A 547,512-nucleotide genomic window follows, 5' to 3' on the forward strand; every position below is an offset into this window, starting at 1 on the left:
CCAGACACTTCATCTGACTGAAGACTCCTAAGACACACACTAAGATCCACAACTGATAGTTAAGATCCACAGAACAGACTTGGGACCTTCCAGCTACAGATAAACTCTCTTGCCAAAGTCAAATGGCTACTGAACTTGGGGGAAATTACATGATAGTAAGGAAAACATGATGTCTATATAGATTAATCAAATGTTAGAAGAAACTTTCCAAGGTATGGCTTCCCTCGACTTATGGGATCAGATAATAGATCTGCTTTTGTGTGCCAGGTTAAGTCAGGGATTAGCAAATATTCTGGGGATTAAATGGAAACTTCATCATGCGTACTGATCCCAGAGCTCAGGACAGGTAGAAAAGATGAACAGGACCCTAAAAGAGACCTTAACTGATTTGACCATGGAGACTCTCCTTCCATTTGCCCTTTAGAGGGTATGAATCTCCCCATATCAGGTGGGACTTACCTCCTTTGAGGTCATGCTCTGTTCCCCCCGCCCCTCCCCCGCCCCATCATTCCTAACCTTCAGACAGGAGTCATCACTGAGTCAGATGACCACCAACTATTGGACGTCTTGAGGGTGTCCAGTAGGTCCATAAGCATATTTGGCCTAAACTCCATGCCCTCTATGAAACAGGTCCAGCTCTGGAGCCTCATTGATTCCAGCCTGGAGTCTGGATCTTAGTCAAGAGACACGGCCAAGGGATGCTAGAGCATCGTTGGAAAGGCCCCTATGTGATCATTCTGACTGTCCCCACCAGGCTGAAGGTGGATGGGATTGCAATGTGGATCCACCATACTCACGCCAGCATTGTAGACCTGTTTGCAGGTGAAGATCATCCAGACCTGCAGGTGAAGATCATCCAGACCAGCAGAGAGAAGGAAAATGGAAGGCTACCTAGCAAGCACCCTTCTAATCCTCTCAAGCTCAAACTATACCAATCCTGATGAGCCTCGTTACTGTATGTACTGCAAAGCCCAACCCCCATCAGCCCCCTACCTGGGCCATCATCAATACAGCCACAAAGAAGATTGCCAACTCCACTTCCTGGATTGCACCCCAGGGTACCTGGTTCCCCCATCTCAATGCCAACCTCTCTGATATTATGGGTAAAGAATGAGATAACAGTCGGGCTTGGTGGCGCACGCCTTTAATCCCAGCACTTGGGAGGCAGAGGCAGGCGGATTTCTGAGTTCGAGGCCAGCCTGGTCTACAGAGTGAGTTCCAGGACAGCCAGGGCTGCACAGAGAAACCCTGTTTCGAAAAACAAACAAACAAACAAACAAACAAACAAAAAAGAATGAGATACTGCTCCCCTTCGGGTGCAGCCCCTGCCAGATTATGGCTGCATCGCACAATTGGTGTGATGGCAGACTCGGCACTAAGCTTTTTATGTCTGCCCGGGACATTCCCAGGGCTGTGGCCAACACAATAAATATGGAGGCCATGAGACCTTCTCATGGGGTGTAGCATAGGGATGCTGAATCCTCTGGATAAATAAACTGAAAGCCCTCTAGTAAGGACCTCATCACTGTGATTAGGTTCAATACCCAGGCTGTGGGGAGAAAAGCAGTCCTCTTGTTATCAGATTCACAGATGATGGTAGGAAAGCTGACTGGACAGCCGGTAAGACATGGGGACTGAGACTTTATGTTTTTGGTAAAGATTCTGGAATCCTGTTCACTATTCGATTCTATGTTCAGACATCCCCCCATTGCTCTTGGCCCTAACATCCTGCTAGCTAAACTCCCACCTATACCACTTATGCAGGCTTGGAACAAGGCCCCAACCCAAGCCACAAGGACAATGCAAAGACTGAGTATTGATAGCCCTAAACCCCTCTGGAGTATGATGCTCCAGTTCTTTCAGGTCACCAATGCATCCACACCTGAATTGATTGACTCATGCTGACTATGCTATGAGATAAGACCACCCTACTTTGAAGGCATAGCCCTGATTGGAAACTTTACTGAAACTGAAAACCCCAGTGAATGCATATGACAACAAGGTGAGGCCAGGCTGACCTTATAGTATGTAGACGGTCAGGACACCTGTATAGAAACAGTCCCTGAGAACTACAGCTACTCCTGTAGCCAGACCTATAGGATGAATCTAGACAATGATAAATATCTATTACCACACACCTGGGCATTGTGGGTACGAACTGCAGGCTTACCCCGTGTGTTCATGGGTCTATACTATAACAGGACAAGGAATTCTGTGTACTTGTACGTAACTACTCAGGATCACCTATCACACAGATGACTAAATCCTAGATTTTCTAGGTGGAACCTCAGGTTTAGGTGGAACCACAAGAGCCAAGGGAGAACCAATCTCAGTTGTAACCCTGGCAGTTCTCACAGGACTGGGCGGCTAGCACCAGAACTGGGGTAGCTTCCTTGATGTTGCAAAACAAACATTATGATGGTCTAAGAGAGGCCATAGACACAGATATAGAGAGATTAGAGAAAGGGCTCTTTCTCCTCTAAGATTCTCTGGGCTCCCTGGAAGAGGTAGCACTCCAAAATAGAGGGGCCTGGACCTCCTGTTTATGCAACAAGGAGGGCTATGTGCATCCCTCAAAGAATGCTGTTTTTATGCTGACTACTCTAGAATAGTCAGAGTTGATGGCCAAAGTTAGAGAAGGCCTGGCCAAGAGGTAAAGAGAAAGAACAGGTACAAAGCTGGTTCAAATCATGGTTCAACAGTGTCCCATGGCTGACCACGTGATATCCACCCTACTGGGCCCCCTGCTCATTCTACTTCTGCTCCTCACCTTTGGGTCGTACATTCTAAACAGACTGGTCCAGTTCATGAAAGAAAGACTCGGGACTATTCAGCTTAGGGTCATGAGGAGTCACTATTACTCCCTCCAAAATCTAGACAATGAATCCATGATTGGGCCTTCTGGTTACCAGAAAATGAGAGACCAGATTTTGGATTCAGACTCCATCTTAGAGAACCTGACCTAAGGTTGAACTCTCTAGCACCAGTTTCCAGGTTACTCCTCAAGAAGCCAGTGTCTAGCACCAGTTTCCAGGTTACTCCCCAAGAAGCCAGTGTCTAGCACCAGTTTCCAGGTTACTCCCCAACAAACCTGCTCCTCGAGGTTACAAGCCTGCCCCTTGCACTTCACTTCCTAACAACCACCAATCAGGAAGCAGAAATTAAGTTTACAATACAGTTTGGCTCCCGGTGCCAGCCAATTACTTTAAAGGGCAACAAAATTCCGTAATAGCCCCCAAATCAGATGTGTGACAGGCTAGAAACCTCCTTGCTTGCTTGCCATTTCCTATAAAACCTTGTCCTGCTGAGAGTTCAGGGCTGCACCCTCCCTTTCTGCTGTGTCTCGAGCTTGAGTGCAATTGCATCTGAGTCAGCTCCTTGGTGGTCTTTTGGGGCTTGGGAATGAGGCACAGCAGTGCACACAGCACAGGGCGTGGTGGCGCACACCTTTAATCTCAGCACCCGGGAGGCAGAGGCAGGCGGATTTCTGAGTTCAAGGCCAGCCTGGTCTACAAAGTGAGTTCCAGGATAGCCAGGGCTATACAGAGAAACCCTGTCTCGAAAAACAACAACAACAAACAAACAAAAAACCGTGCACACAGGATTGAGTTAACTATCACCAGAAAGCTGTTTTTCCAAATTGTGCTATGCTTAAATATGCTAAGGACCAGCCTCGGAGCAGTTCTGGGAGAAGGTGTGTCTGGGAGCTATGGAACAAAGGATTTTAAGTCAAATCATGGGTCCAAGCTCTCTGTTCTGCTTTCTCTGGAGATCTCCAGGCAGCTCTCTATTTCCTGCTCAAGATACTTCTTCAAGCAGTTCTCCTTTGCTAGTCTAAAAATTCTCTGGATAGCGCATCTCTTGCAGATCATAAACCCAGTATTTTATTTTATATATCAATCCAGTCATTTAATCCAGGTGTCCCTTTGATTATCCTGTGACTCAGCATCCCATGACCCCAGCCCCTTAATTCTTATGGGACAGCAAGCACACATTTTCTTTTAACATTACAAAAGAATTCAGAGATCTGCCTGCCTCTGTTAAGCACAGACAATAAGCTAGCTGGGTGGGACCCTGTCCTGAAATTAACCATTTTTACCCCACCTGGGCCTAACCTTGTTCTGTCCCAGGCCCAACCTAAATTCAGGAATCTGTCTGCTTTTGTAAGCATAAATAAAACATTTAGCTGGGTTAGATGTCCTGTGATCACCACTCTCTAAATCTCTCTATCTCCTTTCTTAGTGTCCTTCTGACAAGCTGGCTCACAGTGCAGCTGCTTTTGTTTTTGTAAAGCCCCTTATATGATTCATATTGCATCCTTGAACTCATGTTTTTAGAATCTTTTTCCCAGCATTTACCATTTTGCTGACATTAGCCATACCTCCTCTCAGATTTGTGCTGTCTCTGATTATTATGGAGTCATTAACGTTGGCAGGGAGGACATACCTTGAATGAGGAATGTAAAATATGTACATTATTATACAAACAAGCCTTATGCCCACAGCAGCCACCAACACTCATGGAGGCTGACGCCTGCTGGTCCTACCCTAGGGGCAGGAACCATATCTTTCTGTCCCTACCAAGGCCATGCTGGACTCTGCATAAATATGCCTAAAATAAATTGCCTGGTATCAGATTCTTAAGTTTGAGCTAATACCAGCTAAATCAACACTTTATTGTCTGTGGTATTTGCAGAGACCACCCACAGTAGGGGGAGAAGAAGATACAAACATTCTACACATACTCCTGTCTCACATCCGAATATGAGCATGAAGGCTAGGTACTGAGCTGTGGTCCTTTGCAAGAGCAGCAAGCTCTCTGAACTGTTGGGCCATTTCTCCATCCCCTTAGCCAGATTAGTATTGAATGAGCATCATCTTCCCATATGAGCCCAGATAAACAGATGCCAAAAGGAAAAAAAAAAAAAAAAGCTGGGAATGGTGGTGCATGCCTTTAAAGCCAACACTCGAAACTCTGTCTCAAAAAACAAACAAACAAAAGGAGGAGAAGAAAAAGTAGTAGTAATAGTAGTAATCTTAGTATAGTAGTAGTAGTATTGCTTTTGACTGTTTACTTTCGCTCTTGCTGGCAAATTCTTCTACCTTATTGGTTCTTCTGCTTCTTTAGCATTCCTTCACTGACATCAGAACCTAGTCTATTTGGCTTCCAGCATGGGCTGAAAACCAGCAGCTTTCTAGGAATCCTCTAAGTCCTCAATACCAGGTTGAGACTGCTGAGGTACCTAGCCTAATGGTACTGAGCAGTAATTGGGTTTTCAATCTCCCCAGTGTGAGACAGCTGTGATTAGACTGCCCAGACAATATCATGAGAGCTGATCTGAACCTTTTAGCAGATCTTCGTTTTGTTTTGAGAATGAAGGATCTAAACAGACTTTTCTTTGAAGACCATGAGGAAGACACCAACAAAATATGCCAATGTCTGTAGCCAGTAAAGAAAAACACTCCAAAACACAGTGTAGTGCCACTGTCAGCTCACGAGGGTGATTGAAATAAGAAAGGAAAAATATTAGTGAAAATGTGGACAAGTCAGATACTTCCACCTTGCCCACCCGAGTAAAGCAGGAAGTTGCCATGGATAGAGGTGTGGCAGTTCAAAACATTATTGTGGGGCTGGGGAGATGGATCAGTTGGTAAGATTACTTGCTGTGAAATCAAGATCTGAGTTCAAATCCCAGCATCCACATAAAAGCCTGGCATGGCCACACTTGCCTGTAACCTAAGCATGTGGCATGGAGGTAAAGACAGGTGGATGTCAGGAGATAGCTAGCTTAGTCTAAATGGAGGCCTTCACATTCTGTGAGACTCTGTGTAATGATTCATGTTACTTTCCAGTGTCACAAAATCTAGAATAACCTGGAAGGTGGGCCTCTGAGGATGTCTGTGTAAGATTGTTCTGCTTTTGTTAATTGAGGTGGCACCATTCCCTGACTGGGATCCTGGAGAATATAAATGGAGGGGGCTTTCATTCATTGCTCTCTCTTCCATGCATGCAATGTGTCCATCTGCTTCATGCTCCTGATGCCTTGTTTTTGCTATTGTGGTGGTCTATATTGAAATTCAGGGGGCTGGTGAGATGGCTCATTGGGTAAGAGCACCCGACTGCTCTTCCGAAGGTCCAAAGTTCAAATCCCAGCAACCACATGGTGGCTCACAACCACCCGTAATGAGATCTGATGCCCTCTTCTGGTGTGTCTGAAGACAGCTACAGTGTACTTACATATAATAAATAAATAAAATCTTAAAAAAAAAAAAAAAGAAATTCAGAATAAACCCTTTCCTGCTCCTATCAGATTTTTTTGACTATTTTGGTTTATCATAATAGGACAAGTAACTAAGGCTCTTCTGTAGGCATAATGTAGGCTCTATGTATGTTGTGTAAAAATTATCCTTGTATTATTCAAATGCTGGTTTCTATGCCCCCATATCTGGTTGCAAAAACATTTCTCCCTAGTTATTCCCTGATTGGTCAATAAAGAAGCTGATCAGCCAATGTCTGAGCAGAGGAGAGAATAGGGCTGGACTTCCTCCCAGCCTGGGAAAGTGGGAAGGAAAGAGAAGAAGTGGGGATACTTCACGGGGAGAGAGTTCAAGAGACACCATGAAAAAACACCTGGAGCCCAGAGAGCCAGATCAGTACTAAGGATCAGTATGCAAGGGTCACTGGGATTTTTGACTGGGAAGTAGCCAGATTAGCTACAGAGGATTAAAATAGAGTAATAGTTGTGCCCTTAACACTATTAAATAACCATAACAGTCCAGTCTCAATTATTTGAGAGCTAGCTGTGTTAAGAGGAAAACTGCAACAAACACATATTAAAAAGCCTCTATCACTCTCCATTTCAGAAAATAAGATGAAGATTGTAGAGACATACCTAATATCCTCCCTTGGCTTCCACATGTGTGCATATGGGCACACACCTGCACACTTGCGACACCCATGATTAAGTGTAGAATTACCATATGAACCACCAATTCTATTCCCAGACACCCTAGAGAATGGAAAGCCTGTTCTCTAAGGAAAACTTGGAAATTAGTGTTTATATAGGAGGAGCAGTGCCCAACAGAGGAAGCAGTCCCAGAGTTTCTGGACTAGTAAATGGATAAATAAAATTTAGCAGGCTAGTACAGTGGAAATCATTTGGCATAAAAGGAGCAAAGTACCCACATGTACCACAATGTGGATTTACTCTGAAGATGTTCAAGTCAGTGAAAAAAGTCAGTTGTAGAAGACTGTTAGATTGGAACCCCTGCTCACACCTGCACAATTTGGGACACTCCATCTTCGCCGCCCTCAGGGCCCCCTACACACACACACACTGAGAGGCAACCCACCCAAAAGTGTCTGCCCAGGGACTCAGTTTTTGGTTTTTGTTTTTTTGTTGTTGTTGTTGTTGTTTTCGAGACAGGGTTTCTCTGTGTAGCCCTGGCTGTCCTGGAACTCACTTTGTAGACCAGGCTGGCCTTGAACTCAGAAATCCGCCTGCCTCTGCCTCCGGAGTGCTGGGATTACAGGCGTACACCACCACACCCGGCTTTTTTTTTTTTTTTTGGTTTTTTAGACAGGGTTTCTCTGTGTAGCCCTGGCTGTCCTGGAACTCACTCTGTAGACCACCTGGCTTTCAGCTTTTGACCATGTACAGACATAATCCCAGCTCCTGGCTGACATGTAATCTCTCTATGCCTAAACTCTATAAAATCCCCTTGCTTTAGCCTGGATGTGCAACTCCACTGAGATCAATGAACGCACCCAGGAACTGCCTCCTAATGAGCCTCCTTTATCTACTTCTAATCTGGTCTAATCTGGCCTGTATCTGCATCACCAAAGGAGAGAAAAAAAAGCATATTATTATTTATTGTGTGATGCTCTTTGCTTGTTCAGGCTAGCCTCAGACTGCAAGCACAAATGTGTACCTCATCCCTGGTTCTGTATGCTATTATTTGTATGAAGTGTCCAAACCAAGCAACTTTATAAGAACAGAGAGTAGCTTAGTGGCCTCAGGTTCTGGGCAAAGGCAGAGATGAGGAGGTAGTGGGTACGCAGGGTCTGATTTGGGGGAATAAAATGTGTTAGTCTGGGGGAATAAAATGTGTTCAGATTTCTATTGTTGTTTAGACTGAGTCATACTGCCTTTGAATTAGAAACCTTCCTGCCTCTGTCTCCACATGCTGAGATTATAGATAAGTGTCACCCTGCTTGTGGGTTCTGGGTTCATTTTGAAAGTAATGAAATGAACTGGAGAGATGGCTCAGAGGATAAGAGTATTAGCTACTCTTCCAGAGGTTCTGAGTTCAATTCCCAGCAACCACATGGTAGCTTACAACCATTTGTGACGAGATCTGGTGCCTACTTCTGGTCTGCAGGCATACATACAAGCAGACTGTATACATAGTGAATAACTCTTTTTAAAAAGTGATGAAATGTTTTAAAATTATTTTTGGTTATGAATGAACAACTCTTCAAATATACTGAAAAGCATCGAATCAAATAACTCAAATTTGAATATTATAAACTATATGTATTGTATCACAATATTGTTTTAAAAATGAAAATATATGCTATCTTAACATCATGAAAAAACCTTTAACTCCTGTACAGAAAGACCGATCTACAGAAAACAAGAAAGGTAGCAGGATCTTTGGGAGGTAAGACTCAGGTTTCACTTTGCACGGTAAGTTTCTGATTTAATTGCAAAGAAGGAAATTTCTTTTCTTTTCTTTTTTCTTTTTTTTTCTTTCTCTTTTTTCTTTCTTTTTTTGTTTTTTGTTTTTTGGAAACAGGGTTTCTCTGTGTAGCCCTGGCTTTCTGGAACTCAGTCTGAAAGCCAGGCTGGCCTCGAACTCAGAGATCCATCTGCCTGTACCTTGCAAGTGCTGGGATTAAAGGCCTGAGCCACAACTACTCAGCTTTTTTTTTTTAATATTTATTTACTTATTATATGTAAGTACACTGTAGCTGTCTTCAGACATTCCAAAAGAGAGCAACAGATTTCGTTACAGATGGTTGTGAGCTGCCATGTGGTTGCTGGGATTTGAACTCAGGACCTTTGGAAGAGCAGTCGGCACTCTTAACCACTGAGCCATCTCACCAGCCCAACTTTCTTTATTTTTTCTTTTCTTTTATTTATTTTTTATTTTTTTAAATTTATTTATTTATTTATTTTTGTTTTTCGAGACAGGGTTTCTCTGTTCCTGGAACCCACTTTGTAGATCAGGCTGGCCTCGAACTCAGAAATCGGCCTGCCTCTGCCTCTAGAGTGCTGGGATTAAAGGCGTGCGCCACCACGCCTGGCAGTTTTTTGTTTCTTTGTTTCTTTGTTTTTTGAGACAGGGTTTCTCTATATAGTCGTGATTGTGCTGGAACTAATCAATTTCCTTAGAGTGGAAACAGTTATCTACAGATACAGTTTTCTTGGGTTTACAGTCACTTTCTTTTGTTTGGTTCTGAAAGCTTTGTCAGTTTGGAGGGCATAACAAACAACTTGCAAATCTGATCCTTATCATAATAACAATTTGTTTAGTTCCTGATTCACAGTGAGGCCAGGCATTTTTGGACTGACTAAGCAGGCCTGCTCTGGGTTCTCCAGTACGTGTGTGGGAAGCGGGTGTTGAATGATGGATCTAGCTTCACTGGCAGGCTGGCAATTGGCAAACTCCTCGCTGGGGTTCCTGGTTGCTTAGGCTCCTGCAGGCTTGCTCAGGCCTCCTCTCACAGTCTGCAGCAAGATGGGGCTCAACACCAGAGCATTGTTTCTTTTCTCATAGTATTTAAAAAAAAAAAGGCCTTTTTTTTTTTTTTTTTTTTTGGTTTTTGGTTTTTGGTCTTTTTGAGACAGGGTTTCTCTGTTTAGCCCTGGCTTTCCGGAACTCACTCTGTAGACCAGGCTGGCCTCGAGCTCAGAAATCCCCCGCCTCTGCCTTCCAAGTGCTGGAATTAAAGGCGTGCGCCACCACTGCCCGGCGTCTTCATTTTTTTATGCCCGTTTGGATTGTTCCCTTACATAGACATAAGGGCACATGCATTTTTCACAGCGCTGAGCAAAGCAGATGTCTCTATCTACTGTACTCATGGTGGGAGTAGCCGCTGGAGGGAGGCATGGGTAGCGTACCTAACTTCACCATGAGCGGGGATCCTGGTGGGATTGTGGAGGGTAGTGTGAGAATCCTTTAGTCTAGGGGATCCCCTAGGCCTAGTAGAGGGAAGACGAGAAAAGGTTCAGGAAAACAGGTCTTGCTCTGTCAAGGCTTTTGGGGAATAAATAAAGGCAGACTCATTTTCCTCTGACTCTGAAAAACTCGGTCTGGGAGTGGTCCGAAGACCTCGTGATTGAAGACTAGCATTGCCTCACTTCCATTCCTCACCACGCCTCTTCCCCCTGCACAGCAGACCCCCTCCCACCGCTTTTGACCAGTTTTAGCCTTGCCTTTCCACCTAACAGCTCCACCTACAGTCGGCCCTTGCCTCCATCTTCCTCCTCGCCCGGTCCCACATCCGCTCCACCGCAAACTACCAGCCCCGCCCACAGATCGCCTGACCCTCAGCGCGGCCCTCGCCCCAACCACTTTGTCTCTCTTCCCCCTTACACGTCAGCCCCGCCCTAGCTACACTCTCCCTATTTCCATCTACTCTGTTGTCCCGCCCCATATCAGCCCCGCCCATTAAATACTAGCCCCGCCCACAGCCGCGTTTTCAGGGCTTCCTTCCGTTCGATGCTTCAGATCGCCCTTCAAGCCCCTTGGCCCCACCCTTCCATGCAGCTCCGGTCCTCGACCGGCCTTCCGGACAGCGCGAGGGGGCGGAGCCGGGGGCGGGGCCGGCCTCACCCGGAATGAAAACAAACGGCGGCCTTTGCCGCATCCGGGCACTCGGCAGGTCGCAGCTGGCTCGGCAGTGGCGCAGGTGAGACGGCTGCGGCAGCGACCGGGCCTTGGGCCTGGGCCTGGTAGCGCGGCCGGGGCGGCCGTGGGCTCGGTGGGCAGGAGCGGCCAGGCGGACGCGGCGAGGCGGGCTGGGGCGGAAGCGGGAGGGGGTCGCGGCGGGGCGGAGGGGAAGGGATGGACACCAGCCAGCAGCTTGAGTTTGGATGAGCTGACTGCCGGGGCTGACAGCGGAACGCGGGGTGTGAGAACGCAAGCTTTCTGGACCCACACTTGTCCTCGCCTCCTTCCCTTGCTTTTAAATAGGAGGCCCTAATGGCATGTCATTTCCCCGAGAGGGAACGTGTTGAATGTGCGTAAGGTTGTATGCAATCTCGATTGATCTACAAGTGAAAGTGGTATTTTCAACATTGATGCCTAAGGTTTCACTTTCGGTTCAGAGCGCTGATCTTGATGATTTACGTGTTTTCTGCGTTGGAACGCCCAGCAACACACATGAAACAGTTCTCCAATTAAAATTGAAAACTGGGCTGTTAGATTTTCTTCCTTTTGACCTAACACATGTCATTCTGGTACCTGTAACTGGATTTTCATAGGTTTGAATACAGTGGTTTAATTTAATTAATTAATTTTTTTGAGATGGTGACTCACTATGTAGCTCTGGTTGTCCTGGAATTCGCTAAAGGCGAGCAAAACTATAATCAAGCCGGTGGTTTAATTTTGTTCAACATTAAATCTTTATGTTAATCTGGGCATGGCATACCTTTAGCCCCAGCATTTAGGAGGCAGAGATGATCAGGTGATCTCTGTGAGTTCAAGTCCAGCCTGGTCTACATAGTAAGTTCCAGGACAGAGCTGAGTAGTGAGACTCTGTCATGGTTTTAAAAAAAACAAAACAAAAACAAAAAAACTTAGTCGGGCGTGGTGGCGCACGCCTTTAATCCCAGCACTTGGAAGGCAGAGGCGGGGGATTTCCGAGTTCGAGGCCAGCCTGGTCTACAAAGTGAGTTCCAGGACAGCCAGGGCTATACAGAGAAACCCTGTCTCAAAAAACCTAAATAAATAAATAAATAAATATTACGTGATGCAGACCTAGCAACAGTGTGGAGCACAGATGAAGGGTTGTGATAGCCTTGGCTTCTTTTATCAGACAGTGGACTGGGTACAGTCTGAAAGGCTGTTTTCAACCTTCTGAATAGCTGGGTACTAGTAAATTATCCCTGCCACCTCCTTAGGAGATGGCAGTAATCTTTTTCTCAGTTTCTAAACTGGGCGTGCTGGCACACGCCTTTAATCCCAGCACTCCGGAGGCAGAGGCAGATGGATTTCCGAGTTCAAGGCCAGCCTGGTCTACAGAATGAGTTCCAGGACAGCCAGGGCTACACAGAGAAACCCTGTCTCGAAAAATTAAAAAAAAAATTTTTTTTCTATAGATTTGAGTCCTGTGTCTGGAGGTTTAATAGACTTGTATTTGTAAGGCTCCTAAGTGCCTTGTGGTGAGCTTGTGAGTAAAAACACACAGCATGTTCATTCTCTCTCTCTCTCCCTCCCTCTGTCTCTCTCTTTCCCTCTCGCCCTGTCTGACATGCATACACACAATGTTTACTCCATGGGCTATCCTGATGACCTGTTTCTCGATCTCAGATCTGAGCACCCTTTTGAAAGCATGGTTATGGAATAATGCTTAAGTCACCACAGTTGGCTTGAAGATCAGGTGGATTCTGTTTAGAAGGCTGAAACTTAAGTTATTAATTCACATATTTTCCATTCTCTGGAATTCATGTTCACCAATGAGGAGTGAGCAGCTTCCTATTTGGTTTGATTTGGCAAGCCTTGAAACACTTGACTACCAGCTGCCCCAGGCTCTCAGTGGCCTCCCCCACCCTGTGGAAGCTATGTCACACCTCCTGTGTAAGAAAGGGGAAGTGCTGAGGACAAGAAGCACAGGATTGTGAGACAAGCTAGAGTCCATGTCGTAGGCAGTTGTCTCATGCCAGTTCTGGCCTGGGCTCATTTTGTGGTTTTATAAACCTGGGCCTGGGGTTTTCCAGCAGCAAAGTGATTTAGCCTCAACATCAATCTAGTGAGATGTGCTATTGTGCTCTCAGAAGTACCAGCGAAAACAAAACCAAGAAACAAGTTATAAAGACAAACAAATCTCAAACTAAACAAAGCAACAAAGACTGAAATGGTGCAGTGCTGTAAATTCTTTCATTTTATTTATTTATTTTTTTAATTAATTATTTTTTTCCGAGACAGTGTTTCTCTGTGTAGACCTGGCTGTCCTGGAACTCACTCTGTAGACCAGGCTGGCCTTCAACTCAGAAATCCGCCTGCCTCTGCCTCCCGAGTGCTGGGATTAAAGGCATGCATCACCACATAAATTCTTTTATTGATTGCCTGACTGATTTTTGACAGGCTGGCCTGGACCTCAGAGATCTACCTGTCTGCCCTCCAACAGCTTGGGGTAGAGGTGTGCATCACCACACCTCGCTAACTGTCCTTCAGAGTTGAACTGTATGAGCATTTAGTACTGATAGGTCAGAGTTCAGATGTGCTCCTCTTGTGCTGAATCATAGGCTTTGAGTTAAAGTGGCCAAGTGTGAGAGAATTTACAAAGTACAGATTGGGTTACTAAAGGGTTTGTCTTGTCTTTCTTATGTGTATGGGTATTCTGCCTGTATGTATGTATGTATGTGTATATGTGTGTTTGTGTGTGTGTGTGTGTGTGTGTGTGTGTGTGTGTGTGTGCGTGCGTGTATGTATGTAGACCAGAAGAGGGCCTTGGATGCCTCTGGAACTGAAGTTACAGATGATTGTGAATTGCCATGGGGGTATTTGGTACCAAACTGACTTCTTTCTGGCAGTATAGCCAGTGCTCTAACCATTGAGATGTCTGGCCAGCCTCTTTCCTTGTCTTTCTGAGAATAACAGGGTAAGAAGTGGAGAGGTGAGGCTGGGCTGCGTAGAACAGGACCCAGCACTCATAGTGCAGAATGCCCTGGTTTGCTCCCTTCTAACACAAACAGGACAGCATGCTATTCCTTGCTACATATTAGCAGTTGGAAGTGGGCATGGTACACTGGGGCTGGTTATAGGTGCTTTTAGTCCCAGTACTCAAGCGAGCAAAGGAACACAGATCTCTGTTCTAGGCCAGCCTGGTCTACAGAGCGAGTTCCAACACAGCCATGGCTGTACAGAGAAACCCTGTCCTAAAAAACAGACACAAAGGAACAATAAAAATCTACTGCCTTGCATATAATTGGATATAATAGCTCAGGTTAAGCTGACTGAGGTGCGGAGGGGAACACTAACTACTTAGTGGATTAGTAATGTGTAAAGCATTTTAAAATGTGATGTGGCTTTTATTGATTTACAGTTTTACTTTCAAGGATGGCGCAGAAGAAATATCTTCAAGCAAAACTGACTCAGTTTCTAAGGGAAGACAGAATTCAACTTTGGAAACCTCCATATACTAAAGAAAATAAGGAAGTTGGTTTGGCCGTAAAGGTATTTTGCAGTGTCAAAGCCTACTTAGTAAATACTCTTCTGAAGTCACCAGAAAGGACTAGGCACAGCTGTGAAGTTTGGAGACACACCAGAGCCATTATAATGAACAATTTTCTACTTAATTTTCAGCAGCAGAGGCAGAGCCCAGGGTTTCATATAGGTTGTGTATGCAAGCTCCCTGCTACCAAGCCACTCCCCACAAGCTGGCGTTTCATTTTTATGTTACCTGATCTCCCAGGCATTGTGTTAGTCCTCTTAACTATAACACAGTAGCTTGGTTTATGTTTCCTGAAGTTCCTCAAGCTTGAGTGGTCCTGAAGCCTTGGGACTTTGTCTGGGGTGGCACATTGTGACAAGCCTCAGGGCAAAGATGATAACTGAGGCTGGGACAGGCAGTCCTGTACGGGCTGATTCCTAGTGAGAGCAGATGTGGCTGTGAGACCACATACACACACACACACAGAGAGGTGTGGCTGTGAGACCAACCTTGGTTCAGTGGCTTGTGCTCCTCTCTTTTCTGAAAAAAAGATTTATGTGAGGTGTGGAGGCAGCAGCAGCCTCAGAGCCCTGTGACTCACCTAAGCAGGTGTGAATCAACTCCTGCCTCAGGCACACCACCCAACCACATGGCTCAGGGCGGCCCCAGTGGTGAAGGAAGACACTCTTTTCCTAAACCAGGAAGCTGAAAGGGATGATGTGTCCCTGAAGGCCTTATCCTTAGGAACCTCCCACCATGCAGAGCTGCCAGCGCCCTGCACATTACTCCTTTAACACAGCCTTTGGAAGACAGGCAAACCTGGACACTGATGTGCTGGGGTTTTTGTTTGTTTTTTTGAGACAGGGTTTCTCTGTGTAGCCCTGGCTGTCCTGGAACTCACTTTGTAGACCAGGCTGACCTCAAACTCAAATCCGCCTGCCTCTGCCTCTCCAGTGCTGGGATTAAAGGTGTGTGCCACCACTATCCGGCAATTCTTATGGTTTTATTAGTTTTTTTTTTCTAAACCTAACAGTATAATTATCCACTGCCCGGTTGGATGTGCTATTTTTAAAGTCATTTGAACTTGCTTGCTATGGTGTCTTAGCTTGAACTAATGAGACATTATAAATAAGACTCTAGTCTTAATCTCCAGTTCCTGGCAGATCGAACAGTCTTGGATCTTACATCCTAATGAGGCTTGGAGGCCCTAATAGTTTTAGGGGAAAAGTAGCTGCCAGAAGGAGGAAGCCTTGATTAGAAGCTGCATGCTTTCCATCCCACCCTCTAGGGGTCTGAGGTTGCTGCTGCCTCCACACTACTTGAGTGTAGATTGTTGCCTATGCGGAGGTGAGGGCAGGTGAAAGATAAGGCTAGAGCCTGTGATTGGGCAGTGGAAAAAGAAGGCGGGCGAAGAGATGGGACAGGGAGAGTGGATGGAACCTCTAGGAGAGTAAGATGAAGTGTATCCAAATGGCTGGAAATAGCCATAGGTAGCTATGGAGATCATAGGAGAACAATAGAATAATATAGGGTACTTTGTCCGATCTAGGTGTGCAGCTTGTATCTATATCAGTTGAGTTTTGAGTTCTTTGTGTGGGTGTTTTGTGGGTGAGAATTCTGACTGATAAATTACAAGCCTCTGGAGTTTTCTTTATATAGGGCTCAGGGTTTAGAGCAGGTCGTGATAGACTAGCTGCAGGGGATGGATGACTGGGAATGCGAACACCTTTGGGAAACTAGGTGGACTGTGGTTTGAGGATAGCCATGGGGGTATGGAGACCACCACAGCCGAAGAGTAGCCAGCAGTACTGTAGATTGATTTTTAATACTTACACACTACGCTTCAGAGTAAACTCTTTCAGAAAAGTCAGAGGAGCACAAGCTAACAGAACCAAGGCTGGTTTTGTAGCCATGTGCTCGCATGAAGCAGTATGTGTGTGCTGTGCTGATACTGTGTCCTGTGCTTGACAGAACGGGCATCATAGTAGACTTGTTCACACCAACATCTCCCAGACATGCAACATGGACATTACAATGGTCTCTTCTAGGTCTAGAGAGAAGGTTCAGCAGTTAAAGGTTTGCTGAGGATCACAGTTGAGCTCCCAGCAGCCATATGGGGTGACTCACAACTGCTTGTAACTTCAGCTCCAGGGATCTGCTGCCTTCTAGAAGGTCTCCACAGGAGCCCTCACACCTCAAGACAAGGTTTCTCTGTGTAGCCCTGGCTGTCCTGGAACTAACTCTGTAGACCATGCTGGCCTTGAACTCAGAAATCCGCCTGCCTCTGCCTCTCAAGTGCTGGGATTAAAGGCGTGTTCCACCACTGCCCGACTAAAACAAGCCCTTTTAAAAGTGGCTCTTATGCACTGTATATTATGAGAACACTGGCTTATGTTTGGTCTGTCACTGAAAGAAAAACAAACCATAGGGCTGGAGAGTTGGCTTGGTGGTTAAGAGCACTTGTTCTTACAAAGGACCCAGGTTCAATTCTCAGTACCCACAAGTAGGCTTACCACCTCCTTGGGCATTGGGCACATGTGTGGTTCACAGATGTACATGAAAACAAAACACTCACATATACAAAATAACAAAATAATCCTAAAATAAAATAAAAAACAGCCAGGTGGTGGTGGTGCACGCCTTTAATCCTACCGCTTGGGGAGGCAGAGGCAGGTGGATGTCTGAGTTCGAGGCCAGCATGGTCTACAAAGTGAGTTCCAGGACAGCCAGGGCTATACAGAGAAACCCTGTCTCAAAAAACAAAAAACAAAACAAAAAAATCAAAGATGCTCTTAGCCTCTGAGCCATCTCTTCAGCCTCCACAACTGAAAAATAAAAGTGTGTGTGTATGTCACACTTGTGCAGGTTAGAATTCAATTATAGGACTTGGTTCTCTCCCACTACCTTGTAGGGCCCAGAGATTGACCTCAAGGTGTCAGGCTTGGCCACAAGTGCCTTTACTTGCTGAGCTGTCATTGTCACAGCCCTAAGTTCATTGCTTCCTAAAGTAATTTCTTAGTCTATTAAGGTCACAGACTTCTCAGTCCTCCCTTCCACCTCTCTGGAATAGTCCCAGTTACTCTCACTCTGACCAGCAAACCTATTTTTACTGTTTATAAGTGTTTTAAATTTCTCCCTGAATCCTCCCTGAGAGCCCAGATTGAGTTTCAGTACAGTGGGGGCATCTGCTAGTAAGAATTAACGTTGCTTTGGGAACTAGCTATCTATATATATTTATATTTATACACACACGCACACATGCAGTTTTCTTGTGTGTGCACTGGATCTCCCCTGACCTGTTTCTGGTTTCTCCTCATAGGACCTTGCTAAGAAGTACTCTGAGCGGCTGGAGTGCTGTGAAAACGAAGTGGAAAACATAATCGAGGAAATCCGACGCAAAGCAATTGAGCGCGGCACTGGGAATGAACACTACCGAACAACTGGGATCGCCACCATTGAGGTGTTCCTGCCTCCAAGGCTCCGGAAGGTGAGTAACTTTGGGACTGCCTTGCTGTGCTCAGATGAGCTGTGGTTGTGCTGTTGGTTTGCTTGGTTTGGCTTTTTGAGACAGGATCTTTTTGTGTTGGGTGGTCCTGTCTGTCCTGTATGTAGACCAGATTGCTGCCTCTGCTAGGATTAAAGACACATGCCCAGGGCTGGTGAGATGGCTCAGTGGGTAAGAGCACCCGACTGCTCTTCCGAAGGTCTGAAGTTCAAATCCCAGCAACCACATGGTGGCTCACAACCATCCAGAATGAAATCTGACTCCCTCTTCTGGAGTGTCTGACGACAGCTACAGTGTACTTACATATAATAATAAAAAAAAAATAAATCTTAAAAAAAAAAAAAGACACATGCTCAGCAAACTGTTTTTTGTAAACGTGCTTAAGGAACTCCATGTGTTGAATGGTTGCTGATATAAACTTATCTTCACACATTTAAGGTAGGCTTGTTCATGTCTGGCCTTCAAAGCATGGGCCACAGAAGTGAGGCATGATAGTGTATGTTGTCATTTCAGCCCTTGGGAGCCAGGGCCTCCCTGTAGTTTAAAGTTGTCTTCAGTGAATTCAAGGTCAGCTCATGAGACCCTCTCTTTTGGAAAGCAAAACAGAAACAATGTCACATGAGCCAGGAGATGACTTAGCAGATGAAGGCTCTTTTCATCCAGACCAGTGACCAGGGTTTACTACAGAAAAGCCAAGTTCGAGGAGGGAGAGTTGGCTGGAGAAATGACCCAGTCAGTGCAGACATGAAGACTCTGGAGTCCCTGTAAAAAGCCCTGCAACCCCAGCACTGGCTGGTACAGCATCACAGAGATGTGTATGAAGCTCTGAAGTTCACTGGCCAGCAGAATCAATGCGAGACTATTATAACATGAAAATGTGGAAAATAATCAAGACAGGACACCTGTCATCAAGCATGTGTGTGCTTGCTTACACACCCACACTAGCAAGTACAACCACCACACACCAGATGTTGTAAGAATAAACTGACAGGTGAGCCTTCACCACAGGCTAAGGTAGACACAGCCCAACTTGTGTCAGTGACTGTGTGGATGAGCAGAGCATCCACGCCACAGAAGATGACTGGTGTGACAGATATTCGACATTAATTGTCTGTAATAGGAGAGGACCTCAAAAACATGCAGAAAGGACCGATGCTGTATGTTTCTGCTCATGTGCAGTGTCCAAAACAGACAACTCCAGAGACAGGAAATAATGGTTGCAAGGCTGGAGAAAAGAGGAATGGGGTGCTGGACATGGTGCCTTGTGAGGGGTGATGAGATGGGAGGGAGGGTTCAGAAATTCCATTAAACATTTTCTTCTCTTAAGATTTTATTTTTGCTGGGTGGTGGTGGTGCAGACCTTTAACCCAGGAGGCTGCAGCAGGGAGATCTCTGAGTCTGAGGAAATGGGTGCTAAGAAGAAAGCTCGGGTCCTTTATAAAAGGAGTATAGACACATCCACTGAGCCATCTCCATTCAATTATGATGGTGGCTGGCATGTGACAAATCCCACTGAGCAGCCATAGGACAATCAGGTCACCCTGTTGGTTTGTGCTGGACCATGTTCAGCATGCTTCTCCGTTCAGACAGTGTTTTGGTCCTTAAGTAGAACACTGTGCTTGCATCCTGACAGCACCTTACAACTTCATGCAGGGCAACAGTTCAAAGGAGTGTCACACACAAGCCTTTTGTTTTCTCTTTTTGCAGCACGATAAGAAAAGCTTGTTGGAGACCCGCTTGCATGTCACTGGTAGAGACCTGAGGTGTCAGTGAGTATCTGAGCTGGGTGCCTGCAGGTCTGGCCCTCTCACCTACCCTGCTTCTGGATGCACTCAAGCCATCCTGTAAGCTAGGCAGCTGGCCTGTCCTCCCCTTACAGCAGAGAAGAGGAAGCCTGGAGGGTGGGGTGGCAGGCATGCTGGGCTCACTGCTACACCAGAGACAACGGGGGCTTCTTAGATGTAGTGCAGCTTTCAGAAGGTTGCAGCTTGGTGCCCACAGACATGCCCAAGGTACTGCAGTGGCTAGCTGAGGGATGGAAGCAGGAGGAACATTGCACCAAGAGAACACGTGTTTTATACATTCCATTCCTTTGGGTGCTGGTCAGTGAAGGCCGGCCATCATCCCAAGTGTCCCTTTAGTTTATTTGTCTCACTTCTTCAGCTTCCATCAGGGTTAAGGAGAACCAGGACATGCCACTCATTCAATGCCCGCAAGTAGACAGTGGTATAGGATAGCCCTAGCTTCAGGATCCCATGGATGCTGGGAAGTACGGCAAGCATGTTTTTGATTCTGCTCAAATGGCAGCCCTGCAGTCCTCAACTCAGAACCAAGTGTAGAAGGGGCTTGGCTCACCCGCTTGGAGTATTATTGTACTGTGATGCTCACTGGTCAGTGGGTGGAGGGCCTGGGTATTTGTGAGTAGAAAGTATAAAGTAGCAGAAAGGACCTCATAACCCAAGTCTCCGTGGTAGGTGACAAGTGACAAGCTTGCTCTCCCAGAGCTCATTCTGCCTTTATTTTATAGAATAGCTGAAACTTTCGGATTTCAAGAAAATTACATCAAGATCGTAATAAATAAGAAACAGCTTCAACTAGGTATGTTGTAGCAAAGTATGCATCTGATGGCTGACGTCTCTTGGTTTGTTTTGCTTTTCCTCTTCCTCTATTGAAACCTTACTGGCTTTGTTGCATTTATTCTCCAGAGTTGATTCTGTAAGTTTACCATAAATGTTAGGCAGAAAAGAGCATTCCAGTAAATAATCACTGGCCTGCTCTGGCTAGTGGGAAAGGGAGACATTCATGGCAGTCTCATAGAATGTTCCAGAATGCAATTTGTGCTGAGGGGAGGGTCAGAGTTACTCATAGTTCTCCCTGTGAGGAGAGAGAGAACCCTCAGAGAGACAGATGAACAAGGCCAGGTTGAAGCACTTGGCTAACAGCCAAGGGAAGTGAGTGGGGTCTAGTGTGAGGTAGAGACCTTTCTGACTACGGAGGGCAGACAGGAGCCAGGCAAGTCTTCCAGCAGTGACTTTTCAGCCAGGGAAACCTTCCTGTGCTGAGGACAGTTGACTTTGTGAGGAGACAATTTTGGTAATAGCTGTGTTGCTGGGGAGGGTTGTACTCCTATCATTTCCTGAGTCAAGGTCAGAGTTACTGCTAAATACAAGATAGTCCCCCAAAATGCCCATGGCACAGTGCAGGAACGACAGACCTAAAGCAGCAGTGCCCACAACTGTTAGTAGCTGACACTGGAGGACAAAGGGAGGTGCTGGAGTCCGTCTGTACAGACCACCCTTGTTTTTCCTAGGTTTGTCTGTTTGGCTAACCTTTCCCTGGGCTAGCTACACTCCTCTTTGTTCTCTTTCATGGGTTTCTGTTCTTGTCTTTGTTCTACCTATTACCAGGGAAACAGTCTTAGAGAAGCAGATGGGTTAGGTCTGTAGGGTGGGAAAACAGGCAGGTTCCTGTGGCCTCTGCTTTTCACCATGGCAGGAGCTGGGAGCTGGCCCTGTTGTCCTTACCGTACTGTGGCTTCTTGAGTTAGTTGTTCTCCCAACTAGAGGACAGGAAAGTCTGTGCTGATTACATACACGTTCTCCGTTTCCTTTCTTATCCTACCTGGCAACGTGCACTCAAATAGTCACTGCTTCAGTCTGGTCTTAGGGTGAAGAGAAAGAAAACAGGAGAGTGAATGTGGCAGCTGATCACCGAGTGTGAATGAATGCAGGGGTTTGAATCCTGTTTTCCAGGCTGGTGGAGTGGCTCAGTGGGGAAACAGCACTGGCTGCCAAGCCTGATGACCTGAGTGGTCCTGGGATGAAGCAGGAAAGTGTTTCCTGCATGCTGTTCACAAATGCGTGTACACACACACACACACACACACACACACACACACACAAGCTCATTCCAAAATAAATAAATTATTTAATTAAAAAAAGAACTCCATTTACCACAGGAAATGGACTGTTGCCCAGGAAGTTTATGTGACAGGCAATTCTGCTGTTCCCAGGGAAAAGCCTTGAAGAACAAGGAGTCACTCACAATGTGAAGGCGATGGTACTGGAGCTGAAACAGTCTGAAGAGGATGTGAGGAAAAACTTACAGCTAGAGGAAGAGGAACAGAACGAGGCCGAGCTGAAGGAGAGACGCATTCAGAGGACCAAACGGGGACTGGAGATCCTGGCGGAGAGAGGTACACCATTTTGGTTTGTCACCTCCCTAGATGCATCAGGCAGCACACAGATAAGTAGTGTGCCTGCTGTGGAGTCCTCCGCAGTCTGGCATCTCAAGTGCCGTTTGGTCCTTAATTAACGAGGCTCCTGTGGCTTTGTTGCAGCTGAGATGGTGGTTGATCCGGAAACGATGCCTTACTTAGACATTGCGAACCAGACAGGCAGGTCACTCAGAATTCCCCCTGCAGAAAGAAAAGTAAGTCAGGTTTGGGAGGCTTGCCCTGGGGATCGCCTCTCTGGGGGTGCTGGGGTGGGTGGGTTGTGCTTGTTTCTTAGAATGAAGAGCTCTGACTCACTTGGAATCTAGTTCATTTTAGGGTTTTTGTTTCATTCTGTAATCTATTTGGCCTTTAAATGACAGTTTGGGGTAAGCCTCACTACATGAATTCTGTTTAAAATGAAGGCCTGGAGGGAGAGCAGCGGTAAAGGTTCTTGCTGTCAGCCTGCTGACCTGCTTTCATCCTCAGAACCTACACGGTGGGAGCAGAGCAGAGCGCTGGCGCACTCCTACAGCCACATGCACTCTGTGGCAAGCTGTACCCAGATCCACAGACATGCACACACACAATAATTAAACTGTATGGAGTTAGCTTGTAAGCTGGACATGGTGGTACACCCGGGGAGACTGGGGACCAAGCCCTCATTTAATACACAGTCTAAACCACTGCAGCCTTTTAAAAGTGGCTTTGGAGGGCCGGCCAGCAAGATGGTTGAGCAGGTCAAGGCGCTTGCTATCAAGCAACCCAAGTTCTATTTCAGGAACCTACATGGTAGAAAAAGAACCCTGAAAGTTGTCCGGTGACCTCTACATATGTGCTATGGCACAAATGCACACGCTTACCCACATACACACAAATAAATGTCTTAAAAAGTTGTCTAGGAAATGCTGGCATTGTCAAATAATTTGGAAGTGTGGTGATACTGCTTGTGAAATTGGAGGACGGGAGACTGAGATAAGTAAGGGACTCCAAGTTGAAAGGAAAACCACAAACAGCACTGAGGAACTTAACATTCTGACTTGGACAGTCTTGCTGCTTAGGGCAGGCTGGCCTCCATCCTGTCCTCCCTCCTCGGTGTCCCAAATGTGAGCACAGCCCACAGCATCACACCTGCAGTGCTCTCAGGAAGGCCAAAAGAACTCCTGCCTGCTCACCTGTCTCGTCTTGAAAACTGAAACAGATGTGGCTCAGCAGGTGGAAGGAGAGCCTGAAGAACGCAGGGGCTGGCGCCACTCAGACTGCGGCGTGGCTTGAAGGCTGCAGGGCTTCAGTTAGCTAAGGCTCTCATGGAGCTTAGCTAATTGGGTTTTAGATTGAGTTGTGTTTGGTTTTTTTTGCCTTGCTTTTCCATAGAGCTAATACACTTTAATTTGTTTTATTATATGCAGTACTAACTTGTTTGAAAGTACTATTTTTAAAAATTTACCCTCTTTCCTAGGCCCTTATGTTAGCTATGGGATATCACGAGAAGGGCAGAGCTTTCCTGAAAAGAAAAGAGTATGGAATAGCCCTGCCCTGCCTCCTGGACGCTGACAGATACTTCTGGTAGGTGCTTTTGCATTCATTCAGCAGATACTAGTGTAAGGGGAGGCTCCCCAGCACCTTCCTACCTGACTTCAACTGATTTCTACCCCAGAGTGGTTAACTCTGGGAGCCAGGAGTTAAGGCACCCACCAGAATGTGGTGGCTTCCTCCTTTGTATTTCTAACCAGCCCCCTTGCCTGTGCAGAAGGACACCCACTCATTTCCACCTAGTCTGTAGGCTTGGCACCCGCAGGGTGCTGCCACCGGATCTGTTGTCACACTGCTTCCTACCTTAGGAATGGTATCGGTGCGGACAATGCCCCAGGCACTACAGCTGAGCAAATTTTGATCCATTCTACCCAGCTATGCTGGCCTGGATACTTCGAAGCCCCATCACATTACCTGCCATCTGCTTCATTCATGGCAACTCCCCATGCCCACCTGAATCCCTCTCTCTCTCTGGGGACAGAAGTTCCACTTTTCCCTCTCCTGCCCAGCCACAGGCTGGTTGACCCTGTTGACCAATGAGATAACGGAGAACAATGTTTTACAAAATACTGAGTGAGGAATGCTTCATCATAAGCGCAGTACCAAAGTCTGGGCTGCAACCGTATCTATCTCCAAGTACAGAAGTAACATTCAGATAAATACATAGCGCACAGAAACACCCCCCAACAAACACTCTCTTCTGGTCTCCATAGCTACTGCATGGGCACATACACAAAACACAAACACACACATACACAAATAAATGAAAAATTCTGGTAAGCAGTGTTAAGACGAAGTAATTTTAGTGCTTTCGTTTTAAAACTGTTTCAACATGAAAATTTGTTGAATAGCAAAGCTTTTAAAATTGCAAACAAAGTCATTATTACATAGAAATACACTTTTTTTTTTCTTTTGGTTTTTTGAAATGGTTTTGCTGTGTAGCCCTGGCTGTTCTTTAAAACAGTTTTATGCTGGGTTTTTGTTTGTTTTGATATTTTGTTTTTGTTTTAACTTTTCCTTCCCAGTTGGCATGCTCAGGTTTAAATTTAAACCTATCAGCTTCAAAACTACAGTGTGCAGGTGTTGGTTTCTTTTCTCTTTCTTTTCTCCTCTCCTCCTTTCTCTTCTCTTCTTTCTTTTTTTGAGACAGAGTCCTGGCTGGTAGTTATAGTTATTCTGAAACTCTAGGCAAACCAGGTTGGTCTCAAACTCAGAGATCTGCCTACCTCTGTCTCCTTAGTCCTGAGATTAAAGGTGTGTACCACCATGCCCGGCCTGATGTTTGGTTTTTGTTTTTGTTTTTGTTTTGAAAGTAAGAGTAAAATGTACCCCTTTAATATGAGACCTGGATTTTGATATAATTTTCATTTTGTGTTCTGGCCACACACAGTTCAGTTCTGGGTCATTTCTGTCCTTGTTGCTTGTCCAGCAGGTATTGGAAGAGCTTTTCATAGGCCTTGGAAGTTAATGCAGGGCAGAGTGCCCATTGCACTTTATGAATGGTTAAGCCTTTCTCAGAAGGTGAACCCGTCAACAAGTTGCAGATGAGGGAGTCTCCCTTGATATGAGAGCACATTTCTACCTACAGCCTCTCTGCCTCTTCTCAAGTCAAGTTTTCAGGCTGTGTTGAAGATGTTCTTTCCCTGGGCCTACCCCACCCCCAACCCTCATCTTGTGTCTGTCTGTCTGTCTGTCTCTGTCTCTCTCTCTCTGTATGTGTGTGTGTAGCCACATGGCATGTATGTTGTCAGATATTCATGACTAAATAGGAATGCTAGAAGAGGTAGGGATGAAAGCATGCAAAAACATTGTTCTCTGTGTTCTTGCCCCCATTGGACTGTGTGCAGCCTCGTGGGTGATAACAAATCTATTTCATTAGACTTTGGGATGACCATGTCTAGGTAGGCAAGGTTTAAAAAAAAGCTATTTAACAGCATCCCATTGAAAGTAGATGGACAAAGCTTTGGAGGTATCTGTGGTCGCAGATACTTTTTGATCTGAGGGCTAGGTCTGCATTATGCATTGAGCAGTATCATAACAAAGTACAAATAAATAATTCATGAATAGTGTCTTCATTGTTTTCCTTGTGTCTGGCTCAGCCTGTTCATGGGCCCTCAGGAGTCAGCTAGGCATTTAGCCTGGTGTTTTCCAGACTGTTCCCCCAGTGAGAAAGTCCCTGCGCACTGAATGTCTTGTCAGAACTGCCATCAGCTGGAGCATTTTTAGGGAGTTGCAGGTTTCAGGGTGTCTTTAAAGCCACGTGTCAACCTTTACGCATGTTAGAATCTCCTGGGGAGATTTTAGCAGTGGGACAGCCAGCTTCTGTCATGGAGAGCTTTGCTACTGTCGCCCTAATTAGGTCTCAGCATCAGTATCCCCAGAGAAGGACTCCTGTGTCTGGGTGATTGTAGTTCATAGCCAGGGCTAGAAGCTACTGTGTCCTGGGCCAGATGCCACCATGTTGCTATCAAGAACCCTAATTCCTCTGTATCCATTCAGAGGATCCCTATTGTAAATACCCCATTAGTTAATCCTAGAAACACACCAAGAGCTAAAAGGCTTTCTGGGGACCCATGAAGGGCCCTGCCATGACAGCTTCCTTCTCTTGTAGTGAGTGCAAAGAGCTGCTGGACACTGTGGACAACTATGCAGTCCTCCAGCTGGACATTGTGTGGTGTTACTTCCGCCTGGAACAGCTGGAATGCCTTGATGATGCAGAGAAAAAGCTGAACTTGGCCCAGAAATGCTTTAAAAACTGTTACGGAGAGAATCACCAGAGACTGGTCCACATAAAAGTACGTCACTGTGATTGGTTGTCTCAGCCTGCTTGTGGGGCACATCTGCCTAGATGTGGGAGCTGCTGCCAGAGGTGATTGAGCTGGGCAGCAGCATACAATACAGTACCCTCTTTACTAGCCAGAGTGTTAGCAGCAGCATATATATCCTTTATATTAGCCAGAGCTTTAGCAGGTTTTGAGAGTTTAATGAATCTGGCTGGGTTTTTGTTGTGTTCTGTTTTGTTGTTGTGTTTTTGGTTTTTTTGTTTGTTTGATTTTTGGTTTTGTTTGAGACAGTCTCATATAGCCCAGACTGTTGCTGTATTATTAATCTTCTTGCTTTAGCTTCTGGAGTGCTGGGGTTACAGCATGCATCACCATGCTCAATTTAGTCTTGCTGCTTCTGTGGTGGTTTTTTTGTTGTTGTTTTTGTTTGTTTTTCGAGACAGGGTTTCTCTGTGTAGCCCTGGCTGTCCTGGAACTCATTTTGTAGACCAGGCTGGCCACAAACACAGAAATCCGCCTGCCTCTGCCTCCCGAGTGCTGGGATTACAGGCGTGCGCCATCAGGCCTGGTGTGTGGTGGTTCTTAAAGAGTTTACTAATTGTAGAGCGCTACTCTCAGTCTGACCAGGAAAGAGCCAGTGACTTAGTCATGGCCTCTGGTGCCTAGCCTCAGTGTCTTGACTGATCCCACCATGTGGAAGAGATACTGCTTAGAAGTTGTCCCAGTGACAGCTGTGGTGCCCTGGGCTATCTTGTCATCTTATTGCTGTGGAGACATGGCTCAGTTACAGCAGTGACCATGTGACTCTTTAATTAGAAATAAGACCACTTATTCTTTTTCTCCCAATAACTTCAGGGAAATTGTGGGAAAGAGAAGGTGTTGTTTTTAAGACTCTACTTGCTTCAGGGAATCCAAAACTATCACAGTGGAAATGGAGAGGAAGCTCGGGAATATCTCAACAAGGTGAGGACGACTGCTGCCTCTGCCCCACCTCTGCCTCTGCCTTGGCAGTGGAGTATTCTTTGAGTCACGCTCACGGATGTGTCAGAGCCCTGCACCTCCGTCCGGTCCCCTCTCTCACATGCAGCATGAACACTTGTGTCTGTGAGGCTCTGGCAGGGGGTTGTAATGAAGACTCTTTAAAATGGCAGTGGCTTGAAATAGTTTCTGCCCTGCCTCTAGCATGAGTACGCCAGGGTAGAGCTCTGCAGGCCTTGGCTTCCATTGTTCCTGCTGGTTTGTGTGGCACAAGCAGAGAGGACTAGAGAGTCAGAACAGACCTACCTGTGCCTCAGAAAGAGACTGCCAGGGCTGGAGAGATGGCTCAACAATTAAGAGCTCTGACTGCATTTCCAAAGGTCCTGAGTTCAATTTTCAGTAACTACATGCTGGCTAACAACCAGCTATAGTGGGATCCAATGCCCTCTTCTGGTGTGTTTGAAGACAGCGACCATGTATTCATATATAAACAATAAATCTTAAAACAAAATAAAGAGAGACCACCTGCAGTTACCTAGCAACCACCCAGCCAGCCCACCTACAAGGGAGAGAGATAGATGCTATTTGCAGCCTGTTTTGCTGTATAGCCCAGATGTCCTTTGCCTCCTGATTGCTGGAGGCACCACCACTGCCAGCTAAGCTGGGAATGAAAGAAAGAAAGAGTCACTCTGGCATGCCTGCAGCATTCAGCCTGCCTATTGTTGCTAAGTTATGGATATGTTATGCAGGCAGAGATAGTGTTCGCTTCATTCCTTATGGTGGCAGGTTAGACAAGCTCAGTATGTCTGAATCTTACACACAGTAGTTCACATTTGGTAGCCTCACTCCTGGGCTTTAGCTTTGCTAAGCCTTATTGTTACTGCTGTGAGGTGAGCGTTCTGCTTCTTCCTGTTTGTAGGCACGGCAGCTCTTTAAGGAGCTTTACATCGATCCATCAAAAGTTCACAACTTGTTACAGTTGGGATTCACTGCCCAGGAAGCACGGCTGGGCCTACGGGCCTGCGATGGAAACGTGGACCATGCAGCCACTCACATTTCCAACCGCAGAGAGGTGAGTTTTCCATTCTCTCTGCAGCACCCAGGAGGCTCCGACCCTTTGAGGTTAAGAAACAAAGACATTTGTGACTTTATTTCTGAACTGGGTAGGAAAAGACCAGGCAGGAGGCCAGAAGAGGCATGGAGGGCTGGACCAATGCATTGTCTTACCTTTTTTTGAGACAGGCTCCCGTAGTCCAGGTTAGCCTCAAACTTGCTCTAAAGCCATGTATAACCTTGCTCTGCTGATCCTCCTTGCCGATACCTACGAGTATTCATCGTGCCTGGTTTTCTGTAGTGCTGGGGAGGAGAGAAACCTGGGGCTTCACCAGTGTTAGCAGATGTCCACGACAGGGCTGCACCTACCAGAATCACGCCAGCTTGAAGTAGAGCCGGGGCAGCTTCCTGTCATGGTGGCCTTCAGTCTCCTCTCAGGATCTTGCTCAACACCATACTGTGTTTCTGGGAGTTATTTCAAAGGTAGCTGTGGGTTGGTGAGATGGCTCAGCGGGTAAGAGCTCCCGACTGCTCTTCTGAAGGTCCTGAGTTCAAGTCCCAGCAACCACATGGTAGTTCACAACCATCTGTAAGGAGATCTGACTCCTTCTTCTGTAGTGTCTGAAGACAGCTGCAGTGTACTTACATATGATAAATTAATAAATCTTTAAAAAAAAAAAAAGGCAGCCGTGAGGCTACCATGATAATTTAGGATTACCTTCTTGCCTGGAAACATGTCAGATCATAAAAACAAGGTTTTAAAAAGCTGCAGTCTTTACAAGTACACATAAAAAAAAAAGTTTTAGAATTCTAAAGTGAAAAGAAAGGGACCTTGTCATACCTGCCCAGTTGTACAATGAAGAACCTGATGTAGAGAGTTGGTGGTGTGGTTTCCCTGCAGTATAGCAGTCTGTGGACCACAGTGGAGTAGGAAGCCATTGTAGGAGTGCAGCTATGGGTTGGTTATGTCCTGACCTGCCAGCAGGGCTGTGCAAACGTCTCCCTTCACCACAGTCAGCCTCGATGTTCCAGTCATGGTCCCTGGTCCTGGAAGCAGAAGTCAGGGACAGGTCAGGAGAAGCTGGCTCTGTACCTTGTAGTTGAGTGCCCTAGGAAGTGAGCCTCCCGGACAGCATTCCCACCTGTGCTGCCCCGCCCGCAGTGATGTCTTCAACAATATGGTAGAATACTTTGTAGGTCATAAGTTCTCCCAGCTGTGACTTAGTTCAGCTCTCCCCATGACTGATTCTGTTACAGATGCGCTGAGCCGTGGCTCACAGACTGCCATCTCAGTGTGGTGGGAGAGCCAAGACGGTGACTCGGCCTAATCGGAATTCTGTCCTCTGGGCCCATATGATAGGAGAGAACTGACTCCTACAGCTTGTCTTCTGACACACACACACACACACACACACACACACACACACACACACACAAATTAAAATGTAATAAAAGCATTGCAGAATGCTAGGGTACATAAAACACTGGGCTCTCATACCACAGAAATCAAGAGCACGTGTGCACGTCATACATGTGTGAATTAGGTTGTGATCTTCAGAGAAACAGCCTGGAAGATAAGGGATTCTGGGGCTAGGTGAGTTAGTTACCATGTTGCTGAGGTCCTGGTTTCTGCCTATTCCCCACTTTGTGTCTAAGCACACCCTGAATCACCATTGCCCCTCCTGCTGATGGGCCAGCCACCCTTGGACCTCTTGCTGAGGCCATGCAGAACCCAGCTGGGAGCTGATGTTGGGAAGGCATACCTGGTGTGGCACAGAAGATGCTCTCCCAAGGGAGCTACTGTCTCAGTTCCTGTCACTATTTGTCACCAAACTAATTGGAATCAGGCTTTCTTTTCACTCATGCTGTCACTCATGCTGGCAAGCACTCTATCCTAAGTAACATTCTTAGCTCCTTGATATGAATCCCTGGGAAGGTAACCTGAGGTGAGGATGACCTTTCACCCGAGCAGGAAACTCCTGCCATATTGTAGCTGGGTTTTGGGAAATAAAAAGAAGCGGCAAGGTCCTGTACTACTACACCCGGCTACTCTCAGCCCCACTGGTCTCACCAACCAGTTCTTACCTCATGGAGACTCTGACTCAGAGCTCCAAAATCTCTCTACCCAGCTTGCTAAGTTCCCCCTGGTGGGTCGCTACCACACCAGCCCCATGCTCTAAAACCCCCATGGCCTTTGTGGTGCACATAAGGCAAACCCACGCTTTGCTGCCGTACCTGTCTCTCTGGAACCCAGACAGACTACCACATGAAGGAGAACACAACACAAACTTAGCTCAGAAACAACAGTAACTCAGTTGCTGGGCACAAAGACCAAAATCTTAATCTTGTAAGCCTTATATTAAATCTAAATCCTCCAGTGTTGAATCCTGATGGATCTGCCATTGAAACCCGGAGACACTTGTAGCTAGCTACATCTTGTCCTCACACTATCTCTGTCCAAAAAGCCCCTAACTCTCTCCTCCTTCCTCTCTTTCCCCGTCCAACCTGGAAGTCCCACCTACTCACCCAGTGATTGGTCACTCTATTCATTGGGGGAAGGTTCACAAGAAGTCACCTGAGTATGTGACTCCTCCTGCCAGACAGCTCCTCCTGGGAAAGCGAAATTAACTACAGGCATCACCAGGGTCATCCACAACATAGCTGCCTACTTGTGGAGGCCCCCAGCACCTAAGCATGTAAGAACCGACCTGTTCTTATGAAGTGCTGTGCTGACTCCTGTCCCTGGGCCTCCGGCCACTTTTCTTGGCAGGATGGGTAGAGGTTCCTTTCGGTTTGGTTGTGCCCCAGCCCAGAGATCCAGAGATACCCTGCAGATTCCTCTGCTGCCTCTACCTCTTAACTCGCACTGCCTTGTTTTCCTAAAGGAACTGGCCCAAATCCGGAAGGAAGAGAAGGAGAAAAGGAGACGCCGTCTGGAAAATGTCAACACTTTGAGAGGAATGGGCTACTCCACACAAGCTGCCAAACAAGCCCTTCACCAGGCCAGAGGCAACCTGGACGATGCCCTGAAGGTAATGCTTCCCGCCGGCAGTGTGAGCAGCTGGGTACCCCACCAGCCTGGTTCCTGTGACTGCTTCACAGCTTTCCTGTGCAAATCACTCCTAAGGCTTTGGATAGGTGCGGGTGCGGTCAGGTCAGCTGTCCCCCAGCAGAGCCAGAGTGATAGCCCTAGACACTTGGCCTGGGGCTTTAGTGACTGGCCTTTCCAACTTGAAGAGATTGGTGTTAGTGTTTGAATAAAATGCTTGTCTGGTTTTACTCTCTTGGCACCTCTTAGCAAAAGGGCTTCTAGAGGAAAGCCACAAAGTACAGCAGCAGCCTTTCCTGGCATGTCTTGGTCAGGAGGCACAGGAAGCTCTGTGCTACAGCTTGGACACTGCCCTCAGGTGCCACAAACCAGTGGTAGACAGAGATGGATGCAGAGGGCAGCAGAACAGCATGCTGGCCTGGGATGGGGAAGATCGATGGGGATGGGCTGGCCAGGCAGGGACCAAAGTCACCATGTATTTCAGGCAACAGAGCCCGCCCATTTGCATCCATCCTCTGCCTTGGGAAGCCCCACTGTTTCTTTTTTTACTCGAGTGTGTGTGTGTGTGTGTGTGTGTGTGTATGCATGTACATGTGTATTTGTTTTATTTTTTGAGACAGGGTCTCATTATGTAGCCCAGGCTATCCTGGAACTCAATATGTAGACCAGGCTGGTACCAAGTTCAGAAACCTACCTGCCTCTGCCTCCTAAGTGTGGGGTTAAGGGTGTGTACCACCATGCCCAGCTCATATACATTTTAAGTTATAATGTAGTTTGAATATGAAGCTTGAGGTTTTGTGTTGGACAAATGTAAAAAACAGAAGTCTAACCATCTGAAGAAACCAGTGAGAGACCAACTGGCATGAAGCGAGAGAGATGCCAGTTATAAAGCACTTGCCTCGCCAGCATGAGGACCTGAGTTTGATCTGCAAGTAAAACTTGCAGATGTGGTGAGCCATGTCCCACTGGGAAGGTAAAACCAGAGGATCCCTGGCTCTCCCCGGCCAGCTGAGAGCCCCTTCCTGCTTCAAGGCACTCTGTACAACCTACTGTGGCATTCTCTACTCATTGTCCCACAAGAGGACAGTCTGCGCTGTGCGCCTGCATGTGAGGTGCTGATGTGGCTGGTGGTTAAGTGAGGAAAGACCGTCCCTGTCTGCTTGCAGGTTCTCCTCAGCAACCCCCACATGTGGTGGTTACAGGATGCAGACCCTGAAAACAATAGCCGCCAAGCAAGTCCTTCCCAGGAAAGCATCAACCAGGTGAGCTTGGGTGGGGCTGGCTGGGGTGCGGGGTGGTGGCGGGATGGGGTGTGCCTGCTTCTAGGCTTTAAGCAGGACCTGCCATCTCTGGGAGGACCTTAGGCCTACGCGGCGAGGTGGGTGTGGTTAGGGGGCTTGAGTGAGAGGTGCTTCTATAGAAGAAGGGGAAGGCGATGGGCATGATAGTGCGTGCACGCCTTTACCTACCTAGCACTAGAGACAGGCAGATGGGTCTTTTAGTTCAACGCCAACCTGGTCTATAGAGCAAGTACCAGGCCAGGGCTATATAGTTACACTCTGATCCCTGCAAGCAGCAGGAAGCACTGCTTCAGTTCTTATTTGTCCTTTTCCCATGTTCCACTATTATGTCAGTCCTATTTCTCTGCCTGGGACCTAAGAGGATGTCACTGTCACTGTGTCCTGTGAAGTTCAGCTCACCATGTTATCATACATGTTATACCTGTGTCATACATGTTATCATACATGTTATACCTGTGTCATACATGTTAGCATGGCCCAGGTATTGTGGCCACTTAACTTGTGGTTAGATTTTCATACACTTGCTTTCAGCCTCAGGGTGGTCAGTCCTGAAGTGAGTGCCTAGGACCTCTTAGACCAGGTCTTCAGAGGCCCTTTCTACATGGCCTGGTGTCTGTGGGAGCTGAAGAGGGACTTGTCAGAAAGAAAGGCCAGAGAATGCATGCTGCATTCTTTAATTACATACAGATACCTAGGAAGCAAAGTTGCTGTGCCATGTGTGGTCCACATGGCTGTGTGGACGGAGCTTATGGTCAGTCCTAACCCTGTGATCTCTCCTAGCTGGTGTACATGGGCTTTGACACAGTGGTGGCTGAAGCTGCACTAAGGGTGTTTGGAGGCAATGTCCAGCTGGCAGCTCAGACCCTTGCACACCATGGAGGAAGCCTCCCACCCGACCTGCAGTTCTCAGGAGAGGACTCCTCCCCCACACCGTCCACATCCCCATCTGACTCTGCAGGTAGATCTGAGGTCTGGGTTCCTCACTGATGGCTGGGGTGGGCATCCCTAGGGTTCTGCCAGGACAAGGTGGCTACCAAAGGCACTGTCAAGGGTACCTCTCCTGTGACCTGTGGTGTTTCACTGCAGGGACCTCTAGTGCCTCGACAGATGAAGACATGGAGACGGAGGCTGTCAACGAAATCCTGGAGGACATTCCGGAGCACGAGGAGGACTACCTGGACTCCACGCTGGAGGATGAAGAAGTCATTATTGCTGAATACTTGTCCTACGTTGAAAGTATAAGTTCTGCCGCAAAGAACAACTGATCAGAAATAAGTGCTACGTTTCGGCTATAAATTCTGTGGTTGTAAATGGTTGAATGCTTCTTTGCGTTCCTCTTGCTTTTCAACGATTTTTCTCTAAGTAGGCTTCCTCCTCAGGTACAGGGACCCAGTGTATTGAAGAGACTTTGTCAGTCAGAGGACAGTCTAGGAAAGGGAATGTCCCAGCCTAGCTCTGCTGTGCCCCGTCCTCCTCTAGGCCTGCATCCCAGACTGCCACTCTGTTGGTTTTCCATTCAGTGTAACAGGGAAGCAGGTCCCCCACCCCCACCCCCCACCTCCTGAGGCAGGGTAGGTAGTCCCGGAGAAGGTCTGCAGAGGGCCTGGGACTGTCTCCTGTCGTCTTCTCAGCTAGCCATCCTGTGCACTTTGCCCACTGTCCTGCTGCTGAACTGCCCTCCTCCCCCACCACCTCTGCTGTGCAAGCTTCTCTCACCCTTGCTGCCCTGCATCACCCATTGCATCTTCATTCCAAGTGCTGTGGAGCCCAGCAATGACGGACAGGCTGCCAGCCTCCCTCCCACCGTGGCAGGCGGTGCAGATCCCTTGATCGAAAAATGACAGTGTTTTATGCTCTCAGATCAGTAAAATCTGTACTTGAAATTAAGGTTGCAAAATCAGTTTATATGGATTCTAAATTTCTCATACAAAGTGAAAATCTTATTAAATGGAAAAAATTTAAATGCTAACCACAGCAAGTTATTTTTAATTAACATCTCTAGACTGGAAGCTTACTGATAGCCAAGGGACCTGAGATTGTGATCTGCTTTCTCAGGACTCTCCCTGGGTTTCCTATAACTGGGTCACAGAAGACTTGCTGAAGAAGGGCCTGTCAGCCTTTGGTTGCTTAGTCCTGGGTGTGGCCAGGCAGATAGCCTTCTAGCACCCAGGCATGGTAACAGCCAGATGTGGTGTGGGCCAAGTGCCACTGTGTTCCCAAGAGCTTTTCATTTCAGCTGAAGCCTTGGCAGCAGACCAAGCTGGACAAGTATGATTGTCTCTAGCTATTTTTTTTTTTAATTACACATTTGTGTGGGGGATAGGGCAGACATACCACAGCACGAGTCTGGGGCTCAGAAGACAATGTGTGGACTGAACTCAAGCTGGCCCCGCCTCCTGATGGTCTTGCTGGCCCCCTTGCTGTGCTTTGGAACTGAATGATGCTGATGGAAATAAACATGGGGAACGCACTTGAATGTCTGGTCTGACGCAGTGAGTTGCTTCCCAGTTCATGTGAGCATTCCATTCTGTGTTGGGAGTGAGTGGAGTATAGCCCCCACAGCAGCACGGAGGCTGGGGTGCAGCTCTGCAGCACAGCCCACGTTGGGCCTTTGTGGGCTATATCTCCTGCAGTAGCGGGGAAAATCGGGGTTCAGCTATGACCAGGAATGGCAAGGGTGAGGAGAGTTGCCTTGAAACTACTGGCAACCAGGTACTGTCCTGGGCATGGCGACCGACGTGCTTGCTGGCTTCCCAAATGTTTAAATGGAGAACACTAAAAGCCAGCGGGCCCTGACTGCATGTGTCCACCTTCAGAGGTGCGCAGTGAGGTGCACAGTATTAGGGGTGGGCCATGGGTGCCAGCAAGACACTCTGGCCTGGAGAGCATAGTAGCCATACAGGAGAGCTAAAGCTGGAGAGGTAGCAGCCACTGGGGTGTGCTTAGAGAGATTTGGTATAAACTGTTCTGGACAGGGCAAGGGAAAGAGGCAGGAGAGTGATTGAGCTGGAGGGAAATGGTTCTGGGTGCACGAGGGGGGGGGGTAGGAGAAGAATGAAGGTAAAAGGCACCAAGACCTTTCGCAGAGCCCCACAAAACAGGCAGAGCACCCAGAGGCTGGGGACCGGGGCAGGCACGAAGGATGGTTATGGGATGAAGTCAGCCTGAAGCTGTGTAGTGAGGTCCTGGGTTTGGTGTCATTGATGCTGATCATGTCACTTGTTAAATTATTTTGCCCTGGTCACACCACCATACTAGTCTGTCCTCATGGCAAGGCATCTGGAAGAAAGTTCCTGTTCTCTGACCAACTAAACGTGTGTCACCTGCTCTCTTCCTCTCAGGCTGAGCAGGTTCTGCTGCTAAACTGCAGTCCTTTCTGCTGTGTCCACAGTGGACCTATGGCTCAGCATTTAATGGTTCCACACATAGGCAGCCCGCAGCTGCCGGGAACCTGAAAACCGTGGGCCACCCTCATGCCCTCAGCATGAAACCAAGGTCTCTGTGCTAGAGAAGTAGAAACCCAATGGTTGTGCTGGACTGATGTAAAATATTCCATTGCTTTCCCAAAATCATACAGCAATCCATCACAGGCTCCACAATGAGGGAGGCTCCCATCTGGCTCCCAGACAGCCCGAGTCCATCCTTCCTGCCAGTGCTCCTAGCAGGGTTCTAGGGAAGATAACAATAGTTAAAAAAGAAAAAAAGAAATAGTGGTGCACACCTTTTATCCTAGCACTAGGGAGGCACAGGTAGGTGGATCTCTGAGTTTGAGGCCAACCTGTTCTACATAATATGTTCTAGGACATCGAGGGCTACACAGAGAAATCCTGGCTTAAGTAATAGGAAAAATATTTTTTTATTTTTAAATTGCATATGTGACTGTGCATTGTGGGTGCGAGTGCCCATGGAGGCCAGGAGAGGGCGCTTGATCTGCTGGAACCAGAGTGATGGTTGTGACAGATTAACGTGTGTGCTAGGAATCAAACTCTGGTCCTCTGTAAGAACAGTGCACGCATGCTCTTAACTACAAAGCCATCTCTCCTGCCCTGTGGCTCCTACATGGGTCTAATGACTCCCGCATTTCTGCACAAGACCAGATGGCCTAACCAGCTTTTCAAGTCCAGACCTTGACAGAAGAGAACATAACCTCCAAAAATGGGGAGGTGCTCCGAGGCAGAAGGACCTCCTATCTAGCAGGCTGGTTGAAGAGCTGGTCCCTTGCTTCCTGTCCTCTCCTAAGACCACTGCTGTATAGATGAGCTTGCTTCACAAGCCCTCTTCTCAGCCAGAAGGGAGAGGACAGATCAGGTACTGGAGGTCACAGGTGTGGCAATAGGCCTCCAAAAGAAAACCAAAGACAACTGAGAGCACTTGGAGTGTGTATTTGAGTTCTTCAGGAGGCTCCCCGCGGCTCATAATTTGCCAGTATGACAGTCTAGCTCTGTGGCTTTTGTAAGAGGTCCCCATTTTCTTTCAGCTGAGAGCCTGGCAGCACGGGGTTCAGATATCAGAGCTGGAGGCCCTGCCTTGACTAGAAGTATCCCAAGTAGCAAAGCCTTGGTTCAGAGCATGGACGAGAGGCGCTGTTTCTTCCTCCACAGTGGGAAAGGTCATGAGGGCAGGTGCATGCCCTGACACAGGCCTCGGGTCCAGCCGTCTCCTCTCCAGCCACTCAGGCTGGCTGTAGGGGCACTGGGGCTGCACAGGCCACCTTGTTGCTAAAGAGGCGTGAGAGGCTACGCTTGGCTGCTGGCCTGCGTGGCAAAGGTGGCACCGACTGGAGACCACGTACGTCCCAGAGGCGCAGAGCACCATCATGAGAAGCTGTGTAGAGCACCTGGCCGTGCACCTGTGGGTAGGCAGGACAGCTGTCAGTCATGAGCAGACCACTAGACTTCCTCCCTCGCTTCCCTGGGGCAGTAGGGAACTAGGCAGGGAAAAACCTACCTGGAGACAGTTGATGACAAAGGTGTGGCCTCGGAACACCCTCTGCAGCACTCCTGACTGGGCATCAAAGGCCCGGGCGCAGGCATCCCCACTGCCTGTGAACACTGTGGACACACAGTGGTATACTAGACCCTTCCTGGCTGCCACTCTGCCACCTCCCCAGGACTAGGACAGGGTGAGAAAGGAGAGTGGCCTCCTAAAGGTCAGATGGCAAACATCTGTAAGCCTTCGGAAGTCCGGGAGGTCACTGAGGGCCCCAGGAGTGTGACTGTCAGCCTGTGTTGTCCTGGAGTGGCCCTGACTTTCAAGGCTCTCTCAGGACCAGGTACCCATCTTATACCCTACTGGGTTAGGCAGGTTACTCTGCCTCCTGGTTCTAGGACAGTCACTGTATCCTGCAGGCTCTCCACCCTGCCATTCCATCCCCTGTAGCGATTGGACCAGCCAGAACCCATCCACCCTCCTCAGAGAGGGATGTAGCCTTGAAGCAGAGCCCAGACTCTCTGGCACTCTCTTGTACTTGACAGCCCATCTGACTCCCTCTTTGAGGTCTTTCTCTGTTATTACTTGGCTTGGTGGTGTTTTGGCATCAAGGACACCAGAGTCCCTGGAATAGTTGCTAGGACAGATGGCAGAGTGCCACCCCATGGTTTCTGGTGCAATGAGAGGGCTCTGACTCCTTTTAAATCGGTACTAGTAAGGCCAGTGATAAGGCCCATGTAGAGTAGCCACCTAGAGAATTGAGTAGTTTATTGCCATCCTACACTAACTTTCCCGGAAGCTGCTCTGACGCTGAGCAGGCCAGCAGTTCACGTGGCAGACATGCAGGAAGCACGGACACACTAGGGAAGACAGGAAGAAAACCACGGGGGCCTGTTAGTGAGCACAGAACTACTGCTGGTGGCTGGGGTGGGGGTGGGGGAAACTGTTAGGTCCAGCTAAGAAGTAAGGATGCTGGGCTACTTATGTACCCTTCAATACACCTGGCCAGGGCGTATCAGCTCCTGGGTATCAGCTCCCGGCAGACCTAGAATCTCTTGGGAAGAGAATCTCAGTGCAGAATTACCTAGGTCAGGGCAGCCTGAGGCAGAAGACTCGGGATGCAGGAGCACCATTTCATGGGCTGGGGGCATCATTTTCTGAGCTTGGTCCTGAGCTGCGTGAGTGGAGAAAGTGAGCTGAGCAGAAGCCAGCAGCGAGCAGCTCGGGCACCCTGCCTCACTCCTCTCTTAACTCAAAAGTGCTGTAACCAGCAGATGCAAGCTCCTGCTACAACCTCCCTGCAACCTGGAATTGTAAGACAAGCCTTGTCTTTCTCCCGTGCTGCCTCTTGTCAGGGTATTTATTAACAGGAGAAACCCCAGGGCCACCTTGTACTTGACACTGTGGATCTGGCTAAAGCCAGCACCTCTAGGCTGCTCGCTGCCGTTGTCTGCCCTACTCCCCTTCCCTTAAAGATTGAAGGTGCACAGGGTCCTGGGGGAGTTTCCTTGTTCCCTTCCTTGTCTCTCCCCAAACTCAGTAGCAGGGTTCTGCCCCCGTGGGGCTGCTGGGCGCCCTGAGTAGGCAGGCAGTCAGGAGCAAAACCCATTCTGTAGCCTTGTTGGCAAAGACCAATAGCCAAGCTCTGGGAGGGGCCATGGAAAGTGACTTCTGGGGCTAACCATTCTGTGCTCAGTTAAGAGAGAGGTCCCTGGTCAGGGAGCAGAGCTGTGCTTCTCTGTGTTAGGCTGTCCGCCTAGGGCTCGATATCCATGCTTTCTCCCTTCAGCAGCTTTACATGAAGTCAAGCTCATTTTTCCGTAGAAAGACATTTGTAGACTCCCTATGGGAGTCTAACACCTGCTTCTGTTAGGCGCTCATAAACTAGATGGAAGAGGACAAGCCATCCGTGAAGCTGAGAAAGTGACGAAGGCTCAGGTGTGTGACCATTTGGGACCCAGAGCAACCATGACGCATCTCTACAGAAGTGTCCCATCTTGGACTGGGACCCCACCTTTCCTGCACAGAGCCGTCAAAACTGCACAAGGAACCCGAGGGTGGGGTTTCCCCGATCTCAGAGGGACCTACTCAGCCAAAAGAAGAAAAGAAAATGCCCTTAGCTCTTCCCTCTGCCTGCCTGCCTCAAAGACCACACAATTGCTGGTTTTCCAAGAACTACCTTGATCCATGTTGCCCCACTTAAGATAAAAGACGTGTGTTATCCAGGAGTCATGGGTTCCAGCCTAAACTGTCAGCCTCCGTAAAACAACAAAAACCTCATTTCATCTGCTGTCACCTAAGGCTAAGGTAAGGTTAACCCCATGGGCCTGGCTGCATTAAAGAGATGTTTCAGTCTCACCTGGAGATTAGAATGGGACCAGCTAGCTCAGTCAGCAGAGCATGAGGTGCTTAAAGTGTGTCCTTGAGACACGCTTTTAACTCTAGGATCCTGAGTGTCCATGCCTCCCACGATCTCATAAAGGTGAGAAGTCGTAAGCCCTTACTCGAACCTTCTGTGCATCCCTCTTGGGGAGCAGGTGCCTGGAGAGGGGACCGTCTTCACCTTAGCCGCCAATGAAGTGGGAAGGCGGTAGGGCTCAGTGATAGCAAATCATGCAGGCAGGAGAGGCAAGAGACAAACTAGGAAAGGAAGGTAGGGTGGGCAGCCTGGGGTGGCCAGGACTGATCACTTACAGGTGCCTGCGTGGTACTTGAGGGCACTCACGCTGTGTCTATGTGCTGGAAAGGTGAGCACCCTCTCCCCAGTATCAGCTAGCCAGCACTTGACAGTTCTGTCCGCACTGCCCGAGTACAGGAGCCGATCTGTGAGCTGTAGGAAAAGCAAGAGGGTCAGCCCGTTGGCCTTGATAGCTGAGCAAACCTCAAACTGTTCTCTACAAGGCAGGAAACATTAGCAGGTCTCAATGGGGAAAATCAGGGTGACCCCAGAAAGTACTCCCCACTATCTACTACAGCACTGTACAATGCTGGCTTCTCTCCCCTGGTGTGCCTAGGCCCCAAAGGCAGAGCACACTCAGACTAGAAAACCCTGGAGTCCCCAAGTGGAAACCACTAGACCTTATTAAATAGCTCTACAGACTCCAGAGCCATGCAGACCCAGACAGAGCCTGCAGACCCACACAGAACCTGCAAATGTCAGACAGAACATGCAGATCCAGATAGAGTTCTGCAGACCCACACAGAACCTGCAAATGCTAGACAGAACCTGCAGATCCAGACAGAACCTGTAAATGCCAGACAGAGCCCCGCAGATCCAGACAGAGCCCCGCAGATCCAGACAGAGCCTGCAGACCTAGACAGAGCTTGCAGACCGAGACAGAACCCTATAGACCCAGACAGAGCCTGCAGACCTAGACAGGGCCTCCCATCCCCATACAGCCCTGCAGACCTGAGAGCTGCCACAGACTCAGCTTCTTTCTGCTATCTGCTGTTCCTCCTCCATAGGCTCACTAGTGAAGCCTTGGTTCCCAGCTGATGATGGAGAGGTAGCAGAGTCTCGGGAGGATACTAGGAACCCTTATCCCAAACTGGCAAGTTCAATGCCCAAACATAAACAGAAGCCCCCTGCCTACCCTGCCTATACACTACCCTCATCCACAGCAGGGGCCCCTAGAACTCCTGGTAAGTCACACTCCAGGTGAGGGTCAGGTTACTTTCACTTAAAGTCCCCAAGAGACTAGAAGGAAGGCTGCTGTCACCACTAGCCTATGTTAAGTGAGAAAATTGGTGCCCAATTTTAAGTGAGAATATGAAGGCTGATTGTATACTACCCCAAATACAGCAGCAGAGGCGGTGTCGTTAGACTCTCCTTGCATGTCCTGACTCCAGGGGGAAGAAAAAGGTTCTTATCACCAAAGATGGAAGCTCAGGTTCAGCAAATACAGACACAGGACAGGCCGTCAGGGTTTTTGTTGTTGTTTTGTGTATGTACGTGAGTTCCTGTTTCTAGTGTGTGTGCATGTGTATGTGCATGTATGTGTCCATGTATATGGAGAGCTCATGTCCCTAGTGTGTGAATGTGCTTGTGTGTACATGTGTGTATGCATACATGCATGTGTGTGTGCATGCATGTGCATGTATGTACATGCATGGATGTATGTCCATGTGTGTGGAAAGTTCATGTTTCTAACATGTGTATGTATGTGCAAGTGTGTACATGTGTATGTGTGTGCATGTGTCCTTCCTTTGATGGTGTTCTGAGCTCACTAGATTAGGCTATCTAGATAGCAAGTCATAGGGACCCCGCCTGTCCCTCTGCCTCCAGAGCTGGGATTATACTCATGTGCCACCACACCCAGCTTTTCTGCTTCGTGCTGGATGGACTTGGGTCCTTAGCTTGCATAGCAAACCTCAGAGCCACCTCCAGCCCTGTTTTTCCAGACAGGGCTTTGAAGCTGGCTTCAGATTTCCTCCTGGCTCCGTGCACCAGGACTCCAGTTATTCTCACTCACACCAGCTCACACCGGCCTGTTCAAAGTCCCTTTCTCTGTCAGGTCACTTTGGTGGCACTATCTCCTCTTGGGATATTTTCATAGATCTTCCTCTTCAGTCAACCTAGGCTCCATTTTCCTGAACATATCTCCCCCAAAGCACAGGTCACACACTTTCCCCAGAGCAAGACTGTGTGGGTGGTGGTCTGAGGCCAGGCATAGTGAACACCTTTAATCCCAGAACGCCCAGAGGCAGAGGCAGAGGCAGAGGCAGAGGCAGAGGCAGAGGCAGAGGCAGAGGCAGAGGCAGAGGCAGAGGCAGAGGCAGAGGCAGAGGCAGAGGCAGAGGCAGAGGCAGAGGCAGATCTCTGTGAGTTCGAGGCCAGCCTGTCTACATACAGAGTGAGTTCCAGGAAACCAGGGCTGTTGCACAGAGAGACCCTGTCTTGAAAAAAACAAAACAAAACAAAACAGAACAAACAAAGTAAAAACCAAAAAACGAAGGATGTTTAGACCATGAGAACTCCACCCACTTTGCATGTGAAAGGATGGACAGCCTGATGCTCAGAACAGGTTGGTTCTATGAACTGGGCCTACCAAAGGTGTGATACTATGAATGGCCTTGAGTTCCCTCCATTCCCACCCTCCAGCAATATGACAGGGCAGCAGTTGGACAGGTCTCACCTCCAAACAGATGACAGAGCCCTGGTGCTCCCGGAAAACTCGCAGCTGCTCCCCACTCAGGATGTCCCAAGCGCGAACGGTGGCATCAGTGCTGCCTGTGAAGGCTGTGTGGCTGGACACATGCAGCACCAGGCACAGCACTGCACCTGTGTGGCCCCGAAGAGTCTGGTGGCAGCAGCCACTGGCTACCTGCCACACTTTGGCTGTGTCATCTGAGCTGCCAGTCACTAGGAGCCCACCACCCATGGCTGCCTCCATGCAGGGATCTTGGGGCAGGTCCTCGGGAGCAGAGTAGGCTAGTGTCAGTACACAGTTACGGTGGCCCCGGAACTCTTGGGACACTTGCCCTTTGTCCACAGTCCACACACGAGCTGTCCGATCATAGGAACTGCTGAAGAGCTGGTCATTGGCAACTAGGATCCTGTGGGTAAGAGGGGAGGGGGTCAGGCTCAGATCACTCAGGGTTGAAGGAATCCACCCAACCTTCATGGGCTAGCCTTGGCACTTCAGCCGACACGGCTTCTAGTCTCCACCCTGCTCCACACTCAATTTCCAAGATCCAGTTCAAACATCACACTTCTGCCTGTCTCTCCCTCAGACACCCACTCGCCCTCCATTCTTTCCCTCGGTGACAAACCTGTTGGCCTGACCTTTGTTCCAGCAGGGAACGTATCTCCCATATAACACTATCCAAGCCAGATGCATATGAGGAAGAGGGGGGAGGGGAGAAAAGAGGAAGGGGACACAGATTTTCTGTTTAAAATAGGACAAAACAAACAAACAAACAACACTCAGGAAGCTGAGGCAGGAAGATTGCTTTGAGTTCAAAGCTAACCTGAGTTACATAGTAAATTTAAGGCAAGTGCAGGCTGAAGAACAAGAGCCCGCCTCAAAGAGCAAAGCAAAGCAAAACAAAAGCAAGGAAGACAGTCTAGGGCTATGGGAGACCACCTGACCTCCTTGGAAACAGTCTGGTAAAGCGATGATATATCTGGAGGGCTATAAGGAGTCTGGGAGGCTCAGAGTGTACTCAGGGGTGACCGAGTGAGACACAGACAAGCTGCTGTGTGGAGTGAGCCTCTGCTGTCAACAGGAGAGACCTTGGCTCACCAGGGCACAGGCTAGACTCCAGACACATGACTGGCAGGGGCAGGCAAGTAGCCACAGGGAACTCTGGGTATGAGGTATCAGAAGGGCAGTCATGCAGCAGGCTGGCTCACCCCAGCACAGAGCTTGAGTCAGGGGTAACTACTGACAGCATGCTCCCACACTGATAAATGCTACCACCTCCCCAAAGAACACATTTGTCTTTGGAGAACTTTGCACAAAACTTCCAAGGGTACCTTTATACATCTTTGTTAGGAACTCTTGACTAACCTAACAGGTATAGCCTATGCCTGGGATCCCGGCACTCAGGAGTCAGAGGCAGGTGGATCTTTGAGTTTGAGGCCAGCCTGGTCTAATTCCTGATTTGCTGAGAGTCAGAACCCCCTTGACAAGAACCTATGATGTTCTGGTGGAGCGGGCTGTTCTAAGCTTACACCATGGGGTGCTCTGGAGGCACTGGGGTTTGCAACGGTTAATCTTGATTGTCAAATTGATGAGATCTGGAGTCACCATAGAAACAAGCCTCTGACACTTCTGTGGGAGTTTCGAGGTGAGGTTGACTGAAGTTGGAAGCCTCATCCTAGGTGGGTGACACCGTTCTATGGATTGTGATCCTGAGCTGAATATAAAGGCGTAAGTGAGCTGAGACCAGACATGAGAGCTCTGCTCCCTGGGCTGGACATCAGGTGATCAGCCACTTCACGGTCCTACCACCATGCCTTCCCCACCATGACAGACTGTCGTAGTGGGTTGGTGCGGTACAAAAGCTAAACACTGTACCCCAAGACCTGGTTGCTCCAAGAGGAGCAGATCTTCATGTATACCAGTACCAGCTTTTGTCGTGTAAACCTTACCTGCCAAGTTATCCTTGATTGGTTAATAAAGATGCCTATAGCCTGTGGCTTGGAAGAAGAGAGGTGGGCGGGGCTTGAGAGCCTGAGTCTGGGTTTTAGGCAGGGACCAGGAGGAAGAAGAGAAGAAAAGAGGAAGAAGCTACTATAAGGTAGGTGGATTGTGAGTGCATGGCCACAAGGGTCAGCCTGTTGGAGTTGGAACAGCCCAGGGAGAACATGGCAAGTGACATCTCGGGGTCATTGACAGGGAAGTAGACAAAATAGCATAGAGGGTTGATACCTGCCCAGCTCTAGTGCTTTTTTTTTTTTTTTTTTTTTCCATTTTTTATTAGGTATTTAACTCATTTACATTTCCAATGCTATACCAAAAGTCCCCCATATCCACCCACCCCCACTCCCCTGCCCACCCACCTCCCCTTTTTGGCCCTGGTGTTCCCCTGTACTGGGGCATATAAAGTTTGCAAGTCCAATGAGCCTCTCTTTCCAGTGATGGCCGACTAGGCCATCTTTTGATATATATGCAGCTAGAGTCAAGAGCTCCGGGGTACTGGTTAGTTCATAATGTTGTTCCACCTATAGGGTTGCAGATCCCTTTAGCTCCTTGGCTACTTTCTCTAGCTCCTCCATTGGGAGCCCTATGATCCATCCATTAGCTGACTGTGAGCATCCACTTCTGTGTTTGCTAGGCCCCGGCATAGTCTCACAGCTCTAGTGCTTTAAGGTTTATTATAAATATAAAGGCTTCTGTGTCTTTCATTTGGAAACTAATGATATAAAGTGGGATAGAAACCCCCAAATAATATTTACTACAACAGACTGTACCCACGTAACTGTCTCTCTTACGTTGCTTTAGGGGGAGGAGTCAAAGCAATAAGCAAAGAAGTCTCCAGAGGTTAAGTGGGCCCCATGCAGATGCAGCACAATGTACAATAGGGACAATCACATGCAGCCTAGATCTGCAGACAGAAGTGAGCACCAGGCTCTCGGGCATTTGAGAACATCCTTCCTGTTGTGGGTTTGGAACAGTGACTGGTGGGAAATAGTGTATGTACTTACGTACTTGTGTGTTTGTATATGTTCTATCTGCGCATGTGGATCAGATACATATTGCACATACATGTGGACATTTCTATGTATGTGTGCTTGAATGCATGTCGGTTATGTATGTACTGTGTATATGTATGTTTATAGGAATGTTCTTATTCATACATGTTATAGGTAGTTGTATGCCCATGTGCTGTGCCTTTGTGTGTACTATGTATATTACATGTGGATACTAAACCTCGCAGAGCATAGTTTTTGCCTTGCTTAAAGAACCTGGCTAGCTGCCTGAGGTCAATCTGGACGTCTGAGGGTGTGGCCTCTCACCCACCTAGGCTGGCTCCTGATTGATGCCACAGTTTCCTTCAACAAGTTCCTGTGGAGAGGGGAGGGGATATTCTGAGACAGGGTCTAACTCGAAGCCAAGCTGACCTGGAGCTCACTCTGGAGATCAGGTTGGCTTGGAAGTCACAGAGATCAGCCTGCCTCAGCTTCCCAAGTGCTGGGACAACTGACAAAAGCTACCATGTCTGTCAGTGACAGACATCTTCCTGGGAGGAAGCCAATTTGACCTGTGCAAGCTGATTCCTTGTGATCTCCCACTCCTGCAGACACCTCCATGCTGTCAGGCTACCGTCCGCCATGGATCTAGAGCTGCAGCTAGGTTGAGTAGCTAATCTGCCTGTCTGGAGGCCCACGAAGTACCCCTGGCTACGACACATCCCCTCCTCCGTGTCCATACAGAAAGACCCTTGGGCCCAAGTAGGGTCCCTCCAGTCAACATGACCTCAAGGGTCCCTATGCATCTACTTAGGACCTGGAAGCCAAGGTAACCATTGTGTGCCATAAAAATATCATCAAGCCGATCTGGTCAGCAAACATATCTCCTCTGCTCAGGTCCAACCTAAATTCAACAAGGACCTTGAAGAAGCCACAGGAAAGGAAGTTTTAAAAATAACACCAACTGTGTCTTCCTCCTTCTCTGAGTCCCTGTTTTACCATCAGGGTCATGGAAGCAGTCTCCTCTGGAACTTGCTCCCACCAGTGGGTGCTACAGCTCCAACACTACTCCTCACACACAGAACGGCAGTTATGGTGTGTGGGTCCCTGGAGAGTACAGACTAATTAATATATGTTAGTGATGTCTCTTTCCTGTGGCTCCAGTGTCCAAACAGCCTGCTCCTGCAAGCAGTTAGCTACACTGCTCAATCCAGTCCTTCCTTCCTTCCTTCCTTCCTTCCTTCCTTCCTTCCTTCCTTCTCTCTCTCTCTCTCTCCCTTCCTTCCTTCTTTCCTTTCTTCCTTCCTTCCTTCTCTCTCTCTCTCCCTCCCTTCTCTCTCTCTCTCTCTCTTCCTTCCTTCCTTCCTTCCTTCCTTCCTTCCTTCCTTCCTTCCTCCCTCCCTCCCTCCCTCCCTCCCTCCCTCCCTCCCTCCCTCCCTCCCTTCCTTCTTCATTCGATATTTTCTTTATTTATTTTGGTTTTTTGAGACAGGGTTTCTCTGTATAGCCCTGGCTGTCCTAGAACTCACTCTGTAGACCCGGCTGGCCTTGAACTCAGAAATTTGCCTGCCTCTTCTGCCTCCCAAGTGCTGGGATTAAAGGCATGTGCCACCACTGTCTGGCAGCACAGTTGTCTTCTTGACCCATGCCACCAGGCTTTGCTGACCTGTTCACAATGGATGTGTGTCCTCTGTACACCTGCAGACACTGCCCCGTCCTCACATCCCACCTCCGGATGGTGCAGTCAGCACTACAGGTGAAGGCAGCTTCATCCTCCAGGTGACAGAAGGTCACATAGCTCTCATGTCCTACAACGAGAGAAATATGAGTTGACCAGGTATGATTCTTGTCTTCCTGTGTGTGCACGCAGATAAAGGAGAGGGAGCAGCAGAGAGTGAGCATGTGAGGCAAGTCTGGAAGAGACTCACCCTCCCTCTATTACAGGGACAGAGGTCTGAATCTGTAGCCCAGACTGGGCTCACAATCCTGCCTCAGCCTCCAGGGTGCTAAGGTCCTAGGACAAAACCACCATATGCAGTGAGACTGTCCCTTCTGTGAGTGTGAGTGTGTGTGTGTGTGTGAGAGAGAGAGACTGTCCCTTCTGTGAGTGTGAGTGTGTGAGAGAGAGAGAGAGTGAGAGTGTCCCTTCTGTGAGTGTGTGTGTGTATGAGAGAGAGAGACTGTCCCTTCTGTGAGTGTGTGTGAGAGAGACTGTCCCTTCTCTCTCTCTCTCTCTGTGTGTGTGTGTGTGTGTGTGTGTGAGAGAGAGAGAGAAAGAGAGAGAGAGAGAGAGAGAGAGAGAGAGAGACTGTCCCCTCTGTGAGTGTGTGTGTGTGTGAGAAAGAGAGAGAGAGAGACTGTCCCTTCTGTGTGTGTGTGTGAGAGAGAGAGACTGTCCTTTCTGTGAGTGTGTGTGTGTGTGAGAGAGAGATACATACATACATACATACATACATACATACATACATGTGTGCACATAGGCATAGAGAAGATGTCATGTTCTACCATTCTCTGTGTCCCCTTGAGAGTCTCTTACTGAACTTGGAGCTAGGCTAAGGATGAGCAAGCCCCAGCGGTCCCTGTCTCTCTCCTCCACAGCACTGGAGTTATAGTACTTTGCAGAACAATCGAACGCTCTCCATTTCTCACTAGGGTTCTGGGGATTAGAACTCAGGTCCTCCATGTCTAAGTACCAAGCACTCTCACCACCGAGCCATGTCTCCAGGGACCTGCTTCTCCTCTAGTCTGAGATGTTTTCACGTAGCCCAGGCTGGCCTTGGACTCCTGATTCTCGAGCATCTACCTCCCACTGTTGGGATTAAAAGCATGTGCCACCCCACCCAGGTCTTTAATCTCATTTGAGAATTTCCATTTCGTGGCTGAAGTGAGGCAAACAGAAATGCTAGCGATCCCCTGGGCAGGATTGAGCTGATTAGCTTTTATTTTAGGTCTCGGGTTAAGCTTAGCTTGGAAGAACATGACTTCCTGGGTTCTAAGAAACAGAATTTTAATAAAGAAAATGGTTCTCTCTTCCCAGAGAGCACATGCCAGGCAGCTCTGGAAACAATGCAAGATTAAGTAAACGGAAACAGCAGACTGTGTTTCCCCGAATACACAAGTTGAGGAAAAAGTTGAGGGCAAATCTGTTTGGCAAAACACAATCAGGGTTTTGCCAGAGTTTATAAATATTTCTTAAAGTTGTCAACAAACTTTCTCTGAGAACAATCTGTCTACCCCTTCCCCCCTCCTGTCCCAGTGTCTCTTAGGATCTGAGATACCCCAAGAGAGGTAGCCAAGGTGAGCCACACCTACCAGGTTCTGGCATGGGCATGACTCCAGGGATCCCTAATGGCTTTTTATGGAAGTTACTTCCCATGGCCCCCTATTAACCCTGGATGGGCATCACCACCCATGGCCCCTAAGGATCTGGGCCAAGGCTGGCTGAGGCCCAGAGCAGACGGCCCAGCAGTGCCCAGCTGCTGACACCCCGTCTACACAATGGGTCAAGTGCAGGAGTGAGCCATAAGTTGAACCAAGAAGAGGTACTTGGGAGCCATGGACAGCTATTGAGAAACGGTACCCTGATTCTGGGACACCACAGACATAGCCTGGCTGCTGAAGATCTGAGGTACAAGCGGATTTGTGACATGTTAGGGCGAGAGAGACTGAACGCACAGACCACAAAGGAAAGAGGCAAAAGATGAAAGCACCAGTTTTCAATGTAAAACACCTTCATATATGACTGCAAGCCAGGCTGACATGGCAGCCTCTGCCCCCTGCAGCCAGGCAGGAAGCCAAGTGAGATCCACAGCACTCAGGACTGAGAAAGGCAGCCTCTTCCCACAGCACTCAGGACTGAGGAAGGCAGCCTCTTCCACATTTCTATAGCTCACTCTTCAATCAGCGAACATGCCAGCCAGCAGAAGGCCTGGACTCGGCTGTGCCTGTTCCTTTGTCCCCTCCCTCCACCCCCACCCCAGCACAGTAGACTAGCAAAATACAGATGGGCCAGACCCAGGGCTGGTGGGGTCACCACAGAGGGTGGGAGGAGCTGTGTCTGCCAGCTCTGGGCCTATCACCTCTAGGGACTTCGTCTGGCTTTCAGCTGTTGGAATTGTGCAGAATAAGCAAAAACTCCAAGCTGAAAGTAAATATTTTCAAAGGGATAAAGAATGCAGATAAGATGCAGTTATTGCACTCAGAAAAGCAACTCCGGGGGCTCCCGCTGAGGCAGCAGCCCTCCTCGCCTTCCTGGGTACCCACCAGAGGGTGCCTAGATCTGTTGTTCCCGTTCCCTCTGCACAAAGGAGAAGTCCTCCAGGACCCAGGGCTGCAGGGGACCCCAACTGTAAAAGTCTCTGATGCAGCAGGAGCAAGGCCTCTCTTCCCTGCCACAGCCTTAACCCATTCCTGGAGTACACGCAGGAACTGCAATTTGTCACTTGCCATGTGACCCTCACTCCTCACCTCCGGTTGGGTTCACGAAGTGGGGACTCTAGGCCAGAACATTACTCTGGGCTCTGACACAGGGCTGCCTCAGGCTGGCTGTGGCCCTGCAGTAAAGGTCCCCTCAACCCAGAGGAAGCGTCTCCACAGCTGTCTCCCCTGGTAGGAGTGATGACCGGTTGTTCCACTCTGGATACTCTGTCCACTCTAGTGTTGCTGTCTTAGAGGCTCACGAGCCAGGTCTCTGAAATACAGTCCTTCAGCAGGTGACACCTAGCACCCAGATGTGCCAGAGTGGTCACTGTCAAAGGCACCAGGACCCATAGTCTATCTGCAGGCCTTCACTCAGAACTGAGAGTCACATGGGTCTTCTGGGAGGAAATCAGGCCCGACTGTTCCCAGCTCCCTGCCATCAGACACAGGAGACAGGACCCACTCCTTCAGCACCAGCCCAGCCTCACTCACTGCTGACCACCTTCCCCTCAGTCTTCTGCACAGAGACAGGGAGCCTACCACTCAACAACAGCAGCCTCCAAAATGCTAACCCGGGAGTACCTCCTGCTGGGACTGAAACACATTTTCCTGGAATTCTTTCTCGAGCAGACCTTGATTTGCCTACGTGTAGCAGCTCTTAAGCTTGTAAGGGCACAGACAGCTCAGCAGTTAAGAGCGCTGGCTGCTGCCCAACAAATGGGCTCCAACCCTAAGACCTAAGGCTACATAGAGGTCAGCCCTCCACAGAAGGAACGCCTGCATTCACAGGCAGAACACAGGGATGTAGGCTGGCTCTGGTTGGCCATGTGGCCAGGGCACAACTTCCCTATAGCAAGATCCTGAGAAAAACTAGTAGCCACAAGCAGCCGATGGCTGTGGACCAGCTTGGCACCCTTGGGCAAGTCCTCTAGTTCAGTCCAGCTTGGGGAATGCTAAGGCTTCACTCACCACCAGACAGCATCCAGAAATCACAAGACATTTTGCATCAAGAATTAAGTCTGCCTTTGTTCATTTCTGGTTCATAAGCTGGTGTCAACACGGCTTGTAGAGATGGCTCAGCAGCTAAGAGCACTAGATGTTTTTACAGAGGACCCAGGTTTCATTCCCAGCACCCATGTGGCTCACAACTATCTGTATGTCCATTTCCATAGTAATTAGTGTCCTCTTCTGGCTCCTTGGGTACCAGGGACAAACTTGGTGCACAGACAGACGCAAAGGCAAAACACCTATAGACATAAAGTAAAAGTTTTAATTAAAAAAAAAACAAAAAAACTGGTGTTGATCCCAGTCTACGAAATTTAACTACATACTAAAGTAGTATACAGACATACATCTTAAAATATAAGTTGTGAAATAAGCATTAAGTTATCTTTACTGGGGCTAGAGAGATGGCTCATTGGTAAAGAGCACTTAGTGCTCTTCAGAGATCCAGATGCCATGCGGTCTTCTGGTGTCTCTGAAGATAGCTACAATGTACTTATATACACAAGGTAAATAAATAAACCTTTTTCAAAAAAGATCTCTTTACTAATTAAGTGTGATGGTACATACCTCTAGCCCTAGTAGCCAGAGAAGGAAGCATGAAGACAAGTTCAAGGCCAGCCTGGTCTACACAGTCCCAAGCCAGCCTCTGCTAAACAAGGAGACACTGTCTCAGCCAGGCAGCACCTGGAAGCAGAGGCAAGTGGATCTCCAAGTTCGACCACAGCCTGGATTACAGCCATGGCAGCCAGGGCTACACCTGTCTCAGCAGATGGGGGCGGGGCTTGGGGCGGAAGAGGGGAGGTTAAGAAGATAGTCTAGAGCAGCTGCACCACACCAGGACTTGATTGTGATCCCCAGACATGGGGATATATGCTTGTAATCCTGAGTGGGAGGTAGAGACAGGCAGATTGCCTAGTTAGCCCCGCCTACTTGGCAAGTTCCCAGCCAATGATAAGATTACCACCCCATAACGAGGGGGGGGGGGGACAGGTCCTGAGGAACAACAGCTGGGCTGAATCTCTGGCCTCAGTACACTCGCACTCGTGTGCCAAAACAAAAGGTGTTGGGGGGCAGTTGGGGGGAGTCAATCCTACAAATATCTTGGGGGTAGGGAGGCTGGGCAGACTTTGGTTTTTTGCTTGTTTTTTTTTTCAGGAGCGGGGAGGGGGTGATCACAGAAGCCAAAAACGTGTTAACTCATGCAAATTCAGTCATAATCAGGATCTTATGAGAGAGAGAGACAGAGACTATCTCTGTCCATTTTATCTTTGAAGGTTTTTGAAGTTTTGTTTGGTTAGTTGCTTTTGGTTTTTTTTTTTTTTTTTTTTTTTTTTTTTTTTTTGGTTTTTCGAGAAAGGGTTTCTCTGTGTAGCCCTGGCTATCCTGGAACTCACTCTGTAGACCAGGTTGGCCTCGAACTCAGAAATCCGCCTGCCTCTGCCTCCCACATGCTGGGATTAAAGGCGTGCGCCACCATGCCCGGCGCTTTTGATTTTTTGAGACAGGGTTTCTCTGTGCAACCCTGGCTGTCCTGGAACTTGCTCTGTAGATCAGGCTGGCCTCGAACTCACAGGCCTGCCTCTGCCTGGGATTAGAGGGCTGAGATTATAGCTGTGTGCCACCGTGCCTGGGCTCCTCGCAGTTTAGAAACCAGACTTCAAGACAAGAACAAGCCCAACAGGGAATCTCCAACAGTTTCCCCTTCAGTGGGACCCCCTTCGGTGGGTGGGACAGCTCTCCACTAGGCCAGGTCAGGCATTCCTCACTGTAATGTTGTGTTAGACTTAGGGGACACACAGCTGTGAGGGATGCTAGGTGCCAGCCAGAGCTGGGTGCAAGGGTGACCCTGGAAACTTGACAGGACAACAGAGCTGCACTGGGATGAGCCCCTGGGCCAGAACCAGTCTGGAAAGTCTAGACTTTTTCTGGAGAGAAGCCTCCTTGACAAACAGGGTTACAGGGGAGTCTCGGGCATAAGGCTCCACAGGCTGGTTGTGGTGAACATCAACTGGAAACACCAACCAAGCCTACATGGTGTAGCACATCTAATCTCAGGCTTTTGGGAGGTGGAGTCAGGAGGATCAGTTCACGGGCGCAATGTTGAGTGTGCTGGGTGGCTTTATGTCAACTCAACACAAGCCAGAGTCACCTCAGGAACCTCAGTTAAGAAAATCCATCCATAAGATTGAGCTGTCGGAACACTTGGAGGACATTTTCTTAATTAGTGATTGATGGGGGAGGGCCCAGACTATTTTGGGAGGTGCCATCCTGGGCTGGAGGTCCTGGGTGCTATAAGAAAGCAGGTTGAGCAAGCCATAATAAGCAAGCCAGTAAGCAGCACCCTTCGTGGCCTCTGCATCAGCTCCTGCCTCCAGGTTCCTGCTCTGTTTGAGTTCCAGTCCTGACTACCTTTAGTGATAAAAGTTTCCTCCCAAGCTTGCATTTGGCTGTGGATGCTTAATTGTAGCATCGGTAACCCTGGCTAAGACAGTGAGTTTGAGACCTGAGGGTGATAGGAACTCTGTCTTAAGAAACCAAAATCAAGCCGGGCGGTGGCGGCGCACACCTGTAATCCCAGCACTTGGGAGGCAGAGGCAGGTGGATTTCTGAGTTCGAGGCCAGCCTGGTCTACAAAGTGAGTTCGAGGCCAGCCTGGTCTACAAAGTGAGTTCCAGGTCAGCCAGGACTACACAGAGAAACCCTGTCTCGAAAAACCAAAAAAAAAAAAAAAAAAAGAAAAAGAAAAAGAAACCAAAATCAAACAAACGGCCAATTCTAAGGTTCTCCTTGGGAGAATCCTTAGAGCTAGCCCTAAGAACCCGAACTCCTGAAAACCCCAGACAGTCTTTCCTTGGGAAGCAACATATTTTACTTAAGCTAACAGCTCTCCTCCTGTGTGAGGCCTGTCAGTGAACACTGGTTGTGTGTGGAGGTTAGAATATGGACCACTTTGTAGCCAATTCCCCATCTTCACACCAGCTCCCAAATACCTGTCAATTCAATGTTCCTCCCTTTGGAGCCATGAACTACCTTATACTGTTTTCACTTCAAACTGATAGCGTAGGAATGAAGCAGTTTTGAAGGTAACTGTTTCACTGGAAGGGCTTGGGCCAGGCCACCCAGCATTTGCTGATCAGGGAGGAAAAGCTGAAGATAAGGAGCGGTACCTGTGCAAAAACCTTGGCATGCCTCCTCTAGTCCGCATGTGCGACTGCAAAGGCCAGCAGCCGGCCAGGGGCACCCCATAATGCAGGGTGGGAGCACCCAAGACAAGGCTGGCCAGAGTGAACAGAATATGAATCAACAGGTGGATACGAAAGACACATTATGCATTTCCGTGCATGATAGTTCTCGTTTCATTTCAAATATGCAAGATAGACTTCCCTATTCCCCAGAAGTTTGAACCAATCCTCTTTCTTCTGGCCATACTTGAAATGAGGCCAACAAGGAGCTTGGGGGTGGGGAGGAGTGGGGGTTCAAGTCTCAAGGGTGCCCTTCAGCCCTGGGCAAGTCCCTAACATGGTAACACCGGTTCCGTGTAAGGATTTCATGGGACTGGTTGACAAAAGGATCTTTCATTGGGGTGCGCGCTTTGGTGCGACCCACACACTCGGGCTCCTCACGGCTTCCCGCCAAGAGCTCAAGGGCTGGGGGAGCTCCTGGATGAGCAGGAGCTAGAGCCCTACTCTTCCAGAAGGGGGCTGCGGGGCCCGGAAGAGTGAGGTCTGGGTGCGGTGCAGGTGAGCGTGAAGAGGCGGGAAAGGTCGCGAGCACGCGCGCCCATCTACCTTGAAGGAGCGCGCAGCACTGGCCGTCCACGGTGCTCCAGAGGCGGGCTGTGCCGTCCTCGCTGCCCGTCAGCAGGCGCTGCCCGTCGGGGCTCAGGCTCAGCCAGTTGATGCCCCCGCGGTGGTCCGCACAGACCCTCAGAGCCGACCCGCTGCTCCCCATCGCTGGCCTGGGGTAAAGAGGCGCTGAGCCCGGCTAGAGAGCGGCGCTCCAGCGTCCGCTCGTGGTCCTGGCCGGGCTCGGCCAGGCAATGGCCATCGTGGGGGGTGGGAGAGCGCCTCGTTCCTGCAAAGGCTCGAGGTGCGGCGGGGAACAAGGATTATGACTCTCCACCGGTGTCCTCCGCTCTCTCAGCTCCGATGCAAGGACCCAGGTGAGACCTCCCCTACTCAGAACCTTCTCGGGGCTCAGGAGGGGTGGGCGCTTCTGCGCAGAGGAGCCCACCAGGTCTGAAGCCGGTAGAAGAACCCGAGAAGCGGAGCGCGGAACAATACAATCCAGCCTGGCTCCTCCTCAGAGACCACCCCCCAACCTGTCCCCTCCCACTTTTCGGGCCGCGCGCCAACCCCCACCCCAAGACTCCCTGGTCGTCCTCCGGGAACAGAACTTAGAAGCTATCCGGGTCCCTCGTTGGGGACCGTTTCCACGTGCTTCATGTACGACCCTTCCAACTGCCTAGGCTGGATTCTGTTCCCTGTCACTCTCGCTGACCTTGTCCCCAGAGCCCAAGGCAAGAAGGAGGTGGACCGAAGAGTCTGGAGTCTTAGGAGACCCCCGATGAAGGGCAGAAGCTGCGGAACCCCGAGTACGCCCTTTCTGGGAAATAACAAGCACACCCCAAATTCTACTTGGGCCAGGCTGGATCCTGGCCGTTGGGGGTTGGAGGTAAGACCAGAGGTCAGGTTCGCCCTTCCACCCATCACCACCCCACCCCCAGCTGGGCGCGCGCCTTTGAGGTCCCACTGAGCTCTGCAGGAATCCTATACCCAGCCCGCAGCCCTCCCGGAGCTCAGTCGGCTGGTTCCTATTAGAGCAGTTCCGGGTGCTGACTTTGCTGGGGGCGGGGAGGGTGACCCCCAACTCTGATCCTCCAGGTCCTAAAGATCGCAGAGTTTCTCGAACCCTCCAGGGCTCTTTTTGGAGTCCAGAAAGAAAGGCTGGAAAGAGATGGTTTAGAGGAGGCGGCCCTCGGGGTGATGTGATGACCTGCCTTAATCACTCTGGATGACCCCATTCAATTCCAAGAAAACCCCAGAATGGGTCCCGCGGCACAGCCGGCTTCATTCCCCGAGTGGCAGTGGCGCAACCAAATACATGGGCTTTTTTCTTTCTCCAAACTCTCAATCAGCTTAGGAGACACTGAGGAGCCAGCTGAGGGTGTTAAGGAGTGTTTTGATGGGATCTGGAATGTGGAGCTGGTGAGTACAGGAAGGGTAGAGGACTCAGGAGCCAGAGTGCCCACTAAGGGCCCATCCTGAGTTCATCTGGTACGCTGACCTTTAGAAGGCATTTGCATCATCCCGGTGCGAAGACTGGTGGGTAGCTGGCTGCACAGGAGAGCTCAGCGGGAGTAGGAGTGTGTGAGCAGTGGGCACCCTAGAGCAAGCGTCCTGCATGCTGAGGTGTGGGATAAGGAAACTGAGACTGCTCACCTAGAGAGGAGCCAGAGGATGCAGGGACCTGCATTCTCAGGAGGAAGACTTGTAAAAGATTTTAGGGAACAGCCAGGACTAGGTGGCATGAACACATTCACAGCCTCGAAGAGCTTGGCCAGCAGTGGGTCAGGTAGGGCAGCTACATTTCCAAGGGGTCACGTGGTATGTGTTATGAATATAATGCAGCGGCAGGAGTAGGGGGTCCCTGGCAGTCTCATACCAAAGTGTACCCCTGAGAAAACACACTACGAGACAGACATGGTATAAGAGAGGTTTATTTAGGAGGAGGCGAGGGGAGCTAGGACCTGGAGGAGGGGTAGAGGCAGACAGAGCCACAAGGCAGAGAAGTGGAGACAAAGGACAGAAAGAGAGGCCAGCAGGGAACACATGGGAAGAGAGAAAGAGCGGGGTGAGGGAGTAGAGGTAAGAGTCTCTTACAAGCTGCCAGGCCACCCGCTGATGATGACTTGACTGTTGCTAGGTCCCTGGCAGAAGTCTAGTGTAATTGTTTGTAAACCAATAGTATGAGCACAATGGGACATCTACACTTGTGGTTTGCCCTCTACTCCCCAGAAAACCACCTGTGCGTCCTCAGCCCCTTAGCCACCAATCCCAGAGCCCACAGATTATAGTCAACTGCCTCCATCCAAGATGAAGAGTTCTTATCATTATCGAATCCTCATAGTCGGGCACATCTTTGGATGTTAGAAACAAGTTCAAGGTGACAAAGAAAAAGACCACCATTCCAACCAGAGAGTCCAGACAAGTCAGACTTTTCTCAGAGAGTGTGCTTAGGAAGAGCTTGCACATCAAGACAGGAAGTACAGCCGGGTGGTGGTGGTGGTGCACGCCTTTAATTCCAGCACTTGGGAGGCAGAGGCAGGAGGATTTCTGAGTTGGAGGCCAGCCTGGTCTACAGAGTGAGTTCCAGGACAGCCAGGGCTACACAGAGAAACCCTGTCTCCAAAAAAACCAAAAAACCAAAACAAAAAAAGACAGGAAGTACAGTTGGTTTCTAGTCTAACACTGCTAGAGTCTCCTTTCCCCCACTGGCTGCCGCTGACCTTACCTGGCTAGTCTGAAAGAACTGGCTCATGGGAAATGACAGAGGAAGGGGAAGAGGTCACTGCTCCTGGCAAAAAGGGGTCAGTGCTCTAGACCATCCTAGAATGGACTGGTGGGCCTCTAAGGGAGAGGATAAAAGTCTTACAAGGAGAAAAAAAATGTTCCTAAACACAGTGTTATAGTATTAGATAGAAAAAACTCATATTTGATATTCCTTCCAGTGGAGTTGAGCACTGTGGGCTTCATCTCCAGGAGGCCCAGTGTCTTTGCCCTTTTCCTTTACTGAGTAGCTGGGAAATTCAGCAGGCTATCCCTGGAGACAAGAAAGTTGGGAAGCAGCAGCGCGCGCACACACACACACACACACACACACACACACACACACACACACGTCCCAGCAGGAGCCTGAAAGACCGTGTGCTGGGAGAGCCAATCAGCTAATCATTTGTGGAATGCCAAGCACCATCCGCAGAGGCTCTGTGGGGTGGGGGAGGGAACGGCCACATTCCAAGAGGCAGAAGGAAAGAGCAGACTGCTAAGGAAGAACTCTAGGGTCAGTGAAAGCGACCATTTGATGTCAGGTAGTGACCATCCCCAAAGCTACACAGATAACTGAAGTGTCACCTCTTGGGAAGTGACCCTCCGGGGATACTGAGAAGCATCTAGAACAGTGATAATTGCAAGATGAGAGAGGGAAGCACTTTTGGAGTCCCTGTCAGGAGCTCACACTGTCAGAAACATAAATGATACATTGTGTCGTCTCACAATATCAGAATTTATTGTGGAACAATACATTCACAAGGTGTGCAAGTGGAGCACTTTGTCAGATTACCCCTCCCCCGCAATGCTTTCCTTAATAGTCTAGAATGAGGCAAACACAGGCTTTTATTCAGTCTAATTATTAATATTAATTTTCAGACTATATAGTACACATAGTAAATTAATTACACAAGGGTTAAAAAGGCAAGGAGTTTCAAAGAGGCTTGAGGCTCCAAAGCTGGGTAACTGATAACCATATTGACTATGTGGGGGAGAGATATTAGACCAGCCGGCGCTCTCTGGAGAAGGCCTGCAGCTGCTGTTGCAGGGTCCAGCTGTAAGACCGGAGTTCAGCTATAGAGCCAAGTCCAGCTGTAGATGTGGCAGGGCAGGAGTGGGCACGGAGTCACTGATGGGTTTAGATGGAAGAATAGCAAATCTAGGCAAGATCTAGCACGAGAGAAAGCCCAGAGTAGGCTGTATCAGCAGTGAGGCTGAGCAAAGCTGCAGGAAGCCCCATCCGCCTGTGTGCAGGAAGCAGCAGGGAGTTCTGGGCTTGTCTGCAGGTTGATGTGCACAGCAGGTGGTCAGTAGGGGCTGTCACCAGGCCTCTGTGAGACAGTTACACCATTTTTGTTTGTTTGTTTGTTTGTTTTTTGTTTTTGTTTGTTTTTTGAGACAGGGTTTCTCTGTATAGCCCTGGCTGTCCTGGAACTTACTCTGTAGACCAGGCTGGACTCGAACTCAGAAATCTGTCTGCCTCTGCCTCCCGGGTGCTGGGATTAAAGGCGTGCGCCACCACGCCCCGCCAGTTACACCATTTTAAATGTGTCCAATAAGTTCCCGGGCCAGCTTTCCTGATGTGGTTTCAATGCTCCTGTGCCCAACAGTGCTACTTCACCCTATTAGAATCATACAGTGGCCCTCTCTACTCCCAGAGTGTCATTTTTCAGAGTGTATTTCATGACTTGTGCCAGACAGGTCCACAATCATCCTCTGTTCTCAGTGGATCCCAAACTGCTTGTTAAATGGAATCTTTCCTGGCAAGGCAAGTCTGAAAGCCATTGTTATACAAACCCATCCTGGGTACCACTCAGTAACGATACCTTGTCCTACATCCAGTAGCATTGGTGGCATCCGCCTTTAATCCCAGCACTTGGGAGGCAGAGGCAGGCGGGTTTCTGAGTTCGAGGCCAGCCTGATCTACAGAGTGAGTTCCAGAACAGCCAGGAATACACAGAGAAACCCTGTCTTGAAAAAAAAAAAGGGGGTGGGGTGGGCGGGGAAAATACTCAAAATCCAAACTTTTGTCTAGCAAAAGGCCCACAGCTGTAATCTTAGCACTTAGGAGCCTGAGGCAGAAGAATTGTGATTTCTAGGCTGTCTTGGGGCGCTCAGAGAGACAGAGTAAAGGTATGTAGAGCAACTGTTGAGAAATTGAAAAGAATCCCTTGGAACAAAAGAATCTCACATTGCTGATAGAAGTGTGAATGCAGAGTACACCAAGAACCTTAGTCAGTGCCCAGCTTTCAAATGAAAAGCGGCCTGGGACCCGGAGAGATGGCCCACTGCTCACATAGAAAGACCAGAGCTCACTTCCCAGAACCTATGTATTCAGACAGGAAGATCAGTGGCTCTTGCTGGCTTCCAGCCTGGAAGAAATCTTCATCAAAGCAAAAAGGTAGAATGCTGGGAGAGGGGTGGGCCCACAACACTCTGCATGCACACCCATACACACATTTGTGCACCTCATGTGCACACTTGCACACACACACACACACACACACACACCTTTAATTTTCCTAAATAAATTATACAAATGAGTAATGAGCATATTTGGTTTATACCCAAGGGAAACAAACAGGCAGCAGGTAGAGGAGCTCAGAGGGTTAGAGCTTGCCACCAAATGCATCTGCAGGACCCAGGTTCTAAAAAGATAGAACTGGCTCCCACAAGCTTTCCTCTGACCTCTAGAGTGTGGCCTGTTATACCCAGGATCACAGCCTAGGGGTAGCACCATTCCCAGGGGACTGGTCCTGCCAACATTGATCACTAATCAAAAAAATACCCCACAGACTTTCTCACAGGCCAGTCTTAGGGGGGCTTTTCTCAATTGAAGTTTCTCTTCCCAGATGACTCTGGCTTCTGTTGGACAAAAGCAAAACAAAACACAACGAACCAGGATAAGAGAGATGGATAAACACACAGGATTTTCCTTGCAGGTGATAGAATATTCTAAAATGGCTCTTATGATGTTACACACGACTGTGAATATACTATACACCACAACTGTGATTATACTACATACCACAACTGTGAATATACTACACACCACAACTGTGAATATACTACACACACAACTGTGAATATACTACACACCACAACTGTGAATATACTACACACACAACTGTGAATATGCTACACACCACTAGAGTTGTACATGAGATCACATCTCAATAAAGTAGTTTCTCTGACATGAGCTGCCACAATGCCTCCACAAGGATGGCCATGGTTTTAAAATGGAGAATCACAGATGTTGACAAGAACAGGAGACAATTGTAGCCACTTTGGAAAGCTGTCTGTCCCTCCCTGAGGCCAAGCATCTTGACTCTGCTCCTAGGAGTCAGCTCAGAGAACTGAACACATGTCCAGATTCAAGTGTGGACGTGAATGTCCCCAGGTGCCATCAGTAGATGGAACAGGTAGACAGATGCTGTGTTCACACAGGGAGGTTTTATTTAGTTAGGGAAGAAAGGAAAGATTGGTCCAGGCATGGTATGGATGAGCTTAGCAAGCATTCTGTTGTGGGATGGAAGCCAGAGTCAAAAGAACTAACATATCATGATCCTGTCCAGAGGCAGACAGACAGACAGACAGACAGACAGACAGACAGCAGGTTAGTAGTTGCTAGAAGCTTGAAGGAGGGTCTGAGGTGCAGCTGTGTAATGCACACTGGGTTTCCCATGAAGGTGAGCTCTGTACAGACAGTGGGCAAGGCTGGGTGACATGGTGAGTGGGCTTCCTATCCCCGAGTAGCACAGAGTAAAATAGTTACCATGGTAAATTTACTTAGATCTCTTTCTTTGAGACAGGTTGTCATGTAGCCCAGGCTAGCCTCAAACTCACCACCTAGCCTCAGATGACCTTGAATTTCTGATCCTCATACCATTACCTCCCAAATACAGGGATTACAGGTGCCGAATCACACTCTATTTATATGGCTCTGGGGACAGAACCTAGGCTTTCTGCATACTAAGCAAGCACTCTACCAACTGAGGTTCATCTCTCGCCCGCTTGTGTTTTTTAATGTGCGCACACACACACCCCAACTTTTTAAAAGAGATGTTTAATGAACCTGTTAGATTATTACTATTATGGAATAATCACGAGAAAATTAAAATCAATGTTTAGAGTATGTGGTGGTTTGAATATGCTTGGCTCATGGGAAGTGACACTATTAGGAGGTGTGGCCTTGTTGGAGATGGCGTGGCCTTGTTAGGGGAAGTATGTCACTGTGGAAGCAGGGCTCAAGGTCTCATATCTATGCTTAAGTCTGACCAGTGTGATCCAGACTCTCCTGGCTGCCTGCAGATCAAGAAATAGAACTCTGGGGGAGAGGGGCCATGTGAGGGGGGTACTTGGAGGAGAGGGCTGCAATCTGGATGTAATAAATAAATGTGATTAAATTAATTAATTAATTAAAAAACCAAGCTAACCACAAAGAAGTAGCACTCTTGGCTTCTCCATCCCATGTCTGCCTGCATGCTGCCATGTTTCTTGCCATGATGATAATAGACTGAACCTCTAAAACTGTAAGCCAGCCCCAATTAAATGTTGCTGTTTGCTAGGCAGTGGTGGTGCATGCCTTTAATCCCAGCACTTGGGAGGCAGAAGCAGGCAGATTTCTGAGTTCGAGGCCAGCCTGGTCTACAGAGAGAGTTCCAGGACAGACAAGGCTATACAGAGAAACTGTGTCCCGAAGGAAAAAATGTCATTTATAGAGCTGTGTTGTTCGTGGCGTCTGTTCACAACAGTAAAACCCTAAGTGAGGCTGGAAGACGACTTAGCTGATGACATACTTGTCGAGGACCGGAATCCTGGCACCTGGAAGCAGAGGCAGCAGGATCCCTGGAGATGGCTGGCTGCCAGGCAAGGCCCAATCAGTGAGCTCTGGGTTCTCAAAAACTAAGACAAAGAGGGACTGAGGAAAACATGTCAGTCTCTGGCTCCCACATGCATGCGCACAGTCACTGGCACAACCCGCGCATGCACAGGTGTCACAGTGCCACAGTTGGCAGGGGAATGATTCGTCACCACCACATGAAGCCTTTAAGCATGATTACATTTAAGCACAGTAAAACTTTAGGGAAAGGTTTCCATGTGACAATGATAATAAAGATTCAGAGGTGACTATATCGAAACTTCACCCTAAGAGTGAGTTCTGGTGACTCAGAGGAGGGCCCAGGGAGAAAGGATTTGTAATAGAGCGGGATTCTATTGATGGAGGGTGGGGCCTCTTTCACAAAGATGGGTGCTATTCACTGGGAGAAAAGCCATGATTAGGGCTTGAAACAAATGTTCAGGATTTGGGGATCTAGGAGAAGGCTGCCTCCATAGAGTAGCAAGAGCGTTCCCGTTGCTGGACAACACCGACGCCAGTCGTTTGGGTGTAAAACCATTAATTCCTTCCTTTGTGGGGGCCAAGAGCCTGCATGCTTCAAAACTCTGGTTCCCCCAATGGCTTCTCTAAGCAGTGCCTTCTACACACATAAACATATACACATAAAAATATTAATACTTAGGGGCTAGAGAGATGGCTCAGTGGTTAAGAGCACTGACTGCTCTTCCAGAGGTCCTGAGTTCAATTCCCAGCAACCACATGGTGGCTCACAACCATCTGTAATGAGATCTGATGCACTAGAAAGTGTGTTTCTGAAGATGGCTGCAGTGTACTCATATAAACCAAAAATAGATAAATCTTTGAAAACATTAATACTTAGAGTCTGACACATGGTTATCATCAACCTTTGGTATACACATGTGGGTGTGGCTAGGGTACAGAGGAGCCTCGGACAGTGCCCATCAGCCTTCAGTTAGTCCCAGGGCCAGGCCTGAGCTGACTCCCTCAGCTCATTGCCTGCTCCTCACCCCCTCACCTATTCTTTCAGCTTGGCTTGAAAGGAGGATCACATCCATTCCTCTCAGATTCAAAATATAAAAGGAGGTAGCATTAGAAAGCCCACTCTTAGGCTGATGGTGAAATTAGCCATAATTACTGACAAGTTGAGTTTGATACCCAATCACATAGTAGGAGAGAACTGACTCCCACAGGTGATCCTCTGACCTATGGGTGGGTGTGTGTGTGTCACACACGAGGCAGTGGTGGTGCACACCTTTAATCCCAGTACTTAGGAGGCAGAGACAAGCCGATCTCTGTGAGTTGAAGCCAGCCTCATCTATGAGTGAGTTCCAGGATAGCCAGGGCGACATAGAGAAACCCTCTCTCAACAAACAAAAAAAACAAACAACAAAAAAGTCCAGGCTCCTTCATATGGCCACTGAAGGCACCTCTGGGCATGAGACCCTGTGGACACAGAGATCTGCACATGCGCAGGACTCTTTGTGGTCGCCCACATCCGGCCCTGGAGTGTCAGCCCTTTCTGGTCTTTGACCAGGGTTGTGTTCTGTAGAAGCAAGCCAGCTGGCGAACTTCCCACCACCTACCCCAGATTCCCCCTTTATCTCTCGCAGCCTCTTCCCGGGAACTTCTGCGAATGCAGAGCGAACTCTGCAGAGGGCTGCAAAGCTTCCAACACAGAGCTCCCGTTTCCGGCCAAGAGGGACTGACAAGGACCTGCTTGCCCTCCTGTTTCTCAAAGCCACCAAATCCAGACACACAAAACACTCAGAGCAGTTGTTTTCACGACATCAGGCAATGGAGGACACTAATCCCGAGGGATGGAGAAAATGAGGTCCAGGCTTCCGCTGGCCTGAGAGACTTCCAGACCTCAGAGCAGGAAGGGGACCCTGCAGAGTCCCACTGGACTTCCTGAGTAGTCAGCAGAGTATTTTGGGCAGCGAGTTGGTTGCTGTCGGTGGGACAGAGTAGCAAAGAGAAACCCCCCCACCCAAGTGTTTCATGCCGGGAGGATCCCTGTCCAGCAGTCATGAATTACATTCCACACGTTGAAAAAGTCTGTAGAGGCAGCTCGGTGGCAGAGGATATGTCCAGAACACAGACCCCATCCACCCTTCCTTCCACACAAAAACATTGAAGATATCAGAGTCCCAGATTGAGCTAGAGATAAAAATGATGTCTAAAGTTAAGCAACAACTTGGGATGAGATTGACAGCTCATTAGGTGTTACAGAAGACCATGGACTCAAAAACAGTGCAGTGCAAACTTCAGGGAATGAAACAGAAGGAAAAATTACTTGGGCAAAGAAGGAAGGCCACTAAAAATACAGTAAATGAAAAGAAAACCGTGACCCAGAATGAATTCAACCAGTGTGAAGTGTCTTAGGAAAGAGAACAGAGAGGGGAAAAGCTGTTAGAGGAATCTGTGGTAGAGAGTCACCACATTGGATATGAAGTTAAAATCCAGAGTTCCAAAGAATTTGTTGAACCTCCAGCACAAAAAACGGGCCAGCAGAGACTGACCCCCATGCCCGATGACAAGAATCTAGTCTGTGGGACTCACACAATAGAAGGGAACTGACTCACACAGACACACACACATAATAAAAATAAGACTGTGTCGGGGCTGGAGAAATGTATTAGCAGTTAAGAGCACCGATTGCTCCTACAGAGGACCTGGGTTTGGGTCCAGCATCCATATGATGGCTTACAACCATCTATAAATCTAGTTATATACAGAAGGTCTGATGCCTCTCCTGACTTCCATGGGCACCAGGCATACACACATGTAAGTAAGACACTCATAAACTAAAATAAGTGGATGTATAAATACATACATTCATGAATAATACTAGGGCAAAATGATTCATCAGGTAAAGGCACTTGCTACCAAGCTTGAAGACCTTAGTCCAGTCTCTAGACTCTGGTGGAAGGAGAGAACGGCCTCTCACAGGTGCTCCTCTCATCTTTACACACACATTTTGGCATGCGTAACCCAATTCCAAATAAATAAGTGTTTTTTTTGTTTGTTTGTTTGTTTGGTTGGTTGATTGGTTAGTTTTTGGTTTTGCTTTTGTTTTGTTTTTTTTCCATGACAGGGTTCTTCTAACAGGCAGCTCTGGAACTCTCTGTAGACCAGGCTGGCCTCAAACTAACAAAGATCCACCTGCCTCTGTCTCCAGAGAGCTGGGATGGTGTGTCACTGCTGCCTAGCCAAACTAAATAAGTGTAATTTTTTTTTTAAGAAATGCCCCAGACCAGGCTTGTGATGCACACCCGTTACCCTAGCACCGGAGAGGCAGGGTTTAAGCATTTTGATCTACATCATGAGTTCCAGGCCTGCTGAGGCTACATACTGAGATCCTGTCTCAAAAGAAAAGGAAAAACACAAACAAAAACTCAGAAGAAACAACTCAGAAGTCACTAGTTCCCTCTCTGGACAGTGGTGATTGTTTCCCAAGTGTGTGCATCTGTGAAAATACATCTAAATTCCATCCCAGGCACAGCTGTCTCCCACCCTTCATACGACCCTCAGCAGGCACGTACGGCTTCAGATGAAGGAATGTGTGTAAGAGACTGTATGCCAGCATGCACGAGAGCAGCCATTAGTGTGGAGTGCCCATGTGTGCTCATGTAAAGTGAGAATGTGCTTGCATATCTGGATGCATGCATGCTGCGAGGCCTCCTGTGGGATGTGAGTGATGCGTGTGTGCACATATGCATGTTTGCAGATGTGTGCATGAGAGTGTGAAAGTGTGTTTGTGTGCACATGCGTATCTGAATATCAGTGTACGTTTCTGTGAGTACGTGTGAGCACGTGTGTGTAAAGCCATATGTGTCTGAGTGGGAGGGTCTAGCGAGGAGGCCTGAGAACAGCATCTGCTTTCACTCACTCCAACAGCCGCACGGCCCTCAGAACCATGCTGAGGCCTGCTCTCTGTGGAGGCTCTGAGCACAGCTTCATGCCTCCAGGCTGCTCAGGGTTTTCTCTCTGCGCTCAGTGTCCTCTGCTGAGAGCCAGGGCAGCAGAGCCACCACTGTCACCACGACTGCCTTTTGCTATGTAAGATATGTGCAAGTTCATAAGTGTGCAGGTTTGTGTGTGTGCATGCCAGTGTGCACATGTCACAGCGCATGTGTGCAGGTCAGAGGACAATTTCAAATACTGGTCCTCACCTTATACCTTGTTTAAAGCAGTCTCATTCAATGCCGCTTAAGCCAGATCAGTTGGCTTTGGGAGATTATCTGGTCTCTGCCTCCCATCTTGCTAGTGGAGCTCTAGGACTGCAATGAGTCTAGCTTTTGCACAGGTTCCGAGGACTCAAACTCAAGCCCTCATGAAGTGCACAGCAAGCACTGTGCACGTAGTTTTACTGAGACTCAGTTTTGTTGCAATAGTGCACACATTAAGGGGTGGCAGCTGGCCAAGCAGAGGTTCAAAGAAGCAGTACACACCACTGTTGCTACACATCACAGGGTCCCAGAGCACGAGGGCAGCTTGAGCTCCTGGGGCAATGAGTGTGGCTCAAGCCATCTTGTCAATGACCAGAGATTTGGGTTCAATGATGTTCTAATGTGCTAATCATTTCATGGAGTTCCTATTAGTAACAGAACCAAGAAATTCATAGATGAAGATAACCTTCAAATACATCAGGCATGTAAGTGTGTGGCTATTAGTCTTGGAACTTAGGCTTAGAATCAGCACAGAAACAAGCCTCTGAGCATGGTATGAGGGAGTTTCTAGACTAGGTTAACTGAGGTGGGAGGCAGAGCCACTGTGGATGGCACTGTGCCCTGGCTGGGTCCTGGACTAAGTAAAGAAGAAAAAGCAGGGGCTGGTGAGATGGCTCAGTGGGTAAGAGCACCCGACTGCTCTTCCAAAGGTCCAGAGTTCAAATCCCAGCAACCACATGGTGGCTCACAACCATCCGTAATGAGATCTGACTCCCTCTTCTGGAGTGTCTGAAGACAGCTACAGTGTACTTACATATAATGAATAAATAAATCTTAAAAGAAGAAGAAGAAGAAGAAGAAGAAGAAGAAGAAGAAGAAAAAGCAACTTGTACCAGCATTCATGCTGCTGTATTCACATCATTTCTTCCAAGAAGATGGGTTCTAGAACTAGGCTAGCTGTGCTAGCTTAAGGGAGTAAGGAAGAATCTTGCCTCTGACAATGCAGGCAACGTAAGGGTCATTCAGGGGCGCTCCTGACTGTGAGGGGCATTTAAATTACTAGCCACCCCTGGTCCTGGTTCTAGAAGCTTGATATGGCCCGGGCCAATAGGTAATGCAGATCGGCAGGCCATTAATCACCTCCAATTTCCAGCTCTCTAGATGGAAAGAACAGATTTTACATCCATTCCTTTGAGAAGACAATCCTGTGTGTTTAACTTTTGGTTTTCCTGGAGATCTCTGGGCACAAGAACCTTCATACGGTGCTCCTAACAACCCTCTGCTTCTTCTTTTTCTTTTTTGTTTTGGTTTTTTGAGACAGGGTTTCTCTGTATAATCCTGGCTGTCCTGGAACTCACTTTGTAGACCAGGCTGGCCTAGAATTCAGAAACCCACCTGCCTCTACCTCCCAAGTGCTAGGATTAAAGGCGTGCGCCACCACACCCGGCAACCCTCTGCTTCTTTTGGGGGGACAAGATCTCTCAGTGAACCTCGAACTTAGCAATTTGGTAAGACTGGCTGGTCAGCAAGCTTTGGGGAATCCTCCTGTCCCCACCTCCCCAGTGCTGAGGTTACAGTATGCACCATCACACTTGACTGGTGAGATAAAAGGCTCTGCTCTTGCAGAGGGTTTGAATTCAGTTCCCAACACCCACATCGGGTGGCTCACAGCTATATAGTTGCAGTGGGCTGAGGGTTGTGGAATCCACGGGCATTTCCACTCAATGAGCACAAACTCTCTCTCTCTCTCTCTCTCTCTCTCTCTCTCTCTCTCTCTCTCACACACACACACACACACACACACACACACACACACAATTAAAAATAAGTCTTTATAACACCAGGCAGTGGTGACAGAGGAAGGTGGATTTCTGAGTTCGAGGCCAGCCTGATCTAGGGAGTGAGTTCCAGGGTAGCCTCAGTTGAGTTTTGATGTAATTATACTTCCATGTGCACCTGGGATTGCACTACACCAGGAAACTGTTTTCTAAACTACACTGTGTTTAAATCTGTTGGAAACAAATTGTCTGACATCAGACTCCTTAGAAGGTTTGAAAGGTATAGAAGGCATAGAGCCAATGTGTGGTCATCCTCAGAACATTATTTTCTTCACTGGAGCACACAGCTCCAGCGGGGCTCGTCACCCTCAGCCTGGATTCAGATGCCCCCAGGAGAAGCTTTCCTCTGGCCCACATCCCAGGAATCACTGTGTGTGAAGAAACCTCATGCTTCTATTACTCAGATTCAGAGAGCCACGGAACCCGGGCCGCGTTCTGCGTTGGCCGATTCAGGCGGGGTCTTCTCCACAAAGACCCTGGCTCTGTGATGAGTTGCTTACTTAGCCTTGCCGTTTCCTGCTCCTGGTTTGAACTTCTGTGCTCCAGAGATCTCTTTAAAGACTATTTTATTTTACACTGTTTTTAGATAGGGATTCATTATTGTATTCCAAGCTGACCTCCAACTCATGAACTTCCTGTCTCAGTCTCCCATCAAGCCAGAATCTCCTACTGGTTTTTTGTTTTGTTTTGTTGAGACAGATTTTATCTATGTAGTCCTGACTTTCCTGGAACTTACTCTATAGACCAGGCTGGCCTCAAACTCACAGAGATCTGCCTGCCTCTGCCTCTCAAGTGCTGGTATTAAAGGCGTGCACCACCATACAATATTTTTATCATATTATTTCCTTTCCCTCAACTCAATTTTATAGAGGAACAATGAATTACAAATAATATATAACATCGTATTTCACCACCACCACTAAGCATCTACTACTCTGTGGGAAAGGGATCAGAGGCAAGACAAAGGAGCTTTCTTCAACAGTAAGATTTTCCATTCTGGGTCCTGGGACTCTGGTAGGATGAATAGAAAGGGCCTTCCTGGCCACTCATTAAAACTACTTTAGGCCTAAACCTGAGTCCTACCTCATCTTAAACTTGTTCTATTGGCAATGACTGGTCTCATTCCACCCAGGATCTCTGTCCCCACCCAAGGAGTGTAGACATGTGGTCTCACAGATTAGAACACTTAGCCACAGCTGACATAGTACCACTGACCCACAATTCAATTGTTGACCTACATTTTCAACAAAGGGCTGCACACCTGCAGGATGGACCCAGGCAGGACTCCCTGGATATACTGGACCCTGGATATACCCTGGATATACCCCATACCCAGCAAAACACTGCACAGCTGTCGGCTGGCTTCAAGGGTGACTCCACACCACATTACTAAGAAAGGAACTGCACACTTGCAGGTTGTGACCCTGTCCACCACTCCCCCCCACACACACATCCAGAGAGGTCACAAGGGAAAGTTGCAGCTGGTCTCCACAGGATTGTTTTATTCCACAGACTGCATAGCAGGTTCACAGGCAGCAAGGAAGCCAACAGCCTTTTTATAAAAAACATTCATGGTGCAGGGCAGGCTTAACCAGAATGGCAAGTCACTTCTTTCTGTGTCCTTGCTGACACCAGACCATGAAGGTGTTGCCTGAGCAGGGCTTGAGAAGGTTGGGTTAGGCTCAGGTAGCCCCACCTTGCTCTGCAGTGGTCTTACTCCATGGTCTCCCCTTGAGGTTCCTCAGCAGTCAGGGCACCGCTCCCTGCATTGCAATCAACGGGAACCACAAGACCAACAAAAGGTGAGCATCAGGACAAGGACTATGTGAGGCACATTTGGGGCAAGTAAGACCCAGTATGTTGCCAGGGTCAGGAAGGGTCTTCAGTACCACAAGCACACGCAAATGGCTCTGAGACTCTGTGTACCTCAACAAGAAGAGTGAAGCTTTTGTTCTGTGCAAAATCCACATAGCATCCAACCCACCACAGCCACTATGGCTGAATGCATGTCTCCATGGCAGAGGAAGCATTCACACTGCCATGTACACATTCAAACTCCTATGCACACATTCACACTGCTGTGTGCACACTCACACTGTGTACACACTCACACTGCTGTGTGCACATTCACACTGTGTACACACACTGCTGGGCACACATTCACACTGATGTGTATACATTCACACTACTATGTATACATTTACATTGCTGTGTGCACACTCACTGCTGTATAGACACTCACATTGCTATGTGCACATTTACACTGCTGTGGTACACATTCACACTGTGTGTACATTCACACTGCTATGTGCACATTCACACTGCTGTGCACACATTCACACTGTGTACACACATGCACACTGCTGTGTGAACATTCACACTGTGTACACACACTCACACTGCTGTGTGCACATTTACAGTGCCATATTACACATTCACACTGTGTGCACATTCACACTGCTGTGTACACATTGTCACCACCTCAGCCCAGCACTGTACCTTCTCCAGCTGGTAGGATTTGAATGTAGAATGCCCCCCAATAGGGTCCTGTGCTTGCACTCTTGGTCTCCAGCTGGTGACACTGTTTTGGGAAGATTGTAGAATCTTTGGGACATATAGGATATATAGTCCAGCTCTCAGATACGGGTCTCTGGAGCAAACCTTGAAGAATATGCATCTCTGATCCTGGCTGGGGCCCCCAGCTACCTTCCCCACCAACAGACACATAGTGGTAAAAAACCCCACCACAGTCTGGCTATCATGATGGCCCATACCTTCTGAAACTATAAGCCCAGATAAACCTTCTAAAAGTTGCTCTGTAGGTATTCTGACAGTGAGAAAAGTAGCTAACACACCAAAGGGAACTCTGTGGCGGTTTATTTATTATTATTTATCACTATTATTATTGGTTTTGTTTTTTGGATATAATGTTTCTCTGTGTAGCCCTGGCGGTCCTGGAACTCACTCTGTAGACTAGGCTGGCTTTAAACTCACAGAGCTCTGCTTCTCTGCCCTTCTCTCTGCCTCTCTGCCTCTCTGCCTCTCTGCCTCTCTCTGCCTCTCTGCCTCTCTGCCTCTCCTCCCTGCCTCTCTGCCTCTCTGCCTCTCTGCCTCTTTGCCTCTCCTCTCTGCCTCTCTGCCTCTCTGCCTCTCTGCCTCTCTGCCTCTCTGCCTCTCTGCCTCTTTGCCTCTCCTCTCTGCCTCTCTCTCTGCCTCTCTGTCTCTCTGTTTCTCTGCCTCTGCCTTGAGTGCTAGGATTCAAGACCTTCACTACCACACCCTGCAGTGGTTTATTTTTGGTTTCACAGTGGTGGGGCTAGAATTCAGAGCCTCACACATGGTAGGGTAAGTGCTCAGCCACTAGCTACACCCTCAGCCATGAAGCTGGATTTTAAAACATGTCTCGTCTCACAGGTTATGTTAAAACCTCTACCGAGGTTTCTAGAGGGAAAAGGACACTTAGGGGTTAGCTCTGCTCTGAAGGCTTTCCAGCCAAGGAGTGGCCAAGCAGGACACAGCTGGAGATGGGGCAGAGGGAAGCCAGGGAAAGGAGTGGACAGAGACTAGTGCATCACCCTGGTATGGGCTGAGGAGTAGGGAGAGGCACACCACAGCCATGGCTAGGCATCAGTATGGGCTTCAAAGGGAAAGTTTTCCCCTGTGGTCTGACCAGGCCTGATAAACAATGCCTTCAGATCCCTGACCAGCAAGGGGTCTGAGGAACACGGAGATGGCTCTAAGAAGGCCCAGTTTTCCAAACCGCAGCATGGAGACAGAAATGGGAGAAGCATGTACCACACTAAAGGCTCTCTCATCTTCGTTCCATCGACCCCCTGGATGGACTTCAGATAAACTGCACAGCTGCCCACAGGCTCTGCAGTGAGAAGCTTGTTTTTCTTCTTCCTGACCAAAAGCAGATTTTACTGACAGATTAGCAAGCAGGGGGCTGGGGTGACAGGGAGGTCACCCAGGAATGCAAAGCTGTGTGAAACACTGACTCGCCCTAATGAGGCGCCTCTGTTCCTGGGAGCTGGGAGAGAGGCAAATTCAAGAGGAGTCCCTGCAACTGGCTTTGGCAAGGTAGGGCAGTGGGTGCCATCTGGCTCCCAGGAGGAAGCCCCTCCCCCATTAGAGCAGACTATTATCCCCCACCCCAGTGCCTCTGTGGACACTGAGGCACAGGGCAGTGAAGTGGTAACTTCTAGCTCTGGAAAGTTAGCTATGCCAAATGATGTTGTGCTGGGGCACACAGGTGAAAGGATGTCTTGTTACAGCAAACACGTGAAAGACTGATTTCCTGAAGCAGACACGGGTGAAAGGATGTGTGATGGAGAAGTATAAATAAGACCCCACAGACAGTGGGAGAGGAGCACTGAGCCTTCATTTGGTTTGCTCTGCCTCACTATTCTTCACTAAAGACATGCATTTATTGGTTCTCCTTTCATACTGTTGTTGAGCTCAACTTGTGGTAATGCTGTCATTGAGAGAAACTCACCCAAGAACTGCTCATAAGGTTCCTGCAGCAGCTTGCTTGCCTCCACAGCCTCACTGTAGGCTGGTTGGTGAGCCTGGCGGTTTTTTCAGGATTGAACTACAGCTGCCTGGTGTCTGCGTGCTGAAAGGACTGGACTGCAGCTGCTGGTTTGTGCCTGGTATCTGCCTGCCTAGAGGGCTGCTCTGCAGCTGCTGAGTTGTATTTGGTGTTTGTTATGGGACTGAACTGCTGTCCAAAAAGATCAAACTCGTTCCCAAAGAACCATTGCTGAACGGGTCCACCTCCTCCATATCCTAATACCTTTTCTCCTCCATACCTCTGCTGGGTGATGGGCTAGAAGAGAGAGGTGGAACCCTCATTAAAAGTGGGTTGCAAGCCGGGCGTGGTGGAGCACGCCTTTAATCCCAGCATGCGGGAGGCAGAGGCAGGCAGATTTCTGAGTTTGAGGCCAGCCTGGTCTACTGAGTGAGTTCCAGGACAGCCAGGGCTACACAGAGAAACCCTGTCTCAAAAAAAAAAAAAAAAAAAAAGTGGGTTGCAAAAAAGTGTATGGCTATAGGGTCACCCCTGAGTGAGAGTCCTGCTGTCACCCAGTTCTTCTCCCTGCTTCCCTCGAGTACATGGTCACTGACTGACACACACATCATAAAGCGCTTCACTTCACGTTGGGAGCACAGCTCCATGGCTGCATGCAAACTGCCATGCTGCAACAACTGTCCTCTCACAGGTCGCTGGGCTTCTTTAGTTGTGTTTGGTGTTGGCTTTTTTTAGACAGGGCCTCACTCCTGGCTGGCCTGGAACTTGCTATGTAGATCAAGTTGGCCTTGAACTTGCAGTGATCTACCTGCCTCTGCTTAGGGGGGGGGGGGGGCTTGAGTCACCACAGCTGGCTTGCGCTTTCACATATGTAGGGTGCGTGTAACAGATAGGTTTGCATTATTTCACAAAGAACAGGACTTTTGGTTTTCTCCCAAGCTCAAGTCAAATATCCTAATATATGCAAATGTGTTTCAGTGTAGGGGCAATGGGTCTGAATCCTGCTTGCTATGTCATACCAAGCAAGTTACTTAGCTGTCTTAGTCTAACCATCTCATTTGTCCAGGGGTGATAAGAAGCACGGGTGTCTCTGTATAGATCAAGTAAAACTGCATGAATTATATCTACTGAAGAGCCTGGTATAAAGTCAGCGCTCAATAAACACCCATAGTAATGCTATTCACAGTAAGCAAAAGAGTGTGAGACCCTTAGCCAGGGCCAGCTGGATTCTGCCCTCCTCTGATGTGTTAGGGGCTGGAGTGGATGGTTATGGAGGAGAAGGAAGGACAGACAGGGCCCTGTCTTCCTCCAGGAAGGCCTTACTCACTCATGGAAGCAAGCTGGCTGCAACTCTCCCACAAAGGGGTCTGCTCCTGTTCCTGAGCAACACGCAGGGTTGACTCGAAACAGACTCCCTTCCCAAGGGGTCCTTGGCCTAAGCCTCAAGGGGATGGAGGGTCCCTTGGGAGCTGTCAGTTTTCTGAGCTTTAGTGGCTTCTGGTGGAATGCAGTAGAGTCAGCAAGCCCTGGGGACTCATATGGCAGAGGATACGCCTGTGCTCTCTACCCAGAGGCTGCTTAACGTAGCTCTACCTAGAACAATCCTCTACTGTCCTGGGGTGACCCAGGGCCCTGAGTCATTCATCTTTGCCCTCTGCCTAGCCCCTGGTGACAGCATCACCTGTGTGAACGCAGTGATTTTTAATGATATTCTTTTTCTCATTTCCTTCGGTGTAGGGAGGTAGAGGAGGAAATGAGGCAGGAGAGGTGGGAGACACTGGTCAGGGAGGACCAGGGTCTACAGGCAGGGGCAGGGAAATAACCTGAGCCGCCATCTTATCTGGACAACCCCCCTCAAGGAGCCTTTCCTCTCTCAATGGGGAACAACGTTGGCATTCGAGGATGTGGACCCCTTTATCAGAAACCCCACTGCAGGGGTCTCCTCCGGTCTTCCATTCCCGGAAACGTGTTCTCCAGATTTACGCCCAGCCCCAAGGCGGACCGAATGTCTTGGAAAAGATCTGATGACAGGGAAGCTCTATAGAGTTGCTCCGGGAGCCGCGCAAAGGCGGAGGCTGAGTGATATCCTGCAGGGACAGTCGTTGTCTAGTGCCTCAGGACCCTGATAGCTTCTTCCAGGTCTCCATTCCCCGGATTCCAGGGGCATGACTCCGCCCTTCTCTATCACCTGGCCTCTCCCTCCCAAATCAGCCAGGACTCTTCCTCTTAGCCAGCCCCTCCCTTCCCCTGGCCTTCCTCTCCCCCACCCCCAGCTCCCCCACGCCTCTTTCCTCCTGCCCCGCCCCTCTTCTTCTCGCCCCCACCGCTTCCCAGCAAGCAAGCTTCCTCTTCTCCCCCACCCCGCCCTTCACCTTCACCCCCTTTCCCATCCCCATTTTTCATCCTCCTCCCACCCCCACCCCCGCCACCTCGCCCCTCCTCTCGGGCGTGGCCCCCTAGCAGGAGAAAACAGCCTGCCTGCGTCCTGCTCGCGGGCGCCCTCGTGTGGCCTTGGGCCCCGAGGCGGCTGCTGCTCTGGCTAGGCTTTGGCGGGGGAGGGAGTTAGTTGGCTTCCTTGCTCCAGCAGGCTTCCTTCCCCCTGCCGGGTTGGGGCCCGCCAGCCGGTGAGAGGCCTAGAAAGCACTCCGAGGCCCGCCAGCACTCCGCTTTCTGGATATTTATTGCCTCCGTGGGTCGCACGTACGCAGTTGGGACTAGAAGAAGTTGAGCACCCGGCGGAGCGACTGCACGCGTGCGCTGTGGGCCCCCCAGTCGGAGAAGCAGCGGTAGTCTCCTCTCTCCAACACGTACATGCGGCCGCGGTAGTTTGGCTCCTCATAGAGGACCCACCTGAAGGGCAGAGGAAGGGCGAGTCACCCGGAGGGAACCACACGAGGACGCTTCCCCGGCCCCGGCCCCGCCCCCGCCCCTCGGTCCTAGCTCCTCACTACCTTGATTGACGATATCTGATTCGGGCTTGGTGCTGGGGTTCGACAAGATGGGGACTGCCCAGTAATTGACCATCCCATGACAAAAGCGAGAGCGACTGGGGATGCACTATGCCCAGTCACCCACCAAAGGGCCATTTTTGCACAGAGTACCCAGCTCTTGACAGGACGCCTGACACAAACTGGGGACCGTTCCCACTGTGTATCCACTCAGCCAACAGCCGTGGCGGTGCCTGTGCTCTAGTACAAGTGGGCTGTGCTGCCTGCGTTGTACAGAGGATCTGGAGCTGGCAGGACAGGAGGTCTGACAAGAGCGCCCTTGTGTTGGGGGATTTGGGGGGAAGGTGTGTACCAGGCCCCTGTCCTTTACAACCCAGTGGACCAGGGAATCAGGAAGATTAACTGGGAAGATCGGATGGGTGGTCTCTTCCTGGGAACAGGCATAAGGAAAAGGTTCTTAATAAGTATAGAGGTGTAAATGTGGGACCCAGGGAGAGTCGTCGTGTGGACGCTCTCACTTGGGGCTCAGGTTTGGAGGCTGGCCTAAGGGAGCTAGGAAGTCGGGGAGGAGGAGCCGCCAGGCCTGCCTGCACCAGAGGGCTGTCTCTGTCTTTACCTCGGGCTCTCCCCTCCCCCTCTTTCACTAGAGTAGAAAACAGCTTTTCTCTGGGGCAGGACTCCCTCGGGCGTGCTCGGGTGCTCACGGCCTCTTGAGGAGATGGCTGAGATCCAGGTTGTAGTATTACTCTGACCTCTCTTCTCGGGGAACCTCCCTCCCGCGATGTGCCTAGGCAGTTCCTACTCAGTCCCAAACTTCTCAAATTCCCTCCCAGGGAGTGTCCTTGCCTTTCTGCTTGCAGACAGCTCAGCCGAGAGAGAGGGGGAGGGGGAGGGGGAGAGGGAGAAACTAAAGGTCACATAGCTCACTTCCTTTTCCTTAGCCCTTAGCTCTTCCACTCCAAGTCATCGTAGGCCCCTCCCTTCATCATCTTGACCCCTCAACTGGTAAATGGTACAATCTGACAGTAGGGTCAGGGATTGGAAACTAAGGGGTGTGTGTGTGGGGGGGTGTCATGCTAGGGACGAGCAGATCACTTCCTTACAACCACAGCCTTCCACCACATAGCTAGAGTCTCCAAGAGAGTGAGCCAGTCTCTATTCTGTACTGCCCTGAGCCATCTTGGAGCTCTTGTGGACATTCTGAAAGGAAAAGGGACCTGGCTGGTGTGACAGCTAATCCTGCGCATCCTTGCTCACCTAGCTGCAACTCTTAGAGGAAAGCAACAGAGAAGGGGTCTCTGGGGAGGCGGCTCAGCAGATAAGAGCACTGGCTGCTTGTCCAGAGCCAGGTTTGCTTCTCAGCACCCACACTGCAGCTCTCAACTGTCTGTAACTCCAGGTCCAGGAAATTTAATGCCTGCTTCTGACCCCACCGGGCATGCATGTGATGCACAGACATGCATGCAAGTAAGACAAATGTATGGAAATAAAAATCATTTTTAAAATTTAGAGGGGGGGGCGCTCAGTCTGTTGGAGTGTTGGGGGATGTCCCTGCTTTTCCTGACATGCCTCCTAGGACACAGGTATGAGGGACCGTTCACTCCTGAGCTGACATGGAACCCACAAGGAACAACACTCTTGGCACAGGGAGGTGGTTGAGGAGCCCTGCTTTACTGCTGGCCGGATCCCAGAAAGGGCACCAGGGACCCAGGGCATCACCGTTTTCGAAGCTACTTCTGCACAAGACTTATATCACATAAGAGTTAAGGTTATCAAAGATAAGAACACTCTGGATCCATCATCTTGGCCTCAACCTCCTGGCCACTGAGACTGGCTCCTCCCTGGAAAGTGGAGATTATATTCTCTTCCATCCAGTGTCCACTCCTGCCTTCCCTCCCTCAGGCTCCCAGGGTTGCTAGGAGGATTCTGTCTTGGGTCTCCTGACATCTCCCATACAAAAGTATGCCTCTGATCTCATGAGACACAACTTAGCCTGGGAATTTCTCAAGGCAAATTGTTTTGGACTCCTACCCCTGGACTCTCGGGTATCATCTGCTTGGGGGAGGGGGTCAGGTAAGATGGTAGCTAGGGCTCTGCTTTGAGCACATTTTGTCTCCCTTCATCCTTTCCTTGACCCCCTCCCCGAAGGGTTTGATCCTGAACCTCAGAAATTCCATGGGAGCTGATTCCCCACACCAACCCTGTGCAGGGAAGCTGGGATCCTGTGGGGCTCTTCTGCTGGGGGCGGGGGGAGGTTGAAGGGTACCCAGCTCTAGGGTAGAAGGGGCTCCCCTAGGCTGCAGTCCCAGCAGGGCTTCTGCTGTGGAAAGAAAGGCTCTGGAGTTGACTGCAGTCAGTTTGTGCTTCTATAAAATGGTGATGGCTTCTCCAGAATGGGCAGGGAAGATGGGAAGAGAGTGTTGAGTGTTGAGCCCCATCTGTGTGTGCACAGGCAGATAGTTCAGGCGAGGGCAGGAGAAACCCCAGGTGAGGGGCGCCTGCATGTGTACAATGGGCAGGTGCGCCAGGAAGCTGCCCCACAAGGCAAGCACCGGGTCTGACAGATGCCTTGGACTAGCGAAGACAGGCACAATTCCCAGACACTCTCATCCATCCTAGGAGAGCCCCTTGAAGCCCATCTCCAACAAGTTGGTGTGGGCTGTAAGCCACCAGGCAGAGAGGCCCAGGCCCAGGGTTATCCGAGCTGAGAAGATGGACCTTCTCTGAGCAGGTGACGCTGCTGTGTAAGTTGGCACCCCAGGAAGCTGGGGTTCTCGTGAGTCACCCACAGGGTCTGATGGCTATCCACCCTACCAAGCCTGTCTGGAAGCCCCAGCTGTACTCACGCTCCGTCCCCATACACCTTGATGGCGTTGACACAGCTCTTGGCCCAGCCCCGGCTCTGCAGGAAGGGGCAGTCCTCCACGAACTCTAGGCACTGGCCCGTGAAGTTGCAGCCCTCGAAGATGTCTATGCGGAAATGCTCTCCATGCTCCAGGACAGGTGGGGAAGAAAAGCAGTATTTCAAGTCTCCCCCATGCATGGGTGGAAAGGAAAGTGGGAGACTCCTGGCCCTGGGCTAGACTGGAGAAACAGTGAGTTCTCCCCATCCCAACACACACACACACACACACACACACACACATATACTGGTTTTTTCCCATGAGTCCATGAGATGTGGTGGAGAAAGGGTTCTATTACAACTAAGGACCCAAGATTCAGTGAGGGCAAGGCTGCCTAGAAACCAGCACACTAGTCAGAGCTGGGGGTCACTGGCTCCCCTCAGGCACTCAGCTTAGGGGGCTCATGCCCCAGTTTTGGCTTCTCACCCTCAGTTTCAGGCCATGAGCAGGCAGGCCTTCAATTTATAATATTTTTAAAGTGTAATAGAATCCTTTAGGAATGCTGCGCCAAGACAGCTAAAACAATGCCTCTCATTTGTTGAAGTCTCTACTGGCCCTAAGATTCACCATAATTCAATAGCACCAGTACATACTGTGTGACCCAGAGGACAGAGGGGGCTCTCTCACAACTGGCCAGGTGCCTGTGAAGCCTGGGATGTCTCTGACAAGAACAGTCTTCAGAAGACGGCTTGTATATTTTTCATATAAACAGCATTATGCAGAACCCAGAGCCAACCATTCCACCAACTCTCTCCGAATGCCTACATCCTCGCAGAGACGCTAGGAAAGCATTCTTTCAATCAAACGTGCCAGAGCCCAGCTGATTCTGTAACTGATATAGAAAAGAAAGCCCCCTCCCCCGTACAGAGTGGCGCCTACCCAGACGTCTCACGTATTAGCCAAAGTGAGGCATGTAGGATGCCCTGGCAGAGTGACTTGCCGATGAGAGCTGCCCACACTGGTCTGACCCACTTCCCACTCAGAAGGCAACACTTGGAGCAGGTCTCATACCTGTGACCGAGGAGCCCTCTTTTCTCAAATCCCACTCTCAGGAGACCCAGCAGAAGCTGACAGGGTCTCTATCTGGGGTTGCAGTACCCCTCATTTGCTCTCCCTACGCACATCAGGCCACAGCTGTGAGATACAGCCATCTGTGTAACTCAAGAGCACTGACCTCCAGATTTCTTACTGTCCCCTGGGCACTTTGGCCTCCTCCATGTTCCATTCCAAGTTCAGAGTGTTGAAGGCCAGCATAGTGCTGCCTGGGTACGTGTTCATGCTCAAAGCAGCCATGGTGTGTGTGCGTGCGTGTGTGTGTGTGTGTGTGTGTGTGTGTGTGCGCGTGCGCGTGTGTGCGCGTGCGTTCATGGACATGGGAGTACACCCAGGCACATGTATGAGCTGTGTGTGGGGCTGGGGTTGCAGGTGAGCTGTCACATCTGCTGCATGCAGTGCTTAGTTATGAACTCAGGCTCTCACGCTTGTACGGCAGGCATTTACAAACATCTCCCCGGTTATAGTTTTACTTTTGATGAGGGCACCCCTATTCAGTGACAATCCAAACATATCTCTAGTCTTTGAAATTTAGCTACATGCTTGGCTCAGAAATGTAGAAGGATTCCTCGGCAAGTCCCAAGGGCTCATGTGTTCTATCTCTGATCCATCTTGGTCTTCCCAGCATCTTATCTCATGTCAGGGTGAGTCTGGACAGGGTCCTCTCAATTTTAAAGATTTTATTGTTGGGAGATGCTCGTACTTCTAACTAAGCGCCCATGTGACCTTCCACTACTTAAGCTGCTGGCTCCCCCCCACCCCCAGCCCCACCCCCGTGGAGTATCTCACTCACCATGCCCACAGGCCGACAGGAGCCCATGTGGTCGTTGTGGCCATTCCAGCGGAAGAATTCAGGGTAGTCACCATGCTCCAAAATGAACTGCTGGCCGCGGAAGTCAGGGTGATCAAAGCAGACCCAGGCTCCGCTCTCCACACGGATGGAATTCACCCGGTTCATAAAGCCTTGGTCCTGGAAGTTGTCACAGTCCCCAAACACCTCCAGCTTCCGCCCTGTGAAGTGCTTGCCCTCGTACAGAGTGATCTGGAAAGGCCAGCTGAGAGGTCAGGAGCAGGGGAGTCTCCACTTCTGGGCCCCAGCTGAACTACACACACACACACACACACACACACACACACACACACACACTCACATGTGTGCATGGGTGTACTTAGCATTTGTTGTTAAACATAACACAATATCATTAAAGGACATGTTTTTTAAGGCATAAATATCATAGAGAACAAGTCAAAAAGTGAGGTTCCTAATACTGAAATTCCAACCCCTCAATAACTTTTTGGATCTAAAGAGCTGTGGTCCCAGAAGGACCCTGTGTCGGGGGCTTCTCTACATCCGGACCTCAACCTCCTCCATGGTACCCAGACTTTCATTCCTTCCCATTACAGTGGATGCCCGACAGTGCCGATGGAGCAGAGAATGAATGGGCAGCTGGCTGTTATCAGACATCACTGGGCTCACAGTGGGACAGACACATTGCCCAGATATCTGGGGACAAGGGTATTGGGGGTGGGGTGTTCAGGAGAGGGCTAAGTGTCACTCACCCCTTTGTCTTCTCTACTTCACCCACTCCTTTTTTTTTTTTTTTTTTGAGATAGGGTTTTTTGTTGGTCTTCATTTTTGTTTTGTTTTGTTTGTTTTTGGTTGTTACTTGAGACAAGGTTTCTCTGTGTAGCCCTGGCAGCCTTAGAATTTGCTCTGGAAACTGGAATGGAACTCAGAGATCCTCCCCCCGACCCCCACCTCTGCCGCTGTGCTGGGATTAAAGGCGTGCACCACCACTGCCAGGTTTTGAGAAAAGGTCTTAGCTATCCCAGATTGGCCTGGAATTTATCAATAGCTAGGAAGGACTTTGAACTTTGATCCTTCTGCCTCCATTTCCTCAAAGCTGAGACTACAGCCAAGTACCACTGTGCCTGGTTTATTCAGTGCTGGGGACAGACCCCATAGCTTTGTGCATTTAGTTAAGCATCCAGCAACTGAGCCCACTTGTTAAGAATCTCTGAAGGCCAAAGAGTTTTGGATACTACAGAAGGTAAGGGGTAAAGGGGTAGCCATAGTGGTGGGTGCCCTCCCTGCATAAAGCAAGGCTGCTAAGGGCCTCTAGAACATTCGGGAAGATCTCAGCATTCAAAGGATTTGGAGGTTCCCTACAATTTCCACATACTGCATAGAATCAGCCTCAAGTCAAATGGGGAAAGAGCTTGGAGGGTGGGGGGTCAGAGGCCACATTTAGACCACCCACCCTGTAGTGAGGAAGGGTGAAGAGGCTGAAAGAAATGCTGAACCATGTCGGTTACCAGAGATTTACCACTCTAAGCCAGAAACACCGGGCCTGACCAAGCTCCTCCTGACTTTGGGAATCCCTTAGGAGAGGTTTGGGGGAGAGGGCGACCTTCCTACCCACGTACTCCATACACGCCCTCAGCCAACCAACAGAGGGAGTTTGCCCCATCTCATTAAGAAGCAAGTTTTGCTTAACTTTGTCAACCCCGAAGAACACCTGGGGTCGGTCTGTGCCCTCCCCACTAGCGGGGCTCCCCGAGGCTGCTGGGGCACTCACCTTTCCCGAGCGTTGCGCCATGGTGTATCGCTGGCCACTGCGAGACCCGGTATATACTCTGTGGCGCCTGCTGGCTCAGCGCCCCCAGGGACAAAAGATTTGCTTGGCCTGGCACCCGCGTGTTAGTGCTGTCGGGCGTGCTAAGCCGGTGCCCTGACCCACCCGCCGCCCCTGTGTTACACACAAGTGACCAAGTCCTCAATGCCTCTTGACCTGATCCTTCCTGTCCAGCTCGTTGCTTGCTGCCCTGCTGAGTCAGGGCTCGGGAGAGTCCCTTCAACCTCTTGTTTTGCCTCCTCTCTGCCATAGCTGTGGCCTCCCAGACTGTGCTCTGACACTCGGCACAACCTATAATCAGTCCTATGAAGATCCCAGCTGACATCTGCCTTGATGCCCCGCTGCTTGCATTAGGGGACTTTCAGTACTTTGTGCTGTAAGTACAAAGTGTTTCAGTACCTGAGCCCTAACGCTAGACCACCTGGGATGCCAAGAATCTGTTTATAGGGTGATGTGCCCACTAAACTGAGGTGCCAGAATTTGCCAGGCCCACAGGCATTTGGAGTCTATTGAAGCCTGAAGAGCAAGCACTACAAACTGCTGGGAAGCTGGGGAGCTGGGGTCAGACTCTGAGATCAAAGGAGAGAGCCACTCCAGGGGCCTACACTCTGCACTCTGGGGAAGAGCTCATGGGCCCTCTTACCAGCAGAGTATAGATAAGACTTCCTAGGACAGAGACAGGGCCCGGAAATCCTTGGGCAGAGGGATGAGTCTTGGGTCTTTGCTATGGGAAGTACTCAAGGCGGACAGTGAACTCCTTGACAGTTTCTTCTGAAGACCCCCACTAGGAACAGCTTACTGCCTTCACCAGCACACACACTCCAACACAAAGCAAATTGTGTTTGTCTTTATGAAGGCATAAAACTGAAACAGCGGGGACTGGCGAGATGGCTCAGTGGTTAAGAGCGCCGACTGCTCTTCTGAAGGTCCCGAGTTCAAATCCCAGCAGCCACATGGTGGCCCACAACCATCCATAATGAAATCTGATGACCTCTATGATCTCTTCTGGAGTATCTGAGGATAGTTACAGTGTACTTACATATAAAAAATAATAATAAAATAATAAAATTTAAAAGAAAGAAGTTATAGATCATTAAAAAAAAAACTGAAATAGCATTCTGCCAGTTTAGAAAAGTGTGTGTGTGTGTGTGTGTGTGTGTGTGTGTATGTGTCTAAGACAGCCTCTCCAGTCAGCCCTTGTCCAACACCTTGTTAGGGAAAATAGGCCTAGCAACATCTGAGGATTCTCCTGTCTCTGCCTCCTCTCTGGCAGTGGGATTGCTGGGGTTCCAGATATTCAATCCCCTGGCTCCATGTGGGTTTGGGGAGCTGAACTCAGGTCCTCCTGCCTTCCTGATGTGAGGGTTCTCTAGAAGGCAGAACACGTACTGTTGGGGTCCAGGAGTCACCCCACAGATCACACAAGCACCTCTCTCAATCAGACAGGGGTGGTTTATTAAATGCACTAAAAAGCTGGGATTCAGCTTCTCTGTTGGTCCCTTGGCTGCTGGCATCAGAGTCCGGTTCCTCGGCCTTCCAGTGTGTACTGATGGCTAAGTCTTTCTGGGAATCCTCTAGGCCTTTAGCAGGAGATTGGGACCATAGCTCAGAATTTGGGGGTTGAGGCTACAAGCCTAAACATCTTTCTCTGTCAGCCTATAAGGACTAAAACAGTAAAACCCACGGTGAGCTCACATGCAGGTTCTGAAAGTACTCTGACTCAAGCCATTTTAGACATGACAGTTCCTATTGACCTTTAATTTGATGGGTCCTATGTGAAGCCTTGTGGAATTTCTTAAGATTATCAAACCTCATTCTGTATGTATCATAACATACAGAATACAACAGGGCATGTGAGCATGACATTGCTCTGAGTCAAGTTATTTTTCTGTGTCAATGACTGGCAGGCATATTACAGCAACAATATGAATTGCTGGCAGGCCTGGAACAAAGTGGTTACATCTATGTTGGCCAGGACAGGCCTCAACATATACCACATACATACACACACACACACACACACACACACACACAAAGATGAGAGGCTCTATCAGTCTGGCTGGATAGTCTAACAATGGCTATCTTCACACTGGAGAGTCTGAGGGACAATGGCTCTCAGGCCACGAGCTTGACCAATCAGTAGCCCCAATCTATTCATTAAAGCTGGGTCACCACTAGAATGAAACCACCTACATGTGGGTGAACCTTCCTGTTTCAGTTCACGTAATTCAAAGAACCTAGTGGGGAAACCCCCACTCAACTTCCGATTCGGTGTGCACCCAAGAATCACGAATAGAACACAACACCTTGATGTAACAACACGAGGTATTTTAATGGCGGAGCTCCGGGTCGAAACGTATCTCACACAGGAGACAGTGGATTCGACCACGAGGCTTGGAAGCTAGGGGTTTTTATAGAAAAGGAGTGGGGCTGGGGGAGGAATTGGCGCGGTTTCACATGATTGGTCCATTTAAACATCAGCAGCCTGTAACATTTAACTTAGGTCAGAGGGGTGGGAGCTAGGGAGGCGATGGGCCTGCCCGGGCATGTCCTGGTCTGTTCTGCTATGTTCTCAGCCCCAGGTTTCAAAGCTCACAAACAACTCTTTGGGCTATTTGACATACATTACATGAATCACAGGTCTCAAGTTTTATTTCCTTTCATTCCCCTCTTCTTCTGTTTAGACTAATTCTAATCATAGAATTTTAGAGATTGGTGTCCCCTAACTCTTCATCTACCTGAACTATAGGTTGATATTGCCTTTGAAGAACCATGAGTTTTACTGTATCAATTCTACTCTGGATGAAAGCCATTCCTCTATTTATTATACAAGGGCCGAAAACTAAAGCTAAGCATATCATAAGGATTGGTCCGGCTACAGTGGAAATCAAAGAAGTTATCCAAGATGGTCGTGATTCAAACCATGACTCAAACCACCCCCGTTGAGCATCCCGTTCCCGTTTCCTTCGCTCTAATCTTTCTCTCAGTTTCTGCATAGAGTCTCTAACTATTCCTGTATGATCTGCATAGAAGCAGCACTCTTCTTTAAGGGCAGCACACAGTCCTCCTTCCTTTAGGAACAACAAATCAAGATCTCTCCTGTTCTGCAAAACTACCTCAGACAGGGAGGTCAAAGATTTTTCTTTTTTTTTTTTTTTTTTTTTTTTTACTTTCATCCCAATATTTCTTTTTTTTTTTTTCCATTTTTTATTAGGTATTTAACTCATTTACATTTCCAATGCTATACCAAAAGTCCCCCATATCCACCCACCCCCACTCCCCTGCCCACCCACTCCCCCTTTTTGGCCCTGGTATTCCCCTGTACTGGGGCATATAAAGTTTGCAAGTCCAATGGGCCTCTCTTTCCAGTGATGGCCGACTAGGCCATCTTTTGATATATATGCAGCTAGAGTCAAGAGCTCCGGGGTACTGGTTAGCTCATAATGTTGTTCCACCTATAGGGTTGCAGATCCCTTTAGCTCCTTGGCTACTTTCTCTAGCTCCTCCATTGGGAGCCCTATGATCCATCCATTAGCTGACTGTGAGCATCCACTTCTGTGTTTGCTGGGCCCCGGCATAGTCTCACAAGAGACAGCTACATCTGCGTCCTTTCAATAAAATCTTGCTAGTGTATGCAATGGTGTCAGCGTTTGGATGCTGATTATGGGGTGGATCCCTGGCTATGGCAGTCTCTACATGGTCCATCCTTTCATCTCAGCTCCAAACTCCGTCTCTGTAACTCCTTCCATGGGTGTTTTGTTCCCAAATCTAAGGAGGGGCATAGTGTCCACACTTCAGTCTTCATTCTCCTTGAGTTTCATGTGTTTAGCAAATTATATCTTATATCTTGGGTATCCTAGGTTTGGGGCTAATATCCACTTATCAGTGAATACATATTGTGTGAGTTTCTTTGTGAATGTGTTACCTCACTCAGGATGATGCCCTCCAGGTCCATCCATTTGGCTAGGAATTTCATAAATTCATTCTTTTTAATAGCTGAGTAGTACTCCATTGTGTAGATGTACCACATTTTCTGTATCCATTCCTCTGTTGAGGGGCATCTAGGTTCTTTCCAGCTTCTGGCTATTATAAATAAGGCTGCTATGAACATAGTGGAGCATGTGTCCTTCTTACCTGTTGGGGCATCTTCTGGATATATGCCCAGGAGAGGTATTGCTGGATCCTCCGGTAGTACTATGTCCAGTTTTCTGAGGAACCGCCAGACTGATTTCCAGAGTGGTTGTACAAGCCTGCACTCCCACCAACAATGGAGGAGTGTTCCTCTTTCTCCACATCCTCGCCAGCATCTGCTGTCACCTGAATTTTTGATCTTAGCCATTCTGACTGGTGTGAGGTGGAATCTCAGGGTTGTTTTGATTTGCATTTCCCTGATGATTAAGGATGTTGAACATTTTTTCAAGTGCTTCTCTGCCATTCGGTATTCCTCAGGTGAGAATTCTTTGTTCAGTTCTGAGCCCCATTTTTTAATGGGGTTATTTGATTTTCTGAAGTCCACCTTCTTGAGTTCTTTATATATGTTGGATATTAGTCCCCTATCTGATTTAGGATAGGTAAAGATCCTTTCCCAATCTGTTGGTGGTCTTTTTGTCTTATTGACGGTGTCTTTTGCCTTGCAGAAACTTTGGAGTTTCATTAGGTCCCATTTGTCGATTCTCGATCTTACAGCACAAGCCATTGCTGTTCTGTTCAGGAATTTTTCCCCTGTGCCCATATCTTCAAGGCTTTTCCCCACTTTCTCCTCTATAAGTTTCAGTGTCTCTGGTTTTATGTGAAGTTCCTTGATCCACTTAGATTTGACCTTAGTACAAGGAGATAAGTATGGATCGATTCGCATTCTTCTACACGATAACAACCAGTTGTGCCAGCACCAATTGTTGAAAATGCTGTCTTTCTTCCACTGGATGGTTTTAGCTCCCTTGTCGAAGATCAAGTGACCATAGGTGTGTGGGTTCATTTCTGGATCTTCAATTCTATTCCATTGGTCTACTTGTCTGTCTCTATACCAGTACCATGCAGTTTTTATCACAATTGCTCTGTAGTAAAGCTTTAGGTCTGGCATGGTGATTCCGCCAGAAGTTCTTTTATCCTTGAGAAGACTTTTTGCTATCCTAGGTTTTTTGTTATTCCAGACAAATTTGCAAATTGCTCCTTCCAATTCGTTGAAGAATTGAGTTGGAATTTTGATGGGGATTGCATTGAATCTGTAGATTGCTTTTGGCAAGATAGCCATTTTTACAATGTTGATCCTGCCAATCCATGAGCATGGGAGATCTTTCCATCTTCTGAGATCTTCTTTAATTTCTTTCTTCAGAGATTTGAAGTTTTTATCATACAGATCTTTCACCTCCTTAGTTAGAGTCACGCCAAGATATTTTATATTATTTGTGACTATTGAGAAGGGTGTTGTTTCCCTAATTTCTTTCTCAGCCTGTTTATTCTTTGTATAGAGAAAGGCCATTGACTTGTTTGAGTTTATTTTATATCCAGCTACTTCACCGAAGCTGTTTATCAGGTTTAGGAGTTCTCTGGTAGAATTTTTAGGGTCACTTATATATACTATCATATCATCTGCAAAAAGTGATATTTTGACTTCCTCTTTTCCAATTTGTATCCCCTTGATCTCCTTTTGTTGTCGAATTGCTCTGGCTAATACTTCAAGTACTATGTTGAAAAGGTAGGGAGAAAGTGGGCAGCCTTGTCTAGTCCCTGATTTTAGTGGGATTGCTTCCAGCTTCTCTCCATTTACTTTGATGTTGGCTACTGGTTTGCTGTAGATTGCTTTTATCATGTTTAGGTATGGGCCTTGAATTCCTGATCTTTCCAAAACTTTTATCATGAATGGGTGTTGGATCTTGTCAAATGCTTTTTCTGCATCTAACGAGATGATCATGTGGTTTTTGTCTTTGAGTTTGTTTATATAATGGATTACATTGATGGATTTTCGTATATTAAACCATCCCTGCATCCCTGGAATAAAACCTACTTGGTCAGGATGGATGATTGCTTTAATGTGTTCTTGGATTCGGTTAGCGAGAATTTTATTGAGGATTTTTGCATCGATATTCATAAGAGAAATTGGTCTGAAGTTCTCTATCTTTGTTGGATCTTTCTGTGGTTTAGGTATCAGAGTAATAGTGGCTTCATAAAATGAGTTGGGTAGAGTACCTTCTACTTCTATTTTGTGAAATAGTTTGTGCAGAATTGGAATTAGATCTTCTTTGAAGGTCTGATAGAACTCTGCACTAAACCCATCTGGTCCTGGGCTTTTTTTGGTTGGGAGACTATTAATAACTGCTTCTATTTCTTTAGGTGATATGGGACTGTTTAGATGGTCAACTTGATCCTGATTCAACTTTGGTACCTGGTATCTGTCCAGAAATTTGTCCATTTCGTCCAGGTTTTCCAGTTTTGTTGAGTATAGCCTTTTGTAGAAGGATCTGATGGTGTTTTGGATTTCTTCAGGATCTGTTGTTATGTCTCCCTTTTCATTTCTGATTTTGTTAATTAGGATTTTGTCCCTGTGCCCTTTAGTGAGTCTAGCTAAGGGTTTATCTATCTTGTTGATTTTCTCAAAGAACCAACTCCTCGTTTGGTTAATTCTTTGAATAGTTCTTCTTGTTTCCACTTGGTTGATTTCACCCCTGAGTTTGATTATTTCCTGCCGTCTACTCCTCTTGGGTGAATTTGCTTCCTTTTTTTCTAGGGCTTTTAGATGTGTTGTCAAGCTGCTAGTATGTGCTGTCTCCCGTTTCTTCTTGTAGGCACTCAGAGCTATGAGTTTCCCTCTTAGAAATGCTTTCATTGTGTCCCATAGGTTTGGGTACGTTGTGGCTTCATTTTCATTAAACTCTAAAAAGTCTTTAATTTCTTTCTTTATTCCTTCCTTGACCAAGGTATCATTGAGAAGAGTGTTATTCAGTTTCCACGTGAATGTTGGCTTTCCATTATTTATGTTGTTATTGAAGATCAGTCTTAGGCCATGGTGGTCTGATAGGATACATGGGACAATTTCAATATTTTTGTATCTATTGAGACCTGTTTTGTGACCAATTATATGGTCAATTTTGGAGAAGGTCCCGTGAGGTGCTGAGAAGAAGGTATATCCTTTTGTTTTAGGATAAAATGTTCTGTAGATATCTGTCAGGTCCATTTGTTTCATAACTTCTGTTAGTTTCACTGTGTCCCTGTTTAGTTTCTGTTTCCACGATCTGTCCTTTGAAGAAAGTGGTGTGTTGAAGTCTCCCACTATTATTGTGTGAGGTGCAATGTATGCTTTGAGCTTTACTAAAGTGTCTCTAATGAATGTGGCTGCCCTTGCATTTGGTGCGTAGATATTCAGAATTGAGAGTTCCTCTTGGAGGATTTTACCTTTGATGAGTATGAAGTGTCCCTCCTTGTCTTTTTTGATAACTTTGGGTTGGAAGTCGATTTTATCCGATATTAAAATGGCTACTCCAGCTTGTTTCTTCAGTCCATTTGCTTGGAAAATTGTTTTCCAGCCTTTCACTCTGAGGTAGTGTCTGTCTTTTTCCCTGAGATGGGTTTCCTGTAAGCAGCAGAATGTTGGGTCCTGTTTGTGTAGCCAGTCTGTTAGTCTATGTCTTTTTATTGGGGAATTGAGTCCATTGATATTAAGAGATATTAAGGAAAAGTAATTGTTGCTCCCTTTTATTTTTGTTGTTAGAGTTGGCATTCTGTTCTTGTGGCTGTCTTCTTTTTGGTTTGTTGAATGATTACTTTCTTGGTTGTTCTAGGGCGTGATTTCCGTCCTTGTATTGCTTCTTTTCTGTTATTATCCTTTGAAGGGCTGGATTCGTGGAAAGATATTGTGTGAACTTGGTTTTGTCGTGGAATACTTTGGTTTCTCCATCTATGGTAATTGAGAGTTTGGCCGGGTATAGTAGCCTGGGCTGGCATTTGTGTTCTCTTAGTGTCTGTATAACATCTGTCCAGGCTCTTCTGGCTTTCATAGTCTCTGGTGAAAAGTCTGGTGTAATTCTGATAGGCCTTCCTTTATATGTTACTTGACCTTTCTCCCTTACTGCTTTTAATATTCTATCTTTATTTAGTGCATTTGTTGTTCTGATTATTATGTGTCGGGAGGAATTTCTTTTCTGGTCCAGTCTATTTGGAGTTCTGTATGCTTCTTGTATGATCATGGGCATCTCTTTTTTTATGTTTGGGAAGTTTTCTTCTATTATTTTGTTGAAGATATTAGCTGGCCCTTTAAGTTGAAAATCTTCATTCTCATCAATTCCTATTATCCGTAGGTTTGGTCTTCTCATTGTGTCCTGGATTACCTGGATGTTTTGAGTTAGGATCCTTTTGCATTTTGTATTTTCTTTGACTGTTGTGTCGATGTTCTCTATGGAATCTTCTGCACCTGAGATTCTCTCTTCCATTTCTTGTATTCTGTTGCTGATGCTCGCATCTATGGTTCCAGATCTCTTTCCTAGGGTTTCTATCTCCAGCGTTGCCTCGCTTTGGGTTTTCTTTATTGTGTCTACTTCCCCTTTTAGTTCTAGTATGGTTTTGTTCATTTCCATCACCTGTTTGGCTGTGTTTTCCTGCTTTTCTTTAAGAGCCTGTAACTCTTTAGCAGTGCTCTCCTGTAAATCTTTAAGTGACTTATGAAAGTCCTTCTTGATGTCCTCTATCATCATCATGAGAAATGTTTTTAAATCTGGGTCTAGATTTTCGGTTGTGTTGGGGTGCCCAGGACTAGGTGGGGTGGGAGTGCTGCGTTCTGATGATGGTGAGTGGTCTTGATTTCTGTTAGTAGGATTCTTACGTTTGCCTTTCGCCATCTGGTAATCTCTGAAGCTAGCTGTTTTAGTTGTCACTGTTAAGAGCTTGTTCTTCAGGTGACTCTGTTAGCCTCTATGAGCAGACCTGGAGGGTAGCACTCTCCTTAGTTTCAGTGGGCAGAGTATTCTCTGCAGGCAAGCTCTCTTCTTGCAAGGCAGGTACCCAGATATCTGGTGTTCGAACCAGACTCCTGGCAGAAGTTGTGTTCCACTCACTAGAGGTCTTAGGATCACGTGTGGAATCCTGTGTGGGCCCTTGCGGGTGTCAGGCGACTCAGCTGGCAAGGTAGCCGGGGCTCGAGTGGAGTGGAAGGGGTTTGTGCCCCAGATCAAGCCCGGGTAGCCTGCTTCCCTATGTACCGCAGTCTCAAGTTCCACGCGATTGGATTGGGGTAGGCGCTGTGTTCCACTCACCAGAGGTCTTAGGGTCCCGTGGGGAGTCCCGTGTGGGCCCTTGCGGGTGTTGGGCAAGACTCTGCTGGCAAGGTAGCCCGGGGCTCGAGTCTCGAGTCGAGCGGAAGGGACTTGTGCCCCAGATCAGGCCCGGGTAGCCTGCTTCCCTATGTACCGCAGTCTCAAGTTCCACGCGATTGGATTGGGGCAGGCACTGTGATCCACTCACCAGAGGTCTTAGGGTCCCGTGGGGAGTCCCGTGTGGACCCTTGCGGGTGTTGGGCAAGACTCTGCTGGCAAGGTAGCCCGGGGCTCGAGTCACGAGTCGAGCGGAAGGGACTTGTGCCCCAGATCAGGCCCGGGTAGCCTGCTTCCCTATGTACCGCAGTCTCGAGTTCCGCGCGATTGGATTGGGGCAGGCACTGTGATCCACTCACCAGAGGTCTTAGGGTCCCGTGGGGAGTCCCGTGTGGACCTTTGCGGGTGTTGGGCAAGACTCTGCTGGCAAGGTAGCCCGGGGCTCGAGTCACGAGTCGAGCGGAAGGGACTTGTGCCCCAGATCAGGCCCGGGTAGCCTGCTTCCCTATGTACCGCAGTCTCAAGTTCCGCACGATTGGATTGGGGCAGGCACTGTGATCCACTCACCAGAGGTCTTAGGGTCCCGTGGGGAGTCCCGTGTGGACCCTTGCGGGTGTTGGGCAAGACTCTGCTGGCAAGGTAGCCCGGGGCTCCTCAAAGATTTTTCTAAAGCGTCAATGGACTTCTCTATTGCCGCTAGGTCTTCATTGACAGCATCCCTCAAAGACTGAATTCCCTGTCTTCCTTCTATCAAAGCTGACACTCCCGTCCCCACTCCTACTGCCATACCTATTCCCATGAATGCAGCCAGGGTTAAAGTAATTGGTTCTCTTTTTGACCGCCGGCCAGCATAGCTTTCTTCTAAACTGGATGCAGGGTGATAATATACGCGGGGTAACAGCTGGATCATGACACAAAAATCATGAGATGAATTAAAAACCTTAGTTGATACACAGGGAGTAAGTCCTGTATTGCAAGCCCACCATCCAACCGGGGAAGGTACAAGATAGTAATTAGCTTCCATTCTGGACACGGACTGAATTTGTCCGCATAGGTGTTTGTGGGTGGAAGGAGGGGTGCCTATACAGAGACCTGGACTCCTCGCAGATACTTCAGTCAGGGTCAGTTTTTGTCCTGTTCCCCAAGAGCAGGAAGTATGGCTGCTGGTTCTGTTGAAATCCCCATAGAAGGCAATTCCTTCATAATAAGGCAGACCCAAGGACAGGCATAGCCAGCAGTCCTCAGTAGCGCTTGGATCAGTTCTATTAAGGGCATAAAAGGCTCCTCTTACTAGGTTAAACATCCTCTGTCTTGTTGAAGGAATTGCAGGGGTAATAGTTAGAGGTACCTGAGGAGTGGGAGGTTGGGTGATAGCGGCCATATTAAGGGGGTCTGCAATCACTGGAGTAGGCTGAGTAATAGTATGGGTGAGGGGTGTGGACTTGGTTGGGGGGCCTAAAGGATTGTAGGGGGTCTCTATTTTTAATCGGAGAGTGAACAATAATCCCCCATCATATCTTTCCTTGTAAATCCTAAGACCCCAGGTATACCCTTTTGTCCATCCCAGAGCTCTTTTCCCTGGTTCAGTGAAGGTGACACGGAGCGGATGGCACCAGTCAGTACACTCGTCTAGGTCAAATCCTCCAGGTACATAAGACGCTAGGGAATAGTTGGCTGTTACTCTAATATAGTCCCAACTCGAGGAGGGCTTCCAGCGGGCTGTACCTGAAGTCTCGCAACCCCAGCTCTTACAAAAGAAGTCAGCCTTACCTACACATGTTGGATTGAGGGACTGACTTCGATGGGGCCCGGGGAAGACGTAGAAGGGATGGGTTCGAAGCATACTTCTATCCCTTTAGTTAGAGCAACCACCCCATGGTTCTCTCGAATGTTTTTCTATGTACGGAGGGGGTGTTAAAGGTGCCCTCTGAATGTCAGAGTACCCCTCTAAGTCCCATCTAGGAGGGGCTCCTATTGCCAACTTACAGATGTCAGGGAAAAGATCAGGCCACCAAGTCCACAGAGGGTGTACCTTGGCGATTGTCCATACAGCCCTACCCCCCTCATTGAGTACCTCCCACGTTTGTTGAACAGGACTGTGGGGGTTGAAGTCCTTTGGGATGGCTTCTACAAAGCAGGCGCAACTTAAGAGGGTTAGTAGTCTTCTCCAAAGTCCACTCATCATCGCTGACTCCAGGGGGTGCTCTCTTGACGTGGGATGCGTGGATCCAAGTGGGGATTGCTTTCACTTTGACCTCGGTGGGCGTTGTCAGTAGCACCAAGTAGGATCCCTTCCACCTCGGCTCTAGGTTTCCTGCTCGGTGTCTCCTCACCAGGACTGCGTCTCCTACTTCAAACTGGTGCTGCACCTGTGTGTCACCAGCAACATAGGTTTCTTTTAGCTGTTCCCAGACCTCTTTTCTTACTATTTCGAGAGCTTTTAATCGAGCCAAAAGACTAGAAGAAGGAGAGAAAGACACATCCGGGCGATTCATATCCCCTATGGTCATAAAAATGGGCGGGGGCGCCCCATACATTAATTCAAATGGAGTTAGGCCAAGGGGTCCAGGTGTATTCCGAACCCTGAACAAGGCATAAGGGAGAACGGCTGTCCAATCGCTTCCACCGGATTCTAAGGCTATTTTAGTCAGAGTCTCTTTTAGCGTTCTATTCATCTTTTCTACTTGTCCTGAACTCTGGGGTCTGTATGCACAATGTAATTTCCAATTTGTCCCCAGTTGTCTGGCCAATCCCTGACTTACCTGGGAGACGAAGGCAGGTCCGTTGTCTGACCCTATTACCTTAGATATCCCAAAGCAGGGAGGGATTTCTTCAAGTATCTTCTTGACCACTACATTAGCTGTTTCTTTCTTGGTGGGGAACGCTTCGACCCATCCTGAGAAGGTGTCTATAAAAACTAGGAGATATTTATTTCCATACCTAGCCGGTTTCACGTCAGTGAAGTCGGTTTCCCAGTAGGCTCCAGGCCTGTCTCCTCGCAGTCGTTTTCTTTCCTGGAGCCTGCTAGACCCAGCGTTGGTAAGTGCACAAGCATGGCAGTTTTTTACTATCTCTTCTACAATTCTTTTTAATCTAGGAATGTAATAGGGGGACTTACTAACCAATTTTAGTATTTTTTAGTTCCTAAATGAGTCAGATGGTGTATGTTAGCTAAGTAATCTCGCCCCTCTTCTTCTGTGAGGGTTTTTTTATTTATTTCCTCAGCAGCGGGCTGTTGGGTTCTCACCACCAGAGTCATTGGCCCTTGGGCTGCTTTTTTAGCTTCTTGGTCTGCCATTTGATTTCCCTTTTCAACGGGCCCAGTTCCCTTCTGGTGTCCTGGGCAATGGATAATTGCCACCCTATGGGGCAGATGAACAGCTTCTTTTTTTTTTTTTTTTTCCATTTTTTATTAGGTATTTAACTCATTTACATTTCCAATGCTATACCAAAAGTCCCCCATATCCACCCACCCCCACTCCCCTGCCCACCCACTCCCCCTTTTTGGCCCTGGTATTCCCCTGTACTGGGGCATATAAAGTTTGCAAGTCCAATGGGCCTCTCTTTCCAGTGATGGCCGACTAGGCCATCTTTTGATATATATGCAGCTAGAGTCAAGAGCTCCGGGGTACTGGTTAGCTCATAATGTTGTTCCACCTATAGGGTTGCAGATCCCTTTAGCTCCTTGGCTACTTTCTCTAGCTCCTCCATTGGGAGCCCTATGATCCATCCATTAGCTGACTGTGAGCATCCACTTCTGTGTTTGCTGGGCCCCGGCATAGTCTCACAAGAGACAGCTACATCTGCGTCCTTTCAATAAAATCTTGCTAGTGTATGCAATGGTTTCAGCGTTTGGATGCTGATTATGGGGTGGATCCCTGGCTATGGCAGTCTCTACATGGTCCATCCTTTCATCTCAGCTCCAAACTCCGTCTCTGTAACTCCTTCCATGGGTGTTTTGTTCCCAAATCTAAGGAGGGGCATAGTGCCCACACTTCAGTCTTCATTCTCCTTGAGTTTCATGTGTTTAGCAAATTATATCTTGTATCTTGGGTATCCTAGGTTTGGGGCTAATATCCACTTATCAGTGAATACATATTGTGTGAGTTTCTTTGTGAATGTGTTACCTCACTCAGGATGATGCCCTCCAGGTCCATCCATTTGGCTAGGAATTTCATAAATTCATTCTTTTTAATAGCTGAGTAGTACTCCATTGTGTAGATGTACCACATTTTCTGTATCCATTCCTCTGTTGAGGGGCATCTAGGTTCTTTCCAGCTTCTGGCTATTATAAATAAGGCTGCTATGAACATAGTGGAGCATGTGTCCTTCTTACCTGTTGGGGCATCTTCTGGATATATGCCCAGGAGAGGTATTGCTGGATCCTCCGGTAGTACTATGTCCAGTTTTCTGAGGAACCGCCAGACTGATTTCCAGAGTGGTTGTACAAGCCTGCACTCCCACCAACAATGGAGGAGTGTTCCTCTTTCTCCACATCCTCGCCAGCATCTGCTGTCACCTGAATTTTTGATCTTAGCCATTCTGACTGGTGTGAGGTGGAATCTCAGGGTTGTTTTGATTTGCATTTCCCTGATGATTAAGGATGTTGAACATTTTTTCAAGTGCTTCTCTGCCATTCGGTATTCCTCAGGTGAGAATTCTTTGTTCAGCTTCTAATAAGCTGAGAATTTCTTCTTTATTTTTGATATCTTTGCCGGCAGACGTCAGCAGTCCACGGTGTCAGTATATTGCTCCGTGAACATGAGCTGTGGCAAAAGCGTACCGGCTGTCGGTATAGACATTAAGAGCCCTTCCTTCTGCCAGCCTTAAGGCTTGAATTAGTGCGATTAGTTCTGCTTTTTGAGCTGATGTACCCTCCGGCAGGCTGCTGGCCCATATGACAGACTTTCCATCCACTACTGCTGCCCCAGCCCTCTGCTTACCTTATACCACAAAGCTGCTTCCGTCCGTGAACCAGGTCATCGCTCCTGGGCAAGGTTGGTCTGTGAGGTCCGGCTGGATTCCAGTCTCTTCTGCCAGTATTTTTTCACACTTATGTGCAGGGGCCTCGTCAGCCTCAGGTAGTAAGGAGGCAGGGTGGAGAATGGCTGGGGGTGCAAAACTTACTCGCTCTGTCAGCAATAGGCTCTGGTAGTGCGTCATTCGGGCGTTGGTCATCCAGCGGTCCGGTGGTTGCCTGAATGCTCTCAAGAGAGTGTGGGGCCACTATGGTAACATTCTGGCCCATAGTCAGTTTGTCAGCATCTCTTACTAGCACGGCCGTGGCTGCTATCGCTCGCAGGCAGGAGGGCCATCCACTGGCCACAGGGTCCAGTTTCTTTGATAAGTAGGCTACCGGACGCTTCCATGGTCCCAAAACATGGGTAAAGACTCCCCTTGCCACTCCATTTTTTTCATCAATGTATAGGGTGAAAGGTTTGTTTAAATCTGGCAGGGCCAATGCCGGAGCCTGCAGCAGTGCCTTTTTGAGAGTTTCAAAGGCTAGCTGATGTTCTCTGGTCCAGGTGAATTCCCCTTTCTCTTTGGTTAGTGGATACAAGGGAGCTGCCAGTGTGGCAAATCCGGGAATCCAGAGTCTGCAAAACCCGGCGGTCCCCAGGAACTCTCTTACCTGGAGAGCAGTGGTTGGGGCCGAGATCTGCATAACAGCTTGTTTTCTGGCTTCTGTGAGCCACTGTTGTTCATCTCTCAGGACATATCCTAGGAAGGTCACTTCTATCTGGCATAACTGAGCCTTTTTAGCAGAGGCCCGATACGCCAGCTTACCTAACTCGCCCAGGAGGTTTTGGGTCCCAATTTCACAGTCCTCGAGTGTTTCTGCAGCTAGGAGCAGGTCATCTACATACTGCAGAAGAGTCACCTGTGGGTTATTGGCTCGGGAAAAGGGCAAGATCTCGGTGTAGGGCTTCATCAAACAAAGTGGGCGAGTTCTTGAATCCCTGAGGCAGCCTCGTCCATGTGAGCTGTCCGGCTTGTCCACTCTCAGAGTCTCGCCATTCGAAAGCGAACAAGGGCTGGCTGTTGGGGTGTAACCTCAAACAGAAAAAAGCGTCTTTGAGATCCAGGACTGTGTACCATGTCCGACCAGGTGGCAAGGTGCTGAGGAGGTTATAAGGATTTGGCACCGTGGGGTGTATGTCCTGAACTCTCTTGTTGACTTCTCTCAGGTCCTGGACTGGATGGTAGTCACTGGTCCCTGCTTTTTTTACTGGAAGTAGAGGAGTGTTCCAAGGGGATTTGCATGGGACCAAAATCCCCTGTTGGAACAGTTTGTTGATTTCGGGGTGTATACCCTCTTGAGCTTCTCTGCTCATGGGATATTGTCGGAACCCTATAGGGTTGGCCCCGGACTTAAGTTCAATCACCACGGGGGGGGGGGGACCAGTTTTGCCATCCCCACTCCTCCGGTCTCTGCCCACGCCTGAGGGTATCGATTCAACCAGTCCTGTGATCCCTCAGGGGGCTTTACTTTATTTTGGTAAAGTCGATATTCCTCCCCTAGTTGTAAAGACAGCTCTAGAGTCTGGGGCGCTTTTATTCCCCAGAAAATCCGGTCGAAAGTTATTTGTGCTTTTAACTTGGTTAGTAAGTCTCTCCCCAATAGAGGCATAGGACACTCTGGAATAACTAGAAACAAATGAGTTACTCAGTTTTGCCCTATGTCTACTACTCGGGATGTGGTCCATGGATATGATTTTTGTCCCGTGGCCCCGATCACCAAGGTTTTTCCATTTTTCTTTACTTTTCCTAGAGGTGTTTTGAATACTGAAAATTCGGCTCCCGTGTCGACTAGAAAGTCCACGGGGGTCCCCTCCACTTCTAAGGTTACCCTAGGTTCGGGAAGGGGGGCCGAGCCCCGTTCCCCCTAGTCTTTATCTTCTCCAAGAGAAAGCACCTTTACCTCTTGTTCCCCTCCCCCCCCCCACAGTCGCTCTTCCAGTGGCCCATTTCCTTGCAATATGCGCATTGGTTCCTCTCCAGGTGCTGCCCGCCTTCTCTGGGTCTCCTTGGTCCCTGCTGTCTTTTGTCTCCCAGGTTCCCTGACTGTCTACCTCTTCTTTCGTTATCTCTTTCTCCTACTGTGGCCAGGATCCTAGTCAAAACCTTTTCTTGCCTCCTGTCTCTCCTATCCTCCTCTTCTCTTTTCTCTCTCTCTAACTTTTCATCTTCTGTTTCTCTCCTATGATACACTTTCTCTGTCTCTCTAACTACATCCCTTATGGTGTAATCCTGCAAGCCCTCAATTCGCTGTAACTTCTTCCTAATGTCAGGAGCTGACTGGCCAATGAAGGCCATAACTACTGAGGCCCTTTAACCCTCAGATGTGGGGTCGAATGGGGTATATCTCCTATAAGCCTCCATGAGCCTTTTGAGGAAGACTGAGGGGGGGCTCAGTCGCTCTCTGCATAACCTCTCTTACCTTAGCCAGGTTCGTGGGCTGCCGAGCAGCACCTCTGAGACCCGCCACTAGGGCCCGGAGATAATTGGACAGTCGTTCCCTACCTGGTGCCGTATTATAATCCCATCGGGGCCGGGTTAGCAGGAATCCTTCATCTATCTCAGCTGGAGTTTGGACAGGGCGCCCAGCCTCGTCTCGGACGTTTTTCGGAGCCTCGAGGAGAATCCTCTCTCTCTCCTCGGTTGTGAATAGAGTCTGCAGAAGCTGCTGGCAGTCATCCCAGGTTGGCTGGTGTGAATACATTAATGATTTAAACAACCCAGTGAGTCCTGCAGGGTTCTCTGAAAAAGGGGGGTGATTAGCTTTCCAGTTATAGAGGTCAGAAGAGGAAAAAGGCCAATACTGTAGGGGCTGTAGACTATTCGGATCAGCAGGGGGAGCCCCAATAGCCCTGAGGGAGAGCGCCACGGTTGAATCCGCAGGCCCCTCAGGGGCGACTCCTCGCCGGCTCCTTGTTCCTGTGGAGGGGCCCCCTCCTCCGGCCAGGGCCTGAGGCAGGGGTCCCGAGGGAGCTTAAGGTTGGGGGTGGGGAGCATACAATGGGGGTTGAGGGGTGTTGGGCCACTCAGGGGGTTCTTCAATCTCTGGATAGATCTTGGGGGGTTTTGTCACTGGTTTGCTGCGATCATCATCTCCCCCGAGCGAGCGATGGTTTTGGTTTCCCTTTCTCACCATTTTCTCCGATGGCTAGGATCTTGGTGCCAGGGTGGAGAGGTGGGAGGAATGGGTGAACCCACGGGGGTGGGTAGCGTGCCAAGTCCTCCCATACCGTGATGTACGGTTGCTGGTCTGGATGTGACCCTGGCCCTTCCTGAAAAACAATGGCCTTTACGGCCCTTATGGTGGGTAAGTAAAAAGTTCCTTCTGGTGGCCAACCTACTCCAAAAACAGGCCATTTTGAGGAACAGAAAGTCATCTATGGCTTTTCTTTACTATTACTGACAAATTTCGTCCTCTAGCCCTAACGTCTGTCCAATGGTCCTTAGTCAAAGATAAAGGAGTAGACACGGTCTGTCCCATAGTGAAGAATAAGAATAAACACAACACACTAACAAAGACGGAAAACACTAAGACATCCAAACACACTCGTCCGTGTCTGGACTTATACAACCAGCCAAACGCTACCTCTGACAGAGTGGGATTCCACGTTCACTCCTCTGGCAGGAAGAGCACTCACTCTTCTTCACTCTGCCAGGCAACAGCCAGGTACTCCTGACTGTTCCATACCCCGGGCACTCCAGGGTCTCCCTCGGAATGTCTTCCAGGGGTGCAGCCTGTGGGGAAATAGACTGTCGTCTTCCCACAGCCACTAGGGTCCTTACGGTCCACAGTGGCAGCTGCCAGAATACAGAATACCAGAACTGGTAACACAGGTGGGGCTCAAACCCACAATCTCAGAACTGAAAAACTAAGACACAAATTCAGCAGTGCCACACTTTAGACACTTAGACAACAGACAACATACAAAGCTCACACAAACAAACGCACCTCCAAGGGGTCCTTCGGGGTTCCTGGGTGTCACGCAGATCTCACTGGGGCCTCCAAATGAAAGAACCTAGTGGGGAAACCCCCACTCAACTCCCGATTCGGCGTGCACCCAAGAATCATGAATAGAACACAACACCTTGATGTAACAACACGAGGTATTTTAATGGCTCCGGGTCGAAACGTATCTCACACAGGAGACAGTGGGTTCGACCATGAGGCTTGGAAGGTTTTTATAGAAAAGGAGTGGGGCTGGGGGAGGAATTGGCGCGGTTTCACATGATTGGTCCAGTTAAACATCAGCAGCCTGTTAACATTTAACTTAGGTCAGAGGGGTGGGAGATAGAGAGGTGATGGGCCTGCCCGGGCATGTCCTGGTCTGTTCTGCTATGTTCTCAGCCCCAGGTTTCAAAGCTCACAAACAACTCTTTGGGCTATTTGACATACATTACATGAATCACAGGTCTCAAGTTTTATTTCCTTTCATAATCAAGACAGTCTCTCCCAGGTCTGCCCAGAGGCTTGTCTCCCAAGTGAGTTTAGATCCTATCCAGTTGACAGTATTAACCACTATCCCACAGGTAAGAGCTTTGTCCTGAGCCAGCTCTGTAGCCTGGAAGTTTTATAGTACACCTTAACCCAGATGACTTTGTGCAGGTGTGAGTGCAGTGCCCACGGAGGCCAGAAGAGGGCGTCAGATCCTCTGGAGCTGGGGTTACAGGCGTTTGTGAGCCAGCTGGTGTGGCTGCTGGGAGCCCAGCTCCCCTCTCTGCTCGTCTCTTAGTGAGTAAGAGCTCAGTTGAAAGGTTTCTAAGGGAGCCTCCCCACCTCCTCCTTCCCACCTTTACCACAGTGAGGTTCTAGGGCAGCTCCTCCCACACAGGCTTTGTTTATGGTTACAATCTGATAAGGGAAAACCATGACTCTGAAAGGTTAGCTGAAGTGTTAAGACATGCCTTTTACAGTAAATGGCTCTTCTTGTAAGGTTCCTAGAAAATTGCAGGTTTATAGCTGGGGAGGACAAAGATACTAATTGTGAGTCTTGAGGTAGTAATCAAGTTTCTTTAGGCCTTGGTATACGGGCAGGTTCACTGCTGTCTTAGACCTCTCTCCCTCTCTCCCTCTCTCCCTCTCTCCCTCTCTCCCTCTCTCCCTCTCTCCCTCTCTCCTTCTCTCCCTCTCTCCCTCTCTCTGAAAGGAATGTTGTCTCTGTTAGCAGCCTTCAGGAAATGTTAAAGGTGCTGGAATTCTTGCTTCTCAGCTGTCGGGAGACCTCCACCAGACTCCAGTCCTGGCGGCCCCAATCCCTTCCTATGGCCACACAATTTCCCCTCTCTCCTGCCTCGTGCTGCTGTACATTAAAGACACGTTCCAACAAACCCAGCAGGGACCTGTGGGCACTGGATTCTGTTTCTTAGAAGAAGAATGCAGCTTCCTTGTGGGTGACTCGGTGCTCTTTTTGAGGACACTGTTCTCGGAGTGTGTCCAGGCTGGCCTTAGGCTGTCAGTCATGCTCTCTGGAGGTAGAGAGCCATGGGTGGAGCAGGCAGCCTACATCCCAAGTACAAGAAGACCCAGCTCTTGCAGGCTGAGGCAGGACAATGAGAATTCAAAGCCAGCCTGGGCTGTATACAGTAAGCACAGGACCACACAGCAAACTGTCTCAGCAAGGGACCTAAAGTCAGGACAGGGTCTCTGTACAGACCTGGTTAAGACAACGCTTATCTCTTAAGCCTCCATACACACCTTAGAAATATTCACTCTGTTTTTATGAGTCTCCCTAATAAGAGCTCACATGTCAGTAAAACATATTGAATGTTTGCCTGAGGTATATGTGTGCTCACCAGGTGCCCGTAAAAACTAGAAAGAGGAAGGATGTGGAAGCCCTGGGGCTAGAGTTACAGATGGTTGTGAGCCACCATGTGGGTGCTAGGAATCGAACCCAGGTCCCCTGGAAGCTCTTAACCACTGAGCCATCTCCACAGCCCTCCCATTATCTTCTTGTGTAAACCCATTCTCCTGAAAGGCCAGCCTGAGAAGAACACAGGGATTTGTTCCTGTGGTTGAAGAATGGCACTGGTGGGGCGGTGAACTGTGCACAGACAGCCTGGTCTCCGGTAGAGCACAGGCCTTGAATCCTGGTGACCCTAAGGGACAGCGGGTTGTTTGGCCACGCCCTCTGGGCCCCTGGCTCCTGTCACAGCTACAGACTCCCGTAGCCCCCTGCAGAGAGGTGTGTGTGGCCATCAGTCATGGAGGCAATGTCCAAGTTCCTGGTATTCGGTCTGGACTCCATCCCCACAGTTACCTGGCAACAGCTAGGATGGCCCAGCCCACTATAAAAGGGGCTGCTTGCCCCCTCCTCTCTCTCTTATCTCTTGTTCTTACTCTCACCTCTTCCCTCCTTCTCCCCCTCTCCCCCCCCCCACGTGTCCATGGCTACCCTCTGCTTCTCTACTCTCTCCTTTTCGCTGCCTTTCTACAATAAATGCCTTAAAACCATGGACTGCCTCTTCCCATCAGGATCGGCTCTGCTGGAGCAATGGAGCGGGTTTCCCTCTACCGATCCAAGTGTCTAACCTCCCACCAGGAAGCCTTGCTGTGCTCCAGCCACGCCGGCCGCCAGCAGCCAAACCAAGTCGCCCGCAGAGCTAGCCGCCTGAGCTAGTCAGACTCTCTCCTCCCCACAGTAACCTGCCAGAGCTCTCCTTCCTGCCCCCTTTCCTTCAAGCCCCCGGCCACTTCTGCCCGAGGGTTCCCACTTTGTTCTCAGCTCTTCCTCGACATACAGTGGCGTCAGTGCCCAGCGGTCTGTAGTGCCCGAGAGTTGGAGCCCAGCTCTGGCAGTTCGGCGGGGACCCCAGACTATGCCCTTTCCCACCCCTGGAGCAGGATCCCACCGCTTCCCACAGTCCAACGCCCGCTGGGCAGTTCTGTGGGGTTGCACGCAGTCAAATGCCCCATGTCCGCCCCACCCAGTGGCCCTAACCCTGAGCAGACGTGGGACCCCCTTTTTTTTTTTGCCCCACAGGCACCCACTGTTGTAATATTTGTGTGAATATGTTCTGCTCTTCCTTGCCTCCCCCTGGTCGCTGCTACAGGACAGCCCCCCTGGAACTATTCATAATTTTCCTGTGTTCACAGTTTGCTTTTCCTACAATTCAGATAGGAAGGCTGCTGTAGCTAAGTTACCTTTCAGACTGGGTTTTGTTTTTTGCTTTTTTTCCCTGAGACAGGATCTCACCTATCCTAGATTGGCATCAAACAAGCTATAAAGCAGAACTCCTGATCCTCCTGCCTCTACCACCAGAGTGCTGGGATTACAGGTCTGGGCCAGCACACCAGACCAGACTGGCTTCTTTCACTAAGCAACAAGCTTTAAGGTTATCATGTGGGGCTGGAGAGATGGCTCAGTGGTTAAGAGCACAGACTATTCCCAGCACCCACAGCAGGCAGCTCACAACTGCCTGCAACTTCAGCTCCAGGTGATGGGATACCCCTCTGACCTCTGCCCATAAGTAATAATTAAGATTTGAAAAATAAAATGGCATAAAAGAGATTATAGTGTCTTTTGGCCAAGTGGTGCATTTCTTTTTAGCATTGAATAACCTTCCATTATCTGCCTAGGACATTGCTTCTTGGTGCAGTTTCTGCTGCCGTAATGCAAAGCCTGAATGTGGATAGTTTATAAAGAGCAGAGATTTGTGTCCTGGAGTCCGAGGCTCCTAGAAGGCTCAGGTCAGGAGGGCAGCCTGGGTCTAGGTGTCTTGGGGCAGAAGCCTGCAACCCAGCAGTGCAAGTAGCAACCAGGTGGTGTTTTCTTTGAGTTAACTGAGGTCGGACAGGAATGAAGAGCACCTAACACAAGGTTGCTCAGCGTGGGCCCAGGGCCCTGCGGTCTGGGGATCTACCCTGCGATCCTGAGAGCCCCACCTGGGCATTTCCACCCAGAGCCATCGGGGAGGGCATGCACGAACGAATGAACAAAAATGGGCTGGCACTCGTAAGCCTGCCACCAGGATCGGGCTCTAGAAGGCCAGCCTGTTTGAGCTAGCTGGGAGAGGTGTCTAGCTATGATCACCCATGTGTCCCCCAGTTCCTGCTCTGCCCTACTCTAGCGTAGGGACATGAGCTTGAGTGTTTCTCCCAAGTCAGGGATCAGACATCTGCAGAAAGGGACCTGTCAGGGGAGGGAAGTCAGAACCGCGATTTTGGAGGACAGGGTTTATGAAATGACGGATGCTGAAGCCTGCCCCCTTATGGTCATATCAGTAACTACATCCTAGGGAAATTATTATTTGTTTGTTTTCGAGACAGGGTTTCTCTGTGTAGCCCTGGCTGTCCTGGAACTCACCTCGTAGACCAGGCTGGCCTCGAATTCAGAAATCCGCCTGCCTCTGCCTCCCGAGTTCTGGGATTAAAGGCGTGCGCCACCACCACCCAGCTCCTAAGGAAATTATTAAGCACCATTGTGGGAGGCTACCAAAGTCTGTCTGTCTTATAGACTGTCTGTCCCTCATTTCCTCCATACCTCCTTTCTCTCTTTCTTTTTGAGACAGGGTCTCACCACGTAGCACTGGGTGGCCTGGAACTCCTTATATAGAATAGGCCTGGTCGGCCTAAACAGTGGTTCTCAACCGTCCTAATGTTGCCAGCCTTTATTTAATACTCATGCTGTGTTGACCCCAATCATACATTTTTTTGTTTCTACTTCATAACTACAGTTTTGCTACAGTTATAAGTTATAATGCAAATATCTGTTTTTTGATAGTCTTAGGCCACCCCTTGAAACAATCGGTTGATCCCCACAAGGGTAAGAACCACTGGCTGTGCGTTTGCGGCAGGGGTCCTTGGGGATCCCTTCTTATTTCTGTGTCTCTAAGGAATACATTTAGACATCTTGGGCTTTAATTTGCACTTCAGGCACAGATTCTGAAGTCAGCCTGAGAGTCCTTGTCAGATGAAGTGTAAACAGATGCAGCAGAGAGAACTGAAGAGGCAAGATCTAAAAGAAGGGCTTGAATGGATAAAGCCTGTGTCCTCACCAGCACCAGGCTGGGGTGCTGAGAGCTATTATTAGCCATTGAGGCAGAGGCGGGAGTTCTGCATTTAAATCCTCCCTCCCCCACTGGCTTGCTGTGTGACCAAAGGCAAGCAGCTCTGCGATGAGTTCTCCACACCCGTAAGGTGGGGCTAACAATCCACTCCTCCCAGGATCGTTGAGCAAATCAGTGAGTGAGTGTACCTTAAGTCCTGGTTGATGCCCAGCCACAGAGAACACCGTAGGAGCCTGAGGTGGTGGCACATGCCTTTAGTGCAGCTCGTGGGAGGCAGAGGCTCCAGGTTCACAGAAAGACTCCGTCTCAAAAAATAAGAACAATGAAGGAAGACATTTGATGTTAACTGCTGGTCCTTACACAAAAACACACAGGTAAACAGGGATGCATGCATGTTCATGTGAGATCACGCACACACACACACACACACACACACACACGTGTGCGCACACACTTTACTCAATATGCTGGGCAACTTTCACTGGCTTCCACACCAAAACTGAAACTGCACTATTCAACATGAAGTTCCCATTAACCCTTCCTGCAGTTCCCCACCCCACACTTTTATTTATTTATTTTTTGTTTGTTTGTTTTTTGTTTTTTTGAGACAGGGTCTCTCTGTACAGCCCTGGCTGTCCTGGAACTCACTTTGTAGACCAGGCTGGCCTCAAACTCAGAAATCTACCTGCTTCTGCCTCCCAAGTGCTGGGATTAAAGGCATGCGCCACCACTGCCCAGCCACACTTTTATTTTTATTTTGCTTTTTGAGACAGTTTCTCTGTGTAACAGTTCTGACTGTCTTGAAACTTAATCTGTAGAATTTGTAGTGTAAGCTGGCCAGAGATCTGCCTGCCTCTGCCTTCTGAGTGCTGGGATTAAAGGCATGAGCCACCATATCTGGCCTCTTTCTTTCTTTCTTTCTTCTTTTTAAGTATTTTATTCATTTATTTTATGTATATTAGTACACTGTAGCTCTACAGAGGGTTGTGAGCCTTTATGTGGCTGTTGGGAATTGAATTTAGGACCAAAGATTTATTTATTATTATAAATAAGTACAGTGTTGCTGTCTTCAGACACACCAGAAGAGGGCATCAGATCTCATTATGGGTGGTTGTGAGCCACCATGTGGTTGCTGGGATTTGAACTCAGGACCTTTGGAAGAGCAGTCAGTGCTCTTACCCGTTGAGCCGTCTTGCCAGCTTTCTCTCTCTCTCTCTTGATTTTCTAAAACAGGGTTTCTCTGTGTAGCCCTGAATGTCTTGGGACTCTTTGTAGATGAGGCTGACCTCAAAGGTGTTGGATTAAAGGCATAAACCACAACCACTAGCCTTGTGGCTGGCTTAGTCACAGAGGACATTATCTTCCAAATCAAGAGATATCCACAATTTCTCTTTTTGAAGACTGAGTAGTGTTCCACATATGTAGATCCTTCTTACATGTCATGAGAAATGCCAAGGCAGGAGTCAGAGGCAGAGAACTACAGAGGAATGCTACTTACTGGCTTGTTGACATGCTTGCTCACCTTCAGTTGTCTTTCTTACAGCCCAGGCCCACCTGCCTAGAAATAGGACCGACCATAGTGGGCTGGGATGTACCACATCTATTTAGCCATCAAAAAAAAATATATATATATATTGCATAGACATGCCCACAGGCTGGGAACAATCCCTCAGTTGAGGACCCCTCTTCCCAGGTGTATCAAGTTGACCAACATGAGCCATCGCAGGTGGCTCCCAGGTCTGATGTCCTGTGATATGAGTCCTCTGTGAACATGAGAGGATATCTCAGGGAGCCCTGTGACCCTGTGGAACATCAAACAAGAGTAATGGTGAAATAAAACTATCCCAGGTTGCATCCCACTCTCATTTAGCATCCCAGACTGTCACTAAACGCATCAGAGAAAGAAGTACACAAGAAGGAGCCCAGATGGAAGAAGTGGGATTTGAGAGACAATAGCTCAGACAGTGATAAAATATGCTGGCCACAACTGCCTGGTGGCAGTCTCTCTAAAAACAGAATAGTGTGTTCTTATAAAAGGGAAAATTAAAACTATGGAGCTTAATAAATAGTGTTGCAAGCTCTTTTTTAGTGTCTGCTGCTTGGGGGTGTGAAAGTCGGGGTTTTGTGTGTGCGTGGCAATGCTCCCCGCTGAGCTATAAACCCAGTCTCTGCAATAACTGTGTTTTTCAGTGCATAGTTAACCATGAATGATAGAAATGTGAGGGTCACCACAGCATGGACTGGATTCCAAATGTTCAGAGGGAAAGGAGACTTTATAGATGTCTTCACCAGCCAAATAGAATGTTAGAAAGAGGAAGCAGTGAAAGCAAGCAAGCAAACAACAGACCCCAGGGCCAGTGAAAGGCATCACAGGAAAGGCCCCTGCCCCCAAGCCTGACCTCCTGCGGCGGACTGAATGAGCCTGAACCCCACAGGTTCATCTGTTGGATATTTGGTTCCCAGGTGTTAGAACTGCTTGGGAAAGATTAGGAGGTGTGGCTGGGCGTGGTGGGGGAGGCAGAGGCAGGCGGATTTCTGAGTTCGAGGCCAGCCTGGTCTACAAAGTGAGTTCCAGGACAGCCAGGGCTATACAGAGAAACCTTGTCTCAAAAAAAAAAAAAAAAAAAAGTTTAGGAGGTGTGGTCTTGTTGGAGGAGATGTGCCACTGGAGGTGTGCTTTGAGGCTTCAAAAGCCAATACCATTCCCATTTAACTCTCTTTACCTCATGATTGTGGAACAAGATGTAAGCTCACAGCTACCGCTTCAGTGTCATGCCTGCCTGCCTGTCTGCTGCCGTGTTCCCTGAAATACCATCACTGGATGGACCCTAGCTAACATTCTGAAACCGTAAGCCCCAAATAAGTACTTACTTTTCTAAGTTTCCTTGTTCGTGGATCTCTGTTGTGGGATATTTGATCATGGTGTGAACCCCAAAATTGCGTTATTTCCTGGAAAAACTGTTTCTAGTTGTAACATAGCTCAGTCTTTAGCACACGCCTTTCATCCTTTGATTGGAACACAGACAAGCCCTTAGTACCCACCTCTAATACCAAACAATGAGGGTAAAGTTAGTTAGTAGGAGGAAGTACCCATGTTTAAAATTAATGTTTACTTGAGTTTTAGAAAAAGTGATGAATCAGAGAAAGATTTGATTCCAAAAAATGCTAATAGACTATGCAGTCCTAAGGACAGGCAGCATGCCACAGAGCAGGTCTGTGGAGCTTACATGGTTAACTAAAATTTTGTTCATTTTGATGAATTCCTCCCCAGTGCCCTTCTTCTCAGTTTCTGGGAACCATTATTTTACTCTTCACCTCTTCATATTTAACTATTTTAAATGTAATATGTAGGTGATATCATAAGATATTTGTCTCCTTGTGTCTGAGTATCTGCATTATATCACTTGATGTCTTCCAGGTTCCTCTGAGGAGGTCAGCTCAGGAACTTTGGAAAATTCCACCAGACCATTCTCCTCCAGAAGGGAGAGGCTAATTACATTCCTCAGACCACAGGGGAAAGTGGGGACCGACCATCTACCACCTGCAGGATGGGGAGGCCTAGAGCAGGTAGACACATTCTGCAACATTGGCCACCTACAGACAAGAGAAGTCCTTGCCACCTCATTTCCTAAAGACCAATCAGTTTAAAAGTCACACTGTTCTGCCAATCACATTGTGCCTAATGGCTGCTGCTCTGAAAACTGTATAATAACTTGCCAAACAGGCTGTGTGGGGTTGTTCTCTTTCCTTCATGTGCAGGGCGACCCCAGCATGCTGGAACAATAAATTCCTCTTGCTTTTGCATCGATCTCCAACTCTGAGTTGTTCACTCAGGAGGTCTCTGGTAAGTTAAGGCTTGCCAAAGTCTTACACCTCCTCATTGGTGCAAATGAAATGGAAGTTTTTATTCATTTTCAAGGATTAAAAGTCTCATCCTCTTTCCCATCATCAAATCCATTCCTTTGGAATACTTTTATTGGTGACTCTAATGAAATGAGGTTTCTTGCAAACATTCCTTTTGGATCACGATTTCCAAGTTTTCTGTTTATGTAGCCAGAAAAGGAATTGCTTTATTATGTGGTACTGCTAAATTTACCTTTTAATGAAACTACATACTGTTTTATTGTAGTTTTCCGCTTTACATCTCCATCAAAAGCGTGCAAGGATTTCCTCGTCTTCCTAGCCTCATTAACATTTGTTGTAGATTGCCATTTGTATTTTCTGCTCCCTCAAGAGGGCTGCCCAGAAAGGGATGTCAGGTAAAATCTTAATAGGTTGCATCAGGCTAGAGCCTGTGATTGGGCAGAGAAAGGGAAAGGCAGAGTTGGAAGTTTTAGAGAAGGGAGAGAAGGAAGAAGAAAGGAGAAGGGAGACAGAGGATGGTGGGAGAAGAAAGAGGAAGAAGAGGCTGAAGATGGAGCAGACCCATGTGACTGGAGGAGCCACAAGTAGCTGGGGATTTCATAGCTGGCGACAGAGTGCAGTAGTGGTATATTTGTCCAATCAAAGCATGCAGCTTATAATTATATTATTGAATTTTGTGTTCTTTGCACGGGCATTTTGGGGTTGGAGATTTACCATTATAAATCTGGCTGGTATATTATAAGTCTCTAGTGTTTTTATTTCATGGGGCTAAGGGGAGCTAAGTGAGCAGTAGTTGGCTGGCATTCTGCCAGCCTCCCCAACCTTGATCGTCCTGAGGGAGCTCAGTAAAAAAGCCACAGGAAAAGGGGTCTCACCAGTGAAGACCAGATTACTCTCTTCAGGTGCATATCAAACTAAGTAGCCAATTAAGAAAAATAACCGCTGGGAAGTGATGGCCCACACTTTTAATCCCAGCACTTGGGAGGCAGAGGCAGGTGGATTTCTGAGTTCGAGGCCAGCCTGGTCTACAAAGTGAGTTCCAGGACAGCCAGGGCTATACAGAGAAACCCTGTCTCGAAAAACACAACAAAACAAAACAAAGAAAAATAAAAAACCAAGCTATTTATATATTTGCAATAAAATGCTTTGAGTAAAAGTAACCAATGTTTTCTACAAAATCACATAATAATTGATAAGGGTAAAGATGAATAAAATTAAACATTTAACATACAGCTGCAAGTTTTATTATTAAAACTCCAGGAAAAGCAATTAAACTCAGGACCCCTCAGTACCGTTCTTATATGACGATGATTTGCCCTTCAGTTGCTACACTAAGAAGTAGATTTATTTATTTTTTTATGAAACTAATAAAATTTATTTAAAAATATACAACTCAGTATTGACATTTTTTAAGTCATCAAAAATAATTTATAATGATTAAATATCTCTTAAATATACATGATATCTTCTGAAGCTAAAGGTAATATGCACTCAACCAGTTTTAAAAATCTATTTGGAGTATTACATATGATAGAAGTTTAGAAAAAAAATCTATTATGAAGTCCTCTATGAAAGAAAACTGTGACAAGTTCCTGACTAGACAGAAACCATTCCATCTCCAAGGGAGAATACACACCGTAACTGTGGCTTCATAGAATGAACTGGGTAGTGTTCCTTCTGTTTCTATTTTGTGGAATAGTTTGAAGAGTATTGGTATTAGGTCTTCTTTGAAGGTCTGATGGAATTCTGAACTAAACTCATCTGGTCCTGGGGTTTTTTTGGTTGGGAGACTTTTAATGACTGCTTCTATTTCTTTAGGGGTTGGGGGATTGTTTGGATGGTTTATCTGATGGTGTTTAGTATCTGTCTAGAAAATTGTCCATTTTATCTAGATTTTCCAGTTTTGTTGAATATAGGCTTTTGTAGTAGGATCTGATGATTTTTAAAATTTCTTTAGTTTCTGTTGTTATATCTCCCTTTTCATTTCTGATTTTGTTACTGTCTCTGTGCCAGTGGTTAGTCTGGCTAAGGGTTTATCTATCTTGTTGATTTTCTCAAAGAACCTGCTCCTGGTTTTGTTGATTCTTTGTATAGTTCTTTTTGTTTCTACTTAGTTGATTTCAACCCTCAGTTTATTTCCTGTCTGTCTACTCTTCTTGGGTCTATTTGCTTCTTTCTGTTCTAGAGCTTTCAGGTGTTCTGTCAAGTTGCTAGTATATGCTCTCTCCAGTTTCTTTTTGGTGGCACTCAGAGCTATGAATTTTCCTCTTAGCACTGCTTTCATTTTGTCCCATGAATTTGGGTATGTTGTGACTTCATTTTAAGTAAGTTCTAAGGTCTTTAATTTGTTTCTTATTTGGCTAAGTTATCATTGAGTAGGGTGTAGTTCAGCTTCCATGAAGAAGTAGAATTTTTATTTATTTATTTATTTGGTTTTTCGAGACAGGGTTTCTCTGTGTAGCCCTGGCTGTCCTGGAACTCACTTTGTAGACCGGGCTGGCCTCGAACTCAGAAATCCACCTGCCTCTGCCTCCCGAGTGCAGGGATTAAAGGCGTGCGCCACCACCCCCAGCTAAGAAGTAGATTTTTTTAAGGCATTGATTTTGAATAGTTTGCTACTCTGAACATATGTAAATTAAGGGCTAGAAGTCAGGTAATTACAGAAGATAAGGCCAACATCTGGGGTGAGGGTGGGGGGAGGGATAGAAGATAGGGCTTTGTGAAAACCTCTCTGACTTTATTTATATCCCTGTTTTATGGTATCCCCTCATTAACATCCCTATGTCTATATGCACATGAAGTCTGGTCCTCATGAGAACCTCCTACTTAGTAGAGCCAATAAATGCCTTTTTACTTAAATTGGGTTAAATAGAGTTCTATGTCAACAGAATATGTGTTAAGTCCCCTTCCAGGTGTGAGGCCTGGGTTGGCTGTTAGCAGAACTCTGCACAGCAGGAAAACTTCTCAACTCTCAGCCTTCTTAAAAGATTGATGTAGATTAAGGTGAGTAGCAGGAAGTAAAGATTCACTTGAGTTCAGGAAGAGGTTTGTTTCATGTTTTTTCTTGTGAGAAAAATTATATGTCAAAACTATATATTTTAGGGTTAATACTGGTGAAAGATCAGGTTCATCTTGGATATCAACTTATATGGCCACTCCTCCTCTGCAGATTATTACACCAATTGATATAACTACCATTTATTCACCAGTTTTTACATCTTTTTATATCTTTAGATATTCTTCTACCCCAGTCATGCCGTTGCATTACAGGAAGTAATTTCCTATATGATATTTGAATTGAAACAAATGTATTGTGATTAAAACATTCCACGATGTAATAACACATTTCTGAGATAATAAATGGTACTTTTTTCACATATCCTATGAAGAATATCACATCAGTCAAGGAAAATATATTATAGCTGGGAATGGTGGGACATGTCTTTAGTCCAACATTTGAGAGGCAGAAACATATTGATCTCTATTGATCTCTGTGAGTTCAAGGCCAGTCTGTTTTTTTACAGGGTTACTTTTAGGACAGCCAAGGCTACACAAAGAAACTATGTCTCAAGCAGAGAGAGAGAGAGAGAGAGAGAGAGAGAGAGAGAGAGAGAGAGAGAGAGAGAGAGAACTGAAGAGTCTTATAAGAAAAACAGCAAAACACCAGCTGTGCATGCAAAACCCAGGAATTCATGCTTCCTCAGTGACTAGCTCCTCTTTACAAAATTCTCCGCCCTAAGAGGGTGCTAGGCAGTGGTGAAGTGTAGGGCACTGAGGAGACATTAAAACGAATGGAAGTTAGAGGCTGTGCTTCTGCTGTCATAATGCAGAGCATTTGCTAGAGGAATATGAATGGGAAATTTCTCCAGCAGATTATAAGATAAAAGGTACATAAGTTTGCATTCTTTTCATTAAATCAGAAAGAAATTATTCATCTTCATGAATGCAAATTAAAGCTTTCCTAATGGTGGGGTCATAACATAGTAATTAGATGCCTGAGTGTCAACCAGATTTTCTCATTTATCTAACTCATAATTATTACAATTGACCATTACTGATAATTACAGTGATCAGAATCAAATTCTGATCTCTTATTCTCTTCTGTAATGAATGCATATCTTCCTTCCAATGAAATCATCACGTTTTCTACTTCTCCAGAATCCTTTCTTGTCGTTCTCCCCACATGCACCCTGAGAGCTCTTGTTTCATCTCCTCCAGTCTCTGTATTTATGTTTGCTGCTTGGGTTTCTCCCATTGTCTAATCAGAAGGTGTTTTGATATATAAGCACTGTATTAAGGTAGAATTAAATATGCAAAATTTCTCAAAAGAGATTCTATCTACTCTGAAGGACAGAATCTTTATATCCTCTTATTCCTGCAATTAAAGAGGGAGCCAGCAATCAGAGAGACTCACAGTGCACTTGAAAGCATACAAGTTCAAAGAGAAATGGCTTCTGATGCTCTAAGTTTCCCAGGAGCATGAAGTCCCCACACTTTTGGTCTGAAAGCTGTGTTTTGTTGGCACATTCAAGAAGACTCCCTTAAGTAATGTTTATCTTTCTTTCTTTCTCTCTCTCTTTCTTTCTTTCTTTCTTTCCTTCCTTCCTTCCTCCTTTCTTTCTTTCTTTCTTTCTTTCTTTCTTTCTTTCATTCAAGACTTATGTATGTATATATGTATGTATTTAATGTATGTGAGTACACCATTGCTGTCTTCAGACACACCAGAAGAGGGCATCAGATCCCATTACAGATGGTTGTGAGCCACCATGTGGTTACTGGGAATTGAACTCAGGACCTCTGGAAGAGCAGTCAGTGCTCTTAACCAATGAGCCATCTCTCTAGCCCCTGAAATTTTTTCTTATCGGTTAATGAGTTTGCCCAGCCCAGCTTTGCCCTTCCATACCTTCTGTACCTATAGCTAACCCCAGCTTGCCCTTCTGTACCTATAGCTAACCCCAGCTTGCCCTTCTGTACCTATAGCTAACCCCAGCATTCGGTTATCAACTTGTTTTTTTGGGGTGGTGGTGGTGGTGGTGGTGGTGGTGGTGGTGGTTAATTCAGAACAAGGGTTTAGAACATCACAAAAATTCTGTGGCAATCTGCATCAAAAGTTTAATGCTTAGAAAATTGTCTTGAAACAATAGATATTAAGAAGGCACAGATAAAAACAAGAAGCTATCTATGTGTAAAGCAGTCTTTCACACGAACTGGAAAACAAAGGAATGTAGACTTTGATACTAGGTAGCCAGGTATTATTTATAATCCAATGGAGATCATTTTGAGACTTAAAATATCTTTTTATAATTACACTGAATTGTACTTGAAAGATGGGAAGACTCCAGATAAATTCAGACATAAGTTCATTTTACCCCCTGTCTTTATTCTGTGCTGAAATAACTTGTTTTATATGTTGATATATACATATGATGTATATAGTAGATATGTAATAATAAGATATAAAGTAGTTATAGAGGCATTTTCTCATTTATAAGGGAAGTAAATAATATGCAAATTCTTCTATCAGTAAAGATCCCATTTTTCGGGGCTGGCGAGATGGCTCAGTGGCTAAGAGCGCCGACTGCTCTTCCGAAGGTCCCGAGTTCAAATCCCAGCAACCACATGGTGGCTCACAACCATCCGTAATGAAATCTGATGTCCTCTTCTGGAGTATCTGAAGACAGCTACAGTGTACTTACATATAATAAATAAATAAATAAATCTTAAAAAACAAAAAGATCCCATTTTTCAATTTCTCTCCGAGGCAGAATATGAGTATCCATTAATTGTGGGAACTTAAGTATATATTTCCCAATGTCTTGTAACTTATTTGTTAGAAGAAATTAGCTGTATTCCTCATTTCATAGCTTATAAATTCCTGTAGCATAGTTCCTATCACAATACAAAGGTAATGATGATAAGTCAAGGCGGATTAAAAGTGTGAGCTTTGTTCCTTTCTGCCTCAATGGCACTGCTTTCTGAATACAGACGAGGCTAAATGGTTTTCAGGGAAACATTACAATGCATTCTTCTGATGAAAATACATCTAATTTTTTTCTAGCTCATTGAATGGAGTTACATGTGAGGAGATGAATGGAGTTATTCTGAAGACAATGAGGATTTACCTAAGAAAATATCATTTTAGTGAATTACTAAACTCTGCTGATGCTAGCAGATATGAGCCAGTCAGAGTCAGAATATTTCTTACTCACAGGAAATTGTCTTGTCGGGAACCATGTGAGACAGCCGTAAGTCAAATACAGGGTCGTTACATGAGCAAATCAGCTTTTAAAACAAATGACTGTGATAACTTGGAGATTTCAGCAGGGCAATAAATGGGCACATAGAAGAGACTTACACTAAATTTGGGAGTACTATCTGCATTAATTCACAACAGCCAATGTATAAAGGCCCATGTTTGTCCAATCATCCTGACTTTGGTCTCAGCCATCAACGTCTACCAGACACCCTAGCTGACTTCAAAAAATACTTATTCTAGCTATTTTCTTGTTTACTTGCTTATTCATAAAAATAAGAAAAATATGGGGGGAGGGTATGGGGGACTTTTGGGATAGCATTGGAAATGTAAATGAGGAAAATACCTAATTTAAAAAAAAGAAAAAAAAAGAAAAATATCTTAAAACTTAAGATTGCAAAGAAAAAGGCATATGATATTTTATGATATCATATTTTGACTTTCTAACATAAACACCGCAGTAGTCAGTATATCTTTTTCCCAACTTTCTCTCTCTCTCCATATATATATGTATGTATATATGTATATATACACATACATACATATGTCAGCAAAAAGATAAGAATCAATAGATATCTTTAAATAATAACTCTGTTAGTACTCTCAATTTCTCATCAAAAAGTTCTGTGTAGAAAGTTAGATTTTTTAAAAAATTTAATTCTTCTCCAAAAGCATATTTTAACATCAAAGACAAGCTAAAAATTTTTTTTAAAGATTTATTTTATTAATATATGTAAGTACACTGTAGCTGTCCTCAGACACTCCAGAAGAGGGAGTCAGATCTTGTTGCGGATGGTTGTGAGCCACCATGTGGTTGCTGGGATTTGAACTCTGGACCTTCGGAAGAGCAGTCGGGTGCTCTTACCCACTGAGCCATCTCACCAGCCCTAAAACGTTTTAATACAGCCCCAAACACACAAAAGGTATAATAAAAAGACAAATAAAATAAAATGTGTTATTTGAGTCATAGTCTCACTGTGCAGCCTTCACTCATCTGGAATCACTGTGTAGATCAGGCTGGCCGCAGACTCAGAGAGATATTTGCCTGCCTCTGCCTTCCAGATGCTGAGATTAAAAGCATGCATCATTGTGGCTGGCAGAAAAAGATGACAAATTTTGGAAGGCTTTTGGCCACTGGACAGGGGTGGGGGGTGCAGTAGGGGTTGCACAGACAGAGACTAGGGTCTGCAAACTGCTTCTCAGACTCTTAGGATCCCAGGACCAGCTCCCCATGTCTGCCTTCATCCTCCTGTCTCTTCTCCTCTGCCCTGCCCCGTCCTTCCTCTCTTGCTTCTCCCACTCTCCTGCCTCAGCACCAGCCAGGGAGTGGGAGCTATGTGAGAATTCATTGTTTGGCTCCTTCATGCCACCCTTCCCAAAAGGGGAAGCTTTGGCCTTCCTCTTGCTAGCTGGCAGATTTATGTCACCAAGAAATCCCCGTAGTCACTCAGGGGCAGGGTTGGTATCTCTGTGCCATACCCTGGATTTGTCCTTGCAGGGTCTCCAATGCCACTGACCCCTGGAAAGGGATCTGGGGTCTTCCTGACATGCCATGATTCTTGTCCTACTGTGAGTCATCAAGTCCCTGGCTCAGCACCTGAGCTGCAGTTGCCTGGGAAGGGCATAAGAACTCTCATCCCTGGGTCTGCACTGAGGCTGCATAGAAGGCAGAAGGAGGAAGGCCCAGCAGTGACTATGTACGCTCAGTGTGTGTGTGCAGGACTGGAGCACCACAGGTATGGATGCTATTCGGTCTGCCCGCTGAGATCCCAGAAACGGTGAGGTTTCTAGAGTATTACCCAGTGTGGCACTGTGTATCCAGGACAGCAAGCCTCAGCTCCACCCACCCACGCAGGACTAAGCTGCAGTTCCAGGATGGAGAAGCAGGAAACTGTCAGGCCCAGGGAACGTGCCAACAGGGAGGGGGACCAGAATGAGTGATGCAGGCCTGCATGGTCTGCCTAGCTCACCATGGGGAGCAGCAGGCTCAGAAAATCATGGTGGTCCCGGCTCTGAGGGTGGAGTTTTGGCCCTTGATGTTACAAAGTCACTCTCAGGACCATAGAAGCCCAAATAAAAGGATTAATAGTTTTAATAAAAGCTGTCTGCAAAGTCCTAGGTGTCTTGTCATCATGGCCCTCAAGGTATGTCCATCCAGGCTAAGCCAGTGGAAGACTAACATTTATTATTCGCTGTGTGTCCTCCAAAGGGTGAAGTTCAAACCCAACTGAAAACAAGAGGTGCTGGAAGGCGCGTTCACATTTTCCCATAGTTCCTCAAGCAGGGGAGGGAGACTTAGTGGCATAGAAGAGGTTTACCACTTAGTAAGGCAGCAATCCCTTTGGTGATTGTGTGGAAGCTGGAGTCTCTCAGAGTGCCCCATGAATTTATCATAAGGATGCTTTAGGTCCACGAATGAGTTGCTGGGATGTCAAGGATTCCATGCAGAGTCATCCCCAGGGTATGGATAGCCTGAGCAAATGTTTTTCCATATTAATTTCCTTACTCTAAATGAACAATTTAAGTCAGCATAACAGGATCACCTTGGTGGCCCAATCTTGGATGACCTGGTCAATGGATGGACTAGCTTGCTTCCAGGACATCCTCCCCCCCCAAAAAAAAACCTTTTATTTATTTATTTTATGTATATGAATACACTGTCACTATCTTCAGATACACTAGAAGAGGGCATCAGATTCCATTACAGATGGTTGTGAGCCACCATGTAGTTGCTGGGAATTGAACTCAGGACTTCTGGGAGAGCAGTCAGTGCTCTTAGCTGCTAAGACATCTCTCCAGCCAAGGCATCCTTCTTGAATGAGCCACAGGACCAGTGAATCCTGTAGGAGGTAAAGTAGCCATGTTTCTTGGGGCCTCTAGTCAATGCTCACCATCTGGGATATGTTGGGTGAGGATCAGAGAATGCCCATGAGACCCTGTGTGGTGGTTTGACTATGTTTAGCCCATAGGAAGTGGCACTTTTAAGAGGTATAGCCTTCTGCCCCACCCGGGGATCCATCCCATAAACAGCCACCAAACCCAGACACTATTGCATATGCCAGCAAGATTTTGCTGACAGGACCCTGATATAGCTCTCTCTTGTGAGGTTATGCCAGTGCCTGGCAAATACAGAAGTGGATGCTCACAGTCATCTATTGGATGGAACGCAGGGCCTCCAATGGAGGAGCTAGAGAAAGTACCTAAGGAGCTGAAGGGGTCTGCAATCCTATAGGAGCAACATCAATATATACTAACCAGTACCCCCAGAGCTCGTGTCTCTAGCTGCACATGTAGCAGAGGATGGCCTAGTCAGCCATCATTGGGAGGAGAGGCCCTTGGTCTTGCGAAGATTATATGCCCCAGTACAGGGGAATGCCAGGGCCAGGAAGCGGGAGTGGGTGGGTTGGGGAGCGGGGCAGGGGTGGGGGGGAGGGTATAGGGGACTTTGGGATAGCACTTAAAATGTAAATGAAGAAAATATCTAATAAAAAAAAAGAAAACAACAACAAAAAAAAAGAGGTATAGCTTTGTAAAAGGAAGTGCATCACTGTGGGGGTGGGCTTTGAGGTCCTGTGTGTGAGCTCTATCCAGTTCAGAAGAGAGCCTCCTGCTGCTGCCTTTGGATTAAGAGGCAGAACTCTTCCAGCACCATGTCTGCCTGGTTGCTGCCATGCTTCCTGCCATATTGATAATAGACTGAACTGTAAGCCAGCCCCAATTAAATGTTTTCCTCGGTCGTGGTGTTTCTTCACAGCAATAAAACCCTAACTAAGACACCCCAGTTCTGCTCAGGGCACCCCACCTAGTGGTACTATCAGCCCCAGTTCAGCAAATGGGGGGTGGAGGGAGGATTAGAAATTGCCCAGTGTTAGGGGAAATTTGGCAGTGTGTGGAAGTGGGATCCTGCTTTGTGAGGCACAGGCACAGTACCTGGTCCTAGGCTGAATTGACTCTGAGTGGAAAGTTCAGCATAACCAGGTCCCAGGGCAAATCAGGGCTGTATGGCCGGTAGTATGGGGCTGGCAGAGGTGTCTTGGAGCTGACACTGGGTAGGAAAGGGGAAGAGGAGATTAGTAAGGCCCAGGTGTGTCTGACGGCATACGTCTGTGGTCTTTGGCATTTGGGAAAGGGCATGCAGTTTTGAACCAACACTAGGCTGTGGCAAGTGGAGGACATATGCTCAGCACCGGTGCCTGCCTTGGCTAGAGTAGACCAGCAGGAGGCAAGAGGGATACTGCTCTGAACTCTTCTGCCAGGGTGATGTGAGCAAATAAGAAGAGATATAAACACCGAGAGATCTTAAACCAAATACATTTTATAGCCATAATCTTACATTGGGAGAGATCTTTATATTTTGACACAGAATTGAGGTTATATTTTGTTACATTGGTACAGAATTTTGTATATTGATACAGGTTTAAGGTTTTCATTAGTATAAATCTTTGTATATTGATACAAAATTTAAGATTAATTTTGTTATAACATAATATATGTATGTTTCAACTCTTGCATAGATATTATGCCTATGCAACTCATTTAATAATAGAAGGTCTAGTCCCAGTCCTTCTAATATTTGCTATTGCAAGCTGTTTAAAATAATTAAGCAATACAAGTTAATAGTCAATCAAACTCATTGGTCATGTTAGATACTAGGATGCATTTATCATAGAAATAGACGACCTGAGTTAAATGGATAATAGGTAACTAGAGTTAGGCAATATTTGTTCAGATATGCTATAAATAGATGGTCTTTTAAAACTTCAGAGACTCATAGAATATGGCACTTAACCATGACTTTATTATTGTAAGACCATTTGTGACACTGAGGCATGTAAACGCCGCAGTCCCCCATTTGACTCAGCAAAGGACGATAAGCTTCCTTCCATGTGGAGCTGCTTCAACTGTGGCATGCTAGCTACCTGCCAAAGAAATGCCCTAATGCTCTATGCAGATTAAAGTGCTGTCCAGGAGGGGCATACACAGGCAAGTAGATTGCTAAGCTCTGCCAAGACAGGGTGCGCAAGTCATTCATAATTTCTGCTTCACATCACGTCTGTCAGATGCTCTGGGTCAGAAGGCTGAAGATGGATGCTATAACATTATACAGAATATTGGAGACTGTCCAGACAGTCAACCATCTCTGTCATTTCAATAATTTTTCGAAGCTATGTTCTGTGCTTCCTGCATATGCAGGTAATATTTATTCCTTCTCAGGTCTCTAGTGGGGTTGAAGACTAGATAGTTATAGTCTCACAATTAAACTTAAGTTGTTTAGCATTTAGGAAAATATTTTAGGTCTAAGAAAATATTTTTAAGTTAATAATGCAAATTATAATAAAAATTGATTTAAATGCAGAACTCTGAACCCACCAAGATAAGATAGACAATGAAATACTTTCTCCTGAGTTGCCAAATACAAACTAACTGGACTTTTTTTTTTTCTCTTTTTTTTTTTTTTTTTTTTTGAGACAGGGTTTTTCTGTATAGCCCTGGCTGTCCTGGAACTCACTGTGTAGACCAGGCTGGCCTCGAACTCAGAAATCTGCCTGCCTCTGCCTCCCGAGTGCTGGGATTAAAGGCGAGCGCCACCACGCCCAGCTCTAACTGGCCTTTTTAAATATAACTCTTACCCAATAATTTTTGTATTTGTTTCATAATTGTTCCTACTGTATGTCATTTATTATAATAAGAGAATGAGTCTTTTTATTTAGACAAAAAAGGGGAATTGTCGAGGTTTGGTCTGCTGCTATGTATTCTAATACTAAATACGGCCCCCAAGGTTGCCCTCAGGGATGAGGGAATTCTCGTGTACACCAAATGATGCTATGTAACCTTGCTCTTTAATGTAAAACTATTGGTCACTGCAGCACTCAGGGCAGAAACGAGCCTCTGGCTGGGCCACCTCATCTCCAGCATGCCAGTAAAAGAGACAAGTCATGAGACAGCACAGAAGGAAACAAGGGGTCCGCTGACTCCCAAGTCCACCTTTGAAGTGGAGGGTTCCATGGTATGTGTCCCTAAGCAGTCCTGATATAGGTATAATCCTGTCAGTCACTGGCCCATCATTGTCTTCCCCTGGTCTCTCATGCAAAGTGGTCCCATACATAGGTTGTTGGAATGATGTCACATCTTTTATTGGGAGGCAAGCTCCTTTTCTGGCTGCACCCAGGTCTTAGCTTTTCCCTTGCCCCTGGATGGATTCCTGGAATATTTTTTTTTTTCTAACTTGCTTTTTGAGACAGGACATCATTGTTTGGCCTGAAACTCGAAATCATAGACCATAGTCTTGAGCTCACAGATTTGCTTTGCCTCTGCCTCCCAAGTGCTGGCACGGAAAGGCATGTGCCTCTACTATCTAAAACCTTTACTTTTTTGAGGTTCAGTGCTTCAAGTTTGTTAGCTGAAGGAAGGGGCACAAAATGTGTTTATCTCCTCTATTGGAGGTGATCCAGTGCTTTCTGTGGTATTTGTAGAGGACACATGTGCAGGAGTTCAGAGACATGGAGACATGTGGAGGCAGAGTACACACCACCCTGCCTGACTTGAAGCAGATGGGCAAGAGAAGCCATGTGTCAAGAATAACTCAAAGGAACCCCCTTTGAAATTTAAAGAGAGAGAGAAAAAAATTCTCGTAAAAATGGAGGACTTTTAGTTTCCACAGGTGAACATTTCAGCTCAAGAGACAGCTGAGACCACCTGGGCTCGCTCAGACGGGGCTACGTTTCACAGAAGGGGAAGCAAGGGGAAGCAGACTGCACAGCTGGCAGCAGCTGGCTACAGCCAGCCCAGGCTGCTCTTTCCTTCCTGGCTTCACACCAGGTGCTCCAGGGAGGCAAGAGGCCAGGACGGCTCTGAGCATCACTTGAGCGCTTTTTGCACCACAGTTACAGATGCAGAGAAAGTCGTGCCAGGTAGGCTCCTTCACAGCCAAGGAGATGGGGACATCAGCATGGAAAGGCAGGCTTTCAGCTGTTCTGGCTTCCACACCAGGCTGCTTCTCCTTTTAGGATGAAGCCCAGGATGCTTGCCTCACTGGCATTAAAAGGCTGCTGACTTACCTGGCTCTGCCAGTCCATAGACACTAGGGATAAAAAGACAGATCCCAAGTAGCCCGGAGCCTCGGTGCAGTACAGTTCCCTGCTGGGAACAGGTTGGCCCTGCGCAGGAAGAACTGTGTAAAAGTCTCAATTACTGAGACCACAGTATTTGAAATCTATACAGTCTGTTGTGAGAGAGCCAATGACTTGATGACCAGGGTTTGATTCCCAGAAGCCTCGCAGTGGAGAGGAGTTCTGCCTCTGGAGAGTTGTCCTCTGACTTCCACATACATAAAGTAAATACAAATGTAATAAAAAATTACACAAAACACAGCAGGATCAGTGTGTGTGCTGACACCCTCCCAGCTAGGTAGGAGGCTGAATCGGAGCTGGGCTCCAGGCCAGCCTTTTGATAAACCAATCAAACCTGCGAGAGTGGCCATGAGACTTTCGGCATCTATTCCTCTGATGACGAACCAAGGTTGTATTACCACCGATTCCCTGGCTGTGGGCTGGGACAGATCCTACTGTACTGCAATAGCAGTTGGGCGCCAAGCTCTGAAGGCCCAGCTAGTGACCCGGCACACTGAGCAGCGGCTCTCCTGATGAAGGAATAGCGGCAGACTTGCATTTCTGTCACCGTGGCAGCAGAGTCCAGTGTTGCTGATACCACAGGTCAAACTGGTATGAAGAATTGTTCTCAGCCTTTGTAAGCTTGTGTGGAGAGGCCATCTGTGAGTCCACCCTGCTTGGAAGGATGTGGAACTTGGGGGCTAGCTCACACTGCTGAAGGAAGGCTGAGGCCACCCACCAGGCTGGTGGCTGTCAGGGAAGCAGGAAGCTTCACCAAGTAGTGAGGACTGAGTCCCGATGAGCACTCAGGTGGCCATCAACAGTCACCTATGGACTATGGATGTGTTTGTCAAAGGCCCTGGAAACATCCAAGCTTGCAGATTAAAAAAAAAAAGTTATTTAAGCCGGGCGTGGTGGCCCACGCCTTTAAGCTCAGCACTTGGGAGGCAGAGGCAGGTGGATTTCTGAGTTTGAGGACAGCCTGGTCTACATGAGCGAGTTTCAGGAAAGCCAGGGCTACACAGAGAAGCCCTGTCTCGAAACAAAACAAAACAAAACAAAAAACCCATAAAACCCCCCAAAACCAACCCCCCGCCCCCTCCCCCAAAAGATTAGAAGCAGTGGGCTGGGGAGATGGCTCAGCAGTTAAGAGCATTGACTGCTCTTTCAGAGGTCCTGAGTTCAATTCCCAGCAACCACATGGTGGCTCACAACCATCTGTAATGGGAATCCGATACCCTCTTCTGATATGTCTGAAGACAGCAACAGTGTACTCACATACATGAAATAAATAAATCTTAAAAAAAAAAAAAAAGATGAGAAGCAGCATATTCTGAGTCCTTGCACAATTCCAGATCACCAGGGCTGCATTCTGAGTCTGCATCACACATGGCACTGGGCACCAAGGGTGAAGAAAGCTCCACTTGCCACAGGAGAGGGACTGAAGGCACTGAGGACAAACGGCAGGTGTGCACCTGCCTCAGCAGGTGGAAGGAGGCAGGCCAGAGAGGAGTGTATACATCCCACAGGTGGGCTGCTCTTGGCCATGACTGGCCTCAGTACCCATGGGGAAGGCTGGCAAGAAGGTAACCTTCCTAGAACTCTGAAATGAGCTAGTCTCCAGCTATGTGCACAGCATTAAGGCTAGCCCAATGCTGCCAGCAGGACTCCAGTCTGTGAGCGAACAAGACGACCCTCGAGAAGTGAAAATTCTCCATATGAACAAAAGCTTGCGAGAACACCAGAGGAAATATTATCTCTATTGTCTGTTAATATGTTACAGAGATAATAGATAATGCGTTATAATCTATTATTATATTTTATCTATAGGAAATGTAAAATACCTTATAGGCTGACACAAAGACAAAAACTAATCTACACAAAGAATCAAGGGATCTGTAAAGGTGTGAGACAGAGGTAAAAGGGGGCTGGAGAGATGGCTCAGAAGTTAAACGCATGTATTGCTTTTGCAAAGGACACATGTTTGATTCCCAGCACTCAGACCTGTAACTATCTCCAATGCTTCTGGCCTCCAGGGGTTACCACACACATGCACATACTTAGACACATAGTTAAAATAAAACTGAAAAAACATGTAAAAATATGACCACTGGGGCCCCTTCCCTTCCCTTTTCAGGGCTGGGCCTGAACCTAGGCCTCCTGCAGAGGGAGCTCTGTCCCATTCACATGGTTTTAGTCTTGTTCTTATCTGAGACAGGGTTTCTCTGTGTAGCCCTGGCTGTCCTGGACTCACTCTAATGACAAGGCTGGCCTTGAACTCAGGGCTGTCTATCTCTGCCTCCTGAGAGCTGGGACTAAAGGTGTGTGTTACTACATGAGGCTTTCATCTCTCCTATTTGTAATAAGCAGTTACAAGTCTGGTAAGGCACTCAGCATATCGAAGTGTCATTTCATGGCAGTAGCAGCAGAAACAAGGCAAGTGCATGGAGCACACACAGACACACACCTGCTTGCTTTCATTAGCTGCTGAAATCAACTTGCATTTCTGAGTAGGAGTGTTAAGAATTAAGATGTTGTAAATTCTCAGGGTAAGCAGGAAAAAAAAAATCATAGGAACTTGAAGTAGTTCAATGAAGTGTCTGTTTCACAGCTCCAAGTGTGACATTTGGGGAGGACCCGGGGACCCTGACGATGATCAGCTGACATCTGCTGTTCTGGATGAAGCACCAGGGCTTAGCATACCAAGGTCGCTTCAGGTCCATGTGGAAGCCCCTAGAAGAGGTGACACTGAAGGCTGAGGGAAAGGCAGACACAGGCTCCAGGCCCGAGTCTCCCAGATCTGGATTGGATGTAACAGAGAAGGGGGACACAGGTGGGCTGTGTGGGAGAGCAGGGGACAGAGGTTGGAAGACGTGCTAGACAAGTACCTGCAGATAAGCTGAAATCCTAGAGGCAGGCCACACTTTTGAGTAAAATCAGTAATTATATGTTGGGAGTGCTGGGTATGACGACAGACACCCGCTGTACCCACTGTGGTACACTGACTGAGTTTGAAACCAGCCTGGGTTGCATGGCAAGACACCCCTCCAAAAAAGGAAACAACAACACACTAGAAACACCCATGAGAAAATCCAAGTAGATAAAGCGATAAGGATAAGATGGGGACAGAAAACTCACCAGGCAGCAGAGTTTGTATATTCGTTTTTAAAATTCCTTTCTTCTCCCTCTACCTCCTCCACCTCAGATCTGATCCTCCTGCCTCAAAGGCAGTTAAAGCCATGAACACATAAAGTGAAGGCAGAAGAAAGGCCCAGTGAGAGGCTTAACAAAACAGTCACGCTTAGTTTCACCAAGTCACTGAAGACACCAGGAAACCCTAGGACTCAAACATAGCAGCCAGGTGTGGGCCATGTGGCTGGAAAGACAGCAGAAAACAGAGGCGCCTGGGGGCTATTAACAATGTTTAGGAGAGCCTACGGAGGGAGGTAGCTGATGAAGAAACAGACTGGGGAGAGCAGAGCAGATGGCTGCTTTAGCAAAATTCCATGTAAATCTTACCTTGTAATGTGATTTTAATTATTTTATGTGTATAAGTACACTGTAGCTGTACTGATAGTTGTGAGCCATCATGTGGTTGCTGGGAATCTGAACTCAGGACCTCTGCACACTCCAGTCTAAAGATTTATTTATTATATCTAAGTACACTGTAGCCATATTCAGATGCAGTTACTGATTGCTGTGAGCCACCATGTGGTTGCTGGGATTTGAACTCAGGACCTTTGGAAGAACAGCCAGTGTTCTTAACCGCTGAGCCATCTCTCCAGCCCTTGAAATGTGATTTTACTTGTACTTTGAGATTCAAGTTTGAGCTGTAAAATACTTGTAAACATAACCCTAGTTTTACACTTGTGCCTCCTGTAGCTCAGTGAAGCTAAGATGACTTTCATATGCTAAGATAAACATTATCTTTTATGACACACTATCTCGAGCTGTCCAGTTCAGCTAGAGTGGTGACAGCAAGCTCCAGGAAGCCTGTCTCACCTCCCCAGTAAGGGCTTTAGTAAATACTGGGACTCTGATCTTAGGTCCTCACGTTTGCACACACACTTTCTTTCCCAACTGAGTCACCTCCCCAGTCCTTGCAAGATCGCTCATGCTCATTTGTGACAATATTTACTGCCACGATGGTAGATGAAGAGGAAGGAATTTATCACCTCTCAATTCTTGGGCAGAGGCCACAGGCCTGGTCACCACCCTTTAAAGGATATGCACTTCATTACGTGGGCTGTAGCATTTGCTTGGTATTAGAGATGGTTCTGTGAAACTTTAACTGGGAAGGGGCTTCATTTACAAAGCAAGCTCGTCTTCCCTGCAAAGGCTCAGGAAATACTGTGGGAAAGGGAGCAGAAAGAACAAAGGAGATGGAGGATGGGAGTGCAGTAAAATACTGTTTACTAGGCATGACATGGCCACTGCAGTTAACACGGAAGATAGAGACCAGATGAACTAACATGCCAACAGGAGGCAATAACTGGATGCAGGAGAGAATGTGAAAATGTAAGAGGGAGGTGTTGGGGCCAAGTGAGGTAAAAGAGCCGGGGTTAATAGAACCAGGGAACACTGTACAGCCAGGCAGTGGTGGTGCACGCCTTTAATCCCAGCACTTGGGAGGCAGAGGCAGGCAAATCTCGAGTTCGAGGACAGCCTGGTCTACAGAGTGGGTTCCAGGACAGCCAGTGCTGTTACATAGAGAAACCCTGTCTCGAAAAAGCAAACAAAACAAAAACAAACGATGTGCACGCCCATGCCCCATCCTAACATGGTTCCTGGTTTAAAAACCACACCAAGTAGCTCAAAGGCTTAAGGTTTGCAGCTATTTTATTTACAAGTATACATTTAACACAATGAAATAAACACTGATATATTGAAGCCTAGTTAATAGTAGTGTAACATGTGTATCATTTTGATGATTACATTATTTTAAACAACAAACTACACTGAAAAAATTAATGCCGATAAAATTCTTGGTCATAATATTAAGAAATACAATATATAAATTGAAAATATGATTGTTTAAAATTTGAAAATGGAGGTGAACTCATTTGGACAGAGTCAGACGTTAACATAATCTGAAAGGGGAGGACCCCTGACCCAAATGACATCTTTCAGGTTAACAGAAGAAAACAGAAGCATAGTTTTATCTTCAAGGATGACGGGCAGTTTGCTTCCTCAGGTGGAATATATCCCCAGTGTCCGCAGGCTCTGCAGCAGAATTGTCACATCACCGAGCACGAAGACTTTCCTTGTGAAGCTGCTCCATCAATCTTTTCTGCTTCCAAAATTATCCTTTTAAAAACATCAACAGCAGTCTGAAGAGAAGTTAAGAACAGTGACAGGATTAATTGTCAGAGACTCTGGTTCATGACCAACAAGACTGAGGAGGGCAGGCACCCATCTGTTCTTCAGGGCCATGTCGGGGCTGGGAGGCCCCTAGAAGCCCCATAAGCCACATGGCCTTTGTCAGAGCAACTAGCTTCCACTCTGCTCTGCCCTGACTCAGCCATGATGCTCTCTGGATACTTGGGGTCTGGCTCTACTCCAGATGCAGCCTTCCTTGTACCCTCTGCAGCTCCTAAAAGGTTCCCTTTCTCCTAGGACTTCTGGTACCCCAGGCCTCCAACAGGGAGGTACTCTTTTTGCCCTTCCTGCTCCTACAGAGCCACTCTTCTCTTAGCGCTCCCACATTTCCAGTGTGACTATGTTCTGTTTCTCTGGGCTGCTTCTACAGATGCTGCAAGTCCTCCATCACCCACAGTTAGTCCTCCTGTGTACCATGCCGCCAATTACAAACCCGTCAGGCCAAGTTCCTAGTAAATTCCACTCCTCCCAAGCTTGGTCTCCTCTTCTCTAGTGACTGCCACCCTGGTCTTAGTCCTTTGGTCAAACTCCTCTGGCAACTTTAGAAACATCTTTTTCTGAAGGGTGATTAGAACTGTCAGCCTCTGTCCTTTAAATCTAAGAACTATGATCATTCATAGATTATGAAATTAAAAGCTACTGTTTTTAAGAGACAGGACCTGGCTCGGGTCACCTCATTATCAGAAGTTAACTCACTCTAGTATCTATTTTACATGTCCCACACAGTTATTTATCTGGCAGAGCTGGTCTGACTCCTTTGACAGTCCTCTTGTTCTAAGGCTAACTAAGCACTGTTCTCTAGGTCAGCTTCTAGTCTCACAGTACTGCGCCCACTTACTCAGCAAGCATCCATCCGCATGCTAACCCTGCTCAGCCCAGGGGAGCTGTTGCCGCTGCTCACTTTGGACTTGTAGCAGGAGCATGCCGGGGACCCTTAATCTCAATGAGGCTACCTAGCTCCAGTCCTCCAGCTCACCTCACCAGAGGCGCTGAGCCTTGGCCCTCCCATCTCACTGGCTCTGGCTCACGGTTAGTCACTTGTTCTATAACTCAGTGGGATACAGAAGCTGCCTTCACACGAGAACACCATGCTCACCACACCCACTCATACCCTCTGCTTCCACCCCGCTCAGTGATGAAGTCTATCATCTGACCAGCCAGCACAGTGCCCGTCTCTCTTGAAAACGTAAGGCCACTGGCTTAGCTTACTGTTTATCAGAAGAAAAAGGCCAGGCTATAGGTGGGTTTGAAACTGGTTCTACTGACTATACTTAGAGATCCTCGAGTTCTTAACATTTTTAGATTTAATTTTCTTATTTCTAAAATGAGATAGTTCAACAGATACTTTTGAGAACAGGAGACAAGCAATCATTTCTAACTCAATTAAAAGTACAGGCACCGTTAGTGCTAACCTCTTCTCTTGCTATCTGGACCTCACTGTCTGTTCCTCAGCTGAGCTGAAGACAGAAAGCCTCGACATCTGAGCTGGAAATGGACAGATTAACAGGAGGGCATAAAGGTTGGGTGAGCCCACCTTGGCTATCACTGAGTGCTTGAGAGGGAAGACAGGACCATTCAGTTCAGCTGGATGCAACAAGGAGAAGTGAAACCCGAGGCTGAGGAATTTCCTCACGAGAAAGGCAGAGCAGCACAGAAAGGGTTCAGGCAGACTCTTGGCTCCTTGGCCTTGACAAGTGCAGCTAGCTATCCCGTGAGCCTGGATTTTCCTCAGAGTGGTAAAGACATCTTAGCGGCGGATCAAACAGGCCCCATGATGAAACTTAAATACTATGAACTACCAGAGGATGCCAGGAGACAATGGGGGCAGGACATTTTAAGCTTAAGCCATGTCCTCCCTGTGTTTAAAGAAGCAGTAGAGGTCTGTGTGCAGTGACTGGAAAGAGAGCAGGCAGAGCACAGGCTGCAGTATGCCAAGGACTTGAGCATGCTCTAGAGGAGGCTGTGTGGTCTGCAGCCCAAGGAAGGACAGGCAGAAAGGGGAAGCAAGGGGATGGAGGGATCAGGGCAGTGTGGATACCAAAGGTCTGCACAAAAGAACGCGTTTACACTGACGCTCTCTAGTACGGAGCTGACGTACCCCTTAAAGGGACCAGTCACAGGGCTGAAACTGGGAACAAAATAACACTTAATAATTTCTGCATTAAAATAACCATGCAATCCCAAGAGAAAATAGACCTTGGTGGACTGACAAGTTGTCAGATGACTGTTTGTCACAGGTTCAGACTCTTACAGAGTCAGCTCCCTGTCCTCCACCCCTTGGGGATGGAGTGTCTCACCTCATAGGGAATGTTTCTAAAATGAATTTAAAAGTAAGCCAACAGATCCTGAACTCCAAAGAAAAAATATCTCCCCCACCCTCTTTGTAACAAAAGCTGTGGCCATGCTGGCTCAGTATCCGCAGGTCCAAGCTGGTAACTTATTTTTTCTTACTGATAAATCCATCCTAGGATGGCCTAGGCCCGATGGTTCTGCAGCCCTATGCCTGCTGTGCAAAGATGCTATACCCCATTTATTCTTCATTCCATGTTTTGTTTTTTGAGACAGGGTTTCTCTGTATAGTCTTGGCTGTCCTGGAACTCACTTTGTAGACCAGGCTGGCCTCGAACTCAGAAATTCGCCTGTCTCTGCCTCCCCATTCCATGGGTTTTATATCTGCCTTTGCCAAGTCCACAAGAAGGGCCAGGCCTGGGTCAGGTGCACGCTGCCACCCTCCGGCCCCTCCCACTCACCCAGTTCTGTGTCTGAGTTTTGGTTTGTGCAAAGGATCCAACAGCTAGGCTGGTGTATTACTTACAATAAAAGGGATCATTTATAAAACACAAAACCATGCACCTGACCCACTTTGTACTGAAACGGGACATAGTTATACAGTTAGGTCTCCTTGTCTACGTCGTATTTCTGTTCCTATCTATGGACACAGCTACAGGAGCAAACGTGCTCTCCACTAACACGCCCTTCTCTCCAGGCCTTCTAGGCCTGTCAGAGCAGAGTATTTACAGAACTTAGAAACTATTAGTACCCCTAAAACACCCCAAAGCTGATGTTAGAAACGGCAGAAGGTTAAATAAAAGTTAAACAAGCAGGATTAAAATGACAGGTAAGATGCCGACTGAAGGAAAATATGCTTGTAACTAAGGAGAATGACATAAAGTTAATTTTAGAAACTACATACTTGATTTTCTTTAGCAGAAGATTCCAAAAAAGCTGCATTCCAAGATTCTGCCAAAGCCTTTCCTTCTTCATAGCTGATCACCCTAAAGGGAGAAAGAAGAGAGTTCTGGTTCTCTGTTCTCTGTCATTTACAGAGACAACACGAATTTAGCAGACACCTTTCCTATAGGCAGAACCATGTGCTCTACACTACCAGGAAGCAACGCAGGAGCACTTAGTTCTGCATGGCTGGAACACAATGGATAATACGTCTTGCAGGTTCAGAAATGTGACTGCTTTCCACTGCTGCAGTACCAACCTCCATCTGCTGGCCACAGTAAGGTTTTAAGCAACTCAGGGCCCTAGTTCACTTGAGCATCAACCACCGCCGGCTGCTCTCAGCTCTTCCCACATGGTGTTCCTGCCCCTGCTCACCACAACTAGTGTGCAAGGGTACTGTGTGAAAACTGAATAGTCCCCGTCAGGAGAATCTCTCAGTTTGCTACTTGTTCTAAACAAGCGTGGCATTTACACTGCACATTGCTTCTGCTGTACATAATGGCAACCACGAGAATAGAATTTATGGCACTTTGGTGACTAAATCTTCTTGGACTTAAGAGCAACACACCTTTCCATATGCAGGTCCTTCTTATTTCCAACCAACATAATAGGTATCCTATGAGGAGAGAGCACGAGAGAGGTAAGTGAGAGCCTGCCTTCCCACCCGAGAAGATGCTAACACACTTCTAGACAAGAGAGACGGCTACTTACTGCACTTTCCCCACCATATCCAACAACTTGCCATGGATAACTTTAATTACTTCAAAACTGCAAGACAAAAAGCATGGAACATCATTTTAATGGTGAAATTTTAAAACTTACATTTACAGTAGGAAAAAAATATATCACAGATTCATCTACTTTAAGTCTTAGCAAAAGTCTATCACGGGGCTGACAAACCATAACACCTACTGTACCCTCAAACTGCATCTATCAAAGAACAGAATGTTTAAATGCAAATCGGAAGTGTGTGTGCTGAGGTGGTACGCCCTAGTGAGCATCCCTGTTCCCCCTGCCGCCACCACCTTTTTTTTCTGGCAGTCTCAAGGTATAGCCCTGGCTGGCTTGGCCAGTTCTGTCTGCCCCTATCTCCAGTACTGGGATTAGAGAGACATGTGACATACCCGGACCCCCTCCTTTTCTAGGTGCCATCATATACGTATAGATAATCACTGAACAGGTCACAAAGGTCAACCTAAAAACCTGTCACTATAAGATCCTTTCTCTATACCTCTGACCACTGGCTAATAGACACAGCATAGTCGTTTAAAAGGCTTCATGTATAGTTAAAAACTCACGCAAGCTGCTAGACTTACCTTTTGATTGATGTAACAGAATACACAAGAATATAACCATTAATATCTATGGAGTATGTCTGAGGAAAAATGGAATATTCATCCTGTGGGAAAAAATTAATTACATTTGAGTAGTCTTCATAAAGCAAAATAAACAACCTTTATCCCAAGTTTTTAATGTATTATTTAAAGAGATTAAATTAAAGAAAAAAGTTTTATGCCAGCTAAGAGCTATATAAGAACCTGCCTGGAAGAAAAAAAAAAGTGTTGGGGGTGTGTTTGATGTATGAAGAAAGTTTTAACATTCCCAAAAGACTATCAAGGCCTTAAATGAAAATATGCAGGGTCAAGGGACAGTCAATAATTAATGCTAAGTTAACATGAGAACAGACTAACAGGAATGAATCTTAAAGAAAGGAACCATGTTGCAGGCATCTGAGTGGACCCATAAAGCTACAGTAATTAGTTCGTACTGGCTCATGAGTGAATTGATTGGAAAAATGTAAAAAGATGCAGTTATGTATGGGAGTGAGGTACAAAATAACAGTGCTCTTAAAACAGCAAGGATAAAAAGTGGCGCACGCCTTTAATCCCAGCACTCGGGAGGCAGAGGCAGGCTGATTTCTGAGTTCCAGGCCAGGTAGTCTACAGAGTGAGTTCCAGGATAGCCAGGGCTATACAGAGAAACCCTATCTCCAAAACCAAAACCAAAACCAAAACCAAAAACAAACAAACAAACCTAACACAAAATGTGCAACTACAAACACAGAGCCTTTTAGGGATTCAGTGTGATCTCTTAATTTGTACGTTAGTAAAATTGTACTCTATACAGGAATCAAAGATTTAAAGATAAAAATGGCTTGGCTAGCAAAGTGCCTGTCTTGTAAAGCATGAGGAACTGAGGTAAGATTCCCAAAAGCCAGCGTGGACGAGTAACCAGTGTTGCCTGTGTGTGCTGAGATTACAGGCATGCATTACCACTGCCTGGCAAAATATATTTTTCTACAGCTCTTGTTTTTATTTTGAGACAGGGCTTCAATGTAGCCCAGGCTGGCCTCACTCAAACATGCTATGTTACCACTAGCTTACTGGCCAGTCTGTTAAGGTAAATCCATGAGTCGGAGGTTCAGCAAGAGACCTTATAGAAAAGAACAAAGTTAAGGGCAATGGAGGAAGACAAACACCACCAACCTCTGGTCTTACCTGTGTCCACACCTACTAACCCACACACTGACACATAAGATTTCCTTCCATATACTAGTCATCAGCTACAATGATAAACTAGGATATTCATGGCAGCACTGCTGTAAAAGCAATACTGACAATAGGTCAAAAATTATGATATAGCCTACAGCTGCCTGCCATGTCACCAGGGGCTATGTGCTTATGAAATGAGTTCGTGGTAGAGATCTATCTCTTTTTTAATAGAGAAAAAAAAATACAATACTGCATTTACATGTTCATTGTATATTGTAATGGTATAATACAGTGTTATGACTTAATTAAGCCTTATTATTTATTGTATTCTAGTAAAATTTCATTTTAAGCTATAAATATTTAAAACACAATTTTTTTAGGGGCAGCGGGGGGGGGGGGGTTTCAAAGCAGTTTCTCTATGTAGCTCTGGCTGTCCTTGAACTCACAGAGATCCACCTGGCTCTGTCTCCTGAGTACTGAAATTACAAGTGTTTACCACCACAGCCCGGTAAAACACAATTTTTAGTGACAAAACTGGTTATATTATAAAACTGTTGAATGGATCTAGCTATAGTTTTAAAATATATTTTTCTTTTTCTTTTTTTTTGGGGGGGGGGGGTTCAAGACAGGGTTTCTCTGTGTAGTCCTGGCTATCCTGGAACTCACTCTGTAGACGAGGCTGGCCTCGAACTCAGAAATCCACCTGCCTCTGCCTCCCAAGTGCTGAGATTACAGGCATGCATCACCACTGCCCGGCAAAATATATTTTTCTACAGCTCTTGTTTTTATTTTGAGACAGGGTTTCAATGTAGCCCAGGCTGGCCTCACTCAAACATGCTATGTTACCAAGGATTAATTTGAACTCCTGATCTTCCAGCCTCTTCTTTAGGGTCAGGAGTATAGGCTTGTTTGTGCCAGGCATGGCTTATAGTTTAGATTTACTAAAACCTCTCACCTCAAAATTAGGTCAACCCAAAATGTTTCATGCAAACTTAAACCAAGCAGGTTATATTAACCACATTCATCATTCCCTTCAGTTGGGCAGCTAAGCCACAATAACAGTCATGTAGTGTGCGGATGCACTACTGTAGTGACTGATGATCTGGCTAACAATGAACCACAGGACAGTGGTGGTCCCATGAAATTACAATTGAGCTGGAAGATCCTCATTGCCTAGTGATATTATTGTTGTATCAGGTTCTTACCATTGTAGCACAATGCATTACACTGTCTGTAGTAGTGCTAGAGGTTCAAGAAGACTAGTCTAGTGGCGTATGTACTATACACACATTTATTTTATTAATATTTTGGTTTTCCAGAACAAGGTTTCTCTGGGTATCCCTGGTTAGCTTTAAACTGAGAGATCCACCTGCCTTTGTCCTGGAGTACTGGGACTAAAGGTGCGTGCCACCATTGCCTGAGCACACATTTATTTTATTTGGAGGGAAGGTTCTTTATCCTGCTTCAGCCTCCAGAGAGCTGGGTACCACCTATGTCTTGTTAGATACATAGTTCTTTAAAAAACAAAAAACAGTGATTTATTATTTTTGTGTACATTTGTGTGCCCACCTGAGTTTAAACATATCACATGTGTGCAGGTACCTGCAGAGGCCACAGGAGGGTGATGCCCTGGAACAGGAGTTACAGGCATCGTGTGTCATCCAGTGTGGCCATAAAATTCAGATCTTCTGAGGAGCAACAAGTGCTCTTAAGTACTAAGCCAACTCTCTAGCCCCCAATATATAACCCTGACAATAATGATGAAATCTCCTAAAGTCCTCCTTTTCAGAATGAGTCCTTATTGATACATGCTCATGTTTGTGCTGATATAAACCAAAAAGTACTTACAATTTATTATGAATATTTATGGTGTACATTTTTTCTAAAACATGCAGACTACTGTACAAATTTATTAGATGATGATGATTTTGAGATATGGTCTTATTATACTGTTCAGGCTGATCCTTAAACTCTAGTGATCCTCCTGCCTCAGCTTCTCAAGCAACTGACAACTGTCTGAAACACTAGTTTCAACACACCGGATTCCCTCTTCTGGCCTCTGTGAGAAGTGCATTTATGTGGTACATAGACATTCATGTAGGCAAAACACCCATACGTATAAAATAAAAAGAATGTGCCTATAATCACTAGTCCTTACTATTGACTACCAGCCTCACCCCCCAGAACTGCTCAATCTGAAGCCAGAGCTAGGAGATCCGTTCTCTGTGGAGTATGGATAGAACAGCAGCAGCTGGAGATGCCACACACTAAACATAACCTTTACAAACTATTAATATTAGCAAGTGTGAGAATTATTCAAATTAGTCAGCTCTGGATGCATTATCCAGTAACAAGGACCTCACCAGAATGACAGTAGCAACCCAAGTACTGCTCTGAACTACACAACACATATCATCCCCAAGCTAGGAGCCTGTTAGCTTTATTACCTGCATGATCAGACCACTAAAAACACTTAAGATTCTTTGATGCCCACCCAACTGTATGTTCATGTTTAGAGCAAAGCCCTTCCTTAGAAGAATATACCTGTGTTGATTTGGAAAGCAACAGAAAGACATTTCCTCCCCAGCTCTGCTTGAATGTCCCTATCAATTGCAGGGACAAGCACCCTATGGTCTGAGGGATAAAGTCTACAGAAACTTCAACCTAATGATCCTGTGAAGGCTGATGCCAAGAAAGCAGTAGGGCACAGCAAAACTCACCCTCCGTCTCCAGGTCACCGGATAAGTAAGAATAGCTGAGACTCAAAGCCTAAAACTCACAGAGATCCATCTGCCTTAACCTTTTGAGTGTTAGGATTACAGGTATGCTACCATGCCTGAGCCAACTCAAAGCTTCTTAGTGGGGCTCCAGACTTAGCCCTCACTTTCTAGGGGCTTAAAAAAGATTCCAAAGATACAAAAGCAGACTGAGGCCAAGGCAGTGTCAGAGTTCTAGTCTAAACATCTTTGCTCATGAGCCTAAGTGTAAATCTTGTTTATCAACAACATTAGTAACAGTGTCCTTCACATTAAATGTGTTTTTAACTCAGGTAATTAACTGTCTATTCAACTACAAGGACAAAGCGAAGCCTGCAAAATTGCACCCAATTTCTACTTCAGGGATCCCCTACCAGTTGTGAGAGATCTGCTGTCTACACCATTGCCTGGGGCTCTTGCCTTCTCTTGTTTTAATGAGCCCTGCTGCTATTCTCTCTGAGACTAGAATGGGTCTGTGGGAACAGAACTGCTAGTGTGTTTCCTCACAACCCCACAGGCTGGGGAGGACAGTGCATGCCACAGTACTCTAGAAGCTCCAGGTCTCACACAGTCAGGGATTATTTGCTTCCAGAACAACTCCAGGCTTCCTTCCCCAAGTGTTAATATCACTCTGTTCAGCTGTTTCCTGCTGCACACCTCCTTCTGTTCTTACTTCACAACAAAACAGAAGGAGTTAATCTCTTAACTACAGGACACCTCCCATTATTTTAGGTCCATTTCAATATGCCCAGGTCCCATCCAAATGCCTCCATTTGACACTGCAGAGATGAGAGCACTCGTCTGCTGCCTGCTCTCCTGACCCGTTGTGACTGCACTGCAAGGGCAGGAAGAGTCAGAGCTGGAAGCCCCGCCCTCCAGTGAACAGGGACAGATTCAGTCTAATAAAATGGTTTCTAGGAAAGGCAGCACTAGGTGCTATGGAAACAAGGCAGCTAAGCTGTTAAAGGGCTGCTCTGTTCGCTGTGGTCTTCCTTCTTTCTCCTGTCCCCATCTGTAGCCCAGCAATGCATTCCATACATCACTGTTGCAATCATTAACCTGACTGGTCTCTCTCTCTTGTGCAGAGGGATATGGAAGAGCTTTAACTTTTGGCAATTATTCATCAAGTAAAATCCAGAGTTAAATCTGACCATCACAGAATCTAACCAATCTGGTGTTTCCTGGCTCAAGTCTTCATGATGGAATAATCTTGCCAGTTCAGTGAGAAATATTTGATTTTTCTCTTAATGTAAGAAAATGCACATTATGGAGGGCCAAAGGGAAGGAAGTAATGTGAACTTTAATATAGAATTAAAGTTTCATTATTCTGTAGTGAGTGTCAGCCCTCACTCTACTAATAAACCAAATTCCTTAGAGATCTGTCACATGGTCTTACAAAAAAAACAGGCAGACAGAACATTAACCTTCTGTGGTACCCACAACCTGACACCCCGAGTGTGTGTGAGGGCTGCTGCTGTCAGATCCACTGCAAGAAATTCTGAGGGTCGCTTACCTGCCCCGCTGTGTCTACAAGCTGAAGATGATACTCTTGACCATTTACCGTGATCAACTTGGTGAACGCTGCAAGGAAGAAGAGAATAAAATACTGGTTTAAATAAATTAACTCTACATTACTTAAAAGTTTGAACAATGACAAGTGACCAACTAAGTCCCTAATAGTCTTGTCACAACTTGCCATTAATGGAAAATGAACAAAGCTCAAAGCGTACGGAGTGTCTTCTTCCTTCATCAGCCTGCTAGGAATTGCTGATGAGAATCAAGCTCTGGGAAACCTTGAATGCTTTCCAAAGGAACTGCAGTCAGGCCATAATTCACATCCTATAAAAACAATCTGACTGCTCTGTGGAGAACACTTCCTCTTATGAACAACTGAAATACAGTACGTAAAGCCAGAAGTCTACAATGAACCACAACCACCAAAGATCTTCCCTAATTCACAGGAAGTCTAATGCCAGAGAACAAAGAACTAGTAATAAGTGCTAAGAAGCTTCAGTACACTAAAAAAATATGCAAATAAACAAGCAAACAAAACAACAATATTACTGAACTAGTGCAACAATGGAACAGATGTTCTGGGCTGAGACCATCACTCCTTTCTTAGCTTGAAGAACCAGGCAATTTGTCATAGCCTTTTCCACAGAATGGAGAAAAATCAGTTCAGATCAAGGGGGCAGGCTTCCAAACACAAGAGGGAGGCTACTCACAGCCATAAACCTTAGCAAGTAGATCTATAGCTCCACAAGAAAGTGGAATACATTTCTTTTGTGTTGGTGGCTCCAGCTATTCTCCTGGCTGGCTGTCCTGTGCAATACAGGCCCAGCAACCGAAGCTATCCCTCTGCAGCAGGAAGTGATCCCAATGTGTTAAACCACCCAAGCGACAAACAGAAACTATTCAGAAAACTATGCATCAAAGAGAAAGGCAGAGGATACCATGGGAATCATAGGTATTAAGGAGAGAACCCTACTAGCTAGTGTTCTCCCACTCTAAATGCAAGCAAGGGTAATGGGCAGGTTCACAAAAACAATGGTCTGGATGCTTTTCTGAAAATGGTCACATTCAGAAAACAGGTAAACCAGATAAAAGGGTTTTACTTTGACTTCTGACCTGGTGTCATCCAACACTGCAGGAGCTTTGGATGCGTCAGTCAGGGGGCCTGATGACAATTATGTAAGAAACACTGGTGAGCAGAAAACAGCTGTACTTAGAACTAAATAGCTGTAGTTGCTGCAAGGTCTGGTTATTTCCTGGGTACTACTGTACCAGCAACACTGCTCCATACTCTCTAAGTCCCTGACTCTGAGCTGACGTCTCAGAAGATGGGAAATCCATGTAACTACCACAGAACTTGGTACTGTGTCTAGACAAATGGGCACAGGCAGAAGTTATATTTAGTGAAAACCAAAACAAATCAAGAAAGTCAAGGGGAGATGAGAGGATAATGGTTTGTGGATTTGGTTTATTGCTTGCATTATGTTATTTGGGAATTGCATGAGAATCCCATAAATGAGATGCTGAGAGTCCCTGCCCCCAGCTAGTTCTGATTGGCAAATAAAGTTGCCAGTGTACTAATTCAGGGGTATTGAAGGGGAGGCATTAACAACATGGAAGTTCAGAAGTAGTGCAGTCATTGAGCTGATCAAGGCATATTAAATATAAGGCTGTATGTGTGTCTTTCATTTGGGAAACCAGAGCATTCCCGCCGCCACAGGGGAGAGTTGAGTGGATTAATCACTACAGCAACAGATAACAGAGATGAAAATGACCAAAATACATTCTACATATATATGAAATCAACAAAGGAGAAAATAGTTAAGGCAGTCATCAATCTAAAATATGCTAGCAATGTTGTGAATAACAAGTAAAACTAAACACAGGAAACCTAGGCATGGTGGTAACCACCCGTCCAAGCATTCAGAAAGCAGAGCAGGAGTTCTAGATCAGGCTATGCTACATAGCTAGACTGTCTCTACCTCGTGCTCCCCTACTACACCCAAAGATATGAGTACTAAGTAAAACCTGCAAGTAGGCTATAGCTATTTACTGGTGAAGTATTGTATAAACAAAAGTAATGGATTTCTGAAACCCTGGCATTTACAAAGTAAGATGGTATCACTAAGATTATGTTAAGCATCCTTAATTCATATTCACCAAGAGGTCTATCTATGAGCAAGTCATGTTTAGTACCACTGTGAGACTCTTCATCAGAATTTCCTAACCATAGATAGGTGGTGGGGCACATGCCTGTCTACAAAGTGAGTTCCAGGACAGCCAGGGCTGCTACACAAAGAAACCCCAACTCAAAAACAAACAAAAAACAAAAAAATCAAGCAGCCAACCAAAAATCCTAACCACAAATCATAGTGCCAACCAACACTGAGATGGCACAGGTTATAAACTACTCCTGTTCTTGCTTGTAACCCAAAACTTCCAAGTTTAGTACTCATTAGGTTGTTAACAGTATAAGAAAAAGATAATAACCAATTCTGTAATGCGAAACATAAGTATAAAATAATTATTAGGTTATTTCTACATCTTCATTATTTTTGGGGGGCGGGGGGGGGGAAGGGGTAAACCAAGCCTCAATATGTCGCTTCTCTCTTTCAAGTTCATGTTCTTCTCTTTCAAGCTCATAGTTATCACCAAACATTGTTTCTTATCAAATAGTGGAGGAACAAAATCAAGGCTTCTATCCTGGTAAGAATGAAAGTATAGTAAATAGAACCGGGTGACAATATGCCCACATGAAGTCTCAAGGGATATTTGATTTGAGGATCATTTCTGCTCTTGCCTGCAGACTTTACTGAATTAGACACTATGAATCTATCTTCATCATGTCTTCTTCACTGCTGAACACCAAAATAAGAAAAACCCAAAGGTACAGTAAAGAGTGATACTGACAACATTAAGCCAGTTGAGCTGGGCCCGATAGCCTAACTGCTCAGAGGAGCACATGTGGAATGCAATCAAGCTAGGAGCACAGATCAACACTGAGAGCCATCAGCCTCCCTGGCACATTAACTCACACAAAACCCATCCAAACCCCCATGTTTCCAGACGCTGAAACTTTAGTTCATACTCTCTTTCCATACCAGGCCTTTTGACCTGCAGACTCTCACTCTGAGAGTCAAAGCCCATCAGTGTTTCTACTGTAAGTTCAGGAGGTGATGGCCAACATGCTAGTCACGATGAACCTAGCCACTGAGTCTGCTTCCATCTGACATGCCACATCTGTATGCCCCTGACAGCAAGCCCTCCTCCATCAACCCTGCTGGCTCCAGAGTCTACCAGGGACTAGTAAAGACAGTACACAACAGGGCTGAGCTCCCACCCAAGCAGGTGCTCTGGATGTGCTGGCTCCCAGCCTAAAGATCTGTGAAGGTCTCAAAGACAACAAAAGAAAGGCTGTGACTGCTTCTGGCTACATGTGCCCTTTCCTGCATGTGAGATGAAATCCAACAGACTTGGAAACTTCTTTCCGATGTGCAGCACCTGCTGGGATCCCAGAATAGCATGTTTGCCAGCAGCCTCTTTCAAGTCTTTAGGACTCAGAGAGCAGGGTGCTCCTCAAGGTACAAGGGTTCAGAGAGTTTTCATTCTTTTCAAACTTGCTGCCTAAACAAAGGGCTCCTGCTGAGCGGAGGGGGTGGGGATAAAAATAAGACTGCTCCCAACTCCTTATTCTCGAAGCTGACTGTGTATGAAGGTTCCCGTGTGGGAGCAGAGTCCTATTGATTGAGACATTATCACTTTCTTTCATGTCAGAAGACATGGGCCCTGAATAAAGAAAAAAAAATTCAGGGTCCACTGAGTAAAATTTCTATCACTCCCCCACTGGAGAAATATAAATTTAACAGATTACTCCCTGCAACCAAACCTTCAAGATTATACAAATAGTATTTGTGTACCAAGAAAAGCTTTCTCGGTTCCCAAGTAGCTGAAAACAATACTCACTGTTCTCTATGGTTGGATCGTAGGAATCAACAAATTGGCCTTCAACAAACTGAATTGTCAATGAGGACTTTCCTATAAAAGAGAACACACAGTTTAGAATTATTGGCATATCCGGATAAAAATAACTGCTTTACAAAAAAGCCACTCTAGAGCAAGAGGTGGCTCAGTGATTTAAGAGCCACATGAACAGAAACCAAGTTTGACTCCCAGTACACATGTTGGGCGGCTCACAACTGTGCTATATAAGTCCGGCTACCCTCCTATACATGTAATAAAAAATTAAATGTTGATAGTTAAAAACAAACAAAACCCATAGCAAAACCCCACTCTAGTAGATAAAGAAACTGAAGGTATCACAGTTTATCACCTGTGTAAGTAATTTCAAAGGTGAAATATATCTGCTTTATATGAGAAGACAATCAATTAAGCTATAACCATGTAAATATTTTTGTGACATTTGTAAGAACTACTGACCAAGAAGCATATGGGACAGTGAAGGGAAATCCTTTAAAACAAAAGAACAGGGCTGGAGAGAAGGTCCCATGGAAAAGAGCACTGCGTGCTGCGTTACCAGAGGATCTAGGCTTGATTTCCAGCACCCACTTAGTGGCTTACAACTATTGGGGATTCAATCCTGGGGACTGGACACTGTGATGGTTTGTATGTGCTCAGCCCAGGGAGTGGCACTACAAGAAGGTGTAGCTGTGTTGGAGTAGGTGTGTTACTTACTGTGGATGTGGGCTTTAAGACTCTCATCCTAGCTGCCTGCACCATGTCTGTCTGGATGTTGCCATACTCCTGCCTTGATGATAATGGACTGAACCCCTGAACTTGTAAGCCATCCCCAATTAAATGTTGTCCTTACAAGGGTTGCCTTGGTCATGGTGTCTCTTCATAGCAGTAAAACCCTAATTAATAGAGACACCCTCTTTTGACCCATCTCTATGGGTAGGCACTAGGTATTCAGATGGTATACACACATACATAAATCACTCATACATGTAAAAATATAAACCTAACTAAATGAACAAACAAAAATGGCAAAGCATAGGGGAGGGCAGGTACAATTCCTGTGTAAACTTTTCCTCCATTTCAGTAATTAACAAGCTTGGGTTTTGTGTATGTGCACATGGACATGGCCTATGGAAGCAAAGAACAGTCTTCAATGTTAGCCTTCCTTCAGGTGCTGCCCATCTTTTCACTTTTTACGTCATAGCTGTTCTTATTGGCTGGACACTGAGCTCACAGGAGAAGTCTTCCACTTCTCCATGCCCAGGATTACAAGTGCTTGTAATCACACTGCCTTAAAAACAAAATAAAACACAACTGTGGGTGCTATACGCTAAACTACAAGGGAAGTTGTACTGGCCAGTTTTGTGTCAACTTGACACAGCTGGAGTTATCACAGAGAAAGGAGCTTCAGTTGAGGAAATGCCTCCACGAGATCCAGCTGTGGGGCATTTTCTCAATTAGTGATCAAGGGGGAAAGGCCCCTTGTGGGTGGGACCATCTCTGGGCTGGTAGTCTTGGTTCTATAAGAAAGCAAGCTGAGCAAGCCAAGGGAAGCAAGACAGTAAGGAACATCCCTCCATGGCCTCTGAATCATCTCCTGCTTCCTGACCTGTGTGAGTTCCAGTCCTGACTTCCTTGGTGATGAACAGCAGTATGGAAGTGTAAGCTGAATAAACCCTTTCCTCCCCAACTTGCTTCTTGGTCATGATGTTTGTGCAGGAATAGAAACCCTGACTAAGACAGAAGTACATTACCAACTGAGTTATCTTCCCAGACTTTCCAATTATATATTTATTTTATGTATGTGAATACACTGTCACTGTCTTCAGACACACCAGAAGAGGGCATCAGATCTCATTACAGATGATTGTGAGCTACCATGTGGGTGTTGGGAACTGAACTCAGGACCTCTGGAAGAGCAATCAGTGCTCTTAACCACTGAGGCATCTCTCCAGCCCCTCCAATTATATTCTTATTAATGTACATAAATAAAAAACATTACAAAATTGCACAAAATCACATTCATATTACGGTGTATATAATGTACTTTGATTATACTCACATGCCTTATCACTCCCTCATCACCTCTCTCCCTCCCTCCCTCCCTCCCTTTCCCGAGTCCCATTCCAGGGAGTGGCACTATTAGGAGGCCTTGCTGGAGAAAGTGTCACTGTGGACGTGAGCTTTAAGACCCTTGTCCAAGCGGCCTTCTTCTGGTTCCCTTTGGAACAAGATGCAGAACTCTTAGCGGTCTCCAGCGCCAAGCCTGCCTGGATGCTGCTATGCTTCTCGCCTTGATGATAATGTGATGATAATGGACTCAACCTCTCGGACCTGTAAGCCAGCCCCATTTAAATGGTGTCCTTAAAAGCTGCCTTGGTCATGGTGTCTGTTCACAGCATCCATCCATCCATCCATCCATCCATCCATCCATCCATCCATCCATCCATCTATCCATCCATCCATCCATCGCGTTTTTGGAGACAGCTTCTGTGTAGCAACCCTGGCTGCCCTGGAACTCACTTTGTAGATCAGACTGGCTTAGAATTCATAGATCTACCTGCCTCTGCCTCCTGAGTGCTGGGATTAAAGGTGTGCACCATTACCACCGGCTTCATGTCTATTTTAAAAATCTACATTCTGCATAAAAGAGAAAGTAAAATTTTCAAACGATTTAACTTTTTCATTATTTTAGTTAATTAATTAAGTTGGGGGCAGGCCTTGACTGGCCTGATGGAACTCACATTATGGACTAGGACAGCCTAGACTGCAGAGTTTTTGGGATGCTTGGATAAAGGTGTGCACCACTACTCAGGCCAAGAAAGTTAAAAAAAAATTCATTCTTGTTTTTGTGTCAGTGTTTCTCTGTATAGCTCTGGTTGTCCTGGAACTGAAAATAAATTCTTGAGAGCTTGTTCGGAAGTTCTAACAGGGGAGTGCAGCTATTCTATATCCTTGACAGAAGGAGGAGGGACGAACACTGGAGTAGTGAGGGAGGAGGGGACATCTGCCTAGTCAGCCAGATCAGCTCAATCAATGGAGTGACTCCAGATGGCCCTCACATACACAAGTAAATTCTTAAGGGAGCTCTGAGTCAAGGTGATTCCCCATGCTGTCCTTGATGCCTGCCGCCCGCCTTAGCACATTATCTTCACGTGTGCTTTCACAGACAGCTAGCTGTCAGGGTTACTAGATTCTCAGCTTTTAAAGAGTACTCTGGAAAGAAGAAATAACCCTGTCACACAAGCATTTTATTTAAAAACTCCTTAATACAGAATCCATAGGATCAGAATTTCACAAAACAGAGCTTGAACCAGAACCCTACGTTCTTACTACCCTATCTGCTTCCTTAAAGTCTCTCAGAACATGTTAGAACAGGGTTCCTAACTTGTGAAGATAAAAAAGAAAAGACCCTCGATTATTGTTGTCAGGAAATAATAAATATCTTGTTCATATCACTGCCAAACTCCTCTCTTTCATGTCCTCAGATATTACTACATGTGTTTTACAGGCCTGTTGGGCTCAACTCCTGCTTTGAATGGTATTTCTACTCCAACTCTATACTGCAGGCAGGGTGTAGCTCGTGCTCCCTGAATCAAATTCTGAGTTGCACAGCTCACAGGCTGAGGAATGTCTTCACACCAAAGAGCCACTGACTTGAAATTAATTCATAAAAAGCAGCACCCACCCACTGAAGACAGCCAGCCTCCCAGTGGGCACTCACTTACTCCTCACCAGCAGCTCAGTCCTTACTACTGTCAGCATGGACTCCCAACTCCACCATGGCCCACAGAACCAGACATGCCAACCGTTCCACTTGTCTGGGCCTTCTCAGGTCCAGTCACCAACATCCTGCCTCTGCAAGCCTCCCGCTGCTGTGACCTCTACCCTAGCCATTACTACCACTCCCAGATTTCTGAGTGTATGACTCACTCCTGTTATTCTGTCCAGTACAAATGTCAGTTCTGCAGGGAACCTATCCCCAAACCACCCTACCTAAGGGAGTACCTGTTCCCCAACAACAGTCTCCCTACAGCCATCTGTCATCTCGACTCCCCATTTGACACAATCACTCTCTTAGTTCTCTGAGATCAGCCTGACACACCACAGACATTCATTTCTAAGTGATAAAAAACAAAAAACAAAAAAAAAAAAACAAAAAAACCAACAAAAAACTCAGTTCTCATCTCTTCTATTCAGACAGTTTAACAAAAGAACAATTTCATTAGCACTTATTAGCACCAACCATGGGTCTGCCCATGATACAATAGTTCAGGAACTACACAAAATTAAGAGGACTGTGTTCAAATGAATCCAGGTTAGACATGTTATCAATAAAGAAGAATTTAACACAAAGTTTAGGTACTATTTCCAGGAACAGAGACAGCAAAGGAAAAAAAAAAATCCCTCTTAAGCTGGGCGTAATCCCAGCACTTGGGAGGCAGAGGGAGGTGGATTTCTGAGTTTGAGGCCAGCCTGGTCTACAGAGTGAGTTCCAGGACAGCCAGGGCTGCACAGAGAAACCCTGTCTCAAAAAACCAAAAAAAAAAAAAAAAAAAAAACAACCAACCAACCAAACAAAAACCCTCTTATGTTAGTAAAACTGAGAAGTTGGGAAATCTGGAACTGGATTTATAGATGGTGAGTGAGCTGAGCTGCCACGTGGGTCCTGGCAACCAAACTCTCTTCCTCTGGAAGAACAACTGGTGCTCTTAACAACTGAACCGTTACTCCAGCCTTCCTCCCAAAAGAAAATTCATTCATTCATTTATTCATTCATTCATTCATTTATTTATTTTTATTTTTTGTTTTTCGAGACAGGGTTTCTCTGTATAGCCTTGGCTGTCCTGGAACTCATTTTGTAGACCAGGCTGGCCTTGAACTCAGAAATCCGCCTGCCTCTGCTTCCCAAGTGCTGGGATTAAAGGCATGCACCACCACCGCGTGGCTACCAAAAGAAAATTCTTATTTATGTGTGTGTATATACATATGTGTATGTATGTATATATATATTACAACTACTTGGAGTCAGAGAAGTTAGTTTAATAAGAAAGAATGAAGAGAAAAAAGTTCTTTGTAAAAACATTTTAATTACATTTATTTATTCACACACATGTATTCAAGTAGAGGCAGGCACATGCCATAGTGCTTGCATGGAGGTCAGAGGACAACCTGGGGCAGCTGGTTCTCTCCTTCCACCATATGGGTCCCAGGAAAGGAACTCTGATTCTCAGGCTTGGAGGAAAAGTGCCTCTACCTGCTGAGCCATCCCTTCTGCTCGAGATATTTCTGACGAAGCCTTTGAAGGGTATTTTAAATATCCTAGGAGATGGAGGAAGGATCAGTTTACGTGCTTCCTAACAAATGGGCAGAAGGGAGGGGATTTTTTTTTCCTCTCTAAAGTTAAATGATCAAGACTAAAAATGAAAGAAGAATTACAAAGTTTTGTTGCAATTTTCAGTGTAGGCCTAGATTAAAATAGTGAAAGAAAGCCAGTTGTGGTTATGCACATTTGTAGTCAGCATTCTAAGGGCTGAGGGAAGAGGGGGAAAAGGGGAAAAGAGGAAAAAAACCCCATATATGTATGCATGCACGCACACATATATTTAAAGTTAAATATCTCTTAAATTTATTCTTTGAGATTTCATATATGCATACAGTAGATAGATTTCATCACACCATCTCCTCTCACCATCAAACTCCTGGGTTCCCCTCACTTTCCTCCTGACACCTAGTCCTTTTTAAAAAAATCCAGAGTCCAACTAGTGCTGCCCATATATGCATGGGTATGAGGCCATTCACAGGAGCATGGTCAACCTACCATGGCCCACATTCATAAAAACAAACAAACAAACAAATAAACAACAAAACACCTAACCCCACTCCTGCCCCCAACTCCCCAAGCAGCTGTCAGCTGTCAAGAGCGATTAACTTGCTTGATCTAGGTCTTGTTGGGGCAGCCACAGCAGCTCTGAGTTCATGAACGCAGAGACAGTTTTATACCAGCCTTCTTCGACCTCTGGCTTTTAAATCTTTCTGTCTTCTCTTTCAGATGTTCCTTGAGTCTTGTGGGGACACAGTATGATACAGATCTCCCACTTATAGCTGAACGCTCTAAAGAAACTTATCTTCTGCATTTTGACCAGTTGTGAAGAGACATTGCATTTTAAAACTAAACTTCTTGTAGCATATTCAGAAGTGCCCATTTGTATTCTAATAAGGAAAGTTAACCTGATGTAGTAACAAGTCATCTGGTAAAACCACATGAAGCAGTCTAGCCAAAAATACCAACAAAGAACAGTCAGAACGTCATCCTGAGAAGTCAGCTGGGTAACAGAATTTAAACCCTGACTCTTTAGGATGCTAATTGAATATGTCCTTCCGACTGGCCCCTGGAGGAAAGGTATTAGTTGTCAGGAGAAATGAGGCTGTAAGCAGCTGGGTCTCCCTTGGGTCTCTCCTCCCTTGTTGAACTTTCCTCCTAAGGAGGAGATCACTAATTACCGAAACCAAGACAAGAGGGTTCCAGTCTGCTCTGCAATGAAATCTACCAGCCAACACAGACTAGTCATCCTGTGTTCAAGTGCGCTCAGCGCTGCTTCTGTACTGTAGCTTCCAGGGACACCTCTGAAACACCAGTTCAGCTCTTGTGGAAAAGTCAAGTTCTGTGTGCGCTAGGTTGGCAGCTACTAAAAATCAAATTGTATTCTTCATTATAGCCAAGGCTTATGAATCCCCCTCACAATACCTGACATTTACTTTGGCTTTTGTCTCTAGCAAGTCTAACTTCTAAAAACACTAGTGATTTGTGAGTCTGCAAAGATGGCCATGCTCTAAATTTGTACAGAAGAGAAGCTAAAACTAAAACTTGGGGGGTGGAGAGTAGGGAGAGGTGTCTGAGAAATGTTACAGGAAAACCCATCAGCAATCAACAACACACATTATAAAGGTTATGAAAAGAACCAGCCTCAAGTCCCACAGTTAGCTTCCACAGACTCCTCTTCCTAATAAAACAACTTTGTTTTTAAAACTACAGAAAAATTAAAAAAAAAAAACCTCAACTTTCACTAGATAAGAAGGGCATCAAGTTGGTTTGTTTTGCCATGATAAAATAGCATGGTAAACATTCCACTCTATTCTCTCTAAAGCTGTACTTTCAAGGTTATTATTGATTCCCATGCTTTGTGATTACAAAATAAAAAAAGTGTATCACTTATGTAACCACTTAGCTGTTTTCAGATTAATTCTCAACTTGCTTTTATGTTTCTTCTCCTAAAGACATATAACTACTTTCATACCTCTGTCTTCCCACCCAGCACTCTCTATTAAAACAGTTCACAGTTCTGGTTCATTAGGCTAAGATGGGTAGGGCAGGGTCTTGCTCTACTAACTAGGGGATCAAGTCATCAGGCACTAGAGGTTATCCATTACAACTACTGTACTAAATCTGGGGCAGGCACAACCATTCCAATGACTCCTCTTCTTTGAAATGCTGGAAGACTGAACCCAGGGACTTAAACACACTAAGAAGAAACCCTAACTCTGAGTGACAACCTCATTCTACCCCTAACTCTGAACATACAGGCAAACTGATATCCTATGTACAACCTAACGCTGTAGCAAAACCCAGTAGTATGTCTATCACAGTAACCTCGCCTCTACAGCACTTTGGTTACCTGTCTCCCAGACATGTCAGAAAATGAGGGCTGGTCACCGTGACCCAAACTACTGTCCCTGTGCCTCAGCACCTGCTGAGGGCCAATCAGTCTTGGGCATTCTGCCAGCACACATTCTTTCCAGCAATCATCACCCCATCCAGACCAACTCAGAAGCAATGTTTTCAAAGTGGGGGCAATGAACAACTGGGTGATGAGATTCACTTACTGAGACATGGCCCACATTGTTTCTTTAAGAAATAGGAACACTGGCCTGGAATACAAATAAAAGTGTTGGGGAACTTCAGTTTTGGACACATTTATAACTGGGTGGCCAAATGAAGTTTATTACTATAGTTGTAATTCAAAAGGGTAGAAACATACTTTATAGAAGGATGTTCCATGCTGTAATGGTTAGCACTCTGACTCAGATATACTATTGTAACCCTGACTCTCAATCTCTAACCTCAGGTTTCACTTCACTCCCAAGATAAATCATTTTCTAATACTCCTTTGTCAGGGGCCTCCAATTTCCTTTCTGTGAGCCTTCTGACAAATCTGTGATCCTAATCTAATGAGTTGTTATTGTGAGCCTGTTCAGTATCTTTGGGCTTAGCGTTTACAAGCCAGATATTCTCTAGGTCCCACCTCTGTAGCTCCTTTTCTTCTGCACTAGCAGTTTTATGTTCTAAGTACTCCCAGCAGCCTAGCACGACAGAGTACTTGTTATCAAGCCTACTCAAACCTCCTTGACAGGAAGCTCTAGTACAGGAGTACATGAGCAAGTCTATCCCTGTGTGCCATGCCACTGCGCAACAAGTTGAACTATGATCCCATCTACAATTCAAGGAGTTCTCTAATGCTCTAATTCCCACCAGCAGCTCAGAGCATAAGCATTTAAACCCCGTTGATACAGCCATGATTATTACGCGCTACGACCCTTGAGGTACCAAGGTGAACATTAAGCACTGTTCACACAGCCTGTGAAAGCACACCTGTCCATCTGACATCATCCACAAAAACCAGAAGTTTTTCTATCCCCTTGTTCTCTTAACTAGTTCTACTCAGCCGCCTCTAACAGTTCTAGACAGACTTCCTTCTGGTGGTTCACTCTATGCCACAAAGCTTGTTCCACATCTGCCTCTGAAATATTTCATAATCCCAAGGAGCACACCTGCGTGTGGTTCTGTCTGGTGTCAGACAAACACTCTGCTAGGATAGTGCAGCAGCTGTGTGTTACATACTTGACCATGAATAATAGAATAGTGTAGGCGACAGAAAAAGATCTTAGCCACTTAAAACTCTACTCCACTAACCCAAGTTCAATGAACTCATGGAGATGCATGTTTATCTGTGTGTCCTGCAGAAAACCAACCAAAATAAAGAAGTGTACAGATTCAGAAGAGCCTTGAAGAAAAAGATCAGAGATCAAAACTACAGAGGCAATTAGGAGAACTCGCTTTCTAACTTCAAAAAAGACAAACTTCAGCAAGACAAAACCTGCAGATCAGACTGAAAGAATACAAGCTCATCAAAAGGATGCAAGTAAAAACTACTGGAAAACACACAAACACACACACCCCACACCCCCAAACCAAACACAAACCACAAAACTACCAGGCGATGAGCTGAGACTTCTGGGTGTCTCTGAGGGGCTGACATTCCTACAAAACTGCAGTTCTGCTCGCTCTTCCCCGTTATGCATCCACTTCGGCTTGCACTCCTAGTGTCCTCAGTTACAGACAGACACAAGTACTTCTGTAGCCACGGTTACCTTGCACGCCATCTATCTTCATCCCACTTCTCCTATTAGCTATATTTCTGTAGTTCTAAGCTTGGGAACATTCCATCCCTCAGTAAACCTTTAAGGTCTTTGTAAAAGAAACAGGAACTGGAAGAGCCTGCCTGTAACTGGCTTGAGCAACTCTTATAAGGAAGAAGACAGTCAGAAACCCAAAGGAGAACATTCTTTGAGTGTTTGAGGTAGAAGTGACACACAGAATAGAACAAGTCACAGACCACAGGAACCAAGTTCCTCACTAGGGATATAAGGTAGGGAGAGATTAAAGGCTGAGGAGAAAGTTAGTGAGATGGAGTAATCTAGAAGAAATAAGAAAAACCTAAACATTATGAACCTCAAGTTATATTCCTAGACAAACATCGTGGTCAATTTGATGGTATTTCAGTCACCTATAAGACAGAGCTCTGGTTATGGCCATGAGGGTGCTGGAGAGAGTTAACTGAGAATGGAATGCCCACCCTCATGTGTGCAGCACCATCCCATGGGCTAGGGTCCTGGATGAGTAAAAGGAGAAAAGGGCAAAGCCCCACAGAATCCCAACACTCACCACTTCCTGCTTCCCAAGCACGGATCAGGTGATCAGCTGTCTCAACTTCAACTTCTGGCCCCTACCTGCATATTGGGCGGAACCACCCATATACAGATACAAAAACTGTTCTACGACTAAAGTCATCCCCTCTCAATGAACTAGGTGAATGAAAATATAAGCTATGGACCTGCAGGGAAGTATGGTCAAAACATTGTGGAGTACCTGCAGAAACCAGCAAAGTAAAAAGGGACCACTATTGGGTGGGGGTCAGGGGCAATAGAGAAGGGAGGGAACAGCATGGCACACGTGGTCTGAAGGGAAAATGACAAAACTGGGGGAGGGGAAGGACATGGGAGGTGGAAGAATGTAATGAAGCTGGGGGTGGGGGTGGGAAGTCTCACAGGTATTAAGAATTAAGAATGATACTATTAACTACATACATATAGTATATGAGTTACTGTATAAATATACATATATAATTTAAATTAAAAATCCCCACCTGGTCTAACAATGCTGCCCCAAAAGATTCATAGAATATAGAACAAAGCCTAACACCTGGCACTTGAAAGTCCTCTTAAAAGTTGTTAGAAGCTGGGTGGTGGCGCACGCCTTTAGTCCCAGCACTCGGGAGGCAGAGGCAGGCGGATTTCTGAGTTCGAGGCCAGCCTGGTCTACAGAGTGAGTTCCAGTACAGCCAGGGCTACACAGAGAAACCCTGTCCCGAAAAACCAAAAAAAAAAAGTTGTTAGAGCTGCCCCCTGGAGGTGGAAAGTCAGTCCTTATTGCTGAAGAGACCTTGTACTTCAGACTGAGTTCAGAGGCCCCAGAAGGATCTAACCTGAAGGCTGCCTTCCTGAGGGCAATCTTTCATGATTCCAGGCACCGGGCAATCTTCCAAGAAGGGAAGTAACCAACAGTCCTACTCAGCTATGATGCCTATGAACCCCAACAATGACCAACATGGCACCATAACACTAAGTACAGGCACGAATTACTTGGCAGTAACCAACAGCTCTCTAATTGGACCTAAGACCATCTTGACAAGAAGGAAACCATGCCTAGTACTGACTAGTTAAGTCATTGAATCTTGAAGGAGAACCTACAACCACCACCTTAAGAACCCAGCCTAATTCCTCAGTGTATCCCGTCTTTATGTAGGTTCTGGGGCTTGAACTCAGGTCAGCAGGCTTCTGGAAAGCACCTTTACACGCTAAGCCATCTGGCTGGTCGTCTTGTTACCCTGAGCTGAAGGTGTTCATACACAGCTAAAGTCACCGAGGATGCATTTTAAAAATGCATACCTATGTCAGCATCCTCATTTCAAAGGAGCCACACTGGAACTCATGTATACTGTGAGAAAGTGGTCACCATGACTGTTAACATGAGCACTGCTGTCAGCACAGGGTCTGATGAGGACATGAACGCCAACAATACAAAGTTTTTTTCCTTATTTTTTGCTACATGGCTGACTGTCCTTAAATTCATGGGCATATTGCCTCAAGTGCTGGGATGGCAATTGTGCACCACCTCGCTTGGCTTGAATAAACACTGCCCACTCACCCCCTGCTTAGTGGAGGACCTTGACCATCTGATTCTTCTGCCTCTACCTCCCCAATCCTGGATTACAGGCATGCACCAGCACATGGGATTTTGCATGATGCTAGGGGTCAGAGCCCAGGGTTTCACACTGGTAGGCAAGTATTCTAGCAACTACATCCTCAGTCCACACTGTTTAACAAAACTCAACGTGAGACACGTTTATTAGAGTTTGCAAAACACTTTCACATGGGTTGTCTCGCTTGTTCCTATGAGTTAAGCAGGGTTGACATCATTTTCATTTTCTCACACCCATTCCCAAACTTTAAAAACAGATGTTGGTAGAGAGTAAAAAGCCGGTGGAAGGGTTAAAGTATTGTTATAAATGATAAATACAAAGGAAAATAAGTAAAACTGGTTCAAAAAATTATTCACTCAAATACCACTGTCTGTGTACCTACTACTGCCAAGCATCATGCTACCAGAAAATGCTTCTGAGGAAACAAGAATGAATGACTAACTACATTATATAAATGAGGAATTTATTAAATGTCAGAGTTTTGGGAATTGATTTTCAAAATAGAATATTCATTTTTCTAGGATGACTTACAGATAAGCCAAGGAAGTAAAGAACAGACTTTAATAAACTACAGGTAATTAAATATCTGTCAAGGAAGAATAAACATTCCTAGATTTGGTCCAAAACAGGTGGGCAAGCTAGGCATGAAAAAGAGCCCTTCCTTAGAAAAACAGGGGGTCCAAAAAAAAAAAAAAAAAAAAAGGAGGTTGGAAAGGTAACTCAGTATCCAAGAGTGCTTACAACCAAGTCTGACCCACATGTTAGAAAGAAATAACTTCCAAATTGTCCTCTGATCTCAACATGTGTGCTGTATCAAACATGTGCAGGTTTAAAAAAAAAAGACAAAAAATAAAATACCAATTTTGATTAAAGAGCATAAAATTTAAGATTGCTTAAAATACCCATGTCAGCTAAACAATCATATTTATAAGAAAATTTCTTCAAAAGTTGTTAAAGATGTACCAAGTTTACTCCCACATTAATGCAGTTCTCAATACACCTTTGCTACCCAGTATTGTCCTGGAGTCACACGTGATAATGGTTATGGAACACAGTAGGTAGCTCTGACATGCGTACGTTAAGAGTTTGGAGATTTAGTTGAAAACTATTTTTATTTTTTATTTTTTTGGTTTTTCGAGATAGAGTTTCTCTGTATAGCACTGGCTGTCCCGAACTCACTCTGTAGACCAGGCTGGCCTTGAATTCAGAAATCCGCCTGCCTCTGCCTCCCAAGAGCTGGGATTAAAGGCATGCGCCACCACTGCCTGGCTGCATGAAAAATATTTTTAAATTATATGTTGAAATGAAAGTACTTTGGATATACTGGGCTAAAAGTATCCTATTTGTATAAACTAAATTTATATAAATTAAGCCCAGAATACCTTTAGAAAGGTATAATGTAACTATCTTAAAACTAAAATTTCTATTCAGTCATTCACATATCTATGCAGTAGAGACCAAGAAAGAAATTGTCTAGAAATGAAACTTATCCCCAACAGTGACGAGAAAAACACCCTGCGGATCTCAACCCTTTGGGGATGGGGGTGTCAAACAACCCTTTCACAGGGTTCCCTAAGACCATCGGAAACCAGATATTTACATTACAATCTATAACTAGCAAAATTACAAATAAAGTAGAAACAAAAATAATTTTATGGTGGGGAGTCATCATAACATGAGGGACTGTATTCAAGGGTCACAGCATTAAGAAGGCTGACTGTTGCTCCGCACCCCTGCTTGGCTGACTCAGTCCACTGGGCTCTGAAACTTCACTTGTCCCTGGTGTGACAATAAAACAACCAACTCTAAAATGAGAAGGGATGCTGGATCAACCCTTGGTTGACATTTAGCTATCAGGAGCAGAAAACATTAGTTCCCAACACAGCCAACCTGTCCCACAACTGTGGGGTCATTGCTAGGATCTCTATAGCCAGAAGCCAGGCAGATGTGAAATGTGGTAGGTGCAAAAATGAATCTTATCCCTCTAGCCCTTGGTCCTATTGCTAGGTTTTCTTCTTTTAACCAAAGGCAAAACTGCCGGCTCACACTAGCTAGCACAGTCCCTACCAGAGGGACATGCTGCATTGGCCCACAACAACTCACTCGTTCTGACTGCCCCACCTTCTCCACATAATTTTTCTGGAGATGTAAAACAAATTATGATCTGGGGTCCAAATTTGGCACAGAATCTGTTTTATTTTTTTGTACAGTCTATTAGTTAAAAGCAGGTGTGCATGTTTTTCTCTCAATGGCCCCAAGAAAAAAAAGCTAGTACTTTATATCTGAAAATCAGATAAAATTCCAATTTCAAACCCATGATACGATTTCAACGAGACACAGCTATAGACATTTGTTGATGTATTGCCTTCCTAAGCTTTTACCCTATAAGGGCAGAGGAGTGTAATTCCAACAAGAAGCATCTAGCCCGCAAAGCTTGAGATTATTATTTGGCTTGCCAAATCCCTAGTATAAATGATAACTATATTTGTTGATCAAAATCCTTTACGGAAAGTCTACAACTTAATAGGGTCTACAAAGCTGTTCTTCACTCAGCGCAAAGCTCAGTCAGTCCCACCTTCCTCCCCCACTCAACATTTTGCTCCCCTATGTCCTTTCTTGAGAGACACTCCTCCAACCCGTAGCTATCTAAGCTCTCCCTCTGACTGTTTCTCTCAAGGATTTCCCTAGCCTAGTGATCACACACCAGCTCTATGCTTGCCACATGCATAGAGAATGCCCTCAAGAATTTAGCCAACGCCTATTTGAGTAAGTAACACATAGATAGCACTTTAAACCCATTCAACCAACAGTGCAGTGTGTCAAGCTGTGCAGAGAATTGAAATCCTGATGGATGGTTGATAAACCCTGGACTCTTCCACCAGAAGCATGCCCACCATGTCAGGGAAGCTCCAGGGAAAAGGCTCTACTTGTAGGGCTGGCAACATTCAACTGACACTCAGAGCTGAGGGGAAAGTCCTATCCGTGGGTCAGTTTGACACTCTGTCAAGATTCCCCAAAAAGTCTGCTTCTTAACCTATACACTTAAGAGTTTGTTTGTTTGGTTCCCCCCCACCCCCACCCCTCAAGAAATGTTCTGGGCATACATATGTCCAGGAGTGGTACTGCTGGGCCCTCAGGTAGTTAAGTACTATGAGTACCGGACATTCTTATCCCTATCCTAGACTATAAGGACCAGAGCAGTTCCCTAATTAACACAAAAGGAGTTTCTCAACAGAGTGATTGGAAAATGCAGGATATTTATCTCCCACTGCCATTCATGCCATGGAGATTAGTTACTACAGGTGAACTTTTGGCAAGGGAGGGAGCAAGCGAGCGAGGGGGGGAGGGAAGGGGGATGTTTCTGACAGGCTTGGAAGTCATTCTATAGACCAGGCTGGCCTCCAACTCACAAGGTTCATCTGCCTCTTGTCTCCAGAGTGCAGGATTCAAGGAGTGCACCATCATGCCTACACTGTATATTTTAATTCAGTCACTTATAAAAACTGTAGCCAAACAGAGAAACCATAGTTTAATATATTTACAGTAGGTTTCACATGTGACTTAGATTTTAAAACCAGCCAAATAGGGGATAGCAAGACAGGGCTTGGCAGATAAGAGTGCCTGCGCCAACCCAGTTTACCCAAGTTCCACCACTGGAACCCACATGATGGAAGGAAAAGAAACCTGATTACCTTAGGTTGTCCTCTGACAACATCCTATGGTGACTGCAGGTACATATATGTACATGTGTACACACACACTCACACACACACACTTATAAAAATCCTGCTAAAGTATCAGCTGAGCACATTTATTTAGACATACTTAGAAAAGTTAATGGTAAAAGCTGGCATTTTCATATTGCTTACAAATGATGTCGTTAATATTTAACTTTGAAAGAAAAACCAAATTTAACAAAACTGTTTTTAAAAAATGTATGTTTTAAAAATCCATCACAAGTCTTTCTGCAAACAAGCACAAAGAGAAATGGTAAGTTGGACTCATTACAGGGTGATATTACAGTTAAGAAACAAAGCCATCAGGAACCTTGGAGTTGATTTCATCAAGAGCCCATCATTCTTCTCTAACTATCCACAGGAAAATACAAAGACTAGAAGCTTCCTGATCTGAACTAATATCAATTTAGATTAAAATTCCCAGCCGGGTAGGGTGGCACACACCTTTGATCCCAGCGCTCAGAAGGCAAAGGTAGGCAGATCTCTGTCAGCTGGAAGACAGACTGGTCTATGTAGTGAGTTCCAGGACAACCATGGTTATATTAAAAAAAAAAGAAAGCCCCCATACTCTATAGGGAACTTCAGAAGCCCGAGAAAATTTAGCAATTATGAAATGTAATAACGATATTCAAAGCTCTTTGCATTTTGCGCTATCAATGAAGCAATTCATATTACATAAAAATACTAAGCAGTTTGCTTCAATAAGTTTAAGAATCCTGAGAGCAGTTTATCAAGTATTAAGAGTTAATGTGGCAGGGCTGGAGAGATGGCTCAACGGTTAAGAGCACTGACTGCTCTTCCAGAGGTCCTGAGTTCAAATCCCAGCAACCACATGGTGGCTCACAACCATCCGTAACAAGATCTGGCACCCTCTTCTGGAGTGTCTGAAGACAGCTACAGTGTACTTACATATAATAAATAAATAAATCTTAAAAAAAAAAAGTTAATGTGGCTGGGCAGTGGTGGCGCACGCCTTTAATCCCAGCACTCGGGAGGCAGAGGCAGGTGGATTTCTGAGTTCGAGGCCAGCCTGGTCTACAGAGTGAGTTCCAGGACAGCCAGGGCTACACAGAGAAACCCTGTTTCATTCACACTGCTTCCCACCCTCACAACGATGACCAAATTCATTTTCCATTTAGTGAACTAGGTAACAGTCCACTTATGGACAGTACTAGATGTTATTAACAGCTCATTATTTCAATTAAGAAAAACACTGCACAATAATGCCGTCGAATGTTACAACAGGTAGAGGCAGCTGGTTCTCATTTTGTGATCCAGCTGCTATTTTAATATAATTAATTCCCCCAGCTTTCAGTGATGCTGGTATTTATATACACCACGTTTCAGTACACTGTTAGCCTGCTACCGCCGGCAATTTTATTGAATCTCTGGAAACCTCAGCATTATCAAGTACAAAGACAACATATCCAGCAAGCATCAGCGAGGCCGCAGGAGCTGCACAGAGTTTCTTTTGCAACTCACTGCTTCCTACACAGCATGAACGACTTTCCAAAGTTCCTTTGAGGCCCTGCAGCTTGTACCCGCCTTCCCAACTTCATTTCTTACTCTCACCTCATTATGCTTTACCACCCCCAGTTTCCTTTCATTCTCAATCATGCCAAGATCTTTCTTGCCTCACTAAACCCTCCTTGCCTCTTAGAACACTAGGGAATCTCGCCTAGGGCAGGTCTTACACATATCCTTGCTAAATGTACCTACAATGCACCCACTTTTGATTCAACTTTATACAACAGTGAGTAGCAAGATCTTTGGCTGGTCTTTGGACTTCTGGACCTTCTCAGGATGCATAAGAAGGAAACAACACCAAGACAGCCACTGCATTATGCTTACATTGTACAAAAGACGTAAATGCAATGTTAATGCCTGTGTGGGCATCCCTCAGCAAGAAGCAAGACAGCGGGCACAAACCAAGCAGTGAATCATTGTATTCTATCACCACACTCTCAGAGGGAAAAGCCACGTTCAACAGCCTTAAGAACACAGTAAGAGTGATTACGTTTACTGGGTCTTGACCCTTGCACATCTTTTAGTATTCTCCAAGGGGACCAACAAGGCGGCTCAACAGCTAAAGGTGCTTGCTGAGCAAGTCTGGAAAAAGTTGAAAGAAATAAGAGATTCCTAAAAGTTGTTCATTGACCCTGACATAGGCACCATGGCAGGAGTGCCACCACACACAGTAAACAAACCAAAACAAACTGGGGGGAAAAAGAAAAACAAGAAACCATTTTGCATGATGCGATGGGATGTCAGAATAAGCACTGCTGTACACACAGAAATATGGCTGTCTCCAAGACAAGCACAGAGTAACTGAGACCTCTGCACCAGCCACTTCATCACAGCTTTTATGTAGAAGACAGACAATCATTAGTTTAAAGCTGACTTTTTTAAAAAGACATTAAAGAAATAGATCTCATCTGGGCACAACCTTGTTCATGTAATTTCAACATTTGGAGGCAGAGGCAGGGAAGTTTACTGAAAGTTTTAGGCTAGCCTGAGCTAAGACCCTATTTCCCTTACTGTTCTCCCACCCTCTTGAGTGGACAAAGGAGGTCACCAGTCAGGTAAAAACCCGTAGTACAAGGTCAAAACTACATCTATCAAGGAAGCCCCTCCCATCCCCCTCTAGTGCTACTGGGAATTAAAACAGGGCCTAGAACTTGTGAGGCAGATGTAATACCAATAAGCTATGTTGCTGGCCTCTGTTTTTATTCTGGAGTTACTGGGGCCAGCCTTGAACTTGTGATCTTCCTCCCTTAGACTCACAAGTAGTTAGGATTGTGGGCCTGCATGTCAGACCCAGCCTGGAAAAGTGTTAACAAGTTAACAAGTTTAAGTTTTAGATTAAAAGTGTTTTTAATGTATATGAGTGTTTTGCCTGCATGAATTTTTGTGTATTATAGGTGTGTACTAAGAGGGCATTAAACTCCCTTGGAACTGGAGTTACAGCCTGTCGTGAGCTTGCATGTAGATGCTCGGACCCAAGGCCAAGGTCAGTGATCTTAAGCACTGAGCCATCTTTCTAACCCCCGGAAAAGGTTTTGTTTCTTTGTTTTTTGTTTTTTTTTTGTTTTTGTTCTTCGACACAGGGTTTCTCTGTGTAGCCCTGGCTGTCCTGGAACTCACTTTGTAGAGCAGACTGGCCTCGAACTCAGAAATCCACCTGCCTCTGCCTCCCGAGTGCGGGATCAAAGGTGTGTGCCACCACGCCTGGCTTCCCAGAAAAGCTTTTAAAAACATATCAATACCTAAGATTTTTCTGAGGTTGGTGATGGCATTGGTAAATCTAATCTTTTTTCTTTTCTGAGATAGGTTTCTCTGTGTAACAGCCCTGGTTGTGAGTTCTGCCTGCCTCTGCCTCCTGAGAGCTTTGATTAAAGGCTCGTACTACCACACCCAGCAGCAAATGAAATTTTAAGGTATCTGCATATTAAATATACCAACATATGGATGATCTGTGTAACAGGGGACCAATGATCTAAGTTCCACAGGACAGAATCAGTCAGGTATAGAGCTATTCAGAGTATAAAGCAGAACAATGGGGTTGAATTCAAAGGGAACAGATAACAAGACTGCAAAATGCACACAAGAGAACCAACTTCCAGAAGCTGTCCTCTAACCCACATATATATACCTGCTTGTTTCAAATAAATTACTAATAAAAGATACAGGTGATTGCTACTTAGAGAGGTTCAGTGCACACCAAAAATACGCCACCACCTAAAAAAAAAGCTATTAAAAATTCACCTGTTTTCAGCTAGGTTGTGATGGTACGCATCTTTAATCCCAACACTTAGGTGGATCTCTGCCAGAGCTACAAAGACAAATCCTGTCTTGAAAAACCATAAACAAACCGACACCCACCCCCAATCACCCATTTTGAACTTTTTTTTTTTGCCTCATACTGGAATGAAATTAGGAACAGATGAAAATTCATTGCTTTAAAAAAATTAATTATTAAAAGATTCTTTCCTGGGGGAGGGGCTAAAGAAATGGCTCAGTGGTTGAGAACATTTGCTGCTCTTGCAGAGGACCCAGGTTCATTTCCAAGCACTCACACAGTAGTTCTTAATCACCTGTAACTACATACACTTCTAGAGGAATGGCCTCTTTTTGTCTTAAAGACTTGAATGTACACATGCAAAACACTCATACACAAAGTAAACCAATCTAAATAATAAAGATTCTTTCAGATCTGAAAAGCATACTATCAAAATCTAGGTTGCTTAAGGGCAGAAACCGGCAAATTAGTCCTACATACAAGGGACTAAAAATAGGCACATTAATCTTGAAAAAAACAAAAAACAAAACAAAAAACAAAAAACAAAAAACCAACCCAAAACCCTAAAGTTAGAAGACTCCTATGTCCCTACTGATGACACCACAGTGATGTCAGAGGGACTGTGGACTGGTGTGAAGACAAAAAGATCAGTAAAGATCAGTGGAGGGGAAATCTATGCACATCTCATTTTGCTCTAAGGAATTCAATGAGGAAAGTTTTCTAACAGGCTGAGACAAGCTGTACCCTTCTCTGACAACACACATACCGACCTCAAGCAAGTCATAAACCTAAGAGGAGGAGCTGAATATAAAACATTCAGCAGCAGCAGCTACACTGCTTCTCATTAGACGTCTCAATGTCCCTGGATGTGACACCAAAAGCAAAAAGAACAAAAGGGAAGCAATTGAACTAGACCTCCAGCAAGGCCCTAACCTGAATCCTGAGCACCAAGCTAAGAAAAATGGAAGCAAACCTCACCACCATAGATGGAAGAAATTGTTTGTAAAGCCAAGCAGACAGAGTTGGTAAAGATGGAGACAATTCCAATCCTAATACATTGTTATTAGGAATGTAAAGGGAAATGATGTAGAATTTCAAAACCAGAAATACCCCATGTCCCAGCAATTCCATTTCTAGGGAACAACCAAGAGAAATGAAAACAAAGGAATGTTTGTACAGGAATGTTTATAACACCATTTTTTTTAATAGACAAGTAGAAACAACTCATTTATCTATGAGGAAAATGTAGTATAAACTCACATTAATGAAACATTAATTCAGCCACAAACAGGAACAAGGTATGATGCCTTTACATGAAATGTTCAGAGTAAGTAAATCAATAAAAACAGAAGGCAAATAATGGTTGCCAGGGTCTAAGTGGTGACAACTAACTGCTATGAGCACAGGTTTTCTTTTCGGTACACATGACATCAAAATTGGGTCCCTAGAACCCATGTGGTGGAAGGAAAGAATCCATTTCCAAAAGCTGTCCTCTGACCTCCACATGCCTGATGTATATGATCTTCTCTAGCAAATCCATAAAATAATGAATGTTCACTTCAGCAGCACTTGTACTAAGATTGTAACCATAGAGAGACGCATTCCATATTTTAAAGTCACAGTAAGCTCTGCTTATTCTCTTATACAGGAGAATGAACAGGACTGATAAGGCTTCACAAAATTAGCCACCACTGAACCACTCTGCGGATGTACATACATAGCACACACTACTAAGCATACATTAATCTCATACACTAGTAAAGAAGTACATGTTTACACCACGATTTTTCTTTCTTTTCTTTTTTGGTTTTTGGAGACAGGGTTTCTCTATGTAGTCCTGGCTGTCCTGGAAATCACTTTGTAGACCAGGCTTGGCCTCGAACTCAGAAATCTGCCTGCCTCTGCCTTGCAAGAGCTGGGATTAAAAGCATGCACCACCACTGCCCGGCTAAACCACAATTTCTTAAAAACACACACACACACACACACACACACACACACACACACTAAACTTCTTTGGAGTGTGGTATAACCACATGTGTACAGGTGTGTGTGAGCAGAGCGGTCAGAAAGAGATGTCAGATTTTCTGTCACTCTCCACTTGATTCCCTTGAGACAGGGTCTCTCAACCTGAAAGGCAAGATCTCCATTTTCTAGACAGGCAGGTGGCTAGTAAGCCCCAGTTCTCCAGTCTGTCCCCACCACCACACTGTCTTGTACAACTTCACATGGGTTCTGGGGACTGGAACTCAGGTCCTCACAGTTAAACAGAAAGTACCCTACTCACTAAGCTATCATCCTATCCCTCACCACATTTCTCAAACAAATTATGTTAGAAAAGGACAGATAATTGATTGGTTCAGAATCCAATGTGATTATGTTCTACGGGGACAGATAATTGAATGGGTCAGAATCCATTGTGATTATATTCTACGGGGAACAGTCAATCACGTCAGGTACCAACCTTTCCCTAGGAAGAATCCAACAGCATCAGCTGTGTTCTGACAAGGTCTAACTCATCTACTCTTTTTCGAGACAGGGTTTCTCTGTGTAGCCCTGGCTGTCCTCGAACTCAGAAATCCACTTGCCTCTGCCTCCCAAGTGCTGGGATTAAAGGTGTGCACCACCATGCCCGGCTGACTCATCTACTCTTGCTGAACTGCCACTCACCAAACCACAACCATTTCATTTTATAAACTTCCACATCCCTGTGATCTCGTCCCTCTTAGCAATACAAGGAATACACACAACAAATAAGCTTTTGGAAAGATGATCTAATGACAAACTAGATTACCAACACTCTGGAAGATATTCCAGAGAGACTACCAGACGCAAGACAGTTTACTTTTTTGACAGTTTTGACTGGAGGAGTCCTCACTAAGGACTCAGCTGTAGTAACAACAACGCACCATGAGGAAACTGCTACATATGGCCACCACCAAAATTAACAAAAAGGACCTCCATAAAAGCCAGACTGAATTACAGGTGACATGTCCATAAAACTTCCCTACTGCAAGTATCAGGAAAATACTGCAGAAGGAAATTTTACTGACTTGAAAGCCTAATAATGAAAAAAAAAATTACATTTCAGTTTTTGCTGAAGGCAAACTTAAAAGTCTGTGGCATCATCAAGTAACAATGCCCAGCAGTCTAGTCAGAACAGAAAACAGCATTTACGCAAGAAAACAGTAAAAAAGGACATGGCTGCCAATCCCCACCACACCACATCTAGAAACAGTGAAATTTCTATAGTCTGCCACCACACACATCTCTAAGTTCTAATAAGTGGTCAATTCCCAGAAGAGTGGCTAGTACATGCTGAAAAGACCAACTACTCCTCTACAAAGAATCCAGAAACTAGAAAATATGTCCTTCATATGAAAGCAAACTAAAGTTAAATGCAACATTAGCAATAATGTAGTATCTTACTTTAGGCATTACACTTGAAAACAAGTATAGAGAATACAGGCTGCAACACACCAAGGGCATTGCATACAGGTCTACAATCCTGTGTTCCTCCCCGGGCTAGCACTACACTTACAACCAGCAGCCCAGAGTGAATGTTTGTGAGAAGGATAGGAGTAGCCAGACACATCTATCCTGGCTCTAGTGGGGCTTTCCCAGGAAAACCAGTCTAGGCTATACAGTGAGTCGAGGACTACCCGGGTTACATAAGACCTTGCCTAAAAAAATCAGGATGGTTTTCTATTGACAGAAGTTCTTAGCAAAGGAGACATAACACTACACTTATTTAAACCCATTGCCATTTCAAAAATTACAATAAAATCCAGACTGGTAGAATATTCTCTTGCATTGAAAACAGGTAACCCTGATACTTGTGACTTATTTATGCCTTGCATTCAAGATTACTATCTTCAATTAGTTATCTGATTAGAGGGTACTCAATCAACAGCCAAGTTACATCATGGTCTCATTCTCCAAATTTGGAGGGAATTCAGAAAACAGTATGGTGACTCAGACAACCAACACTGGTTACATCAGGAGTTCTATCTTGGTGTGAATGGATTCACCGTAATTTTGTGCCTGTTAACTCTAGGGTTGCAATTGTTAAAGCAGTCACCTACTCTTTCCTACTATGAACACCTCAGCACTGCACTATGCACGTGTCACCTTTCCACTCTAGGCACTCCCATCTGTCACACTGTCTCCGATCTTCCATTCCCTTCCTAAGGAGTTTCTCCAGTTCTTGAGGAGAGAAGGTGAAAAGTAAGCAGGCCCTGACTGATCTTGGTCAAAGAGCACAGAGCCGGGCACCAGCAGTGGAAAGCAGGGTGAGAACGCAGAATGAACCGCCTAGCAGGAGCCCATCCAGTGGGGAAGGTGTTCTACTGCCAGACTCTCCACTCCTCAGTGGTCCCTGTCAAACGCACATTTTCTGGAGACAGTTACATCTTTCAAACAGCACTAAAGATGAACGTGACAGTCCCCTGTTCCGGTCGGTCAAAAACAATAAAGCCTCACCCTGCAGCGTGGTTAAGTTCAAATGTCCTGTATCACACGATGGACTGAATACTACTGTCTGGACACCGCGTTCCCTCCCCACCCCACCCAGGACCACCTCTATTCGGCAAAAAGGTGATTACTAGGAACAACTTTAAATGTATGTCAATCGCTTGGTGGTGGTGTTAGGAAAACAAACGGGCTTTTGAATTACTTTAACAGCCTGGTTCCAAGTGCCTGGCCTTGTTTCTCCTCAAAGGGGAAAAGAAAAATAGGACACATTAGAGACGTCTTTCTCCTCTTCCCTGTGCTGGCTGCCAGATGCTACCTAGCTGGCCTGTGAGGGGTCCAGTCTAGGTTTCTTGGAGGCGGAAAACTTGGTAGCCAAACGTCTTGAAGTTTCCCTGTTTTCTTTAAAAGGCTTAACTTCTTTGCAGATGGAAAGGTCACAAGGAGAGGTTTCCTTTGTTGAAATGCCCGGGGCTTGTGGGATTGGGGAAACGGGTGGGGACAGACCGTGCTTAGAGAAGGCGGGACAGATGCGGGGATCCGACTAGGCTGCTCCGGGCCGCAAGACTCCCGGGCAGTGGCCCGCGGCTCCTACGCCGAGGGAAGGACGCGGCCGCCTCGGCCTGCCGCCCCGCCACCTGTCCGCCGCGCCTGGGGACAGGGGAAGGCGCCGCCGCCTCCACTCAAAATGGAGGTTATGAAACGCGCGCCGCCCGCCCGCCCGCCACATGGCCGCGCCGCCACAAACTTCGCAGGCGCGTCCGCGTCCTGGGGCTCAGCCCCGACATCGCCCGGGCCGCCACTCACCCACAGACCGGTAGCCCAGGATGGCGATCTTCCGGGACTTGGACTGAGGCATCTTGGTGGCCTGCTCAGCCCCGACCCAACCACATTAACCGCGGCGGCGGCGGCTCCTCCGGCTCAGACTATCGGCGGCGGCTGCGCCGGGAGAACGCGGCATACAGAGCACGGCGGCGGGCGCGGCTGCCTCTCGCTCGCTCGCTCGCTCGCTCCTTCTCTAGCTCGCTCAACCGCCCGGAACCGAACGCGCGGGCCCTCCCCCAACAACACACCCACGTGACCGCGCGCGGCCCCGTCTGCGCCGCCTCCCGCCGCCGCCTCCCAGCCCGGAACGCGCGGGGGAGCGTCGGGGAAACGTTTTACTTTAAAGGGAAAAAGCGGAGACGCCCCAAAGCCCCCGGAAAAGTCACGACCGAAACTCGCTGCGTCATGACCCTCCCACCTACTTCCGCCGCTTTTTAATTACGACAATCCTGCCCGAGCTCTGACTGGACGGCTCCCAGACTGCCGCGCGATGACGCAATGGAAACTCCGTCTTCTATTGGGGATTGGAAGGGTGGAGCCAAGGAGAGGTGCCGCTCAGCGGGGAGCTAAAAATAAATTCTGTCTGCTTTTGCTCGGCGGGGCGCCTGCGTGGTCCAAAAGCGTGGCCCTACCGGCGGGTGGGCGGGCGGGCAGGCAACTCCTCAGTGATTGGCTAATGTGGGTGCGGGGGCGGAACCAGAGGCGTGAAGCACGGTGATTGGTGAAGTGCTGAGCCGTTGGCCGACTTGCGCCTGCCGGCCCTTAAAAGGAGCGAGGCGCGTGGCCCTAGCTGACGGACTGTAGGTTGGCTGACACCTCGCTTCGCACTTGTCTATACTTCAAATTACCGTCCTGCTATGTTAGCTTTAGTCTGGGCTTAACGTGGGTGGTGACTAAGCTTTATTCGTGGCTGAGGAACTGTGGGAAGAATGAAATCTGTGCAGCTCGCAAATGTCAGAAATTCCATTAAAAGCAGCGCGAGCTGACCAGTCCTGGTGCCGACTCGGGCAACACGCCGGGTGGCACGCACCTCGCACAGACAGGCGCGCGCGTGGGAGTCCTGCAGCCAGATCAGTGCGTCTTTTCATACTGAACACTCGAGAGGTTATTTCTGGAGAAACGTGAAAGTCAGCCATTGTCAAAAACGCCGAGGAAAAGGAGGAGGCTTAGCTGTCTGGTGTGGGCGGGCCATGCCTGAAAAGGGAAGGCTGTCATATTTTCTACAACAGTCGTACAGGCAGAAAGCTCTTGTTTCCAGAGAACTAGAGGAGTTGAGATATCCTCATATTGAAGAACAGGGTGGAAAGCTAGACCCTAGGCCTAGTTCATCGAAGTCCAAACTAAAGGCTAGGCCTGGAAATAAAGGTGCCAAGAGAGAACAGCACACTTGTCCTTAATTTTTTGCCCTTCACAATAGACTTATTTTTATAGGGTCTCACGTAGTCCAGGCTGGCCTGGAATTCTTAGAGATCCACCTGTCACTGCCTCCGAGGTGCTGGGATTAAGTGCTGTTCTGCTACCTTGATCTTTCAATTCTCTTTTCTCTGTCCAAATGCTAGGATTACCGACTTCCAAACCATGTTTATTCGGTGCTTGGGATTGGACCCAAGATGAACTCAAGTTCTCAGAGAACTGAGCCATAACTGCCTTCCCCTTTGAACTATCTTAAGTATTTTAAAACAGACTCAGGTTAAACGTATATTCAGCAGATGCCCCAATCCACCAGTGTTCTTGAGCTCGTAGCACTTTAGTCCGTGGTAATGTAGCTAGCATAAGGTTACCTTGCAGTGGGGTGGGAGGTTCAGCAAGTTGCATCAACCAGTAAAACCACTTGCTACACAAACCTCACAACCTGACTTTGATCAGTGTATACCAAAGTGGAAAAAGAACTGACTCGTGGTTGTTCTTTGGCCTCTATATCCGTTCTAGTTTATGAACACATCTGCACACTATTACTGCTGCTGCTGCTGCTGCTGCTGCTACTACTACTACTATTACTACTACTACTACTAAATAGAACAGGATACAAACAACATGCTATGCATAATTGAAATCTATATTCCTGTTGGGTGTCTTTGTATCGTGTTCTGATATCTACTCAAAAATATCCCTCTTTGAGTTCTTTCAAAAAGTTTAACAATATTGCTTTAGGCTAGGAATATTAGTAATCAGAGAAGTAGTTATAAAGTTCAAAAATGTTCTAGTTGCTGACTTAAAGTTCTTAGATGTCAGATTGGAGAATTTAGAAGATTCTATTATTCCAGTGTGGATTGAATTCACTTTCAACGATGGTTCAGGGGCCTGGAGAGATGTCGCAGTGGTTAAGAGCACATACTGCTCTTGCAGAGGACAGACTTTGGTTTCCAGCACCCACATAATGGCTGATAACCAGCTATACCTCCCGTTCCAGGGGATATGAACCCACTTCCGGCCTCTGTGGGTACTACATGGCACATGGTACACAGACACATGCATGCAGGGAAGATAGATGGCTCAGATTATATAGAAGAATAGATATCAAAAGTATGCACCCATAGAAATACCTAAATATAACCAGACAGGAGCATCAGAAGAAATGCTCTTTCTGTCTACTCCAAAGTGGTACAACCAGCTGAGAAAGCTCTTTAACCTTTTAAAGCAGCTGGAAGAGTGGCTCTCTCCAATGAGCATCCCAATGTTCTGCTAGCACAATCTCAGTATGCTGCCTTTTTTCTCCATGTTCTTTTACATTGTTCCTTTTCTATGTGCCCTAAAACTCTGAAGTCTTCCATTTAAATCTCTAGATAGAGAACATAATTAGTTCAGTTAATGACCATTGTCCCTTGAGGAGCTTATGCTAAACATGTGACTCAAGCAGATAGGTCTTTGCTGGCATCCATTTCTGGGGTTTGTGGCTATTATTTAAAACAACCAGCCTTATACTGTAATATTTTTATTGGCTTTTTGTGAACATTTGCAAAGTACAAGACTTATAGTTGTGACACAGTTTTGTTTGTTTGTTTGTTTATGTGTGTTGTATTTGTGTGTGTACATAACATGGTATATTTAGAAGCTAGAGGACAACTTTTGGGAGTCTCTTTTTTTTTTTCCTTCCACCATCTGGGTCCTGAGAATCAAACTCAAGTTAACAGGCTTAGCACAAATTCTGCTACTCCCTTGAGCCAACTCACCAGCCTACAATGTAGTTTTTTGACTTCTTGAGACACCTCCCCACCCCACATTACTGGATCAGGGGAAGACAAAACTCTTTGTTTACTAAAAAAAAAAATATTGTGAAATTATTTCTCATGGGAAATCTTGGCCTTAGTTGAGTTTTATTGTGTCTAAGAGTTTTATTGTTTTCTTTTAAATATTTGATGAGAAAAGGTTAACTAGATTCATCTTAATTTTGCAAAAGTCAAATCTGACTATCTTGTTATGTCTCCGAGGTGTCTGTCTTAGGGTTTCATTGCTGTGAAGGAGCAGCATGACCAAGGTAACTGTCATAAAGGACAACATTTAATTGAGGCTGGCTTAGAATTTCAGAGGTTCAGTCCATTATCATTGTGGTGGGAAGCATGGCAGCATGCAGGCATACATGATGCTGGAAAAGAAGCTGGGAGTTCTACATCTTGATCCAATCTTCAGACAGCCAGGAGGAAGCTCTGGATCATACTAGCCTAGCTTGAGCATACACATGAGACATCAAAGCCCAGCCCTACAGTGACACACTGTCTCTAACAGGGCTACACCCCCTCCAATAAGGCCACACTTCCTAATAGTGCCATTTCCCATGGGCCAAGCATATTCAAATCACCACAGTGTCCAAAATCAAACAGTGCAGATCTGGGAAAGCATTCCACTCCAGTCTATTGTGTGGACAAAATGTTGAAATCAGAGGACAGAGAGGGGTCTCCTCAACAGAAAAATGGTCCTGTCTTTAGCATTTCAGGATGAGTGTCATCTTGGGGAAAACTTTCATTGGGAAGAAAATCTAGCCCTCTTTTACCAATGGCTCAACCTTGAAACATGGAAGTTATGGGATGCTCCTAAAGAAGGGAAAGTGAAGGGGGCCAGTTCCAAATCCTCAGAGGAAGGCACATGTGCCAGAGAATACTGCCTGACCAAGGAACCACAAGGGCAGGTGTAGGCTGTGCAGTCAGGGTTAACTATTCTCGTTTCATCATGGTTTGACCTGTGTCCCCCAAAAAAGGGCCTGTAAAATTTCAGTCCCTACCAGAACACTCTTAGTAGGAAACAGGGCTACTGCAAACAGAATTTGTTAAGATGAAGTTATACTATAGTGACTCCCAAGCCAGTATGAGGAGTGACCTAAGAAGGGAGGAGACATGGGCATGAGGGAGGATGGCCAGCGTGACAGAGACTAAAGTGCTCCTGGGATTGTGTGAAGCTGGAAGAGGTGAGGAGACATACTTCCCGAGACCCTTCAGAGAGAGTGTGGTTCTGCCAACCCCTGTATTTCACACTTTGATCCTCTAGAATCCTGAGAATAAATTTCCACTGTTTTAAGCAACCTAGTTGGCAATATTTTATCAGTGCAGTTACAGGGAACTACATCAACTTTCCTCAGATTGCCAGCAATCTAAGTTTGAATGTGATTTTCAGGGGCTGTAGGTAAAAATTGTCTTTGCACAACCCCTAGGCCTAAAGCTTCTAGCTTTCACCAACAAAAGGCGGCTGACCCACACAGAGCCAGGCTATGGAAGTTGTTGGCTCAGTGGATGGTTAAGATGACTGGAGCAGAAGGCACAGCTCATTCCTAAGAAACTAGGAATGTTCAGGAAAAGGCAGGAGGTGATTTCTTGCAGTAAATCAGGTTATGGCTTATGATCCAGATCTCTCGAATGTGCTTAGATGTAGAATTTAGTCACGGTTATTCATAAGCCATTGAAAAATATAATTAACCCTTGCGGTGCACAGTCACTGCTGGCTCCGATCATATGAAGGGCTGGCACGGAATTGAATTTTATCTAAGCCATAAGGCTGCAGGGAACCTCTGAGGATGCAAGAGGGAAAAATGGGACAATTTTTTTTCTAAATATTTTCATTTCAACATAAAATAATTGACATTTGTTGATATATAACGTGCAGATTGGTCATGGTTCCATCATTTGACATGTGGCATGTTGTGACAGGTCCTAAAGTGCCACATAAGGGATGTCATGGTAGTTTCTTCACTGTTAAGTGCTCAGAATGTTGGGTATTGCCTATCTCATGGTTCTCTCTCTCTCTCTCTCTCTCTCTCTCTCTCTCCTTCTTGTGGCTATTTTTCAAGACATGGTTTGTCTGTCTGTCCTGGAACTCACTCTGTAGACCAGGCTGGCCTTAAACTCACAGAGATCTGCTTGTGTTTGCCTCCCAAGTACTGGGACTAAAGGTGTGCGCCACCTCTGCCTGGCTTTTTCTTAACCGTCAACACAATGGAGACTAACCTTGGCCACCAGGCTAGGCATGCCAGCTGTTCATGGTTTACAGGGCCTGTTTCTCTTTTCCTCACTCTGTACTATTTAGGAAGGAGCCTTTGTGCCCAATTCCTCTTAAGGGGTGGGAAGTAACCTCTTATGTCGTTTTCCTTCTGCCTGAGAATGTCCTTTAGAGTTTCTTTAGTCTCCTAGATACATACTCTCTATCAGAAAAATATCTTTATTTAATTTCTTTGACTTTCATTTAGAAAGTTATAGATTTACATATAATCTAAGAAATAGCACAGGAAGGCCTTATGTGCCATTATGTAACATATTGCATAAGTATAGGTAATATCAAGATTGAGTTCCTTATGTCATATTTAGAACTCACCAGCTTTGCATTCTGGTGTGTGTGTGTGTGTGTGTGTGTGTGTATCTGTGTTTACACTTCTTTCAGTCTTACTATAGGTGTAGATCCATAGAACTGCACCCACAGTTCAAATATAGAGAGTTATGTCACCAGAAAACCGTCCCTTGTCCTAGCCTTTTGTTTCTTCCTCAGAAGGTCTCCTCAAGGCTGGAGAGCTGTTTCTATGGTGAATAGCACTCCCAGAAATCATGAGTAGCCTCCTTGCTCCGTCCTCCAGACAAAGTTTGTGTAACTGATGAACTTGGCTTCTGCACTGAGAAGTGAGCCACCCTTTCCTACACTTGTTTGCATTTTTTGCTTTAATGTTTTCTACAGAACTATATCCTTTGGTGTAGGAAGCCAACTTTAAGATGGCGCCGGTTTCCGGTGTGCCGTTGTCATAAACAACATCAGCGCAGGTGTAAGCCCAAGTCTGGCGCCAACCCCTCCGGAGCGGGTACATGCAAATTAGGTGACAGCGGTTCAACCTATCCCAGGAGGACACGAAGTCTTTCCCTGTGCTGGGGGTGCATATAAGCAGACCTCCCTGGGTGCCCGGGGTCCCTGTAGCAGCATTGAGGCATTCCTGCAATAAAGGCTGTTGAGAAGAATCCGACCGTGTTGTGTCTTCCTTGCCGGCAGAGGTGGGTGCGACACTTTGGTGTTTTAGGAGTCTCTCTCTCTCTTTTGAAGTATTCTTGACTCTTGGACCCCGGCGTTGATGGTTTTAAGTCTTTTCCATTCTGCTTTGACTTCTGTGTATGTTTGGCTGGCGATCTCATTGGAGTTTCAAGATCTCTGGCAGAAGACTTTGTACAATGGTAGCTACAGGGTTTTAGTTAAGGAGGGTTTCTTCTTTTCCTGGTGTGCAGATAAGTAAGTTTTATTTTCTATACAGATGATATAATAGGTTTTCTGAGAAGTTTTTCAGAGTTTATCAAGATGATCCCACAGTGTAGTTTTCTCAACTCAGTTTCCCCATGGGGATTTTACTGACTGAGTTTCAGATGTGAATCCAGTTTGTACCTCTTTCTTCCTCTGTGATGTCATTTGGTATACAAACGTAGTATATAGCACACACCAGATGAGGGCTTGGAATCCCACTCTCTCTCTCTCTCTCTCTCTCTCTCTCTATATATATATATATATATATATATATATATATATATACATACATACACATACATATACATATATACACAATATTATATATATAATATGATACATATACAATATTATACACACACACACAAAGAACTATAAGGCTCTGAATTGCATGATTTGGAAACGTTCCTCATGCAGTCACTAGCCTGACATAAAGACTTTCCTCTCTGCTTTAAGAATGTCTGTGCAGTGATTGCTGGTGGGCTTGCTTACTTTGCAATATCCTGGATGCCTCAGCAAGATCCCCAGAGATGAAGATACTGGGACACCGTGGTTCTCAGATCCCCCCTGGGGTGATAGTGTGGAAAACAGGCAGTTCCTACCAGATGCATACTCTGAGATATTCCAGGGCCCCATGAACTTCTCCTGCCTCTGGTCTACTGCCCCAGTGGCTCCCAATGCCTCCACTCTAAAATGGTAAACCACAGAAAGGTGCCTGAATCTGCCATCTCCAGAGGTACATCTGTTTATGGCACCTTCCAAATAGGACACCTTAAGAAATAAGGATATAGCTGGGTGTGGTGGCCCACGCCTTTAATCCCAGCACTTGGGAGGCAGAGGCAGGCGGATTTCTGAGTTTGAGGCCAGCCTGGTCTACAAAGTGAGTTCCAGGACAGCCAGGGATACACAGAGAAACCCTGTCTCGAAAAACCAAAAACCAAACCAAAACAAAACAAACAAACAAACAAAAAACCAACCAAACAAACAAAAAAAGAAATAAGGATATTCCTAGGAAAGGCTGGATACAGCCCTAATTCTAGTGTCTGGGCTCCCTGAGATATCACTGGGACTCATGGTTTATGGTGCTCACCTCTGGTTGTCTTTGTTGTTTGTTTGCCTTTGTGTCTTTTTGTGTGTTTCTGTCAGTTCTGTTGTCTGTGGAAACAGATCTAAGGTGGGGATGGGAATGAGAAGTTCCAAAACACCACCTGGAGTGTTAAATACTCCAAAGAAGGTTTTCTGGAAAAGGGCAGGTACAGTGACTGTTTCTCAACCAGAAAACTCTGGGCCTTCCATGAACTCATCTAGCCATCGTTTGGAGTGGAGTGACCCAGTGACAGATCTCTGGACTCCCAGATGGTCAAGGCTGTCTGGAACATGGTGACAGTCCTGCAATCCAGACCAGTTTCCTTGTGCTGGCTAATGGCTTTCTCTGATGTAAGACCTTTCCCGCTGGCTTAAGATTTGTACCCTCTTGTTGAGGGCACAAATCTTTTCGGTTCAACCAGATTGCTCAAAGAAACCCAAGCCTTTTAGTCTCTTAGCCACACTGGTATCCATCCTTGTTCTCCTAGTCTCTAAATTAACTACTCTACTTCTGATCATTGCTGAGCCTTTAATACTTTTGCTTCTAGCCCTCACTGTAGGACCCTCCTTGCTCAACTAACCACTGAACTATGCAAACAGTGAATTCTGTTAAATTGTTAGTGAGGGGACAATATAACCACCTGACCCAGATAAATCCACAATTTGACTTATGCCCATAGAACTAGCGGGGACTGTAATAGGCCCTCAGACCTAGAAAAACCCACACCACGTTAGAGGCACCATTCCAACCTTAAAACCCAGCATGTAGGCTCCAATATCTGCCTTGACAGGAGCAGAGAGAGAGTCCATGGTCCCAGGGCGGTCCTTAGAAGTACCAACCTTTCTTTTTGGCTTCTGAATTTGCACTTCATGCTAACTGTGGTGTGTCAACCAAGATGTTGTTGTTTTTTTTTTTTTTTTTTTGTGCATGAAAGGAAGAGCTGTAAAGCTTGGTGCTGCAGGATTTGGGTAAGTTCTGTGTACAGCCCTGGACATCAATAAAGACTTTCCTTTTGGCTTTGAGGCTGGCCCTGTGGTGGTGTCTGGTGGGTTTGCCTTGCAACACTGTATCCTTGGTTTCTGCACTTTTCTTTTTATTATTTACTTTGTGGTTCATCTGCTCTCTTTTTTTATTCTCTTAAAGCAAAAACTGATACAGGTTTGGGAACTTTCTTTAGGTTTGTGTGTGTTATGTATTTAGTGCTATAAACCCCTCTGATGTTGCTTTAGATGTCGCTTTACTGGCATTTCTTGAGTTACTGTGTTTTCATTTTCAATCAGCTCCCTATACTTTCCATATTTTCTTTTGATTTTGCTGACACAGGGCTTATTTAGAAGCTCTGCTTAATTTCCATCTGAGTCTTCTACCTTTATGAATAATCCTTTGAAAATAATATCCAATAATTAAAATCAAATCGTGAAACAAACTACGCAGGGAAGAACAGACGGGGCAGAAACTGGGGGCTGTGACAGTGCAGGAACTATCAGTTTTGTTTTGATCAGGAGGTGTCTAAGGCTCCCATTTGAAATTTGAATGGAACAATGTCAGTTATAGGAGTCAGGAATTAAAGGAAATAAAGTATGGTTTAGAATTATCAGCATTATACCGGTAGATACAACCTAGAACTGGACAGGGTAACCAAGGGAGAAATAACAGTGAGAAAAATTCTAATGATGGACTCTGGAATTGGAGAAATGTCAGAACCAAGAGTGGCCAGGTTGGAGGAGGAAACAGAGAGTATTCTGGAAAACACTAGACAGTATTTTTTTAGGACAAGGAAGGACCAGGTTGGCAGGCCAAAGGAAGAGATTGATAAGGGCCATGGTCTAATACAGAGGCCACTCATGTCTGACTGAGAGGTGGAACCAGAAGGCGGGCAGGAGTAAGGTTCTGAAGACAGAAGACAATGGTGGATCACACATAGGAAGCTGTTCCTGTGAGTTTTGTTGTAAGTAAGAATAGAAGAATGGGAGGCAGCTAGGTTGGAACATGGAGTTGATTGAGAAGAGAAAAGTTATTAATTAACATATTTGTCACAGGATGTTTCTAGAGGAAAATTTTAAGACAAATAATAGGGTTTTATCTATATAAAACCCATTGTTCAAATATTTTCCATTTTAATATTGTTTGGTGAATTTTGGTACAGGTTTGCATTGGTTTTTTGGTGTTTGTTTGTTTGTTTGTTTGTTTTTCGAGACAGGGTTTCTCTGTGTATCCCTGGCTGTCCTGGAACTCACTTTGTAGACCAGGCTGGCCTCGAACTCAGAAATCTGCCTGCCTCTGCCTCCCAAGTGCTGGGATTAAAGGCGTGTGCAACCACCGGCTGCATTGTTTTTATAAGCATAAAGAGGAGAGGAGGCCTTTCAATGTAATTAAGGACAGGAGAGTCAGATGCATGTCTGTGAATGGGTATGCACACATGAGTGTAGGTGACTGCAGAGGCCAGAGGAAAGTGATGGCGCATTTGAAGCTTGAGTTACACTTGAGTTACATTGGTTGTGATCCACACAACATGGGTATTGGCAACTAAACTTAGGTGATCAGCAAGAGAAGTGTGTGCTCTTATTTCTTCTTCCTAAAACAATGGATACTATTGTTTTATTTGTTAATAATACTATTTTATTTTATATGTACGGATGTTTTGCCTGTATCCAAGTCTGTATACCACATTCATGCCTTGTGTCCAGGGAGACCAGGAGAAGGTGTTGCAGTCCCTGGAGCTGGAGTTACAGATAGCTATGAGCAGCCATGCAGCTGCTAGAAACTGAACCCAGGTCCTCTAGAAGAGCAATGAGTGCTCTTAACAGCTGAGCCATTGCTCCGGACCCCAGGTCTTTACTGTGATTTGTGTCTTACTCTTTTAGCAAGATATTTATGAATGTGATTTATAGAAGATTAAAGGTGTTTGAAGTATATACATATGCTTTTTACTATCAGCATTAATTTTTCATTCTTTAAAAGATACTTGAGAATTCCATACATATATATAATATATTTTGATCATATCCATTTGTCACCTCCTGCTCCAGCTCCTCCCAGACCCCCATTTTACCTGGTCCCCTCCCAATTTTGTGTGTTCTTTTTACACCCCACAGAATTCAATAGGTACGGTTTACATGGGCAAGGTTGTAGGGACATCTACTAGAATTTGGGCAATGTTCCAGATGCCATACCCAGGAGAAAAGTTGCTTTTGCCCTAGTAGTCTTCAACTGCCTATAGCTCTGCAACCTGATGTGGGGTTTCTGGAGCCCACCCCTATCTATACTGGAGTGTTGACTGTCTTGATCTTGTGCCAGTCTTGAGGCAGACAACCACAGATGTTGTAAGTTCATGAGTGAAGTGTCCAGTCATGTCCAGAAGATACTCTCCCAGCTGTCTTCCCCAGCCTCTGCCTCTAACAGCTGTCTCAGTTAAGGTTGATCATGTAAAGGAGCTTGCACACATATATTTTAAAATATCATGAATTACTGGTGCTGGGGGTCCATTTGGTAGAGTTGTTGTGGGTTGGTTTTAATGCTTTGAATTAATCTGGCCCCTCAAATCGGAAATCTGCAAGTCCAAATGCTGAAGGTCCTTGTCTCCAATTGGTTTTTTGATTGATCAAGAAAGAGCAATGGCCAATGGCTGGGCAGGTAGACTGAGGTGGGACCTTTGGATTTTCGAGGGCTAGGAACTCGAAAGAGAGAGAGAGAAAGGGAGAATTGCCATGACTCTAGGGAGAAGGATGGGACATAAGCGCTGCAGGAGAGAAAGCCAACAGCCATGCAAGAATTCAGGTAACTGGCCACTTCCTGGACTGGGCTTGGGGTAGCAGGGAAAGGTTTAGGAGTCTCAGGAGTGCCAGAGGAGAGCCTTTGCTCGCAGGGGAAGGTTTAGGAGTGCCCAGTCTTTGAGCGAGATCCGGCATGTCAAAAGTTAACTGGTGTGTGTGTGTGTGTGTGTGTGTGTGTGTATCTTTCATTCATGAATTCAAAATGCTCCTGGGCAGGTGACTAGGAGCACAGCCTACTGAGAGACAAGGCAGAATAGTTAAACCTTCTGCTACATAGAGCACTTACCTAGCTTGCATGAAGCCATAGGCTCCATTCCCAGCACCCTATAAACCAAATGTGGGAAAACCAGGACCTCAGAAGTTCAGATTATGTTCTGCTACATAGAGATTTTTGAGGCTAGCCTGTGACACATGAGACTTTGCCTTGGAAAAGTCTTTATTACTTTTGATTTGTTTTCAGCTAAATAGAAGTAAGTAAGCCATCTAAGACAGTTACCAAATTGTGGAGTGGTAGGCTGTGATAGGCAGCCTGGTTTCTGATTGAGCTAAGGTTTGAAACCCCGGTGACCCTACAAGAGGCGGTAGGCAGTTTGCCATGCTCCTGGACACCAGGCTCCTGGCACAAAGCCGTAGCTCTCCATAATTCTGTGGCCATCAGTCACATAAGGGCAATGCCCCAAGCCCCTCTACAGGGAAGTCATTTGGCTTCAAACAGGGTGAAGTGTGAGCAAAGGCTGGAGGCTGCTGACTCATGGTCATCAGGGGCCTGTTTAAGCAAGGGCTGACCTCAGAGCTGGGCTTTCTCAAGGCCTTTACTGAAAAAACTATTTTTGAAAAATTAGTTTACATATTTGTGTTAAAATATGGGTTAAAAAAAACTACCAAAAGCTCCCAAAATTCCAATAAACAGCAGTTATATATTATTAGTACTTTTGTATAATATATTTTAGAGTTTTTCTTTTGAGACAGGCTCTTGCTCTGTAGCCCAGGGTAGCCTCAAACTCACAATTTTCCTGCTTCAGACTCCAAGTGCTGTGAATTTATGAGTGCACACACACTTTTAATAACTTCTTTCATACTCATAATTGAGAACTCCGTGGCTTCCAAAAGATTGAATGCCAATCACTAGTTTTGTTTTATTTTTGAGAAAAGCTCCTCCTGCCATTGCTTTAATAAACTTAAAAGACAGCTCACACATATATAGTCTCTCCTGGAAGACTCCTGGTGAGAACACTATCAGCCACACACACACACAGCTTGGAACCCTCCAAGGTCAAACTGTACCAAGCTAAGAAGAGGTGAGGTTTGGAACCAGAGGTGTCGACCCAGCCTGGAGGCAGAAAGGATTCAGGTCCTTGCCTGACCTCTCTCCTTGTCCCCCATCTTGTCCTAGGATTTCTTTCCACCCTATCCACACACTCTGGGAAGCCATGACTTAGAGAATATCTCTCCTTATTGAGCACCCATGAGGGATACAGACACTTCTCATTCACACAAGAGTCCATCTTCTTACTTAACAAAGGCTGTTTCTGGAAAACTCTCCCTAGCTGTAACTTGAACCAGATACCATGCCTGTCCTAGGGAGAGTGAGCTGGGTAGAGGACTGGCCTTTGACACTGCTGGGCTGTGATGATTCTGTGAGCGAGGCAGATGTTTCCTGGTGTGATTAGATTATCTCTGAAGAAGGCTCCACATTTCCCAGGGTGCTGCTCCTGGTGCCCCCATGATGCTGCTGTGTGAATTGCTCTGCTGGTAGAAACCAGGAAGGGATGAACTGAGTCTGCCTACTTCTCAACAGTATCTGTAGATGCTAAAAAGGAGCAGTCTTCACATGGTGGCACAGGAGCCCTCGGTAGTGTGCAGAACACTCCAGCAGAGCAATGATGGAAAGAATTGATTTCCAAGTTTCCAGTTACCTGAATCTGTTTGTTCTGTCCCGAACCGTCCCACCTATGGATGTCCCCAAGTTCACTGTAGCTCTCTGCTCACCTTAGGAAGCATAATAGATTCCTTTTTGCGCTACATCCTCTCAGAGGTTACGGCGTTTGTTCTGGGAGTGGAAAACTCCAAGCACCACCAGGAAGCTTGATTGATGGGAGTTGAACAGACCTAGCGTTTCTGGGTTTTCCCTTTCTGTCCTCCTTTCTATTCACGGTTGTGTAAGCTTCAAGCCTAGGGGTGGGAGCAAGCCTGCTCACAGACTCATTTAATCCAAATTCGGTTTTGAGAGAGAGAGAGTTTTGCAGGAGCAAAGCCAAGAGAGCATTGGTAAGAAATTCTGTATAGAAGACCTGCTGTCAGAACTATTAATTGAATAGTGTCTTTTTGTTTACTTATTATTATTTTTATGTGCATTGGTGTTTTAGCCTGTATGTGTGTCTGTGTGAGGGTTTCAGATCTTGAAGTCACAAACAGTTGTGAACTGCCATTCGGGTAATGGGATTTGAACCTTGGTCCTCTAGAAGAACAGTCAGTGCTCTTAACCACTGAGCCATCTTTCCAGCCCCAGATTGAGTGGTGTTTAAAAATTGATAGGTATAGGGAAGATACTAACGAGAAAGTAAAACACAAGACCAATTTTGTCTAATGGCCACCTAGAGAGGACTGCACTCAACAAGCGAGGGTACATAGTAAAGTAGATATTAAAAATGTATGAAAACTGACATTGTCCTGGCCTAGAAAGCAAGCCTCAACACATTTCCAAGAGTTTCTGCCACTGACCACAGTCTTCTATCACATGCAGTTAAGTTAGAAATCAATAGCTAAAGAAGAATGAGGAGCTTGTAGGAAACAGGAACTGTCTACATAATTAATGGGTGAAAAAAAATCATAAGGGAAATGGAGGATTGTTAGACTTGGGTGATGCTACAAATGACCAAGGGAAGTCAAAGCTGGTAGAGTGCATTGAAAGGGAACCTCCTCCTCCACCCACTCCCTCCTCCTCCTCCTCCTCCTCCTCCTCCTCCTCCTCCTTCAATTTATTTATTTATTTTATGAGTACACTGCCATTCTTTTCAGACATATTAGAAGGGGGCATCAGATGCCATTACAGATGGTTGTGGGCCACCATGTGGTTGATGGGATTTGAACTCAGGTCTTCTGGAAGAGCAGTCAGTGCTCTTAACTGCTAAGCCATCTCTCCAGTGCTCTAGGCAACTTCTTTAAGAAGTCAGCACAGGCTGGGCCATGGTGGCGCACACCTTTAATTCCAGCACTTGGGAGGCAGAGGCAGGCAGATTTCTAAGTTCGAGGCCAGCCTGGTCTACAGAGTAAGTTCCAGGACAGTCAGGACTACACAGAGAAACCCTGTCTCAAACAAAACAAAACCAACCAACCAACCAACCAACCAACCAACCAAACAAACAAACAAACAAGAAGTCAGCACAAAGACAGACATGCTCCAGGAAAGAGGATGGGAGGGAAAAGAAGCTGAAATTACAAAGGCAGAGAAAACCTACCCTTGCCAATAGTTCGTGTTTGTTATTGTTGAGTTAGGGTCTCACTGTTGTTGTACCTGAAGCCTGTCTTGAGCTTTCAGTCCTCTGGCTCAGCTTGCTGAGTGTTAGGTTGCAGGCCTACACCACTATGCTGGCCTTAGTATTATTAATAAGGCACGGTGCTATTTTTGGATTTTATCTTGAAACAGAGGCTCATGTAGACTTGAGTGGCCTAGAACTTGCTGTAAAGCTGAGGCTGGTCTTGGCCTGATCCTTCTGCCAAGTACTTGGATCAGAGGTGTACATCGGTGGCTTTGGACCTCAGCTCTGGTTTCAATTTCAAGAACCTGCCTCAACCAATAAAGCAAGGAGTCACTGACAAAAATTCCTGGCCTCAGCCTGAGGGTCCACACACCCAAATGGGAATTAGCATATGCACATATACACTTGATACACACATGCACATTATAAAAAGAGAAGAAAGAAGGGGAGGAGGAGGAGGAGGAGGAGGAAGAGGAGGAGGAGGATGATGATGAAGAAGAAGAAGAAGAAGAAGAAGAAGAAGAAGAAGAAGAAGAAGAAGATGAAGATGACAGTTGCTTGATATTGAAGTTGGTATGAAGAGATCTGTTTCTTTTCTTTTTAGTTTTTATATTTGTTTGTTTGTTTTTGTTCTCAAGACAGGGTTTCCCTGTGTAGCCCTGACTGCTTTGGAACTTGCTCTGTAGACCAGGTCTGGCCTCAGACTCACAGAGGTCCACCTGTCTCTACCTTCCAAATATTGGGATTAAAGGTGTGCATCACTACTACCTGGCTTTTTACCTTTCAGCCAGGCCTTTAAAATAAGATCTTAAATATAGTTTGTTTTATAAGAACAGGAAATTGTTTATTTTCATAAGTTTTCTTTTTTTGTAAAAAATTTTGGGGGGTTATGAAACATTTTAAAGGTATCCTAAGAGGGTGTGGTCCTTGGAGGTCCACATGCCCCAGTGGCTGACTCCAGCCCCATGAGGATACGGACAGCACAAGTTGGACTTGGGTTACTTAAAAGAAAGAGGATGTGAGTGTGGGAGTAGGGAGGATGTGGGAAGAGTTAGGAGGAGGAATGAAGGGGCAGATATGATCAAAACATATAGTATAACATTCTTAAAGAATAAAGAACACTATTACATTTTTAGTAAAACATTCTTGGCACCTAGAGTGCTAAGCTAAGGGTGGGCCAATCTTCTTAAGCCTGTGTCCTGTCATTCCCCAAGCCCCCCCCCCTTCTTAAATCTCCAGGCCCTGTTTATATTTTCCTCTTTTTTGAGACAAGTTCTTCCTATGTTGCTCAGGCAGACCTCAACAATTCTCCTTCCTCAGCCTCTTCAGCAACTAGGCCTTGAGGTGCATGCTAGTACATCCTGCATCCTCTTGAGGGACTGAAAAAGCAGTCCCAAGCATCTTGCTTCTTCTTTTATAAAAACTGTAGCATACTCACAACTGACCTGTTATAAGTGAAGGATACTGTGAGCAAAAACTTATTGGATCAAAGCACAGCCCAGCTCAGTATTCAGCATTCTGCAGTGTTGGCTGTTTCCCCTGGTGATCACTAGCCCGAGAACAGATCTAGACTCATAACTGTAAGCATGGTTTGTAAGCACAGTTTATTCTAAGAGGGTATGGCTTGTGTCTTAGTCATGTGTTCTAATGCTGTGAAGAGATACCATGACCATAGCAACTCTTACAAAAGAAAGCTTTTAATTGGGGCCAGTTGCCACATAGGCTGCTTCTCCAGGTGGGAGGATGGGGTGCTGAGCTGGGACTAAAGGTAACTGAGCAACTGAAGTTGAGGACAGATTTAGAGTGCTGAGCTACGTATTGGGGAGGGCATGCCAGCTGCAGGAGTTTAATAATGCCCAGCAGTTGAGCCAATAACTCAAGTTGAAATGGAGCAATGTGTGTGTCTGTGTTTTTCATCTGTGGATTCAATATACTCTGGACAGAGGCTGGTAGTGTGGCCCATTCCTAGAGTTAAGGCTGGGTAGCAAAAGCTACATGCAACAACCCGTGACACAGTTCCCCCATCAAGGCTACACCAACTCCAACAAAGTCACACCTCCTAATCCTTCTCAAAGAGTGCTTCTCCCTGATTTCAAATATATAAGCCCACGGGGCCATTCTTAACTCATCACCACAGCTTGCTTTTCATTTTGAGACAGAGTCTCCCTGTGTAGCCCTGGTTAGCCTGGAACTCTAGTAGGTCAGGCTGGCCTTGGACTCACAGATATCCACCTGCCTCTGCCTCCCAAGAGCTGAGATTAAAGGTGTGTGCCACCACACCTGTGGGATGGATTCCTTCCTCTCTTTCCTCTCCTCTCCTCTCCTCCCTCCCTCCCTTTCCTCCGACCCCCCCCCCCCCCCCGTGTGTGTGTGTGTGTGTGTCTGGGAGGAAATTAGGTGTCATGTTTGGTGGCAGGTACCTCATCTGCTGAATTATGAAGTTTTTTTTTTTTCTAAAAAAAAAAATTAAAATAAAAATTTCTCACTCAGGGGCTATCTGTATACAACCCTAGCCGATGAACATTTTCTCTTTGAACCCAACCTTACTCATACATACTATCAGATTATATAAATTCCCTACATATTTCCTTAATGTCGGCTATCCAGTCAGTAGCTCTGAATCATCACATTGAAGGGTCTCATAGTGAATGTGACTAATGTCATTTCATCCCCCATACACACTTCTTTTACTTTCTTGAGGAGTGTGGGGTGTGTGTGGTTGGCCTGTGGTCAGTTCTCTGTCTTAATTAGTTACTGTCACTGTGATGAAACACCATGACTAAAAAGCAAGATGGGAAGAAAGGGTTTATTTGGCTTACACTTCCACAACACTATTCATCTTGAAGGAGGTGAGGAACTCAAACTCCTGCAGGCAGGAGCTGATGCAGAAGCCATGGAGGAGTGCTGCTTACTGCTGTTCCCCATGGCTTGCTCAGTCTGCTTTCTTATAGAATCCAGGATTACCAGCCCAGGGATGGCCCCACCCAAAATGGGCTGGGCCATCCCCATCAGTCACTAATAAAGAAAATGCCCTACTGCCAGATCTTACTAAGGCATTTCTTACAGTCCCTTCCTTTCAGATAACACTGGCTTATGTCGAGTTGATAAGACTAGCTAGTATGCCCTCATTGTCTGGGTTCTTTCTGCATTTCCTATAGTTACATCTAACGGCTTGATCAAGTTTGAGTTTTATTTTCTGGTTCAGAATAGATGGCAGATTTGATCATGTTTTCCTTCCTTCTTTAAAAGTTATGGTAGGGCATGAGTGAGGACTGCTACAGGACAAAGAAAGGAAGAAAAGGAAGGAAGGAAGGAAGGAAAAAAGGAAGGAAGGAAGGAAGGAAGGAAGGAAGGAAGGAAGGAAGGAGGGAGAGTGAGCATGTTTGTCAACTTTGTGCTGCAGAAAAGCAGCTAATAGGCTGCGGGGGAGATGTATGTGTCAGCTTCGTGGGTTACTGTAGCTGTAGCACAAGCTGGGTGACTTCCAGCAGCACAGCATTCTCACTCTAGAGGCTGCAGGCTCTTGGCGGTGGTGTGTGTGTGTGCGTGTGCATTCTGTCTTCCAAGCTTCTGGCACTGCCAAGGATCTGTGACTTCCCTTGGCACATTGGCTGCTTCACTGTTCTCTGTCGCCATCATCACGTGGCTTTCTCCCTGCGTGTCGGTGTCCAGATTTCCCTCTTATTCAGTCCCACTGGACCAGTGCCACCCACATGACCTCATCTTAACTTGATCCTTCCACAAAGACCCAGTTTCTAAATCAGGCCAGTGTTGTCAGGTAAGCCAGGCACGAGGATATTAGAGATTCTTTGTGGGAGACAGTTCAACCCACTACAGTCATTTAAAAGGACAGGATGGCATGGACTCAGCTACACCATTAACATGCTGTACATAAAGATGGCATGCAAGGACTACTTCAGGCAGAGGTGGGGTGTAGCTTGGTGGTAGGAGGGTTGCCCAATGTGTGAAGCCTGGGCTTGGCTCCTTCACTGAAAAAACAACAACAACAAAAACCAACACAAGAGGGGCTGGCATGTGCCGAAGACTGCTCACCTGGCATATGCAGAGCAAGCTCTGGGTCCAGTCCCCAGCACCACGTGAACTGGGTGCTGTGGCACGCACCTCTTATCCCAGCACTTAGGTGTTAAGAGAGGAGGATCAGGAGTTTGGTTATCTTGGGCTATATGAGTTTGAGGTCAACCCGGGCTACCCAAAAGCCTGTCTCAATCAATAGACGAGAAAAAGTGTCCTCCCGGTGAGACTCGTGGAGCTGGCGGAGGTCTGAGGCCAGGAAGGCATCACTCCCTTACCCTGCTCTGCTGGCTGCAGTACCTCTAGAAACTCTTGTCATATACTATTTTAGGAGCAGCTCTTGGGGTGATTGCTAATCAAAACTGTCAAGTACAGAAAGCCCCTGAGTGAGGGCCACAGCACCAGAGACAGCAGGGAGGGAGAGGAGCGGCTCTCATGAAGTAGCCACTGGTCCTGTGTGGCCAGCTGTCGGTTGACAGGCAGAGCCCAGGGCTGGGCCTAGAAGATACCATGCTAACGTCACAGGTGGCAGTGTAGCCTGGCAGTGTCAGAGGAATCAGAAAACTCACAGCAAACCACCTAGGAGCTAGACGTGTGTGCATGTTCCTGAGTGTTTATTCCAGGACTCATGTTCACTCGCATGCTATTCCAGAGCAGATGTACTGGGCATGAGAGGCTCTGCCTCTGGCTGGATGACTATGTGGACTGACTCCCCTGGGGTAGGGGGAGAGAGTCTTGGCATACAGGATGAGATGGGGGTGACAGTTGGCTGGGCTTGGTGCTTTCTTACTGGAAAGGATCAGGTGAATTTGTGACAGTGGCAAGTAGGGACAAATGTGGAGTATTGTCTTCCCTGTGAAACTACATCAGAAAAGTGATGTGGGGCAAGCGGGGGTGGGGTGGGGGGTTGTCTTTCAGATGCCCATGCCCAGAGGCAGACATCAAATGAGTAAACTAGGTAAGCATACTGCAGGGTTGTATTCTGTAGGTTTGAGCATCAACCTAAGCCACTGCTGTTTCCAAGGAGGGTGGGGTAGGTATGCATGTGTTCAGTTATTTGCCCAACTAGGAAATAAATTGATACTTTAGCATATACACAGATTAAAAAGAAATCCACCCCCACCAGCTTCTATGATGATTCTTGTTGACCGGGCCTTGTTCTGCAGCCTGGGCTGGCCTTGGATTGAATGCAGGTTGCGGGCAGCCCTGAAACTGGGAAGGTCTCCGTCTTTACCTGCTGCACTGGCAGGAGTGTGCTGCTGCCCCCAGCTCACGTGATGGGTCTCTTTTTAAAACAGATTTATTTTGGGCTGGAGAGACCACTCAGCAGTTAAGAGCACCGACCGCTCTTTCAGAGGTCCTGAGTTCGAGTCCCAGCAACCACATGGTGGCTCACAACCATCTGTAATGGTATCCGATGTCCTCTTCTGGTGTGTCTGAAGAGAGCAACAGTACTCATATACATAAAAACTTTAGCAAACTGGTAGACAGGATTTATTTTAATTTTCAATCTGAAAAACAAAACGAAACAAAACCCCAAAACAAACCCCCAAACTCTGCTCATATATACACACACAGATATATAGTGTCAACATTTTCAGAGCACTGACACTGGGGGCTGTGGGGGTTGTGGGGTGTGGGAGGGGAAAGAGTTTCCCTTCAACTGCATGACAATACTGTTTTATGTGTCACAATAAAAGTTACAAGCGTCTTGTCAGCGGTCACACAAACATCATGAGTTTACATTTCAACACACAATAAAAAAAAAGACGTCTTCCGTTACTTCTTCCCTGCGACCACAGCCTGTTTTCATAAACGTTTAGAAGACCCTACAGTGGCTGTTTGGAAGGCATAGCCTTTCCAGATCCAAACTAAAATCTCCAGAGATTTTCCACTTGAGAGAACAATCAAGGTTTTATTCGTAGGTATGGTGACGTCTACTCACCAAAGGATGTAGGTTGAAACCTGCATGAGAGTAAAAATAAATAAAGCGCTGTTGCCAAGCCGGCCTCGCTAACACGGCAGCCAGAACAGGACGGATGCAGAGCGCTTAGAGGCATCACATCACATTTTCAGTTGCCTGTACTCAAATTAAAACTTTTCAACCAATTAAGTGAAAAGGAAGAGACTGGGTAAAAGGTCTGAAGATGCTCACACTTGGGCTGGGTGTCTCTTCAGCAGCACTTTGGGGCGTGCGGCAGCGGCGGTGACATATTGCGTTTGGACATAAGGCACCGTGATCTGGACGTGCCGTTCACTCACTTTCTGTCACCTGTTCCATCCCAGTGACTTCTTTGAAATGAAAAGTAGTACTATTTCAGGACACAGTGCACTTTAATGACATACAGCATTGAAAATCCTTCAGACAGGTCTGAGGGCAGTCTTTGAACGCAAGCCTGAATCTTCAAGCACATAAAATCTTTTCCTATACTTACAAATCACTGGAAAAATACCCATCGCTAAACCCTGGTATACATTCTTAGCCATTTTACTCTCTTCTATTGCAGCCAGTGTTCATGAGGCAAACCGTGACCCCGAGACTTTGTTCAAGTTCTCCTGCGCGGGCGTCTACATTCACGGCGGTCATTCAGTCTCTGTCTCCTTCTGTTTGGCACCTGCCAGGGAGATGGAAAGTGGGAGTCTCAGAGCTTGTGCTCGAGGCCGAGGCCAGGATCCCTGCACCCAGCCTGGCAGTGGCTTCCAGACAGAGAGAGGTAGGAGGAGTTAAGTGGTCACAGAGCCCCACCCCTCCCACCATCACCTCGGCTCCCTTATCACACCTTCCCATTCTAAGTGTCGATTCCACTGCTAAAAAAGTAAAAATAAGCAGGCAGGGTTCTTCCAGCTGCCACACTCAGAAGATTATTACTTTTTTAAAAAAACAAAGCATTACAACACATCTAAAGACAACCGTGTGCAGCCGCTGGGTTTCCATAGGAGACGCAGGCAAAGCCACTGCACTACCCACGGCACCTCTCCAGCTCTCACCTGAATGAACCTTTTTAAAAACAATTTCATGTGTATGGGTGCTTTGCCTACATGAATCGCTATACCATGTATGCGTAATGCCCACGGGGGCCAGGAATCAAACCTGAGTCCTCTGGAAGAGCAGGCAAGTGCTCTTGACCTCTGAGTCATCTCTCCAGCTCCTGGCCTCTCTACCTTCTGAGGGCATACTGTGTCAGGCTACACTTAACTTGGAAAGAGATTAATAACGTACTAGAGCAGAGGGCTGTCCTACAACTTTCTCTATCAACCAGGCTGGTCTTGAACTCACAGAGATCTGCCTGCCCCTGCCTCCCGAGTGCTGGGGATAACGGTGTGAGTGGAGGCTGGACTTATCTCTCATAATTTCTGTGTGATGTTGCTGCTGTCCAGCGTCCCTGTGAAGCTAATTCTTTAATGGTGTCGGCTCTGTGGATTTTGCATCTGAGGCAGGACTGTGGCAGTTGCTGGGGACTCTTAGGGTGAGTTGTTTTAGGAAACAGGCTAATTACAACAGCTAGTCTTTTTTCTTTTTGAATTTCCTTTTATTTTTTTATACTCCATATTTTATTCCTCCCCCTGCCTACCGTCTGATTGTTCTACATCCCATACCTCCTGCCTACCCCTCCCCCCTCATCCTCCACCCCACCTGATCTCTAAACTCCCTGGGGCCTCCAGTCTCTTGAGGGTTAGGTGCATCATCTCAGAATGAACACAGACCTGGAAGTCCTCTACTGTGTGTGTGTTGGGGGCTTCATATCAGCTGGTGTATGCTGCCTATATTCAAACAGCTCATCTTAGCGGAGATTGAGTACTGAACTAAAGAAAAGCAATACCACTACAGTGTGCACATAGGTTAATGATCAGCTACTAGAGTTCAGCACCTATTGTCATGTCTGTCTTGGGTCTGTGACTCTGTGGCAAAAGGCTAGCTGGTTTTCCGTCCTGCTGCTGGAGAGGCGGGGGAGGGGCACAAAGAGACTATAAAGGAGGATGTGACTGTTTTCAGAGCCATCAAGCCACCTCATCCTATAGACACATAGCCAGCTCTCCACCTCTGCTCCTCTGTGTGTTTCCTAGAAGCTTTGCTTACCCAAGGAGAACATTGGAACTTGAAGATGAGAAGGAAAGCAAGAAAGGATTGCAGAGCAACACACAAACACAGAGTGGGTGGTAGGGGGAGACCTCAGCATCTCAGTGCCTGTCCTAGAAATAAATCAATCAATCTATCTATCTATCTATCTATCTATCTATCTATCTATCTATCTATCTATCTATCTATCTATCTATCTATCTATCTATCTATCTTCCTACCTATCTACCTTCCTATCTATCTTATCTATCTATCTATCTATCTATCTATCTATCTATCTATCTATCTATCTATCTTCCTATCTACCTTCCTATCTACCTTCCTATCTACCTTCCTTCCTTCCTTCCTTCCTTCCTTCCTTCCTTCCTTCCTTCCTTCCTTCCTTCCTACCTACCTACCTACCTACCTACCTACCTACCTACCTATCTATCTATCTATCTATCTATCTATCTATCTATCTATCTATCTATCTATCTATCTATCTATCTATCTGCCTGCCTGCCTACCTATCTGCCTGCCTACCTATCTGCCTGCCTACCTATCTGCCTGCCTGCCTGCCTGCCTGCCTTTCTTTCTCTCTCAAGCCGGGTTCGATTATGTTCCCTGGTTGACCTGGAGCTCACAGAAATGCACCTGTCTCTGCTCCCCAGGTGCCAGGATTAAGCACATGTGATATTATGCTGGCCTAAAATCTGCATTTTTTTTTTTTTTTTTTTTTTTTTTTTTACCTGCTGGTGTGAGGATCAGGGCTTGCAGGATGTCTGACAGGGAGATAATACCCACAATGCTATCTGCTTCATTCACTACAACCAGCCGATGGACCTGCAAAGAGAAAAAGTCCAGGTGTGAGTTTACTGTTTGTGTGTTGGGTGCATTTGCTCATGCCTCTGTGTGTGTGTGTGTGTGTGTGTAGGAGGGGTACATTTGCCCATGTACACAGAGGCCAGAGGTTTCTTTTTGTTTTTCATTGCTTCACTTATTTTATTTATTTATATTTTCTGTGTATGAGTATTTTACCTGCATATATATCTGTATACTACACGCATGCAGTGCAGTTGGATGCCAGAAGAGGGTGTCAGATCCCCTGGCACTGGAGTTAAAGATGGTTTTGAGCAGTCATGTGGGTGCTGGGAATCCAACTTGTGTCCACTGGAAGAGCAGTCAGTATTCATAGCTTTGAAACCATCTCTCCAGCCCTACGTTAACTTCTAAGACAGAATCTCCCCATGAACCCAAGGCTTCCCACTACACTAGCCTCCCTGGCCACCAATCTCGCCACCAGGGCTGAGGTTCCAGGACCATACTGTTGCCCCTCGTGGGTGGGTGCTGGGATCCAAACCCAGGCCCTCAAGCTTGCACAGCAGGCGATTTATCCACCGAGCCACCCTCCTGGCCCACATGTGACCAATGCAATGAATGTGGCTAGAAAGCCGGAACTGCACAGTGGACAGTCTGCAGAAAGGGTTGGACCCAGAGGTAAAAATCTAACATCCATGCTTGACCACAGCAAGAAAAACCAGCCAGTTCTGTCTGGTGAGTTTTCAAATTTCAAAGTATCGATAAAGGAACGATACAGACCCCAGATTACTAATCTTGATCTCTGTGTTGCATGTGTGTAGTGGGCATGGAGACCAGGTTAACACTGGGTAATCCTTCTCCACAGGGCCCCTCTCGCTAAGCCTGGAGCTACACTGGAGGTCAGCAGACCTCACCGATGCGCTTGGAGGGTTTTTTTGTTTTTTTTTTTTTTTAAACTGTAAATGGACTTTGGGAATTACCAACAGAGTTATCCCCTACTCCATCACACCTCAATTTTTTAATATTCAGTCTCAGTGTCTTGTAGCCAGTAGCTAACTGGCTTTAGATGGCAAACACGTCTAGGAGGCTGTGGGACTGAGGAGTGGGCTCCCTGCAGTCCTCTCCTACTGTGGCTTTTCTGTGACATTCAGGTATCAATGCTAATATTCAAGAGGCTATGCTGAGGCAGTGAGGCAAGTGCAGTCGCCTTGGGTGCTCTCATTTGAATGAGAGAGCAAGCGCACAGTGTGGAATGGCAGGCCAATGTTTTGGTGTCATAACTTGCTTTAGGGTAAATCACTGTTTGCTCTGGTTAGCTACCTATGGCCCTGCAGAGAGTTATCTGGTGAAGGAATTTTAGTAAGAGACATGTAACTGAGAGAACAACTTATTTACATCCTATTTCCCTTCAATGGCTTCTTTCAAGCCACAGACCTGCAAGGATGCAGGTGTTCTCCAGTTTCCTGCACCGATGTGAACACCATACCAAGCAGGAGGCTCCTGTCCGTCCTATTGTGTCCAGCTGGCCCCTTCTCTATGCAAACACATGAGTGGCAACTCCTGAAAGCTTACTGGCCTCAGCACCTGGTCTGTTCTCATCTGTAGCTCTTACAGTGGATTCCATCACAAAGGTGTCCACTGTCGTCATAGGGAAGGATACCTTCCCTATTGCTGCTTATGATCTGTGCATATGAAACAAGATGGATCTAGAATAGTTTTAAAAAAGGAGAGAGTTCCCTTTAAAATGCTGTGCTAAGAGCAATGAAAACAGCCGGGGAGGGGAACACTGAGAGAATGAACTCAGATGCCATGTGGAGGTTAGACCCTGTAGGATGGAGGCTGGGCTCTCCAGGACAGCAGCTGGACTGTGTGAGGTGCAGGGGAATTCTAGCAGCAACGTCTCTCAATGCAGCACAGGACTTTACATGTGTAGCTTTCACTGAGGAAGTTTATGGACGCCTCTTAGTGATCTCCAAAGTAATCAGGCATTTTGCCTCTTAGTTTGCACGCCTAAATTTATAATATCAAAACAGCCTTGTTACTGGGAGCTCATTTTACACAGTAGGGAATGTTCTGGAAGGAACAAAATTGCATCCTTCAGTCCTTGATAGTGACACTTGAGGGGAGGGATGGAGAAGGGACAAGGGTGCACAGGAGGCCGCTCCTAGTCCTGCCTGAGGAGTGCTGTGGGGTGAGAAGGTGGATGGCAGGCCCTACAGTGGCCCCTCCCCTCCTTCCTGGTAACTCTGTGCAGGTACACTGGAACATCCCACAAGCCCTTAAGTGCAGGGGAGTGCAGGGCTTGTATGTGGACACATGGACAAACATTTGAGATCACTCACACACACACACACACACACACACACACACACACACACACACACACACACACACACACACGGGCAAACATTTGAGATCACACACACACACGCAAACATTTGAGATCACTCTCACACACACACACACACATGGGCAAACATTTGAGATCACACACACATACACACACACACACACACACACACACGCAAACATTTGAGATCACACACACACACACACACACACACACACACACACGGGCAAACATTTGAGATCACACACACATGATATCAGAGTTTTGTTTTATCTTATTATCATTCATTTTGTTAAAATAACATGATACATTTTTCCTTTAATGTCCCAGATGCTCTGACAGGATGCAGTGACTAAAAGCCCCCCAAGCAGCTCTTGGTTTTCAAGTGTTCCCTTTTTTTTCTATGAAAGTATCTTGCCAATATTTTCCACTCACAAAACCTCATAAAACTCAACTCAGCAAGCCTTCCCATCTGTGTATCAAACACTATTCTGGGGTTCAGAATGCCGTGAACCCACTCCCATTGTACAGAACCCGTGGCCTGCCTCCCCACCCCCACGGCCCGGCTGGGTCGCAGCCTCCCAAGGCGTCTACTCATGACTTGCTCTGAGTGCTGGGCTGCGGTCCCTCACCTCGGCTCTCACTATCCTGTCCACGATGGTCTCCAGTGTTTCCAGCTTACTGCACTTCACCACACCCTCAAAATACTGCGAGCGGTGCTGCAGGGCCTGGGTCACTGTGATGTCCAAGTTATTGTACGTTTTCTCAGCAGCAAGATTCTGTAAGAGTCATAAGAAAAAACTACGTCCATCACTTCCATTTGCATGAATAAGTGAGCTGATTTTTAAAAACATTAACTGTAGAATCTGGCATGCCGAGTTCTCTTCCCAGCTAGCATCATGCCTTCAGCATGGTTACCTCACTAAACTCAGTCACATTCTTAGGTGAACCTTGATTACGGAAATGTTCATTTGTGGTTATGTTGTTAGGGTGGGGAACTGAACCCAGTATTTTATGCAAACTTGGCAGGTGCTCTACCACTGAGTTACACCCTAAACCTCTCCCCCACTCCCTTTTTAAATTTTGAGTCATGCTGTTTTGTATATTTAAAGAGATTTTCCTTTACTTATGCCTGTGTGCATGCACACACACATGCATGTCTCTGTGAGTATGAGTATATGCATGTGCAGTACCCATGGAGGCTGGAAAAGGCCATTCTGTCCCTTGAAGCTGGAGGTACGGGTGTTTGTGAACCCTCAACACTGACATCTGAACTCTGGTCCTCGAGACTCACATCATGTACTGTTAATCTCTGACAGGTTACATTTTGAGAGTGTCTGTTGTGGAGGGGCCTGATGCTGTTCTTGTGAACCAATCCCCTAATGAAAAAAGGAGCCAATCACTGGGTGAGTAGGCGGGTTGAAGTACGTGGTTGGCATGGTAACGACCTGCCAGTGGGAACCTAGCAAGCTGGGTGGAGAGATTGTGGAGTTCAGAGTCAGAGTCTCCATGAGATAAAAACAGGTCGGCCATTGCCTGCCAGTGCATAGCGGGTCAGGCCGCCGGAGCAGAGGCACAAGCTCTGGACCGTGCCAGTTCTATTTTTTTTAATATTTCCTGCAACAAGTATTTTCTGCCAGGCTCCTCCCACTCTTGTCCATGGAGGCTCTACACCCCACATAAGCAGTGTCTCTTGAGAAATGGACTGACATCTGCCGAGGCTGACATGCCTCAGAGGGAGGGCGCCTGCATCAGAGTCTCCCAGTGGGTTCCCAGAGCTATTCGGGAAGTATGGGACTTGTTAACATCAAGAAGACCAGAAATCCACGGAGTCTCCCATGACCCCCACCGATTTTAGTGGGTCCATTCATCCAAGGTTCTAATGAAAAGATTTCTGGATTAATGAAATTATTTTTGGTTGAACCGAAAAACAGCTGCAAAACCATAATTAGTGGCAGGGTCAAAACTGTAGCAAAATGTGTGTCCGTTTCCGCTATCAAACCAGTTTCCCTTTCTTGGACACAGTATGAAACTCAAAAACTATCTTAAAGATGAGTGGGCAGCCAGTGTTAAAGGCAAAGGCACCAGTGAGGGGACTCAGGTCAGCAGTCACGACGTGCTTGGCTTTAAGAACCGCGGGAGACTAGGGCCTAGATCTTAGTCTCCTGGCTGTCTTCTTAGGTCAGTGTCTCCCAACCTGAGCAGGAATCTGCACTGATGAGGGCCCAGCTCATGTGTTCACTGAGCACCCCCATCGGCAGAGCAACCCCAAAAGAAATGTGGTCAAATAAGGCTCACGGGCTGTAGGGACGGAGACAACGAGCTCCCATCAGAGTGCCCGAGTAAAGACCATCACAGATGTACACACGGCTCACTGGTAAAGCAATATTATCAGATATAGCTCCCCTGAGAGGAGACTGAAATTCTCCAAGACTTTCACTGGAAAGGTCAGGAATTATTACATCATGGAATAAACAACTTAATGTATTTTAAGTTTTCATTTGTTTTAAAATGCATTCTGAATGACAGGCTTAAAAACATGAAAAAAATACTTACAATTACATCAAACTTGGAATAAATATCTACAACTTTTCCTAAAAATGAAAACATATGTTAGAAAAACATTTTAGGAACAGTAATGAAAAAAAATCTATCTATCTACCTATCTACCTATCTACTTACCTATCTACCTATCTACCTAGCTACCTATCTATCTATCTATCTATCTATCTATCTATCTATCTATCTATCTATCTAATCTATCTCAGTCTTAACTAGGTAACTACTGTGGATAACAGTGTTCAGTAAAACAAACGGGCTTGTTTAGAAGTAAGCAGGAGAGGGTATTTTGATGTAAACTGAAAACGGAGCCTGCTTAAAGTTATTTTCCTGACTGATGACTACTGAGCCGCAGCCCAGCACTCGCTCCTCCTCCGCTGTCTGCTCGCTCACTTCCCACTCATCCAGGCCCAGGAGCAGGCGTGGCCTCACAGACCTGACTCATCCACCACAGGCAATGCGGATATCCGTCTCTCCACGAAGATGTTCAAGGCTTTGATGATGGGAGTGTCTGGGTGAATGAAGGCAATATTGTGGTACGTTCCGATTCCAAGCTCATCCAGGTTCTGCTTCATGAAGGCAGGCTTTGGCATGTCAGACATCTGAGCAAGAAGAGACGTGAGAATGTTCTAGAACCCTAGCATGACCTCTCAGTGTGCATACATCCAGATCTGAATGAAGAACTATGTTCAACAAATTAAAGGCAAGTCTTTCCTAACAGTTAGCTTGGTGTCTCATTGTCATGAAAGTGTTATCCATCAGAACTGTCTCTCTCAAACCAGCTAACCACACGTTGTCTTTGTATAAGAAGCGATTCTAGATATTCAGTTTCCCTTCTCTTTGAACCAAAACCGTAGGAAGATGAGATCGACAGGTTTGTCTGGGAAACTAAGACCTGAAAGCCAGCACTGAGTGACCCCTTTATTCTTAGGTGATTTCTATTCAGCCCTGGGATCTGAAGCGACAGGAAGCCCTGTGTGTTTGCAGATCCTAGGCCTGACTGGCTACGACTAAGCTGCTCCTTGTTCCCACCTCCAATGACCGCACGCTTCCCGGATGGACCCAATTTCTCACTATTAACAAAGAACAGGCCGGCTGAACAAAGCAGACAGACCTTTGAAAATGCACTTCCCTTTTCTTACTACCTCAGAGGAGGAGGGGTAAACTGCAGAAAGTCTAGGATCAGGCTGGACTACAACAGAAAAATGTCTATGGTTTCAAAGATCCACCTTTTATAAAGGGCAGAGTTGATGCCATCTTCCTGGTGTACCTTATAATTATCAGGAAAAGATGAACAATTAGAAGAAACAAAATGTTCAAGTCAAAGAGTTCATCAATATTCAAATCATGAGACTCCTAGAAATTTAGAGAAAAAAAAAGAGAGAGAGAGAGACCTATTAGGTCACCTAATCCATCTCACCACAGAAATCCCCGCTTCACTGCCTGCCTTTTGCATGCTGGGGAGGGTATCACTACCCTTCCCCAGAACGATCCTGGTCCAGTAAAAATCAGGCCATCGTGTTTGTTTATTTAAAAATATGTATTTTTTTTTCTATCTGAGAACTCCTGGCTGAATATTCTGGCTGCAAGTTTCTACCTGCCATATTTGCCCAAATTAAGGCAACTTCCTTCTCTTCAGATTAGATGAGTGACACCATGAATAAGTGCTAACAGCACCAGGGGACTTCGTTGCGTAAGGACACCTCATGCAAAGCCCCCAGCACAGTGCCTGCCAGTGGCCAGCTGTCACACATGGGCTCCAGAGGCTGAGCCACCAGCCTAGCAACCGTGGGCCTTGAGCACCTGCCCCTCTGCCTAAACCCTTGGTTCCTGAGATGTCTCAATAAAGAACGCTTCTACACTCCCCATTACCAACTGACGGACAATACTCCTTGCTCGCTCTTCTTTAGTTGCCTAGTAAATGCCACGGGCATTTCAGCAAATTATTCTTCTCCCAATTTAATCAGGAAATGCGATTTGTCTCTGGATGCTCAGTTAAACTATGCGATCAGCTGGACCACCCGCACACGTCTCAATCACTCAACCCTTGACACCTCTGTAAACCCCTGGCTCTGCAAGGCTGCCTCCAGAAGATCAACGTGGGCCCTCCTGGAGACTTGTATGCTTAGTTGGTTCCTGATGGGGAACTGCAGACAGGACCCTGGAAAAGCTCCTTGGAAGACGCTTTCAAGTGTTCCCTTTAGAAAGATCACTTCAAATGGCCTTTCTGAGCCATCAACACCTCTGCTGTGCCTCCTGGCTAATGACCACATTCCCGCTCCCCTGGAGCCTCCTCTAATACTACAGGCCACGGGAACACAAACCACAGAAGTCCACTACGGTGTATCTCTTGCTCACATCTGTTCTGCCTTGGGAGTCTCTGGCCGCTGCAGCTGAGAATGAGGTAACCCCAGGGATGGTGTTTTTCTGCTCATGTTTCTAAAACCATGACCTCAATAAACACACCACAAGCGACTTCTGCCCTAAAGCCTGGCTCCCTCCATGCATGCCATGGGCCTCAGTGAGACTGAGGTACAAACTGCTTACTCTCCCCACCCCCTGCACGAGCCTGACACATCGCCCGTCCTCAGGGGGCATGCCCTGGTTTTATTATTTTAATACTAGGACTAAAAGATTTAGGACGGAAAGCATTTGAGTTGGTGTCAGCTTGGAGAACACACCGTGCACACAGTAGTGAGTTGAGAAGCTGAACTGTTGCGAGACGGAGACCTTGGGACTAACGGCTTCCTCTACCGAGAGCACCAGGAGCCCGTTTACTTGATGTAAGTGACAGTCAACGTAACTGCATCTTTAGGGGCTACTTACAAAAAGCTGGAGGAACTTGAGGATTCTTTTGTGGGTAAGTATATAAAGTGCGTTCCCACTGATAGGGTCAATAACTGGCAATCTGTGGATTTTATTTTTGATCAACGAGTATACAGCATCGAAGAGGCTGCGGGAAAAGCCATTAGAGTCATTAGGAGGCTTTCAAGAAAAATCAGAAAACCTTTGGACCACCCCAGCTTTACAGTATTCTCACTGCTTTTACACCATAACAAGCGGTTCATTAGTTTAGAATAGTCACGGCAAAGCTTTACTCGGGAGCTCTCCATTCCTCTGCTGGCATATCTCAGATTCAGGGGACATGGATCTCCAGTAAGGCAGGGTTTTAACAGTGTGGCCAGGGATTTGTTTAAAAGGAGGCAAGCCGCAAACCTCCAGGAAGGCCAGCAATGACCTCAGCACTAAGGCCTGGTGCCAGACCCCTGGGGTGCCTGCCTGCCCTGCCAGTCCACCCTGGGCACTGCCCTTCTGTGTCCTTTTTGTCTTTTGCCACCACTGTAAAGAAGCCTATTGGGTGTACCTTCCCCATCCATCTGGAAATGAGGCAACAAAACCAAGTGTCTTCTCTCTCTAGAGCTCTTGGGCTTAAAAGTGTCTCCTACTCTGTCCATCTTGTGCTGAGAGCCAGAGGCTGTGCCCAGCATGTGCTCCACCCCCCAGGCTGTTCCTGAGTCCTGCTTTGCCCTTCCAGCTCCTTCAAGGCTGCCTCTGGTCTGGACTGAAATCACTGTGGGAGTGTTTCCCTGTTCTTCCCAGAATCCAGCCACTTCCACTGAATGCTGGGGTCAGGAGGGAAGCCCTGAGGATCAATAACTATGCTAGGATCCCTCTACTGATGCTGCCACAGGTGAGCTGGGTGTTCAAAACCGATTAACCTCACAGCCAGTCGCTTGGATCCACATGGTCGCCCCACCCTTCGCTCTACTCCCCCCCCCCACCCCCCCAGTCTCAGGTCTCACTAAGTTGTCCAGGCTAGTCTTGAGCTTGCTAGGTAATAGCCCAGGTTGGCCTTAAAACTTGCAATCCTCTTATGTCAGCCTTCCCCGAGGTGTAGGATTCCAACTGTGCGCCATCGATGGGTCTGGTTTTGCTGGGATGTCCAACATCTTTCAACCTCTGGCATACTATCTGGATTGAGGAAGCGGGCCCTAACTAGACTGGGAGACATGTCTGTCTACTTCTACTTATCCATCATGGCAGTAAAATATCTAAATCGCAGAGAGTGTTTTCAAACGAGGGAGGAGAAGCTTCTCGTTTACCTCGCATCTGGAGAGATGTTCACCAAAGGCTTGAAGGTTTCTTGTAAGTACAACTCTGCGTTTGTAGAAGGGAAACACAGTCAGTTACAGACCTGCTGTGTGTAACGCTGCTTTACATTCAAAGAGGCTCAGCCGACAGGAAATAACGAGACAAACCGGAGACCCAAATACAAGATCATTTCATTTACCCCAAACGACTGTTTGCAGTCATGGTTATTTAATGTGGCCTCAACTGTTTTCAGGACATTTTATTTGTAGGAAAGGCTCTGATGCAGAGCAATGGCAGCAGAGGCCACTTGGCCCCATCAAGGTCACATGACTATCAAGAAATGAACATTTACAGAATCCCTTAGAACAGATTTTCATAATCTGGGAAACAGCATCACTCTAACCAATTTTCTTCAAACAATCTTGTTGTATTTCACTCAATCGATGCTTAAAACCCATCATGTTGGAATTCTTGCTAGCATATACATGTTTTCTTTGTAAAGAAATCAACTGTACTTAATTTGGTTTGCTGAGGTCTGTATGCAGAAGGTATCTTGAGAACATCCTGATATTGTCTCATCTTCAAGTACCCCGTAGGTGGAAGTGTAAGTATACCTAACCCACAGTCAATGGGATGCACACAGCACAGCTGCATGAGAGGAGCCTGTCTTGGTTGTTGATCGTCATGTTACTTACTGACAGGCCATCTGGATGACATGCTGACTTCATTCATTCAGTCTGCCTTGATAAAGCCAGGCTCAATAAAATATCCCTTGCCAAGCTTTCAAAATCATGTGAAATTAAAAGGGCCTGCCTCTGCTGGAACCTGGAACGCTCCAGTTGAGGTTACGATTTCTGTTACCTTGAAGGTTGGTCATCCTGCCAAGCACATGATGGGAAAGAGCAGACTCCTAATGCCTAGCTACAAAGCCTCCTGCGGTTGGCCCCTCCCTTTCTACGCAGCTTTTCTTGAGCACTGGGCCAGGGCTCTTCTGCTCTGACCAGTGGGAGTCCTCTGACCGTATCCCATGTTCTGCCATGCCCACTAGGAGTCTTTGAGATGACAATTTTCCCATCATGGAACAAGAGTTTAAAATCTGATCCCACTGTAGGCAAAAATCACATGACTGCAAAGGATAAACTCTGGCAAACAGTTCTCTTGTGTGTGTCAGTGTGCTCTGTTGTGTGTGCATGTCTGTTTGTGTGTGTGTGTGCCAGAGAATACCTCAAACGCTCTCCACCATGGTTTTTTTGTGAGACGGTCTATCAGTAGCTCCGGCTGGCTAGCAGTGAGCCCCCTGAGACTCACCTGTCACGGCATCTCCACTGTGGGGACTGAGTGTGCCCCACTATGCTTGGCTTCTATACAAGGATTCCGGGACTTAGTTCCCATTCCCAGGCTCACACAGCCTGCACTTTAGTCCCCATGGTGTCTCCCTAGCCCAAGAGTTCCTGAAATGACTTCCTCATTATTCCATCTGAACTGTTCGGTTAGAGCCTTTCTCGTCCCAGTTTTGCTGTATCGGTAGAAGGATAGTTCAGCTTAATCTAGTCAGACAGCTCACTCTGCCCCACACCCGGGCCACACTGACAAACATCTGATGGAGATGCTCTGTGCTCAGCTCACTCAGGCCACACACGTGTGGCTATCAACACAGTCTATCACAGAGTGACAATGTGGACATCAGTATGGACGTCCCTCAAAATGGGGAAGCAGGAAGCAGAGTGTTGTAGCCGATAGGCTGTAATCCAGTAACAGGGCATGATCTGAGACGTAAACCACGCTTTCACAGAGCATCTTCACTGTGTACTGAAGAGTACAAGACCTGCCAGAGCTTACCCCTCCACGTTTCAATCTTATGTTCTTCCAATTCATAAATCTGTACCTGCAAATAAGAAAAATCTGTATCTACAACGTGTTACCATTCACCCGGGCAAACAGCTCTGCTCCTGTCATTTCTGTTTGTAATTAGAAAATTAGGGGATACAAGGAGAACATATTTCCAAGTACTAAATAACAGTGTTAGCCTGTTTATGTACTTATATTTCATTCATTCCCCCCCCACACACTTTTTAATTTACTGAACAACCACAGAGATTTTCTATATGGTATCTTCTGTCCTTTATAACACATATAACACAGAATATTCGAAGTCTGGTAAAGCTTACTTAATTTTTCTCTAAGTAAAATATTTTTTAGTTAAAAATTTTTTAGTAAACAGATGAAAGTAACAGGTTTTAGGGTGGCCCTTCTTATTTTGTATGCATGTATCATATACATCATCTCAGTCACCCTTTCATGTGCTTCCTCGCACCCACCCCCCTAGCTGTCTCCCTTCCTCCCACAGGCAGCCCTTCCTCCTGTTTTGATGGCACACACAGGCCTCTACCATCTAACTCCCCGAGGTCCTTCTCCCTCCCTACTGCCCTTCTCTCTTCTCAGGCCACTTTCTACTTTCCTGTCCTATATATAAAGATCTTCCTTCTGGAGTTTTCCTCATGAAGAAACTCACTTTTATATTTGGGAATTACAGGCATATTATCACCCAATGACAGTTTGATCAAACGATGGGTGACAAACATGACCGTAAGAATCCGCCCATGTTGTGGCCATCTCAGTCTGAGTAAAAACATTTTGCTGTGTTTATTCCGTGCGATCCACTGGTGCCCTGCTTCTTAGAACAGCTTCCCTGTTAAAAATGCCTATCAGCAGGTAACTGACCATCGCTTACAAACACACGGGAGCTACTTCTGCCTTTCAGATGCTCCATAGAGTAGAACTAGTACACAAGTGACCTCCCCACCACAGTAGACAAAACCAAAACTAAGCTGTGCTTAATACAGGGTAGACTGGGTTTCAGTTCAATCTGCCCTTCTAGAACATCTGGGCTAGGTGCCAGGGTGTCTGCCACCAATGGCATCCAGAACAGTCTTTTCTATTAGCAGGGAAGAGTCAGAACTGAACTTCTTCAATTTCCATTTGTATGTCCTCTTTCCTAGTTTCCTTATAGTGGCTATAAAACCACAACAGAGGGGCTGGGACTGTAGCTCAATGGTGGAGGACTGCCTAGCAAGCCCAATGCCCTGAGTTTCCCCCCAGAACTGAAATAAGATAAATAAATCCTGGATGAGTGAAGAGAGACTATCAAATGCCACTCAGAACAAGAGGCCTGCAAAAATGAAGCCCTGTGGTCACTTTATCTCCAGGCTGAGGCCCCCAGGCCAAGCACTGAGAGGAAGCGGGGGTGGGGTGGTGGGGTGGGGAGGCAGCACCATCCTGGTCCTGTCCCAGGAGATACCGCTGCACACACCAAGCTGCTAGCCATCAAGCAGCAGAAGCTCACACACGTCAGGGTCGTAAATGAGGGAAAAAAAAAAGCAGTCATCACTCTTTCTTAAACTGGTGCCTTCTCAAAGCGTCCAAAGATGCCGTGAGGCTGAGCTCACCGTTACTCGTGTGGAAGTCTTACGCTGGACTTCACTATGTATCATATGCACTGGGAAAACCCATCCCATCCTGACCACATCCACACACAGTGAGGTCCATGCCACTTACCATGGGTGATTTATAGTATCTGTGTAGGATATTTATGAAATCTGTAATCGTGAGCATTCCTGAAACAAAGAACCGAAGGTTACAAACAAAAGGAAGGGGCGGGGGAAAAAGCTCTGTGGTTGAAGTACTTGCCATATAAGTGTGAGGACAGGAGTCTGGATCAGTGTGGGGGCTCACTTGCAATTCCAGCCTTAGAAGGCAGAGACACGGGATCCCTAGGATAAACTGGCTGGCTTACTAGGCATACTGCCAAACTCTGAGTTTGATTGAGAGACCTTGCCTCAAAGAGTAAAGTAAACAAGTAATGGAGAATGGCTCCCAATGTTAATCCTGGGCCTCTACATGCACCCCCCCCCATGCATATACATATACACCACACACACATGTACACATACATGACTACATATACACCCCCAAGATCACACATGCAAATGTGCATATACACATACATGTAAATGTGCACACACATACATGACTACACACACACATAGACACACAAGCACACAACACATACACACCACACACATGACTACACATACACACACACACCACAAGCACATACGTGACCACACACATGCATAGATGCATATAAACCCACATGTGCAAATGTGCATACACACATACATAATTACACACACATATATACACATGCAAATGTGCACAAACACATAAATGTCTATACACACACACACACACACGCACAAATGCATGTATATGTGCACAACAATACACACCTATGGAAAAAGAGACAAAATGACATGAAGAAAGCAAGCTTCCAGCGGCAAGTGAACCTGCAACATTTACTAGAAAATCTTGTAAAATACCACCCAAAGATCTCAGGCTCAGCTCAGTGTATTAAAGAAAGGGCATACATATATTCCCTACTCTAAGCTAGGAGTGCAAACTGCAATCTAACAGGCAGTATGGAATCTCAGTGTTTGGCAGATTAAGAGAGAACTAAGCAACACTCATAAGGTACTACAAAGACTTGTAGCTGCCTGTGAGTAGTTTTACATGTTTCAGCAGCAGATGCTGAAATTCCCTAAATGAGATGGAGGTGGGACTTCTGGGACACCTGGACTGTTTCCTGAGAAACATTCTGAACACAATGGGGTTAGCAAAGAGTCACCATTTCATTGCAGGCTTACTATGTGCTGCAAAGTAGAATTGTGAGGGTGACAAAAAAAAATGTTTTCTCTAAGAATATTATAGTCTAGTGGGAGAACAGACTTAAGTAGTTAAATTTCTGAGAGCAGAGCAACAGCACCGTTAGGCCACTGATTCTGGCCACATGTGACAGGGTCTACATAGTCGGAAGGCATACATATTTTCCCCTTTCAGTGCCAGGGTCAGAGCCAGCGCCCCGCACATCCTAAGTAAGCCCCACAACACTGACCAACACCCCTAGTTCTTGCCTATTACAGACAAGGTCTTTCTATAGCTTAGGCTGGAACTTCCAATCCTCCTGTCTCTGCATCCCAAGTGCTGGGATTTCAGGCACGTACCACCATGCCCAGGGCTCACCCTGCATTTCTGACAGCTTAATGATTTAGCAGACATTGATTGCACTCACAGTCTGATGCTTGCTGTCATTTACAAGGTGATGACCAGAGCCAGCACACAGCCCAGAGCAAGTGCCTTGAGCTCATTTGACCACATCTGTGGGGATTTTGTTCTCTGAGCTGATAAAGACACAAAAACAACTTTGGTGTGCTCAGAAACTGCTAAATTAAAAATGCAATACTCCCTCAACTCCAACCTACTTGAAAAGCAAAAAAGACCGCAACAAGCTCACAACATTGTCTTAAAAACACTAGTGGTCTGGTCTGGTCTGGTCCAGTATGCAAAAGCCAGAAAGTTCTTCAACTCAGAGAATGTCAGAATCAGGCTGAACCTGCAGGGATGGAACCCTGAAGCCCCCTGCTCTGCTGGGAAAGAAGGACCCTTCCCAGACAGCCTTCCCCAGCCGCGCTACTAACCTACAAAGCTCTGCTTTTTACTTTCCCACAGCGGCGCTGCACGGACTCCGTTGGCTACCAAGGCAAAGAAGGCCTTTTTGACCTGGAAAGAAACCAGAAACAAAACATCCTTTTAAAGTCCACATTTTAGGAGGAAAATACTCTCAACTAAGGTTTCAACAGACTCTTACCAGTAATTACTGGTGATAAGTGGTGTAAGTTTGGTAGGTGTCTTAGTCAGGGTTTGTATTCCTGCAGAAGGTCTATGCAGCATACACTTCCACACTGCTGATCATCACCAAAGGAAGTCAGGACTGGAACTCACACAGGGCAAGAACTTGGAAGCAGGAGCTGATCCATAGGATCAGCTTCTTATAGAACCCACGACTACCAGCCCAGGGATGGCACCACCTACCATGAGCTGGGCCCTCTCACCCTTACAGCTGGATCTCATGGAGGCATTTCCTCAAGGGAGGCTCCTTTCTCTGTGATAACTCCAGCTTGTGTCAAGTTGATACACAAAACCAGCCAGTACAGTAAACTACAAATAATATGTGTTAGCAAAATGTTTTTGTGTAGCCTACTTAGAGGTGTTTAGATGTGTCTAACCTTTGACTTTGTAACATGACACTGTCATCTTTGGAAAGCCTGTCTAGAGCAGTGAGATCAAATTACAAAAAAGAAACAAAAAGGATCACAAAATCCTCAAACTCATATTTTTCTTGTGTGTGTGTGTGTGTGTGTGTGTGTGTGTGTGTGTGTGTGTGTAGGTATGCATGAGAGGAGGTCACACGGCAACTTCAGGTGTTGGTCCTTGTCTTCCACCTTGGTTGGGGTGGGGGGGAGGGGGGGTCTTCTTTGTTGCTGGATGCTGTGCACACCAGGCTAGCTGGTGACAGGTTTCCACAGCTCCTCCTGTCTGCACCTCCCACCTCACTATAGGAGCAACAGACTACCGATACACGCAACCAAGGCCAGCTGTTGACATGGGTCCTGAGGATTTGAACTCAGGTCCTCACACTTGTGGCAGATGGTTCAGCATGGAGACATGTCCCCCAGTCCTCAAAAGACTTGGAGTAAGTTTATCATTCTGTGTTCAGCCATGCTCAAAGTGGCATACTCTGAGCTGCGAGCAGTTTATGGGCTGCAGGTTGGCCACACCTGTTAGAGGGAGTGGGGATTATATTTTTGAAACTGAGAGGTAATTAACTTAATTTTGTTAGCTGTAACTAAATATTTTTGTATATACAAATTTTCTAAAGTTAAAATCATACAAAATAATTAGTCTATTTTCACATGTGTGATGGGTAATTCATATGAAACATAGTTATAGTGAATTATTTGCAATGATAATTGTTCATTATATTAAAAATCACAACAAATAATGCTTTCCCATCTCCCACAAGATGAGAAAGGCAGGCATACAGTTACAGTGGTACTTTACAGCACAGACAAATATGAGCTCTGAGGTTGTGACTGCCTACACAGGGCACTTTGTTCAAGTGTAACACACACCCTTAGGGATACCGTAAGGTGTCACACTTGATTTACTAAGAGCCAAAAAAAATAAAAAATAAAAAAATAAAGCTCAGGGCTGAAAACAATCCTCTAAACAGCAAACGAAAACAAGGAAAACACTCTGCAATCACTAATAATTCAAGATATGCAAATGAACATTAAGACATCATTCAGAGCTGCTGCTGTCCTGTGGACCTGAGAATGGTCCTCAGATGCCTATGTGGAAGGAAGTGAGGTCGTTTTTTGAAATGGGGTCTCCCTGGGCAGCCTAGGCTGGTCTGGAACTTGTAATCCTTCTGCCTCAGCCTCTTCTGGGCTCCCCTTCACCTTTCTGTCTTTGCCTCCCACCACCATGGGTGACCAGGCCTCTTCTGCCTCGTCACCTGTCCTCACCATGACGTACCATGGCTTCTGCCCCGACTCCTGCCTCCAGGTTCCTGCTTATGTGGGTTCCTGCCCTCACTTCTTTCAATGATGAATGGTGACTATGGAACTGTAAGTATAATCAATCAATCAACCAGCCGCTTCCTCCAAAGGGGCTTCTGGCCACGATGTCTCAGTGCAGCAACAGTGACCCTGACTAAGACAGTGCTTAAGCTTCTGTTAAGACCCACAGATCCATCCTGCTCTTTGTACTACAGGGTGTCCCTGCTGGGCTACTGTGGGGAGTGGGACTCCTGTATATGTGTGTGCGTGGCTGTGCCGTGAATGCATGAGAGGCTGCCTTTATGTTGCTGCAGGTCTACCCTCCTTTTCCTTTCCTGGATATCAGATCTGTTCTCCACGGCTCCTCCACACCACAGACAGCCTTCCATTTCTTACTGTATCAGGATGTGATTCGTCTGAGAAATCAAGATTCAATTTTGTTCAGAGAAACAGTCTCCCATACTCTCTAAATGACCTTCTTCTAACCGTTGTTTATCTCACCCTGCCCAGCTCCTCATCACCGTCCTGGGCAATGAAAGACGCAGCACAGCACAAGGGCTCCAGTTTCTCCGGCCGCTCATGGGTGAGGGGACCAGTTCTTCCTTTCCTCTTGCTTCAAGACTAACTGAACACCCAATCTTCCTTGTGAGTCTTTTTTCCTACCTCAGATTAAAATGATAACGAACACCTCTCTTCTCTTTACAGCCTTCTAGTTTACTTTTGATGACATGTATGTATATCTATTTTAACTGTTTTTTGGAGACAGTCTTGCTATGTAACCCTGGGTGGCCAAGAACTCACTATGTAGACCAGGCTGGACTGGACTTGCAGCAATGCTCCTGCCTCTGTCTTCTAAGTGCTGGGATATAGCTTTGATCACCACATTCCGGAATCTTGGCCTTACTCTCAGCCTCTCATGCCTGGCTTAGAACCCTGTGACAAGCTTCTTGGGTGAACATAACACAGGCCAATCATTCTTAAGACAACTCCAGCTGGCCTTGCCACCTTCTTGCTGGGGACAGGTTTCATATACAGTTTTGTAGTGGCTATTCCTGGTTGTCAACTTGACTATATTTGGAATGAACTACAATCCAGAATTGGAAGGCTCACCAGTGACCCTAATCTGGAGGCTGGGAGATAGAAGTTTTTGATCTGGATCTTGGTATGGAGATCTTGAGGCATAGTGGCTATGGATTCCAGAAGATTAAGCAGGGAGATCTCTGAGTTCAAGGTCATCTGGGATTAAAGGTGTGGTGGCACACATCTTTAATCTGGGCTACACCTTCTGCTGGAGACCATATAAGGACATTGGAAGAAGGGAGTCTCACTCTCGATCTTTTGCCTGCTTGTCCGTGTGGGACTGAGCAACTGCTAGATCCTTGGACTTCCATTCACAGCTACTACTGAATTGGACTGCAGACTGTAAGTCATCAATAAATTCCTTTACTATATAGAGACTATCTATAAGTTCTGTGACTCTAGAGAACCCTGACTAATACAGAAGTTGGTACCAGGAGTGGGGTATTCCTGTGACAACCTGACCATGTTTTGGGGAAGATTGTGAAAGAACTTTGGAACCTTAAGGTAGAAGATCTATTCGGTGTTAAGAGCTCTGTGGGATGTTGTATAGGAGCTTGGAAGATAATGTTGAGAACAGTGCAGAAGATGGAGGCCTGGCTTGTGAAATTTCAGAGGGAAGATTAAAGACTCTTTTTAGGGCCCTTGCTATTTTGATTGTGAGTTTAATTTTTGCTTTTGATTGTGACTGTGCCCTGATATTTTTCCCTCTTGAAGGAAGAAAATATTTTAGTGGATCCCACAGTTAAGAGACTTTTAATTATAAAAAGACTTTGGATTTTAAAAGATATTGGATAGTTTTAAAGGATTGAACTTTTAATATGTAAAGACTATGGGACTTTTAAAGTTATTTAAGATCTTGGGGATGAATAAGAACTAAGGGTTGAGGCTTACTAGTGATGTGTTTGTATGTCAAGTTGACAAGGGGTCAATTGTACTGGTTGGTTTTGGGTGTCAACTTAACACAGGCTGGAGTTATCACAGAGAAAGGAGCTTCATCTCTGGTTCTTTAAGAGAGCAGGCTGAGCAAGCCAGGGGAAGCAAGCCAGTAAAGAACATCCCTCCATGGCTCTGCATCAGCTCCTGCTTCCTGATCTGCTTGAGTTCCAGTCCTGACTTCCTTGGTGATGAACAGCAGTGTGGAAGTGTAAGCCGAATAAACCCTTTCCTCTCCAACTTGCTTCTTGGTCCTGATGTTTGTGCAGGAATAGAAACCCCGACTAAGACAAGCTTACGTACAGAATGAACTGTAACATCTTGCTATCTCACCTGCAGAAACCTGGAAAGGACGAGTGGGAACAGGCCAAAAGGGAATTTAACACTCAGTCTGTAGAACAGATAGCTATAGGTGGACTTCCCAGAAATTGCTCAATTACTGTTTTGACTGTGCAGCCAGAAGCTCTAGCTGTCCAGTGGCTGCCTGACTAAGTTTAGGACATGTAGCTGTCCAATGGCTGCCTGACTAAGCTCAGGGCATGTGAAGGCTGTGTTAAATGAGTCTGTGATGCTGCCACTCCCGCAGGACCATGAAGACAGAAACTCTGGCTGATTCCTCAAAGGCAGCTGCATGTTCGGTCCTGAGGGCACACTCTCTTTGAGCTGCAGAAGAATGCATGTGCCGTAACTGGGGCAGCCATACCACTCTGCTCCACGGGCCAAGCACACAGCACCTGGAACAGCCTGGTTATCATTAACAGTATTTCTGGGCAGCAGACGGCCAAGGCAAGAGACAAGCCAAGGCAGATAGATGCAGGTACCCATCAAGGACAACAAGGAAGCAGTGGGGATGAGAATGGTCCACCCCCACAGGAATCTCTGATGGTAGTAGCTAAATGACTAGTGTCCCAGGAATGAAACAGATCCAACCTTCCTGTTTTATTTGAGCCATGTAATAAGAACAGTTGTGGCCAAAGCCTGACTTAAGCCATCAAATATGAGGATCCTGTCCCCTAGCTGTTTCCAGTGTTGGCCAGTTCTCCTGGAGCATGAGCTGTGGCCGTGTCACTTTCACATACAGCGTTCTGTGCTTGGTGCCCTCCCCAAGGGACTTGCAAAGAGGGACCTGAGGACCTGGACATGGGTTCTGACCATAAAATGCCACTCCATTCCTCTAGTCAGGGCGGGGTTCTGGTAACAGGCAATGGTGGCAAGTCAGCTCGAGCCTGAACTGCTAAACGCAGAGCTGCAGACTCAGCTGTGGCTGTCTCCCCTGATCCTGAGGGTGCTCCGAACACCCCAGGAAGCTCTCCAGGGGCTTGCTGGCTTCAGGATGGGAGATGCTATAGGAGGAGCTGAACAGGAAGCTTCTGGAATTTCTGGCTACCAGGTTAGCAAATCCCGTATGTAGAGCATCCCTAGGGGATGTGCCAAGTTTGATGGCACTACCTGCCACCACACGACTCTGAATGGGTCATCTGGAGGCTGCAGGTACACATTTATGTGTGCTACTATGATATTTGTACTGAGGGCCTTTAAAAGCGATTTTCACCAGGATTTTAGCCTGTGTAGCAAGCCCAGCTAATCTTCTGCTGGGCCTATGACACAGTGAGATCGATGCTTAGACAACCGTACAAAGCATCTGTTAGTAAAAAATCCACAGCAGAAAAAAATCCCGTCATAACCGTGCCTTCCCCTAAGACAATTATTTCCATGTGGGAAATCATTCCTGGCTCATTGCTGGACCCAGCAAAGACTCAACAACTACCCAGCTCCTGTGAGCTGGGCAAGCTATGGTGTGTGTGGTGGCGCTTCACTGTTAGTTGGCATGGTGCTTGCCTTCCTTGAGGTGTGTCGACAGTGTCTTCCTCTAGCAGAAGCTCAGGCAGGTGGAGGCAGGTGACCTGTGAACGTTTCATGACGGCCATGGGCAGCACGATGGGCCACTCTAGAGTGTGATGTTGGTAATCCCTAGTGGACACTATTTCACACTATCTATCGTTTCCTCTTCCTTGGGTCTGAAAGATGACATGGGGGAGACTTGGAGCCTTCAGTTTGTGACAGTATTAAACTTAGAAGTTTTGTGGGTGGTTGAGTTGATCTTTCAAGCCTCAAGTTGAAAAGCCTTGTGCAAGAATGCTCTCTCTGTGTCCCCGTGATGCCACTCCATTCTGCTCTGCTGGCCAAGGCTGTGTTAGTTTTCTCGTTACATACGCTGGTTTACATCCCCTTCAAAAACCAAGCCGAACCGAACATCACTTCTCAGCAAACTTCTTCCTTTTTCCTCTTCTCCCAAGCTGGCCTCTAGTTTACCATGTAGCCGAGGATGGTCCCGAGCTCTTAATCCTCCTGCCTCTGTCTCTCAGGGCTGGGGTTGCAGGTGTGTACCACTACACCTTGATCTCTTTTCTTCTCCTTTTCTTTTGAGACATAGTTTCTCTGTGTAACCCTGCATATCCCTGAACTTGCTCTGTAGTCTATGCTCAGAGATCAGACTCAGAGATCTGCCTGCCTCTGGCTCCCAAGTGCTGGGACCAAAGCAGTGCCCTGACTTCTTTCCCTCTTTTTAATAGCCACATTCTGGTGTTCTGTGATGTGCCCACTGCTAAGCCAATCACTGCACAGGCTCTGGGTGCAGGCCTTCAGGCTGTTCTGCCTCTTTGGTCCCTGCTTGCTGCTCTCCTAGCTCTCAGGGGTGTGCCCAGGAGCACCGAGGCAGTTAGTCTGCAAAGCTTCGAGCATATCTTTCCCTCCATTCTACCCAATGCCAGCATGCCCTGTCTCCTTGTGCAGAAATCAGCTCCCTTCAGGCTCAGACCCACGGGATCCATGATTCTGGGATGGGATGTGCACATGGCTTTCGTTAACTGTACAAGTGAGAGGACATGGTTGACCTCGGGCATCCGGAAAACACTGCATTCTTCACGGGTTACTCAGCTTGGCTAAATTCTTAATTCCAAAGACAGTCAAGCCCAGGGCACAATAAAATCTAGATAGCCGGTGGATTGGTACCTGTGGCTGCTTACTTACAAGTGAAGGGTCAGAGTGGCTGCTTCTGAGAGGAAGACTGGGGAGCAGGGTGAGGGTCTACGTCATTGTGAGGACTCAGAATGTCTGTCTGTTTACTGAAATTGGTAGCAACTGCTGTAGAGACATTTAGAATGACTTTCTAAGATCCACCTTCCCTTTGGTAACCATGTATATGCTTTCTGTCCTACGTCAAAGGATCAGAGATGCTTAGGGGCTTAATAGGACCCTGAGAGTTCCCTAAGGGCACCCTGAGGATCACCCGAGGGTTACCTTAAGGTTCCCTGGTTCAGTGAGAATCTGCTAGCTCACAAGTCTTAAAGCCCATTTAAAAAATAAACTGTATTTCCATAAATTAAAAAAAAAAAGTTGGAAATGCGATTAAGCAGAAGCCAAAGGCACTTCTGTTGGTCTCTTGTGCAGAGAGAAGGGCTCCAAGAGCCTGGTGTTTCCTCTAAAGTGTAACACGTGGAACGAAGGCCGTGGTGGGAGGTAGGCACGTAGGTAGGTGGGAGGCAGTGGGGTAGAGCTGGAGGAGCCTGGGGGGTCTCTCCCAGGTCAGCTCTGCATACACAACACATGAGGCTGGGATGAATTTTTCTGGGTGCCCAGGGCTCCACTAAGGCTTAGGGTGAGGCTGTTCCTGCCTCCCCCCCTACCCCCCCCCCCCCGCTATCGTTGAAATCACACTCTTGCTAGCCTCTGGCTGGGGTCCCTACCAACTCCCAGAATACACCCTTCATAAGCCATTTGCCCACAGGTTCCTGGCTTATATCTACTTATTGGAACACAGGTGAAGGCAATCTTATCTGGTGATGGGGCAAGTCTGTGTGCATTCACAATTGTGCATATAGATCTTATACACTGGCTATAACTTGATTGTTACGCTGAACACGTAATTTAGAACTTTCACAGGCAATTATAAGTCACATTGATAAAAAGAAAAAAGCTCCAATAAATACAATTTTAATAGCAAAATGATCAGGTTCAAATTTCCTGGTTGGAAAAAAAAAACAATAAAGTTCTTTTTCAAGAAATTATTCACCTCACCATTTTTTCTAATATTAACCATATATTTACTGAATAACCAGTAGAGACAACCAGGCCCCAGTGAGGGAGGCAGGGCAGTTTAGTACACTTGGGCTTAGGCTCCGACCCAAGCAGACAGACCTGGGTTCAAGTCCCACGCCTTACAGTACTACCTGCAGGCTGAGGAGTCTGTGGATTTAGCTTTGATTCATGTTAAAGTCGAATCCAGTGTTTGTGTTGTAGAATTCACTCAGCAATAGTGAGTTCCTTATGAGGTTACCACGGGGATGTAGACAAAACCTCAGCCTAGGCCGGATTCACAGAAGAGCTCAGGGAAGGCCTGCTGGATTGAATTACCATGCACACAGCAACCCACAACAAGCTATCAGAAGCTCGGTATACTCACTTGCAACGTAGTGTCGAAGACAACAAGCTTTGAACTGGTTGGAACGATGTCATAACACTTGTGTGACCTCATGAATCGCATATAAACGCCACTTTCTGAGTCTTCTGCTAAAAAGAAAAGGCAATGGGTTACAATAAACTGCTGTCACCTCAGAGGACCCATGGCCATGACATGATGGGAGAGGGTAGCCACTCCTGCAAGTCCTGGCTGGCACATTAGGATGGCAGGTGGGGGTGTGGGAGAAAGGCCTGCCAATTGAAAAGTCCCCCCTGCCCCTCCCCGCAGACTATCTGCATATGATAGACTTGACTACCAAATGCCTGTGGACAGGCAGGAAGTCTCACCGCCTTCCTCTGAAGGCACTAGGTCTATTTTTCTTATCAACTCACACTTTCTATCTTGTCAACACTGACTCTAACTCTACTTTCATTCTAAACTCTATTTTCCTTCCTGGGCAGTTTCTTTGAATGATCAGACTCTTACTCATGTAACTAATTAGTTGAGCTCACAAACACCTACTGCATATGGCTTAGTGTAAGTTCTTCCCAAAGCTGACTCAAGACCAAGGGGTGAGTGAGACAAGAGAACAGAGAAAAAAACACCCAAAAACCAAAAAGCTCAAAATAAGACTGCCTATGAGCAGATTACAGTTTGATGTCACCGGTGGCAAAGGAGTACGGGGAGACGGCTCCGAGCTCTTGGGTACAGAACTGTCTTCCAGCAGGGGACATCTCTGCCCTCTGGGGTCGGGGGCTATTCCTGGGGGTTACCTGTAGTTTTTCTGCCCTGAAGCATAGTTACCAAATGCCTGTGGGCCGAGATGGTGAAACAGGAGGACAGGGGTTAGAGATCCCCCCTGCTCTTTGTCCCCCACAGCTCCCACTGAGCCAGGGGCGGAGACTGTGACACTTTACAGGGAATAATACAGACTGTGACTGCAGTCCTCACACTATCAAGTACACTGCCGAGGACAGGGTGTCGCTTATGAGGCTGGGAGCTGGTGACGGCTCAGTGCCTGGATAAGTGGGTGAAACTGAAGTCAGCGTGCTGCTATCTTTTCTTGGAAGATTTATTTACTGGAGAAACTGGGTCCTGCTCAGGAAGAACGGCAACTCTGAAAGTGCTAGAATAGACGCCAGGGAGGAGCTGATCCAATTCTGCCATTACTGACAGCGCTGGGGGTCCTCATAAGCGGTCCTGCAGGCGGCATCAGTTCAGTTTACCCAATACCCAAGTTACCAGTCGCTTGCTAAAGTAAATCAGAACTCAGGTGAGCGAAGTCAAGACAGACTGGCAACAGTAAAACACAAGACTAAAATCGGGTCTCTTGGGTTAGAGTGTAAATCAGGAGTGCAGGGTTTGCTTCATATGTATTTGAATGCCAGCATCCCCACCAGAGCCAAGCATACAAAACAGGCTTTTCGTAAGAACTGTGCACACAGTAGATAGATGCCTGTTTCTCTCAATAACTAAAATAAAAATCTGAAAAAAGCCTTTGTAGCAGGATTATTCAAACTTGAATTTAAAAAAATCGGTAAATTTTGTGTTAGACATATTTTGAGCATAACTGTCTTAATTCCCCCTGATTAAAAATATCATGCCACACGAGTGCAGGTTCCCACAGAAGCCAGAGGAGGGCATCAGATCTCCTAGAGTTGGATACAAGCAGCTGTGAGCTGCCCAGTGTGGACACTGGTGCCTGAACTGGGGTCCTCTGGAAGAGCAGTAAATACTCCTAACCGCAGAGCCATCTCTCTGCTGGCCCTTCTTTCTTCCTTTATTCCACTGGCTTTTACATTCAGAATACGTCTATTGTCTTGGTTAATTCTCTGTAGAAATGCTCACACAGACACTCTCAGAGGTGTGCTACATTAATTTAGATGCTTCATAGCTAGCGAAGTTGGCAAGATCAGCAATCATAGGGCCTGTGAGGTGGCTCAACCGGCAGGGATTTGACACCACAGCTGGATGACCTGAGTTTAGTGCCTGGAACCCACATAAAGGTGGAAGAAGAGAAGCAAGCGCACACACTGCAACATCACACGGTCCTTGCTCTACCTCATGCACACACAGTAAATGCAAATCACAGTAAAATGAGTTATCCCAAGTCTGCTTCTTGACAACGTGACACCTGAACACCCCCCTGGAGAAAGCATCTCTTGTGCAATGTATAGGAGCATCGGCTGTCAATAAAATGCTGTTGGCCTATTAGCTTAGGCAGGAAACAGGGAGGTGGGAGTTCTGGGACAGAGAGGGCTTCTGGATAGAGTCAGGAATTCTGAGGAAGACAGTCGCATGAAACTAAAGGAGAGCTGGGCGTGGTGGCGCATGCCTTTAATCCCGGCACTCAGGAGGCAGAGGCAGGCAGATTTCTGAGTTCAAGGCCAGCCTGGTCTACAAAGTGAGTTCCAGGACAGCCAGGGCTATACAGAGAAACCCTGTCTCAAAAAACAAACAAACAAAAACAAAAACAAACAAACAAACAAAAAACCAAAAAAGAAACTGAAGGAGAGGTAACCAGCCACACGGCATGACTTAGACCAGTTCAACTGAGTTATGAGCTAGTGGAAATGAGCCAAAGCTACTGGCCTATGCATTTATTCACGTAGAAGGAGTCTTAGAATCTTTATTTCGGAGAATTTGGGGGCACAGGTAGAAAAGCCCACAATTACATCCTTTCTAAAACTACAACATTCCATCCTTGACCTCTAAAAGGCTCAAATTAACTGCTTAAAAGTCCAGGCCCAGTCTCTTCTCTTCTCTTTCTAAAACTGGACTTGATGACCTAGCAACATGGACTCAGTGGCGTGATGCCCTGCCCCATGTAACCCCCTGCAGCCAGAGTGGACTCAATTTAATTCAAGTTTCAGGAGCCTAGTTGGAACCTCTCTGTCTGCCTGTCTGTGACACCCCCTACCCCCGCACCCCCAGAAATGCATTGGAATCACACTAGAATATCCTCGAAGGAAACACGGACTTCAGAAAGTTGACTTTGGGAAGGTGTTCTCAAGGAGTCCCACTGTGTCTTTGCACACACTGGGTGCTCTTGTTTGTGGTCTATTAGATCCTTTCAGTAGTGGCCTGAACAGTGACTCCCTGCTCCCAGAATGGCCACTTAAATTGCAAATGTTTTGTAGTCAGGGAGTTTCAGATGTCAGACCCTGACACAAGACAAATCCTGGACTCAATGGCAGGTCCTCGTAAAAGAGAGAAGGGTTGAAAGAGATCCAGAGAGGAACATGGAGACAGTGCTGAACGCCAAGGACTGTCAGCAATCAGCAGAAGCAGAGAGGGGGTGGTGGGACAGAAGAAGGACGGGTGCAGACAGACAAAGAGCTAGGCAGAGAGGGATGCACCTGGGAAAAATTCTCCTCCAGCCTCTAGGGATACTGATAACTTACATCAGACTTGTGGCCTTCAAAACTATGGGAGGAGACATTTCTGCTGTTCACTAAAGATTGGCGACAGAGGCTGCAGGACACTAACATGCCTTCAAAGATCAGTTCAAAGAGCACTTCCTCCTGCAGCCTCTTGCAATGGACTAAATTGCTGCTGTTCTGACATGTCCATTAGTGCTTTACGAGCAGTTGCCCGGGAGCCCTCACAAGTCCACTGCATTTATAGGCCTGGGTCTTCCTAAGACTGGAGACTGTACAGAGCAGCGAGCGTGGCTCACTCACTCATCTTTACATCCGGCACGCAGCGAGTTCTCGTACGTGTTGGACACAAGTCACCACTGGCCACTGAAAACGCATAGATCACATGTGACAGGGGCAAGCGGAGATCTGGGTCCTCTGCCCATCCTGTCAGACACAAGCAAAAGCTTCCAGTACCCAAAAAGGAAGGCTGGGCTCCTGCACCTTGTCCTGACCTCCACACAAGCACTGTGGCACTGGTGGACCCTGCCGCAAGGACTGATGGGAAGCTACACAGAAGAGAAGTAAACACACTTTCTTCTCAGTATGTGCCTTTACAACATTAGGTTATCAGAGAGAGAGAGTTGAGGGCGGGCATCACTGAAATAATGACCATATGGAAACAGCCCTGTGATTTTCTTTAAAAAAAAAAAACACATGAGTGTCCTAAAGCTTAATAAGTTGTAAGTATACTTTATACTGAAGCTATTTTCTAATTCTGGTAAGAAACATGGAATTAAGATGGCAGAAACAATTTAAAATGTTTAACCTATCTATCTATCTATCTATCTACCTACCTACCTACCTACCTACCTACCTACTACCTACCTACCTACCTATCTAATTACCATTTGCACGCATGTGTGTGTGCATGCATGTGTTCACTGGTGTGCCAATGGAAGCTACAGGAGGGTGTAGAGCATTTTCTCTTATGACTCTGCTTATCTGCCTCCTCACTGCCTTGACACGAGGAACCCAAAGCTCACCAGTACAGCTAGGCTAGATCTGCTCGTCTCCACCTCCTCATCTGGGGTTACAAGCATGTACAGTCATGCCTGGCCTGTTGTGTGGGTGCTGGGGATTTGAACTCAGGCCCTCCTGTTTGGACAGCAAGCCCTCTCACCTACCAAGCCCTCTCACCAGCACTCTATATATTCTAAAAATTCTGAAGACTGCCAACTAGACAAATCCAAGTTCCAGTGGCCCTCACTGTATCATAAATTATTAATATTTTCCCCAAGCCCACTTCCACAGATCTTTAATTTAGAGTGTACACTGCTTCATCTTTCTGGTCTCAATAGTATGAAGATGAAGAGGGCAGTCACTGGACTGCACTGCTTGTACTTCAAGCAGAGGCATGAAGAGATGATCAGAACAGCAGGCACCAGAACGGGGGCTACGGGAATAATGACTTCCTAGTGAGCTTTACTCAAGCTTAAAGGCAGGACGGTCCATGAGACAAGACTCGGAACCAGGCTCGGCGTCTCGTGCTGGAGACAATGCCTACTGATTAATTTACTACTGTGATGGATAACTGCCAGTGAACAGGGTCTAGAATGTCTACAGGGATTAGGATAACTGAGGAGGGGCACCACCCGCATGTGCGCAGCTGCAGTTCATGGGCTGAGACTGCGTAAGGCGGAGAGAGGGAGCCAAGCCTTCATCCTTCTCTGATCCTGACCCAGGATGACACATGACCATCCTTCTCACTCCTAATGGCACGATGCACTGTGTCCCCTTAAACTGAGAACCCAGTAAGCCTTTCTCCCTTTCACTTGCTTCTGTCCCAGCGATGAGAAGATAGCAAATACAACTAATAACCAACTGAGCAGCACCACCAGGAACCAGGTCTCAGGCCGGGAGCAGCCAGCCATAAGTGAGGCTGTGGTTCCAGGAAGTCTGCTCGGGTCCTGGCTGCCCTGTCCCAAATCTCACCAAGACAGTTCTAGGTCCCGTCCTGAAACTCTTGCTCAGTCTAGAAGGAGGGCTGTCCTATCACTCTTGGGAACAGGCACACAGTGACTGTTGCATAGTTGATCTCAACCAAGGTGGGGAAATAAGGGATGGTCCAAGGCCACAACTGGTCTCCCCTCTGTGAGCACCTCCTCAGACACAGACCACAGGAGGGTGAAGTGCCAGGAGGCACACACTGCTATCCAGATTCCCTTCCCGGACAGGCTGTTGTAGGACATCACCACGGGTGTGAATTATCCCAGCCTCACCCTGAACAAAGTGCCAGACAGAGGGATGGCTGCTCACCCCTATCTGTGGACACCTTAGCCCCCTGCTTCACTGTTTCTAGTGCTGTCTGTTCTTGGTTTTTCAATTCAGTTTTCAGCATGGCCACAGACACCTCCCAGGAACTGACTGCTGACCGTTTCTTTGTCTTGTCTGCACTGGGAAGGGAACCCAGAGCCTCTCTCTAACTGAGCCACATCAGCTCTGACACCCTCTGCTTTTATCCTTAAGATGGAGGAAGGAGCTGAGAAGAAGGTGCCTAGAGGGTGGAGGCCACACAGTGACAGGAAGTGAGGTCAGAGTCCTGGAGGGAAGGGCAGGGGGAGGAAGAACAGAGTGGGAAATGTGCAGATATCTGAAGGTTCAAGGCTCCAAGTCTTTAGGGTGAGAAAGGTTTCCTGCAGTATCTTCCACAATCATTTCCATTTGCTGCCAAACATTACTATTTGGAACAGCAATGAGAAGCATGAAGATGTTTCCAAGAATAAAGCACAGAGTAGCTAAATACCATGATGTAAGTAACAACCCTGACACACAGTAGCCAGCACTGTGGCCACTCTGATCTCAGCACCAGCAGCATTATCACCCAAGCTGAGACCAAGTCTATAAGGAAAAGCAAGTTACTACCCCATTCCTCAGATGAAGACACCGAGGCGTGGGGGCTCAAATAATTTTCTCCAGAGTAGCTATTAGTGAGAAGCCAGCTTTTCTGATGTTCTACACGGGACCAGGACACGGTGAGTGAGTGTGGGTGGGATCAATTCAACATTACACAGAGATTCAAGGCAGAAAGCAGAATAGAAAACCAGTGTCTTGTGGGCCTTGCCGTATGGGGCGAGGGAAGAAAAGACCTTATGTGGGTCCCACAATTAAAATGAATAAAGGGGTTCACAGACCAGCAGGTATGTGCGGGGGGAAGCCCTTGGCAAACAGGAGTTCCAGTTTCCTCCCAGCCAGGCACGTGCTTGCCCCCAGCCCGATGTTTGGTGAAACCTGGGAGGCTGCAGGCTGAGGTACAGCTTGCTGCAAGGCTGGGGTACAGCTTGCTGCAGGCAGGGGTACAGCTTGTAGGCTCTCTTGGCATCTGCTGAGAAGAGGCTGTGTGTGCCTGCGCATGTGGCAGCACACAGCCCAAAATGCCAGTGAGGGGCTCAAGCTGAGTGGGAGACAGAGTAGAAGGGAGAGCAGGCCCAGGGGGGCTGAACCTATTGGGGAAGGGCAGCTTCCTTCCCTGTGACCTGAAGAGGAGAAGCTACTTTTCTTTACTGTACCTTTTCTCTTTTCCTCTCCTTTTCTTCTCTTCCAACCTCCTACCATCTACCCTCCCTCCCCCTCGTTCTTTCCCTCTTCTCTCCTCTCCACAATAGACACAGAATTCTGAGACTAAGTGTATGGACTTCTCTGCCCACTGAGCACGATGCCCACAGGACCCCACTGCTGGATCCTCTAGTCAGTTCAGTCCTGACTCTCTCCACCTGGGGTGACATGGGATCCATAAGTGTAGGGTTCAGACCCCAGGTCTGTCCACATCCCTGCAATCCCAGCTGCAAGTCCACCTGAACCCCATGGCTGATTGATTGATTGGCTATAAGTAAAGGTTTCTATGACTTTCTCCTTGGGATCCAACAATTTTCTTGAAGGTAACAGTTAAAGGTTTATCAAGACATACATGGATGCTCTAAGGAGGGTGTGGCAGATGCACTGAGCTTTCATGGACCCCATGTATTCAGCTATCTACAAACTCTTTGGACTGTGTCTTTTATGTTTTTAATGAGAGCCTATTTAGTATGCATGACTAATTAAAACACAGGCCATTGCTGAGCAACCTTAGGATACTTTTTCCAGCCCAGAGCCTAGGAATGGTTCTTAAAGTCCCAACCCTCAACCCTCTGATTCTGCCCTACTGTTCCCAGTCACTAGCCTCATCCTGGAATGACCAAGAGACAGCTGGACAACAATCAATCTTAGCATACAAAAACTGACTTGGAAGACTGAGGATCCCAGCACTTGGGAGGCAGAAGCAGGCGGATTTCTGAGTTCAAGGCCAGCCTGGTCTACAAGTGAGTTCCAGGACAGCCAGGGATACACAGAGAAACCCTGTCTCAAGAAGAAAAAAAAAAGACTGAGGATTTTAGATGCTATATATGCTGGCAAACCAGTGACCCTACCACTGTATCTGACCACATCATCCGAGCTTAAGCCTGAACTACTATCATTATTATTTCTTCTTCTTTGCTTTTGCTTCTTTAGTCTCTTCTCACCCAGGTTGCCTGAAACCCACTATCCTGCTCAGAATGGATCTGAACTCGTGGGACTCCTAATGCCTTCATCCTTGAGTTCTGGGATTGCAGGCATATGCTGCCACATCGGGCTCTTTATTTGGGGATGGTAACGGCATCTTTCTGCAGGTTATTCTGAGTATAGAAGGTAAACACAATTGTGCTTACTATGGCTGGCAAAGGGGCAGTAGCCACAGACATCCACCAGGCATGGCTTTAAGGGCTTTGAACCCTGTTTTAGGGCAGTCATTGCAGCTACTGTTTACAGAACGCTATCGGTGGGCATGCTACCCAATGCACACATGTTACTCACAGGAGGCAGGTGCTGTTATGGAGAAGCTACCTGTGAAAAGAACAAAACTTTAAGTACTTTGTTTAAAGTCCTGGAACTACTAAACAGGAGGAAAAGCACCCCAAACTAAACCGGACTCAGTCTCAGTTAGTGACTGCGGCACTAACTGTAGAAGCATTTAAATGGTGGGTCATCTGTTCAAACTTCAAAGCTAGAGTCGCCAATAAGACCAAAGGGCACAAAGCCAAGACACCAAGTGCGTGTGTGCATCTTGAGGTCACAGGTCAGACAGGTCAGACTCCTTCTCTCTTCCCTTAGCAGGACACACCTCATTCCTACAAAGAAAAGCTCTGGAAGACCTTCCTTCACACAGACTCTGCCAGTAAGGGGCACGTCCTGCCTGCGGGATTGCCTATGACTTGTCTCATCACCGGACACAGCAGGCTCGGACTGCACAGATGCATGGAGGTGCATCCTCATCTCAGAGAGACTTGGTACCTCCCACTCTCCTCCACTTCTCTACTTCATTCACCATTACCAAAGTCAGCTCTCCCTCACCCGCACAGTGCTTTCAATACAAATAGCTCTTTTTTTTTTTTCTCATAAGAATCAATCAGCTGAAGTACTCCAGGCTATGTGTGAGTGTGAAGGCTAAAACTCCAAATCCATGGAACAGTATTTAGAGAAAAAGAAGTCTCTTGGAGCCTGAGATTTAATAACAAAGAAACGCATGTGACCCTGTACTGGCTGGTTTTGTGTGTCAACTTGACACAGGCTGGAGTTATCACAGAGAAAGGAGCTTCAGTTGGGGAAATGCCTCCATGAGATCCAGCTGTAAGGCATTTTCTCAATTAGTGATCAAGGGGGAAAGGCCCCTTGTGGGTGGTACCATCTCTGGGCTGGTAGTCTTGGGTTCTATAAGAGAGCAAGCTGAGCAAGCCAGGGGAAGCAAGCCAGTAAAGAACATCCCTCCATGGTCTCTGCATCAGCTCCTACTTTCTGACCTGCTTGAGTTCCAGTCCTGACTTCCTTGGTGATGAACAGCAGTGTGGAAGTGTAAGCCGAATAAACCCTTTCCTCCCCAACTTGCTTCTTGGTCATGATGTTTGTGCAGGAATAGAAACCCTGACTAAGACAAGTTGGTACCAGCATAGTGGGGTATTCCTGTGACAACCTGACCATGTTTTGGGGAGGACTGTGGAAGGACTTTGGAACTTTGGGCTAGATCTATTTGGTGTTAAGAACTCTGTGGGATTTTGTGTTGGAGCTTGGAAGATAATGTTGAGGACAGTGCAGAAGATGGCGGCCTGGCTTATGAAATTTCAGAGGGAAGATTAAAGACTCTTTTCAGGGCCATTGCTATTTTGGATTGTGAAGATTCTGTAGTTCAGGTTAGCTGAGGCTGACGAATCAGCTGTGATTAACAAGATACCAGAACTACTAAAGTGAAAACTTTGCATTACTGGGACTATTGATACTGGTTAGCTGGAGCTAAGAAATTAGTGGTGATTAAGAAGAGACCAGCATCATTGAGGTGACATCTTCTAGGAAGTGTTTTCTGAGAGCACAGTGGCTGTGTTCCAGAGATAACCAAGGTTGTACCTTGTGCTGTGGCTGGACTTGGTAATGTGTAAGAGTCACCCAGGTGGTACTGGTTTTGAAGGCATGAAGGGGTCACGCAGAGCAGCTGAGGCTCGGCACTGTGAGAGGCCATGGAAGGCCATTGGTGAAGGTGCAGCCTCAGTTGCAATTGATGGCCCAGAACTGAAGGGGTCATGCAAAGGAGTTGAGGCTTGGCACCATGAAGAGAGCCTATGAGAGGCTGTTGGTGAAGTCTAGTTACAGTGGAAGACAGCAGTGTTTGGAGATGCCAGTACCATGAGATGACCACTAAGAACAGCAGCAGCAGTGGAGTATAGGCAGCTGAAGCCTAGAAGACAACGTGTGTGCTACAAAGGGCATGGCTGGAGAAGTGACCCAAGCCCTTGGAGGAGCCCAGAAGATCGTGAGTTGGATCCCAGACATTGGACAGTGGAGTTTAATTTTTGCTTTTGATTGTGACTGTGCCCTGATATTTTCCCCTCTTGAAGGAAGAAAATATTTTAGTAGATCCCACAGTTAAGAGACTTTTAATTGTAAAAAGACTTTGGATTTTAAAAGATATTGGATATTTTTAAAGGATTGAACTTTTAATATGTAAAGACTATGGGACTTTTAAAGTTATTTAAGATCTTGGGGATGAATAAGAACTAAGGGTTGAGGCTTACTAGTGATGTGTTTGTGTGTCAAGTTGACAAGGGGTCAACTGTACTGGCTGGAGTTATCACAGAGAAAGGAGCTTCAGTTGAGGAAATGCCTCCACGAGATTCAGCTGTAAGGCATTTTCTCAATTAGTGATCAATTGGGGAGGGCCCCTTGTGGGTGGTACCATCTCTGGGCTGGTAGTCTTGGGTTCTATAAGAGAGCAGGCTAAGCAAGCCAGGGGAAGCAAGCCAGTAAAGAACATCCCTCCATGGCCTCTGCGTCAGCTCCTGCTTTCTGACCTGCTTGAGTTCCAGTCCTGACTTCCTTGGTGATGAACAGCAGTATGGAAGTGTAAGCCGAATAAACCCTTTCCTCCCCAACTTGCTTCTTGGTCATGATGTTTGTGCAGGAATAGAAACCCTGACTAAGACAGACCCCATAGGGCACTAAGATACTTAGTGAAGTTCTGTCTGGCTCAGATGTGCAAGCCTGTTCTTTTTTTACTTTCTTCCTCTATGCAATGGAAATGAGGCGATCTGCTTCTTATGGTCATTTTAAAGACTAGGTTAAGTGTACAGGGCTTAACAAGAGAAGAGGGCAGGAGAACCATTGAGAGAGAGAGAGAGAGAGAGAGAGAGAGAGAATATATGAATGAACAGCCCTTGAGAAGAAGACAGAGTTTTGGTGGAGTTGGTGTGTGTGCACACGGGTGTGTGCTCCAGGTGGCAAAGGACTTTAAAGAGGGCTGGAGGGATGCTGCAAGGAGGAAGAGGGAAGCAGAGGGAGGGAGGGAGGGAGGCAGGAGTGGACCCCAAGAACAGGCGAGTGTGCTCATGGAAAGCTTCTAGCAAGGTGCAGAGAGAGGATGCAGAGGGCTGGACTGGCAGGAACAGAGGCAGTGCTTAGAAAGCAATCCCGGGAGGTGGGTGAGGCAGCTGGGGGAACAAAGTGAAAGAAGGGGAGAGGAAGAAAGAGGACATGCGCTGGCTAGGGCTTGGGTTTGTCGATTTCATACATGTTGATTCATGTGGAACCTGTAACTGAGCAAATGCCTCCATCAGATTGGCTTAAAGGCAAGACTGAAACATTTTCTTGATTAATGGTTGATGTGGGAGGACCCAGGGCACTATGGGTAATGCCAATCTTGGGCAGGTGATCCTGGGTTGTATAAAAATGGAGGCTGAGCAAGCCATGAGGAGCAAGGTCATTCCTCTATGGCCTCTGCCTCCAGGTTCCTTCCCTGACTTCACTCAATGACGGCATGCCGCCTGGGTTTTCCTTCACAGGCTGCTTTTGGTCCCCAGCCAAGCACATCTCTGTAGCTTGCTCTGTCCCCTTCAATCCTTCATACGTGTTCCATGACCAACCTCACCTACTCTAGGGGTCCCTCCTGCTTCTTTCCATCCCTTCCTTGTAGGACAGAAAGAAAGAGAAATGGGGAGGTGGGGAAGGGGAGAAGAGATCAGGAAGGCAAGAAGACTATAGGGATCGTGGCTGGTCTTGATAGCTAGCGACCTGTGAAGGACAGAGGCCTGGCCAGAGAGGTGTGCTGGACATCCTTAGACACTAAAGTTTCGTGGTAAGGAAACCAAATGCTGGCCAGTATGAATACGTCGGGTCAGAGCCAGGAGTGAGCACTCTCTTAGGTGAGGACCAGTGTGAAGGTAAGTAGGCCTCAGATAGAGCCACAGGAACATTTGGTTTCTTCCATTCAGTTAGGAAGGATGACTGCATGGAGCTGTGAGTCACGCCATGTTACACTGGCTGCAAAGGGAAGAGAAAGAACCACAGAGGGTATCTACAACCAGCTATGGTGGGGAACCCACCAGGGACCAAGCCACCTCTCCAGCCATGCCTTAGAGATTAAGGATGAGCGTTGAGAAGAGGGCACGGGGCAACTCTGTGGACTCCAGGTTAAGATGGGGACGAGGGTTGACTGCTGGCCACTGGATTTGGGGAAGATAAGTTTGTGCTAACCTTGGCAAGTTTGGATGCAGGGCAGAATTGGAGTAAAGAATAAAGAGGAGACCATGGTAATCTTCTGAAAGGAAGATGACCTCACATTGGCCTCCAACATGGGCTTGACTCTAGGGGAGTCTCTGGAATGTTATATGCCATCTTAAAGAGGGCACTTCACCTCTTCCCCCCCTCCCCCCACCCCCGTGACAGGGTTTCTCTGTGTATCTTTGGCAGTCCTGGAACTCACTCTGTAGACCAGGTTGGCCTTGAACTCAGAAATCCACCTGCCTCTGCCTCCCAAGTGCTGGGATTAAAGGCACCACTGCCAGGCTCACCTCTTCTCTTCTGACTTTGCTCTTCTATGACCCAGGGTGTGTGTGTGTAATGCTTTGTGCCTTAGGGTTATCTGAGACTCAGCATAGTTCCACAGTATATGCTAGTAGTCATCAAAAGATCTAGGAGAAGAGAACATTAAAAATGCTTTTCCAATTTTTCCAGTGCTGCTGGACAATCAACACCGTTCCTGTTTACACCTGACAGGTGAAGCTGGAAGCCACAAAGGTCAGAGACAGGCCCAGGACTCTGGCGAGTGGGATGGAGTTCCATTTGGATAGTGATGGGGCCTGGACCCTGGTGGGGTGCCTATAAAGTAGAAAGACAGTCTTCTGGAGGGAAGTTCACGAGTCCCTAGCAGAGTGATGGGAGGTGTTACCTTGGTTCCTAATGACTTTCTACTTGGTTCCATGCACTTGCCAAGGCTGGTGATATGTTCCACTTCTTGCTATCCAACCACTCTATGCACTTTCCTGTTTGTTTAAACCAGTCAGGTATTTTTTTTTTTTTTTCCTTTTAGGTAACACGACCTTTTCCTGTCTGTCTTAGCCTGATTTTGCTTCTTGGACAAAATACACAGCTATTTACTTGGCTCATGATTTTGGTAGCGGGAAGACCTAAGGAGCATAGCGTTTATGTGTGCTGAGTGTCCTACTGGCTGTGTCATAATGGGGGGTGGGGGGGGAGCATCACACAGCAGCCGGTACAAGAGGGTGTGGCTCTATGGACAGAGAAGAAGCCAGACAGCGGGGAGGCTGGCTTCATCCTTTCCAGGATGCCTAGGAAGAACCAATCAATACCTGGGAGACGATACATCTCCTTTCCACGTTACACGGGGACTAAAATTTCATTCCAGAAACTTCTGGGGTGCAGACACCTTCCAAAGCACAGTCCACAGGACAACTCCTGTACCTTCTTAAGCCTAGGACACCGTTAGGATATGTTTGAACCTGACTTTGGATATACTAAAACATGTGGCAATATGTTAAATACAGGGTAAGCTAGGCAGGAAGTTTTCTACTACAGATATTTCATACAATCTTAATTATTCTTGTGGTCAAGAATCAATTTATCCCTGGCCTATAAACTCAGCCAGAGAAGGTCAGAGTTCAGAGAGCACAGACAGACCTTCTGAACCTGTCACTTTGACATGTCTACCACCAGAGGTCAGCACCCCTCATGTCACAGCCAACAAACCGGCAGGCTGACTCTGCAGAGGCTCACTTTTAAAAGCCCCGAGATTCTAGGGAGAAGGAAAGGCTTCATAGGCTCTCAGTGCCTCCCTGGATTCTCCATCCTCATGAAAATTTAATACCACATAGAAACTGTGCACCTGTTCATGTATGGTGACGCCACGGAGGGCCAGACTGCTGCAGTGCCCAAGGTGTGCCATCTCCACAGAGAACCCATCTTCACTCCCTTTAGGCAATTCCCTCCCACCAGGTAAGAATAGTGGGCACAGTTTTTTGTTTGTTTTCTTTCCCCCTTTTTTTTTTTTTTTTTTTTTTTTTTTTTTTTTTTTTTTGGTACACTGGTTATTGGATGCTCTGGAGTCTGACTTCCAAGGAGGAATGGAAAGCAAGCAAGTGGTTACCAAGCGCCAGGCCTGTGTTTGGCAGATACAACCCATAGTGATAGCAATACTAAAACAAAGCTTCAGGAGCTCTGTGGATTGATTACCCAAGGAAAGGCAGCCAAGTCTTCACACGCCAGGGCCTGAGCTCCGAGATGTTTTACTTTCCCAGAGTGGTCCCTGCTCGCTCTGGTGCTCGCGATTTCTCTCTCACACGCTCTGTGTGTGTGTGTGCGCGCGCGCACATTCATGTAAGCATGCATGTTTGGGTGCATGTATGGGTAAGGGCCAGAGGTGGCTACTGGATGTCTTTTTCCATTGCTCTCCACCTTAGTTTTTGAGATAGGCTCTTACAGTGAATCTTGGCAATTCATCTCGTCTGGTTGGCCAGTAAGCTCCAGAGATCTGCCTGTCTACGCTTCCCCAGTGTGCAGGGATTACAAACCTATATTACCATGATTATATATTACCAGATTTTTATATGTGGGTGCTGGGGATTGAGTTTAGATCTGCATTTTTTGCTGTCTAGTTTTTTGTTTTGTTTTTTGTTTTTTTTTTTTTTTTTTTTTTTTTGGCTACCTGACACCAGCTGGAGTTACCTGGGAAGAGGGAACCTAAATTGAGAAAATACCTCTATCATACTGGCCTTTAGGCAAGTCTGTGGGGGTATTTTCTCAGTTAGTGATAAATGTGGGAGGGCCAGCCTGCTGTGGGTGGAGCCTTTTCTGGGCCCCTGCCTGTATCCTTGCTTCTCAGGTGATACAAGAAAGCAGGCAGAGCGAGTCATGGGGAGCAAGCCAGTAAGTGGCATCATTCCATGGCCTCTGCCTCAGCTCCCGCATCCAGGCTCCTGCCCTGACTTTCCTTCATGATGAACTACAAGCTGTGGGGTGAGAGATCCTTTCTCCCTAAGTTGCTTTTGGTCATGGGGTTTGTTACAGAGGCAGGAAGCAAACTACAACACCACGCTGGAGCAGCAAACGTAACCATGTGAGCTATCACGCACCAGCTCCTTCCTTATTTCTGATCACCCTGGACTCAGTTAGCCCGGCTTCCCACAGTAAGACTGTGTGAGTGAGGTCTGGAATCTGCCCATGGAGAACCGTGAGGGCGGGAGGGAACCCAGGGTGCTGGTGTTGGGACAGATGACGAAGGTGAGGAGAAACCAATCAGCAAGGGCAGATGGGGAACACCACTGCCGCAAGTCACCTTAACCCTGAACCTCTCTACAGGTCTAGACTGTGGGGACAACAGGCTGGGAGCCAGGAATGGACCTCAAGCCTACGAGAGCATCCAAGCTGGTGAATAGTAGGGGTTCTGGCAGGCTGAACTGCGGGGCATGCAACTGCAGGGGGATGATCTTTATAGCAGTCGAGAGTATGTCCAGGTTCACACCTGGCCAAGAAATAAATTCAAGGCAATTAGGATAGATAAACACAAACAGGAAAATGATGTGACAGGCCCCAGAGCTTAAACCCATAAAGCGATGGCCCTGGAGATGTTCTGGTCTCACGGCTTTGCGCTCATCAGACCACTGAATTCTCAGGGCATATAAAGCAAGTATGGACATTTAAGGTGGCCGCTGGGGTTAGAGGGAGACACCAGCAGAGCAGAACAGGGGGACGAGGGACAGGCACACAGTCGGGCAGCTTCAGAGAAAAGATGAGATGCGGGGTGCACCTTGTAGCTGTGGCAAGATGGGCAGGATGCAGAAAGGGTGGGTGATTGACAGGCCGAGCACCAAGAGGAGCAGGCTTGCTGTGCTGCGTCTGGGAGCCAAGGCCGCCCCATTTCACAAATCCGTTTTCTTGGATTCCAGCCCTACTACTATGTTTGGCCTTGGGCTGTTGTCTTGCAAGGGGGGGGGGGGCCAAACTGGGTGGCTAATGCAAAGCCTGAGATGATGGATGCACGCTCTTGCTGCATCTGAAGACCCATGACCTGGAGCCTCACTCTTTAAAGGGAAGCCTGTGAAACAACAGAGAGAAGGCACACCAGGGCTGGGCAGCAGAAAGCACTGGGGGCTCAGAAAGGCACTGAGAAGATGGAAGCCTAGCTGATGCAGCCAGGAGAGCAGTGACTGGGGAAGCTCCCAAATCATAGCTCAGGGTAACACTGGCCCCGACCCTGCTGTGCCAGGCCCCCTCCCTCACCTCTCATAGCTCAGGGTAACACTGGCCCTGACCCTGCTGTGCCAGGCCCCCTCCCTCACCTCTCATAGCTCAGGGTTACACTGGCCCCGACCCTGCTGTGCCAGCCCCCCTCCCTCACCTCTCATAGCTCAGGGTTACACTGGCCCCGACCCTGCTGTGCCAGCCCCCCTCCCTCACCTCTCATAGCTCAGGGTAACACTGGCCCTGACCCTGCTGTGCCAGGCCCCCTCCCTCACCTCTCATAGCTCAGGGTAACACTGGCCCCGACCCTGCTGTGCCAGCCCCCCTCCCTCACCTCTCATAGCTCAGGGTTACACTGGCCCCGACCCTGCTGTGCCAGCCCCCCTCCCTCACCTCTCATAGCTCAGGGTAACACTGGCCCCGACCCTGCTGTGCCAGGCCCCCTCCCTCACCTCTCATAGCTCAGGGTAACACTGGCCCTGACCCTGCTGTGCCAGGCCCCCTCCCTCACCTCTCATAGCTCAGGGTTACACTGGCCCCGACCCTGCTGTGCCAGCCTTCCTCCCTCCCCTCTTCTTTCCTCCAGCTTTACTAATACCTTTGAACCTTCCGATGACTGGAACAGAGTTGAAATTTATCAGAAAATAGAAAAACAGCTTTGGCACAGCACTACCAGTCATCATGTACGTCTCTGAATAACAAATGTTCATCTCTAGGTCATGCCTCCAGATGTGTAATTGAAGATACTAACTGGGTAAGAAGGAAGGTTACCCAAGGGTAAACGGGGCATACTCAGTCCGGACCTACTCTGTGGAGGGCTAGCACCAGCTCCCGGGATGCGTCAAGGTGTGATATCTCACTGTTGCAACTTCTTTCTCCCCTTCAAACAAGTAGCTTTTCTGAATTTCAGATGAATGAACAACTTAAAGTTCCAGGGGAACAAAGCGCTGTTCTGGATGATTCCGCCAGCACCACTCCCTCTTCCAGTTCAGCTTCACAGTAAATGTTTAATATTCTGCCTTCTTAGAACTCTAGAAACATTTGACAGGGTTATTTGTGAGGTTCAGCTTAAAAGTAATGCCAGTAACACAGATAAAAATAGTTGGGTGAAAGGGGGCGCTCCTTTTCAACATTTTTTATTTTTAACATGCTTGCTCTCACACTGCACGTTCGCAGGCTATCCAGGGGTGAAGAGTGGGCACACAGCGAACTTTGAGAAATGCACATAATATGAATCTCAAGGAAAGAGAAAAGCCACGAAATCTATACTAAGCGGAATCCCCATGTTAAGATTCACCAATAAAAGCCTTTTAGAGTCTGGATTTTGGCTAATGGCACTTAATGAAAGTCACATTTACAAAGCACTGACTACGGGTTCTCACTGAACGCCACGGTGCAGGTGATCTCACGGAACCCTCAAAGCAGAGAACTCACGCCACTTGTCTGGGGGCCTGCCAGCCAAGTAAGAGATGGCTGCGGATGTGAGTCTGGGTTCTCCCACATAAAGCTCCACTCTGGGAGGTCTCACTTCAGTCTCTACAGGTTTAGACATCCCATAACACAAACCGGGCAGCCCGAAGCCACTACCTGCTGTGCAATATAGGAACACCGAGGGACTAGGAGGTGCATCCAAATGAAGACACAGACTTATCTTTTGACAGGACAAACCACAAACAAAGCTCAGGAAAATTCTGAAGTGCACCATTTGTTAATAAGGAAGACATTTCTATAGATGCGTTATCTTTAGGCCAACACATCTGAAGTGCTACAGCGAAGCTACAACAGGCCTAATGCTATCAGGGTAGCACTCCCCAGCTGGCTGAGCATGCTTACTTAAGTAATTGCCTGAACATCAATGAACAGGGGTATTAAAGTAAAGTTGGCACAAGGGACAGCACCCACACAGCGCATTCTTTGTTCCAGGCCCTTCATTTTTTTTGTCAGTACTCTTGGAAAAAGGAACAGCTTCCAAATAAATCATGGAAGTACAGGAGGCTGCATAAGGCCTTTTATCGTCTTCAAATGGTCATGCATCTATATAAAGTTCGTTTTCGACTTCCCCGTTTAAATGTTAGCAGCCTCAAAATAAGATCCGGGCTATTTACCTGTAAGCAGATATTATTTAAAAATAGGGCAGGAGAGGAGACAGAATGGTCAAGTGTGAGGGGGTCGCTTGGTCTCAAACCAGTTCAGTGAGCCACTTCGGGTTTGCCGATTTAACTTTACCCATTTGAGGGGGAGGAGGGAAGGGAGACACACCCTACTGGAGGTATTTCCACAAATACAGATAAGGGAACCGGTTTGTTATTTGAAGGCATGGGCTGTCCATATGATTCCAGGGTATCCTCGGGGCGCGCGGTGACATGCACAATTAGGGCTGCATGACACCTGACTCTCGCTCGAGTTCGGGTGCGGAGGACAAAAGGGCCGTCCCTTGGAGCGCGCGGGCGGCCGCTCCCGGGATCGGGACTGCGTCCCCCAGAACCCGGCTGCGTCCCTTGGAGCAGAGCTGCATTTCCCGGAGCCAGACTGCTTCCCTGAGAACCGGACTGCATCCCCGGAGCGAGGCTGTGTCCCCGGGAACCAGGCTCCATCCCCAGAACCAGGCTGCAACCCCAGAACAGGGCTGCATCCCCAGGAACCCGGCTGCTTCCCCGAGGCCGGGTGCTTTCCTCAGAGCGGGACTGCGTCCCCGGGAACCGGGCTGCATCCCGGGAGCCCGGTGTTTCCCCGGAGTGGGCTGCAGTCCCGATGCCCGCCGCCGGCAGCGCAGGGCGCGGGTCGCGCACTCACCTTCCTCCTGGAACTCCAGCTTCTCCAGCATGCCGGCTTCCGCGGGTCCCGGGGCCGCCGCCAGCACCGCCTGAGGGGGAGGAGGAGGAGGACACCGATCAGCATGGGCCGCGGCGCTCGGGCTTCTCGCATCGGGAGGAGGGGCCTGCAGTGGCGGGGGGCGCGCGCGGCGGCGGCGGGAGCGCGCGGCAGGCCAGGGTGGAGCGCGTCCCCGCCCAGGCCGGGCAGCCGCAGGTGGGCCGCGATGGCACGCTCTGCTCCCCCCTGCGCCTTTGGTACGGCCCGCGAGCAAGCAAGCGTGGGAAGGGGGAGCGGCGGCCCCAGTGCTTCGCCGTCCGCGTGCGCCAGCGGACACGCGCGTCCTCGCGCAGGTGTGGGTCCATGGGCACCCTCGGCGGGTGCGCGCCTCCCTCTTGGGGCCCCGCACCGGCGGCGAACCGCTCCCTTAAAAGGAGAGGCCGCCTTCGGGGCCGCGCTTCGCCCGCGCTTTCGTGCACTCGCCACTCCCCCCCCCCCCCCCCCCCCGCGGCGGATCTCTTAACTGGCTTCCTCCGTTCTCAGCTAGCTCTTTCCTCACCGCCGCAGCTTGCTGCCAGAAGTTCACACAATTTAAATCTGGCCCCGGGCACGCCCGTCACCCTGGACTTGGGTATCTGAGACTTCCCTATCACCAACTCCGGTTGGCAGGCCGCAAGGCTGGCAGCCGTCTGCTGCCGGGAAGGGCCCGGAGGCTGCCTGCCGATGGCCAGCACCTGCCTGGCTACCGGCCTGGGAGGGAACTTGTCAATTTTACAAGCCCAGAAGCAGGAAGTAGAAACCTCTTTAGTAGCCTTAGCTGCTGGGTCAATTCCTAAATCTAAAGTGTCCAAAAAAGTTTTGTTAAGATGTTTTGTGATAAAAAAAAATGCAGTTTGTCATGCTTTGTAGTGAAAAAAAAAAAAAAACCTGAACAGTTCTAAGTTTAGGAGCACAGTTTCAGAGCTCTGTCTTACCCAACCAAGAGCCAGGGATAAAAGGCAGATTGGAAAAGAGGGTTTGAGGTTGGGGGAAGAATGTGGGTGGGGGATGAGGGAGGAGTAGGAGGAGGGGAGGGTGGAGTATGGTCAAAGTACATTGTATGTTGGGGGGTGGTTCAGTGGTTAGGAGCACTTGCTGCACCCACATGGCATCACACAGCTGTCTGGAACTCCAGTTCCAGGGATCTGATGCCCCCTCTGGCTTTCACAGGTACTGCGTGCAGATGGTATACATATATACATACAGGCAAACACATAAAATACAAAAATTCTTTAAAAAACATATTGTATGCATGTATAAAGTTCTCAAAGAAGAATAAATTAAAATATTAAAACACTACTTGGGAAGAAAGAAACGAAACCATCCAAATTGTAGGCTATTCATGTATAAAATCCCAAAGATTGGAAACAAACAAAACTCCTACAATCAGGAAGATCAGCAAGATCATAGGATCAAGACACTGCATCTGATATAATAAAAACAAATGTGTGGAAGCTGGTATCAAAATGCTGTTTACCATCTCGGCAAGGAAAGGTAATATATTAAACACAGGAAGCTACATAAAGAGTTTATATCTAAAAACTGCACAGTTCGTGAGGTGGATGCAGAGGTAATCAAGGGGGAGGGGTGCCCCACATTCAGGGGTTGGAAGATCTAGCATAATGTCAGTTAGCCACCAAGGTCATCGCTGGGTTTCTTTCAATTCCTGTCAAAATCCCAGGAATTCTGTTTCGTAGACACAGATAAGCTGATTTTAAAGCGCACACTGGAAGGCGCAAGCTTTGAAATATCTAGACTGAAGTGGGAGGGGTCCCAGTTCATACTGTTAAAGCCTGCAGTGAGGACTGGAGAGAGGGCTCAGTGGCTGAGGACCCAGCACTCTCCTGCACCCACATCCCTGGAGTTTATCTGCCTGCAACCCCAGGCTCGGGGCCTTCTGGCCTCTGCGGCTCAAATCCATAGAGAGAGACATAATACACACAAATTACCAAACAATAAAAGCAGGCTGGGTGTGGTGGAGCATGCCTTTCATCCCAGCACTGGGGAGGCAGGAGCAGGCGGATCTTTGTGAGTACAAGAACAGTCTGGTCTACAGAGCTAGCTCCAGGACAGCCAGGGTTACCCCAATTAAACCCTGTTTCAACAGCCCCACCTGCAAAAGAAGACAAGATGACTCTCTCTCAAAAAACCCAACCAACCAAAGCAAATCTTTTTTTTTTTTTTAAGCTTACAGTATAGTTGCAGTAATCAGTGTTGTGTTTATCGGAGAAACAGATATAATTGCCAACAGCACACCAGGAATGCATCCAAGCAAATACGTGAACCTAAGCTTTGATAACTGCAAGAAGGTGCACTCCTAACTACCAGTGGGCGCTGGTTATCAACCATCAGAGCAAACAAAAGAGGACAACCCAAACTATCCCAATGTTATTCAACAATTATCTCAAACTGGGTCATGGTCTCAAAATGTGAACCTTTTAGGAAAACAATTGAGAAGATCTTTGGGACCTAGGATTAAGCAAAGAGGCTCAGATGGAAAACATTCTCCATAAGAGGGAAAATTTGATAAATTAAACCTACAAAGTGGGAGAAAATATTTGCAAACCACATAGTCAACAAATGACTAGTGTCTTGAATATAAAAGGATGCTGAAAACCCAGAAAAGCTGGTCGGGACGCAGACAGAAGGAATGGAGAGACAATTCACCAGGATTGGGTGGGACAGAGCTGGCAATAAGTACACAGAAGAGGGGCATACAAATCCACTGCACGTGCTGTCAAAACACACCCATTAGAATGAAGTAAACACTGAAATAGGGTCCAGTGCTGGTGAGGATGGAACGAAACAGAACCCGTCTGCACTGCTGGTGGGGATGAAAAACAGAGAGGGATGGAGACACAGCTTGGCAGTTAAGAATGCTTGCAGCCCATCTGCAGAAGACCTGAGTTCTCAAGTCAGGCAGCTCACAGCTGCCTGTAATTCTGGCTCCAGGGGATCTGACACCTCTGGCCTCTGAGGGCATCTGCATGCATGTGCACAGATCACAGAAAGACCTGCACACATGTGCACCTAATTAAAAATAAATTTGAAAAAATCCAGAATAAAAGAGTGCTCAGAAAACCACCTTGCCGGTTTCCTCTGAAGCTGCACAGTTACACATCGGGTGTTTTCCTGAGTATTTACCCCAGGGCAACAACGGACACACCAAAAGCTATACAAGGATGATGTTCACAGCAGCTGCTTTTCTAGAGCCTCAACTGGGAATTACAGATACCATTCGATGGCTGACTGGTTAAAATACAGCAAACCATCTATGCATGGCACATCATGCTAAAACTTTAAAAGGTCCACCAATCATTTGTACAAAAACTTGGGCAAACCGGGCATGGTAATGCACATCTTTGATCTTAGCAGTTAGGAGGCAAAGGTAGGTGGATCTCTACCAGTTCTAGACCAGCCTGGTCTACATAATGAGGTCCATGCCAGCCAGAGTTACACGGTGAGACCTTGTCTCAAATAAAATTTGGACAAGTTTCTTAGGAATTGTACTAAGTGAAATTAAAGCCATTTCTAAGGGTCATACATTGATTTCATGTTTCTAAGATGACACACTCATAGAAATGACAATTGGGATTAATAAATGTATTTATTGGGAAAAACAGCTCACCCTGTAGTGCAGTGGTTTTCCGTGTATTGAGAGTCCGGCAACCAAGTTTACATCTTTTCACCATGCCAAAGGGAGACTGCACATCCACTACCTTACGTCTTGCTGCCTGCTCACTTCCACGTGGGGCTAATCCACTTTTATCTCTATGGTCCCTACCCAGAGGTCAGACTCAAGGGGTTATCTGTAGTGCTGTCTTTTGTTGATGCTTTCTGAAATTTCCTTTGTTGTTGTTGAATAATCTCCCACCGTGCAGATATCACACCTAGACCATCATCCCTCAGCCGATGAACTTTTCGTTTAGGTGGTTCCCACCTTTTGGCTGTTATAAACATTCATGCTCATATGTCTCTGTGGACATGAATTTTCATTTTGGGAGGTTAAATACCCAGGAATAGAGTTGCTGGGTCATATTCTACTGGCTACTTCATGTTTAACATTTGACGAACAGCGGACTGGGTTACTCCATGGCTGTGGCACTGGTTAGCAGTACACGAGGATCCAGCTTCCATTAAAGACACATGACTCCAGTGTATCTTGCAAGTGTACCTAAACCTTCTGTTAGCGCAAAAGATCAAGGTTGGTGATAACTGGGTAAGTGTTGACTAGTCTCACAGTTCAGATTTTGCCGCCTTGTTCTTGTGGTGATGTCGGTAATGTTTTTAAAAATCTCATACTCTTTTTTAAAGCTTATTTTTATTTTATGAGTTTTGCCTTAAAATGTGTATGTGCACTATGAGTGCACCTGGTGTCTGTGTCTGCAGGTGGATTTCCCAGAAGAGGATTTGAGGAAGGTTGTCAGCAACCATGTGTGTGTTGGGAGCTGACTCAGGGTCCTCTGAAAGAACAGTGTACCCTTTTATCTGCTGAGTCATCTCTCCAGTGCCCCCTTTCTGGGCCCTTCCTGATCATCACTGTCACCTTGCATCCTGATGAGCTGATCTGGGAAGACAAACATGGGCAGGAGACAGAGGCAGGGGCTGTGTTCCCTACAAAGTGATAAGAGAACAGAAACTGCGCCCACCCAGCTCCTGCGCCCACTGTTCCCTCAACACTGGATGCATGGCCTGAAATGTAAGCATTTCTATGTAATAAGCTGGTGAAATCAAATTTATGGTCATGGATTTTTTACTTGGCAAGAAAACACATTTCTCAGAAAGATAGCGATGGAGCAGTAGGAAAAGACATGAAATATTGTTCTATCACACTGTCCTCTTCAAGGACCTTCAAAGCTCTTAGACACCCGCAGGAATACCTACAGGGTCTAAAGAGGGCCAATCCATGGGCAGAAACAATTTAAAGTTGGTGGTCCTCAGTTGCCCTTCTATGGCAACATTTTCTTAAAGTCTCAGCAGACTTTTTGCCAGACTTAATTTTAGCTGCTCTGGGCAGGGAGAGAAAGCAGGGCAGGGAAGAGGAGAAGGAAGGGCTCATCGTCACCCCCACACGAAAAGAGGGGTGTGTGCTCACCCACCAGAGTCGGTCAGGACCTGGGTTTGGACTTAGAAAAACCAGACAAACCACACACCCCAAATTTTCCTGACAGTCAATCTGAGGCCAATTCTCCCAGAGGAACTGCATGGTTCTTCTGGTGACCGAGAGGCATGGTGTTCCGCCTTGCTTCCATGTGACCACAGGAGACCTTTTTACCCGTATGCCTTCTGCCTCTTCAGTCAGTCTGAGGCTCCAGGGCTCTAGTGTGGTGAGAGGAATAATTTGCTCTGCAAAAATCTAATGATTCTACTGAAGGGATGCCTGCAAGAGATGCAGCCATTTCAGATGTGGCATCCTGGCTGGTGGGAAAGTGCTGAATTACCAACAGCTGTTATGTAACTGTGCCTGAGGAAGGAGAGAGAGAGAATTCTGAATAACTCGGAAGGAAAAGCTTCACCCGGATGCATAATCACACAGGAAAAGGAGCTGCTCAATAATTGAGTCACTGAACCAAAGTCACTGCGCATGCCTCTGCGTGACTCTGACTGCCAGAGCATCCTCCCTGGGGTCCAGGTGACACTTGTTTCTCTCTCCCTCATGCCTTCTCTAAACGGCTGCCTCACACTTCTGTGTACCGTGTGCTAGCATGGAGCTAACCTGGGTTACACCTGTTCCTGAAGCTGTGAGTGCTGTCCAACACAAAATCCCAATGCTTCAAACAGTATGAGATTTGTTGTTCTTGTAGTCAGAGATCGATTTGTAGCCCTGGCTGGCCTGGACTTGGCATGTAGATCTTGAACTCATAGAACTCTACCTGCCTCTGAGCACTGGAATTAGAGGTGTTGTGCCACCAAGTGTGGCTTTTGTTGTTGCTGCTGTTGTTTTGTAACTCAGTTGCTGGTTGATGATGGCATCTGACTCATTGGCAAGGTCAGTCAGACACTCCTGCTTGTTCCTGGGGTAGGCCAAGTGCTTAGGCAGGGTAGCAATGACACAGGATCGGCTCTTCTTCCCCATTACTGGGATGAGCTCCGCCTGCTCCTTTAAGACCTGTCTTTACCAGGAGGCCTCTTCTGTTTCTTCTCTCCCAGCTTCCTGAGGTGATCTAAATGAGAATGGCCCCTAGAGGTTCAGACATTTGGATGTTGGTTTCCAGTTAGTGGAACTTTTTGAAAAGGATTAAGAGATGTGGCCTGTTGGAGCAGGTATGACTTTGTTGGAGGAAATATGTCACTGGGGGTGGGCTTAGGCCCAGTGCTGCTTCCTACAGATCAGGATGTAAAGCGCTCAGCTGCTGCTTCAGCACCATGTCTGTCTGCCTCCCACTGTGATGATCACGGACTACCCTCTAAAACAGCAAGGAAGCCCCTGACTAAATGCATTCTTCCATAAGAGTTACCCAGGTCGTGGTGTCTTTTCACAGCCATAGGGCAGTAACTAAGACATTTCTCTTCTTCACAGTTCTTCTGATTGTTTGCTTCTTTTTGTACCTATAATTGAATGCCCTCATTTCCAATGCAATATTTAAGAATGCTGTAAGAAGAGGACATGGCTCTGTCATTAAGAGCACTTTACTGCTTGTCTTAGTCAGTGTTCTATTGCTGTGAAGAGACACCTGATTATGGCAACTCTTATAAAGAAAAACATTTAATTGGGGCTGGCTTACAGCTTCAGAGGTTTGGTCCATCGGTGGGAAGGATGGCAGCCTGCAGGCAGGCGTGGTGCTGGAGAAGGAGCTGAGAGTTCTACATCCAGATCTGCAGGCAGCAGGAAGCCAAACTGGCTTGAGTTTCTGTAACCTCAAAGCCCACCCCTTAGTGACACATTTCCTCCAACAGACCACTCTAACAAGGCCACACCTCCTAGTAGTGCCTCTCCCTATGGGCCAGTATCCAAACCCGTGAGCCTATAGGGGCCGTTCCTATTCAAACCACCACACTGTTGTGGAGTTGCTGAGTTTGATCCTTCGCACCCACATCAGATGGCACACAGCACTGTAACTCCAGCCACAGAGGATCTGACACCTTTGGCTCTGCAGGCACAAGAACTCAGATGCAAATACCCACACACAGACACAGAATGAAAAATAATAAAAAATAAGATGAAAAAGCAGTTCTATAGAGGCAGGCAAATCTCTGTGAATTTGAAGACAGCCAGGACTAGAGAATTTTATATAAATGATTGTACTTACATATAGTTTCTCAAATTTGAGATATACAAAACCTAAAACTTTTCTCCTTTATTGTGTGTGTGTGTGCGTGTGTGTGTGTGTGTGTGTGTGTGTGTGTACATGTGTGTGTTGTTTGTTTGTTTTGAGACAGGATTTTTCTGTGTGGCCCTGGTTGAAACTCACTCTGTAGACTAGGCTGGCCTCTAACCCAAAGAGCTCTATCTACGTGTCTCTGCTCTTGAGTGCTAAAATTAAAGGTGTGGGCTCTTTTTATTTTTTCTGTTTTTTTTTTTTTTTTTTTTTTTTTTTAAAGGCATGGTTTCTCTGTGTAGCCCTGGCTGTCTTGGAACTCACTCTGTAGACCAGGTTGGCCTTGAACTCAGAAATCTGCCTTCCTCTGCCTCCCACGTGCTGGGATTAAAGGCGTGGCCACCACTGTCCTGTTCTACCTTAGTTTTTGATAGAGGATCTTTCATTGAACCCAGAGCTCAATTTGGCCAGACTAGCTGCCCAGTAAGTTCCAGGGACCCTCCTGCCTGTTACCTCACCACGAGGATTACAGGCATGTACCACTATGCCCACCTTTTAATGGGAATGCTGGGAATTGAACTCAGGTCCTCACAAGGTGTAGCAAACACCCCTTTACCAACCGGGCCATCTCCTTGGCCCCCTAGGTTAACAAAGAATACATTTAGAGCTGGGTACCATGGTGTGCACTGTAGTCTCTGCTTCTGGAGAGGTGGAAAAAAGAGAACTCCTCAAGTCCAGGAGTTGGAGGCCAGCCTGAGCAGCACGGAGCTCCTTAGTGCTCAACAAAACAAAAGATGAACGCACATTCAGGATATGGCCATCTGTCAGACACCTGGCTGGTGAATGCTTTCTCCATTCTGTAGGCTACCTTCTCATAGTTCCCTAACCATGAGAGAGGAACCATTTTCAGCTCGGATGAGATTTGAGTGAATGTCAGTGATGAGCAATGTTGATTGTCAACTAACTGGACTGAGAAGCATCCAGGCTAGTGAAGTACCTTGGCTATGCCACCACCTTTCTGTGAGAGCCAGCTAAAGGGGCAGACCTGGTGTCAGTGTGGTGGCGTCATCCCATAGGCAGGGCCAGATGGAATGAAATGGGCCAAGAACAACTGCCAGTGAGCTCAGGCATCCATCCCTGCCCCACTATGATAAGCTCCCACCGTGTTCTCTGGCTCACCATGTTCTCCGAAGCCAGACACCATTAGTCAAACTAAGCCTTTCCTGTTTTAAGCTGTTTCTCCCAGGCCAACAACACCCTCCTATGGTTTGTCTGTGTCTTCTCCTTCTCCCTCTCAGGCTGTGAAGATTTATTTTCACATAAAGCCTTCTCGAAGCTTTAATTTCTTCCTCTGTAGCTTCAATCCAGTTGTATGTCATCATGTGAGCTCCTCCCCCCACCCCCCCCGCCCCCCCACCCCACCCCACCCCCGCCCAGTGCCGGGACTTCTGGGAGAGAGGACTGTTCTCCTTATTAACCACAGTATTACCAGGGCTCTAGCATCTTCTGGCAGTAGGTGTTCCAAACCAGCTATATGTTTTTTGTTTCTGTTTTGGTAAGTTTGATACAAGCTAGAGTTATCTGGGAAGAGAACCTTCAGTGGAGAAAATGCCTCCATCAGATTGCCCCTAGCCTAACAAGGCGTTTTCTTGACTAAATGATTGACATGGGTGGGGCTAGCTCACTGTAGGCCACTAAAGATGCTGCCTTCCTGATGAACTGGCCCTGTTTCCTTCCCTTCCGTTATGATAGTTAGTACTGGCCGTCAACTCGAGAGCCTAGAATCACCCAGCAGACAGACAGGGCATGTCTGTGAGGAAGTTTCTAGACTAGATGAAGTAAGATTGAGATACCCACCCCAAAGTGGGCAGCACTATCCCAAGGGAGGGGATGCCAAGACGAATCAAAAGAGGAGAGCAAGCTAAGTATTTACTCATTGCTCTCTACTTGACGGCAGGTGCAATGCGACCACACGTTCATGCTACTGCCACACACCCATCATGACGGACTGCACCCTCTAACTGTGAGCCAAGGCAAAGCCTTCCATCCTCAGGTGGCCTTTCTCAGGCAGGCCCTTTGTCACAGCAATGGGTAAAGCAATGAGGACACCGGTCGGTCTTCCCTTCTCCTTCCTTGGCTCCTCTTTCCCTGGGGCCTCTTCCTTGTGGCTTTGTGCACTGTACCATCCTGGGACTCTTCTTAGCACAGGCTAAGCAAGAGTGCATGCTGTGATTTGGCTGTGGGTCCTGAGCCTGTTTCCTCTCCGCCAGGTGTTGTTTGTTTTTATATATCTGGATCAGAGGCCTGGCCACTCCACTCACAGTGCATATTCTGAAAGCTCAGGACTCTCTCTGAATACAAATGAGCAAGGTTCCTGGCCCTGGCTTTCCTCACCTGTGTCCCCACCTCTGGCTAGTCTGTTCATCTCTGTGGCCTGTTTTGATTCAGTTTCTTACTGTGACACATGATGACGCATGGTTGCCGGGAAAAGTTTACTCTCCCCATCCAGGTGATCTGCAACCTTTACCTAGACTCAGTGGACCAGAAGAGGGATCCATTTCTGAGCACCTCGCTCTGTTTACTGATCTGAAGGTATGATGTCATCATGACCACCCTGTGTGAGGCTGAAGCTCTAGGCTACACTGTGGCCTCAGGCCTCAGGGACCCTTCCAAACTCCTCCCACCGTCATCCTCTTTCTCTCCCCCCCCCCATCCTTTCTCCTTCTATGCCTCTTCCCGTTTTAAAAACATTTAAAACTTTGTTTCCTCTGTATGGTTGTTTTGCCTGCATGCACCGTGCACAAGCAGTGCCCATGGAAGCTAGAAGAGGGCACAGGACAGCATGCCCCTGGGACAGCAGTTACAGTTGTGAGCCATCATGTGGATATTCTGACTCCAACCCAGGCCCTCTGCAAGAGTAACAAGTGCTCTTAACTGCTGAGCCCTTTATCCTGCCTCTCCCTCACTTCCCCTCTTCTTCCTTCTTCCTCCTCTCTTCTTCCTCCTGCTCCTCCTCCCCACTTCCCTACCCCACCATCGCTCTCTCTCTTTTTCTGAGTCAAGGGTCTTATTATGCAACCCAGCTAGGCTGTCCTGAAGCTCTCTGTGTAGCCCAGGCTTGCCTCATGCTCATAATCCTCTTGCCTCTGTCTCCCAAGCACTGGAGTTACAGGGCTGCTGTGATTCCTTTGAAAAGTGTTAGCCAGGCAGTGATGGCCCATACTTAGGAGGAACAGGCAGGAGGATTTCTGTGAATTTGAGGCCAGCCTGGTCTACAGAACTGGTTCTAGGACAGCCACGAAAAATCCAGGCTGCATAGAAAAATCCAGTCTCAACAACAACAACAACAACAACAACAACAACAACAACACAAACAATCACTCACGGCCATGTACCTTTGAGTCTTCAGTTTATAGTTACTTGCTAACTGGATAAATTTACAAATCCTATGTGTTTAAAATGTACATGTTTGTATTTATTCTGACCAGAACACAGCATAGTACACATGCACACACACACACACACACACACACACACAAAATAGAGTGTATTATATTATCATATATCATACAGAACAGGAAAGAATGCTTTTCCTATTTTAAACTCAGTGTACTGTACAAGGGTGATATGCACACTGTACTAGGAGGTAGCCCTATGGATGCACACTGCTTTGCTGCAGAGGACTCTCTTGGCTGCCTGCCCAGCAACCATTCTCTTCTGCTTCCCTTCAGAATGTTCACATCCTTTCCACACATGAGTTACACTGGCTACAGTCTCTCTGGAGCAGCCCTGAGCTCAATGCCATGTCACATGTTCATGTCTCCGCCTCTCATCTATCTGAGGGCTAGCTGGGTGCCTTCAGATGAAGCCACAGCAGAGAGAGGACTTGGGTCCTGGGTGATGTCACTGAGCAGGCCCACCCGTGTCTCACTTTGCCTAGGGCCTATTCTATCCCGGGACCCGCAGACATGAGAAAATCACTATTTTCCTTATCCTTGGAGCCTGTTTGAGGCAGATTCTGATGTCCTACAGTTCAAACCATGCCAGGTGATACTGGGTGCTGTAACAGAGACAGGCCACACCTTCAGGTGATCAGGGTCTAACTAGGTGGAGATAATACTCAAAGTCTGGAAGCCAGAGTCCTCATGTGTTGAACCACACATCACCAAGAAGTTGAAGTAAAAGAACATCCATCTGCAGAGAAGGTATAGATGCTGAAGAACTTTCCGGAATGGAGCTTCCTTCAAAGTTGTATAGAGGCAGCTTTAAAAAAATTACATCTATTTATTTATTCTCCCTGTGTGTATACGCATGGGGTACACACGCATGAGATAACGTGCAGGAGTCAATTCTCTCCTTTTACCATTGCTCTGTGTAGTGATCTCGGGTTATCTCGGTTGCAAGAGTCTTTTCTGCTCAGCCACATCACTGGCCCTGGGTGGAGTTTGAAGGAAGTCAAAGGGAGAACATCCTTCCAATCTGACTGCAACTGGAAAAGTCCTGGAGGTGAGGATGCTCTGAGACCACGGGCAGAGAGCTCGTGGCTGAGAGAGGAGAATGCTCAGAAAAGCCATGGGCCTGCATACAGATTCATACATACAGCAAATAAACAGGAGGAGTGAGAGAAAAGGAAGTGTGCCCGCTGACCGCAGTGTGGCCTCCTTGTCGTCAATACGAACAGCAGAGACTAGGCAGTAAGAAATCAAAGCTTGGCTTTAAAACTATAAAGTATAACCTACTTTTTTTTTTGTGGACACAAAAGCTACGTAGTGGGGCCAAGCACTGTAAAACAACAGTTTATAAAGGAGGGTAGAGAGAATGATATGCATTGTAGGTAGCTAAGGATAAGACTTGCACAGAGGAACCTGACTTAAGTGCGTGCGACACACACACACACACACACACACACACACACACACACACACACGTATGAATGCCAGGCCAAGATGTTCTCTAACTAATTCATCTCTTTGGATCACTGATAGATGCTAAAGAAGGAAATGCACACGTGTTGTAGCTTCCATTTGTGTACACACAGGGCATGTTTTGGTGGTGTTAAGCTTATTGCTAACTGTGTTCTCTTCCTTTCTTCATAATACACAATAGTAGCCTATGTACTTGGAGAACAGCATGGAGCCTGGGGGAAAGAATAATTTAGACTAGTTTCTTCTTAAGTTGCAAGTCAGCAAGTAACCAAGTAAAAATTAGTCCTCTACTTGTTTGCTACAAGTAGTGATTGTTTAAAAGACAAGATCTCCTGTGGCTCAGCTAGCTTCCAATCTTATAGCTGGAGATGACTTTGACTTCCTGATCTTCTTGCCTCTGCCTCCCAAGTACTGAGGTTACGGGGCTGTACCACCATGCCCAGCTTGGCCTGTGCTACACAGAGGCATCTGCTGTGTAGGATTCTATGTCTCCCTGGGGGCGGGGCTGGGAAAACCCATGTATGCACACGTGGAGTGGCAAAGAATACTGTTAGTTGTATCTGATTAGAAAATGGAGCGTTTGGGATTGCCCGGCTGAGAGGTGGGTGGTTACCAGATTTGTATCCTCTAGGGAATGTTCATGTGTTTGTGCTTGTGGGACCATGGCGGGAGAAAGGGTCTCAGCCAGACTTGTGCTCCCTTTGCCCCTCTGTACCTTGAAGATTTGTAGGTGAGAGACACTTTACCGTGTGTGGTGGCTAGTGCCGGCTGTCAACTTTACTCATCTTGGAAGAGGGAACCTCATTCGAAGAATTGCCTCCATTTTGTTACTTGCTTATTGATGTAAGAGGGCTCAGCCCACCGTGCCATCCCTAGGTCTTGGACTTGGGCTATATGAGGGAGGTAGCTGAGTGTCTTCCTGTGGTCTCTGATGCGGTTCCTGCCTCAGCTGCTCTTGATGATGGGCCAAACAAGCATTTTCCTCCTGGAGCTGCTTTTGGTCAATGTTTTATCACAGGAACATGAAATGAACGAGAACACAATGGCAGTGTGCACCTATAGACTGTGTAAGGAGATCTGAAGGTAGGGTTGGGACTCCTGCAATTTTTTTTCTTTTTGACATATTTTCAGGACACTAAGGTTCTGTGATGGTCAGTGGTAATTTCAACTTGACCAAGTCTAGAATCACGCGAAAGAAAGGCTTCTAGGCCTATGGAGCATGAACTTGATTATGGTAACTGAGATGGTAAGACTTGTTCACTGTGGGTGGCACAATTCCCCGTGCAAAGGATGCTGGACTATAGAAAACGGAGAAAGTGAGCCGAGTACGAGGACATGTTTATTACTTTCTTCTTCTGAATGTGGACGTACCAGTTGGTTCAAGATCCTGATACCCTGACTTTACCACAATTGCCTGCGACCTGAATTGTGAGCTGAAACTAAACTCTTACATGGCTTTTATTTGAGCAATAAGAAACTAATACAAAAATTGGTACAAGGAGAGGGGTCACTGCTGTGACAAACTTGATATTTTCCCTTCCATTGAAGTTGTTTCATGACTGGAGCGTGGAAAAGTTTAGATCTGGGGGTCAGAAAGAACAGTGTGCTAGAAGCAGAGCTCATCAGGCAGTCAAGTGGGAGCTTGGAAGATAAGAAAGAAGGCTGAGAGAAACACACAGTCAAGGCTCAGCTCATGAGTGCCAGAGGGGCCTGAAGACTCAGCCAGCACTGTGACAGAGCTACTGCTATGATATTCTAGCCAAGGATCTGGATTCATCCTGCTGTGCCCTGAGAGCATGAGAGAAGTTGAAGTTAAGAACGGATTAATTTGTATTGCAGAGAACATTTTAGTCAGGAGAACACTGAAGCTGGCAACACCGAAGAGGCTCTAAGTGTTAAAGAGATCACTTCCGATGAAGAGGACCACCCCCCCCCCCGGCCCTGTGCTACTCCGGGATGGCATGAAAGGTGTGCAGAGGGGGAAAAAAAAACAACCCACCAGTGAAGACTCCATCCTAGAGGGCAAAAAATTGACCCTTGAAGAAGACTCCACCTTGTGAAGATCCAATTTTACTTTCAGGATGAAGGTGCAGGCTGAGGGGCTCACACCACAGAGCATGGAAAAGTCACCAGATTCCAAACTCACACAACACTGAGCTTTGCTTTCTGTGGCTCGCTCACGGTACGGTGGGTGACATGTTGACACTGGTCCATGAGAAATAAGCCAGGCATGGAATCTCACAAAGTGCAACCTCTAGGACCAGTATGTAGGGTGGTGGTTACCACGCGCTGAGCGTGGAGCTGCAGGGAGGGCATGTGCTTCTGTACCTTAAGAATAATGTGCAGTTCAAAAATTCCGGCAAGGATTTAATGTTCTCACCACAAAGGGATAATAAGAATATGAGCTTAAGCCGGGCGTGGAGGCACACACCTTTAGTCCCAGTACTTGGGAGGCAGAGGCAGGCGGATTTCTGAGTTCGAGGCCAGCCTGGTCTACAAAGTGAGTTCCAGGACAGCCAGGGCTATACAGAGAAACCCTGTCTCAAAACAAACAAACAAACAAACAAACAAACAAACAAAAAGAATATGAGCTTATATGCTTGTTCATTGGGGGAATTTAATCGCCCCACAGTGCAGACGGAGATCACACTGTACCTCATAAAGCATATACAATTAGTTGTTAGTTGTTAACAAAATGTCACTTGTCAAGAAGATGATCCACATTTACCAAGCAAGGCTATAGGATTTAGTCCTCCCTTCTCCCAGTGCCTGTCTGCATGAGGCTAAATCTCCACGCATTTCATCCACAGCAGCATATAGAAGCAGGTTTCAGAGACAGACCTGAAAATCTCACTGTAGCCTCTTAACCAGACACTTCCCAAATTAACAACGGAAGAACATGCCACTCTGAGAAGGCTCAGTGAGTAGAGACACTTGCTGCCAAGTCTGTTGACCTGAGTTTGATCCCATCTGGAGAAGACAGCTGGTTCCTCCTATTGCTATACACACACCATAGCACACATGCACGCACAGGTTTTTAAAGGACAATTTATCTTTTATAGAACATATTTATGATCACATATATGGGTTTATTCCTATATTTAAGTTGATTTAATGGCTTTACATTGAAGCATATAGACATTCCTTCCCAGGTTTATTGAGACCACTCTGACTATAAGCTGAGAAAGCTCTAGTCAGAGCACAGAGCCTGGGTCCTTTGTAAGAACAGCAGCTCTCATGACCACTGAGCAATCTCTCCAGCCACACCTACTCACTATGTAGTGTTGCCCGGCCTGCAACACACTCTGTAGACCAGGCTGGCCTTGAACACACAGAGATATGCCTGTCTCTGTCTCCCAAGTGCTGGGATTAAAGGTGTGCACTATCTTACCAGGCTCCCATCTTTTTAAAAGATTTAATTTTATAGGCTTATATGCTTTCCAATACAAGTTGAATCCAGTCAGATCCTTTCAGGCACCATACGACAGGAATCTGTTATTCTGAGAAAGAGATTCTATTTGATAGGTGCCTTCGTTGTGATGATGTTTTACTGGCTTAAAAACTATTATTTTATCATTATTATTATAAATACTATCGTGCTTATTTTGGTGTTTTATAAATACTGGGGTTGTCTGTATCTGCTTTTAGACAAACAGTCACACCTTGGCCACCAAGTGACACAGACACACCAACCAAAGGGAGAACTGCTCCTGGTTACCAGCGTCTCCACAGCAAAGCTTCCCCATGAATAGGAAGTCACAACAGTGAAGTTACAGACACAACTGTCCCAGCCTCCCCTTCCACTGTGTGGAGCCGCTCATCATGGGACTCATTCTCCCTCATCAGAGGGGAGGCCTCACCGTAGCGGATCGGATCGGCTTCTCCCCACTTAGTGGTTTTGGTAGTTTCTATTTATAGTTTAGCTCCTCTGCAGAAGGTCAAGACTGACACTTTCTTTTTAAGGTATGTATGTGCATGTATATGTGTGTGTGGTGTGTGCAGGTGTGTGTGGTGTGTGCAGGTATGTGTGGTGTGTAGGTAGGTGTGTGTGGTGTGTGCAGGTAGGTGTGTGTGGTGTGTGTAGGTAGGTGTGTGTGGTGTGTGCAGGTGTGTGGGGTGTGTGTAGGTAGGTGTGTGTGTTGTGTACAGGTGTGCAGGTGTGTGTGGTGTGTAGGTAGGTGTGTGTGGTGTGTGTAGGTAGATGTGTGTGGTATGTGTAGGTAGGTGTATGTGGTATGTAGGTAGGTGTGTGTGGTATGTGCAGGTGTGTGTAGTGTGTGTAGGTAGGTGTGTGTGGTATGTGTAGGTAGGTGTGTGTGGTGTGTGTAGGTAGATGTGTGTGGTATGTGTAGGTAGGTGTGTGTGGTATGTAGGTAGATGTGTGTGGTATGTGCAGGTGTGTGTGGTGTGTGTAGGTAGGTGTGTGTGGTATGTGTAGGTGTGTGCAGGTGTATGTAGGTAGGTATGTGTGGTGTGTGTAGGTAGGTGTGTGTGGTGTGTGCAGGTGTGTAGGTGTGTGTGGTGTGTAGGTAGGTGTGTGTGGTATGTGCAGGTGTGTGTGGTGTGTGCAGGTATGCAGGTGTGTGTGGTGTGTGCAGGTGTGCAGGTGTGTGTGGTGTGTGCAGGTGTGCAGGTGTGTGTGGTATGTGTAGGTGTGTGCAGGTGTATGTAGGTAGGTATGTGTGGTGTGTGCAGGTGTGTAGGTGTGTGTGGTGTGTAGGCAGGTGTGTGTGTGGTGTGTAGGCAGGTGTGTGTGGTATGTGCAGGTGTGTGTGGTGTGTGTAGGTGTGTACGGTGTATGAGAGGTGCAAGTGTATGTAGTATTTGAGCTCAGGCATGTGTATGTGTGCCCCCGCAGGCATGTGAGGTGTATGTGGTGTGTGCAGGTGGCTATAGTTAATGCCAGTGTCTTCCTTCATTGTTTTTTCTTTACTACGGCAGGGTCTTGCTGAACGCAGAGCCCACAGACCCAGGCCTGTCTGTCTAGGTGACTTCACCTGGGGATCACTGGCTTTGGCTCTGGAGTACTGGGCCTCACACTTGGTGCTTTTCACGTGGCTTCTTCAAGATCATTTTAAGAATCTCTCCTATTTAAACTTTCATGATGCTGTATTGGTATTGGTCTTTCTTCTTGTTTTGCTCTGATCTGGGCTGTGATGTGTGGAACTGCCCTCGTTGTCCCCCACCTCCTGTCACCTTTCCTCATGGCCTTCCTTGCTGGACTCATGGTAGTTTGAGGTTGAGCCTCCTGGTTTGATTTTCTCCTTTTCTTTTTGAATAAGTGTGTGCTTGTGCACATGGAGGTGCACATGCATGCGCACATATGGGGGTGTGTATGTGCATGCAGTGTGCACATGTTGTATGTGCGTGTGGAGGGAGGCCAGAGGACAACCTCCAGTTTCATTCTCCCCAATACCACCTGACTCCTTTGAGTCAGGGTCTCTCTTTGGCCTGGAGCTCACCAGTTAGTCTAGACCAACTGGGTAGTCAGCCTATGCAGGAATCCCGTGTCTTTCCTTCCTTGGGCTGTCATGACAAGCACTTAGCATCAAACTCAGTTTATTGTGAGCCCCGACTCGGGTCCCCACGCCTGCATGGCAAGTGCTTTACCAGCAGCGCTTCCCTACCCCAGCTCCTTAGCTGACTGTTATCTTAGTCTTTGGGATCTATTTTCCAGACGACATGACATGCTCAGCTTCACTTTATAATCGGATTCGGCAGCATCCTGCTCTTGTCTCTCTCACAGAGGCAGTACCTCTTCACCACCGCTTTCTGTAATGGGGGCTCTCCTTTAACACCTGCCATTCTTTAGCTTCATTTAATGGGACACCCTAGAGAGGAGGCTGGGGGTCTTGAGGAGGTAAACCATTGATGGCTGGGCTTCATCCTAGTGTAATACAGATCAATGAATTCAGAACCTGCAGTTCCTGCCTCTAAAGGGAAACTAATTCCCCACTCTCTTTCTTGGGTCATATAGAGATCGAGAGCAAACACATCAAGCTTTGGGGGACAAAGCAGAGGGTACATGATTTTATTTATTTTTTGTTAAAGTTTTTGAAATCTATTTTCTTACATGAGTACACTGTGGCTGTCTTCAGACACACACTAGAAGATCCCATTACAGATGGTTGTGAGCCACTATGTAGTTGCTGGGAATTTAACTCAGAACCTCGGGAACACCAGTCAGTATTCTTAACTGCTGAGCTATCTCTCCAGCCCCACACATGTTTTTTTTTTTTTTAATTTAATCTTTCATTTTATAGAAGATGTATTCCTTAAATCTACCTTACATTACTAACATGTTTAAAATGGTATGCAGTAATTTTATGTATTACAGGGCACATGTGACATTTCCTTTTTTTGTGTGCAGTGCTAAGGACTGAGCCCAGGGCCTCGTGTGTGCAAGAACTCCAGCCCTTAATCTTTGCTCTGGGAAGTGTCTTTCTGTATAGCCATTCAGAATGCAAATTTACCCTTACCTGACATCAAGTGCCAGTGTTTATTAACTGCCCCTTGCCTTCCAGCCCGAGTCACTGTGCCTCCCTTTCCATGGAGAGTGAGTTTTACAAGAATGAAGAGTGAGGTAAAGGCAAATGGGCAGCGTCACGGACACTGCAAAGAGAAGCTCCCACAGCGAGTCAGTCACTGGGTGGTTCTTTTTCAAGGTCTTTGGCCAATACATTCTTGTCTTGGGCCCAAACACTGTGGCTCCATTTTGTAATTCTATTCTGTTTCATAACTATCCTAATGGATGTGCAACCTGTAATTTAAGTTTTGAGTAGTATTATTTTCTTGTAGTTGTCTTAAAGAGAGGTTAATTCCCCCGACCCCCTGCAGCCCCCAAATCAAATACAAGACTTTCTGGAGGCAGAGCCAGTATTGGGGAGTGAACCTGGACTGACACAAGCTAAGCGAGTGTTCTCCACTGAGTTATATCCTCAGCTCTATTCTTAACTAAAAATAATAAAAAAAAATTTCTGATACAGGCTCTCCTCAGGGTGCTCAGAAAATGCACGACTTCACTCTGTAGTATAAGCTTCCTCAAACTAACTCGGATAGTTTCTGTCTCCCCGTAACCAGGATTGTAAGCTATGCCTCTCGGGACAGCTACAGTTTTCTTGAAAAACTTTACTATCCGAGAAGGTTGGAGTCTTTTATCGTTTGCCCCTCCCCTCGAGACAATCAGCTCCTCAGCACTGTGTCAGTCTGTGTGTGAGCCTGTGAGTCCTGGGTACTGCACAGGGAGGCCCACAGGCTCCAGGGTTCCGGGGACAGCCGGTCACAAAGATCACAGGAACATCTCCTTGAAGTCCTCTGAGCTCTGCAGGTGGCAGATCAGAGACAAAGGGGTTCCCTTGGGGGAATCCTGAGTGTGGACAGACAAACAAATGCTGGGACTTATCACTTTCCCTAACTCTTACTGTTCTCAGTCTGATAGGGGAGAGAGGGCCAGAGGCAGGACGCTGCGGCCAGATAAGAGAGGAGGAGACAAAGAAGCTTGGTACACGATATGGCCGAGTTTGGTCTTGAAAGTGTGAGGTTCTCAAGTTCAACCTGACGAGAGCTGGCTGTCCACACTAAGGCTATGTTGGCAACCTGTGAGCGTGCAATTATGTCCTACTTTTCAGTTCATGTGTTACTTCCTTGACATCCTTCTGAAGAGAACAAAACAGGAATTTGATTTTATACCTTTAAAGGACATCAAGTCGCAACCCACTGTCAGCCTCCACCCCAACGCCCCTGTCTGCAACCTTAGGCCAGACCATCCTGAGCATACTACACATATGGTATAACATATCCACTTGTTAATCTGAGATACAGAACCAGACAGATATCAAACTCACCTTTATCATTGTCTCATAACGAGCTGCTATTTAAACCCTGGAATTTCTGGAATGATTGAAAAATCTGATTTTTTTAAAACCTGAACTTTTAGTAGGACAACATAGTGCCTGTTGCTGTGAAGATTAGTGCTGGGTGGGTTTGGTCAACTTGATATAAACTTAGGCATATCAGGGAAGGCAGGAATCTCAACTGAGGAATTGCCTCCATCAGACTGGCCTGTAGGAAGGTCCGTGTGGTGGGCATTTTTATTGATTAATGATTGATGGGGGAGGGTCAAGATCTCTGTTGGCAATGTTACTCCTGATCAAGGTGGTCCTAGGGTATGTAAGCTGAGCAAGCTCTGAAGAGAGAGAGGCAGTAAGCAACATCTCTCCACGGCCTCTGCTTCAGTTCCTGCCTTGAAGCTTGCCCTGACTTCCCTTCATGATGCAATGCAAACTGTGAGCTGAGGTAGACCTCTTCCTTCCCAGGTTGTTTTTGGTTATGGTGTGTAACACAGGGACAGAAACCTAAGTAGGACAAGATCAAGACAAAACCATCTTTATGCGACTGGAGAGATGGCTCAGCAGTTAAGGACACCTGTTGCTCTTCCAGAGGACCTGGGTTTAATTCCCAACGCCCACATGGTGGCTCATGACCATCTAACCACAGTTCCAGGGGATTCCATGTCCTCTTATGACCTCCATGGTGACTGGGTGTGCATGTGGAACCCAAATATACATGCAAACAAGACACTCATCCCCATACAACAAAAGTAAGGCTCCGAAAGGTTTAAACTTCCAGAAGCCCTTGATCGCTGCATAGGTGTGTATGTGAGTGTGAGTGTGAGTGTGAGTGTAAGCAGGCACGGCGTGCCATCATGTGCTTACGGAGGCCAGAGCACAACTTCTGGCAGTTTTCCCTTCCCACGATGGAGACCCCACTCAGGTGGTCAGGCTTGAGTGGCAAGCACCTTTACCCACTGTACCATTTTACTGGCCCTGCTGTAAGAGTTAAAAATGAATATGCACATCACTTTTATTATAACCATGGAGAAATATAGATGTGGAATCTGATGTGGATGTAATGTAACAAAAAACTGATAAATGAGGACCATACGAAGCAGGCTTCTGGAGCTGGAAAGATGGCTCAGTGGTTAAGAGTGCTTGCTGGTCCGCAGAGGTCTCCTAACACCCACACAGAGCTCACTGTTTATCTGTAACTACAATTCCAGCGGCTCTGACACCTGGCCTCTGAGCAGGCGTGTGGTGCACAGACAAACATGTAGACAAAAGCCACCAGTACACATAAAATAAAACAATGTTAATCCCATGCTATGGTTAGCCAAGCATAAGTCTTTGAAGGATGGTTTTTCTTGGGTAGCATGGACAGAAAGAATCAGGCCTGACTTACGCTGGGCCTGCTGCTTAATCCAAGTACCAGCACAGGACCCAAAGTGCAAAAGCTACCTCTCAAGCGGGGCTTGCCCCACCCCCATAGCTCACCGCCACTCTTAGTTAAATGAATGGAGTAAGTCGTGCAAATCCAGGCCTTTGTTTCTTCTGAACGCTAGTCCTACACAGCCTTGGCAGCAATGGTGCCTGCCCACAGCCACCTCGGCACCTCATGCACACCTGGCAGAGTCCTCAGGCAGGCTCAGTTTGGCAAAATGGAAGGAATGTGGGTTTCATAGGTAGCTCTCTGCTCAAGTCAGGTCTCTACCACCCGCTGCTCATAAGACTGGGGGTGGAGTCTGAGTTTCTGAACCCTGACAGGTTCTTTCTTTACCTGTCAGAGTAGAAATAATTCGACTTCCTTTGCAGTCCGGGGTTAAAAGGAAGGGACGAGGTATACCTGTCTGCTGCGGCATGGACTAGTGGGCTCGAGGGGACACCTCTCATTTCATATCTAGAAACCAGCTGCAGTGACTTGTGGTGGGGAATGTAGGGAGACCAAGTTGAATGAGGGGAAAATGGACTACAAGAGACTGGCACACAGGTCCTGATGCTGCACCGAGCCTCCTGAGAACCAGTGGCTCTCTCAGCCAGTAGGGGACTTCTATAGAGTCTCTTCTCTTCATCTTTACTAGTGATGCTGTTTAGGGGTCAACCCTGATCTAGTAAACTTGCTAAGATTTGACATTTTCTTATGAACGCAACAAAACAGAAAATTTCTTTTAAAGATAAAGTCTCATGTACCCCAGGCTGACTCTGCACTTTGCATATAGCAGATAATGACCTTGGTCCTTTTATTATTATTAATATTTTACTTTTTGAGACAGGGTCTCACCATGTAGCTTTGGCTGTCCTGGAACTCACTGTGTTGACACTGGTCTTGAACTCATAGCCATGCTGCTACTGTTGCCTCTGCTTCCTGAGTGCTGGGATTCAAGGCGCGAACCCCCACATCTGGCATGATTTTGAACTTTCAATCCTCCTGCCCCAGTGTTTTCGGGCAAGGATTACAGGCACAAATGGCCACAGCTAGTTTATTGGTGAGGGGGATCAAACTCAGAGCTTTGTGCATGTCAGGTAAGCACTCTGCTATGACCCAACTGAGCTATGGCCCAACAGCACATATGTGTAAACACAGTCTGATCTAGGTAGTAATTTAAAAAGCATTCTAGGATCAGCTAGATGGCTCACGGGTCAAAGGTCAGACAAGGCTGGTGACCGAGGTGCCACCCATAGAGAATTGATTACACACACACACACACACACACACACACACACACACATATACACACACCCAGTGTGGTTCATGTACTCTCTCAAATAAGAAATACAAGTAAAAAAGTATGCTCTTAAAACACAGCTACGTTTGTGTTTTAGGGAAAGGTGGGGTTGTATGCCCCCCCCTCCCACAACACAGTCCCTTTTTTCTGCTGTTTCTAGATCCTGCCCCTACCCCCCATTTTATTTTTTTAGAAAAAACTGAAAATGGACTTTGCCTCCTTCAGGGGAATCCATGGCCTGAACACTCCCTCCCTTTCAGGTCTCACCAATAAGCTACCTGCTGACTGTGCTCGCAGAGACTGAGTTTCTAGAGGCACAAGTGCTAAAAGCCCTTTCTGTTCAAGTTCCTGACTCAGAGGAGGGCAGGCGACATGTGTTTCCGAGGTGCTTTTCTCCCACATCACAGATGTCCTTGTGCAGGGGTCTTTGCCTGGTCACACCAGCTGCCTGCGGACATTAATACATGGGTTGAGCACGCTGTGCTTTCACACCTGGTGGGAACAGGCCTGCTTTTTGTTGCCCATTTGCAAGGTTGAAGAGGCAGGCAGGTGGAGTGCAAACGTCCACACCCACAGCCACGCACCCAAGGAGTTCGAAGGGTGGGGTGTTCAGCTGCTGAGACCAAGCTCTCTGCTGGGGCTGACAGTACTGCTTGCTTCACTGGCTCTGCTCCGGAGTGCCAGGCTCGGGCGGCCTCCTGGGGGTACTATGGCTGTGCTCAAGCACAACACGGCTAATACAAAGTTATTTCTACGGATCATGCTTCCGTTCCTAACAGGTAAGTTACATTAATACTCTGTGTCCCAGCTGAGGATTGTGAAATACTGGCAGTGCCATGAGCCAATATGGTTTGTTCCTTCCAAAGCTCACACTGGAGCTTGTGAGGTATTAAAAGGGTGGAGACTTAATCAAGTCTGGATTAGATAATCATGGGTGGAATCTTGGTGGCTTATATGAGAGAAGGACTAGAGGCCAGGGATGTCACACAGTTGGCAGAGTGCTTGCCTAGCATGCATGAAGCCCAGGGTTTGTGACCAGATGTGGTACAGGTTTTATGTCCAGCACTGCAGAGAACAGGTACGGTGGAAGGCTTGGGTAATCCCAGTATTTGGATGGTGAAGGCAGGGTATCCAGGTTATTATTTTTAAGACTTATCTTGGAAAAACAAGACCCTGGAGGAAGAGAGAGGAGGAAGGGAAGGAGAGAGAGGCACCAGAAAACACACTGGTGCCCTGAGGTTTGCCATGTGCCCTGTGCCTCCCTCAGGACTCCTGTAGTAAGAATGCCACCATCAGATGCACTCCAGACCATTTTTGTTGAAAGTAACCTGGTCTGTAGTATTGTGTCCAATAGCAACAGAAAAATACACTCTTAGGTGCTACAGTTTCTCAGACTGTGTCTGGGCCTTCCCAAGCTGAACTCCAATTGCCAGACATTAAGAAAGGGAGTAATGAGGCAGGCGGATTTCTGAATTCGAGGCCAGCCTGATCTATAGAGTGAGTTCCAGGACAGCCAGGGCTACACAGAGAAACCCTGTCTTGAACCCCCCCCCCCCCAAAAATTGGGGGGAGTGGTCAAATTCAATTCTAGTGATTAGAACGGGTAGAGAAACTCCATCTTCCTTCTGTTCTTTCTGACTTCTTAGCCTGGAGTCAAGTTTTGGCAAACAACAACAACAAAACCAACAACAACAAAAAACCAAGAAAACAAACAACAACAACAACAAAACCTGCTCAAAGTCTTCCATGGCCCATCAGGTGCTGAACCGTACACCCTCAGCTCCGCATCTGAATCCCATCGCTAGTATGCAGCTCTAGTGAAGTGCACAGCTCTCACCAAACAGCAACCGGATCTCTGGGGTGCCCTGCAGTGTGAGGCTCAGGGTGTCCAAGCCAGCCTCACTGCTGGCTATACATATCTATAAATCCAAATTTCATTCTATCATCAGCCCATCCATCCATCCATCCATCCATCCATCCATTCTACATCTAATCCATTTATCTATATCTATCTAGTCTAATATCTCTATATCTACCTAACTATCCATCTAATCTATTTTCTCTATCTAATCTAGTTATATCTATATAATTTATGTATTTATTTATATCTATTTATGTCTATCTATCTATCTACCTACCTATCTATCCATCTATCTTACTATAAAAGAAAATGAGGCTTTTAACAAAAACATATTTCCAACAGCCAAGGAAGATGGGTGCCTGGGTGCCTGGCTAGAGCATTCAGTGCCTATCGCCTGGTGTGGTGATGACTCCTGTTAACTGACACTGGGGTGGGGGGGATGTGGGAGTGTGAGTTTGATGCCAGCTTGGGACACATAGTAAAGCTTTGCCTATCCATAAGTAGGTAGATAAACACTAAGTGCACAGGTGATGTGCCAGTGTCCATGAGGCTGAACACCTCAATCTGTCTCTGTATCTGTCAGGAAGGGGCAATGTGGGCCAGGTGGCAAGACCCCACAGCACAGCTTTGGACCTGCTTAGAAGTTCTGGTTTTATTCTTTAAACTTTCTTCTCTGCCAGCAAGAAGAATTGAAGCTTTTAAAAACTGTGGTAAAATAGAGAGTTAGACTTTCCATTAACCATCTCAAGTGCACAGCCAGTGGTGGCCACACTGTGTGTCAGTATCACCAGAGCTCTGTCCATAGGAAAGAGGAATGAAAGAGAAATGAGCCTCAAACTACAGTTTGTACAAGAATGAGGATTTTATTTTATTTATGTAAGATTTCTTGTTTATTTTCTTTAAGACATTTATTTTTATGTATTCGAATGTTTGCCTGCACCATGTGTGTGCACCATGTGTGTGCAATGTCTGAGGCAGCCACTAGAGGGCATTGAAAAGACTGGAACTAGAGGTAAAGATGGTTGTGAGCTGCCATGTGGGTGCTGGGAGTAGAACCCAGCTTCCTCAGCTTTTAACTACTGAGCCATCTCATCTCTCCAGTCCTCCTGATTTCTCTCCTCTCAAGACAAGATCTTGCTATGTAGCACAGGCTAGCCTTGATCCTCCTGTGTTAACTACACAGTGCTGAGATTTTCAGGCATGGGTTACCTTGCTGGGCTCAGAATGTTATCTTTATTTTTAGTTCATTACATTAAAAAACATTTATTATGTGGGTATGTACTTATGTGTGCATGTGCCATGGTACTCCTATGACAGACGGAAGATGTAGGAGTTATTTCTCTCCTTCCACTATGTGGGTTCAGGGATTGAACTCTGGTCAGTGGCCTCAGTGGTAAGCACGTTTACTATTATTATTTTTTTATCTATCTATCTATCTATCTATCTATCTATCTATCTATCTATCTATCTATCTCTTTATCCCTTTATCTATCTCTATCTAATCTATGTATCTATTTATATCTGTCTGTCTGTCTATCTATTTATCTATCTATCTATCTATCTATCTATCTATCTATCTATCTATCATCTTTTGGGTTTTTCTTTGTTTTGTTTTGTGTTTTTAGAGACAGGGTTTCTCTGTGTAGCAGCCTGTACTGGCTGGTTTTGTGTGTCAACTTGACACAGCTGGAGTTATCACAGAGAAAGGAGCTTCAGTTGAGGAAATGCTTCCATGAAATCCAGATATGGAGTATTTTCTCAATTAGTGATCAAGGAGGAAAGGCCCCTTGTGGGTGGTGCCATCCCTGGGCTGGGAGTCTTGGGTTCTATAACAAAGCAAGCTGAACAAGCCAGGGGAAGCAAGCCAGTAAGTAACATCCCTCCATGGCCTCTGCATCAGCTCCTGCTTCCTGACCTGCCTGAGTTCCAGTCCTGACTTCCTGTAGTGATGAATAGCAGTTTGGAGGTGTACGCTGAATAAACCCTTTCCTCCCCAACTTGGTTCTTGGTCCAGGAATAGAAACCCTGACTAAGACACAGCCCTCGCTGTCCTAGCTGTCCTGAAACTTACTCTGTAGCCCAGGCTGGTCTCCAACTCACAGAGATCTGCCTGCTTCTGCCTCCCAAGTGTTGGGATTAAAGGTGAGTGCCAGCATGCCCATCTCAGAATGTTATTTTTAAGAGAATAAAACATATGTCTAGAGGCTTGTAATGTAAAAATGGTTAAACTGAAAGAAAACAAGAAACAGCTTCATCAGATTCAACCATGAGAGCCGAGAAAGCTCTTCAGTCTGTGAAAGAGCAAATGTGTGCAGTGGGCTCCTGCTGCGGTGCGTGTCCAGCAATCCTGTAGCAGAGGAAGAAATCTCAGAGGAAGACGGTTCCTCAGGAGGCGTCTACAGAGCCACCTGCCCCCATTTCCAGTCTGCACAACTCTCTCTCTCTCCTGTAGTTATGCCTAAGCGAGGCCGCACAGTCTTGAGGATCTCACATGGCGATGTGAGGGTCCCCTGCCAAGCAGCAGAAAGAGGAAAATGTGGGTTACAGGGCTGTCTCTTGTAGCTAGGGAGAGGGGAGTGGGTGGCCACTCATTAACCAGGCATGCCCGATTGCTCAGGGGACTGCAGAGAAGGCTTGTCCCAAACTTTTCCATCACCGCCATGGCTCATTTCCACAACATCGTTAAGGCAACACTATTAATGCTGGTGTTATGGTTTGTGTCGCTGTTGTACCAACGACAACTCATCAGCTTCTGTTAATGCTTTGCTAAGTGCTGGGAGTGAGGCAAAGGCCTGATCCTGAGCTGAAGGAATTCTCATCTAGATGCAAATTGAGGCAAGCAGTCCGTCCAGTCCACGGTGCACGAGTGGTGCCTGAGCTCGCAGTAGCCATTTTCCCACCATTTCATGTTCAGTCCCAGCTCTCAACTCCAACCCGGTGCATTTTCACACAAATATGTTGGCAAAGCAGCCCCCCTTCTTAGAATTGAAATGTTCTCTTAGCCATACCTGATATTCTGAGCCTTGATCCCTTTGATTTAATCTGAGGTAAAAACTTCTGGTTCCCCCAACTTCAGACTTAAAGATGTTAGCACCGGATATCTCGGATGCTCCAAATGAATAATGATAATGATAACAATAATGATAATAATAACCAAACCATCCTCCCCCCCATCACCCGTGAAACATTCTGTTCTAGAGAGAGAAGGGAGGCTCTGGAAGCTAGGAGAACCTACAAGACTTAAGAAGCTCCTGAAAGTTACAAGACTCACAGGACCAGCTCCTAAGGTAAAGAGGTAAAATTGCTTCTCCTTTAGCTGCCTGTCCAGAGTGCAGCTTTCTTGAGTCATTCTTGTGCCCAGTGACCTTCCAGTGATGTGACTGCCTTGAGTCACCCATGCTTCTATGAGTACCCTCAATAAACTCAATAGTTTACTCAGCTAGACGTGGGTGTAGTGGTTTCTTTGGTCTTTGATTGTTGCTGTCTGTGGTGAAGAAATGCTTGTTAATATCTCTTCAGGAAAAAAAAAACATCACTCAACAGCACCTAGTAGAGCTTACCTTTCACCTACTGTACTGTCCTAGATAACTGAATGGTAGCACTACTCGCCCTTTCAGGCCCCAGACCTGCAGCATTCACCCCTCCCCCACGAGACATATAACGGACTCACCCAGCTCAGCCAACGTTATCACACAATGATTTTGAGATTAGTGCTTTCCTGCAGAAGCTGTGGACCCTGCAGCCTCCGTGCAGGCAGCCTCGGTGCAGGCAGCCTCAGCGCAGCCACGGCTGTCTCATGGCTGCTGCTCTCTTTCCTGGTTCCTTCCTTCATTTCCTTCATGAACTCCACCCTACAGTCTGTTGCTAATGAAATCTTTTTAGAAAATTACTTTAACTTCTGTTGCACATGCCGGTGTATATGGCATGCATGCGCATTCAGATGTGTGTAGGTGCATGGACATGTGTGTGCATGTGTAGAGACCCAAGGCTGATATCCAGAGTCTTCTTCGTTTGTTTCCCATGTTCTTTGAGGCAGGGTCTACCAACTGAACTCAAAGCTTGCCCACACAAGTAGCCTAGTTAGCCAGCTTAGCCTGGGGGATCCCACCTCTGCCTTCTGTGTGCTGGAATTATGTGGGGGTCCCCACACCTATGTAGCACATCTATGTGGGTTCTGGGGATCCCACTCTTGTCCTTTACCCTCTGAATCATATCCCCTGCCCCTAAAGGAATCCTTTCACTAGAGGCAAACGTAGCACATGCACTTGTGTTGCCTGACTTTCTATCGCTACAAAAACCAAAAACCAAAAAAAAAAAAAAAAACAAACAAAAACAAAAACCCTGAGATGATTACCTTATAACTGTTTTGGCTCACAGCTTGGGAGGGTCCCATGTCATTGCTTGAGTCCCTGGAAAGGCAGCTTTTTGTGACAGGAGCATGTGGTGAGTCACATCATTTGCTCACATTACATGTCATGGGGAGAAGACAGGAGGCTGGGCCCCTCTTCTTTATGCTCTTACTGACCTAAAGACCGTCCCACAGGGCCCCATCTCTTAAAGGCAGCACTACCTAATGACAACACTATTCTGTGGGCCAAGTCTTTTTCCACAGAGGACCCCCAGTGACATTCTACATTTAAACAGTAACATTTCTGTAAAAACCATGCAGAGAAGATAGTGACAAGTTCATGATGACCTCTGTGTCCCTGCCTTCAAATGCAGCCCATTCTTACCCAGGGACAAGCAGTCGCCGCCATCTTCCCTAACCTTGTCACCCAGCCCCGTCCATCATTTTTGAAGTGATTTGCATACTTTTATTAATCCTCTGAGGGGAGAAGAGCTCCATGCATCAAATCCAATCACACAGACTATCTCTTGGCTCCCCAACACCGTGTGCAGCCAGGCTCCCAGGTCTCCTGAGATGCAGGACCAGTGGCCAAGCCCACTGCACTCGGTGCTGGGCCTGGTCTCTCACAAAGCTCTCCTACTTGTCTCCTGTCTTTCTGGGAACCAGGTTCATTCTGCTCACTGGACTTGCTCACAGTTAACTGCACACCAGTATAAAGGGAAGCTCTGACACAGACTTGCCAGGGATTAGTAAACTTCTGAAAAAAAGTCACATGGAAATCCCTCAGGCTTTGCTGGGCTGTGGCTCTAGCATGGGCTAACACAGGGAAGAGATGAGAGGATAAGCAGGTACCAGTCAAACGTCATAAAAAGAAGTGCTAGGCCAGATATTCTCAGGGGACAGGGTGGCCCAAGCCTGGAATTAGGCTTATGAACTAAGAATGAGTCACCATGGGGTGGAGAGGCAGGATCCCAGCATTTGTCTTCAGAGAGTGGAATATTAGGCAGAGATCAGAGCCGTGGAGCCCAGTTGCCGTGGTTCACAGCCTGGCTTCCACATTTGCTAGCAGCTAACCCTTCATGAGTGATTGTGCAGTCATCTTACTGGGTCCTTGTCACAGCCTGAGGCTAGCTCTGTCTCCATCCAGCAGAAGCACGGGGTAAGGGGTCCTAGGTACAGGACCATAAACATTTCTGCAGCTCACTAACAGGCCCAACCACTCACATTGCTGCATCCTCCTTCCTCTCCTCCCTCCTGCATCCCTCACTTCTCTCCACAGCAAGCCTGGCAAGACAACAACTCACATTCTCTGCCCGGCCAGTGCTTTGCTATCTCACTCCTTTAGTAACCCTGCCATCTGGCTTCCACCCTGGTTGGGCTTGTGAGCCTCCCTCCCCTCCTTCTCCTTCTCCTTCTCCTTCTCCTTTCTCCTCCTTCTCCTTCTCCTTCTCCTTCTCCTTCTCCTTCTCCTTCTCCTTCTCCTTCTCCTTCTCCTTCTCCTCCTCCTCCTCCTCCTCCTCCTCCTCCTCCTCCTCCTCCTCCTTCTCCTTCTCTCCTTCCCCTTCTTCCCTCCCCTTCTCTCTTCCCCTTCCCCTTCCCCTCCTTTTCCATTCTCTCCCATCTTCCCTCCACCCCTTTCTTCTTTCTCTCTTATAATTAAAAAAAGTTAGTGTACAAAGTGATGTGCTTCATTTTGGTATTTTCATACATATTTTTGGTTGGGCTTCTCCCCAACTCCCCAGGCTCTGCCTCCTGTTGGTCCTCAATTTCCTCCCTCTCCAACATCCATTTTCCCCTTTCCTGATTGTTTCATGTCCCACATACCACCCCCCCACACACACAGACTCACACTCACACAGACACACACACACTCACAAACACATGTGCACACACACCCCAATACACATTCACAAACACAGACACGCTCACAGATACACATAGATACATACACAGACAGACAGACACACTGACAAATACACACACATATAAATACACACACTCACATGCACACACAGGCACATACAAACACACAGACAGACACATACAAACACACAGACACACACACACAGACACACACACACTATTAAACCCCAGGGTCTGCACAGTAGAGTCTATTTGTTTTTTCTGAGTCTGGCTTATTCATTAGCGTATAATTTTCCATTCAATCCATCTTCCTGCAAATATAGTGATTTTGTTTTTCTTCATGGCTGGAAAAAATTCCACCACATATATTTCCACCACATTTCTCTTATCCTTTCATCTGTTGGTGGATACCTAGGTTGGTTCCATTTCTTTGCTATGGTGAACAATATAGCAATAAATATGAATGTAAAGTTTCCCATGACCATGGCAGGTTCTTATGCAAGAAACTCACAGTTAAGGTCCGAGGCAGAAGCAGGCAATACCAGCCCAAGACAGGGCAGACAGCCATTCTCGTTTCGTCCCACAGCAGTGAGACAGTTGGAAGATTGCCATAGTAAGCTGCAGGGAGCACCCCATCTCTGTATCACACCAATGTCCTAAACGTAGGCAGGGCTACTCAGTTACGATGGACAATCCAAGGGGGATCGATCCTACAGTAGCTCCTATCAGGGTTAGAGGGTACAGTTGAGGTGGATTTAACCCAGGGTGTGCTGTTGTGTGGCTCTGTAGAAGAGTTAAGCCATCCTGGAAATTTCTGTCTCCACTTTACTCTGTTTTTGTATCCCTGTGGTTAAACAGTGCTGAGTATGGCCTGTTCAGAAGCCCTCCCTCAGTGTGAGTTTTGTCCTAAAGAGGGAAGGAGGAACAGTCCTTGATGGACTTAGCTCCGGAGTTGGTTTTCTGGGAGATCCTTTCTTCCTGTTGGGGAGACTTTCAGAGCAGGAATTATCAAAATCACTTGAGTACTCAGTGCCTGGGACAGTGCCCCACAAGAAAGAGGGATTTAGGGAAAAACAGCTGAGCAAATGATTTCCCTTGTGGGCTTCTGGGGATAGAAGAAAAACAGGGCGGGAGGAAGGATTTGTTCATGTGGTACGGTGCTTGTCCATCACATACATGGTGCTGACTCTGACACCTGGCATCAAGCAAGCCAGGAGTAAGGGCACACTTGCAATCCCACCATTCCAAGATGGGGGAGGGGGAGAGGGAGAAGGAAAGAGAGAGGAGGGGAGATGGAGAAAGGGAACGAAGGGATGAGGGAGGAAGAGAGAAAGAAACAGAAAGAAAGAAAGACAGACAGACAGACAGAGAGATATAGTATATCCTTGGCACTCAGCTATTCTGGAGACAAGTGCACATAGGATTCATGAAGACCTGTTATCATCACTCAGAGAAATGGTTGGAGCATCTGTCTTAGGCTCTGCCTTCTTTTCTGTTCCAGGACTGAGGACTCCCACTGTGCAGGGACCAGTGGAAAACGTAGCCTAAAACTCTGTAGTTAGAACAGCTGTTCTCTGGCTGTCTTCTCTCAGAGACACAGAAGCTCCGGCTTTGTGGTCCTCGTACCAACAAACCCTCTTAGCAGCTCCTGCCCCTTGACACAACGCCAGTTCTTCCCTCCCCCACTCCAATATCTAATCTGTAGCGAGCAACAAGTGATAGAAACTTTAGTTTGCCATCTCTGGACAGACACATTCCCAGGCAAATCCTTATTAGGCTGTCACTTGGTACTTGAAGTGGTAGACATGAATGTAAAACCAAAGTAGTATATGAAAAAACTTCTTAATGCAATGAAATTAGAAATATTTATAGATTTCTAGAGTGCTTTTCCTTTGAAGTTAAAAAATGATGTCAGGTTGGAGATGTAGCTCGTAGGGTGGTGTTTTGGGTGTGTTGCCCTTCAGATGGTGTTTGTGTAGCATGCATGGAGCCTTGGGTTTTTTTCTTGAGCACCACACAAAGCAGGCAGAGTGGTCCCAGCACTGGGGCAGTGACAGGAGGATCCCAAGTTCAGGGTCACCCTCAGCTATACAGTATGAGGCCAACCTAGGATAAGAGACTTTGTCTGAAAAACATTTTTAATTGGTACACATTTGCATGTGCTTATAGGGTCAGGATGGTGGCTTGCCATAGGTACGTAATATGTAACGAGCAAACCAGAATAAAGAGCTTTTCTATCTTAAGCAGACTAACACAAAATCAAAGTCTGTGTTGAGGAGACAAAATAGTCTATAATGTGCTTGTTATATTAGCATGAGGACTAGAGTTCAAACCCCAGCACCCACATAAAATACAGGTACTTGTAATCCCAACACTAGGGCGCCAGAGCCAGGGGGACTGCCAGGGTGTGGCCATCCACTCTGGTAGAATCAGTGAGCTGCAGATTTGGTGAGAGGCCCTGTTCAAAATACAAGGGAGGGGGCGATTGAGAAAGATACCTTGGGTCAGCCTCTAGCCCCAACATGTATGTACACACACTTGCACTGACACACATGTATGCATATATACAGACACACACACACACACACACACACAGAGACAGACACACACACACGCAGGCTATTCATCTCAAATAACCTTGAAAAGCTGACTGAGCGGAGACTCCTCCCCCCCCCCCCCCCCCAGTATCCAGGATACATAAACAAGAGATCTTGCCAATAAAGTCGGTTGACACAGTTTTTGAAAAGATTACCTTTTGCTCAGGACACTTTCCCACAAGGAAACAAATGTTAGCTCTCTATTATCATGTAACGATTGCCCGCCCAGTATCTCAGTGGCTTAAGATGGTAATTAATTATGTGAGTGAATTACCTTTCTCTCACATCCACTCCTGTGTCCTGTGAAGACAGAACTTTAACGTGGTAATTACAGCTAAAGGAGAGACTTGGAATGTAGCTAGATGCACACGTAAAATGCACAAGACTGTCAGCTCCATACCCAGCCTCGGAAGGAAAGTAGAATGATGTCATAGCGTAGTCCCAAAGGACTGGATCCTCACAAGAAGGGGAGGGGCTACCAGGGATGCCAGCACACAGAGAAGAAGCTACAAGAGAACACTGGGAAAGCTCTGCAGGTCAAGAGGCAAGGCCTCCAAGAGACCAAACTCTCCACATATTGGACTGCATTAATCAGCTTTGTGTTACTACAACGGAACACGGCACAAGCTGCTTCTGAGGGAAAGAGAAGTTAATTTTGCCTCACAGCTATGGAGATCGAAGTTCATGGGTGGGGACAGCTCAATTTCTACTGTGATCATCTCATGGCTCAGGGTCTTCCCTTACCTCACTCTTTCTGGGATTACTTCTGTAATGATATTCTCATCCGCCAAGTCCTCCAGGGAACTCTGACTCAAGATATAGGTCAAACATGAAATCCCAACACCAGGGCTGTAGCTTAGTTGTAGAATGCATGCTTAGCAGGAGCCGTGTGTGTATGTGTGTGTGTATGCATGTGTCTCTATGCTAGTACACATGGGCACACTTTAATGGTCAGCCTGACATAACCTAGAGTCACCTGGGAAGAGTCTCATTAACGAGTCTCACTAAGAGACTGTCTACATTGGGTTGGCCTGTGCACATTCCTGTGCATTATTGTCTTAATTAAGTTAATTGATGTAGGAAGCATCTTCCCCATGGGGCAGCACCATTCCCTAGGCAGTGAGTCCTGATCCATATAAGAGTGGAGAAATTGAGCTGACTACAAACAAGCACATGAGCATCTCTGCAGCCCCTACATCAAACATCTTGAAAGAGTCCATACTATCTTTCACCTCTCCAGTGTGTGTCTTTGGCCCTTGGCCATGCAGGGGTCCAAAGACAGGCTTGTCAAGTTTATGGTGAAATGGGGTGACATCATCCTTTGGCTTCTGTGTGGTTCCTGCCTTTCTGCCTGAACTCAGGCAGTTCAGAATCCCTTCCCTGTCTGTCCCTTAGCTGCCCACTCTCCTTGATTCTCTCTTCGCCAGCCACATGTTTTCTACATCATTTCATACACCATCGCTGCCTCAATGTTTTATACTTATACTAAGATGCTTCCAGGTCTGGGTTCACACGCCCAATTCTATTTACACTCTTCCCCTTGGACATAGGAGCCACAGTGCCTTACTGTCCCAGAGCAGCTGACTCCTACTCACAGACACAGACCTCCACAGCCCTTTGGTCTCCCAACACAACAAATCCACTTTATCCGGTCAAGGCAGAGCTTTAGAATCATCCTTGACTCTTCTTTTCCTCCTCAAATTACTTATTCACCAGATGCCAAATGCCTCCTGCTTCTTCCTGTCAGAGCTCTCCGAGTTCCACTGTATTCCCTCTGCCTTCGCCTGCTACCAGGCCTCTACCTAGTGTGGGCCTCTGCTTCTGCACATCTGATCTCAACAGCCAGCCAACAGATACCCCAAATGCAAAGCTCGGTCACTGTTCCTCCCTACTGAGAAAGGGGTTGGGTCAGCCAGTCACCAAGACAGAATAGACTGCTCTCCCATAACAACTAAACAGGTTCTAGCATGTTTTATTGTCCTCCCACCCCCGTTTGCAGACAAACTGCCTTCGTTGTTGAATTAGGGGCTATTTATTGAAGCTGCACATTCCGTACACACATGAGCATTGCTCGTGGCTCTGTCACCTCTTACCAAGCACTAGATTTGTCACTTGTTCTTTTAAAGCAGGATCTCACGTCTCACACTGCTTAGACCTCTTTTAGGGTCACTGGGAATTTAGAGATGACCTTGAACCTCTGATCCTTGTCTCCACTTTTCAAGTACCAGGATCATAAGAATCCTGTACCAGGCCTGCTTGTGTGGTGCTGGAGACTCACCCATCACAGAACTTCATGCTCTCTGGACAAGCACTTTACCAACTGAGCCACATCTCCAGCCTGCATTTATTTATTGAACAAATAAAGTATTTCAGTAAGTGCTGTCACTAAAGACTAATTATTCACCCCATCCCTTTCCAACTTTAGAACAAAATTCATGGGAGCTGACTTTAGAAAAAAAATTATCTTCAGGGTCCCTGTTTATGGAAGGAGTCTCTATTCTAAAGAGCAGAGATAAATTATGTTGAAATATTTTTAGGGCTGCAGAAATCTTCAAGCAGCTCATATCTCTCTATGAAGATTAAGCCAGTAGCAAAGTTAACAAAATCATCCAAGCTCTTAAGGGACAGCACATAAATTAAACCATCCAACAAAATCCAATTATAAAGGGACACATTTTGTATGAACGTCAAATAAGCCCCGCCCTCTCCACTCGACTGTGGCTGCAGAGGCTGCAGGCAGTGCCAGGTGGGGCAGCCTCCTAGGATGGCACTTACAGACGGTTAGGTCTGTTTATGGCAAGCACCCAGCAGAGGCATCCTTTCCTGATTTTTTTTGTGTGTGATATATGTGTGGGTATATGTGTGTTATGAAGTGTGTTTGTGTGTGTGTGTGTTGTGTGCATGTCTGTGAACATACATGTGAAGGCCACAGTTGGACATCAGATGTATTCCTCTCCCATTCTCCACCTTATTCCTGGAACAGGGTCACTTCACTGACCTTGAGGCTTACGCCAAGTTGATTAATTCAACCAGGTTTGAGGACCAGCGATCTTCAAGAACCTACTCATGTCCTCCCCCCCACCCCCAGAAATGAGGCCACAAATTCCTGCCACTGCTCCAGCTTTTGTGTAGGTGCTAGGGACCCGGATCCAAGTCCTCGTGCTTGTGTGGCAGGTACCTAACCTGGTAAGCCATCTCCTTAGCTCTCTGTTCCAATTCCTGAAACACATCATGGTCACCCTGTTTTCCTGCAGCTTTATGAAGACAAGTTCCATGGGCCGGCTCATTGTTTCGCTGCTTAGGAGGCACACACACGATCCAGGTCGCAGCAGAGAATCATTTGAACATGTAGTTCTCTGACATAAAAGTTTCCACACTGTCATGGGGCCCACACAGCCTCCATCTCCGAGACCACCTTATCTTCCCAAAGGGAAATGTCCATTAAAGATGTCACCCGGGGCGCCTGAGATTGGTTCCGTGGGAAGTAGCTGCTGTTGCTAGCCAGAGGACCTGATTTAATCTGTGAGATCCACATGGTAGAAGAAAACAGACTGGAAGATTGTCATCTGACCTCTGCACAAGTGTAGCGACACACATACTACATCCCACCCTCCACATAAATAAAATATAATTAAAAAAAATGTCACTCTCTCCCCTTATCTCCTGGGAAACTAGAACTCCATTTTCTGCTTCTAGGAAAAATATGGGGATCTTATGTAAAGGAGACCATGAAGTATCTGTCCTTCGCTGTTTGGCTTCTCTCACTCAGCATGACAGCCTTGGGGTTTATCCCTGCCCATAGTCAGGGTCTGTCGGACACCCGGTTCCCGCCAGCCATGGTTCTCTTCTGTCTCTCTGCTTACTTAAGCTCACAGCACTCCTCCAGGCTCAGCTCAGCTGACACTGTATCTGCTCCAGTCATTATCCCAGCCGCCAACGTACTATTCTTGACTTAGCCTTTTACCCAACTACTACTTACTACACTGCCAGCAAGTATGTGAGCTCTGGAGGACAGAGCAATGCTGGGCAGCTCAACCCTTACCAGGCAAAAGACCACTGCCAACCATCCCTGAATGAACAGAGGAGCAACCATGGTATGTTCTCTGCTCGGCAGATACCTTTTCTCCCCTAAGAGATCAACTGTTATGGGCTGAAGGATGTCCCACAAGAAGACATGCTGGTGTTTAACTCTAGTGTCCCCCTGTGGCACTCTTACTTGGAAATAAGGTCCTTGTGGTTGTCACCAGGTTAAAATGAAGCCATTGAGGTGGACTCTGACCTAAGATGATTAGTGTCTTAAGGAAAGAGACATGGGTTCACAAGCAGACACAGAGGAATGGTGGCTTAGGAGGTGGAATTAGGATCTAAAAAATTAGGATGCAAGATGCTGGGAGAGAAGAGCAGTGTGGGAGCCTGGAGGAGGTGTGGCCCCACCCACCCACCCACACACTCACTTACTTTGGCCTTTTAGCTCCAGAGCCGTGTGGAAATTCAATGTGCCGATTTAAGTCCTTGGTGTTTGGGAGCCTTATCTTTCTTTTCCACAGGTACAGAACCTGTTGGTTTAATAGACTGCAGGGACTATATGAAACAAGACTGTCTCTGTATTGAACATGCATGCCTTGTTTGGACTGTCTAAAGATGCAACAGACCAACATTACATAGAGCTTACTTTGTGTTATCGATTCGCTATCCAAAGATGGTTAAAAAAAAAAAAACTACAGAGGACTGTGTCTATGGCACTATGACATAGGCACTACGTCCAAACCGTGCCATTTTACAAAAGGGATGGAACCCACGAGGATCTCGGTGCTGTGATGGCCCTGGAACCAGTTTCCAGTGAGACTGTGCTTTGTCACAGCCCCGGGAAAAGAAACCATCGTGACTGAATGGCAGGGCTCTGTCTATGCTGGTTTGGTCCTGATGGGTCAGGGTCATTCTGCATGTCTGATAGCCCCTAACTCAAACCAAACAGGCTACCACTCTAGGGGCTCCATGCCTGAGCAACAGCTAGGTGTAGGAGGAATCTGGCCTCTTCCATCAACAACTCCAGACCTTCTCAGTTAATCCGCTAACAGCCACGAAGACATGTTGTCCCATTTCCCACCAAGTGACTAAGTTTTCAAGAACCTACCTCAAGTCAGGTGATGTCAGACCTTAAAACTCTAGAACATACTCCCCCGTTCCTTCCTTCCTTCCTTCCTTCCTTCCTTCCTTCCTTCCTTCCTCCCTCCCTCCCTCCCTCCCTTCCTTCCTTCCTCCCCTTATCCTTCCCTCCCCTTCCCTTCTGTTCCCTCCCTCCCCTCCTTCCTTTCTCCCAATTTATTCTGCTTTGTTGGTGTTAGTTTAGCAACTTAGTCAAGGTAAATCCAAACGGTGCTTCTAAAGCATGAGTTTTAAGAAGTGGGGGGGGGGCAGACTTTCTCTTGGTCATACTCCAGGTAGAGAGGACAGAACGGCGTCTCCTTTGATTCCTACAGTGTCACCCAGACCTGCATGTTGCTCTCAGCCTGTGACTTATGACAGCACAATTTACAAATGCTAGCCCTGCGCAGCTGAAGCTGGTGTGCGGAAGCACCGTCCTCCCTCCCACGGCCTGGTCCAGCCCCACCCTGGGAGAGATGCAGACTTACAGTTCTCAAAGGAGCATGGTATGTCGGGGATGCCAGCGGAGGTCGCGCTGGGCTCTGAAAGGCCAGGCAGAAGCGCTGCCCAGTGTCTGGAGGGGACGAGGAAGCATAGATGCGGCTCTCTGGGCGTTCAGGCTCCTGCTTGTAGGACTCCAGGGGAAATGGGTGCTGCTTGGTCACTTGGGTGGGTGTTGACGGAGAAGAGGAGACGCTGGAGGCTGCAAGGAGGTGACAGAGCTCATTAGAGGTGTGGCCTTGGTGGAGAAGAGGGCTGTGCTTCTAAGAGCCCATCCCTTCCTCTGACCAACCAACCAAGTAAACACATACACAAAAAAATCAACTCTGAAATAGTAAATGTAGAAATAAAGGCAGAGTTTAATAAGAGTATTCATAGCCTCTTACAAGTTCAGAGTTCAGAAAGACCTTTACCTCCATGCTGAGGTGTGAGCAGTGTTGGGGACGGCATACAGCCCTGACTGTTCACCCTCCACATGGCTTTGCTCTCCCCTTGGCCAATACTGCTCGCCCTCTTCTCCTTCCCCACCATGCATATGCCCACAGCAAACATCACAGAGCCATATTGGTGGGGGTTGTTTATAGGGAGATATATAGAGAGCTCGGCAGAACCAAGGTTCTGCTGCAGAAGTCACAAGACAATATGAGTGAACCAGAAGGTGCTTGCCTTGCAAGCAAGAGGACCTGAGCTTGGAGTCCCATAAGAAAGTCAGGCTTGGTAGGGTGGTACACACTTACACTCTCAGCACTGGGGAGTGTTGGCAGAAAAAGGCAAATCCTTGGGGCTCAGGCAGCCAGCCTAACCTACTCTGTGGTCCCTTTAGAGGATACCCAAAGATGACCTCTGGCATCCATGTGCACACATGTAGCCCTCCCCCCAATATGCACACAAGAGATGGGGGATGTAAACATTTCTGATTATATAATCCTGCATGCCTCTATCTCTATCTCCTGACTGCTGGGATTAAAGGCATGTGCTACCATGCCCAACACCTCTTCTTTTATGAGGACACTTACCATACGGTATCAGGCCCACCACAACCCAACAGAACCTCACCCAAACACGACTAACCTGAAAAACTCCTATCTCTAAATAAAGTCACATTCACACTACTGGGCAGTAGTCTCCAATGTATGCTTCTAGGGACACATCTGACCCATAATAGTTAACTGGCAACATAATTGGGTGTATTAGCCACATAATGGGTAGGTCTCTGGGAATTTGAGGGCAGCCTGGCTTACATAGTGAGTTCCAGGTCAGTCAGGGCTCTATAGTGTGACCCTGACTCAAAACAAACAAGCAAACAAACAAACAAAAAAAGGAAAGAAAAAAAGGGCACACACACACACACACACACACACACATGGGGTGGAGGAGATGCTGGAGATCTTTTGAGCAGTGGCTATGTATGCACAACTATGAGGAGGCAAGGATGGGTGTCAATACCAGAGGCCAGAAGAGAAGAGATGGACCCTGCTCTGCACACTGTGGAGGAAATGTGGCACTGCCCATGTCTTGATTTTGGATTTTTGTTTTTCTTTCTGATAGGGTCTCATATACCCCAGGCTGGCCTTGAACTCACTATGTAGCTGGCCAAGTCTTCATTAGGGTGTCAGCCTACCCCCTCATAGTGAGGTCAGAGCAGGCCTCCCTTGTAATTATTAAACAGGAAATAGTTCACATCCTTACAGTCAGTGCCAGACCTTGAGTCCTTCCTTACTGCCTCCCTTGTGGGCATCCATAACCCTCCCCACCCCATGGGCACAGGATGGAGACTGATGAGGTGCAACACAGCAGGGTGGACCAGGTAGGTCAGAAAAACCAAACACCTGCGCCACATATTCATTCTAAGGATCTTTACTGGCAAGCCCTCCTAAGGTCGGGGTTTCCATGTGTCCAGATAGGGGCAGTTCCCGATGATCTATTTCCAACTCCCCCCTGTCCTTCTTGGCCCACTATGACAGAAAGCACTGATATTCAGTGTCCATGGAACATAATCAAACTTCCCTCGGACTGGAACTCCACCTAATCTCCACTTAGGCTTTCTGGTCCAACCCACATACACATTTTCAAAGACACAGAACATGTACCTCTGTGGGGGTCATTTTTGCTGATCAAAACTACAGACGTGGAGCTAGCTAGTCTGCAAAGTGATTTGCAAGAATGAAGAGCAGAATTTGATCTCCAGAAAACACTTCAAACTAAAACAATCAAACCCAGCCATAGCAGTGCATGCTTGTAATCCCAGTTTTGTAAGAGAGAGACAGGAGGATCCCAGTGGCTCACTTAGTGTGCTTGGAAAATTCCAGGCCAGGTGCAAGACCTTGTCTCCACAAAGAAACAACAAATAACACACAAGTAAAACAAGAAGTATACCACCTGAAGAGCAAATCCAAGGGTGTCCTGTGAGCACACACCTGTGTACCTGTGCACACCTGCAGCCCTCTGAGCGCACACATGTGCATCTGTGCATGCCTGCAGCCCTCTGAGCACACACATGTGTATCTGTGCATTCCTGCAGCCCTCTGAGCACACACATGGGCACCTGTGCATGCCTGCAGCTCTCTGAGCACACACATGGGCACCTGCGCATGCTTGCAGATCCCTAGATAAACATACACCCAGGCTCACACAGGCAGATATGTTAGTTTACTTCTCAGAGCTGCTTCTCCTCACCGAGTGTCCCGGATTATTACAGTGCTAATTGCTTATCAAGTGGTGGAGTGAGTGACAGCAGTACAGAGCCTGATGGGAAGGAATCGGCCTCCCCATCTCCTCCACGTGAGGAAGCCGGGAAGCAGAAGAAGCATCCCTTGGCATGGGATGATGCCATCTGGAGTTCTTGAGAAGTGGGAAAGGGTTTTATACATACATTGTTCACATCCTGATGATCTGTGTATGTCTGCAGCCTCCCCGGAAGGATCCAGGGAAGGGAGCAACCAGAGGGAAAGCTGTTCACTGACACTTCTTTCTGCTCCTATTCTTTCTGTGGTGGGTATAGTGATGTTTAATCTCCACTGTCAATTTGACTGTATTTGGAATCACCATGGGAACATATCTCTGGTTGTTTTCTGGAGAGGTTTAACTGGGTAGCATCATCCCATGGGCTGGGTGTCCCGGACTGAACAGAGGAGAAAGCTGTGCGTCAGCACTCATTCTGCTTCCAGACTGCAGAAGTGGTGTGGCCAGCTTCCTTCCCCTGCTGCTCTGCCTTCCCCGCTACAATGTACTGCACCTTCACCGAGAGCTGAGAGTCCCTTCCTTACAACTGTTCCTGTCAGGCACGTTTGTCATGGCAGCAAGAGAAGGAATTCTACAGGTGTGTATTAGTGTATTTTGAAATTTACCCTGCCTGTCCATTATTCTTTTATGAGCAGTTGGCCAGCCGTGTGTGTAAGCACATGCCCACCCTGCCCTAGTTCTCCCTCTAGCTCTGTGCAGCTTCTACCAGAGCTAGAGATAGGGCCTTGTCATCCTGAGCAGACTGCTGCCTACAGAGTAAGGCTCCCTCCCTTTCTCTGTTTCCACATCTGTCTGTCTGTCCATCTTTGCAAGAAGCTCTCTACTCACACCATTCTCCTAGAGGAGGCCCAGTCACCGTTGGGTGAATGACCTCACTGACAGGGAACACACAACCTGCTGGTTCTTTGGTTGGCCCAATGATCATCACCACAGTGCAAACTGCTGGAAGAAAACAAAGGCAGCTTGCTCAAGAGGATGCACAAAGGCACAAACCATCAACTTCTCCCATAAGCCTGATTGCGTGTAGGTGGTTTGTGTATCGGAGGCCAGGAGAGGAGGCTGGAGGCTGTGTGTGTGTGTGTGTGTGTGTGTGTGTGTGACTGGGCCAGCCTGAGTGGGTGAGGAGCAACAGCGTGGCCTTTTCTGCTGGGATGGACACTGTGGCTCCCCCGACTCTTGCCAAGGTCATGGGTGCCTCACCTCTGCCCTGCTTTCCATCCTTAGCCAGGACTCCCACGGGGACACAAATGCAGTGACTCCACAGGCTTTGTCAAGCAGCTTTCTATGACTGCAACCTACACCCCAGACAGAGCGACTTAACAAGAGAAGAGGATGAACCTGGCTCAGTTTTAGTTCATGACAGGCTGTCCTGCTGCTTTGGGCTAGTGGTGGCAGAGTGTGACAAAAATGCGTGGTCACTCTCCACCTCATGCTCAGGTCACAGAGAGAAGTATGAAGATACTGAGACCCACAGTTTCCTTCAAGGAAACATCTCCAATGACTGAAAAAAATCCCACCAGGCCCTACTGTTGAAACTTCCACAAACTTCCCACTAGCACCAAGTTGGGGACCCAGTCTTTAAAATGTGGGTCACTAGGGAACAGTCTAGATACGGACCGTGGCAAAGGGGGAAGGGAATGTGTGTGGTGAGGGGACAGTGACATGCCAGATGTAGGGCAAGGCTCACACAACCAAATACAGAGAACATGTGATCAGTGTCGGGCACAGTGAGAACCTTTCTAGAGTAAAACATATGTCCCTCTCTCCCTGGCGGGTGATCCACCTTCCAGTGCCCTGCAGCACTTCCTGCTGCCTGCAGAGTCCTGCCTTACACTCTGGTGAGCTCACCAGCTCCTCAGGCACCTGCACCTCAGATGAAGGAGTTGTGGACAGAGCACATTTAAGTACTGATGCACCTCTTTTTGTCGAGTAAACAGATAGTTCATATGTCCTAACTCCATCTCCCAAACTCCTTTACTGTAACTAAATTGAGATGCCACCAAGGGACAGGACCAAAGATGCAAAAATCATGTAAAATTCCATCTCAGCCATGTGAACTTTCTCAGGAGGAGGGTCTCCACAGCAACGCCTACAGGAACAGAGTCTGGAGGTGCCCAGTGCCTGGAAAGGGCAAGAAGAAGAGCTAAAGAACAGGGAAGGCTGTGCAGAGGGGGCCCAGCCTGGGACGCTCAGTGTTCTCCATACTGGGTGGCCTTGGGCAGGCAGCTTTCGATCCAAGTTGGCAGAAAGAGAGGGACAAAGATCAATTGTCACCACGTGGGTGCTGGCTTCTCAGTAATTAGGGATGGTTGTTAGGTTGGTGAGGACATTCCTAGGTGATTTTCGGTTTGAATATTGCTGTCACCATTAGTAAATCATGGGGCAAGGGCTTCCTGTCTCCATTCCCTTTACAACTCCCAGGTGTGGCACGTCCAGCCTTTTGATGTTGGGATGGGTGCTGTCATTTGCAAAGCTTATGCTCAATAACCACACCATCAAGCTACAAAATAAAATCGTAAAAGAATCTCACAGTGTTTTAGGTGAGTTTATGACCGTGCTAGCCCATGGCCATAGCTACCCTGGGGCGTGGGCTGTTTCCTGAGATTGTTACTGCTTTCTTTCTGGACAGGCTACAGTTTGGCTATCTACAAGAGCAAGTGCCGCCTCTGCACATCAGTAGCTCTCAGCCGCTGCTGGGGCCCAGCTTGGTAGAGCAGGAAGGGGAAGCCAGAGACCCACTCCAGGTATGGTGCGGGGAAACGAACAAAAGCAAAACCAGAAGCATACCCAGCCCCTCTGAGCCATCCTGTGTTGAATGCTTATGTACCCGAGGCAGGAGGGGCTCAGAGAGGAGCAGCCAGCCTATAGCCAGAGGTGGGCAGGTCCTCTGAGACACGGGGAGACTGGGCCTTTGACCTAGAGAGCAACACGGATGGTTTCCAGTGCAGGTGGCTTTCATACCAGGTGGGCAATGCCCATAGTAACCCCAGAAGGGACCCAGATGGTTCCCTTGTTAGGTCTCCTCTGAGAAGGCATCCCCCCACCCCCCGCTTCTGACGGGTTTTGCTGTGGGCAGTTGTCAGCTCTGAGGTTGAACAATGGCTTTGATTTTTTTCCCCCCTGACTGTTGCCAAGTACATGAATAAGCCTAGTGAGTGAACAGAAATGGACCCTGGCAGCCACACAGAATGCCAGGCAAGTGTCTCCAGACACCAGGGAGCCACGAGCAGGTGACTTTACAGGGCCTGGCTGGCCATGCTGGACCGTGGCTGTGAGAGGGAGAAGGCAGGACAGAGATGTCAGTGGAGAGAAGTGAGCACCGGCCTTCCAGGCTGCTGGGCAAGGCTGAAGAAGAGGCGTGGCTTCAGAAGCTCTGAGCTCTGGGCCTGGATTTACCCGCTAACTCATCAAAAATGCCCAACAACGCATGCACTGGATAGCCAGCAGGCGCCATTAATACAAATCCCAGAAGAGGGGCAGCCTGTCTGGAACCCAAGTCCACTCAGCCATCTCTGATCGCCTGACTCTGGCAGAAGGGTGACAGCTGAACTTTAATGGAGTCTACTTCCAGCCACCCTCGACCTGGGCTCCCTCTGCCATGGCACCGTGAGGGTAGCAGCAGCCTTCCCTCCTTAGCAGATAGGGGGACCTCAGCACACCCAACGCTTGGTACCCCTTAAGGCAGGGTCAGCCCAGATGCAGTTGGGAGGCCCTCCTAAGGGGTGCCAGGACAAGGTGACATCCCACCCACAGGAGTTTAAGAAGAGCCACAGGTCACAAGGATTGTTTCTAAGTCTGCATGTGCGGCTCAGTTGGTACAATGCTTTCTAACACGCACAAGGCACTGGTTTTTATCCCCAGCATCCTGTAAATCTGGGCAGGGTGGAGCAGGCATGAAATCTCAGCATGTGAGAGCTGGAGGCAATCAGAAGTTCAAGGTTGTCTTTAAATATGAAACCATGTTTGAGGGCAGGTTAAGATACATGAGACCCTATCTCAAAGACCAATTGCCAGGCAACCCCAAGCAATCTAAAATGAAAACAGAAGCCCAAGCCTACACAGCAGCTCGCCCAGTCCTACGTGTTAGCAAGCCCAGGCATTGGCTCGCCCAGTTACATTGTTCCCTGGGCATATTACACCAAGGTGACTTTTAGGCTAGTAGATCCTCTTTTCTCCAGCGGTATTTCCCATGTGCCAGTCTCCCACCCGTGACTTCTATCATTTTTCCCCCTTTCTCTCTAACCTACAATTTGAGTTGCTAGGTCACTCTTCTAGGCCACTTCTCCATCACCTGCCTCCGTGGGACGCATTCCAGAGGGATCTCAGTCCATTCCACCCGTCCTCATCCCTAGGTTCCAGACTCTGGGTAGAACCTGAGCCTGTGCCTGCTGCTGCCCTGTAAGTAAACACACTGGTTTCTGGACCCTTTACACTCTCTAAAAATACACCATTTACTTCAACATTATCTCTGTCATTTGCAAATGAATCAGTATTTCATAGTTCCTCAGTTTTAATTTCTAATACAATGGATAGAGATGCTTATGACCACATAACAACAGCTCCTTGGCATGCTCAGTCAGTTTTCAGAACTACAGATATTAACGTTTTCTTACTAATATATATTTAAAATAAAACAAAAAAGGAAAAGGAATAGAATGTATTTTTATGAGTTATAAATATCTTTAATACATGGGCCAAGAAATATATGCCAGATTCAAGTATCTGCTTTTCATTTAGTCTAGTTAATATGTGGTTTTGGCTGAAATACATATATCACTAAGGATATATTACATATAACATGCTATGAATATATACTTCTATATGATATGTATGTGCACTCAATATAACATATACTATATGTATGTTATGAATAATATCTAGCCCATCAGAACCTGTGAATTATCCTTAGTGACTACAAGGGTCCTTGGGCCTCACCAACAGGACGAAGGTTCTACCCTGACTCTGCCTTTTCTCCCTTGATGATGCTGTTCATGGGCCGCCTTGTCCTTGTGAGAATTCAGGTCCCTCATCTGGAACCACACGGTAAAACACTGACCACCTCTTATATATATTTCACTGAATTCTCTCCTTCCCTTCACTAATCACACCCCAACACTATGAAGTACAAGGACCACAGCTTGGATCTGGGTCCCTTTTGACATGGACAGTCTGTGCATAATTGCTATTCATTGCTCCATCATGCCCCTTGGAGGTGTTCACGGTGAAAACGCAAGCCCAACAGCAGATGACAGGCAATAGAACTCTCAGCTACTCCAGATGGGAATTTAAGACCCTGAACCCTGACTGATGGGCAGGCTTGAGGGGGGCACTGTCAGAGTAGCAATCCCTGCATAGTGAAGACCCATGACATCTGAGAAGCCCAGGCAAGCAGCAAGAGAGCTCATAGATTATGTGTAATGGTCTTTGCTCTTTAGATCCATCTTAGTGGGTACCACCTGTGACTTTCTCAGTGACGTTACAGGATCCTGGAGACATCAGGACACTCGAACACAGTGATTCAAGGCTGTTGTGATGTCTGTGTCCTGCTCCAGCCCCTTTCAAAGGTTCCTCAAGGGCTCAAGATATGTCTATTCATTGGCAGAGTGTCTGCCTAGCATACATGAAATCCAGCACTGTTAAAAGTTAGCTTAGCCAGTAAAGTGCCTACTGTGTGTGTTAGGACCTGAGTGTGATCCCAGATCCCACATTAAAAACTGGACCTGCAAGTGCATGCTTATAAACCTATCGCTGCAAGTAGAGACAGTTGGATCCCTGGAACATGCTAATTTAGCCAGTCTGGCAACTCCCAGGACAGATGAGACACTGCAAGCAAAGGACTTTGTTCCATACTCTGCTGCATTTTAATAATGTACTGGAATAACTGTTTATGTTTATTTATTTATATCCTTCATCCCTGTCTTAGCTATGTTTCTACTGTTGTGATAAAAACACTGACCAGAAGCCGCTTGGGGAGGAAAGGGCTTATTTGGCTTCTATATCCCCAGGGCCAGGGCAGGAACACAGGCAGGAACCTAGAGGCAGGAACCACAGCTCACACTTGGCCACAGAGGAATGCTACATACTGATATGCATCTTATGGCTTGCTTAGTGTGATGGTTTGTATATTCTTGGACCAGGGAGTGGCACCATTTGGAGGTGTAACCTTGTTGGAATAGGTGTGACCTGGTTGGAGTAGGTGTGTCACTTTGGGTGTGGGCTCAAGATCCTCACCCTAGATGCCTTTAAGTCAGTCTTCCACTAGCAGCCTTTGGATGGAGACATAGAACTCTCAGCTCGGCCTGAGCCATGCCTGCCTAGACGCTGCCATGCTCCCATCTTGATGATAATAGACTGAACCTCTGAACCTGTAAGCCAGCCCTAATTAAATGTTGTCTTTTATAAGACTTGCCTTGGTCATGGTGTCTGTTCACAGCAGTAAAACCCTAATGAAAACATGTAACCTGCTTTCTTATACAACTCAGGACCAATGGATAGACCTTAGAGACAGCACCACATACCCCATGGGACGCGCCCACCCACATCAATCATGAACCACGGAGATGCTCCCAAAGGCCTGCCCAGAGGTCACTCTGGGGGAGGCATTTCTCTGTTGAGGTTCCCTCTTCCTAAATGATTCTAGCCTGTGTCAGGTTGACATTAAAGCAAACCACACGTGAGTTCTGTGGATCTTGGGCTCTGGAAGGGTCCATCCACTCAGCCCTGTGTAGCTGTGTTCTCCCCTGCTGAGTCCCTGAGCAACACACTCTGCTCACTTCCCAATGGAAGCCCGTGTGTGCCAGTGCTCCATGACCAGGTCAGTGAGAGCAAAGGCTCAGTCTCGAGTGCCAGGGCTGGTCAGCAGGCGCCGACTATGCTGTGGAACTCATCCCTGTCCCCACCAGCTCAGGCATGTTCAGCAGGGAGGCTCTGGACTGCCGCTAGGCCGTGTCCAGGTGGCAAGCCTCACGTGCTTCAGCAGACACAGCTTGTGCCTAGCACACTGACTGTCTGGTCAGTGCTGGCTCAAGAGAAACTTCCCTGGGCTTTGTGCAGGTTCAGCAAGGTAGATAACTCAAGTGGAAATCCTGGAGGGGAACCCTTTGTTCCCTCCACTGCCCTCCAGAGGAGGCCAAGGTGGCTAGGAAATCTAAGGTGGCCTTAGCCCTGTGTTTGAGAGGATGGAAGCTCCATCATTAGGCAGTCTATGGTAAGAACTTGAGGGCCAGCCAGGCGTGGTGGCACATGCCTTTAATCCCAGCACTAGGGAGGCAGAGGCAGGGAGATTTCTAAGTTCGAGGCCAGCCTGGTCTACAAAGTGAGTTCCAGGACAGCCAGGGCTGTTTGAGACAGACAGAGAAACCCTGTCTCAAAAAAAAAAAAAAAAAACAAAAAACCAAAATAAAAACAAACAAACAAACAAACACAAAAACATCCAAGAACTTGAGGGCCTGGTGGTCCCCAGGCACAGGCCTGACCCTGAGGTCTGAGCTTCATGAGTGGCTTCTTGGTCTTCCTTGTGTCCCCTAGATTAAACTCTCTTGGCCCTTAACTCAACTTGGGTAGAGTTAGGTTCCATGGCCACTGGGAGGGAACAGGGTGCTCTTCTGCTCCCAGGAAGGTCTGGCTGATCCTGCTGTGATCTAGGAGCACCCCAGGCTGTAGTTGATCAGTCTCTGCGAGGGACGCTCTAGGTCACGATCTCTAATGAAGATTTGTGAGTTTTCCCACTGATCTTGGAAAACTCTGCCTGCCTCCCATGGGAAGCAAAAACATTGGTCTGGGCAGACCTGGATGTCTGCCCTTGGAGAGTTCAATGTAATAAATACACTGAGCAGAGGGTATTGTGGCTACTGGGAGAGTTGAGATGTTTCTGTGTCTCTCCAGCACTGAGGTTATAAGCATGAAGTATTGCATCTGGCATTTTAAAAAAAATGTGGATGTGGGAACAGAACTCAGGTCTTCACGCTTACATAGCAAGCAATGTACTAACTGAGCTATCTTTTCAGCCATCATCATCTACCTTAAAATAATTATATTTATTTGTGTGTGTGTGCACAGATACATGTATGCTGCAGGCATTCACGGAGGTCCGAGGACAACTTCAGGGACTGTCAAGCCACCACATGAGTCTATTCCCAGGGATCGAACACAGTTGTTAGGCTTGGCAGCAAGTGCCTTTATCCGCTGGGCACTTGTTAGCCCATTCCTGTCACCTCTTTCTGCAATGGAGGAGATCCAGGCTCTGAGAGGCGAAGCTTCAACCTAGAGCCCTGTAACCTCTTAGGTCTACAGATGGAGGTGCATCCCTCCTGTGCCAACAGAGCTTTCACACTCAGATGTTACAACCCTCGTCCGTCCAAACAACAAGAAGAAGGTTATCCAGAGATGATGAATTTATAGGGACCAGCAAAGTTTTACAGCAAGAAAACATAGGCTTTATTAAGTTATATGCACATGCAAAGAGGCAGGGGGAGTTTTTTGTTTGTTTGTTTTTGTTTTTAAAGGCAAAGTGAAGAGGACACCATAAGTAATGTTGTACCAGTATCCTAGCTATCAGGGTCGGTTACGAGGGTGGTAGCAATCCAAGCTAAGCATAGGCAGCTGCTGGGCAGATGTCTTTGCCTTGACAGTCTGCATGCACTGTGCAAGGCTGTCAGGGCCTCTGTACAAGGCTGTGGCTTTGGCTGGGTCTTTTGTGGCCACTCCTGGAATCATAAATGTGTGGCACAGATCTCCTTCCGATTTGTTCTTAGATGGAGACTGGCCGCCTACCCAGGACCAGAAAAGTCAATGTAACCTTGATATCTGAGATATCGGTTGACAATAGCATCACTCGGGAAGTGGCCACAGCAGGGCTGGCTCCTGAGTTCAGCCAGGCATCTCTAAGGCACGAAGCAGCAAAGCTGCATTGTGACTGAATTTGGAGCTAATTCTGCTGAGTGTGGCCCAAGGTCAAGGAAGGTCAAGTGGCCACCAGGCCTCCAAATATGCAGGAGTGCTCCCGCACTGCACTGAGGACGGTGCTCCATCTCAAGTCTCTCTGTGAGTTCCTTGTTCTGAAACAGCATCTTAGCCACTGTGTTAGCTGCTGGGATGACTCCCCAGAAAGAAAGAGTCCTCCTTTCCCTCTTTGTGTGTGTGTGTGTGTGTGTGTGTGTGTGTGTGTGTGTGAAAGAGAGAGAGAGAGAGAGAGAGAGAGAAACTGACTTTCATGTAGTTCAGAATAGCCTCTAAGTCTATGTGTATCTAAAGATGACCTTGATGCTTCTGCCTCTACCTCCCAGGATGACAACTATAAACTACCACACCTAGTTCTAGTCGGTGCTATTCAGGACTTTGTGTAGACCAGGCAATCCATCATTCCATCAGCCGATGCCCCTCCTGTCACTGAGAAGTGGTTCTCAATACAGCGGAGCCAGGACCCTCCCACTGTAACGGGTTGCATCCGAACCCCAGCACACACATTCCTTGTTTATTCTGCTTCTGAAGTAACTTCAGGATACTTCCAACCCCAAAGCTTGGCTTCTAGAATGTGTGTGCCAAGGGATCACCAAACGTGCCCATGGGCCCTTTCCTACCAGTGGTTTGACTCCCACAGTGCCAGTTTCTAGTGGGGGCTGTGCCCACTCTGCAAGTCTGAATAGCTGAGCCTGAAAATCCTGAGAGACCTTGGCTACTTTTCTCATTGCTGTGAAGACATCCCTTGGAGGAAGCAGTTTCAGGAAGGAGAGGTTTATTTTTGGCAGGGAAGGCACTATGGCTAAGGGATCTGTCCGTGGTGGCGGTGGCTTGTGGCACGGCTTGTTGATATTTTGGTCATTTAGGAAGCAGAGCACTTGGGCCAGAAGAAGGGCTGTGGTACAGACCTGAAGGCCAGCCTCTAGTTGGTCACATCTACCAGCCAGGCTCTGTGTCCTAAAAGTTTCAAAAATCTTCCCAAACCACACCCCCAGCTATGGACCTCCTGGTCAAACCACAGGAGTCTTTCAGTCTATAATAGACCCTTGTTAGGAGAACAGGGCAGAAGTCAGTAGAAAACTGACTGTCTATCTGGAGCCAGCCACCAGAAGTTTAAACTCTGAAATTATACCTATCTGAATTGATTCAGAGCCGGTGATGGTAGGTCCTCCCAAGCAGCTCACAGGAGCCCATACCTATAAATGTGGCTTCCCAAGTCATCCCCACCTCTCTTGTTAAATATTTACTTTTACTTACCTGCATGTGTGTCTGTGTACCACATGAGTTCAGTGCCAGTGAAGGCCAGAAGAGAATGTCCCACCCACAGGAACTGGAGTGATGGACAATTGTGAACCATCCTGTGGGTTCTGGGAGACAAACTTGGTTTCCCTGCAAGAGCAGCCACTGCTGAGCCCTGTCTCCAGCCCCTGAACTACCTCCTGATGGCCCGTCCACCTTGCACCTCTTCCTGGCAGGCAGCTTCACCCTGTAGACACTCCCTTAGACCACCACCCGATCCTCCAGGCTCTGGGCGCAGAGCAGGTGAGAAAGTGGTAGATGGCCCCAGATGGGCTTTAAGCTACTGTCCCTCCCAGGGTGTGTCTGTTTTCCAGGTATGCAGCAATCTAGAGAAACCAGAACACACTTCCATGTGAGGACACAGCGGCTTAAACCCTTCCTGGGAGGGCCATGCTCAGCGTGCAGGAGAAGGCCAGGGCTGGCATTAGGGACACAGTGCTGAATGTCCTCTTGCCTACTGCCCCTGTGGTGTGCTCCCCCTGGGCAATGGCTGGTGGCCAGTGTGGGCATTCCCTTCCAGGAGGCTGGCCACAGCCAGCTGCCATGGGACTCTGACCAAGGCTCTCCTGACTTGATACATCATCGGCACAGCCTGCCAGGCTCTTGGGGTATGAGGTGCCAGTGAGGCGGCCGGGGAGGCCAGGAAGGTGTCCAGAAACTTCTGCCCAGAGCCATTCTGAGCACTCAGCTGCTCCCCTGCTTCCCAGAATGAAGGAACTATGAGTACTGGTCACTGGCCTTTGTGATTGGTGAGTGAGTCTCCCTGGAGAGGCAGGGAAAGAAGGCCCACTCTTATGGGAGGGGATGGAGGATCTCCGGGTGAGGACATGGGTACTGCATTTTCAAGATGTCCCAGATCTCAACCCTAGCATGGACTGCTGCCCCTCTATGTAGCAACAATGTGAGAGTTCAAAGCCATTCAAGATGACGGCAGCCCACTGGGTCTTTTTCTCATGTTTTAAAAAGAGAGGTAACACCTGAACTGGAAGAAACCCAGCCAGGGACCCTCTTCCCTGAAATCGTTGGGTTCCTGATGTTTCCAGTGTGCGATATGCAGTGACTGCCACTGTTAGATCATGCTTCACAGGGAGGGAGCACTTGGTGCTTGACGTGCAGGCCTTAACAGCGCCAGAGTCCCTGCTCCTTGCCCCAGTCTTCATCCACCTGACCCTCTGTAACCGTGAGCCAGCTCTCCTTTCTATACATTGAAATACCTGGTTCAAACCTACCTCAGTTTTGCTGCCTGATGGAGCCTGGCCCTCCTAAGGTTACTGAGCACAGTCCACAAAAGGGAAGCAGCCACTCAAAAGCTACGGGCTGAGGCGGGTCTCCAATACATGCGGCCTCTGTACCACTTTTCCCTGTAAACTTCCAGAAGCAGAACACTTTGCTTCAAGAAGTGGGACTTTCCAGTGATCTTGATCTGCTCCCGTGTCCCCAAGTCTATTGTTGCTCTGTATGACTTTTCAAAAGCCTTCTCTGCTTTCTGGGGCATGGCTCTTCCTTCCAGCTACTCTGCACATTCCAGACTCATAAAATTATAGTGTGTTGTGGTGCTACTATTTCTGTGCTGGGGGTAAAGCCTAGGCCCTGGGGTATTCTAGGCATGTGCTATACCAATGAGCTCCATCCTTAGCCCTCCACTGTACTAAGACGGGCAGCTCAGCCTTCTGTGCCAGCATTGCAGGTGGTTGGCTATGTCTCCTGTTTCCTCCGCTGAACATGAATGGTGCGAGTCTCATTTATCACCATACCTCCAGCACAGCACACTCCTGGCACACAGTTCCCACTCAAGCACTGGCAGTTCCTATATGGGACACCTTTGTTTAACAATGTTACCAAGAGGCATAGCTCATGAAAGAACAAATGGATGCATGATAAGGTATCAGGATTTAAAACACAGACAAAGAAACTGAAAAAGACAAGTGCCACGGAGAAGATATTTGCAAATCATGTGTGTCCTAAAGGCTTGTATTCGCAATATGTAAAGAATTATCAGGGCTGGAGAGATGGCTGCAGGACAGGAGAGGCGACTCAGCAATTAAGTACACACTACTTTTGCAGAGGACTGAGCTCTGTTCCTACCACCCACTTCAGGTGGCTCACAATTGCCTGTAACTCCAGTTCCAGGGAGCCCATTACCTCTGGCATCTGCAGGCACCTGCACTCGTGTGTATACACACACACACACACACACACACACACACACACACACACACACACAATCAAAATTAAAAATAAAATACATCTAAAATATTAACACAATGTGTGAATTAGCATTTTAAATTGCACACACATGCACACACACATAATTTAAAAACAAAATAGATCTGGACCCCTGCTCAACAGCACGCAGCATCAGCGAGGCAGAAGACACTGAGAGACCTAAGTTACCCAGGGCCACTAAGATGGTAGAGAGATGGGAGAGAAAGAAGCAGGAGGATGTGAGCACAATGAGAAGAGGTGGAACTAGAGGCTTGAGGGGAGTGAGGAACAGCCTGGTGTGACAGCCTGCACAGAGGCCATAGTGAGGTCCTGGCCTGTGCTGTCGCCAGGGACCATGTCTGGGTCCATGGTCCTGTAGCAACAGGACATCCAAGAGAAGTCCTGGTGAGATCTGGTATTGACAGTGTGGTAGAAGCCAGAGGCCTCAAACCAGACCAATGACTCACTGCAGTGAATATCTGCAAGTGAGCTGTTTGGGCAGATGGGTGTATACCGTGTGACACTCAGTGACACTCCACAGCATCCAGGTCAAGATGATTTTTAATTTTTGTTTTCTTTTGGGGGAGAAGTGGCAGGGGTGGAGGGCAGGTAAGGAGGGATGGGGAGATGAGTGGGATGGGGGTACATGACATGAAGTTTACGAAGAATCAATATAACATTTTAAAAAATAAAAATCTAAAGCATTCATACAATATGTAATGTATTTCACAGTGTGTGGTGCAGTGGAATGTGATGCTCGCTCCCACCATGTGGCCATCACGCTGGGCATCCCCCCAGACCTTCATCCTGCCAAGGACAATGCCCACACTCATTTGTTTTGTTTTCTTTTTATATGACTGGGTTACTTTGCTTAGTCTGTCAAGGTTTGCTCATGCTGTCCTGCCGTCCTGCTTCAGGTTGGGTGACACACAGAGACACACAGAGGCTTTTACAGCGCCCCCCTGGCACTGTCCTCCCAGTTGCACCAGCTCTAAACCTCCCATTTCCAAGACCTCACACCAAAGGCATAGCATGAGGATCAAACTCCTAAATGTTTTGCTGGCCTGGCCCCAGTCCCTCTTGGTCAGAACCTGTCTTAGCCTGTGTGAATGCTGGTCCTAAGCTCCAGGGGTCTGGGTGTTGTACGTGCCCATCCCTGGTCATAGATCTGGGTATGGTCAGCAGGCCCAGGCAGGCAGGAAGCCCAGGCAACATCAGACTTCCCTGTCCTTCTACAGCCAAGTTTCCGAGGTGCTATCTGAGAAGCCCTGCCAAGGGTAATGTGACATTTACATGATACCAGGTGGGGCTGCCCTGGTGACATAACAGGAGGGGTGTGTCTCTGGGCACTGAGCCCACAGCTTGGCACAGTCTGATGACTCCATGTTGTGTAAATTAAAGCAGTAGTCACCTGTTCCTCCAAGTCACGGCTGAAACCTGCACCCTCTGATGTGACAACAAAGCATGATGTCTGTCACCTCTACCCGGGGACTCCTCTGTCTTCCTCTTTAGTTCTTTCCTAAGCAGATCCACTTGATGGAGTATTGGCGAGCTTCCTTGTTAACAGGACACCATGACGAAGCTTGACTGCCTTGGCAGGAGGCACAGTTCTTTGTCCTCGAGGGCTTCAGCAACCAGTTCTAAACCCCTCACTGACTAGGGCTGCTTACTTCAATTGGGCTTCTTGTCTGACCATCAGTGAACTGGACTAGCCAGATCTCACCTCTGCACTGGGGAAATCTCTACTAGAAAGCAAGTGGCTTCAACCCCCAAAGCGTACATGCAGGTAGTGCTGGCGAGGCTGTAAAGCCTGGTACGGGTCTGCTTCTTAGATGAGGAAAGGACCGTCTCTGGCCTGAGTATCTCAGAACTAGGCCCTTTGGGGAGGGCTATTCATTCCCTGAAGATGGGTACTGCTTCTACAGGATGATGACTGGCCTGGCAAGAGTCTGGGCCGATGGGGGAGGAGGCAGCCCTACCCTGCGTCTCTAGAATCAGCTCTTCATGGACGGACACCCACAGGGCCTGAGTTGTCCAGCTTGTCCACAATGGCGCTGGACTTGGTCCCAGAGGAGCCTCTTCTCTTACAGCTGCTCAGAGCTTGCAGCCTCTGTTCTAGTTCCCCCAATTCCTTCTCCTCGTTCCCCTGATGTGGACTGTGTGGATTGTGACAGACTGGAAAGCAGCTGTAGCTGACTGTACCAAGCTCACGAGCACCGTGCAGCTCCTGCAGCCGCCTGCACTGTCAGGGAGCATCAGGCTCCTCCATTCAGTACCATGGGGATAGCACCATGATGTGGATGTGGTAACGTGGTTGTTCTGGTGGCCTGGAGCAGGGGACGGGAGGGGCTTTGGAGAAGCAAGAGCAAGTGTTCTCTGTGGGCCCAGGTCAACGGAACTGTACTGGCTGGTTTTGTGTCAACTTGACACAGCTGGAGTTATCACAGAGAAAGGAGCTTCAGTTGAGGAAATGCCTCCATGAGATCCAACTGTAAGGCATTTTTTTCAATTAGTGATCAAGGGGGAAAGGCCCCTTGTGGGTGGGACCATCTCTGGGCTGGTAGTCTTGGTTCTATAAGAGAGCAGGCTGAGCAAGCCAAGGGAAGCAAGCCAGTAAGTAACATCCCTCCATGGCCTCTGCATCAGCTCCTGCTCCCTGACCTGCTTGAGTTCCAGACCTGACTTCTTTCAGTGATGAACAGCAATGTGGAAATGTAAGCTGAATAAACCCTTTCTTCCCCAACTTGCTTCTTGGTCATGATGTTTGTGCAGGAATAGAAACCCTGACTAAGACAGGAGAATTCACCTGAACCCCTCAACACCTCCGGTCCTTTGACTCAGGACCACTTTCCCTGGTCTAAGTATTCCCCAGCTTAGAAGAGGCTGTCCTGCATAATCATGAAAGGTGTCACCCCTCAGTCCAGCTCTCCCCTCACCATACTAGAAACACAGCATCTTGAATTTCAAAGCCCAGGGAAGGGAGGTGGTTTGTAAGTCAGGGGAGCAAGACTGGAGAGGCCTCTCTTTCCAGGTCAGGTCAAAAGGGACAGGCTGGAGAGGAGCTAGCAGAAGGTGGAGCACCAGTGCTGGGTCCTCCCAGGGTCATCAGGTTGGTGCTCTGCTTGTTTTCCCTGTGCTTGACTTCAAAGTCTCCTGCTCACAGCCTAGAGAGTGCTGCCTGCAGACTCAGTCTCTCTTTCCCTGCTCAGTGGTCCCAATGTGTTCATGGGGGAGATGAGGGGATGGACCCAGGAAGGGGCAGGTGGCCTCAAACCCTGGCTTACTGACAGGAAGGCCAGGCAGGTGGGGAGGATGAAGACGGTGTGGGGGTAAAGTGGGAGTCGACAGAGGAAGGGTACAGAACTAAGGCCAGCCAAATGGACAACAACCTGGAGGGCATTTGAGTGGGCTCTGCCAGGATCTGGTAGGGTAAGGGTGTCTGGAAGAGTACACAGCTGTTTGTCCGGAGGCCATGGCTGGTGGGGAAGGGAGAGGATGGGGTCCAATGGCAAATTTGAGAGCACACAGCTGGGCACTGTTCATCAAGAGGGAGTGCAAGTGACCTGGTCAAGGGGCCCTGGGAAGGGGCTGCTTGCCGTCACCTGGAGGAAAGAGCAAGGTCCTGAGCTGAGGCAATGTGGAGGAAGGATATGAAGGCCAGGGGACTGGACACCTGGACAGATAACGACGCTTGCATTTGTAGGTTTTCCAATGACACTGTGATATCTGTCTGCTATGGACAGGGAACTAGGGTCTAACTCGAGTTCCTGGTAAAGACTGGGGGTTTCTCAGTCACATGCTGTGGGCTCTGAAAGCAACTTGTTGGATACCCAGACAATAGCTATCATCTGCTTCAACACTCCCTGGCCTTCCCTAGGGAGAGTCAGGGATCTGTGGAGAGCCCGTGGGTCTACCTGGGGACCAACATAGTCACAGAGCATCCTCCAGGCCAGGGAACAAGTCATGATGGTATCCTTCATGGTTCACTGGAGTTACACGGGCACAGAAAAAGGCCATGGTCACCCCTCCTCAGGGGCTTTGGCTCAGGGCAGTGCACTGCAGCAAGCCCATGTCCCTGCCCAGAGTCCCTGGGCTGAAGGGTGGCTTGGGAAACACATGCAAAAAACCTCACCCTCTCCCTCCTCCGGCTGCTTTGTTTTAACAGCTCTGGGCCCTGACATGGCTGTGTCATCCACGCTCCTGGCGCTCAGTGGCTGCATGCAGCCTGCCACTCCTGATACTGCACAGCACTGTGAGGAGCACTCCTTTGCAAAGCTCCGTCAGACAATACTCCCAACATGACTTTGTAGGAAGCCACGAGTGATGAGCAGGTTAGCCCACTCTCTGAGCAGTGAGCAGGTCAGCCCACTCTCATTTCCATACTGCCTTTTCCCGTGTATATTTGTTCATGTATTAGGTCAGGTACGTGTGTGTGTGCGTATGGAGGCCGGAGGTCTTGGGTGTCTTCCTTGATTATTCTCCACCTTATTTTTGAGGCATGGTCTCTCTCTGAACTGATTTAGCTAGGCTGGCTGCCAGAGAACCTACAGACCCCCAACTTCCTGCACCGTGACTCCAGGTACATGTCACTATGCCTGGCTTTTAAAAACGTGTGCTAGGGATCAAAGTCAAGTCCTCAAGCTTTACCCACTGAGCCATCTTCCCAGCCCCACCCATACTTCATTCTTCACATCCTTGGTCCTAGTTCTTCAAAAGACAAAGAAACATTCCATGTCAAAGAGGAAAGAAAACCGAGCTGCACTCACTGACATTTCTCCTTACATGAGAAGCACAAGACCTGGCCCACCATCACAGAATCCTCAGCAGTATCCACAGGAGGTGAGCTGGGGGGCAGGTCTACACTGAACCCAAGAACCTGATCTGGAGCCCTGCCAGGTGACTCCCGCCTGCTCCTCTTACCTTTCATGCTGCTCATCTCCTCTCCCCATCTGCCAGGAAGCCTGTGAGCTCACCGCCACAGTCACACTCTGCTCGGGCACGTGGGACCTTGAAGTTTAATACTCACTTAATAATTCATTTCTACCCCCAACTGGACTGCCTGGTTGGGCCTCAGTGGGAGAGGATGTGCTTCGTCTGGATGACCCAGGGTGGGGTGGTATCCAAGGAGGGCTTCCCCTTCTCCGAGGAGAAGGAGGCGTTAATTGGGGGGAGGGATTTGCAAAGGTGGCCTGGGAGGACAGGGTGGGGCATGATCAGGATGTAAAACGAATAGCTAAACTGATTAGTTTTTTTAAAGTATAAAATAGTCATCCCTATAGAGCAGTCATTCCTAGACCCAAGAACTCCAAGTTTAAGTGGCCTGGAGAGAGCCCCAGGTAGTAGGACCTTATCATGACTTAACACCAGAGTAAAGTCCTAGGGCACACAGCCCCCAAAGGCAGCAACGTTATACTTTAGAGATCAGGGTGGAACAAGGAGGGGAAGTTAAAAGTCCACGGGATCACACATCCTCAGTGTGAATGCCAGGTGTCCTTCGCATGCTAGTGAGAGATAAGCCTGCTTCCTTTTGAGAGACACCAAAGCATCTACAGCATAAAGTGAAGTGAGTGCTGACCCTCCAGTGCCACAGTCCTGTCTGAGGGCATTCTCACAAGGACCATCCCTGCACCCCTCCAGGGGCTAATCCCGCTCTCTAGCCAAGCTCCTTAATGTGCACACTACCTGCTGCCTCCTCCCTAGCCTCAGACTGCCTGTTGTCTGAATGCTCTCACCTATGACTCACTTGTCAATGAGTGTCAGGCGATAGAGGAAGGAGGAGCGGAGCCCTGCCACATGCACAGAAATGTCTACAAGCCACGATGGAACAAGTGAGAAGATTTGTCCCAAGTAGGCATTTGCAGAGAAGTGTACATCTGCCTCCTTCAGGCATCCTGCCTCCTAAGACAAGCAACCGTGACCCTAATAGGAAGAGGGCTAGCTGGGCATTCGTGGGAGACCTATGATGTGTGGGACCTACATTGCTAACACCATGTGCTTACACCTGGGAGCTAGGTGTTTAGGAACCTCTGTGCTCCAGGATGCTCAGGGAAACAAGATGAGGGAGGCCGGTAAGTAGATTTTGAATCCATGTCAGACAACTTCAAAGGGAAGTGAACAGAATCAAGAGTCAAGTGCAGATGCTTGTCTGAGGGTCCCTAGAGTGCCTGGACCCTCAGACCAGCATGCTCCACGATCCTGCTCGGGCAGCCTCACAGAACCTCCGTCTGACACCCGCCCCCATCATCAGCCAAACTGCACACAGCCGTCGTGATTGGCAGGCTGAGGACTTTGCAACATTCTGATAAGAAGTCAATGAAATCAGGCTAAGGTTCCCTGTACAGAATGGGGGTGCTGGTGCCTGGAAATCACCCGAGGAATTCAAGTGATTAAGCCCTGCTTAGGAAACCCTTCTGCTCTGAGCTGGCTGGGCAGGAGCGCCAGGTGTTCTCTGCATGCCAATAAGAGATAAGCCTGTTTCCTTTTGAGGGACACAAAGGAAACAAAGGGTTGTAAGCTTGTTTCTTCTGTGTATCTACACCACTGGGCTTATCACACACACACACACACACACACACACACACACACACACACACACACACACACCCAAACGCACGCACGCACGCACGCACACGCACAGGCTTAGACATCTATGAGAACTGGAAGTTAAGCCTGCTGGGAAGGTTGCCTGCAGAGCCCTCACTGCTAGGCAGGATTATCCCTGTAGGTTAAACCTCCACAGGTGCCCACAAACATCTGGCCAGCACTAAACTGACCTTTGGAAAGCCAACTGTGATAGACAGACAGACCTGCCTTCTTCCTGGGTCCAGGCTGGAGCTGAGCTCAGCACATTCCTGCCAGAAGACAATGTGAGTGTATGTGTGCAGGCAAGATGGCTTGGGGCTAGCTGCCTGTGTTGTCACTGGGGTGGCGGCGTCTGTCTTGGGGGGCCTTCAGGAGGCTGTGATGACCCTACTCTGGTTCCACATGACTCTGAGCATAGGAGACCTGGCAGGCCAGCTCCTCCCTTGTATGAGCAGCTGTGATAACGGTAGATGAGGGGAAATGGGACTTTTGAGAGTGAAAGTGATGTGACAGTTGTGGGTAGGTGCTGTATAAAGGTCTGGAAACAAACACTCTGCCTGCCTGGGCTCTGCCCATCGTGAGCCTCCTAGTGGAGCATTCTGGGTTTGGATGACTGTCGGGCTTCTTGCTGTGCTCAGGTTCTGGGGTCCCAATCATGACGGGGAACCAGGTTTTTCTTTCCACTCACATTCATGAGCAGGGGGCCTGGTTCCTGAGCCCCTTCCCTGGCACCTCATCACCAGCTGCCCCCATGGATGCTCCTGTGGACAGTGAGTGACAAACCTCCATCCCTCAAGCTCCTCTGGTAGCATTCCAAGTGGACCTTCAAGTCCATAGCTGAAAGAAAGGGGAGAAGGAGAAGGGAGGGGTGGAGTTGAGCTGTGCTTGTACGGCAGGGGAAGGGGTCAGGGACTGACAGTGTAACTCAGTTCAGCAGCTGTCATCCCAGGGAAAGCCAGGGACTTGCCCTAGGCCACAGAGATGGTGTCTAAGTTTCCTTCAGCCCTGGAGTCTGGCTCAGCATCTTCCAGCCTCCTCCCTGACCTCTGCCCTCAAACATGAAGAAGTGATGAAAGGAGATTTCAAGCAAGGCTGCATAGAACCTGCTTAGCTCCAGAGCTCAGCAAAACTGGTTCTGGTCTTACCCTAGCTTAACCAGGCAGGGTCTCCAGAAGATCTGATTGTGAAAGGGTCAGAGCTCCCTCCACCAGGACCAGCCACTCAACGTGGAGACGGTCTCAGGAAACCCAGCTCTCTACTATGGGCAGAATGGAGCTGCAATCACCTGGACTTGCTCAGCTTCTAGAAGATGCATGCTTGACCAACGATTTATGGCTCTAATAGATTCCCAACTGAGATCTTTCTTTTCTTCTTAGAGAAGACCCTCAGGGTCCATGTGGGCTGCCTCTGGGCTGGGCACAGGTCCACTGATGGCGATCCTAGCCAGAGCTCCGCTAGATGTCCTCTGGTAACTGCTTCCTCCTTTCAACCCTGGTCCTAAGGTCCTCATCCACTTGGAGCTAGCTGTCTTGGCAGGAAGTGAGAGGAAATGATTGCTGTAACACATGCCCTTAAGATGTCTGACCACAAGAAAAGATTGAACTGTCTACAACAATACGAGCCCTTATGATGTCCAACCACGGGAAAGGATTGTCTTTCTTTGGGTCCAGTCCTCAAAGGGACCTTAAGGCACCTGCAGCCCAAGCACAGACAGGGCCTTCATTATGGACAGCCTGGAGTCTCTCAGAGGGGTTTTAAGCATCAGCAGCCTGAGGCCAGTCATACAGATCGGGGTATGCTGGGGTTATGTGACAGTTCAGCTCTCTGCTCTGAGTCATCCAGCTTAAGGTGAAACTGTGTGGGTCAGACAACCGCTTTCCGCAGAACTCCAGGCTGTGATCTCTTCATTTGCCACTAGCCACAGACCCAGAAAGCACAACCTTGTGTCTCACTACTATGGAGTCATATGGGCAATGTTACTGGGTGGCCACCGATGTGGTGCTACAGCTCTGACCACCATCCTTATTCTGCCTTCCACATGCATTATGCTCCCCAAAGGGCTTCCCAGTTCAGGAGGGCCTGGTGGGTGACTCTGGGAAGCTGCTGCCTGTGACCTTCCAAGGGCATTCCATAAGCAACACAGTTCTCTGTGTTGAAGTCACACTGCGTGATGAAGTCACACTGTGTGATGCCACCACCCAACCACAGTCATTCAGTGTCACGGATGGAGTCACCATGACCTGTACTGGGCCTTGAGTTCACACTCTAGTGAGGCATCAGCTCAAGAATCAAGTTGAAGAAGGCGAGGGCCCTGGCTGACCAGAACCCAGAAGGGCTATGCAGCAGGAAGGCCAAGTCACTAAGGTGGCCTCAGTGGCTAGTGCCAGCAGAGTCAGAAGCTGGCTTTGTTATAAAGGCTGACAGTGCATGGGTGGGCACTGACTGGAAGTGCCTGTGAGGCTCGAGAAGGCAGGTGGGATGGGAGTAGAGAGTGTGTGCACACCTGAAACACCACTGTGGGGAGTACAGTTCACCATGAGGCAGAGGGAGAGAGAGCAAAAGAGGAATCGGAGGCTTCTCTGAAGCCATCTGGGGCCATGTGGCTGAGCAGGACACAGGCCTAGGGCTGTCTGGCTCTAAATCTTAAACCACTTCTCCCCTCCGGTTCTCCACAGAGCCAGGTGCTGGGAGACACGTAGTAAACACCATCTTACTCTTACTGGCCCCACAGAATCTGATTCAATAAAGTCAGAGTTTCGGTTAATGGCTGGTGTCAGGGCTTCTGCCCTCAGCAAAACCTGTCCAGTGAGACATTAATTGTCCCCCGAAGCCCCAGATGCTCTTGCCACAGACCAGAGTAGAAGACATAGAATGGCAATGGTGTATGTGCCTATGTCTCCTGAGGAGCAGCCATGTGGCCCCGCAACACAGCAACGTAGTGTTTATGTTGGGTTTTGAGGAGTTCTGCCAGTTGAATAAAGGGCAGGGCTTGGCTAGCAGATGTTCATGTAACCCTGACATGACCATTATTTAGAAGCAGCTCTCTCTGGAGAGTAGGCCCTGCCGGGGGTCTAGCTACTGAGAAGACATCACCCATGCTAAGCATACTTCCCCTTTCACAGCTCATGACCCAGGGGATACTGTAGTGACTAGAGTCTAATGAGAACACAGGGAACTTGAGCACACAAAAGTCACCTCTGACCTCCATGCAACTCACACACCCATGTGCACATGCAACTGCACACATGAACACTTACCCTCTTCACCACCGTCATAAGCACGCTAGGCAAGAAAGAACAGGATGACACCCGTCCTTACCGGTGCTGGAGCTTGTAAATTCTACCTAGGCTGACCCTAGCCTTTTTGGCTCTGAGCTCTGCAGTATCCGACACAGGGCAGCTCAGGGGTCTCACACAGGCCTCACAGACCCGAGCAGTGCTGCTCACTTGCCATCAGCCTCAGCGTTGCTTGCTCCTCTCACCTCTGTCCTCGATGGGGACCCGGGGGCTCCTGTGGTTGGCTGTGACACTGTGCTTCTAGCCCAGGGGCTTTGCACTGCTTTTCATTCCCCAAGTATTCCCACCATCTCTTGAATGTACACCTTTCACCCAAGTTCCCGTTCACAAAGGCCTCCATGACCACACAGGGTTCCCACCCCCTTCCACGGACTCATTCGACTTCTATTTTCTTTGTTCGACCAATATATTAGAGGACCTGAAATAATATCTAGTTTGCTGTTCTCACTAGCAAACAGGCTCCAAGAGGCCATAGAACACTGGTAGTGCTAAGTATAGGGTCTGGCCATGCTAGATGTTGAGTACTGACAGTCCCACACAAGCAATACTAAAGCACCAGGCACAGAGTACTGATGGTACCAGGCACAGTGCAGTACCAGGTATGAGTACTGATGGTACCAGGCACAGTGCAGTACCAGGTATGAGTACTGATGGTACCAGGCACAGAGTACTGAAGCACCAGAAGCCCCCTTCAGGGTTACCCCAGTCTGTCAGAAGCCTCAAGACCTCCTGGTGCTGCCCCTAAGGGTGATGTGTCCACCTCTCAGTTGACTGAGCAGCTGTGTGGATCTAGTGTCAGGGTGTGACTGCAGTGGCAGCTGAGCGTCAGGTGCCACCTGGGACTCCGGGGACCTCTTCCAAAGCCTGTCTGCACGTGGTGTAACATGACTAGGCTGCAGGGCACATCCTGCCCTCCCTCTCCCTCCTGGCACCTCGCGCTGCTGCCTGACACGCCCCGGCTCTCGGGGGTAGACTGCACAGGGCTCCCTCTTCCGGGAAGAAACTTGGCTAGCTGTAGCCAGAGAGGATCAAGGCCCAAGCGCCTGCCCGAAATCAGAACACTCCACGCACTTGATCGCAGAGGTGGACCTCCCATCTCTTGCCTCCTTCCTGGAAATGACTATTCTCAGGCTCTAGATAGCTGGATGGCCACACAGGGACATCTCTGCAACAGAGGTTCTGGCCTTCATGAAAAGAAGGTCCCCTTTTCCTGACAGCCATCACAAAACAAAACTGCCCATGAACCAACATTTATGCAGGAGCAGCAAGGGACTGAGTGGGCAGGAAACACTTACTGCCTGACCGGAGACCTGGGTTCCTGGGCTCTGGTTAGGTTCCTGTGGTCAAAAAAAAAAAAAAAAAAAGGGCTGGATGCAGCAGACTATGCTAATGAGCGTAAAGCCTGTGCTTAGTCACCAGGGACACGCGTTATGGAGGAACAGGGAGAAAGCAGAGAATCTCCTCCGGCCTTGCCTCCTGCTGTATGCCTGCCACGGGGTCTGAGGCCTCATGTGGACTGACAGTCACAGATGACTCCAGGCTTTAGGAGCCTATCAGCCAAATTCTCTCTCCACACTGGGCACCTCACATTCACAGAGCACCCTGCAGGCATGGGACCGTGCGCAGGCCAGGCCAGAGCAACATGGGCATGTGGGGTCCTCACAGCTCCTGTTCCCTTTGATTTCTCTAGGAAGCGGGTGGGTAAAAGGACACGGAGAAGGAAGATAGAGGGAACATTCCAGAAGGGCAGGGGCCAATGAGAGGGGATCCAGAGCCAGACTTCTTAGGCCACAGGTATGCTAATCTTCAAAGCTACAACCCTTCATGGCTTGTGGATACCCTTATCTGATCCCCCCTGCCTTCAAGGTAGACCGACCGACCTTCCTTCCTTCCTTCCTTCCTTCCTTCCTTCCTCTCTCTCTAAGGTTTATTTATTTATTATATGTAAGTACACTGTCGCTGTCTTCAGACACCCCAGAAAAGGGAGTCAGATTTCATTGTGGATGGTTGTGAGCCACCATGTGGTTGCTGGGATTTGAACTCAGGACCTTCGGAAGAGCAGTCAGTGCTCTTAACTGCTGAGCCATCTCTCTAGCCCCAAGGTGCACCTTCCTTAAATTCTAGGTTTGGAGGGGTTTCCCTGGCTGGCAGCCACTATGAGTCAGTAGGTGCCAGTTTGCGCTCGTGTCTATAAAGATAGATTTCTTTCATTTTTAGTAGAAACTACTTAAGCACATAGAAGAAATGAGAACACATAAGTTTTCCTTTTGGTGAACTGCAAGAGCTCTCCACTCATGAAGACAGTGTTTTGCTGCAGCCACTAGGAGCCTGCTCTGTGAAAAGGCAGTGTCCTCGGTCCAGGGCTGTAGAGTGCTTGCCTAGCTTGTGTGAGTCTGGGTCTAAAACAAAACAATACAGAATAAATGAAGAAAGGAAGGGAGGGAGGGAGGGAGGGAGGAAGGAAGGAAGGACTCCTTCCCCACAACGAAAAGATTTATGTGTCAAATCCAAGAATGCACACCGCCGCCACTGTTTAAGGGTTCTGGTAGACCATGAGGAGTGGGGTCCTTGTGAGGGCTAGGGATGTCTGGCTGGGCTTCTGCCTTTGCTCTTTCCCATCAGGGTCATGGAGCAGGCTTCCTTTGCCTTATCAGTTATTGTTTCCATTGAAGGGTGAATATCTCAGGGTTACTGAGAGTTATGAATAAGCAAGGCCCCTCCTTACATCTGGGGATACCGCTCACTTATGCAGTTAGCAGTATCACTGCAGAGCCCCCTAGAGGAGCCAGCACCTTCACCTCGCCTGTCATCAGACTCAGTACCTTCAGACGTTCTGAGAGCTGGCTGCCAACAGAGAAAGGAAGATAACTCAGGCCGCACCAGTAAGAAAGTAAAGAGCAGGGCACCTTCCACAAGCCGAATACTCCTTAAGGACCCCGCAACGGCAAACTCCACTCTGCTGAAAACAAACCTTGAAATTGCAGGTGACCGGGCTGCAGACAGTGCTTAAGAGTATGTAGTGTTCTTGCAGAGGGACCCAGGTTCAGTTTCCAACACCTACATCAGATGGCTCACAACTGCCTTACAGCTTTACAGACTCTGAAGGCACCTGCACTCATATGTGCGCTCGAGCACACATACACACAATTAAAATTAAGACAATATAAGATAAGGGTAGGACTAGATGACAAAGCCGACGCAGAAGTCACTAAAGAGGACACAAAGTGATTGTTTTCTAGTTCCAACTATTGCCCGCCCTCCCTCCCTCCCTCCCTCCCTCCCTCCCTCCCTCCCTCCCTCCCTCTCTTTTTCATGGTAGATAAGTACATAAAAATGCAATTGTTAGTGAGAGTGTAAAATCCTAAGTGAAGGTACACGGTTCAGAATTTCTAAAAAACTAGTTTGTTTATGCGTATGGGTGTTTACCTGCATGTATGTATACGCACCACGTGCATGCCTGGCCTGTGGAAAAGGGGAAGAGGGCAGGGAGGCCCCGTCGTGACACTATCTCTCGAGTTCTTTGTGTTCCCAGGGTGACATTCCTATGATGGCCTTCAAGGACTTCATGCAGGATTCTTCTTCTTAAAAGGGGGGACAGTTGACTTTATAGGTAATGCGATATGTCTTGGATTTTGTTCTAAAATGATTCCCAGGGGCTGTCGAGGTAGCTCAGGGATGCAAAGTGCTCCCAGCACTAGCCCGAGGATCAGAGTTTAATCTCCTGACTCCACAGTGGAAGGAGAGAACTCATTCCTGAGGACCGTCCTCTGACCTCCACACACCCTGGGGCATGTTTCTCCCCAACTCACGCTCCCCCCTCCCCTGCGCCCATAATAAAAATGACCCCAGGCACGGAGCTGGGTGTATGCAGGCAGGGAATGAGATAGCTCACTGAGCTGCTGGCTAGGTGCCCAGTTGGCCAGTGGATACTGCGCTCCTCCATGCTCCTCCTCTTACACACCTTTGACTTTCTAGAAATACATACACAGAGAATTTCAACATCTATGATCATGCTCGCCCGTGTGCTCGCTTGGGAGACACTGAGTCTCCGGTCCTCGGTGTGACACAGGGAGGCGAACGAAGGCTATTCTGTACCCTAACAAGTCAGCTAAGGGTTTGCCAAATGAGTGTGTGGTAGGGGTGCTTTGTCATTCTAGCCTCCTTTGTGATCCCAGGGCGGGGTGGGGGTGGGGGCGGGGTCATGTGTGGACTACCAACCCAAGCGCGCCCATACTGAATTAATGTAAAACCACCTCTGGTCTCTGCAGCTGGAAGGCTCACGCAAGTCACAGCTGCTCCTGGGGTTCAACCCAGAGGTCAATCCAGTCTTCATACCCAGGTGCTTCAGGATCACTTATGGGGAAAGAGGGGAGACACCATTTCCTCATTGTATGGGTGTGTGTGGAAACTGAGGCTTAGCTCCAATCAAGTAATAACTGGCTTCCCATAAATTCATTTTGCAAAGTCTCAGGATCAATAAAATTATGCTGGCTAGTGGTCTGAACTCCTGTAAGAACAGTTTCTACAATTGAGTGCCCTGCAGAGAACACACAGTTCTGAGCCAAGCCACGGATGTGAGAAGTCAGAGCCAACTCACCCAGGCCACACCCAGAGCTCCTGTGACCTTTTAGGGAAGCGGGCATGGCAGAAAGGGAGAGCAGCCATGACCTTCCCATAAGAGTCTGAGGCAGTAAAGCTAGGAAGAGGCTGCCCTTATAAAGTTAAGTTTTGAAAATACAGAGGACGCACTGAGCTATTTGTGAGTGTTCCCAAGAGATGGTCACTGTGCAGCTTAGGAATCAGGGAATTCCACACACACGCCATTCAGGGTGACAGACAGGTTATCTCAAGGAAACAAGCATGGGATTTCACTCCAGCCTTCTGGGAAGTGTATAGGGAGTGGAGAGATGTTCGACACTCGAGGGCACAAAATCTAAGTTCCAACCGTGTATCGTGGGAAGGGCTGCCCAGCACACAGCTCTCCTACATGGTACCAGTCAGTACCTATTGATGGGGTGAAGGGGTCCTCACGTCCTAGTGTGCCCATACCTGTGCGGACGCTAATTGGAATAAGAACCAGACCAGAAACAAATGTACTCCCAGTGTGCCAAAAATGCCGTGAGTAGTAGGGTTTTGAGTACATAAAGCTGGCCAACAGCTGGTGATCTGCTAAGGAAGTGTCCCCAAGGAGGGGTGGGTCTCTGGGCAACTGGCCTTGACCTTGCTTGGGCTCTTTTTCAATTTACTGCCTACCCTCCCCATTCTTTGTGTCCATCCGACATTGCATGTATGTTTGTGGGGGTGCACACGTGTTTGTAGGTGTGCACATGTGTGCCTGTGTACTTGGAGGTCAGAGGTCAACACTATGTGTTTTTATTACACTACCCTGGATTTTTAAGGCAGAGACTCTCACAGACTGTGGGGTTCATTGATTCTCCTAGACTGTCTGGGCACTGAGGTCTTAGGGACAGCTCTGAGGAGCTGCCCATCTCCATCCATCATGGCATGATTACGGAGGGTACTACCATGTGGGTCCTGGGGACTTTACTGACAGAGCCATGCCCTTAGACCAAACCTTGCTTTATATCTTCCAGATGCTGGGACTCTGGGTGGGAAAGGGGGGCTGTGATGTGAGGGTTCCTCAGTATAGCCTTCCACAGCAGTCTGCAGCAATGGTGCGCCACAGTGAAACATGGCAGCTTGTGCAACACATTGTAGCTTCATTGTCTGGGGCTGCAAGGCCCCTCACAGTCCGGTCTGGTGGGGGTCCTTGTCCCAGTTGGCAGACGGTCACCTTCTTGGTGTGTTCTCGGAAGCCCTCTTCTTCTTTGTTCCACCCTCACACCCTCACGTGTCCTTAATTAAAAACCTCTCTGGCTACTGTCACACTGCAGGTGATGCTTCAACTGTGAATTCTAAGAGACATAGTGCACCCTATACCTTAGCAGAGGTCTGCCATGTGTCCCAGGGCTCAGTCCTGGCTGTGAAGTCTCTGCTGTCCCTGCTTTAGAGGCCACTGTGGGGGTTTCTCTGGAACACTCTTTGCATCCTGGGGGCTCTGTAAAGGCACTTGGTACCCTTGAATTTATTTTTTGGTATACTATAACTAGCTACGGTGAGTCTCATGGCTGGTGACTATGGAATGGTATAGAATTGCATGGGACTCCCCTCCTGTGGAATCTCAAGTTCACAGTGCTGAGTTTTCCCTGTCTGTGAAGAGGCCTGTCCACTTCCAGCCCTGCTCCGCTTTGACCCTAGGCCCCTAGAGGGTGGGAAAGGTTGCTGCTTCTGGTCTGTCATGAGACACTAGCCTGCTGTGTTACCAAGCAATGCTTCATCTATGTAGGATCTGTATGTTCTGGCTCACACGTGTCAGTCCACATACATGAGCTCATGGAGACTCTGGGTAGATGGCCCTGTGCCTTGGGAGGTGGCAGGAATGAGGAAACATGCTGGCTCAGGCACTCCACACTGGTTGCTAAGTCACAAGACCAGTCTTTGCATGTGCTCTGTCCCTCAGCATTTGTACCCCCGGCTCAATTTCTGGTATAAGTTCTAAGCTTGGACAGAAGTACCCCAAGGGTTCTTTGAACCTGCTTCCTTGCCAGCCCTTCCTAGGAATCATTAATCCATCAAAGGCTTTGTCTCCCTTTTGTATTTGCAGGATTTCCTCCATACAGGCTAGGTCTCAGGATGCTGGATTAGAGCTCACTGTGCGCTCAGGCTGGCCTTGAACTTTCACCTACCCCTCTGTCTGTACCTACTGAGTGCTGGGGTTACAGGCATTCACCATGCCTGTCCAGTGCACCCAACAATCTCTATGTGAGGGAATCTTGAGGGGCATCCTCAGGCTGCTGCTTTGTCCCTGCTGGCCTGATATGGCTGTGCAGAACCTACAGGAGCCCAGGGCTCAGTTCTTGGGGCCCCAGATCCCAGCTCAGACCTGCTGGACAGGGTGCCAGCTTTACTGCCTGAGGCCTTTTCCTGAAGCTGGGGCTCTATATGTGAGGAGGTCACACTTCCAGATTAACTCCCAGCTCCTGAAGCCTGGCCAAAGTCCCCAGCCTCTCCCTCAGGCGTGTTTGAGAGGCCAGGGAACCTGCCCCATGCCTGAAGCTTGATGTTATCTATCAAAAAGAAATTGTATTCACTCTTTGAACCAATGATTTTATACACATGAACTTGCTCCACAGATAAAGTTACCTATCCAAGAGATGCTGACTTTCTTTATCTAGCGACAACCTTGCTGTGTCCCTAGGGCTTATCTTTCGAAGCCAGCTGCCACGCTCCAGTGATTCCCCTGCCTCACCCTCCAGAGCAGCAGTGGCTTCAAGCTCTGTTCTGCCCCCTGTGTCACAACACTTCTTAAATGAATAGCAAGGAGTTGAGATGTGATCCATCTGCAGATGGATCAAAACCCAGTACAAGAAGAAATGAAATAAATAAAGATGGAAGAATATGAAGGGAGAAGGCTTATGCTTAGGTCTGGGAATACAACAACACAAAAAGATTGTCAGGACCAGCGTTCTGCAAAGGCCACCGCTGCTTATCACAGAAAATACTTCTTCAAGGACAGCTGCCCCGTTCAAAGTCACACCGACACCACCCTTGTTATGACACTTGTGGGCAAAGGTTACTGTTTGAAAATAAACAATGCTCAATGGTACAGCTCAGTGGGTAAAAGGCACTTGCGCCAAGCCAGACAGCGTGAGCTCGATCCCACAGACCTGCACGGTAGGTGAGAACCAACTCCTGCAAGTTGTCCTCTTATCACCATGCACGAAGTAACACAGACACCCTGGTATTTACATGCACAGAAAAAAACCGTAAAAAACAGAACAAGTGAAAACAAACAAAGAACTAAACCAAACTAAACACACAAAACAAGATGCAAAGCCCCAAAATAACTGAGGCTACCTTCTTCATTTTGCCTTTGAAACATCACCTTGTCCCAACTTCCTTGAATCTAGATTACTAAGGAACGTGTTTCCCACAGTGTGGTTTCTTAGGTTAGGGCTCAAACCCAGGACAAGTGGTTGAGGTGCCCATTAACACACCAAAGCAGATGTTGGCCTCCAAGTTCTCCTTGCATCCCGTGGTCTCTACCTGTTACTGAGCCTCCAGGCTGGCAAACCTCCCTCCCTACCCTAACATCCCTTCTGGCCAGCTCCTCTGCCCCTGTATACCCCTCGCCCCCCTTGCCTATGCCTGACTTTTGATCAGTCTCTCAGCCCAGGTTGACCCTCTTGGTCAGTGGCGCCTCTCCCTCCCCTTTCCTCACATGGCCCAGCTTAGTGTCAGGTTCACTTTGGGCTCTCTGTGCCTCTGTCTGCACTCTCCTTTTATCTACAATAAACTTCTTCCATCCCCGGGGATACTCCTGCCTTTCCCTTTTGTTTCTTTTTCCCTCAGGGAGAAGCTCTGCTGCTTAGGAATGGGATGCATCTCCATCTCTGTTGTGTAGGCAGACGTGGAGGAAGGGTTAAAAAAGCAGAACAAAATGTATGGTGTGCTATCATTTATATCAAATGACTATAATAACAGTAAGCTCCCAAGTGCCTGCAGTGTCTCTCAAGGGCAATGGAGTGTCCTGCTTCCAGGAAGAGAGGGGACTGAGTTCTAGAGGGAAGAGTGTGTTACACATATACCTTATGGGGTTTTCAGGGGTGAGTGCATTTGTGGGTACACATACACATGTAAGTGTGCATGCATGTGTGTGTGTGTGTGTACATGCACATGTGTGAGACAGCTTGGCCATCAGCTCACCTGCCTCCTAGCTGGTCTTTTGAGATAAGGTCTCTCATTGGTTGGAGCTCACTGAATAGGCTAGGCTGACTGGTCAGCAGGCCCTGAGATGTCATGTGTCCACCTCTTCAGCATGGTATTACATTACATATGGATATTTACATAGCCTTTGAGGATTGAACTAGGCTAGGAGTTTTGGGTAAGTAGTGGGGAGTGGCAGCCAGGAAGGCGCTGTGACAGGTAGAGAGCAAGGGATGCGCATCCCTGAAGAAGCCCTCTGTGGACCGAGCCTTTGTTCCAGTGTGCAGGTCTTGCGTTTTACCATATACTCTTCCGTCCTTTTCGAATATCTAAATATCACCATGTAATACCTATTTAACTACACACATGTTTAGACAACCCCCAAAACATTGGTGTGGGGCTGAACAGAGGTAAGCGTCACCTGCAAGCAACCTACTCCAGCCGTTCATAATTCTGTCTGTGCACTGAAAACTACAGTCACACCTAGCACAGTGGCTGCCGCACAGCGCAAGACTGTGGATAATTAAGACAGGGCTTTGGCTAGAGCCATTTTGGAGCAAAGCTACTTCCCATGTGGCACTGGAGAGCTGAAAGACCTGCTTGCCAGCTCTGTGGTGAAAGGAGTGTTTGAAACGTCCTCTTCTGTCCACACGACTAGCCCCACAGCCTGCCAAGCTCTTCCTTTCCAGTCTCAAGGGCACACTGCCCTTGGCTCCCTTTCCTCCACTCTACAGCAAAGCCCACACTCGGGGTTGGGCAAGCTCGGTGGTAAGAACCTACTCAGCATGCCTGTGGCCCTGGGCTTGACCTGCAGTACCCCAGAGCCACCAGCAACCTCCATTCCAGAAGGGTCTGCACCCATCCCATAATAGTTAAGCCTTCCTTATTGTAGCAAAGCCTCACTTCCAACAGTGAGGGAAGAGCCCCCAGAAAGGACTGGGGGGGGGGGAAGCTTAACTGTTATGGGGTGGGGGCAGAAACACATCTATTCTGAAATAGGCTCTGGTGGGGACAGAGACAGTTAGGCTTGTTGCTTCAAGAGATTCTGTGGGTTTAAGGAGCACAGCAGCATGTGCTGTGGCCTTCCCGCCATCAGCAGACAGCTCAACACTAGCCAACCAGGGCTGTCACTGGCACTTTATTTGGGGTGTGCTGCTAACACATACCCAGACTGATTAGATAGACACCACCCAGTCTGATTAAATGGCATTCCTCAGCTCTTTAACTGCCTGTCAACTCTCCAGCTGGCTCTGAAAGCCTCCATCGACAGCCCTGTGCCCTTTCCCCTTAATTAAGGGCACCGGGGGCATTCTCCTTCCATATGTGGGCAACCTTTCCCCTAATGCACAGGCACCCTGATAAGGGCTGGACAAGCCTTTGTGGAGAATTTGCTGGAAGAAGGCTTTGCGGTACACTTGCTCACTGGTGTTGGGGTCCGTCAGGGCAGACCCAGCTGCTCTTTTACTTGGGGGTTCTGACTGGAAACTGATTGAACAGCTAAACTTTAACTCTTCTCCCTTGCCCTGCTTCCTTTCCCCTGCATGTGTGTGTGCTGATGTGCATGTGTGTCCCTGCATGCGCAGACGGACCCATGGAGGCCGGAGGTCAGCCTTGGGTTGTGTTCCTCAGGGGCCGTCCACCTTATCTTTCCAGACAGCATTGCTCCAGAGCTTGCTGTTTTGGCTAAACTGGTCTGGCCAGTAAGCACTAGGAATTCTCCTGTTTCTGCTTTCCCATAAGTGTGTAGCAACACGCTCTCCCAGCTCTTTAAACTGGGGATGGGGATTGAACTTGAGTCCTCACACTTGCACAGTTAGCAGCCTCCTAACTGAGCCCGTTCCCTAGCTGGAGTCAGTCTTTATGACTCGAGTTACATTTGCTCACCTGAACTCAATCTGATGTTAGATCGTTCCTGTTTGTTTCACTTCTGGAAACTACAAGATGCACTTCTCTGAACTACAGACTGACCCAGGGCTCTGATGGCTGCTTGACCCTGCTGTCCCTTACAGCACCTGTGGGCCAGCTGCTTAGAACCTGTGGACTGGGAAGCTTGCAGGCCCTTGGTGATTGGGGTTGGTCCTTGCCCGATGGTGCCTGTGAGTTGCACATCTTCCTTCCTGGGAACTGTCCTGGGCTCCTTTTCTCTAAGGACCTTTTCTATGATGTCCCCTGTACTGTAGAGCCTGCATGAGCTTGGGTGTGTGCCTGGCTTACTGACTCACACTTAGGTGCTAGGGTCTTGAAGGAGACAGTGTGACAGAGGGTTGCATGGGACTGCAAAGCAGAGCAGCTTGGACATCGGCTTTCCACACCAGACTGTAGGGGGTGTTATGTCCATCTGTGCCCCAGAACCTTCAGTTGGGCTGTCTGAGGTCAGGTACTTAAGTATGCAGTGAGTCCTGTGGGCTGTGGTGTCTCTGGCTGGCAGGAGTGCAGCACCCCTGGCTTAGATCCACCAGGGGGCGCTGAGCGAGGCTGTGTGGGGATGTGGTGCCCACCATTAGCAGAGACCTAATGCCCTCACTGCAAGGAAGTGAGCTGGCTGCTCTGTGCCCAGTCCCAGGCTGAGAGGACAGGGACAACAGCTGCTTCATCACATCTGGAGGGAGGCTGGTGTCACAGGGGACACAGCTCAGATATTCTGTGACACATGACTGAATGTACAAAAGGGGTCTCCAAATGGCAAAATATTACGCAGCCTTTCAAGGGTGTGTGGAAGGTATGAGAGCATGGGGGAGCCTCCAAAAGCATGGGAGAAACCCAGCACAGCTCAGGAAGACCTGACACAGCACAGATATGTACTGTGGCCCACAAGGACCTAAGGGCATCGGACAGAAGAGATGGAGAGAAACACACGGCTCAATTTCATTCTGTGAGGGCCCCAGAATGATCAGATTCATAGAGACAGTAGACTGAGGGGTGCCAGAGATGGGAAGGATCATTGTGTGATAAAGGCAGTTTGGGAAGATGAATTCTGAGAGTGGAAGAGGGATGGGGGGTGGGGGGCGAGCTGGCATCATAATGAGCATGTGCTTAATTCTCTCAAGCTGTGCAGCTCCAGATGATGAAAAAAAAGTTTTATCTGTTGGTCACAAAAAGGAAGTTAGAGGAGAAGGGAGAGGGAAGGGGGGAAGGACAGGAGGGGAAAGAAGAGGAAGAAAGAGAATGAAGAAGAAAAGGAGGAGAAGAGAGGAGAGAAGAGGGAGAAGAGGATAAAGGTGGGGGATACAGAGAGGAAGGAAAAGGAAGAGGAGGAGGAAGGAGAGAAAGGAGAGAGGAAGAGGAGGAGGAGGAGGAAGAGATGGGGGATGGGAGAAGCGGAGGGTGTCTCCCCACTGGTTCCTGGCAGTGGGCTTTCCCACAAAGGCCCAAATCCAAGCCCCCCAGCCCCTCCTGGCTGTCCCTGGCTTATGGGCAGAGGTCCTCGTCTTAACATGCAAGTCACCACATTCCAAGCATAGCTCTACATATTCACAAATGTCCACTACCACTTCAGCCCCATGGCAGAGCCAGGGGCTCTGAGAAGCCCCACACACATCTCCCATCACCTTAAAAACAAACAAACAAACAAACAAACAAACAAAACAGCTCCCAAGAACAAGGAAGGCTACAGTGCACCCACTGTGTGCAGACAGCTGTTCAGGGGGACACAGACTCATTCCACCACAGGAAATGCCATCAACAAGTCTCAGATACGACAGGCAGACAGCCACAATTCGGACTCCGTAGGGACAGGTCCCAATTCTTTCCTGCACAACCCCTTCCAGAACAATCTTCAAGCATTTTGAAATGTTTTTGAACTTTCATGATTCGGACAACGTGATCGAATGCATCGAGAGCCATTGCTATCCCAGGGAGGAGCTGGTCCTAGAGTGGTGAGGTCTGTCTTCCCACAGTACTTCCTCCCCAGGAGGATGGGTGGTCCTTCAAGTACCTGAAGGTTCTCCTTCCCCAGGCTCACTCCTGGGGAACACTTGTGTCACAGCGTTCCCAAGCAATTCAGTACTTCAGATGCTGTCGCTAGGAGCTCTCACGCTGTCTGTTCTGCAAACGACAGCAGCCCTACCTTCCAAAAAACACAACCCACAGAAGAAGTAAGACTGAAAAGCTGAACAGGCCAGGTGGAGGGTGCCCGTCAGCAAGACTAGAACTCAGGAGATGGATGTGAGGGTAGGGCTAGCCTGGGGTACATGAAGAGGCTGTCTGGAACATACAACCCGCCTTGGGTAAACTGTGCTTTACTATTGAATGCTTTAGTTCAGAACAAAGGACAGCTGAGGCCTCTACATGGGGAAGAGCCAGGCCACAGCAGTTCTGAGGACACTCTAGTGTGTCCCCTCCATCCTGTTCTTTCTACTCTTGAGTGGGTGCGCGCATACAGAGACCCAGCCGCTGCATCAGCGCATAACTGGATGGGAAGGGTCCTGCCTGCTCTCATTTTCCTTCATTTTTCTATATTAGGGGCAAGATGATCTATTTTTAGTGTGTAGCTGGTGTAAGTCAGGGGTTGCTATAGCAACGGCAAGTGGCTACAAACCCAGTGCCGCTCCGGTTCCCAGTCACAGAGAAATCCTGACAGAAATGCAGCCCTGGAGGATGGAGCGGCCCTGTTCTTGGGGGTTCCTGGCTCCTGTCCTCATGGCGTGCAGTGCCATGGGCAGGCTGAGGCTGAGTGTGCTAGGAAGCAGAGACTATACAAACTAGGAACCGTGAGAAGAGCTGACTGGGAATGGGTGCCAAGCTCAATCACAGGTGAGGAGAGAGTCCTACATTTGTGCAGCTCTTAGACAATAGGCAGAGGCAGGCTGGCATGCACTGCCTGGGCCCAGGGTAGCAGGCAGGGGATTGGAATGGGCTGTCAGTGTTGGTTTGTTGAGTCAGGGTCTCCTGTAGGCTCAAACTCACTCTGTAGCCAAGGATACCTTGAAGTCTTGATCTCGCTATTTTGTCTCTCGAGTGCTGGGATTACAGGCATGAGCAATCATAATTATATAGTGCTGGGAATGGAATCCAAGTCTTTGTGCACACTTTTTATCTACCTACTGATCTACATCCCCACCCTAGGCTGCCTACCTTTTAAGGCTGCCTCTGTGTGCACCTACCACCAGGGGCCCCAGACTGAGCCCAGCAGATGAGAAGGAACCTGGAGACTGAGCGTGCCATCCTCAAAGGCTGGGTGTATGATCTGTGTCCTATGTAGACTGTGGCCTGCCGAGCTCCCTGAGACAACGCTGCACTCAAAGTGTAAAAAAAAAAAAAAAAAAGAAGCCAGGACAATTAATGTCTAGGTTTACAGGCAGTGGGAAATGTGTTTTAAAATGTAGTTTTCTAATGACTCGGGGTAGTGAGGTCAGGGGATGAGCTTCCTCTGGAAAGACAGTGTATTACAGTCCCCCAGAGGAGGGGGTGTGTCACAGCCATGGGGGGGGGAGCGGCATGACAAGGAATGCCAGGCTGCTCAGGAGGCAGAGGAGAAAGGAGAGATCAGGCAGAAGCTTGGCTCTTGTTTCCAGGGAGAAGAAAGGTAACGCAGGTGGGGCAGACAAAGACTGGCTTCTGTGGATGTTTCCATGGGCCTCAGGGGTCTCGGGGACTGGCTCTATCCCCAGCATCACAAAAACTAAACAAAAGATCTAAAATGACCCTCAGTATTAGCAGCAACACCCATCGCTCCCCTGTTGTCTTTACCTTTCTTTAACTTCCAAGAGTTTTCGTCCCCACGGCACAGGGAGGCTCCTTCCTAGAAAGCCCATTGGAGGGGAGTGGACCCTGCTTCAGGGAGGGAGACTGCAGAGGAAGGGGTCTGAGGCCCCCAAGGCTAGATTCCTCAGGCCCTCACACAGCCCAGGCTGTGGGTAGCTCCCCAGGATGAAGCTGCTTCTCTTTCTCTAAATGTCACCATCTGTCCTGTCCTGAAAAATCAAGGTCAGGGCTGCCTCTTGCTGGTGGAATATTTTCATGTCCTCCTCCACCAAGCTTTCAGCCACAGAGCATCCTGTCTGAGTGTGAGAGATGAGGGTGCAGGGTCATTTTCTCCCATCTTAGGGTTGCTTTCTCCACTGCTAGTCTACATTCTAAAGAACTCCTACTGCCCTGTTCCTCTGCTCTCTCTCTCTGTCTCTCTGTCTCTCTCTCTCTGTCTCTCTGTCTCTCTCCCTCCCTCTTCCTCTCTCCCTCTCTCTCTCTCCCTCCCTCTCCCTCCCTCCCTCTCCTTCTCTCCCTCTCTCCCCCTCCCTCTCCCTCCTTCCTTCTCTCTCTCTCTCTCTCTCTCTCTCTCTCTCTCTCTCTCTCTCGCTCTCTCACTCTCTCGTGGTTTGAATAGGAATGGTCCCCATAGGCTCACATATTTGAATGCTTGTTCATCATGGAATGGCAGTCCCTAGAAGGATTAGGAGGTGTGGCCTTATCGGGAAAGTATGGCCTTTCTGAAGGAAGTATGTCATTTGGGGGTGGGCTTTGAGATTTCAGAAGCCCAAGCTAGGCCCAAGAGTTCTCTCTCCCTGTTGCCTGTGAATCCAGACTTAGAAGTCTTAGCTACTTCTCCAGCATCATGTCTGCCTGTGTACCGCCATGCTCCCTGACATGATAATGGGTTAAATTTCTGAAACTGTAAGCAAGACCCAATTCAACACTTTTTTTTTGGTAAGAGTTTCCTTGGTCAAAGTGTCTTTTCATAGCAACAGATACTAAGACACCATCTGTCTGTCCACCCACCCAGCCCCCAATCTGTGGTGGTTTGAATAAAATGGCCCCCATTGGCTCATATATTTGAATGCCTGGTTCTTAGTTGGTAGAATTGTTTGGGAATAATTAGGAGGTGTGTAAGCCAGTCCCCATTAAATACTTTATTTTACAACTGCCTTGGTCATGATGTCTCTTCACAACAAAGGAAAATAAATGAAAACACCATATATCATCTATCTTCTATCTCCATGCAGCTGTCTGTCTGTCTGTCTGTCTGCTATCTACACATATCTATCTGTACATTTCACTATTGTACTGGTTAGTTCTTGTTTTTGTCAACTTGACACAAGCTAGAGTCATTTGGGAAGATGAATTGAGAAAAATGTCTCCATCATATTGGCTTGTGGACAAGTCTGTAGGGCATTTTTTTGATTAATGACCAAAGTGGGAAGGCCCAGCCCACTATGGGCGGTGTCATTCCCTGGGCAGGTGGTCCTCAGTAGTATAAGAAAGCAGACTGAGAAAGGTATGAAGAGCAAGCCATTATGCAGCGTTCTTCCATGGCCTCTGCCTCAGTCCCCTGCTCAAGGTTCCTGCCCTGAGTCCCCTCAATAGTGGGCTGTGGTTAGGACATGTAAGTCAAATAAACCCTTTCCTACCCAAAGTTGCTTTTGGTCATAGTGCTTATCACAGCAATAGAAACCATATTAGGACAACTATCAATGTCTATCATACCATAAAAATCTATCCATCCATCCATCCATCCATCCTGTCTGTCTATCTATCATCTATAATTTATTCATCTGTATATCTATCATCTTCTTACTGGTTTACACAATAAAGAGCTGGGCAACAGAAACACATCTGGGGGAGCTTGTGCGTGTTTGTATTATTCTGAAGCATCTGAGAATTTCTCAAAGACCCATGGTGGACCTCCCCATCACCGAGATTGCTTCCACGGGCCTCTCTCACAGAAGCAGGAAGAAGAACACTTCACTCCAGCCCATGGGAGTCAAGGGCTGTTTCTAGATGGTCTGCTATTTGATGAGTGGGGGGCATCACAGCCTTATGGAGAGAGAGATGGGATGTGGATCAAAAGACCAAGTATCGCAGCATGTGGTGTCAACATGTGTGACCTGAGCCCATCTGAGACAGGAATGAATTGGATAATGAGACCCTATCTGAAAGCAGTCAATAAAAAGGCCAAGGCTGTATTGGGTGGTCTTTGGCCAAAGCTGTGTTGGGTGGTCTCTGGCCAAGGCTGTGTTGGGTGGTCTCTGGCCCCCAATGGCAGTAATGCAGTACTAGGTTTTGCCTCTGACCTGGAATTTTTGTGACTGCTGGATAAGACCCTAAAATGTATGCTGGCTGTTGGGCCTCTGACCCCTTCCACCCTTGAGGCTAGGAATGGGCGGGCACCTGCTTCCTACAGAAAGTGTCTCCACCCTGCTGAAGTCTCTGCATCAAATCCTGGAAGAGAGATTCCCCACTTCTTGGTAGCCTACCTCCTGGACAGCCCTGTCACCTTTCTTTTGGGACTGTATAACTGGTCATCTCTCTGGGGACTAATATCATCCTGAGTTACCTGAGTCTGTGTTCCAAACCATGATGTCTGGTGTTTGCACTCAGAATAAACTATTATCTTATTTACTAGCTGCTATTTTCTATTTCACATTGACAGAAAGAAGTAGATGTTATGAGGATTATTTTGGGAAAGCTGACTTAGTGCTCTTTCTGGCTTAGGAAATCAGCCTTTGATGGTTTGGGTTATCTCTTCCTGTTCATAATGGGGCCCCTCAAGTACCTCAAGCCCTAAGTCACCAAAGCTCCCCTGAGAACTCGCCTGGGGCCCCTCACCTGCTTCCTGCTACAGCAAGACTCCCAGCCCTGGGCCCTGAGCCCATCTACTCACCACTTATAACCACATTCCCCTGAGAAGCTGCCTCCCCCATGGCTAAGGCGGCACCCAGCCCTTGCCTAAGCAGCTTAGGGAAATCAGCAGTGCCCACAAGGCTTGGAGCCAAGGATACAGGGTGGTGCAAGAAATCATCCGGGCCTCAGAGAACACTCAGTGTTGATTTGTTCTTTAGCATATCCAGAGCTCTCAATGTTTTCTCTTCTCCATTCCCGCAGCACAGATAACTACAGGATGGACCTTGCTTGCTCTCTGCAGGAGCTGAGCTCTTGTGTTTTCCAAAGCACTGAGTGGTCATCTTAGATACATGGCTCTCTGTTGGTTTATCTCTCTCTCCAGGTTTATCTCAAAGGTTGTAGTAAAAGGATCAGGGATGGACTGTGGCCCAAGCCAGGTGTTAACCCAAGTTCTGGACCATGGAAGCCTGAGAGGCAGGCATCCCCTGAACTCATGCCCTCTCCTAACTCCACTGTCCCCACTCCATTCCTCTATTCCTCCACCACCTCCTCCTCCTCTCCTTCCTCTTCCTCCTCAGTTCTACAGGCTTGTTCTAGTATCTTCTAACACACTGCAATGTTTCTGGGCCCATTGCCACTTGTCCTTTAACTCTGAGTTTTGCTCAGAACCTGGCCCTTCAGAAGAGCTGCCCCTCAAATGACACTGCTCCTGGGAGCTCCGAGACACTCAGTCCTGCTTGAGTACCACAGGATGCTGTTTCAGCACTCAACTGTGCTTCCTCCCATCCTGCTGCACTGGCCTGCAGGCGGTCCTAGGAACACCGAGAGTCTTACTTCTGCACGGCCTGGATCTTTCCACTTGGCAGCATGTTTGACCAGACGCTGGCCCCCACTGTGGTCACCCTCTTGAGCCAATCCTTCACCCTCCTTTCAGACAGCTCTGCTACCCTGTCATACAACAAAAACCATCCATCTTTCAAAACAAGTTCTTCACAAAGGGATGAACACTGCACAGTTCCACTTTTATATGTGGTGAGGGAGGTCAGAGGCCAAGGCTGGGTGGCTTCCCTTGTCATTCAACACTTTAGCTTTTGAGACTGGGCCTCTCCACAGAACCTGGAGCTCTTGGATTTGGCTGGATGACGCCTAGGATCTGCCGGTCCCCTGCCCCACCCCACCCCATGCACCATGACTTGCTTTTCGGAGGCCTGAGGATCTGAGCACCAGACCTCATGCCTGCCTGCAAGCACTTTGTTTTCCCAGCCCTCCCTCTATGAGCCCACTGCTGTTCGGATTTGTCAAATCCAAAAGAGGCAGGGAGCAGACTGGCGGTGTCCAGGGACTGGGGTGTGGAAGGAGGTCCATGGACAGAATTGTGGCAATGACAAGATCTGGGATGGGTCGGGCGGCTGCTGTAGAGCAACTCGAACACCCTTCCAACTGAGTCCCACGTTGCCATGTGGTGGAGACAGTATCATTAACCAAAGACCCCACTGTTGGTCTACTCTCATGGGGCTGTGTGTCCCACAGGACTGACTTTTGCTTCTTCTTCACCCTCTGAGATAGAAGGGGGCCAGTGGAGAGTGGCTCCAGGGGAACAGGCAGGATGTGGGTGGTGGTGGGCCCTGGAAGTGGCTACCACTGTACATTTGCTCCTGTGTATAATGAAAATTCCCACTGTGAAAAGGTAAAAACTGTGTTGGAGTATTTATGGCACACTCAGGATCCTAGAAGCCAGGGCCAGGTGGGAGCTGTGTGTGTGTGTGTGTGTGTGTGTGTGTGTGTGAGATAAAGGCAGAGTGAGGATGGAGATGGAGATGGTATGGTGGAGAAAAGAACAGAACAGGCACACAGCAGATCTTGCTTTCCAGCCTTGACCTCTGAGGCAGAGCTTTTGATGGTCTCACAGGGAAGTATGCAGCCAAGGTCTGTGCTGTGTGAGTGGGACCAGGCAGCTGTGCCAGCAGGGCTTGCTGGTATAGAGGGAGAGTACCTAACAGGCAAGATGAATGATGCTTCTCACAGTCATGGCATGAGCCTGCTGAACTGGGCTCAGGGGAAGAGCCAAAGTCGCAGGCCAGGGGCTCAGGCCAATCAGGTCTTGTTAATTCTGCCCATAATTGCAGAGGGTGAGATGAGGCTGCTTGGCTTGTCCCTTATCTGGTTAGTACTGTCCCTCCTCATCGCCTTTTACGTTACTGATGTTATCGCCGTATGCTCTTCTCGGATGTAATCTGGATCGCTCTCTACTGAAGAGACAAAGGGAGAGAGTATGTGGGAATTTTCAGTCTGACACACATAGCGGGAAACTTCGTGTGGGAGATATGCAGCTGTGGCCATAGTCCACACCCAGTTTCATGGTGGGCCCAGCACCCTGTCACTCAGAACTACCCAAGAGGATTCCATCACTGGCCCAGGCAGTCAGCTTTGCAGTGACAGCTTCATATGTCCTGAGGAAAGATCACCCATAGCCCAATCCATGTCAGTAGCTCAGTGACAGTGGGTAGACCTGAGTCCCCTCCTCATCCTCTTCAATTGTTCTGGAAAGCCATGAGGCTCTCAGGACAGCTGTGTGCAGGTGTGTGCACAGGTGCATGTCAGAGTGTGGAGTATGCCAATAAGTCCGTGAACCTGTGGGTTTGTTCACATGTGGACGTACAAGTGTGTGCATGTGTGTGAGGTAAAAGCATGCCACTGGGCTGGAGGTGTCCTCAGAGGGAGCAACTCTGCGCAGGACTGGAGGGCGGACAGTCTGCACAAGAGAGCTGCACCTGATACTGTTATGTTAACTTGACACAGCTATAAAGTCATTGGAGAGTGGGGGAAACCTCATGAAAATGCCTCCTTAAGATTAGACTGTAGGGGTAGGCAGTGGTGGCACACACCTTTAATCCCAGCACTCCAGAGGCAGAGGCAGGGGGATCTCTGTGAGTTTGATGCCAACCTGGTCTACAGAGTGAGGTCCACGAGAGCCAGGGCTGCTACACAGAGAAACACTATATTGAAAAACCAAAAAAGAAAGATCGGTCTGCAGACAAGCCTGCAGGGCATTTTCTTAATTAGTGATTGATGGGGGAGGGGCCAGCTCACTGTGGGTGGGGTCATGCCTTGGCTGGTGGTCCTGGGATCTGTAAGAGAGCAGGCTGAACAAGAGGTGGAAAGCAAGCCAATGAGCAGCACCCTTCCATGGCCTCAGCATCAGCTCCTGCCTCCAGGTTCCTGTCCTGACTTCCTTCAGTGATGGGCTATGACGTGGAAGAAACCCTTTCCCCTCCAACTTGCTTTTTGGTCATGATGCTTCATCTGGGCAACAGAAAGCCCCACCTAAGACAATGGCACAGCTGCAGAGGAGAGCAAAAGGGCAGAAGAGGCAGGTGCTGACTTCAAATCCCCATAGAAGAAAAGGCTTGCGTAAAATTCCCCATAGAGGTGAGGACATAAAACCAACCTCCAAAATGGCCCTTCCTAGACAGCCAGAGCAACCTCACTGCAAAGGGGTGCTTGTAATAGATTGTGTAAATGGAGAAGGGGCGGGGCTGGAGATTACAGTTTGAACTGTGGGGGACACGTTTCTCCAGAGACCAGGAAATCCTGGGTGGAGAGTTAGGTGGAGAGTGGGCTGACTTAGCCAAGCTGAGATGGAAGGAAACTTCCTCTATAATTCATGGCCTTCCTTTCCCTTCATTCAGTGGGGGTGGGCCTGCCATGATGGAGAGGGTTCCCAGCTCTTACTCCAGTGTGATGCTAACTAAAGGGGAAACCTAGACCCCAGAGTCCTGGCAACTGCCCCCACGCAGCATCAGCCTGAGAAGGACGGCGGGTCTGAACTTGTTCCTCCGGAGAGCCCCCAGGTCCCTGATCCCGAGGCCAGAGCCGGCCTTTGCATGCAAGCCCTTATGATACTCAGTGGAGATGAAAGTATTATTTCTGATCTCAGCAGCTTAGGAGAAGGGAAAACAGCCAGTTCTCACACAACAGGGCAGAAACCACTGTCTGGCACACACCAGGCATTTAATAACAGGTCTGCTTGTCTGTCCCCATTAGCAAAACTAGACTTTTTGTTCAATAACAGGGTCAGATTTAATTCTATAGTAAATGAGTATTTACATCTTTGCTGTGGAAAATGAGCGTCTTGTTTTTAGGCGAATCACTGACTCTGGTTCAGTCATCCCTCCGTCCCCCACTGCTGGGTCAGGCACCCCATCCCTCTATAAGCCCCCCCCCCCAGCACTAAATGACATTCTCTTCTTCAGTTCATTTTGCAGACTTGTATCTTTCTTCCATGAGACTGAAAACTCCTTGACTCAGGAGTCCCCATCTCCACACGGGCCCTCCTCAGAGCATGAAGCTCTCCAGGGCTTTGATGCATCAGCTATGGCAAGAGGTACAGGCAGGCAGGATCCCCTTCATTTTCAGCTCACCTCCCTTACTGCTTAGATGTCTTGTTAAAGTCATCATGCTATTATACCCATGACAAATTAATTCTTACCACTTGAAATGTCACATTTCACTTTTTTTGGAGACAGGGTCTCATGTAGCTGGCTTTGAACTTGATATGTAACCAAGGATGACACTGAACTTCTGATCCTCCTGCCTCCAGTTGCCCAGTGCTGAGATTATAGCCGCGTGTCCCCATGCCCAGTTTTACTCAGTGCTAGGGATCAAACCCTCAACTTACACATGCTAGGCAAGTACTCTATCAGTTGAGTCACACCTCCAGCCCCAGCCTCACATACTTAAAACACAACAGCTACCATCCAAGGTGGAGTAGTCAGAGAGCATCCAGGTCCCTAGGAAGTAAAGCAACTTGAGCTCCACCTGTAGAGCGCCATCTGAACAGAAAACACAAGCTTCCACCTCAGCAGGTCCGCCAGCTTTCCCAACGGTGTTGATCCCAGTTTCCTGAACCCAGGGCAGCAGGTGGCAGAGGCTGTTTCTCCCCAAGGGACACAAACCAGGCACGCGTTTCCCCTTCCAAGTCACCCTCAGTCTACCAGATCTCTTGTCAGGGACCAAGGAGATGGATTCCCTTCCTTTAACAGCCGGGGTTCTCTCCATACACATTTCATTTGTAACAATACAAGCTCACAGTTCAGACTCATCCTTGTTCTTCTTTAAGCTACTTTTCCCCCTAAACCAGTAACAATCCCAATTGATCCCTAAACCACATGGTGCCAGGTGGGTTGGAGAAAGGACATAGCTTTACAAAGAGTGGCTGGCCAGGCGCATCCTAGGAGCAGCATGGCCATTAGTTAGCAGTCACTCTTTCTCCTTAAACACTGCCTCAGGGCTATGCCCAGAGGGAGCAGCAGCGGCTGGCCACAGTCACACATGAGTCCACAGGCACATGTGTATACATGCACACTCGTGCACATAGCCATCACAGGGATCATCAGAGAAACAGAAAGGACGGGAGCCTACCAAAAAGGCCATGGGGTTCCGACTGGCGCCGCTGGGTGCTTCGGTTTTGGTCCTTGGGTTTCTTGGTGCCCCTCAGACTTCCAAAGCGCTTCATGAGTCACTGTGGCCACAGAAGCAGTGACAGGTGAACATATCAGAACTCGAAGAACCAGTGTGAGTCTCAGCCGGGGAAGGGGGGCTCACCAGAAGGAGAGCAGCATCAGCTGGCAGGCATGGGATACCTGGGAACCGCAGCTTACCACCGCTGAAAGGCAGCCAAACTCAGCCACAGCCTGTGGGCTCCGAGGGTCCGAGACAAGAGCTCTCAGATTAGTATGAGATGAGGGCCATGCTCCAGGACCAGCCTAGCAGCCACACAGGGACTCTCTCTACAGTTCTCACTCAGGTCCCTGAGACTCCTGAGAAAGCAGTCCTGACTGGCCGCACCTCTCCTCTCCGGGCAGTGTCAGCCTCGCCGCCTGTCCTTAAGTAGGCAAGAAGCCACCAGAGGCATGAACAGAACCTTGCAGGGGATCTGTTTATGTAGTTAAGGTCACTGGCTCACTGACAAGCTCCGAGTTATTTACTCTCTTTACACTTAAAGCAGGAGGGGAGCCCGAGTAGGCAGAGCCGGCACCAGCCTGCTAGTCATGTGCAGGTCTGCGTGATGTCTCTTTAAGAAGACTGTAAAAGGAAACCACCCTGTACAGACAATTCTTGGCACCAATTGGCCAGAGCACATTCCATTTGGACATGACATCACACAACTATTTTGATGCATGTGCTTCGGGTCTCTGAGAGCTAGAAGCTGGGAGAGCGCTAGGGCTAGCTAGCCGCTGCGGCGTCTTCTTTGTTCCCTCTGGGGAACACAGAAAGATGGAGAAGAGACAGGATCATCCTAGGATTCAGCAGAAGGTCTCAGGCAAGCACGGAGCCTGGCTGCTAAGAACTGCACAACAGAACGCAGACTTTGGAGGGGATCTCATTCAACCCCTCTTATTGCAGATGGGGAAACTGAGGTTCAGGACAGGGCTACGACTCTCCCAAGATCCTGCTGCCAACGGTAGCAGAGATGAGACTCCAACACTAATCTCATCCACCATAAGCCTAGTGTCTGATCTGACAAAGCGCGAAGCCCTGAGTTCGTCCGAGTAGCATAAGTAAATAAGAGAGGGAAATAACTTGTTTTGTTTAGTTTTGTTTTGCTTTCTGATAGCTTCCACTGAAGAGCAGTTACTTGCTCGGTTACTAATCAGCCTTCTGGCCTTGAGGAAGTCTATGTTCCCACCTTTCTTAGCCAGGATGAGACCAGGCGATGACGGGGACTTCAACTCTAACAGTCTAGGGCAGAGAGACGGCTCGGTGGTGGAGAGCACACATTTCATGCACTGCTCATTCAGAGTATCCAAGCTCAGTTCCTGGCACCCATGACAGGAAGGTCACAGCCACCTGGTACTACTCCAGCCCCAAGGGAATCAGACGCCCTCTTTTGGCCTCCACAGGCACCTGCACTCACAAGCAGAATCCCACAGGCAGACACATACAGATAATTTTTAAAGATCAAATTCCAATAACCTGAACTAATGGCAATAAAATCTGTGTGGCTTCTCCCCCAGATAGCCACTTACCCCAAGATTAGTTAAGTGGGCCTTAGGCTGAGGATGACTGGCTCCTGTTTAGATGGCATCACCTTCAAAAGCAACTGATGTCTGTGTAAGTTTGTTATCTAATAGGGCGTCTGGAAATGAGGCATAGAGGGGACAGGAGAGAGAATCAATTTGTGAGGAGGGCCCAAGCCCTTAAGAGGCCACCATGAATTCAGGCCTGACCCCTCAGTCTTTGCGGGTTTGTCACTCTCTGGCAGAGTCTGGTATGCCAGTTACCCCTGCTCATGGTGAAGTCAAGGAGACGATGGATCCCCAGCTAGAGCAACAGGCTGCAGAACAAGCTTGATGACAAGTAAGAGGCCACAGGGTGAGGAGAGTCCAGGATGCCTTATGGGAGGGGGTGCTGAGGTTTGAACATGGGCTGTCCCTCTCACTTGGTCTCCTGCTAGCAGGGCTGTTTGGGGAGGTTGTGAGACCTGGGTTTGGGAGTCTAGCTGGTGGAATTAAATCACTAGGGGTGAGCCTTTGTTCTGGTTCTGATCCACTTTGTCTGTCGCTGGCCCATGTCACATGAACAGAGCCCTCACACCCCACTGCGGTCCTTTCCCCTCTGTGATGAACTGAGATCTTTCCCTTCCGTGTTCTCTGCAGCACCAGGAGAGGACAACGGAATCTGCTCCTGCCCCCGCTCTGCTGTTCTCAGACAGCAGACAGGGTACACACTTGCTGCCTCATGCCCAGGGGGCCCTCAAGCTGTGGATTGGCTGTCTACCTTCTTGGATCTCCTGTACTTCGGTCGTCCCCGTTTTCCATGGGAGCTCCTCGTTCCTGGAATGGCTGGTTGGTGTCCCCTCTTGGGCACACTTCTGATTTTATAAACGACAGGTGCTGCCGGCCCAGTGCTTCGGTCCCTCCATCTGGCTTAGCCTCTAGTACACTAGCAGAGTATCTCTGTGATCAAGATACATGGCCCAAACTTACTGTGATTTAAACTCTGCAAAAGTACATTTTGGAGTTTCACATTTAAGTTTTTAAAATTTTAACTAAACTCTGCTTGAAACAAAATTAAACTTTTCTCAATTTAAAATTAAATAAGGATCCAGATGGTGGCATGTACCTTTAATTGCACCACTGGAGGAACATGAGTTTCTGGCTAGCCTGGGCTACACAGTAAGACCCATCACCAAACAAAATGCAAAAAAAGGAGCAAACAACAACCTAATAAAGGCAAACCAGTAGCAGAATGCAAAGACCTGTCTGGAAGGACCACTGGACATATACAAAGAGGAGGCACGCTCAAATAAAAAACTATGTGAAAAAATGTTGTAACATTCTTTTTTAGTGTGTGTATTAAGCATGCATAAGGGGGAAGTGTATGTATGTGTGCACATGTGCGCACGTGCACACATGTCCACATTGCATGGGTATGGGTGGAGGTGAGAGGGTGATGTTGGCTGCCATCCTCAATTGCTTTCCACTTTATTTTTTGAGACAGGGTCTCTCATTGAACCTGCAGTCTGCAGTTAGCTAGACTGGGTGGGTGGCTGTCAATGAGCCCCAGTCCTGCCTCTGCAGTGTGCAGCTGCTGAGCATATGGCTGGGGCCAGCGTTTGATGTGGGTTCTAGGATCCAAACTGAGGCCCTTATGCCTCTGGGACAACAGTTCAGTGACTGAGCCATCTCTCCAGTCAACATCACAAATATTCTTACACTAGAAGAGAAGCAGAGTGTGTGGAAAGAGCAAGCGAGGAAAAGATCAGCGAGTGGAGGCAGCGTGGCAGAGGCAGGCAAGGCGGACTTGGGTTTATCTGGACATTCACTCTGCAAGAGGTGATTAAACTGGGGGAGTGCCCTAGGTAGCTGCTGATTGAAGGGATTTGGGTGCTGTAAGCCACTCAAAGACACCCCTGTTCTGCGAGAATGACATTTTCATTATCCAAAGAATAACTACCATTTACCAAGAGTCTCTCCTAAGCCAAGCAAGGCACCGGGCAACTTCACAGTTGTTATTTCATTTGCCCCTATAAATGCTGAAGGGCGGCTATCAATAGTGTGCCATTTAAAGATGGATAGCGGAGAATCAGAGGAGCAGCTTGGTGGGGGTCACACAGCTGACAAGCCAGGGCAGAGAGCATGGACTTGAACTCGATTCAGACAAATCTGAACGTTCATGCATACACTAGATACAATATCAGGGCCCAAGGTCAATACCCCCCCCCCCTCAGTGAGTTCCTTGGAAGAAAGAGAATAGGCAAGAGTCTGCATTCTCACACTGACCTTTGACCTTCAGGCCTGAAAGTTTAAAGGCATAAGAGTCAACCTTGAAAACCTTGATTTGCATCCTTCCAGGTGAGGGCAGATACTTCCTCTGTACGCTGGGACCAGAACTCATTGAGGCAGCCTAGCTCTGAATTTACCCCATGGGAGCATTGGAGTCTTTGTTGAGGAACTTAAGAATGACCAATCAGGTGAAGGGAGAAAAGAATTCCATGTCCTTCAGGGTCACTGGCTGCCACTGAGGGGGGATGTGGGGGAATTGGCAGGGTTCCGCTTGAGCTGTTTTGGCCTGGCATGAATGCCTACCGACACAAGGTGGTTTCAGGAGAGGGAAGCATTGCAAAGAAAGATGGGAGAGCTCACAGGATGAAACTGTATTGTAAAGTGGCCCAGGTCTTTATAGATAAGCCTTAAAAAAACCACAGGAAGCCAGTAACAGCAGCCAGGTGGGGGACAGCGGAAACCCTCAGAACACCAACCTAACACCAGTTCTGTAGGATTTAGAGAGAGGTGTAATGCTAGGTGGCTCTTGTGTGTGCGTGTGTGTGTGTGTCTGCATGCCTGTGCACATGTAAGCATATTTTGCATGTTTGTGGGTACATGTGTTTCAAGGTGTGTGCTTGTGTGTATAGATGTAAAAGCACCAGGTTGGGGTTGGTAATCATACTCAATAGCTCTTTGTCGTCTTCTCTGAGGTGAGGGGGGGTCTCACAGTCAAACCCAGAGCTCACTGCTAAGGCTAGTTTCTCTATCAGCTTGCTCTGGGATCCTGTCTCTGCCTTCTAAGGCCGGAATTACAGGCAGGCCACCCCAGCACCCACCACTTACATGGACTCTGGGGATCTAGACTCTACTTTTCACGCTTGCACAGCAGGTACCTTAACCACTGGGCCACCTTCCCAGTCCATAGCTGTAGGGTTTATTTTATATGTGTTCTTTAAAAAATTAGCACATTTTTAATTAAAATAGAATCATATTGGGCCAGGGAGATGACTCAGTGGTTAAGAGCACTGACTGCTCTTCCAGAGGTCCTGAGTTCAATTCCCAGCAACCACATGGTGACTCACAACCATCTGTAATGGGATCTGATGCCCTCTTCTGGTGTGTCTGAAGAGAGCAACAGTGTACTCACATAAAAATAAATCTTCAAAAGAAAATTTAAAAACACAAAACCAAAACAAAAAAATTTTTTTAAAAAAAGAATCATATCACTATCCTGCTTCCCTTTCCTATTCCAGCCCCTCCCAGGTATCCTCCCTTCCACCCATCCTGTGTCCCCCCCCCCCCAATCGATAGCCTCAGTCCTTCACACACACACACACACACACACACACACACAAATGCAACCTGCTGAGCTCATTTTGGTTTGCAAGTATGTGGTTCAGGTCTGACCACTTGGTATTGCATACCCAGGAAGGGGCTCATCCCTAACAGAGGCTGGTGCTCCCTCTCCCAGCAGTCAACCCTGGCCTGCAGTTCTCTGTCTAGGGCTGAGACCCCATGGAAATGTCTGCCTTCCACATTAGCATGTCCTCCAGTGCTGCCCTTGCTCCGCTCTTGTTTCTGCAGCCACTTCTAGGAGAGACTATCTCACAGCAGACCTCCTCGATTTCTGGATCATACAATTTTCCACCTTCTCTTTCAACCATGTACTATGAGCCATACTCCATACTCCACAGAGACGGTGTTTATATTAAAATTACATTCCGAAAAGCCCTTAGACCCTCATTACCACGGAAACACTCCGGATGTCATGACAGGCTTCACTCAAGCTGTGAGGACCTAGAGGGGAGAAAAGCAGCTGAAATGCGGGGTGCATCATCTCTGCATGGGCCCCTTAGTCCATTCATGAGAAGGTTGTCTCTCATGCTAGTCCACAGCTGCTGAGGCCTGGGACCAACATGCCCAGTGTGAGTCCAAACACCCAGGGATCACGGCTTGCCTGCTAAGTGACACTGTCACGTGTCCTGTGTGGAGAGAACGGCTCAAAGCACTTCCTATGTTTTCAGCATGGGAAGAGGGGCCACCTGCTACTGTTCAATTAGGGACATCTAGGGACAGAGGTTCATCGGAGCCTCCAGAACTCTGGAGTGGCCTGGAAGAGAGCTGAAATTCTCGACCTGTTCCACTGTCCACGAACAGTTAGGATCCAGCAGAGGCTTCTCCGCGGCGGGGATGTTGGGAAGGCAACTGAGGACACATCGACAGAAATCTTATTCTCAACTCTGAGGGCTGTCTGTGACCCTCACAGGGCCTGAGAAGCACCCAGGTCCCTGAGAGGCTGCTGCCAATCAAAACCTTGGGGTGTGAGTTTCAGACCCTCTTGGAGCAGGGCGCAGTATGCACACTGGAGAGAACACTCCTGCTGCTTGCGAAATACTGTGTCATATTTCACGAAGAGTTCTAAAGGTCATGTTGCTGCTTAGTTCTTAGTGAACTCGCCCTTGGGGCCTTTCTTATTCCTCCTTCGGGGGGCTGTGTTTGAGTCACACCTCCGAGACAGGCCCTCCCCACCTGACTCAAGCCAACATGTGGCTCAGAGTCATCCCAGCACACTCAGGGTCACACCTAGCCTCGTGGTGCCTGGGGGGGACGAGAGCAGGGGAATGTGAGTGACAAGAGAGTGTTTGTTTTGGCAAAGATGAACCACCTCAGCTTTCCCAGCTCTGCTCATACCAGTGACATCTAAGCCCACTGAGATTTCATAGTGGCCACAGGGAATCCTACTGTTAAAAACACAAAGAGGTGCTGAGGGCTTGCTGTGGAAGTATGAGGGTCTGGGATAGGATCCCCAGGCCACAAAAAACGCCTCAGCATCAAGGAGGGCCGAGGGAGGAGGGTTGCTGGGATTTTCTGGTGGCCAGTCTAGCTGAACCAACACTGGGTGGCAGCTTGGTTCAGTGAGATATCCTCTCTCGAGGGAGCAAAGCACTCAGAGGCAGAGGAAGACAGCTCTGGCCTCTGCACACACACCAGGGGAGTGTGCACTCACACACAAATGTACAGAAAAGTGAACGCCTATGCAGTAATTATTTTCAGCTAAAATATAGGAGGCAGAAAGTACAAAATTTGTAGATCTCTGAGAGTCAGAGATCTCAGGGGCCTATTCAGTCCTTTCTTGTGGCCTTTGTATTCTGAAGTTGACAGGTACTCGCTCAACAAGATCTCTGTAAAAGCATATTAGGCCCAGGGCTCCCAAAGTTCCAAAGACAAAGCAGGAAGGACAAAGACCAGGATCATGGCCCATGGGACTGACCCTGGGTGCAGAGGGCCTGACATCACCTGGGCAGGGGTGCCTTTTTCTAGGGTCTGGGGTTCCTTTGAACCTCAACGACTCCTGTACCCATCCACTAGAAGTACAATGAACTGGAGGTCAGAAGGTGAGATCTGAACTGATGGCTGCCTTGGATTGGTTTCTTCTCAAAGTAAAATGGAGAAAAAAAAATGGGGCAGCGGTGGAAGAGTTTAGCCTGCAGGTCGGCTACAACCCCAAGAGAAATCTGGGCCCATTCACAGGCCTGCAATCTTGAGTGGTTTCAACACTTCTACATAACCTGCTGGTTGCACTGCAGGCTCAGCCCATCCCAAGGTCTTAGAGGGACGATGAAAGAGAATCCGGCAGAAGCATTCATAAGCCACAGAGCATGAACCACTGATGCTGATAGCAACTGCTGTCCCCACCGCTGTGCCCTGACCTCACTGTGCCACCTGCTCCTCCTCCGTCTCTGTCTTAGGGTCATACCTTTGAGAACTATAATCACCGGCACCCACCCACCTCCTCCATCCTCCCCCTTTCCTTCATTTTAACAAGTTTATATGACAACATGGAGCAAGCACAAAGGGGCAACACATTCAGGCAATTCCAGTCCCCATCAAAACCAAACTTTAGTGAGCATCAAAGGACTTCAACCAGAAAGTAAAGGTGACTCACAGAGGAGAAAATATCTGCAAGATAAATATCTACAAAGTGTTCACTGTTGAGAACTCCTACAAACTAGGCAGAAAAAGACAACACAACTAAAAACAACTAAAAACGGGCAGAAGGGTCTGGAGAGATGCTCAGTGGTTAAGAACACTAGCTGCTCGTCCAGAGAACCTGGCTCCTGTTGCCAGCACTGCATCAGGTGGCTCACGACTCCCTGCAGCTCCAGTTTTGAGGAATCCAAAGCCCTTTTCTGGTCTTTGCATGTGCTTGCATGCATACAGTGCACATAATCTCTCACAATCAATCAATCTCTCTCTCTCTCTCTCTCTCTCTCTCTCTCTCTCCCTCTCTCTCTCTCTCTTCCTCCCTCCCTCCCTCCCTCCCTCCTTAAATGAATCTTGACTGGAAAAAGGGCAGGAAGCTTCAAAAGACACTTCCCTCAAAGAAGTGCAACAGGGCCACACACATGCTTTAGAAAATACTCGTGGGAAACACAAATCCCAACCACAAATGTGTGAAGAATTTCTATTGGCCAAGAGGTGGAGAAAACAGAACCTTTATACTCCCGAGAAGGTGAAAATACCACATTTAGCATGAAAACAATTTGCCCTTCCTCAGTAAATTAACACAAGATTCCTGTGTAACCCTACTCCTAGCTATCTACCCAAAAGAACTGAAGACGGGAATTAAAGCAGCCTGCACACAAATGTCCATAGCAGTACTAGTCACAAAACCCAAGAGGGAGAAACAACCTCAGCACTCATCGCTGGGGGAGCGGTGAATGAATGTGGTACGTCTATTCGAGGGCATATTATTTAACCAGGAAAAGCATGAAGTCGTGATAAATGTCAGGATGTCCAATTTCCAAACAAAATCTAACTTGTGAGGAGCCAGTCGCATTATGAGGAGCCAGTCGCATTTTTACAAAATCCCTGAACAGGCAAAGCCAGGGAAAAGTAGATTGATCTGGCCAGGTTCTGGGAGTAGAGGGATGGGCAGTGACGGCCAATGGGGATGAGGTTCTGTTTGGGGTGGTTATTGGCTCATCAGTGTTCCCTAGGGGTTTATGTGCTGTTGGCTGGTGCTCAGTGTGAGATACCATTGGGAAGTGGGACCTAATGGAAGGAAGGTCACTGGCAGAGTGCACTGAAAGGGGATACTGAGACCCAGCTCTTCTCTGCATCCTCAAGACCATGGCCTGAGAAGTCTCCACCACCACATGCCCACTACAGCCTCTCTGGAAACCGTCAGGTCCTTCCTCAACAAGTTCAAGCTAAAGTCACTATGTCCGTCCACACAGGTCTGAAGCAGCCAGCCTTTTCTCCTTGGTTACCCATGCCAGGTGCTTTGTCATGGCGATCGCTGGTACACTGAAGAAACAGCCCTCAGACTGCAGGGCTGACCGTACAGTGCTGGGGATGCACTTATGTGCATTTAACCATAAAAGCAAGTAAAATCCACAAATTCTGTGAAGAACAATAAGTATAAATTCTCCAATATCTGTATTTCTAATAGTGGTAAATATGTTTGTGCTAGATGTCTGTCTCCATATTTTTGACTATCTTATTTCAATAGTATCCTTTTCACAGCTACATAGTATCCCGCTGTGTGGATAGCTGTCTTTATTCAATTACTTCCTCATTCACAAGGATTAAATTGTCTGCAATTGATCTGTTGAGAGGCCCTAGAAGCTGTGGCACCCCAGTCGCAGGGAGCATTGCCAGGGCCAACACCTCCTTTCTAAGTGTTGTTTGCCACCACCAATGATGAAGTGGCTAATACTTTTATGTCACTAAACAGTAATGAGATGGCCAAAACATTACTTGGAGAAGAGACTTGTTCCAGAGCAGGAAGTGTGTAAGATAAGCCAAAAATGCTGGCAGTGTTTACAGCATTGTGGGGACAGTCAAAAGACCCAGGAGCCACTTGATGGGGCTCCTGCTGGACCAGTCTCAGACAACGTGGACATCAGAATATGACAATGGAACATTCTAACTCAGTAACTAAAACACAAATCTCATAAACACATATGTCCACATACACAAGCATACATGTGCACATATGTACATATATATACACATAGGCATATATTCATGCATGAACATGCATACACATATACAGATACACATTTGTACATACATGGGTACCACATATACACATAAAACACACACATATATCCATGCATGCACAGACGTAAATATAAGCACACACACATATTTTCACATGCATATGCACACAGATACACACACATGCATGCATATATACTCATATATGCACACAGGAAAGATGATAGATCTTTTTCTGAAAAAGACTCCCTTTCCAACCAGCTAATGCAGAATTAGTGATGAATTAGAATATCACTCTTTAGCCATGATTCAGGCAAGATTTGTTGATTGCTGCTAAAAGTGGCAGGTGAAAGCTGGGGAGAGTGAGGCTTTTTACACAATATTTTAAGCACCCATCCCAGAATGCTGATCACAAAGGGAAACGAACCCTTTATTAAAGCAGAGAGAAAGCTCACTGTGCAGACAGTCCTCAGTGTCACATCAGGGCTCCTATCACCAGGAAGGTGCTGGAACAGCCCCTGCTGTGGGGCCCTAGCACAAGCAAGCAGCCTATGGCTTGCCTGCCAACAGCTAGCCCTGCATCTGCTCATGAGGAAGTGCTGAGCACACCCAGGGTAAGGGGCAGCCACACAATAGCTGGCCTGTGCCCTGGACGCAAGAGCTGAGGTAATGGAAGATGAGGCATGCAGAGGGGCTGCGTGAAGCTGAGGGACAGAAGAGACAGGGCCACAGACTGGGTCATGTCTGGGGTGCTTCCAAAAAGGATGTCATTAAGACAACTTGCTGAATGCAAACAGAGCCTGAAGTGGAGCTAATCACTCTTTGTTGACATTCGTTTCCTGAACTTGATAGTTACTGTGGCGGATCCACCTTCTTTTCACAAAGCCAGCAGGGGTTAGGCAGGGTTTGCAACCTGTGGCTTCTGACTGGTTTGGGGTCATAGATCAGATATCCTGCATACCAGATATTTACATTACGATTCATAACAGTAGCACAATGACATCTATGAAGTAGCAACAAAAATAATTTTATGGCTGGAGGTCACCACAGCATGAGGGACTGTATTAAAGGGTCACAGCATTACGGAGGTGGAGAACCTCTGAGTTAGGGGATGTTGAATCTGTAATTTACTCTCAGTCACTGGGACGAGCACTGCGCGAGCAGAGGTGGGGTGGCAGGAGACAGACAGATAGATGGACAGATGTCAGAGCTAAGCAAACTTGGAGAGATGTTAGCATTGTGAATTGAGTGAAGAGCACAAAAGAACACTTTAGATTGTTTAACAGTGAGTGTGCATGCAGTGTGTGTGTGTGTCCATGTGTGTTTTCGTGTGGGGGTACATGTGCACACATGTGCACATGAGGAAACCAGAAGTGGATGTCAGGGGTCTTCCTCTACCATTCTCCGCCCCATTATTATTAGTTTTTGAGAGCTTGAAGTTGTCAGAATGGAATATTACTTAACAAAAGGAATTGATAGAGGCTAGGGCACAGCTCATGAGTGTCTAACATGTATGAAGCCCGGCCTCAACCCCCAGCACCGTGTACAGCACCATCAAAGTCCAGTACTCGGGTGATGGAGGTGGAAGGGTCAGAAGTTCAAGGCCATCCTCAGCTATGAAGTGAGTTGGAGGGTTACAAAAACAACCTTGCCTCAAAAATGGGAGGGTGGGCTGAGGTGAGGGCAAACATGTCATGCATACTGGCAGTAGCTGTTACTGGAAGCTGGAGTGTCCCTCAGGAAGGCTGTGTAGGGACTGGGAGAGTCTCATGATTCATTCCCAACACCCACACAACCCTGTCTGGGCTGGCAGGGACAGAAGTTCCTTCTCAGGACAGGTGCATGGTGGCCACCAGAGGGCGCCCTCCTAGAACTGCATTAGGTGCCAGACCACATAGCTGTGCCATTCGATGGCTGCACTTTTCAGGAAACCCAGATGCCACACATACTTGCCTTTTCTTTGTGGACAGGCTGGATGAGTCACGTTTTTCAGAAGGCTGCAGACCTGCCAGCTGCCGGGATCTGGAAAGCTCCAGCCGTAGCCAGTGAGCACAGGGCCCAGTGAGGCCGGCAGGCCAAGGCTGGGTGAGCTGTGGCCTCCGAGGAGGGAGCTGTGCCTGGGGAACGGGCCAGCCAGGGTAAATCTTGTAGTGTTGGGCATTGAGCAAATCCATGCTAAGTTGAATCCTGGCATCTGAAGACACGCTCAGGTTGTTGGTCCAAGCCCCTGTGAACAGCGCATGCACGTTTCCTGTGTGCATGTCCCGTGTGCCCACCTGCAGACCTGCCTTTTCCCAGGTGGCACATACAGCCTCCTCCCCTCATTCATTCAATTTCTAGCTGTGTTTAAGCCCTGCCTCAGTTTGTCTTACTGTCCCTTCTTCCTGAGTGCACACTGGCATTGGGCCATTGGGTCTAATACTTGACGAAGCAAGGAAGCAACCCTTGTGGCTGCTGGAGGGTCCTTCTAGGAGCATTCCACAGGGGCTGCAGGAGGAGAGGCGGCCTGGCTCCCAGTTAGCTGTGCCTGTTCACGGCTCGCTGGTTTCTTGGAGAAGCACCGCATTCCTCCCAAAGACTTCTCCATCAAGGGAAGACGTGTGCCAGGGTGCCCTCCTGTCACCCTGTCACAAGCTTCCTCTTTACAGGTTCTTCCTCTGGCGATACTTCACAGAGGCTAGTGATCCCCACTCTCTGTCTCTCCAGTGTCTGAACCCATGCCCAGGCCCCATGGAGTCCTCTGAAAGCTAACAGCAAAAATGCACCATCAGAGACCCACAGTGATGACCCAGGTACACACCAAACACATGCTATGGAAGGAAGCATGCCAGGGCTCCTGTCAGGGAAAGGTGTACAAGTGTCCATTACCAATGTGCTGCTGCTACTGGACTGTAGGGCGAGGCTCCTGTCTCTCAAGTGTCAGGAGGAACCCAATGGATCTGTCACCAAGGCCCAGTGACATGGCCCCACAGCCACTTAATGTCCTCTATACTATGTGTGTTCTCTCACCTACTCCTTGCTCTTCCATTTCCCAGGGGTCACGGATCCTGCTGAGAGATGCCCCGCCTTCTCGGTGGGGCTGGTGGGGCTGTAGCGGTCAGGCCTTGGGAAATGTCCGGCTTGGGTACAGTTCCTATGGCTGCCATTCCTTTTGAGCAGCCATTGTTCAGGTTCCATCCTCCACTGGGCACCTTTGGCTGGTCTACATTGTCTTCCTTCCTTCCTTCCTTCCTTCCTTCCTTCCTTCCTTCCTTCTTCCCTTCCTTCCTCTCTCTCTCTCTCTCTCTCTCTCTCTCTCTCTTTCTTTCTTTCTTTCTTTCTTTCTTAACTCTCCCACGCAGGGAGGTAGGCAGGGCTTTGTTTCTAATCTCTAGGACTCTCAGGCTCCCGTGGTTCCATCTCCACTCTTTACCCTCACAGCCACAGAACCACGTGACTGTAACCATCTAAGTCTGGACTAAGCCCATCTGTTTTCAGCGCACACAAGTTCCACTTCCCTGCAGGACCCTGAGAGGCAGGGGATGAGAGAGGTGTCTTCAGGAGAAGGTGCTGGAGCTGGTGCAGAGCTGTGAGTCTAGACCCTGGGGCTAGAGGAGCGAACTTACTCCAGTTTATAAAGCCTTAGCCCGTTGGTTCCTGCTCTGTGGCCCTTTGGTCCACATAGGCTGCCCCACTGCCCCGAGTTTGTTCTGCAGGGCAAGCCGGGGCAGGGCCCCCTCAGTCCCGGGAAAGCCCTTGGCGTGTAAATTGTAGACTTGCAGACTCCAAACTGAAGCCTTGAAAACTGGGGTGTACTCCTCCCCTGCACTGCACGAAACCTTCAGCGTTTTATGGGAAAACAGACTTTTATTTGAAAAATAAACTCCCAGTTGCTGGGCTATAAAAGAAGGGCTGTCTGGGTTCCAATGCCGCAGTGGTGTGAAAGGGGCTGAAGTCTTAAGTTAAATAAACTTCTCTGCAAGCTCATTTGAATTTCAAAGGCTGTGAAGGCACACACTCTGATAAAGAGCCACACTCAGAGCAAGCGGGTGGGGGTGGGGGGGATGTCCAGTCCCTCTACTTAGTCTTCCTGGAAGATCTGGAGCACTGTAACCACACACAGCAATGACATTCCTTTGGTGGTCTGTACATCTGACTTCGGTCAAGACTGAGCAAGGAAAGATACTTCTCCATCTCTGGCCAGAGTGCATCTTGCCAGTCCCACTCTCCACACCCTAGCCAGACTCAACTGGCAGGCCTTTCAAACTCATCTCTACGTCTCTGACCATCTGGGGTTGTATTTTCCAGACTGCAATCACTCTCTCCACCCAGATCATAAAAATCAGCGGTCTTATCTGATAAAGCATGCTAAAATCAGAGACAACGAAGAGATTCCAGAGGAAATCCCGTGTCATGAGAAGGGGGTTCTATGCTGGATGACAACATCGTGTGTGTGTGTGTGTGTGTGTGTGTGTGTGTGTGTGTGTTCACAAGGCAGAGGGGGGCAGGGGCAGGGATGGGGAAGGGAATGTGTGTACAGGGGTGTAACTGTGGTATCTGGAGGCCATCATCTCAGCCGTCCTTCAGGCTCCATCCACCTTGCTTTTTGAGACAGTCTCTCACTAAATTAGTTGAGGTTGGCTGGCCAGCAAGTCCTAGAGGTCCTCTGGTCTCCTCCCAGCCTCCTCTCCTCCCAGGCTGCTACCACACTCACCTAGATTTTTTTTACCTTGGTTCTGGGACTTGAACTCAGACTCCCAGCACACAGAACTGAATCACCCCCCAAGCTCTCCAATGTATCTCTTACTGCAAACAGCAGTTAAGAATTCAAACGAGCAGCAGGGAAGCCGCTGGCTTCATTTGCATGACTTGTTCGCAGGTTTTCAAGTATCCCACAGATGCAAATAGCCCAGGGGCCAGGGTGTGTTCTCCATCTTTTGATTTCCACCTGTCTTGCTGAGGGCTGTGTTAATCTGAGGGCTGGAACAGCCTTTGTGTAATCAGAAGAGGTGGAACCCAGGACAGAGATTTTTTTATTCCTTTTTTTTTTCCTAGTGGGACAAAGATAAGGCCCCAAAGCAGTTCCATCAGCAACGTCAGTGTGCTATTAAGACAAGATTCTGTGTATTGCTCAGTGGGGCTGGAGGAGCTGACCCAATGTTTCCATCTCAGGTCCCAGTGCCACTGCCACACCATGCATCATCAGCTGCTACTTGTTTTCATGCTAGCTGTAAAGTCTATCTTAGTCTAAACCTCAGTCAGGACGATTCTGATCTGCAGGAGAAGGGAAAGGAACAAGAGGAGCTGAGTTCTTGGTCTCAGCCCAACAGAGCGCAGAAGGCAACAGGCCTCCAGGTTACAGTGCCTTCCACTGTCAGCCCTGAGGCTAGAGCTCTGCTGTGGGTGGCCCTCCATGCACTAACTGGGACTGGCCGGATGGTGGCGGTAGAGTGGGTGAGACGGGAAGAGCTGAGAGAAGAGTCAAGCCCAGCGCGTGGTTTCCAAAGAGAGGAGCGAGAGAAGCCAGTCAGGAGGCAACAGACTGCAGAGGGATTTGTGGTAAGAGTTCAGCTCACACACAGGAGGACGGCTTAAGCCAAGCATAGTTAAGCAAGAGTTTCTAGAGGAAAACAAGCCTGAAGTGACGTCCCCAGGGAGGCTGGAGCCCATTGGCTTGATGTCAGGTCTGTTTCAGTGGCTCTCGGATGGCCCTCAGTCCCAGCTGTAGTCTGAGCAGCAGCCACACAAGCTTATGCAAAGGGCACACCCTTCCTCTGGCTTTCCCAACCATTCATTTAAAGAGCCCTGGGCTCCACCATTGAGGCCCCACCTTCCTGACCTCACCTGTAGCTAGCTGGCTAGCTCTTTTCCTCAGGACTGGAAAAAAATGCCCTGCATTCTCCTGCCTGGCACGCCATCTTTGGGCTGTCCAGCAGAGCCCTCTCTGACTCCTTCCCATCAGAGAGGCTGCCCCTGACTCCCCTACACCTAGCACCCCGTCACCCTTCTGATTTTCTTCCCAGCACTTGACACAGCATGGTGATGCCTTGGCCACGTATGTCCCGCTTGCCTCCAGGATGGCAGGGATCAGCTTGTTTGCTGTGGCCTGCCCAGTGCCAGAGGTGTGAACCTTCCTTTTGGCCTCCTGATTCTGCTAGGACGAGACACGTGCAGGGACGGTTCCTGCTTTTTTCTCACAGCAGCGCCTGCTCAAGGTTCAGCATGTGAGGCTATAGCACCCCCTAGTGGCCACAGTACCAAAAAGCCAGGAAAAATGTAAGCAACTGATGGGACAGGCCCAGGACAACGGGACCCCAGCTATGCTCTCTCATTTTACACACCCCCACACTGTGTGAGTGAAATTAGATGTAAGAAAAGATCCAGAAAACAAAGGTGGAAAGGAGGCCAGTAGTAAAGGCATCGCTCCTTGAATGTGGTGAAGACTTAGATGGTGCAGTGGCTGCCCCAAGTGGTTAAATGTAGCACAAGACATCTCAGCTCATCTCAGATGACAGGATGAACTTTTTAGGGCTAAGTAGACAACCAACTTGACGAAGTGCTTGCTGTGCATGCATGAGAACTCGAGCTTGATACCCACATGTAGGGTGCACTGCAATCTCAGAGCTCAGAGGGGGGAGATGGGGAACCCCTGGGACTCAATGGCCAACCAGAAACACCACGTGGGAGCTCCAGGCCAATGAAAAGAACCCATCTCAGAAGATGAGGTGGACAATAACTGAAGAATGATATCTAAAGTTTACCTCTGGCCTCCATATGTGTGTATACACACAGACACAGGCATGTACGCACACATGTACACATGCACACACATGTGTCACAGATACATACACGTCACAATAACACATCATACACAAGTCATTCTCACATACATGTACACACATAAGTCAAAGATACATACATGTCACATAAACATGTCACATACAAATCACTTTCACACTCAGATACACATGTAATACACTCAACACATACATCACACATGTCACATAGACACACATACATGCATATGCACACAGACATGTCACACATACACACACACACTCAAAGATGAACTTTTTAAGAGATAAACTAAGGTGGGAGGGGAGGCTCAGAGAACCCAGAAGTGTGTAAGAGGAGACTTGGGCCTAATGTCTTCCCCTCTACAAGTCTAGCTGATGAGTTTGCCTGGCTAGTCCCTTCACCAAAGGACTTTGCCCAGCCAGCTGATATACTTACCAAGGCCTCCTGATCTCTGCCTGGATACTTGTCTGGCTCCACCCAGTGTCTTGTGTGAGAGAGCAGAGCACGGCCTCCATATCAGTGACCATTTTCGCACTGCTGTGTTTCGTTTCTAATGAGGAAAGGACAGCTTGTGTTCCCATGCTCCTCTCTGCCCCTCTAACCCCGGCTTTGGAAGGTCATCATGTGGGAGAACAGTATACCTTGTCCACAGCTCACCTGGGGCAAGATAGGAGAATGCATGCTGACGCTGATGGTGTGTCTACAGAAACACATGGCTTCAATGCAGTAAGGACACTTTTTATAAAAGTACTGAAGTCAGCAGACAGACTGAATGAAGCCACTCAGAATCATTTTGCTTACTGTCTGCTCAGCTACTTTGTATGTCAGTCTTTGTCCCTTGTTCTGGAAACCATGTCCGTTCAGCGGATGCCCTCATAGGCTTTGTCGAGAAAGCATCTACTCCGCAAATATCCAGGAAACGTCTGACCTCACTGTGAAGCAGATTCTGGCCCATGAAAGATGGACTTGGTCAAGTCGGCTCTACCTCAGGCGAGATATGAGGAAGAGCACAGCTATCCATGGCTGTCAGGGTCTGTCACCACCTGTGCTAAGGGACATACTGTGCACATGATGGACTTCGGGTAACAAAGGGCCTAGGGTAGGAGGAAAGAAGGCAAGAAGAATGTCATCTGTAGCTGAGGGCAGCATGGCCCAGCTCAGTCAGGAAATGACTCTTGTGTTTCATGCAGTAAGAAAGCTTAGCAGCCTGATAGCAGTGATGTGTGTACCATGCTGCAGCACACACAGGCTGGGCACAGGGAAGGTATGTGTAGCCCTCTGGGGCCCTGTAAAAGAGACACCACCAAGGACATGGCGTTACTGAACTCAGGTCAGCAGTTTGAAGGCCAGGACAAGCAGTTCACTGCTTCCCAAGAGAAAATTCCCGGGGCTGTGGCTGTGGGAGAGAGGCCGACTTTGCTGGGCACCTGCTTACTTCACGAGCAGCCTGCTGCCGCCACCAAGCTTTGTGTGATGGCTTATTTTTTGTTGACTTGACAGGGCTTAGCAACACCTAGGAGATGGGGAGGCACACCTTGGGTGTCTCTTGGGTTTCCAGAGAGGATGAACACACACTCACACACTCTCTATCTCTATCTCTCTCTCTTTCTGTGTGTGTGTGTGTGTGTGTGTGTGTGTAGAGGTACTGTAACACATGCACTGTAACTCACATTCTTTGTGACCTGGAGGAAGCCAGTTGTCTTCTGTGCTGAGGGCTGAAGCTCGGGCCAATGGGGTGTGTGCGAAAATGACTACTATGTTAAGGACAATCAAACCCGGCAGCAAACAGGACAGACGTGCATACAAAACAGGCGATTCTCTCAACAGCTCAGAGGGGACCCCAGGGGCCAGCTCCAGGAAGACTAGTGACCCAGTTAGAATCATGAGGTCAAACAAGATATATCCCCCAAATTAACACTGCACAAACCAGCAGAACTTTACCAAACCAATGAAAAGCATCTACTCACTTGCTACCTGTTGCCATTTTTGTGCCTGTGAGAAGAAAGCCCCACGACTCAGGACCCAGTACTCAATGCCACCTGCCTCCCTCATACCCCTGTCAGCCAAATTCAATATGCCAGACGTGTTCTTCCTGACCCACCTCCTGCCTCTGAGTCCTTCCTGTGTCACAGGACCAGTCCTTTACTGGTATCAGCCACACTGCACTAGGGGTAACCTTAGTGATGTCATCACAACCACTGACAACTGCAGCGGTCCTATTTCCAAATGAGGCTGTGTTTTGAGGTCTGAGGAATGTCATCATGTTATTTAGAGTTGGGGGGTTCAAGTCAACCCTCAACAGTTGCTGTGAGGATGAAACCATCTGAAATAATTTAGTTTGCCCAGTTCCTAATTGGCTTTAGCTGGATAACTTGATGTTCACGTTGGACCCCCTCAGCTGAGCCTTCCCCTGCTCTTGGAGTCCTGACCCTGTGGCCGCACTAGATGATTCCTAATGGTGGTGGGTGACTCAGCCCACAGGATTACGGAGTCCTGCCAGGAACCATTAAACAGAAATTTCAGACTCATTTTCATCTCCTCTTTTGGCAATACTGTTTAAGTAGGAACACAACAGACCACCAAGAAAGACATGTGGCCCACACCAGCATGGCTCTAACTCAACCTGGGCAACAAGGTGGCAGAGTAGAAGTCCAAAGCCTATCCTGCCAGCTTCTTTTACAGCAATGAAACATGCCTAGGAAATCCAGTTTCCTAGCAGGGGTGGGTGGGGTAGGGGCGGGTCAGAGAAGCAAATATCTGGAAGATTCGTCTAAAGGAGTTTCAGAGACAACAATGGCAGCTGCGAGCTTAGGAGAGCACAAGGGTTGAAAGGTGAGACTGACGAAAACTCATTCAGCAGTCTGCACATGAGACGACCTTGTCTGATTTAAAAGGGGCCTGTTAGTAAAGTGCTCTTCACACAGCCTTGAGGTCCTGAATATGAAGAAAGAAAGAAGGCAGGTGCAGTGGCTGTGATTCCAACTGCGGAGACAGAGGCAGGAGGATTCCTGAGAAGCCTACGGCCAGCCGGCCTAGCCAAATTGGTCAACTCCAGGTTGAGTGAGAAACCCAGTCTCAAAAACAAACAAACAGAGAAACAAATGAATTTGGCCTCTGGCTCCACATGCTTACGGTTGGTCTCACAGGCAGAAATGAAAAGTCTAATGAAGGAGAGAAAGATCTCAGACTAGCTGTTCAGGGAGCGTGAGGAGTTTGGGCCACACTGGAAAGGCAGCCTTGGGGAAACCTGCTTCCTCCTGGCTCAAGTAATGGTCCAGACAGACAGAATGTCAAAGGATTCTAAATTCCCAGGCAGCCAAGACTGGCTTCTCTTAGAAGGTGCCCTGTTTGTTTTTCAAGACGCAGCTAGAGTGCCTGCACTTTTCAGAACTGGCACAAGAGCAGGGCACATGGAGAAGGGAGCACGTGACCTGGAGGAGGAGGCACGTGATCTGGAGGAGGGGGCGCGTGGCCTGGAGGAGGGGGCATGTGACCTGGAGGAGGGGGCACATGACCTGGAGGAGGGAGCACATGACCTGGAGGAGGGGGGCATGTGGCCTGGAGGAGGGAGCACATGACCTGGAGGAGGGAGCACATGACATGGAGGAGGGAGCACATGACCTGGAGGAGGGAGCACATGACCTGGAAGAGGGAGCACATGACCTGGAGGAGGGAGCACATGACCTGGAGGAGGGGGGCATGTGGCCTGGAGGAGGGAGCACATGACCTGGAGGAGGGAGCACATGACCTGGAAGAGGGAGCACATGACCTGGAGGAGGGAGCACATGACCTGGAGGAGGGAGCACATGACCTGGAGGAGGGAGCACATGACCTGGAGGAGGGGGCACGCGGCCTGGAGGAGGGGGCACATGACTTGGAAAAGGAAGCTCAGGATGCAGAAGAAGAAGGTCTGAAGCTGAATGCTTGAAGAGCACATGTCTAGGCAGACAGTGGACAGGGCTGACCCCTGAACTGTGCTCATCCTGACTGCCACACAGAGTGAACCTTAGCGGCTCCCAGACTCTCCGGCTGGATTTACTTCCAAGAGAAGCACACGCTTCCTTTTCCGGGTCACGTGCTTCCTCCTCCGGGTCACGTGCTTCCTTCTCCGGGTCATGCAAAGCCCCAAACAAATAACAGCAACAAAAAGAGAAAACAAAGAAGACATTTCCCTGTAGGAGGAGACAGATTTAGCTGTGCAAAGGAGATGAAACAAGTGCCAAAGGTCAGAAACGCCAGGCCTAGCTGGTGCCATGGTTGTGGCTGGCAGTCGGGTGGATAAATTTGGAAGCCAAATGTATGTCTTTCTCAGAACCTCAGATGTGGCCTTGTTCGGAGATAAGGTCACTGCAGACGCCATCACTTGAGGTGGGATTATTTTAGAGTAGGACAGCCCTTCACCTCAAGTGACCACTGTTCTTTAAAGAAAAGAAGGCGTCTGCAGGGGAGAGGGGCTATACCGCAATGGAAGCAGAGTGTTAGTTACATGTGTGTCGCTGTGCCACAGCTCAGGGCAGAACAAGTAGATGGGACCTCTTACTTCAGCTCGCGGTTTCAAAGGTTTCAGTCAGCCATGGTGGGGAAGGCCTGAGGTCAAGTTTGTGGAACAGGAGCAGGTAGTAGCGGCTCCTTGCATGAGTCTAGAGGGCACCTAGACCCAGGGCTGGGCTATCATAGTCAAAGGCCGGGACACCTACTTCTCCCAGCTAAACCCAAAGGCCTCCCCCCCTCCCCGAAAGCTGCTCTGCCAGCTAGGAAGCAAATGCTCAAAACATGAGCCTATGGGGACAGCTCAGATCCAAACTGTCACAGAGATTGAGGCACAGGTCTCCGAAGCCAGCCGAAGGCCTGGGACAGATCTTTCCACAGCTGACATGGGCTGTGCATGCTTCAGCCAGCACCTTGATGGCAGCCTCTAAGTGCCAAGGTCACCCATTCGATATTGCAGGTTTGTATCTGTCCCCATCGGTCCATCACCTAGCCTTAGGTATCCATCTTCACTTTGTGCTCAGATACACTATGGAGGGAATCAAGGATATGATACAGTGGGCTTTCTGGATTGAATCAATCAATCAATCAACCAATCAACCAATCAATCAAACAAACAAGCAAGGAAGCAAGCAAACAAGCTGTCCATTCTTGCCGTCAAGTCCCTAGGAGCTAGAGGTATTCCTTTTCTTCCTGAACCCTGAGCTGAGCTGAGTCCTTTCTAAAATCCAGATATGCCCCCTCCCGACACACACACACAATAAACTGTCTTCCTTGTTTAAAAATCCAGAAGTGAAGCGACATGCAATGGTGCTTGCTGATAATCCCAGCATGTGGAAAGCAGGGGCATGAAGATTATGCTGAGGAAACCCTGGGCTATACAGCCGTTTAGAGGACAACCCGTGAAACACAGGAAGACCCACTTTCAAAACAAAACCACAGTAGGGTGACAGCACAAGAGTGGGAACCAAAACCAGCTTCAGAAACAAGGCACGACTCACCCCAAGGTCCTTTTGTACAAATGTGGGTCAAAGACAACGAGCAGGCAGTACAGACAGGAAAAGTGGGCCATTACATGATTGCTGTCCACTCCAGACAAAAGTGGGCCAGCTGATCAGACGCACAGCTATTCTTGGTAAAGAGACCAGACAGGAACGCCCTCTCAGGTAATGAACAATGCCCTCCTGACATGCCTGCAATGGACACAGGGTGCCATGGGACCATCATCAGAAAGCCCCATGAACAGGGGAATGAATTCTCGGGCAGTGAGGAACAATATGTTGTCTGTAACCCAGGAAAGGGTGTCCAAGCTGCCATCAGAGCCAGCCTCACACCAGGCCAGCCTTTTCTGGGCTCCTGCTCCAGACACGCACATTGGTACCTGATGGGTGTAGCAAAGCTCACGAGCTGGGCATGGGGGCACAAGGGCAACAACAGCAACTGCTCTGGAGGAAGACTTGATCTGCGAAGTCTCCTCTCATCCCAGGGGCTTCCCCAAGAATCCAAGTGCCCTCAGTTCAACCCAGTTCATCTTTTTGTGAAGCTCAGAGACATTGCATAACTCTTCCTAGGCCCAATCCACAGCTGCCTAAGAAGATGTGGGAAGGCAGCCTTCATAAGCCCACCTAGCCTGAACGTCGTGGTACCTTCTAGAAGACTAAAATGGAAGAGGCACTGTGCCCTTCTGCCCAGAGAGCTAGAAGAGGGGTCTGTGATCCCATCCAATAGCTCCTCCAGTGGTGGGGAGCTGTGGTACCCAGTTTTGGATACATCCTGTGGGGTGCATGTGGCCCCAGCCCCATGCTGTTGACAGCTGTCTGTTTTGCTGACTTGGGACAAACTGATAGCCAGGTTTACAGAGCTCACGCACTGCATTGGGGCTTGGCTCGGTACAGGATGCAGGAGTCAGACATAGGTGTTGGACTGAGAACCTCACTCAAGGCTTCTCAGAGCATGCACGAGAAGGAGCTGAGGTGCTGGCCTCTGTCCCAGCACCTGGGGCTGCACATCTCAGGAGAGGTTGATGGAGGTTGAGGTTCTGTGCTCCTCAGTCTTCAACTTGGACTTCCCGTCTGTGAAGTTTGAGGGTGCCCTCCCATGTGCCTGACTTGTCTAGGACCCTAAAAAAGAGTGTGGGGACTCTGAGGAGGTCTCTAAGGGAACATAGACCCTCATGTCAGTGTTTGGCTTTGGGCGAGACCTGGTTCTTCATAATAGGAGTCTTCATGTGGCACTGGGCAGGTCAGCCCAGGTCAGAGCATGCACTCCTGTCCTCATTGCAACTGCTCCTGCACCAGCTGTGTACACTCCTACACCGAATGCACACCTGAGTGCATCAAGTTCACACATTCCTGCTCTGAGTACACACCCCAAGTCACCAAGTTCACACAGTTGTGCCCCGAGTACACATCACACGCATGACTTGTGTTAACTCTTCCTGGGTCTCCTAGGTCTGCCCTGAGTCACCTCTCATGTGGCTCATTCACCTGGTGTTCTTCTAGCCCCACCACATCAAACATCCTGATGCTGGCTTTGACCCTGAACACCAGCCTCAGCTGTCCCTGCACTAACCTCTCTCCTCTGCTTCCAGACAACACCTACTACCAACCTCATTTTAAAACAAGCATTTATCTTTTAAGCTGGGCCTAGTGGCACAGACCTCCAATCCCAGCTGCTCGGAAAGATGAGTCAGGACGACTGCAGGCTGAAAGCCTGTCAGAGCTACACAGTGAGTTCAAGGGCAGCTTTGAGACCCTATCCCAAAATGAAAAAAAGTCAAACAGGGTAGGGGATGGAGCTCAGTGGGGGACATTGCTGAGCACAAATGAGGCTCTGGGCTCCAGCTTTGGGACCACAACTATTAAAACACACACACACACACACACACACACACACACACAAACACACACACACACACACACACTGCACGTGCGCACACACTCGGAATGCCTCAGATAAAGTAAACGTTCCTTCGGTCAGTCCTTTCTAGATTGCTCAGAGAGACCAGGCCCATCACACCTCCCTTTTGGACTTTGGCTCTGGGACTGCATTCAGGGGGACATAGCTCCCAGACTGTGGGACTCTATCACTGCAGCCCTGGAGGCAAATACAGCCGAGTGAGTGACCCAGGCATGAGGCCACTCAGCTGAGGTCTGGTCTGCTGCTCCTCCATTTAGAGGGGCCACACAGAAAGGACATCTGGCCCTCTTTCTTCATCTGGAGATACAACCAACCATCTAAACAGAATGTGCGCAAGCTCTTTCTGAAATTATTGTAATTAGTGTAGGTGTGTGCAATGGGGGAGGGGGTGCCAGTGAGGTCGGAGGACAACTGTGAAGCCCTCTTCCCACATTTATATAAGTCTTCAGGCTGATGGCAAGTACCCGGGGTCTTTTCCTGCTGAGCCATCTTACCAGCTTTTCCCCAAGACTTACAGGTGTAACTACTCATATACCATGCACATTATGCTAGGTTTTATAGATAATCTAGAGATGATTTAAAGTATATGGAAGGGTGCTGGAGAGATGGTTCAGGAATTAAGAGTACCAGTTGCCCTTCCAGAGGATCTAAGTTCAATCCCTAGCATCCACATGACAGATGGCAACTGTCTGGGACTCCAGTCGCAGGGGGACCTTCTGGCCTCCTCAGGCACTTCACATGCATGGCATATTGACTAACATGCAGGCAAAACAGTCATACACATTAAAAAAATATTACAAATGTTTTTGAAAGGAATGAACGGATTATACAGGCTTATGCAAATGTTACATTATTTCTATGTAAGGGATTTGGGCATCTTTGGCTGTTTGGTGTCCATAGTGGATCCAGGAACTATAATGGAGCAGTGAGGGACAACTGTATGTGAGACTTAGGGTGTGGTCCAGCAGCTGGGAGAAGTTTTCCCTAACACTTCAACAGCAGGCCTCGAACATCCTGCTCGGGACTGGGCTTTGTAGCTACACAGCTTTTCCATTGAAACCGTTGGCCACACCTCCTCAGTCTCGGTATAGTGTGTCAGCAGCCATGCCTCAGCCATGGTATAGTGTGTCAGCAGCCATACCTCAGTCACGGTATAGTGTGTCATACTGGCCATGCCTCAGTCATGGTATAGTGTGTCAGCAGCCATGCCTCAGTCACGGTATAGTGTGTCATACTGGCCATGCCTCAGTCACGGTATAGTGTGTCAGCAGCCATGTCTCAGTCACAGTATAGTGTGTTAGCAGCCATGCCTCAGTCACGGTATTATAGTGTGTCAGAAGCCATGCCTCAGTCACGGTATAGTGTGTCAGCAGCCATGCCTCAGTCACGGTATAATGTATGTATTACAGGTTGATGGAAAGCAGAAGAGCTGCCATGCCTGGGACAATATCCCACAGACCATTTGTGCACACCAAAGAGTAAAGAGGGACCCCTCGTAATAACTCATAGCTCAGAAAGGCTCAAGTGTCTGTCTCCACAGCGGATCTGGAAAGACAAGAGACGCAAATGCTACTCTTTCAGTGGGAAGCTCCTTTCCACTCTCCAGGCAAACATTCTGTGGTAGCTGAACTGTGGAATGGCCCTCTCAGGCTCCTGTTTGACCACAGGATCCCCAGCTGTGGGGCTGTCTGGGAAAGCTGTAGCACCTTTAAGAGGCGGAGCTTCACTGGAGGAAGTGGGTCACTGGGGGTGTTGGGGGGTGGATGAGCCTATCTTTTTTCTTTTTTAAAGTCTGGCCCTACTTGCCGTTTACTCTCTGCTTCCTGAATGTGGATGCTCCTGCCTGCAGGCCTTCCTCCCTGGACGGATGCCTCTATACAACTGTGAGCCAAACAAGCCCTTTCTCCCTTAAGTTGTTTCTGCCAGAATACTTCATCCCAGCACTGGGAAAGAAACTGAGTCACACCTTCTTTACAGCTGTCCTTGGCCTTTCTTATGATCAACAGTGTTCACGTGACAATATTCATCCTCAGTCCACAAGTACCTTATGAGTCCAAGGGATGCGCGCTCCAACCCTCACACACACTTCCTTCATGTTTCTCCTCCTATCTATTCCGCCCATGTTTCCAGGTGCCCAGAAAGAAGAACCCAGGATCTTCCAAAAACAGATTCAAAGGCCAGGATCTCAAATCCAGCAACAGGGCCATACCAGGCAGCCCACTTGCCTTGGATACAGACCCACCCTGAGCATTGAAGTGAACACTTGTCTTTCCTTCATGCCGCTGAGTTTACACCACGGGTCACACCACCCCGGAGGACTAGAGCAGGTAGTGAGCAGCAGGTGGAAAAGGATGTCACTGAACATGAAGGCGCAGCTCAGGACCAAGTTGGCAGCAGCTACCCTGTGGCTCTGGTGCCACTTGACTGAGTGGCTGTAGGGAAGGTCGCTCACAGCCCGGCACCCACCTGAAACCATAGCATCAAAGTCTTACTTTTTCTGGACCGTGAGAAGAACCGGATGCCCCCAGGAGAGGTAGACGGGTTGGAGTTGGGCGAAGACTCTTTGGATGAGGAGCGGAAGATCCCACTGAAGCTCATCCGGCGTGGAGAGCGTGGAGGGGACTCCTGGTAGGAGAACGGGAACACAGTTTTGGGAGAGCCAGGGCTCGTCTTGGGCCTCACGGGAGCAGACACAGGGCTGGAGGGCCGGGGCTGGGGGCCTCTGGAGAAGAGTCCTCTGGAGGGGCTGCCTGAGCTGAAGGGACTGTCCACCTGCAGAAAGACAGACAAATGGGTGGGGTCACAATGCGCCGTGCACTCTGAACTCCACTAGAGGAGACCTGTGGTTATTGTCCTTTCTTACGCTCACCAAGCAGACAGAGAAACAACCCTGAGCTCTTCCACAGAGGTGACAAGGGAATGCTCCAACTGTCAGCCATGGACACCCGACCTGGCTGGTCAGCTCCTGTCCTGGAGCTGTCTAACAGAGCCTCAAGGGCATGTGAAGGTGAGGAGAGGGTGACTAGCACCACTCCTGTCTCTCTTGACAGCCCTGCCTATATTCATTGACTGTTCCCATAATAGCTGTTGTTCCTGAAGCCCCTCACGTGTCCTTTTCCAGTCTGATGACACAAAGACTTTGCACACTCCCTACCCTAGGAGGAAAAGTTTGAGCCTCCATGAACCAGAATGCACACTTGGGATCATTGGTGAGGATGCTGGAATGAGGAGGCAGCAGGTTTTACTCCAAGCTACTGTGGCATGTGACTGGCTGAGGTAACTGACAGAGGTCGGTAAAGGTATAAGCAAGACCCAGACTTCACTAATGACTCGAAGCCATAGCTACAGTCTGAAAAACTACCAGGCCCCATAGCTTTAAGCCATGGCTCCAGCTCATAGTCATCCACTATCTGCTGTGTGAATGTATTCAGGAACATGCTTCCTGCGGTCTGGTCTCTGACCTCAGCTCTGTCCCTTTCTGGGTCATTGTGCTCCCTGGTCTTACTGTCCTCTTTCCTCCATGACAGAAGGACTGTCATCTCCTCAGCTCGTAGGTCTAGCTGCGTGTTCACAGGGTGACATCAGCAACGATATGGTGTGTGGCAATCGATGGGGTCCAACTACTTACTTCACTTGTGACACTGGGGTTCAAGGGATCTAAGGGGACCCCAAGTCAGCAACAAAAAATAAAGTAACTCATAGGCTCAGAGGACAATGATCAAACCCTGGAAATGTGTGCTGGTTACCAGGGCCATGTTCCAGAGTGAATGTGTGGACCCACCAGTAGAGGGCGCCCCTGAGCTCCAATATCAGGCATCTCGAAGACTATGATGCCCCTGTGGGAATACCCCTTCAGAGACTATCAATTTCCTCTGTCATTCTCCACCTGACCCTAAGGAAGTGTCACATGGAGGTACAGGTACGGTGTAATATCCAAAATAAATTCAAGACTACCCTGTATCTTCCCCCTTCAAAAGGACTTTCCAAACTGTACTAGCAGGCCAAGTACAGAGTCAGATTAAAAAGTTGACTCACTAAACAAATATAGAAACATAGTTTTAGTGGTCAAAAACAAGATTAACAATTCCCCTGCCCCACCTCACACTAAAAACCACAAGGACAAACAAAATGAGAGTCACCCTATACAAACCAACCAATGTCTAAAACGGTTATTGGCTACACCAATTAAAATAAGCCAAATTACCCTGGTACCTATATCCAGCCCTTAAAAAGGTATAAAAAGTGTGTTCTTTCTTTGTTCTGGGTCTCTCCTCTGGCCTGTGTGCTGAGAGGGGGTTCCCCAATATGCTGGATAAGTAAAATCCTCATGTGTTTTGCAACAATGGTAGTCTCTGTGGTCTTTATGAGTGAGGGTCTTTTGATAAGCTATAACCGCGTGACCCACTTGATACCAACTCCTTCCTGAATGGCTTCTGACAATGTGGCCAGGATCTTATAACTGAGCCACCTCCATAGAAGATGTTCAAATCAACTCTCCTCCTACTTACAACAAAAATCAGTTAGATTCCTTGCCTCTTCAATTTAGCCACCATCCCATTTGCCTATGGGACTAAGGGTGACTTCTGAGAATAACTTTTAAGGAAAGAGGTTCTTTAGGTGGTAGGTGGACTGCCATGAAATAAGGAATGGGGAGCCAAGAGGCAGACCCTCACCTGCCGTAGGAACCACGCATACCAGAATGAGAGGATCCCCTAAAGCAACGATAAAATGAGCAAGGATTTGGACAGAGACGGGAGTATAAGTCCTGCACCAGCAATGTGGGTGGATGAGTGACCTGGGCCCCCTGCATCTGTCTCTTCTCTACACCATGAGGATGCTAGATTGCTTCATGGGCTGCAGAGATATTGGGCTATGTTATACACAGAAGGGATGTTTAACATGGGTCATGGCATACAGGTGGTCCTTCACATATGTCTGCCCAGCACCATCATTGTGCATTGAAGAGTTCTTGATAGAGAAGGGACTTGTAGTCTGGAAGAGAAGGAAGGCCGAGTTTCAGGAATGGCTCGGTTATGAGAGCTATACATGGTACCGGGACCTGATCCCTGACTGTGGGGGACCAACATGGCTCCAGAGCTAGGAAGGCACCAGCTGTCAGGTGTATGTGAGGTTCACCATTCTTCAGCTCAGGATGCCACCATGTTTGATGGCAAAAGGTGCTGGCTGGGAGCAGAAATCTCCTGAGTGCTCTGACCTCAAGGCCTGCAGCTTTAACCCAGACACTGCGCACCTCTAGTATCATTACAGAAATGTTCATGGGATCAAAGAGTCAAGGCAAGTTAGAGGCAGTCACCTTTAGAGTCCCTGAAGACTGGCCCACAGCACTCCTCTATGCCATATAGCTTGCTCTGATGAAGAGATGTCCCAGGCAAGTGCAAGAAGACAAAGGCAGACAGGGAAGCAGTGGCCCCAGAAGACCACAGACCAGGGGGGAAGCAGATGAAGGGATGCCAGGACAACAAGCCCACCTCTCACAGGACCCTAGATCAGGGAAGACCTGGAGTCTGGTGGGCAGGAAGGTGGGCAAGGTAGAGGAGGCATTCTGGAGTGGGACTGGAGAAGGAGCCAGGTCTCAGATACAGAGGGCTAACACACAGTTTACTCAGAAACTCATACAAAGAGTGGAGCTAAATGCCATAAAAGACCTGAATCTTTTTTGATTGGCAAGGAGCCCCTGAGACCCCACTGACTGAGAACCCATTCTATATTCAGAATTGCAGGCCCTAGGAGTTAGAAAAGGGAACCCCAGAAAACAGACCTTCTACTTTCTTCTCCTAAAAATAGCCAAAGAACATAGGATGCTGGGCCCTGCCTGAACTCTCCTACAGAGACCTGTCCCTGAAGATGGAACCCTTCCCTGCCTGTTTCCTGGATAAGGCTGGCAGGAAACAGCAGACCATGGGCGCCTTTAGAGCCACTAGGGATGCCTAGGCACCAGGCTATTAGGCTAGTCGAAGCAAACTGATACTCTGATCAACATAGCTGGATGACTCTCTCTCTGTGTATGGGTGAGCCTCCCTCCCAACTGTATGCCTGCTTCTTAGGAGCTAATGGAGAGTAGGCACTTGGGCCCTGGAAGGCAGAGTTTCCCAGAGGGAACATTCCATGTTTGTCAGGAAGCTGAGACTAGGGACAGCCCCTGCTCTGGTCTTATCTGAGCTTGTTTTTCCACAAAAGAGAAGAGGAGGCAGTGGGAGGAAGGAGCCCAGTGGGGGCTGGCTTCAGGACTGACCATGAGGGTTTGGCAAGACAGGGTATCCATGCTCTTGAAGATAGAAGCAGAGAACAGGGGTCAAAGGAGCCAGGAAGGCAGCTGGGAAATCCAAAAGCCGGGGACATAAGCGCCAGCCTTGGAATCCAGTGTTGAGTCCAGCGCCTCCGGCTGGAAGAGACAGAAGTGGGAGCTGCTGCACTAAGTTCCCAGGGCTCTGCTGTGGGCTCATCTCCAGAGGATCTGAGATCAGTTCTCAGCCAGCAGTGGGCAGAAATCAAGCCATGTCTGCAGCCTCTCCCAGGGGACACTCCCTGAGAGCAAGCGAGCGGTACGTGGGTGTTCCTCTTCTCGGAGTCTCAGTCCTGCTTGTGCTGACCGCCCTTCCTGCACCCTCTGCGCCTGCTCCTCGGTGATGTCATCTAATCCTTGATCCTTCTGGCAGGCACAACTCCTGGCCCTGGTTGGTATGTGAGAAGGCACGTTCAGAGAGAGACTGTCTTGTCTACGGCCACGTGGAGACGGCTAGGGATGGGAGGATTGTTGGTCAGGGATCGCAGAGTTGTTTGCTGGGCATCTGCAGGCCATTCCACAGACCCCTCTGATCAGCTCCTGCAGTGTGGCTGGCCAGCCCGAGGTGGCGAGCAACATTGACTCTCTTTGGTTAGTTCTGACTCATTAGCTATATACTAGAGTCACACCATCAGCTGACCAGAGTGCTAGGCAGAGACAGTTATTATGACAAAGAACTGGAGGACAGGAGACAGAGTGTGTAGAGAGGAGACACGGGAGTCCCATTTTCCTATCGATGATGTTCTCAGACAGCCCCTTAGGTAGTTAAGAGCACTGGGGTGTGGGATGTGTCCTGTTTAGGATACTCAGTCCCCCAAGCCTGAAGTTCAGGACATTAAGGGTACAGTGGGGACACACTCCATAGCACTGAGCAGCCTGTACTCAGGTCCAGCTCAGCTGCAAATCAGTCACGAGGGAGGGAGGCAGTGTTGTGCTTTCATCATGATGATGGAGTTTCGGCAGCTAAACACAGTACGTGCGAGTGTGCTACCTTAGGAAAAGCCGAGGAGCAGGGCTAGCGAAGAAGAACATCAGCCCCACGAGACGACGAGGCTGGCTTATATGTAAGCTGACTTAAGGAAACGTGTCTTGAACACTGAGTTCTCTGCTCAGCTCCACAGCCACCCATACCTGCACAAGCGGATGTGACTCGTGACCCTCACATGGACTGCCTCATTCATCCAATGTGGTTCCCGAGGACAGACCTCACTGCCCTGTCTGTCCTCTTCTGGTCTACCTGCTCCCTTGTTCACACCCTTCTGCCGTGAAAGCCCAGTAGCATCCCTAATCCACCTTGGGCCTCTTCCATCACATCCTCAGAAAGGGCCAGACATATGTAGAAATCTAACAGAAGGTCCCTCAGATGTTTCCACAAGTTCCATGTTGTGAAGAACGGAGCAAGGGCAGAGGCATGCCTTTCTAAGGCAAAAGAGACAATGTTGTAGATGCCTGTCACCTCCCTGTCTCCCTCTTGCTGTCACCCACACAAGAGGTTCCTGAGGGCTGAGAGACAGTGGCCCAGGAGCAGGTGCTCTATGGGTTGAGCACCAGGCTGCAATACCCATGGGAACTCCTAGCTCCTGACCCCAGCACCTCTTCCCATCACACAGAGCTGCTCAGGAGAGGCCCTGGCCCCAAGCTGCATCTAGAGATTGCTGATGTGGGAGAGGAGTGTGTTCTACGGTCCCTGGTCGTCTTTGTCGTCGTACTCTTCTTCTTCTTCTTTTTTTTTCTTTTTTCTTTTTTGGTTTTCTGAGACAGGGTTTCTCTGTGTAGCCCTGGCTGTCTTGGAACTCACTTTGTAGACCAGACTGGCCTCGAACTCAGAGATCCGCCTGCCTCTGCCTCCCGAGTGCTGGGATTAAAGGCGTGCGCCACCACTGCCCCGTGGTCCCTGGTCATCTATAGCATCTGATGCTGCTGTCACTGTATGAGCCACTCCTCCTGGTCACCGACCCTCCTGCACGAGGCACAGAGGATGGGTTGGGCTATTTCTGAGCAAATGCAGGAAGGTGAGATGACTTCCATTGTCTTTCCCTCTCAGCTGACTGTCAGTGCTCACTACAGCCTCTCTCTGGACTTCTGGGGCCACCAGGGAGATCCCCAACTCCCTTGGAGCACCTCTGCCACAGCCTTGGTTCCAGTGGTTTTCCCATGCAGGAATGACTACGTGGAGCACAACAGGGCAGAGGACCAGAGGACTTGACCTGGCTACACTGCAGTCTCTGAGCTTGATGGCGCCTGCCAGCCCAGGCCCCAGGCCATTTAATGACGGTCTTTCTGGCTGGGTCACAATAACTGCTAATAAGGTTGTTTGGGTAGGGCAGGGCAGGGCAGGGGACTGACTGCCAAGTGAGCCTCATGGGTCTAAACCAATTTGTTGATTCAATTGTATGCGATTCAAATGCTGGGCATCAAATGAGAATAGACTCCCTTTTTCCAGGATGGGAACTCCTACCCTAATCCAGGCTGGAGAGCGCTGGGCAGCCACTCTGAGATGCTGCACCCCCTACCCACCAAAATTTTTGCACTTGGGTCAGTGGTTGCTAGGATGCCACTTCCCAACTGCAGGGGAAACCTGCAGGCTGCCTTGACCCCCTCTGATGGCCACTGTGACCCCTCACCTGCCACAACCTGACTCTTTGCCTGGCCCTGTATGGCTAATAGCCTTGAAGCAGCCAGCAACACAGGAGGCATTAATCACCCTGTGAGGGGCACTGGCTCAGGCTGGCTCAGCCACAGCCACCCCACATGCTGGTGTGAGCCCCAAACACGTAAACTTGGAAGGGTGTCTCGGACTCTGCCTGCTTTGGGGGCTTCTCAGGTGGGGTCGTGAGAAGCTTTGCAAAGGGAGGTCTTACCTTCCGAGATGAATGCTTTTCTGAATTCTCCACATCTCCATCCAGGAGCGGCATGGCAAAGGAACTCAGGTCCTGGGGGGTAAGAGAGCACACAGTCAAAGCCATGGCCCACGGGGCACGTGTGCATGCTCTGGGAGGGACCCACCTCCCTCTCTGACAGGCCTCCTAGGGTCCACACACTTGTAAGGATACTGGGAGGAATGAAGTGGTCTACAGAGACGCTGTGTCCCTCCCTCTGGCTACCAGACTATGGAAACAGTGGAACTGAGACTTGAACCTCTGGCCCTGTATTGAAATCTTGAGTCTCCTGCCAAGGCTCAGAAGACGGCCTTAGAGGGTAAGGGGACCACTGAGCCCCCTTGTTCCTCTTTGTAACATGGCACACTGAACGAAGACTTTCCTGCTTTCCACTATGGCTTGTCTATTCAGCTGGTATACGAAGTGTGAGCCTAGGTAGGGATGCCAGGCCCAGCCACCAGCCCTAACAACTCCCGCAACATGGGGATGCTCACCTATATCTCCATTCCCTTTCAGAACGTCAAGCCAAATGTCCAACAGCAGCCACTCACACCCCCAGCAAGGAAGACATTAGGCAAAGCCACAAGCCAAGGGAATGGAAAGATCCGGGGTCAAGGCAGGCAGGGTGAAAGCACTGGCTCTGGGGATGACTGGGCAATGGCTGGTAGATGGGACTTTTCCTCCTGACTTGAAACCTGAGGCCTCTTTGAATGGTCCAAGGAAGTGTGTCTTCTGTAAAGATGACCACACTTGTGGAGGGTGGTGCTGGAGCAATAGATAAAGCTTGATGGCAGAGGTGGAGATGATGGGGAGGGCTTGCATTGGCTTCTTTTCCTATTGCTGGGATTAGATGCCCAGATCAAAGCACCTGTATGGAGAAGGCACTTCTCTTGGCTCACAATTTGGGTACAGTCTACCAGGGAAGCCGAGACAGCAGGAGCTTGAAGCAGCTGGTCCCTCACACCCATAATCAGGACCAGAGGTCACAAGATGCAAGTTTCTGCTCAACTCACTTTCATAATTTTAGACCCAGTTCAGAATACCCACCCAGGGAATGGTCTGCACAGAGTTAAGATGGGTCCTTAATTAATCTAATCAAGATCCAGTCAAATTGACAGTTAACACTAACTGCCACAGGGGACTAAAACAGAATGGGGAGGAGTGGGTAGCTTGTCACCGAGTCAGAAATAAGGCAGATGCTTTGCTCTGACTCTCCAGCCCTGCTCTTCCTGTGCCCCACAACTGGCCTTGGAAGACGCCTGCACACCAGATGGGACCACCTGGCCACCCTGGAGACTATAAAAGTCGTCATCCTTAACACACCATTGTTGTTTATCAAAAAATAATTGGAATAAAATATAAACAATAAGAATTATCATCTGCTCTCTCTCTCTCTCTCTCTCTCTCTCTCTCTCTCTCTCTCTGTGTGTGTGTGTGTGTGTGTGTGAGTGTGTGTGTGTGTGTGGTGCCGGCATGAACCCAGGGTTTTACACATGCTAAGCAAGCGTTGTACCACTAAGCTATCCCCATCCTCAAGCTAACCCTCTGTAAATAATTCAGTGGCTGCTAAGTTACTCATGTGATTTTACCTCCACCACTATAACTGTCATGACTGTGCTATGTCAGAAACAGGCAGACATGATCATGTTTTCCTACAAAGTCCACATTACTGAATAACAACTCATTCACTAGCTACAGAGTTTCCTCGGCTAGTTTGTCCTTAGTCCCTATTTTCCTACATAGTTGGCGGAGGCAAACACACACAAGGTTCATTTATTCCAACCTTAACTGCTAATATTAGCTCTCAGTTCACACATTCCAAATCACACAGTAAATACATCTGTGTGTACATATAGTGTAGGTGACAGAAAGCCTCTGAAGGGTTCAGGAGGCCAACAGAGTTCAAGGAGTTCCAAAGAGGCCTTGAGGAAAAGCAGAAGGGGGAGGCTGATAAGGATGCAGAGGGAGGCAGAGAAAGACGCTGGGTCAGATACAAACCCAGTCAGAGCCCAGCGTTTGCAAGCCCAGCCAGGCCACAGAGTCAGAGTTGAGTCATGCTGCAGAAATGAGGTGTGAGATACTTGCTGGTCACAGGGGTGACAGAGGCAAACTACAGAACTAGTTCCAGACAGACAGATGGGTAGACTGATGGACAACAGATTCGAGTTGACTTTATCAGAGCTGAGACCACATTAAGCTAAAGTCTCAGACAGCTGGGACAGTTGGGAGTTCTCTGCCTATTGTACACACACACACACACACACACACACACACACACACACACACACACACACAGAGAGTTGCTCAAATGAAATGCCCAGAGGCTCATGTATTTGAACACTTGATGCTAAGTTGCTGGTGCTCTTTGGGAGACAGGAGGTATGACCTTGCTGGGGAAGTGTGTTACTGGGGATGGCTTTGAGAGTTTAAGACTGCCTGCCATTTCAAGTAGCTCTCTCTGCCTCGTGTTTGTGGTTCAAGATGTGACTGTTTCTTGCTCCTGCCTCACGCCAGCTCCTTGTTGTCAAAGCTCCTGCCTCATGCACTCATTCACATGCGTTCTCTCTCTCTCTCTCTCTCCCTCTATCTCTATGAGTGCACACACATGTATACACAGGTTCGTACACATATACACACACACATGGACATGTGAGTATGGGACAGTTGGGAGTTCTCTGTCTATTGTACGTACACACACACACACACACACACACACACACACACACACAGACGCGCGCACGCATGCGCACACACAGTTGCTCAAATGAAATGCCCAGAGGCTCATGTCAGATCATCTGGTCAGATGACAGGCTAGAGGGAACATATCCCTCTCGGCGGATGGGTGAGGGTGAGGAGGTCACACCCTTGTCTCAGCATAATGTGTTAGGTAAGTTCTTATGCTTGGTTTTCCCGATATAGTTTTAATACCCTCATGTGCTAAAGTGGACTCAATTTACTCTGATGAATCGTGAGGGTGGTTATCTCTTTTACTTTGGGAATATGCCATTTAACAGTCTGTGCCGTGGGTGGTACGGGGCAGATGGTGTTGTTTACATGCCTAACAAGTTGCAGAGTCATTTTCAACCCTCTGTAAACTGGAGTCAATGGCAGCATGTAAAATGGAGTCTCTCTCTCTCTCTGCATGAGGCACTGCCTGAAAACCATTGCTCTGCACAGTATGGAGTGACTGAGGGCAGGGCGCAGACTGATCAAAACAGAATCTATTTCCAGACACTTTTTATCTCTCTGAGAAGACACTCTTCAGCCTCCCTCCCGAACCCTGGTGGCAGCACCCTGTGTCATCTCTGTGAGTCTGACAACTCTGAGGTCTGCAGAAGGGAAGTAGACACAGTCTGTCTGTTGCTGGCTTACTACAGTTAGCACCGGTCCTCAAGGCTTTAAGAAGAGTACATCAGCTTCCAGTTTCTGTCTGTGCCCTGGAGCTGACCCTGTGCCAAGCTCTCCATACCCAAATCCTGCTGGGAGAGAGCTGGTCTCCCAGGAGTGCTGACACACAGGCTTATAGGAGGGACACGCCATTGTCAGAGACAGCAAGACCAGCTAACACCACAGATAACCAGCTGGTGAGAGGCAAGGGCAAGAACCTAAGCAAGAGAAACCAAGGCTATACCGGGCGGTGGTGGCACACAACTTTAATCCCAGCACTTGGGAGGCAGAGGCAGGCGGATTTCTGAGTTTGAGGCCAGCAAGGCCAGCCTGGTCTACAAAGTGAGTTCCAGGACAGCCAGGGCTATACAGAGAAACCCTGTCTCGAAAAACAAAAACAAAACAAACAAACAAACAAACAAACAAAAACCAAGGCTACTTGGCATCATTAGAACCCAGTTCTCCCATTACAGCAAGCCCTGGATGCCCCAAAACACTGGAAAACCAAGGCTCTGATTTAAAATCACATCTCATGATGATGATAGAGGACATTAAGAAGGACATAAGTAATTCCCTTAAGGAAATACAGGAGAACACAGGTAAACAGGTAGAAGCCCTTAAAGATGAAACACACACACACACACACACACACACACAAATCCCTTAAAGAATTACAGGAAAACACAACCAAACAGGTGAAGCAATTAAACAAAACCATCCAGCATCTAAGAATGGAAATAGAAACAATAAAGAAATCACAAAGGGAGACAACCCTGGAGATAGAAAACCTAGGAAAGAAATTAGGAGTCATAGATGCAAGCATCATCAACAGAATACAAGAGATAGAAGAGAGAATCTCAGGTGCAGAAGATACCATAGAAAACATTGACACAATAGTCAAAGAAAATGCAAAATGCAAAAATCTCCTAACCCAAAACATCCAGGAAATACAGGACACAATGAGAAGATCAAATCTAAGGAAAATAGGTATAGAAGAGAGTGAAGATTCCCAACTTAAAGGGCCAATAAATATCTTCAATAAAATTATAGAAGAAAACTTCCCTAACCTAAAGAAAGAGATGCCCATGAACATACAAGAAGCCTACAGAACTCCAAATAGATTGGACCAGAAAAGAAATTCCTCCTGTCACATAATAGTCAAAACACCAAATGCACAAAACAAAGAAAGAATATTAAAAGCAGTGTACTGGCTGGTTTTGTGTCAACTTGACACAGGCTGAAGTTATCACAGAGAAAGGAGCTTCATTTGAGTAAATGCCTCCATGAAATCCAGCTATAAGGCATTTTCTCAGTTAGTGATCAAAGGGGAAGGGCCCCTGGTGGGTGGGACCATCTCTGGGCTGGTAGTCTTGGGTTCTATAAGAGAGCAGTCTGAGCAAGTCAGGGGAGGCAAGCCAGTAAGGAACATCCCTCCATGGTCTCTGCATCAGCTTCCTGACCTGCTTGAGTTCCAGTCCTGACTTCCTTGGTGATGAACAGCAGCATGGAAGTGTAAGCTGAATAAGCCCTTTCCTCCCCAACTTGCTTCTTGATCATGATGTTTGTGCAGGAATAGAAACCCTAAGACAAGTAAGGGTGAAAGGTCAAGTAACATATAAAGGCAGACCTATCAGAATTACACCAGACTTCTCACCAGAGACTGTGAAAGCTAAAAGACCTTGGGCAGATGTCATAGAGACCCTAAGAGAACACAAATGCCAGCCCAGGCTACTATACCCAGCAAAAATCTTAATTACCATAGATGGAGAAGCCAAGATATTTCATTACAAAACCAAATTTACACAATATCTCTCCTCAAATCCAACCCTACAAAGGATAATAGATAGAAAACACCAACACAAGGAGGGAAACTACACCCTAGAAAAAGCGAGAGAGTAATCTTCTTTCAACAAATCCCAAAGAAGTTAGCCACACAAACATAAAAATATCATAAAAATAGCAGGAAGCAACAATAACTATTCCTTAATATCTCTTAATATCAATGGACTCAATTCCCCTAATAAAAAGACTAACTGGATACGTAAATAGGACCCATCATTTTGCTGCATATACCCAGAAGATGCTCCAACATGCAATGAAGACACATACTCCACCATGTTCATAGCAGCCATATTTATAATAGCCAGAAGCTATAACAACCCAGATGTCCCTCAACAGAGATTCCTCTGGTTACAGAAAATGTGGTACATTTACATAACGGAGTACTACTCAGCTATTAAAATCAATGACTTCACGAAATTCACAGGCAAATGGATGGAAATATCATCCCAAGTGAGGTAACTAACTCAGTCACAAAAGAACACACATGGTATGTACTCACTGATAAGAGGATATTAGGCAAAGAGTGTGGAATACCCACGATACAACTCACAGACCACATAAAGCTCAAGAGGAAGGAAGACCAAAGAATGGATGCTTCAGTCCTACTTAGAAGGGGAACAATATACTTCAAGGGAAGTAAAAGTGGGAGGGACTTGAGAGGAAGAGAGGAGGGAGAGGGGAAAAAGGGGCAGAGTCAGGGATGGGAGGAGATGGAGGAGATGTACAGAGGGTTAGGAAATTGAACAGCGGTGTGTAGCAATGGGGGATGGGAATTGGGGGTAGCAACTTGAAAGTCCCAGATGCCAGGAAAGCAAGAGAGAACCTGTCAAGACCATATCCAGAGGTTGGGCATGGTCCCCCAGTTGAGAGATGGGGCCACCCACCCATCTCCAAATTTTAACCCAGAATTGCTCCTGTTTAAAGGAAATACAGGGACAAAGAGTGGAACAGAGACTGAAGGAAAGGCCGTCCAGAGACTGCCCTACCTGGGGATCCATCCCACATGCAGACACCAAACCCAGACTACTACTGCTGATGCCAAGAAGTGCTTGCTGACAGGACCCTGATATAGCTGTCTCCTGAGAGGCTCTGCCAGATCCTGACCAATACAGATGCAGATGCTCACAGCCAACCATTGGACTGAGCACGGGGACTCCAATGGAGGAGTTAGGGGGAGGACTGAAGGAGCTGAAGGGGCCTTATCTGGAATCAATGGTAGGGGAGGCCCTTGGTCCCGGGGAGGCCCTTGGTCCCATGAAGGCTTGATGCCCCAGTGTAGAGGGATGCTGGGGAGGGGGGTGAGGTGGGAGTGGGTAGGTGGGTGGGGGAGCACCCTCATAGAAGCAGGGTAAGAGGGGATGGGATAGGTGGTTTGCAGAGGGGATATCAGGGAAGGGGATAACATTTGAAATGTAAACAAATAAAATATCCAATTAAAAAAAAAGTGTATATCAGATGCATCAGCATCTCTGCTCTTTACAGCCAAACGCTTCCTCTGAATGGCGACCACAGTTTGCTGATTTCTTATTTGCTTCTTTATCGAGTTGAAGGGCACTGGGGTGGCCCAGCCTTTGGCTCACCCCCACTCCACAAACTGAAATCCTGATCCCCCAAGACTTCAGAAAGGAACTGTGCTTGGAAGTTGGCTCTTTACAGATGTAATCAAACTGAGGCAAGATGGTTAGCATGAGGGTTCATCCAACAGAACAGGTATACTAGAAGAAGAAGACATGGGGACATGAACACACACAGGGGGATGGCCATATGAGGGCACAGGCAGAAGGCTCCAGATATGAATCAAGGAGGGAGGGCGTGGGAGGGAGAGGCCTCAGAGGAATCCACTCTGCCTACACTTTGACCTTAGACTTTTGACCTCCAGGTCTGTGGGTAAATGAATTATACGTTGTTGTGACAGCCCAGCAAACTCAAAGTACAGGCCCAAGAAGATCTCTGCATGAATTGGCTTTTGGTTCTCTCTTGGTGTGTGCAGAGAAGCAGAGAGCTGGGCACAAGCTGGGTCTATGCTGCTACAGCAAACCAGCATGCCATTGGCTACAGTGTTGGTATTGACGTACTCTCCCATTAACAGTGCACACATTTCAATTTCCCCACATTTCGTTCGTGTATGTGTGTGTGTGTATGCATGCATGTGTTTATCATCTGTCTGTCTATCATCCATCCATCCACCCATCCATCCATCCACCCACCTATCATATATCTATTTCACAGTACTGAGGGCTGAGCCTTGTGCATGGTAGGCTCTGTCCCCACATCCTAACCACTCTTTGTAGCCTTCTATTGTCCTGTTCATAGCAGCAGCCCCACGAGGTGAGAGGTGTTACTTCTGTGCTACTCATTCACATTTCCCTGGATCCTGGCAGCTTTCTTGCCCCTGGGTCATTTGCTAGTCTCTGGGAAGAGATCGCTTTAGGTCCTTTGCCCGTGTTTATAATCAGGTTATCTGTTCTTGGGCTATAGGAATTCTTTATATAGCCTGAACCTTAACCCATGAGCCGTGCCTGTGGATGCAGAGACGTCTCTAATCTGATTTAGTTGCTTTATCGACTTTCCCCTTCTGTTCCCCTCCTTAAAGTCACCGTCAAATTGAGAACCTTGAGGCTCTTCCCAGACATTATTTTTATTAAAGTACATTTAGACTTTTGATTCATTTTGAATTATTTTTAATATGGTATCAAGTAACTGTGCCACTTTGTCCTTTTGCAAGTGGGTGTTCAGTTTCTCCAGTTCTGTTTGTTGAAAATATGGCCCTTTCCTCATTGAAATGTCCTGGCACACTCACCCAAAGTCTACTGCAGGCTAGAGGGAGGGTTCAGTGGGTAAAGGCACTTGCTGCAAAGCCTGACGGTCTTATTTGATCCCTGAAACCCATAGAGTAAGGGAGAGATCTGATGCCTGCAAATTGTCCTCTGACCTCCACACGTGCCCTGTGGTGTGTGGTATGTGCACACAAACACACAAAATAAATAAATATGGTGTAAAAAAAAGTAAATTGATCATGTTTTAGGGTTTCTGATGCTGTGATGAAACACTATGACCAAAAGCAACTTGGATATGAAAGGGTTTACCTCATCTTAGGTTTATTCTCATCACTAAGAAAGTCAGGACAGGAACTCACACAGGGCAGGAACCTGATGCAGAGGCCATGGAAGGATGCTGCTTACTGGCTTGCTCCACATAGTTGCCCAGCCTGCTTTCTTATAGAACCCAGGGCCACCAACCCAGGGGTGGTGCTACCCACAATGGGCGGGGCCCCTCCAGAATCAATCAGAATAATTAAGAAAATGCCATACATACACACTTGCCTACAGCCAGACCTTACAAAGGCATTTATTTCCTCACTTGAGGGCTCCCTCCTCTCAGATGACTCTAACTTGTGTCAGATTTCCATAAAAACAGTCAGCATAGATCATAAATATGAGAATTTATTTCTGGACTCTCTATTTAGCTCTATCAGTCTATATGTCTGGATTTTGGTTGTTTTGTTTTGTCTTATTATTTTATGCAAGGATCATATTATTTTTAAAGACCCTTCAAACTTAGTACAAACTTTGTACTAAGTTTGATACCTGAAAGTGAGAAGCCGCGAACTTTATCCATGTTCACAATTATTGTTTTGGATTCACTGAGATCCCATGTTCATTTCAACATTGATTTTCATATTTTTGCAAAAAAAAAAATAGGAAAAGCTGTTGATCTTCTGATACGGACCTCACCAGATCTGTAGGCTGCTCTGAAATGGCCTGGTTGCGTGCCAGCGCATGAACATGGGTGGACTCCCAGTTGTCTTCCTGTATTTCCCTCAGTACCATCTTGTAGTTTTCTATGTAACCCTCCCTCCCTTCCTCCTCAATGCATTTTCTCCTCTTTCTGCACCTTCCCTCGCCCAGTCCTCCCCTGGGTGAACTAACTGTCCTAACATTTCCACCACCCCATCTCAATCCATCCTCCATGCCTCAGACTCTTCAGCCAAGGTCACTATTCCATAGCCTCCCAAGCACTCCCAGGGTGCTGACTGGAGCTTCTTCCAGCTATTAGGGAGAGCCAACACCACCTCCCCAGCCCTTAGCACAGGCCTGTGAACCTGGCACGTCAGAAATGGCCTAGGCCTGCTGCTATCTTCCAGTGCAGCTGCCCTTTTCCATCTTCTGGGCTGGGCTCTGCTTTTCCTGCCTACCCCACCCTTAAATGATGAGTCCCACCAAAGAACTCCTCCTATGTAAACCAGCAAAGCCTCCTTCAGATTCCCTCCCTGGCCTGTTCCCACTCTCAGGCAGAGCTAACGTCTCTCTCTCTCTCTCTCTCTCTCTCTCTCTCTCTCTCTCTCTCTCTCTCTCACCGTGTCCCGACGCTTCAGATGCGCCTTAATTATGGGACACATGACCCTGAACTGAAGTCACCTGTTTATTTCTAGAACTTTGAGTCTGTCAAGGGCAAAGGGGAAGCCACTCACCTTGTCACTGTCTGTGTCACGCTGTGACAGGCAGCTGGCTACTAATACGTTTGAATTAAGTCCTAACCAAGCACCTCACCAGTGTGCTTCTCCATACCCAGTGTGCTTCTCCACACCCAGCAGCCAGTGTGGAGGGAGGGTATGCAGGGTGTGCAGAAGGCTAGCCAACAAGCAGGCCCTTGTAGTTGCAAATTACTGGTGTGTGTGTGTGTGTGTGTGTGTGTGTGTGTTGACTCTCTTATTGCTGTTTTTAATGAGCAATAGTCATCTTTGGCTCCTATCATTTCCTCAATAGCAGCTGTTTCCCAGGAAAAAGCCTGTCTACAAACACATGTTTGTTCCTTGAAACTGAACGCTTTAGCAACAGAGGCAAAGAGGCTTGGGGCCTGACAGAAGATGCTCTGCCCAGAATCAGGATCAGAATGCTCGCATCAAGTGTTGCTCACTAGTGTGAGCTCATGTTAGAATCTGATCAAGTCAACCGTAGCTCCTTGGCCGCTTGGTCAAGCAACCCACCTGGGAAGTCCCCTGGCACTGGTGACTGACTGACTTTGCTGGAAGACTCCCATGTTCCACATTCCAGGACTCTAATCTGGGCTCTCATCTGAGTGTTCATCAAGATACTGTACACCTTGGGGGACTTAGTGGAAAAATCTTTCTCTGCAACTATGGAAACAAGCCCATCAGCTGGTAGAACAACGAAGCCCTGGCTTCTCTGCTCAGCCAACCTTGAAGACATCTAGGGTTCCTAGAGCTTACCCTGTGCACAGTGTGAGTTCTAAACCCTACCTGAGGCCTCAGGTTGTCTGTCTGCCACTGACCCCAAACTTCCTGCTTACAGGCACACTGTAATGGCAGCACCCTAGGCTGCATAGAGACAGCAAGGTGTAGGGAGGGAGATGCTAGCCAGAGGCAGCCTTGGCACCAGCTGCACAGAATGCATTAGACTGAGACTACCTGGTCTGGCGATAACCATCTGTGCCTCTGGAGAAACTAAATTTCCAGATTTGGATGGCTAAAGTCACCTATTAGGAACCAGGAAAGCCCTGAAATGTAAACTAGCTTTAAAATGAGGTCACTGGATCCCCCAGCTTCATCTGTCTTAGAAATACAGACAAAGCCAAGTCTACCATAAAAAAGTGAGGTTTAAAAGACAGTATGTATCATTTAACCTTACAATGTATTGTAAAGGTGATGTGTGTGTGTGTGTGTGTGTGTGTGTGTGTGTGCACATACATGTGCCTATGTTCATGCACCTGGACACACACTTTTAGAGGTCAGGGGACAACTCCAAATGTCATTCCTCAGATGCCTCCATCTTGCTTAGCCCCAGAGACATGTGCATATCTCTGCCTCTGTAGCACTGCGGTTATAAATCACTTTTCGCAGTGCTTACATATGTTATCAAACATGGAGAAATTGAGCTGGTGCCTAACTAGACGACACTTCACCCCCCAATGACTAGCGTCAATGTATTAGGTTATGCTACTGCATGCTGCTGAAGGGGATATCCTATCTCCCAGCTACAAGCCCTGTGACCTACAGTGGCTGCCTGCAAGATCTACTGGTGTAATAATGGCACTAATGTTATGTTAGTAACCAACTACTTTTAGGTCGCATTAAAGGTTCACTCTATGAGATGGAGCCCACATCTGACCCTGCTAAAGCAGCCAAGAACCTGCAACTAGATAGGTCACAGGCTTCAGAGAAAACCTGACACCCATGCTCTGCTAAAGGAACATAGCGATAAAATGACTCCCAGTAGCATACTCCTATATCTGGGACCAGTGCCTTGCCCAGCCCCCATCGGAGAAGCTGCTTCTTGCGATAGACTCGCACCTGGACAAAGTGTGCACAGTGAGAGACTTTGGCCCGCTCAGTCCTAAATGGGATGTCTTCATCAGAGCCCTGCCCTCAAGGTTCAGAGAGGTATGCAGAAGTGGGGGCAGAGATTCTAAGAGCCAGAGGGGATGACTACAAAACATATTGTATGAAAACCTAATTAAAAATTAATATGTAAATAAAATCTACAAAGTGGGCAGTCAGTAAAAGGAATAAAATAATAAAGGTAAGAACACAAATTAATGAAAATAAATAATTAAAAAAATAAATTGCTTCTCATTGCACTGGCCTTTTTTTTTTTTTTTTTTTTTTTTTTTTTAAACAACATGGATTCTGAGGCTCAAACTCAAGTCCCCATGCTTGTTTGGCAAATACTATATCAACTGAGCCAGTCAGTCTCCTTAGTCCAAGTTTTTGTTGTTTTTTTTGAATCAGAGCCTCAAGTATGTCAGGCTCTCCTCAAAACTTATACACCCAACACTAGCCTGCACCTCCTGGTCCTCCTTACACTACCCCCAGATTCTAGGATTGCAGGTGGTATAACTACACCCAGCTGCGCGCTAAACCTGTCAGCTCTTCTTCAACAGGTCCATATAGCAACCACAGTAGGAACGGTCGGTGGCACTATCCCAGACTACAGATTAAGATGCTGAAGTGAGAGGTTTAAGCTATCTGCCCAACACTAGACTACAGGGCAGCAGCAGGTCCTATTGCACAGCTCTACCTGCTCATAGCTCAGAGCCCTTTACAATAGACTCACCCACCTCCTCGGGCGAACGTTCCAGAAAAAGGCCAACAAAGGGTCAGAGAGACTTTGAGGACATGGAGCTCGTCCCCTCAAAGCCAGCACTTGGAACACCTTACCCTCAGAAGGAGAAAGGGCAACATGGAGATTCGCTCCTAAAGAGGGTTATGAGACAGACTTTCGTTTAAGGTCCTCTTTGTAACTAAAAGTAACAGAGTCTGTTGCAAAGTACAGAAAGATACAAACACCCCAGCCCAGCGGAAGGCATCACTCCACACTTCAGTCCCGTTTTGCATAATTCTCCACGTGGAGACCCTTCCCTGGGCCACAGGCATCTCTTATCTCAGTACTTCCCCTTAAGATAAACTGCCTTGGAAAGGCTTTTGACCACCTTTATTATGGATTCTTAAAGGCTAGAGTGTGTTTCTTTCCTGATTTAGCCCTGGCCATAGATGCTGGGGGAAGAGACACGATCTGGCTTATGTGCCTGATGTTCTCTGTCGTGTCAGAACTTCACTGTTGTTGCAGCTGGGACACCCCAGAAAGAGAACTGAACAAAACTGCAGACACAGGACCAACACAACAGCTGCCAGGGTCCCCTGCCTCCGAAGGCCACAGGGTCTTAGATGTCAGGGTCACGGTCCTAAACTCTGGTTTGAATCCGACAGGGTTAGGAATACATCTGGGATAACTTTTATTCTCCACCCTGCTGAGCAGACCTAAGGACCCAGAGCGCCCCCTGGAGCTAGCCTGGGCTATGAGCCAAGGCTCCCTCACAGGCACAGGCTCTGTTCCTTGTTTACTCTCTGGGGATCTTGGGCATATCCCCACTGCGGTTTTCCCTTTCCATCTGTCAAATGAAAGGGCTTAAGAAGATAATGTCAGCTTCCATGGTCTGTTTTCAGCTGGACAACAAGAGGGTTCAGGAGCCCTGTAAGATTAAGAATAGAGCCCCAGAGCATCTGAGCCCCAGAACTTGTTTCCTATACCAGCCTGCAAAGAAGCCACTCCTGCACCTCCAGGCTTTCCATAACTGCCCCCCACTCTCCCAGGACAGGGTGACGGTGCTGCCTCACGGAATGCTCCACAACGGGATGTGTTAGCACAGCTATGCTCCTGGCTGCCCAGCTCTCTGTGCCTTTGAATCCACGTCCTAATCAAACCCTGATTTTCTTGATTGACCTAAGGTCCCTGATCCTAAGGACCTGGACATCAGTGCAGACCCAGCACAGTGCTAGGGGATACTTGCTATGACCCTTATCATGGGGGAGTGCTAGGGGAGCCTTATCATGGCTCCTGGGGTTTCCATCTGGACTTCCTCTTTCTAGCCACTTTCCCTACCCAGAGTCATGGAGCTGGGTAACTCCCCTGTCTCTAATTGCATCTGAATCTAAGATGTCATTGTGGTTTGAGCCTGCCTCTATTGGCCATGGGCCTGGCAAGCCCTTCAGGTAGGAGGTGGCTGCACTTGGGACAGTCTTATGCAACCCCTGAAAACCACCGAATGGGTGGTTCTTGGTACTGATGGGTGGAGGGTGAAGGCCAGAGCCATGGTCAATTGGAGTCTTTAAGAAACTGTTATATAACTGCTCTCAGAAGAACAAGGAACTTATATGGAGTCACCTGGTCTGGGTGGGTAACAGAGGGACAGTAGAACAATGAGGGAGAGCCTGAGCCCCACCAAGGTGATGGATTCAGACCCTATTCTGTCCAAGAGATTTCCTGATGTCAAACCCACCCCCAACCCCCACCTGCTCACGGTACACACTGTCTCCTTCCCCATCACTAGACTGACACTTGGATATAAGAGGAGTCATTGCCCTGGTATCCCCAATTCCTTACCAGCCTATGCCAACAGTGGCTTCTCTAGTACCGTAGCAGGACCAAACAATAAACTTCTTTTGGTTGTTTCTTTCTTTCTTTGAGAAAGACTCATGCTATACAGCTCAGACTGATCCTCCTGCCTCACATCTGGGTGCTGGGAGTTCAGACATGTCGCCGTAGCTGGCTCCCCCTCTCCCTGCTCTCTCCCTTTCTTGTGTTAGTTACTTCTCTTGGCAATCTCACCAAGTACCTTACAGAAGGAAGGGTTCGCTCTGCCTTTAAGGAAGGATTTAATCTGAGTACACAGTCCACCCTGGTGGGGAAGCCTCAGGGTCAGGCACTTGAGGCAGCTGGTCACATAGCCGGGGTCAGAAAGCAGGGGAGACGGGCACCTGCCTTCAGCTCCCTTTCTCCTTTTTATTCACTCCAGGACCCCAGCCCATGGAGATGGTGCTGCCCACAGTTAGGGGGCATCTTCCTACCTCAGTTAACCAATCTAGAAACTGCTCCCATAGATAAGCCTACAGGTTCGTCTCTGGGGTTGTGTTAAGTAGACGATCATGACTGGCCATCGCAGTCCTGACAATGGTCAGCCAGAGTCCTTAAGCCTCATCGCTGAGATTCCCCAGCTCTTCCCTCATAACCGCCCCACCGTCCCCTGCTAACATTTCACACGCAGGAAATCATTTCACTTCCCTAGAACTTCAGAATGCCAGGCCTCAAACCCCCCACACAAGGTGGTAGGTGTGTAAATAGCACAGGCCGTGGCAAAGGCTGTGTCCATCCTTTATGTTCCCAGAGACCAAGACACAGGCCTGGCCTGATGACCAAGGCTGTGCAGGGCAAAGGGCACTATTCAGTCAAATGGATTGTGGAGGCCAGAATGGCGTCTCCTCTCCATACCAGCCTGTAGGCTGCATAAAATAGCAGGACTATTCTTTCCTCCTAGCTCGGTAGGAGCCTCGCCAGCCTCCCTCCGACAAGCTGCCCATCTCCAGGCAGAAGGCAGGGTGATTACTGACCTGCTCAGCCATTCTAAAGAGGCCTGACACAGCTTGCTGGTGTCTCCAAAGGCCCTCTGTTACATCTGAGGACGCTATGCAGGGGACATGTGTCTTCTCCGACCTGCTCTAGACTGGTCATGCTGTGGAGTGCCCAAGAACCACCCACATTCTCTCCATGTCTCCAGTCTATCTCTAGGCTATCACCTAGCTCAGGTCCCAAAGCAGCCTCTTACTAACCACTGTTTCCAGGCAGGGCTGAGTCTGGCTTCCACTAACCAATGAATACTGGTGACTCTAGTCAGCCCAGTGTCTTGTCTCCTTCAAGCCTTGCTGAGACCCTCTTGAGAGAAGTGAGAGTCGGGGCAGAGGTGCTCACAGGGATAGATTAGGTGGGAACCACAGGATCTGAGTCACCCTCCATACAGGAGGATGTGGGGAACTGCCTGGGAGGGCCCAGGATGCATAGGTATGACAGCCAAGCTAGGCGATGTGTACAGCCATCTCCTTTGGCCACCCCAGGCATCTTTACTGCTCCCTTTATCTGCATGGCACTGCCTGGTTATTGGCTGCCTCCTCCATGCAGAACAACTTTCCTCTCCACAGGGGGCACTACAGACTCTCTAGCCAGGGGAAGGGAAGCTGGAGCATCATGGAACATGGAGCTGGTCAAATCAAGGTGGTGTTGGGAGCATGCCCTGCAGGTGCTGCTAACATCAGCAGTCAGTGAGCAACAAGGAAAACAAACTGTTCTACAAACTGTAGGTAGACCACTTCCAGTAAGGCGCAGGCCTGAAAAGTGCAAATAGAGGCTTCCAGAAGGAAAACTTTGCTTCAAGGCCACACAGCATCTGTTCATGAATTTCTACATAGTCAGTCTGCTCTGTGAATTTGGGTTATCCCCAACCTAAAAGGCTCACATTGAACCCTTTGAATAAAAGGCTATTATTAAACATTTGCATATTGTATAATCAATATATTACTATGTAATTAGATACTCCTTAATATATGTATAAAACATACTTTAATATAGAAGACAGATGTTTGATATATATCTAGCTCCTTTCTATGTACCTTTATCTATCCATCCATCCTTCTGTCCTTCTTCTTTTGGAGGTCTTGCCTCTGTAGCATCCAAGTCTCCTATCCTGAGCTGATAGAACACAGCACAGACCTAGGGCAATGGTGTTTACCGTTTGAAGCCTCTTGGGCTCCCTGTGTTGAGAAGCTACCTCAGCTGTCAGGCAGATACCACAATCTGCAGCCATCCCTTTCCTGAGAACCAGTGTAATGTGCAAAGGAAATGGGTGGCTGAGGGGACAAAGGCAGACTGGTGAGGGTGCCTGTCCTGTCGCCGGAAACAGTCAATTAATGACTATGGAAGAACATTTACTGAATGTAAAGGAAGCTCTCAGCATCTCCTGTAAAATAGGAGGCAGGAGACATGTTAGTCTTACTCTGCATCTCAGCGCATAGGGAGGTAACTGAGTTCAAACTCCTTCCTCCACACGCCACACCAGTCAGCGGGTGACAAGGGTTACCACTTCCTTCTCACCTCAGGGCCTTTGGCTAGTCCACACTTCCAGACCCAGGGAGCACCTGAAAGCACTGTCATCCCATTCGACAAATGGGCACTTTGACCATGCTAATGAGTTCATGTAAGAGGAGGAAAAGAAGACAGACAACAGCTCAAGACACCATGCTAAAGGAATTGTGTTCTAAAGGGTATCTTGGCTTGCTCAGGCCTTCTGCAGCAATTCTGCAGGCAGCTAAGCCAGTGGCAAGATGGTCCTTAATTGCCGGGGCTCTTTTCAGCTCTGACACCCCATGATTTTACTAAGATCAGTGTTTTTAAGGTCAGAGCTGGGACTCTTGAGAGGACTTATTCACTTTCAAAAAGCCAGCTGCCAGCCACGGCCGTGCCCACCTCAAAGTTAGACCTTTGTGGACACCATAAGTAACTTGCCAGAAGCTGCCACTCCATGCTCCAGTCTGCAGGCTCTCCCTAGCTTTAAAGGAAGATTTTGGTGTACAAATCCACAGGGGCCTGAGGCAGAATGAAGCTCCCCAAATCTCTATCTGTCCGGCTCCATGCTCCCCACAAGTTAAATTCCGCTCATTCTGGAAAGTGAATCAGAATAAAATTGGGCCTGAGAAGATTTTAGTAAGGTTATGAGAACCCAGGTTCAGGTCCCCAGAACCCATGTAAAAGCTGTGCATGGTTGCACACACCTCTACCTCTGGCACCAGTGAAGCAGAGAAAAGCAGATGCTTGGAGTTCACTGGCAGCCAGTCCAGCCAAGTCGAGGAGCTCCAGGTTCAGTGAGAAATCACGTCTCAGAAAGTTAGGTGGGAAGTGATTGAGGCAGACACTGACATCAACCTCTAGTCTCCACAGCAGAGCACATAGGTACATGTGTGTCTGTACATATACATGGGCACCTAAATAACACACACACACACACACACACACACACACACGAGAGAGAGAGAGAGAGAGAGAGAGAGAGAGAGAGAGAGAGAGAGACTGAGACTTGTCTGGTGTGGGGTTTTGAAACCTCAAAACCCACTCCAAGTGACACAATTTCTCCAACTAGGCCACACCTCCCAATCCTTCTCAAATAGTGCCACTCACTGATGACTAAGCATTCAACTATAAAAGTCTATAGGACCATTCCTATGCAAACCACCACACCTGTGACTAGAGGCTCAACCATTTCATCTGTTGTATACCTATATTCTCTGAACTTAAAACATTCCTTCCTGGAGGGAACTTCTTCAAGAGTCAGAAAAATACATGAAACTTACAAAGCTCAGAAAGTAAACAGAACTCATATGTCTCAGGAAGTCCATGAAACTTAGAAGATTCACAAAGGTCAAAGAGATAGCTCAGAGGGTAAAAGTTTTTGCTGCCAAGAGTGAAAGCCAGAGTTTGATCTCAAGTGGTAGAAGGAGAGAGCTAACTCCTGCGTGTGGATTATGCTCTGACTTCCAAGTCTGCCATGGTACACACATGTACTTGACACACACACACAATCCAAGTGTGTCATGGTACACACATGTACAGGAACACTCCCCCTCCACACACACACACACAAAATCTAAGTGTGCCATGGTACACACATGTACATGATACACACACACAATCCAAGTGTGCCATGGCATACACATGTACATGAACACTCCCCCTCAACAGACACAAAAAATAAACAAAATTCAATTTTAAAAAGACTCACACGGCCCTTCTCCAAGGATTTAACTCAAGGGAAACAACTGCAGAGGAGAAAAGACTCTCGGACCTGGAGTCCCAGGAATGCAACTTGTGTGAGCCGGTGCTTGTGGGTAGAGTGGCTTTTTCAATGACTCAGCTGTCTTGGGACCACCCACACTCCTTCAAGTGACACCAGTGAACTTCCTGGTTCACTAAACTATACTTGAGTAGAAGTGTTGGTCTGGCCTGCTGGTGGTGCCCAATCTGTGGGCTACCTGGGTGCTCATTCTCATCTTCTCAGGAAAAGTCACACATTGTCCACCACCTGAAGCTTAGTTACTAGCAATCATAGCATCCCTAGGTCACTTCCCAAGAGTGGTCCACATAAGTAAGTGGTGTCTGTCACCTCTGGGCCAACCTGATTTAAGCTACATGCCCCCCCCCCCCATGCCATGTTCTAATGCCTAACCCAGAGAATCAGGCAAGTAGGGGATGTGACAGCTGGAAACCGTCTCAACTCGTCTCCATCACTATGTTACAGGACCAGGTACTCAGAGAGGGTCCAGCCAGTTGCTCAAGCCACATGGCAAAGCAGTGGCTAGAGACAAACCCTGTCTTGTTATTTCTGGTTCCTTTCCATCACAGCTGCTCTTTCCACACAAGTAACATTCTCCCTGGGGTGTCCTCTGCTCCAGATGACAATATCAAGGCCCTTACAGAGTTACAGCCATAGGTGGAGCCCCCAACACAGCGGCTGTACTGGGCACATATGAGAGCCAGTCATGTTGACTCTCCAAGACAAGCAGTAAGAGAAGCCTTTGTTCAAAGTCACCCTCTGGACACCTGTCATTTTTGTGTGAACTGGCCACTTCCTAGGGACTGTTGACTGTGGCCCCCAGGGACCTTGCAGCCACCACAGAACTAGCAAGCTCTCCTGTATGTCAGGCTAGTGCACACTAGCCAGAGGGGCAGAAGGGCTCAGGTGAGAGTCTAGACAGCAGCAGGTATGTTAGGACTGGCAGGGGCCTGGACGTGGTGTCTGCAAGTTCCCTTCTGGCAGGATCCTGAGGGCCATGTGTGCTGGCATCTGCTCTCAGTGATAGATAGATGGCACTCTCCTACAGAGTCCTGTGTCCACTGACAGGACAAGAGAATGTTGAAGTAGAATCTTCCATGGGGAAGGTTAATGACACTCCAAATGACTTTACTGTTAGCTCTTGAGAAAACCATTTTGGGTATTATTATTACTATTATTATTACTATTGTTACTGTTTCTATTCCTGTTCGGTACTTGTTGGTTGAAAAGCCTCTGCCCCGCCCATCACCACATCAGGTGGAAGAACCTCCCTTCTCATCTCTGTCCTGAGATTGTCATTTCTGCTTATACAACTCTGAGCAGGGCTCCTATGAACCCCTCCTCACTGAAACTTGTGAGTTCTGTTTACTTCCCTCAGAAGGGTGTTTAGGCCCCTCTGTCCCAGGTCTTCCCTCAACGGCTCCAGGAATGCAGCTCGCATTTAGGGTAGGCCCCAGAACTGTGGCAGGTACACCCTGACACAGACATCCTGGGTACAGAGGGGCAGATGCCAGGGAGACATGACAACAACCCCAGGGCTGGGCACTGTGGGGAAGGGACATGTGGGCCCAGCACTGGGTTTAGGGCCAGTGGGACTGTTCTTTATGCTACCACATGGGTAGACAGGTGGCATACTTACATCAAAACCCACCGAACACACAAACTTGAGGGTGAGCCCTCATGGACACAATGGACTTGAGGTGCTAATGTGTCAGCACTGATAACAAATGTAGTCCAGGAAAGCAAGATGTCAGTAATGGGAGAAATGGGAGGGAGCACAGGCGAGCCCTCATCTCATCTCGTTTTCTATGAAGCTAAGACTGCACCCCAGTTTTTAAAATTTAAAATGATTTTAAGACAAAGCAAACATCTAAAGATGGCCTTTGTGCCCTGCCAGTCACTGGGTCTGAGCACTCACCATCATTCATTACTGTGGGTGACAGCAGAAAACTGTGACCTAGCCAGGAGCCTGCCTGGAGCATGTGTCTCATGTAGAGACAGAAGCCTAGAGGCCAGGCCACAGTCTGGCTCCTTTCAGGGAGCAGAGGAACAGCATGGCTGCCTTCTCAGAAGGTTGGCAGGTCGTGGATCCTTTGTAAGACAGTCTTGGATTTATGGGCTCAACAAGGCAGGTGAGACTTGCAAACTGGCCAAAGGGAAGGGTCTGAGCAGCAGGTCCCCAGTTCTCAGTTTCTGCCTTTACACTTAGAGAGAGGCCAACAGCGGACGGTGTCCTGAAGAGCCCTTGCACAATATGGGATGGAATACAACCTGAGGCCCTGCTAGGCGGCTGGGCTAACGGTGGGGACTGACTGGGGCAGCGGAATGTGGAATGCGAGCTTCCTGGTAGGAGACACGAGGCTGCTGATGAATCTAAACAAGGAAATCGCTAGGGTTTTGTTTTTTGTCTCTTCTGCCAACAAATCCATTCCACACTGAAGGGGCTTGTTATATAAAGAAGAGAGAGGAAAATGCTGGGGTGTGCAGCCAAAGTCACCAGACAAGATCAGCTGCGGCTCCGATAGGGAGTCAGGTACAAAAAAACAGGGGCTTGTTTATGGCTTTTATTTCCAAGGGATGTGCCTGCTTCTCACATCCCAAGTCATCTCCTGGGACGGAGTTCGGATCCTTCTGGAAGGAGGACCCGGTCTACACTATGTTCTCATTACCCCTTCCTCATGTGCCGGACCCAATCTCCGTGGAACTAAGAAATCTCTGAGTGAATCTTTAGCGGCTAATCTGCACTCCAAGGAGGAGGGCCTGGCATCCTTAATTCTAACTGAAGTCACCCCAGGACTCCATCAGGGTACTGCATGTGGTGGCCCTAGGGCCAGGGGACTCTTTATGGATTGTGCCCTGCAGAGCCAGGAAGAAAGCAATTCCAATGTCTCAGAAAGTTCCTGAAACAGCAAACATACAAGACCTTCCTTCCTTTCCAGGACTCTAGCTTCCTGATGATCACCTGGGCTGGGCCAGGCCTAGGGATGCAGGCTGTCTTCGAGTCATTTCTGCTCCTCTAAGTGACCCCTCACCCATACGCCTGTAAAGAGCACCAAGCAACTGCTTGTTCACAATGGTGGACATCGGTGGGATCCTTACTTTGGTCTGCTGTCAGCTCCCTGTCTGGGATGAAGAAACATTTGTTCATGTCTTCCTGAGAAGAGTGTCGTACGACAGCTCCAAATGTTCACATATTGGAAATATGATCCCAAATTCATAAGAATGCTAGTTAGAGGTGAGCTCTTTTGGAGGCAATTAGGATTATATGACCTCAGGGGAGGGGTCCTACAGTGGATGACATAGTGGTTTTTTTAAGAGGAAGAGAGATATCAGTCAGCACACTGGCCCTGCCTCATCATGAGACACTCTTCTAGTTAGTGATACAGCAAGGAGACCATCTCCAGATGCTGACACCACGTCCCCCTGACTATGAGTGAAGTAAACCTTCATTCTCTATAAATTACCTAGCCTTGGGCATTTGTTATAGCCATGGACACAAAAAGAGACCATATGTTCATGTCCTTTTGCCCTTTATAACTACAATGTCCTGGAGACACCTCTCTCCAACTGTATAACATGAGTGTCCGAGGACCTTGTACCTATAGTGATTCAACCTTACCTTAATAAATAAGGTGGAAGGGCGAGGGGGGATGGTTCCTGACATGAGCCTGTACACACATCCCCAACCAGACACACACAGGTGTGTCCACACAGGTGCAAACACACACACACACACACACACAGACTTGCCACATGCATATACATACATTAAGATGGAAAAAAAACATAAAAGAAGGAAGATCACCGATCCTTGTAGCATCCTGTGGGTCTGGACCTGGACCTCTCTCTGCACTTGCACTGGGAGAACCCAGCCACTGTGTGGCTTGTCTGACCACCAAGCTACGACATTATGGAGAAGCTCATGCCAGCAACATGGACAAGGCTGCACAGAGAGGAAGCTGGGCAGCCAACTGAGCATCAGATGTGAGAGGGGAGGCCTTGAAACCATCCCGGCCTTAGCCACTGTCTGACAGAAAACGCAAGTGAGTCCCAGTGAGAGCAGCTCTGCTGAGCCAGGCTGCCCATCCCTGAGAGGCAGTTCCCAGCCATGAGTGTGAGGGCGGGGTGCTGGGCAGCACCTGACCCGTGAGTGCGGTACCCTGTCAAAGTTACTTCAGCTTCTGTTTTCTAGTTCAAAAATGCAGAATCATGGGCACTCCTGTCACTCATGGAAAGATGAGCTAACACGGAAGATCACTGTGCTGCGTGGGAATCACTTGAAAAACGCCAGTCATTACTTTAAAATACTTGGCTGGTTTTAGGGGCAAGAAGCTATTATTATGGGGCCCAGTGGGTAAGAGATAGACTCTTTTTTTTTCTCAGAGCTTTGATTAGAGGAAAGAGGGAGGACTCAACCTATCAGAAACACACAGTAAAGAGAACAGTGTGGGCGGAATGAGGGGGGCACAATGAACCCCTGCTGACCACATTAGGGACATATAAAACTTCCCAGTTAGCTGAGAAACATTTTGGTGTGCTCTGTAGTGAGCTCCACAATTGTTCAAAAAAGAAATGGTGGAAGAAGGCAGGCAGGCAAGGGAAGGGAGGGAGGGAGGAAACAGGGAAGGAAGGAAAGCAAGAAAGAAGGAAGGGTGGTATGGGAGAGGGAGGCAGAGGGGCAGGCAGGCGGGCGGGCGGGCGGGCAGGCAATGGTATGGTCTGACTTAGTGTGGGAGAGAGCCAGTGGCTCGGGCTCTGGCAGTCCTCTCTGAAGGGGTGGAGAGGAAGCATTTTTCTGTGAGTGCTTAAAGAGGCCAAGAGCAGTTAGTCTCTGAACTCAGTTGGCCTCTTAGCAATCCTGGCCACACTGACTGTCTAAGGTCGAACCGGAGAGCCGACATCAGGAACATGAAATTATTAATTAGCAAACGCTTCCTATGCAATCTCTCAAAACTGAGGATGATGAAGGAACAGGAGCCCTGAGGTGATCTAAAAAGACATTTCAACAACCGGCTGTGCTGGTCAAACCTGTAATCTGAACACTCAACACTCAGAGACAGAGGCAGGAGGATTGCTCACAAGTTCAGGGCCAGCCTGGTCTACATAATCAGTTCCTGGCCAGTCAGGGATAGATAGTGAGACCCTGTCTTACAACAACAACAACAACTACAAAAGCACACTGCAGTCCTGTAGAGAGGCACACACTGTAAGCCCAGCGCCCGGGAGGTGGAGGCCGGAAGATCAGGAATGAAACACCATCTTTAGAAAGAGTATTGCAGCTGCCGGCACGCTTGCTCATTGGCACATCCATTTGAGGATCTGTGCTGGGTCTGGAATGTAGGGGTATACAGGACAGAGAAACATAGACAGGAGTCTCATGTAACAATTTGGAGATGGTGACAGGGACACTATGGATGGTGACGATGGAACACTAAGACCTGTTTGGGGTGAAGGGAGTGTCTGCGTCATGATGTGGCTGTTACATACTTAGGTACATTTATTGCAACCCAGCCAACTGTGCTTGTACCTGATGAGCCACACTGCATGTGAATAACACCCAATCAAAGTGGACCTACAACGGACCAGCCATCTGCAGAATGTGGGAAACGTCCACACTGCATCCTGGGATGTGGAGCCAACTTTTCCAGACCACGGGGGTGGGGGTGGGGGGTGGAATCTTTAGGAAGCAGCTGGGCTTCAGGTGACGACTCTAGTCCATCACCTTATAGTATCCTCAGTTCATCTTGCCTCCCTTGCCAGAGCCCCATGGGCCTGTCAGACCTTCCTCTCCTCTATGGTGAAGGAAATGGCCACATTACACATTCCAGAGCCTGGTGAATTGTCTGGAAGAAGTTCTCCCAGGAGGTGTGTGCCCGACATCGTGAGATGTCCCAAGTTGGAACTGAGCTGATGCTGCCGGTAGCCAGACCCCCTTATTTAGGTCCAGGCAGTATTTCAAGATGTCTCAGACTCACTAAGCCCAACCCGTCCCTGAGTTGGTAGCATCCAGTCTCACTGAGACATGAGAAGAGATGAATTTGCATGGTGTAGAGATTACCAGAGAAGGACGGCACCTGCAGGAGGCCACTGTGATGTTCGGTGTGCTCAGTTTTACAGAATGGAGAGTCTCCTGGGAGGTGGGCCTGTGGGCATGTCTGTGGGAGAGTATGCTGAGGTGGGTCCTGGATGGCATAGGCAGAGAGGAGCTGAGCAGTGGCAGGCAGCAGTGGCAGGCAGCAGTGGCCATTTCCCTCTAGGCTGGTAAGGCACACAGGGCTTCTGATACCCCAGAAGACAGTGGCTACTTAAAAGCATGAGGATTGTGGGTCCTGGATGGGTGTATTGTGTTTAATCCTTCTGAACTTAGGAACTGCTCATCCAGACTTTGTCCAAGTGGCCATTACCGAGACCTCATTACTGAAGTGCCGCAGACTGGTGTGTGATGCTTGGCTCTGCTGTACCGTTGTGTACGTGTGAAGGTGTGGGACTGTATGTTGTGACAGCGCTCAGACAAGACATGGCTGGCAGCTCCAGGACTCTGGATTGAAAGCACAAGATGGAAGCGTTTGGGATTATTTGAAACGCACCACAGAGTTTTGTTTTGGGTCCGATTGCCTGCTGACGTGCTTATCTCTCGGCACAAGCACAACTGAATAATGCGGCACAGCTTTGTGTGAGGCCGCTGGACCCAGTGACTGCCCAGAGCCCGGGCAGGAGGACCCCGGGATGTGAGTAGGAGGGAACGAGAGGCTAGTCCTTAGAACACACAAGGCTCGTCTGATGGCCTGGGGGAACCCAGGACATCTGTTTTATGGGAAGCCTGTGACACAGAAGGCAGGCTGTGGTGGGACTTACATTTGAGCTCTGGTCCACCAGTGAAGAGCTGTTGGTTTAAGGCAAAGGAAGAGAAAGCGGTTCTCATAAAGCAAGGGGGAGCTTTGGAAAGGGAGACAGGAGGTGAAGAGGAAAATAGAAGCTTCAGACTCCTCCACAAGCCTTTCTTCAGAGGTGGCCTGCATAAACAGTGTCCCTATGGCAATGTGGCCCCATGCCCTGGTTCCAGGCGGCATGGGAAGCCTGCTGAGCAGCAGCTGGTGAGGCCAGCAAGGCATCTGGGTGGACCTGAAGGAGCACCTGGGAATATCCCAAGCGACCTGAGTACAACAGAGTGCCTGGGTAGGTCAAGGCTCTCCCCTTCAGGAGCCCTCTGTCCCTTCAGGCTCATCTTCCTCCCAGTTCTCCCTGACTCTGGGCATATTCCAAGGTTCTGGATCTGAGCTGATAAGTGTAGCATGACTCAGAGAGAGTGGGTGGTGACAGATGCCCACAGCCAGCTCTGAGCCAGGCCTGGCCAGTTTTTGGAGATGAGACCTGACATTTAAGGACAAATTCCACCAGCCCTCAAGGACTCTGTTCCAACCGAATGGCTCTGACCAACAGCAGCCCCTTCCCACATGCTCTGCTAATGGTGCAGTCAGTGGTGGGTGGGGTCATAGAGAGCTGCTTCCTCCAGCTGTGTGACAGGCATCCGTCAGTTCTCATCCCCATGTCTGTGTCTGTGCAGGCCAGCTGTGGCCACTGGCCTGATGCCACCTTCTAAGCATAGGCATCCCTCTGCCTAGCTGGGCAGAAACGGCTTTGGGGACCAGGAACTTGGGGAAAGGCAACAAAGGAGTACAATTCACTTGCAGAGGCAGAAGCAGAAGCCGCCCTCCGCCCTTTACTGGGGAAAATATTTCTAAGCACTTTCCTGGCTTTGACAAAGAGCGGGAGGAAGGGTCTATGGGTTGTGCTTTCTAGAAAGTACCAGAGCTTCCACCTCAGAGCCAAGCAGGGAAGAATTTTCCCTGCCTGAAAGAGGAGCAGAGCCCCACACTGCTTTTGGGGGCCCTAGTCAGTCCCTGTGACGATAACATTTTGGTCAGTTTCCTTGATACCTTTTCCTGAGCACAAGTCATTTCACTCCAGAAGACCACCTAGGCATCTCCAGGAAACTCGAGGAAACAGCTTGGCGGGTTTGCCTCTCTGTTTCATGTCCAGCCTACAAACATGATTCCACATATGACCTGGCCAACACAGCTTGCAAATCACAGAGACTGCCTATAGTCAGGTCAGCTGTTTGCCTGCTGGAAAAGCGAGGGGTCGGTGCTTTCCTGAGGGCTGGGGCTTCATACCTCCTTAGCTCTTCTCAGATCCTGATTCTGAGACTGCTTCTCTCCCAGCAAAAGCAGTGAAAGGAAATTTTAGGAACCCTCAATTTTCAGGAGTCCTCGACCAGCAAGAGAAAGGAAAGCCAGGCCTGGTGGATCAGGCTCGGGACCCCAGCTACGCAGGAAGCTGAGGCAAGAGGATCATAAATTTAAAGCCAGCCTGCCTTAGGTTCAATCCCAATGAAAGGGAGGAGCGGGAAGGGTTGGGGGAGGGGGAGAAGAAAGGGGAGAGCTTGGATAAGAAGGAGTAGGAACCCCTGGGTCCCTGGCTCTCTGTTGTCCTAGGCACCCAACCTGGGCTGCTGGAATCCCACCCCTGCAGGTGTCTGGTAAACAGCACTGCAGACTGTGGACAGTCCTGTTCCCACCGCCTTTATCCTATTGGCTGGAATCTGCTCAGCAGGCCCGCACTCACTGGTGACTAGCCAGCTGAAGCCATGATTGTGGCAGATGGCAGCCTCCAGTAAAAGCAGTCAGACGGTAAATGCCACCACACACCTCTCTGGCAAAGCACAATCAAAACAAAAACCTGAGACTGGCTTTGTTTTCCTCCAGTTTCCTCCCTGTGTTCCCTGGGATACGGCTTGGAGAAGTACAAAAGAAGATGGAGAAGCGAATCCACGATTCTAGAAAGATCACGACACAACCATGACCTTCAGGGGAAAGTAGAACTGCAGTAGGATAAGAGGGGTCAAAGGGAGAAAATCACTTTCATTTGGCATCGTATGAGGGGCAGAACAGAAGGAGGGGACTGGGACTTGGCTATCAGCAAGGACAGCGAGGTGTCATGGCTGAGGCTACAGCAGCTAGAGAAGTACAGGACCCCAACGCTCATTCCCCTGGCTGTCTGCTGGGGAACAGGAGTGGTAAAACCCACGGGCGCTAATGGCTTAATTCTATGTTTATTTGCTGGCTGGCTTGTGGCAGAGTCTTACTACGTGGCACAGACTGGTGTGTAGCTGCACATGGCCTAGACTAGATGCCTCTTTACGGTTAGGATTACAGCATCTGTGTTAATATGCCCAACTCCAATGGCTACTTCATCTCCCCCTCCTCTTTAAAAACATTTTCTTTAGCGTATACATGTATGAGCCTAAGTGTTCCACATGCACCACATGTGTGCAGGTGCCCGCAGAGGCCAGAGGGTGTCAGGTCCCTGGAGCTGGAATTGCAGGTGGTTGTGAACCACCAGATGTGGGTGTTGGGAACTGAGCACAACGCTCCTAATTATGCAGCCATCTCTCAGCCTGTGCCTCATGCAGCCCAGCCTGGCTTCACTCACTTTGTAGCTAAAGATGACTTTCTCCTCCTTCTGCCTCTGCCTCCCAAGTGCTGGGATTCATACCACACCAAACTTCAATCATACTTTAAACTCAAAATTCTGTAATTAAGACTAGAGCCCACAGACCAGCAGAGCCCCTTTAGAGTTCTTGTATATGAGTCGTGCTTGTGACAAGGATGTTTAGCCCAAATTGACACATGACTGGCTGGAAAGCACACAGATTTCATGTCAACACTCTCTAGCACTGCTGTCAAAGTGTCAAGAATTGGGAACAGGCCTACACACGCTTTGGGGGGGGGGGGGGCTGAGGAGGTAGAAACATAGCTCCCAGTTCCCATGTACTTACTGCCTGTACAATTGCAGCAACTTGTACACATTCACAGGGCCTCAGTTCCTATGTGTAAGACAAAGAAAGCCTTCCAGGAGCATCCTGGGAATTAAAAGAGAGTATCCACAGAAAACGGCCAGCCTGGAGCCGGTACCTAACATGTGGTGCCCAGCATGCGGTTGGTAAACGGGTCCATGGCACCGGATCGCTATTTAAGAGATAATAAGGAGATGGACAGGAATAGGAATTTGGACCTCAGCTGACTGTCGGGAGTCATCAATTGAATCGGCTGGTATGAGCCAGCAGAACACAGCTCAATACTCAGTAATGCTCAGAAGCAAACATGTAGCCGTGACACAGACTAGCTCACAGCCTGAGTCAGAGCAATGGAAGGCTCTGCGTGAAGGAGATGGGCAAGATGGCTCTCTACAGCATCTTGTGAGATGAAAGACTTGATATATTAGAAGGGGCTGAGAAACCCAGGCATTCTGTTAGTTATCCTCAGATTTAAATAAAAACTCATCAAAAAAATGGGTCAATAGGTTAAATTAGTGATTGCTGATAAACCCAGTGACCTAAGTTCAATCCTAGAACTCTATATGGTAAAAGGAGAAAACAGACTCTTCCAGGTTGTCCTCTGACCAAACACACACACACACGCGCGCACACACACACACACACACAAACAAACAAACAAACAAACGTTACAAAAATTCCAAGAACCCAAATTAAGTACCTGCATTTCCAGGACACCCTAGCCAAACAGTACCACTGGGGGATAAAGTCTCATTCTCTGAACGCTTAGTGACTGGCCCACAGGGCTCAAAACTCTCTTCCACTCAAGTGATGATTTTTAACCCCATCCTGAGAATAGGATCCAGTGAGAGGCCAGGCATGGAAGCTGATGACAAAGCCCTAGCCCAGGGACCTGGTCCATTAGTGCCCACCCATCCCCCACCACTCTGCTCCCTAGAAAGAACAGGCAGAGAGCCTCTGCAGTCCGGGCTTCTCTTGGGCTCAGCCTTTCCACGACTTTAGGGAAAACAGAAGTACCCCTGTATTTCACACACTCCCCAACAGTTCACCAGGGAAGTTGACCTTCTGACCTCAGTTTCCTCTCCGGTGAGTCTGCACCTGCCTCAAGGCCTGCTGTCAGGCTTAAATGGACCCCAACCAAAACCTCACTTCAGGTTTATCTTGTTCTTGAGTGTTTCCCATGCACTCTGGGGAAGCAGCTAGAAAGGAAGGGAGCCCCTGGACCTACTGGGCCACATTGTCAGGCTTCTGTTCTGGGTCATGGGCCCCGAGTCCCACGGCACCTGTCTATCAAATGCCCAGGACAGCCTTGGCTGGCTGAACCCCTGCTCTGACACTCTCCTCACATGTGCCTTACTCTTCACACTGAATGGCACCCGAAGCCCTCTGCAGTGTCTCCAGGTCTGAGGATGTTTGCTGGGCCTGGGACCCTCCAAAAGTCTACAGTGAGCTGAGTTCAGGGTTAGAAGTGCTTTGCCATTCTGGAGTTATTTAATGCCACCTCTTCTCCCTGACCTCGGGCTGTGACTTGGGAACAAACAGCACTGTGAATTGCTCCTAAGCACGAGGACTAAGGAGCAGGTAATGAGGGTCATGGATTCTATGCTGAAGTTTTCTCTGGGCATAACTGCTTCAGTGTGCGGAAGGGAGTCATAAGCAACAATAAAGAACCTAAACAAGATAGCAGTGGCTCAGTGTGAGCAAGCGAGCAGCGCTCAGCACCAGCTTCCAGGGAGGGTGGGTGGGGCAGGGCAGGGCAGGGCTCCTGCAGCTTCAGGCCTGGCCCTGGCCAGCCCTAGCTCAGCTAGCCTCCACCGTCAGTCTGTGCTCTGTTCCTGCTGCAGAATGGAGGGCCCTCATCCTCCCTTCTCTGATCTGCCCTGCCTTTGCCTTCCCCAGCGACATCTTTCTCAACTCAAGGCAGAAAGCCCCTCCTTCCGGCAGGAGACTGGCCAACTCTCCAGATGTGCCTGTGGTCTAGACAGCTCAGAGGACAGTACGGGCCAGATTCAAAGTCCCCCTGCAACCATCCCGGTCTTTTCCACTTGGGTCAAACTGAATGAATGACTCAGGAGAGAGTGTCTGCTTCACTAAGACATCAACTTTGGGAGCAAGCTTTACAGCAGGGAAGGAAGGGAGGGAGAAGACCCTCAAAGCAGAACTTGTTGTAGACAGCCCAGGTTTTGCTCCAGTGTCTGCAGTGATGAGTGCACACCCCACACACATCCCACCTTCGAAAGTACTATTCTCTTTAAGTCACGGAGAAAAAGTTATGTAAGAGGCAGGCATAACAGCTCCGGTGGAGTGAAGGAGCATTTTGTTCAGCCTTGAGGTGTTTAATTGAATAAGAGCCTCTGGGAGAACAAAGCACCAGCCAACATCGGTCGGTCGTGTACAGAGGCGACAAGATGCATCACAGAAGGAAACACAGGGAGCGTGCAACCACCATGCAGTTAGGAATCCAGCCAGGAAGGTCTGCTTACTCAGCCCGGAGGGGTCCCAAGGTCTCCTCTTCCGGATGCTGGGCTGTGAGATGCTGGCTGGTGAGATGAGTAGCGGCAGACAAGCTGCTCTCTCTGCTCTAGCAAATCCTGCTCTCGCCTTCCAGAGGCCAATCCAAGAAGGGGTTTCCTGACCCCTCAGCTCAGGCGATTTCCAAGGTTCGGATGCTCCCAGGAGCTGCCTCTTCACGCCTGCAACAGATGGGGACTGGGACTGGGCGTGTTCCCAGTCCCCAGAGCAGCGCAACAAGCAGCTGGCAGACAGCATGAGCTGGCCTGAGACAGCACAGCGACAGTCCTGTTGGTTAGAGCTGGTTTGCTGTTTGAGATGATGGCAGGGCTCGGGCAGATACCCTCTCTGTCTGTCAGGACTGCGGGAGACTGTCATTAGCACCTGTGTCGGGGGCTGCCTGCTGAGGAGGCAACTGTACCACACAGGCAGCCAGCAGGAGGGGAGGCAGAGCTGAGCCATGGGAATCCAGGCAGGGGGATGAAGAGAGGAAGGAACCAGGCCTGAGATGCAGCAGCTACTGGTCTTACAGAAGGTCTCTGGCTCCTTCTGCCAGCACCCCTCCCTCCCCCAATTACAGAACTCCAGGCAAAGGCTAGTTTAACTTCATAGGAAACCAGCAGCCTACCTTCTGCAATCAGACTAAATCAGGACAGCCAGGACAATCCTAGTCCTTGGAGGACAGAGCATGTAGATAGACTTTCTCTCTTGCAAGAATGACAGCTCCAGCTACAAACACGTTCTGCTAGTGAAACCCTCACTGATACCAGGTCTCCCGACTCCAATCAGACAACCTGCCATCCCATGCCCCCTTCGGGTGACATGGGCCCCGCCTGCGTCTCCACTGCCTTTCCTTTTCTGGCTTCCGGTGCATGGGCATCTGAAGCGTTTGCTGCCTGTGGGGTAGTGAATTCCTAGAGAGAGAAAATTACTCACCTACTTGAGCTATCCACCCCTCTACAAACCAAGCTTTCTCTCCTCACCTCCTCTGTCACACCCTGGGCCGCTGTGCCCTGCCGAATAGCCCAGGGCTCACTGCAACTGTTCAAATCAGACAATCCCAAGCCTGTTTGTCCCCTCAGAGGCACCTTCGCCTGAACACTCTGCCACTGACCTGGCACTTTGCTGAGAGCTCTGGCGCGGTGAGCTCTGAGTACTGAGTTCAGGGGGTGCTGAGCCCAGCACATCTGCTCCTTCATAGCAGGCATTCCTGTGTCTGTGTGACCCGCTACACCTGGTTAGACAATGTCCTGGGACCTTTCAAGAAACTCTCTATGCCCAAAGGCGTGACTAACATGCTACCCAAGGGCCACATGTGACCAAAGATCCTATGAACGCGGCCCAAGACAACTTTGGCAACTTAAGATTCTGAGATGTGTATGTATGTTCATGTATTCGTGGAAGCCGGAGTACAACCTAAGATGTGGTTCCTCAGGAGTTAATCGCCTTGTGTGTTTGAGTGTCTCTCACAGGACCTGGGGGTCACAGATTGGGCTAGGCTGGTTGCCATGAGTTCCAGAAACTCCCATCTCCACCTTCCCAGCACTGGGGTTACAAGTGTGTGCCGCCACATCCAGTTTTTAGTGTGAATTCTGGTGGCCATTCTCAGACTGGCATGCTTGTGTGGCATGCACTTTACTGACAGAGCTAGGCAAGCCTATGGCTTTCTTGAGGTCACTTTCAGCCCAAGAAGGGACCCGGCAGCCACCTTTCACCTGATGGCTCCAGCTGTCATAAGCGGCCATGCGCCTCAAGTGTCACTCAAAGCTGAAACTGTTTTCTCTCCTGTAACCTGAGCAATGTTACAATGATATACTGCAAGGTCCTTTTCAGGCCTAAACAATCCAGGTCTGTGTCACAGCTCAGTCCTTCTCTGGGCCGCCCCGGTCCTGCCTCTTAGAAAACCATCTGTGTGGAAATACTGGCTCTAAGCATCTTCCAGGGTTGCTGTTGGGATAATGGATGAACAAGCATTTAGGCAAAATGAGTATCAGCTGGAGATGTGCACGATTATTCTGGAGCCAGAGGGCAGTACCAGAATCAACACAGAGCTTAGCAAAACCCACTGTATATACCACCGAGCAGAGGGCAGATCCTGAAAGCAGCCCTCTGGGCATGATGCAAGTGGCCATACCAGAGACCTGGCCAACCTCAGTATTTTCTCCTGCTGGCTCTCCAACCAGCTCCCTGGATGAGCTGGACCTGTGTTACTGCTTTGTGCTTTATTCCAAAGCATATGAACAAGCCTGGGTTGGGGGAGGGGGGTGGATTTGTTTTGCCTGGAAAAGCTGGAAAACAGGGAAACAGATGGGTAGGTGTGCTTCACTTGGGAGCAGGTGCCTGCAAATGACTTGTGGAGCACATGGCTATCTCCAGCTCTGCCTACCTGTCAGGGTCAGGGTATCGCTGAAGAGACTGAGGAGCAAAGCAAGTGCTGTTCCCTGCAGTTTCCAAACACACGCCTGGCCGGTCTTTACCTGTGTGAAGTCTTGCTCCTACAGCCTCCATTGACTGCTTAAGGGGCTCATGTTTCCCCTTTGGGGAAGGCATGTCTGCCTTCTCACTTTAGAAGGCAGAGTCAGTTCTCTCAGAAGGCAAACGCCACTGGACAGAAGGTCCTGGCAGAACCTGAACACCATTGCTGGTATGAACCAGCCTCAGGAGGAGCCATAGTGGGATGCTCCCTGACACAAACCCCAGCTCCCCTGTCTCACTTTTCCAAGTGTCATTCTGGTACCCTTCTTAGACCCCAATGAGGGACAAGCAAGTAAGAGAGATAGAGAGAGAGAGAGTGACTTGACAGCTTGGGGCACCCAGGGACAAACTCTCTTTAGCAGGGATACAGCCCAAAGGCTCCCCTCCTCTCACCTCCTGGGCTTGCTGCACCTGTCACTCAAAGTCCTCACAATCTCCTACAGGCGGGCACCTGCAGACTCTGAAGTTCTCCCAGCTCCATGAGGGACCCTGTGCTGGCATCTCTATGCTGACACATATGATAGGTTTTCACCGATTTGTTTTCACTGAATTCACAGTTCACTTTGCAGGGGCCATTTCAGCCCACCTAGGAGGCTGTCACATTATTTTCTTCTCTGTCTCTGTCTCTGTCTCTGTCTCTGTCTCTGTCTCTGTCTCTGTCTCTGTGTGTGCGCTCTCGAGAGCATATGTGTGTGGTGTGTACACATACGCATGCACACGTATGTGGGGGTCTCAGAGGTTGACGCTACGCACCTTCCTTAGTCACTCTGCTCCATGGTTTTTGAGGCAGGGCCTCTTAGTGAATCTGTAGCTCACGGATTCAGCGAGAATCCAGCCAGCCTCCCTGAGCTCCTTGTGACTCTGCCTCCCAGTGCCTTACAGCACGCTGCGCCCAGCCCCCACCAGTTTCTTTCTCTCTCTCTTTTGCATGGGTTCTGGCGATGAAGCTCAGGTGATTAGGCTTACACAGTAAACACTTCACTAACTGAGTCACCTCCCCACCCCACTCCCTCAGACGGTTCCTCAAGAATAAGGAAAACAAGCGTCTGAGAAGCTGAGTTACCATGGTCACTGTGATGGGCAGGCTTCGTTGTCAACCTGACACACGGGGGAAGAGGGAGCCTCAACGGGAGAACTGGACTGGCTGGAGCAAGCTAGTAAGCAGCCTCCCTCCATGGGTCCTGCCATGGCGTTCCCTCTATGATGGACTGTAACCTGTAAGCTGAAGTAACCTTCCCCTCACACAAGCTGCCTTCGGTGGTGTTCATCACAGTGACAGAAAGCAAAGTGGAACAGTTACTAAATGGAGACCGTAATGTTGCGGATTCCGTCACAGCCTGACTCCGCACTGCAGTACGGACTACACTGTTCTGAGACTGCCAGCCTTTTATCTGCCTGCTTTCACTTCTTTGTATCTTTGGTTTTTTTTTTTTTTCTCTGTGGTCTGTACTTACTATTTCTGCAATGAAAAATGAGGCTACAGGGCTTTCAAGATAGCTCTGTGGATAACAGGTGTTTGCAGATAGAACCCCCGAAGGGCGGAATGACCTGGGTTTGATCAGTGGAATCCGAATATAGGTGAAAGGCACAGACTCCACCAAGCTGGTCAGTAGCGTTCACACATGTGTTACAACATCTATCTGCATCACACATAATGATAATAAATAAATTATGTAAAATACAATTGCTGCCATAGTCTCTGGGGCACATTATTGTCACATCAAACTGTCCAGCTGGCTCTGATTAAGCATGTATATTAAGAAATTACATTTAAAAATTCAGTGACTTCAAAGACACAAAACACAGTAAACAGTAAATATGGCCAAAAAAAACCCCCAAAAACCAAAAACAACAACAACAACAAAACCTCAAGCCATGCACAATATTTCTTGAACCATACTAGTGACACACAAGCCCAGAAATCCAGAGCACACATGTATATAAATCTTGTGCCTTCTACTCCTGTCTGTGGATAGCCACCTGAGTGGATTTCTTAGTATCCTAGGATCTAACATAAACACTGGCCTGATGGCACACCATCTTTGGCCATGCACCTATAAGTTCAATACAGAGATGCTGCTCAGTGAATCTCTCTCCTCCCTCCCTAGTGCTGGTGCTACTACCCCTGTCTGACAGCTGCAGTCTCAGGCCAGAGGCCAGGGCAGCAGTCGTGGTGAGCCCCTGAAGCAAGAGGGAGTCTCTGCCCAGCATTGCCCCTGCACTCAGCAACTCTGTCCTATGCAGACCGGCCTAGCAGCCTCTCAAAGGGTGACTGGACACCAACCCTCCGGAGAGGTCCACTGGGCCTTGTAGGAATCCTTAGGAGTCTGCAATGCATGGCTTGCTAGGCAGCTCAGGGAAGGCTAGAACCCCTGCAGAGCCTGCCTTTTTTTTTCTCCCCAAGCTGCTTGCCCCTGGGCTCAGACACCATTGACCTGAGCCCATAACCTCAAATGACCATGCTATGGAGCTTTGCCATTAAAAACAACACAAACCTTTGGGCTTTGACCGTGACTCTGTAGGAACATACTTGATATAGGTCTGAGTTTGATCTCTGCAAAAGAAAAAAAGAAAAAGAAAGAAAGAAAGAGAGACAGACAGACAGACAGACGAAGGCAGAGCTCAGAGAGAATCTGCCAAACAGCCCAGAACAGGTCCGACCTTGCCACCTACAATCATCACAGGAAACTGGAAACTATTCTAAGGTTTCCTTTCTGTGTACAGACCACTCTGTCCCTAGCTATCAGGCCTGTCTCTAAACAGAAAGTGCACAAAAGAGCTGAGGCCAAAGCTCTGTGGCAGGCAGCGTGGCCCAGTCCTGTGCATGGAGCTGGAGCTTAAGACAGTCTTTTGAACTGCAGAGACACTCGGAATCGTTCCAAACCTATGTCAGGACTTCCACAGAACAGTCGTTCATCTGTCAATACCATCTCTGAATGCTCTGAGGTCTTAAAGAGCCTTGAGCTACTGCTTGGAATCCCACAGCATTTAGAAACTGCCCCCAGGGTCACCAGCTCCCCTGTCACCAGACTATGGACCTGTCTGACCCTTCATTCGAAGCCTGCTGTGTGTACCAAGAGTTCACATGTGGACTGTACCACTCATTAGTATTTAAATATGTCACTTGTCAAAGGACAGACTCACCATTCACACACCAAAAAACCCTTAGTCCCACAAGACCACAAGGCCAGTGACTTGCCTGTGATACCACAGCTGACTGGTGTGGGCCAAGGCAAGAACCCAGACACTCCTGATTTTTACCCTCTGCCTGATGATGAAGATGGCCCCATCCACTTTGCACATGGCTGAACAAACCTGACGTGTGCACAGTCCAAAGATCAGAAGTCAGATGTGAAAGGGTTTTTCTTTCATGTTTGCTACAGTGGAGCCCTTTGTAATAAGATGTTGCATGAAGAAGCATGTAAGGATTTGAGGCAAATAACACACACTCTCTCTCTCCTTTGTCCAGGCCCACCTTCCCCTGCCCCTGTCCTGATGACTGACACCCCACAACACAAGGGGCTCTGGCTTGCATCTAATACAGGTCCTTATACAGGGCTCCACTCCTATATAAGAGGCATACTCTCCAACTGCGCCATCATCCCTGACTGAATGTGACTTTCTCATACAAGTTCATCTGCTAATCTAGGGTAAAGCTCCCCAGACCTGAGGAGTGGGGGCTATTGCCTGGGAGAGGAGTCCGCTCACAGCATGGGTGTTGGGAGTGAGGAAGAAGGGATTTATGCCTGTTTCTTGTCTAAGGCGGGTTGTTCCTGCTCTGTCTCTTGGGTCCCCTCCCAGACTCAAGCTGGGGCACAAGAAGAAGAGAAGACAGAGAGGACCCCAGTCCAGTATTGTGGACTTCAGAAAGGAAGTCATGCACAGAGACAATGAATAAGCAGGCTGGAGTTGACAGCAGCCACCAAAGACGTTTCCAGAAGGAAAAAGCTGCTTTCGAAGCAATTCCTAACTAAGGGCCTCATGGGAGGGGTAAGGTGGAGGCTGAGGGCATGGGGTGAGGAAGAAAAACCAGGGGCTTTCCCCAGGACTGTCTTCTTCTTTGTTCCTACATAAACTAGAAAGCTCCAGAACTAGGTCTCCCTTTCAGCTGCATCTCGGGGCTGGGAGTTGGGTCATCTAGAGTCAATGGCTGATCTCAGGTGCTCTAGCTTTGAAGGTCTGTGACCTAAAGCACACCACACCTTGATGGCTGAGCAGGAGAACTGGGCTGCCACTCAGCAAGCTCAGGGTCCTGCCTGCCCAAAACCTCAGAAACACAATGGGCACCCAACATTTTCCACACTTGCCCGCAGCAGGGCCACCCTGTGTTAGGCACTGTGGGGCTCATTTCCCCAAGCACACTGTGAAGGCTGGAAGCTTCTCCGTGGATTCAAATCTTACTGATGTCATTTAGCAGCACCGCAGTGTGGGAAGTCACTTAACCACGTAGACCGTAGACCTCATTTTTCTCCACTGTACAATGAAGTTGCCAGACACACCTATTTCATGGTACAGTAAGAGTTAAATCCATAGTGGTGGAGAGATGGCTCTCAGCTTAAGAGCTCTGCTGCTCTGGCAGAGGACTGGACACACCCACACACATAAACAAATATAGAAATAAAATCTTTTAAAAATGTTAACCTATACACTCACACATTTGCACAAATGCATACACACACACAACACACACACACACACACACACACACACACACACACACACGTTTTACCAAGCAATGCGGTCCATTTTGGTGATGTGCGCGTTGGATTTTAAACAGACCTCATTTGGAGGTGTTCTTATGACAATTGAAAGTGGAGAGAACCAGAGATTCCAAACTTTAAACACAGTAGGAAATGACAGAGGTAAACCACAGGAAATTCTGCTACCTCTCTTTTGGTTACGACTGGACTTGGATACTCAAATCTTACCAAGCCCGGACAGGTATCAGAGCTTGGGCATGCACAGCCAGGAAAATGAAGTCCTCTACCTTGTGATGGTATGGCCTCCTGGGTCAGGGCACTGCTTCAGCACCTCGCTGCTGCCTCTGTCCCCCTCCTCAGCTCACTGACCACAGTTGGTTAGCTCTGATTTTGCCAGGCCCTGCCCTACCCTGGGAGAGCTTTGGAGCCAGGCATGGGAAGAAAGTTCAGAAGTGCTCCTGTTATCAGCTGCATAGGGGAAGGGGCTCCGCCGGGCTAGGTCGGAATAGGCTAGGTCGGGAGTGCCTGAGCAGGGTAGGTCCAGGCTGGGGAAGGTGCTGCAGGCTTGGGCAGAACATGAAAGCAGGGTGGAGGCTCAGCGAAATTAGGAGCAAGGCTCAGCAGCACTCCAGCAAGGTGGACAGGAAGGGAGTAAGGCGAAGGGTCAGCACAACAACCTGGTGGCCCTGTGCACCCAGCCCCGAGGGAGGCTTCCACCCGCACGCCTGCAAGTCAGTCAGATCCTTCCTTTTGTGTAAATGGCTCTGGGAGGGAAGGGGGCACCATGCATTCATAATGGAAAATGTTTGGCTCTGATACAAAGAGTAAACAGGCAAACTGGCCTTCTAGCAATCTCAGCTCAGAGAGGCGGTGTTCCCGAATATCTAGGGCTTCAAAGTCCTGCCAGGAGCTGGCTCTCAGCCTGTCACTCAGGAAACCCAGCTTCAGCTGTCTGACTGGCCCCCTGACCTCAGCTTGTCACAAATGGGCAAAGTGACCAGGGCACAGGGCCACTTTCCTCCCAGCCAGGCGTGACCCTTCTGCAGCTACTCAGGGATAAGAGCAGGAAGTTGGAAAGAGCAGGAAAAGCCTGCAGCCGGTTTTCCTAGCTAAGAGGTTCTACAAACTGAATAAACGTTAGACACAGGCTGAGATTTAAAAACCAGTTTAGCCATTTTATAAAGAGACTTCTCCCTACTGCTATGGGTCAACTGCATGCCACCCTCCAAGAAGACACCAGAGTCAGAAGCCATAATACAGAAGCCAGCCTTACGTACAGATAGAATACACCCACTTATGGGCACTCACCCTGTGCCTGGCACCTCAGTAAGTCTCTCTCTCTGACCAGAAGGTCTGGGACAAGAGTGTAGCCGTTGAGTGGTGAGAGCCATGCTCTGGGCCTTGCGGTCTCTACAGCAGGCTGTCACTGCACGGTCACCTGCAAAGGTGGCTGCGACGGGGCTGTGGAGGGGTGTTCGGATGTGTGTGCAGAGGTAGAGAAACTGGCTGCCACAGGCTGTTTCTAGAACCTGTCTTAGCCTGGTCCTAGGATCCCTCCCCAGGGCTAAGGCCAGAGACAGGAGCCCAGAGCAACTCTGGAGGGTCCTCACTTGAAGGGGTTCAAACCTACCCATCCTTAGTGGCTTAACCAGATGTGAGCATGGTCAAAACCTGGTTCCCACTGACAACTTACTAAATCAAAATTTCTGGGGCTCAGAGAGGGAGGGGATCACTACATCCCGAAGTTCCACTGACTCAACTTAACCACCTCACTGGCAACAAGAAGCAGAGAAGAGTCAGAAGGGGCTCTGGGAAGGGGAGAGAACGTCAGAGCCTGTGCTCTCCTTTAAGAAGGAGTGTCGGGGAATACCATAGCTGGGGATGTTTATATTATTCCGTGGCTGGAAGTTTCGTAGTTGGCTGCAGTCAGAGACCCCAGCTCAGGCTGACGTTTGTTCTCCTTGTGTTTCCACTCTCTGTTATCCTGAGTCCCAATATTTCTTGATTGATCAAGATGGGACCTTCCAGTGGTCCAGGGTGGCACCTAGCTCCCTACAGAATCAAGGATGACCTTACACGGTTGATCCTCCTGCCTCTTCCTCAAGAAGAGGCTTGGATGAAGGTGTATGCCACTGGTTTATTCAGTGCTGGGGACAGAACCCAGGGCTTTGCATGCTGGGCAAGCCCATGCTAACTGAGCTATATTTCCAGCTTCTGACATTCCAGTTCTAAGGAGACACTTGTGGCTGGTTCATAGTATCCGGGTTCCCAGCATGATACAGAAGATAATGTGTGAGGTCAGCAGATTGGTTGATGGTAAGGACAGAACATTCCTACACAGTGGCTAGAGTGCTTTAAGCCAGGATGGCCGTGGTCCCCTCTCTGTTCCCCAGTCCCATCATGATTGGCTATGCAGCTAGCCTGGCCCAGAAGTAACGTGTGCTGCTTTCCAGCAGAGCCATAAGAATTGTCTAGGAACAGGAAAGATGGGTGGCCCAGTGCTAAGATCACTGACTACTCATCCAAAGGACTAGGTTCAACTCCCAGCACCCACACAGAGGCCCACAACTGTCTATTGCTCCAGCCCCAGAGTATTCTATGCTCTCTCCTGTCCTCCACAGGCACTGTACACACACACACACACACACACACACACACACACACACACACATTCACACACACACACACATTCACACACACACACACACACACACACACACAGAGAGACAAATAAAATACCCATGCATATGAAATAAAATTAAAGTAAAAATTTTTTTCAAAAGAACTGCCATGTGCCTGATACCCTTTTCTTGTCTCTGTCACAGCACAGACCCAAGCCGAGAGTGGCCCTCCAGTCTGGGGGTTCCAATGTAGCACAAGAGAGACAGCTGTGGCTCAAGACAGTAATTTCAGCACTTAGGAACCAGAAGCAGAGGATATAGAGGTCAAGGTCATCCTGGGGTAGATCAAATTCAAGGCTAGCCTGGGCTACTAGAGGCACTGTCACAGACAGCCCAACGTCTGTCCACTGCTTCCCATCGAGCTTTGGGGTCTGTTGTTTCTTAGGTGCTCGGCTCATACTCACCATTTCTCTCACCCATTTTTACATGAGTCCTGATGGCTATGCTGTGGGGGAGAGCCGTGGACCGGGGTTACAGGGGGTGTATCCTCAGTGATACCCTTTTTTTTTTATTTTAAATTTTTATTTCGGAGACAGGGTCCTGCTCTGTAAGTAGCACTAGTCTGGAAATCAAGGACCCTCCCATCTCAGAACCTTGGGTGCCGTAATCATAGGTGTGTGCCACCGTACCTGGTGTACCCAGCCAGCTACTTAACTACCAAATATCTTAAAAATAAGGTGACAATGGTGACCTTTGCATAAACACACATAACCCCTCCCTCCTGGGGTCATACAACTACCATGTGCTTCCTCTCAGCTGGATCGAACTCACAAGTCCATCAGGGCTTGAGAGGGACAATAGCTTTGCCTCTGCAGGAGGAACACAGATCACTCAGAAGGCCACACTGTAGAGAGGCAGGAAGCTCTGTACGTGTTTGTTCCGCAGCTTGCCACCACCCTTGGTCACCTTCCCACTCGAAGCTGGATGTTTGTTCAGTGTGTCCTTTCCATTGGAACAAACACTTAGGTGAGGGCCTTTCCAGCATCACAGACAAGGTGTTTCAAGCTCTTGTTAGCAGCAGCAAGGTCACGCTTCCTTCCTGCCCTAAGACCCCTGTACTCCCTTTCCTGTCCCAAACTGACTCCAAAACACAGCAAGCAAGCAAACAGCCGCTCTGGGCCAGCCTCAGCACAGCCAGCGCTCAAGGGTGGTTTGTTCTGGACAGGGCCAGGATGACACAAAAGGCCAAATATCCCAGTAAAACCTCCATCCTTGAGAGCTCAGGCAGCTGGCTACCCTGGTAAGAAGAAGATCCAAGCAGTCCATCCCCCAGTCTCAGCCCTCATTTTCACATGGCATCACTCTATATGAGGGTCTGTGCCCAGATCCCTCTGTGAGTGTATTGTATATGTGTATGATATATGTAAATGTGTTTGGGTGCCTGTACAGAGGCCAGAGGAGGACATAAGTATCTGTCACAGTCTCTGTTTTACTCTCTTGAGATACAGTCTTTCATAGAAACTGGAATTCCGAGAAAAAACCCCAAATCCTCTTATTTCCACCCTCCTCAGCACTGGGGTTAGTGCATATCAATGCCCAGCTTTTAAAATTATTACTTTATGTGCATGGATGTTTTGCCTACATATATGATGTCTATATATGTGCCACTTTCATGCCTGGTGCCTCCAGAGACCAGAAGAGGGCATCAGATCTGGAGTTACAGACTGTTGTGAACCACTACGTGGGTGCTGGGAATCAGACCTCTGGAAAAGCAGTCAGTGCTCTAGCAGGTTAAGCCATCTTTGCAGCCTCTTGCCTGACTTTGTAAGAAGGTGCTGGGATTCCAACTCAAGTCCAGAAGCTTGCAAAGCATGTGTTTTGTGGTGGTTTGAACAGGTATGGCCACCATAGACTTGTGTATGAATGCTGGGCCATAGGGAGTGGCTCTATTGGGAGGTGTGGCTTTGTTAAGAGTATGTGTGCCTTGTGGAGGAAGTGTGTCACTATGGATGTGGGCTTTGAGGTCTTATATGTTTAAGCTGTGCATATAAATGTAGCATACAGGCTCCTTTTGCTGCCTGCAAATCAAGATGTAGAACTCTCAGCTCCTTCTCCAGCACCATGTCTGCCTGCATAATACGATCCTTCCACCATGATGATAATGGACTAAGCCTCTGAACCTGTAAGCCAGCCCCAACTAAGTGCTTTCCTTTATAAGAGTAATATTGTTTCTCCACAACAATAGAAAACCTTATACATGCCCTACCCACATGCTCCCTCCCCAAGTCCTCCTATTGTAAGGACTGCAGTCTGGTGGGATTGGAGCTATCTACATTCCTATTTACATCACTTTAAGTAAGGTCACATTTAGGGTACTGAGGGCAAGACTTGGATCTTGCTTTGGGCAGGGGGTGGTGGTTTAATCTGCAATAGTATATTCTTAGAAAGTTTCTAACAAATCCGGCCCCGCTCCTTCTCGCCTTTCCTTCTACCCTGTAGCCCAGGCAGGACTTGAACTCACTAAGTAGCTGAGGATCTTCTGCCCATACCTCCCAGTGCTGGGATTATAAACATGAACCAGCAGGTCTGGGATATCCCATGCTGGCAATAGAACCTGGAGCTTTGTGTATGCTGGAGGAGCACTCTACCAACTAGATGACACCCCCAGTTCCCTCCTTCCTTCCCTTCTATACCAGCACCCTCATCTCTGTCCACAGCTGCTCAAAACTACCAAAATTAGGGTCTGTGCTGTGTAAGCACACTGTTTCATGTATCTGCCCACTCTGAGGTCAAGCTGCCCCAGCTGCAGGACAAATCCAAAATAGGTTTATGTCCAGCCCTGTCAAAGACAGCAGCAGCTGCAGCTGCTTATAATTTGGTAGCACCTTGGTCCAGGAGAACTGCTTCTCTTTAAAATTGAGATGCAATGCGTGGCTGTTCTTGTGACCCACTTCTAAGACTGGGCACCTTACCCTCCTCCAGTCCAGAAGCATTGTTAAATCGCCATGGACTACTGGTTAAAGAATAGCCAATGCACAGGCAAACTCACAGCTAGCGGGTCTGAATCCCAGTGCAGGGATCGTTCCCCCCATTTTCTGGTCTGGGTTAGGACACTTTTGGTGCTTGTCAGGCTCCCTGGGTAGCGTGGCTCTCGTAGCTTGGGAGCTGCTGCCAAGGATGGCTGGGGACAGTGTGAGGCAGGACAGCCAGGCATGTTCCACGAGGAAAACAGAACCTGTCCCATGAAGGGCAGCCTTGTCACTTTTAGGTTAGGTACAACCAAGAAGGGAGACATCCCAGGACGGGGCTCTGCCAAACAGAAGCCACAAGCATGTGTCCAAGGACCAGTGTATGTACCTAAGCTGAATATCTACAAACAAGTCTAATTTTGGAAAGACACAGGATCCAAGCATGTCACAGTGGCTAACTCACTCAGAACTCTATGGTTTGTATGTGTGCGAGCACATGTGTGCTTGTGTGTACATGTGCATGGACACCTAACTATAGAGATCAGAGGTTGACGTTGGTACCTTTCTCAATCACTCTCCATGGTGTGTGTGTGTGTGTGTGTGTGTGTGTTTGTACGTGAGTGTGCAAGTACAGGAACAAGTGTGAGTCATGGTAGCGGTCCCAACTCAACCTCTGGTCTTCTGTCTGGATGCTGCTCCAGTTGGGCACAGAAGGGAATATGTGTAGTGGGGTCCTCTAGCCTGTCCAGGACATACTTTTTGGTATGACTGAAGATCAATGTGGGGTTCAGGACCCAGTCTTAGGGGTTCCCCACCCTCTTAGACTGACCTGCTTTCTGTTAAACTAAACCTAGCTTGAGGAGAACTCTGTGTCTTAAATCCTCCCATAAATTGTCACTTTAGTGTACTGGCCAAAGAGTCTGTCTCCCAGAATTCTAGTTTTAGAAATGTGATACCCCAAAGGTACCTCGTATTTCTGGTATTTGAAGGCAGGACTCTTGAAGAGGGACCTAGTTAGGGCTACTATTGTTGTGATGAAAAAAACATGAAGCAAGTTGACAAGAAAAGGGTTTATTTTTTGGCTTATGCTTCCACATCACTGTTCATCACTGAAGGAAGACAGGGCAGGAACTCACACATGGCGGGAACCTGAAGGCAGGAGCTGATGCAGAGGCCATGGAGGGGCACTGCTTACTGGCTTGCTCCCTATGGCTTGCTCAGCCTGCTTTCTTATAGAACCCAGAACCACTGGCCCAGGGATGGCACCGCCCACAATGGGCGGGCCCTCTTCCATCAATCACTAATTTAAAAAAATGCTCTACAGACTTGCCTTCAGCCCTATCTTCTGGAGGCATTTTCTCAAATGAGGTCCCTTCTTCTCAGAGGACTTTATGTTGTTATCAAGGTGACATAAAACTGGCCAGGTCAAAGGGGATCATGAAAAGAAGGCTCTGCTCTTGTGAATGCATTAATCTGCTCTGTGGATGAATGGCTGCAGTGGGTGGGGTAGGTGCAGCTCTTTGGAGTGTGTTGCCAGCGCTACATGTCCTCAGGGCATGATAGTGTGCCCATCTGCAAGAAGGCCATCTCTAGATGCAGCTGCTTGGCCTTGGAATGTCCCAACTCTCAACACCATAAGAGAGTTTCAATATAAGTCATTGATAATTTTGTAATTAATAAGCAATAGATCTTAGGCATTCTGTCATAGCAACAGAACAGAGACAGTATAGAAACCAGCTGAAAGCTTAACTGAAAAATATGTGATTTTGTTTTAAATACAGATTTGAGGAGCAGCAGCTAATGGCTAATGATGAGGTCATGCTCACATGGGGTACAGGAGGCCGAGATCCATTCAAGCCCTCTCTAGCTCTTTCTGCCCAAGTCTCCATGGCTGCCCCTACAGTCCTGCCAGTGGCCTGACAAGCACACTAATGCCCATTCAATTAAACCCTGAGTTACCTGCATGTACAGTTGTCACCTAACAATTGACTGTTTCACTTAACACTGTGACAAGCCCATTCAGAACTCTAAAGGGATACAGAGGTGGAAGGGGAGTGTGGGTTAACACCAAAGGGTTCAGCTCAGGCAAGTTGGCAAAAATGCTCCACACGGAGGCCACTCAGCCAACTGGCTATCGTTTTCCTAAGGGTTCTGTGCCTCTGGCTATGAAACACTGGCTGAGGCAGGAAGATTGCAGGTTCAACACTAGCCTGGGCTCCAGACATCCACAAAAAAACATAAGACTACACGGAGCCTCCATACAGCATCCTTGTTACAGACATTCAGCTGGGAGGTCACAGCAAGGCAGAGTGAGTCAAACCCAAGGCACCAGTCCGACCTGATTCACCACAATGAAAGGCAATTGGTTAGATTTGGTATTTTTAATTAAGAGAAAGTTCAGTTCCTTAAAATAATATCACAAACATTTTGAGATGACTTTTAATTTCATGGGGATAATTCTGAGGACAAGGGGGAGAAAAGAAAAGAAAGTGCAGAGAAGTTTGGGAGAAACAAAGGGGACAGCTCCGGCTGAGAGGGTAGCAGAGGACACAGGCTCAGAGGAGGGACTCCCAGGGGAGGACAGGTAAAGAGGGACCACGTGGTGGGAAGTGGCTGGGGACAAGCAAGGTTATCTGGAGACAGAAGGGACAGGGGATGGGTGTTCTAGTCTAGTCTCACCGGCACTCATGGTGGTCCCTTGGCTTCTAAAGGCAATGAGGGCGACACCCAGACCCATAGCCAGAAGGTGCTGGCAACAGCTCCTCTTCGCGGTTACAGGGGTCAATGTCACAAAGACCTGGAGTTGGGCCTGGGCAGGCAGCAGCCCCTCCAGGCTTAATCTCTCTGCCTCCCTCAGTCCTCTTAGCATCCTGACTGAGTACCCCGAGCCTGTTACCCTCATTTCAAGTTTCCTGGGTGTGTCCTACCTGACTTACCAGTCACCATGCCCCAGGAAGAGCAAGGCTTTCTTGCACGAACCAGTTTTTCCTAATCTAGAAGGGAACACACTGTGCCTTCGCTGCCCCTCCAAATCCAAGTTTGCTGGCTTCAAGTCTACATAAGAAAGTACTTTTTTGAGAATTATAAAGTAAGTGCTATTTTGATCATGAGCCAATTACAGTGATCAACCCAAAGACAGGAGGAAAATCCAGAGGATGAAGAAATCAAGCAATGATGGAGAGCAAAGCAGGACGGCTCTGGCAAGCAGCTCAGGAGCCATCCACGGTCCCTGTCATCCACCCTGGCCAAGTCTCTTTGACTTTAGCTTTTCCATCTAGGCTATGGTTACTGTCCATGAGCCTACTTCTCACTTCTTACTTGGCAAACCCATACCCGGCTCCATCCTGCTTGCCCCCCTGCAACCGCTGACCCGGGGCTCATACATTTTCTGTTGATTATAGTCAGAAGCTTGATACTGCTTCCCCTAAAAAAGTTACTCCCTCAGAGGGGTTTCAGGAAATGCTGCCTCTGGTCTTGGGATCCACCAAAGCAAGAAGGCTCTGCAGCATCTGATTCTTATTTGGGATCCAGAACTCCAGCCTGGCACCCCATCTGTGACCTCTGGGTGCTAAGGCCAAGCTTAGCATGCAATGTCATGGACCCACTAGAACAAGCCTTCACAGAGCCTGCAAGGAACCTGGCTAGACAGCTCAACATAGCAAGCGTCTCCCTTCCTTGCTCATACCATCTGGCCAGGAACGGTCAGCAGAGGAGACTAAGCTTGGCAGTCCCAGGCAGCAGGGCTGCACCTATGTTCCTGGGATCGTGAGAGAACCAGGGAGGGCTCAGCAGGAAGACCTGACTCCCTCCTGAGAGGCCTGTGCAGGCTTGAGCAGCTAGCTGGAATGTTGACAGAAGAGTGAACCGGAACTTGAACCTGTGTGCCAGGCCTGGCAAGCACTACATTTTATATTAAAATCTGTAATTACTGAGATAAGTTTTAAGAAGACATTATTTAGGTCACCTACTAGTAGAAGCAGACCTATCAATTGGCCACTGAGAGACATGGCAGGGCGGCATCTGATAAGGTGGCTGTCTTAACACTATTCTAAGGCAACTCTTTTTTTTTTTTTCCATTTTTTATTAGGTATTTCGCTCATTTACATTTGCAATGCTATACCAAAAGTCCCCCATAGCCACCCACCCCCTCTCCCCTACCCACCCACTCCCCTTTTATGGCCCTGGCGTTCCCCTGTACTGGGGCATATAAAGTTTGCGTGTCCAATGGGCCTCTCTTTCGAGTGATGGCCGACTAGGCCATCTTTTGATGCATATGCAGCTAGAGTCAAGAGCTCCGGGGTACTGGTTAGTTCATAATGTTGTTCCACCTATAGGGTTGCAGATCCCTTTAGCTTCTTTGGTACTTTCTCTAGCTCCTTCATTGGGGGCCATGTGATCCATCCAATAGCCGACTGTGAGCATCCACTTCTATGTTTGCTAGGCCCAGGCATACTCTGACAAGAGACAGCTATATCAGGGTCCTTTCAGCATAATCTTGCTAGTGTATGCAATGGTGTCAGCATTTGGAAGCTGATTATGGGATGGATCCCCGGATATGCTAGTGTTTACATGGTCCATCCTTTTATCTCAGCTCCAAACTTTGTCTCTGTAACTCCTTCCAAGGGTGTTTTGTTCCCACTTCTAAGGAGGGGCATAGTGTTCACACTTCAGTCTTCATTTTTCTTGAGTTTCATGTGTTTAGGAAATTGTATCTTATATCTTGGGTATCTTAGGTTTTGGGCTAATATCCACTTATCAGTGAGTACATATTGTGTGAGTTCCTTTGTGAATGTGTTACCTCACTCAGAAGGCAACTCTTATAAAAGAAAGCATTTGATTGGGGGACTGCTTAGAGTTTCAGAGGTTAGCTGACTATCATCAGATGGCACCACAGGCAGACATGGTGCTGGAGAAATAGCTGAGAGTTCTACATCCTGATCCATAAGGGACAGGGACAGAGACAGAGACAGAGGAGAGGAGAGACAACAGAGACAGAGACAGAGACAGAGACAGAGACAGATCCACTCCCCAGTGAATTAAAACACAGGATTCTATGGAGGGCATTCTCATTCGAACCAGCATGGCAGCTGAGCAGCGCCCTGGGGATGATGGTTTCTGGGACCCCAGCCCTGATGAGTGACCTTGGAGAGGTCTCCAGGGAATGATGGTAAGTATGGACGATGATGATAGTGGTGATGTCGGGATGGTGATGCTGGTGGCTAAGATAACCACAGTGGTGAAAATTTACGAAGGTGGATAATGCTGGTGAAAGTTGGTAATGATGGTGATCACAGTAAGTGATGGTGGTGATAACGGTGCTGATAACAGTGATGGTGGTGATCACGGTGCTGATAACAGTGATGGTGGTGATCACGGTGCTGATAACAGTGATGGTGGTGATAACGGTGCTGATAACAGTGATGGCGGTGATCACGGTGCTGATAACAGTGATGGTGGTGATAACGGTGCTGATAACAGTGTTGGTGGTGATCACGGTGCTGATAACAGTGATAGTGGTGAGCATGGTGGTGAACGTGGGTGACGATAACGGTGACGGTCAGTAGTGATGACCATGGACAATGACATCACTAATAGCAGACAGAAAGGCTGGTGATGTGGGTAATATGGCAGTGTGAGACCAAGGTCCTGAGGCTAAAGATGTTCCAGTCAGGGGAAGGAGGAGGAAGCTTCCAGCAATGACTTAAATCTTGCTTAGATATGCTTTACCTCTCTAAGCAACTCTGGCCTTCAGTATGCAGGTGGGCACAGGTAAATTTACGGGCTTCCCTTCATGGTCCAATTCTCCCCCAGCCCTTCTAGAGGATGCTTTGCACTGACGTGGCATATTTGCTGGTCTGGGGATGTTCATGTAGCTTTACAGTCGGTTCACAAGCATTTAAAACAATGGGCAAGCTCTTTGGGCTTCAGACCAACACACAGGTGTGCATACCTACAGGGGGTGTGCATACCTACAGGGGTGTGTGTGTACATACCTAAGGGAAGTGTGTATACCTACAGGGAGTGTGCATACCTACAGGGGTGTGTATGCCTACAGGGGGTGTGCATACCTACAGGGGTGTACATGCCTACAGGGGGTGTGCATACCTACAGGGGTGTGCATATCTACAGAGATGCACGGTCCTCTGGGCATGGATATACATGTGTATGGCAATCACAGTGAAGATTCTGGACGCCTGTGATAACTCAGAAAGCTGGTGCACAGCAGAGCTGTGTTTCATTCTGCACGGTCCCAAGACTTCTACCCCTCAGATGCCCCCTTTGAGCTCTAGAGTTTCTGCAGGATCTGAATGGACCCACCATTCCCAAGGAGCATGTCACAGGGCCACTGCCAGGCTGGCCCAGCTATCCCACGGCTGTAGCTGTTACTATGGTTTCCAAAGCTGTGACTTTGTTATTTCCCCCAGAGTCTAATAAATCTTTCACCCCTCCAGAAAAAGCTAACTTGTGGAGTAAAGTTGAGCCTCTATCTTCCTGGTGTGTTTCCAAAGAGAATGAATGGATTTTTGCCCGGGGCTTTTGCTCCAGAAGCAGTATGTTTGAAATGCTGCCCCTGTCTCGCATCTCTCTAGCCACACTGGTGGCAGGCATCGAGGAGTCTCCCAAGGAAATTTAAGCTGAAACTGGAACCACTTTATTAGATTAATTAATTCCTAATTAAATTAAGAAAATAAATTCATTTGCAATCAGCTGTCTGAAGAATCAGGCCCTACTAAACATCTCAAACCAGCTGCTCTCTGCTGTGGTGGACACCAGATGGAAGCTTGCGGCCCTTCCTTGCCCATCCAGGGACAGAGAACAGAAGGCTCAATCATCCCCAGGCATCTGCAGCACAAGCCCCTGGCCCTCAGGTCTCAGGAGAGGACAAGCAAGGTACTACCTGCCAGCCCCGAAGTGTACAATGGCTACAATGGGCTACAATGTACAAAGCCCAAGCCTGCAGGGACAGTACTCAGTGGAAGAGCAACCAGCTCAAATGTTTTGGGGATCTCCCAGTGAAAACACCAGGACACTGAAGACAGTGGCCTTAATTTAATCCCAGTCTCTGGAAATCTAGTGTCTTTGTGGGCACACACCGTGCAGCTGAGCAGGCGCTGGCAGAGACACTCCTCCCAGGTCGGGCCTGCAAAAGGAGCTGCTGGCTCTTCCTCTGGGGTGCTGAGCTGAGGTGAGCTGGGCCTGACAGGATTAAAAACCCAAGTTAGGAGGGAAAATCGGCTATGTCTGACATTCTCCAGGAGCCGTTCTGTCTCTGTCTTAAGTCACCTCCTCCAGCTCTTGTCTTCAGTTTCCCAATCCATGAGTCCATGGGCTCTTGGGACCCCCCCACAAAGCATCCACCTGAGGCTGTCTCCTTGACGTCCCTTGCTCCCTCTTGCTCCTGTCCTGGGGTCCTCTCCTGAGGCTTGGTTCACTCTCTAAAGATTACTCCTTTGCTTCCAATGTGCGGATGGGCCAGTCTGACGTCCAAGTGCTTCAGTGCCTGGGCCTGGCCAGTCACATCCCAGGCCTAGGCACTGCTTAGCCTTGTTCTCACACAATACACTTCATGCCTCTGTAGTAGAGAGCCAAGCAGTCACTCCTCTGGCTGACTCCTGGCAGGGAGCCTATCAGGAAGGGGGAGCTGAGAGCCAGCCCCCATGTACCTTTTGGGGTACACAATCCCCCTAACATTTGCCATTGCTGAGTGGGCTGTGTGAACAAAGGTTCCCAGAAGGAAGCCATACCTTCCACTGAACCTTCTGCCAGGCCAATGAACTGATTAGTCCTTTGGTGCTGATAGAAACTTGAAACACTGAAGGTGGGGAGCCAAATTACAACTTATCTTTGGTGATCTTCAGCTGCCTCGGCAGCCATTCCTTGTCCACCCCCATGTCTGAGCTAATGTCCTTGTGATTAGTAGGCAAAAGTCCTTGGAACGCACTCACTTTTCAGACCAAGGCTGAGAGCGTTATCAGGCGGCATCTGAGGCCTATAGCAGAGCTTCCCCGGGCTCGCCACAACTGCCTACCTGATATCCCCACCGATGCATTGGAAAAACACCTTGTTCTGACCTTCCTTGCTCTGTTACTATAAAGACTTCATCAAACAGTCACAACATGGGACATGGAATTTGGGGCATCCTGAATCTGTGTTCTCAGGCCATGCTGATTCATATTTGGCTCTAGAATAAACTCCCTCTTATCGCCTTGGAGGCGAGAGCTGTGTTTCTATCCTGACAGCTGGGACCCCAGGAACCCCATTCCTGCCACTTCCCTCCACTCCGCTGCCTATCAGTCTCTAGAATACGAGGTGGTCACACAGTCCCTGTTGGACTCTGGGACCTGTGTAGAAACCGTGAGTGCTGCAAGGCTCAGGAGGTAATGACCCTGAGGAGGTGAAGGGACATGGAGAGGACACAGTGAAGGGCCTAGAGAATGAGGCAAGACAGAGGCCGGAAGCCATGCCAGTCCATAGCCATTCTAGGCACTTCTGACAACCATGGGAGACCTTGGCTGAAGACTTGCCTTAACTCTTTAATTCAAATTCCTTCCTGGGGAGGAAAACGTGTCCATAGGGCACCCTTTACTGAAACATGGGGATCAAATGTGCTCTTTTATTGAAACTGGCCAGCAGAGGCAACATTCCCTAGGGAGAGAAGAAGAGAGCATCAGGCAAATGTGAATTTGTTCTAGGCTCTATCTCAGAATAGCCCAAGTTGGCGGTGATCCACCCTGTAGGAAGTGGGAAAGCACAGCTCAAGAGAAGCCACCAGCCTTCCCGGATAAACGGGCTGAGGCTCACACCAAGCAGAGGGATCCTGAGCCTGGGCTTGAATCCGATGGGCAGCCTCTAAAGTCCTGCTCTTCTCCTCACCTCCATTGCCACAGGTCCAGGGAAAGGCGCTCCTTCAGCCGCCATTGTCCCGCCTCACCCAAAACTGGGTGCCAGGGAGAATGTAGAGGCCAGACAGTGGTAGGGTAAATCCATTCCAGCCACTGAGGTTATCTTGTGTGGGGGGCAGGACAGGGTCACGTGGGAGGGACAGGTGGGTGTGTTCTGCATGTGTACACATGTGTTATGCATGTGTGTGTTGAGACCAGAGGCCAACTTCAAGTGTAGCTCCTCAGGAGCTGTCTGCCTTGCTCTAGAGACAGGATCTCCCACTGGGCTCCATGGTTCATTGACTAGGCTAGGCTGGCAAGCACTTTATCCACTGAGCCATCTTCCCAACTCCAAGTCACCGAGTTTAATTCTGTCCAGGGTCAGGGAGATTCAGGAAGAGGCTGAAGACCAGTTTTCCCCTCTTGGAAGCAAAATCTGTCAGTACAGAGAAGAAACCCTCAGCGAGCAGCCACACCATGGTCAGAGACTCTCCACCAGCAGTGTGCTCAGTATCTTGCCTTCTCAGTGTCTGAGGAAAGTCAACTGAAGGGGGGCACTTGTATCCTCACCACTGAGACAACTGGCATGGAAGGTTTCATTTACAGGCTGAGGGGTGGAAATACGGAAAACCAAACAAACCCAGAGCTGGGGAGACGGAGACTGTAGCTCATGCCAGAAGGATTTCAGTCAGGTTACTGTAATTAAGCCAGGCCTCTTCCAGTGGCAGTCAGGAACACAGCCTTCCAAAACTGAAGCAAGTGATGGTGCTGCCGAAGGGCGCCTGCGCTCTGGGTTTTCTTTCCGCCGCCCTTGGGCGTGTAGGCTGGCATACAGGCAGCTTCTGCTTTTGCTAAACTACTTCCTCTTCTAGAACCTGCTCGCCTACCCTCCTCCCTCATTATTCCGTCCTCTGCTCCAACACCGGCTGTGACACCCTCTGCAGTGCTGCACGTGGGGCGGGGATCTGTTTCGGGGCCGTCCTCACCTTCCTTCTGCCTTGGATGCCTGGTTTCTCTCCAGAGGCGACTGCCCGGAACATCTCCACATTCCCAGCTCAGCAAAACCTGCTGGCTTTTGGATTTTTCCTCATTATTTAACCTTTAACCCTTGATGCCCAAGGGAGGTCATCCCTGACTACTAGAGAAGACTGATGGGCCAGAAGGGCCATGGTAGATGCTTCTAGAAACAAAAGCACAGGATGTTTTCTGCATCCATAGATCCCTCTGAATCTCATGTAACAAATATCTCAATCTTCTGTTCTCTTCCACATGTACAAACCTTCCACCTATTGCCTCCAAACACAGACTGTACACCTCCCTACCTGAGTGGGTTAGTAAGAGGGGAGCCAGGTCCTCCTGCTCATCCAGGGGCGGGGCAGCGGTAGGATAGCCCAGTGAGCCCTGAGCAGAGCTGAAGGAGGAGGGCTCCAAGGAAGACTCTTAGCTCCACTCCACCCCACTCCACCCCACTCCACAGTCTACCCCAGATTCCAGAAGACTGCCTGCTCTGGACCATGCTGCTCATGAACACAGCTTTATCAGTGAGCAGATGGATACATGGGTACGGGGCAACAGCCTACCCAAACTGACACTGTTAGCATGTGTGAGACGGTAGGAATAGAGAATCCCTAGACTGTGGCCTTTACATGAGCAGATGTATTTGTTATCCGGAAGACAACATTCCTAGGGTATGCCTCCAGATTATTAACCACAGCAAGGGAAGCTTAGGTCCTGAGAAGCAACCAGATACCCAGGCCACACAGGAACATATAGCTACATTATGAATGCTTTAGTCCCGTTGGACTCCTGGGAGGACTGGGAGAGAAATGGTTGGAGCTGTTGCCCCCTGCCTGGGGCTTGGAGGAACTGCACAGACCATGACCTCTCCCTCTTCAGTCTCCAGTCTATTTCAGAGCAGTGAAGAAACAGAGGGAGAATAGCACAGACTCCACTGGGCCAGCACTCCAGCACTGGCAAAACTTTAACAACCTTCCACAACATGGAATTCCAAGAGCTCTCTCTGTAAATCTGGATCTCTCTCTCTCTCTTGCTCTCTCTCTCTCTCTCTCTCCTTCTCCCTCTCTCCCTCTCTCTCTCTTGCTCTCTCTCTCTCTCTCTCTCTCTCTCTCTCTCTCTCTCTCTCTCTGCCTTTCCCTGACAAAGATGTTGGGGATACCTTTTAAAAACAAGTGGTGATCATGACCACCAAGGGCTGGATTGCCACATGGTACCCTTAGGCATGGCCTTCGGAAGAAGGAGGGCAGGCACACTGCTGGGTGAGTGTAAGGAGGGCAGGCGCACTGCTGTGTGAGTGTAAGGAGGGCAGGCACACTGCTGGGTGAGTGTAAGGAGGGCAGGCGCACTGCTGTGTGAGTGTAAGGAGGGCAGGCACACTGCTGGGTGAGTGTAAGGAGGGCAGGCACACTGCTGGGTGAGTGTAAGGAGGGCAGGCACATTGCTGGGTGAGTGTAAGGAGGGCAGGCACACTGCTGGGTGAGTGTAAGGAGGGCAGGCACACTGCTGGGTGAGTGTAAGGAGGGCAGGCACACTGCTGGGTGAGTGTAAGGAGGGCAGGCACATTGCTGGGTGAGTGTAAGGAGGGCAGGCACATTGCTGGGTGAGTGTAAGGAGGGCAGGCACACTGCTGGGTGAGTGTAAGGAGGGCAGGCACACTGCTGGGTGAGTGTAAGGAGGGCAGGCACATTGCTGGGTGAGTGTAAGGGGGGCAGGCACATTGCTGGGTGAGTGTAAGGAGGGCAGGCACATTGCTGGGTGAGTGTAAGGAGGGCAGGCACACTGCTGGGTGAGTGTAAGGAGGGCAGGCACACTGCTGGGTGAGTGTAAGGAGGGCAGGCACACTGCTGGGTGAGTGTAAGGAGGGCAGGCACACTGCTGGGTGAGTGTAAGGGGGGCAGGCACACTGCTGGGTGAGTGTAAGGAGGGCAGGCACACTGCTGGGTGAGTGTAAGGGGGGCAGGCACACTGCTGGGTGAGTGTAAGGAGGGCAGGCACACTGCTGGGTGAGTGTAAGGAGGGCACACTGCTGCGTGAGTGTATCAGGAGCCTGGAGAAAGGAAGTGACATCATCAGAGTTCAGCAGGCTTCAGGAGGAGCCGGCAGATGACAGCTTCAGAGGAATGCTTTGCACAGCTCAGCTGTTTAACGTGGCTCTAGCAGGGCCACACGGTGGCTGGGCCACACACTTGGTTAACCCTGTAAGCCTCTCATTCTCTGTTTAGTCACCTGTTGGACGTGGTCCACTTTAACCTGCTAGCGTCCACTGCTCTTCATTGCTCAGCAGACGGTGCCTCACACCAGGGCCTCTCACCCCAGCTCTGGCTCTTCTATCAGACCGCACTGCTTCCTTCCAGTGTCCACAGTAGAACCTAAGCCTCTTGCTTCGTAGGTGAGGAAGCTGGGACCTCCATGCTAGGCTTCCCCACCCCCACCTCCGCAAGAGACCCTTGGATGACTAGCCAAGAACTCAAAGACAAACCCTAACCCACTCTTGTTCTGCATGGCCAATGTCACTGTCCCTGTTAGCTCCTATCTAACAGAGAGCAAAGCTGACCCTTAACTGGGCTTAAAACCGTCAAGTATTTAAATTTTGTATTTAGAGTCTGAGTCATACTATAGCATGCATGTATATCTTTTTATATGGCCTCCCTACAAATACATGCATAAATACACATGTGCACACATGCGCATGTGAATACAAATATTTGTACATATACACATATGACCCTCCAATCCCTCGAAACACATTATATTTTAGGGCTTGAGGAAATGAATTTATCAAGGTCTCTGACCCCATCATGGCTGCATGTGTCTCTTTGCTGAAGGCTCCCTGAGCATCTCTGGGCAACCCTTCTGCTGTGTCATAAGCACGTGGAGACAGATTCTCGGTGCCTAGAGACAAGAGCTACGTAACAACCCTGCCAAAAAGCCAGGCAATGGGAATCTAGCTACCAAGGAACACGGACTAACAGTCAGAGTCTGAGGAGTACCAGGCATCCTGAAGACCACGTATAGCCAGGGCCCTGGGGCCCTCTGACGGTGCCTCAGTTACAGAGCCAAATAAGGACAATTCAGGACTTCCGGCCCCAAGGTCAGAACTCAGGGTACGGACAGCCTAGAATCAGGATGCCCAGCTCACGGGCCATACTGGGGATTCTCATGGCACTGCCTAAGGGCAATGGGCAGCAAGAGCAGTCTCAAGCCAGGGTCATGCTCAAGGTCACAGCAAGAGAAGACTAACAGAGGACGGGGACAGCCTCACATGATTGTAGGTGCTACTGTTCATATATGCGCGGGGGACACTGGTCTAGTGGCCCCCACTCACCACCCACGTGGGTCCATACAGCCTGAGTAAGCAGATGGCTCAGCCCCCAGCACCAGCACGCTCTCACGCAGAGTCGCAGGAGGCAGACAGTTGCATGCGACTGCACCATAAGGAAAAAGTGGGTGGGCAGGACAGGGAGGGAAGCTTGTAGGCAGAAACCAGCATGATGGGAACAGACCCAGAACCACGCCCACATCTCCACCGTATGGATCCCATGGAGATGGCCTGTTTGCTTGCTTAAATAGAAGTTACCTTGTGCCAGTGACAGTTACTACCATCATCTCCACTACCAAAAGAATGCTCCAATACGGAAAGATGACAATGCCCAAGGGAAGAAAATCGTCAGGGATGGGAGAAAACACAACAACAACAACAACACACACACACAGGCCCTCTGCTCTTGCCAGATTTGGAACACACGTGACTCTTGGTGTATCTCCAGTAAATGAAGAAAGATTATTTATATTTTATTTATATTTTTTTGAAGCCTGGTCTCATGTAGCTTAGGCTGGCCTTGAACTCACTATGTAGCTGAGAATAACTTAGACGTTCCAATCCTCCTGCCTCCACCTCGCACTCGCTGAGCTGACAGGCACACACTACCAGGTCAGTTTCTGCAGTTCTGGGGACAACTTTGTGCATGCCAGCTAGGTAGGCAACAACTCAGCTGTCGTGCAAGAAAGATGATTTTCTTTCTGAAGTCCTAATTTGTTCTCCTTTGCTTCTGGCTCCCCTCTCTGTATGGCGCCATTTCCTTAGTTCAGAGAAACCAGGAGCCTATCAAGAGTCACCCAGCTAGTGATGGGCAGCAGGAGAGAGGTTGGATCCACAAAGCCTCTATCCCTAATCAACCCAAGGCCTATAATCCCAAGGAAGCCAGAGCAGGTATGCCAGGCACATCCATTCAAGCACAACATTTCTTGTGGGATTGGCAGCGCCTGAGAAGATATTTTTGCCTTCTTTATCTCCCCCAAGTAGGATGTAGAGAGAAGCAAGAAGAAATATCACTGGGGGTGGGGGGTGGGGAGGGAGACCAACATAGATTTAAGAGGCAACCCACTGGGTTCAAACTTCAGCCCGGCCCTCACCAGCTGTGTCCCTTGGGCAATGACTCATCCCTTCCGAGCCTCCATTTCCATGATTATAGAATTGGGCAACAAGCAGAATCAGGTCAGGCTGTGATTGGCTAAGTGACAGAACACTTGAAAGAGGCTGGCATGATGCCAAGTGCCGAATGGTGTCCAGCAAAGACTAGTGTGGAAGTCTCTTTCAAAGATGACCCTGGCCCAAGATGCAGTCCTGCTGAGCACACCACAGTGTCCCAGGGTTGGCTGCCGCAACTACACTAAGCCCTAGAACTGGGTCAGAAGGCAGGTTTTTCCACCTGGTGAAATTTGGCTCTTAGGAGACGAAGTAAAGGGAGGACAGGGGCAGTGGTGGAGAGACAACAGAGAAAGAAAGAAGACAGCAAAGGGGAAGGTAGGTGGTAGCAAAGGCTCTGATGGATTGTAGCCCCAAGGCTTAGTACAGAAGGATGCATTCCCAGGGCTCCCACAGCAAACTGAGACAGCAAACAGCAACACCGGAGGGGAAACACTCTAAGCCCCATACCTATTCACAGGGAGCCAAGGATGGATCACTCCCATAAAACATGCCCACTGAAGATCTGAGTGTTCTTAGGGAGCAGGAGATACAAATACCCTTGAGCAAGGGGCCTTTCTTAGCAGAGCATGTAGTGAACAAACGCAGTCCATGTGGAAGATGACAGGATAGATCAGAGCTGGAAAATGTCATTGTTTTTCACTGGGTGACATTCAGGACCTTCCTTTCTGCTGGCTCCCAACTGCCAGAGTGCTGAGACTTACAGAGTTCCAAGAAAATGAGGAACAAGGCCAGTGCAGAGGCTCGCCTGGCTCCAGGCTGCAGACCCAGCAACAGTTGGGAGGGCTTATGGGGGTGTGGGTTGAGGATATTCATAAATCAGCCTGTAAAAATTGCTGGCGATAAACACCTTGCTCCCTCCGTGCATCTTCTTAGGTTGCACATTGCCTCCGGCACCATCTGTCTGTTCATCACAGTGGTTCAGTATGTGGGCTCAGGTGCCAGACAGCTCCAGCTAGCTGCCTGGCCTCGCTGACTCTAACTCGTAGCCTGTTTGCAGATTTTTTTTTACCACCTGCATAATGCAAACAATCGTAGCTCCACTCACCTGGCAAGGGTGGGGATGGAACAGGCCATGCAGAGGAGTGGTGGTGGACACAGTAACCCAGGGGCGGGTGGTCTCTGAATGACCTTTGTCTGGCCTTGACAATCAACGGAACCAGCTACCACAGTGATGGAGTACTGGGAGTCCATATCCATCTCTCACTGTCCATCCAAGAGCCAACCTGGGAGATCTGTTAAGAAATCAGCCGGAGCTTCTCCCGAGTCAGAAAAGTAGAGACTTGGGCTGGTGAGATGGCTCAGTGGGTAAGAGCACCCGACTGTTCTTCCGAAGGTCCAGAGTTCAAATCCCAGCAACCACATGGTGCCTCACAACCATCTGTAATGAGATCTGACTCCCTCTTCTGGAGTGTCTGAAGACAGCTACAGTGAACTTACATATAATAAATCTTAAAAAAAAAAAAAAAAGAAAAGAAAAGAAAAGTAGAGAATCATGAGTATATTACTCATGCGTGCCCTGGCATCTTCTATCCGACTTTGGTCTCCAGGTACATGAAGATGTGTGTTCAGGCCTGGCCTGAGAGGGTCATTAAACACGCACAGCTCCTGTGTGCTTACACTCTGTACTGCTTTCCCCACTCTCCTCTTTTCTCCCCACGGAGCCTGAACCACACCATGCCTGTTCCTGATAAACAGTTCACCAGGGCCACTTCCAAGCATCTGTGATTTGAGTTATCTAAGGTTGACATGTATGTGACACGAGGTGCCTCAGCAGACACTTAAAGCACCCTGAGGCAGCGTCCGTGATGAGCTGCACTGTCAGGGGCTATGACGACACACAGACAGTGGGATACTAGATCAGGAGAAAGTTACAAATCAGCTGCACACGGTGGCGAAATCAAGCCTGTATAGTCAGGCCTTTCTGGTGTGTCAACAAAGAGCAATGGGACACAGCCGGGCCCTATGCTGTGCCTCTGTAAAGCAGATAGAGCGAGGAGCTAGGAGGAGCCGGCCTGAAGCTGAGGGTGGAACCCAGAGCATTGCCATCTTCACATGCAGATGAAGAAAATGTGCTCAGAGCCGGGCGTTGGTGGCGCACGCCTTTAGTCCCAGCACTTGGGAGGCAGGCAGATTTCTGAGTTCAAGGCCAGCCTGGTCTACAAAGTGAGTTCCAGGACAGCCAGAGCTTCACAGAGAAACCCTGTCTCTAAAAACCAAAAAAATAAGAGGAAGAAGAAGAAGAAGAAGAAGGAGAAGGAGAAGGAGAAGGAGAAGGAGAAGAAGAAGGAGAAGAAGAAGGAGAAGAAGAAGGAGAAGAAGAAAATGTGCTCAGATGATGGCAGAAGCGAGCCGACAGGAGGACTAATTTCCCAGGGATGAGGGCTGGCTGGGGAGTGGATATTAAAGAGTCTAGGCCACACCTGCTGCCCTGGCCCGGGGCCACACAGCCTGTTTATTCTCTTGATTCTCAGCAGACAATGAGTTATGTGCCCTACTCTCTAAGCCTGTCCCCTTTTCACTGACTTCACGCTGACTAATGTGACAAGTGAGTGTCCCCTGTACTCATTTAGACAGAAGCCATATTATGGTATCAGGTAGGAATTTGAATTCCCAGAACTTTCACAAGTCAGTGTGCTAGAATGAAGATTGGGGTGAGGGCTCTCTCCTGTAACCTGTGTTCTCATAGTCTTCTGCAGCCCATGACTGTCTCCAGGGGGTACCCACAATCTCCCAGTGCATTGAGTCACTCCACTTCCTGCAATAGCACCCCTGATGTGGCTTTTAAGTTCCTAGTGTGTGAAACCGGGGCTCAATAGCTCAGCCTGTAGCTCAAGATGGCTTTCCCTGTAGGCCCTGGGCCTATCTCAGCATAAGTACGGAGAGCTGATAAATAAATCTGGAATGTATTTAGCCAAAGCCTTACAATGGATAACACCAAGCATACACCAGCATGTCCAAATGACAGTGTCTTCCACCACAATGTGCTTAGCCTGGGGCTGTCCCAGCCCCCCAGCTGTGTTCTTAGCATTCTAGTGAGCGCTTTTAGAACTTCCATGTCCTGCCCATTCACTGTAGTCTTACTTTCTACTTCCCAGTCCTATGGGGATCATCACTCACAGTTTACATGTAAGGAATTCAATCCCCAAATACCAGGAACCAAAGGGAGAGGGCGGGGGGGGGGGGTGTACAGTGATTCTGAGATGGCAGTTTTGTCCCTGGCTCCCAAATGTCTGCTCCTTCAGCCACATCTATCTTTTGTGGAGTGGGTGAGCACCACCCCACTTTCCTGCCCATGCCAAGATTCTGTTCTTAAGGATCTGCTATGAGTGACAGCCAAGTCCCTGCTGGAGCCCAGGAGGCGGCAGCTCCCTCCTCCTACAGCACCAGGAACTAGAGGAACTAGAGGTTCCTGGAGCTCATGAGGCAATAGGGTAGGCGCCTGCCTGGCTCTTGGCCCAAGGTCCCCTCCTCAGTTTGCTACGCTTGGTGCCAGACCAGCTTCCAATCAAAGGATGGTCTTGTCACCAAAATGCCCCCCAGACAGAGTAAGAGTGCTGTTTCTTGCCAGTTAGCTTGAGCAAAAGACCCAAACAACTTTCCCAGGTAGAAGATGAAAGAGAAAAGATAGATTGACAGTGAGATTCCCAGGATACATCCTCTCATTAAGTCTACAAGATGCAGTCACTGAAATTTCTCTCTCTCTCTCTCTCTCTCTCTCTCTCTCTCTCTCTCTCTCTGTGTGTGTGCACGTGCGTGCATGCCCATGTTCATGTGTGTACAGCTGCATGTATGTGTACATGGAGGGCTCAGGGGTCAAATTTGAGTGTCTTCTCAGTTGTCTTCACTGATCTGCCTCAGGGATTTAACTCAGTGAGGTGTGAGTTTTCACCACAGGCACTTTACCAATTGAGCTGTTTTGCAGGCCCTTCTCTTTTGATAGGGGATTTTCATACGAGAGAGAAAACAATGGACTCGCTCAGACTTTGAGAAATCAGTTCCTAGAGACAGCTATACATTTTGATTCTCAAAGGCCGTCTTGATTTTTTACATTCTGCATTTCAGCTGACCTGGACATCTCCTTACTCTGTACCACCATGATCACCCAAAGCAGTGGTGTAGGAGGCACGTCCTCTGGACCAACCTGAGAACCCATGCTTGCCATCTTTAAAGGGGCTTCTGGCAGACATATTAAAGAAAAGTAACTAGGCTCACAGAGGTGGCTGCTAACATCACTCAAGCTTTTCTCCTCTTTCCAGGGACCACGAAGGCAAAGTCTCACCTTTATTTTCTCTATTTGGAGACAACTCCAAAGGGCATCCCACCTCCAGAGTGTCCCTGGGGTGTGGCTGGGACATTTGTGGTGACTTCCTGCCTATCTGATTCAGCTTGCTCTCCTCTCCCACCACTGCTGGGCCAAAGCTGGGGTCCAGGATCATAGGTCAAGAAAAACGTTGAGGAAGGGAACCCAACTCACTGGAAGTTGTCATCATTTAGCAAGAAACTGAGACAAATGTCTTTCTTGACGTCACAGCAGTGGTGAATTTGGAGCCAGGAAGACATGGGCAGCGGAGCCACAAGACTCTGCCTTGGACCTTCCTGAGCATCAATATTGGCATGGCCACAAAAGACAGAGGACAACCCAAAATATCTCAGGCCAGCCTCCAGCCTGCAGCCTGCAGCCTGGGCTGTGCTCTGCTCACCCCTGCCCAACTGTTGCTCTGAGCTAGCACAAACCAGAACTGTTTGGCTGTCACTGTTTGAGGCCGCCTACTGGCCTCTAATCAAGAAGCAGAGGATGTATGTGGGCCTGGCGGTGGGCCTCACCTGTGGAGTTGAGAAATTTTCTTCTCTTCTCAACTTGGTTATAATAGAAGACCCAAGTCTGAGCTCCCGGTTTACCACTAGCAAACCATAGGACCATGGTGGGTCACAGCAATAGGCAGGCTGATCCAGTGAGAAGTTTCTGTTCTCCCTGGGCTCCCAGGAAGTACCACACGCCCTCTGGGCCACTTCCTCTCCTCAGCAATCCAACGGAAGGCCACCTGGCCAAGTTCTTCTCTTAGACTGTTTGGTACCACTGTTCACGGCTTCTCTGAAGCACGGCTGAGAATATTTTATTACTTGTGCCCCAAGGTCACTTAAGAAATCTCAAACTACATTTAACAAGCAAGAATGGTGTGGAGACAAATAACCTCTCTATTCTCCTGATCCTGGCTTCCCTCCCAGGCCAAAATATCACTTTGGACACTCATTCATCCTTACTGATAGAAACAGGATGCTATCAAATGCCTACCTGTGGGAGAACCAGCTCCCCTCACGCCTCTCCTCAGACCACCCTGGACCCAGTGAAGGCATAGGCAGCTGGAGAACCAATCTGAATGTTCTTGCTTCTTAGACTCTGTGGTACCAAGGGATCACGAACCGCCACGGCACAGAGTACATACAAACACAAGAATAGGCAGACCCCATCCGCGGGTCTCACTGGTTGCATGCCCTTGTGATCAACAGGTGGTCCATCTATCCTTGCCTGGTGAGCGACGTGAACAGCTGAGGTAGGGTTGCTCTCACCTAGCTCTCTGTCTTCTACTTCTGACCAGATCTGATCCCCTCTGGTAGAAACAGGTTGTGACCACTGGAGAGTAGCCTGGAGTCTTCTTCTGCCCAAGGACTTATCATGTGGCACTGAGCCAGCACAATGGCAGTCCAGCGCAGATGATCTCTTATCTTCCACAGTTGGTGGTCTTGTTCAGGTTCCCTGTGCTGTGTGGATACCTTTCTTTGTTTTCTTTCAATGGCTCTCCTCAAATAACACTTAGAAAAAGGTGTTACAATTGCCAGTGTCCACTGAGGGCTGACCAACAAGCTCCAGGCTGACCGGAGAGAAGTGGAAACCCTCTGTCATTGCCTGTCCCCAGCACACACTTCATTAAGGTAACTTTACAAGCAGCTTATAGCTTGAAAAACTTTCTGAAAAATGAACGGGCAATGAGGTGATGTTTCTTGGCAGTTGTTTTCTCTCCCATTTCCTAAATCCTTCTCTGATCCACTCAGCTCCCTAGCAGGGATGTTCAGTCAGACACTTGGGAAGCCCATCGAAGAGTCTCACCCTCCCAGAGCTGGTACTCTTGGCTTCCCCCGTGTTTGTGTCCAGCTCCTTTAACCTAAAATATGAAGCACAAACTCAACCACCCAGGAAACACCCGGTCTGCCCATTTTTCCCTTAGTCGCCCACCAATCTCCAGAGTCAGCATCTGTTGGTGCGTGGCAATACAAGCTGGTAAAGAAGCAATGAGCATGGAGGTCAGAACGGGCCTTCACCTGCTTGGTTAACCATCTGTGACCACATTCAGAGATCAGTAGAGGAGCCACGTGAAAGGGGAGTCATGTCCCTTGGGCTAAACCACAGGGAACTCTCAGAGGTGCCTACGTAGTCAGAGCAGAGGAAATGGTTAAACTTTAGCTGGCTGTGCATGCCCCACAAGCTGGGAAGCACCTCCAGTTAGCCTGCTTGCCCATTCAAATTGTACTCATCTCTTCCTCTACTTTGAAAATAACTAAATCTCCATCTTACTTCCTGTTGACAGAAAGCCTTCTCTGCCAACTCATGGCTTGCCACAGACCAATGGAATAGCATCTGGGCCACAGGCTCTTGCCAGGGCCCTGATGTTTTGGTGTTCTCTAGCTGGGCAGTGAAGTTGTTGATGAATGTTTAGTTCAACAGAGTCCGATTTGCTCTCAGTAGCCCCGGATTCCTGCCTGCTTTCCTGACCGGCAGCATGCCACTCTTACTGTGGGAAGCTTGCCTAGTGATCCTGAGGCATGGAAGTAGTAAGGAAGGGCGGTCTCATAGAGGCCTTCTCTTGTGCCAGGAGGGCAAGCAGGAGGGATGCCACACGGTGAGGACTGAAATTTTAGAAAGAGAGAAATGTCTTGCTAGACATGTAGATGAAGAGCTACACATTTGCTGCCAGGTAGTGTGGCTGCAGCTCTTTTCAAGTCCATGCTCTCAATCCTGTGCCAGGTGGGTGGTGCAGAAAATGGCAGCTCAATGACCTACACTATCCACAGCCCAAGAAGCCAGAGGGTGTGGTTAAAGTCCTAGCCCACAGAAGCTGTGTATGACCTTGTTTAAAGTAGGAGCTAAACTAGATGATGTCATTAGGGTAGACCCTAATCCTTTATGGCTAACATTCTTTTAGGAAGAAGACATGTTAGCACAGCCACCCCAAGGGTAAAGGCCACATAAGACAGAAGCAATGTTGGAGCGATGTGCAAGGCAGTGCAAGCAAGGGGGAGACAGCACAGAGAATCCCACTAACACCTTGACACTGGACTTTTGGCCTCTAGACGTAATAAAGGTAGGTTCTTGTGGCTGCAGGTCACCTAGTTTGAGGGGCTGTGTTACAACAGATCCAGGAACCCAACCCAATGGGGTCCCAACCTGAGAGGCACTATACAAACATTACCTTCTCTGTTCCAATAGAGACTTGTGTGCATGGGCATGAGGTGGGGGGGGGGGGGACAAGTGGGTATTCCCTAGCCTGGCCACAAGGGGCCCTTCTTTCTGCTGCTGCTCTGAACTAATCCATCCACCATGGAAATCCTAGTATGGTGGGACTGGGTGAAACCTGCACACATGGTAAAGGCTGTGGAACAGAAAGCCATCAAGGGAACAAGGGGCATCTCTACTTCCTCCCAGTTTCCATTCTGCCATTCTCTCCTAAGGCCCGTTCTGGGTATACACTCTAGTCCTTCTGTACCTAAGATCACAGGACATTAGCAAACACTACGCTACAAAGATCCCAGACTGCTCTTCTGTCTGGTCCCTGGGGAGCTTCATGCTGCTTTATTTATGCCCAGCCTGTTGTGTAGCCGGGACAGGGCAAGGCCTGGGGACTTCAATGGCACAAGATGTCCATGGCCCCTAACTCCCTACAAGGGTAACCATAGGCACCTGCTAGCTAATAGATTCTGCTACTGCTTTCTGCTTTCAAATATGGCGGCAAAGCAGCAGGCTTTGATTCTCATTCTCTCTCTCTCTCTCTCTCTCTCTCTCTCAGTTCTCTACATCTGCTGGAAAGTTCTCTCAGTCTGGGTTGATCTCTGGGATCAGTTCGAAACTCAGCTGCGATGGGAGTCACAACAGTTTATGTGCCCAGCTGACCTCACAGTGGCCAAATATGGAGGACAATGTGGCTATGTGTCTACCAGGCAGTTCAGGGGGCCTCAAGTCCAGTGGTTTCTCCAGCCTGTTGGTCACAACAGGACTCAGGACATGGAGCCATAGACTGCTTGCAGACAAGGGGGCCACAGGTCACAGTGGGAGGAACCTGAGTACAGTTAATAAACCAATAACTAAATCTCTAGATCTAACTAATGTCTAATACACATAATTCTATTATATACTGTTTAAATTATATGAATTTTAGTGTTGTGTATATATACTATGTTATATATATTTATGTATTATATAATATATAACAAATGTACATATGTCATATATGTACACACACATGGACATATATGTGTGTGTGCATGTGTGCATGTATTACAAACAAGGTAGGACTACAGTCTCCATCTGGTTCCAGGGTGCCAACTGTATGTGCTGTGCCCAGCTGATGTTCAGTAGGGATGCTGTGCCCACACTGAAGCAGCCCAGTCACTGGCCAGGCCTTTCCTTCACATGCAGTCCCTTGAGACGCAGCACTTGAGCTTTGTTGATGAACATGGAGCCACTAGAGTCCTGGGCCTGCACAGAGCTGCTGCAGCTTCTGATGTCTGAGTTTATGTTCACAAACCCCCAAGACGCCAAGCCACTGATTCATGGCCCAGACCAAGAGACTGAGCAGCTGGCAGCCAGAAACATCCTGTCATTGTCGTGTCACACAATCAGTAGTAAAGGGTAATTCTTCTCAAAGATGGATGGAGCTGTGTGATGATTTATGAAAGATAGGATGTATGGATAGAGATAGATGGGCACATGACTGATGGATGGAGAATATGAATATATATTGTACATATAATATATAGCATATATTATATGTGAGATGCATAGATACTTGAATATTATTTGGACAGGTTAATTAGATGACAGATAAATGGATGTATGGATAGGTAAATGGTAAGTAACTGGATAATTGTTACATGGATATTTGAATAGATTAGATAGATGGCAGGTGGCTGTCTCAGGGTTTTTATTGTTATGATGAAACACCATGAGCAAAAGCAAGCTAGAGAGGAAAGGGTTTATGTGGCCTACATTTCCATATCCCTGTTCATCATAGAAGGAAGTTAAGACAGGGACTTAGACAGGGATGGACTGTGAAGGCAAGAGCTGATGCAGAAGCCATGGAGGGATGCTGCTTACTGGCTTGCTCTACGTGGCTTGTTCAGTCTGCTTTCTTATAGAAGCCAGGCCCACAAAGAGCTGGGTTCTCCACCCCACCCCACCCCCACTGACCACTAATCAAGGAAATGCCTTATAGCTGGGCATTATGGAGGCATTTTCTCAATTGAGGCTCCCTCCTCTATGATGACTCTAGCTTGTGTCAAGCTGACATAAAACCAGTTGGTACAGTAGTGAATGGTCAATAGATGGATGGATGGATGGATGGATGGAAGAAAGGAAGGAAGGAAGGAAGGAAAGAAGGAAGGAAGGAAGGACAGAAAAACAGATAACAGGCAGAACCAATGACATGAGAACAGAAGAAATGGAAGCTAGACACCAAATTCCTTTGAAACCCAGGAGGCATAACAATTCCGTGAAGAACTTAATGAATCACAAAATTATGGGTCTCGTCTCAGACATTGCAGATCAGTAGGTTTAGACTGACACCTAGGACTGGATATTTTAAAAGCACGTCAGATGGTACTATTATACCGAAACTGGTTCAAGAACCATACCTTGCCATCAAAGAGCACGTACGAAATGTTCAAACCAGTCTCAGTCAAGGTCGAAGCTGAATGTCTCCTCCAGACTCCAGCTCAGGGTACTTCGGTGGTGAGAGGGACAGAGAATGCTTTCATTTGGTCCTCCAGCCCCATACTCTACTGAGAGTGTGGTCACAGGCCCATCACCAGCACAGGGGGTCCTGAGGCGTCAAGCTGGGTGAGACTCCCCTGCAAGCCACACACACAGCAGGTTACAGGCAGTGTCTTGAGCAATGGGCTCACTCGAGCCCAGTTGTGCCACCACAACCTTCTGACTGGCCAGCTGCCCTGGGCTCTATTTTTAGTCTGTCTCCAGTGACAGTGAATTATTTTACGAGCTCCTCTCCCAAGAGGGCTGGGGACATGTGTGTTGTCACCAGTGCCTACTAGGTCAAGAACCCAACCTCCCTGGCAGCTTCGATGTCACACAAGATCCTACTCTGGCCCTTCTAGCTCTCTTAGGGCATCCCCCAACCACCTTCCCTCACTGTGGGCCTCAGGCTCTGGCCCCTTTCTACCAAAGCACTTCATCTTGCTGGCACGTCTGGCTACTTCTCGTGAGTTTTTGCTCCTCGTATTTTAATAGCTTCTCAGTTAAAACCCGGAAAAAGGCGCCAAGACAAGAACTTAGGTCCTAGAGAATAGTTTAAGTTATTAAACAGCATTAGCAAAGAAGTAAGGAAGAACGTTCTTGAAGCCAGACAGGCCATGAAGATATATTAACAAGTGAAGCAATGGCCCCTGCTGGGTTCTCCTGGGATGTTTCTGTACCGATGCATCAGAACTGTCTCCCCAGTGACACCTTACTTGGTGGAAGTCTGTCCTTCCCGCACTGTGGTGGTTCAGATACCTCATGGGCTCAAATATCTAAATACCAAAAATTCCCCAGTTAGTGCAACTACGTAGAAGAGATTAGGAGGGGAGTTTACAGAGATCTATCACTGGGGATGGGCTTTGAGGTTTCAAAAGCCCACACCATGCCCAGTTGGATCAGATTCAAGGTCTCAGCTACTGTTTCAGATCCAACGTCACCAACACAGGGTCTATCCCTGTACTCCAGGTGCCTCACATTCAGCCGAACCAGCTGCCAAAGCCGGGCAGAATCTTTCAGACAGGAAGAAAGACACGAGCCCAAAGCCCCCCACAAGGAAGCGCCCCACAAGGCTGTGGAAGACTTGGGTCAGGTTTGCACACAAGGGACAGGATCTCTGCTGCAGCTCCTTCGTCTCTGAGAGCAATCCCTGAGTTTTGGTTGGCCTGGAATTAATTCACTAAGGAGAACTTACAGAATTCACTCTGCCTCTGATACCAGAGTATCGGGTTGGAAGTACTAGATACCTCTGTGCCTGGCCAGAGCCTGACCTTCAAGCCAGGGTTGTCTAAGGAAACAAAGGTTACCCAGTTAAACAGGGATCTGCATAGCAATAGACCAGTTTATTGTGAGTGTATTCCAAACAGGGCATGGGACATATTTAAGAAAGAAAATTGTATGTTGTTTGAAATCCAATTCCTTCAAAGTCCTGCTGATCTGGTCTGAGAACATTCCCTTCCCTCCATGAGACACTGTCTTCTGCTGGATTCAGAAGCGCATGTCCTCTGTGTCTGAAGTGGTTCTGCCATGGTTGTCACTCTGGTCCCCACATGCAGCTGTTGTGGAACTGACCTGTCACCTTATGTCCTGGGTTTGTCTGCTAAGCACTGAACCTTAAGTGCCCATTTTCACAGCCTCTCCTGGCACAGTAATCAATAGGTCACCATTAGTGGGTAGATGATAGGAGCCTCTGGTCACATCAGCAAACACATGCACAAGAGAGAATGAGAACACAGGCACAGGTCACATGGTGAACAGCTGGGTGACAGTGGAGTGAAAACTGCTTTTAGTAAAGGCCGGGCCACACCAAAAACATGTCTGAGTGCCCCAGCTTGGACGCTGGTTTTCAGCATGCAGAGTGGCCTGTCAGTCCCTTAGCTGCTGCTGGACTTTGCCCTATACAGCCTTACACATTACCACTCGAAGGCAAGCACACACGAGTGGGGGCGGCTGCTCCATTTGGACTCCATTCACGGCAGCTTATTCCGAGGGCACTATTTTCTCTCCCCTGCCATCCCATCTTTTCTCCTCACCCAGCTGCCATTTGTTTGTTTGTTTGTTTATATTGAGACCTATTTGTTATCTAGCCCAGACTAGATCTCTTCCTTGCACTCTGACACCCATGTGATAACCATGAGAGCACAGCGTTTTACACTGTAAGGAGCTTTTCCGTTTACTACTTTATTTCAACCTCTCCAAAAGGTGGACAAATTGGCACCATTTTTTGAGACAAACAGGACAAGCTCAGTGGTTAAAGGGCAGCTCAAAAGGTCACCGTGAAACGGATCTTAGCAGCAATGTCTAACTTTCTATTTCAATAGTTTTAAAATGTCTTACATAGGCAATGTAATAAGTATTTTCTCAAATAAAATTCATATCCCTATATGTTTAGGTCACCGTGGGACTCATGAATTGTCCAGATGCCCAACTTTAAATTGCTCCCCAAAGTACCCCCATTAGCTGTGTGTGGGGCTCCAAGCCCCAAGACTCCACTCAGTACCACATTCCTGGACTGGAATTAAATGAAGATAGGGGCCCTGAATCTAAAAGGAAAGGCTTGGGACAAGCAATGGGAAAAGCCTAGTACTCATTCTTCAGGGTAGTGCTGGCAAGCGGTGCTGCCCATGCTGTGCAGGGTTCAGTGTAGATGCCACCAGGTATCACTGGCAGGTGGGGCTCATGGAGCTGTCCCACACTGCTTAGCATGTTCATTTGTAAAAACCATTGCTTGCTTGGTCGCTGCCAGGATGTAGCCAAGTGGGGTTTCCCTTTGGGTAAAGCTAAAGGCTGGGGTACACCTCCTGAGAATTGATCCCCCTCTACAGAGAGGAGAACAAGTGCCCTTGGGCTACCAGCTAGGGCAAACCAGACTGATGCTCAGCACTGAGCAAGCTATTCTGCATGCTGCTCCCTCCGGCTGTTTAAGTCAATGTCACCAGAGTCCAACCAAGGTGGCAGGGTATTCTGGGCTGAAGTTAGCAATAGCCCTGTATAGTAAGCCGAGAAAACCTCAAGCCCCCAAATTCCACGAGGCACAAAATATTCCTGGAGTCAAACCACGGGAATCACTGCAAAGGGCTCCAGCCGCGACTCACATGCATCCTGAAATTGGTGTGGAGGGAGAGCTATTTGGGGGTGCTGCCTCACCGTGGCACCCCGCGATATTCCCACCCACCACTCCTTTCCTCAGTCCCCGGTGGCGGCGGCGGCTCCTCAACTCACGCTTCCCCGCACTTCACAAGAGGTCCTTTTCAACAAAACAACACAACTCACCACCCCCCTCCCCAGCACCCGCACCGGCCCGATCCAGGGCTACGCCCAGTCCGCCACCAGGCTTTGCGCACCCGGGAGCGCGCTTCTCGTACTCGCTTCCCAGCAGACACCCTTGCCTCTGTCCTAGACAATCCCATAGCTCCACTATAGTACGGACCAAGATCCAATCTCGGGCTCTGCGGCCCAGCTTGGGCCCTGCCCCTCCCCCTCCCCAGCCTCCCGAAGGGACAGGAGGGACAGGACGGCGCGCGCAGAGTGTCCCTTGTTAACCGCCTAGGCGCCGCGGGAGTCTGGAGCTCCAGGGATGGGACTCACCGGAATGTGCACTCGCAGTGACCGCCTCTTCAGGCTAGGGTTCTTTTTGCCACTGCTCCCGCCCGGGCTGGAAACCTCTTTCTTCTTCTTGGTGTCCATGGCTGCGCTTCCCATAACTTTAGCTAGAAGTTAATTCCGGTGCCTCGTCCCCGGGGTTCGGTCCCCTCGCTGCCTCCCAGGACTGCTGCCGTTACACTGGAGCCACGCGCTTTTTATGACTGTCCTCCCACCCTGAAAACACCTCGTGGGGACTTCCGCGGGGAGGGCGGGTGGCGCAGGTAACACGCGGGGCTCCACCCGAGGGGCTGGCAGTCCGCGGAATGCCGGGTTGGAGCGTCCTCTTTCTCCTACGGAATCATTGGGTGCAGAGTCTCGGCCCGTGCTACTTTTGGTTACGCGTGGCAGAAGTCTTGTGCTGGGTGATAAAGTTTTCCTCCTTCTGCAAAGCGAAGCAACATTTTCCACCTCTCGGCTCCTCCCACAAATTCCCAGAGGTAGTCGGCCAGGCAGGTGCAATTAACAACAGCAATTTGGAAAACAGCCTTCTCGTGTCTGTGCCTCGATGGAAACGGTGGCCAGAGACACTTGGTAGAGAAATGCATAACCCTGGGCCGCACAATAAAGCGACAGGGAGCCTGGGACCCGGAGGGCCTCCTCTTTGGGCGAGAGGGAGGGCAGAGGGGGAAGAGGAGGTGCAAAGGCGAAGACTCGTCGCAATTGGGCTGGCGCGTGGCCGCAGGAATAAACTGTGGCGGCGGCTGGCTGGGTTCTGCGGGCCGAAGGGCGCGCCCCAGCCCCTAGGGGAGAATAGGGCAGGGCGCCCGCCCCGGGCGGCCTCTGAGCCGCGGCCCCCGGGACCCGGGGAACTGTGGGGGCCGGGTCTGGCACCAACGTAGGCTCTGGGAGCGCTGGGCGGTGGCAGGCGGCGCGCGCGTTGAACAGGAAGTGCGCGGCGTGCGGCGCCACTGTCCCACTCCACGCGGCCCACGCTGCCCCCGGGTGGTCGCCGTGCACTCTCTGTCTCAAGGTAGGCCAGCTCCGGACTCGCCAGGAGCTGATTCTGATCCATCTGGTTTTGCTGTGTCTCTGTTTAGGTCCAGCCCCCGGAAACACACACCCGCAGCCCGACCACGCCACGATTGAAGCCCCGGGTCAAAGTGGTTCGGGTGACCGCACTCGCTTCTCGCAACGCCGCCCCCCTGCGGCGTAGGGAACCCCATCCTGTCCAGAGCGGCCTGTGGCGTGGTGAGTGCAGGCTTTTCTCCACAACTTGGTTCTTTTCAGATTCATCAAAGATTGCGCAACAAACCTTGATCTTTGGCAAAGGCGCTCTGGTCTCAGTAAATGCTGAAGTCCTAAAACCACGAGAGGAAATGGGTGCGTCGGAGCCTGAAACCAGGGCGAACACGCCACGTGCTCCCGGATCTTCAGAGCCACTGGCTGCAGATCTGGTACTGCGGGCTGCTCAGGGCCCTGGTGTTCCTCCCAGGCAGCAGGACCTTGGCTTCTGGTCTGAGTGAGGGGCGTGCTTCCTCTCCTGCTCAGAATTGAATACCGGCTGACCCCAGTGATCACTCCAGCTCTTTGAAGCTAACATCAGCCCACCTGCTCCCTGTAAACAGTAATACACGGACAGTACCTATAGCATAAACGTGATAGGGGTTCCTTTGACGAAGACATGACACGGGTAAGGAGATGGCCTTTACTCCTCTTCCTGCTCTCCCACCGTAGAGGATGTGGTTACCACTTTAAGACCATGATTTAGTAAAGGACCTGTCTGTCCCATGAGAAACCCATTGCTGGGTCCAGCAATCCCCTGGATTTCCACGGTACCAGCCAAGTTCCTGCAAATTAGGTAAAACCCTACAGCTGGGGGGAAGGGGGCGATCCTTGGTTCATCAGGTAAGTTTGTATACATCCTGCTACCACACTTTCAAAACAAGAATGAAGTACACCTCCTCCCCAGAGCCCCCAACCAGTATCCCTAAGCAGCTTCTGGAGAGTCCTCTGAAGGTTCTAACCCGGTGTCGGTGTCGTCACCCTCCTCCCCAGCCTGGCTCCTCACTAAAGGACTCCCAGGACCCCAAAAGACATCATTCTACTGAGGGTTCAGACTGCTTCTTAGAAGCAGAAGTGAGAGGTTTGGAGGGACGCAATACCAACGTCCAAGGAGGCTACCCTCAGCCACTAAAAAAAGAAAAGAAAAAATCACTCCAGGTTTGTCAAGTGTTCTCTCTCTGTAGGTTGGAATGTTCATCTCTTCATGATGGTGTGCCAGGATGCATAAATGGTACCATGTGATGAGAAAGAAGTGGCTTTGAAAGAAGCAGCCATCAGAAGAGACCAAGAAGACAGAGGAAAGGACTCTGAGGGGAACGTACATGCTCCTTCTATCACCACCTTTCCCTTGGGGTGTGCGTGTGTGTGTGTGTGTGTGTGTGTGTATGTGTGTGTAGCTTGTGTGTGTGTGCACTTGCCTGTGGTAGCTTGTGTGTGTGTGTGCACTTGCCTGTGGTAGCTTGTGTGTGTGTGTATACTTGCTTGTGGTAGCTTTGTGTGTGTGTGTGTATGTGTGTATACTTGCCTGTGGTAGCTTGTGTGTGTGTGTGTGTGTGCACTTGCCTGTGGTAGCTTGTGTGTGTGTGTGTGTGTATGTGTGTGTGTGTGTGTGTGCACTTGCCTGTGGTAGCTTGTGTGTGTGTGTGTGTGTGTGTGCACTTGCCTGTGGTAGCTTGTGTGTGTGTGTGTGTGTGTGCACTTGCCTGTGGTAGTTTGTAAATATCAGAGGCTGAGAGGCTGATTTCAGGATATCCTCTTTAATCCTCTCTCAAACCTTTTTGTTGTTATTTTGTTTGTTTGTTTGTTTGTTTGTTTGTGGGTAGTTTGTTTTGTTTTTTCAAGACGGTGATTTTCTGTGTAGCCCTGGCTGTTCTGGACACTCAAAGACCTGCCTGTCTCTGCCTCCCAAGGGCTGGGATTAAAGGATTTAAATCTCTTGATTTTATCTTTTGGAGTACAGACTTTGGGGCCTTGGAATCCTAAATCTAAATGTTGGGCCTTGCGATGGCTATAAAAGCGCTTGCAAGCCAGCCTGACTAACCTGAGTTAAATCCCCAGAACCCATGTGAACGGCTGATGTGCAGCTGCAATCCCAGCACCCCCATCGGCCAGTACACAGTGCACCAGCAGTAATGAGAGAGACCCCGCTTCAAAAAAGCAAGGTGAAAAGAGAGGACCGATTCCTGAAACGTTGTCTTCTGACCGCCACATGAGGGCCGTGGCACATGCCTACCTGTATACACAGACAAACAAGACAGACAGACAGGCACACTCACATGCACACACACACACTCACACACACGCACACACACACACGCACATACCTTTTAAGAGTACTTACTTGCTCTTGTAGAAGACTCAGGTTCAGTTCTCAGCACTACATCCCAGTCGAGAAGCAAAATGCCAAGAGTGTAAGAGTTAAGATAAAGCTGATCTGATGGTACATGTCTGGCCTTCAGCTACTGAGGAACTGAGTTAAGTTCACTAGTTCAAGACCAACCTAGGAAACTGAGGAGAGGTAGGGAGGGAGGGGAAGAGAGGAGAAGAGAGAAGAGGAGAGAGGAGGGGAGAGATTTTTTTTTCTGGAGTTTAGGAAAGGATCGTTGATAGTCTAATTTCACTTCATCTAGCTTCTCTCCACTCTGCATTACTTTTTCCTATTGCCTATGAATAGCTTCTTAAAATGACAGTGACCTTTTAAAGTTTACATTATGGGTCACTTTGTGGCACGGAGAACATAGAAGCCCTCATGGATTCGAAATTCACATCTGCCTTGTGCCCTGGATGAGTATAAATTAGAGGCATCTTAGTGATCTATAGATGATTGTGTTTGGTGACATTCCATACTTGCTGCCACTAGAAACCATGTTGGAAACTCGACGGTTAATAAGTGATGCCTCCCTGCCATGTGTGCGTCTCTGTGTGTCTCTGTGTATGCGTGCTAGGATTGTAAGCCTGTGCCAGCACACCACCTACACCATCCCCCAATCTTAGGAACCAGCATTTAGATCATGGTGGACATGCCCTGCACTGTGGTAGACTTCATGTTAGTGATCTAATGTCTGTCAAAGTCTTCTGAAAGAACTGTTTGAAACACTTTGCAGACCACAGTGGCCAAAGCCTGGCTGCTGGCTCCTGTCTTGTGCTCATTTGACATCTGTTGGTTATCATTGCTGTGTCCTTTGGGACAACAGAAAAAGAAGGTGCCCTCTTTTAAAACCTTTATACATACACACACAAAACAAAAACCACCTTTACACCAGATTACAAAACTCTAGGAAATGTCTCTAGGGTGACCTTGAGCAAACTGCTTAACATCTCAGCTGCCATGTTCTCCTGGCTTGTGACACAGTTGGTGAGGACACTTGCCTGTGTGTTTAGAACACAGTGATTTGACTCTGTGCAAAAGGCAGCCCTTGGAGACTGAAGTAACTCAGGGCTTCTGCGAACGCTGTGGCAAATTACTGCTCACCCTACCAAGGTGTCACTATCTAATGTCAACCAAGAGGGAGGTGTCCTCTATTCACTGTAAGCACAGGAGTAATCTCACAAGGGAGGAGGTGAGCCTCCATGGATGTGAAGGAAGGGCCCAGGAGTAGAAACTCTGCCTAGGAGTGGCCTATGCGCCTTTGAGCCTGCTTTATTTTCCAGGGAACCTGTGCCAGCCACCTCCACTCTGCACACCAGACTTCCCTTCATCATAAAGTCAGTTAGCCCCGGAGGATCCCAACAGTGAAATCCAGAAGACTCGAATTAAGGTAAAGGTGAATTCTGTAGCCATGTCCCATCTTCTCTTCAGCGAACAGCCAGGATGCTGACAGCTCAGTGTCTAAGTCCACACTCAGCACTTCTCCGGGACAGAGTCAGCAAGCAGGGCTCATGTGGCCTGAAATGTGTCTGTCTGCTAAATGGAAACAGAGATTATCCTAGCAATTATACCCCAACAAAGGACATCTGTCATGTTGCCAACGCTAGCTGGGAATAAAGACCCAATTCCCCAGGAGCTCCCAGCAGGATTTCTGCTCAGGAGATGAGATGATTTGTTTTAGGCTTGTTTGTTTGTTTATCTTTTCTTTCTTTGTGGGGGTGCATGTCACAGCAGGAGTGTAAAGGTCAGAGGATAACTTTATAGAGTCTGTTCCCTCCTTCCACCTTTGCATGGGTTCTCGAGACTGGACTCATGTTGCCAGCCAGTGTGCCTTTACCCACTGAGCCATCTTGCTGGCCCATTCTAGTGATCCATCCTCACCTCCCATTGGGCAGAAAGGCTTGGACTCAGGTAGTAAATGTGTGTTCATCCTCCATTTAGCTGTGAGCTTTGAGTATGCAGTAAGTACAGAGATGGACCCTGAGACGTTGTTATTCTCACTATTCCCTGAATATGGTTCATGACTGATTTCTGACCTCTCATTCACCTGCCTGGTGGTACATGGTGAAGTAATACATATTAATCATGATAATTTCCTCAGCAAATAAAGTCACCTTGGTAATTGACCCGGGTGGGTTGAAGTTCCTACACTGCCTTACAAATCCGATTCATCTTATACAGTATGTCAGCAGCTCTGTCTTGTAGCCGGCATCCAGGCATGGCTCTAGAATACCAGAGAAGTGTTTTCAGTGAGACTCCTGAGGGGGAAAATGAATTTACATGCTGTCACTGTCCTTGGTGTGGTGAGGTGAAGGGAGTGACTATGAACAGGACTTAGAACCCTTGACCTCCAAGCCTCACAGAAAAGGACACACTATCTGGGCCCTCAGAGGGAGAATGTTTCTCCAAGAAGGGCTGGACCAAACCCTGAGTCCAACCCACACACAAGCTTGCCAGAGCCCATGCCTGCCCTTGGCCCTTAGTACTTTATAACATAATCAATCAGTATCCATTTGCCAGGCAGACAGATCCCACAGGGATACCCAGTCCAAGGACTCTGGGGGTACAGGGCACCTCAAGGTCTTGGTGGGTATTAACAACTCTCCTTATGCCATGTGGGTCAAAAGCTGTGAAATGTTCCTAAATAGAACTCTGGAGAATCTTATGAGGTCTTGGGAGAGACTGAAGAGGAACTTTCCAAGCACTGGGCTTGGACGAGGTTCCTGTAAGTATCAGCCACACCCACAAGGCCACAGACCTTTCTACCAAAGGCCTTGTTGTTTTCTAGCCTGATTTATCACAGCCTTTTTACCTTCTAGGCTAAAAAAAAAAAAAAAAAAAAAAAAAGAAGAAGCATAACTGTTAGCATTTCTTTTAGACTCTGCCCCACAGTTACCTGGCAACAGCCAGGTATGCCTGACTCATTATAAAAGGGGCTGCTTGCCCCCTCCTCACTCTCTTGCCCTCTTACTCTCTTCCCCCCTTCCCCCTCTGTCTCTTCTACCCCCATTCCTCTCCCCACTCTCTCCATATGTTCATGGGCAGCCTCTACTTCTCTTCTTTCTGCCCCCCTCTCTTTGCCTTTCTCTGTCTCTACTACCCTCTCAACTCCCCTCCCCATGGCCTAAATAAACTCCATTGCATACTATATCAGTGGTATGGCTGGTACCTCAGGGGGAGGGATGCCTCAGCATGGGCATGCAGAGGGACCCCTCCCCCCCCACACACACACCATACTTCGCCTCTACCAAACATATCCCTCCCTTCTCTTCCTCTTTCTCCTCCTCCACCTCTTTTCTTCTTCTTCTTCTTCTTCTTCTTCTTCTTCTTCTTCTTCTTCTTCTTCTTCTTCTTCTTCTTCTTCTTCTTCTTCTTCTTCTTTTATAAAACACAACAATAACGATAAATCTCTGGTCTGGCTCACTTGTATGTAAGGACATTTTCTTCTTACTGTGGGACTTGTTCATTCATGACTCAAGGGCTTCCCAGAATTTTAGGTGGATGGGTCAAGATACTTCGGCTGGGGGAGGTGTGTGTGTGTATGTGTGTGTGTGGCTACAGGGTTCACTGCCAACACACAGTGCATGCAAAGGGATAATGGTCTCACTGCAGGTAGCCCTGAGCCCAGGGAGCTTCATGGTGACTTGTGTACTGGGAACAGTAAAATGTTTCTGGAATTGTAATGAGCAAAACTGAATTCAAACCTCAAATGCAGAATGAACGGGAGCTGTTTCTGGTGGCACTCGCCTGTGTCTCACTGTCTGCCTGGTTCTGGCCTCGCTGCTTGAGCACTGTGTGAGCCCAGCTATGCAGGGCCACCTAAGCTGGGTGAGACATCTCAGCGCAGATTCAAGACTATGGAACCTACAGTGTCTTTACTGTGAGTAGTTCCCTATACTTACAGAAACTGGCTTAACTGCAGAAAACAAGGACAGAAAAAAGAGTATCTTCCTACCACCATTCTTCAGTATGCAGTACTGTACTGGGTGGAAGTATTCGATCTTTTCAACGGCTGTTTGAGTCACAGACTTAAGGTTTATAAAAGTTCACTAACTGAGTTTTGGCTTGGGATGAGGACAGAATTTCTAACAATTTCTCTAAACATACTCCTTGTATTTTGCACTAAATATTTATGTACACAGATCAATGTTCTCAGTTTTAATTATAAATTCAACACATCAGTTAGACCTGGAAAGTTAAGGGAAGAATTGCTTCTCAGAGACTCTGTAGGACCCTCATCCTTGGAAAATTTAAATGGTTACTTAACATTTCCAGAGAACTGTGTCGTGACCACTGATGGGAGCTGATGGGTGTGTCCACCTCCCAGTGGACTTCCATGTGGCCTCTGCTCCTAGACCTATCCTGTTCAGCTCTCTACCACAGTCTTTGGACTTGGCCAGAGGGAGACAGCAGACAGGTCAACACATAGCAGTATGGGAGGAGGCAGGCGAGAAGAGCTCCATCTCTAGGATTCAGGAGTTGGAACTTGGTGAGAGTAAAAAGGAAATAGGAGATTTGGCATGTGGGACCCTTAAGACGCTGGCTGCTTTCTGTGTGGGGTGAGATGATCTGGGAAAGGCCATTATGGAAGGCAGAACAGTGTGTAAGCACAAGCAGGACTTCAGGAAACCTACAGGTCATGGAGAGGAGAGGGCGCCACGGTAGATCTCTGTTCTAGAAGCCATGTTGAATAAGACAGCAGGTCAGTGGGGAGAGCTCTGGCATTGCCATGCTGATGCCATGATCCAGAAAGAAAACAGCGATGTAGGAACTAAGCCGTGAAAGGGAGCAGACAGCGATGTAGGGGCTAAGCCCCAGAAGGGAGCAGACGTCCCTGCAAGCATGGAAGGCCTAACATGGAAGCCATTTGTTCCATGGCCAGAAGTGCCCATCACAGGCAGCTAGGGAGCCAGGCTCTTACCTGAGTGACTGTCTTCCTCCAGAGAAGAAGCCATACCACCTGTCGCCATAAGAACTGTGCTCAGGAGAGAGGTGGCAAGAAAAACATGTGGAGCACTCACTCACAGACAGCCTGAGCTTCCCCCTTCAGCTGGTCAGCCACTGCAGACCTCTCCTGACGAGGCTTTCTCTCTTGCTCGTCTCCATCTCCCTCATCAGGCAGCTGCCAAGAGGATCAGCCAGCCTTAATCTCAAGTAAAACTACTCTCAAACATAAAAGAAGAAAAAAATGTGAGTTATGCCTGCCAGGAGTGAGCCTGGTTCCTAGTCCTGAGTGGACTGACGCTCACCTGACAGCTGGTCCAGCCTGCTCTCCAAGCCTGGGTGTCTGATGGGAAGGCAGGCAGCTGGGCAGGGTCTTGTCCACTAGACAGTCACTGACTGCAAAGGATGTTCTTTCCCTTTCTTTCTATGTCCTTGAGGAGTGAGGCGGATGCTGAGGGTGTGCGGTTGGTAGCAGGGAACCACTGCTCCTTCCTGCATCCAAACATTAACTCCTAATTGAGCACACACCAGGCAACAGATCAACAGAAACCTGTCTCAAACTGTAGAATGTCAAAGGCTCATTCTACTGATGGCAAGTCAATGCCACTGCCCTCAGAGGAACTTGTAATGAGTGCGTGTCAGACATTCAATGAACTCAGACACCAATGAACTCATTGTTGTCACAAAGTAAGGGACAAGCACATGGTACTCTGTGTTTTAGAGAATCGGATATAGAACCATTTAATTCCTACAGCAACTGTTCACCCAATCCCCCTCCTCTCCCCTCCCCCTCCCCCTCCAGGTTCAGGAGGCTGACTGAGTCACACAGAGGATCTATATCATCCCAATGTCACCAATTTCTTGATGCACCCATGGATTCTTTGGGATAGTGGCTGTGTATGTCAAGCTGGCCAGCCTCTGGTGTCCGCAGACCGGTCAGATGCCAAGCAGATATTGTTGCAAAGGTGTTTTTGAAGATGAGGTTGCATCTCCACACCAGTATTGTAAAGCAGACCACTGTACAAATTATGGTAGGTCCCATCTCCTTAGTTGAAAGCCTTAAGATAAAAAGCTAGTACTTCCCCAAGAAAGAATTCTGCCTCTAGACACCCTCAAGGTCAAATCTATGACTCTAGTTGTTACCTAAACTTCCAGCCGTCCTGTCTTGTAAACTTCAGACTTTCTAGGCCCCACATGAGCCAATTCTTTAAAGTCAATCTCTCTCTGAGCCTATCTCACCTTCTCTCTTTGTGCTACCTGGAAAGCTGTAAGTTCCATGCCAGGTGGCTCCACAGAAGTCTTGCGGCCTTGGAGCTCAAAGAAGCTGCTGCCGGGACAAAGGCAACAGACTCCCTGTGTGCACCACAGGGCCACTTCACAAGGCTTGTTATTGAGGGCATCAGGTGAGGAACTGTGAAACCCAAGTGATCAGAGCCCCTTCAGGAAAGAGCAGCTTTCTTGGCGCTGAAGAAAGCCTGGCTCACACTCACTAATTACTGGGCTTAGCCACGCCCATCCTCCTCCCGCTCTTCTCATTACCTGAACAAGCAAGAGGTAATTACAGAAGCCAAGCCTCAGCGCCTTCTAGAGAATGCTGTCATTCCTGTGACAGGCAAACACCCATGGCACTGTGTCCAGATAAGCACGGCATACTCGCTGGCCAGTTTTTCTCACCCTTAATGTCTCTTCCAGATTCACAAAATGGTTGGTTTTAGAATTACAGATATGATAAAGCATCCTGGCTTGTGTTCACTTCTTTATTTCACTTTCATTGAGTGTGTGTGTGTGTGTGTGTGTGTGTGTGTGTGTGTGTGTTTGTTAATGTGTGTGTTAATCAGAGGTTAACCCCAAGTGTCATTCCTCAGGTGCCCTCTACCTTGTCTTTTAAACAGGGTCTTTCTCTCATTTGGCCTGGAGCTAGCACACTGACTTGGCTAGGTTGAGTGGCCAGCAGGCCCTCGGGGTCCCTCTCTTGCCACCTCCCCAGCACTGGAGTTACAGGCTTCAGAAACCATATCCAGCTTTTTTCTGTATGGGTTCTGGGTATTGAACTCAGGCCCTCATGACTGCATAGTGAGAACTTTACTGACTAAGTAACGCCCCCAGCATCAGCTATGATGACTGTAATGACTGCCCCAAACTATATTAGGCAATTCAGGGTTTTAACATGCAGGAGGCAAAAATGTCAAAGTCTATATTTACCTGTTGGAGGTTTTTTGAAGGGAGCTAGCAAAGTCACACAGGCTCATAAATGGCCCACCTGAACTTTCTCCTAGAGGCCGGAATGAAATCCCACAGCCACAGTCTCCATCCATACCCCCTCAGTCTGTGAGTCCTGTTCTGGCCTGCTTCAGGCTGAGTACCTACTACGCTCTCCCTCCATCTCTTTCCTTTCCCGTACAAACCGATGACCCCCGGCTTCCTACCCAGTGTATGCATCAGCTGGGATCCGTGGAGAGACGGATGCCAAGACATGAGACATTTAAGAGAGGTGACAGGAAGATGCCCATGAGGAAAATGGGAGACAGGTTGGATGGAATGGGTTTAGAGATCTGTCCTGATACCCGGGGAAGAAGAGTGGCAAGAAGGATAGACAGGAAGTGGCTCCCAGCGTTGCACAGACCACAGAGCTGTAACCATCAGCCATAAGGCACTCAGCAAAGAGGAGTTAGGTCCTCTCTGCAGCTGATGTTGCTTGTAACTAGGGATGAGTAGAGGTTGCTAAGGCTTTGGGCTATGTGCTGAGGATACCTGCACTATGGACCCCTTGGAAGGGAGCTTAGCAGCATGTTCACATCCCCCAGTCCCTGCATCATACACGACCAGTTCCCAAGGCTTCTCTGACTTTTCATTCTAGAAGAAACTTAGAAGAGGACAGACACCTTCTTCCCCAGCCCACACTGCCCTGGGCTGAGGTGACTCTCCCCTTTGTTCCCATAGCACTCTGCTCAGTGTGGTGCTTCAGTGTTATGCCTGCCGGGCCTTGCTGGGTGATGATACCATCCTCAGACAGATAGATGGCTGCATGTGAGGAAGAGCATCTATACAGGTTCGCTGGGCCACTGTGCAGAGGCAGCTCCGTGGCTCAATGGGATCTTTGCTATACGCCTTTGAGTGCGCCCCTTGTGGGTCCACAGTTCCATTCAGGCCTGTGACAGAAAGCCTACTGCACATTTGCATGACCCCCTCAGTAAGACTGCCTACCCATCAAGCTGGGTCTGGAGGCTAGCTGCACAAGGACAGTGGAGACTTGTCTCAGATATCCCTGGCTCAGGGATATCTTCTCAGCCTCCTGTATCCTCAGGCTCATCTTCTATGTACTCATCCCATCTTCTGATAGACTGTTGCTGGGGTCATACAAATAGTGAATTAGAGTCTCCCAGGACATGGGCACAGGGAGTCCTAAGGACAAGTAAGTGTTGCCTCTACTTCTGCATCAGCTGCTGATGCTGTGGCTTCTGCCCAGTCCCAGACATGATCTTATGTGACACCTCCTACCACCATTGCCATGACAGCAGGTTCTTTGGGAGGGACCCAGTGGCCACCTCTAGGCTATGACAGTATCACATCCCTCTATGACCCCCAGAGCTTTTGACCACAGCTCTTCTCTGGCCTCATCTCTAACTCCTCTCAGCATTGTCTCTGTAGGAGCAGAAGCCCTGATCTTCAGCCCAGATATGTATTATCGGTCGCTAAACTATGCCCTTGAAAAAGGAATGTGGTACTATATTATTAACCTGCACAGCATATATGCCTACTGGTGCAGTAATCATAAGCTTGTTCTAAAACTGCTCTCTGGTTGGAACCAAGGCTCATTTCACAGAGAACAGTTCACATCTAGTACTGTAAGCCTGGTCAAATGCACGAGCTAGGGAAATCATAGGTCCTGGTAGATTGGTTACAGACATTGCTTTGCTAAATAGACATCACATGCTCATCAAATCGCCTTCTTAGACATGTCTCTACCCACCAATGAGAGTTGCTGTTAGACGTCATCATGTCTCTACCCACCAATGAGGGTTGCTGTTAGACAGCATCATGTCTCTACCCACCAATGAGAGTTGCTGTTAGACGTCATCATGTCTCTACCCACCAATGAGGGTTGCTGTTAGACGTCATCATGTCTCTACTCACCAATGAGAGTTGCTGTTAGACGTCATTATGTCTCTACCCACCAATGAGGGTTGCTGTTAGACGTCATCATGTCTCTACCCACCAATGAGGGTTGCTGTTAGACGTCATCATGTCTCTACTCACCAATGAGAGTTGCTGTTAGACGTCATTATGTCTCTACCCACCAATGAGGGTTGCTGTTAGACGTCATCATGTCTCTACCCACCAATGAGGGTTGATGTCAGACTTCATCAGAGAAGCTTCTTTTTACAGCAGGTAATAGTTACCCCAGAGATGCTCATAACTGGTCAAGATGCTGAGAATAAATGACTATTGAATGTTGAACCATAAATATGTATATTATAAAAGCCACAAATCTACATTACCCTTCCAAAGCTTGTGGAGCTTCACGGAAGAGGAGACAGAATGGATTTAAGAGCTGGTGAGGACAAAGTAGTGAGGCTGTTTTCTGCGCATGGCTTGATCATTGCCCTCTTTTTTTAGAAGTTAGTTTTACTTTTGATCATGTCTACGTGTGTATCTGCATGGGCAGGTGCATGTAAGTGCAGGCACAGAGAAGAGCCATCTCAGATCCCCTGGAGCTGGAGTTATAAGGTAGATGTGGATGCTGGGAATCAAACTTAGGTCCTCGGCCAGAGCAGTACGAGGCCTTAAATCACTGAGCCATCTCTCCAGGTTAGAGAGTGCACTCTTATGCTCACAGTGGTGAGTAACTTCAGAAGACCTGCAGAAGACCAGGCCCATCTACACCCTGATATGAAAAAAACAGTCCTCCCCCAACAAGCATGAATTCATCTAACTATTGTGCTCTTTACAAGACCCTCTTTCCAAATAAGTGGGGCTGGTAGTGTAGCTCAGTGGTAGAGAACGTGCTTAGCAAGTTCAAGGTTCTGGGTTTGATGACAGAACCAACCAACCCACCAGCAAGCCCCACCACCAAAAAAGTCTTAACCACAGCACCGTGGGAGGATTTTCACATGTCCTTTGATGCAGGGGTGTGTGTGTGTGTGTGTATGCACATGTGTGTGGGTTTGCTTGCATGTGACAATGGAGGCACCATCTGAGATCTCAGCACTCACTCTGCACAGCTATGCTTTGAATTATGGTTATATCTCACCTTGTTCCATTAAAAGACTCCAGGCAATAGCTGTTTCCACTGTCTGCCAGGAGGTTTGTTTCTGGTAGACTGTTTTGGGATTGACTTGATTGTTCATGTAAGGAGCCAAGTCAGCCAGGGCCTCAGACCTCAGTGTCTGGAATACAACAGGCCCCAACAGGAGATGGCTAGGGCCTGCAGGGAGAGGCACCTCAGCTTCATGAGTGCAGTCCTGCTAGTACCCAGATATCCACTACCAACTTCCAAATAGCTCCTGACTCCAGGAGACACCAGAAGCCCTTGAGTCTTAGCATCTGACCAGGCAGTTTCAAAGCTCTGAGAATACCTGGGAGCAGATGGGTTTTAGGGGTGGAAGTAGGAGTGTCTCCACATTTTAACATCCAGGCCCCAAATGCCTCAAGTCCCTTAGCAGCTCTCAGTAACAGAACAAATGGAGTAGAAGGTCTCGCCACGTGACAGCCACACGCAGAAGGGAACTACAAGGACCTATGGCAGGTATCAATCAAAAACAATTTGCAGCCAATGTTTCAACAGCACCTTTGGTGCTGGGAGCTTCAAGGGTTAGTTTTAATCAGGGCAGAGTGGCTCATCTCCATGCTAGGCCTGGGAATTCCCAGGTTCTCACAGACTAGCTTTCTGGGAGCTGTTCCATTGATGGTGCTGCCTGAGGCCAGCTGTGCTCAGCACTGTCCCTTGGCACTGTCCCTGGGGAGCCTTTGGAGGCTGGGATGCAGAAGCTGGGGAGGGAGATGTCCTGGGGCAGGATCACAGGAACCTCTCTCTACTCCCCCCTTCCTTCCTTCCTTCCTTCCTTCCTTCCTTCCTCCCTCCCTCCCTCCCTCCCTCCCTCCCTCCCTCCCTCCCTCCTCTCCCTCCCTCTCTCTTCCTCTCTTTCTCTCTTTCTTTTTTCTTCCCTTGCCTCCTTATTCCTTCCCCTCGGTTTTTCTTCCTACCTGTTATAGCCTGGGCTGTCCTAGAACTCCTTACATAACCCAGACCAATCTAGAACTTGGCAATCCTGCCTCAGAGAAAAAAAAAATTTTTTTTGAAACAAGATCTCATGTAGCCCAGGCTAGGCTGGCACTCATGATCCTCCTGCCTCCAATGAGGAAGACACTGAGTCCAGAAATCAAGAAGCGTTCATTATGGGTCACAGGGCCACAGGTAAGCGCTCAGAACCAATCAGGCTGATGCCGGCTTGGTGTTAGTTTCCTGTTACCATGCAAACATCTGAGGTGATCAAATCAGAAAGAGATGACCTTAGCTCAGTTTCTGAAACCCAATCGTAATGGATCACAAAGAGGAAAGATGGGACTTTTTCTAGAGCACAGCCTTCCCTATGCTGTCGTCGCAATGAAGCCAGTGTCACTGTGCCGTTCTCACTGTGTGACAAAACACCCCAAAAGCAGCTTAAGAAAGGGATGGTTTATTCAAGCTTACAGTTTAAAGGCACAGGGCAGGGAAGGGGCTTGAGGCTGCTCATAGGGCATCTGAAGTCAGAAAGCAGGCAGGAGGGGGCGGGGGAGCTGGTGCTCAGCTGGCTTGCTCTTTTTTATTCAGCCTGAGACCCCAGCCCACAGAAAGACTCTGCCCACACTTAAGTTGTAGCTTCCCACCTCAATGTACCTAATCTAGAAAGGCGGGGTGACAGTAGGTGTTACCTGCCCTGTCTCACCTTCCTAGGCTGACAGCTGCTGTGCTGGGACTCTCTGATCCCCATGTGTTTGTCACTGGGAAGCACTGGCATGACAACACAAATGAAGGAGCCTGGGCTCTCTGGACTAACCACGGTGACCGCCATAACTCAGGAAGGAGGCAGAGTCATGATGTCAAGCCAGAGTGCAGCGACAGCGCCTTCAGCTCAGGGTCCTGCCTCAAAACTCTGATTCCAAAGCCAAGGGGCTCCCCAGTCCTGCCTTTATGGTGACTTTTACAACCCCCTGCCTCCCTCCTTCCTAGCCTACAACCTCCTATTTCTCCAACAACTGGGACAATCAGGAGTGATATTTTTTTCTGGTTCCACCTCACACTGCCCCTGTGCAAAAAAAAAAAAAAAAAAAAAAAAAAATGACATTGGCTTCTGGCTCAGCAAAGCACTCAGGTGCCCTTGCAGGACACTCTTCTCACCCTAAACACACAAGCCATTGAACACGTGCCCCTTTCTCAGATGTGATGCTCTCTACCTTACCTGAACACTGGAAGTCCCTGGGGGGGGGGGGGTTAGGAAGTACAGATGGACAAAGGCAAGTTGCCTAAAGATGGACAAAGATGCCTAAAGACAAGTTGGTCCTTCTATTGTCCCCCTGGCTCCCAACACTGCCCTTCTCCCCATCCTGACTTTGCACCCCCTTGGCTCCCATTCCCCTCTCTGCTCCCCTTCAGAGTAAAGTCTGTCTAGCCTGCCCGCCTCTCACTTCCTTCCTGCTTTTCCTCACCAGTGCCTGCTCCAATAGGACTTCCTGAGTGTGTAATGAAATGCTATGTGGCTTTGTGGCTAAACAACCTTCCAGCACTCACTGGTTGGCTGGGCCCCGCAGCATCGACATCTGGTCTCACCCACAGTCCTATTCTTTGCATGGACTCCTGCCACCCTGCCACCCACATTCATGGCTCCAACCCTCCTGAGCTGCAGCTCCTGGGTGTAAACATCTTGCCAGCTCCCTTGGGCTTGAAATTCTGGTCAGACTCTTCTGCCTGGTTCTGTCTTGTTGCCTAGGCCTGGCCAGTCTTTCTGTTGCTCGGATCCAATCCGAGTTGCCCCAAGCACTTTCCTCCTCATGCCCATGTCCACCAGTCAGCAGGTTTGCATGTCCTACCGACCAAAGGGCTCCAGGTCCACATCCCACCCTCCTGCTGTGCCTGCTCAGTCCAAACTGGATCGGGTGCTGTCCAGTAACCACTTTCCATTCCCACACTGGCCCTACATGATCAACCCACAACAGTTAGAGCCAATCCCTACTCACAGGGTCCTCTCCTCACTCATAAAACTGCAGTCTCCACAGAAACTTGTGTGTGCATGTGTGTGTGTGTGTGTTCATGTGCATGTGTGTGTGCATGTATGTTTGTATGTGCACATGAGTACGTGTGTGTGCATACTTGTGTGTGTGCATGAGTGTGTGTACTTGTGTGTATGTGTGTGTGCATGCTTGTGTGTGTATGTGTGTGTACTTGTGTGTGTATGTGTGTGCATGTGTGTGTGCAAATGTATATGCATGTGTGTATGTGTATATGTGCATGTGGGTGTGCATGAGCATGTGTGTGTGCACATGCATGTATGTATGTGTACATGTGTGTGTGCATGTGTGTGCTTGTGTGTGCATGTGTGTGTATGCATGCGTGTATGTGTGTACATGTGTGTGTGCATGAGCATGTGTGTATGTGTGTGCATGTATGTATGTGCACATGTGTGTGCTTGTGTGTATGAGTGTGTGCTTGTGTGTATGTGTGTGCATGTGTGTGTGTGCTTGTGTGTATATGTGTGTGTGTGAGGAGCAGGTGTGGCGGCGATCCCAAGAAGGCGCCAGGGACTGCAGCTAAGTCGTATGACTTGCACCTGACTTCCTCATATAAGCCACAAACATCTTGAGAGCTGCGCAGGTGTACCAGGATACCGGTGAATCCATTTTGATGGAGATATGCCCCTGCTGCCCTGATTAGCTGAAGCTGCGTGCCTGGTGAGGTGGCGTGGCCTGCTGTGCGTGGATGTGAACTGAGAGTATAAAAGAGTGAAAGGCCCAGGGTTCGGGGGAGATATAAACGAGGGAGATATAAACAAGGGAGATATAAACAAGAAGAAACAGGACTGAATAAACGTGTGCAGAAGGATCCTGTAGCAGCGTCGTTCTTCCTGGCCAGTTGGGCGCGTGCAACATGTGTGCATGTGTGTGTGTGCTTGTGTGTATATGTGTGTGCATGTGTGTATGTTTACCTCCCTAGGATTAAAGGTGTGTGCACTGTGCCCAGTTTTGTTGTTGTTGTGTTTTCTTCCATGTAGGTTCTGAGGATTGAACCAGTTCCTTGTGCTGGCATCATAAGCACTTTGCAAAGTGAGCCGTCTCCCCAGCCTTCTACAACGGCCCAGCCCGAGTGATCCCCCTGCTCCTGTGACATCCTTTCCCCTGGGAAGTCCTCCTAGCCTGCCATCTAAAAAGAGAAATCCCCTTTCTGGGCATCTCCACCCATCTTTCTTTGCTTCCTTTCCCCATAGCGCCTGTCATCTCCTAATACACTATGTAACTTTCATACATATCACACTGGCTGTCTGCTCCAAAAACGGTCTCAAGCCCTATGAGGACAGAGTTGTCTGCTCTGTCTAATGTTCCAGTATCAAGTACAGGGTCTAGCCTGCTGCAGGTGGTTGGGATGTCTGCTGGATGAAAGACAGTGACACATTCTTAGAGTAAGTGCTTCATGAAGGGAAGCGGGCACTGGGAAGGTCGGCAGCCACCATCACTAATACTTAGCCTTGTGACTGCACCATGGAGACGTGAATGAAGCCTGAAAGGACTAAGCTCCATAATTATAACACAATTTGGAAAAAACTTCTGAGAATGAAATCCCAGGGACACTCGCAGGCAGTCTGATGGACAAGCTCTGAAGAAGTCCAACTCAAGGTCAGGTCAGGAAGCTGCGATCGGAAGAGTCAGCCATTGGTGCAGCTAGATTGGTGATGGCATTTGGCAGGGCCCAGGCTTCCGATTCTGTCTCCTGCCATCTTGGTACTGTTGCAGAGAGCTCCTAAGATCCAGAGGTAGGACAGACAGAGGGAAACAGTATGCGTTGCACATTACAGCACAGCTGCACACATGAACTCACACCAGCTGGAACTGCATGCACAGGACCTACACAAGATCGAGCCAGCCCAAATCCCAGCATGGATGGGTGTGGAGAGCCGTGCCATGAGCAATCTCGAGCTGCGAGCAATCGCCATTATAAGATGGCGCTGGCCTCCGCTGTGCCTAACTAGTAAACAAGCCTTGTACGCAGCTGTGAGAGTGAACTCACGTCTAGTCACTGCCCATCTCGGGGCGTAGTAATGGGGTGATGGGCGAGCAATGAATCAGGAGCTGTCACGCCAATCAGGTGCTGAAACATCACGCTGCGGGCTATATAAGCAGCGCCATTTTCTGGGGTCGGGGTCTCCCTCCTGAAGAAGCAATAAAGCTTTTGCCACAGAAGATTCCGGTTGTCCCGAGTGTTTCCTTGCCGGCGGGGACAAAAGCTCGGGATAGATGGGGAAGGGCTCTTGAAGTCCCACCCCTAGCTAAACAGTTACAATGAATGGCTGATAGGGGAGAGAGAATTTTCTTCAAGATGCAGTCCCTGTGAGGCTACCATGTTCCAGTGGATATTTCCACACTATACAAATTCAGGCAGCATTAAGTGTTCCCAGTATAATTTTAAAAAATTAACAGTAAGGAAGGAAGGAAAAGGGGATAGGGAAGGAGTTAGAAGAGAGTGAATTGGAGGGTAGATTTGATTTTAAAATGCAGTAAAGCATTATGAAATTCTCAAAAAAAATTAAAACCTAAAATGGTGGGGGACCTTCATTCAATAGGACCATGTTGGTCCCCATTAAGGAGATATGTGGCTTGTCGTGAGTGTAATAGTCATGTCTCTTTGCATACAATGAGAAATCTTTTGGTAGCTGGAGTGGGGGTGGAGAAAGCCTTCTGATCAGTAGTCCCTGATTTGAGCAGATCCCTGGTGATCACGCGTCACCATGACGACAGCACCATTCCAGACAGAGAGGATTTGAGTCCTTGAGATGCAGACCTGCCGTTAGCACTTTTCAACCTCAGTCTGAATTGTGGAAACCACAACCTTTGCTCTCAGGATTCCAAGGTAAAAGCCATAGAGTCACTCTAGGAAAGGTGGAGCTGGGAGCAGTCTCAGCAGCTCAAACTCTCTCTAAAACACAGCTCCCTCCCCCCATTCCCCTGCTTTCAGCTCCTTCAAATCTGCTTCTACCTTTTTTAGCCAAATTCTCACCCAGGGTATTATAAATGCCTTAGGAATACCAGTCTATAAGCCAAGAAACTGGAGGGTGGAATAGCACGGAATGTTGTGTAAACTGAAGCCACTTTGTTTGGCATTGCATGCATTTATGGGTATGGGTAAGGCAGAAAATAGAGGCTAGTTCTCATCCACCACATAGCACAAGGCACTGGGCAAGTTCTTTAGTCCCCTCATCTGCCAAAAAGAAAGGCCTGTGATCTCAGCACATGCGAAGTAGAGGCAAGGAGGATCAGAAGTTCAAGGTCAGCTATGGCTACATACTGAATTCAAGTTCAGCCTGAGATACATGAAACTCTATCTCAAATAAAACAAACAAAATAAACCTAAGGAAGCAACATAGCCTTGCAACCTCTGGGGAGAGGTGATTAAAGTCAAGAGAAACTGAGCTTAGTGTGGAGACAGTGGGAGATGCTGCAGACAGAGTGGCTGCCTGTGATGAGGGATGGAGGGACCTGCAACCTGTAGACAGTGCATAGATAGCATCATAGGGTTGGAGAGAAGCTTAGCAGTTAAGAGCACTTGCTGTTCTCCCAGAGGACCTGAATTCTGTTCTAGCATCCATATCGGGTGACATGGAGTTTGTGCTAGTTGGTTCAAGTCAACTTGACACAAACCTAGACTTACCTGGGAAGGGAATTTTGTTGTTGTTGTTGTTTGTTTTGTTTTTTGAAACAGGGTTTCTCTGTATAGCCTTGGCTGTCCTGGAACTCACTTTGTAGACCAGGCTGGCCTTGAACTCAGAAATCCACCTGCCTCTGCCTCCCAAATGTGGGGATTAAAGGCGTGCGCCACCACCGCCCCGCAGGAAGAGGGAATCTTAAGTGAAAAAGGAAAGCGCCTTCGAAAGTCTATACGGTTTTTTCTTGATTGTGTATGTGGAAAGGCCTGCCTACTATAGGTGTTAATGCTTCTGGACAGGATTCCTGTACTGGATAAGAAAGCAGACTGAGCTGGGAATTCATATCTGGTACTGGGGAACAGTACTCCTGCCTTGAGCTCCTTCAGTGATGGAGTATGATGTGAGTTACAAAATGAAATAAAGCCATTCTTCCTCTACGGATTTATGTCATGGTGTTTTTATCACAGCAATTGAAACCCTAAGACAGATGTCTTCCCATTTTCTGATGCTGTCTTCAAGTTCTCATGGTAGAAGTCCTTCATGTCCTTAATAGGGTTAGACCCAGGAGCTATGTGTGTGGAGTGGGGTACTACTGTGAATGGGTTGTTTCCTGGCTTCTTTCTTAATATGTCTTTCATTTTTATATAGGAAACCTGCTACAAATTTTTGAGTGTTCACTTCATATTTTGCCTCTTTCCTGAGTGTTTATTGATTCTAAGAGGTTTGGAGTCCTTAGGACAGTGGTTCTAACTTCTTGGAGTTGACCCTTTCACAAGAGCTGCCCAGGACCATCCTGCATATCAGATATTTACATTATGATTCATAGCAATAGCAAGCTTCCAGTTCTGAAGGGGCAATGAAGATAATTTTATGGTTGGGGGTCACTACAACTGTGGAATTGATTTAAAGGTTCGTGGCATTAGGAAGGCTGAGAACCACCACAGTAGGATCTTATGAATAGAATCATATCAATCAAATGCAAACAGCGGCACGTCAAGTTCCTTTCCTATCAATGTCCATCTTCTGGCTCGTCTTGTCTTACTGCTCTGGCTGAGACTTCAAGCACTGCACTGAAGAGACATGGAGATCGTGAACACCTTTGTCTTCTTTCTGCTCTGAACTAGGAATGCTCTAAATTTTTCTGCACTTACTACAATGTTGACTACAGATTTCTTGTATATAGTATTTATTATTTTGAGGTAAGCTCTTGCTATTCCTACCCTCTCCATGATTTTTACCATGAGGGACGTTGGATTTTGTGAAAGTCTTTATCTTCATCTAAAGAGAAGATGGTGTGGTCTCTGTCTTTGAATCTACTTATGTCAGGGATACCATTTCTTGATTTACAAAAGTTGAACTATCCCTGCATCTCTGGAATAAACCAACCCAGTCATGATGAATGATCTTTTTCAGTATGATTTTGAATTTAGTTTACCGATATTTTATTAAGAAGTTTTGCATCTATGTTCACCAAGGAGATTGGTATATAATTTCCACTTTGTTTCTGTTGTGTCCTAATTTGAGGTTTGTTCCACATCGGGGAATTTATATCTGGTACTGTGAACATGGTTAAAACCCATGGTTTTAGAAATCATAGGCTGAAGGGGCGAACGTACTGATTTTTTTTTCTAAAAGGTCAAGTTATCAAACAGACTTCTAAACATATCTGTTTATATCTATGGGTGTGTGCTTTTCTCACACACAGAAGAGCTTCTTAACGCAGTGGGTATTGGTGAATCCAGAGATTCATTATTGTTTCAAGCACCGAGAATGAACGACTTTGAATGCTCAGCCTTAGATGGAATATCTACACATCACACACACAAACATCAGGGAAGGTTTCAGAAGAAGGAGCAGGAAGAAGGTAAGAACCAGAGGCCGGGGAATGGGCTGTGAAATGCTGTCTGTTGGATGGGACCCGGCTTCGGTGTACATGAGCTCACAGTAGTTGTGGTTACCTGAACAAGGGCTTCAAGCGATCAAGCCAATTAAAAATTCCAGTGTGGAGAAGGGAGGAATTCTGAACCCCACCTCTAGCTCAGGATGTATTAATATTGATGGCTGTTGGGGAAGAAAGACTTATTTTCTCTGGGGAGTGGCCACTAGCAGGTTCTCCAGTCCCCAAAGAGTGGCTCTATATCCATGTACACATGGGCAGTACTAGTTAGACTTGGTGGGTTAAATAAGTATATTAATAACTTTTGTATAATAAATATGTAGTTTTAAAAGGAGGACATAGCATGGGAGGGGTTTGTGGTGGGAGGGGCCTGCGGTAGATTAGAGGGAGTGAGCAGTAACTATGATGAAGATATAATATACACATGATGACATTTTCAAAGAAATTTTTAAAATTTCATTTTAAAAAAAGATTGGGCTGCCAGTCATTGTGGACTCTGGACACCAGCTGTCACCTGTAAGGCTGCTCTGCTTGCTGCTCTACTGCCTACCTTGCTGCAGGAGGGTTGTAAGTCTGCCACCTTGCTGCAGGAGGGAGGGTTGTAAGGGAAAAAGGAGGGGCCAGGAAGTGTTTCCCATTGCCCTGAGGCTCCTCTGTGCCCCAACACCAGTAATCATTCCCATGTCTTTCTCTTTTTAAAGTGTGTGTGTGTGTGTGTGTGTGTTGTGTGTCTATGTCTGTGTCTGTCTGTCTGTCTGTCTGAGTGGCACACACTTGGAGGCCAGAAGTGTTTCATCTTCCTGGAACTGTAGGTCAGGGAGTTGTGATCAGCTGGGCTTGAGTGCTGAGAGTAGCTCTGATTATCAGGAGCTTTATAATGAGTCTGCAAAATCCACTACTCTCCAGAATTTAAGATAGACTATCCTTAGAAATTGCCTTGACTTCAGCTCTGCTCCTCACTAAGGACTGTGGAAGCTCTGAGTAGTTCCCACCTCACCTGAACACCTGCTGAGGCCTGGTAGCCAGCACTAGGCTCAATATTTAACCCTTTAACTGCTGTGATGCTGAAGCCTTCCCTCTCCCACAAAATTGCTGACTACAGGACTTAGCAGTGGGGTCGGTTGTGATGGGTGGGGGCCTTCGCCTTCAGAAGGCCAGAGTGAGAGACACACAGGCAAACCCAGGAGGTCCCGAGAGGAAGCTGGACACAGATTTTTGTTATTACTGTTTGTCTGTCCCAGTCTTTGCTCATTGTGTGTTTGTTTGGTTGGTTGTTTGGTCAGTTGGTTGTTTTGTTTGTTTGTTTTGTTTTGTTTTGAGACAGGGTCTCTGTGTTGTTGCTTTAGCTGTCCTGGAACTCCCTCTGTAGAACTCACAGAGATCTACCTGCCTCTGCTTTTGGAGTGCTGAGATTAAGGCCACTACCCTGCTTTGTTTTGTTTTGAAACAGTTTCACACAGCATAGGCTAGTCTCAGGCTGGTCTCACTCACTGTCTAGTGAAAAGGACCTGGAACTCTTGCTCCCACTTCCTGGTGGTGGAATTACAAGCTTCTGCCGTGGTGTCCAGTTCAGTTCTTAACTCTTTAAACTGGTGACTATTTATTTACTTCATTAAGACAGCTTGTGTACAATTATGACCCACACAAACAAACAAACATACAAACAAAACCAAGCAGAACCTAAGCGATTGACATGTTTTGTTTTATTTCCCTGCCTCTCAGCTTTCACCTGGAAGGCATAGGTGGGTTCATGGTCCGGCAGCAGCAGCAGTAGCAGGCCCTTGACTTTTTATCCTGGACCATCTTCTGACAGAAATAGTGTGGGGCTCCAGGTTGAGGGATGACTGGGTGGTCACCAAGGATGGAGGCCTTTACTGTGATAATTCACTATCGACTGGGCTCAGAAGCCAAAGCTGTTCACCACAGTTATGGGTAGAATTAGCAATTGAACCTTTACACAATTCTGATGCTATGGTTAGTGGTCAGGGGTCAGCCAGACGCTTAGGGGAGAGTATCCCTGTGCTCTGGTGTGCTTCTATCTGGTTTACTTGGTTTGGGTTTTAGGCTAGCCCTCTGAGTTCCTAAAACTTCATTATGTATTTCCTGAGAAACCACACTCGAGGAAAATACTGTTAGAAACCTCCACCCCTCATTTTTCCCATCTCAAGCGCAGTCCTATAAATGGCTTTCAAAGAGACACACACTCATCTTGCTCACATGACCACAGGACACTGCCAGCAAGACAGCCATCACCAGATGCGACCCCTCGGCCTTGGACCAAAACTGTGAGCAAACATAAACTTATTTTCTTTAAATGTCTCCAGGCTGTAGTGTCTCCTTAGCCACAGAAAACAGACCAGCACAATCATCCGTTTGTGTATCTTGAGTTCACAGAGAACAGTCGGGGTTTATTTAATGTTTCTGTATTCCACCTGAGTCTTCTTTCTTCTCCACTAAAAGGAAAAAGCGAGAGGGAAGTAAAACACTCCAAATGACTCATTTGTTTTACCCAGTATCTCAGGATAACTTAACTTTACACACACAGGTTAAATATGAAGACTGAAACATTCAGCAAGGGCTGTGGGTATAGCTCAGTGGTCGAGCCCTGGCCTGGCTGCCTCCTCCAAGCACTGAGTCATCTCCTAGGCTCACTTGCACACCCATGTGTGTTCTGTCTTCATTGTGCTCAGACCATATCAAGGTCTCTCCTTTCAAGCACCACACCGGTGCCCTTAGTTTTACAACTGATCATATATTTCTCAACTTTAATCCACATGTTCAGACTCATTTGTCTGAAGCCTCTTTTCTAGTAGATTCCTTAGAGAGAGAGATAGGTAACACTACTTCTCAAGTTTGTCAATGCTAATAAGATGTACGCTCTTGTTTTAGATAAAGTACTTTGGCATGCATAAGGTCTAGCTTCCATGCCAGACCAAAACAAACAAACCAAGTGTGCTGGTTTGAGTGAGAAATATCCCCCAGAGACTCATGTATTTGAACACTTGGTCCCCAGTTGGTGACAGCTGTTTGGAGAGGCTTAGGAGGTGTAACCTTGATGGAGGAAGGATGTCACTAGGGCAGGCGGTGAGAGTCTAAGGCCTTCCTGTCTTCCGATTTGCTCTCTCTGCTTCATGCTATGGTTGAAGATGAGTTCTCAGCTTCCTGCTCTCTCTGAGGCCATGCCTCACCACTATGATGGGCTCTTATGGAACCATTAGTTGGGGTGTTTTATTACAGAAACAGAAAAGCAACCAAGACTCCAAACATGTTCTTTACATGGAAAGGATCTTTTAAACTCTGTGTGAAGTCCTCGGAGCTGGGTGTAGCAGTGCAGACCTGTAAGCTCAGGCCTTAGGAGGCTAAGGTGTGAGGATCTTTTCGGGTTTAAGGCCTGGTTTACATAGCAAGTTCTAGGTCACACAAGACTACAGAGGAGGACTCTGTCTCAATAAAGAAGGAGGAAGCCGGGCATGGTGGCGCACACCTTTAATCCCAGCACTCGGGAGGCAGAGGCAGACAGATTTCTGAGTTCGAGGCCAGCCTGGTCTACAAAGTGAGTTCCAGGATAGCCAGGGCTACACAGAGAAACCCTGTCTCGAAAAACAACAACAACAAAATAAATAAACAAATAAATAAATAAATAAGGAGGAAGAGGAGGAAAAGGAGGAAGAGGCGATGATCCTTGTTTCCTCCACGAGCCTTAACCATGTTATCTTATGTACAAAGTATTGCTGTTAAAAACTCTGATAATGAACTCTTTCTTTTCAATTTGTGTAATCAATGTTGATCTTTATAGCTCAGTATTACCACTCTTGCAGCGTGTTCATTTAAATGTTTTGGGGGCATGCCCACACCCTGGGTGCCACTGCTGCGGGCTATCCAGCTGCTGTGGCCCATGTGTCAGCCATGACTCAGCTGAGCTCTTCTGGCCTCTCAGCACATGTGCTGGCTCCCCAGTGTGATGCTCTGCTCCAGCCTCCTGTAACCCCTGACCCCTGCACAATGAAGGAGACAATGCCTTTGCTAACATCTAAACTGCTGAAATTAAGAAAGAAAAGAGAATCCAGAAGCATAAATCCTTCCCAAGATGTCTGGAGATTCAGAGCTGGAAGTGAATAGGATGGAGGCAAAATTATTGGGTAAAGTTGCTGGAGGAAAGATCCCTGTTCCTTTCAACATTACCAATGGCATCCCTCCAACATTTGGTGGTGAGGCAGAGCCCTCATGGGTCAGAAGGCTAAAGAACAGAAGCCAGAACTATATAAAGTCCCAATATGTGGTAGAAGTTACAGAGTGATGGTAAGAAGACTTGTTTTGCAGTGCCACCAACCTGATGAGATCAGACAAGAAGAGGAGGCGAGAGTGATGTTCCCTCCATCACAGAAGTTAGCTGTCAAGCCACCAGTGACTCTAAATGGAAGGATAATAACTAGACACTCAACACAGATTCCCAGGACTGGGCCTCGTCCAAGGGATGCACAACACTTTTGAGGATGAGTTAGTAGAGCTCAGCACAGTCCTAGAACACCAAGAAGTTTTGCCAAGAGCTAGCAGAGCTGTCAGAACTGAAGGCCTTAATTCTAATGGCAGTTTGGGCTAACGAACAAATTTACTGTGACATCAGAATCATGCTTTGAAGTGACTGCCTGACGTGATGAGAGGACGAAGCAAATTTAAACTCTTGCTGCTCCACCTCCACTTACTGTTCCTTTGAACTTACTGTAAGTCAGACAGCCAGACATGGGTGAAGCCAATATCTGAACCTCTCCTGATGCCAGAGCCCCATTTTCCCCACCTACTTTAGGTAACTGCTCTTGTCATGGCAATTACCAGCTTTAAGAGTGAAATCTGTTTCTCTAATTAAACTAATCTGTGTGTACACTGTTGTAAGGGGCTATCAACTTAAAAACAAGTTGAGCTCCTCTGAGCAAACAAACTTCTAGGACCCCCAATGTCACTTTTAATTCATGGTTTGAACAGGAATCTCTGGGTCACACTCCCAGCTTTTCTGCACATGCTAAAACCCCCAAAATGGAGACTGATCAACAGAGAGCCACTGTGCCACAGAAGGGAATGCTGGAACTGCCAACAGAGATGTGGCTTCTTCTCATCCGGCCTAGATTCTGGAAGCTACCAGGAGTCCTTGTCATTCTTGGCACATAGCCATGTCACTCCAATCCCTCATCTTCACATGTGCTCTCCCTGTATGTCTGTGTCTTCATCCAAACATCTTCTTCTAAGGACACTGGTCATACTGGGCCATGATGTTCCAGAATGGCCTCTTCTGAGCTGATTGCAGCTACTCTATTTCCTTACAGAGTCACATTCTTGAGTAGTGGACATGGAACGTCCAGTGCACCTTTTAGGGGACATAAGTGACCCCATGATACTGTCCTTCCTCCCACATCAGTGGGCAATCTTTTTGCCCTTTTGCTTTATAGGAGGAATGGGAGACCCAGAGAGCTCTTGTCACATCTGTGTTTCCTAGAAGCCTTAAGACAACTGGGTGTGGACACAATACTGTGGTCTAAAGTGGGAGCAAGAGGAGGCTTCCTTGAAGGTGGAGGTAGCTCGGTTTTAGAGTACAGCAGCTGCTCTGCTCATGACTGTTCATGACTCTGCCCTCTGCCTCCTCAGATCCCTGTTTCCTGGACAACCAGGAACCCATGAGTGCCACTGAGTTTGGAGGACCACTGATCCATAAGAGTCTATTTCATGACTCATGTTCTACTATCTCTGTCCTTGGAAATAGTGTACGTGATTTCGAAGTTAAGAGGAAGGCAAGGACACTGAAAGAGTCAGCATACCAGCAGATGGCTATGGCTCCCCGTCATGCAAGTTAGGGGAAGAATCTCCCATGAACCCTCAGCATCCTCCACTAGGCCACAGAGATGACTAGACAACAGGAAGTGTCTGCTAGCTCAACACTGTGAGGGACATAAGTCAGCACATCACCAGCTTCCTGATCTGTTGAGTGAAGATGACAGTGATGTTATATAGTATTGTTTAAGATTGAGAAGTAGGTCGGTACCTCAGCTGGCAGAGTGCTTGCCTAACACACAGAGTACTACATAAAATCAGTATAAAATGGTGGTGCATGCCTGTGATGGTTTGTATATCCTTGGACCAGGGAGTGGCACCATCTGAAGGTGTGGCCTTGTTGGAATAGGTGTGACCTGGTTGGAGTAGGTGTGTCACTGTGGTTGTGGGTATAAGATCCTCACCTTAGTTGCCTGGAAGTCAGTCTTCCACTAGCAGCCTTTGGATGAAGACATAGAACTCTCAGCTCCTCCTGCACCATGCCTGCCTGGATGCTGCCATGCTCCCACCTTGATGATAATGGACTGAACCTCTGAACCTGTAAGCCAGCCCCAATTAAATGTTTTTTATAAGGCTTGCCTTGGTCATGGTGTCTGTTCACAGCACTAAAACCCTAACTAAGACAATGCCTATTAGCATGCAGCTTTTGCTACCCCTCCTAATCTAAACTCTGGGAATGGACCATACTACCAGTCCCTGCCCAGAAAATATTGGATCTGTGGATGAAAAAACACAAACACACACAATTGCTCAATTTCAACTTGCCTTACTGACTCAACTGCTAGCACCCTTAGTCTACCTTGGTTAGCTTGCCCTTCCCAGTACTCCTGGCTCAGTACCTTAAATCTACATTCAATTTTGGTTGTTCTGTTGCTTTTAGTCCCAGCTCAACACCCCAACTTCCTACCTGTAGAAGCAGCCTGTGGCTGCTCAGCCTGAGATCTCACATGGCTGGTTGGTTATTTTCCCTCTGAAGCATGGAGAAAAAACTTTCCTCTCTCTCCTGCATCTGCCAACTTGTCTGTGGGGACCCAGAAGTCCCACCTATTCCTTCTGCCTGCAATTGGCCCGTGGCATCTTTACTAAGAGATCAAGAGCCAATTGGGGAACAGGACCTTAGCATCAGGACCACCACAATAGTCTAAGATCATCTTTGGCTATGTAGTGAATTGAGGCTATCCTGAACTACATGAAACTGAGGGGATTTTGTTTTGTTTTGTTTTGTTTTGTTTTGTTTTGTTTTACTTTGTTTTGCTTTGCTTTAATGCATGTGAAAATAATAAAAAATATAAAATAATATAATATAAAATAGCTGTTCTTGGCTATAGCTGCCCAATAAAAAGAACACACACACAATTACTACCAGCATTACCAGCAGAAGCAGCTCAACAACAACAAAATAACAAGAATTAACAAACACTGCTCACTTTTATTTTCAACATTAATAGTCTAAATTCCCCAATAAAAAGACATATACTAACAGAATGGATGCAAAAAGAAAAGAAAAAAAGAAAACAGGATTCATCTTTCTGCTGAATTCAGTAAATACACATTAATAGCATGGACAGAAATAACCTCAGGGTAAAAAAGATGGTAAAGGATATTCTAAGCACACTTAAGAAGCAAGCTGATACAACCATTTTAATATCTGACAAAATAGACTTCATATCAAAACTAATCAGAAGGTATAGGGAACAGTGCTTAACTCTTTAAGTAAAAAAAAAAAATCCACCAAGAGGACATTGGTGCTTTAATATCTATGCATCCAACACAAGGATGCCAAAGGTTGTAAAAGACACAATAGTACAGCTAAAAATCACATGTTGTCATGCATACATCGATAGTGAGAAATTTCAATACCTGACTGTCCAAAAGAAAAGTCATCCAGACAAAAACTAAACAGTTAACTGGCACTAACAGACATTATGAACCAAATGTACCTAACGGGTTTAAAGAACATTTCACACTAACACAAAAGTATATACCCTCATAGCATCTCATGAAACTTGTTCAGATACAAATCAAATCTCAACAGATATAAGAAAATTGAAATAATCCTCTTCATCCTATCTGACCACCATGGATTAAAGCTGGATATCAGTGATGGATACAAACTCATGGAAACTGACCAATTCAATGGAAAATGGATCAAAAGGAAAAATAAAAAATTTTCTAGAATTGAATGAAAATTATACAACATATCCAAACTGATGTTATACAATGAAGGCAGTTCTAAGAGGCAATTTCATAGCACTAAGTGCCTACATTTAAAACATTGATGGGAGCTCATACTAGTAACTAAACAGCACACCAGAAAGTTCTAGAACAAAAAGAAGAAATAACATCCAAAAGGAGCAAATGGCAAGAAATAATCAAATTCAGGGCTTAAATTAATAAAATGGAAACAAAATTGATACAAAGAATCAATGAAACCATTGGTTCTTTGAAAAAAATTAATAAGATTGACAAATCCTTATTCAAATTAACCAGAAGGCAGAGAGAGAATAATCAATTAACAAAAAGAAGAAGTTTGAAAAGCCCCTTCTTAGAATTGGAAACAAAACACCCATGGAAGGAGTTACAGAGACAAAGTTTGGAGCTGTGACGAAAGGATGGACCATCTAGAGACTGCCATATCCAGGGATCCATCCCATAATCAGCTTCCAAACGCTGACACCATTGCATACACTAGCAAGATTTTGCTGAAGATATAGCTGTCTCTTGTGAGACTATGCCGGGGCCTAGCAAACACAGAAGTGGATGCTCACAGTCAGCTATTGGATGGATCACAAGGCCCCCAATGGAGGAGCTAGAGAAAGTACCCAAGGAGCTAAAGGGATCTGCAACCCTATAGGTGGAACAACAATATGAACTAACCAGTACCCTGGAGCTCTTGGCTCTAGCTGCATATGTATCAAAAGATGGCCTAGTCGGCCATCACTGGAAAGAGAGGCCCATTGAACTTGCAAACTTTATATGCTCCAGTAGAAAGGAACGCCAGGGCCAAAAAGGGGGAGTGGGTGGGTAGGGGAGTCGGGGGGGGTAATGGGGGACTTTTGGGATAGCATTGGAAATGTAAATGAGGAAAATACCTAATAAAAAATATTTTAAAAAATACCCACACCAAAAAAAAAAAAGTTTGAAAAGGGTCTATAACAGAAGACAGGGAATCATAAGGACATGCTGTAAAGCTATACTTTAAAACTCCACCAAGACTCGAGCCCCGGGCTACCTTGCCAGCAGAGTCTTGCCCAACACCCGCAAGGGTCCACACAGGACTCCCCACGGGACCCTAAGACCTCTGGTGAGTGGATCACAGTGCCTGCCCCAATCCAATCGCGCGGAACTCGAGACTGCGGTACATAGGGAAGCAGGCTACCCGGGCTTGATCTGGGGCACAAACCCCTTCCACTCCACTCGAGCCCCGGCTACCTTGCCAGCTGAGTCGCCTGACACCCGCAAGGGCCCACACAGGATTCCACACGTGATCCTAAGACCTCTAGTGAGTGGAACACAACTTCTGCCAGGAGTCTGGTTCGAACATCAGATATCTGGGTACCTGCCTTGCAAGAAGAGAGCTTGCCTGCAGAGAATACTCTGCCCACTGAAACTAAGGAGAGTGCTACCCTCCAGGTCTGCTCATAGAGGCTAACAGAGTCACCTGAAGAACAAGCTCTTAACAGTGACAACTAAAACAGCTAGCTTCAGAGATTACCAGATGGCGAAAGGCAAACGTAAGAATCCTACTAACAGAAATCAAGACCACTCACCATCATCAGAACGCAGCACTCCCACCCCACCTAGTCCTGGGCACCCCAACACAACCGAAAATCTAGACCCAGATTTAAAAACATTTCTCATGATGATGATAGAGGACATCAAGAAGGACTTTCATAAGTCACTTAAAGATTTACAGGAGAGCACTGCTAAAGAGTTACAGGCTCTTAAAGAAAAGCAGGAAAACACAGCCAAACAGGTGATGGAAATGAACAAAACCATACTAGAACTAAAAGGGGAAGTAGACACAATAAAGAAAACCCAAAGCGAGGCAACGCTGGAGATAGAAACCCTAGGAAAGAGATCTGGAACCATAGATGCGAGCATCAGCAACAGAATACAAGAAATGGAAGAGAGAATCTCAGGTGCAGAAGATTCCATAGAGAACATCGACACAACAGTCAAAGAAAATACAAAATGCAAAAGGATCCTAACTCAAAACATCCAGGTAATCCAGGACACAATGAGAAGACCAAACCTACGGATAATAGGAATTGATGAGAATGAAGATTTTCAACTTAAAGGGCCAGCTAATATCTTCAACAAAATAATAGAAGAGAACTTCCCAAACATAAAAAAAGAGATGCCCATGATCATACAAGAAGCATACAGAACTCCAAATAGACTGGACCAGAAAAGAAATTCCTCCCGACACATAATAATCAGAACAACAAATGCACTAAATAAAGATAGAATATTAAAAGCAGTAAGGGAGAAAGGTCAAGTAACATATAAAGGAAGGCCTATCAGAATTACACCAGACTTTTCACCAGAGACTATGAAAGCCAGAAGAGCCTGGACAGATGTTATACAGACACTAAGAGAACACAAATGCCAGCCCAGGCTACTATACCCGGCCAAACTCTCAATTACCATAGATGGAGAAACCAAAGTATTCCACGACAAAACCAAGTTCACACAATATCTTTCCACGAATCCAGCCCTTCAAAGGATAATAACAGAAAAGAAGCAATACAAGGACGGAAATCACGCCCTAGAACAACCAAGAAAGTAATCATTCAACAAACCAAAAAGAAGACAGCCACAAGAACAGAATGCCAACTCTAACAACAAAAATAAAAGGGAGCAACAATTACTTTTCCTTAATATCTCTTATTATCAATGGACTCAATTCCCCAATAAAAAGACATAGACTAACAGACTGGCTACACAAACAGGACCCAACATTCTGCTGCTTACAGGAAACCCATCTCAGGGAAAAAGACAGACACTACCTCAGAGTGAAAGGCTGGAAAACAATTTTCCAAGCAAATGGACTGAAGAAACAAGCTGGAGTAGCCATTTTAATATCGGATAAAATCGACTTCCAACCCAAAGTTATCAAAAAAGACAAGGAGGGACACTTCATACTCATCAAAGGTAAAATCCTCCAAGAGGAACTCTCAATTCTGAATATCTACGCACCAAATGCAAGGGCAGCCACATTCATTAGAGACACTTTAGTAAAGCTCAAAGCATACATTGCACCTCACACAATAATAGTGGGAGACTTCAACACACCACTTTCTTCAAAGGACAGATCGTGGAAACAGAAACTAAACAGGGACACAGTGAAACTAACAGAAGTTATGAAACAAATGGACCTGACAGATATCTACAGAACATTTTATCCTAAAACAAAAGGATATACCTTCTTCTCAGCACCTCACGGGACCTTCTCCAAAATTGACCATATAATTGGTCACAAAACAGGCCTCAATAGATACAAAAATATTGAAATTGTCCCATGTATCCTATCAGACCACCATGGCCTAAGACTGATCTTCAATAACAACATAAATAATGGAAAGCCAACATTCACGTGGAAACTGAATAACACTCTTCTCAATGATACCTTGGTCAAGGAAGGAATAAAGAAAGAAATTAAAGACTTTTTAGAGTTTAATGAAAATGAAGCCACAACGTACCCAAACCTATGGGACACAATGAAAGCATTTCTAAGAGGGAAACTCATAGCGCTGAGTGCCTCCAAGAAGAAACGGGAGACAGCACATACTAGCAGCTTGACAACACATCTAAAAGCCCTAGAAAAAAAGGAAGCAAATTCACCCAAGAGGAGTAGACGGCAGGAAATAATCAAACTCAGGGGTGAAATCAACCAAGTGGAAACAAGAAGAACTATTCAAAGAATTAACCAAACGAGGAGTTGGTTCTTTGAGAAAATCAACAAGATAGATAAACCCTTAGCTAGACTCACTAAAGGGCACAGGGACAAAATCCTAATTAACAAAATCAGAAATGAAAAGGGAGACATAACAACAGATCCTGAAGAAATCCAAAACACCATCAGATCCTTCTACAAAAGGCTATACTCAACAAAACTGGAAAACCTGGACGAAATGGACAAATTTCTGGACAGATACCAGGTACCAAAGTTGAATCAGGATCAAGTTGACCATCTAAACAGTCCCATATCACCTAAAGAAATAGAAGCAGTTATTAATAGTCTCCCAACCAAAAAAAGCCCAGGACCAGATGGGTTTAGTGCAGAGTTCTATCAGACCTTCAAAGAAGATCTAATTCCAATTCTGCACAAACTATTTCACAAAATAGAAGTAGAAGGTACTCTACCCAACTCATTTTATGAAGCCACTATTACTCTGATACCTAAACCACAGAAAGATCCAACAAAGATAGAGAACTTCAGACCAATTTCTCTTATGAATATCGATGCAAAAATCCTCAATAAAATTCTCGCTAACCGAATCCAAGAACACATTAAAGCAATCATCCATCCTGACCAAGTAGGTTTTATTCCAGGGATGCAGGGATGGTTTAATATACGAAAATCCATCAATGTAATCCATTATATAAACAAACTCAAAGACAAAAACCACATGATCATCTCGTTAGATGCAGAAAAAGCATTTGACAAGATCCAACACCCATTCATGATAAAAGTTTTGGAAAGATCAGGAATTCAAGGCCCATACCTAAACATGATAAAAGCAATCTACAGCAAACCAGTAGCCAACATCAAAGTAAATGGAGAGAAGCTGGAAGCAATCCCACTAAAATCAGGGACTAGACAAGGCTGCCCACTTTCTCCCTACCTTTTCAACATAGTACTTGAAGTATTAGCCAGAGCAATTCGACAACAAAAGGAGATCAAGGGGATACAAATTGGAAAAGAGGAAGTCAAAATATCACTTTTTGCAGATGATATGATAGTATATATAAGTGACCCTAAAAATTCTACCAGAGAACTCCTAAACCTGATAAACAGCTTCGGTGAAGTAGCTGGATATAAAATAAACTCAAACAAGTCAATGGCCTTTCTCTATACAAAGAATAAACAGGCTGAGAAAGAAATTAGGGAAACAACACCCTTCTCAATAGTCACAAATAATATAAAATATCTTGGCGTGACTCTAACTAAGGAGGTGAAAGATCTGTATGATAAAAACTTCAAATCTCTGAAGAAAGAAATTAAAGAAGATCTCAGAAGATGGAAAGATCTCCCATGCTCATGGATTGGCAGGATCAACATTGTAAAAATGGCTATCTTGCCAAAAGCAATCTACAGATTCAATGCAATCCCCATCAAAATTCCAACTCAATTCTTCAACGAATTGGAAGGAGCAATTTGCAAATTTGTCTGGAATAACAAAAAACCTAGGATAGCAAAAAGTCTTCTCAAGGATAAAAGAACTTCTGGCGGAATCACCATGCCAGACCTAAAGCTTTACTACAGAGCAATTGTGATAAAAACTGCATGGTACTGGTATAGAGACAGACAAGTAGACCAATGGAATAGAATTGAAGATCCAGAAATGAACCCACACACCTATGGTCACTTGATCTTCGACAAGGGAGCTAAAACCATCCAGTGGAAGAAAGACAGCATTTTCAACAATTGGTGCTGGCACAACTGGTTGTTATCGTGTAGAAGAATGCGAATCGATCCATACTTATCTCCTTGTACTAAGGTCAAATCTAAGTGGATCAAGGAACTTCACATAAAACCAGAGACACTGAAACTTATAGAGGAGAAAGTGGGGAAAAGCCTTGAAGATATGGGCACAGGGGAAAAATTCCTGAACAGAACAGCAATGGCTTGTGCTGTAAGATCGAGAATCGACAAATGGGACCTAATGAAACTCCAAAGTTTCTGCAAGGCAAAAGACACCGTCAATAAGACAAAAAGACCACCAACAGATTGGGAAAGGATCTTTACCTATCCTAAATCAGATAGGGGACTAATATCCAACATATATAAAGAACTCAAGAAGGTGGACTTCAGAAAATCAAATAACCCCATTAAAAAATGGGGCTCAGAACTGAACAAAGAATTCTCACCTGAGGAATACCGAATGGCAGAGAAGCACTTGAAAAAATGTTCAACATCCTTAATCATCAGGGAAATGCAAATCAAAACAACCCTGAGATTCCACCTCACACCAGTCAGAATGGCTAAGATCAAAAATTCAGGTGACAGCAGATGCTGGCGAGGATGTGGAGAAAGAGGAACACTCCTCCATTGTTGGTGGGAGTGCAGGCTTGTACAACCACTCTGGAAATCAGTCTGGGGGTTCCTCAGAAAACTGGACATAGTACTACCGGAGGATCCAGCAATACCTCTCCTGGGCATATATCCAGAAGATGCCCCAACAGGTAAGAAGGACACATGCTCCACTATGTTCATAGCAGCCTTATTTATAATAGCCAGAAGCTGGAAAGAACCTAGATGCCCCTCAACAGAGGAATGGATACAGAAAATGTGGTACATCTACACAATGGAGTACTACTCAGCTATTAAAAAGAATGAATTTATGAAATTCCTAGCCAAATGGATGGACCTGGAGGGCATCATCCTGAGTGAGGTAACACATTCACAAAGAAACTCACACAATATGTATTCACTGATAAGTGGATATTAGCCCCAAACCTAGGATACCCAAGATATAAGATATAATTTGCTAAACACATGAAACTCAAGGAGAATGAAGACTGAAGTGTGGACACTATGCCCCTCCTTAGATTTGGGAACAAAACACCCATGGAAGGAGTTACAGAGACGGAGTTTGGAGCTGAGATGAAAGGATGGACTATGTAGAGACTGCCATAGCCAGGGATCCACCCCATAATCAGCATCCAAACGCTGACACCATTGCATACACTAGCAAGATTTTATTGAAAGGACGCAGATGTAGCTGTCTCTTGTGAGACTATGCCGGGGCCCAGCAAACACAGAAGTGGATGCTCACAGTCAGCTAATGGATGGATCATAGGGCTCCCAATGGAGGAGCTAGAGAAAGTAGCCAAGGAGCTAAAGGGATCTGCAACCCTATAGGTGGAACAACATTATGAGCTAACCAGTACCCCGGAGCTCTTGACTCTAGCTGCATATATATCAAAAGATGGCCTAGTCGGCCATCACTGGAAAGAGAGGCCCATTGGACTTGCAAACTTTATATGCCCCAGTACAGGGGAATGAATACCAGGGCCAAAAAGGGGGAGTGGGTGGGCAGGGGAGTGGGGGTGGGTGGATATGGGGGACTTTTGGTATAGCATTGGAAATGTAAATGAGTTAAATACCTAATAAAAAATGGAAAAAAAAATAAATAAATAAAACTCCACCAAATTGAAAGCCTAAAAGAAATAGGTAATTTTCTCTATACCTATCACTCACCAAAGTCAAGATCATATAAACAACTTAAATATACCTATAACCCCTGGTGAAATAGAAGCATCATTAAGTTTCGTAACCAAACCAACCAACCAAACAAACAAACAAACCCTGCCCAGGTCCAGATAGGTTTAGTACAGTATAGATTTCTCCTAGACTTTCAAAGGAGAGTTAATGCCAATACTCCTCAAATTATTCTACAAAATAGAAAATAAAATATTGCCCCATTTATTTTGTAAGGTCACAACTACCCTGATAACCAAACCACATAAAAACCCAACAAAGAGAATTACATACCAAAATCCCTTATGAACATAGGTATAAAAATAACTGCAAACCAAATCTTTAATAAGATATCAACTATGATCAGGTAGGTTTGATATATGTTAAAATCTCAAAAAAAACCCTAGATATTAAGAAAACGAATAGCCCAATTAAAAATGGGGTACCAATCTAAAGAGAAAATTCTCAAAGAGGTAACTTAAATGGCTGAGAAACATAAAGAAATCAAGGAAATGTTCAGCATCTTCAGTCATAAGGAAAATACAAACAAAACTGCTTTGAAATTTCATTTTATACCCATCAGAATGGTTAAGATCAAGTAAGCATTTCATGATGGTAATAATGTAGAATAAGGGTTCTGTAGCTTTTATTTGACAGATGTAACTATTGTCTTGGAAGCTTGAACTCTGACTAGTTAGTTCAACTCAGCTATTCTGACACAGATGGCTCTCTAAGCTGATTGATTAAAGAGGATTATGGCTTGTCTCTGGCTTCTGACTGAATTGCTCTGCTTGGCCTCAAACTAACTCTGGTAACCTGTTCTAATCTTCTGGTTCCGCATTCTCTGGCTTATTCTGTTTTCACCTGCAACCTGTCTCTGTAAAGTGTCCCCATCTCTTTCTCCCTCTCCCTTTCCCTCTTCTCTTCCCTTTTCCTCCTTCCCCCTCCCCATCTCTGTGCTTCCCTTTTCTTTCTTTCTTCCTTTCTTTCTTTCTTTCTTTCTTTCTTTCTTTCTTTCTTTCTTTCTTTCTTTCTTTCTTTCTTTCTTCCTTCCTTCCTTCCTTCCTTCCTTCCTTTCTTTCTTTCTTTTTGGATATTTTCTTTATTTATATTTCAAATATTTCCCCCTTTCCAGGTCTCCCCCTCAGAACCCCCATTCCCATCCCTCCTCCCCCTGCCTCTATGAGGGTGCTCCCCCATCTACCTACTCCCATCCTCCTGCCCTGGCATCCCCTACACAGAGGCATTGAACACCCACAGGCCCAAGGGCCTCTTCTCCCACTTATGTCCAACAAGTCCATCTTCTGCCACATATGTGGCCAGCGCCATGGGCCGCTCCAGGTGTATTCATTGGTTGGTGGTTCAGTCCCTGAAGCTCCGGAGGGTCTGGCCTGTTGACACTGTTGCTCCCTCCATTGAGGCTGCAAACCCCATCAGCTCCTTCAGTACCTTCTCCAACTCCTCCATTGGGGACTCCTGAGCTCAGTCCAATGGTTGGCTGCGAGCTTCCTCCTCTGTATTTGTCAGGCTCTGGCAGAGCCTCTCAAGAGACAGCTATATCAGGCTTCTATCAGCAAGTACTTTCCAGCATCTACAATAGTGTCTGGGTTTGGTGGCTATATACGGGATAGATCCCCTGGTGAGGCAGTCTCTGGATGGCTTTGCCTTCAGTCTCTGCTCCATACTTTGTCTCCATATTTCCTCCTGTGAGTATTTTATTCACCCTTCTAAAAAGCACTGAAGTATCCACATTTTGGTCTTCCTTCTTAGGCTTCATATGGTCTGTGAATTGAATCTTGGGTATTTTGAACTTTTGGGCTAATATCTACTGATCATTGAATACGGGCTAATATCTACTTATCATTGAATACGTACCATGTTTGTTCTTTTGTAACTGAGTCACCTCACTCAGGATGATATTCTCAAGTTCCATCCATTTGCCTGGGAATTTCATGAAGTCATTGTTTTTAATGGCTGAGTGGTTCTTCATTGTATAAATGTACCACATTTTCTATATTCCTCTGTTGAGAGACATCTGGGTTGCTTCCAAGTTTCTTGCTATTATAAATAGCTATGAGCATATTGGAACATGTGTCCTTATTACATGTTGGAGCATAATAGCCTCTTTCCTGTCTGTTCTTCTGAGAGTTGGGTGTATACTATCCCTGACTCATTCTGTCAAATCTTTTTCTGACTCATCACTTTGTCTGCCCCTCAATTAGATCTCACTTTCAAACATGGCTGCTTTCTTCTACAAACCAACTTTACCTTCATTGTTTGGGATTACATGTGTGTACTAAGAGCATGTCTGTATCATTCCAGCTGGATCACATAGACCTCGAAGATCTTTGTATGTGATCCTTTGTCACAGCAGCTATATTGTTGGGTTAAAATTCCTTTGCAATTTCACTCACCCATTGCTAATGGGAGTGCAAACTTATATGGCCAACTATGGAAATTAGTATGCAGATTCCTCAGGAAGATGGGAATCAATTCACCACAAGATCCAGCTATACCACTGTTGGGGAAATACCCAAGGGATGTTTTATCCTACTAGACACTTACACAACCATAGTCATTGTTTCTTTATTCATAATAGCCAAAAATTGGAAACAACTCTGATGTCCCTCAACAGATGAATGGATAAAGATAATGTGGTACATTTATACAGTGGAGTATTACTTACACACACACACAAAGAATGGAACTAGAAAAAAAATTATCCTGAGTGAAGTAACTCAGACCCAGAAAGATAAATATGTATATATTCATTTAATGTGGATATTAGCTGTTAAGTCAATATTAACTAAGTTACAGTACATAGAACCACAGAGCTTATGTAGAGGGTAAGGGGACGGAAAGGAACAGGTAACAAGAAACAGAGAAAAAGCAAACAGCAGAACTGGACAAAGGTGTGGGCAGCTGCACATATGACCCTAGAACTCAGGAACCAAGAAGGCTTTGTGACAGGCCTGACACCTGAGTACCCGCCCCATATGTCCTTGAGAATGACAGAATCATCCTTGCACCCCACAGGTGATGTACTCCACAAGACATCCCAATTGAAGGCTCCTGCTGTTTGCTACCCTTTCCCCTTCTCTCTCTCCCTTGTGTGTGTGTGTGAGTGTGCGCACACACGTGAATGTGTGGTATATATGTATTTATGCATGCAAGTATGTGTGCTCATGCAGAAGTAGAGACTATGTCTTAGTCAGGGTTTCTATTCCTGCACAAACATCATGACCAAGAAGCAAGTTGGGAAGGAAAGGGTTTATTCAGCTTACTCTTCCACATTGCTGTTCATCACTGAAGGAAGTCAGGACTGGAACTCAAGCAGGTCAGGAAGCAGGAGCTGATGCAGAGGCCATGGAGGGATGTTCTTTACTGGCTTGCCTCCCCTGACTTGCTCAGCCTGCTCTCTTATAGAACCGAGACTACCAGCCCAGAGATAGTAGTCCCACCCACAAGGGGACCTCCCCCCTTGGTCACTAATTGAAAAAATGCCTTACAGCTGGATCTCATGGAGGCATTTCCCCAACTGAAGCTCCTTTCTCTGTGATAACTCCAGCCTGTGTCAAGTTGACACACAAAACTAGCCAGTACAGACTAGAAGAGGGCATCAGGTGTCCTGCTCTATTGCTCTTGGCTTTTTATCTTTGAGACAGGGTCAGGACTAGAGCTGTGCTGGCAGGAAGCCCTAGCCATCCTCCTGTCTCTACTCCACCCCTAATGCAAGGCCTATAGGCATGAAAACCTCCCAGGTTTTACATGGGTGCCAGAGATTTGAACTCAGGTCCCTGTGCTTATACGAGAACTCTAATCCAGCTCAGCTTCTCCTTCTCAAACGTGTTTCTTATGATGCTGATATCTTTGATATTGCAAGGAAGAAAGCTACACCTTCTGGTTATAAGTACAACAACAATCTCCTTGGCACCTTTGCTATTTCAACATTGCAATGCAGAAAAAGCAAGAGCACACCAAATGACCTTTATAATAATAATAATAATAATAATAATAATAATAATAGGAAATGAGCAGCAAAATTAGGAACTGGCCGTGGTTCCAGTCTCTACTGATGTTTATTTACTCTAGACCTTACCACCTTTGAAGAGATCCCTGGACTGTGTGAATGTCAGGTACTTGTGAATCCTAGATAATGGTCCTGTTGCCCTGCTCCACCTGAGAGATGCTGTGTGTGCAGAATTAAAACTCTTGTTGAGCTCTGTGTCCAGCTTTGAGATATTTGTGGAAGAGGCATGTCTGGCCTAATGGGAGTGGTTGGCCATCACACACTGGGGTCACACCCTTAACTATCCATGGCCCCGAGGCCTCCTGTAACCATGGGACTCTGAAAAGATGCATTAACTTTTAAAACTAAGGTCCAGGGAAGCCAGAGGTATGGATCATTTTGATTTCTTTCCCATTTGAGTAGACCTGCCCATATACTTAAGTCTGGATCTACTCTATGTGTTTCTGGTTGGTGGCATCCATTAGTAGAGAGATGAATTATTGAGCACTTTCTAGATTTTGGTGCCCAGGCCTTGATGGAGATGCCATGGGGAAGAACATTCTAGAAGAGGAATTGAGATATGGCAACTAAATAAGGGAAGATTATTTTGATGCAGATGGGACTCTGAAGAAAATGAGCATCTGCCCAGCTCGGAGGCTGCTGAGCTCTGCGGGGAGGGAATGGCCTGTCTAGAGAGACCAGAGTGATGAGGAAGGAGGCTGTAGTAGCTCAGGGAAGCATTGGAAACAGAAGAAAGAACACAGACACCAGCCCCAAGGTCAGGGAGGCCCAGGAAAATGCCACAGGAAAAGTCAGCCTGGTGGCAGTGAGGACAGGGTCTGCCCATAACCAAAGTAGATTGGGAGAGATCCAATTTGCTTTATTCTATAGCACAATTGTGGACCATGAGAGGTAGCCTGGTCCTTTTTTGAGCTAAAGGCTTTGAAGCTCCGGGGACCCCGAAGGGAGGGTAGGAACTTTGTCTGCTCCAGGGCACTAGCCGCGGTCCCCCACCCTCCTGTAAATCTGTGGCCATTAGCCATGGTAAGGGCAACACCCCAAGCCCTTCCACATGTAGATGAGGCATCCCTAATATCTCAGACCAAGGCAATGGGAAAAGAGAGGTGACCTGTGGTCGCATAGGCTCAAGACAGGTCTCCATGCTAATGAGGTACCTAGAGGCCTGGAGGCTTAGCCAATAAGCTTTTCTTCCCAGATATTCCTCCCTGCAAAAGGTATTTAATCTCAGGCCCACCCTGAGAAGTGGGGTATAGTTTTACACGTCCACTTTCTACCATGGCAATTAAAGGTTTGAAACCACAGACTGTCTCATCAAGAGCTGCAGTGGGGAGCCATGGAGAAGGCCTTCTCCTATAGAGCCACTGTCTAATCTCCTGTAGAAGGCCTCTCTGCTCTCCCAGCCACAGCCGCCAAGCCTAGGACAATCGCTGTGGGACCGGCCAGAGACCTCCACCCTGTTCTCAGCTCTTCTATGATTCCCAGCAGTGTCTGAGTGTCCAAGGGCCTTGTCGCAGACCTGGGGACTCCTGAACTGTCTCTGGCTGTCCCATACCTTAAACTGCACTTTTTCACCCCAGCAGTGCCTTGGCACTTCCCTACAAGTGCAGTCAAACTCCCCATGTTCTATCTCACCAAGAGGCCATGCCCTGTGGAGGATCGATGCAGAGGCCCACAACCCCACACACAATCATAGATGCAGATTGAGGCTGTGGTTGCAGGCGTGTGGCCAGAGCTAGGATTCAGAGAGTGAGCAAGTGAGGAAGGTGACAGTACTGACCGTGAGGACTTGCCTCGTTCTGCTTGAGCTGGGTTTTATTTAGTAGGTGGGGAAGTCTTGTGAGCAGCAGTAGGAAATTTGGAAGCTGTCAGCAGTGGACAGGAGCAACCCATCCTCAGAAGCATTAAGCAGAGGCAGTAGGCAAATTCATGAGCCTACTGTCCTGGTTTCCCCGGGGCTGCTGAAACAAGCCAGGTTGCTCAAAACAGCAGATAGATATCTTCTCTGTTCTGGAAGACTGAAGTTCAAAGTCAATGTGTCAGGAAGACCATGCTCCCCCGAATCCTTCTCTTGGTCTCTCTAGCTTCTGGCCAGTCTTCTGCAGCACCCAATTCCTGGGCTCACGTGTCTAGCCTCTGCCTCTACTGTCTAATGGCATGCTTCCCTGTACCTGTCTCTATCCAAGTCCACCCTCCCTTGCCAGCTAGGTTCATGTGAATCCAGTGTGACCCTTTTTTACTTGATCAAGCCTGCAAAGGTTTTGGTTTTTTTTTTAAGGTGCTGAGAGACATGAATCTTGCGGTGTTACCATTCCACAGGCTAGAGCAAAATGTTCTGCCCAAGTGCATTAGGCCAAACAGCCATGGACTGAACCCTCTAAGGTCCGAGTCAGTCTTTCCTCCCCAGATGTTCCTGTCAGACCCTGAGAGACAAAGGGTCTCTTCAATGAAATGGTGGGGCAAAGCTGTGACTGACTTGGGTTGAAGATTGCTTGGGGACATTGGGGAAATTAAACCAACAAATATAGACACTGCTTTCCTTGAGTCTTGAACATAGACTAGGGCATGGGGGGAGTTGGAATGAAAAGTTTTGAGGTGCTGATATGGGTCTGAGAAAGACAGCTGAGCAGAGAGCATCTACAGAGGAGCTCACATTATTGGAGAAAAGACAGGCAGGGTCACTGGAGTGAGGCCCTGGGTAGATGCTGGTGGGAACTTTGCATGCCAGGAGAGTAGATGGCTTCATGATGCACAGGGACACGCCAGGCACTAACAAAAAGAAGTGTGTCACCACACAGCAATGCCATATGGTGGAGTCAAGGTGAAGACATCAGATTGTCTTTGATAGAGGGTCTGTCACAGGTGAGACTTGGGAATGTAGGAGGTAGGACAGCAGCCATAGAGGAGGAGATTTAGAGAGAGGCAGAGGTACTCACAGGTGATTAAGACAGGCACCTAGCCCATTGATGCCAAAGGGTATCAACATGGAGGGAGAGTCTTCAGCTCCATCCGGCACCCTGCCTCCTGGCAGGATGTTTAGGATTGAACATTGTTGGTATTCTTCCAGAGATAGAAAGGAGACAGGGAGAGGGGTTGGGGGCTCACAAGGAGCAGTCATGATGACAGCTAGGTGAGTGGATTCAGAGTTGACAGGGGGAGGAGTGGGAAAGGGAACACATGTGTTAGAGGGATCAGCAGTCACATAAGTAGGACAATGTTGGCAGACAATGTATAGCACACATGAGTTAAGAAGATAAAAGGTGCAGCGTGCACGAGTGTGCAATGGAGGGGACAATGTTTGGCTGTCAGAGTCTCTAATTCAGCCACGTGGATCAGTGACCAGGTGGGTAGGACAGAGTAGGCAAAGGACATGTGAGGCCAAGGGAGGCACAAATCCCCCATGAGAGTCATGTTTGTGCTGAAAACATAGAAGGCAAAGGAGAGACAGCATTTGCTACAGCCATTTAACAACCTGAGATTACAGAGGCCAAGGAACTGCCTTACCACCAGGGAAGCCGGTCTGACCACCTCTCTGTCTGACTCTAGCAGAGACCTGGGGTACAGAAGACCCAGAAACCAAGGTGACAGCAGCACAAGGCACAACCAAACCATCTTCCAACTGGGCATGGAGTGAAGAGGAAGGAGCCAGAGTTCTGCACCTGTCTGTGAGGTGGGGTACCAGTATACGCCATGAATTCCTGTGGGCAGCAGCCACAGAAAACATCTCTCCTTTAGAGACCTTGAAAGTGGATTTGAGATGGAAATGACAGAAGAAACAAAGGAACAGTATTCATGAAGGACGTGAGTCTTCATAAACTGAGCAAAGTAAAAAAAAAAAAAGCCAGCAAAAATGTACTCCCACCTCTCCACTTTAGGCTAGGAGCACTGTAGTGAAATTTTTTGAATTTTTTGAAATTTTGGGTTCTTTTAGAAGCACCAAAATCTTATAAGAATGTGCCTTCATTTAATCCCAGGAGTGGGACTGTGGGGCTGCTTTGGACGGTCGGCAGTAGCTGACCATGCTTTGCCTCATTCTCCAGCAAAAGCCTGGTTTTGTCAGCTGATGATGATTTCTGTGATGTTTGGAATTCTAGGAACTTTTCAGAGGCTACATGAAGGTAGAGCCCTGAGAGGCATGGCATGGGTGGCTGTTGGTCATCTGGGGAGGTTGGTTGCAGTTTGTTAGTAGCCATGGTCAAAGAAGAAACAAAAGGAAAGAAATCAGGATTGGGGATTTCTCCCTCTCCTGCCCTCCCCCTTCTTCCTCCTCCCCCCTCTCCCCTCTCCTCCCACCCCCATCCTTCTTTCTCTCCTATCTAGTGTTAGGGGGTAAAACTGAGAGGATAAAGGGTGGGGAACAAAGAACCCACAAAGTAGCAAAGACCAGTTACAAGTGGCACCCCAACATAGAGCTTGATAAAGAAAAAAATGGGAAATTTGACTTTAAATGCCATAGAGGAAATGGCAGGGGATTAATTAATAGATATTTTTTTCAAGATGCCAGCAAAAAATTTATTGCTGCTTGTGGTAGTTTGACTATGCTTGGCTCATGGAAAGTGGCACTGTTAGGAGCTGTGGCCTTGTTGCAGTAGGTGTGAGCTTGCTGTAGGAAATGTGTCACTGTTGGGGTGGGCTTTGAAGCTCCGCTCAGTGTGAAAGAAACCCTCCTCCCGCTGCAGAAGATATTCTCTTTCTGGATGCCTCAGATAAAGACGGAGAACTCTCAGCTCCTTCTCCAGCACCATGCCTGCCTGGACGCTGTCATGTTTCCTGCCATGATGATAATGGATTGAACCTCTGCACCTGTAAGCCAGCCCCAGTTAAACATTGTCCTTTATAAGAGTCGCCTTGGTCATAGTGTCTCTTCATAGCAATGGAAATCCTAACTAAGACAAAAGTTGGTACCAGAGAGTGGGTATTGCTGATAGGCCTGATCATGACTTTGTTTGGAAGGATGTAGATTTTGAGACTTTGGATTTAGGAAGTAGTAGAATGGTTTAAGTGGGGCTTAATGGACTATCACAGTAGGGATATGGAAGATGTTGGGGCTAAGGGTTTGAACTGTGCAGCCCTTGCTCAAGGTGTATCAAAGGAGAAGAATTTTAACATAACACCTGCAGATCATTCGTATGATGTTTTGGTGAAGAAGGGCTTTTTGCCCTTGTCTGAAGAGTCTGCCTGAGACTAAGGTGAAGAGAGATTTAGATTAATTACATTAACAAAGGAAGTCTCTGAAAAGCCCAGCATAGACTTTGTAATCTCATAAATTGTATTTTAATCGAGTGTAGCAAGCTTAGAAAGTGTAGCAGTTCGAATATTCTAAGTCCATGGGAAAAGGCACTTGTAGAAGGTGTGGCCTTGTTAGGAACCATTGCCTTATTAGGAGGTGTGGCTTTGTTAGGTGATATGGAGCGGTGGACTGTGCACGGATAGCCTAGTCCCCAGTTGAGCAAAGGTCTGGAACCCTGGAGCCCCGGTGGGCGGGGATTTCCATCTGCATGGGACTGCAGGAATTCAGCCACGCCTCCTGGGCACCTGGCTCCTGTCATGTAGCTACAGCCTCACACAGCTCCCCCCCCCACCCCACCCCCACACACCACACACACACACTGCAGCATCAATCTTTGTAGTAGCTACACCAAGCCCTCCCACATGCAAATAAGGTTTCCCCAAACTCTCAGTCCAAGCCAATGAGAAGTACCTGCTGTCAAAACCTGAATCATCCCCAAAACTGTATATAAGTCCTATCCAAGGAATAAAAGGTGTGTGAGAACTACTCAGTCGTCCAAGCCTTTGTCCTAAGAGCTGTAACACTTGGGGAGAGATTTGCTCTCCCGAAGTGTCTCCTGGTGCCTCGGAGTGGACACTCCTCACTAGCTAGTCGGCTTCTCGTCGGCCCAACCGCACCGGACTCAGTGCAGGGTGACACGGAGTTACAGAATTCTGCACAACAGAGAAGATGGAGGTGGAGCCGACCGGGGCAGCGGGGAAGTGACTTCCCCTCCCTGCCCGCATTCGCTTCCCTTCACCAGAACCCTCGCACCAGGCCTGGCCAGAGATTTCTGTGGAAAGCCTTGGTACTCAGGCCCACAAGGTGGTGTGGCCTTCTTGGAGAAAATGTGCCAAGTGGCTTTTAAGATCTCCTCCTATGCTCAGGCTCCACCCATTATAGAAGAGACCTTCCTCCTGGCTGCCTGCAGAAGAGTCTGCTATTGGCTGCCTTTGGATCAAGATGTAGAACTCTTGGCTCTTCTAGCACCACGCCTGGTGATGATAATGGACTGAACATCTGAACCTGTAAGCCAGTCCCAATTAAATGTTGTCCTTATAAGAGTTGCCTTGGTCATGGTATCTGTTCACAGCAGTAAAACCCTAATCAAGACACTAAGGTAGAGAGATTTTGATTAATTGCAAAGGAATTCTCAGAAAAGGCCAGCATAGACTTTGTCCTCTGGTTTACTTTCATGAAGAGTGTTTTGATCAAACACAGCAAGCTTAAAAAGGAAAAATACAAAATATATGGCTCAAGTAATTAAAGGACATCAGGAAGTAAAATGGAGCTAAATCCTACGTTCAGGATATTTAATGAAATTAAGGGAGTGGTGACCTCAGGGCAAGATCCCACCCAGATAAGCTTGTTGTTTATTCCTTTGCAGCTGAAGAAAGGATAGTTCTATCTAAGCATTATTATTACCTGGTTATTGTTTTCATTTGGACTTTTAATTTGAAATGAACTACAATGCAGAAATGGAGGGCACACTTGTGATCCAGATCTTGAGGCTGGAAGACACAGGCTTTTGATCCAGATCTTGAGGAATCATAGCCATGAAAAACTTAGGCCCAGACATGGTGGTACATATCATATAACCCAGGAGACAAAGGCAAGCAGATCTCTGAGTTCAAGGCCAGTCTGGTATAGAGCAAGTTCCAGGTAAAGAAAAGTTTAGGTCCAGGCATGGTGGTACATGTCTTTAATCCCAGAACTCAGTAGACAGAGGTATACAGATCTCTGAGTTCAAGGTCAGTTTACAGAGCAAATTCCAGGATAGTCAAGTTTAGGCAATGAAGGATATAATAATTTGCATGTTCTAGTCAAAGCAAGCAGAACTTGGCAGCTTCAGCCACATGGCTCTGGTCTTAGAGCCAAGAATAAAAGGGATTACAGGAACAATTGATGCTGGTTAGCTGGAACTAAGAAATTATCAGTGATTAAGAAGAGACCAGCATCCCTGAAGTAAAATCTTCTGGGAAGTGTTTTCTGAGATCACAAAGAAGCTGTGTTCCAGAGATAGACAAGGTTGTACCCTGTGCTGCAGCTGAACTTGTAAGAATCACCAAGGTGGTACTGATTTTGAAGTCATATGAAGGGGTCATGAAGAGCAGCTGAGGCTTGGCACTGTGAGAGCCCATGGAAGGGCATTGGTGAAGGTGCAGGCTCAGTTGCAGTTGATAGCTCAGGATTGAAGGGGTCATGCAAAAAAAAAAAAATTGAGGTTTGGCACCATGAAGACAGCCTATGAGACTGGTGAAGCCTAGTTAGAGATGCTAGTTCTGTGTGATGATCACCAAGAACAGCATCAGCAGTGCAGTGGAGTCAACCAGAGTCTAGAATGCTACTGAGGGCAGATCTACTGGAGAAGTGACCCTAACCCTTTGGAGGAGCCCAGAAGATCATGTTCCAATCCCAAACATTTGAACAAAAAGCTGTAAAGCTGAGGTTGCCTTGGATCCTCCTTGGATCTTAGAGATGTCAGAGTCATGGGATACCTGCCAAGGAAAGCTGCTAACAGGGAGTGGAAACAACCCAAGAGAATGAAGTATTGCTGCTGAATGCCAGATCTGCCACCAGCAATCAACAAAGATGAAAGAAATTGGAGATCTAAAAAGTACCTTGACTTCAGACTTAGAGACACTGAGTTTGGAGTTTGACCAGCTGGTTTTTGGTCTTGTTTGTTCCAGTATTTCCATGCTATGGCACTTTGGAACAGTAATATATATCATGTGCCATGGTATATTGGAAGTATATGATCTGCCTTTTGATTTTGATTTCATAGGAGATTACATTTAAGAGATTGCACAACTCTCAGAAGAAACTTTGAACTTTGATCTTTTAACCACTGATGAAACTGTGATAGACTATGGGAATTTTGAAGTTGGACTAAATGTATTTTTGCATTATGCTATGGCTACAAGCCTATAGGGACCAGGGAGTGGAATGTGGTGGTTTGAATATGCTTGGCTCATGGAAAGTGGCACTATTAGGAGGTGTGGCCTTGTTGAAGTAGGTGTAGCCTTGTGGCAGGGAGTGTGTCACTGTGGGGGTGTACTCTGAAGCTCTGCCAAGTGTGGAAGAAATCCTCCTCCTGGCTGCCTGCAGAAGATATTCTCATCAGATCAAGATGTAGAACTTTCAGCTCCTTGTCCAGCACCGTGTCTGGCTGGACAGTGCCATGCTTCCCGAGATGATGATAATGGATTGAACCTCTGAAAGTGTAAGCCAGCCCCAGTCAATTGTTGTCCTTATAAGAGTTGCCTTGGTCATGGTGTTTGTGCACAGCAATGGAACCCTGACTAAGACACTGCTGTTATCACCAGTATATCCCCTGGTTTGCTCCAGAGGGGATTTTCTGTTTGGGTTTTTTGTTTTTGTTTTTGTTTTTCATTTTCTTCATATATTTTGCTTTTTAAAAAGGTTGAAAGACTAGCTGAGCAGTTGGAAAATTGAGGGTGGAAATGGAGGGACCTGAAAAAGAAAAAGTGGCTGAAATGGAAAAACAGAAGGAGTCACTCATCTCTCTCTTTTCTGAAAGTTTTGCCGCGTTGGAGGTACAACTAGAGAGCTTATGGGTGGAGATGGAAACACTTGGAAAGTGAAGAGCACTGGAGAAGAGAGAACAAAAAGGCTCAGTCCTGGTGACTGTGCAAGAGAGCAGTAGGAAAGAAGGAAAGACTGCCTGGTGGCAGTCAGGTCAGAGAAAAGCTGAAAAACCAGGAGAACAATACAATGAAATGGCCTGTTTTGAAAGAAAGGGTTAATCTTGAAACAACCAGACTTAGAGAAGGAGGGTCAGGGTTATGAGATCATCATCCACTTTCCCAGTATGTGTACAGCATATGCCTGCTAATGGTGTAGAACAAAGTTGTGATGAGATAGGATGGCATTCTGCAGAAATAATAGATCTAAGATGTTTGAAAGAGACTATATTTCATATGGGATACACTGGCCTTATGTAGAACAAACTCTAAATAACTGGGCTAGTCAAAACAGAATTATTCCCCAAGACTGGAAGAGATTGGTAACAGCTGTACTAGAAACTGGTCTGCTGATGCAATGGTTAACATGGTGGAGGGAAGAAGCTGCAAATATTGAACAGTGAGATAGAGCAAGGAGAATGAATATAGTAAAAGACTAGTTGCTGGGTGAGGGGTGTGTACTCTGATAAGCAAGAACAGAGCTAATTGATGACATTACTATAGAACATTGTAGCTTAGTGGCTTTAAGAGCTTGGGACAAAGTTGAGGAACCTGGGAAACAGTCCACCTCATTTACAAAAACTATACAAGGCTCTCACTAATTTTTAAGTTTGTTTTTTTTTTACAAAGATTAGTCTTAGCTGTGAACAAAGCCATATCAGATCCTAATGTAAGACAGATATTGATAGAAACCTTGGTCTTTGAAAATGTGAATACTGAATATAAAAAAGCTATTAGACAAATAAAGGCACAAGGAGTGCTTATGAAAAAATGGATAAGGATATGACTGGTCTTGGTTCTAATGTGTGCCATGCTAATAGGTCAAGCTATAGTTAGAGGTCTCCAATATCAAAATATTCAGTGCTTTAATTTTTGGAAATATGGTCATTTGGAACAAAATTGTGTACAAGGTATCTCCAGGAACAATAGTTTTTCTTTTTCTTTTCTTTTTCTTTTTTCTTTTTTGTTTTGTTTTGTTTTGTTTTGTTTGTTTTGTTGTTGTTTTTTTTTTCAAGACAGGGTTTCTCTGTGTAACCCTGGCTGTCCTGGAACTCACTTTGTAGACCAGGCTGGCCTCAAAATCAGAAATCCACCTGCCTCTGCCTCCCGAGTGCTGGGATTAAAGGCGTGTGCCACCACACCCGGCTAACAATAGTTTTTCTAGATATAAACCAAAAAGAAGGTCAAGGCTTCCAGGGTATGCAAAGATGTGGCAAGGGCCGCCATTGGACGGCCCTTGAGTATAAGTCCAAAAGAGACATTCAAGGTAAGTTCTTACTGCAGGAACAACATCCTTGGGAGCCTGGTTCATGGACCGCATAGAAAAACTTACAAGCCATTTCAGCCAAGGAGTGACATGCAAACTAAAAAAAACTTCTAATCAGCTTGGCTCTAGACTTGACCACTGGTAAACTTCTTATTCTACACCCCCCCCCCAAAAAAACCCTCAATGTTATAAAACAGCTACTGGAGTTTACTGCCCTTTGCCCTCAGAGACATTGAGGATTTCCTTGGGAAGAAGTGGATTCGTTGTGCATCCAAGAATTATAGATACAGATTGTTTCCCTACATCAAAGGCAACGCTGTTCCAACAGAAAGAACAGGAGGGTTTGGAAGAACTGGAAAATGCGTGTTCTGATGATCAAAGGCCAAAATTAAATTTGCAAGTAAATAGTATTGAAATAAAAAAGTTGGTGGATACAGGAGCTGATGTAACTATCATTTCACAAAAATCTTGGGATTCAGAATTGGCACTTCAAAAGGTTTATACCCAGTTTCTAGGACTTAAAAAGTTATCTCAGATGAAACAAAGTGTGTGATGGGTTAAATGTGTGGGACCAAAAGGCCAAACAGGAAAGTTAAGGCCTTATGGGGAGGACATACCCATAAATTGATGGGAAAGGGATCTTTTACAACAGTGGAGTACTCAGATTAATATTCCTGCAATCCCAGAAAGAGCCAGTGATAAAATAAGGGGTACACTGTAGGTGTTCCTGAAGAAGGTATTGATATGTCATCAAAAACAAGCCCAGGCTGTACCAATTGTCCAAACACAGGACATAATAGGGATTGAGTTTCCAAATTTAGAAGGTGGGGACACTGTTGAAGTACCAGTGGCCCTACCCTTAAAATGTTTGACTGATAAGGCTGTGGGTACAGCAGTGACCCTTCTCTAAGGAAAAATTACAGGCACTTGAGCAGCTGGGGCAAGAATAGCTGGAGGCTCAACATATAGAAGTCTACCAGTCCTTGGAATTCACCAATATTTGTCATTATTAAATTTAAAAAAAAAACAGAAAAATGGAGAATGTTAACAGATTTAATCATGGTGACTAGAGTAATCCAACCAATGGGTCCATTGCTGCCTGGATCCCTTTACCTTCTTTATTACTAAGGCATGGCCTATGATAGTAATTGATTTAAAAGAGTGCTTTTTTTTTCTATCCCCTTGAAAGAACAAGTTAAAGAAAAAATTGTTTTCACAGTGCCTACTTATAATAATGGTTAAACTGTAAAAAGGTATCAGCGAAAAGTTCTTCTACAGGAAATGAAAAGCCGTGGATACATCAAACTGATAAGAATTAGAATTGAGCAGGAGAGGTCTCCTGAACACATTGGCCACTGACTTGAAAAGCACTTATTTCATTGAAAAAGTCTCTGTTTATAATTTCCTGCTACATACTGAACAATTAATGACTTAAAACAGAAGGGGGGAAATGTAGTGACATTTTTTAGAATTCTTGAATTTTGGTTTCTTTAGAAAGCACAGAAATGTCATAAGAATGTTCTTTCATTTTACTCCCAGGTGTAGGGTTATGGGGCAGCTTCAGACCGTCCACAGCTGACTATGATTTTCCTCATGCTCTAGCAGAAGCGCGGTTTTGCCAACTGTAGACAATTTCTGTGACTGTGTGATGTTTGGAATACCAGGAACTTTTCAGAGGGTGTATAAATACTAGAGTCCCATAGGCACCGGGTTGGGTGGTTGTTGGTTGTTAAGGGAGGTTGGTTAGAGAGGTTAGTAGTTATGGTCAAAAAAGAAACAAAAGGAAAGAAATTTGATTCAGGAATCTACCCCCTCACCCCCATCCTTTATCCATCTGGGGTTAGGGGTAAAGCCAAGAGGATAAAGGGCAAGAAAAAGAAGACTCCACAAAGTAGCAAAGCACATTTTCAGTTTGCTTTCATGACCATTAGGCTTTGGCTGGGGGTGTGTCTCAGTCAGTAGACTGAGTGCCCAGAATACACAGTATCCTGAGGTCAATTCCCCATCGTTATATAAACTGAGCAGAGTGGTGTGTGATGTCATCTCAGCACTCTGGAGGTGGAAACATGAACAGAAGGTCAAGGTCATCCTTGGCTACATAGTGAGTTAAGCTAGCCTGTGCTATGTGGGTCCCTGTCTTCAAAGTGGGAAGGGAAGCCGGAGAGATGTCTTAATAGTTAAGAACATTTGCTACTCTTCCTGAAGACCAGAGTTAGGGTCCCAGCACCTATGTCAGGGATATCAGACAATATCTTCTGGCCTTCAGTTACCCTCACACATGCCCATCCTCATACAGAGGTACATACACATAAATAAAAAGAAAATCTTTTAAAAAGGAAAGAAGATAAGTATTTTACAGGATACAATTCTTCCAGGCAAATCAAGGCTTTTCCATGGGTTTGTTAATATTGAACAAAATAGCTGGAGAATTCAGTGGAGCTGATAAACATGTTTGCCTTGGCACAGGGACACGCGCCCCAGCTCCCTGCTTCCTTGGCCTCTCAACCACTGCAGACTGATGTGCCTGACGGGGGCTGTAGTACCCCATTCACCTCTCTGCAGCTGCCTGGCAGAGTCTCAGATGACAACAGCTGCTGAAGGAGGTCAGAGAATAACAACTGCAGAAAATGGGAATTATGAGAGCAAAGAGTCTGTCATTGTAAAGCCCAGATCTTTCCCATGAAGCTTGAGGCTCACCACCAGGCAGGGTGATGCCTTCTGGAACGTTATCCTGCACATTGGACAGTCATCAAATAGAAGGAAAATTCATGATTGTGCTAAAACCCAGCCTTTCGTCTTTCATTCATTTATCCACTGTCTTTGTGTGGTAAATGCTAATTAAGTTGCTTTTCTGTTGCAGACACTGCTGAGAGCTGGGGTCATAGAACAAGGGATTCAGTTGACTATGTCTAACAGGGAGTCACAGACAGCCAATAACTGCAAAGCCAGGTACTGAGTGTTATGAAAAGGATACCAGTCTAGGGAAACCAACCCCCAAAGCTAAGGCCACTTAGAGAAGTACCAGCCACAACCTTGCTGCTTAATAACAGAATCACTGACCACCCTAACCCACAATAGAAATGGTAGTTGCTGGAGACAGGCACTTCCTAGACTAATGGGAAAGAAAGCATGAAACAGACTAAATCTGAGACCCCGTGGCGTTGGGAGGCATCTAGGGGAGCTGTGTCCCTTCTGCTCAGCTCTGCAGATCTACTCACTGCCTCTTCCCTGCTTTCTCTGCCTCTGGGATACTGCCCTTGTGGGATATACCTATAATCACCCTGACTTCTAGCTTGAACCAGTGGAAACCGCACCAGAACTGGACTTGGAGAAGACATTGAATGGGAAACTACTCCTCCCATGCCTTCCTGGTGGGTGGCCTTGTCCTGACTGGGCTTTTCATGCCTACAGAGCCTGGTGGCTCCCACTCCCAACCCACCACCAATCACCTCTTTGCCTTGTTCAAGGCAAGGGTCAGAAGGCGTCTTGATATCACAAGCTCCAGGATCTATGCCACCCTTCCCTATCTCCTGCTCTCACCCTTGTAAACAGTTCAGCATTGATCTTTCCTTAAATTACTTAAATGACCTAAATTGTGGGTGTTGGGACCCTGATGAATATACATCTAGTTTGGGGGCTAGGCTTACTTTTATCGTTTTTTGTGTTTTGATAGATCTCTATAATAATCAACTTTGGCAGTGTGTGATCAACGTGCAACTCCTTATTTTCTGTGAGAACCACCTCCAAATCACAGTGTAGCTCAAGACCCACATTTGTGCCAAGTGCCCATAATTGGCTGGACTAAAGGCCAAAAGTCAACTAGGCTAACCAGATGTGCTATCCTAGAACCCCAGCAAGACTGTGGATCTCTGTTAGCTTTGGCAAATCTATCTTACAGATAAACAAACAAAAACAAACAAACAGGCAGCATGGCTGAGAAGGAAGAGTGCAACCTTCCCATGACCCCTGCTGCGGCAACATCTCTTACCTGCTTCAGTTCAGCACCTGTCCCTCCCACGCAGGGAGCCTTCTCCTAGTTCTTGCTTCTCTGAGCACAGTGTGGTCTGTGAGCCCCAGTCCTCACTGGGCTCAGCTTTCTGCAACTGCGCCAGTGTTCCCACCTGCTTTAAGTGGACAGCAGTTGAGAGTGTGAGTTCGCAGTCCAGGTGATCTAATTTTGAATCTCAAATCTTGGCAACATATGAGTCCTTTTGCATCTTTGGGCCTCTGTTTCACTGATACACACAACCCTTAGGTATCTGTGAGTCCCTTCACCATACATCTGGACTACAGTGGGACTCAGTTTGCCAGCAGAAAACAACAGACTCTCTTCCCAGCTATCCCTAGTCTCAGTCATAAGGATACCTGCTAGTCTCTGTTTCCCTGCCCAGGGGAATTCTGCACATTCAGGAAGCAGGTCAGCTGCCCTACTGGCAAACACAGGCAAGAAAGCTGCATGGAGAGACAGAAGAAAGCTCTCTAGTCATCTCATATTTGATGTTCCAGCAGCCCAACCCCCTAAACGCCACAGCTCAAGGATACAGGAACATCCCTGCAGTCTAGTCAATTCACAGTCAGGAAGCTGAATGGCCAGGAACTGAAGAGATGGTTGGATGGTTAACACAGGCTGCACTTGCATAGGATTCGGGTTTGAGTCTAAGCACCCACATGGAGACTCACAACCATCTGTAACTCCAGTAACTCCAGTCCCAAGGGATCCAACGCTCTCTGATGTCCTCTTCTGACTTCCATGGGCACCAGGAATGCAAGTGCTTATGCAGGCAAAACACCCATACACATAAAATTTTTAAAAATTAAAGATAAAAGAGAATTTATAAATTAAACAGAAGCAGGCACTGAATAGCTTCTGTCTTAAGGGGTGGGGTGTTTCAAGGCAGCGATGGAAACTTGAAACTGTTAAGAGGATGGGTAGGAGCGTACATGCATCACAAAGTGCTCAGTTTAAGACAAGGAAGGCACTATGGCGTCATCACATGATTGATGTACTGAGAGCTCCTTTGAGGCTAAGCTCTTGGATCTGTTTTCACACGTAGTCTTGAGCAATCTGAATCATCTCTTGTTCTCAGTGCCACCATAGAATGGAGGTTGTCTCTGCTCCCTTTCCCCCCAGCTGCTATTAAATCGGGAGGGGGGGGCGTTGCAGGGCACATCAGGGACTGACCCTATTTCCACAACGCCATACTCTGCAATTGTGCTGCCTCTGCTACGCCAGTACTGGACTCATGTGTGTGGAGCTGTGAAAAGAGCATCTTGTGACTCTGAGGTCTAGAAAGGTGTGAGCTACCTGATTGGCTTTAGACTGAACCTGGAAGTATTGCTCAGGGTGTGTCTGCTAGGGTGTTTCCATAAGGCTCAATTGAAGAGGAAAGGCACACTGTGACTCTGGGCTGCATTCTCTCATGAGGTCCCAGACAGAATTAAAAAAACAGAAAATGAGTACTCACCTCTCAGCCTCCTGACTGCAGATGCAATGTCACCAGCCACTCCATGCTCCTGCCATCTTGCCTTCCCTGACCTCAAACTGAGCCAAAACACACACGTTTATTTACTTCAGTCAGGTATTTTTGTCATGTAAGACTCCGGGGAGCCTTAGCTTACCGGGCACCCCCCCTGAGTGAACCACATGGAGCCAAGATTGATGCAAAAGTAAGAGGAATTTATTGTCCCAGTGCACTGGGGTCGGCCCAGACTCAAAGGAGAGGTGGTAACAAGTTCTGCAAGTTTTTATGTGGTTTCCAGAGGCAGAAGAGCATCAGCAACTAGGCACAATATGATTAATGGAACAGTGCACCCTTTAAACTGATTGGTCTTCAGGGAATGAGGTGACAAGGACTTCCCTTGTCTGAAGGTGGGCAACAGTCAGTCCTGTGGAATGTGTTCCCACCTGCAGGTCGGTTACCACCCTGTGGTCTAAGAAATGGTAATTAGCTTCTCCCTTCCGGAGGGTCAAGTGTTTCATGACCTTCTCAGAGTTCCTAAGCTGATCTTTTCATCATAGCAACAAGAATAGTGACCAATGTAGAGAGTGGCCCTTTCTGATGAGATAGGTGTCCTTCCCTGTGGCAGCCAGGAAGATTTGGTTTATCTCATCAGTGCCAGGGAGGGAGACTAAGGAGCAACATGGGCTAAGATGAAAAGACACTCTTGACATTACCACCCAAGCCCAAATGCTAGAAGGGATTCCATTTGAAGATAAAGCTGTGCTATTGTTCTTTGCTATTAGATAGAGAGTTCACTCTGGCCACAGGGCATCCTCCCAGCCACTGAGTCATAGCTCTACAAATTTATAAGGTTTACTTTGTCAATTTGCATCTGTTATTGTGTCAGTGCAAGGGTTCCAAACTTTCGTATAATTAAAGTACTTTGCATTTGTGACTTTAGAGAGCTTCTATGATCAATACAATAGGACTCTACAAGAATACATTTGTACTCCAGAAAACATGATTTTCTACAGAGGCCACATGGTCTCCATGGAGACATGGGCATAGAGGGGACAAGGAAGGTGGGAGGAGCTGTGTCAACACTATGTCAGCCACTTCTCTGAGCTACTCCAGGGGACCTTCAAGGGCTGCCAAGAGAAATGTGGGTGCCAGTGTGGAGCCTGTTGGGGGAGGGAAGGCATTGGATGTGGGTGTCAATGTGGGGCCTGTTGGGGGAGGGGAGGCATTGGAAGTCAGGCTTCCAGGGACTCCTCTGGATGGGTTAAGACACAAACACTGTCACTGGAGAGTGTCAGACTGGCAGCAGCTGAGAGCAGATGTTAAGCTGACAGCATTGGGGGTCAAAACTAAAGCATCTCTTGAAGAACAACCGTGGAATCCTGAGGCCTCTACCAATTATGGTTGTCAGGTTCACCAGAGCATCATACAGAGGTAATGCTGATTGCAGAGATGATCTTGGGTTCCCAGTGAAAGTGGAAATCCCATCTATATTCATTGATTGTTCCTGCAACATCCTGCACGATGTTAGAAGAAAGAGCTTAGAAGCAAGAGCTCAGGCTGTGAGCTACCAACATGGTAATTTCTTTGAGAAGCATGGGCCATCGTCATGGGCCACACACATGCAGAGAACAATGAACATGGTTAGAGCAGTCACAGTAGCCACAGGATGCCTGTGGGTAAGTCAGAACTGCGGAAGCACAGCTGAGCTAAACCCTGGAAGAAGAATAGGGCTTGGCTGGCTAGTATTGTAGCAGGCTAGTAGAGTTGTGTGGCATTCAATATGTGGACTGAGGGATGCTCTCAGCAAGGAGAGATAAAGGAAGTCTTTGTGGAGCATAGTAGAGTAAGGGTGAAGTGGAAACTTAAGGGATCTTTTGAAAGTCAGTTGTATCAGATGGCGTTTTGCTGGGACAAATGGGCAAAAGAACATTTCGCTGAAGCAGACACATGAGAGAGGATGTTTTGCTAAAGCAAGCACACGGAAGGACACATGATGAATCAGGATTCTTTGCTAACTACACACATGTATTGGTCTGCCTTACATTGCATAGTTGAGCTGCATTTGTCAGGACTCCATAGAGAGAAATGCACCAAGAAACTTGTGGTGGTGTGCTGCTGTTTCTTGCCACGTCCGTGGACTTGGGCTGATTGGCAGAGTGATGTCAGCTGAGACAGACCCATGGAGGGCACATGATGTTGGAGTGTATAAATAGAACTCGATGGACAGTGAGAGGAATGAAGCTTGACTTGCTAGTACAGCTAGCTGTGCAATGTTTGTGGGCCTTGAATCTTTGCTGATTTTCACTTCACTGTGAGAGGCACAGCTGAGAACTTCTCCTAGCATCCCTCCTGGTCCTTCCTGCTGATTCAAGCCAAGGCTGAGGCCTGTATGTCTCTGCTAGGTCATGTCACCACTATTGCTAACCGGAATTTACCGAACTGGACTGCTGGTGTATCCATGAAGTGTTTTTGAGTGAATCGAGCTGCTGCTACTAACCTGTGAGCTGAACTGTAGATGTCCAGACAACACAGATGGAACCAAAGAACCTTTCAAACAGGTCCACTTCCCCCATACATTTTCTTTTCCACTACCTTTGATGGGTGGTGGGCTAAAAGGAAGGTTAAAGCGTTTAAGAACTGTACTGGCTAGTTTTGTGTCAACTTGACACAGCTGGAGTTATCACAGAGAAAGGAGCTTCAGTTGAGGAAATGCCTCCATGAGATCCAACTGTAAGGCATTTTCTTAATTAGTGATCAAGGGGAAAGGCCCCTTGTGGGTGGGACCATCTCTGGGCTGGTAGTCTTGGGTTCTATTAGAGAGCAGGCTGAGCAAGCCAAGGGAGGCAAGCCAGTAAAGAACATCCCTCCATGGCTTCTGCATCAGCTCCTGCTTTCTGACCTGCTTGAGTTCCAGTCCTGACTTCCTTTGGTGATGAACAGCAGTATGGAAGTGTAAGCCGAATAAACCCTTTCCTCCCTAACTTGCTTCTTGGTCATGATGTTTGTGCAGGAATAGAAACCCTGACTAAGACAAGAACCATCATTAAAAATAGGTTTTGAAAAAAATTAAGGTTACATAGGGGTCATGGAGGCAAGACTGGACCAGGCTGCTTTTTATACTATTGGTATAATAGCACTCAGTCCTCTTTAATATACAAAAAAGGAAGGAAGTCAACAATGGCTTGGGGTTGCCTCTATGGGATGCTGAGGAAGAAGTCAGGGAAAGGGACCACCCGTCCTCCTAGTCTTACACACTAACTAGGGAGGTGCAGCAGGCCTGAGAATGAGCTGTTTCAGGGGGGGACATGGGCTTTCATTTTCTTCCCAATAGAGGAAGGGTGACAAACAGCAAGCCGGGATGATTTTGGCATCATGGACGAATACAGGAGAGACCTGAAGGAAGAAGGAAACACGTTTGGCTGTGCCTGTCAGGCTCATTATGCTGAAGAACAGGAGTATGCAGACGTGAGCAGACTGGCATGGAATGCAGAGGTTGAGACACACCAGAACCTGAGGCGGACTCGTTAGCACAGATACATGTGGCGCCGTGAGTGGGAAAGACCATTAAGGAGAAAACACCAGATGGCAAATGTGGGCTGTGCACATCCTTAACCTCCTGTGCTCATGGGAGACTCTGCCAATAAATCACAGTGTTCTTTCTTTCAGAACCCAGTGCTGTACAAGGCAGCCTGGCAACAGCGTCAAACGTTGCAGTAAGATCCTCCTGGATAAAGTCTTAAGTAGGCGCCTGCCGTTGACATATGGGGAGTCACTGGTCATTAGGGGGTCGGGGGTGCACATGCACGTGGAGGCCAGAGGCTGATGTCAGCTATCCTCCTTAGTCACTTTTATTTATTTGAGACAAGATCTCTCACTGAACCTGTATGCAGCTCTGTGATTAAAGCACATCACCATTCCTGCCTGGCTTTCACAAGGATGCTTGGGATGAAACGCAGGTCCCTATGCTCAGCAAAGACTTTACCAACTGAGCCATCTCCCCAACCCCTGGAAACTATTGTCTTTAATGTTACACGTCTAATGTTAAAAGTTTGTGTTGTTATTGTCTTTTGGTTTTGTTTTTTGTTTTTGGAGACAGGGTTCCTCTGTGTAGCCCTGGCTGTTTTGGAATTCTCTCTGTAGACTAGGCTGGCCTCAAACTCACAGAGATCTGACTGTCTCTGTCTCTGTCTCTGCCTCTGCCTCTGCCTCTCTGCCTCTGCCTCTGCCTCTGCTAATTCCACCGCCTCTTTCCCCTACCCCCACCCCCAGCCCTGCTCCCAACCCATATTCCTGTCCCAGTGCCTTCTTCCCTTCTTTTCTCCCTTGTCACTAGTCTGCTGTAGTTTGGATCTAGAGTGTCTGGAATGGGTTGTCTGTTTGGGGCTCAGTCCTTGGCTTAACACTATTGGAAGGTGGAAGAGCTTTCAGGAAGTGGCCTAAGGGCTCCACTGGGATAGTGCTTACCCAGCACACCCAGAAGTCTCAGTTGTATCATCAGGGTGATGGGAAGCTAACTAATGTAGGTGGTGAGAAGAAGCTATGTTCTGTGTTTGCAGGAAGACTTCTGTTGCTCTTTCCTCACTGTGACTTCTGTAACCTACCTGCCTGAGATACTCAGGGAAGCTGAAAGGGCTTTCCACTTCCTTTCTTTCCTTTTTTTTTTTTTTGCTGAATGTGCATGTGTGTGTGTGTGTGTGTGTGTGTGTGTGTGCGTGTACGTGTGCATGTGCATGTGTGTTTATAGTGGTATGTGTACATGAGTGCAGATGTTCCCAGTGGTCAGAAGCAGGTATAGGATCCCCTGGAGCTGAAGTCACAGGTAGTTTTGAGCTGCCCAAGCAGGGTTCTGGGAACAGGACTTAGGTCCTCGGTAAGAACAGTCTGTGTGGCCCCGTAACCTCTCTGTGCCCTCTCCAGCCCCTGCGCTTCCTGCTTTGTGCTGATGCTCTTCTCACTTGATGCAACAGATGGTGCTGGAGGGGCCACACCTAGGGCAGGTGGGCATGGACAGATTCCCTCTTGGCCCTCTCTTGGGGACTGTTGATGGGGAATTAGCCTGTCTCCCTCTCCTCTGGAAGTGCCCCTCGAAGGACGCAGCTCACACCACAACCACACTGTGGCCCGGGGTACCTATTCTCTAGGTCATACCCATCTAGAATCTTTCCATATTGAACAGAGGGAATTTGACTTTCAAATTCTCTCTATAGAGTTATTCATTTTAAAGTTTTCTTTTTCTTCATTTTAAAAGTTATGGAGCCAGGCAGTGGTGGTGCATGCCTTTAGTTCCAGCACTTGGGAGGCAGAGGCAGGCAGATTTCTGAGTTCAAGGCCAGCCTGGTCTACAGAGTGAGTTCCAGGACAGCCAGGACTACACAGAGAAACCCTGTCTTGAAAAAAAAAGTTATGGTTTGTTATACCAAACCAAAAACTTGCCATTTTGGATAACTTTCAATGTATCAGCAGTCACAAGGTATGGCTGTCACCATTGTCCATTTCAATAACAGTTCTCCACTTCCTAAACTCAAACTCTACTACTGTGCCATACTGATCCCTGGCTCACACACTCCCCAGCCCTGGGAACTACCATTCTGTGTCATTATTTTGTTTTTAATATTTGTGTATATTGTCTGTGGGGTATGGGGGTGTTGGTATGTAGGGGCACGAGCAGAAGTCTGAGGACAAGTCAGATGGCACCTTCTACCTTGTTTGGGGTCTTGTTGTCATTTGCCATTGCTTACCCTGGCTAGAAGGCCAGGAAGTTCCCAGGGGGTCTCACGTCTCTGCTCCCCTCATCTCTCTGTATCTCAGTAACCCTCAGTCTTACCGGGACTGCAGACACATGACTGTGCCACATGTCCCACATCGGCCTTCTCACGTGGGTACTGAAATCTGAGCTCAGGACCTCATGCTTGTGCAGCAAGCACTTTACCCATGGCCACACCCCTAGCCTCCCCACCCTACCTTCAGCTGCTATGACTTTGACCATTGTGGGGACCATGTAGATGTGAAAGCTACCTGCCTACCCCCCCCCCCGCCCCAGGGCATGAGTGTGGTGGTGGTGGTGGTGGGGCGGCTACCTTTTGTTTGCTGAGCAGTGGTGCAGGCAAGGGAGAAATGGCCTCCTCCCTCCTTTGTTCTTCACTATCTAAGGCAGGCAGGAGAGCTGGCCCCAGGGTCATGAGGGTGGGAAAACTGGATATGTCTCACCTGCTACAACTCTCAGAAGAGAGGGCCCCACACCTCACCTGGGCATCAGGGTAGGGCTGTCCTGGTAGCAGGGGGTTTGCTGGTGAGCTGGTCCTGAGACGTGAGAGTGGGAGAGCCTGTGGGCTGACCAGCTCAGATGCCTCTCAGATCCAGATCCAGGACTTTGAGTTGGCAAACGCCAATATCTGCCACATCGATGAACTTCTGGAGTGCTCAAAGGAGCCGGTTCTACAGATCCAAAACTACTGGATTTCCATGACGCAGGGCAACAACAAGATATCAAGAGGAGTCCCAGTGAGGATCCAGCATCAATAGTGTAGAAGAAGCAGAGGCCTCGAACCAGACCAATGAACATTTGCATGCAAAGAAGTATGGACAAAAGGGTGCACTGTGAGACACACTGGGACACACTGCAGCTTCCACAAAAAGATCTTTTTCTTTACTGGGGGAAAGGTTGTAAAGGTGGAGGGTGGGTCTGAGGGAAGGGAGAGATGAGTGGGATTGGGGTTCATGATGTGAAATTCACAAAGAGCTGATAAAAGGTTAAGAGAAGCAGCAACAGAAGAGGAGGAGGAGGAAGAGGGGGAGGAGGAGGAGGTAGCGGTGATGGTGGTGGTGGAAGTTAAACACAGGATTTGTCCTTTTGGGACTGGCACATTTCACCAAACATTATGTCCTTAGGACTCACCCTGGCTGTAGCATGGGTCAGAATCTCCTCTATTGCAACTGTGTGGATACACCATAGTTTGCTTACCCAGTAATGTCCAGTGGACTCTGGTCATTATTTTAACAAACATTCTTTGTGCCAATGATGAGGCATGCACAGCATTTGGCGCTAGCCACATGATTGCTGCGGACAAAGTAGAGCCTGGACTTCAGAGGTAAAACAGCATTGAGTAATCATGCCAAAAGAGTTGATCTTTCTTGTTTGAAGAAATCATTAGTGCATAGACTGCTCTCAACTCACATACCCACACCATTAAAAAAATCATAACATCTGTATAGAAATGAATCAATAAATTGTGGGACTAGTCACGGAAAAGCTTGAAAACTACCATGCATGGCATGAATCTTCTAGGAGGTGGGGAGGAAATCTGAGAACTCTGCCTGTCTCTAGCCCCATTGTTTCTGGTTCCAGCAGCAGGCATAGCTGTAGGAGCATCCCTGAGTCTGGGAGGACAAGGGCAGAGATGCTAGTACTCTGCTCATACTCAGAGGCAATGGCTCCTATGCCAGCACAGGTGCCAGCTGGCCCCTGTCCTCTGGCTGATATTTATTATGACCTCTACAAACAGTTAACAGTTTTGTTGTTTTGTTTTCTGAATCAGTGTCTCAGAGAGCACAGGCTGGCCTTCAATTCCTTATAAAGACCAAGATGGCCCTAATTTCATGATTTCTCTGCCTCAATTTCCTAGTTGCCAAGATTTGGCTAAACTGTTTCTTATTGTTTGCTTTTAATATTCTCTCTCTCTCTCTCTTTCTCCTTCTCCTTCTCCTTCTCCTTCTTCTTTTCTTCTTCTTCTTCTTCTTCTTCTTCTTCTTCTTCTTCTTCTTCTTCTTCTTCTTCTCTCTTCTTCTTCCTCTTTCTCTTCCCTCTTCCTCTTCCTCCTTTTTCTCCTCTTTCTCCTCCTCCTGAAATAGAATCTGATGTATCCCTGGCTGGCTATGTAGCTAAGAATGGCCTTGAACTCTGATGATCCTATTTCTGTCTTTTAGAGGTGGGGTCACAGCTATGCCCTATGTGTCCTCTTCATCCAGTGCTGGGGATTGAACTCAAAGCTTTGTGCATGTTAGACAAGCACTCCACCAAACAAGATTCATCTTTAGTCCTAAACTGGACTAAAATTCTTTCAGTTTGTCACAGGCTCTGTGATCAGTTCTGGAATTTGTAGTAAGAGAAGAGGCTTTCACACCAGAGGGCTGTGGTTGGTGGTTCTGACATTCAGACCTCCTACAGCATCACAGGGTGCTGTACTTGTTGGGTACTTGACTACTGAGTTATTCTAGATCTCCCTCTTGTGGGCCATCAGTGAAATAAAACACATCAGTTACTTTTAATAAATGTGATAATGAATAGTATAGGTTGTGAATCAATTGCTGTGAATTCTGTAAACCGATCAAGACCCTTAAAGGTTTTCATTATAAAATATTACTAAAATGTGCATTGCGAGGCAGTGAACTGTGAGAGGTGCTAAGGTGGAGCTAAGGTTTGAAGCCCTAGGGATCCTGAAGGGACCATAGGAGCTTCACCTGTTCCCAGCACCAGGCCCCTGGCATGTAGCCACAAGCCCCTATATAGAGAACTGTGGCCATCAATCACATTGAGGCAGTGCCCCCAAGCCCCTTCTCGTGTAGATGATGTATCTAAGGTCAAGTCAATATGAAGCACCTGCTATCAGACCCACCCCACCCCGAAACTGTATATAAGATCCTATCCAGAAGGAATAAAGGGGTGTGAGAATTACTCTGTTGTCTGAGAGCATCTGTCACAAGAGCTATAACACTGCCTTTGTCACCAGAAGCTCTACTGCACTCTGCTCACTAGCCACCCCCAGCCAGCTTGGCTCGGCTCAGCTCAGTGCAGCCAGTGCAGAGTCTTAGAGCAACAGCGGCTGCCAGAGCAGTGGAGCGGAGGTGGCAGAGGCATTTTGCCCTGCCTGCTTGTACCCTTTCCCCTTCACTTGAACCCTCCCATCAGGCTAAGCCAGAGGTCTCTGTGGATAGCCTCTGGTACACAGCCTGACAGTGCATAGCATGTAATATAAAAATTGAGTCCACAAGTCATTTTTATCAAAGCTTAACATTTATCCTATATTTATTATTTTAATCAATTAATTTGTGTATGCACTTGTGTATACTACCTATGTTGAGGTTAGAGGACGGCTTGTGGGATTTGATTCTTTCCTGTTGTGCAAGTCCTGGGGACTGAACTCAGGTCATCAGATTTGACTGCAAGTGTCCTTACCTATGGAGCTATTTTGCTGGCCCCATATTTATTATAGGTCTATTATCATAACAACTTCCACAACTTGAACTTTATTCTGAATTTGTATTAATTGTTCACATACTTATTCTTATACATCTATATACATGTGTCAATATAATACAAGCTATTACCTTACAGGCTTTCAATCTTCCCAAAAATTTTAACACTATACATTATTTTGTAATCCCCATTTTTCCTTCAAATTACACTTGTGAAGTTTATCTCTCTGTCTATTTTATTGCTTTCCCTCCAAGGCATGTGTTCTGTGCATCTCTTAACAAGACTTCTGACTCTTTTAATTTTTAAGAGAAAGAGGAGAAAGAGCTAGGCAATGGTGAAAATCAACAGAGCTGATACATCATTTGAGCCTCAAAGTCTACTTGAATTAAAGAAGAAGGTTATGGGTGTTTCCCCTTTCCCTGCAGCAGAGATGTAGATGCATTCACAGGCTGTGGACTACACTTGCTCATGTTTACTTTTCTTGAAAAGGAAATGACTTCCAAAACAGAGCGGTCAGAACAAATCAAAAGTGGAAGTTGACCCGTGTCACAGGAAGTCCATAGGAAGCCAAGCTTAGGTAGATGTAGGAGTGAAACAGCTATTTTGAAACTCATCTAAGAGCTGTCAGTGAAGAAGGAAGCGTCCCATATGAACCAAAGGATAAGATTGTGTAGTTTTATGCAATGAAAGTGTAGTTACTTGAGAGTAACAATTCTCTTACTACGTAACTACAAAAGTTACATGCAGGTACAATAAACATAATTGACATTTCCATCTTAACTACAGTAAGCTGAAAAGGGAAAAGGAATGTTGACATCATGGTATCCTGTTACCTTGCTATCACTAAGGAGGGTCATGTCCAACTTTGCCTCTCTCTTCTTAGTTGCAGTCTTTGTCCCTGACATTGCCCTGCTTAGGTCACCCCTGCTACCTACTCTTCCTGTCAGAATTCTAACCATTCTCTGCAGGACTTCAATTTAAAAAAAATATTATAGAAGAGAGATCCACAACTCCTTAAGTCAAATGTGTCCATCTGTGATAAAGATACAATATAAAACACAAGACAGATGAATGGTCCAGAGGAACAAGATAGGGAGAGATCCATAGCTACACATGGAGTACTGGCAGCCCAGATATCAGTGGGGAATCGATGAGCAATCTGTAGGATTTGAGAGGATGCTTCTATGGAAAGACAAAGCCCTCAGTACCAAAGGGCTCTTCTAACCAGACGATGGACCGATAAAGGCAAGACGACAAGTTAATAAAATTAAGTGTTGGCTAATTCCTTCATGATTCAAGGTTAGGAAAAAAATTCTTATATAAAATTTCAAAGGCACAAACTATAAGACAAGGAAACAAATTCACCAACAATTTTATTGTGCCAAAATTAAAGATGTTGAGTTGACCAAAGAGCCATTGACAAAGTTGCCAGGGAGAGGACAGAAGGACAGAATTTGGAATGTTCAAGGCTGAAAAGGGAAAATGGGGGGGGGGGGATGGAGTAAAAATGAAAAAGACAACACAGGCTAGGTGTGGACCATGGGTCCTTAATGTAATGTGTATGGGCCTGGGCTCAATCCCAGTAACTCTCTCTCTCTCACACACACACACACACACACACACACACACACCATGAGTAAGACTGACAGCAGCTAGTTGATGTGATGGGGACAGGAGGGATGGATGTGCCACTTTCAGAATCTATATTGGAAGGACACTCCTGTGCTCTATGGCAAAGCACCAGCATGTATGTCACATTAGCAGCACACACATACTGTGCTGGTTTGCTTGTTCTGAGTCAAATCTCAGTTAGCCCAGATGCCTCTGTAACAAGCCTGATACCAGCACCTAACGACGACTCAATGTTTCTATAAGTGCCAAGCCCATATCTACAGAAAGAGGGAAGAATGTGGGAATGACAGCAAGAGAAGCCCAGACATCGTAAGTCTCAGAGATGTGGGTGACCACCTGAGCAGAGGGGAGAGAATGAGTCCATGTGACGGGCTGCCACTGAGCTCCCCATAAATGTGTGTGTGTGTGTGTGTGTGTGTGTGTGTGTGTGTGTGTGTGTGTGTACACATACACCCACATACATACACCCACATGCATACTCACATACACACACACACACATACACACACATGCATACTCATACATACACACACACATTTATGGGGAAGTTTGTTCACAACTTCCTTCTTCCATATTTGGATTTGACAACTGGAAGATCAAATCAATGACTTTACAGAAAAAATAAAGATAGGGAGTAGAACATCACCACTTCCTAGCTCTGAACCGGTTGAGGTCTTTTCTGTTGTACTCTGGTTTTTCTGTAAATTTGCAGGATTTTCTTCAAAGAGCCCTGCTGCCTACTACCTCTATCCAGATTCCCCAGTCCAGCCCCCGGGTCTATCAGCTTAGAGGCTCTTGTCCTCCCTGATGGACAATCATCAAAAGCCAAAGCGTCCCAAATATGAACAAGGGCTGGAGTGGGGGAGGATGTTACCTTAAAGTAGATGGCAGCAGTCCTGGAAGCAGTCCTAGTAGCATTCACTAAGACAGGAGGCCCATGGATTCAAGACCAGTCTAGACTTTAAATATATGCCCTGTCTCAGACACAACAACATCAACAACAAAATGATCCAAACCCTTACATCACCTTCAGACTTGCAGCATTGAAGATGATTTACCTCCTGCCCCTCCTTCTCAGAATGACTCTGAGTACGTGTTACACCACAAGGACTAAACTGAAAAGGCAGAAGACAAGCTGGGCAGGAAGTCCCAGGGAAAGATGAAGGAGGTGAGAGGATCTAGGAGGCCCTGTAGGCAGCCTAGGACCAAGCTGTAGCTTCTGTAAAGATCAAAGAAAGATTGAGAGGATGAGAAGAGGGATAGGGAGGAGGAAGGGGGGATGGAGGGCAGCTCTCCTTGCTCTCCACGCTCCCATAGGCTTCTTGTATCCTTGACGCTCCTTATTTAACCCAAGGCCTGACCTCCCCAGAGGTAGACAGCCTGTCAAGGGGTTGGCTGGGCCTAGGAAGGCAGACAGCCATGTTTTGTGTTAGTGCCCTCATTGGGCATTTAATCATTAAACTTAAATGATTACAAAATTCAAAATATGGAGAAGATAAGTATGGTGCACACTCTTGTAATCCCAGCCCTTGGAAAGCAGAGAGGGTTGAATCAGGAATCCAGAGTCATCCTTAGATACATAGTAAATTCAAGGTGAGCCCCAATCTCAGAACAGTGTGGACAATACTCTTAGAAAGCCTCTTACTTCATCTGCCCCCAGCTTCCTCCTGTCAAGACGATTCCCCAGGGTCTCCTCCAGCTTAGATAGATATTGTATTATTTTAAGTGAAAGCTGAAATTTCAGAGAAATGAAAATGCAGCTACTTTAGAAACATGTCAGCAGAGGGTGGCAGTTCATTTTGGCTCCCCTTATGATTTCCTCCAATGATCTGAGTCCAGACCTCTGGGGTTCGTCTAAGCTGTCTTTGGTCCTCTCCCACCCAGCAGAGCACCACACATGTGCTGAGAGCCTGTCTGTTCTCACACATGTCGTCAGGGACTATCCCAAGAACTGATTGCCTCCACCCACTCCCCTCCATTCATCTGTTTCTCAGAGTGCTGCTTGAAAAGATGACTCTTTGGAGCTAAGCTACCGACATCAAAAGTCTTCAGGTAGATTGTTCCTCATTAAGTCACTGATATTCTGAGCGAATAACTGATCCCTATGGTCTACATGATTTTCATCTCTAGAGCATCTCATGACAAAACCAAACTTTTCTGGGTTGTCATTAACTCCCGACAAAACTGCCTGTTCACTCAAAAGCCCTCTGATTAACGTCTACCCACTGTAATTTTGGTTATTAATTATCTGGGAGAACTAGTTTCATTTGTCCAAATCTATTCATGGGAATTGAATAAAAAAATTACCTTGTAGGACAGGCGCTGGGTGAATCCTGAGTTGATGTTTACTGTTTGCCATGGATGTGTCCAGTGCCTCATGGCTCCAGCCAAGTGTGTAGCAGAGGATGGCCTGACTCAACATCATTTTAATAAAAGGCACCCACTTTCTGGTCTGAGTCAGCTCTGGGGCAGGGTGGACCCTGGGCAGGACGTTTGTGGTAGCTGTGTATGTTCTGATGCACAGAATCTTTTGGGTACAGTACAACCCTGGGGCTAATACACTTCTTGAGAGAGGGGCAGGGTGGCTAAAAGGGTACTCCAGCTTCCTGTCTTATCGTGGTACAGTTATGAAGGGGACCCTAAGGAATCTCAAAGAGCCTCTTCAACTATATGTAATGAACATGCTGAGCGTGTATGCCTTGAATTCTCCATTGGAGAGCCCATGTAAGGAACAAGATTAAACAACATTAGAAAAGGATACCTTGGATGAATGTAACCATGGAAACCAAGCCTAGAGTGCGTGCATGAGTACAATAAAGTTGAAGTAAGGTCAATGCCCGATGAAGTAAGGTGTAATTATGATTGGCTAAGTGTAGCTTTAATACGGTCTGGTCACCGCAACTCACTCACTCCTGGAGTCCCACGGAGATCCTGTCTCGTGCCGAGAGACCGAGTCCACCAACTCGGACACCTGCACCACCCACTGAGCTCCAGCTGAACCCAAAGCAGAAGGACACTTGAAGAACCTTACCCGTGCCACCATCGACCCAGGCTATGGCATCAGGCCAGACCGGAGGTTAGTGGTGTGTGTGTGTGTGTGTGTGTGTGTGTGTGTGTGTGTGTGTGTGTGTGAATGAATGCTATCCCATCTCGCTATTTGTTGCTATTTGTGAATAAATAAGTTGTTATAACTTGACCTCTGATTCCGAGGCTCCCTTCTCGCCTCTGTCCTCAATCCCGATTTGTGACAGTCCAGGACACCTAGTTCCAGTTTTTGTTATTGTTGTTAATTATGATGGTGTGCGTGTGTGCAAATGAGAGGAGGGAGGGAGGGAGGGAGAAAGGGAAGGAGGGAGGAGAGAGAGAGGGAGAGAGAGAGAGAGAGAGAGAGAGAGAGATTTCTTCATTTTGTTGCCCCTCCTCAGGATTCTGGAATATAAGTCTCACAGGGGCCCAACATCTTGGCAGTCTCTGAGCCTCCATGAGGTTGAAAGGTGTAACTTTTCGTTTTTCTTCAGTCTTCTTTCAGATGTCTGCTGGAACTTAAGTTTGCTTTTCATAGGACAGTTGTTCTCAACCTTCCTGATGCTGCAACCCTTTAATACAATTCCTCATGTTGTGCTGACCCAACCACAAAATTATTTTCATTGCTACTTCATAAGTATAATGTTGCTAGTTATGAATCATACTATAAATGCCTGATATGCAAGGTATCTATGACCCTATGACAGGGTTCTCAGCCTGTGGCGGTCCACGGGCCGAGGACCACTGCCATAGTAATTTGGGATTTTCTACTCTTCTTCCAAAGCTCCTTTTGCAAGCAGTGCTTTTTGTCTGTTATGTGGCTGACCTCCATTCTTAATGCAAATGGCCTGGCTCTCTTTCTGTTTCCTAAGAATTTATAATAAACTTCTCTCTGAAACAAAAAAAAAAAAAAAGAAAAAAAGAAAAAAGAAAAAAGAAAGAAAGAAAGGAAAAAGAAAAGAAAGAAGAATGTATTAAAAAAAAAAAACCTTTCCTCTTTTAGTGGCGTGAACTTCTGTAACAGTGGCTTTTATTTGCCTGAATAGTCATCTCAGAGGCTCACTGCCTCTGCCTGCTAACCTAGGCCAGGTCCTAGAAACTTCTAGCCTCCATACAATCTGAGCTCTAGAATGTTTTCAGCCTGTGAGTCTTACTGCTGAATAAGCTCCCTCTTTCTAGTTCTTTCTGATCTCTGGCTGACTGGTTCAACTCAGCTGTTCTGGTTCAAACTCTTCTCCCAGCTGACTGATTCAGTCTGGCTTCTTTCAGCTTCTCCTGCTTGTTCTGCTAGGCTTCATACTAACTTTGGCAGTATGTTCTAACCTTCCAGCTCCTCATTCTCTCTCTGGCTTGCTCTGTCTTTACCTGTGTCTACTTTGCTCTTGTCTCTATAAAACTGCCTCCCTTCTCTCTTCACTGCTTTGTTTTTTAAGATTGATTTATTTATTTTATGTATGTGAGTACACTTTCACTGTCTTCAGACACACTAAGAAGAGGGCACCAGATCCCATTATAGATGGTTGTGATCCACCATGTGGTTGCTGGGAATTGAACTCAGGACCTCTGGAAGAACAGTCAGTGCTCTTAACTGCTGACCATCTCTCCTCTTCACTGCTTTCTTAAGTAGCTTCTTTGTCCTCTCTCTTCTCATAAGAGTTGGACATATTCTAGTCTGTCAATTCTTTCTCTGACTCATCGCTTTGTCTGCCACTCAATTAGACATCCCTTTCAAACATGGGTACTTCCTTTTACACACCAACTTTACCTTCATTGTTTTGGGATTAATGGTATGTACTAAAGGCATGTCTGTATTACAGCCAGAGGGATTTAAAAGTGTGCTAAGGGCTGAGCCACACCACAACTAGAAACAGATTATTTTTTTCAGCAAATAACACAATTTCAGGATTCACATGCAACATGATAAAATATCCTGCAACAATTTTTTTTCTGTATCTATGGAAGAGCCTATCTCACCACTTGGTACCAAGTGGCATTAGTTAATTCAACCAGATAGCACTGAGAAGGTACTCAAGGATTAAAAACATCCTCCTTCCAAATGTCCATATCTTGCTTGCCCCAAGGGTTACAATCTGTGTCAGATTAAAAAAAGTCTGATTTCAGATAGAAGCCATTACTACATGGTTTCTCAAAGTCATCCTTCTTGGGTGTTGCAATAGTGACTTTCTCATTGTACTGACCAAATACCTGATAAGCCATGTAAGGGAGGGGTGATAGGGATCCTGGTTTGAAGGTGTCATCTCTCATGGTAGGGAAGGCAGTATGGCAGGAAGGCTGTGGCAATGGTAGTGACAAGCTGCTTGTTCAGATCTCTGCAGACCAGGAAGCAGAGACAGAGACAGGACAGGAAGCCAGGCCAGGCTTACGTATAAACAGGCTTACCCGTGCACTGTACTGGTTTGAATTTGCACTGTTTGGAGGACGTTTGATACTTTGAGAGACCCTTCTTCTAGCTGCCTGGAAGCCATTTTTCTCCTGTCTGCTTTTGCAACAAGATGTAGACCTCTCAGCTCCTCCAGTGCTATGTGTGCCTGGACGCTGCCATCCTTCCTGCTGTGATAATAATGGACTGAACTTCAGAACCTGTAAGGCAGCCCCAGTTAAATGTTGTCCATTGTAAGAGTTGCTTTGGTCATGGTGTCTCTTCACCACAGAACCACTTGCTCTAACAGTGGCTAAACTTCCCAAAGGTTTCACAACCTTAGAGGGGATGTGACCTCTAAACTATAACAAATATTGTTGATCTATCCCAACTCAGGAGCTACCAAAGTAAGTCTTAAGACTTAGGAGGTCTTAGGAGCTGAAGTTTGGAGAGAGTCCATGGTTCTGAACTGATGATCTCAGGAAGGCAGGAGAGTGGGAGCTGATGTAGACTTCCAAATGTTGAGAAACAGCAGCATTTGGAAGTATAAGTAGAACAGAGATTCCAGACAGCAGAAGTCCAACAACCTCCGGATGTGCATCTTGGTCAGTTCTGGTCACTCCAGATGCCTTCAGTCAGTGTGGAAGTGAGCCAAGTTCACCCTGCACCAGTATTGCCCTTTTCTGATATTCCGAGTCCACTGTGCAAATTTTATCAGTAATAGCTTTGTTTTGGCTCCTGTCTGAGATTTATCACTATATTCTCTTTCTCCAAGGCATGGGCCCACTCTTGAAGACAGGAAGCCATCAATGCCAGGAAGTGCCTTTTATGTTAAATATGTGAATGTGAGTTTCCTGAAATAGCAGCCGATTCTGTGGGAAAGGTTCACTCCATGGTTAAAGGGGAAAGAGCACTTGTATTCCAGATGATCAGCTCCTAAATGATGGGTGGCAATAGAGATTCTCCATAGAGATTTCCCCAAATAGTTTACTATTTTATGTGTGGGGGTGTTGTGATGCATGTGTGTATGTGTACCACACATGTGCCTACTTCCTGTAGAGGCCAAAAAGAGGGCATTGGATGCCCTCATATGTGTGCTGAGATTCAAACCCAGGTCCTCTAGAAGAGCAACTAGTGCCCTTAACCACTGAGCTAAACCATTTCTTCAGCTCCATCATGGGGTTTTTACAGCAACAAAGAGCACAGGTTTGTAAAGCTGACCATGATCATTTGGGGGGCCTTGGGGGTGAGAAGGAAAACTGGGAACACAGGAGATCTGCAAGCCTTTGTCTTTGGAACAGTATGCCTGATAGAAGTCAGGGGGAGCCCCAGTGAGCTAACTAGAAGGGGCTTGGACTGAAACAGAACTAAAATAAAGTCATTTGCTTGACTTCTAACATTTTTTTCCAAAGATTTATTTTTATTTATGTGCATGCATACCATGCTTTGCAGGTGTATTTGGAGGCCAGAAGAGGGTATCAGATCCACTGGGTTGGATCTGTAAACTGTTTGACGTCGGGGAAGTGGGATTTTCTGGTTTTGTTGGAGACTCAGTTGTGTCATGTGATGTTTTTCTGGAAGCTGTCTTAGGAGAGAATGCTTTACTGAGACCAGAGACGTGTATTTTTCTGAAAGCAGCCTGGTAAAAGGGCATGTGATGTTTTGCTGGAGTGGACGCTTGAGAGGACCCGTGATGTTTGGAAAGAGTGTAAGTATGACCCAACAGACAGTGGACAATGCTCTGGCATGGGTTCACCTTGCTTTCTGTGCTGATTTTGGCTTATTGTGACTTTGTAGAGAGAAACACACGAAATAACTTCTGGATGTGTTCTGCTTCTTGCTGCTTTGGCGGACGTATGCTGATTGGTGGAGCCTCAAGGATTCTTCTGGATCAAGCCGCTGCTGCTGAATCAAGTGAACTGGACAATGAAGATCAGAATTGCTTCAAAGATCTACTTCTAAACAGGCCCATGATCCCCTTGTTCTATTAGCTCCCTATCTTTGACTGGTGGGCTATAAGGGAGGTGAAGCATGTAAGAACTCTTATTAAAAAAGGTTTTGAAAACTCTAAGACTACACATAAGTGCTGAGAACTTCACTGGGGTCCTCTAGAAGAGCAGCAAGCAAAGTCTGACGAGCCATCTCTCCAGGACCCCCTTCCACTCTCCACAACTCCTGTAGTTGCTGTGACAGGGTCTCACTATGTACCCAGTCTGGCTTCAAACTCACAGACCACATGTCTCTGTTTCCTGAGAGCTGAGATTAAAGGTGTGCACTGCCACTCCTGGACGATGCCCTCCCCCACTGTTGGAACAGGGTCTTACGTAGCTAAGGCTGGCCTCAAACACACTCTGTCCTTAGTGAAGGATAACACTGAATTTCTGATTCTCATGCCTCTACTTCGGGCATGCTGGGATACCAGGCTTGCACCACACCCACTCCCGAGATAACAGCCGTGTCTCTCTGAGAAAGGCTGATTGCATGCTTGGGATTGTTTTGTATTTTAGAATTGGCCAACGCTTGATCCCATAAACACAAAATATGTGTTCCCATGGGCTGAGCAGAGGAGGTTGGTTTTATAGACAGGAAAGGACTGGGGGAAAGCAGCATCAAAGAAAAACAAAGCAAGCTCATTATTTCAAAAGCACTCTCTTCATAAGATGGGGCAGGGAGAAAGAATAACAAGAAAATAACGGGTTAAAGACAGGTTATTTCTTTTAATTAGGTATTTTCTTCATTTACATTTCCAACGCTATCCCAAAAGTCCCCCCTCCCCTCCCCCCTCCCCTACCCACCCACTCCCACTTCTTGGCCCTGGCGTTCCCCTGTACTGAAGCATATAAAGTTTGCAAGACCAGTGGGCCTCTCTTTCCACTGCTACATATGCAGCTAGAGACACAAGCCCTGGGGGTACTGGTTAAGTTCATATTGTTGTTCCACCTATAGTGTTGCAGACCCCTTTAGCTCCTTGGGTACTTTCTCTAGCTCCTCCAACCACTCTGGAAATCAGTCTGGCGGTTCCTCAGAAAATTGGACATAGTACTACTGGAGGATCCCGCAATACCTCTCCTGGGCATATATCCAGAAGATGTTCCAACTGGTAAGAAGGACACGTGCTCCACTATGTTCATAGCAGCCTTATTTATAATAAGGAATATAATAGCAAGGAGCTGGAAAGAACCCAGATGTCCCTCAACAGAGGAATGGATACAGAAAATGTGGTACATTTACACAATGGAGTACTACTCAGCTATTAGAAAGAATGAATTTACGAAATTCCTAGGCAAATGGATGGACCTGGAGGGCATCATCCGGAGTGAGGTAACCCAATCAGAAAGGAACTCACATGATATGCACTCACTGATAAGTGGTTATTTTTTAAAGTTAAGAATGGAGATAGATCTCAGATGAACCAAATCTGGCAGCAGCTTGATCCTGGATTTCTGGCTGCTGGAAATAACAGAACAATTAGTTCATGTGGTTTGATCACTGAGTTTGGTGTCTCACTGTGGCAGCCTTAGTGTGGTGCCCACCAACAAAACAGCTGGCTGATATATAAAACAAGAGTATTCTCAGAAGAATGCTGAAAGGGAAGAAAGTTCCCACAAAATGCTGCGTGTTTCATGCCTCTATTCATATATGCCACAACAGACAAAACATTCATGGAGAAAATCTTTAAAGATGATTGGGGGGAAAAAGGTATGTGGGGAACTTTCGGGGTTCTATATTTTTAAAAGTAAGGTTGTGCAGATATATGCATTTGTGGTTCTGAGAATTATGAGTCCAAACACTATATAAGAAATAAACTACCAGGAATCAGTCCTGCATGCAGTTGTAGGGACTAGCAAGTTAAGTCTGAAATATATAGGCAAGCTTAGGGAAGGACTGTTAATAAATTAGTTCCCTCTTAAGAAATTAAACAACACCAGGCAGGTAGCACATGCCTCTAATCCCAGCACACGGGAGGTAGAGACAGGTGGATCTGTGTTGCTAGGGCCACACAGAGAAACTCTGTCTCAAAAAACAGAGAGAGAGAGAGAGAGAGACAGAGACAGAGACAGAGACAGAGAGAGAGACAGAGAGACAGAGAGGCAGAGACAGAGAGACAGAGATAGAGATAGAGACAAAGAAAGAGGAGAGAAAGAAGAAAGAGAGGAGGAGGAGGAGGAAGAAGAAGGGAGGACAAGAGGGAAGGAGGAAGGATGGAGGAAAATTAGCCAGCATACTACATGCAATTTTACTCATTGTATATACTCAAAGAACTGAAAACATATATCCACCAAAAAAAATAAATGCATGAATTATCATAGCATTATTTTTTAAGGCCCAAACCCAAGTGACCTAAATGCTTACCAAGGGAACAATTGATGACTACATTGTAGTGTTTTATGTCATTTATTCAGTCACGAAGAGAAGGGACGAGGTGAGGTGCTGACTTATGGTACAATGTGGGTTAACTTTGAAAACATTACACTGGGCCAGTGAGATGGCTCAGGAGGTAAGCAAAATTGTAGTAGACACCAAGCCTGACTTCAATCCCTGAGACCCACATGGTAGAAGAAGAGAACAGACTCCTGAAAGTTGTCCTTTGTCTCCACAAGAACATTGTGGCACACGCCAACAAGCAAACATTTCTAAAAAGGCATCATGTGGGTGAAAGCCGGTAGACACAATATGCCATATATTGTATGATTCATTATGGAGAAAGCAAATCCACAGAGCCAGAAGGTGGGTCAGCAGCTGGCAGGCAGCAGCTGCTAGAGGAGTCTCTGGTACATGCAGCTGTTGTGTTGTGTGTGCATCCAATGGACCACCCCAGTCGGGTATGGGGGTCCCTGGGATGAGGGTCCTCGAAGCTAGGTGGGTAAGGATTCAGCGGTGACAAACAGAAACAAACACAGAGGCAGTTTGAATCTGAGTGTATTTTGCAGCTCTCAAGCAGGGGATTTAATACATTAAAAAAACAAACATTACAACTCTTAAAAACTGTATCCACGCCGGGTGTGGTGGCACACGCCTTTAATCCCAGCACTCAGGAGGCAGAGGCAGGCAGATTTCTGAGTTCGAGGCCAGCCAGGTCTACAAAGTGAGTTCCAGGACAGCCAGGGCTATACAGAGAAACCCTGTCTGGGGGGAGGGGGGGACGACAGAAACTGTATCCAGTGAAACAATCACAAATACCAACAAAAATCATTTGTCACAGTAAAGCACAAAAATCATCCAAGCATTACAACTCTGAAACTATATATTCAGTGAATCACAAACAGAATAGTTAACATCATTATAAATCATCAAAATAGAATAATTCTAAAAGGATGTATTCAGTGGGGGCTGTCGTCCAAGGCTAGTGGCGTATTTCCAGGAGCAGGTTAATAAATCTTTAACGGTCAGTGCTCTTAACCGCTGAACCAACTTTCCAGCCCCATGGTCAATTATTATTTAACATCTAGTGCCTGATTTTTTATAAATCTTCAATGTATAAATTTAAACTATTCTAATTCTTTCTAATTAAGGCTTTCTTTACCATATACCAAAATCCACCTCTGATGACACACATGTAGTCATGAAATTTTATTGTTGGGAAAGTTTTTATCATTAGTTTTGCAAATGATTTAGAAAGTAAAGGGTTGGTTTCCCTGGGGTAAGGTCATGTTAGTGGCCCCATGTCTAAGGATGGTTTCTTACCCATTATTCTCACGTAAGATCTTGGCCTAGGCTACCAGGAACAAGTAAATAAGAAAAGAAATGAGAAAACAACAGATAGATTGCCATGAGAACTATGGCTCAAATTTTTTTTCCGGTGACGAGTTCCACAACCAGTTCGAGGCCTCCCCCTTTTGAGGTCAATCGCCTCAGTCTGTGGAACTTGACACAAGATCCTACTGGAGGAGGTGTGGCATGTATGGTTTATAAACTTCTTAGTGTCATTGTGTGGACTTGTCGGTGTGAGTACACACGCATGCATAGGAAAGCTAGAGGTGCCGCTGGTTTTCATTCCTTAACTGCTCCCCACCGCTTGTCTTTGAGACAAGGTCTCTCCCTGAACCAGCAGCTCACCAACTTGGATAGGCTGGCTGGCCAGTGAACTTCAAGTGTCTGCTGCCTCTACTCCCTGCCCCCTCTGCTGGCCCTACTGTGGAGTCACAGGGCCATGCCACCATCTCAGCTTTGTATGTGGGCTTGTGGGCTCTGAACACAGCTCTTCATGCATGCAGGGCAGGTACTTTACTAACTGAGCCATGTCTTTGGCCCAAGACTGATATTTCTTTCTTTCTTTTCTTTCTTTTCTTTCTTTTCTTTCTTTCTTTCTTTCCTTCTTTCTTTCTTTTTTTTTTTTTTTTTTTTTGGTTTTTCGAGACAGGGTTTCTCTGTGTAGCCCTGGCTGTCCTGGCACTCACTTTGTAGACCAGGCTGGCCTCGAACTCAGAAATCCACCTGCCTCTGCCTCCCAAGTGCTGGTATTAAAGGCGTGCGCCACCACTGCCCAGCAAGACTGCTATTTCTTATGGAGGTTCTTTCTGGGCTGATAAAATGAGCCACATTTTTGTGACTTTTGTGAATATACCTACGTCTCTGCTTCTGAGGGTGAGTTTAATGGCACATGAGTTTTTCTCAACATAAAATCCCATCTATTACCCTTGACCTAGTTAAGAGCCTTGCCCTTTCTCGGAAAGACTTTACTTATTAAACCAAACCGTAACCTAGGACTTAACTCTGAGAATCTTTGAAGTGTGAAACCCTTTAGAGAGCAGCCCATGAGTATCCAGATGCCCTGGCCCCACACAGTACCTAGTGCCTGTCTCACCCTCTGGCTGTTCTCAGTGTAGATCAGTTTGGCACCTTCTTCAGTGTCATAGCAATAGCATCATGCACCCTGCATCTTGCTTCTGTGTCTGAGGTGTCCTGCTATCACATGCATGCCCACAGCCCCATCCATTCCCACTGTGGTGCTGGGATGGAGCACAGGGCTCCATGCTTGTTAGACAGGCACTATACCAGCTGTACCACACCCACAGCCCTGTCCATTCCACTCTGCATGGGCTTTTGCATTATATATATATATATATATATATATATATTTGCATAGATATTGAGAAAATGGTTGGTTTGTTAGTTTGTTTTGTGTTTGTTTTCATTGCCAGGGATCAAACTCAGAGTCTTATGTGCTAGGAAAATTTATGTGAGTGTGTGTGTGTGTGTGTGTGTGTGTGTGTGTGTGTGTGTAGGCAGAGATAGCTACACATGTACATGTATGTATATATGAAGATTGGTGTGTGGCGTCCTCCCTTACTGGTCTTTTTTTTGTTTTGTTTTTGAGGCAAGGCCTCTCACTGAACCTGCTAGCAAGTTCCAGGGCTTCTCCTGTCTCTGCCTTCCCCAGGCTAGGGTCTCAGGTGTGCATTGCCATGAATGGCTTTTATGTGATGCTAGGGTTCCAAACTCAGACCTTTATGCTGTGTGGCAAGGAGTTTCCCAAATAAGCCATCTCCCCCGCCCATTCAAACATAGTCTGCATTAATACCATTGATAAATGAAATAGAAGTGCTTCCTATCTAGCTTGTGCAGATGAGCATCCAAATTTATGCTAGGAGTTGTCCAGACCTTCATGCTCTAGAGAAGGGTCTAGAAGAGCCCCAGCGCACCACTGCCTCTATTGAGCTGATACAGGGGTGTGGTGGTTCCAAGCCTCTGGGGGGAGGGGTCCAACCTCCTCTTACTCTCACAGAAGGGCTCTCTCAAGTCTTGGCTGATCTTGTGTACTGCCATCTAAATGCTGAGCAATGGATCAGAAAGGAAAAGTTAAAGGCTGCATTCAGGCAGCCTTTGGTCTCATATTTCAGTTTCTTGAGGTATTCTGACAGCTGTTTTGTAATCTCATTTCACAAGAGCTAAACATTAGGCCAAGCCTGCATACCCTGGGTTTTGACCTTGACTCTCATGAGACTTTCTGTTTCCTTAGCTGAGGAGGAATGACATTCAGACAGTAGTTATGATAGGCCCCTTTGGGTTCTAGCTTCCTGGATTCTAACTGCTTGCTAGACTTCCAGACAGAGGCCTCTGTGGGCCAACAGTGCCTTGTGTGATGTCACTGGGCTCTGAGAGCCAGCCTGTGGTGGCCTGCTGAACACTCTGTTGCTGTAAGGCAACCCAGCATGATCTAGTACCACCTAGAAAATTACATCTTTTCATCACTCACAGACCTGATTCCACTTATGACTCTGGTTGTCAAATAACTTTAAAAGCTGCCAGAAAGGCAGCCTCATTGACAGGTAAGGAGCTAGGCCAGAGTTAGAGACTCAGGAAGTCCAGGCATCTAGACCAGTGCAAGCAGTGGTCTGCTGGACATTGGCTGATGTGGACTCTGCCGAGCAGCACGGAGACTGATTTACCACAAGAAAAGGCTGGCTATGCCTCACTTCTGGAAGACATAAGATACTGTGTAGGCTCCAGTTCCTGAAAGGGGACTCTGTGACATACTTGTGTGAGCTCTTTATAGTTACTTAAAACTCAATGGAGGGAAGGCCTTTGAAGAGTGAGGTTACAGGTCCCATCTGAAGAGCAGTGTTGGGAAGATAAAGCATTGCAAAATGTTGTTTTCAGAAAAATCAGTGGTGGCATGGATCAGAAGCAAGGTCATGCTCTCCTGACGCTAATGTGGGGAGGATGTGTGCCCGCACAGATCTTCACACCGATGACTTAATCACATCATACTTTTACATTTTTTAAAATTTATTTTTAAAGGAGTGAGAGTTTATTTTAGCTTACAACTTGAGGGGATAGATTTCATAGTGATGGGGAAAGCACAGAAGCACTGTGGCAGGAGAGGGAGGTGGCTGATCACATGGTGTTCACAGCCAGGAAGTAGTGAATTCTGGTGCTCAGGGCTTTCTCCTCTCCATTCACCTGGGACCCCAGGCCACGGAATGCATCACCCATATTTAATGCGGATGTTTCCACCTCAATTAACCTAATTTGAATTATGTAGATTTACTGAGAGTCTCTCTCTCTCCAGTGATCCTAGATCCTGTAGAGTTGACAACATTAACCATTACAGGAACGGGGACTCTGACAAGGCCCCTTTAATAAGATATACTGATAGTCAGGCAGCTAATTCCAGCACCAAGGAGACAGAGGCAGGCAGATCTCTTGAGTTCTAGGCCAGCCTGGTCTACAAAAATGAGTTTCAGGACAGCCAGGGCTACACACACACAAAAATCAATTAATAAAAAAAAATCCATAAAGTATGCTAACAAGGCATTTTATACTCATAGGTTAGGGAAAGTTTCACTACACTCACCCACACCCACGCCCAACATACTTGCACATATGCACACATACAGGCACACACATGTGTGTGTGCACACACACACATGCACACCTTTGACAGTTTCGTGTATTACACTGAATTTTAGTTATTCTCACTCCCATCACCCGCTCTCATCCGCCCCTCCTGCCGGAAACCCTTATTCTTTGTAAAAGTCCCTGTCCTCCTCGCAAATCTATTCTCTGTGTGTCACCCACTGAATTCAACTACAGCTGCTTGAGTGCGCTAGAGTGGGAGCCACCTTTGTTTCTTGAGACAAGGCTCACTGAGCCTGCAGCTCACTGGCTGGGTAGACTAGCTGACAAGCTCCAGAGATCCTTCTGTCTTCAACTCTCCAGGACTATAGTATTACAAGTGTATGCACCCCCCCTCTTCCTTCCTTCCTCCCATCTTTCTTTTCTTTGTCTATTTTTTAAAGATTCATTTAGTTTATGTATATGAGTACACTGTAGCTGTCTTCAGACACACCAGAAGAGGGCATCAGATCTCTTTACAGATGGTTGTGAGCCACCATGCGGTTGCTGGGAATTGAACTAAGGACCTCTGGAAGAGCAGTCAGTGCTCTTAACTCTCCAGCCCTTGTTTGTCTTTTTTAAGATCCATTTTATGTGTGTGTTTTGCCTGCATATATGTACATTAATTATGCCTAGTACTCTAAGAGGCCAGAGGAAGGGGTTGGACTACAGATGACTGTGAGCTGCAGTGTGGGTGCTGAGACCAAATCCAGGTCCAGAGCAAGTGCTCCTAATGGCTGAGCCAGCTACTCTCCAGCCCTAATGTACCTGGCTTTTGCTTTTTTTTTTTTTTTTCTGTTTTATTTTTGCACTTGGCTTTTATGTGGGTGCTAGGGATGAAGCTCGAGGCCTCAAGCTTGCAAAGCAAACACTTACCCAATATCTCTAAAGTATGAGACAGAGAGAAAGAGTGTGTATGTGTGTTTATGAATGTAGGAACACACGCTGTGGCAGATTTGTGAAGGTCAGAGGGCTATGTGAGGTGTTGGTCCTTGCCTTCAGCCTGATTTGATACAGTCTTTCTGTTGTTCACCACTGTGTCTGTTGGCATAGCTGAGCGTTCTCAGGCCCTCCTGTTGCTGTCTGTCATCTCTTCACAGGGGCACTGGGATTGCGTGTATGTAGCACAGTGCCCAACTTTATATGGGTTCTGAGGATTTAAACTCGTACTTGAACAGCAAGTGCTCTGCCCACTGGCCTATCTTCCTAGCCCAAGTCTCACATATTTTAGCAAACTTAATGGCTACAAATTTAGACTTGCAGGATTTATCTATTCATGTGTGCGTGTGCTCATTTGCATGTGTATGTGTGTGTGTGCACGCGCGTATACATTTGTGCCCTCCTTTTGCTGTCTGCCTTGTTGGCATCTATAATTCACACGCATCCTCAATGCAGGAAGAGGAGGACACGCCTTTCTGAGGTGGTATCTGGACACATGTTTATTCTGCTCTGAAGTTTTCTTAGATGCTGACAAGCTGTAGAGAACTAGATTTGAGATCATCTTATTTTTGAATTGGTAGCCATCTCTCTGTAATCTTTCTGAATCCGGTGTTGCCCCTGAGGCGTTTAGTGTCCTCCTGTGTGAGTGTCAGTTCTCCTGGGAAGTCCCCTTTGCTGCTTTGACACTCTGGTTCCTGATTGTGTGGTCCTCTCTCCTCCATCCCCCCCCCCCACACACACACACACAGCTTTCTGGAATTCACAGCTAGTCGGACGCCCCTGGAAGAATGCTTCACTTTCTCTAAGATCATCCCTCACTCTGTCATTTTCCTGTGCTTTCCAGAAAATTCCCTTCTATTTTCCAGTCTTCTACTGATTTTACTGTGGCGGGCATAGTTTACATTTCAATGGTCCCTTTTTGTTCTTTGATCTCCTTTCTTTGGTTCTCTGACTGTGGTAACCCTGATTTTCAGCTTCAGTATTTTGCAAGTGATGAGTTGTTCCTCTTTTGTGGCTCTCCACACATTTTTTTCCCCTTTCTGGAAGTTTTCCTCAAATGTCCTGGTCAATCCTTGGCAGCTATATTAGTATATGTGGCCAAGTGGAACAAAGCATTACAGAGTGTCTGGCTAACAATAGGAATGTATTTCCTCACAGCTACAGGACAAGGTCAAGGTGTTCCACTTAAAGCCTCGTTCCTTGACTCACTTACAGTCCCTTTCCACAAACTGTCACGTGTCCTTTTCTCTGTGCATTGTTCCTGACTCTCTCATAAGGTTACCAGCTCCACAGGATCAGGCTTAACCTGGAGCTCAGTTAACCTTTGTCACCTCCCTAAAGGCTCGTCACACTACAATTACGTTGCTGGTTGATGCTTTGACATCATTCTGGAGATTTGTGATTTCGTCCATATCAGCATTCCAAATAGAAAGCAGGACAAACAAGCTGCGGAAAGTCTGAGTGTTGAGGCAGCTTTGGCCATGAGGCCATCTTCAAGGTATCTGCAGAGGAGCTAGCCTCTGTGGGAAGCTCTAGAACAGTGGTTCTCCACCTTACCCTGGCTGGGCCTTTCTGGGCTCTGGGAGTGAACAGAGCTACTCTTTCTGATTACATGGGTAGCCTTGCCACGGCCCGGCTCACTCCTAGCACTCCTAGTGCTCTGTTCCTGCAGCAACTCAGCCAGTTTCTGCTTCACCATCCTCTCCCTTCCTACCCAGGCCGCGACCTCCTCTCTCCTTCCAAATTGTGAGCATATGGCCAAGAATGAAAGTATGTGTTCAAATCTCATGTGCCTTGGCTGCAGATGTGGCTCAGTTAGTATTTTCCTAACATATACAAACCCCTGGATTTGTCCCCCAGTGCCTCTCAAAGTCAGGCATGGTAACCTATCCCTATAATTTCAGCACTCAGGAGGTAGAAGTAGAAAAGCCATCAGCTCTACGTCAGCCTTGGCTGGTGAGTGAGTTTGAGGTCAACCTGGCCTACATGAGACCTTAGCTTGAAACAAAACCACACCGAAACAAAGCACAGACTCACTTGCGCTCCTGGCCCCAGTCTGTTCCTTAAGGATGCTTAGCTTTCCTCTTTTCCGTAGTTGAGGCTTATACTCTCTCTCCAAGTGGGCTGGGCATGGATAAGAGGTGCAATGCACCTTTGTTTTGTCTCCTCCTCTCTTTGAGTTGTTTGCTCAAGGGGTAAGGCAAGGACTTTAAATTATGCTGCCTGTTTCATACTAACCTAGCTGGATGTTGATCCTATACATGTGTGAAGAATTTTCGTGATAGAAGAAGAGATGATTTTTTTTAATTCAAAAGTATCAAAATAATTGTTTTTAAAACATTGAAAACAGAATTTAATCCAAGTGGAAAATTGAAAATCCAGAATTATCTAATTCAGCACTCTTATGTTGACCTTGTCTAGGAAATTAGAACTTAAAAATGTGAAACCCACAATGAAAAGTGTCATAATTCAGGGTTTATTCTGTGGATTCCTGGCCATCGGGCTCTGGGCATCTATGTTACTTTTGTTTTTGCACCTTGAACAAGAAGACATGCTGGAGAATGAAAAGGAGGAACTCCTAAAGAAGAGGTCACTCGGAAAAAATGCGCACCAGCAAACCCGTCACTCAGAGGACGTCACTCATGGTAAGTCGGATGCAGATGAACCTGGGAAATCTGAATTATATCCAGGGACAAATTGTGATGTTTCTGTTAACCACTTTCAAGGGAAACCATCAGAAATTCAGTATTTAGAAGAATAAGAGAATGATCTCCTTCAGGTCATTTAACTTTCAAACTATAAAATACCTCATGTATGGACATATGATACCCGGAACTCAGTAGGGTATACACACATGCATTTACTACCTATAGTTCTTTTTTTTTAAAGGGTTTTTTTCCCCAAAGATGTACTTATTTATTATATGTGAGTAGACTAGCTGTCTTCAGACACTCCAGAAGAGGGCGTCAGATCTCATTACAGATGGTTGTGAGCCACCATGTGGTTGCTGGGAATTGAACTCAGGACCTCTGGACCTCAGTCAGTGCTCTTAACCTCTGAGCCATCTCTCCAGCCCCCTATAGGTCTTATTTTTAGGTAGTTTGCTATATTTGCTTCAGGCAGCTTTCTGTCTTCCATAAAAATGAATTTCAACAGGGGCAATAGGAATGTAACCAACCCCTGCCCTTTTCCACCTACCAACCTCAAAAGTGTCCTGTGCATGCGATCGCTCGGCAGTTCTGGTATTGCACAGTTTAACCTGTCTGTAGATAGTCTGTGACAATATTCTCTTGGGATTTGCTCTCCCCCACAAATACTGTTGTAAGATTTGTGCTCCATGCTTACACAGGATGACCTGGTCTAACAAATGCGCCCCGAAAGATGAAGAGAACAGTAAAGACATAATTAAAAGCTTAAAAGTCAGACCTGTGCTCTGGGCTCTATGATGCTCTGCAAGAGTGCTGACAGCCCATGTAGGGAGTAAGACACCAAGCAGCCCTCTGCAGCATCCTACCTTGCTCGCTCGAATGTTATCTCTGTCCCATGTTTTCTCTCTTCTCCTCTTGTAACTCCTGTAATACAGAGTTAGCTGAGAATCCTGTTTTTCTAGTTCATCCCTGTGTGGTTCATCGCACACCAATCCTATTGATTTTGTCTCAAGTCCACAGGCTCTGCCCTCTGTGTAGTTCAATTACTACTTAATAGTCACCTTAACTCTACACTCCTCTAACTTCCTTCGTTTATTTTTCCAACCTCTGTCCCTTGCCTGAGCTCTCCCTTCTCTGTCTGCTTCTGGTGCTGCCATGGTGGTTGCTTTAACATCCTAGTGAGTTTGGTCCAGCTGGTTCAGCTCAGTGTTGGCATCTGTCGGCTGTCCTTTTAAATTCCATTTGGAACGTTCCTGGTTCTTGGTATGCCATTTTCTGTTGGATCCCGGACATTGAAGATACTGAGAGGTATCATAGCATGATTCCAAGCAGGTCCTCTTCACTAAGGAGCAGTACAAGTGTACGCTCAGACAGATGATAGCATCTGTCACTCACAAAAGCCAGTGAGCAAAGGCAAAAACTGAATCTTAAAACTTCACTTTATTCAGAAACCAGTGACCTGAGAGAGGAGAGGATTAGTAGTCTAAAGGTCTGTCTTCCATTACATCTCCAGCCCATGTATTATGTGGGGGATGGGAACAGAGGCTGTAAGCTATTCCAGTGATCTGAGAGGGAAGAGGATTAATAGTCTAAAGGTCTGTCTTCCATTACATCTCCAGCTCACAGGTCATGTGGGGGAAGGGACAGAGGCTGTCAGCTATTTGGAATACTGTCTTGGCATTCTGGTTGAGGTGGTTAACCACATTTTTGAGACTTTATGTCTGTTTCTCATTGTCACCTCTTGCACAACCACTCCCTGCCCCCTGCACATGCACTGGAGAATTCTGTGGATGCCTGGGTTTGAGAAAACAATGGATGTGGTTAGTTGATGCTGGTATCAATCTTATACTCCTTCAGGAGCATTTAGGCTAGAACAGAATCGCCTCAGAACAAACAGACCATAAGCAGTATGTACATGGTAAGCTAGTAATATGTTAGTGTTGATTCCCTTCAGCAATATTAAGTCCAAGTGTGGCATACAGAACAGAATCCAGGAATGTTCCCATTGGTCCTGTTGGCCCTCTATCAGAAGGAACCGACATGTGTGTTCTGCCCACTGCACGAAAGAAGCCCCTCCCTGCCCCACCTGCCTACCGTGTATGTGCATACTATCTTGTAGTAGACATGTGGCATAAGAATTCAGCTCCCTTGAGAGTTTGTTGGGAGGTTCTAGCAGGGGAATGTATCTACTCATGTACTCTTGACTGAAGACTGGTCGTCCTCTATTCAGGGAAAGTCCAGAAGGGCACACGTGGAAGGATGAGGGAGGCGGGTTAGCCAAAGCAGGTGATCAACCCTGGTAATCAGTGGGGTGACAGATGTAGCCACATCTCCCTCACATCCAGTCATGAGAGTGAGAGAGCCCTGTCCCTTACCAGCTGTAGTACTTGGGAAAGCAGGCCCACACCTCACTGGGCAGCACAGTAGAGCTGGCTCTAGTGACTCTGAGGACATGAAAATGGGAGAGCTGCCTGGCCCTTGCCAATTGTGGCTTTGGGGGAGCCAGCCTGGACAGTGTTGGAGAGCTTGCCCTGGTGGTGTGGTGCAGAAGAATTGGGGGGCTGACTAACTCAGCTGCCACCCATGCTCACAGTGAGATCCAGGGCTTTGAGTTGGCCCACCCCAGCATCCACTCCATCTCAGAGCACTCATCGCCTGCTGCTGACATTGGAATAGTAGGCTCTGCTTAGTCCCACTGACACCAGCAGGTGGGGCAAGGATACTGCTGTTTGCTTCCTTAGGGTGAAGGTGAGAGTCCAAGACTTGGGGCAAGTATAGCAAAGGTTTGTCCTGCTTTGTCATTAGGCTGCCTTTCCCCCAGCACTTTCTTGGGCTAGTGAGAATGAGTTTATTATCTTGGAGGTTTGCTGATAATATCTTATCTGTGACTATTTGTGTTTCGGCCGGTCAGAGGCCTCTGTAGTTCATGTGTGGCAGGTATGTATGAATGCACAAATGCATGCATGCATGCATGCATGTATGTATGTATTTATATGTATATATACACACACATATATTTGTATGTATGTATGCATGTATGTAGTATGTATGCATATATATATATATATATATATATATATGTAAATGTATGTGTGATACCATTCCCTGGATTGCATAAGGAGGAGGAAGCAAATGAGCTGAGCACTTTGCTTTTTATGCACTGACTGCAGACACAAAGTATCTAAGCACTTAAGGCACTTGCTACAGTGTTTCCCTCCATAATGGCCTTCTAAAACCTGGGGTCAAAAGAACTCTCACTACTTATGTTGCTTTTGTGGGAGTGTTTAGCATAGCAGCAGGCTAAGTAACTAAATGCAGGGCTCCGTGTCTTTCTTTCATCTAAAATGAATGACAAGACTTTACTAAAGAGTCTTGGGTTTCTGTAAATGATTTGGGCTTTCACCTTTAACTTTGTCATCTGGGGTTAGTTTAGAGACCAAGAAAATAACTGTTTCAGAAAAACTCAGAATGCATCTGCGTAACAGCACTAAGTTTTTACTTATGTGACTCAATTTTCCTTTTCTTGCAGATGAGGTTAACTTTTCAGATCCAGAACTTATCCAAGGATTGAGGCGATATGGATTAAATGCCATCATGAGTAGAAGACTGGGCATCGAGAGAGAGGTGCCAGATTCCAGGGATAAAATGTATGTCCTTCCACTAATCAGACTTTAACCTCTTCTTAAGTCTTTAAGTTGGGCAATGTTAAGATTCTGATGATGGTGTAAAGACCACCTTACTTATTGGCTGAATATGATCATGAGGTTTCGAGGAGCTAAATAAATCCCTTGAGGATTTTTCCTCAGTTCTGTCCAAAGCATTCACACTCCCAACAGACAGTGCTTTGGATCTCTACCTGTCTTTTTCTTCACAGTCTGCTCCACTTTCCTTGTGTCTTCAGTTATCTGTGTTAATGTTAATTGTGGAAAATGCACGTAAGATTGCTATGCTAGCGATTTTCTAGCACACAATTAAGCACAGCCACAGTTGTGAGCAACCACAGCACTGCCTGAATGGAAACTTTATGCCCCTCCCTTCCCCAGCCCTAGCAACACCCAATCTACTTCCAGTGACTGTGAATTTGACCACCCCAGAGGCTTCCGATTAGTAAAAGCATACAAAAAGTGGAGGACTGTCTTATTTCATTTTACGCAGTGTTCTTGAGGCTCATCTGTTCAGATTATGTTTGTTGATGCCCTTTAGATATCATTTAGGTTCCAATAATTTCTTGGAAAAAAAATATCAATTTTGATTAGCTAAAAGAAAAATGTTCAAGCTAAGGAAAACCTACACTTTCTAGTAATGACACATTCCATGACAATAAAGTAGACTGCCAGATTTTGTGATATTGTGCAACACAGACATCATTCATGATGGGGCGCACTGAAGAGATGGAGTATTTGCACATAATGAAACAGTGTAACTGACTCAGAGGAAAACAATGGGCTTGGACTGTAGCCTGTTACACACAGGGCCAGGCTTTGCGTCCAGCAGTGCTTAGAGGTGGAGGCAGCATCAGAAGTTCAGGGTCATCCTCAACTACATGTCTCCCCTCCCCCACTCAAATTAAAAATACAAAGAATAAATTTAAATTTGTTCAAACTGTAAACATGGTGTAACTTTAATTTGGAGGACAATCTTTAAATAAAGTTAAGATTTAACTACCACGAAGACCAAGATTTTAATTTCAGTAAGCTGTGAATTTCTCTCCGTGCTATTATTTCCCCCTAAATCTGATCTAAAAAGAATCAACTGTCTTGCTTCCTTTCTTCCATCACACAATTACATGTTAGAAAAAAAAAGTTAACTTAGAATACCCAAGATATAAGTTACAATTTGCAAAACACATGAATCTCAAGAAGAATGAAGACCAAAGTGTGGACACCGCCTCTTCTTAGAATTGGGAACAAAACACCCATGGAAAGGAGTTACAGAGACAACGTTTGGAGCTAAGACAAAAGGATGGACCATCTCTAGACTGCCATATCCAGGGATCCATCCCATAATCAGCCTCCAAACGCTGACACCATTTCATACACTAGCAAGATTGTGATGATAGGACCCAGATATAGCTGTCTCTAGTGAGACTACGCCGGGGCCTAGCAAACACATAAGTGGATGCTCACAGTCAGCTATTGGATGGATCACAGGGCCCCCAATGGAGGAGCTAGAGAAATTACCCAAGGAGCTAAAGGGATCTGCAACCCTATAGGTGGAACAACATTATGAACTAACCAGTACCCCGGAGCTCTTGACTCTAGCTGCATATGTATCAAAAGATGGCCTAGTTGGCCATCACTGGAAAGAGAGGCCCATTGGACTTGCAAACTTTATATGCCCCAGTAGAGGGGAACGCCAGGGCCAAAAAGTGGGAGTGGGTGGGCAGGGGAGTGGGAGGGGGGAGGGTATGGGGGACTTTTGGGATAGCATTCTAAATGTAATTGAGGAAAATACCTAATAAAAAAAAGTTGACTCTAAAGCCAGAACCACATGGTCAAAGCTGCCAAGTTTGCTGCCTGCTGGGGCTGGAGCATGACCCCCTTGTTCAATTACATCTTCATCAGCTTTCTGTTTTCAATGGTTTCCTTCACTGCCTAAGCTTGGTTGTCCTGGAACTCACTCCATAGGCCAGGCTGGTCTTGAACTCAGAGATGCACCTGCCCCTGGAGTGCTGAGATTAAAGGCATGTGCTACCATACCCACTGATTGACCACTTGGGATTGGACAACCATTTGGTGTACGTGTCCCTGAGGAAGACTAACTCTCCCTCCTGTATTATTTTCTTTTATTTCATCTCCTCTATATCCATTCAATTGTGGTATATAACTGAATTTCCTATCTTATAATTTTGTATTTTCTTAATTTGTATGTGTGTGCAGGTATACATATGCACATGCCACCGGTTGGTATGGAGGTCAGAGGACAACTTGTAAGAATAGTTGGTTCTCTTTCACTATGTGGGGGCCTAGGGATCAACTCAGATCACACGCCCCATGTCTTAGTTAGGGTTTTATTGCTATGAAAAGTCTATATGACCAAGGCAACTCTTATAAAGGAAAGCATTTAGTTGGGGCTGCCTTACAGTTTCAGAGGCTCAGTCCATCATTATCATGGTGGGAAGCACGGCAGTGTGCAGGAAGACATGGTGCTGGAGGAAACTACCATCTGCACTGGGTGGAGCCTGAGCACAGGAGACCTCAAAGGGATGTACTTCCTCCAACAAGGCCACACCTTTTCTAATAAGTGACACATCCTAATAGTGCCACTTCCTAAGGCCAAACATTGGATCTATGGGAGAAAAACCTATTCAAACCACCACATCTCTTTGCCCAGTCACCACATCTCTTTGCTCACCTGCTCCTGAGTTTTTAAGGTTAAAATTGTATGTATATACTTTATTCATTCACCTACTGACTGGCACTTTGGTTGGTTCCATATCAACTGGGATAATGCTTCAACAGCAGACATCTCTTCTACAGGACTTATACCTGAGTGTATATCTAAGGGCATAGTTGTTGGGTTCATGTTGTCCTCCACAATGGGTGTGCTAATCTTCTTCCACATTCTCATTGTTTTGATAATGGCTATTTTAACAGATATGAGTTGGAATCTCATCAATATTTTAATTTGCATTTCTCTGATTAGTGTTTTTGAATATATTATTTTATTGAATATTTTCATATACCTATTGACTACTTGTCTTTTTTTTAAAAGGTCTACTAGGCTTGTTTTCTTTTTTAACACAGGGCCTTATATATTCCAGGCTTGTCTTGGACTCATTATGTAACCAGAGATGGTTTTTAACTTCTCATTCGCCTGCGTCCAGTTTTCAAGTGTATACCACTATATAGTTTTATGTGGTGCTGAGATCTAACCCATGGCTAAATAAGCACGCTATTAACTGAGTTATAGCCTTGGCCCCTCCTAATTTTTGGCTTTAGTGGTAAGCAATCTGGCTTTCCTTCCCTAGTCAGATGTACAGTTTGCAAACCTTTTTTGCTTTTTTTGAACATTATCTCTTCCTTTTGATGATTTCTTTTGTCACAAAAGGATTTCAGTTTGATGCCATCCCACTTATTTATCCAGCCTCTATTGCTGAGCTCTTGGGTCATGTCCACTTGCGTGCAGTCTGTATGCTTGCCTAACCCCTCAAACTGTTCAGGTTTTGCTTGGTTTTCACCTCCCATGGTTTCTATTCCTTTGACCATGGTGCCAGGTTTCACTCATCAGCTGAACACACTGTAGTACCATCCAGAAGTCTAACAATGTTGGTCAGGATAAACCATCAACTTTCAAGGTGCCTTCAATTCATGTTTATCCACAGGTACACACACTGAGAGTCCTCCTGGCTCACCTGCCCAGTCCCCGCTATCCTGGAATTGTCCAGGAAAATTTCCTCTTTGCATAATTGCAGTGAGAATTTTTTTTTTTACACCTCACTTGTCTGGCCTTAGTTAATTACCTCCAGAGTAGCCATGGCACCAATACGAGCCAATGAATTTTTCCCTGGTAATTTCTGTAGACGAAGAGAAGAACATCCTTCTGATTTATCCTTGGATGCTGGGCAGGTGTGGTTTTACACACCTTTAATCTCAGCACTCAAGAAGCAGTGGAAGGAAGATCTCTGTGAGTTCAAGACCAGCCTGGTCAACAACACAGCAAGTTCCAAGCCAGTCTTGGCTACCTACTTAGATATCCAGGTCAGCCTAGGCTATTTAAGACACTTAAGATATGTTTAAAAAACAAAAACAAAATCCTAAAAATAGGCTGATAGCCATCACACTTCCCAGTCTGTGGCATTAAGAAAATATAAACAAGCCTGTTGCAGGTAGAGTCTTATATAGAAGAGTTACTATATGCCAGTTCTGAACTGAGTGAGCTCACAACCTGGAAGGAGGCTGGAGATACTGTTAGTCATTACCTCAATCACTGTTGCTATAGTGACAGAGCAGGTCAGGGGGCCTCTGCCCTGTCACTCTATTATTTCCTTGAGATCCCAGCTGTCTTCCTATAACTAGTCTTTGGGGATACTCTGGTCACCTTACAGTATACTCCCTTCTATTTTGCTGAGGTTAGCTCCAAACAATAATATCCTACATCTCACCTTCTGTTTTTCACTTGTGTGAACACAATAATTCGACCTTTTGCCAGTACTTAGAGGATTTGTGGTCCACTAATTCTTCTACAATTCTTAGTCAAGCCCCCAAAGCATAGCAAGGAGTACAGCACAGGGAATTTACTTTGAAGTTATCTTTCCATGAATTGAGACTGCCACTATTTATAACAGACACCAATATATGGCTATAATCATTGTTTTATGCAATCTTTAAAGTATACCCAAGATTATGAAGATGGGATGTCAAGAAAGTAATTATAAAGGGGAAAATAATTTCAAGGTGTGAGAATAGTGTTAGAATTTAAGTGGGGCCACCAAGGTGGGATGTGCACACCCAATATTGCTCTCCACGTGAGACTAAAGCCCACGTGGTGGAAGGAGAGAACGGACTCCAGCCCTTCCTCCACTATACACCCACCATGTCACGTGCATGTACCCACTTTCCCACACATAGAACAAAATAAATAAAGAATAAAAAATGGAGAATTTAAGGACAGGCTAGAGAGATGGCTCAGTTGTTAAGAGTGCTTATTACTCTTTCACAGGACCAGAGTTTGATTTCCAGGACCCACTCAGGCAGCTCACAACTGCCTCTAACTTTATCTCCAGGGTATCTGATGCTCTCTTCTGGCCTCTACAGATACTTGTATGCACATAGGTGCAGACAAATGCACATAAATGAAAATAGGGTTTTTTTTTAATGTAAGACCATTTTGCTTGTTAATTTTGTACTTTTAACTGCCCCGTCATTGTACTATCCTAATTAGTTCCCTAAAGTAAAGAAAGCAAAAGTAAGGGTTGGCATTTGAAGAAGGCTCAGAACACTTGAAGCTTTGGGATGACTAACTCTCTCCCTATTTTTCTTGCAGATGTCAGCAGAAACACTACCCATTCAATCTACCCACTGCCAGCATCATCATATGCTTCTATAATGAAGAATTTAACACCTTGCTCCGGGCAGTGTCGAGTGTGGTGAACCTCAGTCCGCAGCATCTCCTGGAGGAGATCATTCTGGTGGATGACATGAGTGAATTTGGTGAGCAGACACTGTCTGTCTGTCTGTCTGTCTGGAAAGCAACATTATTCTCTAGTGATACTTGACATTTGGTTTTGTTCGGGGAACTGCTCCCATGTAGCCCAGAGTAGCCTCTCTTTGAATTCCTGGTCCTCTTGCCTCCACCTTCAAAGTGCTGAATTCCTGAGTGTGGTTCACCATGCATGCCTTGGCACTGGTATGTTTTATACAGATGTTTCTTGCTATCCCTGATGTATGTGGTACGTAAGACTGACCCAGACCTTGTCATGATGGGTCTATGGGTTCAGCACAGGGGCTAGCCTTGGCTTTAGGGATTATTTCAGAAAGAAGTGCCATATAAATGGAAGAGGTACAGATGATTTGGGGTTTCCCAGATGGAGAGGAAGGAAATAAGTTCTAAAGAAATGGCACCTTAAAGGTCCAAGATGAGAAGAAACAGGATGAGCATGGAACACTTCTGCATAGTGTGAGGTTTATGCATGAATGTAGGCTTGGAAGGATGCAGGGAAAGGCACAAGGCCGGAATTATTTAAAGGGGGCTACTCGTGAAAGGCATTTTTGGAATTTTGTCCAAGAACATGGGGAGCTAAGGCTGGGAATGAAGCACCATTGGTAGAGTGTTGGCTGAGCATGCATAGAGCCTTGGATTAAATCTTCAACTCTACATAAACTGGGTGTGGTGTATACCTGCAATCCCAGCACCAGGAAAGTAAAAGGTTATCCTTGGTTATAAAACAAGTTCAAAGCCGGGCGTGGTGGTGCACACCTTTAATACCAGCACTTGGGAGGCAGAGGCAGGTGGATTTCTGAGTTCGAGGCCAGCCTGGTCTACAGAGTGAATTCCAGGACATTCAAGGCTACACAGAGGAACCCTGTCTCGAAAACCAAAAACCAAAAAACAAAACAAGTTCAAAGCCAATCTGAGCTACTTGGGAATCCTGTTTAGAAAGGAAGAAAGGAAGAAAGAAAGAAAGAAAGAAAGAAAGAAAGAAAGAAAGAAAGAAAGAAAGAAAGAAAGAAAGAAAGGAAGGAAGGAAGGAAAAGAAAGGAAGAAAGAAAAGAAAGGAAGAAAGAAAAGAAGGGAAAAAAGAAGAAAGGAAGAAAAGAAAGGAAGTGAGCCAGGCGTGGTGGTGCACACCTTTAATCCCAGCATTCGGGAGGCAGAAGCAGGCAGATTTCTGAGTTTGAGGCCAGCCTGGTCTACAAAGTGAGTTCCAGGACAGCCAGGGCTATATAGAGAAACCCTGCCTCAAAAAAAAGAAAGAAAGAAAGGAAGGAAGGAAGGAAGGAAGGAAGGAAGGAAGGAAGGAAGGAAGGAAAGAAGGAAGGAAGGAAGGAAGGAAGGGGAGAACAAGTTAAGAGCTTGACACAGGGAAAGGACCAACTGCACGTATGTGCTGGTTCCTCTGTGCTTACTTTTAAGATAGAATGATGACACTAAAATATCAGTCTTGTTACCCGGCTTAGACTTTTACATTGGTTTTCCGTTTACCTTAGGCAAGCAAGAGTGCTAGGATTTTCATGTCAATATTGGGTAGATTGACCCCAACTCTGTCATGATTTCAGGCCTTCAAAGTCATCTAACCTACTGGGAAATTAGTCCATGATGAACTTGAAAAAGATATGCTGAGAAGAAAATACATTCCAGGCTGGCCACCCTTTGGGAGTGACGAGGTTGCTCTGTGTGTAACCCAAGGCCATGCTACTGTTTGGAAGTTATATGATATTGGCCATGTGCCTACCATATAACATTTCCATAGGGGTCATCTCCACTGAGTCTTGTACACGAGTGGGGTCTTCTTCCTTCACCCACACTGCCTTATCTGCTCATAGAGCTGAGATGCCTGTAGCTTACTGGACAGGAAATCTCATTCAAGTTGGGTGCAGGGTGCAAAGGTACCTCCTGGCCAGAGGAGTCGTGCTTCCTTTCTCAGAAGTTCACAAATCCTATAGTGGGCACACAGTTCTAGGAGTGACCACATCTGCCAGCCTTTCAGCACAGCATCAAGAGTCTGGAGACATGTTGGTCCCTTGTCTTGAGCAACAAGCACTGACCTGACACCAAGGTGCCAAGCAGACCAGGCTGTTGGTAAGGGCATTTTTTTCCTGGTTTCTCCATCTTCCTTTGATCAAGAGAGCCCTTAAGCTTCTTCCTATGAGCCCACTCACAGGGACTTCATCCTCACAATCTAACACTGCCATAGACCCTACTCCAAGGTACTATCACATGGGTGGATTTGATACATGCATTTGGGGCTGATGGACACAAACACTCAGTCCATTATATCTATTGACCTATATATATATATATATATATATATATATATATATATATATATATATACATACATACACATATATATCTGACTGCGCTATCAGACCAGCCATCCTTACCACTTCTTGACCTTAGCCTTGGGCTCATGTAGAGCCTCAAACACACGACACGATGGAACTCAGGATCAATATCTTCCTGATTTCAATTCAGATTGACTTTATCATGAGTTGTATAACAAAATTGAAACTGAAGCCTGTCTTTCCTGGACATGCCTAGAGTGCCAGTGGGCTTCCTCAGCTTGAAGGAGTGGGGGGAGGGGGTTCTTGGACTCAATTGGTTTCATAACTTACCTTCAAGCCACTACACAATTAGAAGCAAAGTTGATCACAGTACAACTTGTGTAGTGAGTAGTAAACCAAGTTAAGCCAAAAGCCTTATAACCTATATTTTTTCTACCAAATTTTAACAATTACTTAGTAAAACAATGATATGTCACCAGAAGCATAAAAATTGTGCAGTTTTTGAACCACTCTTCTTGTAACTAGGGGCACATTAAAATATATGCAATAGTTAGTGTTTTGGTTTTTTTGTTTTGTATTATTTTGGAAATTGGTCATAATGATAATGATTTGAATTTCTATAGATGCAGTTTATAAATTGCCAACTATCAACTATTTTTTTCAGATGATTTGAAGGACAAACTGGACTATTATCTGGAAATTTTTCGTGGAAAAGTTAAATTAATAAGAAACAAAAAGAGAGAGGGTCTTATCAGATCAAAGATGATTGGCGCCTCCCGGGCTTCAGGTATGGATGTTCTCTTAAGCTAGGGTTGTTGCCATCACTAATCAGGAAATGGGTTCATGTGGCTCACTGTATGAGGGTACACAGCCTATCTTTGCAAGGAAGACATGGTAGTAGGAGCAGAAGATGATTGGGCACCTGTGTCTGCAGGCAGGAAACAAAGGATGAAAAGGAAGTGGGCTGAGCTATAAAACTTCAAGGAGCAACCCAGTGCCTCATTTTCTCCAGCAAGGCTGCACCTCTTAACGGTTCCATAACTTTCCCACACTGTACCACCAATGGGGCCCAGGTGTTCCACCACAAACGCCTGTAGAGATCTCATATTCAAGCTACAACCATCATGACATGGGGCCTCGTCCTTCCTGCATAGGAACAATCTTGGAGACCTTCACGTCACAGCAGGCTTAAATCTTTAATCTTCCATTGCCTCCAAAATATTCTTATCCAAACTATCATTTCATATGGAAGGCAGCCTTTTACCAAGGCCATGGCACCAGTCCCGTCACCAACTGAGTGTCTCTAAGGAGACTCCAAAATGGAGTTTGAGATGGATTTTAAAAGATATCAAGATAGGCTCCATGGAGGGTCCTTCACAAAAGCTTTATTGGGGAGGCTATAGCATCAGCCCATTGACAGCAATGGAACCCCCAACTGCCTTCCATTCCAGAAAACAAAGAGAACGTCTTGCTGTTAAGTGTTGCCAAGGATAGATGGCTTCCACACAGCATGATCTAGTCCTCATGCCAGGAGTCAGTAAAGTTATCATTCCAGCTTGTCTTGCACTCTGAAGGCTGCAAGAGCAGGGAGAAGGGCTCCATCTAGAGAGGGCCACAGAGGGTAGAGCCGGATGTATGAGGCTGAAGCTCCGGACCTTACACTGAGCAGGAGACCTGAGAGTCCACATCTGTGCAGGAGTAAAGAGTGCAAAGCTGGGGCAGGCAGGCTGTGATACTCACTCACAGAAAATGCTTGACAGCAGGATGGGGCCAGTTCTGGGCTTCATGGAGTCCCCTGATGCCCTTATATAGACGTTCATATCTTGGCACCCACCTACTTCACACCTTCCCTCTCCCCTCTTTCTGTACCCCCATGCTAACTGCATCTACATTCAAAAGAAAAATTGGTTTATAAACTTCTTTTTCATTATTATTTTCTTATGTTTCGCTTTACTGGATTCATAGAATGGATAAAATAGTTTTGTTCTTTTTTACCAAAAATCAACATAAAGCAGATGACCTGTGTTAAGGAAATTATGCAAAATTTGTCTATATGTTGTTTAGTCACTTAAAAAAAATCTAGATTTATGGGATTGTTTGTTTGGAGTGAAAATTTCCAAACTTTACAGCACTCTTTTTTGTTGTTATTGTTGTTGTTTTTTGTTTTTTTGTGGTGTTTGTTTGTTTGTTTGTTTGTTTGTTTGTTTTGAGACAGGGTTTCTCTGTGTAGCCCTGGCTGTCCTGGAGCTCACTTTATAGATCAGGGTGGCCTAGAACTCAGAAATCCGTCTGCCTCTGCCTCCCAAGTGCTGGGATTAAAGGCGTGTGCCAGCATGCCCGGCTTACAGCACTCTTTAAGAATGTAATTACTTTGTGGTAATTTAGATGAGATGGAAAGGATTATGAGGTGTGACTTTGATAGAGGCTTTGAGCCTCCCACCATCCTCAGTGTGCCCTCTGCTTCCTGTCTGTGAATCTGGAAGCCCTGTCTCTGCAGCTGCTCCAGCACCATGCTTGCCTACTGCAGCCATGTTCTCACCATGATGAATGATGGGCCCTTTTGCTCTGGAACCCCAACTAAATGTTTTCTTCTACAAGTTGCCTTGGTTATGGTGTTTTACCCCAGCAACAGCAAAATAACTAATATACACTTATTATTAGCGTAATTGTTTTATGGTTATGAATAATTGTATTGTTGTTAGAAATTTGGTATTTGTGATGGTTTATCACTCTGCTCTCTGAACTGCAGCTCTTTGGCTGCCCCACCCTTCTTCCTGCCAGTCTATCCCTACCACAGTGTGTTGTGCCTGTCTGTGAGCCAAATAAGCCCTCTCATCACAAAGGAACAAAGAAGGAAAGAAATTTTGCTTGAAGTGAATTTTAGTTAAAAGAGAACTATATTTCAAAGCTTCTAAGAATTTAAACAACCATGATCATTTTTTCTTTTTCTCCGTTCTCTGTTGTTTCCTCTCACTCCTGGTGCGCCCTCCCTCAAGGGCACTTCTCTTGCTTTTATTCAGACACACCAGGTATGTTCCTGTCTCAGAGCCTCTACACATCACCTCTTGGAATATCCTCCCAGTATAGGCATGTGGGACTTTGTTACCAGGCAGGCATAAGAATGGTAAGGTTGAATGAGTTAAAATCCTGGGAAGCTCAGAATTGAGGATGGCAGGAGTGGAGCCATCCCTATCTGCCTCTACCTGCTCTGGAACACATAACCACAATAGCCCATGAGGACTCTGAGCACTCAGTCGTGCATCCTAACACCTGGAGTTCTCCATATAATGAGATGTCTAGACAGGCCCCAGCGTTCAGCCAATGAGATTCATTTCCTGGGCACTCCTTCCTGCAAAAGATATTTAATTCCTATCTCACCCCGAATAAAGTGTATGCATTCACATCCACCATCAAATAAAACAGTATGAACAAGCAAGGGTTGGCTATCTCTTCATTAAGGATTATAGTGAAGAAGGCCTTTGTCTTAAAGAGCTGCACCTAAATTCTGGAGGAAGGCCTTTTCCCTTCCATCCCCTCTGTACTCTCGGAAACTCTGAACTAGGCCAGATTCTGACCATCCCAGGCTCTGCCCTTCTCCTCCCTGCCTGGCATGCAGACATGTGGAGGGAAAGGCAGACACATGGACTCTATCCTGACTGCACTCGTGTACCCGGAGAGGAGAAAGAGAACTACTATGGACTCCCCACTTCCAACGTTGCCCTGCCTTCTCCTGGTGGCGTGGGACAGGCACCCCAGTGGAGAGGCAGGGCATGGTGCAAAATCCCAGGGCCTGCATGACCTTATTTTGTTCAGTTCTCTGCTTAAAGGGACCTTAGAAGGTCTCTCTTCCACTTTATCAGAGAGAGCTTTCTCAACCAACCCGGACAGTCACCCTCTTTTATACATCGGTGATATTCCCAAGACCCTCAGGGGATGTCTAACGTACTGATGCTAAGTGTATGCCACCAGAGTACTGCCAGCTGATGCACAAGCTGTTCTGTGGCTTATGTCTTCTGCTGTCTCAGTATAATTGGTAGCCATTATTAACACAAACACTCCCAACCCCTCTCAAGTTCCTCTGAAACCCCAGACAGCCAAGCCACTCATTGGCAGGTAGCATATACAGCATAGACATATTGAATGGGGGATAATTTATGTGTCCTGTAGAGCCAAGTAGGACAATGTGAAATTCCACCACACTGGTCAGAGAAGCTTGTAGTGTAAAGGCTATTTGTGTCTGTAATTTGCCATTAATAGTTTCAGACTTCAGTTGATCCCAGGGATCTGACACCATGAAAAGCAAAACTTAGGCTACGAGACATGGCTGTCTAAAAATACCATACTCCTGTGCCTCTCTGGCATCCTGTTATAGATGTGGACTAGAGTCCAGATGGCACTTTCTGAGATTTCCAGGTTCTTGTGTCCTGAAACAAAGAGTTAGAGGTCAAACGTAGGCATCACTTCTCAGGTGCCATCACTGTTGCTTTGTTTGTCTGAGGCAGCTTCTCTCACAGACCTGAACTCATCAAGTAGGTGAGGCTGACTGACCTCAGGAATTACCTGTTTCCAACTCCCCAGAGCTAGGGCTGTAAGAACAGGTCACCAAGCCCGGAGAGTTTTTGGTTTTTAAGTGTGAGTGATAGGGGTTAAACTTGGTGGTCTCATGCTTGTAAGGCGAGCACTTAATGACTGAGCCACCTATCTGGCCTCCTGAAAAGATCTTTGAAAACTAAAGTCCTTCTCAGTTCTGTCTACTGCTCTAGAATTTTCTCCAAGCCATTATCTAACCTGCAGCTCTCCAGTCTCCTCTGAATGTCCACCATCCATGGAGTCTCACCATTTTGGACATAATAAAAGATGTATTCCCCATTTGCCTTAATGCAACTAAGGAACCAAGGATGTAGGAAATATTCAATGCATATTCATTTCATCCAGCTTGCATTTGGATTGAATGCCTTCCCTCCAGGGCGCTTTGCTGGATAGTTTTGTCAACTTGACAAAGGAGAGAGTCATTAGAGTGGAGGGATCCTCAGCTGAGAAGATGCCCCATGAAGGCTCTAGGCAGGCCTGTAGAGCATTTCCGTAATTAGTGATTGGTGTGAGAGCTTAGCCCCTCATGAATGGTGCCACCTCTGGGCTGGTGGTCCTCAGTTCTATAAGAGAAAAGATTGGGAAAGCCATGAGAACAAGCCAGTGAGCACTACTCCTGCATCCTGAGTCCTGTCCTGTTTGAGTTCCTGTCCTGACTTCCTTCGGTGATGGATGATGTAGAAATGTAAGCCAAATAAACCCTTTCTTCCACAAGTTGCTTTTGGCTATGCTTTTTATCACAGCAACAGTAACTCTAAGACAAGGATCAATGTTAGTCTGCTCTTGCCTTCACAGGGGACATCCTGGTGTTCTTGGATAGTCACTGTGAGGTGAATAGAGTCTGGCTAGAACCCTTGCTGCATGCCATTGCTAAGGATCACAAAATGGTGGTATGCCCTATTATCGATGTCATCAATGAATTAACCTTGGATTATATGGCGGCACCTATTGTAAGGGGAGCTTTTGACTGGAATCTGAATCTCAGATGGGACAATGTTTTCGCATATGAGTTGGACGGCCCAGAAGGACCAAGTACACCTATCCGGTAAGATTCTCCTTGTTTGGAGGACTGTAGTAAAAATCAATATTTTCTTTTGTCACTTCTCTCCCCTCTTTCTTTCTTTCTTTCTTTCTTTCCTTCTTTCTTTCTTTCTTTCTTTCTTTCTTTCTTTCTTTCTTTCTTTCTTTCTTTCTTCTCTCTCTCTTCCTTTTCTCCTCCTCTCCGTCCTCCTCCTCCTCCTCTTCCTCCTCCTCCTCCTCCTCCTCCTTCTTCTTGAGACAGGGTTTTTCTATGTAGCTCTGGCTGTCCTGGAATGCTCTACAACAGGCTGACCTTAAACTCACAGAAATCTGCCTGCCTCTGTCTCTTGAGTGCTGGAATAGTGCCACTATGCCCAGCTTGCCATTTGTTACCTAAAGTATTGAATACCAGATCTAGTAGATGCTAAGTTTGTTAAAGTGGCATTGTGCCTTGTGCCCTACCTCATCCAGGAAGCTACCGTGGCTGGTGAATGCTGCCCTGATTTCCAATGCTTACTGCATGTTGTGTGTGTGTGTGTGTGTGTTCACATATCTTTGTGTGCATTTGGAGATCAATCTTGGGTGTCTTTCTTCAGGAACTGTCTTCTCTGGTTTTTGAGACAGAATCCCTTACTGACCTGGAACTCACCAAGCATGCTAGAATGGCTGGCCAGCAGACTCCAGGAATCTGCCTGTCTCCATACCTTCAACACTGAGGTTTCAAGTGCATTCCACCATGCCCATATTTTCAGATGGGTTCTGGGGATTAAATTCATATCCCCATGATTCCTAAGTTGAGAGATACATGATACTCCTAGCTCATCTGTCTTGGAAACTGTGTTTGTAAATGTGAACACAAGATGAGTACACTTTGCAGGCTAGGTCGATGTTGCTTGGAAACTCTGATGTGTGCTGCACTCCTTCTCATTACTAACCCTTTTGCTCCTCAGACCAGGTAGCTGCATTTCCTAACCTTATTGTAGAGCTGTATGGTCTTACAGTCAGGACCTGCCCACACTTCCTTACCTGTAAGTGCTAGAGCAAAATACCCTCAGAGGGTGATGAGAATTGAATGTCTATACAGTTAGCCACTTGCTGTGAACTGCCACCTCCTGGATCTCTCATCTTGGTACTGCTGGACATGATACCATGTCTAAAAACACATCCCAGAAGCTGGCTGTCCTCTGCTCTGCTCCTCAAACACCATCCCTGCAGAGGCAGTTCCTCTCTGCCTTCTTCCTCCCCATTGTCTTTCCTCTCTCTGATGTCTCAGTGGCCACACCCACCACACCGCAGCCATACATGTGCAGGCCTTTAAAGGCACCAAACCATTCCCACTCTCTGCACCCCTTGTCCCTTCTCAGGAGCTGATGTGCTCTGCCGAAGTTGAGCAGACAAGAGCCAGTGTTATGTGTCATTTATGGGCCACAGTCCATAGCCTCACACCCTTGTCCTCACTTACCATCTCCTCCCTAGTCAAAACCGTGACTGTGTCCCTTAGCTATATGCTGTCTGGACACACCTGGACATGCTTCCCTGGAAAAGCAGTCCTGACTCAAAATTCATGGATGAAATAAAAACAACTTAGGAAGTGGAAGGGATAGTTGTAAAATTACATAGTAGTTTATAGAAGAACCCTCTGGAATATTCTATTGTTCTGAACTGTTGGCCACATAGGAGCAGCCATCTTCCTAAGCACCCCACTGCTCACTTCCCACCCTCTGCCAGTCCCAAGAAGCCTATTAACAGATGCTTCACATTATACTTGCCTACTCCTCTGGCTGTCCCATAGCTCAGTCTTGAGAGTCAGCGGTAGTTGGGAGGAGAGACCCGTTGCTGGCTCCCGTTTCCACATATTCTGATGGTACGGAGGATAGATGGGATCCCTGCTCTTGGATGTTCATAAACTTGGATGTTCAAGAGAGTAGCAGTATGGCACTCCCCACTCCATGGGGGAGTTGGTCCTCTTTGTTTGCTGGCCATCTATAATCATGTCTTTGGTGCCAGTGAGGACTCCTGACATGCAGCACCCAGGAACAGTCCTATTAGAATACAGACATGCTGCTCTCTCATTAAAAACAAATACAACTTTACATTCTCTTTCAATTGAAAATAGATTCTTCTCTCATACAATATATCCCAACCAGTTTCTCCTCCCTCTACTCTTCTGAGCACTCCACCCCCAGATTCACTCCCCCTCCATTTCCTCTTCAGGAAAGAGATGACAGCCAAACAGTACAAAACAAGATCTAATAAGGCAAGGCAAAAGTCTTCATATCAAGGCCAGACAAGAGAACCCAATAAGTGGAAAAGAGTTCCAAGACCAGGCAAATGAGTCAGAGACATGCCTATTCCCACTGTTAAGAGTTCCATCAAAACACCAGGCTAACAGCCATAACCTATATGCAGAGGACCCACATAGCCCCATGCTTGCTGCTTCAGTCTTTGTGAGCCTACATGAGCCCTGTTTCGTTGATTCAATGGGCCATGGTCTTCTAGAGTCCTCCATGCCCTCTGTCTCCTACAGTCTTTTCTCTTCTGCAGTGCTCCCCAATCTCCAAGGGGGGGGGGAGCACCTGATAGAGACCTCCAATTTAGGTTCTCTTTCTTCATAATGTCTGGTTGTGGGTTTCTGCCCCATCAGCTGCCAGAGAGGAAGCCTCTCTAATGACAAATAGACAAGGGACTGATCTGAGTGCAGCAGAATATCATTAGGAATTAGCTCACTGATTTTTTTTTGGGGGGGGGAGTCAGTTGTGTTTGGTTCTGCCCTAGTTCTCTGGACTATCCAGTCTCTGGGTCCTAGCAATCCAGGCTAGGTGTCCTCTCAAGACATGGGGCTCCTCTCAGAATCATTTTGATTTGCATTTCCCTGATGGCTAAGAGTGTTAAACATTTCTTTAAGTGTTTCTGTCCATTCATGATTTCTCTGTTTAGATCTGAACCCCATTTTTAAGTAGACTATCCGGTTTGTTAATGTCTAGCGTCCTGAATTCTTCCAATGCTTTGGCTATCAGTCCTCTGTCAGATGAGGAGTTGGTGAAAATCTTCCCATCTGCAGGCTGCTGCTTTGTCCCATTGGTCTTTGCCTCACAGAAGCTTTTGATTAATTGATAGTCTTAGTGCCTGCACTGCAACTTTACTCTTTGATCCCACTTTCTGTCTGCTGTTTGGCCTTTCTCTCTCTCTTTTGTATTATAGGCAATAGAAAGAGTTGTTGCAGATCTGTACTTTATGCTTTGGTGTTTTAAACTCATGTCAGTAAGAATTTGTCACCTCTGGTGGCTAAAATATGTGACCTGTGATCTTCTTTTCAAAGTCCAGTTTCAGTTTTCCTGCCTTTGTGTCTGATCCACTGACTGCATCTTTCCTTTGCGCACACCTGGCCCCTCCCACACACCTGGCCCCTCCCACACACCTGGCCCCTCCCACACACCTGGCCCCTCCCATCTGGCTGTGGTTCTTCCTTGTCCCTCCGCTCTGCAGGTGCTTCACCTTGAAGTGCCCAGGGACCACAGCCTTTGATGCTCTTTCTACTGTAAGTGTCCATGATTTTCACCTAAGAATGACACCCCAGACTCAAATAGTATGTAAATGCAAAGCTGCGTGCCTAGATTGGGCAGATCTACCACTACACTACCATATTTCCCATCTATGAAACCCCTTGTAACTTGCAGTTTCTCTAGGCCATGTGCTTCTGCTCCATTTTCCTTCCACCTCTTCTCTGTTTTCCTCTCATTCCTTTCCTTGTCTCCCCTCCCTCCCTCCCTCCGTCCCCTCCCCCCCCCCTCAAACTTTTAGCTCCACCTTCCCTTCCACTGCCCAATCACTGGCTCTAGCCTTTATTTTACAAGTTAAAATAGGGAGAAGGTTTACAAGAAGTCACCTGGGTATGGACAAGATTGCAAATAGATACTAGAAAATAGTGTCATGGTTCTTCAGAAATTACAAGGAGAATAAGCTGGCAGACACCATGCAGGAAGAGCTGCAATGGGCAAGTGAGCTCCCTGGATGTGGCTGGTGAGGCACGGCCCCAGAGACATTGTCTCAGGACTGCATCTCCCTACTGATGTGCTCCTCAAGTTTGCCATTGCCACACTCCTCAGTTATTCAGCTTGGTGTGAGTGTACACTGGGAGACCCTCACTGCCTATAGCCTGGTGTGATGACTCCTGAGTGACAGTCCACCCTATTGGCTAAATTTAGTGCAGATCAATTAGAAGATGAACTTTCCTGAATTAATGATGCTTAGATTAATTCATGACTTTATAGAATTCCTGATTTGACTCATTTTAGGAGGAAAGTTTAAGGAGATGGTTTTAGTTGTTTTGCCAGAAGGCTGTAATAAAGTTAGAATCAAGGATAGCATGTTGGCTGGAGAGATGGCTCAGCGGTTAAGAGCACTAACTGCTCTTCCAGAGGTCCTGGGTTCAATTCCCAGCAACCACATGGTGGCTCACAACCATGTGTAATGGGATCTGATGCCTTCTTCTAGTGTGTCTGAAGACAGTGACAGTATACTCATATAGATCTTTTTTTTAAAGTTCTTTAAACCAGGAGTGGTGGTGCATGCCTTTAATTCCAGCACTTGGGTGGCAGAGGCAGAGGCAGGCAGATTTCTGAGTTTGAGACCAGCCTGGTCTATAAAATGAGTTCCGGGACAGCCAGGGCTATACAGAGAAACCCTGTCTCGAAAAACCAAAAAAAAAAAAAAAAAATTTTCTTTAAAATAAAAAGAATAGAATGTGCCCCTTCCTCATAGAATAACAAGTAAAGGGTGCATAATAAGGACTATAATGAGCCTTCACAATTACACTAATGCTGCAGTTGGACCTCAATTGGATCCTCAACCTGCAGGAAAACTCAGGGTTCCGGTTACAGGCAAGCAAGGAGTTGGCACAGATGACAAACAGACATGGATGCAGAAAGAGTGTGTATCTGAATGTAATTTGTCAAAGTGAGCATCAGTCTTCTATATTACAGAAAACAATGAAGTTAAGTGATACATTAAGGCCATCCAAGGTACATTGAAGTTATCTGATGCGAAATTACTTTTACAACAAAACAGAAATTCGTACTAAAAGCTAACAGGAAGCAACTGGGATCAAATCAATGTTAACAACTGGGATCAAAAGCAGCCCCACCTAAGGTCAGTTTAATCTTAGAAGCCAGGAGCAAGGGCTTCATGCCCTTGCCATAGTTCCAATTCTAGTCTATTGTATAGCCCACCTTCACTCTAGGCCACTGTAAATTCATGTGTATGGGAGTGGTTCAGCTCTCTATAGTTCTAAGTATTTACTCTAGTTCCTTCTTAGACCACAACCTTCCTTCTTCCTAGGTCATTGTAAATTCCTGTGTAGGGCAGTGACTCAGCTATCTATGCCCATGGTCGGCTCAAGGACTGCCTTGGACTGGTGAGGAATCTAACTTAGCTACATGTCAAAATCAATCCTTAGAGGCTCTCATAATAAAGCAATATTGAGGGAAAGCACACAGATCCGTTCACTGACTAAAGCAAGGACAGATTTGGAGCATTCATTATTACAGGGTGCCATGGTTCCAGGAGACTGAGTTTCCGTGAACTTTTCGACTCAGGACTGCGTCCAGGCTTTTGGGCCTGTCACTCAGGTCACTACTGAAGTGGATGTGGCACACTAAGAAGAGAAATAGGTTTGGGACAGATTTGTGATCAAGAAAAAAACATTCATTCTAGGTCAGGTCCACTGATGAAGCCACAGGTGTGCACCATGATAAAGCAAGGCCATGAGAAACTGGTGCTTTGAACTTATAATGAGCTTACAGAGTGAAACACTGCTTTGAACTTACTATCAACATCCTTCTATAACGTCCCTTTTGTGTAATATTTATTTATGAGGTAATTTTTTCTTACATAGAGAACTTTTTGTCTTAATCCCAGCACTCGGGAGGCAGAGGCAGGCGGATTTCTGAGTTCAAGACCAGCCTGGTCTACAAAGTGAGTTCCAGGACAGCCAGGGCTATATAGAGAAACCCTGTCTCGAAAAACCAAAAAAAGAAAAAGAAAAAAGAAAAGAAAAAAAAAGAAAGAAAAAGAAAACTTTTTGTCTAAAAGGTTATAAAGAGCTGAAAGCAATAATAAAGATTCTGTGTAGCCCTTGTTGCTTCATTCAGTGTGCATATGTTTGTGTGTGCATCTGACTTTTTTTCTTTCCCTTTTTCTCTGGCTCAGGAAGAGTTGATAAACTCTGAGATTCTTGCCTAACCAGCAAAAGGCCCCCTGAATAAAAGAGTAAAGAGACCAACTAGCTAAGTTTCTTTTCTTAATCCCCTGCTGCTATCAGCAGGAGTCAATTGCAAGAATCCATCAGCCTTTGAGCTTTGTCCCACCTCAGTACCTGACCCTGTCTGGGCAGCACCCCTGCTCCCAGCAATAACCCCTGACCAGCAATCCCATCACTGACAACATGCCTAAAGGAAATGAAGTCAGTATGTTGAAGAGACGTATGTATGCTCATTCTACTCTAGCACTAACAACATCCTGAACCAACCTGTCTATAACAGCTGAATGGATAATGAAAATGTAGTGCATGGATACAGAATAATGTCCAGCCAATAAAAGATGACATCTCACCATTTATAAACAACATGGATGATCCTAGAGCCCACTAGCCAACTGAAATGAACCAGTCACAGACAGACAGGCACCACACCATCTCAACAAGTGGAATCCAAGAGTTGGTCTCCTGGAAGTAGAGTGGAATGATGGCTACAAGAAGCACAGAGGCCAGAGGGGGCACCAGATCCCCTGGAGCCCGAGTTACATGTGCTTGTGAGCTACCTGACCTGGGTATAGATAACCAAGCAGGTCCTCTTCAAGAGCAGTAAGAATTCTTAACTGATGAGCCAACAGTAGCATTCCATATGTTTTTAGGAAAATTAAAGATCACTATTTCTCTCAAATTTATTCACTATTTTTACTCTCTTCTAGGTCACCTGCAATGACAGGAGGAATTTTTGCTATAAACAGACATTATTTTAATGAACTTGGACAATATGACAACGGCATGGATATTTGTGGAGGAGAAAATGTGGAACTTTCGCTAAGAGTAAGTGAGATTCCTTGTTTCCCTCATGCAGCTTTGTGTGTATACAAAGAGAGGTGATGGTTCATCTTGTTGTGGAGAATGGAGCCCAGTTTGTGCCTACTGGGAAGAGCCCTTTCCTGAGCAAGAGTGCAATCTGACTTTCATATGATCACGTGTTTTCTCCATGAACATGCTAGACTGGTGACACACAGAAGGGCGTGCAACAGATGGCAGGGCTCCAGAAAACACGAGATAGGACAATATGCATGGTGCAGAAATCTAGTATTTTAAACCTATGTGGGCCCTCTTCTTTTCCCCTCTATCCTGTTTTGTGTATTTTATTTTCTCTTTTCTTCCTCTCTTTCCCCCGTCCTTCCTCCTTTCCTTCCTTTTCGTTTCTTTCTGGTAGCTGATCATTTTAGTCATTTGTGCATGAAGAGACCGGAGACCAACCTCAGGTATCATTCCTTAGGTTTCGGCTGTCTTGTTTTTTGAGAAAGTTTCTTATTAGACTAAAACTTTGCTTGTTAGCTAAGGCCAGCGAGCCCTAGAATCCTCCAGAACCACCCAGGTTCTTCTCTAAAGAGGGTTCTATGGGTGGAGCTCAGATTCCCATGCTTTTGTGGCAAGTGCTTTCGTGACTGAGCCCTCTCGCCAGTGCTTTTTTTACTCATTTTTGCTCTTTTCAGCCCAGACCTCATAGACTTGCTGTATAGTCACAAATATCTCAGCAATGTCTTCTCCTTCAAGCTCCTACTTGGAATCCTGCAGGGCAATGAACTGTGAGAGGAAGCCTAGTGTATAAGTCAGGGTTCTCTAGAGTCATAGAACTTATGGGTAGTCTCTACATAGTAAAGGAATTTATTGATGACTTACAGTTTTCAGTTCAACTCCCAATAATGGTCAGTAGCAGCTGTGAATGGAAGTTCAAGGATCTAGCAGTTGCTCAGTCCCACACAGCAAGCAGGCAAAGAAGAGAGTGAATCTTCCTTCTTCAAATGTCTTATGTAGGTCTCCAGCAGAAGGTGTAGCCCAGATTAAAGGTGCGTGCCACCATGCCTTTAAACCCAGATGACCTTGAACTCAGAGATCTCCCAGTCTTAATCTTCTGGGATTCATGGCCACTATGCCTTAAGATCTCCATGCCAAGATCCAGATCAAAAACTTCTATCTCCCAGCCTCCAGATTAGGATCCCTGGTGAGCCTTCCAATTCTGGATTGTAGTTCATTCCAGATATAGTCAAATTGACAACCAGGAATAGTCACCACACCTAGTAAGGTGGAGCTAAGGCTAGGGATGGTAGGAGCTTCGCTCGCTCCCAACACCAGAACCCTGTCATGTAGCCACAGTGCACCCCCCCAAACACACCCCCAGAGAAATTTATGGCCATCAGTCATGTAGGGACAAAACCCCAAGATCTTCCACATGTAGAGGAGGCATCTCTAACATCTCAGACCAAGCCAATAGGAAATACCTTCTGTCAGACCCCCAACTCACCCCAAAACTGTATGTAAGATCCTATCCAGAAGGAATAAAAGTGTGTGAGAATCACTCAATTGGCTGAGAGCATTTGTCATAAGAGCTGTAACACTGCCAGGGAAGGGAACTGCTCTTCTGAAACTTTGACTACCAGACGCTCCCTCCCCTGCACTTCCCTCACTGGCCAGCCAGCCTTCTGCTCAGCCTGGCTTAGCTCAGAGCAACAACAGCAGCAGACAGCAGAGGAGGCTGCAGGAGGCAATTTCCCCTCCCTGCTCAAGCCCTTTCCCCTTCACTTGAACCCTCCCACCTGGCCATGCTAGAGATCTCCAAGGATAGCCTCAGGTACACAGGCCTACAGAATCCTCTAGCCTAACACATTTGTTAGTTTCATTATTCACTCCCCATTTCATGCGTTCCCTTCTGACACAGATAGTATTTTATAACACCCAGGCCTCTGGGTTCATTCCCAAGGAACCCCATGGTGAAAGGAAAGACCCAACTTCTAATAGTTGTCCTCTGACTTCCATGTGAGCTGGGCCACCTACCATGTACAGGTGGACACACACATAAACAGGCACCCATGTACCCCCCTCCCCCAATAAAACATAAAATGTAATGAAAGGCAAGTGTGCCCTATTTCAGGCCATGCAGTTCTCATAGACAGCAAACGACAGCTAACTTCCTGTTCAAATGTATCAATGATCTCTAGACCAATATTTCCAATGATTCCATTCCTAATGGCTCTTTGAATAAACAAATATGTGAATTAGTAACTAGTTTAAATACTGTTCTTGCCACTGGCCACTGACAACAAAATAAAACTATAAACTGGCATGGTGGTACACACCTTTAGTCCCAGGACTGGGAAGACAGGCAGGTGGATCTCTGAGTTCAAGGCCAGCCTTCTCTACAGAATGAGTTACAGGACAGCCAGGGATATACACAGAGAAACCTGAAACCCTGTCTTTAAAAACTGAAAAAAACAAAACACAAAACCAAAATCAAAAAACCCAAACAAACAAAACAACAAAACAAACAACAGCAACAACAAACTAAAAAAATCATGGTCCCCGTGGCTAACACAGCCGACAGTACTACTGAAGTCCACAGTCGCCTGGAGACTGTCTCGTGAGGGATCTGTTTAAGTTAGAGTCAGCCAACAGTAGAGGAGCTCACCTCCACAGACAAGCATTCAGAAGAAACCACGACCCTGCGCGTTCCTTCCTGCAGCAGTGTCTCCTGAGGATTGTGGCAGTCTCCCAGCCTAGGACAAGACACCTGCCAGACCTCCTTCCAGGGGTTATCTGGGCTCATGGTGTGAGCACACATGTCCATCATGTTGGGGAAGAACTTGCCCTGGATGGTCATTCTGCATCCATCCTCAGAAAGCAGAGCCAGACAGGTTATTGCTCAGCACACTGTTCTCTGTGCTGTCCAAGGCCCCAGTGCTCAGCACACTGTTCTCTGTGCTGTCCAAGGCCCCAGTGCTCAGCACACTGTTCTCTGTGCTGTCCAAGGCCCCAGTGCTCAGCACACTGTTCTCTGTGCTGTCCAAGGCCCCAGGCCATGGAATAGCACTGTCCACTATTAGTAAGGGACTTCCTACTTCAATGAATCCAAGCTAGACACTCCCCAAGACACACCTACAGGATTTTAGATCCTGCCAAGTTCACAACTAAATGAATCATCATAAGGACACAGAACAGCATGAGAATACAGTAGTTTTCAGTTTGAGTTAACTTCTTATGTCATGGTTTTCTGTTATGTTGGGGTATAGTCATTTAATTTTCCTTTGATAAGCACAGTGGAGAAGCACAGAGTACTCTGTGGTCATATTAAAAGGGAACTGAGCCATCTCTTTGTTGGGATGGCTCCTGAAGTAGCTTTATATCCATTTTAAGGATTTAAAGGATTAAACTTGTCTGGTTTGTTGGGTCGGCTCTTACACCTAACTCACGTTGTGGAAACATTTTACAGATATTAACTCAATTCTTACAGGCCTGTAAGATGGGTACTGCCATTATCTCTTACTTTTAATGAGAAAACAAAGACACAGAGAAGTTATACTACTTCCCAAGTTCACAAAAAACAGTAAATTCTATGCTCCAACCCCATTGCTTCCTTCCTCACATGGACAGTTTCCAGTCTTGGGGCACTGCTGTACACCTCTACTGTTCTCAGCTCTAGCAGACATGTGGGAGAAGCCTCCAGGGCCCACCTGTGCTTTGGTTGCTGAGTTCTGTGGCTGCCATGGATCATGGATACCCATGCAGCTCTGCTTCACACCCAGCCCTTGAATGGTTCTCATAACCAGCTTCAGATTTTTGTGGCTTCACAGTCCTAGTTGGCATTCAATGGGCCTTGACCACCTGAAGTCTTAACTTGCTCATTTTCCAATACCTGATCTCCATCCTGGCATTCCCTCCATACTGCCAAGGTGTGCTACTCCGAACACTGAGAGACCTTGACCTCTGCTCTTAAGAATGACTACTTAAGGGCTGGGGAGATGGCTTAGCGGTCAAGAGCACTGGCTGCTCTTCCAGAGGTCCTGAGTTCAATTCCCAGCAACCACATGGTGGCTCATTACCATCTGTAAAGGAATCTGATGCCCTCTTCTGGTGTGTCTGAAGACAGCTACAGTGTACTCAGATACATAAAATAAATCTTAAGAAAAAAATGACTACTCAAGGAACCTTGATTCTCAACCTCACCCCCAAGACTGAACCTCTTTGTTGTTGTTGTTGTTGTTGTTGTTGTTGTTTCAAGACAGGGCTTCTCTGTGTAGCCCTGGCTGTCTTGGAACTTGCTCTGTAAACCAGGCTGGCCTTGAACTCAGAGATCCACCTGCCTCTGCCTCCCGTGTGTTGGGATTAAAGGTGTGAGCCACCACCACCTGGTTTAAGGCTACTTCTTTAGATATAGATGCCAGCTGAAATCCTGGTCAAGATCACTAAGCCTGTTTGGTTCTCTGACATGAAAACAACCATCTCTCCACTGCAGAGTTCTCATGCATTGACGTAAGCAGACTTCCAACCCTTTCCTCTTACGTTGACTGTCTATCTACTAAGTGAATGGGTTACTCTTTTTGGTTCATCTGCTCAGAATTTTAATTGCTGAGGATATTAAGAATTAGTCAGCTATCCATCTCAGTGTCAGTTATGCTGTGCAACAAAGTACCTCCAAGAGGAACGGTGTAAAACCTAACACTCCTGCACATGCCCACAGGGTGACTCCGCAGGGGCTCGCTGGGTTGGGCTTTAGTGTCTGGGCTTAGCTGAGGTCTGGAGTTATTTCCATGAGCAGCTGACACACGGAACATGTTTTTCTCACACTGCACGGCAGGAAGATAAAAGTGAAGCCAAACCACATGGCATAGTCCAGCTTCTGTAGTTGTGATGTGGGCAGACATCCTCCTGGGCAAAGCCTGTGAACCGCAAGTGTGAATCAGTGTGTCCTCAGAACCAAGATGAGGAAAGGAGAGTGAGAAAAAATGTTTACTGACCAGAGTCTGAATCTGACATTCTGGGTTTGTGGAATGAACACTAAAGTCAATGTAAAATTGATAAAAATGAAACTTGTGTTAGGAGAGGTGGTGCCTTTCTGTCAGTGAACTTTGGTCCATAAATTGTAAATGTAAATCTTTAGTGAACAAGAGTATGTTCCCAAACTCAATCTTGGGTCGTCCACTCTTCACTCCAACCCACCAACAGCATAATAACTTCTTTGCTCTCTCACCAACTCTTTATTCACACCAGCAACTTATAGATGCACATGGCTCAGTGGTTAAGAGCGCCGACTGTTCTTCCGGAGGTCCTGAGTACAATATGTGGGCTGTGAGAGGGTCCAGTGGGTTAAGGCATTTGCCACCAAACCTGATAACCTCAGTTTACCTGAGATCCACATGGCAGGAAGAACTGAATCCTTCAAAGTTGTCCTCTGACCACCACATGCATACTGTGCCATGTACACCACCCCAAATAAATAGATGCAAAATGTTCTTGACTATTAATGTGACAGGTATGCACATGCATGGAGGGGAGTCAGACACTGCCACAACACATGTATGGTCGGAGAACTACCTCCAAGAGTCAGTTCCCTCTTTCCTCTGGGGGTCCTCAGGTGATTAGGCTTGGTGGCAGGCACCTCTGCTGACCTCTGTTGACCTCTACTCACCTCTGCTCACCTCTATTCACCTCTGCTCACCTCTGCTCACCTCTACTCACTCTACTCACTCTGCTCACCTCTGCTCACCCCTGCTCACCTCTATTCACCCCTGTTTACCTCTGCTTACCTCTGCTCACATCTATTCACCTCTGTTCACCTATACTCACCTCTGCTCATCTCTGTTCACCTCTACTCACCACTGCTCACCTCTCTGCTCACCACTGCTCCCCTCTTCTCTGTGTTATCCTTTATAGTAGCGAAATGGAAACTTCTAAAATTTCCAAATAAGACTTTTAATTTGATACATGTGTGAATGCGTGCGTGCATGTGTGTGCACGCATGTGTGTGCATGTGTGTGTGTGTCTACACATTTGTGTGCATGCAGAAGTCAGGAGTCCTCCTCTATCCTGCTTCATTTCCCCTCCTTCACTCCCTTGAGACAGGGTCCCTTAGTGAATCAGGCTCACCATCCTTCTGCCATGTGGGCATCTGGTCAACCTCAATGAGCATCGTCTCCATCCCTAACCCTCCAGACTGGGGTTACAGGCAGGTGCAGCCATGCCCAGCTTTTTGCATGGATACCAGGAACCCAACTCAGATCCTTGCTCTTGTGGGAAGTCCTTTTAAGCCATCAAGCTTTGTTTCCCAATTTGCACAACTCACATAAAGACAGTAAGTTATCTTAATGTGTGTTGGTGTGTCCACACATACATTTGAATTATATTGACTAATCTCAAGTCTTAGGGTGTACATTTTCCTATATTTAACAGTTTTCAATGACTGCATCTTGCTTTCACATAGTGAATATAATATGTGGGGTGAATATGTGTTTATATATAAATAGCCAGAACTTGGCATGATATTGCTCATACCTAGAAAAATGCAGGAGGAAAGAAAGAGAATCATTTGCCACTCAGACCTCAAGTTCTTGGGGTAGACTTCCTAAATTTGAACCTGAGCTCTGCCACTCAGTTATTCCACATCACTGGAAAAACTTCCTAACCAATCTGTATGTTAACTTTCTTCTTTGTAAATGGAAAGTGTATGATCATAGCACCTACAGTATGAGACTTTGATGAATGTATTAAGTTTATTACATGGAATAAAATAAATGGAATAAGTATTAGAGATTGGGGCTGGGAGTGTAGCTTAGCTGGTAGTGTGTGTGCCTAGTGTGAGCAAAGCCCTGTATTGAACCCCAGCATGGCATAATCCACGTGAGGTGTCGCACCACTGCAATCTCGGCACAGAAACTCAGCATCATTCCCAGAAAGTGGTTTTGGGGCTAACATGGGCTAACTGTCTTGATAAACAACCAACCAACCAAATATTCTCTCTCTCTCTCTGTGTGTGTGTGTGGGGGGGGGTGTGTGCTCATATGTTCTAGAGCAGTTGCCAGTTACTAGTAAAATAATCAGTTATGGTCTTGTCTAGATCTGGATGTGTGGAGGCCAGCTCTTCATACTCCCTTGCTCTCGGGTTGGATATAACAGTAAGGCGCTGAGTCAACACAGGCGTGCAAACCAGAGTGCCTTGTCAAGGAATTTACTGCGAGTGGTTCACGTCTGGCTAGATGAATACAAGGTGAGCATGCCCCTGACTAGGGAGAGCAGATTCTTGTCTGTTCTTAAGACTCTTCTACGTTTCCAGATACAGACTGCACCCGTGTGTGGAGCCCTTCAGTCTCTCACACACAGACTGCACCCGTGTGTGGAGCCCTTCAGTCTCTCACACACAGACTGCACCCGTGTGTGGAGCCCTTCAGTCTCTCACACACAGACTGCACCCGTGTGTGGAGCCCTTCAGTCTCTCACACACAGACTGCACCCGTGTGTGGAGCCCTTCAGTCTCTCACACACAGACTGCACCCGTGTGTGGAGCCCTTCAGTCTCTCACACACAGACTGCACCCGTGTGTGGAGCCCTTCAGTCTCTCACACACAGACTGCACCCGTGTGTGGAGCCCGTCAGTCTCTCACACACAGACTGCACCCGTGTGTGGAGCCCTTCAGTCTCTCACACACAGACTGCACCCGTGTGTGGAGCCCTTCAGTCTCTCACACACAGAAGACCTCCTTAAACACAGACACACAGTGGGTATCTGACAGTGTGCCTTGGTCTTATGTTTCTGTCCTGGTTTGCTTTCCCGTTGCTGTAATAAGACACCGACCACAAGCAACTTCGATGAGGAAGGTTATTTTGCTCATTCTTCACATCACAGACCATCATCCAGAGATGCAGAGGCAGGACTTAAGCAGAGACAACTGCTTACTCTTTTGCTCTCCATGGCTTCTTCAGCCTGTTTTCTTATACAACCCAGGACCTTCTGCCCAGGGATGGCACCACTACAGTGGGCCAGACCTTCCTATAACAGATAGCAGTCAAGAAAACGCTTCACATGCCAATCTGATGGAGGCGATTTCTGTCTGGAGTCCCTTTTCCCAGATGGCTCCAGCTTGTGTCAAAGTGACAAAAATGAATCAGCAGTTGCTTTAATTCAAGCCCAGCCCCAGGAGATCCGACCTGACGTATGGTTTCTGCAGGCACCTGCACTCAGGTATACATTACCTCCACAAAGATACATACATATGAAATACATGTCAGAGGCAGGACTGTGTAAATTCAAGGCCAGCCAAGGCTACAGAGTGAGAACACTGCCTTAAAAAATAAAAAGTTGCCAGGCGTGGTGGCACACACCTTTAATCCCAGCACTCGGGAGGCAGAGGCAGGCAGATTTCTGAGTTCGAGGCCAGCCTGGTCTACAAAGTGAGTTCCAGGACAGCCAGGGCTATACAGAGAAACCCTGTCTCGAAAAAAAAAAAAGCTAAAAACAAGAAAAATGAATATGATAGATACATGCCATGTATTTAGGAGCTCTAGTTCTACACAGTACTGCAAACCAGTAAATTATAGATACACACACAACTGCCCCCACTGGGTGCATCTGTAAAGTATAGTGGTGAACAAAGAATATATATCCTGTATTCTCTTCCTATGCAATTAAAAGTGAGCAAAATTAACCTTTGAGATTAACACTCAGGAAGCAGAGAAAGATAGATCTCTATGGGTTTCAGGCCAATCTGGTCCTAGGCCTGCCAGGGCTACACAATGAGACCCCTTTTCAAAAAAAAAAAAAAGGTGGATTGGCTAGGGAGATTGCTCAGTGGTTATAGTCATCAGGGTTCTCTGGAGGAACAGAACTGATAGACTGAATATATATTCATTATATATATTGATATATATATCATTGATATGTATATCAGTTCTCTCTCCCTCTCCCTCTCCCTCTCTCTCTTAGAGTAGGTTACAGGCTGTGGTCCAGATAGTCCAACAATGGCTGTCTACCAATGGAAGATCCAAGAATCCACAACTTGTTTAATCCATGAGGCTGGATGACTGGATGTCTCAGTTGGTATTCAGTATATGCTGGAATCCTGAAGAAGTAGGTTCTAATGGCAGTAAAGGAATGAACTTGCCAGAGACAGACAGAGAGAGAGAGAGAGAGAGAGAGAGAGAGAGAGAGAGAGAGAGAGAGAGCAGGCAAAGAATGTTTTGACCTTCCTTCTTTCGTATTCTTTATTCAGACTGCCAGCAGAAGGTATAGCCCAGATTAAAGGTGGCTCTCGCACCTCAAAAGACCTGGATTAAAAGCAGGCTCTCCTACTTAAACTGATGTATTTTAGAAAGTCCCTCACAGGCGAACCTAACCATTTGGGTTTTAGTTAACTTGTTTACAATATCATCTTCTTTTTAATATCCCATGTCTTATCAAGCTTTCCTAGAAGATGGAAGATTTTAATCTTACAGAAAACGGCTAAACCCACAAGAGGAAAGAGCAATTTTATTCCAATAATGAAAATATGACCTGATGTTTGCTATCATGACCTGATCACCAAAGATTTGTTTTGTTTAGTAAAACGATTCTTTGTTTTCATTTAGGGAAACTTTTTTCTTCAAAGACCTTCTTTGACATACGTTTCCTGTGGAAATATTAGTGAGCGCGTGGAATTAAGGAAACGCCTGGGTTGCAAGTCATTCCAGTGGTATTTGGATAATATCTTTCCAGAGTTGGAGCCATTTAACACAGAGAGGAAAAGGAAAAAAAATCGTTTCTAGTTAGTGAAGGGTGAAAATGTCCCCTAATTCTTCAACATCTCGCACCACAGGACAAATCTGGAGCATCATGCAACTATGTAAAATGCAATGAAAAATACATTCAGAGTGGCCAGTCTTTCGGGAGTGCCTTTCTTGACCTCTAGTGACAATTCTTTCTCTGTTGCTCATCTGCCACTGGAGTTGTGGGCATAAGGACCTCAACAGTAGAGAAGTACGCTGTCTCACAGTTCAGATGCTGGTGTATGACTGACTGGGATAAAGTGTATTGGTTGTGATTATTTGACCAGTTCACTTGGCTGTGACAGTCCATGGGAACCTGCTCTCTGCTCTCGGAGCTTCCACCAGCCTCTTGGGCTGAAATGGTTGCCTCAGGAAAGTGTTCCCAGAGAGCCATGATTGGTGTATCGTGGCTGAGGTGAATCAAGTTCCTTTCTTGCCGCCAGTGTAAGTCGGTGACTTCCTGGCTTGGCTGGGTTCCTAAGTGTCTGATGTTCATGGCACCTTGGCAGGGTGTCTCAGGTCCCATGTGTTCCAGCCAGGTTCCCCAAGTGCTCCCACTGGCTTTTATATCCTGTGCCGCTCTTCTTTTCTGCTTCTATTTTCACATCTTTGCCCTCTGTTCTCTAGTCTGTGACCCACAGCTTTCCCAAGGCTTCTTCAATTATGTCCTGCTTTTCTCTAAGAAGCTCTGGGCCCTGCAGGGACTGGGACAGAAGCAGCTAGTCTCCTGCCTGCCGTGTCCACAGACTCCCCAATGCTAGAGAACTTCTCTGGGGTTTGGAGAATGCTATAGAGTTCACCCTAGAGAAGGTGAGTTTAAGAAGGCCAAAGAGGGGTAATTCACAAAATCTACAAAGAAAATTCTGGAAGAAACATACTGAAAGGACGAAAAAGGAGGAAATGCCTGACAGGGATGCCCCCACAGCCCATGCAGGCACAACCTACCTGCTCTCTCATCACTGCAGTGGTGTTTCTTATGGGTTCCTAGCAGGACTGAGCTCGAGGATGCTCACCGCGGTCCTGTATTTTGTAAGCTTCACCCATTTGAGGATCCTAGTAAACTGGCTAAATCTTCACTTCCACTTTGATGGATTTGAAATTACCTAGGAAACATTCCTGTTCTGGGCAGGTCTTTTTTTGTTTTGTTTTGTTTGTTTGTTTTTGAGACAGGGCTAATCTGTGTAGCCTTGGCTGTCCTGTAACTAGCTCTGTAGATCAGGTTGGCCCCAAACTCATATCCACTTGTCTCTGCTGTCCTTCCCAGTGCTGAGATAAAAGGTGTGTGGCAGCACTGCCTTGCTCTGGCCATGTCTTTGTGGTTTCCTGAGAGGTTTAGCTGAGTAAGGAAAACCTACCTGGAATGTGGGTGGCCATGGAGCAGGGATCAAATAAAAAGAAAAAAACAAAACAAAACAAAAAAACAAAACAAACCAGGTTGTAAGATGAGCACCAGCCTCTCTGGGCCTCCTGAGGGTGAAGTGTCACAGGCTACCTTAGACCTCTGCTTGCCATGGCTTACCCACCACAGCAGAGGCTGTACCTCACACTGTGGCCAAAATAAACCCTTAAGTAGTTTCTGTCAGGAACGTTGTCACACATACAGGAACAATAGCAGACACATGGTTATGGCATGACAATGCTTCTGTTCTATTGCCCTCTCGTGAGAGAGTCATCCCTTAAACAACCATGAGTTCCCGTTAAGATGCTGTGTGGACAAGAATGGGAACTATGAAAAATGCTTTCTTTGGCATTGAGCAGCAACTGTTTGACTGAGGGCAATGGCCATGGAAGGACACAGATAAGGGCCATCAGGATTTCAGCCTTAAGGATAGACCTAGGTAACCTCACAGAGCATCCTACAGCCTCACAATACTAGTAAGTATTTGGCAGGGCCACATATGAGTTAATTTTGTGCCACTGTGTTGACAACTTAAAGGGAAAAGAGTTATTTTGGTTCATGGTTACTGAGGGTTTATTGCATGGTTGCTTGGCCATCGCATTTGAGCAGAACATCAGGATGACAGCAGTATATGGGGTAGGTTATTTACTTCATGATGGGCAGGAAGCCAGAAGGAGACTTGGACAATTGGACCAGGTAAGACCCTCGGACATCCCTGATCCTTCTCCCTCTAGATTGACCCCCACCTCCAAAAAGTTTCTACAATCTTTGGCAATTGCACCACCAGCAGGCACCAAGCTCCACATAAGCCCCAGTGGGGCATTTCAAGTCAAAGTCGGTCACCACAGCCAGTTAATGCAGGAGGGAAGTATCCTGGGTTAATGCTAGCTAGAACAATTTATTGGTTCAGGAGATGCTGCTTTCTTAAAAATAAGGGACGCAGAATTTTCTCCTTACATATGTCCCATTGCTCTACCAGACATCACGGATTTAAAAAAAAAAAGTCTTGGCTGAATAGCATGGTGAGATAACAGGA

The 547,512-nt window shown here is 47.3% G+C and overlaps 6 protein-coding genes, 9 long non-coding RNA genes and 1 pseudogene across 43 annotated transcripts, besides 1 other annotated feature; 11 read left to right on the forward strand and 5 right to left on the reverse strand.

Annotated features, from left to right (window-relative positions):
• The first annotated feature begins 10,709 nt into the window (after window positions 1-10,709).
• Nub1 (negative regulator of ubiquitin-like proteins 1) lies at window positions 10,710-35,273 on the forward strand. Of its 2 annotated transcripts, none has more exons than NM_016736.3 (15): window positions 10,710-10,917; window positions 14,275-14,405; window positions 17,702-17,869; window positions 19,595-19,656; window positions 20,415-20,485; window positions 21,900-22,082; window positions 22,227-22,318; window positions 23,560-23,666; window positions 26,245-26,428; window positions 27,272-27,379; window positions 28,314-28,466; window positions 31,333-31,479; window positions 32,663-32,758; window positions 33,578-33,755; window positions 33,884-35,273. In NM_016736.3, the coding sequence occupies exons 2-15, from the start codon at window positions 14,289-14,291 to the stop codon at window positions 34,060-34,062; spliced, it is 1,845 nt and encodes a 614-aa protein (NP_058016.2). In that variant the 5' UTR covers window positions 10,710-10,917; window positions 14,275-14,288; the 3' UTR covers window positions 34,063-35,273. The 2 variants fall into 2 exon arrangements, with proteins under 2 accessions (NP_058016.2, NP_001292193.1); NM_001305264.1 differs by having other exon boundaries at window positions 14,288-14,405.
• Window positions 21,795-55,593, reverse strand: Wdr86 (WD repeat domain 86). 7 transcript variants are annotated; one of them, XR_001784702.2, is made up of 7 exons: window positions 55,076-55,593; window positions 47,530-47,671; window positions 42,862-43,282; window positions 40,421-40,556; window positions 29,289-29,494; window positions 28,622-29,112; window positions 21,795-28,509 (listed from the first exon to the last, which is right to left on the reverse strand). XR_001784702.2 is itself a non-coding variant. In XM_006535719.3 (7 exons), the coding sequence occupies exons 1-7, from the start codon at window positions 51,280-51,282 to the stop codon at window positions 37,470-37,472; spliced, it is 1,101 nt and encodes a 366-aa protein (XP_006535782.1). In that variant the 5' UTR covers window positions 51,283-51,388; the 3' UTR covers window positions 36,630-37,469. The 7 variants fall into 7 exon arrangements, 5 of the variants coding, with proteins under 5 accessions (XP_006535783.1, XP_006535782.1, XP_006535781.1 ...); XM_006535719.3 differs by lacking the exons at window positions 21,795-28,509; window positions 28,622-29,112; window positions 29,289-29,494; window positions 55,076-55,593 and adding exons at window positions 36,630-37,646; window positions 37,745-37,848; window positions 38,811-38,900; window positions 51,252-51,388; XM_006535718.4 differs by lacking the exons at window positions 21,795-28,509; window positions 28,622-29,112; window positions 29,289-29,494 and adding exons at window positions 36,635-37,646; window positions 37,745-37,848; window positions 38,811-38,900.
• Window positions 55,449-56,738: an enhancer, noted in NCBI's record as "VISTA enhancer mm394". NCBI's record gives its function as "enhancer in: midbrain (mesencephalon)[6/11] | eye[5/11]" and the evidence as "EXISTENCE:transgenic organism evidence [ECO:0001131][PMID:17130149]".
• Gm42231 lies at window positions 55,885-65,719 on the forward strand. The gene is made up of 2 exons (XR_880885.3): window positions 55,885-55,961; window positions 64,307-65,719. It is a non-coding gene; the product is annotated as a predicted gene, 42231 (long non-coding RNA).
• A 10,177-nt stretch (window positions 65,720-75,896) lies between these two features.
• Crygn (crystallin, gamma N) lies at window positions 75,897-82,743 on the reverse strand. The gene is made up of 4 exons (NM_153076.3): window positions 82,718-82,743; window positions 80,932-81,180; window positions 79,029-79,174; window positions 75,897-76,084 (listed from the first exon to the last, which is right to left on the reverse strand). The coding sequence occupies exons 1-4, from the start codon at window positions 82,736-82,738 to the stop codon at window positions 75,949-75,951; spliced, it is 552 nt and encodes a 183-aa protein (NP_694716.2). The 5' UTR covers window positions 82,739-82,743; the 3' UTR covers window positions 75,897-75,948.
• Window positions 81,937-110,695, forward strand: Gm33591. Of its 2 annotated transcripts, XR_389781.3 has the most exons (3): window positions 81,937-82,189; window positions 83,027-83,150; window positions 83,631-83,709. It is a non-coding gene; the product is annotated as a predicted gene, 33591 (long non-coding RNA). The 2 variants fall into 2 exon arrangements; XR_003955727.1 differs by lacking the exons at window positions 83,027-83,150; window positions 83,631-83,709 and adding an exon at window positions 109,514-110,695.
• A 17,022-nt stretch (window positions 110,696-127,717) lies between these two features.
• On the reverse strand, window positions 127,718-167,256 carry Rheb (Ras homolog enriched in brain). The gene is made up of 8 exons (NM_053075.3): window positions 167,080-167,256; window positions 142,655-142,726; window positions 138,693-138,760; window positions 133,248-133,330; window positions 132,643-132,699; window positions 132,500-132,547; window positions 131,894-131,975; window positions 127,718-128,651 (listed from the first exon to the last, which is right to left on the reverse strand). The coding sequence occupies exons 1-8, from the start codon at window positions 167,129-167,131 to the stop codon at window positions 128,559-128,561; spliced, it is 555 nt and encodes a 184-aa protein (NP_444305.2). The 5' UTR covers window positions 167,132-167,256; the 3' UTR covers window positions 127,718-128,558.
• A 20,373-nt stretch (window positions 167,257-187,629) lies between these two features.
• Window positions 187,630-431,177, reverse strand: Prkag2 (protein kinase, AMP-activated, gamma 2 non-catalytic subunit). Of its 15 annotated transcripts, XR_389738.4 has the most exons (17): window positions 424,906-431,177; window positions 353,360-353,431; window positions 346,687-346,966; window positions 272,319-272,533; window positions 233,218-233,287; window positions 213,977-214,083; window positions 205,579-205,660; window positions 203,600-203,658; window positions 201,884-201,929; window positions 200,056-200,110; window positions 198,779-198,905; window positions 197,223-197,308; window positions 196,389-196,554; window positions 195,950-195,987; window positions 194,026-194,172; window positions 190,974-191,067; window positions 187,639-188,782 (listed from the first exon to the last, which is right to left on the reverse strand). XR_389738.4 is itself a non-coding variant. In NM_145401.2 (16 exons), the coding sequence occupies exons 1-16, from the start codon at window positions 425,017-425,019 to the stop codon at window positions 188,751-188,753; spliced, it is 1,701 nt and encodes a 566-aa protein (NP_663376.2). In that variant the 5' UTR covers window positions 425,020-425,537; the 3' UTR covers window positions 187,630-188,750. The 15 variants fall into 15 exon arrangements, 13 of the variants coding, with proteins under 13 accessions (NP_663376.2, NP_001297409.1, NP_001164027.1 ...); NM_145401.2 differs by lacking the exon at window positions 197,223-197,308 and having other exon boundaries at window positions 187,630-188,782; window positions 213,977-214,080; window positions 424,906-425,537; XR_880821.3 differs by lacking the exon at window positions 197,223-197,308 and having other exon boundaries at window positions 194,026-194,194.
• Window positions 227,464-231,744, forward strand: Prkag2os1 (protein kinase, AMP-activated, gamma 2 non-catalytic subunit, opposite strand 1). Its single transcript, NR_040684.1, has 7 exons — window positions 227,464-227,733; window positions 228,060-228,180; window positions 229,252-229,380; window positions 229,543-229,611; window positions 231,011-231,178; window positions 231,335-231,423; window positions 231,601-231,744. It is a non-coding gene; the product is annotated as a protein kinase, AMP-activated, gamma 2 non-catalytic subunit, opposite strand 1 (long non-coding RNA).
• On the forward strand, window positions 244,932-254,284 carry Gm52767. The gene is made up of 3 exons (XR_003955734.1): window positions 244,932-245,039; window positions 249,107-249,421; window positions 250,400-254,284. It is a non-coding gene; the product is annotated as a predicted gene, 52767 (long non-coding RNA).
• 1500035N22Rik (RIKEN cDNA 1500035N22 gene) lies at window positions 310,737-323,063 on the forward strand. Its single transcript, NR_166410.1, has 2 exons — window positions 310,737-310,931; window positions 322,394-323,063. It is a non-coding gene; the product is annotated as an RIKEN cDNA 1500035N22 gene (long non-coding RNA).
• Window positions 422,642-424,898, reverse strand: Gm42232. Its single transcript, XR_880887.2, has 2 exons — window positions 424,748-424,898; window positions 422,642-423,007 (listed from the first exon to the last, which is right to left on the reverse strand). It is a non-coding gene; the product is annotated as a predicted gene, 42232 (long non-coding RNA).
• On the forward strand, window positions 425,870-427,902 carry 2900005J15Rik (RIKEN cDNA 2900005J15 gene). Its single transcript, NR_027851.1, has one exon. It is a non-coding gene; the product is annotated as an RIKEN cDNA 2900005J15 gene (long non-coding RNA).
• LOC115490109 lies at window positions 429,463-435,012 on the forward strand. 6 transcript variants are annotated; one of them, XR_003955729.1, is made up of 3 exons: window positions 429,463-429,722; window positions 432,048-434,307; window positions 434,542-435,012. It is a non-coding gene; the product is annotated as an uncharacterized LOC115490109 (long non-coding RNA). The 6 variants fall into 6 exon arrangements; XR_003955731.1 differs by having other exon boundaries at window positions 432,048-433,963; window positions 434,079-435,012; XR_003955732.1 differs by having other exon boundaries at window positions 432,048-433,522; window positions 434,079-435,012.
• Gm19088 (predicted gene, 19088) lies at window positions 451,048-451,601 on the forward strand (annotated as a pseudogene).
• Gm33836 lies at window positions 492,731-500,308 on the forward strand. Its single transcript, XR_389786.3, has 7 exons — window positions 492,731-493,174; window positions 493,899-494,033; window positions 494,860-494,917; window positions 495,742-495,941; window positions 499,045-499,114; window positions 499,851-499,977; window positions 500,067-500,308. It is a non-coding gene; the product is annotated as a predicted gene, 33836 (long non-coding RNA).
• Window positions 500,309-506,334: 6,026 nt separating this feature from the next.
• On the forward strand, window positions 506,335-545,192 carry Galntl5 (UDP-N-acetyl-alpha-D-galactosamine:polypeptide N-acetylgalactosaminyltransferase-like 5). Of its 2 annotated transcripts, none has more exons than XR_389751.1 (9): window positions 506,335-506,539; window positions 510,969-511,192; window positions 514,725-514,842; window positions 520,181-520,347; window positions 523,307-523,429; window positions 528,028-528,277; window positions 535,219-535,336; window positions 542,381-542,546; window positions 544,901-545,192. XR_389751.1 is itself a non-coding variant. In NM_026449.3 (9 exons), the coding sequence occupies exons 2-9, from the start codon at window positions 511,000-511,002 to the stop codon at window positions 545,075-545,077; spliced, it is 1,296 nt and encodes a 431-aa protein (NP_080725.2). In that variant the 5' UTR covers window positions 506,375-506,539; window positions 510,969-510,999; the 3' UTR covers window positions 545,078-545,184. The 2 variants fall into 2 exon arrangements, 1 of the variants encoding a protein (NP_080725.2); NM_026449.3 differs by having other exon boundaries at window positions 506,375-506,539; window positions 542,397-542,546; window positions 544,901-545,184.
• Window positions 545,193-547,512: the final 2,320 nt, after the last annotated feature.

The sequence above is a fragment of the Mus musculus genome, chromosome 5, assembly GCF_000001635.26.
Source record: "Mus musculus strain C57BL/6J chromosome 5, GRCm38.p6 C57BL/6J".
Classification (NCBI taxonomy): Eukaryota; Metazoa; Chordata; class Mammalia; order Rodentia; family Muridae; genus Mus; species Mus musculus.

Bases quoted from the DNA above. Each gene is read 5' to 3' on its own strand.
- Galntl5 (NM_026449.3), top strand. From the start codon at position 511,000: ATGAAAAGTGTCATAATTCAGGGTTTATTCTGTGGATTCCTGGCCATC. The intron at 528,278-535,218 runs GTAAGATTCTCC...ACTCTCTTCTAG, and splicing joins GGACCAAGTACACCTATCCG to GTCACCTGCAATGACAGGAG. The intron at 535,337-542,396 runs GTAAGTGAGATT...GGTCTTGTCTAG, and splicing joins ATGTGGAACTTTCGCTAAGA to ATCTGGATGTGTGGAGGCCA.
- Crygn (NM_153076.3), bottom strand. From the start codon at position 82,738: ATGGCGCAACGCTCGGGAAAG. The intron at 79,175-80,931 runs GTGAGTGAGATA...CCTGTCCTGGAG, and splicing joins CCTGTCGGCCTGTGGGCATG to CATGGAGAGCATTTCCGCAT. The intron at 76,085-79,028 runs GTGAGTACAGCT...TCTGCCCTTCAG, and splicing joins AAGGTGTATGGGGACGGAGC to GTGGGTCCTCTATGAGGAGC.
- Rheb (NM_053075.3), bottom strand. From the start codon at position 167,131: ATGCCTCAGTCCAAGTCCCGGAAGATCGCCATCCTGGGCTACCGGTCT. The intron at 132,700-133,247 runs GTAAGTCTAGCA...TTTGTCTTGCAG, and splicing joins TCTGTTACATCAATCAAAAG to TTTTGAAGTAATTAAAGTTA. The intron at 131,976-132,499 runs GTGTGTTGCTCT...TTCTCCCTTTAG, and splicing joins AAGGACCTGCATATGGAAAG to GGTGATCAGCTATGAAGAAG.
- Nub1 (NM_001305264.1), top strand. From the start codon at position 10,847: ATGAAAACAAACGGCGGCCTTTGCCGCATCCGGGCACTCGGCAGGTCG. The intron at 10,918-14,287 runs GTGAGACGGCTG...TTTACTTTCAAG, and splicing joins CTGGCTCGGCAGTGGCGCAG to GATGGCGCAGAAGAAATATC. The intron at 22,083-22,226 runs GTACACCATTTT...GCTTTGTTGCAG, and splicing joins GGAGATCCTGGCGGAGAGAG to CTGAGATGGTGGTTGATCCG.
- Prkag2 (XM_006535611.4), bottom strand. From the start codon at position 425,019: ATGGGAAGCGCAGCCATGGACACCAAGAAGAAGAAAGAGGTTTCCAGC. The intron at 214,084-233,217 runs GTGAGTGCGCGA...TTTTCTTTTTAG, and splicing joins GCTGGAGTTCCAGGAGGAAG to CAGAAGACTCAGAAAGTGGC. The intron at 198,906-200,055 runs GTAAACGAGAAG...CTTTTCCCGCAG, and splicing joins AACATCTCTCCAGATGCGAG to CCTCTTCGATGCTGTATACT.
- Wdr86 (XM_006535718.4), bottom strand. From the start codon at position 55,238: ATGGGGAGCAGCGGGTCGGCTCTGAGGGTCTGTGCGGACCACCGCGGG. The intron at 40,557-42,861 runs GTGAGACCTGTC...CTTTTCCTACAG, and splicing joins GCTCTGTCATCTGTTTGGAG to CTCACAGATCGGCTCCTGTA. The intron at 38,901-40,420 runs GTAAGTGATCAG...CCACTCACGCAG, and splicing joins CAAGTACCACGCAGGCACCT to CTCAGGACCAAGCTCAGAAA.